Genomic DNA, 576,716 nt, shown 5'->3' with positions numbered 1-576,716 from the left:
ATCACCCAGACTGGAGTGTAGTGGTGTGATCTTGGCTCACTGCAACCTCTGCCTCCCAGTTCAAGCAGTTCTGCCTCAGTCTTCCAAGTAGCTGGGTCTACAGGTGCATGCCACCATGCCCGGGTAACTTTTGCATTTTTAGTAGACGGGGTTTCACCATGTTGGCCAGGCTGGTCTTGAACTCCTGACCTCAGGTGATCCTCTCACCTCGGCCTACCAAAGTGCTGGGATTATAGGCATGAGCCACCGCACCTGGCCATTACTTTATTTTTGAAAGAAAGCAAAGTAAGGCTAAAGAAACTTGATTGAGTTAACCCAATTAGTGGCAGAAGGGTAACTTTACCCAAGCCTCTCTGAGTCTCGTTCTTTTCTACTTCACCATGATGCCTCATTGTCGGTATGTCTCTTGGGGAGCCTGTGAACTTGCATATATATATTTTTAAAGCTCCCATAGTAATTATAATGTTTAGTGGAGTTTGAAGACAGTTTTCTATTACCAAGGACATTGGTTCAACTAAGATGTGAAATATTTAATGTACTAGTCCTGCCAGGAATACAATATAATATTTATATTTCGAAAGGCAAACACTGGGAATTGCCAATATTTAACATAAAGGAATTTATAATGCAGCAGTGAGTTTCACTCACTGAAGAGATTTCCCTGGTGGACACCCAAAGACCCTTACAAGCTGTCCTCAAATCATACCAGAGGCAGATTTCTTTACACTTTTCCTTTCCTTTTCTTGTGCTCCATTCTTTAACTATGACTTCTCAAACTCTATTAAATTTCTCTATCCACTATCAACTTTAAAAAATAAATTTAAATGTATTTGAATTTAACAGAAAAGCATTAAATGCAAATGCCAAAGTTTCAAGAAATATTGTTTCAAAACAAAATATTTTAGTTTCTTAAAATCCCCTTCAGTTTTCAAACAACGAAAAGCATTAAAATTACGGAGATTTTAAAAAAATGACATTTCTTAATGGGCATAGCTCACCTTTTCAGGTAGGATACACTCCTGTTTTTCTTTTTGTGCTCTGAGTTCAGAAAATCTAGAAAGTCTAGCAGTTTGTGCCTTGGAGGCTCTTGTAACAGATGTCCAGGTTGGAGCCAGGCCTGCCTTGGCAGTCATAATTCTCCATCATTTCTTCAGTTCAGAGAAATGATCGTTAATGACCTTTTACTATTGTTTTAGATTATTTCTTCTTTTTTCTTTGAGGCAGAGTCTCACTCTGTTGCCAGACTGTAGTGTAATGGTGCGATCTTGGCTCACTGCAACTTCTACCTCCCAGGTTCAAGCGATTCTCCTGCCTCAGCCTCCCTAGTAGCTGGGATTACAGGCACGCACCACAAAGCCCAGATAATGTTTGCATTTTCAGTAGAGATGGGGTTTCACCATGTTGGCCAGGCTGATCTTGAACTCCTGACCTCAGGTGATCCACCTGTCTTGGCCTTCCAAAGTGCAGGGATTACAGACGTGAGCCACCGTGCCTAGCCTCTCTTTTCTCTCGTTTTCTTCTTTCACTCTGTCTGGGGCATCTTTCAGATGGATATAGAATGTCTAGGCTCTATTCTTATGTCTTTTAGCTGGTATCTCACCATTTTTGTCTCTTTATGGTAAGTTCTAGAAATTTTCCTGCACCTTCTCATTTCCTATTATTTGTCTCCTTTGGGGTCATTCTGTTTGTTCATGTCTTTTTCTTTCATGCCATTGATTTTCCTCAAATGACTAGTGATCCTATCTACACAAATGAAGGACTCAGTTGATAGCTGAAATAGCGGGGGTGCTATTTAGTAGCTTGTTTTAGTAGTTTCCATAGAGTGAGTATCTCTTGTCAATAGGTCTGCAACAAATCTGGAGATTGCTGCACCTTCTGGGTTCTCTCTCAGCCTTTCTGTGCCAAGAAGGTGGGATGCTGGTCCTAGTTCTTCCCAATCTCTTCTCCTTAGAGGACAGATCTTGCTCTCTACTCCATCTGGACTAAATTTTCTTTTTCTACCAGCTTGGATGTTTTCTGGTCTCTGCTTTATGCCTCTCTGGCCCTAACTCCGTTCAGGATCCCTCGAGCTGACTTTTTCTGGATGTCAAAACTTTGTGTGCTTAGCAACATAAACTCAAATTTAGGACTGGAGGAACCGGAGCTGATCTGATGTCCCTATATGTCTGGATTCCCTTTGCTTTCCCCACCTCTTTTCTCTTTTCTAGGCTTGATCACAAACCTCTATTGCAGCATGTGAGGGGTTAATCATGACACAAGCCACTCATTCTCACTGAGCCTGTTTCCTGCTCCATCACACTGGACAATATCTGTGCCCACTTCCCATGGGTTAGGTGCCAAGTATATAAATGCAATTATAGACTCTAAAGTGTTCTATAAGGGAAAAACTGACTTGTGAAAGGGTTATAGAATATGCAGTCTATGCAAAGCATTTTTCTAGAGTTTTTAGGAACAAACAAAAGATATAATAAATGACTATAACCAAAGTCCACCTTCTTTAACTTTCTCAATATTGATTAGCATCAGCTTCCAAGTTCAGATTGTAAATCTTTTCATCATGCAGATGAAGATATCAGCTAAGCCAAATTCACAGCAGAAATTGTAGACTGTGTATAGGCAAGACTATATCAGTCCTCCTTAGGAAGCTAGCAAACTTGGAGCTCTAGAAAACTATGATCATGTCTGTGAAAACCATACATAGAGGAGTATGTGACTTTAAGACCTGTATTTAGGGCCAGGTGCAGTGGCTCATGCCTGTAATCCCAGCACTTTGGGAGGCCGAGACAGGTGGATCACCTGAGGTCAGGAGTTTGAGACCAGCCTGGCCCATATGGTGAAACACTGTCTCTACTAAAAATACAAAAATTAGCTGGGCATGGTGGCAGGCACTTGTAATCCAAGCTACTTGGGAGGCTGAGGCAGGAGAATCACTTGAACTCAGGAGACAGAGGTTGGAGTGAGCCAGGATCGCACCATTGCACTCCAGCCTGGGTGACAAAGTGAAACTCGGTCTCAAAAAAAAAAAAAAGGCCTGTTTGCAAATTACCCATCTGACAAGGGATTGATAACAAGAATATATAAGCAGGTCAAACAACTCCATAGGAAAAAAATATAATAATCTGATCACAACTGGATAAAAGATTTAAATAGACATTTACCAAAAAAAGACATACAAATGGCAAAGAAGCATATGAAAAGGTGCTCAAAATCATTGTTCATCAGAGACATGGAAGTCAAAACTACAATGAGATTTCACCTCATCCTGGTTAAAATGGCTTATGTCCAAAAGATAGGCAAATGCTGGCAAGGATGTGGAGAAAAGGGAACACTTGTACACTGTTGGTGGGAATGTAAGTTAGTATAACCAGTATGGAGAACAATTTGGAGGCTCTTCAAAAAACTAAAAATTGAGCTACCATATGATCCAGCAATTCCACTGCTGGGTATATACCTAAAAGAAAGGAAATCCATGTATCGAAGTGATATCTGCACTCCTTTGTTTGTTGTAGCACTGTTTACAATAGTTAAGATTTGGAAGCAACCTAAGTTTAAGTTTAAGTTTAAGTCCATGAATGGGGATAAAGAAAATGTGGTACATATACACAGTGGAGTACTATTCAGCATAAAAAAGAATGAGATTCAGTCGTTTACAATAACGTGGATGGACCTGGAGATAATTATGTTAAGTGAAACAATCCAGGCACAGAAAAACAAACATCGCATGTTCTAACATATTTGTGAAATCTAAAAATCAAAACAATTGAACTTATGGGCATAGAGAGTAGAAAGATGGCTACCAGAGGCTGGGAAGGGTAGTGGAAGGCTAGTGGGGAAGTGGAGATTGTTAATGGGTACACATACACACACACACAAAAGAGAAAGAATGAGTAAAACTTACTATTTGATAGTACAACATAGTGAGTATAGTCAATAACAACTTCATCGTATGTTTCAAAATAAAGAGTGTAAGTGGATTGTTTGTAACTCAAAGGATGAATGCTTGAGGGGATAGATACCCCATTCTCCATGATGTGCTTATTTCACTTTGCATGTCTGTATCAAAACATCCCATGTACCCCATAAACATACACACCTACTATGTTTCCACAAAATTTTTTAAAAAGACCTGTATTTAGGCCTGTTGCATCTTACATATACTAACAGCTAACATTGATTGAGTGGAAAATGTGAGCCAGATACATGTTTAAGTGCTTTACAGTTATCACTTCATAGAATTCTTACATTAATTCCATGGGGTAGGGACAGTATTGTTACAGCCCAACAGGTTCTTCTTGCCTGCTGCACAGAAAAAGCCAATACAGTGAAACAACAGGCATTGCAGCAGAGAAGGAGTTTCATAATCACAAGGCATCTGAGTGATCTGATCTGATCTGATCTGAAATGCCAGTCTTAAGTTTCATAATAGCAATGTTACCTATAGGAGGAACTGGAGAAGTTACAGATCTTGTGATCACTGGCTATGTGTCTCCTGAGCAGTAAGCAATTATAAAACAGCAAGTTAGGGAACAATGACCGGTTACTGTTTAACTATGCCTATATCGTAGCGGAATTCAGACCACTATTATAGTTGTAAAAATGCGGTTTCAGTGCCTAACAAGGGAAGGGTTAGTTTTGGGAAGAGACTATAATCATTCTTGCTATAAGGTTACAGCATAAACTAAATTATTCCCATAGTTATCCTGGTCTATGTACAAGAATAAGCAAAGGTGGTTAGCTTGTGAGATTAGAAGCAAAATGGAGTCAGCTAATTAGGTTTCTCTCATTTTTATAATTTTGCAAGGACGGTTTCAGTATTACCCTCATTATTCTGATGAGAAAGTTGAGGCATGGAGAAGCCAAGTAACTTGCCTAAGGTTTCCTGCTTGATAGGGGTAATGGGGAGATGGAAACCTAGGAAGTCTGATACAGGACATTTAATTTTGACCATTATGCACACTGTTTCTTGTTAGTCATGCATAAGACATATAATGCTGGAAAGACTTTCCCACACTTAGCTCAAAATGTAAATTACATTTATGTTTAAAATTTACTAAAGGGTAGGAATGCAATAGTTTAAAACTAACTTGGGGGAGGAATTTATGGTAGTTTTTTGGGATTTAGTTATTTGTAACCTATCTTTATTATTCCTTCAATAGCTTTACTCCATCTCTTATACAAAAGCTAATGTAACCCCTCCCTTTTTGTTCATAGAACAGGGTTCAAATTTCTTTTCAAAATAATACTTAACATTTACTGAGTTTTGAACTAGTCAAGTGCTCTATTGAGCATTCTATAAACATTATTTCATTTAATGCAGCAAGCTTATGAAGGAGCTTTATACTTTTATTATTTTATTGATGAGGACGTCTACTTAACATGCCCAAGTTCCAGAGATGGTTAATAGTGCTGTCGGAATCTGAAGCCTTGGTTTATCTCTAGAGCCTGTGGTAGACAGAATTTTAAATGGCCCATGTGACCTTTGCTCCCTGGTGTTATTCCCATGATTATGATATATTACATGGCCAAATAAATTTTGCAAATGTAATTTAAGTTTCTAATTAGTTAACCTTAAGAGAGAAATTACCTGAATGGGATGAACCTAATCACACAAGCCCTTTCAAGGCTGAGAATTTTCTTTGGCTGTTGGCAGAAGTCACAGAGATTCAGCGAGGCAGAAGGACTTTGTGGATTGCTGCTCTAAAGATTAAGGGAGGCACATGGGAAGAAATGTCAATGGCCTGGAAGAACTAATGGTAACATCCAGCTGACAGACAGCACGGAAACAGAGACCTCAGACCTACAACCCCAAGGAGGCAGATTCTGCCTTCAACCTGAAAGAACTTGGAGGAAATTCTTCCCCAGCACTTCCCAGCTGACACCTTCACTCTGGTCTTGTGAGACCCTGAGTAGAAGAACCGAGTTGAGCCATGCTGGATTGATTGATTGACTGATTTTTAGAAACAGAGTCTCACTCTGTCACCCAGGTTGAGTGCAGTAACATGATCATAGCTTACTCCAGCCTGGAACTCCTGGGCGTCCAGTATTTGTGAACTCCCTTCTCAGCTTCCAGAATAGCTGGGACTACAGATGTGTGTCACCATATATGGCTAATTAAAAAAATTTTTTTACTCCAGGTATGGTGGCTCACACCTATAATCCCAACACTTTGGGAGGCAGAGGCAGGCAGATCACAAGGTCAAGAGATTGAGACTATCTTGGCCAACATGGTGAAACCCCGTTTCTAGAGAAAATATAAAAATTAGCTGGGTGTGGTGGCACATACCTGTAGCCCCAGCTACTCAGGGGGCTGAGCCAGTGGAATCACTTGAACCTGGGAAGCAGAGCTTGCAGTGAGCCGAGATCGTGCCACTGCACTCTAGCGACAGAGCGAGACTCCATCTCAAAAAAAAAAAATTTTTTTTTTTTTTAGACATGAGGTCTCACTATATTGCCCAGGCTAGTCTCAAACTCCTGACCTCAAGCAATCCTTCTGCTTCAGCTTCCCAAGTAGTTGGAATTACAGGTGTGAGCTACAGTGCCTGGTCAGACCTACAGAAATGTGAGTTAAAAGATGGTTATTGTTTTAAGACACCAAGTCTGAGGTAATTTGTCATGTAGCATAGAAAAACTGATACAGAGCCCATGTGATTAACTCCATCAGTAACACAGGTTTCTCCCTCCTTACGACCCCATATGAGGTGAATCTCACCTCATCTTGTCTGCCCATATTGCTCCTTATGGTTCTCCTGTTCTCCACTGCCTGGCTTTTGCCTAGGTGTTGGATGCACCTCATGTCTTCTAAGCTTAGGATGGGTATGGAGTTCTCCTCCATCCATTCTCTCCACCTGGCCAACTCCTTTTCATCCTTTGGTATGGATTTCAAATAGTCCTTCCTGCAAGGAAGAGTTGTCTGATGCCTCAGACTAGGTCAAGTGCTCTCACAAGACCTTGTATGTGGCCCTCTTAGCTCTTACACCATTTATAAATATATTTGTGTGATTTCTTTTGATGATGTCTCAGTCGGTCTCCCATTTATTCTCAATATCATCCTGTTGAGGATTCAAAACCAGCAAACAATTTTCTGAATATTTATCTTTATATCCAGTTATTTGTTTTCCTTTTTGTCATAGGCCTTCTCTACTTAGACTCTAAGTTTGTTGAAGAAAGGCACCGTGTCAATGTGTCAACATTGCTGGCATTTAATAACCATGTTAACCAATGAATGAGGAAACTGAGAACTACGACATTTCTACTTGGCTGATACTAATCTCTCTGTCTGTCTTCTCCCGACCACTGTCCTCCACTCTCCCCACCTGCACACACACACACTATTGCCAAGTGCTGCAGAGCCATCTATGAATTCATCTGTGCATTCACTCTTTGTTTTGAATTGTTTTTCTGCCAATTTAAAAAAACTTGCAAAAATCGTGGCTAAAATATCATTAAAAATAATATGAAAATTTTTTGGATTACTAAAACCAGCAGGTTAGCTTTGAGAACTTTTAGAAAAGGGGCTTAAATTATAATCATAGAGGAAGTCTTAAAGAATATAAAATATATAGTAGGTTGGAAACTGGGAAAACTGAGTTTGAACTTTGGATGAGCTGAAACTATTATTAACCTCTCAGGGTCCACTTGTCAAATTAGAATTTGAGGCTAGATATATATGAAGTCCGTTTTTAAATCTAATTTCCCTAAATTGTACACCTATGACTGCTTAATTTGGCAATACTACTTTGAAGTTACTATGGCATGGAAGTAACTGTATATGTTTAACAAAACAATCTATAAGGCTAATAATTTTAGACACACCTCCCCTAATAGTAAGGAATAGATGAGTTTCTAGCAATGGTGGCATTATGAATTTTTATTAAGCGATGCTTTTCCTTCATCTCTACTAGCAAGTTACAGATATGACTCACTAGAAATACCATCTCAAATAATATGAATAATACTAAAATATTAATGCTATGTTGAAATAAAAAAGTGAAAAATATGCAATACTATTTTTACACAAATGTTCATTCTTAGGGAATTTTCAATTCCTTAAGAAGTTCTATCAGTCTGGCCCATTTTAAAAATCAGTCTCAAATTACCTTACCCCATAACGCTTTCAACTGAAGCAGTTCCCAACATCTTCCCATAACAAATGTTTTTCCAGTCTCTTTTGCTGAAATTTTCCTAGTAATCCCAACACACTTGAAGAATCTGTTTATTAGTTGCACATTTGACAGACATTTATTAACGTTCTACTTTTTGCCAGCAAAAGAAGATAAGAACACATCAAAAGGAACTGCTTACTTAGTCATATTTATTTATTTATTTTTCTTTATATTATTCTTTATATTTCCTTTATATATATTCTTTATATATAATATATATATATTTTATATATATTTTTCTTTATATATATTCTTTATATTTCCAGTGTCATCCCTTTACAGGGCCGGCTGATTTGGCAGGTGAGTTGTTACACACTCCTTAGTGGATTCTGACTTCCATGCAACCATCCTGGTTAACTTAGTCATAGTGACCCTTCCTGCGAAATATGCTCTGAGACATGTAGCTGTCTCCCACCAAGCTATATCTGACAGTCATCAGGAAATGATAGACTTTGAAATATTGTTGCATTTCCAGTATTAGCCAAACTCATGATGTTTGGCAAGCTGGACATTTCAGCCAATAATTAGATGTTGATCATAAGACAGTAGAATAAATCCCTCTCTCAGTTCAGGGGTGTGGTTTAGGCTACTTGTGGTTTCAAAAAAAGAAAAAAACTCTGTAAAGTGTCTTGAGCTAGTTTGAGCAAATAAGGAGGAATTTGTTAGAAATCATGTGAAGGTGGCTCACAGAATCCAAGAGCAGAAATGCAGCTAGGCCCAGACATTTCTGGAACCAAGGCCTGGAAAGACCATCAGGACTCTCTCCTCTCTGATCTCTGCTTCTTTCTGAGCATCTGTTTCACTACTGGCTTTCTCTTTTTTACAATCCACATGTTAGAGCAATGGCCTTTACAACTAACTCGTCAGTGCTGTGGCACAGGTCAAGCCATATGGGAGGAACCTAACTGTTTTTATCCTGTTTTCAGTTCCACTTTCTCTGGGAAGGAAATTAGACCGGCTCAGGTTGTGTCTGGTGTTTTCCTCCTGCCCAACTGATTGAGAACCATGAGGAAGCTGTGCTATACCATATGCTTGCTAGGGGTAGACTTCAAATTTGTAGGGACAAAGTGTAGGGAAGTCTAGGCAGACATACAGGAGGTATTGACAAGGGGGACTCCATGGACTCTGAGTAAGAAACTCACAAATTTCATGGAGTCAGGGAGAGAGTCAGGGAGTATCTTTTGTTAGCAAATATGCCTTGCTTAACATACAGGCATTGCCTATGACTTGTGCTGTGATCATCCTGATGCAGTAGGTGGGGACAAATGGGGATGGAAAAGATGAAGAGAAGAGGTGTCCAGAGCCCTAATGCAGTGGGAGGATTTGGCTGACAGAGAGGAATGAACTTGATGAGGAGAGTAAGGGTGGAAATGGCAAAAAAAAGGACACTCTGCATGATGTCTTCCGCGTTTCTCAGGGGTTCTTCTACTCCTAGGTGAATAGTGACCCTACATTTGAGCATTGCCTTTCTAAATAGTAATGTGAAAGAGTATTTCCAGATTAGTGGGTATGTGTGTGAGTGTGTGTGTGTGCATGTAAGTATAAAAGTGAGTATATATTTTAAGGAATTGCAAATTGCATATTATAATCAGACTACATGCTATTTTAATTTTCTATATGACAACGTGCTTGTGATCACTTTTAATTCAGTGGTTATTTTCTGTGTTGCTCCTCTCTACAGATTTTTGGAGGAAATATTCTTTGAGTTAATATATATTCCCTTTTATTCTTATTTTACTTATATGAAACCTGTTAAGTTTATTTACATCCTTTCTTATATTCACTTCAGACCTCTTTCCTAGACAGTGTGGAATTCTTTGGAAAATGTTGTTTGTACTTAGCCTGTGAGAATTACTATCTCAAGTTTGCGAGGAGAAAAATGTAATTTTAAGAAGTTTAATGTTTCACCTCTTTGTTACAAATCAAAGAAACTGGAATTCAAGTGCATAATACATAAGAAAACAATGTGAAATGGCTTAATTGTGATGTATGAACTAGAATAGTCACTGGGCTTATATTCTATAAGGGAGTAAGCCCCTATCAATGTTCACTGTGGCTTACTGAACATAATACTGAAAAATTACGGCTGGGTGTGGTGGCTCACGCCTGTAATCCCAGCACTTTGGGAGGCTGAGGCGGGCAGATCACGAGGTCAGGAGATTGAGACCATCCTGGCTAACACGATGAAACCCCGTCTGTACTAAAAATATCAAAAATTAGCCCGGTGTGGTGGCGGGTGCCTGTAGTCCCCGGTATTTGGGAGGCCGAGGCAGGAGAATTGCTTGAATCTGGGAGGCGGAGCTTGCAGTGAGCCGAGGTTGCACCACTGCACTCTGGCCTGGGTGACAGAGTGAGACTCTGGTTAAAAAAAAAAAAAAAAAGAAAAAGAAAAAATTATGGTTAATATTTGTTCTCTCTAAAGAGAATGTATGAAAGAAGTATGAATTTGTTGGTTGGAAACATTTTCAGTCCAACAATCTCCTCTACACTAAAATTATAATCTTTATTTGATATATATTCATTATAATATCTAATATTTGTATCTAATATGTGTTTTTAAATAGAGATAATTCTACAATAAAAGCAATGTATATACATTGTTAAAATTTCTGAGAGTATAAAAAGTCAAAGGAAGAAGGGGGAAAGGAACCACATGGACCTTTACGTTTGGGTTCAACCCAGCAAGCTTGTCACATCTGAAATTTAATATAAAGGCAACAGCAAAAATCAGAAGGGGTGTGATTTGCATCATCTATGAATCACTTATTGCAAGAAACACTCCTTCAAGGAATTGTAAATTGCTGGATGTAGCCTTACATTCTGTTTTCATTTTCTATTTGACAAAATGTTGTGGTTGCTCTTTTTTTCCAGTGGCTGTTATTTTCTGTGTTGTTCCTACCTCTCTATTGATTTTGGAGAAATGGTCTTTTAGACAGCTAAGTAAATACAAAGAAATATTTGTATAGTAAAATGCTATAGTGTAATAGGATGTGAAGATACTGCCTGTAAGAAATACTTGAGTCGCCTCACTGGTGGCCAAGATGTGATTCACAGAGCTGGCTGAGCAGGCATGAGAGCTCTGGAAGCTGGTTAAAGAGAAAAGCCTGGTACTCCAGCACATTTCAAGTCATGTTCTTCTGTAAATTTCAGCTATATGGTGAGTCTCTACAGAAAGCCTATTTGCAAATTTCTTTATAATCATTTATACTGTAACTTAGGAGTACATAAATCAAGCATAAGTTATTTTTGTAGCAATTAGAGTTTAAAATTTTTTAAATTCAGCTTCTCCTTTTATGTTGATTTAGTAAAAAACCCAAAACTCAGTAATTAACACACAACTTAATCCTGTGTGTAGTCATCCTTTCAAATTCAAAGACATACCAAGATGCGTGAACTTTGGATTTAGGCATATCTATACCCCCAAAGCAGCTGAATTACAGATTTTCAAACTGTCTTTTGGAAATGATTGACTGTAAGCTAGAGATTTTGTTGGCTAAGTTTTGTCACAAAGTCATTTTCTAAACCTCTGAGTTTATAACTGCCAGAAACAAAGAATAATAAGAAAAGTGCTGACGACAGAATAATTTACAAGAGGGGTATATGGGGGCCTTTTAAACTACAACACTGAACTGGGAATTAGGAATCCTGGGTATCTCATCAGTCCTGCCACTAATTCTCTTTGTAACCTTGGGTGAGTCACTTGACCTTTGTTGTGGCTTGACTGCCCATTGGTGCACTGAGAGAGACAGAAAGAGAGAGGGCCTTAAAATAATGAGATGGAAGGTGCTAGGAAGATGCGGAGTATCACAGCCTTTCCACGACTCTCTGATTTTACTTTTCATGAAACTTATTAACATTTGGCAAAGAGTCATTACTCGACAATTTATTATCCTGTTCAAATCCAGGTAGGTTAAAAGTTTAAAGTTTTTTATACCAAAAGTCAAGTCTCTTGTGCTTTATAGAAACCCCAGATACCACATGGTAAAAAAAAAAATTAAAAAAGCTCATGAAGTTCATTTGAAAAGCCTTTTTTCTGGCACATAGGCTCTGCATTATAATGAAATATTCCATTGAAACGTCTGCTCTGGCACCACGGACGGAGAAAAGTCTTGTGTTTGTATACTCTGTGAAGTTGAACAACAATTTCCAACATATGTTAGGAGAGGCTGCCCTCTTTGGAGATGGGAAAATGGATAGCCCCAGAGGGAAAAGAAAACTGAGCGCTGAAAAGTTTTTGTTAATCTTTTACTGGTGAAACAGAGCTGGGAGCAGAGCAGCCTGTTGGCTGCAGAGAAGGCTGGAGCCAAAAGGCCCAGCCCACAGGAAATGAACGCTGTCCTCCTCAGCGAGGCTACTTAAGCAGAGAGAAAACATTTACAGTACTTGTAATTACGATGGTTTTCGGCACCTAAATTGTCATAAATCACATTTATAAAAGCCATCTTTGCGCCAGTCAAATTTTGAAAGCTGCAAAATATATTCAGCTGGTGGGTAGTTTGAAATGGTGGTACATATGTTTGGAATAAATACATGTTATAATTATGGTTTTTAATACTGGGAGCTTTCTTATGAGGATTTATACTCACATACTGATGATAATGGAGTACATTGTGAACATAATAAAGTGGTGATGGGTGGTATTTGTTCCAGCATTTCTGCAAAATACTACTTCCAACTCTAAGGGGTATATTCCTATGTAAATCCCCATACATCAAGATAAAAATATACTTCTCAGTGTATTTCCTGGAGCAAAGTACCTAGAGAGAAAATACCTGCATTTTCACAACCAATTCATGGATCTTAAAACATAATTATGTCTTATTGCATTGTTGATCCCAGAGCAGTATTTGAATTAAAAAGGAGTGCCAATAGAATTGGTAGAAAGTAAAAGAGCTCTATTTTATAGCCAAGAGCATGGTGGAGCGGAATCTAGTTTTAATAAAAGACTAGTATCATAATAAGCAGATGACTCTAACTGGTAATTAGAGTTTTTATTACATATGTATTACCTAACACCAAAGCCAACTCTACCAAGTAGAAAACGAAGGAGAGAGTTGGGTAATGAATTATATAGTCTGGTAGGGTCAAGGAAATCTGAATTAACTCTTTACACAGTTCTGATACATTGGACAACTGTACTTTGGACTGGGGACCTGGTCTGAGATATCTTTCTCTATAGTAATCTTTCATTCATTTGACAAATACTTGCTAAGCACCCCTTGTATGCCAGGCGCTAGCCTAGACGCTGAGGGCAGAAAAGAGTAAGTCAAGTTTCTGCTTTAAAAGTTTCTGCCTTTGAGAGAAATAGAGCCATAAACAAATACAACACAACACATTATATACACAGATAGAGATATAAATAATAATTTTTGCCTGGGCATGCGTTTTCACTGTAAACTCTATAATAGATGACATATATTGTGGGTTTCTTGTTGCTGGACACTGGTCAGAGATCATAGCAGTCTAGGCAAGGAACTTGTTTAAAACTGAGCTTGGTCAGCAAATTCAGGGTGATATCCTACAGCTCTTGGTCTTGCTTCATTTCCATAAGCATTTTAAAAATGTGGATCTCTGCTTATTGTTAAGGTATGTATTCCCCAGGATCCCTTTTCTGTTTTGAAAGTTTCTGTCTTAGTCCAGAAAATGTGATTAGACTGTTGAGTATACAGCCTGCTGTGGGAATGCAGGGCCTTATCACAGGTAAAATAGGCAGTAACTGGGTACAATAGCAGAGTTTTGCTCCCTCTTAAGTACATGTCTGTTTCTACCCTCATACCGCTACCGTGTCAGAAAATTCTATTGTAGAGATTTCATTCCATTAGCTTAAATTTTCATTTTTGCTTTGTTGTAATTCACTTCCTAGTGTAATTGAACAACAGATTCTTTCTTTCAACAAATTATAGAAATGAGATTAAGAAGAATATAGGAAGGAAGAAGGGGTTATTTTCAAGGGGGAGCCTGCAAAAGGACGTCAACTGGGAGTTCTGGAGACAAGCCCCTGTTCACTGTTGGCTTGAATGTGGCTTGTGGGTGAGCGCACACACTTTACAAGTTGCAATGCCCAAGACACTCTGTAATGTTGATGGCAATGCCTTCAGTTTAGGGTAATGGAATATCTTCTTTCTTGTTTTTTTAAGGAAAGTTACAAAGGTTGTGTTTTGGAGTAGCACATCACTTCAACATTCATGAAAAAATAGTTAAGGATTAATATGTACCAGGCACTGTGCTAGGTGCTGAAAGTCAAATGGTGAGTAAAGCAGCCTGTGCTCTCATGAAGTTTACAATCCAGCAAAGGTGACAGTGGCGAGTGCTCTGAAGGAAAGGAACACAATTTGATGATGTAGCAGCCAGCAGAATGCATCATGCAGAACCCCTGTTAAGGGGACCATAACTGATGGATAGCCCATTGCTTCCCTTCTGGAACTACCCCCACATTAGCCACAAGACGTCCCAAGCATTGCTCGCAGCCAGTGGATGAGCACAATGCGATGCCAAGGCAAGTCTATTCCTACAGCATACACAACTTCTTTTACGGGTTACTTGTTAAAGCTTGAGGATTCGCATCAGCTTGACTGTAACTGTCTTAAAACTTTTCTGAGGTCTGAGGCGTTTTCTACTCAGATTGGCCTAGCTGCAGCCAATTGTCCATTTTAAGGTGGAAATGGTACAGCCTGGATGGGCTGCACAGGCAGGTAGCCCAGATCCCTTGTCATTCACCACAGTTACAGTAACCCTCTTGCCTACTCACTCCTATGGCTGTATGGGGGTGGGGGAGAGTTCCTGTACAACCAGCTGAAGGAAGAGGAGAAAGCCATAGTTTGGTTTACAGATGAGCTGACTCAGTATGTGGGTGCAAACCAGAAATGATTGGTAGCTGCATTATAGCCACATTCAGTGGTGTTCCTCAAAGACAAGGAAGAGGGAATGTCTCCTCAATAAGTGGAGCTGCAGTCAGTATGCCTGTTCATCCGGGTGCGGTAAATGCTTATTTGATGTTCAGTGAATGAATCAATTACTCAATGAGTGAACACAGAGCACAGGCGAAATTGAACTCTGTAGATCATTTCTGGTCATGTTTCAGTTGGCAAGAAAAGGATCAAATTGTTGCAGAAGCTGGACCTCTAGAACTTCCATTAGTTAGAACACTTGAGTAAGAAAGGAAATTTTGTCCAACCTCTATTATGCTAATTCCAGACAGAGAGGACTCCATCTGAACTATCAGAATGTTTCTTTGAACATGAAGTGATTTTTGTTAAATAAATTATAGAATAAATATTAGAACAAGTTGAACAAAAAGGCTACATTGAAAGCCAGAGTAGGAAATACATTGTGTGGGAATCTACTTGCCTACAACTCAGAGCAAGCATTCTAGACAACAATAGAAAGGAGATGAGAGAAAATTCATCTATGTTAAAAAAAAAAATCTACCTGCCTGAGAAATACCTTGCAAAAGGAGTACAGCTATGCAGTCAATGGCACATTTATCTCAACAACACTTTAAATAACATTTTTGGCAAATAGGCACCATTTAAAAATAGTTTGCACTCAACATTAGTCAAATTCTATCCTCTTCCTTTAAAATGAATGCTGTTATAAGGAGAGTGTTGACAAATGTGATCCTGTCTCATTCATTTGTAGGGAGTAAAAAGTCTGTCTTTAAATTGTACCAAACCTAAATAAATAAATAAATAAATAAATAAATAAATAAATGAAACCAAGATTCAGACTTACATATGCCACATCATAAATTATTATTTTTATGCTACTATCTTTTTAAAATGTACTTTGCCCACATATTAGAATAAGAAATATGCTTCCAGTATATATTAAAGAAAAGTAATATTATAAAGTGTATTTTGCCCTATAACAAAACCTGGTGACATTTCTGGTTGGATTATTGTCACAAATTAAAAACAAAATGAAACAAAAACAGAAAACACTGGTTAGATTATTCCTGAGCTCTCAGAGCGAAAGCATTCCATAAGAAGCTAAGAAATATAATTTTAGTTGCAGTATAATTTTCCAGCCATTGCAAGTAGGCATATTTTGGCATGTTTGAGAACTAGCGAAATGTAAGGAAATATTAACCAGATGATGGTTGAATCTGTTTTTATTTTTAACTGCAGGGAGGCAAGATTTACAAGCTACCGATTCTTATCTTATTTCACAGTACCTTTGCCACAAATAAAGCCAATAACTTAGTGTCATAAAATCCTAATGACCCGCTAAGATCCTTGGGGCATGTGCATATGAAAATGACTTTCAGGGATCTGGACACATCTCCTTTTTTTTCATATTACTTTTTGAGGTCAAGAAAAGATAAAATGTTAAAGTGTTCAGTTTCATTCCACATTTCAAGTAAAAATCTCATTAAATGAGCAACCGCTGAATATGAACCAAAATCACCTACAAGTCCAAAACTGCTCATATTTGCATAAAACAGCCCAAATTAGACCCATCTGAAAAATGGTCCCAATCTATTCACAGTCCCAATCAATAGGGCCTTCATCTATTTTGTAATAGCTGAATATTACACCACTAGCAGAGGGTAGAGCAAACCCATGTGGCAGTTTGTTGAAGTCTCTAGTCCTCTCCTCAATGTTTTCAATTCCCATTTAAAGCATGTTTATGAAGAATTTATAAAACACGTAATATTGCAAAGGAAATCAATTACAAAATATAGCCATCAAAATGTTAAAAATAATTTTGTACAGTAATGTGCTTTCTTATTAATGCATTGAATAAGAAGATCTAGCAGCAGGTCTAATAACTACCATAATTTCAAAATAGTGATGAGTCTAAACAATATTTTTAAAATATCTATACTAGCTGTGTTGTGTTATGAAAATATCTGTGATTTCTATTAGTGTCAACATCATAGCTACTGTGTATGCTAATGTTACCTACATATATTATATAAGAAATGTGACTTTTTAGTTAGAGGTTAGTGAAATAATAATAATAATAATAACATATTAGTCTTTGTTTCAATATACCAATGCCCTGATTTCGAGCCCTGGTACAGAGAATGGACCTAATATTTCAATTATTTTCTCTGTGTCAGGCACTGTGTCAGGTCCCATGCATTCACTTATTTCACCTCACAGAAGCCCTTTGAGCTGGGTAGCATCGACCCCATGCTACAATCAAGGAATTTGAGGTTCAGGTTTCTTGCCCAAAGTCTGGAGTTCAAACCCAGGTGTGATTGGTTCCAAATCAGACTGGTCGCATGATCTTTTTGTTTTACTATCCTGTTTCCCAGTAGAAAATCTTTTTTCTGATTAATAATCTCAGGCAAAAGCTTTAGCTCCTCTGCAGCAATTACCTAGCTCTTTGTTTTATTAAAAAGAAGCATGTGTGTGTTTCTTCTAAATAAGTGTAGCACCTCTGTGGGAGTCCATAGACAATACACAATAAACTAGTCATGTGTTTATCAATATTCTAACTAAAATGAGTTCCAGCTTTCTAGGTTACGGCATTTTATCTCCTTCTTCTCTAGTTCTAGTTCCTATATTACCTAAATGGAAATGAAGTTTGGCATTTCTGTTCCCCCAAATGATGAACTTCCTTACCTTATGCTGACAAAAAGCTCTTTCATTTCATTCTCCTTCAATAACCTGCTCTCCATTTGCGATGTGAGTGGGCAGCTCTGCCCCAAGAAGACCTCCACCTTCCCCAAGCCAGAAAGGGAGCCAAGAGCTGCAGCCCCATCCTCCCATAGTTTCCAACCTCAGCCTGGCCTGAAAGACTGTGCTCCTTCTAATAAGAGGCCATTCAGTCTCCCTAGGCGCATGGGGAGGCTCCTCCTGATCAGAGGCTGCGGGTTCTAAACAGCGCCAAATTATGTGGGGTGGTTTACCTTGCTATGTACTACTGTCCACTGGGGATGGAACGGAGACCACTAAAATAATTCTACGTGGTAGTCTAGGTCTAACTCATATTTAAGAGAAATATTTGGATACTTGGTGTATTTAACTTCTGGATGGTACTCTTAGCAATTCCCTGATGAAGTAGTTTGTGTAACTTAGAGGAATTCTAAACATGATAAATGTTTCACACACACATCTTGATGTCAAGGATAGAATTTATCCAATATAAGAGCAGACAAGTTTAATAAACCACTTAAGTGTTATAAGGCATGCTTCATACTGCAATGAATTATGTCCCTATCTGTGGTTCAATGTATATGTTCTATCATTTTGAATATTGAATTTAAAAAATGTTGTATAAATAATGTGAAAGGTCTGATTTAAAGCAACAAATGCTAATAAAATCAAATGGAAGGCTGACAGACCTTCAGTAACTCACAGATATTGCTTAGGAAAGGTATAATAGGGAAGGTATTAAAGAGGGTGTCTTGGTATTTTCCTTAATAAGTCTGTTTGAAATCATATAGAGTATCCAAATTTTTCAAAGGCAAATTCATTCAATTTGTAGAACTTTAAACATCCACAATTATATCTGGCTCATGGTACCTTTTTTAATAACTAAGTTTTCCATTCCTGTTTTCTTGAAAATATGTATTGTAAAAAAATTGATCCTTTAATCGAGTTTTCATGTGACAGCACTAGAGATATTCTTTACACTTATGGAGAGTTGTATTTCTGCTAGAAGTTCCTGTAAGAAAAATTATTTAAATCAAACCATTCTGATTTTTTTTTTTTCGTTTTGAATCAGTAGCAAAGCCATGTTATACTGGTTGAGAACCTGAAGCCCAGCTTCTTAAAGAAATGATCTCAGGTAAAATTTCTTTATTAGAATACCTTTAACAAATTGGGAGTTAAGAAAATATCCAATCAGAGTAAGGATTTGAGAAAAAAAATCTTTCCTTGATCATAAGCAATTTTGAGAATATTTTTGAGAGACCCAGGATCATTTGATAAATATTCAGAAAATAGATTCAGCAACATCAGTTTTGTTGCCTTCTTGTTACTATCACAGATGTCACTGTGGCTAGCATGGGCCTTAGGGGACAGAGTGTCAGTCCTTTTACTGCCTTCAAGAAACAAAGTCTTTCTGCTCTCTGGAACTGCCACCTCAGCGCCTGCTGCTTCATCTTGCACCCTGATGTTATATAAGGCATCACTACCTTTAAAATGCATGAACCAAGCCTTATTTGCATTGAACTTTTCAGCCTTTGATCCTTCATCACAATGTTGTTTCACCGTGTAGAAAAGCTTCAAAGCTTTGGCTTGAGTAGTAGCCAAACTCAAAGCTAAATTAGATCCTGACTTCACAAAATCTTAAATCTTTTCCATCTTAGCCTCAAATCTTGCAACTTTATCTGAATTAATAATGGACAGCAACCATTGCTAAACTACTTTCAGTCATTTTAAGGACCAGGTTTGTAGTATGAATACCAGTTTGAATTAGTAAGACTAATGTTTTCAAGAAACTGAACAGAATGGACACTTACAGAAAGGAGTGTTACTCTGGAAAGTAATCTCATTGGGAAGTCACATACTTAGTTCAGTAATGATTCTATTTCTCAAAACACTTTCGGAGTTATTCTTTTGGCTTTCATAGAGAGAAAGAGTACTGTTTGCAAAGGTGAAAAAGTTTTATTTCTTTATAGCCAAGCAGGTAAAAGTCTCAGGCTGTGAAATCTGCTGTGCAAAAAACAAATATAACATTATTCTCTAACTGAACTTAATTTCAATCATATTCAACTCAGGCTACTTTCAGTCAATTATTTATTAATTCTGTTCTGGAGTTTTTTCCCCCACCCTTTTCTCCCTGGGTTGCCTCTAAATTCTGGGGCCTTAAGTCATCATACTTTGATGTCTATCAGGAGGGGGACCTTTGTCCTCAGAAATTCTGGTTTATTTGCGATGGCTCCTATTGACTTCCGGGCATAGCGATCTATCCTTGCTGGTATCCTCAAGATGGTCTTGTTCTCCTCTGGACTTGTGTTTCCAGTTCATACAACTTGCAAGACTGCTAGACTGCTCGAGGTCACCCCAGGCTTGTCTTTTGCTTCCCTTTTGGGGTGAGAGGACAGGGAAGCATAGGAAGTATTTGGATGCCTTTTTGTGCTGCTCTGGAGCTCTGGGAGACTTGATGGAGCTATGCCGTGCCCATTCTGCTCGTGCCCCACCTTTACTTTCTCTGCCTGTGACTGGTGGAGGTAGAGAGAGAGAGCAAGCGGAGACTTGTTGCCCCCTCGGGTTCCACTAAAGAAATGAGGTACAAGTTTCCCTTTGTTTGGATTCCCACACTACCTGGGGAATTCAGCATTTCTTTGGGGGTATGACACACCTTCCACTTAAATCATCATGCATCATTTTTCTAAATCTATTGCTATAGCATTCACTTGATGCTCAGAGTCTTTCAGGATTTCTACTTTTGTCTTTCTGAAACCTTTCTCTCAAACTTTTCTCTGCTGTGAGTTTCAAGGCATCACCATGTAGTGGTTAGGAGCATGGACTCGGGTGCCCCGTGTGCTGGGTTTGAATGCTGGCTCCAGCATGCACTGGTTTTAGGGTCCTGGACGTGAGTCTGTGCCTTGGTTTCTTTATCTGTAAAACAGAGGTGATGATAATAGTGCTTACCTCATGGAGCTGTTATGGGAATTAATGAGTCAATATTTATAAAGCACTTAGAACAGTGCCTACCCACAGTCAACATTATATCATTAGCTGCATTTGTAAAATAAATCCATAAACCTCAAAAGCTGAATATTAGCTCTTTTTTCCTTTGGTGCCTAATGCTGCCTGAGTGGAGAAAGGCCAGGGGTAGGAGGAAACTTTGAAGAGTGATACAGTGATAGTTAATTTTATATGTCAACTTGACTAGGCTGTGGGATGCCCATATATTCAGTAAAACATTATTCTGGGTGTGTCTAAAGGTGCTTCAGGGTGAGGTTAACATTTGCAGCAGTCGACTGAGTAAAGCAGATTGCCCTCCCCAAATGTGGGTGGGCTGCATCCAATCCATCGAAGGCCTGAATAGAGTGCAAACGTGCAATAAGAGAAAATGTGCTCTGTGTTACCATCTTCTCCTGCCCTTGCGTTCACACTTTGACTGGAGCTTGAGTCATTGGCTTTCCTGGTTCTCGGGCCTTTGGACTGGGACTGGAACTGTACCATCGGCTTTGCTGGGCCACCAGCTTGCGCACTGCAGAAAGTGGGACTTCTCGTCCTCTCTCTCTCTCCATATATACGTATATATTTCTATGGGTTCTGTTTCTCTGGAGAGCCCAGATAGATTGTATAAAATAATATTTCAAAATATTGACCAGCCTCAGTCATCTCAAAAATCTCTCTCCCTCTCACCCTGTATCTCCTTATTCCTCTCCCCTACTGTCCTTTTGCTTCATTTTCTCATTTGTTGAGCTTAGTTTAGCTGACTCAGGCTAAGAGGAGTAATAAATGAAGGAAAGCCAGTCGGGCCAGACTAAGTTGGAAGTTTGAGATCACTCATGATACAGGTTTCTGTAGCTTATAATGGACATGGCCTGACAGGATCTTATCCCTGAAAATTGTGGATGTCATCAGTTTATTACATAGGAGGCAATAGGTTGTGCCTATTCAGAGCTATCACCATACCCAGCATGATAAGAATTGATTGTGTTAGGCATATATTAATTTCTGATTTTTGTATTATATTTTTTTTTACTAAATAGGAGATTCGTTTTCAGCAGACATTTGAGATAAATTATGTGATTTATTTAAAATAGACATTTATTATTGGCAATTTCAAAATTGCTCACATTACAAGTTTCAGGTTCATGAGATCCTATTTGTCAAAAAATATGTTATCAGGTATTTTATCTTGCTTCTGTGATTTGCAGTGAGGACTGAAATTCAGACTCTTCAGTGTCCTTACCCTCTTTCTAGCACTTTATCTTGTTACGGTGTTTGGCATGTCACTTAATCTCTCCTGGACTCATATTCCCCATTGGTAAAATTAAACCATTAATAATATTTGCCTCCTACAGAATGGTTGTGAAGATTAGTCAGTTAATGTTTGTAAAAATTCTTTAACCATGGAAAGAGCAATATCACTGTGGACCATTAGAAAAGGCACTGCCCACATTTTCCTTCTATAGAATGTCGCTCTTTAAAATGTCCTTCAAGTGAGCCTTGGAGATGAACAAATTTAGTGTCTGTGTACTCTAAATGGCTACTTTAAAAACTTTTTGTAAAATTTTTGTAAAATAATTCTTGCAGAAAAAATTTCAAAGAGTTCCAGTATATTGTTATAATTATTCTCCTTTTAAAGATTTTTTTTTGTGGTGCTACACATTTATACTCACATGTACACACACACTTACACATTCATGTATTATGTAGGTGAATGGTTTTCTGTTAATATTTGTAATGTACAGTGTGGCTTTGTGTAGATTAGCAATTTTAATTATTTGCCTTACATGTGTGGTGCCCGATTTTTCCAGAACCCATAAAAGGGGATTGTTAATTTGAACTTTTTTGCCTTTTTTTTTTTTTTAGACTAGGACTCATAGGGACAAAATACAATAAAACATGTTAGGTCTTTGATACAGGGAAAATATGGCATGGGTGACCATTCTTCTGTTCAATCTGGAATCATGTAAAAATAACAATATAGATGAAACTCTGTAAGACAAGTTTTACACTTGGATTATCACATTCCATTGGGAGATACTGCTAGATTTCAGTGGACAATGTATAAGAGTGTTAATTTTCTTGTTCCACAGAGGTTTTTGAGTATCCAGGGGAGACTGAAATGACAAATAAACCCAATAGTTTCCCTAATTCCATTGTTTTTTTCTACTCCACTGTTTTTCTAGTCCACTACATCGAAGCATCCATGCAGCGTGCTCCCATCTACATCACATCAAATTAAATCAAGGAGGCAGCAGGGGCACAGCATATTTTCCCAGTGATAAACATTACTATAATAATTGCCCAGTGTTTATTGAAAGGAAAATTTTCAATAAAATGTCAAATAATACTAGCAAGTGATCACAATATCTTGAGCTTGGAAATGAGGAACTCTGGATAGAAAAAAATATTGAGCAACCACTTTACTGCTAAGCATATTTTTCAAGGTAAGAAGATAAGAAGGATCTTGAGTTTATAAATGATACTAAGAAAAGGTTGGAAGACATCCACTGCTATAAACCCTCTGGATGGATGACTCTGAAACAGGGAACAAGTGAAAAGAAGAATCAATGGCTTGGAATATGGATGTGACCTAGGAGGGGGTAGTGGTAAGTGACATTGTTTCCTAGGTGACTGGCAAAGTAAGAATTACTTATGCGAATGTGGGAGTCTACAGGATGCCAGCTTTTATATGTTTCCTGGAAAGTTTAAGAGATAACTGGATGAAATCCTTTCTTTATTCAACTACAAATCCCGGAGATACCAGGAAAGAATGAGGCGAGGAAAAGAAACAATATTTGAATTCTTTACTCTCTGGGAGACCACTGATCACCTTCTGAACACTCTTGCTCCTTTCCTCTCATTTTCCATCGTTCAGGTTAGAGACCTGGGGAATGGAGAACCATGAGTATTATTAAAAATGCTTTTCTGGCTGCTTATCCCACGTTCCCCACAAAGTTTCTCATTCTTCCTTCCTTCCCTCCCTCCCTCCCTTTGTTGTAGGAAAATCCGGGTTCTTGTCACACGACCAACAAAGATTAGGCTCACAGACACTTTGAAGGGTGAGAGCGATGGAATTTATCAGGCGAAAAGGAAAAAGGAAAAGCAATGCAGCAACGTGAGAGAGGGATTCCTATTAACAGGACCTCGTCTCACAGATTGAATCCCAGGTTCCCACACAGGAACAGGAGGGACCGGGCTCCTTCCTCTGCAAACAGCAGGCAGTTGTTTTCACCCTGTTCTCCCCATGCACAGGCTGGTTGGAGGTTCTCCAGGGACCCCTTTATACTTAGGTGTCTTACCTGCCTGCCCTGCCTGCCTCCCTCCCTTCCTCTTTCAAAAAATCATTATTATTAGTTTGAGTACATACATACAAATATCCCAGAACCTGCCAAAATGCAGCATAAATGTTACCTAAATGTCCCATCTCAAAGAGAACTTTAGAGAATTAAACTTTAACATGGTTTTCTATCAACTGTGATTTCCTTCTTAGAGATTAGCCTACTCTTCTTACCTGAAGTTTTCATGGTATTTTTTAAACCTTGACCTTGGAAATTCTGATTTCTGCCCTGCTTGAAATAGTGTAAAACTTAAAAACACACTCACAAATTTTTGAAACTCAAAAATCATGAGTTTGATCTGATTCAACTCTTCTATAATACAATAAATTTTTAGCTAAAAGACTGATAAGGAGGAAGATGTTGTTTCCAGGTTGGTCAGAAGTTTAGGAGGATGTATTTACTGCATTTTTCTACCTATACTCATGTCAGATATACGCACATACAGGAGACTAGTAAGTGAGACCCGTCAGAAGAACTCGGAGAAAGAGTAGCCCTTCCCTTCAACGTGGTTTCTATCAACCATGATTTCCTTTTTAGAGATTAGTCTACTCTTCTTACCTGAAGTTTTAAAAACATAAAATAAACAGAAGACCACACTCCTTGAAAATAATTGCCTGACACTGATTATTTTTTCCTGAAACATAAGTCTGTAGGAAAAAACAAACAAACCCAAAAACCAAAAAAAAAAAAAAAAAAAAAAAAGAAAGAAAGAAAACACAAAAAACACTCTCCTCATCTCAATTCTAAAGAAAAGTCTCTGTGTTGGCTCGGAATTCCGTAAGCTCAGCGTCCTCCAGGCCAGACGGAAACATGAGGCTTCAACTGTTTCTGGAGCTGGCTTGGGTCTTAACAGTCAAATAAGTCTCTCAGAAGTGGAATAATTCAGAACAAGTACTTTGAGAGTGTGTTCACATCTTTCATCACTTAGACGTAACTAACTGTTCCTTTACAGAGCCATCCTTTTTCTTTTCCTGAACGTGTAATCTGACATTCATTAGGATGAGAGAGCTTCAAATGTGTTCCTGAATGAATCGCAGTTCAGAATTCAGAAGAGGAGACAGGCTTTCACAGAAATGTGCGGATTGTTTAGTTGTAAAATAATGAGTCGAGGGAACAGGGACATATACTGTTGAGTCCAGCTTATAACGTGTGGCTGCCAGCTCACCAAAAGAGATCACATAGTTTGGCCCGGCAAAGGACCAGACCACAGCCAGGGACTGCAGGGGTAGTGAGGAGGGCATGCAGCTGAAACATACCAGCTCCATCTCTGCAGAGCCCAGCAGCGGGATCTGGGAGACGCTGCCGGACAAAGAGCGTTCATTACCTTCCAGCCAAACCGCTCTGTGCTCCTCGGAGCCAGGCTGCTTCTGAGCAAGGCCCTTAACACCCCTTCTTGTTGAGCTGCCTCTGCTCTCCCTGGATCCTCTTGGCTTAGCACCTCTCCAGCCCCTCCCAACTGGACCACTCCTGGGACAGCATGTGCTCTGCATGGAATAACAAGGTTAAATGGACAAGGCTGAATGGCCCTGTGATGGGGAGTGCCTTCAGGCCACGTGACAGAAATGAAACAGGAGCCATAATGGCCATGACTGGAGGAGAATCAGATTCTGGCCTGGCCTGGTTCTGTGAGAGACCTTGAATCATCCTTTCTATAGCATCCCTTAAATGTGGGAAGAGAGAAGGAGAGAGTTAAGTGTGGGTACAGTTATCTTCAGGATGGTTGATCTCTAAATCTATTCTCGGGCAAAAGTTTAGAGAAAAGCTGAATCACTCAGCCCAGAGGAAGCCTGAGGAGGCATAAAGAAGTCTTGGAAATCCCCTGAAAAAAAGCATCAGGTAGAGTTTGATTTTTGTCTTTGTTGTCAATTTTTTGGCTTAGTCACAGTTGCAGCAATATGAGAGGTTCCAGGCAGAAAGGAGCAGCCAGTGATTAGGAGGTGGAATTTTACACGTGGTAAAACCTGGTGTGGAAACTAGAAAAAGGAGAACAGGCAGGTCTAAGGAAGTGCTCCGGTCAGGGAAATCAGAGGGGAGCCCCAGCATGGGCCAGTGGGTCACCGTTCTCAGCAAACGGGTGTGAAACTCAGAAAGTGGTTAGGTGTACAAAATCACCTTAGTGTACCAACCTGCAGGCAGGCAACCTCAGCGAGGCTGCTGAAGAGCTTGAGTATTGGAAGGCAAGGCAAGGCAAAGCAGTTGCTCCAAGCAGACTCCAGGAAGTTATAAATGCTGTAGAAAAACAAAGCGGCACGTCACAGACCCTGTAAGCTTTGATAAACCAGGTGATTGGCAAGAACTAAAAGCTGGAACCTGATGTCAGGTTCAGATTTAAGGAGTGGCTGGGAGTGAGTCCCAAGGCAAGCTAAGCTGCAGACTTTTGCTGGTTCTTCCAAACAGGAAGATCTTGATCCGGAGGCAACTTTCACTCTAGCTAGGAAGCCTCTTAAGACAAGATAAGACTATTTCTTTCTTTCTTTTTTTTTTTTTTTTTTAACAAATATGCTATGCAAATAAGTTTTGGGAAATGATACATTATTCTCCATAACCTTTTACCTGGACTATTGCAGCAGCTTCTTATCTTGTCTCCCTGCATTTGTTCTTCCTTCCTGACAACGCTTTGCTCATACAGCTGCCAAAGCCATTCTTCTAAAACACAAGTCTGGTCATATCTCTCTGTCTAAATCTTTCCACTGGCTGACTATTGTCATAATTTCCCAAAGTGCTTTGGTGAATACAAGTTCTGTGAAAAGCATGTGAGGTAATTAGCCAAAGAAGGGTGTGTAGCCAAATAAGTTTGGAAGTCTACAGGTTATATTCCCTTTCTTAGATATTTCCAATGGAGAGATGCATTTTAAAGGCTCTGAGAAGTCCCGCAACAACTTGTTGGATGGTAAATGTTTCAACAATTTGTTGAAAGTAATTAAAACCCAATACTTTACAAGCAGTTTTAACCATGGGGCACCTTCTTTCTTTTTCTTTTTTTCCCATAAAGTTTATTAACATTGTTTGGAAATTCTCTGAGAAATACTGAACTATGGTTGGGGGGATCCAGCTTGCTTAGCAAGAAGTATATACAGGCCTTTTTGATCTGGCCTCTCCCTGTCTGTCCGTGCTGTTCATCTCTCATTAATCTTCTTCTTGGGTTTTATACTCTGGAAAAACAAAACAGACCATTGTTCTCACACATATCACTATGTTTCAAATGTTTATTCTTTTTAACAAAAACATTTTCTTTGCATCTTCCCTAACCTCGATGAGTAAAACGTTTCTTATTCTTCAAAATCCTGTTAAGATGTCACCTCCATAGGAAGCTGTCTCTCTACTTTACAGCAAGAGTCAAAAAAACTTCTTCTGTAAAGAGCCAGATAGTAACTATTTTAAGCCTTGAGACTCACACGGTCTCTGTTGCAACCTCTCAACTCTGCCATTGTAAAGCTAGAGCAGCTACACACAATCTATACATAAACGGGCATGGCTGTGTTCCAATAAAACTTTATTTACACACAAAGGCAGCAGGCTTGATATGGGCATGGCCTGTAGATTATTGACCCCTACTTTAGAGTTAAACTTTATACATTTCTCACTGAGGCAGAAGTTAGGTCTCTAGATGTGAAAAATCCACGGCTTCCAGGTGAGAGCAGTATATGGATGTAGTTAGACTGGACACCGGTTGGTAATACAGGTGAATCTGCCTAATGTAGCATATGACTGCTTAGAGTTATTTTATTTTTAATTAATTAATTTTTGAGACAGCGTCTCACTCTGTCACCCAGGCTGGAGTGCAGTAGCGCGATGATAGCTCACTGCAGCCTTGACCTCCCCGGCTCAAGTGATCCTTCCACCTCAGTCTCCCAAATATCTAGGACTACAGGTGCACACCACCACACCCAGCTAATGTATTTTTTGTGTGTGAATACAGGGTTTTTTTTGTGTGTGAATACAGGGTTTTGCCATGTTGTCCAGGCTAATTTCAAACTCCTGGGCTTGAGTGATCCACCTACCTCCACCTCCCAAAGTACTGGGATTACAGGTGTAAGCCACAGCGCCTAGCCTAGAGTTGTTATTTTAGATTCTTGCCATCCCAGTTAACTGCAAGAACTGCCTGCGAAAGGTAAGGTAAAATTAGAGACTCTTCTGTAATGTTGGTTTAGGAATCAGCCCTTGAAAAATACTGCTAACGGCAAAAATGTCTGTTGTAAGTTGGCTGAGATACTATTTTAAGGGAAAAATTATGTCTAAAGTGCTAAGCCTTCATTAGCTGCTTAAGGAGAAACTCTACTCTTCTGAACTGCTGTTTGGAAAATAAAGTGAACTAGAACTGCTACATTAGCAAGAGAGAAATGTAATGGGCCCAGTGAAACATATTGCCCCATCCGGGCCACAATGCAGGATTGGCTGATGGGGATTATCAGTGTTTGGGGGACAAGAACAGGGGTGAATCAGAAAGCTGGAAGAGAGGTGGATACCTGTCCTGGAGTGGAAGTGACCAGAAGGCATGACCAGGGGCTGTTCCTAGGGAAAATAGTAGGTAGGAATCTCTGGTTAAGTAAATGCAGGAGGTGAAATTCATTAGATGTCTGAGATTAAAACCTGACAGGAATAAACAGGCCATGGTAGGGTTTAAACAGAGGGGACTGCAAGGCATTGTATTGGAAGGCTGAATCCCTTTGAATGGCAAGAGTTTCAACTCCACAAAATGCTCCTTTTTGCCTTCTAGTCCTAACTTTCTGTATTGCTTGGTAATGGTGAAAATTGTGAATGGCTAGCTATACATTAAATGCTCAGGCTCCCTGTCCATGGTATCCATGGTATAGAATTATTACAGAGACCTAATTTCCCAGCCTTTCTTGCTCAGAGGTGGAGATATGAGAGTAAGTTTAGGCCTGTGGAATGTAGGTGGAAATGAATTACATCTCTTCTGGGCCTGACCCATAAAATCTCCTACTGGCTCCTCCACTCTTTCTCTACTCCATCTGCTGACTAGATTTGGGTAACTTCAGATATCATGTGTTAAAGGCAGCAAAGATTCTATAAAACTCAAGTCTCTGATGGATTCTGTGGCACAGAAAGTATCCCCTATCCATTCAAACACGTAAACTTCTATTGTGTTAAGCCATTGAGATTTCAGAGTTATCTATTATGGGAGGTAGCATTTACTTGACAAGTACAAGCAGAAAATGAGCATCGCTGTAATAGTTAAAGGAGCTCCACTCTATAAAGCAATTCTAGATAAGAACATGGAGTCCCCTGAACCAGAAAACATAAGGAAGACACGTTTCCAAATATGCCATTGTTTCCAAGTTTTAATAAGTGTCACTTCCTTTAACAAATCACGTTTCTGGAAATAAATTTTTATGTGTGTCACCATCTCTTTTCAAATGAATCAACTGAAATGTGACACTTCTTCTAGAAGCTTTAGGAAAGAAACACCCAGAGGAATAAAAGTTTTAAAAAGCGTGAAACCAAACAAACATGAGGAACATAGATGCCTCATTGCTCAAACCTAAAAAATGAAGTTAAGCCATTTATTTCCAAGTAGAAAATATCAGGAATAAGCCATTTAAACAATATGAGAGGCCGGGCGCGGTGGCTCAAGCCTGTAATCCCAGCACTTTGGGAGGCCGAGACGGGCGGATCACAAGGTCAGGAGATCGAGACCATCCTGACTAACACGGTGAAACCCCGTCTCTACTAAAAAATACAAAAAAAAACTAGCCGGGCGAGGTGGCGGGCGCCTGTAGTCCCAGCTACCCGGGAGGCTGAGGCAGGAGAATGGCGTAAACCTGGGAGGCGGAGCTTGCAGTGAGCCGAGATCCAGCCACTGCACTCCAGCCTGGGCGACAGAGCGAGACTCCGTCTCAAAAAAAACCAAAAAAACAAAAAAAAAACAATATGAGAACACAATTAGCCAGACCAATTATATTGTCTAAGGGGCCGTTATCAGCAGGTTGATATAGAAAACTACTCAATTTGCTTATCTACCTGCCAAAAAAGTCATGGTGAAACTCATTTGAAAAGTAATTTAAATTTTTTTATTAAAAAGTTTCATCTCTATTTTTTCTTCATAAAGGTGTCATTGGAACAGAGTGATTCTTGAGGAAAGGTTTTGCTAGGTGAGGTTATGTTTGTATCTTTATCATGAAGAAAAACAGAATTGTTCATAGACGATCTATGTGATATAAAATTCAGTTTGATCATTAAAGACAAGGTGTTCAGTTATAAATAATCAATCATAGCTTATTAGGCCACTCTGGATAAACACAACTTTGAAATGTCAATTCAAAAGATTTCCTAAGATATCCATTATTATAATGACGCTAAAAATTTTGATCATTTTCCAGGATTGAAACAGTGTAGTGTGGTGGTTAAGAATATAATCACTTTTGTTACTCAGGACACCTTTACAGAAGCGAAAAGGCAAAAGAGAGTAATAAATGATAATTACGGCAAAGGATTCTTTAGGATATGTATTTTCTTCTTTTCTTTTCTTTTTTTTTTTTTTTGAGATGGAGTTTCAGTCTTGTTGCCCAGGCTGGAATGCAGTGGTGTGATCTCAGCTCACTGAAACCTCTGCCTCCTGAGTAGCTGGGATTACAGGTGCACACCACCATGCCCAGCTAATTTTTTGTATTTTTCCTAGAGACAGGGTTTCACCATGTTGGCCAGGCTGGTCTTGAACTCCTGACCTCAGGTGATCCACCTGCCTCAGCCTCCCAAAGTGCTGATATTACAGGCATGAGCCACCGTGCCCAGCCAGGATATATATTTTCTAATAAAGGATTTGTGACAAATGATTTATTTAGGATATATAAAGACTTTTAAAACTCAGTGAACAAAAGATGAACAACTCAGTAGAAAAATGAGCAAAAGAAGCCGGGTGCAGTGGCTTGTGCCTGTAATCCCAGCACTTTTGGAAGCCAAGGTGGGCAGATCACGAGGTCAGGAGATTGAGACCATCCTGGCTAACATGGTGAAACCCCGTCTCTACTAAATATACAAAAGCAAAATTAGACGGATGTAGTGGTGGGCGCCTGTAGTACCAGATACTCGGGAGGCTGAGGCGGGAGAATGGCGTGAACCCAGGAGGTGGAGCTTGCAGTGAGCCGAGATCGGCCATTGCACTCCAGCCTGGGTGACAAAGCGAGACTCTGTCTCAAAAAAAAACAAAAACAAAAACGAAAGATAAATGGGCAAAAGATTAAAACAAGCCTGGGTGTGGTGGCTCATGCTTATAATCCCAGCATTTTGGGAGGCCAAGGGTGGGAGGATCACTTGTGTCTAGGAGTTCAAGATCAGCCTGGGCAACACAGGGAGACCCTGTCCCCACAAAAAAACACAAAAATTAGCTGGACATGGTGTTGCGTGCCTGTAAGTTGAAGTTGGAGGATTGCTTGTGCCTGGGAGGTCAGCTCCTTGGAAGGCTGAGGTGGGAGGATTGCTTGTGTCTGGGAGGCTGAGGTGGGAGGATTGCTTTTGCCTGGGAGGTTTAGGCTGCAGTGAGCCATGATTGTACCACTGCATTGAGCCTGGGTGATGGAGTGAGACCCTGTCTTAAAAACAAAACAAAGTGATTTGCTTAACGTTGCTAGTTATCAGAGAGATGTAAACCTAAATCACAATATTATTATGCATCCAGTAGAATGGCCAAAAATAAAAAGGCAAACAATACCAAGTGTTGGTGAGGATGTGTAACAACTGGAACTCTCATATGCTGCTGGTAAAAGTGTAAATTTGTGTGAACACTTTGAAAACAATTTGGTGTTTTCTAATAACGTGAACATACACATGCCCTATGACCCAGCAATCATACTTTGAGACATATGTAATATGCTCAACAGAAAAATGTACATATGTGCACCAAAATACATGAATAAGAATCTTTATGGTAGAATTATTTTTCATAGCCCCAAACTGGAAACTACTCAAATTTTCCTCAACAGTAGAATGAATTGTGGTCTAGTCATATATTACAATACTATACAACACTAACAATAATATGGCTAATTCTTTACACATGGCAGGTTAACTTTTATAATCACAATGTTGAGTAAAAGAAGCCAGACCCAGAAGAAAAAATACTGTGTAATTCAATTTATTTAAAAAAATGAAATTAACCTGTGGTGTTAGGAGTCAGGATAGGACTTTTTTTCTGGGAGGGGGCAAAAACTAGCAAGGGCACAAACAGGGGGTTCTGGGGGCTGTCATGCTCCATTTCTTAATCTGGGTGCCAAGTGGACTTACTTTATGAAATTTATGAAAATTAGCCCCACACTTAACGATTTGTGCATGTTTCTCCATGTTGATTAGAAAAGGAGGAAAGAGTGTAGACTCTGGTGTCAAGTTGCCTGGTTTCATATTATAGCTTTACTCCGTAGTAGTCAATGTCCTTGGGAAGTTTATTTTACCTTTCTTTGTCTCAGATTACTCATCTGTGAAATGGGGATTATATGATTACCTTCCTTTTAGACTATTAGGAGGATAAATGTGACCATGCACCCAAAGCTCATAGAAAAGTATTGGGCACGTGTTTAGCATGCAGTAAGTGTCAATTGTTGTAATAATTATCATTAACTCTTAAGAAGACTGGTTGATAAATACTATCTTACAATGTCACTTGTTCCAAGGTAAGAATAATTAGAATAACACAGAAAACCATTCAACATTTTTATTTTGCCTTATTGTTGTTTAACTCCTTGACCTTCAAAAATAGGGAGTTTCTCAAAACCAACATGGACAACTCCCAAAGCAAAAAGAAAATTCATTTGAAAACTATGGTGTAGTCTCAACTAATATAAATATTATTGCCACAAAGGACATCTGTAAGTAGGTAAAGTGCCTGAGAAGAAAAAAGAGATCAAGTTTCAATTATGTAAGGCATGTATTCTTATTTTAAAAGGGTCAGTAATACAATGCTCAGAGCTCAAGATGGAAGGAATTAGTCAATTTATCGTTGTGTGCAATGGGGCATGGTTTTTTATTATGTAGATTTTAAAATTCATTAATAACATTTAAAATTTTTACCCTTCTGGTATACTGTTTTGTTTTACATCAGTAGATAATCTAATATTTATAAGATCTCTATTTTTGTATTAACCCCTCATCTCATTTATACACAAATTTATCCTGTGTTTGCTTTTATATAAAAAATTGGTTCAGAAAATTCAAACCCCAAACACCAATATTAGGTTAGGAAATTCAGACCACAACTTGGGCTTTTTGTAATATTAGTACTTGATTTAGAGCTTTTGAAATACTGGTGTCCATATTTAAAATTAGGAAATTTAGTGTTATATTTCTATACTAACCATGAGAAACTTAGAGTAAAAAAATCTCTTAGGCTTTGTGTACTTCCATCTCCCATCATTTGCACTGTGTGATAACTGTGTTTGCTTCAAGAGTTTACAGTCTGTTACTACTTTTCACTTTCTGTCAATTTTCATTTTCTAAGTGGAAAACCTCAAGAGGAAGGGATCATGTCTGTATTGTCAATTATTATATTACCAGTGGTTAGAACAGTGCCTGGAACATAGTAAGTGTTGAGTAGATATTTCTGGTAAAAGTGAATTAGTGTGAGAATGGGAACTGTTCGGCCAAAATTCTTAAACAGCACATGGCTCAAAAATAATAAATTGAAAATATAAAATGAAAATAATCAGGATTTTGAGTTAAGATTGATTTGTATAGTCTGGTGCTTTAATCGTAGGAAAAACAAGGAAATTGCTTCAAACAGTTCACAGATGTGGGATTTTCTTCATACTCAGGTCTCTTTAATGTGACCCGAATGAGAGACTTGATGTGAGATAATCCACCAAAGGACCTTGGCTCACCATAGAGAAGTGTGAAGGGCACCATTTGTCTTCTATTCCAAGTCTGGAGGTGTTACTGTGAACAGACATAGGAAGATGGCTTCACAAAGAGTGGTTCCCCAGGGTTGGCTGTGACAGTGTGGGGCAGGGAGTGGCCAGGAGGCCCTCAGTGAGGCTCCTTCAGAACTGTCTGTCACTTCCCATGGCAAGAAAATGTGGGCATGCTCACCAGAAGGATATTCTCAACAAGTGCTATAATGAAAGGATTTTTTTAAAAAAATTATAACTTCTTGATACTATCCAATTCTGGGATATTGTGTCTAATCAAGGATTTCTGGTAGATTTTAAAAGATAATTTTGGAATTACATGATCACAGTGTTTCTGGTGTCCCAGGTAGTCCTAGTTTTTCCAACAGCATAACAAAGCTACTTATGACCATCCAGGTCCTCTTTTCTCTTTCCCCATTTCCCACTCCACTTTGGAGAAAGAATCAAACACCTATCAGAAATATGCAAAAATAGTGCAAAGTGTTGCCGTTTCTTTAAATTTGTTGATATTTATCCTTTTTCCCTGGTACTTGTCTTGCCCTTCTCTCTATTATTTTTATTGAGGCATAAAACACATAACATAAAATTCATCCTCCCAACAATTTCCAAGTGTACAGTACAATAGTCAACCTCTTGCTCTGTATTGTATAGCAGATCCCCAAAGTCTCCCATCCTGTGGGACTGAAATTCTCTATCCACCAAACAGCTCCTCTCCCCTCCCCAGCCCCTGGCAACTACCAACATTTTTTTTGTGGGAAGTAAGAACAAGAAAAATTGTGTAACTAGCAATGAATTTTTAAAATTCTTTTTTTTCTTTTCTGAGATGGAGTTTTGCTCTTGTTGCCCAGGCTGGAGTGCAATGGCACGATCTCAGCTCACTGCAACCTCTGCCCCCTGGGTTCAAGCAATTTTCCTGCCTCAGCCTCCCAAGTAGCTGGGATTACAGGTGCCCACCACCACACCCGGCTAATTTTTTTTTATTTTTAGTAGAGATAGGGTTTCACCATGTTGGCCAGGCTGATCTCGAACTCCTAATGTCAGGTGATCTACCCACCTTGGCCTCCCAAAGTGCTGGGATTACAGGCATGAGCCATGATGCGTGGCCTAAAATTCTTGATACATTTCCTCAATTATAAACATAATATATGCTGATTTTGATAGTTCAAATAATACAGATGTATATAAAGAAATGTTAATAATCTGTCTTATACCCCTCTCATCTAAGCCCCTTGAAACAAACTCAGTTAACAGCTTAATATGTAAATATCTTTCATATATTTCTCTATGCTCATAGAAAAAATGTTTATTAAATATATAGGGGCTTTCCTATTTCTTAAAAAAAGAAACAACCCTATTTACATTTCTCTGCAACATTTTTTCATTTAATATAAGATGGAAGTTTTTCCAGGTTGATACACAATACTGTAAGTTAATATTTTAATAGACGTGTAATACTACAAGTATGAATGTATTGTGATTTATTCAACTATTCACCTATTAATGGATATCCAGGTTGGTACCAGATTTTTGGTCACTGCTAATGATGCCATAATAACTGCACAGACACACCCATGTCACACACACCCAGCTTCATGTATTAGTCCTTTCAGTGTTTCAAGATAGATTCCCAATGTGACATTGCTGGATCAAAAGTTGCGCACACTTTGAATTTAATAGATCGTGTTAGGTTACCTTGCAGAAGGCTGCAGCAATTTACAAACACATCAGCAATTCATAAAAGTGTTGCTAATTATTAAAGGACAAGAAATGAAAAAAATTAGCCAGGCATGGTGGTACACGCCTGTAGTCCCAGTGCTTCAGGAGGCTGAGGAGAGAGGATCACTTGAGCCTGAGAGGTGGAAGCTGCAGTGAGCCATGATTGTGCCGCTGCACTCCAGCTTGGGTGACAAACCAAAACCCTGTCTCAAAAAAAAAAAAAAGGTAAAAAAAAGATATACCACTATTATTCATGGTTAAATTGTGAAATATATATGCAAAAGAATTTATAATACAAATGTACCATTAAAGGAGTTATTATTTTCCGAACTGTGTGCTCCCACCCAACTTGAAAAATAGTTCAGAATCTAAATGAGCTTCAGCACCATCTCCCATCCTCCCTGATGGAGTTAACGCTACTATGATTTGTTTTCTTTTCTCTTACACTTCTTCATACATTTTACCATACATGTGTGTAATCTGTGCATAGTGTATCATTTAGTTTTGCACATTTTGAGTTTTATACACATGAAATAATTTTGTTTGCATTCTGTGACTTGCTCATTCTACCTGATGTTATCTTTGTGGTATTCATTCATGCGATGTGTGTAACTATAGTTCATGGGTTTTCACTGTTGTATTATGTATGAATGCAACCTACCTCAAATTGGTGAACATTTGGGATGTTTATATATTTTTGCTATTGCAAACAGTGGCACCACACACATTTTTGCCTATTTCCTGGTACTCATGTCCAAAAAGTTTTCTATGGCAATAGTTCTCAAACTTTTTGGTCTCAGGGACACTTTATACATTTAACAATTATTAAAGACTCCAAAGAGCTTTTGTTTATGTCAGTTTATTAGGTCGCACAAGTAATTGCGGTTTTTTGCCATTACCTTTAATTTAAAAAATATTTATTAATTCATATTAATTCATTAAAAACATAACCACATAACGTGAACATAAATATTTGTAATTTAAAAGCAATCTATATTTTCTAAAATAAAAATACTTAATGAGAAGAGTGGCATTGTTACATGTTTTTGTAAATCTTTTTAATGTCTGGCTTAATTGAAGACAGCTGGCTTCTATTATCGGCTTCTGCATCAGTCTTTTGTTGTTTTGGTTGAGGTGTAGGGAGAAAATCTGATCTCACACAGGTACGAAATTGGAAAAGGGGGGAACATTTGAATAGCCTTTCCAGATAAGTGTGGATATTCTTGTCTGACCAAAACTCGACAAATGGTAACTTCTTAAAGGCTAGATATATTATAGAATTTGAAATCATATGAATGAGTATTTATACTCTTTTACGTTAAAATCCATTGATCTGTCTTGTACTTTGAATAAACATTTTACCCTTGCTTGATTTTGTAACATCTTATGTTGGTCAAACTATTGGTTAACTGAGTAGTTATGCAAGTCTTCTTAAGGTTGATGTAATTCATTATACAATATCAAAAACCACATTTATTAATGTTATTACCAATCTCAATAGCAGAGCCAGGACTGGGGGGAGGCAAGCGAAGATGCAGAATTAAGGAGGAACACACTCTCAGGGTCCTTTAAGTACTAACCCTGTGCTTGCATGACCCTGTAAGTGATGCCTCCTTTAGAATGACCTTCTTCCCTGAGAGTGAAACATCTTTAAATTTTGTGCCTAGGCATCTCTCATGCTTTACTTCTGGGCCTGGCCCCGCTCAGCAGAAAAGTCTTTAAGAATGAGGAAGCTGTCATGGTCAAAGTGGTACACATTTCCAAAATTATAAAATTTTCTTAAATACTTGAATATTATCGTTGACAACAAATAGTTGTTTACCTTTAAGTGACAGGCTCACTTTGTCCATTTTTGAGGAAATGTCTTCTAAATACTCAAGTATGAAGATAATAGTTTGTCTGTGAGTCAAACTTTCAAGAAAAAATGGTGTTCTATGAAAAAAAAAAGTGACTAGTTCAGCTTGCAACTCAAATAATTTCACAAGAATTTTTCCTGGAGATGATCATCATGCTTCTTATTTATACACATGCTAAGAAAGTGTTTTATGCATATTTTCCATCTTGTCACATGACTATTTAAAAAGATCTGCTCAAAGGTCAAGTTTAAAAACAATAATATTTACTTCTTCATCAAAGGTATTCTTAAGTGAAATTGCCTTTGGTTTTTAACCTGGTGTGAATACAGTAACTGCTAGTACAATTTCGTGCCACAGCAAATGTCAGCATAGTTGTTCCAGGCTAGATGAAGGGATTTTAAAAGTTATTTGACACTTTGGGTATTTCATCACAACCGGTCTCTACTTCCTAGCATGCACTTAAAATAAGGTGTTCAATGTTTAGTTGGTGCCGATACTGGACAGATATAAGCAAAACAGTCACATTTGTAGATTCATCCATTTATATGACAAAAGTACAATTTGACAAAGAGTAACTCAGTCTTCATATTTCTTTTTTTTTTTTTTTTGAGACGGAGTCTCGTTCTGTCGCCCAGACTGGAGTGCAGTGGCTGGATTTCAGCTCACTGCAAGCTCCGCCCCGCCGGGTTCACGCCATTCTCCTGCCTCAGCCTCCCGAGTAGCTGGGACTGCAGGCGCCCGCCACCTCGCCCGGCTAGTTTTTTGTATTTTTTAGTAGAGACGGGGTTTCACCGTGTCAGCCAGGATGGTCTCGATCTCCTGACCTTGTGATCCGCCCGTCTCGGCCTCCCAAAGTGCTGGGATTACAGGCTTGAGTCTTTATATTTCTAACTGAATCATTAATTCAATGAGTTACTGTTTCAGGAGAAGGTGGCAGTGTCATGAATCAATTTACAACTTTTCATCTAGCAGGCATTCAGCAATTCAACTGTTCCAGGCTTTATTGGTTCTCAGTCATTGTGTGGACTCCAGCTCATGTCGTATGATGACTTTCCCCGTAAGATATCTCAGGCTTTTTCATTTCTGGTTCAAAAAGTTTTAGCAAACAATTTTTGGCTTTCAAAGTGTTCCATTTATTTTTCTTTCACTCTGATCGATTGTTCTTAAAATGAGGCTGCAACCAGCCGGGCGTGGTGACTCACGCCTGTAATCCCAGCACTTTGGGAGGCCAAGGCGGGCGGATCACGAGGTTAGGAGATCGAGACCATCCTGGCTAACACTGGGAAACCCCATTTCTACTAAAAATGCAGAAAAATTAGCCGGGTGTGGTGACGGGCGCCTGTAGTCCCAGCTACTCGGGAGGTTGAGGCAGGAGAATGGTGTGAACCCAGGAGGCGGAGCTTGCGGTGAGCCGAGATAGTGCCACTGCCCTCCAGCCTGGGTGACAGAGGGAGACTCCATTTCAAAAAAAAACAGGCTGCAACCTAACTTGCACCAATATTTTAAAATATTCTGTTGCCTAATACATAAAAAGGTAAACAATTATCACCTGTACAGTGGAGGGAAGGGAAGATAGCTTCATTATATATATTTTTTCTTTTTTATTTATGTATTTATTTTTTTACAGTTTCTCTGTTTCTTTGGTGTAGATATTCTCCTTTCCATGAGTAAGACCAGCTCTCTGATATGACAGTCTCATAGTTTTCAGCATTTCAAGTCATAGATGGTGCAAATGTGGATTGAATAAACAAGTCCTTTAATTTCTGTTTTTAAAAAAATGCTTGTAAAATACACATAACGTAAAATTTGCCATCTGAACCCTTTTTAAGCATTTGCTTTAGTAGCATTAAGTAAATTCACATTGTTGTGCAACCATCACCACCATCTGTTTTCAGAACTCTTTTCATTTTGCGAAACTGAAACCTGTTAAGCAATAATTTCCCACTCTCCTCCCAGCCCATAGCAAACCACCATTCCACTTTGTCTCTATGAATTTGACTACTGTAGGTATTTCGTAAGTGGAATTATACAGTATTTGTGCTTTTGTGTTTGGCTTATTTTACTTAGCATAATATCCTTGAGGTTCATCAATGTTATCACACGTGTCAGATCTTTTCTTTTTAAAGCAGAATAGTCTTCCATTGTATGTATATACTGCATTTGTTTGTCCATTTACCTGTCAATGGACATTTCGGTTGCTTCTGTCTTTTGGCCATCATGAGTAATGTTGCCATGAACATAGATGTAGAAATATCTCTTTGAGCTCCTACTTTCAATTCTTTTTTTTTTTTTTTTTTTTTGTTTGAGACAGAGTCTTACTTTGTCACCTAGGCTGGAGTGCAGTGGTACGATCTCTGCTCACTGCAAGCTCTGCCTCCCGGGTTCACGCCATTCTCCTGCCTCAGCCTCCCGAGAAGCTGGGACTACAGGCACCCGCCACGACGCCCTGCTAATTTTTTTTGTATTTTTAGTAGAGACGGGGTTTCACCATGTTAGCCAGGATGGTCTCGATCTCCTGACCTCGTGATCCACCCGCCTTGGCCTCTCAAAGTGCTGGGATTACAGGCGTGAGCCACTGTGCCCAGCCTCCTGCTTTCAGTTCTTTTGGGCATATACCCTGAAGTGGGATTGCTACCCGAAAATGGTATTCATATTTTTAGGTTTTTGAGAAACCACCATAGTGTTTTCTGTAGTAGCTGCAATAATTTACATTCTTGGCAGCGGTGCGCAGAGATCAGTCTCTTCATACCATTGCCAACGATGGTTTTTTTTTTTTCTTTTTCTTTTGATAGTAACCATCCTAATGGATGTGGTGTAGTATCTCATTATGGTTTTGATTATCATTTTCCTGATGATTGGTGATTTTGAGTGTCCAAGTGCTTGTTGGTCTGTCTACTTTGGAGAAGTATCTGTTCAATTCCTTTTAATTGGACAGGTATTGAAATTGACAATTTTTAAGTGACAATGAAAAACATCACTTTTTAAACTGGATTGTTTATTATTGTTGACTAATTTCCCTTTTTAAATCCAGTGATCCATTATAAGTATTGTAACATTTGGAAATACTAACACTTTCACATAAAATTAAAACATATAAAAAAAACTTTCAACAATAATTTTACATGCTTTTATGAAACAAGACAACAAAATATCCTTATTCTTATTGTGTGTCTGCATAGGCACTAGAATAATTTTGGAATTTAAAAATAACAATTTATTGGATGATAGAGGATAACAAGGTTTTAGAGATTATAACAGATATAACTGAAGCTAGATGGTAAGAGTGCAGTAGAATTTTGGGTATGAAATTCAGTTAATCTCTGAAACTCTACACTTTATATCCTGACTGGCTACATTAGAAAAATTAGAGGACACATAAATATCCAAGCACAAATTCCATTAGTCGTGAGAGCAGGCATGTTTTTACACATCATGAAGCCACTCAAAACACCAATGTACATTCATGAGAAAATGGCAGTGAAAAATATAATATTATTATAAAAATAGTTCTGACCTTAAACACCCCCTAAAAGCATCTTAGTGACCTTCAGGTTTCCCTGGAACACATCATGAGAACCACCTTTCTTTTTTTTCTTTTTTTTCTTTTTTTTTTTTTGAGATTGAGTCTCGCTCTGTCACCCAGGCTGGAGGGCAGTGGCACGATCTCGGCTCACTGCAAGTTCTGCCTTCTGGCTTCACGCCATTCTCCTGCCTCAGCCTCCTGAGTAACTGGGACTACAGGTGCCCGTCACCATGCCCGGCTAACTTTTTTGTGTGTTTTTAGTAGAGACAGGGTTTCACCATGTTAGCCAGGATGGTCTTAATCTCCTGACCTTGTGATCTGCCTACCTCGGCCTCGCAAAGTTCTGGTATTACAGACATGAGCCACCGCGCCTGGCTGAGAACCACTTTTCTAGATTATCTACCTAGAAATGGAATTTCTTTGTTGTTATGTTATGTGCCTCTTCAGCATCATTACAAGATGCCAACATTTTTTCCAAAGTTGTTTCCAAAGTTGTTTTACCAATTTATAATCTGAAGAACAGCATAATACTGTTTATGTTTGCTTATATTGCTGTTTTGTGTTATTCTCTGTTAGTCTGAGTCTTCTCAGAAGCAGATGTCAAGACAAGATTATAAATTCAAGATATATTGGGTAACACCTGTGAAACATAATGAAGAAGAAACAGGGGAAAGCGGGGAGAACTTCTGCACCATAATGCAGGTCTGGCACCTCAGAAGGAGAGTGGGAAGGAAAGAGGATTGAGTAGAAAAAGCCTTAAATTTCAGCACCATTCTAAGAAAGCTTCAGCAAGACTATTGGGTAATCCTTGAGCCAGTGACCAGTTAAGAATTCTGCACATCACAGGAATGAACTTGCATTAGTGCCTCCATGGTGCTTTTAATCATCGGCTGGCTGCCACCCGGGAAACTTGGCCTTTGTGGATCCAGAGGGTCACCAATTGGCATCATGAGTCATTTATGCTCCCCACAGATGAGATCTGACCATTTCATGGCCTCCAACCCTTGGTCAAGTTGAGGATCAGATTATATGATATTGTCTGTTTGCACTTCATATTCTATAAATTTTCTATGCATTTTCTTTTCCCAGATTTCTATTAGATTGACTTTTTGCTTTCAAATTCATAAGGGCTTTGTTTGTGTATAAAAACACAAGCTCCATATTTTGTCATATATACCACAAATATTTTCTCTCAGCTTACCATTTATCTTTAGATTTTGTATGTGTGGTGTATTTTTTTGTTTTACAACTTCTTAGCATTTTGAGCTGTTTAAAAATGTTTCCCCAGCTTTTCCCCCTAAATCATGCATTATACGAAATATTGTCTTAAATTTTCTTCTAATGTCTTACAGTTTTGTTTACGTTTATATCTGTAATTCATTTGGATTTTTTTTTTTTTTTGGTGTAAGTATACCCAATAAAGTAGGAGCTGGAATTTGTTTTATTCTAGCTGGATAGCCAGTATATGAGTATTATTCATTAAAATATCACTCTTTTCCCATGGTATTGGAATGCCATCTTTATTCTGGTTAAGCTGAGATTCCGTAGGAACATGTAATTTTGATATCCTTTAGTACAAATATTCACTTCAGCGCCTGGAAGAGAACAAAACATTCAGTTCTTTCTGAGAAAACAAATGATACTAGGTTGATACTTGTGTGAAGCAAGTGCCAATTCAAGTGTTAGTATAAGATTACCAGGCTTACTATAGGTACTGTTTCTTTTTTTTTTTTTAAACAGAGAAAGGGAAAACAAAGTAAGAGTTCTGCCTCCAAGTGGTGTCACAGTGATGATTTTAATGTTAAATTTGACTATATGGTTTTTTAGAAAAGAAGGGAAGAATTGTAGCCAAAATATATGTGATGATATAAGTTCTTGGCTAAAGAAAGTTTTTAACGTGTTTGCTACTTCAAAAATGTAAATATTCTAATAATTAGTTTATGAAAAATTAGATAACTATAGTAATATATAAATTCCCTCCTTACTGAAACAATGATCTGAGTTCTGATCGTGGGTCTATTATTTACTAGTCATATAACTTCATGCAAATATTAGCTTTTTTTTTTTTTTTTTTTTTTTTTTTTGAGACGGAATCTTGCTCTGTTGCCAGGCTGGAGTGCAGTGGCATGATCTCGACTCACTGCAACCTCCACCTCCCAGGTTCAAGCAATTCTCCTGCCTCAAGGCCTTCCAAGTGACTGGGACTGTAGACGTGCACCACCACACACAGTTAATTTTTGTATTTTTAGTAGAGATGGGGTTTCACCATGTTGGCCAGGATGGTCTTGATCTCTTGACCTCATGATCCACCCACCTTGGCCTCCCAAAGTGCTGGGATTACAGGCGTGAGCCACTGCTCCCGGCCAAATTTTAGCTTTTCTAAAACTCAAATTTGAATAGTCAATTGTGATGAATGTTAATTGTGATGTCATCAATAAAATCTCCCTATGCTAAATCTTTTGATCATAAGTGCTTAGATAATATACTTAATCATGCCATTTATAAATTCTTAGACTTCTGAGCCAATAATGAGTTAACTATGCTACCGCTTACATCAATCTGCAGAAGCAAGTAAATGCTGACAACACTACCTACCCAACACTAATTTTGGATATTAGTCTCTAAATGTTTTCCCTAAATTTTGGCTATTACTGGAGAAGCAATTGTCTCACCAGTGGAATGATCATTCTTGAAAGCAATGCACACTTAATTAACTGAGTATGAAGGAGCAACCTTTTCAAGGAAATCCCTAGGGATGGGTTATTTTCCTAACAAGTAGAGATCAGGTAATGGTGGTTTCTTAACTGACTGAGAGACACTTGGCTAAATGAAAACTTGAAAGTTGCAGTTTGCAAGGGTGTGTGCAAATCTCAGCATAATAGATCCTCATCTGGGTATCTGAACATAGCATGACTACCAATATAATTGTTTGGTGGGTGAAAATACAAAGATATATATCTTGGCAACAAACAGGAGCTCGGGGAAAATCAGGCTAAACCCTGAAATGGCACAACCCTGAATGTTGATGTCATTCCTAAAAAACATTTTAGTATTCTCTTTAAAGCTACACACAAATGCTGCCTGAAAGTTTCATGAATGCAACTCTCTCTCATGTGTTCCTCGCCTGTTATTGAACTAATGCCACAGCTTAGGAGCCTAAGTACCTTTGAATGTTTGAAGAAAATAGGGATTTTCTAGTATTAGAAAGGAGAACTTAGCCCTTTGAAAGTGGTAATGACTATCATTTCAAACTTAATTATTTCCATGCTTTATTCACTATTAATTTTCAGTCCAAACCATGCCATGGTAAATGGAGAACAAAATTCAAAATCAGACTCTTTTTTTTTTTTTTTTTTAGGGCTATGTGTTTTGGGGATCTAACACAAGATGATATTTACATGTTGTATTATGCAGGTGACATACATTGTCTCACAGGGATCATTTTTCCTGCCTATTCTTTGCATTTTTGGTGTTTCTTATAAAATTTTTCAGGTAAAGATCATCTGTGTATAGAAACTTGACTTTGTTTACATAGCTGCCTCAATTTTAGGTAGAGTAAATGTATATTTCTGCCAATCAAAACATTCTCTTCTCATCACTTAAATACTTCTCAGTTTTCTATAAGCAGCTTCATATGTACCCTTACTTTGTGATTTAGCAAAATTTGCACATAGCAATTAGACCTGACAGGCCATATTTATATAATGAAGTGTTACTTAGCACTTACAATAATATCAGAGAGTAGGAGAGAGGAGTGTTAAACTAACCTCTGAAAAAATGGGGTTGGCAAAATATTTGGAAATTTTATTGTTAATATATTTGGCTGATTCAATATTTGTAATAGAGGTTCCATTTGAGCTCCTATTTTTCCTGCACTTTAAGGAAAGCACAAAGAACTCCAGGCATTCTCACCTCTGTTGGAATTTTATTGAGAGGACTCCCTGAAGTCAGGAAGGGTCAATGCCCCCTGTTCTGTACCATTCAGAGGACTATGCACAGAGATTAGTCAATATGTTTTCTCCTTTGCTCCGTATCTGCTTTCAATCACCACCTCTGTCTGTTTTTAACATGGAAAATTTTTTGTCTGATCTTAGAAAAGAAGACTGACTCAAGTGTGGACAGTCATTCTTCCACAGGTTTATTAATCCCAGACTAGAGAGTATTCTGGGCCCTGAGGTTATATGTTATATGAAGTTATATGCCCATGAGGTTATATGTTGTAACTGACATAAAGAAAGGCTTTCTATCTCTTGTCCTAAGGCTTTTTTCTCTTAGTAAAGTACCCCTTCCAAAGGAAATATAATTCTGAATCCTCTAAAGCCTTGCAAAATAATATGTTTCTACTAAAGTATTTTTTAAAGATTCTGCAAAGGGACAGAATTACATCTCACAGCACCAAGTAAAGTAAAACTTCCTAAAAATTTGTATTATATTGTTGTCTCCTTAAAGGTTCATTGTCTTAGAGGTAGCTTGTTAGCTCTTTTCCATATCTTTCTCAAAACTCTGGCTAGTACCTAGTCTCTGTTGATTCTCTTTGTAGATTTTTCCTTCCTGGGGTGGCTTAATGCCCTTTCCTATGTGTATTACTCTGCACATCTACTCCCTGCTTCTAGTGGCTTCAATTCTGCAGCTCTACCCATTACTACAATTATTAAAACAGAGGCCCCAGGCTTGTCCTGTCACATGTCAAACAACGAAGAATATTTTCTTCTTGGTAGCAGAAAGTGGGCAAATGATCTATATTAATAGTTTTGTTCTTGTCATATATGTTGCTGGAGATATATATATATATATATATATATATATATATATATATAGTGAAACCCACAGTAGATGCCTCCTGGAAGATGACCTCTTATGTACTCAAGATAGCCCAGCAGATCAGGAATGAACCAACACTAGGAAAGTTAATACCTGAAGTTTACCATTCGTAATCAGAAGTTATACAGAAGTATAGCAAGTTAACAGAAAACTCTGATATTATCTGGAAACACTTAAATCTATACCAGATTTTCAGATGTATAATGAAAGCATTAAAGTTTGGGAGAAAGCAGAGAAAAATGTACACTTTAGGTAAAAATGAGGCAATAATTGGAATTTTGCACTTGGCTTCATTGGCTGCCAACACTCCAAATGGTGCACAATGAAATCTATAAAATGTGTTGCCAAATCTCTGGTCAGTTAAAACTGCTTCGTTTCATTCTTCTCTGGTATAAATGTCTTAATTTTGGTCATGTGATGTTATTTGTCTCATCTGGTTTCTTGGAGACTGAAGGTCTCTTCTTAACTGTAGTAGTAAATAGAGGAGGCAGCAAAGACACTGGGGGAAATGATCCAGCAGCAACACCCACTGAGGTCACCGTGGAGGTGATGACTGGCCACTGGAAGCCCCACTAAAGATTTGAGAATACGGAATGTGGAGCTGTTTTAAGGTTGAAAACTAACTGGCAGACTGGCTGGGAAGGAAGTGTATGTGATGCGGTAGAGGGTACTTTGGAATCACATGGGACAGTGCTGCCTTAGGCAAATTTTACCAGTCCTCTCTGAGCTACTTTCTTCCTTATTTTATTTTATTTTTAAGAGAGAGAATTTTGCTCTGTCACGCAGGTTGGAGTTCAGTGGCGCAATCGTAGGTCACTGTAGTCTTAAACTCCTGGTCTCAAGCAATCCTCCTGCCACAGCCTCCTAAGTAGTTAGGTCTACAGGCGCACAACACAATGCCTGGCTCATTTTTAGAAAAATGTTTTTATAGAGACAGGGTCTTGCTATGTTGCCTGGGCTGGCCTGGAAGTCTTGGCCTCAAGCGATTCTCCCACCTTGGCCTCCCAAAGTGCTGGGATTACAGGCATGAGCCACTGTGCCTGGCCCAGTTTCCTCCTCTCTAAACTTGGAATTTTAATGTCAAAGCTCCTCTGCCTGTGAACTTGCAATTGAACACATTTGATTGCTTCTAAGATGTCCCCACTTTCCCCCCTCATTTTAACATCTCTGAAATGGAGTGTGTTTTAGAGTCAATAGTTGCCTACAATAAGTGTTGTTTCAATGCAGTTATCATTGCCTGTATGTGTGTAAACATCGAAACTGTAAAATTGCTGAAGGGGGCTTGGAAGGAAATTGCAAGTGTAGAGAACAGTGGAACATTCTTTTAACCTTTAGAAACTGAATGATGATAGAGAGGGGGTGAAGAGGTAATGGATCAGATGTGTGTAGCAGTATCTCCAAAGCTGTAGTCAAAGCCAGCTACCTCTACATAATTGCAAAGCATACTTAAGAACTCAGAACCTGTGGTTTGATTCTTTCATGGGTTCTTTTAAGAAATGCATCACCAACACTGTTGATGTACAGAGGACAGTATTGCGTTAAAAAACATGGGCAACAACAGTTCTTAGAGAGTAATTCAGAAAACTCAGCCTCTGAATGTGCAGCAGATTTAGGACACTTATCTATTTCACTTACATTGTCCTCTTTATGTGTGCAAAAGAGTGACACATGGTTTAAAAAGGCTGTCTAAGACTGAAGGAACTTTTTCAGTAAGTATAAGATGAACATTGTAAGGGATGAGAAAGTGTGTTTGTATTTAATTAGAAATACTTTTTGCTTTTTTATTCTTAAAATATTCCTATTTTGAGAATGTCTTAATAGCAAGTGTCTTAAAATTTTAAAGTGTCTTAATAACAAGTTGCCTTAGATTCGGCAAATTGCAGTATATCAATCCAAATCTTCCTGTTAAAGCCAAAGCTTGTTAACGCTGCCTAATATCAAGAGATGATGTTAGTGGACACTTGTAGAATGACTCTCTTGGTTCCATAGCCAAAAGAGATTGGAAAATACACTGTGGAACCTGTTTATAATTAGAAGAGCTTTGTAGCTTCTTCATAGGGTTAATAAGAGAATTGCAAGCAGTTTGTAAAAAGATCCTTCTGTAGTTTCTGTACAAAATATATTCTCAATAAATGATAGTCACTGCTATTAATAATAAAAGGCTTGTATTTATATGTGTGTAAGCAAGACAAAGCAACTTGGGTAAATAAACCAATTATACACTTCTGTGATTCACATTTAGTTGTAGGATGGTAAAGTGACTTACCCAAACCATATGGTTTGCTATGCTAGAACCAGGACTAGTATTGAATTCTGTCTCTTTTTTTAAAAAATGAATTTTATGGCCAGGCATGGTGGCTCGAGCCTGTAATCCCAGCACTTTGGGAGGCCGAGATGGGCGGATCACGAGGTCAGGAGATTGAGACCATCCTGGCTAACACAGTGAAACCCCGTCTCTACTAAAAAATACAAAAAAACTACCCGGGCGAGGTGGCGGGCACCTGTAGTCCCAGCTACTCGGGAGGCTGAGGCAGGAAAATGGCATAAACCCGGGAGGCAGAGCTTGCAGTGAGCTGAGATCCGGCCACTGCACTCTAGCCCGGGCGACAGAGCGAGACTCAGTCTCAAAAAAAAAAAAAAAAAAAAAATTGAATTTTATTGTGTATATTGAAGGTAAGCAGCATGATATTTTGGGATACACATAGATAGCAAAAAGGTTACTGTAGTAAAGCAAATTAACATATCCACAATGTCACATAGTTCTCCTCTTTTGGTTTTTGTGGCAGGAACAACTAAAATCCAATTTAGCATGAATCCCAAATGTAGCATAATTTTATTACCTGTAGTCCTCATGTTGTACATTAGATGTCTAGACTTGCTCATCCTACATGTCTATTACTTTGTAACCTCAGACCTACATCTCCCCATTTCCTCCCCACCCACCCTCTGTTCCTGTTCTCTATCTCTGTATATTTGATTTTTTTTTTTTAAGATTCCACATATAAGTGAGATCATGTAATATTTTTCTTTCTGCATATGGCTTATTTCACTTAGCCATGTTCTTCAGACTCATCCATGTTCTGGCAAATGGCAAGATTTCATTCTTTTTAAGGGCTGGGTAATATTCCGTTAAATATGTATGTGTGTGTGTGTGTGTGTGTGTGTGTGTGTGTATACTTAGGTATATCGCAGTGTCAGTTTTTTCCCCTTCTGTCTGTTAACAGACACTTAGGTTATTTCCATCTTGGCTGTTGTGAATAACACTGCAATGAACTTGGGAATGTGGATATCTTTACAAGATAGTGACTTCATTTCCTCTGGGTATATGCCCAGAAAAGGGATTGCAGGATCCTATGGTAGTACTACTTGTAATTTCTTTCAAAACCTTCATACTGCTTTCTACAATGGCTGTACCGATCTACCTCCACACCAACAATGTTAAGTGTTCCCTTCTCTCCATACCCTCAACAACATTTGTTATCTTTTGACTTTTTGATAATAGCCATCTTAACTGGTGTGAGGTGGTATCCCACAGTGTTTTTGATTTGCATTTCTCAGATGATTAATGATCTTGAGTGCCTTTTCTTATAACTGTTGGACATTTTTGTCTTCTTTGGAGAAATACCTATTTAGCTCCTTTGCTCCTTTTTAAATTGAGTTACTTGTTTTTTACAATTGAGTTATATGAGTTCTTTATAAATTTTGGATATTAACCCCTTGTCAGACATACACGGTTTGCAAATATGTTGTCCTAATCCATAGGCTGCCATTTCATTTCATTGTTTCCTTTGCTGTGCAGAAGCTCTTAGTTTGAGTTCTCTTGATTCCATTTATTTTCATGTTTGTGCATTTGCTGAGTGTCTACTATCTGCAGGCCACCTCACTGGGTCTGTGGGTGATACGAAAATGTCTACACTGTAGTCACGTTTCATGTGCTTTTACCTTACCCCAGTTCAACTAAGGCCCTGGGAAATGTGGGAGAGAACACAGGGAACAATTTAAACAGAGCAGCTAGTTCTGCCCACCTTCCTACCAATAAGCACAGGTCCAGAGTGAGTGTGTGATGGGAGCTATGAATATTTCTTTCCCTCAGTAGTCTCAGTTCTCAAGCGCTTTTCATGATGTGACCATCTCACCTCACTGCAGATGATCACCATATTTAAACATACACATTTTTCACACAGATAGCCCTTAAACACAACTACCCCACTGAGACAACAATCTGTTCTTTTTTTTTTTTTTTTTGAGACGGAGTCTCGCTCTGTCGCCCAGGCTGGAGTGCAGTGGCCGGATCTCAGTTCACTGCAAACTCCGCCTCCCGGGTTCACGCCATTCTCCTGCCTCAGCCTCCCGAGTAGCTGGGACTACGGGTGTCCGCCACTTCGCCCGGCTAGTTTTTTGTATTTTTTTAGTAGAGATGGGGTTTCACTGTGTTAGCCAGGATGGTCTCGATCTCCTGACCTCGTGATCCGCCCATCTCGGCCTCCCAAAGTGCTGGGATTACAGGCTTGAGCCACTGCGCCCGGCCAACAATCTGTTCTAATGCAAGAAGAATAGCCAACTACTTTGGACTTACCAAGAGATATAAATTAAGTGCACTTTTGTTTGCTTGCTAGTATGCTTGCATATATAGTTTATATAGTGCTTCATAGGCCAAGATATTTAAGAAATTTGCAAAGTTAACCTTGAATGTATTTTTAATATCTCAGAGCTTGAAGTGAAGGAAGAATACAATAATGGGTTTGTGGATAGGGAATTGGCAAATGGATCAGAGAGGTGAAAGACTGAAGCAGGAGGACCAGTTAGGAAACTCACAATACTTCACACAAATGATAGCAGGAACTTCAACCAGGACAGTGGCAAGGGAACAATGGAGAAGATATGAAGGAGGCAGAAACAACCAGTAGGCAATGACTAGCGATGGAATCGTCTAGAGAAGGAGGGGTTAAAGCTTACTTTGAGTTTTGTAGTCTGGTGAATGAGGACAATGATTAGGATGAAAATGACAACTGCCACAGGGATCATACAACATGGATCATTTTATCAGTGTGAGGGAAGGTTGGGCAGCCCAAATTATGGGGTCGGTTTTGGATACATTGATTTGGAAGTATCTGAGTGACATCCTGATGAAGCTGTCCAGCAGGCGGAAAATATGAGACTTGTATTTGGGAGGATTTAGGGCTCCATATTTTGATCTAATGAAAATACAACATGCCTTTACTAGGCTGAGATATATAAAATGAGATTGTATTGAATTTTCATGTCCCAAATTACACTGGCTCCAGCCCCACTGACTCACCGCCCAACCACAGCTCCACTTTGTCTTGTTCTTTGTTCCCCAGAAAGTAAAGCCTGAGGCAAAACCTTGTGAAGACTTATTTGTTAGGGAGCACAACCCCAGGTGACAGAAGTGACACGATGGGGGAGTGAGGCCGCAAAGGTGAGGAGACACTGCGAGGGTGCGCTGCTGAGCTTGCCACCCTTTGGAGGGAGACTGATACTAGATCTTCTAAGAATCCGTATAAAAATCAGTTCCCAGGAGAATGCAGTGCGAGGAATTGGGATGAATCTATTCCCTGGCTCCATTTCACATAGGTCAAAGGTTTGCGCTATGGAGTATCTTCCTTATACTTACAGGTGACGTGTGCACAGGTACTGCAGGGTCCCACAGCTTCTAAAGCCCTGTGTCAATAAGGAAGCTCTGGGGCAGAAGGCAACATGTGGCAGATGTGGCATGGGGTGAGGGACTGTTGCGTTTCACTCACAGACTCATGGCTGGTCACCACAGCAATGTCTGGGCGGGAACAAGTTGCTTAAGGCTATGAAGATTGGGAAGGCCAAGCTTACCTGAGGGGTGAATCTCCAACTTCAATGTGTCCTGGTAAATTCTGAGTCCCCAAAAGGATGTCTGCTATGGGGCCACAAAGCAGCTTTCCCACTTCATCTGGCTTGCTCCCTCCAGTGCGGCTTCCCCAGCTGCTGCTGCTGTCCTGCCTGGGTTGAGCAAGGAGACAGGACTGCCTCTGCTGATGGCAGTTCCCAGGAAACAGAGATTTTCTGACGCTGCCACGGTCTTCTCTTTGGGGTGCCAGAATTTTTCTGGGTCAATGTGGAGGATGGAAAACAGGGCAGGGGAGAAGAAGTCAACCTCTAACCTCCCATCACATTTTGTCACCAGCCCCTGAAAACTTTGCTCTCACTAGCTCCATGAAGTCCCTCAGGGAAGCTTATTTTTCTTCTTTTCTTTTCTTTTGTTTTCTTTTCTCTCCTTTTTCTTTCTTTTTTATTTTTTGAGACAGAGTCTTGCTCTGCCACCCAGGCTGAGTGCAGTGGCATGATCTTGGCTTACTACAACCTCCTCCACTTCCCAGGCTCAAACGATTCTCCTACCTCAACTTCCTGAGTAGCTGGGACTACAGGTGTGCGCCACGACGCCCTGCTAATTTTTGTATTTTTAGTAGAGATGGGGTTTTACCCTGTTGGCCAGGATGGTCTCGAACTTCTGGCCTTACCTGATCTGCCTGCCTTGGCCTCCCAAAGTGCTGGGATTACAGGTGTGAGCCACTGCACCTGGCCAGAAAGCTTATTTTTCTTTCTGTTTCTTTTCTTGTTTTTTTTTTTTTAAATGGAGTCTCGAAAATCTATCTCCCAGGCTAGAGTGCAGTGGCACAATCTTGGCTCACTGCAACCTCTGCCTCCTGGGTTTAAGCAATTCTCATACCTCAGCCTCCCAAGTAGCTAGCTGGGATTACAGGTGCCCACCACCACACCCTGCTAATTTTTGTTTTTTTTAGTAGAGACAAGGTTTCACCATATTGGCCAGGCTGGTCTTGAACTCCTGACCTCGGGTGATCTGCCTGCCTCAGCATCCCATAGTGTTGGAATTACAGGCATGAGCCACTCCACTCGGCCTTGAAAAGCTTATTTTTCAATGGATCCCTTCCATTTCTCATCTTCTTCAAACCATCCCCCTCCCTCTACATATCTATACACAGGATTCCTGCAGGTGATCCAGCAGAGAAGCCGATTATAAGAATCAGGAGATGCCTGTTAGGGAGCCCCAGTGAGGTGCTGTGGTTGCACCAGTGTGAACTTGGTCAATATCTGTGAGCACATGGTCATCACAGCATTGGCTGGAGGAGAGAGTGGAGTTGAGAGGATCCGAGGGGGACACAAAAGAGGTGCCTGACCCGGTGAGATTTCCCCAGTGGAGCAGGGAAGAGAGATGAGGCCCCAGACCTGCAAACACTTGGGAGGCTGAAGAAAGACAGAAGGGGCTGAGAAGAGACCAATGAAAAGGCATCAGAGAGGCAGGAGGAAAATACTACAGTAGTAAATACAACCGCTAAAGCCTTAACAGCAGCTCTAGCAGTAGTGGGGTCAGTCATAGCAGTGAGCACTGTATAAATGTGGGCTCTGCAGCAGGCACTGTTCTAAGGTCTTTATATATATTAACTCATTTAATACAGCTGTCGGAGGTGGGCACAGTTATTCTCCCCAGATGCACATGGAGTCACCAAGTTACTGAGACATTCAAGTTCACAACTCAGGATTTGAGTCCAGAGCCTTTACTCTTAACCACATCACCCTGTGGACCCAAAGAATATAAGGTACCCCGACGCGAGGGAGGATGAGATTCACAAGGAAGGAACAGGCAAGGGGACCTCTGCTTCCTAGGGAGAGAATGAACACTAAAGAAAGGAGGAAAAGTCATGTGATGTGTGAACAAGAGGAAGTCAGTCACTTTGGAAAATGTAGTGTGAGCTGGGTGGTGAGAACTCAGACTGCAAAGGTTTGAGGACAATGTGGAGCCCAGGTCAATTTTTGAAGTCCTTTGCTAGTGAAGGGAAGTCAGTGTCCTATTTTAGTGTAATACTCTCAAGTCCTGGTTTCCTAATGGAAGAGAGGGATCCGGTATCTGGGGAAGGAGAGTGTCATCAGCAGGACCTTAAATGTCACTATGCTTGAGTTGGCACAGTTCTCTGAGGGCCAGAAAATGCCCTTAGGTGGTGTCTCTCATGCTAAATGCCATTTTAAAAAGTGAAGAGGCAACACAGGGCTCATTAGAGACTGAGGAAGCCTTTGGAGACAGGAATAATGAGCATATTTTTACTCTCATTCTTTGCCATTTCTGGTTTCCCACAAAATGGCAGAAAGGGACACGCTCTCTTGCCAACTTTCTACTTTCCCTCCTCCTGCCTCATTATCTGGGCCCAGTCATTATACTACATTTTCTGTGTGTTTGGATAGAAAATCCAGCTCTTCAAACCATAACATTGGCAGCAATTTTCTTCCTACAGTTTGTAAAAATTAAATCACAAATCAAAAGAATATGAGCCAAACATGCCACAGCCATTTGGAGTTACATAAAAGGGAAGCCATCAACACCTCCCTATCTTGGCTGATGAATGTATCTGATATTTCAGACTTATTTCTTGGTTCTTTCATGACCACAAGACCAAAACTAATCAGTCCAATTAGACAAACTTCCAGATTATAGCTCTGAAGTCAACTCAACGAGTAACATATCCAACAGTATAATTTGCCAAGTATAATTTGCAGGATACAGGGGTGGGGTGGGGTCAGGGGGAGGCGGTTCCTGATTTATCACAGCAGCTAAAGCCATTTTCCAGTCTCAATACAAAATAGACAAAGAATGAAAAAGTTAGATTAGGGGCACTGAAACTACTGATCATCATGTTTTTCCGATATTAAAAAAAAAAAAAAGGGAAAGGAAAAGAAAAGCTGAGGTTAAGAACACCATCCAGTAAAAGCCCTCAAAACAGTTACAAAAATATGTAAAACACATTCCAAAGGAATTAAATGTAAAAAAAAATCAAACTCAAAGAGAACTAGAAGAATATATAGATATTTTTCTGATTATAATGGTAGGATGGTCTTTCTTAGCATGCAAAGAAAAAAAAGCCCACGAAGATTAAGAGATTTCACCACATGAATATTTAGTTTTTCTGTACCCCACAAAAACCACCATAAACAAAATCAGGCCTAAGACAAATATTTGTACCACATATACTAGAAAAATGAGTTATATTCTCAGCTTTATTTTTAACTGATTTTATTGGGATATAATTTACCACACCATTCACGCATTTAAAATGGACAGTTAATGGTTTTTAGATATTCACAGAATTGTTTAAACATTACCACAATTAAATGTATAATATTTTTATCACTTCAAAAAGAAACTTTTGTACCCACTAAAAGTCACTCCCCATTTTCTCCCAACCCCCTAGCCCTGGGGAGTTTCTACTTTCCATCTCTATATATTTGCTTAGTGAGGATATTTTATATAAATGGAATCATACAAAAAATGCTGTTTTTGTGCCTGGCTTCTTTGACACTAGGAGGGAATATACAACTTTCCTGTAGAGTAATTTAGGCATATTCATAGTTTCAAAATTATTTACAGTGGTTATCCAATAATTCTTATTTCAGCAATTTGTCTTAAGGAAACAAGAGATGTACACAATAATTTATGTACAAAGAGGTTAATAAAGCATTATTTGTAATAGAGAAAAATGGAAAGAATTCAAATGCTCAACAATAGCAAAACACATAGATCCATATCCATACAATGGAATGCTACACCATCATAGATAATTAATTGCTACAAATATGCAAGGTCATAGGAATATGCTCATAGTATATTATTAAGTCTGTCTGTCTACCTATTTGTCTGTCCATTCATCCTCAATATTTTATTGCTGGATAAGGAAATGTAAATCTGAGTGATTTGTTCTCTTCTTTATACCCCTTTGTTTTCTCCAATTTTAAAATTTAATTGACATGTATTACTTTTATAACAAAAAGCCATAGAATCATTAGAACAACTCACTGAATTTTAGAATCACCTCATCTAGCTCATTGTCTAACACTTTGGCATTCCTTATATCAGTTAGATTCTCTAACTGATGGAAAACAGTTGCATTATAGAAAGGCATGCAACTCAAACTGGCTTAAGCAAAAAAAGACGATTGATTGTCATGACTGAAAAATTCACGGGCACTAATGATTTCAGGCATAGCTGGATCCAGGGGCTAAAACGTATCATCAGGAGTCAATCTTTCTCTTTTAGCTCTTTGTTTTTGTTTTCCTCTATTTGGTTTTATTCTTAGATGGGCCTTTTTGTAGGGTTTTTCCTAGTAGCTTAGAAACTGCATAAGAGAGGAAAATTTTTTCCTTTAATAATTTCAGCAAAAGTCTCAGCATTTAATCTGACTGGACTAACTTGGGTCATGTGCTTATCCTGGAATCATTACTGTGGCCAAGTGGGTAAGATGACCTGAATAGCTCTCCATCCCCCAATTATCTGTTAATTCCTTTAGCCAGGGAACACTTTCACCTTAACTTCATGAACAGAGAGAGGTGAAAGAACAGTTCTCCGAAAGAAAATCAGCATGCTATTGCCAGAAAAGAGAATGAGTGCTTTGCAGCCTCCCCCCCGCAAAAAAAAGTCTTTAATTTCCCTGATCTGTAATACATGGTCTCCCTACATCTCCAGTATCTGAAGCAGTTAGCTCCATGGAGTTCACCTGGGTTCATTTGAGTTCTTCCTTACACTAATCCAATACCTACCTCCTGCTAAGTCCACCTGATACGGTTTGGTTCTGTGTCCCCACCCAAATCTCATCTCAAATTGCAATCCCCACGTGTCAAGGGAGGGACCTGGTGGGAGCTGATTGGACCATGGGGGTGGTTCTCCCATGCTGTTCTCATGATAGCGAGTGAGTTCTCATGAGATCTGATGGTTTAAAAGTGTGTGCCTTTCTTTGCTCTCTCTCTCCTGCTTTAAAAGTGTGTGCCTTTATTTACTCTCTCTCTCCTGCTGTCATTAAGATGTGCCTTGCTTCCCTTTGCCTTCTGCCATGATTGTGAGTTTCCTGAGGCCTTCCCAGCCATGCAGCACTATGAGTCAATTAAACCTCTTTTCTTCATAAATTACCCAGTCTCAGGTAGTTCTTCTTAGCAATATGAAAACGGACAAATACACCACCCTCTGCCACTCTCAGTAATTTCTTTGGTCCATATGAATAAAAAAAGATGTATCTACCATCTCTTCTTGGAAATTAAACGGACAGTGGTTTTGTTTGGCTTACACCCACCTCCAGGAGCTGATTACCACTCCTTAATAAATCTTCTCTACTCCTAGTGAAGCTTCTCTAGTCCAAAACGACAGCCCTGTTGTGAAGTGGCCTGAGGCCCTGACCCTGCCCACAGTTGGAGGGAGATAAGAATAGGGAGCCCGTGAGAGGATATAGTGTGGGAGTGGGATGAAGGTTTTGCATCTTGGGAAAGGAGGAGGTCTGCAGCCCGAGCTAAAGGCAGAGCAGGACCCTGGCCATTCTAGCTCAGGTTCTGGAGGAAATAGCCAGCAACATCTTCAGCAGGTGGAGGGGAAATGACAAGAAAAAGAAGCAAGCAGTGTCTGTGACCACCTCCCATCCCAATTCATTGTTACTCAAAGTATCATCTTCAGCCCAGGAGTGATGTCACCGTGAACCTCTAATCAGAAAAGGAAGTTGTTTCTGAAAATCCTTAATAATGAACATTCCCATAAACCTTTATTTACGCTTATGAATAAGTGCTATTTATTGATAAATGCCAATTAAGTATTACTAAAATGTAGTAAGAGAATGAGCTATTAAGGAAAAATATCCCACATTATTTTCATTTGTTTATTTTATTTTATTTTTTGGTTTGGGGTTTTGTGTTATTTTGGGATTTTTTTTCCCCAGCTGTAGACTAACCCAAGAATAAAGCATCTGCTTCCCTGACATGCTGCTCCCCAAAAAACAGACTGCCAATATGATTCCAAGGTTCTTAGCACGCTGTATATTACCTCACTCCTCTTACACGTAAGTAGAAGTTCAGGGCCATTGAAGGGATTAATAAAGGCTGTTGGGAGTTGGAAAAGTCAGAATGGATAGAACAAAAGTGAGAAGGCAGAGGCTGAGAAAGAGACAGTCTCGGGGATTTGTGAGCCCAGCTCAGGTTAAATTTGTTAACTGATGAGATGCCTGCATGGTGAACTTCATGAGACTGGAAGGCATGGCTGCCTAGGAGCTACAGGAGACTTGGGGGTCTGTGTTAGACTTGAAGGACTGGAGACACCTGCCTTCATTCAAAATGGACTAGGCTGCCTTAGACAGCGTACATCTCAGCAGTGACAATGATGGATGAACCCATTTGAATGAGTTCAAAGACTCTCATTGGACCCTATGAGTAGAGTGAGCCTGCTCTCCTGTAATGATGTTGGGCATCTCATCAACCTGGAAAGTAGGGACTTAGAGGTCCCCACTTTAGAAGTGATACGGGTTTTCTTGCATAGAGTGCTGTGGCTTGGATTCACATCATCCTATTTGGCAGTCATAAATCAAAATTATCAGTGTTTGCTGTAGACTAGTTTGGCAATTTACTTATAAGTTTAATGGACACACAATAATTTGGTTTTTACTCAGTGAGATACTAGGAATTCCTGCCAGCATCATCAGTTTTGACTGGAGTTTTCCATGGTTTTCAACTACAAATATTCTAGTTTTTTAGTTACAAGTTATTAATAGTTTTACTTCATCTTTATCATTTTAATTTGTTGTGGTTTGCCCAGTTAGCCTGTGATAGTATATATTTTCATCAACAGAGTTTTACCCTATGACTTCCTGATATATAAATAGATTTTTAGACATCTGTTGATAGCTTGAATATCATTCAGTCCCTACTGTTCATATAATCAATGGCACCCCCCCCATCAGCTTCTAAAGTGGTATTTTATTCTAATCATCATTATTTTTCTGCTAGAAACTTGGAATGAGTGGGGAAGTGAACTAAGGGGTTCTCTGCTTAGCTAGTGGACCTTGATCATAGTTTGGCAATTGCTACTCGCAGGTTATAACATCCCTGTAGCCTCTGAGGCCCATGGCTTCCTCCCCACTCATTCTTTTCCTTGCCTTTTATCTTTGGAAATTCTAGGAACAAAAGATGAAATCCTAGTTTATCAGTTTCAGTGTTGGAACCATATATTTTGTAGTTGTCATATGAAGATACAAAGAGGTACTTGATGATTTAGATACACCAAAAAAGAGTCTTGATGTGTCGGCAGCAAAAATACAGTAAACTAAACAACCTTGGATGATAGTTTATGTAAGATTTCATTTCTTCCTTGCAAGTAAGCTGTTTTCTAGTATTGATGTTAAATTAGATTTTTGGGGTAGTGTTTTAAAACTAGGAAAAAGACTTCCTAATATTTAAACATTCAGAAACTAGTATCATCAATGTCATTGTGCCCACCACTCACAATGAATAAATGTTAACATTTTATAATATTCCCTTCATTTATATTTGTAAAACTGAAATATTACTGATTCAGCTGGAGCCTCATTGTACCTGGTCCTGTTTTCCTCCTTCTCCAGAGACAACTGTGCTCATGATTTTGGTATGTATCTAACTTCTAGTATATGCTTCCATACTTTGACTAAACAGGTGTGTATCTCCAAACAAGTGTTGCTATTGTATGTTTTTAAACTTACTTAAATGGCACCGTAATGTATACATCAGTTGGTAACTTGGAGTTTTCATTTAGTATTATGATTTTGAGATTTATCTTTACATATCGATCTAATTGTTCATTTCATCTAGTTCACTCATTCTAGGAGACAAAGACACATGTAGAGTATTTCTTTAAATAAACATTCTCCTATGGATGGGCCAATTAAAATATACAGTATTCTATAAGTTATCAGCTTAGCTATTGTCTTTTGCTGGAAGCTTTTTCTATTTCTGCCTTTCTCACACCATTAGAGTATGGTAGAGGCCCTTCTTCCTGGTCCCCTGTGCTCATGTATATTATAGACTCCATTACATATTTTTGAAGAATGTCCTCTTTTGCCTTAGACTGTGGACTCATCAACATCAAGGACCTGTAATTGTTCATAATGTTCATGTGTAGCCCCTAGCTGAGTGCTGTGCAGGAGACATGGTTGGTACATTTTGATGAACAGATGAGTGGATGATTCTGTGCCATGGAGTAAGCTATGTCAGTGATTTATTGATGTAGCTTAAAATCAAAGTCCCAAGTAAGTTGTTGTTGTTGCTGTTGTTGTTGTTGTTTTCCTCCTCCTCCTCCTTCTCCTCCTCCTTCTCCTTCTTCTTCTTCTCCTCCTCCTCCTCCTCCTCCTTCTCCTTCTCCTCCTTCTCCTTCTTCTCCTTCGCCGCCTTCGCCTTCGCCTTCTCATTCTCATTCTCATTCTTCCTTGTCTTCTTCCTCGTCTTCTTCTTAGTCTTCTTCTTCTTCTTTTTTTGAGACAGAGTCTCACTCTGTCACCCAGGCTGGAGTGCAGTGGCGCGATCTCGGCTCACTGCAACCTCCACCTCCTGGGTTCAAGTGATTCTCCTGCTTCAGCCTCCTGAGTAGCGGGGACTACAGGTGCCTGCCACCATGCCCGGCTAATTTTTGTATTTTTAGTAGAGACGGGGTTTCACCATGTTGGCCAGGATGGTCTCAATCTCTTGACCTCGTGATCTGCCCAGCTCAGCCTCCCAAAGTGCTGGGATTACAGGCATGAGCCACTGTGCGCAGCCTAATTTTTATTTTTATTTTTTTATCTTACTTTAAGTTCTGGGATAACCTGTGCAGAACGTGCAGGTTTGTTACACAGGTATACGTGTACCATGGTGGTTTGCTGCACCTACTGACCTGTCCTCTCAGTTCCCTTTCCTTACCCCAACCCCCAACAGGGCCTGGTGTGTGTTGTTCTCCTCCCTGTGTCCATGTGTTCTCATTGTTCAACTTCCACTTATAAGTGAGAATATGTGGTGTTTGGTTTTCTCTTCTTGTGTTTGTTGAGGATGATGGCTTCCAGCTTCATCCGTGTCCCTGCAAAGGACATGAACTCATTCCTTTTTATGGCTGCATAATATTCCATGGTATATATGTACCACATTTTCTTTATCCAGTCTATCATTTGATGGACATTCGGGTTGGTCCCATGACTTTGCTATTGTAAAGAGTGCTGCAGTGAGCATACAGGTGCATGTGTTTTTATAGTAGGATGATTTATATTCTTTTGTGTATATCCCCAGTAATGGGATTGCTGGGTCAAATGGCAGTTCTGGTTATAGATCCTTCAGGAATCACCATACTGTCTTCCACAATGGTTGAACTAATTTACATTCCCACCAACAGTGTGAAACCATTCCTATTTCGCCACAGCCTCGCCAGCATCCATTGTTTTTTTTTTTGACCTTTTAATAATTGCCATTCTGACTGGCGTGAGATGGTATCTACTTGTAGTTTTGATTTGCATTTCTCTAATGATCAGTGATTTTGAGTTTTTTTCCATATGTTTGTTGGCCATGTAAATGCCTGCTTTTGAGAAGTGTCTGTTCATATCCTTTGCCCACTTTTTGATGGGGTTGTTTTTTTCTTGTAAATTTGTTTAAGTTCCTTGGAAATTCTGGGTATTAGACCTTTGTCAGATGGGTAGATTGCAAAAATTTTCTCACATTCTGTAGGTTGCCTGTTCACTCTGATGATAGTTTCTTTTGCTGTGCAGAAGCTCTTTAGTTTAATTAGATCCCATTTGTCAATTTTGGCTTTTGTTGCAATTGCTTTTGGCATTTTTGTCATGAAATCTTAGCCCATGTTTATGTCCTGAATGGTATTGCCTAGGCTTTTTTCTAGGGTTTTTATGGTTTTGGGTTTTACATTTAAGTCTTGAATCCACCTTGAGTTAATTTTTCTATAAGGTGTAAGGAAGGGATCAAGTTTCAGTTTTCTCCATGTGGCCAACTGATTTTCCCAGTACCATTTATTGAATAAGAGATCCTTTCCCCATTGTTTGTTTTTGTCAGATTTGTTGAAGATCAGATGATTGTAGATTTGTGGTGTTATTTCTTAGGTCTGCGTTCTGTTCTGTTGGTCAATATGCCTGTTTTGGTACCAGCACATGCAGTTTTGGTTACTGTAGCCTTGTAGTATAGTTTGAAGTCAGGGTAGCATCATACCTCCAGCTTTGTTCTTTTAGCTTAGGATTGTCTTGGTTATACGGGGTCTTCTTTGGAATCAGAGATCTTGTTTAAAAATCTTAGTTCTATATCTGGTGTGACTTTTGGTAACTTAATATTTCTGAGCCTTGTGACAGGAATGAGAAAATATACTCCTCATGGGGTTCGTGGAAATATTAAATAACATAAAGCATGTGGAGTGTACATATTAATGAGAGTGAGTATTGTTACCCTTATGATTATTGTCATAGATGGTGGAAAAGGGGTTCAAAAATAAGCAGAGAAACTTCCTTCCTGAGCAAAGTCCTGATGGGAGCTGTAGTGATGCTACAAATCCATTTTTTTGTTATTTCTTTCTTTCTTTCTTTCTTTTTTACCTTGATATGGAGTCTCACTCTGTCGCCCAGGCTGGAGTGCAGTGGCACGATCTTGGCTCACTGCAACCTCCATCTCTCGGGTTCAAGGGATTCTCCTGCATCAACTTCCTGAGTAGCTGGGGTTATAGGCACCCACCACCACACCCAGCTAATTTTTTGTATTTTTAGTAGAGATGGAGTTTCACCATGTTGGCCATGCTGATCTCAAACTCCTAACCTCAGGTGATCCTCCTGCCTCCACCTCCCAAAGTGCTGGGATTATAGGCGTGAGCCACCGCATCTGGCCTGGTTATTGCTTTCAACTATACTGGACCACAGAATGTCGATTTTTTTGACTTTATATGCATATGACTGGTCTCCAGACTCTGACTCAAAGCTATCCCTAGAAGGAAAGCTGGGGACATACGGCCTCTAGGCTGGGGAATCATATGCTGCTTTGGAGATCAGCTGATTGGCAGTGACTCAGGGAGGGAGGCAGTAGATGAGGGAGGTGGGGGTGGGATGAAAATACCTGAGACTTCAGGTGTGTGATCTTTGTTTGTTCCCCACCCATCACCACCACCAATCAGAGAACTTTACCTAGACCTCCCAGGTTTGCTTCTTTGGGTTTCCTGTCTTGTCCAGACCAGTTATTCACTTTATTCCCTTAACAGCCCATCTAGAATTTCCCCCACCAATAAAAACTGTTATTAACACAATTTATTTGGACTGCATAATTTTACTGAGAATGCATATACCTATAGCTAATTTAGCTAGACTTGTGCATAATTATTCCCTAAGCCATCTCTGACTGAGTTGAAACTCAGTAATAGTGCCTCTCCTGTGCTGACACTAACAGGGAAACCAAAGCAGAGTAACACAAAGTACTGTGACCAAAGTCCTGTTGTTAGTCAACAGCAGAGCTGAAATTTGAACCTGGCAATCTAGGACCAAAGTATGTGCTCTTCATGCATACTTAATGCTGTACTGCACCTATAGAGAAGTCAACCAATCCTGTATACTTGGTGTTTAAGGACAAAAGCTAAATTTTATGTGGGCCAAAAAAGTTACTTTCTGGCCTGTGCTAGGGAGCAAGTGGTTTTAGCTATACCCTAAATAATTTGTTTTGTCTGAATCTTTCAATTGGTGCCTAGAGTAAAAGAAAAGGAAGATCATGGCTGAGTGTGGTGGCTCACACCTGTAATCCCAGCACTTTGGGAGGCCGAGGCAGGCAGATCACTTGAGGTCAGGAGTTCGAGACCAGCCTGACCAACATGGCGAAATCCCATCTCTACTAAGAATAAAAAAATTAACTGGGTGTTGTAGCATGTGCCTGTAATCCCAGCTACCCAGGAGGCTGAGACAGGAGAATCACTGGAACCCGGGGGGCAGAGGCTTCAGTGAGCCGAGATTGCGCCACTGCACTCCAGCCTGGGCAACAGAGCAAGATTCCATCTCAAAAAAAAAAAAAAAAAAAGAAGATTCTAAGTAGGTCAATATGTGATTGGCTTGTTTTGATTATCCTGTAACTCTCAGTTTTCTAAGATGACTCCTTGTGTTCAGCAATTTTCTGGCACAGTGTGAGGGCGTGTACTCAGTCCAGCAATTTGTTAGAGAGAGAGAGGACAATGAGAACACAGGTAAAGACAAATATCAAGTGGAGTGAAAGTTGTAGCAACAAAGTGATTGGACCTAAAAGTGTATAATAGGTACAGAATTTATATGCCTTTGAAATCATTTATATTTTTAAAAATTTAGTAGCAATGAAGATAAAGACCTCAAGAAAAGATTAAAAAGTGGGTGTTAAGCAGATTTGGGGAGGTTGCCAATGGCTGCCACTTTATCAATGTTCTTTGGAGTCTCCAATGACTTGCCTGATCGTTTAACTTATGTCTTCTCATTTCTTTTTCAAATAGCTACCCTGAACCCATTAACACCAATAATGGTCAGGTCCAGCTGATTCAAACTCTACATATAGGATATTTTGTTAAGGTAACCAGTAAGAAATCAGTTTTTGAAACCCATTTTAGTTATCTGCAAAAATAAGTGGTTTTAGGTTTCAGGTATCATAGTTTTTCAACATACACATTATCTTCTTAAATGGAATTTTGTCTTGGGAACTTTTAAAGTAAAATTTGTAAGGCTGGAATTATCCAATGGCAAGAGAATCCATTAAGGCAAAGAAAGGGAAAAGCAAATCATGTTCTCTCAATATCTGGCCCAGTTAGGTTGCCAGTTATTGATTTAGTCTGGGATATAGTAGCATTAAATCTTCCTCATTATGCAAGTCCTGTATATCTTTTTTAGCTTCTCTACCTATGCTTTAATCTCTGGGTCCAAACTTAAGTGCAACATGCACAAACCATTTTAATATGTCCTGTGTCACTGGGAATACATTTATTCAGAAAGTTCTCCCCTGCATTATGAGTTTGTTTGGCTTGGAAGGAAATCCTCTTAATAATTAAAGCATCCCATTGTTTACCAGACATAGTGACCTGAACCGAAAGCCATTCTAGATCACAATGACTGTGTTTGTGACTTCTTTTTTGGAACACTAAGAAGAACACTAAGAATGTTCTTTTTTGGAACAGCCTACATTTTTAAATCCACACGGTGAATTATGCATAATAACCTAGATCAGAGTGACTCCTTCAAGTTTTCTAGGGCTTGCTACTCAAAAAATGGTCTGTGGACCAGCATCATCAAAAATGTTGAATCTCAGGCCCCACCCTCAACAGATCAGATCAGAATCTGTCTTTTACAAGAGAATTGATTGAACCCGGGACGGGGAGGTTGCAGTGAACCGAGATCATGCCACTACACTCCAGCCTGGGTGAAAGAGCAAATCTCCATCCCCCCCCCCCCCCAAAAAAAGTCAATCTTTTGTTTAATGATCTCCAAGTGACTGGTATGTACATTAAAGTTTCAGAAGCTTTGCTCTAGTAAGTGGGTACAGAGGAAAAGATCAGTAATTCAGAGCTAATGCAACTGGACAACGAAGGTATTTTCCTTCAACTCGCTTATACAAAAACAAAAGAATTATTCGTAGGCAATGCTTATACAAGTTATTAGTTTCCAAACAAATTGTATTCTTGAGCTGCAGTTGTGTTTATTTCCGGACAGAATAGCATGAAGGTTTTAAAGAGGATGAAATGATAAGGTAGTGTGTTAATTTGACTGGAGGAGGTTCAATCTGACCAGGTGTGAGGATAAAATCAAGTCTTATCTTTAGCACACTGATCTACTGGCTTTGGTCTTTACCTGTCACTTTTATTTATCATTTTCTTAACTCCCATTGACAACTCACAGATCACCAGACATGATTAGCTGTTAATTGTTTTGGCAAGATGCTTAATATTACCACTTTGACTGTTAGTAGCATTGATCTAGAAACAATTTTTATTTCTTCTTAAAATGTTTCCATGTCATTTTGTAGACTTTCTTTGTTTAGGTCATCATAATAAGGAATAAGGCAAAAGAAAAACATATGTGAATAACCTGGTTTTGTAAATATACTGCATATGCTACATGTGGGCATTGACTTGAAAATATTCCAGAAAAATCATCTAAGTTGCTAGATTTATGATCATTAATATAATTCTGTCTACTGGACTATAAGCATAATAGTTATAGGGACTATATTTTCTGGATCCAAAATTAAAACAATATATAACCAAGAGTGAGGTAATTAAAATTATAAGTGTCCTTGGAAATTTGATGAGTAGGTTAATTGTTGTTCACTAATACAAAAATGATTCTATAAAAATTTACAAATGACAGGATCACAGTTGAGTTAATGAAGCTCTTTATTTTGGGGTTACATCTCTAATCTTTTTGGGGACACTCAATAATGTATGTTATGGCTTACATTATTAAGACTTTTAATTGAAGTATAATGCACATGGAGAAAGGTACATATTATCCTAAGTATATCACTGGATACGTTTTCACAGAACAAACACACTCATCAAGAAACAGAAGAGAATCAGAACCACGGAAGCCTGTGTTGTGCCCCCTTGTGTTTTTTTCTGCTGCTTCTCCTATGTAGGTAACCTCTATCATGCCCTTTAACAGCACAATTTAGTCAGTTTTTTACTTTTGTATAAATAAAATCATACAGCATATTCTTTTTTTGTATATAGCTTTTTGATTTCAATATTGTTTTTGAGATACATCAAACTGCTGTATAGAAGTCTACTGTGTGAGTATACCACACTATGCCTTTTATAGTTGATGGCCATGAAGGCAGTTTTAGTTTTGGAATATTACAATCAATGCTGTTCTGAACATTCTAGTACATGTTTTGGGGTGAACATAGATAGGTATTGGTGTTAGGTGTCTGTCTGACAGTGGAGTTTCTGGATATGCAGTGTTTCACTTTAGTAGATTCCACCAGCTAAAGGGGTTGTGTCAATTTACATATCAGTGTATGAGAAATCAAGTTTTCCCACCTCCTCTCCAGAAGTTATTATTTTCTGACTTATTAAAAACTTTAGCCCTTCTGCATGTCTAGTGATATCACGTTTAGATTTTGATTGATTTTGATATGGCTTACATTTAACCGAGGTTCGAGAAGACTCATGTTGAATCTCTATTATAAGTAGTCATAGTGCTACAATCACTGGTTGATTGGGATAAAGCTAGGCATGATTTGTGAGATCTAAAATGTTTATTTGCTAAAAAATATCCACTCTATGAAATTTTACTTGAAATTTTTATTATTGACACTTACCCTTCAGGCTGTTATACAACTGTGGAACTCTTACCTGAGGTAGAGAATTATGCAGCCTATAGCAATTACTTAAATCATAACTGAATATATTTAATTTGATTAACTCATCACCATTGTTTATCATGATGGTGAGAAGATCCTTGAAAAGTGGTATGCATGATTTTATTGAAGAGTGTTAGTTAATGGACCAGTGAAGGTGGTAGGTGTATGCGAGGAAGTGCAGAAGTGTCAAGCTCATGGCACTAAATAAATATGTGGGGTCTTTGGGAGGTTGAGATGGCCAGGGGCTTCCCATCATGGGGGACAAAGAGTAACCCAAGAGTGTATTATTGCTTTACTAGTCTAGACCATAAACAAATTAGACTTTTACCCACGATTGGCCCTGACTGCAGTAGACAGGTGCAGATTCTTTTGTATAAAGAGAAAATAGCCGTATACTCCTAGACAGCAAATGTTCATCAACTTCAAATTACCCCTCATATGCTGCTGGTGTCTGGACCATTGATGGATGAGCTAGGTCTTTCCAGGTCTAATGCTGAGTAATGCAAATTAGATTCTCTTGAGTTATGCCTAGTGCAGCTGTAGGGCACAAAATAGTTGCCAGGGACGTATCTCCATGCCAAATTCTTGCCAATGTTGTTAATAGTATTGTACCCTGTACATGTGCAAGCACTCGTAGTTTTATTAATGACAATACTATGCTTTTGCCCTTTCTTTTACCTTTTATTTTTTGAATAGAGAATAACTTTGGTTTCATCCTGTTTGGAAAGTAAATACTAAACTGAAAGGCATGTCCACAGCCCATTCTCCTACTAAGCAAGCAGCAAGTGAGATCAGCTCATTTAAACAGCTCTGCTGTTTCTTGTGGATTTGCATGCTATGGGGAATGGAGGATGTGGAGAAGAGAGAGAAAAATGCCTAGGTCTCCTAGCAAGAGAGGAAAGCAGCTTCATGGGCAGGAATTCCATTTTTGTGTTTCTTAGGGTTTGCAGCTGGCCATCCGTTCAACTCAACCCTTGTCCCCTGATCCAGCAACATTTCTGTAACTACCTTCTGGAAGTCATGCAAAGACAAGTGATGACCATAGAAGTCATGCTAATCACTTGTTATGAGTGAGCATATAGCAGAAAAAGGGAGAAGATTCTTCTCCCTTCTACAATAAGAACAGAAAGATGGCTCTAGACTGAATTGCTCTTGTGCTATGGCAATGTTAGTTTGCAAGCTATATTATTAAAGTAACTGTTGAAATATATGTTACATTGTGGTAGCTCTGATAGGTTTTTTTATGTACCTTTATCATGTGCTTCAAAAGGTCTTTTTAACCACATCAATTCAATCCAATTAGTCTCCCCCAAAATAGGGGATTACTGGCAAAAATATGTCATATTACAAAGATGTACTCAGTTCACTTCCCTCAAATTGTGTCTTACATACTTTATTTAGGTTTCATTTATAATCTTAGAAAGATATTGTCTTGTCAAAAAAATTCTCAGCTGTCTGTGACATACAAACATCTAAAAAGAAACAGTGTTGTAGTAGAACCTCAGGTGGAACTGGTAGCACTGAGACCCACCTAGGCATGCTAACCACTAGAGGGCAATATTGGCCATGTACTTAGAGCTCTAACTCTACTGAGGAGAGCAGTGTAGCTACAGAACTCTATACAGACAAATAGTCTGTTGAACATCCTACATGTGCTGGAATATTGGCTTGTGATGCCCATGTACATGAATAAAACTTCATTCTTAATCTTGAGGAGTACTTGTTAAAAAAGAAGAGATTACAATCACATATCCATTATGATAAAACCACGAATTGTATTTCAAATTTTATTTCCATACTAATTGATAGATGATGCACCAATTCAGTGCTGATAGCATTAGAGATACAAATATTGCCATCTGAAAACTATTCAAAGAATAAATGGAATTAATTTGGAGGACAGAATGATCTGTTTTTATTATTCTTCACTATAGAATGATCTAATTTAAATAAACATATCTTGCTGATTTTTTAATAGGCCAAAGATTTCTCTTGTAGTATAGGTAGACCATCTATTTTCTCTTAGTAGGACTCATAATTTTCATTAGTTTTACCATTAAAAGGATGAGAGTAAGTTCTCACTGAATTATCCATATTTGTCTCCAGAATTAAATATTATTTTTTAATTTAAAGGAAATATCAGCTTAACTGATTATTTCATAGGTTAAATGAATGTTGAAGTCATTCAGGGTAAAGCCATAATCTTACTACTTTACTGACTTTTCCATTAGCATGAAAACGGTATGTCAGGAATATCAGATATTAAATACGTCCTAGATACTTTGTAAAATGTCATCAAGTGTAAGTTCTTAATTTTTAACAAATAGCAGACACAATCTTGGTATATTAATGTGATGTCAAAAAAAATTAACCATTTCAGATTAAGACAACATTTGTTTTGTATGTTTCTTAAACATTAAAAAGATGTAGCACCATTAAAGCTGACAGCTTTTCAGTCAACATTGATTAAATTAAGCTCAGTTTGGAGAATAGGAAATGAAGAAACTAGACTAGAGCAAATAAAAAAGTCTCAATTAACAACATTACAGTTGTGACATGTGGACAAAAGCCAGATTAAGCAGATGCTATCATCAATTCATTTGTTGCCATGTTTGCAATGTGGCAACTGGCTCCAGAGACAGAAGATATTCTGGAAGTGGTGCATCCTGGGATGCCGTTTTTTGTTTACTCCACAAATGATCATCAGTCATAATGATGCAGTGATATTGCTCCTCACATCAGGAACTGTCAAAGTGGAAATCAAGGGAGACCAAAGCATTAAATCTTATTCTTTAAAAAAAAGAAAAAAAATCTCAAATATTTCTAGATTTTCCCTAAAGGAAAACAAACTCTCCTTTTCCCTAAAAACCGGAATCTATAAGCATTTTTAATATATTTAGGAACTTGTTTATGACATATATACCTTAGGTAGCTCAACAGACCAAAATTCCATCAAGTGAAGAGATAAGCATGCATTACATGGCTTCTTTATTTAATTACAAAATACAAAAGCCCATTAGCAGAATAGCCTGTTGGCCTGGAGAAAGGATGCTGGCCTGCCATGTGGTGGACCTGCAGTTTTCTCTCCAGCTCTGGCTTGCCAAGTTGGCGGGGGCTTGGAGAGGAGTCACTGTGTACAGAGTCAACCTCAAGAAGGAAATGTATAATGATGCTGAACTCTGACCACTTCATTGTCTTCACATTGGGGCAATAAACATTAAATTCCTACAAAATATGGTTATAAAAGACGTTTTGTAAATGTTTTATTCATAATTTGAATTTGAACCAAATGTCTCTAGAAAAAATATTGATGAAACTATAAGTATAAACCTATATTCTAGTGTGGATTCTGCTACCAGCTATGTGATGAGGGAGAAATCATTTTAAATAACTTAAAATGTCTGGTTTTTGTATTTGCTTTGTACTGATAACTGACCGGACTTAGCCATAGGAAGTGTATGTGGATCAAGTGAGATTATGTATGTGAACAACACCATGTTCATTGGAAAGCAGAGGTCCTTGTTCTGGCATTCATGGCTGGTTGTAAGGCCTTCCCTGAAGTGACATTAGAAGTAGATGTGAGCGCCCTTATGTTTACTGGGAGGGCTTACATCTGCTTCTCAGAAATGTTTTTGACCCTGAAAAAGATTTGAAGAAAAATCACTGCTGTAAATGCGAAATATATGTAAGTTATCTTATTTTCACTATTATTCCATTAAATGATTCATTTTAAAATCTTTTAACTCTTTTGTTATTTCAGAGTTGAGTGGTAATTTTAATTTCACCATTGATAATTTGTTCCCCAGTTTACACATATGCATCCTTCTCAAATGCACACAGAAGACAAATCAATGCTCTTGATGGGAGACTATCATACTTTCAGGTTAAGACATTTTTTAATGTAATTTTAAAAGCCTATAATACCAGATGTTCACTGGAAGGAGGAAAAAAGGCTTGGGAGTAGGCAGAAGTACCTCAGAGAGTGGGGAGAGCCCGTCTCCAAGGAGAGCATTTGTCAAGGAGAGAAGAAGGGGCATCCTCATTGGCTGGATATCTATCAGGCTTTCTTTTATTTTTATTTTTATTTTTTTTTAGACAGTCTTGCTCTGTCGCCCAGGCTGGAGTGCAGTGGCAGCCATCTTTGCTCACTGCAACCTCCACCTCCTGAGTTCAAGAGATCCTCCTGCCTCAGCCTCCTGAGTAGCTGGGATTACAGGTGCCTGGCACCACAGCTGGCTAATTTTTGAATTTTTAGTAGAGACAGGGTTTCACCATGTTTGCCAGGCTGGTTTGGAACTCCTGACCTCAGGTGATCCGCCTGGCTCGGCCTTCCAAAGTGCTGGGGTTATAGGCATGAGCCATTGCACCTGGCCCTTTCTTTTATTCTTTAGTCTTACTCTGTTTGTTTGAAAAAAAAAGTTAATACTGTTTTTAAATGATAAAATAGTACCTGTTTATGGAAATTTCTCAGATAATACAGCCTTGCAGAGTGAAAAATCCTTAATCACCCAATCCTCAACTCTGCAAATGGTAACTTTTATTAAGTGCAAAACAATTTGTAACATTCTAAAATAATAACCTAGAGGTTTTTTTTTGATATTATTTGTTTGATAAGTATTTATGGGATGCTAACTGTACCTAGCTCTCTGTTTGACTCAGGGGCAGAAAAAGTAAACAAGATGGGTGCAGCTACTCTCATCATAGATGTGCCAATCATCAGGGGGCATAGAAAAACAAATAGGGGAGACTCTGAAAAAAAAAAAAAAGCAAATGGGCAATGACAATGCCATTAAAGAATACTATGAGAGGCTGGGCACGGTGACTCACGCCTGTAACCAACACTTTGGGAGGCCGAGGCAGGTGGATCACCTGAGGTTGGGAGTTCGAGACCAGCCTGACCAACATGGAGAAACCCCGTCTCTACTAAAAATACAAAATTAGCCGAGCGTGGTGGTGCATGCCTGTAATCTCAGATACTCGGGAGGCTGAGGCAGGAGAATCACTTGAACCCAGGAGTAGAAGAATGTGGTGAGCTGAGATGGCATCATTGCACTCCAACCTGGGCAACAAGAGCGAAACTCCGTCTCAAGAATACTATGAGAAATTACAGGAGGACCATCTGAAAGGGAAATAAAGCTAAGCTGAGATTTAGAGCAGGTGTTGGAAGGCCAGTTGGTAGCGGCAAGGGAAGGTAGTAGAATGGTCATATTTTATTATAGGACATGTATATAAGTAATTTACTCATATAATCAATTTTAGCAAATCTTGTTTTGGAGTCTTTCTGTAGCATCTTATCGGCTGTATTCAATCACTGGGTGACGTGATGGTTGTTTTATAAAATTTTCTCCACCCACACAAAATCCAGATTCTATTCACTTTCAGTGGCACCAACCACAGTGCCAACTCACCTGTCAAAGCTCCCTAATCATTCAAATTCATGTCCACATTCACCAAGTAAAACAGAATTGAATTAGAGATAGTCATAGAATTGTTCTCTATTTCATATGTGCAAATTTATTCTTCTCAAATAGACGTCAAGCATGTTAGGAGCAAGATACATGTATTCTTCTATACCCTGTAGCACAGTATTACTCAATATTTTGTACTGGAACCCACAGGAAAAAAATTACAAATTACGTTGAGATTCAGTATGTACATATGTAATGCACTCTGATATTTTCTATTCACTTCTCTTTCATTTTATTTGTAAAAAGAAAAATGCTGGTTGAGACCCACCAAAATAATTTTATGACCCTAAATTGATTTCCTTATGGCTTTCAACCTACAATTTGAAAAATACATATCTAGAATTTATAATACAATGCTGGGCACAGTTTTGGGGTCAACTAAAAAAAAACACTTGCTAATTGATGTTTAAGCAGAATGTTTCTTTCAGCCACATAGGAGGGAAGGTCTTTGAACTTACAACTTACATTGCCTAGAACAAGGAAGATAGGAAAATTAAAGGGAGCAAGACCATTCTTCCCAGGATTGTGATTTTTATCAGCCTAAGATCTAATTCCTTTTTGTTGTTGTTGTTGTTTGAGACAGAATCTCACTCTGCTGCCCAGACTGAAGTGCAGTAGTATGATTGTGGCTCATTACAGCCTCAACCTCCCAGGCTCAGATGATCCTCCCACCTCAGCCTCCGCTGTAGCTGGGACTACAGGCACATACCACCACACCCAAATAATGTATTTTTGTTTGTGAAGACAGGGTTTTGCCATATTGTGCAGGCTAATCTCAAATTCCTGGGCTCAAGTGATCCACCTGCCTCTGCCTCCCAAAGTGCTGGGATTATAGGCGCAAGCCACCGCACCTGGTGAGATCTAATTCTTTTATCCCTATCATGGAGTAAAACACAAGGAGCAAAATGGGGAGGTAAAACAGTTGTCTTGTCATGAGTCAAATCTTCACAGCATCATTTCTTTTGTATTGCTTGAAGTGTTTTGCTGGAGAACAGTCAAATGTAGATGACATGGCATTATTGGTTATTCTGTTTTATTTTCTGAGTATATAACAAAAATGTCCAGAGCTTGGGGAACGTAAAAAGGAAATGATTAGTTCTGTGAGAGTTGTGGATACGTGTGGAGGCTGCAGAACAAGAATGGTGGGTGGTTTAGGAAGGTCTTCACAGAATAAATGAGGAACTTGTTGCTGCGAAGGAAGGGAAGCAGGCATTGTAGAGACAACAGCATTAGCAAAATCACCATATAGGGTAGTACCAGAACGATAAGATGTTGTGACTGAGAGAAGAAGGGCCAAAAAAGAGAAGAATCAATGATAATGTCTTCTACAATTAAGTGACTGTTGATGAAAGAAAAAAAGAACTCAGAAAGAACAGGGCTGAGAAGTTTGAAGAAGAAAATGCATTTGACTTTGGACATGCCACTGTCAGGGTTCATTTAAAGTAAACTATTTGGGGAAAAATTTACAAAATCAATGAAAAATGAAATACAGTGAAAATTATATAATCTGTTTTAAAATTGTACTACTACAAATTATTTTCTATACTGCTTCATGAAATTACTTATGAAGCTAGTTCAAGTTGGCTGGAATAAGACTACTATCACTGGTATTAAAAATTGGTTTTGGCTGGGCGTGGTGGCTCACATGTGTAATCCCAGCACTTTGGGAGGCAGAAGTCAGGAGATCGAGACCATCCTGGCTAATGCAGTGAAACTCCATCTCTACTAAAAAATACAAAAAATTAGCCGGGCGTGGTGGCAGGTGCCTGAAGTCCCAGCTACTCAGGAGGCTGAGGCAGGCATGAACCCGGGAGGAGGAGCTTGCAGTGAGCCGAGGTCATGCCACTGCACTCCAGCCTGGGCAGATTCCGTCTCAAAAAAAAAAAAAAAAAAATTGGCTTCAAGGATTTAATATCAGTAATGATAAAAGGCAATGTATTAGGTATAGGGAGTTGTCTAAAGGTGTGGTTGCTACAAAGGCTACCCTTGTTTAACACGTTATTAATGAACTAGAAGAGGAATTTAACAGATGATATATAGGAAGATTAGAAGAAGAAAAATGGATCGATGGGGAGAAATTTAAATTATATTTGAAAGATGAATATATTTGTGGTTAATGAAACAATACAAATATTCAGTGGCTAGGGGAAAAACCTGTAAAGTTACAAGAACAAAAGAGGTATAGTGTGCAGATAGGCACCAAATTAAACTTATTCACAATAAGATAAAACTGAATGTAGTCCATTCCATTACAAAGAGTTTTTTTTTCCTTCAAAACATTGTGGTAATAGTTTTCCCCCACAGCCTTTGGGAATCTTAGTCTATGTCACAAAGAATATTAGTAACAATTGCTAAGGGATATGGAATAACAGGTATCAAAAAACCTGGTCAGCTAGGCTGATTAGGAGTTTTCATATTTTTGAAAACTTATATAAAAGGCCCCATCTTACATCATAACAGTGTGGCTCTGAAATGAAAATAAAATATAATTGAATTTTGAAAACTAGGGCTCTTACTTTTTTTTCTAGCATTTTAGATAGCCATATGGGTCCAGTGAAATGTTGCTAAAGATGAGGGCTATTGTGAAAGTAAATTTTCCTCTCTGAACATGTACAAGAGGAATTATTTCTAGAGGTATTTAAAGAAATCTGTTTCATTTAAAATTAATCTTGGGGTATAAACTAAATGGATGGCCTTTTTTCATCTTTGCTCTATTTTCCTTTTTATGCGTATCTTTTTCTGATTACAAAGTAGTGTTTATTGTAAAAAATGATTTTAAAAAAGCACAAATAAGTGATTTAAATTATTCATAATGTATCATCATTTAGGGCCACCCGGAGTTAACCTTTTAGTGTTTATTCATCCAATCTGTTTTCTATGCCCATAGAAACAAAATAAAATTGAGAACACATTTCAAATAGTGTTTTGTAAGCTTCTTTTTCATTTAATAATAAATGATGAAAAATTTCCATGCTGTTAAATTGTCTCCTATAACATGATTTTAATGGCTACGTAGTGTTCTATCACATGAACGTGCCGTATTTTATTTAATAGCATTTTATTTTGCATATGAGTTGTTTATGATTTTTAGCTGTTACAAATAGCAGTGATGATCATTCTTTTACATAAACCTATGTTCACCTGATTTATTATGACTAAAGGATATAATTCCTAGGAGTGGAACTGTTGGATTAAAGAGTATTAATGCTTTTTTAATAGCATTGAATATGTATTCCCAATATTCCTTCCATAAAAGTTGTACCAGGTATGAAGTGCCTATTTACCTCTTCCCCTGCCTAGAAGGCTACTCAGGGAGGCTATCTTTACACACAGATAATACAATAATAATGTGTTTTATGTGTTTAGTGTTTGCCTTTTTCCAAAGTATTTTCTAATTTGATTCTAATGAAAACTTACACAAAGTGTATCACACATCACAGCCAATCCTGGAAAGCTAGTTAATGTTTTTGCAGAGAAGTAGAATATTTAAATGAAAGAAATCTCCATATTTGACATACCTAAAAACAATCTATGCATCTGAGCCAGGGCCATGTAGTTACAGGGTTACAAATTGGTGATAGAAGTGAAGCCCAAGAATATTAAGTCATGCTAAGAGAAATCAAAGGTCTGGTGTAGGAAGGACACTGATGGGTCAGATGATCAGCACATGGCTGGCAAAGGTCAAAGTGATGCAGGAAAACATAACCCAGGGAGTTAATCAGAAATCAAAATATACAAGGGATGTCTACAGAAAGCGTAATATAGGATGGCAGAAGTGAACTGGACATTTCAGAACCACATGCTGGAATGGATGTGGAATGCTCTGGAATTGGAACGTCTGGGTTTGAGTCCTTGTTCGGCTCCTTATTTATTAAGTGATCATGTTTTTCTATAAGCCTCATCTTTCTCATCTGCAAAGTGGGCATCATCATCATCACACAAGCTGCAAGTATTGCTCTGAGGATTAAATGAGATAATTTGGTGATACTTTATACATTTTAAATTACTATAGAAAGATCAGTTATTATTGGGTGAAGGGAAATTCAGTGAAGCAAGTAAAAATCTGGGATGAAAAATGAGTTCATGTCCTTTGCAGGAACATGGATGAAGCTGGAAACCATCATTCTCAGCAAACTAACACAGGAACAGACAACCAAACACCTCATGTTCTCACTTATAAGTGGGAGTCGAACAGTGAGAACATTTGGACGCAGGGAGGGGAACATCACACACCGGGGCCTGTCGAGGAGTGGGGGGCTAGAGGAGGGAGAGCATTAGGAGAAATAGTGTAGATGATGGGTTGATGGGTACAGCAAACCACCATGGCACGTGTATACCTATGTATCAAACCTGCACATTCTGCACATGTATCCCATAACTTTAAGTATAATAATAAAAAAAAAAAATCTGGGATGTCAGAAGTTAGGAGACACATCAGACAGGACCTAAAGGACTTCAGAAAGGCAAGGGAAAGCTCCTATGTGATCATTTCTACATTTTTATTTTTAAAATAATGCCTATAAAACATATTATTTTGTGATTACAAAAGTCCTACATGCCTACTACGTAACATTTAGGAAATTTGGAAAAGCCGCACAAAAAACATTATAAACCACCTTTGCTTTCGCCACCCAATTAACTGTGTAAAATGCTTAGTTCAGATTCCGATTATGTCTTTTAGTAACAATGTGACCTTGGGTAAATTACTTAGCCTCATTTTTCTCATATATAAAAGGGAGATAATAATAGTTATAATGGTTAACACTTATTGTACACTAAACATTGCTAGTCCCGCAATCAGTAATTCATTTAAATTTTTTTTTTTTTTTTTTTTTTTGAGACAATCTCACTCTATTGCTCAGGCTGGAGTGCAGTGGTGCGATCTTGGCTCAAACCTCTGCCTCCCAAGTTTAAGCGATTCTCATTTCTTAGCCTCCTGAGTAGCTGGGACTACAGGCACGAACCACCATGCCTGGCTAATTTTTTGTATTTTTAGTAGAGATGGGATTTTGTCATTTTGCCCAGGCTGATGTCAAACTCCTAAGCTCAGGTTAAGTTACACAACTTGTAGGATCATCAGGAAATAAAATGGGAGCATAATTACTTGACATTAACAATCATGTGTGGCCAGGCGCGGTGGCTTACGCCTGTAATCCCTGCACTTTGGAGGCCGAGGAGGGCGGATCACGAGGTCAGGAGATCGAGACCATCCTGGCTAACATGGTGAAACCCCGTCTCTACTAAAAATACAAAAAATTAGCCGGGCGTGGTGACGGGCACCTGTAGTACCAGCTGCTTGGGAGGCTGAGGCAGGAGAAGGGCGTGAACCAGGGAGGCAGAGCTTGCAGTGAACTGAGATCTTGCCACTGCACTCCAGCCTGGGCAACAGAGTGACACTCTGTCTCAAAAAAAAAAAAAAAAAAAAAATCATGTACAACCGAAGTGCATGGGCAGGACACGAGTGTGGAAATACATATAATGATTTGACCATAGCTAAGAAAAGTTTTGGGAAGTGTGCACAGAGTACACTTAAGAAATTATGGTCTCTAAATAATGCCACAGTGTTTCCTGATGAACTAAAGTATAGTAAATACATGTTATGTAAGCAAGGAGTACCCCTCCTACACATACATGGTAAAAATCACTCATTGAAAGATTGAAAGTACACTGGGCACAGTGGCTCAGGCCTGTAATCCCAGCATTTTGGGAGGCAGTGGCGGGCAGATTACCTGAATTCAGGAGTTCGAGACCAGGCTGGCCAACATGGCAAAACCCCATCTCTCCTGAAAATACAAACATTAGCTGGGTGTGGTGGCACGTGCCTCTAATCCCAGCTACTTGGGAGGCCAAGGCAGGAGAATCACTTGTACCCAGGAGGAGGAGGTTGCAATGAGCCGAAATCGTACCATTGCACTCCAGCCTGGCGACAAGAGTGAAACTCCGTCTCAAAAAAAAAAAAAAAAAAAAAAGAAAGGTTGAAAGCAACACAGTTTTCCAGGAACTTGCACTCCTAGAACCCTTCTGTGTTAGTCAAGATTCTCCAGAGAAGCAAAACCAGTAGGACCTTCCCTTCCCTTCCCTTCCCTTCCCTTCCCTTCCCTTCCCTTCCCTTCCCTTCCCTTCCCTTCCCTTCCCTTCCCTTCCCTTCCCTTCCCTTCCCTCCCCTCCCCTCCCCTCCCCTCCCCTCCCTTTCCCTTCTCTCCCCTCCCCTCCCCTTTTTTCTTTCTTTCCTTTCTTTCCTTTCTTTTTTCCTTCCTTCCTCCCTCCCTCCACTTCCTTCCTTTCCTTCCTTCCTTCCTTCCTTCCTTCTCTTCCTTCCTTCCTTCCTTCCTTCCTTCTCTTCCTTCCTTCCTTCCTTCCTTCTCTTCCTTCCTTCCTTCCTTCCTTCCTTCCTTCCTTCCTTCCTTCCTTCCTTCCTTCCTTCCTTCCTTCTTTCTCTCCCTCCCTCCCTCCCTCCCTCCTTCCTTCCTTCCTTCCTTCCTTCCTTCCTTCCTTCCTTCCTACCTTCCTTCCTTCCTTCTCTCTTTCTCTTTGTCTTGTCTATTTAATCTGGCTCAGTGATTATGAAGGCTGAGATGTCTCGTGATCTACTCTGCAAGCTGAAGACCCGGGAAAGACAATGTTCTAGTTTGAAGGCCTGAAAACTGGAGAGCTGATAATGTAGATCCCAGTCCAAATCTGAAGGCCTGAGAGCCGGGAGCACCAAGGGCAGGAGAAGATCGATGTTCAGGCTCAAGCAGTCAGGCAGAGAGCCAGTGAATCCTCCCTTTCTCTACATTTTTGTTCTGTTCAGGCCCTCAAGGGAATAGATGATGCCCAACCACAAGGGACAGGGCAATCAATCTGCTTTCCTCAGTCCACGGATTTTAAAGCTGATCTCTTCTGGAAGCGTACAAACACCCTCACAGACATACTCAAGGTGATGTGTAACCAGATATCTGGGCATCTTGCAATCCGGTTGAGTGGACACATAAAATTCACTGTCACACCTCCCCAGCACAGTGAGCCATAAAACCACTTCTCAAATGATCAGAGTGAAAGCATGAGATAAAACTTGTTTGCCTTTCTGGTGAAGATACCATGCATCATAACATTTCAACTTATTAGGGCAAGGACTGGCAAATGTTTTCTGTACGGGGCCGGATAATGGGTCTTAATAGGGTTCCATTCAGATCTCTTCTACTTCACATGCTATAAATCGGCATTTCCATCAGTCTGGTGTGTTCTGCTGTGTTTCTTAGAGATGTTATCTCATGCTTTCAGTCATGCGGGCGGTACTCTTTCTTTCTATCTACAGCTGATATATATCAAGGATGTTTTCCTATTTTCATATTCCTTCAGTGACTTCTATATGATTCTGGGGGTGGAGGAGCAGTTGAATGCAGTTTAACATTTAGATTTAGTCTACCACTTTTCTATGGAACCTGAAGAATGATTTTAAGTTTGAGCCTGGGTGAACTACTAGCACAGCCTGTCCAGGCATTCCCTAAATCCCCTTTTCTATAGTTTTCTGGCAGCCTCTGCTTGAAAGAAACTACCTGCTTCCCAGTGGGTGGTTAAATTTAGATCCAGGCTAATCTGGAAAAAGCACAGGATTAGGAATGGAGACATGATTTCCAGTCTCAAGTCTGTCATCAATTATTTATATGACCTCAAGCAAGTCACAATCTCTCTAGGCCAGGTTTCTCATCTATATATTAAGAAGTTTGGTCTAGATTGATGGTTTTCAAACCAAGATCCTGTGCAACGTGGGCCTGTTACCAGTGTAACTGGGGTTTTGGGGCCTTGATATGGGGTAATGGCCTGACTTTTCCTAATTCTCAAATAAATAAGGTACTGAAGAGACTTTCTTTTCTCAATTTAAGGCTCTTTACCCATAAATTTTTCTTAAATTTTTTTTTTAAATTTATGACTATTTGGACTACCTGATTAAAAGTGTATATGAAAAAGTAGTAAATGATTCTCATTTGAAATATTTGGAAACAACCGTTTATTTCAGTTTTGAAGAAGTGTGTGCTTGTGGTAGTGACTTTTTTTTTTTTAATTTTTAAAATTTTATTTATTTATTTATTTTGAGACAGAGTTTTGCTCTGTCGCCCAGGCTGGAGTGCAGTGGTGCAACCTTGGCTCACTGCAACCTCCGCCTCCTGGGTTCAAGCGATTCTCCTGCCTCAGCCTCCTGAGTAGCTGGGATTACAGGCGCCCACCACCATACCCAGCTAATTTTTGTATTTTTAGTAGAGACAGGGTTTTGCCATGTTGGCCAGGCTGGTCTCGAACTTCTGACCTCAGGTGATCCACTCGCCTCGGCCTCCCAAAGGGTAGTGACTTTATATTGTACACATATAGTCATGTTATGTTTAAGTGAAATTGGTCTCAGTTCACATGGTATTAAAATATATCAATATTGCAGTATTCTGAAAAGGTGCTTCCCACGTGAGCAAGTGTGAGAACTGCTGTTCATATGTGTATTTTGGGACTTAATATTCAATACATCCAATGTAGCTATATTTTCTTCTGGCTAAATTGTTTTCAATTCACATGAAATGAAATATATCAGCACTTCATAATATATAGCAAAGAATGCCATGGATTTGCAGGTGGTTACCATCTGGACAAGTCTGAGGATGATGAAATGTTGTATAAGGTTTCTCCCAGATCTTTTTGAAGCTCTTCATTTTAAAGAGTGTCTCCTTAAGTTATGCTTTCTGTTCACCACCCTCCCTTGCCCCTTTTTGTTTGTATGTGTTTTTTAACCAAACATCAACTCCTTCAGTATCTTGCTATTATCTGTTCTCTACACATCCAGCCCGGGAGAGTTGTTTTGCTAAGAGCATAGCACCGATGGGAAGGACTGCCTATTTTCCAGAACAGCAGTGCTGTTACACCATTCTGCCATTTAGCCCTAGGCTCAGTCCTTGCAGTTTGATTGACAATCCCAAACAATGTGTCAGTGTGGGTTTTAGACATACAGGTTGAAAATCAATCCATAATGGGACTTTGTTTTTGAGGTCTAAATGGGAGACAAATATAAAGACTAGATGTCCTGGAGGTACCTTCTGGGCTTATCTCTGCCTTATGATGTTTGACAGCAGTGGGATACTACCTTGTTGTGGTGGTTTTGTACCTTGTTAACTTGGTTAGATTGGAACTGTTTTCCCCTGAATCTCCTTGCCTGTGTGTACTGGGTTAGGGTTGGGGACAAGAGAAATTTGCACAAGATTTGGGAGGCAGCCATTATATTCCAAAGGCTGTTGTCTGGCGCTGGGAGCTCCTGCGGCTTGTGCATGCGGTCGCTGGTCTGCTGACTCCCACGTGTCCTCTCTGTTTCCTGTGTCACATCTAGTGTATCTTCCCAACTTCTGGGCCTACTGACTGACAGTAGCTTCAGGCAGATACAGAGGCCACATCTTTCCATAGATTCAGCAGCTCCCACAATTACATAGATTCTGATTCCTATAATAAACTCCTAATTCCATAGTGATCCTGCTTGCCCAGTGGAACTCTGTGTGATACACTTGCCAATGGCACTGTTTGCTGTTTCAACTTCGTTTTACCATAAAGAGGTGTGGAGTGGAGGAAGGAACACATACATGCCTTTTCTTTAGTTGATTCCGCTTCTCTGAAGAGCACTGCTGGCTAATAATAACTCAGAGCAGCACTAAGGAGGTATGGAATGGATGAAATGGATAAAAAGATGGAAAGAAAACATATCCACTAAAAAGGTCATCTCTGCCTCTGGCATCAAATTTATGGCTCGCCTCCACTCATTTTCAAGATGTTACTTCAGTTTGGTTTTATAATTTCTGTGGTCCCTTAAACCTCAGAAACTAAAGACCAGTGTGTGTTCTAAATAAGTCAATGATTATTTGCACAACTCACTCTATTACTCTATCCTGAATGGGACTCTGCTTCTTACGTGTGCTATCAGGAAAGAGCTGAAGTTTTGATGCGAGGTTCATGGAGGTCATTACTGCTTTTCCAAGCAAACAACTGCAGAAAACAGGACTCTCTCCTCAAGTCCCCATCACCACCCTGAAAATAGGTCAGGGCTATGACTCTCTACCTACATGGGAAACCAGAGACCAAATATCAAAAGTATTTTTACTTTCAAGGAAGCCTAGAGTTCAGAGATTCCTTTTATTATTATTATTATTATTAAGCTTTTAGGGTTAGTGCTAATGTGTTACTCTGACATTTCCAGTAGTAAGGTCCTGAACTCAACCTCCTTGTGTCAGATCAGTGTTTTACAAAGTTCACTCATTTGTGTACCCACTTTCATAATTTTATACACTTGGACTATTTATTAATTTAATAATGTTTACTTAAATATATTTACCATATTTTTTGAATCTTACGTAGTATCTACTGTAAGATGCACCCTTATCTTTTTCTTTTTTAACCACCAAAAAAGAAAAAAAAAAACATGCCAACTAAATTATAACACAATGCCTTCTTATCCTAGGAGTTTTACTTTTCACTTACTGAAAATCCTCACTGGCCAGTCATGGTGCCTCACACCTATAATCCTAGCACATTGGGAGGCCGCGGCTGCTGGATCACCTGAGGTCAGAAGTTTGAGACCAGCCTGGCCAACATGCCAAAACCATGTCTCTACTAAAAATACAAACATTAGCACGTGCCTGTAATCCCAGCTACTTGGGAGGCTGGATAGGAGAATTGCTTGAACCCAGGAGGCAGAGGTTGCAGTGAGCTGAGATCATGCCACTGCACTCCAGCCTTGGAGACAGAGTGAGACTCCATCTCAAAAAAAAAAAAAAAAGGCTCACTTAGACTTCTCCTTAGCCCTGGATGACTTTCTGAACTATTTTCCAGTCAGTTTTTTAAAAGTCTTTTTGGTTCCGTGTCCAAAGCTATGAATGTTAATAGAGTCATGGCGTACATAAATCTGCCTTGCTTTGCACCAGTCTTGTCCAGTGTAAAACCCCTGAGTTTCTAGTCCAGGGACTCCTGGGCTTGGGTTCAGGAGAGAGGTGAATGTGACAAGGAGACTGTATGGACTGGACCCAGGAGGGTTGGGGAGAGGAGTTGCTGAGTACATGTTTTTTGTTACTGCTTGGGTCTACTCTGTGGGGCAAGAGGGCAGCCAGAGACAGTGAAATCCAAAAGATTATGAGACACATCTTGATTTTAGAGATATCAAAATATGGATGGGAAAAGTTCAACTGAGACTGAACAATACCACTTCTTAAAAAAGAAACTTTATATTGCCACCCAAACTACAAAGCCAATATAGATTGACAGAAGTAAAAATGGAAAACAATACAATAAAATATATGATTTTAAATTCTAGCTGGATTCTATGACTATGGAGGGCTCTCCACCTGAGGCAGGCTCCAAAAGGGGAAATTTGTCAGTGTTGGATAGGTTTTAAATCATATTAATATCTAACAGAGACTTTCTTCTTTATTGAATCAGAAGGATTGGAGAGTGTTAATTAATGCTAGGTCCAGGAACCATCTAAAACCATGTTGGTAGATACCACCAGTAGTTACACTTTGGAAAACATAGTGTAAGTAAGTACTGCCTTTTTTTTTTTTTTTTAAAGACACAGTTTCGCTCTTGTGGCCCAGGCTGGAGTGCAGTGGTACAATCTCGGCTCACTTCATTCTCTGCCTCCTGTGTTCAAGTGATTCTCCTGCCTCAGCCTCCCAAGTAGCTGAGATTGCAGGTGCTTGCCACCATACCTGGCTAATTTTTGTATTTTAAGTGGAGCCAGAGTTTCACCCTGTTGGCCAGGCTGGTCTTGAACTCCTGACCTCAGGTAATCCACTTACCTCGCCCTCCCAAAGTGCTGGGATTACAGGCGTGAGCCACTGCACCAGGCCCGTCCTTGATGTATTTGCTTTTTTATCTCCTGGCAAGAATGCAAATAAGTAGATCAGGAAAGGCCAAACTAAAGGTGTAAGTCAGGTATAAGCAAGGAAGAGCGGATAAACAGAGATAAGTCAGAATTAAAAAACAAACACACAAATAAAAGTGCATATATGTGTATGTAGTTCACATATTTAAATATCAGTATTTTCGACCCATACATTAGTTTGAAAAGGATGAGAGAATTAACTTGATTATAAAATTGTTTCCTGTTTAAATCTTTAAAAAACCAACCAAACAAAAACCAAGTCTTTCTATAAAGTCAGAATTGGCAGAACAATCTGCCAATCTGAATATTCAGAGGCACTGTTTCATAAGTTTTCTGTCGCTTCCTAACAAATTGCCACAAGCTTAGGAGTTGAACACAACACCTGTCTGTTAGCTCCATTCTGTAGGTCTGTCATTTTGTGGGTCAGAAGTCTTGCAAGGCTCCGCAGGGTTTTTTGTTTAGGGTCTCTCGCAAGGTGCAGATCATGCTGAGCTCTTATCTGAACTCTCTGGGGAAGAATTTGCTTCCAAGCTCATTGAAGCTGTTGTTGATATTCAGTTGCTTGTGATTGTAGGATTGAGGTCGCTTTTTTTTTCCTGGCCATGGGCTAGGGGTCAAGTTCAGTTCCTAGAGACCTCTCCTTGCTCTGATCCTTGCACAGGGCCCCTCCATCTTCATAGCTAGCAATGGCATGTCAAATGCTTAGGCTTTGAAGTCCTCTGATTTCTCTGTCTGCCACTAGTCAGAAAACTCTCTACTTTTGAAGGACTCGTGTGATTAGATCAGGACTTTCCATCTGCAAATCCCTGTACAATAGTACCTAGATTGGTGTTTGAGTTAACAAGAGTGAGGATTCTTGGTGGGCCATCCTTACAGTTCTGCCAACCACAGTTTTCCTCCAGAATCAAGCTTGATTGTACAGAAATGAAATGGAGAACCTTGAGAAGTTTCCGTAGTAATTCTGGAGAGAATTAAAGGAACTTAAACTAAAGTCTGCCTTCTAGTGGATAATGTTACAGTAAGGCTCCAGAGTAAATCTCCAACCATAATAAATACAGAAAGTTAACCTTCTATGTAGTTTTACCTGAATACAAGCCATTTCATGGTAATCCATAAGTGAATTTCACTTAGATATAACAATTTGACAAAAGGATATAATGTCTCATCTCTAAACACTGAGATACCCTTAAATGCGAATAGAGGTTTTATTTTATTTTATTTTATTTTATTTTTGAGACGGAGTCTCGCTCTGTCACCCAGGCTGGAGTGCAGTGGCCGGATCTCAGCTCACTGCAAGCTCCGCCTCCCGGATTCACGCCATTCTCCTGCCTCAGCCTCCCGAGTAGCTGGGACTACAGGCGCCCACCACCTCGCCGGGCTAGTTTTTTGTATTTTTTTAGTAGAGATGGGGTTTCACTGTGTTAGCCAGGATGGTCTCTATCTCCCGACCTCATGATCCGCCCGTCTCGGCCTCCCAAAGTGCTGGGATTACAGGCTTGAGCCACCGCGCCCGGCCGAGGTTTTATTTTACTTACGGAATTTTGTTGTTTCCTGTTTAAGATTTAAACAGGCAACAATTTTATAATCAAGTTAATTCTCTCATCCTTTTAAAACTAATGTATGGGTCGAAAATACTGGTATTTAAATATGTGAACTACATACACACATATGCACTTTTATCTGATTCTGCTTAAGAGTTAGAACCGTCAACTGCTGACTCCTACTTTATTATTCAGAACTCAATCACTGTAGGAAGGCAGATAAGTTCAAAGATACAACAGGATTCTGGAGCCAAAATACACTAACTTCATCCTACTGAAAGGAGACAGTTGTGTCCCACTGCGATGATGGAGTTCAGGCTGCAGTGAAAGTTCAGGCAGGCCGGCTGTAGCACCTCCCCACTCTGCAGCGTGCAGCTTCTATCTGGCGCTCCCCGGAGCTGGGAATTTACCACAAACACCACCTTGGGGAACAGTGTTAGCAGCTGAGAAACTGCAGAAACAAGCTGCTTCTCAGCGACTCCCAGATACTATCAGAATGCTAGAAAATAATTAAAATCCTAATTAAGTAGTTTCTCATCTGGCTCATTTGAAGATGCTCCAAAATGGTCAGATTTAAGGCATGGTAAACAGCTGAAGTGTTAAATTTGCTTGGTAGTTAAAACCTTTGTTAGAGGTCAGGTTTACATAAAGAATGTGAAATGGAGAATGAGACAGTATCTGCATAATTCAAATGCAAAACAATTTTGCTTGAGTTATTTGTGTCTTTCAAGCACAAACCTATCTTTTATTTAACTCTTTTGGCATCAATACTGGTTCCTTCTTGTTTTAGCATAGTATTGTGCAAAGGATAAATTTCATATCATAAATAATATAGAAGATATGGGAGACAGGTTGGAAAAATCCTAAGAATACAATGAGATTTTAAATAATAACTAAACCTGTTTAGATTTTTCTAGTTTTGACTTTTATTACTTATAAAATTATAAAGTTGTATATGTTTTACTACTTGGCATTAGTTTTACGCAAAAAAGCTCATATAACATATATAAAATCTATGTACATTTATAAATGAAATTTAATTGTGGCTTTGTATTTTGGAAGATAATTTCCTTCTGATTACCTTCTCTCAGGTTTATTTTACTTTTCCTCTAGTATGGATCTAATAAGGACCAAACGTTACTGTGTTTTCCAGAGACACAGTTTGTCAGGAGACATCTGTTAAAATTATAGCATAAAGATGCATTCAAGTCTACACATACTAAACCTTTGAGCTCTGTGTGTGAGTGTGTGTGTACACATGCTGTACGGATACTCAGTAGTCATTTGTTATGTTATTATTTTAAAATTGCTATTTAGAAGTGACATGCGACTGGGCGCAGTGGCTCACGCCTGTAATTCCAATACTTTGGGAGGTCAAGGCAGATCACCTGAGGTCAGGAGTTTGAGACCAGCCTGGCCAACATGGTGAAACCCCATCTCTACGAAAAATATAAAAATTAGCTGGGCGTGGTGGCAGGCGCCTGTAATCCCAGCTATTTGGGAGGCTGAGGCAGGAGAATTGCTTGAACCTGGGAGGCGGAGGTTGCAGTGAGCCGAGATCGTGCCATTGCACTCCAGCCTGGGTGACAAGAATACAACTCTGTCTCAAAAAAAAAAAAAAAAAAAAACCATTGAAGTGATATACACATACTAATATCTAAATTTTTAAGTATATTGATATCATAATTAATGTCAGCTTCTGGCAAATTTTTAAATAGAAGAATGTGTCTCCTAAGATTCCCACCCTTTTCAGACTTCAAACCCACCCTTTTGCATGTTTTGCTGCTGCCAAACTTTGCCTCTGGGACTCTTATTATTTCATTACCTGCTTTCCTCTGTTTCTTCCTCCCAATCTTCCTCTCTCATCCCAACCTTTTGATTGGAGAAAAGTGTAGTGCTTGAAAGTGTTAACTTTGGAACAGGATTGCCTGGTTTGAATCCACCCTGTGCCACTTACAAGCCATATTATATTGGGCAAGTCACTTAATCTCTTGTGCCTGTTTTCTCAACAGGAAAATGGGAATAATATTAGCATTTACCTTATAGGATTATTGTGAGGAGTGAATGAATTAAAGCACATAGAATGCCCTTAATAATTATATTATTTCCATTATACTATTATTTCTGGAACCCCGATCTACCTTAAACAAAACCTCCTACTTCCTTAGCCTTGACATATCCTTTACCTGTTGGCCCCAATTGAAACTTAAATTTTTTTCTAAGGACAACTCTACTAACTCAAGCAAAGGCGGCCTTTCTTCCAAATCTAGCTTTCCTCAGTCACTTCCAATCTACTATTCTTGACCTATAAAGAAAATTTCCTCTTCATTTAAAGCTTCTATCAGTATTTGCCTTCATCTACCTTCTTTCTACTTAGGCTTCCACATTTATTGAGAATTTGACACTTAGGTCATAGTTTTCCTTTCTTCTGCAAGTCAACATACTGGCTAATTTCAGCATCCATGCAGAAGACCCAGCCAACACTCCAGCTTCCCAATACAGTCCGCCCCCTCTCATCTGTGGTTCACTTTCCATTGTTTCAGTTACCCATGGTCTACTGCCATCCAAAAATGTTAAATGGAAAATTCCAGAAATAAGTTTTAAATTGTGCACCGCTCTGAGTATGAGGATGAAATCTTGTGCCATCTCTCTCTGTCCTACCTAGGACATGAATCATCAGTTGGTCCAGCATATTGTTGCTGTATACACTCCTCACTCAGTTGTCATTGTCTTGGTTATCAGATTGACTGTCACAGAGTCAGAGTGCTTATGTTCCAGTAACCCTTATTTTACTTCATAATGGCTCCAAAGGGCAAGAGTTGTGATGCTGGCATATTGTTATAATTATCCTCTTTTATTATTAGCTATTATTAGCTATTGTTGTCAATCTCTTACTGTGCCCAATTTATACATTAAGCTTTATCATAGGTATGTACATATAGAAAACAAACATACTATATACAGGGTTTGGTATCATTCATGGTTTCAGGCATCCACTGTGGGTCTTGGAATGTATTCCCTGGGGCTTAGAAGGGACTAATGTAATTGATCTCCTTATTCTGATGACCTTCACCTTCTTAACACTCCAGTCCCACCCTAGACATTATTCTCCTAGATCTGCTCTATCTCAGAAATTATATATTTAGATATCATATTATTTGACCACAATGATGGTCAGTGGAAAATGCTGAATGAACAACTGCTCCACTTAGACTGTAAGTTAGATTCTTGACAATAAGGCTTGGATCTTTTGTTTTTTGTTTTTTTTTGAGACAGTTTTGCTCTGTTGCCCAGGATGGAGTGCAGTGGTGCAATCTCAGCTCACTGCAACCTCCACCTCCCAGTTCAAGACATTATTCTGCCTCAGGCCCCCAAATAGCTGGGATTATAGGTGCCTGCCACCATGCCTGGCTAATTTTTGTATTTTTAGTAGAGATGGGGCTTCACCATGTTGGTCAGGCTGGTCTCGAACTCCTGACCTTTGGTGATCCGCCCACCTCAGCCTCCCAAAGTACTGGGATTACAGGTGTGAGCCACCGCGCCCAGCCAAGGCTTGGGTCTTATGCTCGCTTATATGCCTTCCCCACAAATCAAATAATAGGAGATTAAGATCTTGTCTGATTGGCTTGTTTATTGATACCTTTCCAAACCTACTGGAGTAAACTAATACCTATTCTCTTTCTTTCCCTTAATGGAAGTGGAAATAGTTCTTATTACATGCAGCCAATATTTAGTAACAGAGACTATGATGTCACCTGAATATAGGTGTGGGCAATACTTTCTGAAGAACTGGACTATATTTTCATGAAACTATTCTGATCTCCTTTGCTAACCCTCACTGAGACCAGTTAGATTACTTTCAGATAATTCTTGTAGCTAGTCACAATTCTAGGAGAAATGTATTGGAAGGGATAAAGGCAAAAGAGATTATATGCTTGAAGGCTATTGTTACAGAATATTCTAGATTAAAGGTAAGAAACCTGATGTACATTTGTAAAGTTACGCACCAACAGCATCTTAGTTTTCAGAATCCCAATTGTAGGACCATATCCTTACCTGTATTTTTTGTTCTTATAATAAATGTTTATATTACAAATCAATACATGATTATTTTTTAAATATTTGAAAAAAAGAAAAGCAGTGAGGAGAAAGAAATACCACCTGTGATTCCACATCATATTACAGCAATATAAATATCTGACCGGGCGCGGTGGCTCACACCTGTAATCCCAACACTTTGGGAGGCCGAGATGGGTGGATCACGAGGTCAGGAGTTCAAGACCAGCCTGGCCAACATAGTGAAATTCCGTCTCTACTGAAAATACAAAAAATTAGCCAGGCTTGGTGACAGGTGCCTGTATTCCCAGCTACTCAGGAGGCTGACGTAGGAGAATTGCTTGAACCCAGGAGGCAGAGGTTGCAGTAAGCGGAGATTGAGCCACTGCCCTATAGCCTGGGTGACAGTGCAAGACTCCGTCTCAAAATATATATATATCTCTCAGTATAATAACATACTGAAAGATGTCTTTTGCTAGGTACTTATTAATATATAATACATGCAGATATACATGTTCTCTTTTACAAACAAGTAATTATTAATACTGTGCATGGTATTTTGTAACCCTTTTCCTACTTAATAATACACAGTCCGCTCTCCATATTCCATGGGTTCCACGTAGGTGGAGTCAACCAACTGCAGAGCAAAAATCTTTGGAAAGGCCAAGGGCAATGGCTCACACCTGTAATCCCAGCACTTTGGGAGGCCGAGGTGGCTGGATTGCTTGAGTGCAGGAGTTCGAGACTAGCCTGGGCAACATGGTGAAACCCCATCTCTACTAAAAATACAAAAATTAGCTGGACATGGTGGCATGCACCTGTAGTCCCAGCTACTCGGGAGGCTAAGGTGAGAGGATTGCTAGGACCTGGGAGGTCGAGGCTGCAGTGAGCAGTGATCATGCCACTGCGCTCCAGGCTGGGCATCAGAGCAAGAACTTGTCTCAAAAAAAAAATTTGGAAAAAAAGTTAGGTCTGTAGTAAACATGTACAAACATTTTTATCTTGTCATTATTCCCTAAACAATATGGTATAACAACTATTTACTTAGCATTTATATTGTATTTGGTATTATATATAATAGAGATGATGTAAAGTATACAGATGTACACAGAATATAGGCAAATACCACATCATTTTATATCAGGGACTTGGACATCCACAGATTTTGATATTGCAGGAGGTTCTAAAATCAATTCCTCATGGATACTGAGGGACAGCTATATATTTCATTTCCTTGTTAATAAACAATATAGTTTGTTATAACATCATTTTTAATGAACCCGTGGTATTCCACCAAATAGATGTAATATACCTTAACCAAACTACTATTGTTGAACACAAAGGTTGTTTGTTTCAAGAATGCTATATCGAAGTCTTTTCATACTTCTTTTAACTATTTCTTTGGGCTACATTCCTAAGTTAATTCCTAGATCAAATTGCATATACTTTAAAATGTTTTCTCTTAAACATTACACAAAGGATACATGCTAGTTGTTTAAAAAATCCAATTCAGGGAGGCCGAGGTGGGTGGATCATGAGGTCAGGAGATCGAGACCATCCTGGCTAACATGGTGAAACCCCATCTCCACTAAAAATACAAAAAATTAGCTGGGTGTGGTGGTGGGCACCTGTAGTCCCAGCTACTTGGGAGGCTGAGGCAGGAGAATGGCATGAACCTGAGAGGCGGAGCTTGCAGAGAGCTGAGATCGTGCCACTGCACTCCAGCCTGGGCGACAGAACGAGCCTCGGTCTCAAAAAAAAAAAAAAAATCCAATTCAACAATGTATAGGGTCAATGTGTATTTGTCTAGTCACACTCTCCATATTAAATATTGCTAGAGTGAAATTTTGCAAAAACAGTTAATATTTTTCTTAGACTAATTCCTAATGTCATGTGGCTGAATCTCAGGATATGCATTTCTAAAAGCTCTTGACATACACTGCCAGATTGTCCTCAAGGAAGGATGTGTGCTTCTTTTGGCCATGTAGGAGAGTCCTGCTTTCTTATTATACAGTCCAACACCAGATATTATCATTACAAAAATCTATCAGTTTGCTAAGTGAAAAATTGTAATTCTTTTTTACGATTTTTCACTTACCAAATTACAGTTTGGGAAGTGAAGTTGCAGTTCGCAAGTGAGTTGCAGTTTTGAGACTGGGTCCGGTGGCTCATGTCTGTAACCCCAGCTCTTTGGGAGGCTGGAGGATGGCTTGAGGCCAGGAGTTCAAGGTCACAGTGAGCTACGATTGTGCCACTGCACTCCAGCCTGGGCAACAGAACGAGACCTTGTCTGTCTAAATAAAAAATAAATAAAATAAAATTTGCATTTTTGATTCATGGTGATGTTAAATACCTTAAAATAATGATTGGTTTTACTTCATTTAAGTTTTCATATACTTGGTTTCTTTTTCTATTGACTCATGCTTCAGGAACTGGCTAGTTGTTCAACAAAACTATTTCACTTTCCTCAGAAGCACACAGCTAGACTACATTTCCCAGTCTTCCATGCACTTATATATGGCAACTTGACTGCATTCTAGTTCAAACTGTCATAAACCTCTGTAGGTTACAAATCCTCCACAAGTCTTACCAGGCTAAAATCAAAGCATCAGTAGATTTGTGTTCTTTTCTGAAGACTATAGAGGAGAATCTGTTTCTGTGTTCATTCCAATTGTTGGGAGAATTCAGTTCCTTATGGTTGTAGAATTAAAGACTGATTTTTGCTGGCTCTCAGGTGAGGACTGTTTCTAGCTCCTAGAGGCCGCTTGCATTTCTTGGCTTCAAAGCCAGTGGTGGGTCTAGTACCTCTTACGCTACGAATTTCTCCTGCTTTATGTCTCTGACTTGTGATTCTACCTTCCTCTTGTATTTTAAGGATTGCACTGGTCCCATTCAGGGATAATTTCCCTACTTTACGGTCTACTACTTAGCAATCTTTATTTTATCTGCAACCTGATTTACTTTAGCAATGCAAGGTACCATATTTATAGGCATACACACTAAGCCAAAGATAATGAGGGCCAACATTCACTGACCATAACACTCTCTTTTTCGATGTTTCGAATACGATGTTTAGGACAGACATGGTTGATATTTGTATTCCTTAAGTTTAGACCAGTGATTGGCACAAGTAGTGTAAATAAGGCTCTACTGATAATACAGGAACAAAATTTTCATCCAATAACCTGATTAAACTGTACCACTAAGCCTCCATTCCAATATCCTTATATTTGAGTGTCTGTTCCAGGTGGCTTTAAATATTTCTGTGAAGAAGATTTTGGCATAAATAAATAACATCTATCTTCTGAAACATACCATTAACCTTTTTCATAATGCCATTTTCCTTTATTTTGTATGTTATTTTCTACACTGACCTTATTCTTCTTAATAACTCCTTTCATTTTCCCTCTGCAAGCCTTCTGTGGATGTGGAAAATACAACCACTGCCAAGTGGGAATTGAGGTATAGAATATTTATGTGATTCTCAAAGATAAGCACCTTGTATAGACAGGACTATAATGACTGCACAACTAATTCTTTGTGGGTGTCCTCATCACAGAACCAAATAATCTCTCTCTTTTTCTCTTATTGCTGTAAAATAAATGTAACACAAAATTTGCCATTTTACCCATTTTAACTGTGCAGTTCAATGACATTAACTGCATTCACATTGTGCAACTTTGTCACCAGTTTCCAAACTTTTCCATCACCCCAACATCACTCTACCCTTAATCTCTTTTTGAAAATCTCTTCAGTTAACTAATTTCAACATTTACTTATTTTGTGAAATTTAAATATTTCTACTCCTAAGAAAAATCAATGCCAGTTTGTTATTAATTCAGAGTAATCTCAGCTGGGTGCGATGGCTCACGGCTATAATCCTAATGCTTTGAGAGGCTGAGGCAAGAGGGTCACTTGAGGCCAGGAGTTCCAGACCAGCCTGGGTAGCATAGCAAAACCCTGTCTGTACAAAAAATTTGAAAATTAGTTAGGTGTGGTGGTATGTGCCTGTATTCCTAGCTACTCAGGAGGCTGAGGCAGGATTGCTTGAACCTAAGAGCTTGAGGTTACAGTGAGCTAAGATTGAGCCACTGCACTCCAGCCTGGGTGACAGAGCCAGACACTGCCTCTAAAAAACCCAATTGTAATAATAATAATAACCATCATCATCATCTTATCATTAGTAATTTAAATATGCAGATAATAAAATTTATTTTTTTCCCAGATTCCTCTGTACCCCAGGTAATTTTTTTGTTAATATTCTTGAATAGGAACATAATATTCTCTAGGCAAATTCTTAGACAACAACCATTTTTTGCTAAATGAACACAATAGAAAACAATATTTATAAGGCTTTTAAATATATTTGTAACACTAATGGCCAGAGTACTTTGCAAAAATCATTTGATAAGTAGATTTAGAACACATTTGCCTGGCTATCACCCACAATATAAGTACAAGTGACAAAAACCTCAGTATAACTTCATTTGTTAAAGAACAAATTTCAGTGAAAGTATGTTCTACTTACATGACATTTAGTGGATTTAAATTACAAAATTGCTTAAGAATCTCATTATAAGCTTGTCTTTCCCATATGAAGGCCCCATGATTTTCTCAAAAAAGATCTTGCGAAATTAGAAATGCTAATTATACATCATTATTATAAATACAGTAGTACAGTTACTAGTGTAAAAGTAATTTGTGGTAGAATGATTGTTAATTACAAATAATTTGAACTAGAAAATTGTTTCCTACCTAGTAATTTGAGAATTAAGTAATAAGATCTCATCTCATTATTTCTTTTTCAGAAAAATTTGACTGTAAATATTTTTCTACACATATGCAAATATGTGCACATACAAGGTAATGAATCCGAATCTTTGGCTTAATCGTAGTTTGAGTAGTATAATGTCTCTTTGTGTTTTATCCTTTTAGAGCAGTGTATTATTATTATTTATTTTGATGCTTCTTGAAAGAAGATCAAACTTAGATTTTACTTTTAGAACAATGATTCTGCCTGGGCATGGTGGCTCATGCCTGTAATCCCAGCACTTTGATAGGCTAAGGAGGGTGGATCACCTGAGGTCAGGAGTTGCGACCATCCTGGCCAACATGGTGAAACCCCATTTCTACTAAAAACACAAAAAATTAGCCGGACGTGGTGGCTCACGCCCGTAACCCCAGCTGCTTGGGAGGCTGAGGCAGGAGAATCGCTTGAACCTGGGAGGTGGAGGTTGCAATGAGCCGAGATCACAGCATTGCACTCCAGCCTGGGCAACAAGAGTGAAATTTGGTCTCAAAAAAAAAAAAAAAAAAGTTTTAAGAAAGATGATCCTTAACGACCAGTTTACCAAAAACAATTTCTTTACATGTCTAGAATAGATTTGAAACTTGGAAGTATTTAAATGGTATGATTTTGTAACTTTTCTGTTATAAAGACTTATTCTTGGGGTTCTATTTACAAAAATGTGGTTGTTAAGGTTTTTCACTTCTAAGTTTAATTTTTATGTTTTTTGTATATTTTTCATCAACTTACCCAGGCTTGTTTATTTTTTTAAGGTCACCTTTGAATGGCATTAGAGTGATCATTATTAAGTAATTCAAATGGGGTGTAATACAATAGCTTGTAATTAATATTATTTGCACTACAATTCTGGTTAGTTTAAATACATTTAATACATGGATTATGACACCTTTTGCAAGGGATTCAATATGTTGTAACTTCCAATATGTTAAATATAGCAGTATAATTCCCGTGTAGTATTATTAATATTTCTAAAAACATGATTTTTGACTCGATAATTTGCCAAATTTACTAAGGTTGAAAAAACTTAAAGAGAGTCAGAAGAGAAAATGGGTTTCTCTTCACAAACTGATCTTTACCCAATATACTAAATAACTGATACAATTTGTTTTAGTGAACTGAGTTCTACTGTCTGTTACTCTGGAGTAATAGTCACATTCAATTTGTTTTATTAAAATACACTTTAGTTTTAGTTTACTTACTGATGGCTCTTGAAACAAGATATTAGTTGAGTCATTTGAATGAATCTAATTAAAAAGCTATGATTGAGAAATCCAAGTGAGAGAGTCTTTTTCCCCCCTAATATGTAGACTTTATTAATGTCAGAAATCGTTGTGGAAGGATGTGATACCATGAAACGAACATTTAACATGTAACTTAGCAGATGAATAGAAGTAGCTTTATCTGCAGCTAAATGTTCTAATTTATTTACCTAACTAAATACACAGTGGACAGCTTTCCATGACAGTCAGTGATCACAGTATAAAATTCAGTAATTCACAGATATTTGGAATAGGTAAGTTTGATAAAAGCCTTTTTTGTTTTAACCATATGCCTCCTGAATTGTGTTATCTCAATATATTTTCTATCATGATTTTGAAACTATCTTCCTATGAAAAATATTTTAGTCCAAATATGTAATAAACAAAGATTAACAAGCATAAAAGAAAATGTCAAGACAACTTTCTCATCAATATTAAAGAAAATATTTAAAGAAACCACAAGGAGACTGGAAATGGAAATTACTAGAACTTGTACAAGTCAGAATCAGAGAGAGAATTAGAACAGTCAGTTTTGGGATAATATGAAATTTATACTCCATAAACAGCAGAGAATCAGGATAGGGTGTTGACATTTTCCCACCTACCTCCCACTGCCGTTTTCTTGTACTGCTGTACAAGCAACTTTCATGTAAATTTTGTAATCCTTCCTTAATCTTCACCTGTTAATGGACAAAACATTTGTTGCTTTTATAATATTAAAGAATTATGAAACATTCTCCAATTCTGCCTTCCTCTCACTCTTAATTTAGGGAGATAGTATCAAAGCCTTGATGAAAAATCAAGGAAATCTGTTTTCTTTTTTTAAATTCAATATTATTGACAGGGATTAGATTTAAAATTGTTTTCGAGGAGACCTCAACATTGTGGAAAGTGGATTAGTGGTAAATCAAATTCATTTACTAGTTTGGGTTACACGATGTTAAAAGTATGAATATTTAGTTGTTATCTGTAACAAAGTGTATGTGTATCTAGAAAAAAATCTTTGAGTATACTGAACAATGAAAAGGTAAAGAAACTTGTTTCTTAAAATAATGGACAAGCTTCATTTCATAAAGTATGAGGAGATGGAATCTGGTGGCATTAAAGAAGAAAACCCCATTTCATTCCAAATGCAGCTAACATTTGAAATATAAACTGGCTCCCACTCTCCACAGATGCCTCCTTGGAGTCAGAGGACGCGATATAAATGGGGGTTTTGGTGGTGTGAGATGATGGATGAGGGTCTCTTCTGGTTGCCAGAGGATCTGTGACCAGCACAAAAACTGCTTGGTCTGGGTTAATTAATTGCAGGAACAGTTTATTCAGATGCAGGGCAAGCACCTTGGCTAAAATCTCAGCATCTGTGTTGATTAAAGATCTGAGGCTGAAGAAAGCACATAGTTGGGGGTCTTAGATAGGTTTGGGAGCCATATGGCCTTCTTTTAATGAGGGAGGGCTTTTGCTATGCAAGTCTCAAAGCTATATTGTTCTAATCAGCATTAATGGAATATCTCCTGTCCAGCACCAAGTCACTTCACAGTACTATCAAGGCAATGTTTTTTCCTGGTTATTTGTTTCAATATTTTATTCAGAATCTCACCATTATATTTCATTTCCTACAGACCTGGTGATAAAACACGGTGTGAAATCTTGCCGGCTTTAAGTCCAGGGCAGACTGAACAAAAATTTATTTCTTTTAAAGGTCATTGTCAATGAAATGTCCACAAGGCTATTATGACACCTTTAGGATGTGAGTTGTAGAATGTATATTGTCTGAAATTTTATCTTGCAGATATTATGTCTGTAATCAGTTTTTCTTGGCTTTGACTTTCTTTTTATTATAGCCATGGAAATTGACTCAGAGGTTCAAATGAAAAGGGAATATGATAAAAATGAAAAAATTGAAAAAATGCATCAAAAACTAAACTTTAGGCTGCTACTTTGGACATTCATAATTTGGACATTCATAATTTGGTAATATTATGGCCCCATTCCTTACAAAACTGTGGAGTTTATCAAAGGATCTCTCAGAATTATAAATTTAAACTACCCAGGGTCATAAGTCAGTTGCAAGTTTAGGCACTCACTTAGGGAAACAAAACTTGGGTCTTGAGTAGTAATGTTTCTCAGGTGCGTTGTTCCTTTTACACAGTTTGATTTTCAGAGATTTAAGTCAACTGCCTGTCTTAGAGTCTATTCATTTAGGTCATGAGTATGACTCATATTTTATCCTGCTTTTGTTATTTTTGAACTTTTAAATTACGAAATATATCATAAATACATAGAGACATATGATGTACAGGTAGATTTTAAAAGCAATAGTAAAGTAAGCATCTGTTTTCCTCTCATCTTAAGAATTAGTACATCAGTTCTTCCTGGCGCTCTTTCAAATCTATCTCTTCCAAACCCCCTCAAAGGTAACCACATTATACATTTACATGATACTTTCCCTTCTTTTTCTTTTAAATTTTTAACCTACATTTGTTTCTGCCGTATTGTAAGTTGGAGTTATGTTGTATGTTTTGTTCTGCAACTTGTCTGTTTTGCTCACTATTATGCTCCAGCAGTTCATCCATGTGGATGTGTACAGTTGTGGTTCATTTATTTACAATGCTGTTGAGGAATTCATTAAATGAATATAGCATAATTTATCAGTTCATTCTACAGATGAAGGTCTTTGCATGGTTTTAATTTTTGCTATTAGAAAGACAGAAGATATGAACATGTCTTCCGGTACAAGTGGGCAAGAATTTCTGTAGATAGGACCAAGGAGTGGAATTACTGAATCATGAAGTATGTATGCACCAAATTCAGATTTCTAGGTTATGCCTAGTTGTTTCCCAATGTGAATTTCACCAATTTCCCCACTCACCAGCAATGTTTGAGAGTTCCTGAGGCTCTAAGTCTTTCCCAATGTTTGGTATGGTGTGTGCATGCCTGTGTGTGTATATATATGTGTGTGTGTGTATATATACCCACACACATTTTTAAATATATATATATATATAAAACTTGCAATCCTGTTATGATATGCTCTATTGTTATAATTTTAATTAGCATTTTGCTAGTTAGTAGTACGATGCAGCACATTTTTATATGTTTATTGGTCATCTGTAATCTTCTGTGAAGTGTCTTTGCCACTTTTCTATTGGGTTGTTGATCATTTTCTTTCTTATTCTTTACAGTCTCTATATTAATCCATTGTTACTAAGACAAATATCTTCTCCTGGTTTGTGGTTATCTTTTCACTGCCCTTTTTGTACCTATTGATGAATAGGAGTGCTGAATATCTTAAAAGTTTCATCTTCAGATAATTTTAGATTCACATACGGTTATAAGAAGTAACACACAGGGATACATATACCCTTCACTCAGTTTCCCACAACGGTACCACATGGCTTAACAATATCACAACTTGGAAACTGACATTGATATAATTCATCGTCAACTTTATTCAGATATCACCAGTTTTGTACACACTCATTCATGTGTGTGTGTGTATATTTAGTTCTTTGCAAATTTTATCACTTGTTGTAGCTTGGTATAACTACCACCATGTTCAAAATAAAGAACTGTTCCATCACAAAAGGGCTCCCTCATCTTTTTAAAAATTTTATGTATAAAGATCTAACATGGTTTCTTTCATTGGGTAGGTGGTTTGGATATTCCACTTAAGGAAGATCACTTAGTCCAGCTTAATAAAACCTATGTCCTTTGCATACTGACAGAATCACTGGTGGCACATACTGAGGCCCTATTTCCAGATCAGACCAGGCTCGTTTGAGCAGACCAGAGCGAGAGTCCTGGCGAAATTTTTGCAGGTGGCTCCAGTAGAGCTCAACTTCTTTATAGCCATGTTCATCACCTTTCTTCCACCACCCCTAACTCCTGATAACCATTCATCTGGTATCCATGTCTACAATTCTGTCATTTCTTATATAGAGCCATACAGTGTGTAACTTCTTGAGATTGCCTTTTTTTTTCTTTCTTTCTTTTTTTTTTTACTCAGCATGATTCCCTTGATATCCACTCAGGTTGCATATGTCAACAGTTTGTTCTTCTTTGTTGCTGAGTACAGTTCCAAGACATTGAGGTGCCACAGTTTGTTTACCTGTTGAAAGACATCTGAATATTTCTGGGTTTTGGCTATTACAAAGTTTGGTAAGAATCTGAATTGCAAGCAAAGTTTTGTGAGAACACGTAATAGAATTTATTTTTTAAAGAGGTTTTAGTTTTACAGAAAAATGTGCAGAAAGTACAATGAGTGCCCATATTTCCCTCCTCCCCCTATAGTTTCCTCTTTTATTGACATCTTACACTACTGTCCTACATTTGCTACAATTGATGAGCCAATATCGATAACAGTAATATTAACTAACATTATAGTTTACATTAGAGTTCACTCTTGGTGTTGTATATTCTATGGGTTTTGACAAATGTGTAATTTCCACTATTATATTAGCATAGAGAATAGCATCACTGTTCTAAAAAGTGCCAGTGATGGACCTATTCGTCTCTTTTCCCACTTCCCCTGAACCACTTATCTTTTTATTGTCTCTATAGTTTTGGCTTTTCCAGAATGTCATATAGTTGGAATCAGAGAAGAATTTTCAGATTAGCTTCTTTTACTTAACAATATGCATATAAGCTTCCTTCGTGACTTTTTCTGATTTGATAGCACATTTATTTTTCTTGCTGAATAATGTTCCATTGTATGAATTGTACCACAGTATATTTATCCTTCATCAGCTGAAGGAGATCTTGGTTGCTTCCAGGTTTTGGCAATTATAAATACCACTGCTGTAAACACTTATGTGCAAGTTTTTGTGTGAATTTAAGTTTTTCACTCATTTGGGTAAATGCCAGGTAGCACAGTTGCTAAGTCCAATGGCAAGGATATAAACATTTTTGTAAGAAACTACCAAACTGTCTTCCAAACTGGCTGTACTGAACCCAAGTTCTTATTTCTCTGAGACAGGTTCTCAAGAGTACAATTGCTATGTCATAATGGCAAGTACATGTTTATTTTGGTAAGAAACTACCATATTATTTTACAAAGCAATTGTATCATTTCACAATCCCACTTGAATGAACCAGTTTTTCCAGATCTTCAGCAGCATTTAATGTTATTACCATTTTTTATTTTACCCATTCTTATAAATGTGCAGTGATACCTCATTATGATTTTAATTTGCATTTCTCTAGTGACAAATGATGCTGAGCATTATTTCATGTGTTTATTTGTCTAACAACTCTGCTTAATCTAGGTACCCAAGATTTTCTATACCTTTTATCTTAAAGTTTTATAGTTTTATTTTTACTTTATTATTATCATTGTTTTGTGAGATGGAGTTTCGCTCTTGTTACCCAGGTTGGGGTGCAATGATGCAATCTCAGATTACTGCAACCTCCATCTCCCGGGTTCAAGTGATGCCCCTGCCTCAGCCTCCCAAGTAGCTGGGATTACAGGAATGCACCACCACGCCCAGCTAATTTTGCCTTTTTAGTAGAGTCAGGGTTTCACCATGTTGGTCAGGCCGATCTCGAACTCCTGACCTCAGGTGATCCACCCGCCTCAGCCTCCCAAAGTGCTGGGATTACAGACGTGAGCCACAACGCCTGGTCATTTTATCTTTACTTTTAACTGTATCATTTACTTTAGGTTTTATTTAAGGTATGAGGTTTAGATTGAGTTTTTTCACTCACCATGGATATCCTATTGCTCCAGTACCACTTGTTGAAAAGGCTATGCTGAATTTTAATGTAGTAAAAAGCCTTTTTTTTTTTTTTTGTGGTTAGTGGTTTTAACATCTTACTAAACATCATTGTAAAAAACAAACAAACAAAAACTCCTATATTTTCAGCTAAGTATCTTAAAGGTTTTTTAAAAAATTAACTTTAAAGAGATAAAACATATGAATAATAAAATGCATACATTTTAAGAGTACTGTTAGATGAGTTTGACAAATGAATATTCCCATGTAACCATCACTACAGTAAAGATACTGGCCATTTGTATCACCCCCAAAACTTCACTGTCCCATTTGCAGTTAACCCTCTGCCCACCTTCAATCCAAGATCAACTACTCTTATTTCTATAAGTTAGTTTTTCCCACTTTATGTCTGATTTCTTTTGCTCAGCATGAAGTTTTTGAGATTCATCCATGTTGCTGCATATATCAGTAGTTCATTTAATTACCAAGTAGCTTTCTATTTTAAAGAAACACCAACATTTGTATTTCCGTTGATACACAAGGAGTGCAATTACTGGATCATATGGTAAGAGTATGTTTCATTTTGTAAGAAACTGCCAGACTGTATTCTAAAATAGCTGTACCACTTTGCATTCCCATTAACAGTTAATGAGAGTTCCTGTTGCTCCACAACCTTGAAAGCTCTTAGTGTTGTCAGTGTTTTGGATTTGGCCATTCTAATAGGTGTGTAGTTATAGCCTGTTGTTTTAATTTGTAATTCTCTAATGACATATGTTGTTGATCGTCTTTTCATAAGCTTACTTGCCATTTCTTTTTCTTTCTTTCTTTCTTTCTTTCTTTCTTTCTTTCTTTCTTTCTTTCTTTCTTTCTTTCTTTCTTTCTTTCTTTCTTTCTTTCTTTCTTTCTTTCTTTTTTTGAGATGGAGTCTCACTCTGTCTGTTGCCCAGGCTTGAGTGCAGTGGCACCATCTTGGCTCACTTCAACCTCTGCCTCCTGGGTCCAAGCAATTCTCCTGCCTCAGCCTCCAAGTAGCTGGGATTACAGGGGTGTGCCACCATGCCTGGCTAATTTTTGTATTTTTAGTAGAGATGGGGTTTCAACATGTTGGCCAGACTGGTCTTGAACTCCTGACCTCAGGTGATCCACTTGCCTTGGCCTCCCAAAGTGCTGGGATTATAGGCATGAGCCACCATGCCCAGCCTCACCTGCCACTTCTATATCTTCTTGGTGCATGTCTGTTCAGATCTTTTGCCCATTTTTTAATTGGGTTGTTCATTTTCTTATTGGTGAGCTTAAAGAGTTACATGTATATTTTGAGTAACAGTGCTTTATCAGATATGTTTTTTGCAATATTTTCTCCTGGTCTGTGACTTGTCTTCTTATTCTCTTAACAGTGTCTTCCACAGATAAGTTTTTAATTTTAGTGAAGTCTAGCTTCACAATTATTTCTTTCATGGATTGTGCCTTTGGTGTTGAATTTAAAAAATCTTCACCATACCCAAGGTCATCTAAATTTTCTCCTATGTTATCTTCTAGGAGTTTTATATTTTTGCATATTATGTTTATATCAGTGATTAATTTGGAGTTAATTTTTGCTGAAAAAACTAACTTTTCTCCATTGTAGTGCCTTTGCTTCTTTGTCAAAGATTAACTGACTATATTTGTGTGTGTCTATTTCTGGGTTCTCTATTATTTTCCTTTGATCTGTTTGTCTGTTTTTTCACCAATGCCACACTGTGTTGATTATCATAAGTTTACAATAGTTTTTGAAATCAGGTAGTGTCGTTAGTCCTATGACTTTGTCTCCTTGACTAATGCCTTGGCTATTCTGGGTCTTTGCTTCTCCATGTAAACTTTAGAAACAGTATGTCGATATCCACAAAATAACTTGCTGTGAGTTTGATTGAGATTTGTGTTTGTAATTTTGATTGATGTCTAATAATATTGAGCATCTTTTCATGAGTGTATTGCCATTAGTATTTCCCTTTGATAAATTATCCTCACAATTGTTGCCTATTTTTAGATTGAGTTATTTGATTTCTTACCGAGTTTAGAGAATAATCTTTTCTGTCTTGAAGTCCTTTTTTAGTATATTTAGTCAGGTTTTCCCGAGAAACAGAACCAGTAGAGAGAGAGAGATGTGGAAAGAAATTGATTATGAGAGATGGACTCATGCAACTATGGAGGCTAAGAACTCCCATGATTTGCCATCTGCAAATTGAAAGCCCAGGAAAGCCAGTGGTATAGTTCCAGTTCAAACCCAAGGCCTGAAAACAAGGCACATCGATGTCTCAGAGCAGGAGAAAATGGATGTTCCAGCTCAACCACAGAGCAAATTCACCCTTTCTCCAGTATTTTGTTCTCTTCAGGCCCTCAGTGGATTGGTGATGCCTATCAGAAATGACGATGGCAATCTTCTTTACTCTGTCTACCCATTCAAAAGGTAATCTCTTCGAGAAACAGCCTCCCAGACACACCCAGAAATAATGTTTCATATTGTGAATCCCTTAACCAAGTCGACACATATTAATAAAATTAACTATTACAATTTGATATGTGATTTGCATACATTTTCTCCCAGTCTCTAGCTTGTCCTTTCACTCACTTAATAGTGTTAGATTAAAAGTTTTAAATTTTAGTTTAATTTACCAATTATTTGGTAATGGATAGTGCTTTTTTATCGTATTTAAGGACTTTTTGCCTAACACAGGGTCACAATTATTTTCTCCTAAAAGATTTATAGTTTTACATTTTATATTTAATTCTATGGTAAATTTTCAGTTAATTTTTTATATCGTATGAGGTATTGGTTGAGTTTCTTTTTTTATTTTAAGTGTATCTTTTATGAACAACATTTATTGAAAAGACCATTCTTTTTTCACTGAACTGACTGTTCATCTTTATCAAAAGTTGATTAATGGTCTGATGTAGTGGTTCATGCTTGTAATCCCAGTGCTTTGGGAGGCCAAAATGGGAGGACTACTTGAGGCCAGGAGTTCGAGACCAACCTGGGCAACATAGCAATACCCTGTCTCTACAAAAAATTTAAAAATTAGCTGGATATGGTGGCATGTGCCTGTAATTCTCACTACTTCGTGGGATCACGTGAGCCCAGGAGTTTGAGGTTACAGTGAGCTATAATCACACCAATGCACTTCAGCCTGGGAAACAGAGTAAAACCCTGTTTCTTAAAAAAAAAAAAAAAAAGTCCATATTTACATAATCCTTTTCTGGATATCTTTTCTGTTCCTTTGATCCATGATCTGTCCTTTCTCCATTATGGCACTGTCTCCATTATTGTAGCTTTGCATTAAGACTTAAAATCAGGGAGTGTGAGTCTTCCAATTTTGTTCTGTTTTTCATAATTGTTTTGTTTGTTTGGGCTTCTTTGCCTTTTATATAAAGTTTAGAATCAGCTTTTCTATACCTACAAAAATGTCCCACTGAGATATTGCTATGGTTTAGATGTTCCCTCCCAAACTCACGTTGAAATTTAATTGCCATTATGATGATATAAATAGATGGAACCTTGGCTGGGCACAGTGTCTCACGCCTGGAATCCCAGCATTTTGGGAGGCCAAGGTGGGCAGATCAGAGGTCAGGAGATCGAGACCTTCCTGGCCAACATGGTGAAACCCTGTCTCTACTAAAAACACAAAAATTAGCTGGGTGTGGTGGTGCCACTTGGGAGGCTGGGGCAGGACAATCACTTGAACCCAGGAGGCGGAGGTTGCAGTGAGCCGAGATCACACTGCTGCACTCCAGCCTGGTGAGAGAGCAAGACTCCTTCTCAAAAAAAAAAAAGATGGAATCTTTACGAGTAATGAGGTCATGAGGGTTTTGCCCTCATTAATGGATTAATGTTACGAGCATTCATTCCCCCTTTTCTCTCTCTGTCTTGTGCATGCACTTCTGTGCCATGTGATGCCTTCCGTCATGTTATGATGCAGCAAGAAAGTGGACTCCCTAGCCTTCAGAACCATTACCTGGATAAAAGACCATTTTCTAATTTTATTTGTTTATTTATTTAGAGATAGGGTCTCACTTTGTCACTCAGGCTGGAGTACAGTGGCATGATCATGACTCATTGCAGCCTCTACCCTTCCCTCCACACCAGGCTCAAGTAATCCTGCCACCTCAGCCTCCCAAGTAGCTGGAGCACAGGTGCATACTACCACACCCGGCTGATTTATTTTTATTTATACTTTTTGTAGAGACTAGGTCTCCCTATGTTCCCCAGGCTGGTCTCAAACTCCTGGGCTCAAGTGATTCTCCCACCCGAGCCTACCAAAGTGCTGAGATTATAGGCATGAGCCACCACATCCAGCCTTTTCTCTTCAAATTACCTGGTTTGTATTATTCTGTCATAGCAGCAGAAAATGGACAGGGACCAACATTGACCAGGACTGTGTTAAATCTGTAAAGTTTGGGCATTGTTGACAGAGTAAGTAAACGGAATCTTTTAAATCATGGGCATGGTATTTTTTATTGGTTCATTTAGATCTTAGAATTCTTCAATCAGCATTTTGTAGTTCTTAGCACTTATCTTGTACATGTTTTTTAAGATTCTTACCTAAGTATTAATTTTTTCAACTATCTTTAATGGTACAATTTTGTAAAATTTTGTAAAATTTTGGTTTTCAACTGTCTGTTGCTAATATATATTTACAGAATGGATTTGTATATGTTTTGTTATCTTTGGAAAATTTTGGCCCGGCACGGCGGCTCACGACTCTAATCCCACCACTTTGGGAGGCTGAGGCGGGAGAGTCATTTGAACCTGGGAGGCGGAGGTTGCAGTGAGCCAAGATCATGCCATTCACTCCAGCCTGGGCAACAAGAGTGAAACTCCGCCTCAAAAAAAAAAAAAAAAATTTTCCCCCAGCTTTATTTACAAATAATTAGCTAATTAAAATTATATATATTTAAAGTGAATAACATGTTTTCATATAAGTATATATTGTGAAATAATTACTGCTATTCAACTAATTAACATATCAGTCACCTTGAATAGTTACTTCTTTTTTTTAAAAAATATACTTTAAGTTCCAGGGTACATGCGCAAATGTGCAGGTTTGTTACATATGTATAAATGTGCCATGTTGGTGTGCTGCACCCATTAACTCATTTACATTAGGTATATTTCCTAATGCTATCCCTCCCCACTCCCCCGACTCCACAACAGGCCCAGGTGTGTGATGATCCCCTTCCTGTGTCCAAGTGTTCTCATTGTTCAGTTCCCACCTGTGAGTGAGAACATGTGATGTTTGGTTTTCTGTTCTTGCAATAGTTTGCTGAGAATGATGGTTTCCAGCTGCATCCATGTCCCTACAAAGGACATGAACTCATCCTTTTTTATGGCTGCATAGTATTCCATGGTGTATACATGCCACATTTTCTTAATCCAGTCTGTCATTGATGGACATTTCGGTTGGTTCCAAGTCTTTGCTATTGTGAATAGTGCCACAGTAAACATACATGTGCATATGTCTTTATAGCAGCACGATTTATAATCCTTTGGGTATATACCCAGTAATGGGATGGCTGGGTCAAATAGTATTTCTAGTTCTAGATCCTTGAGGAATCGCCACACTGTCTTCCACAATGGTTGAACTAGTTTAAAGTCCCAGCAACAGTGTAAAAGTGTTCCTATTTCTCCACATCCTCTCCAGCACCTATTGTTTCCTGACGTTTTAATGATCGCCATTCTAACTGGTGTGAGATGGTATCTCATTGTGGTTTTGATTTGCATTTCTCTGATGGCCAGTGATGATGAGCATTTTTTCATGTGTCTGTTGGCTGTATAAATGTCTTCTTTTGAGAAGTGTCTGTTTATATCCTTTGCCCACGTTTTGATGGGGTTGTTTGCTTTTTTCTTGTAAATTTGTTTGAGTTCTTTGTAGGTTCTGGATATTAGCCCTTCGTCAGATGAGTAGATTGCAAAAATGTTCTCCCATTCTGTAGGTGGCCTGTTCACTCTGATGGTAGTTTCTTTTGCTGTGCAGAAGCTCTTTAGTTTAATTAGATCCTATTTGTCAATTTTGGCTTTTGTTGCCATTGATTTTGGTGTTTTAGACATGAAGTCCTTGCCCATACCTATGTCCTGAATGGTATTGCCTAGGTTTTCTTCTAGGGTTTTTATGGTTTTAAGTCTAAGATTTAAGTCTCTAATCCATCTTGAATTAATTTTCATATAAGGTATAAGGAAGGGATCCAGTTTCAGCTTTCTGTATATGGCTAGCCAGTTTTCCCAGCACCATTTATTAAATCAGGAAGCTTTTCCTCATTTTTTGTTTTTGTCAGATTTGTCAAAGATCAGATAGTTGTAGATGTGTGGTATTATTTCTGAGGGCTCTGTTCTGTTCCATTGGTCTATATCTCTGTTTTGGTACCAGTACCATGCTGTTTTGGTTACTGTAGCCTTGTAGTATAGTTTGAAGTCAGGTAGCGTGATGCCACCAGCTCTGTTCTTTTGGCTTAGGATTGTCTTGGCAATGTTTGGGTTCCATATGAACTTTAAAGTAATTTTTTCCAATTCTGTGAAGAAAGTCATTGATAGCTTAATGGGGATGGCATTGAATCTATAAATTACCACAGATGGTATAGCCATTTTCACGATATTGATTCCTTCTATCCATGAGCATGGAATGTTCTTCCATTTGTTTGTGTCCTCTTTTATTTCATTGAGCAGTGGTTGCTAGTTCTCCTTGAAGAGGTCATTCACATCCCTTGTAAGTTGGATTCCTAGGTATTATATTCTATTTGAAGCAATTGTGAATGGGAGTTCACTCATGATTTGGCTCTCTGTTTGTCTGTTATTGTTGTATAAGAATGCTTGTGATTTTTGCACATTGATTCTGTATCCTGAGACTTTGCTGAAGTTGCTTATCAGGTTAAGGAGATTTTGGGTTGAGACGATGGGGTTTTCTAAATATACAATCATGTCATCTGCAAACGGGGACAATTTGACTTTCTCTTTTCATAATTGAATATGCTTTATTTCTTTCTCCTGCCTGATTGCCCTAGCCAGGACTTCCAACACTATGTTGAATAGGAGTGGTGAGAGAGGGCATCTCTGTCTTGTGCCAGTTTTCAAAGGAAATGCTTCCAGTTTTTTCCTATTTAGTATGATATTGGCTGTAGGTTTGTCATAAATAGCTCTTATTATTTTGTGATACATTCCATCAATACAGAATTTATTGAGCGTTTTTATGATGAAGGGCTGTTAAATTTTATCAAAGGCCTTCTCTGCATCTATTGAGATAATCATGTGGTTTTTGTCTTTGGTTCTGTTTATATACTGGATTACGTATATTGATTTGCATATGTTGAACCAGCCTTGCATCCCAGGGATGAAGCCCACTTGATCATGGTGGATAAGCTTTTTGATGTGCTGCTAGATTCGGTTTGCCAGTATTTTATTGAGGATTTTTGCATCGATGTTCATCAGGGATATTGGTCTAAAATTCTCTTTTTTTGCTGTGTCTCTGCCAGGCTTTGGTATCAGGATGATGTTGGCCTCATAAAATGAGTTAGGGAGGATTCCCTCTTTTTCTATTGATTGGAAGAGTTTCAGAAGGAATGGTACCAGCTCCTCCTTGTACCTCGGGTAGAATTTGGCTATGAATCCATCTGGTCCTGGACTTTTTTTGATTGGTAGGCTATTAATTATTGCCTCAGTTTCAGAGCCTGTTATTGGTCTATTGAGGGATTCAACTTCTTCCTGGTTTAGTCTTGGGAGGATGTATATGTCCAGGAATTTTTCCATTTCTTCTAGATTTTCTAGTTTATTTGCATACAGGTGTTTATTGTATTCTCTGATGGTAGTTTGTATTTCTGTGGGGTCGGTATCCCCTTTATCATTTTTTATTGCGTCTAGTTGATTCTTCTCTCTTTACTTTACTAGTCCTGCTAGCGGTTATCAATTTTGTTGATCGTTTCAAAAAACCAGCTCCTGGATTCGTTGATTTTTTGAAGGGTGTTTTGTGTCTCTATCTCCTTCAGTTCTGCTCTGATCTTGGTTATTTCTTGCCTTCTGCTAGCTTTTGAATGTGTTTGGTCTTGCTTCTCTAGTTCTTCTAAATGTGATGTTAGGGTGTCAATTTTAGATCTTTCCTGCTTTCTCTTGTGGGCATTTAGTGCTATAAATTTCCCTCTACACACTGCTTTAAACGTGTCCCAGAGATTCTGGTATGTTGTATCTTCCTTCTCATTGATTTCAAAGAACATCTTTATTTCTGCCTTCATTTCATTATGTAGCCAGGAGTCATACAGGAGCAGGTTGTTCAGTTTCCATGTAGTGGAGCGGTTTTGATTGAGTTTCTTAATCATGAGTTCTAGTTTGATTGCACCATGGTCTGAAGGACAGTTTGTTATAATTTCTGTTCTTTTACATTTGCCAAGGAATGCTTTACTTCCAACTATGTGGTCAATTTTGGAATAAGTGCGATGTGGTGCTGAGAAGAATGTATATTCTGTTGATTTGGAGTGGAGAGTTCTGCAGATGTCTATTAGGTCTGCTTGGTGCAGAGTTCACTTTCCGGATATCCTTGTTAACTTTCTGTCTTGTTGATCTGTCTAATGTTGACAGTGGGGTGTTAAAGTCTCCCATTATTATTGTATGGGAGTCTAAGTCTCTTTGAAAGTCTCTAAGGACTTGCTTTATGAATCTGGGTGCTCCTGTTTTGGGTGTGTGTATATTTAGGATAGTTAACTCTTCTTGTTGAATTGATCCCTTTACCATTATATAATGGCCTTCTTTGTCCCTTTTGGTCTTTGTTGGTTTAAAGTCTGTTTTATCAGAGACTAGGATTGCAACCCCTGCCTTTTTTTGTTTTCCATTTGCTTGGTAGATCTTTCTCCATCCCTGTATTTTGAGCCTGTGTGTGTCTCTGCACATAAGATGGGTCTCCTGAATACAGCACTCTGATGAGTCTTGACTCTTTATCCAATTTGCTGGTCTGTGTCTTTTAATTGGAGCATTTAGCCCATTTACATTTAAGGTTAATATTGTTATGTGTGAATTTGATCCTGTCATTATGATGTTAGCTGGTTATTTTGCTCATTAGTTGATGCAGTTTCTTCCTGGCATTGATGGCCTTTACATTTTGGCATGTTTTTGCAGTGGCTGGTACTGGTTGTTCCTTTCCATGTTTAGTGCTTCCTTCAGGAGCTCTTGTAGGGCAGGCCTGTTGGTGACAAAAATCTGTCAGCATTTGCCTGTCTGTAAAGGATTTTATTTCTCCTTCACTTATGACACTTAAGTTTGGCTGGATATGAAATTCTGGGTTGAAAATTATTTTCTTTAAGAATGTTGAATATTGGCCCCCACTCTCTTCTGGCTTATAGAATTTCTGCTGAGAGATTTGCTGTTAGTCTGATATATTGCCCTTTGTGGATAACCTAACCTTTCTCTGTGGCTGCCCTTAACATTTTTTCCTTCATTTCAACTTTGGTGAATCTGACAATTATGTGTCTTGGAGTTGCTCTCCTCGAGGAGTATCTTTGTGGCATTCTCTGTATTTCCTGAATTTGAATGTTGGCCTGCCTCGCTTGCTTGGGAAAGTTCTCCTGCATAACATCCTGCAGTGTTTTCCAACTTGGTTCCATTCTCCCCATCACTTTCAGGTACACCAATCAGACGTAGATTTGGTCTTTTCACATAGTCCCATATTTCTTGGAGGCTTTTTCATTTCTTTTTACTCTTTTTTTCTCTAAACTTCTCTTCTCGCTTCATTTCATTCATTTGATCTTCATTCGCTGATGCTCTTTCTTCCAGTTTATCAAATTGGTTACTGAAGCTTGTGCATTTGTCACATAGTTCTCGTGCTATGGTTTTCAGCTCTGTCTGGTCATTTAAGGACTTCTCTACATTGGTTATTCTAGTTAGCCATTTGTCTAATCTTTTTTCAAGGTTTTTAGCTTCTTTGCGATGGGTTCAAACTTCCTCCTTTAGCTGGGAGCAGTTTGATCGTCTGAAGCCTTCTTCTCTCAACTTGTCAAAGTCATTCTCTGTCATGCTTTGCTCCATTGCTGTTGAGGAGCTGTGTTCCTTTGGAGGGGAAGAGGCGCTCTGATTTTTAGAATTTTCAGCTTTTCTGCTCTGTTTTTTTCCCATCTTTGTGGTTTTATCTACCTTTGTTCTTTGATGATGGTGACGTACAGATGGGGTTTTGGTGTGGATGTCCTTTCTGTTCGTTAGTTTTCCTTCTAACAGTCAGGACTCTCAGCTGCAGGTCTGTTGGAGTTTGCTTGAGGTCCACTCCAGACCCTGTTTGCCTGGGTATCAGCAGCAGAGGCTGCAGAAGAGTGAATATTGCTGAACAGCAAATGTTGCTGCCTGATTGTTCCTCTGGAAGCTTCGTCTCAGAGGGGTACCCGGCTGTGTGAGGTGTCAGTCTGTCCCTACTGGGGAATGCCTCCTGGTTAGGCTACTAGTGGGTCAGGGACCCACTTGAGGAGGTGGTCTATTCGTTCTCAGATCTCAACCTCCATGCTGGGAGAACCACTACTCTCTTCAAAGCTGTCAGAGATGGACATTTAATTCTGGAGAGGTTTCTGCTGCCTTTGTTTGGCTATGCCCTGTCCCCAGTGGTGGAGTCTACAGAGGCATGCAGGCCTACTTGAGCTGCGGTGGGCTCCACCCAGTTCGAGCTTCCAGGCCACTTTGTTTACCTACTCAAGCCTCAGCATTGGCGGGCGCCCCTCCCCTAGGCTTGCTGCTGTCTTGCAGTTCGATTGCAGACTGCTGTGCTAGCAATGAGGGAGGCCTTGTGGGCATGGGACCTTCCAAGCCAGGCGTGGGATATAATCTCTTGGTGTGCTGTTTGCTAAGACCCTTGGAAAAGCACAGTATTAGGGTGGGAGTGACCTGCTTTTCCAGGTGCTGTGTGTCACAGTTTCCCTTGGCAGGGAAAGGGAATTCCTTTACCCCTTGCGCTTCCCGGGTGAGGCGATGCCTCACAGGAATAGCTTGGAGCTGTTCCTGTTCGGCCATCTTGGAACCACTAAACAATTACTTCTTTATGGTGAGAAATTACTTTTGGTAGCATATTTAAGATTGATTATCTTACAATTTCATTTCTAAATTTAATAACAATTTATTTCACTTTAAAAAAGTTAATTGTTTTTCTCATATTATTTTGCAACAAGAAAAAAAGAAATGAAGAAAGATCTCTTAGCATTTCAAGTGTACAATATAATACAGGTTTTTAACTGCAGACACCATTCTGTTAGATTTCCAGAACTTATTTATCCTGCATAACTGAAATTTTATACCCTTTGACCAACATCTCCTTGTTTCTCCTAACCCCAAGTCTCTGGGAACTGTCATTCTGTTTTCTACTTCTGAGTTCTACTTTTTTAGATTCCACATGTAAGTAAAATAATGCAATATTTGTTTTTCTGTGTCTGGTTTGTTTTACTTTACGTAGTGTCCTCCAGTTTCATTCATGTTGTTGAAAATGACAGGGTTTCCTTGTTTTCATTTATTTGATTTTTTTAAACTTTTATTATAGGTTCAGGGGTACATGTGCAGGTTTGTTATATTGGTAAATTGCAGAGGTTTGGTGTACAGATTATTTCATCACCCAGGTAATAAGCACAGTACCTGATACATAGTTTTTCTATTGTCACCTTCCTCCCACTCTCACCCTCAAGTAGGCCCTGGTATCTATTGTTCCCTTCTTTGTGTCCATGTGTACTCAATGTTTAGCTCCCACTTATAAGTGAGAACATGCAATATTTGAGAAACAAGCAATATTTGTTTCTTTGTTAGTTCATTCAGGATAATGGCCTCCAGCTCCATGCATTTTGTTGCAAAGAACTTTATTTTTTATGGCCGTGTAGTATTCCATGGCATATATGTACCTCATTTTCTTTATCCAGTCTACTGTTGATGGACATTTAGATTGATTCCTTATTGTTGCTATTGTAAATAGTGCTGCGATGAACATATGCATGCCTGTGTCTTTTGGTAGAATGATTCGCATTCCTTTGGGTATATACCCAGTAATGGAATTGCTGAGTTGAATGCTACTTCTGCTTTAAGTTCTTTGAGAAATTTCTACATTGCTGTCACAGCCACTGAATTAATTTACACTCTCACCAGCATTGTATAAGCATTCTCTTTTCTCTACAACCTTGCCAGCATCTGTTAATTTTTGACCTTTTAATAATAGCCATTCTGTCTCGTGTGAGATGGTATATGATTGTGGTTGTGATTTGTATTACTCTAACGATTAGTGATGTTATGCATTTTTTATATGCTTGTTGGCCACATGTATATCTTCTTTTGAAAAGTGTCTGTTCACAGGCCGGGCGTGGTGGCTCAAGCCTGTAATCCCAGCACTTTGGGAGGCCGAGACGGGTGGATCACGAGGTCAGGAGATCGAGACCATCCTGGCTAACATGGTGAAACCCCATCTCTACTAAAAAATACAAAAAACTAGCCGGGCGAGGTGGCGGGCGCCTGTAGTCCCAGCTACTCGGGAGGCTGAGGCAGGAGAATGGCGTAAACCCGGGAGGCGGAGCTTGCAGTGAGCCAAGATCCGGCCACTGCACTCCAGCCTGGGCGACAGAGCGAGACTCCGTCTCAAAAAAAAAAAAAAAAAAAAAAAAAAAGAAAAGTGTCTGTTCGTATCCTTTGCCTACTTTTTAATGGGCTTGTTTGCTTTTTTTGCCTGTTAATTTGTTTAATTTTTAAAATAGATTTTGGGTGTTAGACCTTTGTCAGCTGCATAGTTTGCAAATATTTTCTACCATTCAGTAGGTTTTCTGTTTACTCTGTTGATAGTTTCTTTTGCTGTGCAGAAGGTCTTTGGTTTAGTTAGGTCCCATTTGTCAATTTTTGTTTTTGTTGCAATTGAATTGGTTTCTTTGACATGAAACGTTTGCTAGGACCTATGTCTAGAATGGTATTTCCTAGGGTTTTTATAGTTTTAGGTTTTACATCTGAGTGTTTAATCCTTCTTGAGTTGATTTTTGTGTATGGTAAAAGGAAGGGGTCCAGTTTTAATCTTCTGCATATGGCTGACCAGTTATCCCAACACCGTTTAGACACCGTTTAGAACAGAGGGTACTTTCCTCATTGCTTGTTTTTGTCGACTTTGTCGAAGATCAGATGGGTTTGTAGGTGTGTGGTTTTATTTTTGGGCTTTCTATTCTGTTCCATTGGTCTATGTGTCTGTTTTTGTACCAATATTATGCTGTTTTGATTACTGTAGTCTTGTAGTATAGTTTGAAGTTAGATAATGTGATGCTTCCAGCTTCTGCTTGCTTAGGATTGCTTTGGCTAATTGGGGTCTTTTTTGGTCCCATGTGAATTGTAGAATACTTTTTTTCTAATTCTGTGGAAAATGTCATTGGTAGTTTGATAGGAATTGCATTGAATCATAGATTGCTTTGGGTAATTTGGCCATTTTAACAATATTGATTCTCCCTATCCATGAGCATGGAATATTTTTCCTTTTTTTTTTTTCATCTCTGATTTTTTTTCAGCAGTGTTTTATAATTTTTGTTGTAGAGCTCTTTCACTTCGTTGGTTAGCTGTATTCCTAGATACTATTTATTTTTTTGTGGCGATTGTGAATGGGACTGCATTCTGGATTTGGCTTTCAGCTTGGACATTGTTGGTATATAGAAATGCTACTGATTTTTCCATATTGATTTTGTATCCTGAAACTTTGCTAAAGTTTTTTATGAGATCTAGAAGTTTGGGGGCAGATACTATGGGGGTTTCTAGTATAAAATCATATTGTCTACAAACAGAGATAGTTTGACTTCTGCTCTTCCTATCTGGATGCCTTTTGTGTCTTTCTCTTACCTGATTTCTCTGGTTAGAACTTCCAGTACTATGTAGAATAGGAGTGGTGGGCATCCATGTGTTGTTTCAATATTTGAGGGGAATGCTTCCTGCTTTTATCCATTCAGTATGATGCTGACTGTGGGTTTGTCATAAATGGCTCTTATTAAGGCTGGGCACGGTGGCTCAAGCCTGTAATCCCAGCACTTTGGGAGGCCAAGATGGGCAGATCACGAGGTCAGGAGATCGAGACCATCCTGGCTAACACGTTGAAACCCCGTCTCTACTAAAAAAAAAATACAAAAAACTAGCTGGCGATGTAGCGGGCACCTGTAGTCCCAGCTACTCTGGAGGCTGAGGTAGGAGAATGGTGTAAGCTCGGGAGGTGGAGCTTGCAGTGAGCTGAGATCCGGCCACTGCACTCCAGCCTGGGCGACAGAGCGAGACTCCGTCTCAAAAAAAAAAAAAATGGCTCTTATTGTTTTGAAGTATCTTGCTTTAATGCCTAGTTTGTTGAGAGTTTTTTGCATGAAGGGACATTGAATTTTATCGAAAGCCTTTTGTGCCTCTACAGAGATGATCAGGTGGTTTTTGTTTTATTTCTGTTAATGTGATGAATCAAATTTATTAATTTGCGTATGTTAAACCAACCTTGCATCCCAGAGATAAAGCCTACTGATTGTGGTGGATTTTGTTTGGAGCTTGTTTGGTGAGACTTCATCTTCAGTATATTTTCTGGACAAACACACACTGATATGATATGGGAAATTTCTTATTCCTTTGTTAAAGGTGGTATCAATGCACACATCTCAAGTCTCTGTCTCCTTCACAGCATGTTTCTGGATCATTTTCTGTGCCCTGGGGCCACACATTTTGAAGTGCACTCCATAGGTGTACTTTATAAATATTGGTTGTATTTTCTTGGGTAGGTACCTCAGTAATGGCAGAAGAGCTCTTCTTTGTCTTGCTACCTTTGTAGGACTCAAGTTGGAAAGAAAAGTATGAGGGATTGTTTCATTTATATTCATCAAGGCTATTTGACAATAATTATTTTTTCTTGTAGTGTTTTTGTTTGGGTTTGGCACTGTAAAATGCTGGCCTTGTAAAATGAGTTCCAAAGTGTTCTTCCTATTTAATTGTCTGGAAGAGTTTGAGAAGGATTGGCATTACTTTTTCTTTAAATGGTTGGTGAAATTCACCGATGAAGCCATTTGGTCCTGGGCTTTTCTTGTGGGGAGGTTTTTGATTACTGATTCAACCTCTTAACTTTAGTCTGTTCAGATTTTGTATTTCTTCATAATTCAGTCTTGGTAGGTTGTATGTGTATAGGAATTAATCTCTTTCTTCTAGATTATCTTTTTTTGGGCATATAGCTATTCACAGTATGCTCTTATGGTACTTTGTATTTCTGTGGTATTGGTTGTAATGTCCCCTCTTTCATATCTGATGTTATTTACTTATTACTTCTAACAGTTTTTTTTTCTATAAACTTGCATCGAATATCTTTGTTAATGAATTCTTTTCTACTTTATGTGTATCTTTAAAGCTAAAGTGAGCCTCTTGTAGGCAGCACATCATTTGATCTTGTATTTTTAATCCATTCAGCCACTTGCTTTTGATGAGAAATTAACATTTACATCTTAAATAATTATTGATAGGTAAAGAATTATTACTGCTGTATTGTTAATTGTTTACTGTTTTATAGTGAAAAAAACTGTTAGAAGTATAAGTAAATAACATGAGATTTGTCTTTTTTTCTTGCTCTATCTAAAGATGATTTTCAGATTTTTTTATCTTTTCACAAAACCAGCTCTTAGTTTCATTGGTCTTTTTGGTTTACTTCTAGTCTCCATTTCATTTATTTTTTTCCTCTGAGTTTTACTATTTCTTCCTTCTGCTAACTCTGGATTAGTTTGTCCTTTTTCTAGTTCCTTGAGGTGTAAGTTCTTTCTTCCTCTTTGTAAGTGGTTATTGCTATAAACTTTCCTCTTAGAACTGCTTTTGCTGCATTCCCTAAGTTTTGTTCTGTTGTGCTTCCATTTTTGCTTATCTGAAGATTCTATTTTTGTTTCCTTTTTGATTTCTTTTTTGACTCATTGGTTGTTTAGAAGTGTGTGGTTTAATTTCTGCATGTTTGTAAATTTTTCATTTTTCTTCCTTTGACTGATTTCTAGTTTCATACCATTGTGTTTGGAAAACATGATTTCTAACTTCTTAAATTTGTTAAGACTTGTTTTATAGCCTAACACATGATCTATTCTAGAGAATGTCTGTGTGTGCTTGAAAAGAATGTGCATTCTGTTACTATTGGATGGAGTGTTCTATCTGTATGTTAGGTCCATTTGGTCTACAGTATTGTTAAAGTCTGCTATTTCATTATTCACCCTGTGTCTGGATGCTCTGCCTTTCATTGAAAGTGGGGTATTGAAGTTCCCTATTATTGTTTTATTGCTCTCTATTTCTCCCTTCAAATCTGTTAATACTGTTTTATATATTTAGTTACTTCAACATTGGGTACATATGTATTTACAATTGTTATATATTCTTGATGAATTGACTCCTTTATTTTTATATAATGACCTTCTTTTTCTTTTGTAGCAGTTTTTGACTTAAGGTCTATTTTGCTTTTTGTAAGCATCACTATTCCTGCTTTCATTTAATTATCACTTGCATAGAATATCTTTGTTAATGAATTCTTTTCTACTTTATGTGTATCTTTAAAGCTAAAGTGAACCTGTTGTAGGCAGCAAATCATTTGATCTTGTATTTTTAATCCATTCAGCCACTGGCTTTTGATTGGAGAAATTAATATTTACATCTCAAATAATTATTGATAGGTAAAGACTTATTACTGCTGTATTGTTAATTGTTTACTGTTTTATAGTTTTTGTTCTTTTTCTCCTCTCTTGCTGTCCTCCTTTGTGATTTGATGATTTTTTTTTTTAATAGTAGTATGCTTTGATTTCTTTCTCTTTATCTTTTGTGAATCTACTACAAGATTTTCTTTTTGATTACCACGGGGCTTACATAAAACATCGTCTACTTGTAACAGTCTATTTTAAGCTAACAACTTCAAACGCGTATAAAAAACTTTTGCTTCGGCTTCTCTTTCCCCTACATTTTTTGTTATTGATGTCACTAATTATAGTTTTTACATTGTGTATATATTAAGAAATTATTATATTTCTAATTATTTTAATTCTTTTGTTCTTTAACTCTTTTACTAGAGTTAAAAGTGATTTATGAACTGCTATTGCAGGTTGACATTTTCTGAATTTACTATACTTTAAATTTTACAGTGAATTTTATACTTTTACAGTATTAGTTAGGATCCTTGTATTTCAACTTGGATAACTCCCTTTAACATTTTTGTAAGGCTAATCTAGTGATTGTGAACTCCCTCAGATTTTGTTTGTCCGGGAAAGTCCTTATCTCACCTTGATTTCTGAAGGATAGCCTTTTCAGGTATAGTATTCTTGGTTCGCAGTGTTTCTCTTTTATCAATTTGAATATATCATTCCACTCTCTTTTGGCCTGCAAGACATCTGCTATGAAATCTACTGATAGTATTATTATGAGGAAGGAATACTTTTGTAACTAGTTTCTTTTCTCCTATTGCTCTCAAAATTCTGTTTTTGACTTTTGAGAATTTGATTATAATGTGTGTCAGTGAACATTTCTCTATGTTTAATCTGTTTGAGGTTTTTTGGGTTTCAGGGATCTGGATGTTTCAATTCCCACTCCAGATTGGGAGAGTTTGCTGTCATTGCTTTAAATAAGCTTTCTAACGCTGTCTCTTGTTCTCCTTTTTCTGTTACTTCCATAGTGTATGTATTGGTTCTGCTGATGATGCCCCATTAAGTTCTATAGACTTTCTTTACTCTTTTTCATTGTTTTTTCTTTTTGTTCCTCTGACTGGGTAATTTCAAAGGACCCAGTTTCAAGTTCACTGATTCTTTTTTCTGCTTGATCCAGTCTACTATGGAAGTTCATTTGTGTTCTTCAACTCCAGAATTTCAGTTTGGTTCTTTCTTATAGTTTTTATCTTTTTGTTGGACTTCTCAATTTCTTCATGTAGTGTTTTCTTAGTGTTATTGAGTTGCCTATCTGTGCACCCCTTTACTTCATGTGGACCCCCATTTTTTTAAGGTTGGTTACTGGTGCTTTATTTTATTCCATTTGTGGTGTCATGTTTCCCTAATTATTTCTGATCCTTGTGGCCTTGAATTGGTATCTTTGCATTTGAGGAAGTAGCCACTTCAAGTCTTTATAGATTGGCACTTTACACAAGGCCCTTCACCAGTCAGCCCATCCAGAGATTCTGGGCAAGCCAGTTCTTTGGGTCTGCTGGTGGGTATGTCTGGCACCTGAGTCCACAGTGGCCAGTCTGGTTTCTGAGTCTACAGAGGCAGGCCCGGACCTAGGTCCACTGTGTTGGGGGGAGCTTGTGTCTGCATGAGTAGCCCTGATGCTTGGGGCTATGGAGGCCATCCTGACACTAGGGCCTGGAGGCTGGGTTGATGCTGTGATCTGCAGTAATGTCAGGTGCTCCCTTGACTCTCCTTTCCCCATGTGGGAAGTATAAGCATACCTCATTGTATTGTACCTCACTTCATTGTGCTTCATAGATATTGTAGTTTTTGCAGATTGAAAGTTTGTGGGAACCCTGCATCAAGCAAATCTATTGGCACCATTTTTCCAATACATGTGCTTACTTTGTGTCTATGTGTCAGCATTTTTTAGCAATAAAGTATTTTTTTTAAAATAGGGAATGGATGTTGTTTTTTAGACATAAAGCTATTGCGGCCGGGCGCGGTGGCTCACGCCTGTAATCCCAGCACTTTGGGAGGCCGAGGCGGGCGGATCACAAGGTCAGGAGATCGAGACCACGGTGAAACCCCGTCTCTACTAAAAATACAAAAAATGAGCCGGGCGCAGTGGCGGGCGCCTGTAGTCCCAGCTACTCGGGAGGCTGGGGCAGGAGAATGGCGTGAACCCAGGAGGCGGAGCTTGCAGTGAGCCAGGATCGCGCCACTGCACTCCAGCTTGGGCGACAGAGCGAGACTCCATCTCAAAAAAAAAAAAAAAAAAAAAAAAAAAAGACATAAAGCTATTGCATACTTAATATACTACAGTATAATGTAAACATAACTTTCATATTAACTTGGAAACCAAAAACTTGTGTGATTTATTTTATTGTGTTTATTGTGATGTTTGTTTTATTGCAGTGGTCTGAAATTGAACTTGCAATTTCTGCAAGATATGTTGGTATCTCTATCCATGCCGTGCTGTGTGGACTTGGGGAGGGGTGATGTGGATAATTTGAAATTGTCCTTGCTACCTCTTTAACGCATATTTTTATATTTCTATGATCTACCCAAGTGATGTAATCTGTCAACTGCCTTCCATCTTTTTGTTCTTCAGCTTTTATGAAGCTATTTTCATGTGTGAGTAGTTGTTCAAATTCATGTTTCTTGAGGGAACAAGTGACTTGTTTGTCAGTTGACTTGTATATCTTTTTATAGCTGAGATTTTATCCTGTGATCTTACTAACTCAGGAATTTTTCGGTAGATTCTTTGCAGTTTTCTAAGTAGAATGACCATATTATCTTTATTGTTACGTTCCTTCTTACTTTGGTTTTAATTTGCTCTTTTTTTTACTTGTTTTCTAAGATAGAAACTTAGGTTATGGATTTGATACCCTTATTCCTTTATAACATATGCATTTGATTGTACAAGTTTTCCTCTAAGCACTGCTTGAGTGCATCCCACAAATTTTGATATGTTGTATATTTTTTATTTACTTTAATATATCTTCTAATTTTCTTTTGACTTCATCTTTGACCAATGAAATATTCAGAAATGTGTAATTTCTAAATATTTGGGAGATTTTCTAAATATTTCTCTGGGATAGAACCTACTTTCAAGGAAGGTTGCATATTATAGTCCTTTATCTGGCCATATTGCCTGCACACTTAAACGCAAATATACACATGTATAGACATACATTCACGTATATCTGTGTTTTGTTTCTAAAGAAAAGGTGAGAGTGGGTGTTGGTATAAATATCTAGCTACTTCTGCTTTAATATGCTTTTGGTATTTATAAACTGTCTTTACCTATAAAATAAGGACATTTCTAACCATTATTTCCCTTCTAGAATAATTAATCAATTATTTGATCATTTTATATAACATTTTAAGTGTCTTGTTAATTTTTTTGTTCAAGTTATTCAATATGTATTGAATATAAAAACATATCATTCCTAATTATAGAGAGATAATTTTGTCTTTGTTTAAAAAAATAAGCTTGCTTTGCCAAGGGGGCTTAATATTTCAAATTTCATAGGAGCCATTTATTGTCACCAACTTAAAGACCGTTTCTGTTTTAAGAATACATTTTTCTTCGAAATAAAGTCAGAAATTGGAGCATCAGCCATATTACATGCCTCCCCATGCAGTATAAATTAATTTCCAGACTTCTAGGGGCAAACTTTCTTCCTACAAGATCAGAGTGTCAGCAGTGAGCTAGGAAGAGCAGTGGGCTGTTATATGACACCACTGTTCAAAGTGTCAGGTCACATGTAGCACTTTATGAGTGCCACTCCCCCTTTCCTGACTAAAACAAACTATTTTAATACATTTCTAAAAAGCCAAAAAATACAAAATATTCTTTTAATACAACATGCGTATATGTTTACTACAACTAAATATATTATGCATCTTCCTGTCAAACAGTATCCAATGTGGTGAAATGAAAAACAGTAAATCTGGGCTGGGTGTGGTGGCTCATGCCTGTAATCCCAGCACTTTGGGCAGCCAAGGTGGGCAGATCACCTGAGGTCAGGAGTTTGAGACCAGCCTGACCAACGTGGAGAAACCCCTAAAAATAGTAGGAAAAATTTCTTTACTAAAAATACAAAATTAGCCGGGCATGGTGGCACATGCTTGTAATCCCAGCTACTTGGGAGGTTGAGGCAGGAGAATTGCCTGAAACCAGGAGGTGGAGGTTGCAGGGAGCCAAGATGGCACCATTGCACTCCAGCCTGAGCAACAAGAGTGAAACTCTGTCTCAAAAAAAGAAAAAGAAAAAGAAAAATAGTAAATATTATACATCAGCATTTGTGATATTTATTCCTTCTGTTTAGTTATTTACCTCTAGATTGCAGCATTCAAAACAGAAAATTATATTCAGTGTAAAAACTCTTGACTGGATAATGGAACCTATCATTTTAGGTTTTTCCTATATTTCCTAAAATTACCTATATTAGGTATATTTTTTCCAATATTATTCCTTATCCTTACCTTAGTTCGCCTTCATTTTTGATTGTCATTGTGCTCTCGGCTACACCTGAAGATTTCTCTGATTTTTCCCAAGTTGGGAAGTTAATCCACTTTAAATTTCATTAAACTTTGAAACTCTTTTTCCATTGTCTTGTGGTTTTATTTGTACATTTTAATTTACTGTAATTTTAAAATGTCTCTTTCTAGTTTTGACAAATGTCATACTTTTCCTTGGAAAATTAACATCTACCAAAAAATTACTTCTTAAGGTACATTTATATATCTTAAACGTATATATACATATATAATTCTTAATAGTAAAGAAAGATATTTGGTTAATAACAGATTTACACATTTTCTAAAACTGCTCTAAACAAATGTATAAATATGAACTAAGTACAGTGATTTAGATGGGGGGAAGTTTACAAGAAGATGGCAAGAAATAGGCCAGGCGTGGTGGCTCACGCCTGTAATCCCAGCACTTCGGGAGCCCAAGATGTGTGGATCACGAGGTCAAGAGATGGAGATCATTCTGGCCAACACAGTGAAACCCCTTCTCTATTAAAAATACAAAAGTTAGCTGGGAATGGTGGCATGCACCTGTAGTCCCAGCTGCTCGGGAGGCTGAGGCAAGAGAATCACTTGAACCCAGGAGCCAGAGGTTGCAGTGAGCCGAGATCACTGCACTTTAGCCTGTTGACAGAGCGAGAATCCGTCTCAAAAAAAAAAAAAAAAAAAAAAGGCAAGAAATAAACCCAAAACAGTCATTTCTAAGACTCACAGGTTATTACCAAAATCAATGTTTGTAAATACATTCTCGTTTCCATTTTAAATTACGCTATTTTATATATATTTTCTTCATACATAGACATAAAATGCACAAAATAAAGATATAGCATGTAAATCTGAAATAAATTTCCTGTTCTGAGGATGTGGAATGATTATTAAAGGTAAGTGAGATGCTTACAATTTCATAACCTGGAATGAGAGATAAACGAAAAGATAAGTGGTTGACAGAGGACTACTTACAGCTATGGCCTCAGCCTCTTAATATTATTTTCAGTTAATAAAATTCAGACAGAAGCAGAAATTTTTAATTTAGACCATAGAAACAATCAAATGGCATAAAACAAATGTCATACAAAATAATTATTGAATGTCATGGCAAGTAAAAATTTTATGCAGCTCTGAATTGACTCCAACTTAAATAAACACAGGAGGATATAAAAAAGGAAAGTCCAACAGAAAGTGATCAGCACATAATTATTATAAAAGAAAGGCAGACTTTCAAATAATTGCCATGCCATAGAGTAATTTCCATTATTTCACAAACATTTAATTAGTATTTTCCCTAGCATGACAATGGGCCTATAATGACTACCTCTTATACACTGTTATTTTGTTAGGGTTAGACAGTAATTATGAGAGGTAAAATTTCACCCAACATGATAAAAGTTTATTCAGCTGAAATTAAATAAGGATGCTGTTAAAGACTTGCTTCTGGAAAATGCCAAAGCCGAGACTGTCTAGACAAATCTTGAAAGAACACATTATTTTCTGTAATTTTGCACATGTACAGCAGAGGGCACTAATATAATTATAGTAGTTAGTCCTTATGGGAGTAATTATCTGTGATTCTGGGATTCACCGGAAGTAGTAAACTAGAAAGTTTTTCTCATCTTTATCAATGAATAGTTTCCTCCTATCTAAATAGGGAAATTCCATGCATGAAATTTACTTAATTTTTATAGCTGAAGGGCCATAATAATAGAAAGTTAATGTTGATTATTCCCTAAGAAATCAACAACACAATGAGTGATCTTTGAGCATCATAAACTAGCTTCCTCAGAAGGCCAATAACACTCTATCAACCTTTCTCCCTCTTCCTCTTGCTCTCACATAGCTACACTCACCTAGCTACATTTTCTCCCAGAACACCATCCCAGAAATCTGAAAGTGGAAAAACTTTTGGCTATGTTAGCAGCTTTTTATGATACAGTTGAAGCACTGTTTGTAATGATCTCTACAAGGTGATGGAAACTTTGAGACAAGTGGAAAAGAAAAAGACCAACAATTTGCTGTTACAAAAGAATGAGAAAGCTAACCAAAATCATACTCAAAAACGTTGTTTCATCACAGAGTGGGAGAACAGATGGTCAAACAATTTCTCACTTTCCAGGTTAAATTAATAGAAAAATTGCTACCCTATGCAAAGCATAGAGTGTGTATAATAGAGAAAATTATCACTTGCTTTATGAATTTAAGTGTATTAGATGGACGGTAATACAGACATGATCATAGCAAGTGCCTTGCTTTCCAGAGCTGAAAGTCTAGTGGTAGAGAGCAGACATACTAACACATACTCACTTATGAATTAGGTAAAATGTGCTGAGTCCTGAGAGCATGGGGAATAAAGTATGACTCTGGGAATCTCTAGGAGCCAGAAAGGGCCTGCGGAAACAATGACATTTAAATTGGGCTTTAAAGAATGGGTAGGCATTTTATTAGTTAAAGAAGTGGTGGAAAAATCTACCAGGATGGTAGAAATTGCTCGTGCCAAGGCTTAGAAGCATGAAAGGCTAGTCCCAAAATAAACACATCTCTAGTTTTCAAGGGAACATCCAACTGGAAGCCACAATTGTATATTAGGTAGAAAGTAATTTTATTATGCTATTGAAGTAATTCATTGTGGATGCTTAAGAAATTTAAAAGGGAAGTTAGCTTTGAATTTTAACAGAAGACTTTGTTACTCCCGCAGTGTCTTTAATTGTATGTGGGTATATGGAAGTAGGGAGAGTATTTGTTTCAGTGCTTGCTTTTTACTACAGCATTTTCCTATTTTGAGAAGCTGACAGGAGTCAGGAACTTGGCAGCTTGTTTCTGAACGATTGTTGCTCTTGATTCTAGAAATTTCTGATTACTAGCACTTAGCTGGTGTTGTAGTACATTGACTCTGGGAAACATTTTATTTTATAACCAGAAATTGTAGAGGTAATATATATTATTTTTGTTTTTTCTTTTTCTTTCTTTTTTTTTTTTTTGAGACGGAGTCTCGCTCTGTCACCCGGGCTGGAGTGCAGTGGCCGGATCTCAGCTCACTGCAAGCTCCGCCTCCCGGGTTTACGCCATTCTCCTGCCTCAGCCTCCCGAGTAGCTGGGACTACAGGCGCCGCCACCTCGCCCGGCTAGTTTTTTTTTTTGGTATTTTTTAGTAGAGACGGGGTTTCACTGTGTTAGCCAGGATGGTCTCGATCTCCTGACCTCGTGATCCGCCCGTCTCGGCCTCCCAAAGTGCTGGGATTACAGGCTTGAGCCACTGCGCCCGGCCTATTTTTGTTTTTTCTTCTGGTTACTGCATTACTGTTGAAAAATTAGTTATGGTCAGTTATGTGGTCAGAAGCAAGTGTCCTAAGAGGGGAAAATGAGAACTATTTTGAGATGAAGAATTACTACAGAGCCAGTTACACATATGATTATGGCCTATGTATATTTAAGGGCCTATGAAAATATTTGAGACCTGAAAAATAATTTTTTGGCCTTGAAATACTAAAAAATGACAAAATAAAAAGTAATATATATCTAATTAAGTGCACATAAATGCGACTAACCTCTTAGCTTAATCTTAACCCTTTCCTAGCTATCTAAAACATTTTAATGTGGGATCTAATGCATTTTGTATGTTTGATGTGGTTTCGAGTAAGGCCTCTAAAATTAAATGGTCTTCAAGCTCTTCATATTTATATATCTCTGCTCATTCTATTCATTGCATCCACATCATTTTACATTTCCATACTGTTCCAGGAATCCTAAATTACAAGTATCTACCCAATTGTTTCTAGGGAGATAGCAGGAGACCGCTCCCGTCACAGAAGCCACAGGCCCTGACACTCGGCCTTGATCCCACTTCATTTTTGTTAGTGGAGGCTGGTTAACAGTAACCCAGTTCCCTATGACACTGCTTAGCCTAGGAATCATGTCTGGTTCTGGGAGGTCAAAGAACTGAAAATTGTCAATGAATCATATTTCAGTTTACAGATAAATTTTAAGTTATTTCATAGGAGATATATATCAGTTGCCAACTTATATGTTACCTACAATATGATTCTTTTAAATTTGCTTTCTAAAGCTTAGAATTCAATGAAATATATTACATGTTATTTGTAACAGAAACATGTTACAAATCATTAGTAATTTTTTAGTTTGACCCACAAAATCTCATGGATACATAATATATCTGTATTAGGGTTCTCTAAAGGACAGAACAAATAGGGGATCTATCTATCTGTCTATATCTTTATCTGTCTATCTATAGACATCTATCTCTCTATAGATATATAAAGGGGAGTTTATTAAGTATTAACTCCCATGATCACAAGGTCCCACAATAGGCTGTCTGCAAGCTGAGGAGCAAGAAAAGCCAGTCTGGGTCTCAAAACTGAAGAACTTAGAGTTTGATATTCCAGGGCAGGAAGCATCTAGCACAGGAGAAAGATGAGACTAGGAAGCCAGGCCCATCTAATCTTTTCATGTTTTTGTACCTGCTTTATATTCTGGCTGGCAGCTGATTAGGTAGTGCCCACCCAGAATAAGGGTGGGTCTGCCTTTCCCAGTCCACTGACTCAAATGTTAATCTCCTTTGGCAACACCCTCACAGACACACCCAGGATCAATACTTTGCATCCTTCAAACCAATCAAGTTGACACTCAGTATTAACCTTCACAATACCTAATTTATTTTAACCACAATTTCAACATTGTTTAAAATATAGTTTCTCCCAAAATAATTAAAAGCAGTACCTGAAACAGCTACTTAAACACCAGTGTTCATAGCAGCATTATATGCAATAGGCAAAAGATGAAAACAACCCAAATGTCCATCAGCAGGTGAGTGGACAGAGAAAATGTAGTGTATAAGATAATGGAATGTATAAAAGATTGAAATTCTGATACATGCTACAATGTGGATGAACTTTGAAAATATTATGCCAAGTGAAATACATCATACATCAAAAGACAAATATTTCATGATTCTTCAAACATAAGGTACCTAGAATAGATAATAGTGCATGACTTACACTGGAAATTCAAGTTGACTCTTGTCAGCGAACATACCAAGCAACTTTGTACCTCTGGTGTTTTGTATTTTCCATTCACACCCTAGACTTTCTGAATAGTTGGTTCCTTCTCATCTTTCAGATTTCAGCTCACATTCTACCTCTTCAGAGGGCCCCTGTTAACTGACTTAATGAAAGTAGTACCTGCCCAGATAGTCTTCGTCACATCACCCTTCTTTCCTTTTTAGCACTTATTACATTCTCTATGTTGTTGTTTGTTAAGTTGCTTACTTGTTTGTCAATTAACTTTCCCCATATGAGTTCATGAAGGTAGAAACTGGTTGGCCTTGGCTTTTCTGTATCTCCAGTGTTAAGCTCCTAGCACATATTAGGTATGCCATACATAATTTGATTAACTATTGACTGAGTAAATAATTGTGAGACATCTTTTGTGCATCCCAGAAGCACAAAGCATGGGATATTTTTTGACAGCTTAACTCAGTGATTCTCAATTCTGGGTGCATGTTAGACTCATCTGGGGAACTCTTAAAAATAAAATAGCAAGGCTGGGTCCCATACCACATCCACTGAATCATAATCTCTGGAGATGGGACCCAGGTAACATTCTTTGAAAAGCTCCTTTATGTGATTCTTATCTACAACCATCACAAGGGAACCAGGAGTAACCATCATTCCTTTTTATTTAAACCCCAGGTCAGCTTCTTTCTCTTATTTAAGTCTTTCAGCATGATTTATATTTGGGATTTTCTCGTGGATCACAAAACTTGTTCCCTAGTCATGTGGGTATTTTATCCACTTAGGGATCAGCTTCTTTGAGATTGTAGGATAATAGGCATTTCCTGGGAAATGGTGTGTAAGAATGTGTTATCCCTCACAATCTATAAAGCACTGCAGTGTTCAGTTTTCACTCGACCTTTTGCTTTATGTTCATACCTTCAATGTCCTTGTTGTCTGATAGTCTCCCAGATATTTCCCTGGTGTGCTTCCCAGTCAGTTGAGGTGCTTGCTTAGATATTCTTTCTTTGAAATGCTTTTCTTGACTAGTCTACCTAAAATGGCATTACCATTGTTATTACTCACTGTTCTTCCTTGCTTTTTAAAATATATAACATCACTAATTAACAATATATTTATCTGTTTATGATATGTTTTCTCCTAGTAAAGTATAAGCTATGCAAAAGCAAGAACTGTGACTGTTTTATTCATTGCCGTATTCCTAGAAGTGTTCAGTAAATACTTGTTAAAAGAGTTAAGGAATGAGTAAAAGAACAGTGTACTGGCAAGGGGTCCCCACATTGACTGCATTTGTCCTTTTCTGCCTTTTTCTCTTCCCAAGGAATTTGTTGTAGAAGTTTGCTACATCAGAAAACATTGTTTGGGAAAAAGAAATTTTGTTGGCACCGGGAACCATTTTTTTTGTTTGGTTTTTGAGACGGAGTCTTGCTCTGTCGCCCAGGCTGGAGTGCAGTGGCCGGATCTCAGCTCACTGCAAGCTCCCCCTCCCGGGTTCATGCCATTCTCCTGCCTTAGCCTCCTGAGTAGCTGGGACTACAGGTGCCTGCCACCACGCTTGGCTAATATTTTGTATTTTTAGTAGAGATGGGGTTTCACTGTGTTGGCCAGAATAGTCTCGATCTCCTGACCTCATGATCCACCCACCTCAGCCTCCCAAAGTGCTGGGATTACAGGCGTGAGCCACCACACCCGGCCACCAGGAACCATTTTTTAACAGTTTCATTTCCCACCAACAGTAGTTAGCATACTGCTATTATGTGATCAATTTATCTCAAATATTAATTTTGATATCTGATACTCCACAAAAACATTCTCTGTTCATAGCAAAGCACTGTCTACTAAAGTGAGATATTAGTAACTACCATGAGGAATGTCCATTAATTGCTGAAGGCAATAACTTCTGTGGCTTATAGAAAGCTGATAGACATTTATCAAGTGCTTCCTGTGTTAGGGCATTGTGATAGGTATCATGAGTGATAAAGAAAAAACGGGCATTTTCTTCCATCTAGGATCTTATAATCTCTAAATATATAAAAATAAATATAGAACTACCAATATTATGTAAATGAAATATGAAAAGAATTATACAATTATAAAAGAGATGCAAAATATAAAATTAATGCAAAAGAAATTGAGTACATATTATCTTGGAATATGTAATATATAGGATAATCAGAATTACCTAGTGTAGTCTAGACCTTCTGGAAACTGGGTTTAATGAAGAATATGAAGATGATAAAGTACGTACATAGACACATTCCCTTTGGTGCTTGTAGAGGGGTTTCTGTTTAAAAGCCTAACTCTTTGCCTAACTCTTGCCTGAATTCTGTTCCCTCTACTTTGTAGTGTGTGATTCACTTTTTATTTATTTTTGTTTTGGAGACAGAGTCTCGCTCTGTCGCCCAGGCTGGAGTGCAGTGGCCGGATCTCAGCTCACTGCAAGCTCCGCCTCCCAGGTTCACGCCATTCTCCTGCCTCAGCCTCCCGAGTAGCTGGGACTACAGGCGCCCGCCACCTCGCCCGGCTAGTTTTTTGTATTTTTTAGTAGAGACGGGGTTTCACCGTGTTAGCCAGGATGGTCTCGATCTCCTGACCTCATGATCCGCCCGTCTCGGCCTCCCAAAGTGCTGGGATTACAGGCATGAGCCACCGCGGCTGGCCTACTTTTTTTTTTTTTTTTTCTATTTTGCAGGCTTGTTGTAAATTAATGTCCAACCAGCTTCCGTGAGAACAACATAAGAGCTGTTACTTTGAATCATTTATTGTCCATAATAGGATGCAATTTGGGCCGCATCCCAATTGTTGCTTATGAGACTACCTTGGCCTCTTGAGCTAGATATATCATGTTTGCCCCTCCAGATTGTCTCCTGATGTTTCCCACCCTGCCCCACGTCCCGGTGGGCTGACCTGTAAAAACTGGTTGGGTTCAGCAAGTGGGGAGCACAGGAGGAGGTGGGTATGAGGGAAGAAGTTGGAGCATTTGTTCCTTTGGCTCTGAATTTCCAGAGTCTGTGCCTCTCACCAGACAGCTCTCTGTACCCAGCCCTTCTGTCCGCTGGTACCATTAGCTGCTCTTTATCTCATTCCTTCAAGCCTAGGGTGCTAACATTTCCCATCCTTTAAGAAGCCTCAGGGTGGCTGGGCATGGTGGCTCTCGCCTGTAATCCCAGCACTTTGGGAGGCCGAGGCGGGCGGATCACGAGGTCAGGAGATGGAGACCACAGGGAAATCCCGTCTCTATTAAAAAAAAAAAAAAAAAAATTAGCCAGGCGCGGTGCCGGTGCCTGTAGTCCTAGCTACTTAGGAGGCTGAGGCAGGAGAATGGCGTGAACCCGGGAGGCGGAGCTTGTAGTGAGCCGAGATCGCGCCACTGCACACCAGTCTGGGCGACAGAATGAGACTCCATCTCAAAAAAAAAAAAAAAAAAAGAAGCCACAGGGTATGGTGTGTTTCCCTCATTTTCTCAGTCCTACTCTTACCTTTGTAATTAGTCCTTGTTTTAACTGTTCCTTGAAGTACTCAATGGGTTGTACTCTTGATTGATCACCTCACCAAGCAGAAAAGGAATTGACCCTCTGATAGTAAGATGACATGTATGTTTCTCATCCTTGTGACTGGAATCAGTGCCTCTGTGTGGGTTACTTCAACACATTCAGTAGAAGTGGGATTCTGCCATTCAATATTGCTGCCATCTCCTTGGCCATTTGATAAAATTTATCTCCTATTGCTAACATGGAAGATGAGGATAAAACAGTCAACTACTGGTATGGACTAAGAAAATCAGAAAGTTTGGAATTGGCTGCTGTTATTGAAAGTCTGCTATGTGTCATAAGTGGGTATGTGACACATCAGGATGATGTTGGGTTGGGAAAAAGTGCTATTTCTCTGGTTACAGAAGCCCCCTTACTAAGGCAAAGGAGTGGTGGTGATTGAAGAGGTGGCATTCTGGATCAACAGGCAAAATGCTTGTGACTGTATGTGTGTGTGTGTGTGAGACCACTGTAATGTGGAATAAGTAGGAATCTTCAAGACAGAAATATCAAACCAGGTCACTGGCAGTGGAAAAAGAAGGCCTTCATGTTTAGGATAAAATCAGGGGAGAAAAAGGGCTGGAAGAACTGGAGTACTTTTGCAATATTGCCTTGAGGATAAACAATATTCTTTTAAAATACCTAGGACCATGGGTGTATAATCCCATCTATTAGGGAGGAGGAAATGTAAATATAAATGAGAAGGCTGAAAAAGTAGGGTGTTACCTCTCTCTGGTCATGTGTTGAAATGAAGAGGTGAAACTATGCAACCCTGTGTTTTGTGGAACCAGCTGAACTTCTCAGGGAACCTAGGACTATATTCCGAACTTTGCTGAACTAAATAAGCTGATACAAGTTACTCAAACCTAAGGCTTACAGGTTACTTCCCCCCCTGCCCCCACCGACCAACACACACACTTAGAGTTGGGGTTCAGTGGAGACAATTTTTGCTTATAATTAGAAAAAACGACAGTTGTTTGAACAGTTTTGGACTGTTTGGCAATCTTTGGAGATGAAAATGGAAACTGAAATTCTGTCATAGCTCTGTTGGGTCATAATTTTTGAACAGGAACTGATGATGTCTCCTTGTATACCTATAATTGGGACCTAGAGCATTCTCAGGACTGATCAGGGGATCAATAGTTGCCAGGAATTGCTCAATCAAAATTGCAGTAATTGAAAGCACAAAACAATCCTCTTTATTTACTTCTACTAACTTCTGGATTGAGATTTGTCCACACTAGGCTGTCATGATGCATCTACTACTGACTCAAGCATCACATCGGCACATTCTAGCTTATGGGTTTTTCTTTTGATGCTGAAGCAAGTGATTCTTGATTTAAATCTCTAGGACATGGCAAACACTAAAAACTGAGATAAATTCTTAAAATGATACGAAAAGAAATCTAAGATGTTTGAGGTCTTACCAATACCTAATAATGTTTTAAAACTTAATTAAATTATGCTGACCAAATAAAGATTACACAAAATTGGTAAAGCAGAAATACATGGGTCTTAAAATTCTGCATTCTTTCTGGAAACAAAGAAACATAAAGGCTGAGAAACTGCTTATACATTTTTTTCTCTTTTAAAACAGAAGTTAAAAATAAATTTTAAAAATTAAAGTAAAAGAGGCAATTTAAATGCGATATTAATTTACATATTTCTTTCCTTATTTCCCAATGTTTCAACTATACAATGATGATATTGAGAGAATTATGCATAATTCTCTCAATATCATCATTGTATAGTTGAAACATTGGGAAATTCTCTATTTTGATATACTTCATCCTCAGCAGACTTCATTATGTATTTCTTCAGAACAGAGAGTATCACTTTTAAATATTTGGACAAAGAGTTGAACAGGAAAAGCACCTTGATTGTTTTGCACATTTTTATTCACATAGTAGTGCAGATATTTAACTTATTCTTCTGAGTCACAAGTGTTTATATTTAACATTTCATCCGCTTCTGTCATTTCAGCAAATAACTAATACAAGAAAGAACTCCTTATGCATAGTTCTGGAAATGTGCATGTTTCTTTTCTTAAAAATTGTCTGCCAATAAAGAACTTTTATAACTCTACAACAAAAAGACAAATAACCCAATTAAAAAATAGTCAAAGAACTTGAATGAATAGATATTTCTCCAAAGAAGAGAAACAAATGTCCAACAAATACATGAAAATATGCTCATTGTCATTAGTCATGGGGAAAAATGCAAATGAAAACCAAAAAGAGACACCACTTTACACCCACTAGACTGGCCATAAACAAACAACACTGCATGTTCTCACTCACAGGTGGGAACTGAACAATGAGAACACATGGACACAGGGTGGGGAACATCACACATCGGGGCCTGTCGTGGGGTGGGGGTAGGGAGGAGGGATAGCTTTAGGAGATATACCTGATGTAAATGATGAGTTAACGGGTGCAGCACACCAACATGGCATATGTATACCTATGTAACACACCTGCATGCTATGCACATGTACCCTATAACTTAAAGTATAATAATAAAAGAGCAAAAAAAAAAAAAAAACACAAAACAAAACAAAAAATAAGCGTTGTTGAGGATGATGAGAAATTAGAATGCCAATACATTGCTTATAGGAAGGTAAAATGACACAACCACTGTAGAAAATAATTTGGTGATTCCTCAGTAAATTAAACATATGACCTAGACATTCTACTCATAGGTATGTAAACAAAAAATTAAACATCAATGTTCAGACAAAAACCTGTACATGAATGTTTACAGCAGCTCTATTCACAATAGGCAAAAGGCAGAAAGAACCACTGTATGGTGTATTTTCAGCTATAAAAAAGAATGAAGTACTGATACATGCCACAACATAGATGAACCTTGAAAACATTATGCTAATAAAAGAAACCAGACAGAAAAGGTCACCTATTGTATGGTTCCATTAATATGAAATATCCAAAACAGGCAAAACCATAGAGATGTAAAGGGAATTAATGGTTGTTTGGGGCTTGGGGGTGGTGAGAATGTGGAGATACTAATGTGGGTATGTGGTTTCTATCTCCGGTGATGAAAATGTTCTGTAACTAGGTAGTGGTGGTGGTTGCCTAACATGATGAATGTAGTTAAGGCTACTGATTGTTCTTTATTTGTAGCCATTTTATTTATTTATTTATTTTTTGAGACAGTCTCACTTTATCACCCAGGCTGGAGTGCAGTGGTGTGATCTCGGCTCACTGCAACCTCTGCCTCCCGTGTTCCGATGATTGTCCTGCCATGGCCTCTCTAGTAGCTGGGATTACAGGCATGCACCACCACTCCCAGCTATTTTTTGTATTTTTAGCAGAGACGGGTTTTCACTATGTTGTCCAGGCTGGTCTCGAACTCCTGATCTCAAGTGATCTGCCAGCCTCAGCCTCCCAAAGTGCTGGGATTGCAGGCGTGAGCTACCGCACCTGGCCTATTTGTAGGCATTTAAAATGCCTACAATGGTAAATTTTATGTTGTGTATTTTGTGTGTTTTGCTCCAATAAAGACAAAATTTAAAAAAATGCCTAGTCAAAGAGTAAGGATATTATCCTTTTGGGGGGTCACATATACAAATTTATGCCACTGCTTTTCGAAAGAATCTTTTAATGATCAGGTGAAATGATGTCCTTTGGAGTGAATGACATATAGTAATTAAAAATGTGCATTAATACTGATTTGGGGCCAAACATGTAACTTATGTTGTTAGACTTGCCAGTCTTAAGTCTAGTGAAATCTCACAGGCTATCAAGACCAAATGTTGTATTTCAAGTCACAGGTGTGGAGACAGGGTAGCGATCAAAGTACAGGTTTTCAGAGTTAAGTGAAATTCAGTGAATTCAAAGCCTAGCTTTTTCTCATACCAGACATGGAATTTCAGAGAAGTTACAGTAATCTTGCAAGTCTGTTTCCTCACTAGTAAAAATGGAGATAGATAATAATCTAATTGAAGGTGACATATGTATTGAGTTCATATATGATAAGTGCTTAACACTGGACTCAGCATATGGTAAATGTTCAGTAGATTAGCTAGTTCTAAGACAGGCTTATAAACATACTTTTTCTAATGTACCCTTTTATAAATTTTTGTGAGGAATTCACCTTCAGTTTGAAGGAAGTCCACTTATCTTGCTTGACTTGGCAGGATTCTAATTGGGAGGGTGTCTTTTGGCATCCTGACTAGATTCTCATGCACAGACAGTGATTTTTTGATTAAATGAAGTTAACAGTAAAGTGGTGATCTCTCTACTTCTACTCTCAACCCCCATCTCAGCTTTCCCCAAGTATTCTGGAACCCTTTCTGAAGAAGAGGGCAGTTCTAACTTTCAGGAATGTTCTGGTGCCAGCTCAGTATGCATCTGCTTATTAATCTTATCAATAGTAACAAAGTATTAGAAGGGCAAAGAAAGAGAAGATTATTGCCTATTTGAAGTTTATAAAGAAAGCCAGAAGAAAAAGAAAAAAAAGAGAACAAACGATAAAGTAGGTCTTGTTTCTTCAACCACGCTCCAAATTACTGATTTTAAACTGCTCCAAGGACCCAAACTGTTCAGCAATGTGGGCTACACTCCCTCTGATACCCAGCCAAGGCGTAAAGAAGCTGACATAAAAACTCAAAGGAAATCATGACTCTTGCAAAACAAAAGACAAAGGGTGTACAAAGGATCATCATTCAAGTTCGAAACCTGCTTGATAGTCCCAGCTCAGCACAAGGCTTTCCACATCTCCTTGACATTAGTCAGCTGGATGTCAGATGTACTTACATCAGTTTTGCCAAGGGGTGTGAAGAAAACACTTAAGTGTAAAACTTATGCCTTGATCCTCAAGGAACTTACAATAGCGCTGGAGAGATTAGCCGTGTAACTGACACTCCAGGGCGGTCAATGAAACGTGACACACGAGTTGGCAGGGACCTTGAAGGTGAGGGATTTCACAGTTAAGGATCATTTGTGGCTGGGGGCTTGTCAAGGAAGGCTTTAAGAGGTGGGATGGAAGTGGCGGGCAGGGCTTTAGATGGGCGGGAAATCCAGGCGATCCTGGCCAAGGACTCAGGCACAGGACCTCTGGATGGCCCTCCCGGCTGACCGGCCTCACCCTTTCGGGCCACGGCGCGTGCGTACCCCAACGCTCGCGCTGGGCGCATTGCCCGCGGGAAGCCGGCCAGGGCCACAGAACACGAGACACCGCTGGCCAAGGCGGGAAAAGACTCGCGCATGCGCGGCTCAGCGTTCCGGGCTTGCCGGGTTGGGGAAAGGGAGGTGGAGTTTCCAACAGGGAACTTGACCCGTTAGCTGCTGCAGCCATGGCGGCGCGTTCGCCTCACTCACCGTACCCTCCGCCCCCAGCGCGACAGTTGGGCCCCAGGTCCCCACGTGTTGGGCGGGGAGCTGAGGTACACGCAGTGCGCAGTGAGGCCTCGGGTTTTGCCGGCGCAGCGCGGGAGGTGGTCGCGGACAAAAGTGATAAAATCTGGCTGGGCGAAGAAGGGTCAGGGGGCCGGCGAGGGCCTGGTGGGGCAGCTCCGGCTCATGCTCCCCTCCTCAGCTCGCCCGTGGGGTCCAGACGGCTAGAGGGCATCTCGGTAGAGGAGGCGATGGTGACCCGGACGCAGCTGCTGGAGGAAGAGCTGAGCAGCCTAAAGGAGGAGTTGGCCCTGTGTCAGGTATCGAGGACTCTCGCAGCCGGCCTTTCCCCACCACAGCGGGGCCGGGACCCGTGGGGAGGCGCGCCCTTCTCCCTCTGCCTGGGGACCTACCCCGCCCCGCCCGGCGGCGCTCCCTCTCGGCTGCACACCCTGCTAAGCCCGTGGCCGGGGGCTGGAGAGACGCCACTGCGCCCGGCTCCCCGACGGCTCCCCGACCCCGGGCCCCTGCCCCTTTCCGAACAGCGGCCAGACAGGCTTCGCCTCCGCGCCGGGGTTTGGTTTTGGTCACTTGGATACTCGCAGTCGCATCCCCTCCCGTTCCCACAAAGCCCAAGTTCTTGGTGGTGACTATAGCCAATACCTGCCTGGGGCCCAGAAGTGACATGCAGTCCACTAGTTGAAATAAACAGGAAAGTGTAAACACTTTTGTTAAAGTAAAATCCATCGATGAAGGAGCCTGTTTTTAAAATTTCAAACCCACACTTGGCTTTGTTTTTACCCAAACTTAAGTTGTAAACACAGACCAGTAACATTTACAAAGTCTCAGAGCCGGGAACTTACAATAGATAATGCTTGGTATTTACTAACCAGCTATAGTAATTCCGCGGTCCTTGAGTGAGAAATCCCATTTTCATGTGATATTGCCAGTGAAAAACATTTGCTAAATCAATTGCATTAACATTACTTTCCTGTTTGTAGAGTTTTTGTAAGGATGGACTTGACTATACTCCTGTTTAAAGAGATTGAATTTTCCTTTAGTTTTGCATCCCTACCATCATCTCTTTTGATTTTACCAGAACCTTCAGATAGGGTTGGGAGATTGGATGTGGAAAACTCACTAAACAGTAGATGTTTAAGTCACTCTGCCTTCAAGGTAGAAACCAGTTAGGAACTGCTGAACATCAAAGTAACTTTGTGAACAGTATCATCAGTTTAATAAAACAATTCATGAAATTCATTCTTTTTTTTTTTTTTTTTTTTTGAGATGGAGTCTCGCTCTGTCACCCAGAGTGGAGTGCAGTGGCGCTATCTTGGCTCACTGCAAGCTCCGCCTCCTGGGTTCACGCCATACTCCTGCCTCAGCCTCCCCAGTAGCTGGGACCACAGGTACCCGCCACCACACCCGGCTAATTTTTTGTATTTTTACTAGAGATGGGGTTTCACCATGTCAGCCAGGATGGTCTTGATCTCCTGACCTCGTGAACCGCCCGCCTTTGCCTCCCAAAGTGCTGGGATTACAGAAATTCATTCTCTCATAGTTTGTTCTGTTGAATTCTTTTGCCCGTTTTATAGGTCCTTGCTGACTGAGTAGAGGGTGTAAAAATGGGACCATCTTCAAATCGAATATGCCTTTGGTTGAACAAGGTTGGGACATTTTATGTGGTGCCCACTTTTCATTTTCCCATTTTTCTGTTCTTCGTTGGATAAGGAGCAAAGGGATCAATAAATGGCAACAAAGAATTGAAACATTTGTCATCTGCCGCCCTCACCCTTTGGGGAGTTTTAAGATGTGAACCCTTTAATACTCTTGAGTCCTAATTATTTTCCACTCTCTTTCCTCCCACCTCTGCCTCCCCACATAGTTAGGCCTTTAGCTGGCTAAGGAGCTAAGATACTTACTTTTTTATGAATGACTTGGTTAAGTAAGTCAGTCTGTTAGAAACAGCCTGATGAACCTCTTCCCGCAAACACATTTTTAAAAATGCGGCTCCAAACATGGTATTGGCTTTTGTGACCTAGGACGTATATAGACTAGGAAAATGATTGACATACTCTTGGCAAATATGAGAATACAGAGATGGTCATAAGAGTCTGGAATGATTATTTCTTAGATTTTGTAATATTAATACTCTTATAATTGTAGGCAGTATCCCGCACCATAAAAGCCTTAGTCAAATGAGACACCTGCTCTTGGGGAATCTTGGGGAAAAAGAGTAATTGAACTCCCAATTGTTTTGTAAAAAAGCATTTAGGTGATTAAATATTCACTTTTACATGTTTTAAAGTTTATTCTCCCGCTTATTTGTTCAGCTAGAAATGACAGTACCCAAGAATACATAACATTAAAACTGCTGAAAATTATAACTTGAAGTAAAATTCATTTTGTATCTCAACCTAGTAAGGACACACACATATACATATATTTTCAGAAAGAATACATTCCCTAACATTGTGTGGGCTGATATTTTTTCAGTTCTGTTCCTTTAAAAAATGCTGTCCAGATCTAAATTAATTTCAGAACCCAACAATGCTTGAAACATATAGTTTGGGAAAAAGAACACTGCTAATTAGTCCATTGTCATAAGTAGTAGCTTCATTTAATTTGTTTTGCTTTCACATTCCACTTATGGGAATTCAATGATGTGTGCTTGGTGAAGTTTGAGTAATTCCCATACCATTCTGCATCACTGGAATGCCTCAGAACAAGCATGTAATAGAAAGTAATCAGACGTTTCTCCTAATATCAGCATCTCATCCCACTCTAAGTGATTGTATTATCTAATTAAACTTTTAAACGATATGGCTTCCTGATTAGCAAGTGAACTATAAATAATGCTTACCTGGAGAAAAAGTGACTAATTTCAATGAGGGAAGAAAAGCTGTCTGCATTGCACTTACTGAGAGTAGTAGGTTAGCTTCCAAATGTAGCTTTTTCCTAAGGAATCTTTCAAGGGTGTTCCAAAGGGCAATTTTGCATCCATGACATTTAATACCCTATTTCACTAATTTAGAACCCAACTCCACTACATTTTAAATTTTGATTATATATTTTTAAAAATTATTATTTGATTCTGGTTGGAAGTTACATAGTGAGAATAAAGAATTTTTTTTTTTTTTTTTTTTTTGAGATGCAGTCTCGCTCTGTTGCCCAGGCTGGAGCGCAGTGGCGTAATCTGGGCTCACTGCAACCTCTGCCTCCCGGGTTCAAGCTGTTCTCCTGCCTCAGCCTCCTGAGTAACTGGGATTACAGGCGTGCACCACCACGCCGGCTAATTTTTGTATTTTTAGTAGAGACAGGGTTTCACCATGTTGGTCAGGCTGGTCTCGAACTCCTGACCTTGTGATCTGCCCGCCTTGGCCTCCCAAAGTGCTGGGTGTGAGCCACTGCGCCTGGCCTGAGAATAAAGAATTTTATAATGACAGTAGTTTGGGAGGCTGAGGTGGGTGGATCACTTGAGGTTGGGAGTTTGAGACCAGCCTGTCCAACATGGTGAAACCCAGTCTCTACTAATGTACAGAAATCAGCAGAGTGTGGCAGCATGCACCATTAATCCCAGCTACATGGGAGGCTGAGGCAGGAGAATTGCTTGAACGTGGGAGGTGAAGGTTGCAGTGTGCTGAGATTGCGCCACTGCCCTCCAGCTTGGGCAACAGAATGAGACTTTGTCTCAAAAAAAAAAAAAAAAAGGAATTTTATAATGAGTAATCTTAGGTTTTTATTTTTTGTATTCATTTTATTTGTGACGGTCTCCCTCTGTCACCGGTGCTGGAGTACAGTGGTGCAGTCCTGGCTCATTGCAGTGTTGACCTCCTGGGCTCAAAGGATCCACCCACCTCAGCCTCCAGAGTAGCTGGGACTGCAGGTGTGTGCTACCACGCGAGGCTAATTTTTGTATTTTTTGTAGAGATGGGGTCTCTGTCTCCCTGTGTTGCCCAGATTGGTTTCGAACTTCTGAACTTAAGCCATTTGTCCATCTCAGCCTTATAGGGGTGCGCTACCACATCTGGCTAAGGTTTTTATTTTTGTTATTTAAAAAGAACATCGTTTAGTGCCTGAAGGAAAAATATAAAGAGAATATGAGTGATTGATAGTAGTTAGTTTCCTTGTATTAATGTCTGGAACAGTTTGAAAACTAGTTCTGTGTTTTTTTGGGGGGGAATTTTTTTTTGTATATGAAAGTTTTTTTTTAATAATTCTAGATGTAATCCAAATTGAACATAATATAGCATTTAAATAACTAAAAAATTCACAAAACTCATATATAATGCAGTTCCACAATCCATTTGTAACATTTTATTGTTCACAAAAGAATTTTTTTTCATATCACCAGACTTACTGTACAGCATGGTGTTATAGTTAATAACAATAGATTGTGTACTTGAAAATTACTAAGATAATAAATTTTAAATGCTCTCATCACAAAAAAATGGTGGGTGTATGAGGTAATGATTATGTTTTCTTCTTTGTTTTTTGAGATAGGGTTTTGGTCTGTCGCCCAGGCTGTATGGTGGCACGATCATGGCTCATTGTAGCCTTGACTTCTCGGGCTCAGCGATCCTCCCACCCTCAGTCTCCTGAGTAGCTGGAACTACAGGTGTATTCCACTACGACTAACTAATTTTTAAGTTTGTAGCGATGGGGGTCTCACTATGTTGCCCAGGCCAGTCTCAAACTTCTGGACTCAAATGATCCCCTCCCATCTTGGCCTCCCAAAGTGCTGGGATTACAGATGTGACCCACTGTGCCAGCCCTAATGGTTATGTTAATTAGCTTGATTTAACCATTCTAAAATGTATACATAAAACATGTTGTATGCCATAAATATATGCAATTTTTATCTGTCGATTCAAAAATACTAAAAACCAAAAATTCCAGAAGAAGAAATGGGTAAATACATTTCTAATCTTGAAATAGAGAAGGCTTTTCTAACTGGTACATGAAGTCCATAAGCCATAATGGAAAAGATGGATACATTTGAGTATGTAAAATTAATAACTTGCTTTTTCAAAAAAATCAATAAGCAACAACAGACTGGGAAGAATATTTCTGACAATGGGTAGACACAAGTCTGATTTTAAGATTTCCTCTAAGTTTCCAACAGCACTTATATTTCATTGACAGAACATAGTCGTATAACCCATAAGGCAAGAGAGATCGGTCTGTTACTTGGGCAGAATTGTTTCTGTAACCAAAAAGAACGGATGATGGAGATAGAAATTGAGGTATCTGCCACACAAGTAAAATGAAATCACTAAACATACAGGATTATTAAACGAAATGTGCTGTGAAAACAAAATTGCAACTGGAAAAGGGGTTACTAGAGACTTGGGAGTTTTGGTGACTATGATAGTAGTCAGGGAAGAATTCACTTGAGATATTATTTAAGATTTAAGCAAAGAGTTGAATGAAGTGAGGGAATACTCTATGTGAAAATGTGATGGATGATGCAGTATGTGCATTGGCCCTGGTTCAAGTAGAGTAAGAACGTCTGTGTGAGCAAGGAGGAAAGTGACGGCTGAGGTTGGGAAGGTGTATATGGGCCAGGCCATATGGACTCTTGTAGCCTTGACACAGAGTTTGGATTAGTTTCCTAATTTGATGGAAACCCACTGGAGAGTTTTGAGTTAGAAGGCTGTGAGACCATGATGGAGAGCTGGGCAAGAGACGGAATTGACTTGGACTGGGGTGATAGTGGTAGAAGTGGTGAGAGTGGTCAGAATTTGCCTATAATGTAGATAAAGACAGTAGGGTTTGTTGATGATTGGATATGAAGTGTGAGGAGAAAAGAATAACCAAGATTGGCCGGGCACAGTGGCTCATGCCTGTAATCCCAGCACTTTGGGAGGCTGAGGCAGGTAGATCATGAGGTCAGGAGTTCGAGACCAGCCTGGCCAATATGGTGAAACCCTATCTCTACTAAAAATACAAAAATTAGCTGGGTGTGGTGGTGCGTGCCTGTAGTCCCAGCTACTCAGGAGGCTGAGGCAGAAGAATCACTTGAACCTGGGAGGCAGAGGTTGCAGTGAGCTGAGATTGCGCCACTGCACTCCAGCCTGGGTGACAGAGCAAGACTCCGTCTCAGGGAAAAAAAAAAAAAAAGAATAATCAAGATTGACTCCTAAGTTTTAGATCAACCTAACCCTAACACCCAGCTCACGGGCAGGCTGCATGTAGCCCAGGATGGCTTTGAATGCGGCCTAACACAAATTATTAAACTTTCTTAAAACATTATGATATTTATTTTGCAATTTTTTTAGCTCATTAACTATTGTTAGTGTTAGTGTATTTTATATGTGGCTCAAGATAATTCTTCTTTCGCTGTGGCCCAGGGAAGCCAAAAGATTGGATACTACTGTTTTAGATCTTTGAATAAACGAATAGATGGCAGTATCAATTTCTGGGAGGGAGAGGGGCAGATTTGTGAGAGGGTAAGGAACCAATAATTTTATTTTGGACAAGTTAAATTTAAGATATCTATTAGGTTTTCAAGTGGAATTATTGAATATGCAGTTGGAGATAATTATGGAATATGCAGTTGAATATGCAGTCTGGACCTAAGAGTAGAGGAAATGACTCTAGATAGAAATGTGCGAGTCTCAGTGTAGCGTTGGTATTTAAAATCATGGGTCTGATATAAGGTCACCCAGGGCAGTGGTTCTCAACCCAGAGTGCACAGATTCACTCAAGGCACTTTTAAAACACAGTGATGCTTGGATCTAACCTAAGACCAATTAATCAGAATCTCTAATTCGTCCCTATTTTTTAAAAGCTCCCCAAAAGGGATTCCTGTCAGCCAAGGTTAATAACAACTAACCTAGGTAATAAGGACTGAAATTACCCATTGTCCTTTGGATTTGGCAACATAGAGGAACTTGAATAATGATTTTATCATAATGGTGGGGAGGAAAATCTTACTGGGAAGCATTATAGAGTGAATGGGAGATAGGAAATAGACATAGTAATTAGAGGCAACTCTTTCAGGGAGTTTTGATAAAAGGGGAGCTGAAAATGGGGCAGCGGTGAGGGAAGTTTCCTTTTAGAGCAAATTTAATTAGATATTTAGCATTTCAACAGTTGTATCCCAAAATATAGGTGATAGAAATAGTAAAAGTGAATGTGGATTACCTGTGTAATAACTTTTTAAAATAAAGCTTTCCCCCATACCTTTAAAGAGAGTCAGTTGGTGTAGTTATACAACTAGGGATCAAGTAATTGGTTTTTCATTTTAAAATTTAATGTAGTATCTTATTTCACTACAAAGCAATGCATCTAAATTCTCTTTTATTTCTTTAAGGCTGATAAAGAATTTGTATGGTCTTTGTGGAAACGTCTCCAGGTGACAAACCCAGATCTCACACAAGTGGTCAGTTTGGTTGTGGAAAGGTGAGCTCTCAAATTATTTTTTCATGAGTATTTGGTGTGTTGAGTTTGTTTCTCTTCATTATTAAAGTTAATACTTGTCATTAATCTCCTAAAGAGATCCATTTAATGTCTAAATAAATGTGGAGCCGAAAATTAAAATTGTTGGATAATGAAGGGTGCCAGTTCACCAAGTATAGGTAGGCCCTATTCCTGTTCATATTCTGACGTATTTGGAGAGTGTGTAGTTAAGAGATAAAATTATGTGTTAAATACTGTGTGTGTGTGTCTTGAGCTGTTACAGTTCAACCTTAAAAATCGGCGAAGTCCCTGTTGTTTGACTTTTTACTCATAGACTGCCTCTATAGGGAACTTACTAGATGTGACTCAGTTTTCCCCTAAGATAACTGCAGTGTGTAATTGAAAGCCTGGGATGACCTTGCCGGTGTAGACTAAGTGTTCTGGAGTAGATTAAGGGATTTTACTTAGCACTCCATATTATCCTGTAGGAACTGCCCATTTAACTGTAGATTGTTGGGCCTCTTCTTGGTCATTAGAAGCAGTGGAATGATCCTGGGTTCTTCCTATCAAACATTTGGTATATTCCCATGACACTTAGCACAGCAATTAAAACACTTGCTTTCCTAGTAAATGGATTTCATTATACTTCTTAAATGAGAAGCTAAACATATGGATACCTTTTCCTTTTCCTTTTTTAAAAATTGGAATCGTGATCCTAAAATCTGAATATCATTTTTCATTACTTGAATTATATTCACCTTTGGAGTCTCTAGTCCTGGGATCATTCCAGTGTTGTCTGAAATTTGACTTGTTAAAAATCTGTGATACATGCCTGAGTATGTCTAATTTTACGATCTTTGGTTATTATGAACACTTAAAATAGTATAATCAGTTTCTTCTCATGTGGCTTGTATGTCTGATTCATCAATCATTTTTTTTCCTTCTGATGATCAGAATTAAGTCTTTTGTTGAAGTACCCTTATTACTTCCTCAATCATTTTTGAGATGAAATGTGATCACTCTCAGACTCCCTCTGTTTTTTTAGTAGAATAAGCCTTCTAGAGAAGCCTTGGGACTTCAATTGTCATTTCCATGATTCTTTATTCTCCCCTCCTTTTATTTGTTATTTTTTAAAACTTTCTAAACCTATCCATAATTTTTACTTTTCTCCTGGTTAAACAGAAGCATATATTAAATTATTGTTAGTTCATTTTCCTCATCCTTTACAATGTCTATTTTTCATATTTATAATATACAAAGTATACATTCATATAACATACAATTTATAAATAAACATACTGTATATGAGAGGTAGGTGTTCAAAAGTCTTTTGTTGATAAGGTGTAATGAGAAATTTTGGAGATTACTGTTTTATAACTGTGACTCTCAAAATTTAGTGTGCACAAGTTATACTTGGAGAATTTATTAAAATGAAGATCTCTGGGCCTTTTACCTGATCTACTGAATCTGTAGGGGTGGGATCTAGGTTTAAAATAAAGTTTAAAATAACATTTCCAGGTAATTCTGGTGTCTGTAGATTACACTGTGAGATTCCTTGGATTTTGAGTTTATTTTTGAAATTAGAAACTATAAGTGGCATTTATAATTTTATTACTATGTAAATACTTCCTAGAGAACCATGTAGTATGTTCACATCCACTGAGAAGTGAAAATGATATGCCAAATACTCAACCCATGTCTGTTAAAAATAATGTTCTAAATATCAAGGTCAAACAGATGATCTTTCTGTGTAGTCTATTAATTGTCCAAATTATGATCCATTTAGGTCTGTTTAATTTTTAAACCATGGACTTCCTGGACAGCATTCCCCCCTGGAATTTCTCATTGCCCTTCTCTTTAGTTTTTCTTATAAAGAATGTCTATGTTCTTTGTCAGACATTTGTATAATAGGCTGAGGACATTTTTCCTTGTCCTCTGGCTTATGGTATGGATTACTTTCTGAACCTACTCACATTTGTCATTTTAGATTTTCTTTTCATTGTACAGCTGAACTTATTACACAGTTTCTAGGATGCCAGATCATCCTTTTCTTTTTTTGTCAGATTATTTTCAAGTATTTTTTTTTTCTGAGAAAGGATGGACAGGTGGCACATTTTCTGACTCCTTATATGACTGAAAATGTCTTTCTTTTGCCCTTACACTTAGTTGGCACTTCAGCTGAACATAATTATTTTATGTCCATGTATTTTGCCTTGGATTTTTGAAAGCATAGTTCTGTTATCTAATTCGAGCATACTGTAATGCTACCAAGGAGCCCATCAGTGTGATTCTTGTTTCTTCCTAGATACTTGCTTGAAGCTTGTAGGATTTTCTCTTTAGGTGCACTATTGTAAAATCTCAACATCATCTGTTTATTTGGGTCCTTTGAAAGTTTATTCTTCTTAGTCTTTGGTGGGCCTTTCCATCTCAAAATGTGAGATTTTCTTTTGATTGATACAATGTTCTCATATCTTTTCTTCATTGTATTCTTTGTTTTAGCACTCTGTTAGAGGTTGGAGCTTACAGATTTGACCTTCTTTTCTGTTTTCTTTCTTATCTCATGTTTTCCATCTTTTTATCTTTTGTTGTATCTCTTCGGTGGCCTTCCTACTTTTTGTTCCATCAATAAGTGGAATTCTTCTGTTTGCTCTATGCTATGATCTGAATGTTGGTGTCCCACCAAAATTCGTATGTTGGACCCTAATACTCAATACAATAATGTAGATGAGACCTTTTGGAAGTGATTACATCATGAGGGCTCAGCCCTCATAAATGGGATTAGTGCCCTTCTAAAGGGATTTAAGGAGCCTCCCTTCTCTTCTGCCATGTGAGGATACAGAAGGTGTCATTTACGTGGAACAGACCCTCACCAGACACTGAATCTGCTGGTGCCTTGATCTTGGACTGCTGGTGCTCCAGAACTGCGAGCAGTACATTTCTGTTGTTTATAAATTACCCATCTAAGGTATTTTGTTATAGCAGCCCAAATGGATGAAGATTCTCTCTGATTATTTGAATTTTTAAATTTTAGCAGTCAAATTTTTACCTCTAAAAATTACTTATTTTTAAATGTTTTCCTTTTTCAAAGTAGCTTTCTTTAATAAAATAACTTTTTAATCTTTCTTATAATTTTTTAAGTTCTTTTCTGTTTCTTGTGTTATCTTTGTTTTCTGTTGGGTAACTTCTGTTTATTCTTCCTAGTCTTTCTTTTTTTTGAATTAAAAAAAAATTCCTTGTCTTTCTCTTTGATACTGTTGATTTTCTTCAAGTGTATGATGAACATTCACTGCCTTGCTTTTATATAGGCATGTTGCTCATATGGGTTTGCTTTTGTTTTTTGTATATCTGTTTACCGGAAGGTTTCTCCTTTGAATGTAAGGATCGCCTGTGGGCTTTTTGTAAGGGTTGGGGAGGGGCCTATCCACAGGCTTTCCTGAAAGGTATGTAGTAGATAGACTTCATTGTGGTGAATGAGAGTTAGGTCCTGTAAGTCAGGTCCTTTTCTAATTCTGTTGCTTGCCCAACACTCTGAGTAGGGATCTTTGCCAGGCAAATGGTTGTTGTTTTGAATGCAGATTTTGGCCATTTGATGTAGGCAAATGTTGCAGGTAACTGTTCTGAACATGGATGAGTGGGAGGCTCAGCTTTTTTTGGTAAATGGTTTATTAATTAATTGTCTTGATTCCGGCAGGCTTCTGCTGTCTGTACTTACTAATTGGGTACTTAGTAAGTACCCAATTAGTACTTACTGGGGCCTCTTCTATGAAAAGCAGCATCCTCTTCTGTAGACTTCTATTTAGGTTTTGGATTATAATTTTTCTCTTTTGGTTTATTTGTTTCTATGAGTCTATGCTTCTGTTTTTAAGATATTTGTCAAATTTATAGTTCATTTGTGGCTGCTTCTCTTGTTTCCCATGCTGATAAGGATGTATTTAACGTGGTGTGACTTCGGGTTGTCAGTGTCGTGTTGTTAGCTCATCACCTCAGAAAGAAGTATAATATCATTTTTAGGGTTATGGTATATTCTATTATTTAGATATAGTATATTTGTATTTAACCACTGTAATTTTGTTGTACATTAGGACTATTTTAAAAAATAGTATAATAATGCTGTGATGAATGGCTTTTTGGATAGTTTGCCCTGTATTATTGGTTTCAACCGATTGTGCTACTGACCTAGTGAATAGAGGCTGAGATTGCTAAACATCTTGAAATGAAAAGAATAATCCTGCCCAATTAAAGAATTATACTATTCTACTCCATATGCCAGTAGTACCCATTTGGACTGTCTGTGTAGATGTGTTGTGTGTATATGCTTTACTTTTTATTGTGGAAAAATTCTAATTAGGTGCAAAGACAGAGAGAATACATTATTGAACTCTCATGTGTACTCATCACTCACCTTGAACAGTTATCAACACACGGACAATCATGTTTCATCTATAAACCTCTATTCTCTCTCTCCTTCTACCACTAATGGATTTTGAAGCAAATCCTACATATTATGCTGTTTTAGCTACAATTACTTTAGTGTTTACAGACAATTCTAGTTATTAACAGTAATGTTCTAAAAAGTCACTACAAATACTTAATTAGCTAACACTGAACTGTTACTCCTAGAGGAAGTTAAGGGGTTAGGTTCCTGTGAGCCTCTGGTCACAACAATTTTGTCAACTGATCAACACATAGCCTTGTTTTATGTGTGTTTCTGTTTAAAGATATTTCATTTATTGTTCGTTCATTGATGTTGAACTCATGACCAACAGCACTATAACTCATGCCTGAACAAAGCTTATCTAACACATTGTTTTCTCCTTATGGCATGTCACAACCTTCTTATACTTAGGAACACTAGCCAGCACTTCAGCACTGTGCTTGATGATCATTTGAAGGACTGAAGTCATCAAAAACAAGCACCAAAATGTGACAAATGTGGTACTAAATAAACCATGAAAAGGCAACTTGTGTTTATAGTATAAGAGCTGAAGCAGAGTGTCACCTTATTTGACATCAGTTGGAAACATGTGGGTTGTGTGACTCAAATTTTTTGCCACTTTGTGTGTACCTGCAAATGACTACAATAGTGCCACAATTTTTATTTATTTTTATTTGTATTATTATACTTTAAGTTCTTGGTTACATGGGCAGTACATGCAGTTTGTTACATAGGTATACACGTGCCCTGGTGGTTTGCTGCACCCATCAACCTGTCACCTACATTAGGTATTTCTCCTAATGTTATCCCTCTGCTAGCCCCCCAACCCTGACAGGGCCCAGTGTGTGATTTTCCCCTCCCTGTGTCCATGTGTTCTCATTGTTCAACTCCCACTTATGAGTGAGAACATGCGGTGTTTGGTTTTCTGATCTTGTGATAGTTTGCTGAGAATGATGGTTTCCAGCTTAATCCATGTCCCGCAAAGGACATAAACTCATCATTTTTTATGGCTGCATAGTATTCCATGGTGTATATGTGCCACATTTTCTTTATCCAGTCTATCATTGATGGACATTTGGGTTGATTCCAAGTCTTTGCTATTGTGAATAGTGCTGCAGTGAACATATGTGTGCATGTGTCTTTATCACAGAGTGACCTATAATCCTTTGGGTATATGCCCAGTAATGGGATTGCTGGGCCAAATGGTATTTCTAGTTATAGATCTTGAGGAATCACCACACTGCCTTCCACAATGGTTGAACTAATTTACACTCCCACTAACAGTGTAAAAGTGTTTCTATTTCTCCAGATCCTTTCCAGCATGTGTTGTTTCCTGACTTTTTTTTTATACTTTAAGTTCTAGGGTACATGTGCACAACGTGCAGGTTTGTTACATATGTATACATGTGCCATGTTGGTGTGCTGTACCCATTAACTCATCATTTACATTAGGTATATCTCCTAATGCTAACCCTCCCTCCACCCCCGTCCCCCCTTCCCACAATAGGACCTGGTGTGTGATCATCCCCTTCCTGTGTCCAAGTGATCTCATTGTTCAGTTCCCACCTATGAGTGAGAACATGCGGTATTTGGTTTTCTATTCTTGCGATAGTTTGCTGAGAATCATGGTTTCCAGCTGCATCCATGTCCCTACAAAGGACATGAACTCATCCTTTTTTATGGCTGCATAGTATTCCATGGTGTATATGTGCCACATTTTTTTAATCCAGTCTGTCACTGATGGACATTTGGGTTGATTCCAAGTCTTTGCTATTGTGAATAGTGCCGCAATAAACATACGTGTGCATGTGTCTTTATAGCAGCATGACATATAATCCTTTGGGTATATCCCCAGTAATGGAATGGCTGGGTCGAATGGTATTTCTAGTTCTAGATCCTTGAGGAATCGCCACACTGTCTTCCACAATGGTTGAACTAGTTTACAGTCCCACCAACAGTGTAAAAGTGTTCCTATTTCTCTACATCTTCTCCAGCACCTGTTGTTTCCTGATTTTTTAATGATCGCCATTCTAACTGGTGTGAGATGGTATCTCATTGTGGTTTTGATTTGCATTTCTCTGATGGCCAGTGATGAGGAGCATTTTTTCATGTGTCTGTTGGCTGTATGAATGTCTTCTTTTGAGAAGTGTCTGTTCATATCCTTTGCCCACGTTTTGATGGGGTTGTTTGTTTTTTTCTTGTAAATTTGATTGAGTTCTTTATAGGTTCTGGATATTAGCCCTTTATCAGATGAGTAGATTGCAAAAATGCTCTCCCATTCTGTAGGTTGCCTGTTCACTCTGATGGTAGTTTCTTTTGCTGTGCAGAAGCTCTTTAGTTTAATTAGATCCCATGTGTCAATTTTGGCTTTTGTTGCTGTTGCTTTTGGGGTTTTAGACATGAAGTCCTTGCCCATGCCTGTGTCCTGAATGGTATTACCTAGGTTTTCTTCTAGGGTTTTTATGGTTTTAGGTGTAACATTTAAGTCTCTAATCCATCTTGAATTAATTTTCGTATAAGAAGTAAGGAAAGGATCCAGTTTCAGCTTTCTACTTATGGCTAGCCAGTTTTTCCAGCACCATTTATTAAATAGAGAATACTTTCCATATTTCTTGTTTTTGTCAGGTTTGTCAAAGATCAGATGGCTCTAGATGTGTGGTATTATTTCTGAGGGCTCTGTTCTGTTCCGTTGGTCTATATGTCTGTTTTGGTACCAGTACCATGCTGTTCTGGTTACTGTAGCCTTGTAGTATGGTTTGAAGTCAGGTATCGTGATGCCTCCAGCTTTGTTCTTTTGGCTTAGGATTGTCTTGGCAATGCAGTTTCTTTTTTGGTTCCATATGAACTTTAAAGCAGTTTTTCCAATTCTGTGAAGAAAGTCATTGGTAGATTAATGGGGATGGCATTGAATCTGTGAATTATCTTGGGCAGTATGGTTATTTTCACAATATTGATTCTTCCTATCCATGAGCATGGTATGTTCTTCCATTTGTTTGTGTCCTCTTTTATTTCACTGAGCAGTGGTTTGTAGTTCTTCTTGAAGAGGTTCCTTACATCCCTTGTAAGTTGGATTCCTAGGTATTTTATTCTCTTTGAAGCTATTGTGAATGGGAGTTCATTCCTGATTTGGCTCTCTGTTTGTCTGTTACTGGTGTATAAGAATGCTTGTGATTTTTGCACATTGATTTTGTATCCTGAGACTTTGCTGAAGTTGCTTATCAGCTTACGGAGATTTTGGGCTGAGATGATGGGGTTTTCTAAATATACAATCTTGTCATCTGCAAACAGGGACAATTTTACTTCTTCTTTTCCTAACTGAATACCCTTGATTTCTTTCTCTTGCCTGATTGCCCTGGCCAGAACTTCCAACACTATGTTTAATAGGAGTGGTGTGAGAGAGGGCATCCCTGTCTTGTGCCAGTTTTCAAAGGGAATGCTTCCAGTTTTTGCTCATTCAGTATGATATTGGCTGTGGGTTTTTCATAAATAGCTCTTGTTATTTTGAGATACGTTCCATCAATACCGAATTTATTGAGAGTTTTTAGCATGAATGGCTGTTGAATTTTGTCAAAGGCCTTTTCTGCATCTATTGAGATAATCATGTGGTTTTTGTCTTTGGTTCTGTTTATATGCTGGATTACATTTATTGATTTGCGTATGCTGAACCAGCCTTGTATCCCAGGGATGAAGCCCCACTTGATCATGGTGCATAAGCTTTTTGATATGCTGCTAGATTCGGTTTGCCAGTATTTTATTGAGGATTTTTGCATCGATGTTCATCAGGGATATTGGTCTAAAATTCTCTTTTTTTGTTGTATCTCTGCCAGACTTTGGTATCAGGATGATGTTGGCTTCGTAAAATGAGTTAGGGAGGATTCCCTCTTTTTCTATTGATTGGAATAGTTTCAGAAGGAATGGTACCAACTCCTCCTGTACCTCTCGTAGAATTCGGCTGTGAATCCATCTGGTCCTGGACTTTTTTTGGTTGGTAGGCTATTAATTATTGCCTCAATTTCAGAGCCTGCTATTGGTCTATTCAGGGTTTCAACTTTTTCCTGGTTTAGTCTTGGGAGGGTGTATGTGTTCCGGAAATTATCCATTTCTTCTCGATTTTCTAGTTTATTTGCATACAGGTGTGTATAGTATTCTCTGATGGTAGTTTGTATTTCTGTGGGGTCGGTGGTGATATCCCCTTTATCATTTTTTATTACATCTATTTGATTCTTCTCTCTTTTCTTCTTTATTAGTCTTGCTAGCAGTCTATCAATTTTGTTGATCTTTTCAAAAAACCAGCTCCTGGATTCAGATTTTTTTGGAGGGTTTTTTGTGTCTCTATCATCTTCAGTTCTGCTCTGATCTTAGTTATTTCTTGCCTTCTGCTAGCTTTTGAATGTGTTTGTTCTTGCTTCTCTAGTTCTTTTAAATGTGATGTTAGGGTGTCAGTTTTAGATCTTTCCTGCTTTCTCTTGTGGGCATTTAGTGCTATAAATTTCCCTCTACATACTGCTTTAAATGTGTCCCAGAGATTCTGGTATGTTGTATCTTTGTTCTCATTGGTTTCAAAGTACATCTTTATTTCTGCCTTCATTTTGTTACGTACCCAGTAGTCATTCAGGAGCAGATTTTTCAGTTTCCATGTAGTTGAGCGGTTTTGATTGAATTTGTTAGTCCTGCATTCTAGTTTGATTGCACTGTGGTCTGAGAGACAGTTTGTTATAATTTCTGTTCTTTTAGATTTGCCAAGGAGTGCTTTACTTCCAACAATGTGATCAATTTTGGAATAAGTGCGATGTGGTGCTGAGAAGAATGTATATTCTCTTGATTTGGGGTGGAGAGTTTTGTAGATGTCTATTAGGTCCGCTTGGTGCAGAGTTGAGTTCAATTCCTGTATATCCTTGTGAACTTTCTGTCTCATAGATCTGTCTAATGTTGACAGTGGAGTGTTAAAGTCTCCCATTATTATTGTATGGGAGTCTAAGTCTCTTTGTAAGTCTCTAAGGACTTGCTTTATGAATCTGGGTGCTCCTGTATTGGGTACATATATATTTAGGATGGTTAGCTCTTCCTGGTGAATTGATCCCTTTACCATTATGTAATGGCCTTCTTTGTCTCTTTTGATCTTTGATGGTTTAAAGTTTGTTTTATCAGAGACTTGGATTGCACCCCCTGCTTTTTTTTGTTTTCCACTTGCTTGGTAGATCTTCCTCCATCCTTTTATTTTGAGCCTATGTGTGTCTCTGCATGTGAGATGGGTCTCCTGAATACAGCAAACTGATGGGTCTTGACTCTTTATCCAATTTGCCAGCCTGTGTCTTTTAATTCGAGTACTTAGCCCATTTACATTTAAGGTTAATATTGTTATGTATGAACTTGATCCTGTCATTATGATTATTAGCTGGTTATTTTGCTCGCTAGTTGATGCAGTTTCTTCCTAGCATTGATGCACTCTACATTTTGACATGTTTTTGTATTGGCTGGTACCTGTTGTTCCTTTCCATGTTTAGTGCTTCCTTCAGGATCTCTTGTAGGGCAGGCCTGGTGGTGACAAAATCTCTCAGTATTTGTTTGTCTGTAAAGGATTTTGTTTCTCCTTCACTTATGAAAGTTAGTTTGACTGGATATGAAATTCTGGATTGAAAATTCTTTTCTTTAAGAATGTTGAACATTGGCCCCCACTCTTTTCTGGCTTGTAAAGTTTCTGCTGAGAGATCTGCTGTTAGTCTGATGGGCTTCCCTTTTTGTGTAACCCAACCTTTCTCTCTGGCTGCCCTTAACATTTTTTCCTTCAACTTTGGTGAATCTGACAATTATGTGTCTTGGAGTTGCTCTTCTCCAGGAGTATCTTTGTGGTGTTCTCTGTATTTCCTGAATTTGGATGTTGGCCTGCATTACTAGGTTGGGGAAATTCTCCTGGATGATATCTTGCAGAGTGTTTTCCAACTTGGTTCCATTTTCCCCGATACTTTCAGGCACACCAATCAGACGTAGATTTGGTCTTTTCACATAATCCCATATTTCTTGGAGGCTTTGTTCATTTCTTTTTACACTTTTTTCTCTGCGCTTCTCTTCTCGTTTCATTTCATTCATTTGATCTTCAATCGCTGATACTCTTTCTTCCAGTTGATCGAGTCGGTTACTGAAGCTTGTGCATTTGTCACGTAGTTCTCGTGTTATGGTTTTCATCTCTATCAGTTCTTTTAAGGTCTTCTCTGCATTGATTATTCTAGTTATCCATTCATCCATTCTTTTTTGAAAGTTTTTAGTTTCTTTGCGCTGGTTACGTAGTTCCTCCTTTAGCTCTGAGAAGTTTGATTGACTGAAGCCTTCTTCTCAACTCGTCAAAGTCATTCTCTGTGCAGCCTTGTTCCGTTACTGGTGATGAGCTGTGTTCCTTTGGAGCGGGAGATGCGCTCTTATTTTTTGAATTTCCAGCTTTTCTGCCCTGCTTTTTCCTCATCTTTGTGGTTTTATCTGCCTTTGGTGTTTGATGATGGTGACGTACTGATGGGGTTTTGGTGTGGGTGTCCTTTCTGTTTGTTAGTTTTCCTTCTAACAGTCAGGACCCTCAGCTGTAGGTCTGTTGGAGTTTGCTTGAGGTCCACTCCAGACCCTGTTTGCCTGGGTATCAGCAGTGGAGGCTGCAGAAGAGAGAATATTTCTGAACAGCGAGTGTTGCTGTCTGATTCTTGCTCTGGAAGCTTTGTCTCAGGGGTGTACCCTGCCATGTGAGGTGTGAGGTGTCAGTCTGCCCCTAGTGGGGGATGTCTCCCAGTTAGGCTACTGAGGGGTCAGGGACCCACTTATGCAGGCAGTCTGTTTGTTCTCAGATCAACCTCCGTGTTGGGAGATCCACTGCTGTCTTCAAAGCTGTCAGACGGGCATTTACCTCTGTGGAGGTTTCTGCTGCTCTTTGTTTAGCTATGCCCTGTCCCCAGAGGAGGAGTCTACAGAAGCAGGCCAGCCTGCTTGACATGTGGTGGGTTCCACCCAATTCGAGCTTCCCTGGGGGCTTTGTTTACCTACTTAAGCGTCAGCAGTGGCGGGTGCCCCTCTCCCAGCCTTGCTGCCGCCTTGCAGTTAGATCTCAGACTGCTGTGCTAGCAATGAGGGAAGGCTCCGTGGGTATGGGACCCTCTGGGCCAGGTGTGGGATATAATGTCCTGGTGTGCCGTTTGCTAAGACCCTTGGTAAAGTGCAGTATTAGGGTGGGAGTTACCCGATTTTCCAGGTGTTGTGTGTCTCAATTTCCTTTGGCTAGGAAAAGGAATTCCCTTCCCCCTTGTGCTTCCTAGGTGAGGTGATGCCTCGCCCTGCTTCAGCTCTGGCTGGTTGGGCTGCATCCGTGGACCAGCACCAACTGTCCGACCTGCCCCAGTGAGATGAACCCAGTACCTCAGTTGAAAACGTAGAAATCACCTGTCTTCTGTGTTGCTCATGCTGGGAGCTGGAGGCTGGAGCTGTTCCTATTTGGCCATCTTCTGTTTCCTGACTTTTTAATGATTGCCATTCTAACTGGCAAGAGATGGTATCTCATTGTGGTTTTGATTTGCATTTCTCTGATGACCAGTGATGATGAGCATTTTTTCACATGTCTGTTGGCTGCATAAATGTCTTCTTGTGAGAAGTGTCTGTTCATATCTTTTGCCCAATTTTTGATGGATTTTTTTTTCTTGTAAATTTGTTCAAGTTCTTTGTGGATTCTGGATATTAGCCCTTTGTCAGATGGATAGATTGCAAAAATGTTCTCCCATTCTGTAGGTTGCCTGTTTACTCTGATGATAGTTTATTTTGCTGTGCAGGAACTCTTTAGTTTAATTAGATCCCATTTGTCAATTTTGGCTTTTGTTGCCATTGCTTTTGGTGTTTTGGATATGAAGTCTTTGCCCTGCCTATGTCCTGAATGGTATTGCCCAGGTTTTCTTCTAGGATTTTTATGATCCTAGGTCTTACGTTTAAGTCTCTGATCCGTCTTGAGTTTATTTTTGTAAAAGATATAAGGAAGGGGTCCAGCTTCAGTTGTCTGCATATGGCTAGCCAGTTTTCCCAACACCATTTATTAAATAGGGAATGTTTTCCCCATTGCTTAAGTGTGTCAGGTTTATCAAAGATCAGATTGTTGTAGCTGTGTGGTGTTATTTCTGAGGCCTCCGTTGTGTTCCATTGGTCTATGTGTCTGTTTTGGTACTGGTACCATCCTGTTTTGGTTACTGTAGCCTTGAAGTACAGTTTGAAGTCAGGTAGTGTGATGCCTCTAGCTTTGTTCTTCTTGCTAAGGATTGTCTTGGCTATGTGGGCTCTTTTTTGGTTCCATATGAAGTTTAAAGTAGTTTTTTCCAATTCTGTGAGAAACGTCAGTGGTAGCTTGATGGGGACAGCATTGAATCTATGAATTACTTTGGGCAGTATTGCCATTTTCATGATATTGATTCTTTATATCCAGGAGCATGGAATGTTTTTCCATTTTTTTGTGTCCTCTCATTTCCTTGAGCAGTGGTTTGTAGTTGTCCTCGAAGAGATCCTTCACATCCTTTGTAAGTTTATTCTCTTAGTAGCAGGTGTGAATGGGAGTTCACTCATGGTTTGGCTGTTTGTCTGTTATTGGCATGTAGGAATGCTTGTGATTTTTGCACATGGATTTTGTATCATGAGATTTTATTGAAGTTGATTATCAGCTTAAGGAGGTTTTGGGCTGAGACAATGGAATTTTCTAAATGTACAATCATGTCATCTGTAAAGAGAGACAAATTGACTTCCTTTCTTCCTATTTGAATACTCTTTATTTCTTTTTCTTGCCTGATTGCCCTGGCCAGAACTTCCAATATTATGTTGAATAGGAGTGGTGAGAGAGGGCATCCTTGTCTTGTGCTGGTTTTCAAAGGGAATGCTTCCAGTTTTTGCCCTTTCAGTATGATATTGGCTATAGATTTGTCATAAATAGCTCTTATTATTTTGAAATATGTTCCATCAATACCTAGTTTATTGAGACTTTTGAGCATAAATGAGTGTTGAATTTTATCGAAGGCTTTAGGTGGTTGTTGTTAATAATTTTCACCAGTTTCACTGGGGAGTGCATCAGGAGAGCTCTTCAATCATCATCTCTCAATGTTTCTTGTTTTAAACTGCTAAATTTTGGGGTAATTTGTTATACTTCAATAGAAAAATACTGGATCAAAAATACAGTGGCAATTGTGATAGAGATTGTGAAATCACTGACTTTAGAAATTGTACCAACTTATACTTCCACCAGAAAAGATAAGAAGGTGCTTATTTTCTCTACATTCCTGGCCATAATATTGTTTTTAAACTTTTGTATTTTCTTATCTGAAATGTAAAAAATGATATCCTGAAGTAGTTTTCACTTGCATTTCTCTTATTATTTGTAAGTTAACTCTAAGGGCCATTTTATATCTTTTTTCTGTGGGGTTTTTCTTTTATATATCTTTTTCTATCCATTCTCGTGGCATGTCTAATTCCTATGATGCCCTTCAAACTCACTATATTATGTAAAGAACTTATTGGCATCTTTTAGTTATTTTACTACCTAACTTTCTCACTATCACAGGCATGCCATTTTCTTACTTTTCTTTAAATTTCACATCTTGAGGGTAATCTTTGATACCTTTTGGACTCTTTGAACAGAAAATCAATGCCTGAGTTCAGCCACTTCCTCTTTTGCAGTGTCACTCAAATTTAGTAATTCCTCTGCGTACTTAACTTCCAAATCCTCTATCTTGGTTCTCAGTAGCTCAGCTCTGCACATCTTATTGATTTCTTTTCCAAACATCAGTTCTGTTTTACATCTGTACTTTGAGACAAAGGAAGATATTAGCCACCAAAGAAAATAATTTGTAAAATTCAAGTTAAAGGTAGCCAATGAAAATTCTAGGACTTTCTTAATGGATATTTGGAGGAAAGTTGTAACCTTTAAGCTTGGATGCCTAGAGGATACCTCATGTTGCAAAGAAACCCGACTGTGAGATTTAGACATGCATGGCCATCATTAAAACAGATATTTCCACCACATTTACCCATTCATCAGGTATCAGTTGAATGTCATTTGATTGTCAGACACTCTGAAAAAGTTAGAGAAAGAGATAGCTCTGCCTTTAGCTATTGAAGAATACTCTCTAATAGGAAAGACATTTGTAGAAAGAGACAATTTATAATAAGAATTTGATAAATACTATAATGATATTCATATTAATGTAATTATTTCTTTGATCTCTGGAAAAAGTTAAAAAAGTTCTCACTCTCATTAATTCTATTTTAAGTTATCAGAAGTTTATGTTGTTGAAAATGAAATTTTGATTTCCTTAGTAGAATAATATCATGCTAGAAAATGTTTTTGTAGTGTGATTTTATTCTTATAAATTTGTAGAAAATGTTATTTCCTATGATATATAGACATTTAAGTTTACCTTTATGTCACTTTATGAGTTTATTATAAATTACTACTGGAAAAAGGACATTTTGAATATATCATTTGTTTATTAGCTCTACAAATCTAATTTCCTTGCTATTGTATATACACTCTCACTTTAGATTACTGGTATCATAAGAGTACAACCACTGTATTTTATCTTTAAATGCATAAAGAAACAACCTCAGGAGGCAGGAGTAATAAACATTGAAGAAACAGTAACTTGGAGTTTCTATATTAGATTTACATTAATGTATTCATAGAAATATTAATACATTAGTAGCCATAAGAGCTAGAATTGTTAAACTTTTCTTTGAATAACTACAAATGTGTGCCAAACTCCAGTATCTTTGCCTTATACACAAATTTCATCTAGGCTTTAAAAATTAATAATACATTATTTTTTCCATAGAGAACTTTGAGTTTGGAGTAAAGTAACAGCAACTGCTATTATTTGCCTGCTAAAATGATATTGTGAATAATTTTGTAGACTTATCCAACAATGTGCTGTCCTGCATTTTGTGTAACTCTAGGTACTGCAGCTTGTAATCCACTTACTGTTACAAAGAATCTCAGGAAGTGAATTACTGTGTTTCTTTCCTGCTGTAAATCCATCCAGAGTTGGGCTATTAATTTCCTCCAGTCTTTTTTTTTTTTCTTTACATTTACTTCTATGGTTAATCTTTTTTGTGTTACTTTCTGCTTTTTCTTATCTATCAATAGTTATTTGACATGTATTTGTCTTAGGGCAGTGATCTCAGTATGGTCTGTCTGAAGACCTGTACTGGTAAGGAGAATGTGCCAGAATGCATATCAACCTTGTGCCCTCTTCACTGAGAAAGTTTTGATACTTGTCTTTTTTTCTTTCTTTCTTTCTTTTTTTTGTTTTTTGAGATGGTGTGTCGCTGTGTCACCGAGGCTGTAGTGCAGTGGTGCGATCTCGGCTCACTGCAAGCTCCGCCTCCCGGGTTCACGCCATTCCCCCGCCTCAGCCACCAGAGTAAGTGGGACTACAGGCGCCCGCCACCATGCCCGGCTAATTTTTTGTATTTTTAGTAGAGACAGGGTTTCACCGTGTTAGCCAGATGGTCTCGATCTCCTGACTTCATGATCTGCCCTTCTTCGCCTCCCAAAGTGCTGGGATTACAGGCGTGAGCCACCGTGCCCAGTCTTGTCTTGCTTTCTTTTATGGCCAACTAGTAAATACCAAATCACAGTCCTGCATTTTGAAAAGCACTGTCTTAAGTTTCTATACTTTGTTACGCACTGCCTTCACTAGAGATACACTAAGCTTTGTTGGTAGAAGAGAATACAATATGAAGAGAACTGGAATAGTGGTCTTCAGGGAATCAACAAATGCTCTTGAGACCCTCATTAAATATATAGGTGGTATAATTAATTATCTTTCCATCTGGATGTTTCCCTGAATTGTTGGATTTGCTTTACTTTTATTGCACCTGAGGATGGAGGGAAGGAGGTGGTTTGGTGGGCAGGAGGGTGCACAGACTATGGGGCATAGAACATTTAGCATAAAGTCAGTCAGTGGAAGCATTTCTAACTGGACAGGGTAAAGTTAAAAAAAAAAGAGCTTTTTGTTTTGGTTTCAATGGATGGAGTGACTTCTCACACTAATTACTGCTTTGGAATTAGATTGGAGGATGTTTACTATGTTTTTAGGTAGACTTCTGGTTTTAATGATGTATTAGTCTGTTCTCACACTGCTAATAAAGATATACCTGAGACTGGGTAATTTATAAAGAAAAAGAGGTGGAATTGACTCACAATTCCAGATGGCTAGGGAGACCTCACAATCATGGCAGAAGGCGAACAAGGAGCAAAGTCAATGTCTTACATAGTGGCAGACAAGACAGCATGTGCAGTGGAATTCGCTTTTATAAAACCATCAGATCTTGTGAGACTTGTTCACTATCATAAGAATGGGGTTGGGGGTGGGGGTAAGATTCGTGCCTCTGATTGAGTTACCTCCCACTGGGTCCCTCCCACCACATGTGGGGATTATGGGAGTCACAATTCAAGATGAGATTTGGGTGGCAATACAGCCAAACCATATCAGATAATACATGGATGTACTAATGCATTGTTTTATTGTCATGATAATTATGCTCTCTTTGCCCTCATTTTTAGAAATTATTCCAGAAATAAGAGTATAATAAAGTACAAGTTGAAACTGTGTTTTTGTGATTCATTAGATATCATGAGCAAATCATGTATAGATAGATTCTGCTTATTCAATAGTCTCTTGAACATTGCTTTGAAAGCATTTATATTTCATTGTAATTATTTATGTGTGTCAATTTGTTGCCTTTTCCATTGAACAGTCTGAGGACCATGTTGTGCATATTTTCCACAGTGCTTATTACAGCCGCTGGCACAAAGGCAGTGAATAAATGAATGAATAACTGAACAAGCAAATGCATGATATTATAATACACGGTAGTGGAAACTAGTATCTTGAAGATAAGAATAAATAAGTGTATCTGCATATTAAAAAATGTTGATCTGGCTGGGCACAGTGACTCATGCCCGTAATCCCAGCACTTTGGGAGGCTGAGGCATGTGGATTGTTTGAGCTCAGGAGTTCAAGACCAGCCTGGCCAACACAGTGAAAACCTGTCTCCTCAAAAAATACAAAAATTAGTTGGGTGTGGTGGCGCACATCTGTAGTTCCAGCTACTTGGGAGGCTGAGGTGGGAGGATAGCTTGAGCCCAGGAGGTGTAGGTTGCAGTGAGCCGAATTCATGCCACTGCACTCCATCCTGGGCAGCAGAGCAAGGCACATTGTGCAATTTTAGAATGTTGGAGATAGTGAGAAGATCATAAAACCTGTTAGAGGGGAAAAAATGCAGTCATATACATGGAGTTAGTAATTAGAATAACAGTGATTGTCTCAATTACTAGAAGCTGGAAGACATGGAGCAATGCTTTCATAATTCTGGGAGATAAATTATTTTCTACCTAAAATTCCATAACCAGCCAGATGTTAATCAAGTTTCAAATAATAATAAAAAATACATTTTCTGTAATATATGGTCTCAAATCTCCCATGTACATATTCTTAGGAAGCCACTGGAAGATGTGTATCACCAAAACGAAGAATATACCAAAAAAGATAAAAAGTTGGGATTGAGGAAATGTGAGATCCAACATATGAATAATATAAAGATATTCCAAGGTGAAGATAAAAGAAGATAGAGAAGACTTGGTAGCAGGACTACAACAGTTCTTTAAGAAGGATGACTCTGAAAAAATTAGCACTGATAGATTGTAATATTTTTGAGAAAGATATTTCATACTTTGAGAATTCTAGAAAGGATTAGTGATAAGTAAACAGAAAACCGCACAAATAGAGATGATATAATGTTTTTTAAAAAAGGAAAAAGAGCTTTATTAACATTTCTCTCCATTACATTAATTAACACAACTACTAAATCATCACTTCCTTGTAGGAGTCCAAATGTGATGCCACATTGATTGTAAGGGGTATGTGTAAGTCTCTTGAGAGTTCCTACTCTAGATGAGTTCACTTAAAAAAAATTCTTTTCAGTATCCTGTTCTTTCTCATCTCTCAGTTTTACCTCTTATCTTTCACATGAGGAATTAGAAAAGCTGTCTATACTGATTTTCTTTTGAGATCCACACACAATTCAAGGACCAAAAGGTCAGCATAAATTTATATTTCTCTTAGCAAGCATGTGTTTAATGTCAGAAGGAAGGGAAGGTGCATAGGCTGTTAAGACTTGATAGAACCTAAAGGAAAGAATATACCAAAGGTATTTATAGGGCACTAGAAAGCAAGCAAGACATTTTCTGCTCTGATGTTAACAGTTATCAGTCAGTGAAAAGTTCTACAATGAGGTATAGCATATGTATCTTCATAGTGACATTAATTCAGTCAGCTAAAGAGTGAGGTTGTTAATAACAGAGTGATGCAATTTTTAACTGTTCAGAGAAACAAAAAGTTATATATGAAAGGAAATGTCATCATAGTATACCATGTCGCTCAGCTGTGAATCATACATAATAAGTACTACATTAAAAAACTACAGTAAAAATCAGGATTTACACCTGCCATGTAAACACTGGTCAGACGGCACAGCCCCCAGAAGTGCTGGGGTAGTGTACCCTGAAGAAAACTTACAGAGAGGGGATCCCTGGCAAGTGTGTAGGTACTCCATTGTCCTCTTCCCTCTGGGGCAGTATAAAGCAGTCTGACAAGATTATACATGTCAGACTCTGGGAAAATTACCCTGTCACTTCTGGCATGATGAAAGACTGGGAGACACATTATAAAATGTATGTAATAGTTTTTGCTATTCAAATACGTTTATTTCCTGAGTGTGACTAGTAAAAAGTTAGACAATAAGGCATGTTGAGTTATTGGAATTCTCTTTTGATTCTATGTGTTGGTTAGCAGATAGCAAATATTGTAATAGCAAGGGATACTAGCCCTCTCAAACACACAAAAGAAAATCTATCCAAATGTGTTCCTGTGGTATTTAGATCCAAGGGCTATCAATGTTGGGAGGAAATGGGTAAGAAGGAAAAATTTTGTGTTCCTGTCTTTCTTGATATTAGTTAGCAAATAAAGTAAAAAAAAAAAGTTATATCCCCAAATTTAAGAAATAAGTAATATATAACCTAATGAATACATTTATGGATAGTACTTGGGATTGCTTTTTTGGTGGTGGTGGTGGTTTTTGGTTATGTCTTAGTAATTATGTTTAAGTTGAAAAAATAACATGTAATTTGGATGAAACTAAGAATTAAATAAATATATGTGACTACTCGTGCTGATGCTGTATGTGATCTTCGATTAATTTGAAAGTTGCATATACGTTAGCATAGCAGATTTTTAGGCCATTTATTATTTTGAAACTCTTAAGTTTACTTGTTGAATAAATGTCCTGTATAGCAACATTTATTAACCACAGGTATCTATTTATTTTGTTATACTTTATATACCATTTATAGTAAAGACTTTTTTTCAGTTTTGGTTTATTTGAAACCATAGATGGCTCTACTGAATAAGGATTATGAATAAGAGTGGGGTATGGTAGACTAGGGTGATGAATTGTGAAGTTTTGTGTTGGTTCTAGTGAAGGTGATAGTTTTACCAAAAGACTGGGTCAGCAACAAATTACAGGGGCAGGAGTTGTGGAAAGTTTGTTCACTACCATAGTCTGGCATCCATTTTTTACCTTTTCTTTGAGTAGATTTAGAGTCTTTTTATTATTTAAGTGACTGCATCTTGCTTTGTTACCCAGGATGGAGTACAGTGGTGTGATCATAGCTCACTGCAGCTTCGAATCTCTGGGCTCAACTGATTCTCCTGCCTCAGCCTCCCAAGTAGCTAGGACTACATGTGTGCATCTAACATGTTTGTCTAATTTTTAAAAAATTTGTACACGTGGGGTCTTGCTGTTTCGCCAGGCTGATCTCAAACTCCTGGGTTCAAGCATCCTCTTGCCTCAGCCTTAGAAAGTGCTGGGGTTACAGGTCTGAGCCACCACACTCGGCCTTAGAATCTTGAGTAATCCTAAACCTGATACAACATAATGACAGCCTTGTGAATATTTGCAGTCTCTTTTGACTGCTCCACATATCCTTGGTACATTCTTTTGAATTGTTGAATATGGTTCTCGCTCTGGTTCTATGAATTGAAATCAAATATTAAACTGGAGATTGTAAAATCATTGACAAGACCAATTGTTAAGGAGCTTTTCCCTGTGTTTTTTTTTTTTCTTCTAGTTTTGTGATTTCAAGTCTTATGATTAAGCCTTTAATAATTTTGAGTTGATTTTTGTGTATGGCATAAGATAAGGGTCCAACTTTATTCTTCCACATGCAGCTATCTGGTTTTCTGGGTACCATTTATTAAAGAGACTTTCCTTTGCATATTGCGTATTCTTGGCACCTTTGTTGAAAGCTAGTTGACCATTTGTGTATGGATTTATTTCAGGTTCTCTATTCTGTTATATTGGTTTGTTTATCTGTGTTTATGCCAGTACCATGCTGTTTTGATTACTATAGCTTTGTAATCTGATTTGAAATCAGGAAGTGTGATGCTTCAACTTTGTTCTTATTGCTGAAGATTGCTTTAGCTAGTCATGATCTTTTGTGGTTCCATATGAATTTTATGACTTTTTTCACTTGTATGAAAAATGTCATTGGAATTTTGATAGGGATTGCATTGAATCTGTAGATTGCTTTGGGTAATATGTATATTTTAGCAATAACTATCCTTCAAATCCACGAGCTATTTTTTCCAGTTATTTGTGTCTTTAATTTCTTTCATCAATGTTTTATGGTTTTCAGTTATGGGTCTTTCATGTATTTGGTTAGATTTATTTCTAAGTATTTATTTTTGATTCTGTTGTTAATGGAACTGTTTTATTAATTTCTTTTTCAGAGAGTATGTTTTAGTGTTATAGAAACACAACTGATTTTTGTATGCTGATTTCGTATTCTGAAACTTTACTAAATTTGTTTACTAGTTACTAGTTTTTTGTTTTGGAAGGGGTCTTTAATTTTCTTTATATAAGATTGTGTTATCTTATATAAAGACAGTGGCAGTTTTACTTCTTCCTTCCTAATTTGGATGGCCTTTCTTTCTTTTTCTTGCTTAATTGCTTTGAGTAGGACTTCCAGTAGTATATTGAATAAAAGTGGCAAGAGTGGATTCTTTCGATGGTGTTCCATAAGTACTGTAGACTTTACTTTTACATTCCTTTTTACATTCTTTCTGTTAGTCTAAGTGGGTAATTTCAAATTATCTGTTTTTGAGTTCACAGATTCTTCTGCTTCATTAAATCTGATGTTGACACTATTTCATTTTGCATTTCATTGTTATATTCCTCAGCTTTGGAATTTCTGTTTCTTTTTAATGATTTTTATCTCTGTTTTCACATGTATTGTTTTCTTTAATATCATTGTGTCATCCATCTGTGTTCTCTTGTAGCTCGGTGGGCTTCCTTGAAACAGTTGACTCATTCTCCTCATTGCAATGTTTTGGTCAATGATGGACTACATATCTGATGGTAGTCCCGTAAGATTATAATACCATATTTTTACTGTACTTTTTCTATGTTTAGATATGTTTACATGCACAGATACTTACCATTGTGTTACAGTTGCCTATAGTATTCACTACAGTAACATGCTGTACAGGTTTGTAGCTTAAGAGTTATAGACTGTACCATATAGCCTAGGTTGTGTAGTAGTCTATATCATTTAGGTCTATGTGAGTACACTCTATGATACGTGCACAAGGACAGAATCACCTAATGATGCATTTCTCAGAATGAATGCTTGTTAAGTTACACATGACTGTATTTTGAATTCTTTGAATTGGGATTGGTTACTGGAAATTTGTCATTTTGTTTTTTGGTGGCATCTTGTTTTTGATTTTTTTGTGTTTGTTGCCTTGCATTGATATCTGTGCATTTCATGGAGCAGTCACTTCTAGACTTTACACACTGGTTTCAGTGGCTAAAGACTTTCACCTACAGATGGGTACAAGAGTGCTGGCTTGGTGAGGTGCCATGGTTCCAGCTTTGGTGAGGATATAGCGGTATAGTCTCCATGCAGTTTTGTCAGCTGAAATCAGTATCTGCTAAGATTGTAGGAGTCCTCAGCAGCCAAGGCTGTGTGTGTTACAAGGTGTCTGTAGGGGGAGCAAGGGCTTTTGGGTTCTTTGATGGCCAAGGCTGCTGAGGTCTCCCTGATCTCTTTTTCTCTTGTGCAGGAAGTTGTGGTTGAGGGTATCCTTAATGGTGCTGGGTGTAGCTTAGCACAGTGCCTATGGAGTGGCCATGGAGCTGATGTTTGGAGCTCAGGCATGTGTGGAGGGAGGATGGTGACTCCAGGGTCTGGGGTAGCAGTGGTTCTAGTATCCAGGGCACAGGCACCCCCACCAGTTTGGTAATGGTGTATGCAGTATGGGTGCTCACGGAATAGCCAGGGAACCAGGGTGCAAAGTGTGGATATGTGCAAAGTTATAGGTGGCTCCAGGGTCCAGGACATTGTTACTCTCCCTGTGGTGGTGGCTCCAGTGTCCTAGGTGCATGCACATGTAGAGTAGCCATGCAGCCAGGATCCATAGTACAGTTGTGTGTAGAGTGAACAGTGGCTTCAAGATCTGGGCACAGGCTAGTCTGCTGTGTTAGTGGCTCCAATGTTTGAGGCATGGATACTCATGGATTGGCCATTGAGCTGGGGTTTGGAGTCCAGGTGAATAGTGCAGCTGTAGTTCTGGGATCTGTTGCATATGTGGGGTTGTGGGGGTGGCAGCTTCTTCTGGGAGGTGGTTATAGCTATTGTTATTTCAGTAGTGAAAGCTGCTGGTGTCCTCTGAGGAGTAGGTTGCTGGAGTTCGTACCTTTGAACACTAAGGAGACAAAATGCAGGGAGTCTGCGACTGCTTTTGGGACTGTTAAGCTCCTAAGCAGTAATGGCTACAAGAGTAATCTGCAGAGTAGGTTGTTGGGGTCCATGATAGCACCTGCTGTGTGGCTGATACTGATTTCCCTACACTTCTTCTTTGTTCCTAGTTGTCCCCAGACATTTTAGGTATTATGAAATACCTCATCCATCCATTCTGTGCAGTTATTCACCAATTTTTCCTCCATTTTTGTTGTGTAGATTCTTAGTTAGACTCTTGAGACCTCTTTGGGCTGTTTTCCTTATGGATAGCTTTCTAGTTATTTTTGCGGGAGGAAGAATGAAGGCTGGTATTTCTTACTCTGTCATCTTGCTGTATACTGCCTTTAAATAATATATTTTTCATAATTGTAAAATGTTTTAATGCCTAACATTTTTCTGTTATCATTTTTATTTCCTGGATATTATTCTAAAATTGCCTAATTTTTAAAAAGGGAAATTTTACTTAGAAAAGGCTGAACTTAGTAAAATGCATAGTAGGTCAAACATAAACTTCTAGGTTTCAGTGCACTTTATTGCTAAGTCTACTTATAAGTGTATACACATTCCTCCATAAACTTTGATCTGACAAGCCTTACATCAAGGCCTCCAACATGATTAATATCATATTTATTTATGCTGATGTTTCATCTTTGATATCATATACATATAGGGGAGTCACACTGCAAAACCTGAGGGAAAAGCTTCTTGAATTTTGGAAAAAATAATGGTTATATCCTGTTGGAAAATTTCTACAAATTTTTATGGAGAAAAGAAAGTTAATGGCTTCAGCATCAGTGAAGACCAGCTGTATTAATTTCGAAGAAGTCACTGTTAAAAAGAACAAATAGTACATCTTTTATCATTTAGTGGAAAGCCAGAAATGTTGAGTACTACCTAAACATTATTAGTATGAAGTTATAGCTATAGTGATGAATAATAATATCTAACATTTCTATATTACTTTAATTTTAATGTAAAATATCTCATTGGAAATTTCATGTCTTCTAACCTGATAGAGGAATAGTAAACAAATTAGGGTATAAATTTTCTTAATCACCAGTGTTATGAGGACAGATTTGTTCCTTTAAAATAATAACTTTATGAAATACATATCTGTATGCATATTTAATTTTAAAAATAGTTTCTACCATTTGATACTCTGATGCCTCTTATTTTAGGGAAACAATGTATATAAAACTTGTTTTCTTGTTTCTGCCATAGTCTTAAAGTAGGGGTATTGTAGAAGTGTGCACAGATGCTTATCACTCTTGAGCTGTTAAGGGTTAATCTGTGGCTGAAATTATGGTATTAAAAGATTCAACATTCTTATTCCTGTTTTTTTTCTTAAATTGGAATTGTAACAGTGATTCACAGTAATTAAGTCAGAAGTTTGCTTTCTTCTCATCAAAACAAAGAAACATTGTTGGAGAAGATTAGTGGAAGACTTACAGGGTGTTTTCAATTGATTTTAGAGTCAGCGATTTTTTTAGGAAGTAGTAGATAGCCAGTTTTAAAAAATTGAACTTTTCATTTTGAGATAATTGTAGATTCACATGCAGTTATAGGAAATAATACAGAGATTTGGCATACCCTTGAACCATTTCTTTCCAAAGATAACATCTTGCAAAACTATAGTGCAGTATGAAGCCAGGATATTGACATTTATACAGTCAATGTGGAACAATTCTGTCACCATAAGGACCCCTTTTATAACCCCACTCACTTCTCTCTTTACATCTCACACCCAACCCTGTTTGTAACTCCTGGCAACTGCCAATTTGTTCTCCATTTTTGTAATTTTATCATTTCTAAAATGTTGTATAAATGGAATCAGACAGCACATAACTTTTTAGTATAGGCTTTTCATTCAGCATAATTCTCTGGTGATTCTTTCAAATTTTTGTGTATATCAATAGTTGATTTATTTTTGTTTCTGAGGAGTGTCCCATAGTATGGATGTACCATAGTTTAACCATTCACTTATTGAAGGACATCTGGGTTGTTTCCAGTTTTTGACTATTACGAATTAGTTGCTATGAACATTTGTGTACATACTTTTTTGTTGTAAACCTAAGTTTTTATCTGGGATAAATGGCCAGGGGTGTAATTGCTGGGCCATATGATTGTTATAGCCTTAGTTTGTTAAGAAATTGCTAGCCGGGTGCGGTGGCTTACGCCTGTAACCTCAGCACTTTGGGAGGCCAAGGTGGGTGGATCACCTGAGGTCAGGAGTTTGAAACCAGCCTGACCAATATGTTGAAACCCCGTCTCTGCTAAAAATGCAAAAATTAGCCGGGCGTGATGGTGGGTACCTGTAGTCCCAGCTACTCGGGAGGCTAAGACAGGAGAATTGCTTAACCCAGGAGGCAGAGGTTGCAGTGAGCAGAGATCGTGCCACTGCACTGCAGCCTGGGCAACAGTGTGAGACTCTGTCTCAGGAAAACAAACCAAAAAAAAAAAAAAAAAAAAAAAGCAAACAAACAAACAAAAAAACCAAAAAGAAAGAAAGAAAAGAAAAGAAATTGCCAAACTGTTTGTCAGATTGTCTATACCATTTTACATTTTCTCCAGCAATGTGTGAGTGATTCGGTTTATCTGCTTCTTCACTAGTATTTGGTGTTGTCACTATGTTTTTTTTAGCCATTCTGCTGATGTGTAGTTATACCTCATTGCAGCTTTAATATGCATTTCTCATGGTTAATGATGTTCAACATCATTTTTTTTTTGTTTGTTTGTTTTTGTTTTTGAGATGGAGTCTCGCTCTGTAGTGCATGCTGGAGTGCAGTGGCCCAATCTGGGTTCACTGCAAGCTCCGCCTCCCGGGTTCTCGCTATTCTCCTGCCTCAGCCTCCCGAGTAGCTGGGACTACAGGCACCCGCCACCACGCCTGGCTGATTTTGTTTTTGTGAACATCTTTTCCTGTATTCATTTGCCATCTGAATGTCCTCTTCGATGAAATTTCTTTTCATGTCTTTTGCCCATTTCCTATTTGGATTTTAAAAAATTACTGTTGAGTTTTGAAAGTTCATCCCTGATACCGGTCTTTTGTCAACTATGTGGTTTGTAAATATTGTCTCCCAGTTGATAGCTTGTGTTTTAACCTCTTAACAGGGTCTTTTGTACAACAAAATTTAAAATTTTGATGAAGTCCAATTTTAATTTTTTCTTCAATGGGTGTGTTTTTGGTGTCAAATTGAGATTTTGTTTTTGCTTAGCTCTAGAGACCAAAGATTTTCTCTTATTTTTTTTTTCTAAAAGTTTTATAGTTTTATGTTTTGTACTTAAGTTCACAATCCGTTTTGAGTTAATATTTGTATAAGAAGAGATTTAAGGAGGTGAAGGTTCTTTTCTTTTTCTTCCTGTGGATGTCTAATTCTTCTAGCACAATTTGTTAAAAGTACCATCCTCTTCCCATTGAACTATTTTTCATCTTTGTCTAAAATCACTTGGGTATATTTGCATGGGTGTATTTCTTGGTTCTTTATTCTGTTCTGTTGATCTCTGTGTCTATTTTCTGTCAATACCACACCATCTTGATTACTATAGCTATATAATGCATCTTAAAATCTGCTAGAATTATTTCTCCTGCTTTTTCTTCCTTTTCAAAATTGTTTTAGCTATTTTAGTCCTGTGCTTTCCATGAAGTTTAGAAGACTTTTGTCTCTATTTTTAAAAAATCTTGCTCAGGTTTTGAGTTGAAACTAGATATCAATTTGGGGGAGAATTGGCATGTTTGTTACTCCTAATCCACGGACATAAGATGTCTCTCCATTTATTTAGATCTTCTTTGATTGCTTTCACTACCATTTTGTAGTTTTCAGCATACAAGTCCTGTGTATCTTTTGTTAGATTTACACCTATATATTTAAACGTTTTGGTATGATGGTAAATGATACTATATTTTTATGTTCAGTGTCCATGTGTGCATTATTAGTATATAGAATGATGATTTCTGTGTGCACTTATTTCTAAGATTTTATTTTTTTAATGATCCCTTGATTTTTCTACATAGATAATCACATTAATTGTAAGCAAGTGAAGTTTTATTTTTTCCTTTCTGATCTGTGTGCCTTTTATTTTAATTTAATTTTATTTTCCCTTATTGTGCTGGCTATATTTTCCAGTACTATGTTGAGTAAGAGTGGTGAGAGTGGACATCCTTGCCCTGCTCCTATTTTAGAGAGAAATCAGTCTTTCACTAAATGGTCCCTGCAAGTTTTTGTAAATTTTTTTATCAAGTTGAGGAAATTTTCTGTTCCTAGATTGCTGAGAATATTTTTTTTTTAAAATCATGAATAGGCCTTTGATTCCATCAAATGCTTGTACTGCATCACTTGATATGACCAGGATATTTTTCTACTTCAGATTGTTGATATGGTGGAATACATTGATTTATTTTTGAATACTGAACCAGCTTTGCCTACTGGAATAAATTTCACTTGGTCATGGTGTACAATTATACATTGCTAACTACTATTCGCTAACGTTTTGTTAAGGACTCATTGCATCTCTAATCATGAGGGATATTGGTGTATAGCTTTCTTTTATTGTACTAGCTTTGGTTTCTATATCAGAGATAAGTGTAGCTTCATAAAATGAATCGGAAAGTGCTGCTTTCTCTTCTGTTTTCTGAAACAAATTGTGTAGGGTTGATGTTGTTCTTCTTCAAATGTTTGGTGGAATTCTTCAGTAAATTATCTCAACCTGGAGAGTTCTTTTCTGGGAGTTCTTTTCTGGGAGTTTTCAAATGGCCAGTTACAGGATTGTTCAGTTATCTATTTTGTATTGGTGCAGTGTGGTAGTTTGTGCATTTTGAGGAACTGGTCAGTTTTTCTAAGTTGTCAAATTTATGTGTACAGCGTTGTTCACAGTTTTTTCTTGTTATAGTTTTATGTCTGCAGTGTCTATGGATAACCCTGTTTCTTTCTTGATATTGATAACAGATGTGTGTCTTCCCTATTTTTTTCCCTTGTCACTCTTGCTAGAAGTTTTTGAAAAGTATTGTGCTTCCAAAAAGTTCTTAGTTTCATTGATTTTCTCTATTATTTTTCTGTTTTCTATTATGTTGATTTCTGCTTTTTATTATTTCCTTTTTGTTGTTATCTCTGTCAGCAATTTTCAGTTTCGCTGGGCGCGGTGGCTCACGCCTGTAATCCCAGCACTTTGGGAGGCTGAGGCAGGCACATCACAAGGTCAGGAGACTGAGACCATCCTGGCTAACATGGTGAAACCCCGTCTCTACTAAAAATACAAAAAACTAGCCAGGCCTGGTGGCGGGCTCCTGCTCGGGAGGCTGAGGCAGGAGAATGGCATGAACCCAGGAGGTGGAGCTTGCAGTGAGCCGAGATTGAGCCACTGCACTCCAGCCTGGGTGACAGAGTGAGACTCAGTCTCAAAAAAAAAAAAAAAAATTTCAGTTTCTTGAAGTGGAAGTGTAGATTGTTGATTTGAGATTTTTCCTGTTTTGTAATGTACATGTTTAATTTTATAAATTTTCCTCTCAGCTGCTTTAACTTCATCCCCCATATTTTGATATGCTGCCTTTTAATTTTTATTCAATTCTATGTATTTTTAATTTTCCTCTGAGACTCTCTGTATGACCAAGGATTATGTAGAAGTGTGTTATTTAATTTTCAAGTGTGTGGAGATTTTTCTGTTGCCAAACTTTTAGTTTGATTTCATATGATCAGAGAATGTACTCTGTGATTTGAATTCTTTTAAATTTGACAAGGTTTGTTTTATGGTCCCAAGTATGGTTTATCTTTGTATAAATCTATGGGCATTTGAAAATAATATATATTTTGCTGATGTTGGTGGATTGTTCTATAAATGTTGATTAGATCCTATAGGTTGATTTTGTTGCTGAGCTCTTCTGTACCTTTGATGATTTACTGTCTAGTTCTATTCATTGTTGAGAGAGGCATTTTGAAGTTACCAAACATAATTATTGATTTATCTATTACTCTTTTCAGTTCTGTCAGTTTCTTTTCTTCATATATTTTTGAGCTCTAAAGTCTAAAGTTCAGTACGTACACATTTAGGATCACTAAGTCTTCTTGGCAGATTCTTTTATCATTGTACAATGTCCTTTGCTTTTCTTAGTAATTTTCTTTGCTCTGAAGTATACATTATTCAATGTTAATATGACCACTTCTCTTTCTTTTGAAGAATGATTACGTGACAAATTTTTTTCCTTCTTTTTACTTTCAACTTATCTATATTGCCGTATTTGAAATGAGTTTCTTTTAGCTACTGTATAGTTGCATCATGTTTTAAAATCTACTCTGTTGAGCACTTTTAATTTGTATATTTTAGATTATTTACATTCAGCTCGATTATTGATATGTCAGCACTTATGTGTGTCATTTTGCTTTTTTTTCTGTTTGCTATCTCTGTTTTTTTTTTTTTCCTGCCTTCCTGTTGGCTATTGGAACACGTTTTAGAATTTCATTTTGGCTTATCTGTATTGGTTTTGATGGTATCTCTTTGTATATATCTTTAGTGGTTGCTCTAATTATTATATTATATATACATAACTCAGCACAGTGTATTGGTATCAATATTTTACTACTTTAAGTGACATTTATAATAGAAACCTTTCTATTTTCCTTTTCTGTCTCCCATATAATATAGTTGCCGTGAATATTTTTTGACACACATTTAGAACCACGTAAGATATTATTATACTTTTTGTTTCAGCCATCAAACCTAATTTAGAAAACTGAAGAAGACAAGGAAAGTCTATTGTATTTACGCAGATTTTTGCCCTTATTCTTTTCCTTCTTCCTTCTTGATGTTCCAGGATCCCTCCATTTAAAATTTCTTTTCTATTTAGAAAACTTACTTTACTTTTTTGTTTGATCTCCTGACAACCAATTCCTAGATTTCCCCATTCCTTTTTTTGTTTTAAAGAATGTCTTGGTTTCCTTTAATTCCTAAAAAATATTTTCACTGGTTATATTATAGAATTGTGCATTGATTCTTTTCTTTTCTTTTGGTATTTGAAAAATTCCTTCTGGTTTTGGTGGTTTCCAGCAAGAAATTTGCTGTCATCTGAATCATTGTTTGTTTTTAGGTAATAATGGTATTGCTTTGTCACTATCTTCAAGATTTTTTCTTGATTTTTAGATTTTGGAAGTTTTAGTATGATATGACTTGGTGTAGATTTATTTGAGATTATTGTATTCAGGTTTGCTCAGCTTCTTGAATCTGTATGATTATGTCTTTTGCTAAACTTGGTAAATTTTGAGCCACTGTTTCTTTGTATATTTATTCACCACTGCCTTCTTTCTCTTCTACCTGGGCTCAGGTGTTACAAATATTAGATCTTTGACAGGCCTCTGAGGTGGTGTTCATTTTGTCTATTTTCTATGTTGTTCAGATTCGGTAAATTCTGTTCTCTTTTGCTTTTCACTGATTCTTTCCTGTCCTCTCCAGTTGGCCATTGAGCCCATCTATTGAGTTGGGTTTTGTACTTTTCAGGCATAAAATTTGCATTTGTTTTTTCTTTGTATCTTCTGTCTCTTTGCTTACACTTTCTGTTTCTTTGCTGAGACTTCCAATTTGTTTCTTTTACCTTTATAACTGCTCATTGAAACATTTTCATTATGGCTGCTTCGAAATTGTTGTCACATAATTCTGACATCTCTGTCATCTTGGTGTTGGCATCTATGGATTTTTTAACAGTTTGAGATATTCCTGGTTCTTGGTATAACAAGTGATTTTCTGATTGAATCTGGATGCTTTGGGTATTACGTTATGAACTCTGTATCTTATTTAAACCTTCTATTTTCTCTGGCTTTCACTGATAACATTTTATCAGAGGAAGAGTTACCCCTACTATTTACTGCCAGAAATGTTTAGAAGTTTAGGTTCCCCTCTGGTCTCTGAAGACACCTGAGGAATGTGATGGTGTTTTTTTTTTTTTTATTGCTGAATGGGTGTATTCTCACTCTTTATTAGGCCTTCACTAATACCACCCTAGCTGGAAGGGGTAAGAATATCTCCCATGTGGCTTCCACTGACATCATGGGAGGAAGGGAGCCTTGTTATTGCTGGGCAAGGGTGAAAATTCTGACTCTTCCGTGGCCTTCTGTGACACAGTTCCAGTGGGGAGCAGGGGCTGGAGGAGTGGGTAGCCTCATTACAGTATCGTGAATATGAAACTCCTGGCTCTCCACTTGTCCTTCTCTGAAATTCTTCTGGCAGCAATTAGGGAGGCTGGGGAGCCTCATTATATAGACTTGCAAAGATTGAAGTCTAGCTCCTCTCGTGTCCTTTGCTAGCATGAGTGGTGGTGGGGTCACATTTTTTTTTCCTTTGGTACTTGTCAGGAGTAGAGTGGTTAATGTCTGAAAGTTTTTTTGTTTACTAGGCTACCCCTTTCCTGGTCCTTAGAGTAGAGAGCAGATTTTTGTTGAGGCTTTTGTCTTTCTGTACTTACTGGTGTTTCTAGGTTGTCAACTTTTTCTGTTCCATATCTGCTGTGCATGAGGCAAAAGGAAAACCTGGGAAACTTATTGCTGTTTAATAACAGGGTCCCAAGGTCTCTAGCCAGTCTGCCTTTTTTTCTCCCACCTTCAGAGTTTTCTCATATTTATTTTATATGTAATATTCAGGATTTCTAGTTGTGTTCTGAGGGAGGAATCAGGAAAATACTTCTAATCCATTTTCCTGGGAATGGAAGCTGACCATACTTTAGAAAATTTATTTTGTCATTGTATTTGGTGGTTAATTGTAGTAGGTAACTTGACATTGTTGACATTTACTATTCAGAGTAAGATTTAAAAAGTTTGATAGATGATGAGTTTACCCTAGAGGGAAGGTGGCAGGCAAAATACCTGATTCTTGTGCCACTTCTCTTACCCTTATATACCATAGTAGCCTTTACTTATTGTTCTCCGTTCTTTTTCCTGTTGAGTCCTGAATTAAAACAGCACTCCAGATAGCACATTGCTAGAGTTTTGCAGAGAAGAGAAAACGTACTTGCCATACTTGCCATGGAGCTGTATTCAGTTGGGCATAATTAGTCATGCGAATTCTAGTGGGAGGGGCCCAGCTGAGATAGGTTCTAGTGTGTACAGAATTGATGGAGTTACTCATGAAAACAAGTGACACAGGTCATTAGTTGTTACTGGAGGTCTGTGTCTTCAAAGTGTGGTGTCTGCATCTGTGTGTAGATAATAGTATGATAGAATCTGTATTTACTAATGTTTCCACTAGTTAAGTGTGGACCTTCAAGTTTTGTCACCAGGAATTATCATTTACATATTATTATTTTTTGAAGGGAGATAAATTTATAATTAGTAAACCAAAATGTTTTAAAATTCATCTGTAAATCTAAACCATCTATTAGACGTGAATGGGACATATCTGCTCTGTCATCTGGAATATCACAGAATAATTCTCATTCTTTTAACAAAGTTATCATTTTATAATGTTATTTAGGAGAATATAAACCTAGAAGAAAAGAGTGTCCACAAAAACTCATTGAGTAGGATTGCAGTCCTATGTGTAGACTTTTGAAAACTATCTTGTTGCATTACATATTACTTTATGAACACTTTTTACTGTTTTTTTTTTTTTGTAAAAAAGGATAAGAATATAAATATTTAAATAGAATTGCAAGCAATAAAAATGGCAGTTATGGTAACTTTAAAATGTTCACGTGAAGCACTAATAATAATCTTTGACCATTCAGTAAGATTAATAAAGTCTTGCCTATTCTTTCAATGCCTTTGGTTAATTTTTATGCTATCATCAAAAATAAATGTTTCAAAGGCAAATGAACTAGATATAATTATATATAAACAACGTTGAGATCAATAGTATTTAAAGTAGTTGGGAAGTATACTAAACATGAAATACACTTCTGCATCCACTTATTTGAAAATACCTGGAGGCCTTTTCTTATCCCAAAGGCATTTCTAATTTGCATAGCAAAGATAATATTATTTGTATTTTCCTTTAATATTCAGATATAGTTATATTCACCAGATAAGAAATGTACCTACCCTGTGAAAGCTAGTATCCAAATTTGTTCTTAAGAACCAGTCAAGTGTAAAGTAAGTAACTTCTGGTTGAAATGGAAAATAGTGAGCTTTTTGAAGTTTCACATTGAGGTCATGAGATAACCTGATTTATGATAGCATATGAGAAGCAACAAATAATCTGAAATGTTCATCCCACACTGTAGATTAAACTGAGTTTCTATAGATATAACTAATTTTGAGAAAGATCTCCGTGAAATAGCTTTAAAGTATTTGGTGATTTTTACCAACAAACGGATTTATTTGAATCGTAAATGAATTTAATTATTTGAAAATTATCAAGCATATATATGTATAAAAATTCTTGCTATTTTTGGAATTTGAATTTTCAAATCATGTAAACATGAATATTTGTTATAACATATATAGCACCTTTTTGTAGTACTATTTCAACACATTTCAAACGTTTTTATTTTAGTAGTTAAAATACAGAAGCAATTTTATTTTAAAGTGTAATACCTATGATAACTAACTATTTCAAAATTATACATTATGCATAAGATGTTACTTTTCAGGAATGAACATAAATGTAGGGAAGAAATGCTATGAAAAGATAAAACCAGACACTTCTACTTGAGAATGTGGATAGATGTGAGGTAGAAATTTGCTTTTAGGATTGTGAATTGTATTGAGGGAGAAGTGGAGAGTTACTACTATGATCATGACTACAGTTGCCATTGCCATTATGAATTGGCTTCTTAGGGTTCAATTCAGCCATTTTAGCAGAACTCCTACTAGCATAATTGCTATTGCAGGATTAATTCCTTAAAACAACAATAGTAATAGTCACGCAGTAACCATATTCAGAAAATTAACCCCTTTGAAATAAAGATGTCCTTATTCAAAACCTGGTAAGGACTAAGAGGATCACTTAGGCAAAAATTTGAAATGGTAGAGGAAAGTAGCCACAAATTATTACTGTATTTTTCTAAAAGATTGTAGGTTTGAGTGAATTATGATGTAAGCAAATCTAGTATTAAAACTAAACTTACAGTGTATCTTTTGGATATCCTCTAATTAAGTCTCAGAACTTTATAAAAGCTTTAGCCAATAACATTTAATTTGTATACTCTTGAAGTTCAAATAGAATATTCTAGCCAAATACTCCTTTGTTAGAGATTCTTAAAGTTAAGCTGGTATGAATGTTTCCATTATATTGGAAAATATAATTATTTTGGAATTCTAGAAATGAAATTTTCTGTTGAAACCTGTCTTCTGGTAAAACATTCAAGCACATTTACAATTTATATTCCAAGGTGAAGTGTGTATTCTTTTTTTTTTTTTTTAACTTTTAGACGGAGTCTCGCTTTGTCGCCCAGGCTGGAGTACAGTAATGCCATCTCAGCTCACTGCAAGCTCAGCCTCCCGAAGTGCTGGGATTACAGGTGTGAGCCACCACGCCTGGCCTGAAATATGTATTCTTTAATGCCCAAGGAAGTTATCAATTTTATTGCAATAGATAATTTGTGTAAAACATGAGTAAATCAAAAGAAAATCAAAAGTCAGTCAACTTTTGATACATCTTCACTATTTTGCCAGAAACTGGATGGCTCCAAACAAACATGACATTTACTTTCAAAGGGTTTATTAAAAGATAATACATTCCTAACTAGCCTGTTGGCACAGCATTGTTTCTAAGATACATCACTATTTGCTACAGCAAATGTTTTCTTTTTAGTTGTCATTTGGCTCAGATCTTTCTGTGATTGCTTTTAAATACATGCTAATTCTTCTAGTTTACTTTTTTTTTCCTTCTAGTTTACTTTTCCCTGTTAATATCTCTTGGTTTGTGAGTTTGTGAATGATGAGTGGAATCTACTCTAAGCGTTCTCCAGAACATTGAAGAGGTTTCAGAGACCAAGGAGGTGAGGGAGATGCAAAACAACATGGAAAGATCTTTCCTATCTATGCCTTGCACATTTCACTCTGCTAGAAAGGCTTTTCTCTCCTCTCTTTGCTTTTTGAAATGTTTCCCATTCGTGTGTGTATGTGTGTGTGCCAGGGTCCTGCTCTGTCGCCCAGGTTGGAGTGCAGTGGTGAGCTCATGGCTTACTGTAGCTACCTCCTGGGCTTAAGTAGTGCTCCTGCCTCAGCCTCCCGAGTAGCTGGGACTATAGGCATGCACCACCACGCCTGGCTGATTTTTAAATTTTTTGTAGAGACAGGTCTCACTATGTTTCTCAGGTTGGTCTTGACCTTGTGAGCTCAAGTTATCACCCTGCCTTGGCCTCCCAGAGCGCCAGGTTTACAGGTATGAGCCACTGTGTCAGCCCCTTGCTTTCTTTAGTTATAAAAATAAGTGAAACTTCTTTATGAACTCCAGCTGAGGATAATTTATTTCATCTTGTTCTCTGTTTATAATTTTCTTATAGGACTTTCCATATTCTGCCTTGTGTTCATGCACGCTGAGTAGAGATGAATTCCTTGAAAAGGGTATTCATCTTTGAATTACTGGTAATAGTACATCATTCATATTGTGTAGTGTCTGTTCAGTGCTTTTTTAGAGTTGCTCTCAGCATGTCTCTTTAGAAACTGGATAGTTGTCGTGTTAAAAGAATCTCAGCAGCAAAATAGGATTCATATTGGTAGGCATTAAGAAGTATTGGGAGCATACAGTAGAATTCATATTGGTTTTCTCAGTTGAGTACATTTGTTAACTCTAAGGTTATCAATCTGTTGTTCAAAAATATTTATTGAATATCTACATTGTATATGATTTTGGATTAGAAATCCTTGCCAGGCCACCTTGCTCAGTGTAGTTTAATAGTAGGTGCTCACTTCTCTATCTCAGGGTTGCAGCTGTTACTAGTTTTTTTCCTTGTCTTTGTGATTCTTAGTTTATAGCCCACTTTTAGCTGCCAATCAAGTGTATATATTTAGGTTCTGCTACCATTTATAAGGTGCATTAAGCAAACATTACCTTACTTAATTTAGAAACTTACTGCCTGAAATGTTTCAGAATATCATTTTATTTTTTTATTTTTATTTTTATTTATTTATTTTTTTGAGACGGAGTCTCGCTCTGTCACCCAGGCTGGAGTGCTGTGGCCGGATCTCAGCTCACTGCAAGCTCTGCCTCCCGGGTTCCCGCCATTCTCCTGCCTCAGCTTCCCGAGTAGCCGGGACTACAGGCGCCCGCCACCTCGCCCGGCTAGTTTTTTTTTTGTATTTTTTAGTAGAGACGGGGTTTCACCGTGTTAGCCAGGATGGTCTCGATCTCCTGACCTCGTGATCCGCCCGTCTCGGCCTCCCAAAGTGCTGGGATTACAGGCTTGAGCCACCGCGCCCGGCCAGAATATCATTTGATCTTCCATATGTGGATAGTTCTGATGAGTAGTTTCTTTTTATTCATATTTAATGTAACTATTACTGTCCTTTCTGTATAATGTTTGAGTCCTACATTTTCTACCCTTCCCAACTACCTGTTTAATTTTTTATATGCAAACCCAAATTTGATGGAATAAGATTCTTATATGAGATTTTTGGATGGAGTTGCAAATTGTTTTAGTTTTAGAGTTGTGTCTCTAAATCTGGATTGTTTGGTTCTTGATAATAATATATATATAAATACTTTACCTTGACCAGTAACATGATTTCTGACCCCTGATGTACCTGCATTTTCAGAAAGATTTTGTCATAACATGGAATGAGTGTGGATATGGAATTAAAAACATGTTTGAACTTTGGCTTTGTTGCTTATTAGCTTTGATTTTGGGTAAGTTACATAACTTCTAATTATTATAAATTTCCTAATCTACAAAGACAAATACCTGCTTTGCCTACTTTCTGTGTTATTAGGAGCTAATTTGAAAATGTCAAACTCTTTTGTAAGTTTTTACATACTATATAAGTTTAAGTGGCTGCCAATATTCCTTCTACCTCATTCATTTGATAGCAATCTTAGTTTATTCCTGTACTTTCATGTTTTTAAGGATGAAAAAATGAGAGTGTCAGAGGAGGGTTTAATTTTTTTTTAATGTGAAGAAGTAGTAATGGGATCATTATAGAAAATATGAGAAAATAATCATAGACCTACTATCTAGGGATAAATCACTTCTCTAATAGTTGACATATTTTCCCCTGGTATTTTTTTCTGTGGAAATGAATTATTTACTTTTGTTTTATAACAATTGGATCATGTTTTGTATTGTGCTACTATGACGAGCATTTTCTTATTTTTCCCCTGCTTTGAAAACTTTATTTTTCAATGCCTGTGTAGTATTTCACTTTATGAATTTAACATAATTTACTGTTACGTTGTTGTTTTGATATCTATAGAGTGTCAAATTTTTACTGTTAGAAATATTGCAATGATGAATGTATTTGAACATAAATCTTTGCTTGAAAATCTTGAGTCCAAGATTGGAACTTTAAAAGAACCTATGTAATATGTAACCAGCAGCAGTTTATGAGACCTTTTGTGGCATCCTCTCCTGCTTTGTGTGGGTTTTACTGTGAGATATTTTGAGTGTGTGAAAATGTATAAGGAATAATTTATTATTTACGTACTCTCTATTTTGCTCAATAATTATATATACACCTTATATGTACACACTATATATATATATATATATAAATAAATTGTAGTTTCCTTTGGATTCTTTCCCATTCCATGCTTTTCCTCGGCAAGCTTTCATACCTGAAAATGAAAAGAATTAACAAAGTGTAATGTCAATTTTAAATAAACAACTTGCTAGATTTTTAAAAAGAATTCTGAAGGATTATTTCTATAAAACAAATGTCTCATTAATGTTTGTCAGCGAATAAAAGGCATGGAAAAATCACGTTTAGATTTATTATTTGTGTTTCTGTGTGAAATTCTGAAGATTAGTCCAATTCTGCCATGAGAGTGTATATCATAGAGCATATTTTTCATATTGAGGGCAAAGCAAAGACAGTTTTCAAAAACTATAACCCTTACATTTATATTGACAACATCTGTAGACCTTAAAAAAGCCCATTTTCTTTTTTTGGCATTCTTTGCAAATGACTTATTTTACTGATAAGAATTGCTAGTGATCCAAATGAATATAATATTGTTTAGGCAATATTGTTTGGAAAAGACTACGATCCTCATTTATAAAGCAGTATTTCAGTGAAAGGATCTTAGGCAATGGGAAGCAAATGATTCAACTCTATTTCGAATAATTTTTATTCAGTGGTTTCACGTTTTCCAATATTCTCTTCTGTACTGTTTAATCTGCTGTTCGTCCCTTTTAGTATATGTTTCATGTAAGATTCTGTATTTTTAGGCCGGGCGCGGTGGCTCAAGCCTGTAATCCCAGCACTTTGGGAGGCCGAGACGGGCGGATCACGAGGTCAGGAGATCGAGACCATCCTGGCTAACACGGTGAAACCCCGTCTCTACTAAAAAATACAAAAAAAAACTAGCCGGGCGAGGTGGCGGGCGCCTGTAGTCCCGGCTACTCGGGAGGCTGAGGCAGGAGAATGGCGGGAACCCGGGAGGCAGAGCTTGCAGTGAGCTGAGATCCGGCCACAGCACTCCAGCCTGGGTGACAGAGTGAGACTCCGTCTCAAAAAAAAAAAAAAAAGATTCTGTATTTTTCACATCTAGAAGTTGCATTAAAAATATATATTCACTTTCTCTCCATTATGTTCATGTTTCTTTTAAATTATTGAGTATCTTTTAAATATTTGTAAAAGCTGTTTCAAGGTTTTGGAATTCCTTAATTTCATTATCTGAGTCAATTACTTTTTTTTCCCTCCAGATTATGGATTATGTGTTTCTACTTCTTTGCATGCCTAGTAATTTTTGGTTTGATACTTGACATTATGAATTTGATCTTACTGATGGTTTGATTTTTGTTATATTTGTTTAAGGGGGGATTTTTTTTTTCTTCCATGCAGTTAAGTTACTTGTTAGTCAATTTGAGCTTTTTGGGACTTAGTTTTTTTTTTGTTTTTTTTTTTTGTTTTTTTTTTTGAGATGGAGCATCCTTCTGTCACCCAAGCTGGAGTGCGGTGGCTGGATCTCAGATCACTGCAAGTTCCGCCTTCTGGATTCACGCCATTATCCTGCCTCAGCCTCCCGAGTAGCTGGAACTACAGGTGCCCGCCACCTCGCCTGGCTAATTTTTTGTATTTTTAGTCGAGATGGGGTTTCACTGTGTTAGCCAGATCTCCTGACCTTGTGATCCACCCGCCTCGGCCTCCCAAAGTGCTGGGATTACAAGCGTGAACCACAGTGCCCGGCTGGGACTTAGTTTTAAGCTTCATTAGTGTAGGCATAGAGCAATATAGCAGCTTTTTTTCTAATCTAGAGTGAATTTAATCCCACTATTAAGTTTTTTGTTGTTGTTTATTTTTTTTGAAACAGATTCTCGCTCTGTCACCCAGGCTGGAGTGCAGTGGCGTGATCTTGGCTCACTGCAACCTCCGCCTCATAGCGATTCTAAGGCTCATATATCCTATTAGTAAATAGTTATGGCTGTTTAAGAAGAAAATAATTTTTTCTTTTAATTTATATATATACTTTTAATGACTACTAAGTTGTTAGGACATAAATATTTAATCAATGGAACTACTAGGTATTTCTCCTGCCTCAGGAGGAGAAGCAATTCTCCTGCCTCAGCCTCCTGAGTAGCTAAGATTACAGGTGCCCACCACCACACCTGGCTAATTTGTTTGTATTTTCGGTAGAGACGGGGTTTCCCTATGTTGGCCAGGCTGGTCTTGAACTCCTAACCACAAGCTATCCTCCCGCCTCCGTCTCCCAAAGTGTTGGGATTACAGGCATGAGCCACTGCGTCTGGGCTTACTATTAAGATATGATCGTTCTGGGGACTCTACTTAATTTCTTGAATATTACGAAGTCTTTTCACTCTGACTGATGGGAACACGAACTATTGTAAGCCCTCTGTGACCTGTAGGAATTTTTCAGTCTGCTGCTTTCCAATGACTCCTTTCCTTTGTCTGGAGTAGCTTTTCTCTCAGGCATGGATTGATTAATACTCGTAACTTCCAGAACTCTGTCTCTCAATGCATTTCCATTGTCTAGTATTTTGCCCGGCAAATTCTGCCTGCCTTGACCTTCCTTACTCCAGTCTATGTCTACACAACTTAATGAGACCCAGAGCTCTGTTTGGGTCTCTTCTTCCTTTGCTGTAACTGGAAAACTGTCTCTATCTAGTAAGCCGGGGGCAATCATATAACTTACTTCATTAGTTACCTTTCTTCAGGGATCACAGCCCTTTGTTCCCTGTTGTACAGTGTCTGATAATATTTTGTATATTTTGTACAGTTTTCAAGGTTTTTTAAGGCAGCAGGATAAATCAGGTTCCTGTTACTCCCTTATGACTAGAAATAGAAGTTAATTCAGCTTTGTATGCTGAGGAGTGGCTCAGAACTTTGAGATAGTTTAATACATATATTGCATTGTGAACAGATAGTAAATGACTGTTAAATTGTAATTGTGCCATGAAGGGATTTTTTTTTTATCTTGTGAGTTTATAGTTTTCACATGGCTATTAACATTTTTCATTTAAACTACCAGATATAAAAAAGTTTACCATATTTCTTTTGTTGTTATAGTGAGAGTTTCAAATATCTGCCTCCTAGTGAAGTGGATTGACTGATACAGGTAGTGATCTTTATATCTGGAATTTCTTAATGGTCAAAAATTTATGCAGAAACATCTCTTTTTAAACTTGAAGGTATGTGACTTATCATTAATCAAGTTGTCATATTCTTACGCCCTTTCAACTTTGGACTTGAAGAGGAAGGTATGAGTCTGATGAAATGCTTAAAATGGTACAGGAAGAAGTGAGATTAAAGTTGAGTGAGGCTGTAGGAAAGTTATAATTATAGCAATTAAGAACTACCAGGGAGTTGAAATACTTTTTGGTAAAGACCTCTGTTACCATAAATGTTGCAATTAATAACTATTCACATATTATAATTCTTAGTCATTTAAATAATGGATCTGTTTTCTTTAACTCAGAGATTCCTAAATGTTTTCAGTTCATAATGCCCTTACTATCTCTAATTTTTTCATGATGTCTCAAGGCAAAGAGAAATACCTATAGTTCCGTTGATTAAATATTTATGTCCTAACAACTTAGTAGTCTTTAAAAGTATATGTATAAATTAAAAGAAAAAATTATTTTCTTCTTAAACAGCCATAACTATTTACTAATAGGATATGTGAGCCTTTTGGGTACTGGACAGTTTCTCATACTTTGAAATCAGATTGGACACTGCCACCCTCATTTCCTGTTTTATGTTGCTTTTTGCTCTGTGTTTGCTTTTTATCGCAGCAGTTATTAAACACCCAGCTTCACGATGCCATGCAAGGAACGTAATGCAATCTAACACTGAAATCCTAAACTTCCTTTTGCTAGTAGTCTGTGCGGTGTCCAATAGATGTCAAGTTTTGCTGTTTCTCTCAAACCCTTAAAATATTTCACAGTGCTCCCTGTGTGTCTGCTACAGCACCCCTGGGAAACTTGACACACATTCTGCGTACTGTGGGATTAACTAATTTTCTTTTATTATTCATCACTGTTTTATATGGCATTCTGGAATGATTAAGATCCTAACTAATTTCTGTGTTTTGGAATAGAGAATCTTTTTTGATACAGTTTCTTAAGAACCTGAGTTAGTAATGGTGAAATAAAGGAATAATATATGACATTTTTCTTGATGGAAAAATGCTTACAGCAGAGGCTTCATGGAAAATTATTGAATAAGTTGGTTTTGTGTAATTTTACAAATAATCTGAAAATATAAAGAGAAATAGTGAATGAATATTGAAACATGATATTTTATAGGATAAAAATGAAGGAAGATGAGGTGGGATGAATAAACAGAAAAGAAAAACATGAATTTTATTGTGAGGATGTGTAAGGGAAAGTTATTAAAACTATCTATACTATTATTGGGTTTCTTGGCATCAATTATTGTCTTGTAATGGACTAAGGATGTTGCTGACTGATCCTTACAGGTATCTGCCCACTGAATTGTACTAAGCTTTTTTTTTTTTTGACTCAAAATGATTTTTTAGAATGATACATTTTACAAAGAAGTATATTCTATACCTTGTGGGAAGATATTCCTGTATACTATTATAAATATACATTTGTGATTCCATGTGTTCATAGTTTAACGAATTATAGAACAACCATAATGTTAATTAATGGCTAATATATATTGAGTGTTTATTATGGGCCATACACAGTTCTTAGTGATTTCCATATATTGACTGAATTCTTGCAATAGCCCTCTGAGGTAGGCCCTATTCTTTTTCTTTTTTTCAGATGGAGTCTCCCTCTGTCACCCAGGCTAGAGTGCAGTGGCACGATCTCGGCTCACTGCTAACTCTGCCTCCTGGGTTCAAGCGATTCACCTGCCTCAGCCTCCTGAGTAGCTGGGATTAAAGGCGCCTGCCACCGTGCCCGGCTAATTTTTGTACTTTTAGTAGAGACAGGGTTTCACCACGTTGGCCAGGCTGGTCTTGAATTCTCGATCTCGTGATCCACCCACCTCAGCCTTCCAAAGCTCTGGGATTACAGGCTGAGCCACCATGCCTGGCTGAGGTAGGCCCTATTCTTATTTTCATTTAACAGATGAAGGAACTGAGGTACAGAGAACATGAGTAACTTGCTCAAACTCACAGAGCTAATGAATGGTGGAGTCAAAATTTGCAATCTTGCAGTATGGTTCCAGAGCCCCATTTTTTAAAATTTACTACCTAAGGGGAGAATTAGCTTTTACCTAAGTGTCAACAACGAAACACTAGTCAGACAAAAGAAGACAACAAGTGAATGCAATTTAAATTTAAGATCGTAGACTTATTAAAATCTTCTATTAATAGATTGATTCAAGGAAAAGAAGCTGTATTAGTTTGTTTTCATGCTGCTGATAAAGACGTACCTGAGACTGGGAAGAAAAAGAGGTTTAGTTGGACTTACAGTTCCACATGACTGGGGAGGCCTCAGAATCATGGTGGGAGACAAAAGGCACTTCTTATTTGGTGGCAGCAAGAGAAAATGAGGAAGATGAAAACGTGCAAACCCCTGATAAAACCATCAGATCTTGTGAGACTTATTCACTACTATAAGAATAGTATGGGGGAAACTGCCCCCATGATTCAATTATCTCACCAACTCCTTCTTACAACAGGTGGCAGTTATGGGAGTACAATTCAAGATGAGATTTGGGTGGAGACACAAGTCCAAACCATATCATTCCACCCCGGCCCCTCCGCATCTCATGTCCTCACATTTCAAAACCAGTCATGACTTCCGAACAGTCCCCCAAAGTCTTAATTCATGTCAGCATTAACCCAAAAGTCCACAGTCCAAAGTCTCATCTGAGACAAGTCCCTTCTGCCTATGAGCCTGTAAAATCAAAAGCAAGCTAGTTACTTCCCAGATACAGTGGGGATACAGGTATTGGGTAAATATGGCCATTCCAAATGAGAGAAATTGGCCAAAACAAAGGGGTTACAGGGCCCATGCAAACTGAAATCCAGTGGGGCAGTCAAATCTTAAATGTGCAAAATTATCTCCTTTGACTCCAGGTCTCACATCCAGGTCACACTGATGGAAGAGGTGAGTTCCCATGGTCTTGGGCAGCTCTGCCCCTGTGACTTCGCAGGGTACAGCCTCCCTCCTAGCTGCTTTCATGGGCTGGCATTGAGTGTCTGCGACTTTTCCAGGCAAATGGTGCAAGCTGTTGGTAGATCTACCATTCTGGCATTTGGAGGACGGTGCCCCTCTTCCCACAGCTCCACTAGGCATCACCTTAGTAGGGACTCCGTATGGGGGGCTCCAATTCCACATTTCCCTCCTGTGCTGCCCTAGCAGAGGTTCTCTGTGAGCGCCTGCCCTGCAGCAAACTTCTGCCTAGGCTTCCAGGCGTTTCCATACATCTTCTGAAATCCAGGCAGAAGTTACCAAACCCCAATTCTTGACTTCTATGCACTTGCAGGCTCAACACCACATGGAAGCTGCCAAGGCTTGGGGAACCCTCTGAAGCCATGGCTTAAACTTTACATTGACCACTTTCAGCCACGGCTGGAGCAGCTGGGACACAGGGCACCAAGTCCCTAGGCTGCACACAGTCCAGGGACCCTGGGTCTGGCCCACAAAACCATTTTATCCTAGGCCTCTGTGATGGGAGGGGCTGCTGTGAAAACCTCTGACATGCCCTGGAGACATTTTCCCCATTGTCTTAGGGATTAACATTCAGCTACTAGTTATTTTTGCAAATTTGTGCAACTCCTTAGAAAATGGGTTTTTCCTTTCTATCACATTGTTAGGCTGCAAATTTTTCAAACTTTTATTCTCTGCTTCCCTTATAAAACTGAATGCCTTTAACAGCACCCAAGTCACCTCTTGAATGCTTTGCTGCTTAGAAATTTCTCCTGCCAGATACCCTAAATCATCTCTCTCAAGTTCAAAGTTCTACAGATCTCTAGGGCAGGGGCAAAATACTGCCAGTTCCTTTGCTAAAACCTAACAAGGGTCACCTTTGTTTTAGTTCCCAACAAGTTCCTCATCTCCATCTGAGACCACCTCAGCCTGGACCTTATTATGCATATCACTATCAGCATTTTGGTCAAAGCCATTCAACAAGTCTCTAGGAAGTTCCAAACTTCCCCAAATTTTCTTGTCTTTTTCTGAGCACTCCAAACTGTTCCAGCCTTTGTCTGTTACCCAGTTCAAAGTTGCTTCCACATTTTCAGGTATCTTTTAAGCAATACCCCCGCCCCCCCACTCCTGGTACCAATGTACTGTATTGTCCATTTTCACACTGCTGATAAAGACATATCTGAGACTGGGAAGAAAAAGAACTTTAGTTGGACTTACGGTTTTACGTGGCTGGGGAGGCCTCAGAATCATGACAGGAGGCAATGACATGTTCTTACATGGCAGCGACAAGAGAAAATGAGGAAGATGCAAAAGCAGAAACCCCTGATAAAACCATCAGGTCTCATGAGACTTATTCACTACCATGAGAACAGTATGGGGGAAACCGCCCCCATGATTCAAATGGTTTCCCACCGGGTCCCTCCCATAACATGTGGGAATTATGGGAGTACAACTGAACATGAGATTTGGGTGGGGACACAGCCAAACCATATCAGAAGCTAAACAGAAACCTTGAAATGTTAAAGATAAAGTAGTATGTTACTTTGTGTTATTTTATTTCATTTATGTCATGATGAATTCAAGATTAAATTGGAAGGTGTTTCATGATGAATTCAAGGAATTGGATTATAACAAGTAGTTCTTGGAAGCTAAGTCCGTTTGAGAGGTCATACTAATGATTTGGGGAGGAAGCATAACCATGCTTAATAATAATTTTAACCTATAATATTGCTGGAAATGAAAGATGTTTGGTTAGTAGGTCAGCAGTGTGATCTTTTCCTTGTATCCTTTGCTTCTTGATGAAGACTTTTGTTTTTTTCCTTTTTGATAGACTTTCCCATCTCAGAACGAATACCAAAACATTCGATTATTATCTGGTTTTATTGTCTTGAATCTTCTTGGAGCTTGTTTTTATGAGTTTTTTTAGTTCTAGGTTTATGTAGATTATAGTACTGTTTGTATACTTACAGGTACTTAATAAATACTTCTAAATTAATTCAAAATTATTTACTGAATGGTTAATATGTGCCCAGCATTCTGCCAGTAGCATGTCTGGAGAGAGAATCAGGAAGGAAAAGATATAGCCCTTTTTGTGAAGGTGGTTTTGGTAAAAAATGTAATCATTAACTTAAGAGTGGTCTTCCCCGGCCTCCCTTATTGACTAAAGAAACTCTCTTGCCTGCATTTATTCTGTCTCCACTTCCTGGTTTTATTTGTAGCATTTGTGAATTAAAAGGGTACTTTTTCTGTGATGAAAATTTTACTATGCATGGTAATTTATTATAGCTTTACATGAAATCAGAACTTCTGGTGATCTACGTAAGATTAAATTTTATTGTAAGGAATTTTGACAATGATAGTAAAGATGGTTAGGAGCACAGAATTAAAAGTCATATGGATCAGAGTTTTTTATTATTATTGTTTTTTACTTTTTTGAGATGGAGTCTTGCTCTGTCACCCAGGCTAGAGTGCAGTGGCACCATCTTAGCTGTCTGTAACCTCTGCCTCCCAGGTTCAAGCAATTCTCCTGGCTCAGCCTCCTGATTAGCTGGGATTACAGGCGCGTGCCGCCACGCCTGGCTAATTTTTGTATTTTTAGTGGGGACGGGGTGTCACCATGTTGGTCAGGCTAGTCTCGAACTCCTGACCTCAGGTGATCCACCTTCCTTGGCCTCCCAAAATGCAGGGATTGCAGGCATGAGCCACCAGGCCTGGCCTAGATCAGAGTTTATATCCTTAAATATTTCTGATTTCCTTATTCTTTAGACCTCAGTTTTCACAACTTTAAAAGGATTTTATAAAGGGATTTTTAAAGGATTAGAGAATATATACATAAAAATTTAGTTTAAAGCTTCTCTGGTAGTAGATACTCAAAAGTGGCAATGATACTTTAAAAGTTCTCAAATGGTCAGAACTTTATTAGGAGATATGTGAGGAATGACATTTATATTTAACCATTGAAGACTTTAAAAAATAAGATTTATATGAATATTTCCTTCACTGAGTTGTGGATTCACTTAAGATTTTTAATTTTAAATATTTTAATTAAATTAATATTTTAAACATTTATATATTTTGTATTTAATAACATTTTTGATATTTAATATTTTAATATTAAATAATTTTAATTTTAATTTATGTGGGTACATAGTAGGTCTATTTATCTATGAGATACTTGGATACAGGTATGCAATGCATAATGATCCCATCAGAGTAAATGGGGTTTACGTTACCTTCAAGCATTTATACTTTCTTTGTGTTACAAATAATCCCATTATTTTAGTTATTTTAAAGTGTACAATAAATTATTGTTTAGTCACCCTATTGTGTTATCAAATGTTAGATCTTATTCAGTCTATCAAAGTGTATAGTTGTACCCATTAACCCCCTCCTCTCCACTACCTTTCCCAGTCTCTGGTAATCATCATTCTGCTCTCTATCTCCATGATTTCAATTGTTTTAATTTTTAGCTCCCCTAAATATGTGAGCAAGTTACTTACACTTTCTGTACCTCAGTTCCTTCATCTGTTAAATAAAAATAATTATAGGGCCTATTTCACAGGGCTATTGTATAATAAGAATTCAGTCAATATATGGAAAATGGGGTATTTAGTTATTTTCATATATTGACTGTTCTAATTTACATGTTCACCAACAGTATACAAGGGTTCCCTTTTCTTCACGTCCTTGCCAGCATTTGTAGTTGCCTGACTTCTGGATAAAAGCCATTTGACTGGAGTGAGATGATATCTCACTGTCATTTTGATTTGCCTTTCTCTGATGATCAGTGATGTTGAGCACCTTTTTATATACCTGTTTGCCGTTAGTATGTCTTCTTTTGAGATATATGGATTTAGATCTTTTGTTCATTTTAAAATTGGATTATTACATATTTTCCTATACAATTGTTTGAGTTTCTTATACTCTGGTTATTAATCCATTGTCAGATGAGTAGTTTGCAGATATTGTCTTCTATTCTGTGGCTTGTCTGCTCACTTTATTGATTGCTTCCTTTGCTATGCAGAAGCTTTTTAACTTGATATGATCCCATGTATCCATTTTTGCTTTGGTTGCCTGTGCTTATCGAGTATTACTCAAGAAATCTTTGCTCAGTCCAGTGTCCTGGAGAGTTCCCCCAATGTTTTCTTTTAGTAGCTTCATAGTTTGAGGTCTGAGATTTAAGTGTTTAATCCATTGTGATTTGATTTTTGTGTGTGGTGAGAAACCAGGGTCTAGTTTCATTCTTCTGCATATGTATATCCAGTTTTCCCAGCACCATTTATTGAAGAGACTGTCCTTTCCCCAATGTATATTCTTGGTATCTTTGTTGACAATGAGTTCACTGTAGATGTATGACTATATTTCTGAGTTCTCTTTTCTGTTCCATTGGTCTATGTGTCTGTTTTTATGCTAGTGCCGTGTTGTGGTTACTCTAGCTTAGTAGTATAAATTGAAGTCAGGTAATATGATCCATCCAATTTAGTTCTTTTTGCTCAGGATATCTTTGGCTATTTTGGGTGTTTGGTGGTTCCATATAAAATTTAGAATTGTTGTTTTCTATTTTTGTGAAGAATATCCTTGGTATTTTGATAGGGATTGCATTGAATCTGTAGATGGCTTTGGGTAGTATGGACATTTTAATAATATTGATTCTTCCAATCCAAGAACGTGGAATTTCTTTTCTTTTCTTTTTTTTTGTATTTTTCTTCAGTTTCTTTTATCAGAGTTCTATAGTTTTCATTATAGAGATCTTTCACTTCTGTGATTAAGCGAATTGCTAGGTATTTAATTTTATTTGTAGCCATTGTACATGGGATTTCTTTCTTGGTTTTTTTTTTTTTTAGATTGTTTGCTGTTGGCATATAGAAATGGTACAGAGTTTTGTATGTTAATTTTTTTTTTTTAAAGTTCTGGGATGATTGTGCAGAATATGCAGGTTTGTTACATAGGTATACGTGTGCCAGGGTGGTTTGCCACAGCTATCAACCCATCATCTAGGTTTTAAGCCCCGCATGCATGAGCTGTTTGTCCTAATGCTTTCCCTCCCCTTGCCCCACACTCCCCAACAGACCCTGGTGTGTGATGTTCCCCTTCCTGTGTCCACGTGTTCTCATTTTTCAACTCCCACTTATGAGTGAGAACGTGTGGTGTTTAGTTTCTGTTTCTGTGTTAGTTTGCTGAGGATGATAGCTTCCAGCTTCATCCATGTCCCTGCAGAGGACATGAACTCATTCTTTTTTGTGGCTTCATAGTATTCCATGGTGTATATGTGCCACACTTTCTTTATCCAGTGCATCGTTGATGTGCATTTGGGTTGGTTCCAAGTCTTTGCTATTGTAAATAATACTACAATAAACATACATGTGCATGTGTCTTTATAGTGGAATGATTTATAATCATTTGGGTATATACCCAGTAATGGGATTGCTGAGTTAAATGGTATTTCTGGTTGTAGATCCATGCGGAATTGCCACATTGTCTTCCACAGTGGTTGAACTAATTTATACTTCCACCAACAATGTAAAAGCGTTCCTATTTCACCACGGCCTTGTCAACATCTGTGGTTTCCTTTTGTTTTTGTTTTTTTTTTTGTTTTTTTGAGACAGAGTCTTGCCCTGTTGCCCAGGCTGGGGTGCAGTGGTGCGGTCTCAGCTCACTGCAACCTCTGCTTCCCGGGTTCAAGCAATTGTCTTGCCTCAGCCTCCTGAGTAGCTGCAACTACAGGTGTGTGCCACCACGCCTGGCTAATTTTTTGTATTTTTAATAGAGACGAGGTTTCACTGTGCTAGCCAGGATAGTCTCGATCTCCTGACCTCATGATCCACCCGCCTTGGCCTCCCAAAGTGCTGGGTTTACAGGCGTGAGCCACCGTGCCCAGCCTCCTGACTTTTTAATAATCGCTGTTCTAAGTGGCGTGAGATGGTATCTCATTGTGGTTTCATTTGCATTTCTCTAATGACCAGAGATGATGAGCTTCTTTTTCATATGTTTGTTGACTGCATAAATGTCTTCTTTTGAGAAGTGTCTTGTCATATCCTTTGCCCAGTTTTTGATGGGGTTGTTTGTTTTTTTCTTGTAAATTTGTTTTAAGTTCCTATAGTTTTGGATCTTAGACTTTTGTCAGATGACTGGATTACAAAAATTTTCTCCCATTCTGTAAGTTGCCTGTTCACTCTGATGATAGTTTCGTTTCCTGTGCATAAGCTCTTTAGTTTGATTAGATCCCATTTGTCAATTTTGACTTTTGTTGCAATTGCTTTTGGTGTTGTAGTCATGAAGTCTTTGCCTTTGCCTATGTCCTGAATAGTATTGCCTAGGTTTTTTTCTAGGGTTTTTATGGTTTTGGGTTTTACGTTTAACTTCTTAATCCATCTTGAGTTAATTTTCATATAAAGTGTAAGGAATGGGGCCAGTTTCTGTTTTCTGTGTGTGGCTAGCCAGTTTTCCGAACACCATTTATTAAATAGGGAATGCTTTTCGCGTTGCTTGTTTTTGTCAGGTTTGTCAAAGATCAGATGGTTGCAGATGTGTGGTGTTATTTCTGAGGCCTCTGTTCTGTTCCATTCGTCTGTGTATCTGTTTTGGTACCCATATCATGCTGTTTTGGTTACTGTAGCCTTGTAGTATAGTTTGAAGTCAGGTAGCGTGATGCCTGCAACTTTGTTCTTTTTGCTTAGGATTGTCTTGGCTATCAGGGCTCTTTTGGTTTCATTTGAAATTTAAAGTAGTTTTTTTCTAATTGTGCAAAGAAAGTCAGTGGTAGCTTGATGGGAACAGCATTGAATCTATAAATTACTTTGGGCAGTATGGCCATTTTTATGATATTCATTCTTCCTATCCATGAGCATGGAATGTTTTTCCATTCGTTTGTGTCCTCTCTTATTTCTTTGAGCAGTGGTTTGTAGTTGTCCTTGAAGAGGTCCTTCACATCCCTTGTAACTTGTATTCCTACATATTTTATTTTCTTTGTAGCAATTGTGAATGAGAGTTCAGTCATGATTTGGCTCTCTGCTTGTCTATTATTAGTGTATAGGAATGCTTGTGATTTTTGCACATTGATTTTGTATCCTGAGACTTTGCTGAAGCTGCTTACCAGCTTAAGGAGTTTTGGGGCTGAGATGTTGGGGTTTTCTAAATATACAATAGTATCATCTGCAGAGGCAATTTGACTTCCTCTCTCCCTATGTGAATACCCTTTATTTATTTCTTTTGCCTGATTGCCCTGGCCAGATCTTCTAGTACTATGTTGAATAGGAGTGGTGAGAGCGGGCATCCTTGTCTTGTGGCAGTTTTCAAAGGGAATGTTTCCAGCTTTTGCCCAGTCAGTATGATATTGGCTATGGATTTGTCATAAATAGCTCTCATTATTTTGTGATATGTTCCATCAACACTTCGTTTATTGAGAGTTTTTAACATGAAGGGATGTTGAATTTTGTCAAAGGTCTTTCCTGCGTCTGTTGAGATAATAATGTGATTTTTGTCATTGGTTCTGTTTATGTGATGGATTACGTTTATTGATTTGCGTATGTGGAACCAGCTTTGCATCCTAGGGATGAAGCCGACTTGATGGTGGTGGATGAGCTTTTTTGATGTGCTGCTGTATTCGGTTTGCTAGCATTTTATTGAGGATTTTTGTATCGATGTTCATTAGGGACATTGGCCTGAAATTTTCTTTTTTTGTTGTATCTCTGCTAGTTTTTGGTATCAAGATGATGCTGGCCTCATAAATTGAGTTAGGGAGGAGTCCCTCTTTTTCTATTATTTGGAATAGTTTCAGAAGGAATGGTACCAGCTCCTCTTTGTACCTCTGGTAGAATTCGGCTGTGAATCCATCTGGTCTTAGGCTTTTTTTGGTTGGTAGGCTATTAATTGCTGTCTCAATGTCAGAACTTGTTATTGGTCTATTCAGGGATTCAACTTCTTTCTGGTTTAGTCTTGAGAGGGTGTATGTGTGCAGGAATGTATCCATTTCCTCTAGATTTTCTAGTTTATTTGTGTAGAGATGTTTATGGTATTCTCTGATTGTAGTTTGTATTTCTGTGGGATCAGTGGTGATATCCCTTTTATAATTTTATATTGTGTCTATTTTATTCTCTCTTTTGTTCTTTATTATTAGTCTAGCTAGTGGTCTATTTTGTCAGTCTTTTCAAAAAACCAGCTCATGGATTCATTGATTTTTTTGAAGGTTTTTCATGTCTCTGTCTCCTTCAGTTCTGCTCTGATCTTAGTTATTTCTTATCTTCTGCTAGCTTTTGAATTTGTTTGCTCTTGCTTCTGTAGTTCTTTTAATTGTGATGTTGGGGTGTCGATTTTAGATCTTTCCAGCTTTCTGATGTGGGCATTTAGTGCTATAACTTTCCTTCTTAACACTGCTTTAGCTGTGTCCAGAGATTCTGGTATGTTGTCTCTTTGTTCTCATTGGTTTCACAGAACTTACTTATTTCTGTCTTAATTTTGTTATTTACCCAGTAGTCATTCAGGAACAGGTTGTTCAGTTTCATGTGGTTGTGAGGTTTTGGGGGAGTTTCTTAATCCTGAGTTCTAATTTGATTGCACTGTGGTCTGAGAGACTGTTTATTATGATTTCTGTTTATTTGCTTTTGCTGAGGACTGTTTTACTTCCAATTATGTGGTCAATTTTAGAATAAATGTGATGTGGTGCTGAGAGGAATGTATATTCTGTTGATTTGGGGTGGAGAGTTCTGTAGATGTCTGTTAGGTCTCCCTGGTCCAGAGCTGAGTTGAGGTCCTGAATATCCTTTTCTGTCTTGTTGATCTGTCTAATATTGACAGTGGGGTGTTAAAGTCTCCCACTATTATTGTGTGGGTGTATAAGTCTCTTCGTAGGTGTCTAAGAACTTTTTCTATGAATCTGGGTGTTCCTGTATTGGGTGAATATATATTTAGGATAGGTAGTGCTTCTTGTTGCATTGATCCCTTTACCATTATGTAATGCCCTTCTTTGTCTTTTTTGATCTTTGTTTGTTTAATGTCTGTTTTATCAGAGCCTAGGATTGCAACCTCTGCTTTTTTTTTTTTTTTTTTTTTTTTTTTGCTTTCCATTTGCTTGGTAAGTATTCCTTCATCCCTTTATTTTGAGCCAATGTATGTCTTTGCCCATGTGATGGGTCTCCTGAATGCAGCACACTGATGGGTCTTGACTCTAACCAATTTCCCAGTCTGTGTCTTTTAACTGAGGCATTTAACCCATGTACGTTTAAGGCTAACATTTTTATGTGTGAATTTGATCCTGTCATCATGATGCTAGCTGGTTATTTTGCACATTAGTTGATGCAGTTTCTTCATAGTGTCATTGGTCTTTGTATTTTGGTATGTTTTTGCAGTGGCTGGTACTGGTTTTTCCTTTCCATATTTAGCGCTTCCTACAGGAGCTCTTGTAAGGCAGGCCTGGTGGTAACAGAGTCCCTCAGCATTTGCCTGTCTGGAAAGGATTTTATTTCTCCTTCGCTTATGAAGCTTAGTTTGGCTGAATATGAAATTCTAGGTTGAAAATTATTTTCTTTAAGAATGTTGAATATTGGCCCCCACTCTCTTCTGGCTTGTAAGGTTTCTGCAGAGAGATCCACCGTTAGTCTTATAGGCTGCCCTTTGTAGGTGACCTGACCTTTCTCTCTGTCTGCACTTAACATTTTTTCCTTCTTTTCAACCTTGGAGAATCTGACAGTTATGTGTCTTGTGGTTGCTCTTCTTGAGGAGTATCTTTGTGGTGTTCTCTGTATTTCCTGAATTTGGATGTTGGCCTGTCTTGCTAGGTTGGGGAAGTTCTCCTGGATAATATCCTGAAGTGTGTTTTTCACCTTGGTTTCATTCTGTCTCTTTCAGATACACCAATCATTCATAGCATTAGTCTTTTCACATAGTGTCCTGTTTCTTGGAGGCTTTGTTTGTTCCTTATAATTCTTTTTTCTCTAATCTTGTCTTCACGCTTTCTTTCAGTAGGGTGATCTTCAGTCTCTGATATCCTTTCTTCTGCTTGATCAATTGAACTATTGATACCTGTGTTTGCTTCACGAAGTTCTCGTGTTGTGTTTTTCAGCTCCATCAGGTCATTTATGTTCCTCTCTAAACTGGTTATTCTAGTTAGCAGTTTCTGTAACCTTTTATCCAGGTTCTTAGCTTCCTTGCATTGGGTTAGAACATCCTTCTTTAGCTCAGAGGAGTTTGCTATTACCTACCTTCTGAAACCTATTTCTGTCAATTTGTCAATCTTATTCTTCATCCAGTTTTGTGTCCCTGGAGGTGAGGAGTTGTGATCATTTAGAGAAGAGGCATTTTGGTTTTTGGAATTTTCAGCATTTCTGCCCTGTTTTTTCCTCATGTTTGTGGATTTATCTAACTTTGATTTTTGAGGTTGATGAGTTTTGGATGGGTTTTTTTTATGTGGGGATCTTTTTTGTTGATGTTGATGTCGTTGCTTTCTGTTTGTTAGTTTTTCCTCTAACAGGCCCCTCTTCTGCAGGTCTCCTGCAGCTTTCTGGAGGTCCAGTCCAGACCCTATTTGGCTGGGTATCACCAGCTGAGGCTGGAGAACAGCAGTGATTGCTGCCCGCTCTTTCCTCTGGAAGCTTCATCCCAGAGGGGCACCAGCCTGATGCCAGTGGGAACTCTCCTGTGTGAGGTGTCTGTTGACCCTGTTGGGAGGTCTCTCCCAGTCAGGAGACGTGGGGGTTATGGACTTACCTGAGGAGGCAGTGTGTCCCTTAGCCGAGCTATTGCACTTTGCTGGGAGAATCACTACTGTCAGGATCAGCTCCTCTCTTCAGAGTTGGCAGGCAGGAAAGATTAAGCCCACTAAAGTTGAGCCCACAGCCTCCCCTCACCCCAGGTGCTCTGTCCAGGGAGATGAGAGTTTTATCTGTAATCCCCTGACTGGGACTGCTGCCTTTCCTTCAGAAATGCCCTGCCCAGTGAGGAGGAATCTAGAGTAGCAGTCTAGCCACAACTGCTTTGTTGTGCTGTGGTGAATTCTGTCTAGTCCAAACCTTCTAGCTTCCTTAACACTGTCAGGGAAAAACTGCCTAGGAAAGCCTCATTCATGGCAGATGCCCCTCCCCTCACCAAGCTCGATCATCGCAGGTCGACTTCAGACTGCTGTGCTGGCAGTGAGAATTTCAAGCCAGTGGTTCTTAACTTGCTGGGTTCCGTGGGAGTGGGACCAGCAAGCTGGGCTCTGTGGGAGTGAGACCACTTGGCTCTCTGGCTTCAACCTCCTTGTTCTGTGTGGGAAACATGAGAGGGGAGAAGAAAAGGCACACACACAAATACCTTTAAGGGTAAACAAGCTTTATCCTGTGTAAATGGCAGTGCAGATATAATAAGCAAATGATGTAATTGTAATGTAAATGGAGAGCCGAGCAAGAAGACACGAGACAGATGGGAACAAAGGTAGCCTTTATTGGGCTTGCGGGCAAGGTTCACCGGTCCTCTAGGGGGAGGGCTGAGGAAGTCGCACTCGGGGCAGGTATTGGGGGGCCTTTTATAGGGCGAGGTGGGTGGGGTTTGTAGGTTTCGGTTTTCCTGAGTTAGGTTTCGATTTCTAGGGAATGACGTGTCCAGGAGCTTGCGCAGAGCGGGGGTTCTTTGGCGGGCGTGGGCTTTTTTCCCGCGCTGAGAATCTTAGTAGGAAGTGAAGAGCAGGAAGTCCTAACAAAGGGCCTGTGGGAAGACCTAACAAAGGGCCTGCCATGCCGGGTGATACCGCCATGTTGGGTCTAGATTCCTGCCTAACATTCTGACCTCTTTCTAATAAGAAAAAGGGGTGACGTATTCATCTGGCTGCTTCCTGCTGATATAGGCCATCGTGGGGTTCTTTGGAGATCAGAACTCGGGTATAGGGGTGGAGTAGCATCTGATTGAAAGTGACCCGGGAGACTTCTTTTGTGCGGTCCTGGATGAAGCGGAGGACACAGGGAGCTATGAGTAGCAAGAAACCAATGATTAGTAAGAGGCTTAGAAAGGGTAGGACCCAACCGGCCATAGATGACTGCTGCCACCCAAGTGAGGGCCCCGACCCGAGGTTTTTCTGGTGGAGTCCTTCCCGAATCTTTTCTAGAGTGAGGAGATTCGTTTCTACTAGTCCTGACTCATTGATGTAGTAGCAACATTCTTCATTGAGGAACGTGCAGGTGCCGCCCTTATCGGCCATAAGGAGGTCGAGTGCCCGACGGTTTTGGGCTGCCACCTGGGCAACCGAGGTGATCTGTCGTTGGAGGGAGGCCAAGGACTCCGCAGAACCTTCAATTACTACCTGTAATCGGGCTGAAAGGTCTTGAGAGGTCTGGACAGAATGAGTTAGGGCTCCAGTTCCTAGGCCGGAGGCTACGAGGGATGAGGCTAAAGAGACCCCGATCATCAATGGAAGGAATACTGCACTTGCCTGGTGGGGGTGGGTAAGGGGCAGAAGGGAGGATAGCTTGGCCTCACTGTACAGGGTGAGGCTGGGGACTAGGGAGATGGGAACGCATAGGGTAGGGTAGTGTTGGAAGCCTTGAGAGTTTTTGACAGGGTGGAATTGCACGAAAAATACCCACCTGCGGGGGGGCAGTTAGATTTGGAGGCGCAGATCCTGTCCGGTTGCACCAGGAAGCACTGGAGGTGGAGTAGCAAAAGGGGAGTTGTTGTCTAAGTGGGTCTTGGAACAAGGGGACTTCCCCCACGGTTCGGCTGGGAAGGGGAAAGGAGAGGGTTAGGTTAGAGGAGTTAAAAGGGCTGGGTAAGGGTACCGCAACCAGTGGGGGCCTATTCAAGGCTGCACACAGGAAACAACGAGAGATGTTGTGTATACCGGCCATTTGCACTACTTGAGCCCCTTCCCTGACTAGGGTTGGCCAGGAAAAAGGGTTGCTGCTGTCCTGGGGCTTGCTGCCTGGGTCGACTATAGCTGAGATGGCTTTTTCCTGTTGTTTGATGTTGGAGGCCAGGCTGATAAGACTGCTCACGACCCTGACGTAGGACCTAAAGATCTTGAGTCGGGCCATGGGATAGGAGTCACGGGCCCCTCGATAAAGGCTGGCCTCAACCCCTGACGCCCACCTCGAGTCCCAAGGGTCAGGGATGGTGAGGAAAAATGTCCACTTGTCCCGAAATGTCAACTTGTCATACGTGTCACTTCTAACCAGTTGCACAGAGGAAGTGGGCTGCTGCCAAAGGGTTCCTCTGTTGTCCAGATGGGTCCAGTGCATGTTGCAGTAGTGATAAGGACAGCTTCCATTGGTCTCAACCCAAGTGGATCGACAGGCATCGTTTGTCTGTTCATATATGAAACAAATGACTGGGTACGGAGGGGGGGGAGTATTTTGGGGAAATGCTTTGGAAGGAGGAGAAGTTAAAGGTTACTTGGCTTTGGCACCCCAGGGGCTGGCAGTCTACTGTGGCTATGGTAAGGGAGCCCCCACTCCTTTCTTGGGCCCCGCTATTTCCTTGGGCCCAGGTCTCGGAAAGGTAGAACCTCCACTGGAATGGATTGGTGGGGGGAGTTTGGGCAGGAGTCTTACCTAGACTTGGGAGGACTAGATGGCCGAGGAAGGCTAGGCAGAGGGTCGTTACCTGTTCGGGTGAGTCGTAACATGGTAGGGGTAACAACCTGAGTGGTCCAATTGGAATCATGTTGGGTGGGCGCCTTTTTCAGCTGGGACAGGTGATACCAGGAGGGAAGACCAAGGAGCTTGGCAGCGGTGGGAGTAGTGAGGATCACAGTGTGTGGTCCTTCCCACCATGGAGATAAGGCTCGGGGTTGCAGCTGCTTGACCAGGACCAGGTCTCCAGGTGCTACGGCGGCGGGATTCTCGAGGTTTCGGGACGCGGGTGCAGGGAGACACCGGTCCGCGTGTTTTCTCAGAAGCTCGTGAAGGAGGGTTAAGTAAGGGAGGTAGGAGCCTAAGGGAGGGGAGAGGGCTGGCAGCTCCTGGAAGAGAAACGGGCGTCCGTACAGCAGCTCAAAAGGGCTGAGCCCTGTGGGGGCCCACAGAGCTGCCCTAAGACGAGTAAGAGCCAAGGGAAGGAGAGTCACCCACGAGAGGCGGGTTTCTAGAGTGAGCTTGGTTAGATGCAGTTTAAGGAGACCATTTGTGCGTTCTACCTTTCCAGATGACCGGATGGTAGGGAATGTGGAGCTTCCAGGTAATCTGGAGTGTGGCCGCCACCTGCTGGCTGAGTTTCAAAATGAAAGTCGGACCATTGTCTGATTGGATGATTCGGGGGAGACCGAACTTGGGGATGATGTGTGATGTGCTCCAGGAGAATGGTTGCCGCGACTTCTGCAGTCTCTCGAGTGGTGGGGAAAGCCTAGATCCATGCTGAGAAGGTGTCAACCAAGGTCAGCAGGTAGCAGGATTTTTTATGGCGGGGCATGTGGGTAAAATCAAGTTGCCAATCTTTCCCTGGCTGGTGGCCCCTTAGCTGATGAGTGGGCCCTGGGTTCCTGAGCCTACCTTGGGGGTTAACGGCTGAACAGGTGGCACATTACTGATGTACCTTCCTAATTTGGGCCTGCAGTGAGGGGAGGTGAAGGATGGGTTCCAGGAAGTTATACATAGCCTTAGGCCCTATGTGGAGAGAGCGGTGTATGTCGGTCCATATACGCACTGCCTGAGTCTGAGGGAGCACTACTCGGCTGTCAATGAACACCCACCCATCCTCACTCTGGGTAGCACTGGGATGGGCCATCAGGGTTTGAAGTTCCTGGGGAGAGTAGTCAGGGGAATATGTGGGGGAAAGAAAGAGTAAAGGCTCTGGGGTAGGGGAAGAAGTGAGGGCAGTGGACTGCGCAGTGGAATCAGCTAGGTTGTTACCCTGCGACACAGGGTCCTTAGAATGCTGGTGGCTTTTACAGTGGATGATGGCTACCTCGTTGGGGGCCTGGAGAGCATCAAGCAACCTTTTTATAAGTGGTCTATTGACTACTGGTGTCCCTTTGGTGGTAAGGAACCCACGCTCTTGCCAGAGAAGGGAGTGGGTGTATGCAATAAGATAGGCATATTTAGAGTCCATGTAGATATTAACTCACTGCTTGGAGGTGGTGCCTAAAGGCAAGGGCCTGGTTTCGACCATCGGGGTTGCTGTTACGACAGCGTAGGCCGCCTGCTGGCAGCCATTGGGGCTTAAGACAGAACTCCCGTCCAGGAACAAGGTACGGTCTGGGTGTTCTAATGGCTGTTTGGAAAGACCGAGGCGGGCGGGCGACAAGGTGGTGAGAACCTCCGGGCAGGAATGTGTGGGGGCAGAATCGCACCCTGGAGTGGGCAAGAGGGTAGCAGGGTTTATAGGGGGTGAGGTGGTAAGGGTGATGTGAGGGTTTTCAATGAATAGCAGGTGAAACTGTTGAAGCCAGGATGGGGTGAGGTGGCTGAGACACTTGTGTGTGATGAGATTTGACAGTTGGTGAGAAGAGTAGACAGAGGATGTCCTAGGGTGAGCTTGAGGGCTTCCTTGGTAAGTTCTGTGGCAGCCGCCAGGGCTCGCAGACAAGGTTGCCAGCCCTGGACCGTGGGGTCTAACTGCTTGGAGAGATAGGCCACAACCTGGTATGTGGACCCAACCGGCTGGTCTAGGAGGCCAGTAGCTACATTTTGGCGCTCCTCGGAGAATAGATGAAAAGGCCGAAGGGGGTTGGGGAGAGAGAGAGCAGGAGCAGAAAGGAGACAGTCCTGAAGCTTCTTGAAAGAGTTGGCAACCAATGAGGGGTCGGACAGTGGTCCAGTGGGCGCTTCCTTGGCAGCCTGGTAGAGGGGCTTGGCTAGCACCCCGAAATTGGGAATCCAATGCCTGAAATACCCTACCAGTCCTAGGAAGGACAAGATCTCTTCCGTATCCTGAGGAGGCTGGAGAGTTTCAATGCGGCTTATTCTATCCGCCGTGAGGCTTTTTGTAGTGGGTGTGAGGAGTACACCTAGGTAGGTGACAGTAGGAGTGCAAAGCTGAGCCTTGGCGAGGGTAACCCGGTAACCTCGGTTGCCAAGAAAATTTAAAAGTGTAATGGTATCTGCAAGGGAGCTCTCCCTGGAGAGACTACGTAGCAATAAGTCATCTACATATTACAATAGTGTGCTGTCTGTAAGGGGACAGAGGACAACATCCTGTGCCAGTGCCTGTCCGAAAAAATGGGGGCTATCTCGGAACCCTTGAGGCAAAACAGTCCAAGTCAGCTGAGAAGAAATATGAGTGTCTGGATCTTCCCATGTAAAGGCAAACAGAAAGTGGCAGTCAGGATGTAGGAGAATGGTGAAGAAGGCATCCTTTAGGTCAAGGACAGTAAAATGAGTGGTATCAGGGGGAGTGCGTGAGAGAAGTGTATATGGGTTAGGAACAACTGGAAAGGTGGGGACTACTGCCTCATTGATGAGGCGTAGATCCTGCACGAGGCGGTACGCCCCGGAGTTTTTCCGTACAGGCAGGATAGGAGTATGGCATGGTGAGTTGGCAGGGACTAGAATGTGTTGCTGGAGCAGGCGCGTGATGATGGGTTTTAGTCCCTGTCGGTGCTCAAGGGAGATAGGGAACTGGGGTCTAGAGAGAAACTTGGAGGGGTCCTTCAGCTGGATGCAGACTGGAGTATGGTGCTGGGCAATGATCGGGGTGGAGGTGTCCCACACCTTAGGGTTAATGGGGACTGGAAACGGGAGTGGGCGGTCAGCCTGGCGGGGTTTATCAGGTGAGAGGAGGGGAAAGAGGAATGCAAGGTGCGGGGAGGGGTTGGGCCAGAAGTGAACTGAGGCCCCTAGCTTGGAGAGGAGGTCTCGTCCTAACAAAGGGGCTGGGCACGAAGGGATGATGAGAAATGAGTGTGAGAAAAGGGAGCCATCCAGGTGGCAAGACAGAGGAGGAGTCTGGCGGTAGGTGGAGGGAGTGCCATCAATTCCTATGACTGTGACAGTGGAAGGGTGGCTGGGGCCACTGAAGGAAGGCAAAACAGAGTAGGTAACCCCCGTATCCATAAGGAAGGATATGGACTTACCTGCTACCTGGAGCATAACCCTGGGCTCGGCGAGAGTAAGAGGGGTTCCCGAGTCTGGGCCTCTTCAATCTTCGTCAGTGTCAAGGAGCTGGAAGGCGCCTCTGGTACCTGGAGGAGGGCCGTCACGTGGAGGCGTAGCGACCGTCCTCAGGTTGGGGCAGTCTGACTTCCAGTGGCCCATTTGCCGACAGCTCGGATAGGGGTGAGTTGGCTCCTTTGGGTTGGGGCACTGCTTGGCCCAGTGGCCTTTGTTGCCGCACTTGAAGCAGGCACCAGGTGGCGCTCGGGGAGTACCTCCTCTCTGAGAGCTCCTGGAGCCAGCCGGCCTCAGGGCTGCTACCAAGGCCTGGGTCTGGAGGTTTACCTTCTGTTTTAGCGTCACCTGTTGCTGAGCCTCAGCGGCTTCCTCCCTGGAGTTGTAGACCTTGAAGGCCAGTTTGACTAAATCCTGCCCATCCTCCACCATTTTTAATTTTTTCCGGATATCCAGAGCTGACTGAGAAATAAAGTACGTAGCCAAGATGGTTCCTCCTGCAGGGGAGGCAGGGTCAAGGCGGGTGTACTGAATGAGTGCCTCTGACAGTCGGTTAAGAAAAACGGTCGAATTCTCATCTGAGCCTTGGACTACCTCCTTTAATTTATCAAAGTTGACTGACTTATTGGAGGCTGCCTGCATGCCGGCAAGAAGGCACTGGACCATCATGTCTCGGCGGCGGCGGCCTGCCTGCCCAACCTGGTAGTCCTAGCTGGGCTCAGCTGAGGGCACCGCCTTGGTGCCGACTGGCATGGCAGGGTCAGTTAAATGAACCTGTTCTGCGTGCTGCCTGGCTGCCGCTAGGATACGCTCCCATTCCTCAGGGGACAGGGTTGAGGTCATAACGACATGGAGATCATAACGACATGGAGATCATGCCAGGTGAGGTCATACGCCTGGCATAGGTATCTGAACTCTTTGATATACAGAGTGGGGTTGGCCGAGAAAGAGTCTACACGCTCTTCAATCTTAGACAGGTCTGCCAGCGAAAACAGCACATGGACCCGGACCACTCCTTCGGCGCCTGCCACTTCCCGCACGGGGCACAGGAGGTCGGTCCTGGACTGAGTATGGACTGAGACTGGCGAGAAGGAGGAGGAGGCAGGAGAGACAGGGTCCATCAGGTTTGGTGGGGACACAGGAGGGATGGGGGAAAGGGGTGGTGCCAACGAGGATGGAGACAATGACGGGTCAGGGTAAGGGGGAGGTTGAGTGGGGGCTGAAGAGGGGGCAGGGAAAGAGTATCAGGAGGCTCAGAGAAAGAGGAAGAATTGTCCTTCTCCTTGCTTGAGGAAGTAGATTTCGCGAGCAAGACCTGGGCCAACGAATATCGGGCGCAGACATCCGGGCGGGAACGCAAGTCTCAAAAGGCCTGAACATAGGGTACCTCGGACCATTTGCCTAGTCTCTTGCAGAAGTTGGTCAGATCCGTGAGAATGTTAAAGTCTAGAGTGCCCTCTGCAGGCCACTGAGACTGATTATCCAATTTATACTGCGGCCATGCCGCTGTGCAGAAGAAAATAAGCTGCTTTTATTTTAGGTCTTGGCTGAGACCTAAAGTCTGGAAATTAGCCAAGAGGCACCCCAGAGGGGATTTTGGGTCTGGTTTGGACTGGGCAGCCCCCATGGTCCTGAGGCGGGCAGTCCGGAGGCAATGGGTGTGTCCTCCCACTGCCACGCGGAGTGCGGGGTATGGTGGCTTCCGGGGAGGTCAGACATCTCCTAGTCCCCAGTGCCGGAGTCACAAGTGATGGACGGTGGAAGCCCTGACGCGGCCATGCATTTCGGGCAGGGATTCCCGGGGCCTGCAGGACGGGGGAAAACTTACCCAGCAGTGATTGAATCAAGTCCTGATTTTGGTGAAAACAGCTCCCGGCATGGAGAGGAGGTCCCGGCTCAGAGGAGAGGAGAGCCTACCCGGACTGGTGGGGGTGAGGGGAGGGGTCTCCTCCTGGGTTTTCGGCATCAATGTAATGTAAATGGGGAGCCGAGCAAGAAGACACGAGGCAGATGAGAACAAAGGTAGCCTTTATTGGGCTTGCGGGCGAGGTTCACTGGTCCTCTAGGGGGAGGGCTGAGGAAGTCACGCTCGGGGCGTGTATTGGGGGGCCTTTTATAGGGTGAGGTAGGCGGGGTTTGTAGGTTTCAGTTTTCCTGAGTTAGGTTTCGATTTCTGGGGAATGAGGTGTCCAGGAGCTTGCGCAGAGTTGGGGTTCTTTGGCGGGCGTGGGCTTTTTTCGTGTGCTGAGAGTCTTAGCACGACTCTTAGCAGGAAGTGAAGGGCGGGAAGTCCTAATGAAGGGCCTGCGGGAAGACCTAACAAAGGGCCTGCCATGCTGGGTGATACCACCATGTTGGGTCTAGATTCCTGCCTAACAATAATAAGCAAATTAATGTAAGCAAATTGATATAATAAGCAAATTGCAATGGGAACAGGAGAAGGGAAAAGAGATATATATATTTACACTTATAAGACTGGAGAATTCATCACCAGACTGGGAAGCAACAGCCTGGGCTCCAGAGTCAGACACCACACTCACCAGACCATGATGTCTTTAGGAGGCCTGAAATTCCTATCATGACTTGGGTTATGAGTTCCCCTAGAACTCACCAGTTCTGATGAAGGAAGCAGTGGGAGCAGCCAGCTGGCTGAACTAGTAGTGGTCTTCTGAGCTATTCAGGAGGAGGCCAGATGGATTTGTCACTTGTATACCAACTCTTGGTCAGTAGCAAATGGTCTTACTACTTGGTTGCCCCAATGGCAACAAAACTAATGGTTAATCGGGAGTAAACAGGTTTGGGGAAAACAATACTGGGAAGATACCTGAATCCTGCTGTATACTACCATTATCACTGCTTTCACATGTTGATGCTCATGGGTCTTTGCTTTTTCTTGACAGACATCCTCCTTTAGCTCAGAGGAGGCAGACAGATCAACAGGCCAAAATTTCCACTGTAACTGCAAACTTGAATGCAGATGAATGGATTACAACATGTTCAAGCCTTGCAGTGAGAGGCATTATAATGTGTGATGGTATAATTAATGAGAATAATCTGTCTGCTAGTAATATGTACATGGATCATCATGTCTGAGGCTGACAATGAGTTCATCAACTTAGTAGCCACCACTGCAGCAGAAGCCAAGTGCAGTCAGTGCTGGGTATGCCTTGAGTTGCCAGAGGCTGCCGGGAATGGGCTACCTTGGAGAATTGTCCCTGCTAACATTTTTGAATGGATATGCCGATACCAATGGGGGTGGGATAATAACACTTGTAATCCACCATGGACTTTTATTTAACTAAACCAAACAGTCTGTTTTTGCCCAAGCACTAAGTAAACACAGCACCTTTGTTACTTAAATTACACATTACAGCAATAAGCTACATGTAGAAAAAGCTCTTAATGATAGTATCACTGGACTTACGTTATCAGATGAATTTGCTCAGTATACTGTTGTGTTGCAAAATCGAATGACATTAAATATGCTTACCACAACCCAAGGAGGGGTTTGTGCCTTACTGCATTCTGAATGTTACGTGATATCCCTAACAATTCTCACAATATTACTCTCTTTGCAAAGCCATGGTGGGTGTGGTTTTTATTAATTGTGCTTTTAATTCTCCTGTGCTTATCCTGTATCTGTAATCTATATCAACTATGCCTTCCCCATGTATCTGTAAGGGTATTTTCCTACAATTGATTATCAAATTGAGGCTGAATGTGGAGGTAAAGTTAAATATTAAATTTGAACTCAATTGAACATGGACACAAACAGTGGTCACTAAGTCCCAGAATGGGTTGTGTGAGCCCCTTTAGGCGTTCATCCAGTGTTGTTTCGGATGAAACAACTATTTCATGATGAAATCTCTATTTCAATCTATTCCTATATGTTAGTTATGAAATAGATGAAATCTCTATTTCAATCTATTCCTATATGTTAGTTATGAAATAGATGAAATCTCTATTTCAATCTATTCCTATATGTTAGTTATTGAAAAACAATATACAGTAATAAAAACAAGTTGACCTTTTGTATTCCTCGAGCCCAGTTGCAAAGGGTCCTTGTGACTGGGCCTCATACCGAACAGCTTATTACAAAAAGAGCTAGGGTCCCAGACTGTGCCGAAGCCTCGTGAGACCTCTCCTTGTCTGTGCACTCATGAGTGGTGGACTGGGGAGCCCAGGCTGTTGCTTCCCAGTCTGGTGCTGAATCCTGCATAGTCTGGTGAGTGCAGTGTCTGACTCTGGAGCCCAGGCTGTTGCTTCCTAGTCTGATGGTGAATCCTCCATAGTCTGGTGAGTATAAATGTATGTATCTATTTTCCCTTCTCCTGTTTCCACTGCAGTTTGCTTATTATATCAATTTGCTTATTATATTAATTTGCTTATTATATCATTTGCTTGTTATGTGTGCATTGCCATTTATATGGGATAAAGCTTGTTTACCCTTAAAGGTATTGTGTGTGTGCCTTTTCTTCTTCCCTCGCGCATTTCCCGCACAGAACACCCCTTGCCAGGGGAGTGAACCGTTTTGTCTCACTGGGGTTGCAGGCGCCACTGGGGAATGAAAAAACTCCTGCAGCTAGCTCGGTGTCTGCCCAAACAGCTGCTCAGTTTTGTGCTTGAGACCCAGGTCCCTGGTGTTGTAGGCATAGGAGGGTATCTTCTGTTGTGCGGATTGCAAAAACTGTGGGAAAATTGTAGTACCTGGGTCCAGTAGCACAGTCCCTTGTGGCTTCCCTTGGCTGGGGGAGGGAGGTCCCCCAGCTCCTTGCCCCTCCCGGGTGAAGCCGTACCCCACCCTGCTTCTGCTCACTCTCCGTGCTTTGTATCTACTGCCTAACCAGTCCCAATGAGATGAACTGGGTCTCTCAGTTGGAAATGCAGAAATTGCCCACCTTCTTCTCTGGTCTTGCTGGGAGCTGCAGACCAGATCTGTTCCTATTTGGCTATCTTGGTCCTTCCCTTGTATGTTGACTTTGTATCATGCAACTTTACTGAATTTATCAGTTCTAATAATTTTCTTGTGGAGTCTTTAGGTTTTTCCAAATATAAGATGATACTTTCTCCAAACAAGGATGATTTGACCTCTTTCTTTCCAGTTTGGATGCGCTCTATTTCTTTCTCTTGTCTGATTGCTCTAGCTAGGACTTCCAATACTGTGTTGAATAACAGTGGTGAAAGTGGGCATCCTTGTCATGTTCCAGATCTTAGAGGAAAGACTTACAGTTTTTCCACGTTCAATATTAATACTAGCTTTTGGTTTGTCATTTATAGTTTTTATTGTGTTGAGGTGTATTTCTTTTATACCCAGTTTTTTGAGGGTTTTTATCCTGAAACAATGTTCAATTTTATGAAATGCTTTTTCTCCATCAGTTGAAATGATCATGTGGTTTTTGTGCTTTATTCTGTTGATATGATATATCCCATTGACTAATTTGCGTATGTTGAACTATCCTTGCTTCCCCAGGATAAATCCCACTGGGTCATGATGAATGACCTTTTTCATGTGTTGTTGAATTTGGTTTGGTAGTATTTTGTTGAGGATTTTTTGCATCAGTGTTCATCAGGGATATTGGCCAGTGGTTTCCTTATTTGATGTGTCTTTGTCTGGTTTTGGTATCAGGGTAAGACTAGCCTTGTTGAATGAATTTGGAAGTATTCCCTCCGTCTCTGTTTTTCAAAATACTTTAAATATGATTGGTATTAGTTTTTTAAATGTTTGGTAGAATTCAGCATTGAAGCCATTGGGTCCCAGGCTCATGTGCTGCAAGACATTTTTTGTTATGGCTTCGATCTCACTACTTACTATTGGTCTGTTCAGGTTTTGGATTTCTTTATCATTCAATTTTGGTAGGTTGTATGTGTCAAGGAATTCATCTATTCTAGATTTTCCAATTTATTGGCATATAGTTGCTCATAGTGGCTGCTAATAATCCTTTGAATTTCTGTAGTATTGGTTGTAATGTCTCCTTTTTCACCTTTGATTTTATTTATTTGTGTCATCTCTCTTTTCTTGTTAATTAGTCTGGCTACAGATTTGTCGATTTTATATATCTTTTCAAAAACCATCTTTTTCTTGCGTTGTTCTTTTTTTGTTTCAGTTTCACTAATTTATGCTCTGTTTTTTATTATTTCTCTTCTAATTTTGTGTTTTGTTTGTCCTTTTCTAGTTCTTTAAGATCAATGGTTAGGTTATTTATTTGAAGTTTTCCTACTTTTTTGATGTAGGTGCTTATAACTATAAACTTTCCTGTTAGTACTACTTTTGCTGTAGGTTTATTATGTTGTGTTTACATTATTATTTATTTCAAGAAAATTTTCAGTTTCCTTCTTAATTTCTTCTTTGTCATTCAAGAGCATATTGTTTAATTTTCATGTGTTTTTAGAGATTCCAAAATTCCTCCTGTTACTGATTTCTAGCTTCATTCCATTGTAGTCAGAGAAGATAGTTGATATAATTTCAATCTGTTTGAATTTTTAAAACTTTTTTATTGAGTCACGTATGGTCTATTCTTGATAATGATCCATGTGCTGAGGAGAAGAAAAGAATGTGTATTCTGGACTAGTTGGATGAAATCTTCTCTAACTACCTATTAGATCTATTCATTCTGTAGTGCAGATGAAGTCCAATGTTTCTTTGTTGATTTTCTGTCTAGATGATTCTGTCTAATGCTGGAAGTGCGATGTTGAAGCCTCCAGCTATTCTTGTATTGGGGTCTTGTTTTTTAGCTCTAATAATATTTTATCTATATGTTTGGGTTCTCCAGTGTTGGGTACATATATAATTGTTATAGCCTCTCGCCAGATTGACCCCTTTCTCGTTGTATAATGAGCTTCTTTGTCTCTTTTTATAGTTTTTGTCTTGAAATCTGTTTTGTGTGAGTATAGCTACTCCTACTCATTTGAGAGATTCTTGAGCTATAACTATAATTCACCCATGACATCTATAAGAATGTGGTTCACCGAAGTTTAGGATGAGATTGAGGTATCTGCATTTTAAAACATATTCATAGGCAATTTTGATATTCACCTTAGGCAAAATACTGTGATTTTACAGAAGATAATCTAAATTTGAAAAGTAAATATTTTTCCATCTTTATGGATGGAGAAACCCAAGATCCAATATTTAACAGTTTTAAAGATTACTAGAGAAAATTTGTACATCTTTCATTGTAACTTGCTTAATACTTAACTCTAACATTTGGAAAGAAGTTATTTTTAATAATTAGTGGTTAAGAACACAAGCTATTGAGTCAGGCAACTGGATTTGTAATCCTGGCTTGCTTGTTCTGTGACGTGGGAAAAAATACTCACTCTTCTATGCCTTAGTGTTCTTTTTTATAAGATATAAATAAGTATAGAGTTGTTTTGAGTTAATGAATACCAAGATTATAATGTCTAGCACATAGTAAGTGCATTATTATCATTCCTATCTCATGTTACAGTTTGTTTCTTTTTTGGTTTGTTTTGTAGTCTTGTGAAAAATCAATTTGTATCTTCTATATAATAGTCTTCTAAGAGTAACTCTCAGTATTATTCTTTAATATTATATCATATTTGCAGTTTACTAATCCTAAAAATAATGTGTAATATACTTGTATCTAAAAACTCAAATCCAGAAGTACATCAGAATTTCAAATGAAAGATATTCATGGCTTACCAATGATAATATTTTTTGTTTTTCAAATGTACATATTTCAAATGAAGCATATGCATAAATTCCTTTGTCTTTCTATTTGTGTTTACTTCGAAACACTACATCTTTGTATAAATTTTGAAGACATGGTTTGCTTTCTTTTTAATATTCTGTACTTTTTTGTAGACTTCTTAATACTTTTTTCTTGTGCTCACTTTCCTATTTTCAGTTCTTCTCCTCCTCCTTGTGTCTGGTAATGAAAACTCAATTGTAGGGGGCGGAGCAAGATGGCCGAATAGGAACAGCTCCAGTCTCCAACTCCCAGCGCGAGCGACACAGAAGACCGGTGATTTCTGCATTTTCAACTGAGGTACTGGGTTCATCTCACTGGGGAGTGCCGGACGATCGGTGCTGGTCAGCTGCTGCAGCCCGACCAGCGAGAGCTGAAGCAGGGCGAGGCATCGCCTCACCTGGGAAGCGCAAGGGGGAAGGGAATCCCTTTTCCTAGCCAGGGGAACTGAGACACACAACACCTGGAAAATCGGGTAACTCCCACCCCAATACTGCGCTTTAAGCAAACAGGCACACCAGGAGATCATATCCCACACCTGGCCGGGAGGGTCCCACACCCACGGAGCCTCCCTCATTGCTAGCACAGCAGTCTGCGATATCGCGGCAAGGCAGCAGCGAGGCTGGGGGAGGGGCGCCCGCCATTGCTGAGGCTTAAGTAGGTAAACAAAGCTGCTGGGAAGCTCGAACTGGGTGGAACTCACAGCAGCTCAAGGAAACCTGCCTGTCTCTGTAGACTCCACCTCTGGGGACAGGGCACAGTAAAAATAACAAAAACAGCAGAAACCTCTGCAGACACAAACGACTCTGTCTGACAGCTTTGAAGAGAGCAGTGGATCTCCCAACACAGAGGTTGAGATCTGAGAAGGGACAGACTCCCTGCTCAAGTGGGTCCTTGACCCCTGAGTAGCCTAACTGGGAGACATCCCCCACTAGGGGCAGTCTGACACCCCACACCTCACAGGGTGGAGTACACCCCTGAGAGGAAGCTTCCAAAGCAAGAATCAGACAGGTACACTCGCTGTTCAGAAATATTCTATCTTCTGCAGCCTCTGCTTCTGATATCCAGGCAAACAGGGTCTGGAGTGGACCTCAAGCAATCTCCAACAGACCTACAGCTGAGGGTCCTGACTGTTAGAAGGAAAACTATCAAACAGGAAGGACACCTACACCAAAACCCCATCAGTACATCACCATCATCAAAGACCAGAGGCAGATAAAACCACAAAGATGGGAAAAAAGCAGGGCAGAAAAGCTGGAAATTCCAAAAATAAGAGCACATCTCCCCCGGCAAAGGAGCGCAGCTCATCGCCAGCAACGGATCAAAGCTGGACGGAGAATGACTTTGACGAGATGAGAGAAGAAGGCTTCAGTCCATCAAACTTCTCAGAGCTAAAGGAGGAATTAGGTACCCAGCGCAAAGAAACTAAAAATCTTGAAAAAAAAGTGGAAGAATTGATGGCTAGAGTAATTAATGCAGAGAAGGTCATAAACGAAATGAAAGAGATGAAAACCATGACACGAGAAATACGTGACAAATGCACAAGCTTCAGTAACCGACTCGATCAACTGGAAGAAAGAGTATCAGCGATTGAGGATCAAATGAATGAAATGAAGCGAGAAGAGAAACCAAAAGAAAAAAGAAGAAAAAGAAATGAACAAAGCCTGCAAGAAGTATGAGATTATGTAAAAAGACCAAATCTACGTCTGATTGGGGTGCCTGAAAGTGAGGGGGAAGATGGAACCAAGTTGGAAAACACTCTTCAGGATATCATCCAGGAGAACTTCCCCAACCTAGTAGGGCAGGCCAACATTCAAATCCAGGAAATACAGAGAACGCCACAAAGATACTCCTCGAGAAGAGCAACTCCAAGACACATAATTGCCAGATTCACCAAAGTTGAAATGAAGGAAAAAATGTTAAGGGCAGCCAGAGAGAAAGGTCGGGTTACCCACAAAGGGAAGCCCATCAGACTAACAGCAGATCTCTCGGCAGAAACTCTACAAGCCAGAAGAGAGTGGGGGCCAATATTCAACATTCTTAAAGAAAAGAATTTTAAACCCAGAATTTCATATCCAGCCAAACTAAGTTTCATAAGTGAAGGAGAAATAAAATCCTTTACAGATAAGCAAATGCTTAGAGATTTTGTCACCACTAGGCCTGCCTTACAAGAGACCCTGAAGGAAGCACTAAACATGGAAAGGAACAACCGGTACCAGCCATTGCAAAAACATGCCAAAATGTAAAGACCATCGAGGCTAGGAAGAAACTGCATCAACTAACGAGCAAAATAACCAGTTAATATCATAATGGCAGGATCAAGTTCACACATAACAATCTTAACCTTAAATGTAAATGGACTAAATGCTCCAATTAAAAGACACAGACTGGCAAACTGGATAAAGAGTCAAGACCCATCAGTCTGCTGTATTCAGGAGACCCATCTCACACGCAGAGACATACATAGGCTCAAAATAAAGGGATGGAGGAAGATTTACCAAGCAAATGGAGAACAAAAAAAAGCGGGGGTTGCAATACTAGTCTCTGATAAAACAGACTTTAAACCATCAAAGATCAAAAGACACAAAGAAGGCCATTACATAATGGTAAAGGGATCAATTCAACAGGAAGAGCTAACTATCCTAAATATATATGCACCCAATACAGGAGCACCCAGATTCATAAAGCAAGTCCTTAGAGACTTACAAAGAGACTTAGACTCCCATACAATAATAATGGGAGACTTCAACACTCCACTGTCAACATTAGACAGATCAATGAGACAGAAAGTTAACAAGGATATCCAAGAATTGAACTCATCTCTGCAGCAAGCAGACCTAATAGACATCTATAGAACTCTCCACCCCAAATCAACAGAATATACATTCTTCTCAGCACCACATCGTACTTACTCCAAAATTGACCACGTAAGTGGAAGTAAAGCACTCCTCAGCAAATGTACAAGAACAGAAATTATAACAAACTGTCTCTCAGACCACAGTGCAATCAAACTAGAACTCAGGACTAAGAAACTCAATCAAAACCGCTCAACTACATGGAAACTGAACAACCTGCTCCTGAATGACTACTGGGTACATAATGAAATGAAGGCAGAAATAAAGATGTTCTTTGAAACCAATGAGAACAAAGATACAACATACCAGAATCTCTGGGACACATTTAAAGCAGTGTGTAGAGGGAAATTTATAGCACTAAATGCCCACAAGAGAAAGCAGGAAAGATCTAAAATTGACACTCTAACATCGCAATTAAAAGAACTAGAGAAGCAAGAGCAAACACATTCGAAAGCTAGCAGAAGGCAAGAAATAACTAAGATCAGAGCAGAACTGAAGGAGATAGAGACACAAAAAACTCTCCAAAAAATCAATGAATCCAGGAGTTGGTTTTTTGAAAAGATCAACAAAATTGACAGACCACTAGCAAGACTAATAAAGAAGAAAAGAGAGAAGAATCAAATCGACGCAATTAAAAATGATAAAGGGGATATCACCACCGACCCCACAGAAATACAAACTACCATCAGAGAATACTATAAACACCTCTACGCAAATAAACTGGAAAATCTAGAAGAAATGGATAATTTCCTGGACACTTACACTCTCCCAAGACTAAACCAGGAAGAAGTTGAATCCCTGAATAGACCAATAGCAGGCTCTGAAATTGAGGCAATGATTAATAGCCTACCAACCAAAAAAAGTCCAGGACCAGATGGATTCACAGCTGAATTCTACCAGAGGTACAAGGAGGAGTTGGTACCATCCTTCTGAAACTATTCCAATCAATAGAAAAAGAGGGAATCCTCCCTAACTCATTTTACGAGGCCAACATCATCCTGATACCAAAGCCTGGCGGAGACACAACAAAAAAAGAGAATTTTAGACCAATATCCCTGATGAACATCGATGCAAAAATCCTCAATAAAATACTGGCAAACCGGATTCAGCAACACATCAAAAAGCTGATCCACCATGATCAAGTGGGCTTCATCCCTGGGATGCAAGGCTGGTTCAACATTCGCAAATCAATAAACATAATCCAGCATATAAACAGAACCAAAGACAAGAACCACATGATTATCTCAATAGATGCAGAAAAGGCTTTTGACAAAATTCAACAGCCCTTCATGCTAAAAACGCTCAATAAATTCGGTATTGATGGAACGTACCTCAAAATAATAAGAGCTATTTATGACAAACCCATAGCCAATATCATACTAAATGGGCAAAAACTGGAAAAATTCCCTTTGAAAACTGGCACAAGACAGGGATGCCCTCTCTCACCACTCCTATTCAACATAGTGTGGAAGTTCTGGCTAGGGCAATTAGGCAAGAGAAAGAAATCAAGGGTATTCAGTTAGGAAAAGAAGAAGTCAAATTGTCCCTGTTTGCAGATGACATGATTGTATATTTAGAAAACCCCATTGTCTCAGCCCAAAATCTCCTTAAGCTGATAAGCAACTTCAGCAAAGTCTCAGGATACAAAATTAATGTGCAAAAATCACAAGCATTCTTATACACCAGTAACAGACAAACAGAGAGCCAAATCATGAAGGAACTTCCATTCACAATTGCTTCAAAGAGAATCAAATACCTAGGAATCCAACTTACAAGGGATGTAAAGGACCTCTTCAAGGAGAACTACAAACCACTGCTCAGTGAAATAAAAGAGGACACAAACAAATGGAAGAACATACCATGCTCATGGATAGGAAGAATCAATATCGTGAAAATGGCCATACTGCCCAAGGTAATTTATAGATTCAATGCCATCCCCATCAAGCTACCAATGAGTTTCTTCACAGAATTGGAAAAAACTGCTTTAAAGTTCATATGGAACCAAAAAAGAGCCCGCATCTCCAAGACAATCCTAAGTCAAAAGAACAAAGCTGGAGGCATCACGCTACCTGACTTCAAACTATACTACAAGGCTACAGTAACCAAAACAGCATGATACTGGTACCAAAACAGACATATAGACCAATGGAACAGAACAGAGTCCTCAGAAATAATACCACACATCTACAGCCATCTGATCTTTGACAAACCTGAGAGAAACAAGAAATGGGGAAAGGATTCCCTATTTAATAAATGGTGCTGGGAAAATTGGCTAGCCATAAGTAGAAAGCTGAAACTGGATCCTTTCCTTACTCCTTATACGAAAATTAATTCAAGATGGATTAGAGACTTAAATGTTAGACCTAATACCATAAAAATCCTAGAGGAAAACCTAGGTAGTACCATTCAGGACATAGGCATGGGAAAAGACTTCATGTCTAAAACACCAAAAGCAACGGCAGCAAAAGCCAAAATTGACACATGGGATCTCATTAAACTAAAGAGCTTCTGCACAGCAAAAGAAACTACCATCAGAGTGAACAGGCAACCTACAGAATGGGAGAACATTTTTGCAATCTACTCATCTGACAAAGGGCTAATATCCAGAACCTACAAAGAACTCAAACAAATTTACAAGAAAAAAACAAACAACCCCATCAAAAAGTGGGCAAAGGATATGAACAGACATTTCTCAAAAGAAGACATTCATACAGCCAACAGACACATGAAAAAATGCTCATCATCACTGGCCATCAGAGAAATGCAAATCAAAACCACAATGAGATACCATCTCACACCAGTTAGAATGGCGATCATTAAAAAGTCAGGAAACAACAGGTGCTGGAGAGGATGTGGAGAAATAGGAACACTTTTACACCGTTGGTGGGATTGTAAACTAGTTCAACCATTATGGAAAACAGTATGGCGATTCCTCAAGGATCTAGAACTAGATGTACCATATGACCCAGCCATCCCATTACTGGGTATACACCCAAAGGATTATAAATTATGCTGCTATAAAGACACATGCACACGTATGTTTATTGCAGCACTATTCACAATAGCAAAGACTTGGAATCAACCCAAATGTCTATCAGTGACAGATTGGATTAAGAAAATGTGGCACATATACACCATGGAATACTATGCAGCCATCAAAAAGGATGAGTTTGTGTCCTTTGTAGGGACATGGATGCAGCTGGAAACCATCATTCTTAGCAAACTATCACAAGAACAGAAAACCAAACACCGCATGTTCTCACTCATAGGTGGGAACTGAACAATGAGATCACTTGGACTCGGGAAGGGGAACATCACACACCGGGGCCTATCATGGGGAGGGGGGAGGGGGGAGGGATTGCATTGGGAGTTATACCTGATGTAAATGACGAGTTGATGGGTGCTGACGAGTTGACGGGTGCAGGACACCAACATGGCACAAGTATACATATGTAACAAACCTGCACGTTATGCATATGTACCCTAGAACTTAAAGTATAATAATAATAAATAAATTTAAAAAAAAAAAAAGAAAACTCAATTGTAGAAAATTAGAATGGTAAAAGGGAATAAAGACAAGATGATTTTTAGATTTTATTGACATGTTTTTATTGGCGTGTTTATTAAGATTTTATTGATATGTTTATCAAGGATATATGTGTTATATCCTTGATATACTGTGTTCAAAGATTTAATTTCATAGTAAATGAGAGATTATCTTATTTTTTTTTTCTGTTTTTAGAGTTAAAGTTTACATGTTTGATAAGGAGACTGTTTCTATAAGGTTATGTTATATTCTCTCACCACTGGGACCACCTCCCTCCTGCTCCTTTCCACTCCAAAGCACATGGGTTACACAGCTGCTATAGGGTTGTACACTGTCCCATGTGTATTAAGCCAACACAGCCTACAAAGGGGTTGCACTTTGGAGCATGGTAGTAGCGTGGCTGTTTGGAGACCCCAGAAGTGTAGCTGCCAGAATTATGCCATCTGGTAGCAATGCTGCCAGGCAGTTCCACCTAGGGCATAAATATATTTTTGCTGAGCAGTTTTCCTGTTGCGACAGCCATGAATGCCTAGGCAGGGATGTGGATGGATGGTCATGGGAACTAAATGAAAGGTGTTTAATTGGAACCACTCTAATGTTCAAGGTGAGAGTACTTGCAATAAAGCGTGAAGAAACATTCAAACTTTTACAATAGATGCTGGAAGCTTAACCAAATAGTCTTTTAACTTTTTAAAATATTTTAAAATTAAATAATTGTGAGATTATAGTAAGGAATAATTACTTAAAAAAATTAATTTTTATACACGTGGCAGAAGGTGGTACAGAAACATAGCTTTTGTTTTTAAGGTAAAATAATTATGATCACCTTTATTTGGTGAGAGTTTATTTCTGTTATCTTTAAAATTCCCAGAACATTGAATATAACTCAACATTCCATGGAGAAGAAAGTATTATGCAGCTTGCATGTGTGCATATCTGCATATCGGAGCACGAAATATTGACATGATAATTGTAGTCAAGCCTGAGTGAACAGTGGCCTGTGGGAATTCAGCTGGTGTTGTACCAACTGGATGGCTGCTCAGGACACAGTTTGAAATGCAAGGTGCAAGTTAGCACTTTATTCAGCACAGGCAGGCATCATTTAAAAATCCTTGGGGGCAACCCTGGTGATGTGCAGATGTTAAAACAGTCTGTTCCGAAGTGCTGATATTTTCCAACACTGGAAGAAACTTCTAGATTCTGGGTGAAAAATATTTGCACAAGTATAAAAGGCATAAAATACACAATCTTTTCCAACTCTTTTATGTTGTTTTACGTAGTAAATATTGAATATATGCAGAAATATGTGGACAAGTAGTTAAAAGAGACAAAATATAAGAAAATCAGGAAATAGTCACTTAATTTCTAACTATAAAACAGAAAAAGGTTTTGTTTTGAGTTTCAGCTTTGTATATTTAGAAATGGCATTGAATGAGTGTCTGATTATGTATAGAGTATCTCATCTTATTTAGTAATATATTTAATATAAACAGATGTGTTCTATTGAATTGTTGCTTCTTTGTTTAAAGAGTTCATCCGTACTCCATAATTTACAGATTCAGACTCACATCTTAGCCTGATGATCTTCTGCACTGTAGTCTGATTGAATAAGAAAAAAAATGTCAATCATTTGTCATTTGCCGACTTCTCCAGCGCAAGTTTTGGCTTTCAAATATAATTTTAAACATGTATTTTATACTGGAAATTAAAATACTTCTAAATTCTGGATTATACAATAAAAACTCAGTTTTCTATAAAAGCAAAGTAGTTATATTAACTATACTTGAGCCTTTAAAACATTTTATATCAAAGTTTTTATATGAATTAGGATCTGTTGAATTATTTTTATTTCACAAATGAAAGTTTTCTTTTTTTAAATAGTTGCTTTTACTGTGGAGTAAAATGTGTTTGTACAATATTTTTGCAACCTCTTTTTCAAGTTTTATTATTGGTATATTGTTTATAGATGCCATTCCAATAATTCACTATGCATATTCATAATAAGAAAATACTTATAAAATAGTTCATGAATAAATGGATAAATAATTTGATGATGGCATAACTTTGATTTCTCTAAACTTCTGTTATTAAGGCTTACTGTTTTAGAATCTTAGTGTTTACTAGAAATTGGGAATTGTTTAAATTGCAAGCCATTGATAGGTATAAAATCTGCATTTTAATAGATTATCTACTCAAATGAAAGAAAATGTTAGTCCAATAAATAGCTTTATTTTGTGCATTATTTATATCTGTAAATAAAAAAACCAACTTCAGTAAGTTTTGCCTTTTTATTTTGTTTATAAATTCAGACCAATATCACTACCTCATTTATAGTTAAATGTTTTTTTAGACTCTAATATTTCATTTTGACATCTCATTAAAAGTGGGCTCAAACCCAGAAAATATGATCCTGTTGTAGTGTATAATATATGGCATGGTCTATAACATAATAAAATTTTGTTTCTTAATGATTTAAAATAATTTCTCAGATTTTTGAGTTTAGAAAAATGGCAGAAAGTTAGCGTGGTAATTCATGTGGCTAAGTACAGCATTGTTAAATGTTTAAATGGGAAGTACTCTTGGGAAAAATGATTGGTGCTTAAAACTTGTACAGATTTGACAGCCTTTCTTCACTTCATTTTTCATCCTAAAGAAGTCTGCAGATATTCTTCGCTCACATCATTATTGCACATCAGTGGTTCTAATTAGCTAAACAGGAGTTTGTCTCAGTCATTGATCATCATCAGCTTCTGGCAGTGTCTTTTTTTTTTTTTAAGGAACCTTTTTTTTTAATGTCTTGTAAGTACATAGAAGTACACGTATTAATTGAATTGACCAGATTGGTTGGTGACATAAACTTGAAACAATATTTAAAAATCTTATTTTTTCAAGTAGAAAATATTGTATTCCTGTTACAGGCCATTTTATCTTGGGAGCATTTTCCTGTTATGAAAATGTTAGACATCTCTTACCACCAGGAGGAGCTGCTAGACAAATTGCCATATTTTGAGTTGTGATTATCTTTCAATTTCAAAAGTATAACATATTAGTCAATTTTGAAGGTTTTTAGTTATATAGCATTCAGGTATATTTTTTGAAGTTTTTGTTTTATGTGACACTTTATGTCCCATTTTTCAATATTATGTCATTCAGATTAATCTATTGAGAAGTGTGTTATTGTTATTTTGGTGGCTCTCACACTTTAGTGTGCATCAGAATTGCTTGGGATATTGTGTCTTAGTCAGTTCTGGCTGCTGAAACAGAATCCTGGGTGGCTTAAATAACAAACATTTATCCTCATGGTTCCAGGGGCTGGGAAGTACAAAATTAAAGTGCCAGCCAATGTGGTTTCTGGTGAGGGCTCTTTGCAGATGGCTGCCTTTTTGTTGTATCCTCAATGACAGAGAGAGATCCTCTCTCTAGTGTTCCCTCTCATTAAGGTGCTACTCCCATTCATGAAGGAGTAATCCTCATGACCCTAAGTGCCTTTCACAGGCCCTACCTCCAAATACTGTCACATTGGTTATTAGGGCCTCAGTGTATGAATTTTGAGGAGACACAAACCTTCAGTCCACAGCACCTTGTTAAACACAGATTGCTGGGCCCCCACTCTTAGAGTTCTTGATTCAATGCATCTGGATTGGACTGAAGAACATGCATTTCTAACCTAGGTGATGATGATGCCAGTGCTCTGGCAACCTAACCACTAGACTGTGAGTATGTGTACATACTGTGTCATAGGAGATAATTAGCCTAGTATCAAGCTCATTTGGAAACTGTATTAATGCTTTTGTTTGGATTTGGTGGCACATAATCTAGTATTATCCATATCTCATTTAAAAGGACCACCAGAATTTATTTGGATACTAGTGGGGATCTTAAGCTTATTATAGAAGAGGGGATTATAAAGACTAACCGCACAGTTTTTTTTTAAACATTTAAGTTTAGGGGTACATGTGCAGGTTTGTAATATAGTTAAATGTTTTTTAGGTAAACTTTAAAGGTAAACTTGTGTCATGGGAGTTTGTTTTACAAATTATCTTATCACCCAGATATTAAGCCTAGTACCCATTAGTTATTTTTCCTGATCTTCTACCTTTTCCCACCCTCCACTCTCTGATAGGACCCATTGTGTGTTGTTCTGCTCTGTGTGGCCATGTGTTCTCATCATTTAGCTCCCTCTTATAGGCAAGAACATGTTGCACATGCAGTATCTGGTTTTCTCTACCTGCATTAGTTTTCTGAGGGTAATTACCCTCAGCTTCATCTGTGTCCCTGCAAAGGACATGAACTTGTTCTTTTTTATGGCTTTGTAGTATTCCATGGTGTATATGTACCACATTTTCTTTATCCAGTCCATCATTGATGGCCATTTATGTTGATTCCATGTCTTTGCTATTGTAAATAGTGCTGCAGTGAATATATGGGTGCATATATCTTTATATGGAATGATTTATATTCCTTTGTAACCCTATAAATTAAACTAATTCCTGGACAGTTAAAAATAGATTCATGGTATATCCAGAAAAGAACTTACAGAGGAAGTATCTGACTGTAGTTAATGCTTTGACTTTCATGATCTAGGTCATCTTTGTCCCTGGGTAAACCCTATCATGCCCTACCTTTTGGGATCTGCTTATTTTCCTCCTAATGTATATACTTCTAATAGATTTAGTATTCTTTTGCAGTACTTCTGATTTTATAATGGGAGGTTAAACATTCAAGTGATAATTTGAGATAATATATTAGTGACAAATTATAGGTAAAGTGCATATATTTTTAACATAAAATAGTTGTCTAAATTAATAAAAACACTAAAATATAAAATGGCACATACATTGACAGGCAATGCCAAAACATAAAATAAAAAGGGGCAGAAGTTCATCAATTTCTGAAAGTATAGTATATTTTATTATTAATATAAGAAACAAAAGAAGGCCTAGTTGTACACAGTGGATTGCAATTATGTATTAAATGTGCTATTAATGTATGGTAAGTAGAAAACAGAATAATCAAGATAAAGTACAAATGGTAAAAATAAATCATCATGATATACGTGTTTGCAAAATTTCCAATGTGGTTTATTCCAATTGTCCACCCTTTGTGTGCCTACATCCAAAAGGCTAAACTTGTCTTGAGAAAGACCCTGAACCATGATGACAATGATCTTGTATAAATTTATGACCACTAATTTTAAGTGGTCCTCAGTACTGCCTGGTCATCATCCTATTTTTTCCTGGCCCACTTACTATCTCAGCATCCCATAATGTTTTGTTTCCTCTCTTATCAACTTCCAACACTTCTTTTCCCATTCTTACTTTCAGCTGTTGGATACCTTTGCTTTCATATACCATTGAGAAAGTGGAAACTCTTAGAAGGGAGCTTGTTATTCCTTCCATAACTGTATCTACCAACATATCTGAATCTGTTCTCATATTCTCTCTTTTTATTTCTTTGGAAGAACTGTTTATATTTACCAAAGGCCAAACAAACCATATGTACGCTTCAAGCCTCAGAGGTGTTGGACTGCAGTTCTCTTTTCTCTCCTGCATCATCAGTGTCTCTCACTGCCCTGGATCGTTCCTGTTAGCATACACACAGGCTGTCTTCTTTCCCATGTTAAAAAACAAAAACACAAAACTCTTGTGATCTTATATTTCCCTTGAACTATTTTGCCATTTCTCTGCTCCTTTCTGTGCAAAATTCCCCTGAAGAGTACTTTTCAGTATTTCTATGTTTTTCTTTCTCACTTGAACTCACCCTAATTAGGCTTCGTAATCACCATCCTCCTAAAATAGTTCTCATCAAGATATCACTACTGACCTTAATTGATATGGTTAGGCTCTGTGTCCCCACCCAAATCTCATCTTCAGTTGTAGTCCCATAATTCCCAATGTGTTATGGAAAGGACCTAGTGGGTGACAATTTGAACCATGGGGGTGGTTTCCCCCATACTGTTCTCGTGGTAGTGAATATAATGGTATATGAAAGCAAGGCCTTGAGATCTGATGGTTTTATCAGGGGTTTCTGCTTTTGCATCTTCCTCATTTTCTCTTGGCGCTCCATGTGTAAGAAGTACCTTTCACCTTCCGCCATGATTCTGAGGCCTCCCCAGCCATGTTGAACTGTAAGTCCAGTTAAACCTCTTCTTCCCAGTCTCGGATATGTCTTTATCAGCAGTGAAAACAGACCAATACGTTAATATTGCTAAATCCAGCAGTCATTCCTCAGTCTTTACCTTCTTTAGTGTGTTGGCAGCATTTGATGTACTTGATCATTTCTTTCTACTAAATTCTGTTCACTTAGCTCTTTCTCTTGATTCTCCCCTTAAATTACTGGCTTATCCTTCTTAGTATCATGTGATGTTTTTTCCTTATTTTACTAATCTATAAATGTTGAAATGCTCCAGGACTCAATCCTCGTACTTCTTTATGCAAAATCACTGCCTAGGCGAACCTGTCTATGGTCTTAAAAATACCATAAGTAGTCTGCCTTATCCATGGGGGATATATTCCAAGCCTCCCAGTGGATACCTGAAACCATGGATAGCACTGAATCCTATGTGCACTATGTTTTATCCTACACAGTAATAGACAGGTAGTGTTTATAGCATGGATACTTCCGACAAAGAGATGATTCACGTCCTACGTGAGTTGGGAGTTGCATGGTGCAAGTTTTTTCATGTATTTAAAATAGCACTGCAATTTAACGCTTATGGATTGTTTATTTCTTGAACTTCTGATTTAATATTTTTGGATCACAGTTGACTGCTGGTAACTGAAGCCATGGAAAGTGAAACTGAGGGTAAGGGGGAACTACTGTATTTGGATGACTCCTAAAGTTGTATCTCCAGCCTTAACTTTTTTACTGATTCCAGACTTTTTAATCCAACTGCCTACTTCTCTTGGATGTTGATTAGGCATCTCAAACTTAGTATGTCCACATTTGAAATCCTTGTGTCCACCAAACTTCTTCTCTGTGTATCAGATAATGTCTACTCCATTCTTCCAGTTGTGTAGGCAAAAGCTTTGGAGACATTCCTGACTTTTCTATCAAGAAATCCTGTTAGCTCTATCTTTAAAATGTCCAAAATTTAATCACTTCCCAATACCACTGCATCTGCCTATCTTGTACAATTCACCTTTCTTTTTTACCTGGCTGTTTCATGTGCTTTCTCACTTGTCTTTTTGCTTTCTCCCTTGACCCTTAATGTCTGTCCTCAACCCACCAGCCACTGATACTTTTAGAATGTTACATGTTATTTTTCTGCTCATTGCTTTCCCATTTCACTTCAGATCCAAATTTCACAGGGCCTAGAAGGCCATATATTATTGTATCCCCAGTGATTTCTCTGTTCTTAGCTACTATTTCCTTATCCACTTTACTATAAATGTATGTACTTCTGTGCTGTTCTTTGAATATACCAATTGCCCTTGCTCTTGTGTCTTTACTCTTGCTACTAGTTCCGTGACTTGACTTGGAAAACTCTTCCCTGGGGTCTTCATGACTCTTCCTTCCTTCCTTTAGATCTCTCCTCAAATATAATATTACCTTTAAGGAGAGTTATTTGTTAACTGTCCTATGTAAAATAACAACCTTTGTTTCTCTCCCGACTTCTCTAGGACTGGGCATTCCTTTCTTTGTTACCCTAATTTATTGTCCTTATTATACTGATAGCAATTTGACATAGTATGTATTATTTATCTTCATTATCTATGTACTAAAATGTTAATTCCATGAAGGCAGCAACTTGGTTTATTTTGTTTCCTCCAATATCTCTAGTCCCTAGTCCAAAGGCTATCATGTAATAAATGCGCGGTAAATACTTGAATGAATGATAGATTAATGTGTTAGATGTGGCTTTCTTTTATGTATTCTGCTAGGTATTCCTTCAATCTGAGAACTTTATTTAATTCTAAAATATTCTCAGCAGTTACCTCCTGAAATACTGCTTTATTTTTCATCCCATAGTTATTACTTGTGGAATGTTTTAGGCATATGTTAGAGTTTCCCAAAGAAACTTATGTCTCAACTGTGTTTTCATGTTTTTAATCTCACTATTTTCCTGTGTAGTGTTCTGGATGAATCCCTTATTACTATCCCTCATTTCACTAATCTCTTTTTGTGTCTAGTTTTGAGCTTAGTCCATTTAGTTGTTTTTTACTTCAGTGATTATAATTTTTTATCTTCAAGATTTTAATCGCTTCTTTACATCTACCTGATCATGTTTCAGCTCTCATCTTTACTTTTAACATTAGTTATTCTTTTGTCTTTATGGACCTTTAACTTACTTATTTTAGTCTTTTTCATTGTAGTTGATTATTTTTATTTTTACTAGAGGATTGCATCTTTTGACTTGAACTTAGTATGTCAGTGTATATGGGTTCATGTATTTTGAATTTTTTTGTTTGGGGTCATATCTGAAGAGGGAAGGTTGCTGTTATTGTTACTGTTTACTTCCTCCTCTTTCTCCACCACCAGGTGCTTATCTAATGCCTATCTTTTTTTTCTAGAAATTTTATAGTTGCCTTTACATTGTCAATCTCACCCAAGTCTCTTTCCTGAAATAGGTTTTATAGAGGTTTTGCTATACCTAGCCTCAGCTGCAGGGTGTTCTGGCTCAAGTCTTGAATGGGGAGCTACGTCTATAAACTTCTGCCTTTCTAGACTCTAATATAAGCCTTGGTTCTAGGCAAGGATGGGTGGAAGCTTTTTTCCAGCTTCACTTCATGAGTTAGCATTCCAGTCCCACACAATGAGCCTGGTTGTGCTTCTGCATACTGGGTAAGGCACTCTTATTCCCTATTAACTCCAGAAGTCAAGCTCCTTTCCACCTCAGCCTGCATCTGAATCTGGGGGACAGCAAACAGTAGCTTCATCCCCATTTATAGTTTTCTATTTTTGTTTAATTTGTGATTCTCAGAGATACAAATTTGTCTGTTTAATTTTTTATGTTTTTCTATGAATACCCTATATTTTATTTGTGGCCTTTTCAAAAAATGTAAGTCAGTGTCCAATAAATTTCCCCTTATTTATGGTATAAATTGACTGGTGTCAGCCTGATTATACAGTCTCTTCAGACCTTTGTTCCTTCCTTTCCCTTTTCCTCCTTTTCCTTTGTAAAGCTGTATTTGTTTAAAAGCTGTATTTGTTTTAGAATATAGTCATTCTTTACAAGTATTGTGATTTTCTGTTTCCCAGAGAACTATGCTTTGAGTGTACAACTACCATTTAGTTTAGTTAATAGTAGTCTCAGAGACTAGAAATGTATAGGAAGGTGTCAGAAATAAAAAAATTCTAGTTATAGGATATCAACTATAAGTAAATCTCTGTCAATCTCTCTTTTGAGACTCTTACTTAAAAAATGGTAAATTTTATCCTTAATATAATTGTGTATGTGAAAGCTTAAATTAATAAGAACATGTTTACTTAATTTTAATTATTTTCAAAGCAATGACATTATGGTAATTGCAATCAAGGTTAAACCATATTTTGTGTAATTTTTATCATATATCTAAATCTGGAAATGAAACTGTTCTTTTAGTATGAAGTTGTCTTAGTTTTCAGCAGTTGTGAGTTGCTGTCACTTGCCATATGGTTTCTGATTAATTCTGAAAGAGCTGTCAACTCAAGATAATTTAATTTTCTATATTTTAAAGTGATGTTAATATTTGGGATATGAAAATTTAAAGTATTAGCTACAAATTATGACTAATAAACTCTATATATTTTTGTATCTAGAGAAAAACAGAAATCTGAAGGTAAAGACAGAAAAGTTCTAGAAATTCTGCAAGTCAAGGATGCCAGAATACAAGAATTTGAACAGGTTGGTGTTATAATAAAAATATTTAAAATCACTATACTTGTTTTGGGTAGTAGATCATTAAAATTATTTTTGTTTTGCAATAGTGTTTATTGAGAATATTAGGGTCCTTATTATGTTAAAGCATTAGTATTTTGAAGTCACTAGTAAGATTATTCTTCATTATTAATACTTTGCTTGTACCCTTTTGTTTTCTGAATTAATAGGCTGTAACTTTTTATATAATGTTACAGTTTTATAATAGTATCTAGTTGTTATTATTTGTTTTGTTGAATTTTGCCATTATTAGCAGTTATCATTTACTTCTGAAGCTTGTAAATTTTCAGATGACTTTATTTGTAGAAAAGATAAAAATTGAGATCGTATTATTTACACTTAAAACTTGTATTTTTGTATTAATACTATATTAGGCTATTCTTCCACTGTTATAAGTAAATACCTGAGACTGGGTAATTAATAAGAAAGAGGTTTCATTGGCTTATGGTTCTGCAGACAGTACAGGACGCACAGGAACATCTGCTTCTTGGGAGGCCTCAAGGAGCTTTACTCATGTCAGAAGGCAAAGCATGTGACACTTCACATGGTTATAGCAGGAGCAAGAGAGAGAGAGACAGGGCATGGTGAGGGAGGCGCCACACACTTTTAAACAAGAGCTCGTGAAAACTCACTCGCTATGCAAAATCAGCACCAAGCCATGAGGGATTTACCCTCATGACCCAAATACCTCTCATCAGCCCCCACTTTCAGCTTTGGGGATTACAATTCAATGTGAGATTTGGGCAGGGACAAATATTCACACTATATCAAGTACAGTCCTATCTTTTATGTATAATCAGTACATTATACAATTACATATATTTATATTTATATGTAATATGTAAAATTATGTGTGATTGTATAATCAGTATGTAATCACTCAAAAGTGTATGTGGTCATGCTTTCTGGAGCAATTTTCAAGATATAAACATCTCAAAAAAGAAGTGAAAAATTTATTTTAAGAGTGGCTAATATCATTATATAATATTTAAATTCATTTTGTACTCAAGCTCATTATGGAGCAAATAAACTATAATTTTTCTTGGGAGGTACCTTTTTGGCAACTCTGCTCTTTTGACTTTTGAATTTATTTTCCTTTCTAACCAATTAAAGGTTCATGAGAACTTTGATCTAGGATCAGTTGTTGTTATAAAGTTGTTTCATGAAAAAAGTAAAAGTTCCATTCCCTACATTTCTGTCAGTTCTTTCTAAAAAGGAATATTGATTCCAATATAACATACAAATCTGAAATTTATACCTTTTCCACAGTTGAGTTTTTCCTATAGAAAATGTCATAATTGGTACTATAATGATAAAATGTTAAGAATAACATTTTAGTAAATTTGTTCTGGAAAGAAACAGTTGTGTTTACCACCCAAGTATCAAACAATATTAAAATATACTCTAAAATAGGTAAATGTTGTCATGTGCCTGGTGTATTCATTGGATTAGGCTAAGCTGCTTAACAAGTACAGCCTTATGACCCAGACATGGTAAACATCATTTGTATTCATATTTTACTGGAAAAAAATTTGGCTACCCCAAGATTCAGGTGATTTGAGAAAATGTAGATACAAGTGTAGCAGGCTTTTCCTCAATTATACCTCTCTTCTGTTAGAGAAGGAAAATGGGTTTTGGCAAAATGGGTCTTTTTAATATCCTTAGGCATTAAGTTTGCAGAGCTTTAATGAATGCTGTTTGGTTTACCAGCTTTGGATAACCATAGCATACCCTTAGAAAACATTGCCTTTTGTAAGTGAAAATATATTTCCCCCTTTTCTTTGCTAAATTATTTGTCTACTTCTGCATCCTTGAGTAGAGATTATTTCATTATTTATCTTTTGAGTGGAATCACATAGCTTATATATAACATACTAAACTCTCATAAGAGAAATCATTTACTTTGTAGGGACCCAAATTTCTTAGGATTAATCATTTCATTTTTGTGCAATGATGGTTATAACTTTGTACAAGGTGTATTTTCAGTTAGGTTCAACAAAATATTGTATTAAATGTATATATTATCCTGTGATGGTGTTGTAGAATATTCGGAGTTACATTTCTTGCCTTTAATGCTTTTTAAATATCTTTGATGATTAGGTGAGGATAGAAGTAAGGTGGAAATTGCCATATTCTCCTACACTGCTTTGTAGTTTCTATGAGGGCAGAGTCTATTTCTCTCTCATCCACTCTTTAGTCTCATACAGATGACTGTATACCCAGCAAGTAATTATTAATAGTTATTTCATAGTCAGGTCCACTGACATGGACCTGAATTATTAGGTTGGCAGGAATGAAAGGCATGTAAATGGAACCATAAGGACTTCATAGTAATTTTGAAAATGACTCTTAGGTTTTAGGCTTGGAGAAACCAGGAGAACAGTGGCATTATTATCAAAAAGAGGGTTATTTTCAGGAAGTATATATTGTTTTGAAGGTAAGGTTTTGAGCTTCTTGTAGAAAGTTCATGTTTTAGATGCTGATAGGAATTCCATTTAGAGATATTTAGCAAACTGTTAGAAGCACGAATCTGATACTTGGGAGAGAGTTTTGACCTGGAATTATGGGTATTTAATGGTTTAGTTAGAGGGAAGACTTTAAGCAGTGAAAATTTTGAGAACAAGATATTTACTGATTTTTTAATGAGGAAGGAAAAATTGTAGTAAAAAAGACTAAAAGACTTTAGAGAAGTAAGGAGGAAGTACAATGCAGTATCTCATGAATTGAGAGAAGAGAGTTGCAAGAAGCAAAACATTGTCATTGTAAAATGCTACAAAAAATGGAATGAGTTTTTGAAAAAGATATTACATTTAGCAGTCATGAAGTTTTAAAATGAATTTTAGAAAGCAATATAAGGGGGATGGCATATGACATTTTAAGACATCATTGAACTCTGACAAAGTAATGGAAAGGAATGAAGAAATGTGGCATTATGGGGTGTGGAGATAGAGGGATTGGTTGATTGTTTTATTTTATTATTATTTTTTATTTTCTTTTTATTATTATTATTATTATTATTATACTTTAAGTTCTAGGGTACATGTGCATAACGTGCAGGTTTGTTACATTACTGTTTTATTTTAAGTAATAGCTCACACAATCGTGGGCTGGCAAGTAACTCTGCAGGGCAGTCCATCAGAATGGAGACCTAGGGAAGACTTTATGTTACATTGCAAATCCTAAGGTAGTCTGGAGGTAGAATTTCTTCCTGCTCTGGGGATCATAGTATTTTCTTGAGGCCTTTAACTGATTGGATGAGGCCAGCCCACATTATGAAGGGTAATCTGCTTTTCTCAAAATCCCATTAATTTAAATGTTAACCACATCTAAAGAATACTTTCACAATAATATCTAGACTGGTGTTAGGTAAGAATGTGTGTACCATGGGTAGTATAGCCAAATTGACATATAAAATTAACCAAATGGGTAAAAACAGCTGGGGTAAATAGATTTTATGTTTATCTGGCTAGAGATTAGGCTGTCTCCACTGTTCGCTGTGGTATGAGTTAGAGATAAAACTCTGGTATCCATGTCTTTTTTGAAGTTTTGTAGATACCTTATAAATATCCTTGATATGCATAATTCGATTTTCTTAAAAAGAAAAACTTTAAACAAATTAAATTCAATGGAGTTTAATTGAGATGAAAAAAAATTCATGAATTGGGTAACACTCAGGTGTTTCACTTTGAGGTGGGTAACACTCAAAGTGGTTCAGAGAGCTCTGCTCCCCAATGTGGGCTGGGACTATGTATAGCCAGACAGTGGAAGTGACACACAGAAATAGCCAGATTGGTTACAGTTTGGTGTTTGCCTTATTTGGACATGTTTTGGCAATTTGCCCTTGTGATTGGCTCAATGCTTGGCTGCTGTGATTGGCTGAGACTTGGCTACTGTACAAAAATATACTCTCAAGTAGGGTTGTGTTTACATATTGTTAGGTTACAGTTAGCTACCTACAGAGGCAATTTAATTTAATAGTTGCTATTTAAAACTGCTGTTTTTGGTCAAACCTATTAATTATACAATAGCCCCATTGACGTGGTGGTGGGGTGTTGGGGGAGGAGAGGAAGCTGTCTGTAGTGTTATGTTTGGGTTTCAATCTTTTGGTGAGCTGTGCTTCTGAATTGTGACCTTCAAAAGTGCTTCTTAGTTTTTTGTTTGTTTCCCCACTCCCCTTATCCCCTTAGGAGAGACAGGAAGGCTAGAAGGTGCTTGAGTTGGGTATTTCCCTTCTCCAAGTTGGTTAGTTAGGCTCAGGTAAAACCCCATGAGTCTGGGCTCTGGTAAAATAGTTTTTCTCGATGGCAGGCCTTGGTAAGAAGAAAAGAATACTCTGAGTATTTAAAGATGGTTACTTTCTCCCTCCACATACTGGAAACAGGAAGGAATTATTGTCTGATCTTCCCTGTGGCAACATGACAGGGATCCAGTAGGTTACACTTATGAAAATGTGTCACCTCTTACTGTTTTATGATTCCTCTGAGTGCTGTTTGTCCCCTTCCCCTGCCCAAAACTGGGCCATCCTTGAGTTTTAAACTCTCAGACTTGTCCATATTGATCTTCTAATAATTCATTAATTACAGAATAAGTTTTTCCACCCTGGTGCTGGCTCCTGTGAAAGATTTTTCTCCTGGGCATCTGTTCCATTAAGTTGTTATTCTCTCTGTTTGCCTGTCTCTTCAATTTTGGGGACGTTGGTTTGCTGGATAGTCTCAATTCTCTGATGGATCTGGAAAGAGTTGTTGATTTTCAGTTTGTTCAGCTTTTTTGCTTATTGTGTAAATGAGAAAGACGACTGTCAAGTTCCTTACATGCTGGACTGGAAACCAGAAGCCCCCTCCATTGAATTGTTGTTCCACTGAAAAATATTAAATAGCTCCTAATTTTCAAGATTTATAGCTATGAGATAGAATAAGAATTAGAATGACAAATCCTTTAGCTTATTTAAATCTTACTTCTATCTAGTGAAATTACTAGAAAGTTACACACACAGATTTTTTTTTTCCACTGGTTGCAGAAAAACTTTTGTAGAGTACAATCTAATAATTATTAGTATAAAGAATTGCCATTTTTTTGGGTAAGACTATGTTTTAGCTTTGTCACTGTTATAAAATTATGTAATACATTTCCCTTTTAGTATTGTGCTTTGATAGCATGACTTACGATAACCTAGTATATTGTATTTAATTAGATGATAATTGCTTTTTAACATTATATTTCCTTTTTTCCTTACCTTCCAGGAGGCTCAGAAGTTTTATTTCTTAATTTCAATTACTTTTATCCCTTCCTTTTTCTCCACTTATCATTGTTTTAGTTATTGTGGTTTAATTACTGCTTTGTTTGTTTTTTGTTAAAAGTTTCATGTCCATTTTGAAAATAGGTTAATATAAATAATAAATTAACTATGCTCAAGTATTGCCTAATAGAGTTTGGGCCTTATGCACCTTCCCCACCCCCGACACATTTTTATCCCTGCTTCATACTCACTATTATTTTCTTGTTACTCTGTAGACTTCTCTTGACCATTATTTGAATTATTCATTTCATGGCTTATCTGTAATAAATATTTGTTCCAGACATTCTCTCTCTTGTCACCCCTTAATGCTTTATGGTTCCTCTGAATTCTGTTTGCTATTTTAATATTAACTCAAGCCAGACTATTAAGAATTTACCTGCCTCTATTCAGAAAGTTTTGTTGAAAAATATTAATAAAGCTTAATTTTAAAATGAACTTTAACTGTATATATCTGTGCTTTCATTATTTAGATTATCGAGGGTATATTTTATTAGGATAATATGTTGATTTATACGAACTTTTACACTTTCAGAGTTTACAGTGCTCTTGTATTGGGAGAAAATCTTTTATTACTTTAATGATTTTGTGATATAAGAAACTATATTATGCAATGTAATATTAAACTATTGGAATATGATAGTTTTGGTTAAGCAATTTTTTAATCTTATTATGCTTTTTAATTTACAGATTGAGTCTGTTTGTCCTTTTGAATTACTATTATAAGTTCACTCAAATGTCAAAATCTAAATTATTAAATAATTCTCATGAAAGGATTCTCTGTTGGTATCATTTATATTGTCAGTGCCTGTTAAGTTTAGTTCACTGTAATGGGAAAACCCTTTTAAAATTTGTCAGTTGGTCAGTGTTCTTCCTAGAGTTTAAGTAATTTCCAGAATAGATAAGATAGGCTCAAATTTTGTCATTTTTTTCTTCAAAGGATAGGCTTATGGGTATTTTACAGACAGTTTTAATGCTTGTATTATTGAATTTATTATTTAGTGTCAATCTCATCTGTAAACAGTTAACAGTCCAATTTGGGAGATATTATGAGTAGAAAGATTATTAGCAACACTAGGTAGTTTGTTATGTGTCAAATGTATAATAACACAAAAATTTAGAAATGGCAAGAATTACAAAATACTGGGATAGTAAGGGATGCTTTTATTGAGGAGGTGATAGTTGAGTCTCAAAGGAGCATAAGACTTAGCTGAGAGTAGAAAAAGTGATTGTAAATTGTGGATGAGCCATTTTTATGCATCTATTTTTATATTATTTGATTGATGTCAGGCACATTTTGATACAGCCTAATAATTAAAATAGAACAGAAAAGTTAAAAACTGAGATGCCATTTGTACTTATTGGATTTAAAAAAATTTCCAACCCTGAGAGTTAAGTGTTGGTGGGGAGGTAGAGTAATGAAAACTCCTGAAATGCGAATAGTCTTTGACTTAGCAATTTCACCTCTAAGTGGATATAATCCAGAGAAGTGTTCTTCAAACTTTTGTTAGTATTATCCCTGAAGTACATTTTACTTCATGACCCATTATACACACACAAAATAAAAGTTTCACATAATAATAGTTATTTTTAGTACATATAATTAAGGTAAACATATGAAAATTTTTATATCAAATGTGAATTTACTAATATTTAAATACAAGAAAAATCTTAAATATGATAAAAGTTTAGAAAATAATTTATGAAGCATGTCTGTTTTGTAAGTTTATTCCTATAACTGTAGTTTCATTGCTAATAATATGTGCCTATTACCTTGATATTTTCTATTGTATTATAATGCGTTTAAAAAATACCAATTATTGTAACTAAATCGATTTAATGATCCATTACTAGATTGTAATCTGTAGTTTGAAAAACACTGCTTGGGAGAAATTCTTGGTCATGAATATTTGGAGTCATGCTTAAGAGTGTTCATAACAGTATTCTTTGTATACCCCTTTACACACTGATAAAAGATGGATAAATAGAGCATAGTTATCTGATGGATTAATAATATCTGATGGATTAATTACATCAAGGTAATTGATCTACAGTTACATTCATTATTATGAATAAATTTGGGAACATATGTTGAGCAAAAATAGCAAGCTACATAATATGCATAATAAGATTTAAGTTCAGAAGTAAGCAAAACTATACAGCATATTAAATAGGGACATATATCTGTCTTTGAACTATAAAGAAAAGCAAGGCAAAGATAAGAATCAGGGTTTCAAGATAATGCTTACCCTTGGAGGGAATAGGAAGTACTAGAGGATAAAGGGTCATACATGAGATATCAAAGATAATGGTACAGTTGTGTTTCCTAGCTGAATGTTGGTACGTACAGGGCCGCTCCTTTTACTTTTTTTTTAAAAAAAATTCTTTACACATTTATCACAGATTATTTTTGTATGTATTCAGTATCTAAATTATGTTTTACCTATAAATATAATAAAATCAATAATTAATATTACACTTTTAAAAATTAGAGTATTGGGGTTGGGCACAGTGGCTCACACCTGTAATCTCAGCAGGGCCGAGCTGGGAAGATTGCTTGAGTCCAGGAGTTTGAGTAACATAGTGAGACTTCATTTCTATGAAGAAAATTAAAAATTAGCTGGGTTGGTGGCACATACCTATGGTCCTAGCTGCTTGGGAAGCTGAGATGGGAGGATCCCTTGAGTCCAGGAGTTCGAGGCTGCAGTGAGCCATGATTGTGCCACCGCACTCCAGAGTGGGTGACAGGACAGAGCGAGACCCTGTCTCTTAAAAAATTAAATAAATAAAATAGAATATTGAATATATTTTCACTTTATTTCTAAAAATCCACTTTTCATCATAATCCTGGGTCTTCCTCTCATTTTCAGTTTATTCCCAAGTCCTTTGGAGACAGTTTGATAAGGAGGAAATATGAGAGTATAAAGGAATCAGCATCAGTGATAGATCAGAAATGGAATAAAGGTCAACTGAGCGTATTACGTAAAAAAAAGTGTTTCTATCTTGATGTCTCTCTTTCTTGGTTGATAGACAGAAGGTGTTATTGAGTCTTACTTGGAGGCTTCCAGTAATTGTGTCAGGCTAGATAGTATGTGTTTAATAAATATTAGTTGAAAGAATGGATGGATTGATAAAAGTTGAAGAAGTTTAGGAAAGAGTATCAGGATATGGATTCCATTTTTAGCAAGTTAGTTTGAGGTAGTAGACAATCCAAAGGGAGGGGTCTTGTATAGCTGGAAATATGAGATTGGTGATTGGGAAGGTGAGGGCTGGAATATAGATTAGATAGTCTTTCAGACAGAGGTAAGATTAGCAGCCAAGAGAGGCGCTACATTTTCTGAGAGAAAAGATGTCCAGAGAAACAAGGGAAGCTAAAAATTGAGTCATGGGTACATCCACCTCGTAGGTGTAATTTAGGTATCTCACATGTGAGAAGAATGTTTGGTTAAAAATTATGGCAGCCTTAACATTCTAAATATTCTGGCTACAGAGCAAGATATTATTAGTACTAAAACAAACTTGCCATTTAAAAATTTTTAAAGTGATTTATGCTTTTACAAAATCAATAGTTTTTCAGAAAAGTTCCTTCTAAATGACATTCAAATAAAAGAATGAGGAATTACGTTAGCTATAAATATATTTTCTTTAATTAGAATGGTTTGTAAAATCTTGTTTTTCTCCTATTACACACCTAAATTCTGAAAGTTTGCTTTCTGAGTGTGGTTTAATATTTAGTGTCCAGTTTTTATGTGTTCTTCAACATAAATAGGCCCTGTACTTGCACATTTTAGTTAAAAATTCATGGACATGTTTCAGGAGATGAGAATTTTGGTGACAGACATTATTATGAAAGCTAATTAATCATAACATTAGCAAATCAAAATATAAAACCTTTGAAATAAAATATTTTTTCTTAGAAATAAAAGCTCACCAGTAATTTAAATTTTTTCTACAGAGAGAATCAGTACTGAAACAGGAAATAAATGACCTTGTAAAACGGAAAATTGCAGTAGATGAAGAAAATGCTTTCTTAAGGAAAGAATTCAGTGAGTTGGAGAAGAAATTTAAAGATAAAAGTCAAGAAATTAAGGTGTGTTGACTTGTACATAGTTTTGTGGGACTGTTGCTTTGAAGTTCTGCTTTAAGCTTTGTTAGCCTTTGTGGCACAGAAAGTGACAGGTTTGGAGGAAAAATTGCCTTAGGCCCTCCTGTACCATACAGTTTTCTCACATGCAAAAACTCTGATAAGGATGCTTTAAAGCTAGAACTCCAAGCTTTATAACTTTTAGATAAATAGTTAATGATGGAAATGGAGCTAAGAAAGTAGGAGTGTGAATATGTGGCTTCTTGTAATTAGATTCTGATGGGACTGGCATTATTAATTGATAAAACCCAGGTCTGGGAGGATATATCTGTATGGGTCTCAAAAATAGCTGGGGACAGCATCAAAGGCAGCTTGATCAATTAATGGGCTCTTTGCAAATGTGTACTCATCAAAGCTGTCATCCAGTGAAAAAATATGACCCATCCACCTGCATGAAAAGAGGCCAATAAAAGTACACAGGTGACCTTGGCTATCAAATATAGGAGAAGCTTCTGTGAGGGTAAAACTGCACAGTTTGTATTTGCTGATTAATTCTCACCATTTTTTGGGTTTTTGTTTTGTTTATTTGCCCTTGTGGTTCTGTTCTACAGGACACTAAAGAGTGTGCACAGAACAAAGAAGAGCAAAATAGACTAATTATAAAAAATCTGGAGGAGGAAAACAATAAATTAAGTACCCGCTGCACTGACCTGCTAAATGACCTGGAGAAACTGAGGAAGCAGGAAGCACATTGGAGAAAAGAAAAATATAGCACTGATGCAAAAATAAAGGTATACAATAGGAATTGAATCCATACTCCTCTTTTGGATCTAACTTTTTCTAGGAAGTTTAATACATGTTATTTTCTTTAAATAACTAGCTATATATTCATATCCTCCAGTGAGGACTAGCATTAATTTATATTCTTTCACTTAAGACCCACAGCTTTTTAAAAATTGATGTTGCAAAGCAGGAAACTGACTTCAAATGGTTATCCTAAAATGTAATCATTAAAAAATAAAGGCTATTGCATTTTGAAATAAAATGTGTTTTCAAATAACATATTTAGAATCATGGGTTTTAACTTTTTCACTTAAGGCTTAAGCTTACAAAGATAGCTAGAATTTATTGCAATATGGTTTTTAAGACTATTTTCTAGATCCTTTAAAATATAAAGTATAAAAAATACTAAACTGTTAAACAATACAAATATGTGGTTCTACGGTGGTGCTTTCTTTGACTTTAAAGGAAAGGGCCTTATTTGTGGGAAATTTTTATTTTTATAGAAGATAAAAGTTACAATCAATCATTATATTCTTATACCCTTTTAAAAGGCTAATCAAGTGAGGCAGTGGTTTCTTACATTTTTTTATGAGTATTTTTCAAAATAATACTTTTTTATGGCATTCTCTTTGTCTTTAGAGGTTTTTGCTAATTTCTTTTCTTATTAAATTGCATGTTTTTTTTTTAACTATAGATTTTGTTGAAAAGGCCAGATCCAGATTTTAGTGCTAGTAAATATGGTGGTCTCTCAATGTGTATACCCCTAAAAAGAACACACACACACACACACACACACACACACACACACACACAGAGCTATTCAATAGTTATAAGCAGCTGACCATATGTGTCTGCAGGTTCTGCATCAGTGGGTCAAACTATTCAGAAAAAAAAACCACAATTAAAAGTAACAATACAATAATAGAAAACAATACAAGTAAAAATACGATATAACAGCTGTTTACATTGTATTCGGTATTTTGAGTGATCTAGAGATGATTTAAAGTATGTGGGAACGTGTGTAGGGTATTCGCAAATACTATGCCATTTTATATATGAGATTTAAAGCATCCTTGGGTTTTGGTATCTGTGGAGAGTCCTGCATTCAATCCTCCAGGAATACTGAGGGACGATGTAATATGTATGGATGTATGGGTGTGTATATGCATGTATGCAAGAATATTTAAGTTAGGGGAGAAGGATACATCTTTCTCGGAGTATAAACCTGTTGCAGATTATTTATGGAAATATTTAAGTCTATTAGTGCACAATCATGGGTTGACTGAGCCATTGAGAGAACTGAATTCTGGTGGATTTATTTTCTTAATTTTTGTATCAGTTTCTGCTTCTGCGCAAGCTTTAAACAATTTGGAAGTGTGATAAGGGTAAACCAGTACTTGTGTTAATTCACAGCTACATGATTATTTGGTGATAATTTTTATTTCCTTATTTATTCTATTTGAATAATCAGTTCTGGGATTTGCTGTGACTTGTAGTTGTGTAACATTTTTTTCTCATGGGGTTATTGTCTTTTTCTTACTGCTTTTTGGGCATTCATTATTTATTTTGCATACTAATATTTTGTATCTTATAAATACCTTGTTCTATAAACCTTGAATAAGGAAAACTGGAATTTCAAAAGTTTGTGAATTTTGGTAGTCATTTTATTATTTTATTCTCAAATGTTTTTGCTTTAAAAGTTTTATATGACAAAGTTTTCCCCACCCTAAAGTCTTTAATCTATTTATAATTTATTTTTGGATGTGATGGTCCACATCATTTACTCAGTATCCACAAAAGCAGCAAGGTTGTTCACTGATCTTCTCCCAGCTTTCTCCCATGAAGCATGGTCATAAAAGAATTCTCATAGCTACCTTCCTGGAAAGTAGATCTTACAACCCTCATTCAGAGAGGTTCTGTCTTGTACCTAGAGTCCAAGAAGAATTTGAACAAACAGTCCTTTCTAATAAGTTTATTTTACCACAGGATCATATGCCTTTGTCCTCCAGTCACACTTTTGCATGACTGTCCATAAAAACACACAGTTTTCCCTGGGTCTTTGGGTCTTCATTTCCAACATCTACTGTGTCATGTAAAACTTTGGTTAAATAAATGTTATATTTTTCTCTTAGTAATTTGTCTTTTATTACTGGGATGTCAGCCATGAACCTTGCTGTGGGTAAGGAAAAGATACTACTTTTTATTTCCTACATGTACATATATTTTCATTTCTTTTGGGTATATACTTAGGAGTGAAATTATTGAGTCATATGGTAACTGTTTTTAAGCTTTTGAGGAACTGCCAGACTATTTCCCAAAGCTGCTGCACCATTTTACATTCAGACACTATGAGGGTTTTGATTTTTCCATCTTCTCATCAATACTTGTAATTTTTTGCCCTTTTTGTTATAGCCACCTCAGGGATGTGAAGTGATACCTCATTATGGTTTTTTGTTTGTTCATTTGTTTGAGACAGAGTCTTGCTCTGTCGCCCAGGCTGGAGTACAGTGGCGTGATCTCGATTCACTGCAACCTCTGCCTTCCTGGATACAAGCTATTCTCCTGCCTCAGCCTCCCGAGTAGCTGGGACTACAGGCACGTGCCACCACATGCAGATAATTTTGTATTTTTAGTAGAGATGGGGTTTTGCCATGTTGGCCAGGCTAGTCTCAAATCATTGTGGTTTTGATTTACATTTTCGTGATGGTAAATGATGGTGAGCATCTTTTCATGTATTACTATCTTTGGAGAAATGTCTATTCAAATCCTTTGTGTACATACTGGATCCATTTGTTGAAGAAAATTATTTTTTCCCCACTGAATTGTCTTGATACCATTTTTGCATATCAGTTGACTGTAAATATAAGCGTTCATTTTTGGACCTCAGTTCTATTTATTTGATCTATACATCTGTCCTCCTGCCTATGCCACATTCTCTTGATTTTTGCACATTTGTAGCAAGTTTTGAAATTGGGGTATATGTGTCCTCCATATTTTTTCTTTTTCTGGATTAGCTATTCTGCGTCTGTTATATTTTCATATGAATTTTAGAATTACCATTTTTCAGTTGGGCGCGGTGGCTCAAGCCTGTAATCCCAGCACTTTGGGAGGCCGAGGTGGGTGGATCACGAGGTCAGGAGATTGAGACCATCCTGGCTAACATGGTGAAACCCCGTCTCTACTAAAAATACAAGAAAATTAGCCGGGCGAGGTGGCGGGCGCCTGTAGTCCCAGCTACTCAGGAGGCTGAGGCAGGAGAATGGCGTAAACCCGGGAGGCGGAGCTTGCAGTGAGCTGAGATCGGCCACTGCACTCCAGCCTGGGCGACAGAGCGAGACTCCGTCTCAAAAAAAAACACTAAAAAAAAAAAGAGTTATCTTTTTTCTTCTGGCCAAAAAAGCCATCAGAGAGTTTAATAGAGATTGCCTTGAATAAGTAAATCAGTTTGGGGAGTATTATTATCTCAATAATATTAAGAATCTTCTGATCCATCAACATGTAATGTTTTCCATTTATTTTGGTCTTTTTCAATTTTTTCAGTTGTTTTGTATCTTTCAGGGTATAAATTTGCACTTCTTTGGGTAAATGCATTCTTGAATATTTTATTATTTTTGATGCTATTATAATGGGAACTGTTTTTAATTTTCTCTTCAGGTCATTCATTCATAATGTATAGATACACAATTGAGTTTTGTATACTGATCTTGTATACTGCAACCTTTCTGAATAGGTTAACTAATTCTGATTTTTTTTTTTTTTAGTAAATTCCTTAAGACTTTCTACATGTCATATCACGACATCTGCAAGTAGACATAGTTTCACTTCTTCCTTTCTAATCTGAGTGCTTTTAATTTCATTTTATTTTATATTTTCCTGCTGGAAATCCTAGTATAGTGTTAAATAGAGAAAGAGTGGATATCCATGTCTTTTCAAATACCTATTTGCCATTTGTTTGTCTTTTGAGAAATGTGTATTCACATCTTTTGTCCCTTTTTAAATCAGATAATTAGATTTTTTTTCACATAGAGTTGTTTGAGTTCCTTATATATTCTGGTTATTAATCCCTTGTCAGATGGATAGTTTGCAGATATTGTCACTTTGTTGATTGCTTTCTTTGCTGTGCAGAAGCTTTTTAACTTGATGTGATCCCATGTGTACATTTTTGCTTTGGTTTCCTGTCCCTGTGGGGTATTACTCAAGAAATCTTTGTGCAGTCCAGTGTCCTGTAGAGTTCCTGCAATGTTTTCTTTTAGTAGCTTCACAGTTTGAGGTCTGACTTAAGTCTTTAATCCATTGTGATTTGAATTTTGTATATGGCAACAGATAGGGGTCTAGTTTCATTCTTCTGCATATGTATATCCAATTTTCCCAGCACCATTAACTGAAGAGACTGTCTTCCCAAATGTATTTTCATGGCACTTTTGTTAACAGTGAGTTTGCTGTAGATGTATCACTGTATTTCTGAATTCTCTCTTCTGCTCCATTGGTCTATGTGTCTGTTTTTATGACAGTACCATGTCATTTTGGTTATTATAGCTTTGTAATCTAATATGAAGTCAGGTAATGTGATTCCTCCAGTTTTGTTCTTTTTGCTCAGGATAGCTTTGGCTACTCTGGGTCTTTTGTGATTCCATATAATTTTCAGATTTAAAAAAAATCTGCAAAGAATGTCATTAGTATTTTGATAGGGATTGCATAGAATCTGTAGATGGCTTTGGGCAGTATGGACATTTTAACAATATTGATTCTCCCAATCCATGAGCAAGGTATTTCTTTCCTTTTTTTTTTTTTTTTTTTTGTGTGTGTGTGTGTCCTCTTTAGTTTCTCTCATCCATGTTTTATAGTTTTCACTGTAGAGATCTTTAACTACTTTGGTTAATTCCTAGGTATTTAATTTTATTTGTAGCTATCATAAGTAGGATTACTTTCTTAATTATTTTTTCAGATTGTTCACTGTTGGCCTATAGCAATGCTGCTAATTTTTGTATGTTACTTTTGTATCGTGCAACTTTACTGAATTTGTTTATTCATTCTAATAGGTTTTTGGTGGAGTCTTCAGGTTTTTCCAAATATGAGATTATATCATCAGCAAACAAGGATGATTTGACTATTTCCTTTCCAACTTGGATGCTCTGTCTTTGTCTTGTCTGATTGCTCTAGGGCTTCCAGTACTGTGCTGAATAACAGTGGTTAAAGTGGGTATCCTTGTCATGTTTCAGATTTTAGCATCAAGCTTTCAGCTTTTCCACATTCAGTGTGATACTAGCTTCCAGGCTGTCATTTATGGCTTTTATTGTTTTGAGGTATGTTCCTTCTATATCCAGTTTTTTTGAGAGTTTTTTATCATGACACAATGTTGAATTTTATCAAATGCTTTTTCACCATCAATTGAAATGATCATGTGTTTTGTTTTGGCTTTTGTCTTCGAGATGGAGTCTCGCTGTGTCACCCAGGCTGGAGTACAGTGGCACGATCTTGACTCACTGCAACCTCTGCCTCCTGGGTTCAAGTGATTCTCCTGCCTCAGCCTCCTGAGTAGCTGGGATTACAGGCATGCACCACCATGCCTGGCTAATGTTTGTATTTTTAGTAGAGACAGGGTTTTGCCATGTTCGCCAGGCTGGTCTCGAACTCCTGACCTCAGATGATCTGCCTGCTTCAGCCTCCCAAAGTGCTGAGATTACAGGCGTGAGCCACCACACCTGGCCAGGTTTTGTTTTTCATTCTGTTGATATGATGTATCTCATGATGTATCCTAATGGTTGATTTGCATATGTTAAACCATCCTTGCATCCCTAGGATGAATTCTACATGGTCATGATGAATGATTTTTTGATTTGGTGCTAATATTTTATTGAGGATTTTTGGTATCAGTGTTCATCAGGAATATTGGCCTGTAGTTTCTTTTTTTTGATGTGTCTTTGTCTGACTTTGGTATCAGGGTAATACTGACCTTGTAGAATGAGTTTGAAAGTATTCCTTTCTCTATTCTTCAGAATAGTTTGAGCAGGATTGGGGTTAGTTCTTATTTAAATGTTTGGTAGAATTCAACAGTGAAGCTGGGAGACATATTTTCTGGTAGACTTTTTATTTAAGGCTTCAATCTCATTACTTGTTATTGATCTGTTCAGGTTTTGGATTTATTCATGGTTCTGTCTTAGTAGGTTGTATGTGTCTATCAATTTGTCTATTCTAGATTTTTGAATTTATTAGCATATAGTTGCTCATAGTAGCCATTAATAATCCTTTGAATTTCTGCAGTATCTGTTGTAATGTCTACTTTTTCATCTCTGATTTTATTTGGGTTTCTTTTTTCCTGAGTTAATCTGGCTAATGTTTTGTCCACTTAGTTTATCTTTCAAAAAACCAACTTTCTTTTCATTGTTCTTTTGTATTGTTTGTTTCAATTTCATTGATTTCTGCTCTGATCTTTATTCTTTCTTTTCTTCTAATAATTTTGCATTTTGTTTGCTCTTGCTTTTCTAGTTCTTTAGGATGCATTATTAGGTTGTTTATTTGTTAGGTGCTTTTTTGATGTAGATGTTTATAGCATAAAATTTGCTTTTAGTACTACTTTCACTGTAGCCCATAGGTTTTGGTATGGTGTGTTTCCATTATCATTTGCTTCTGGGAATTTTTCAGTTTTCTTCTTACTTTCTTCATTGACCTACTGGTCATTCAGGAGCATATTGTTTAATTTCCATGTGATATGTCATTTCCAAAATTTTTCTTGTTACTTGTTTCTAGTTTTATTCCACTGTGCTCAGAGAAGATGCTTGATATAATTTTAGTTTTTTGAATTGTTTACACTTGTTTTGTGGTGAACATATGGCCTATGCTTGAGAATGAGCTACATGCTGAGGAGAAGAATGTGTATTCTGCAGCCATTGGATGAAATGTGGTGTAAATATCTATTAGGTACATTTGGTCTGTAGTGCAGATGAGTCTTGTTTCTTTGTTGATTTATGGTCTGGATTACCTATCCAATGCTGAAGGTGGGGTGTTGAAGCCTCCAGCTCTTATTGTATTGGGGCCTCTCTCTCTTTAGCTATAATAATATTTTCTTTATATATCTTGATGCTCCAGTGTTGGGTGCATGTATATATATTTACATTTGTTACAGTCTTTTGCTGAATTGACCTCTTTAGCATTATATAATGATCTTCTTTATTTCTTTTTATAGTTGTTGTCTTGAAATCTATTTTGTGTGATGGAGGTATAGCTACTTCTGCTCTATTTTGGTTTTCATTTGCATGGAATATATTTTTCACCCTTTTATTTTTGATCTGTATGTATTTTTAGGTTAAGTCCTTCCTTCCTTCCTTCCTTCCTTCCTTCCTTCCTTCCTTCCTTCCTTCCTTCCTTCCTTCCTTCCTTCCTTCCTTCCGTCCTTCCTTCCGTCCTTCCTTCCCTTTTCTCATGGTCTTGTTCTGTTACCCAGACTGGAGTACAGTGGCATGATCATGGCTCACTTCAGCCTCCACCTACTAAGCTCAAGCAATCCTCCCACCTCAGCCTCTTGAGTAGCTGAGACTACAGGCATATACCACCATATCTCGCTAATTTTTGTTTTTTAATTTTTTGTAGAGTGAGGTCTTGCTATGTTGCCCAGACTGATCTCAAACTCCTGGGCTCAAGTGACTCTCCTGCCTCTGCCTTCCAAAGTGCTGGGGTTACAGGTGTGCATCACCATGCCTGGTCCCCTGAAGTTTCTTGTGGGCAACAGATGATTGAGTCTTGCTTTTTGAAAAAATATGTACATGGGGAGAGTTTGTTCCATTTGCTTTCGGCATTATTAGTGAGCATTTGTTTCATTTACCTGTAGCATTATTATTGATAAGTAAGGACTTAACTCCTGCCATTTGTTATTTTTTGTTTTTTAAGTTTTTGGTTGTTTTGTGGTCTTCTCTTCCATTTTTTCTTCCTTCTGTTTTTCTTTTAGTAAAGGTGATTTTCTCTGGTGGTATGATTTAATTTCTTCTTTATTTTTTATGTATCCATTGTATGTGTCTTGATTTGAGGTTACCATGAGGCTTGCATATACTGTTTTATCACCCATTATTTTAAACTGATTACATCTTAACACTGATTGCATATACACATTAACAAACAATGAGAAAACTAATATAAACTCTAATCTTCATCCTGTTTTGTACCGTTTTGTTCTTTTTATTTATATGTTATTCTACTGTAGTAAGTCTTGAAAGTTGTCACAGTTATTATTTTTGATAGATTTACCTTTTGTTGTTTTTACTCAAGATATGAGTAGTTTACACTACAATTACACTTTTATAATACTCTGTATTTGTCTATATACTTACTCTTGCCAGTGAGCTTTGTTCCTTTGTATGGCTTCTTATTGCTTATTAATGTCGTTTTTTATTTTCTTTCAAATTGAAGAATTTTTTTAGCATTCCTTGTAGGACAGATTTGGTGTTGATGAAATCCCTCAGCTTTTGTTTGTCTGGGAAAGTCTTTGTTTGAAGGATATTTTTGATGGATATACTACTCTATGTTAAAAGTTTTTTTTTTTTTTTCCTTCAGCACTTTAAATATGTCATGGCACTCTCTACTGGCCTGTAGTTTCCACTTTGCAATCTGCTGCCAGATGTATTAGAGGTCCGTTGTATGTTATTTGTGTGTGTGTGTGTGTGTGCTTTTTTTCTGCTTTCAGTATCCTTTCTTTATCCTTGGCCTTTGGGATTTTGATTATTAAATGCCTTGAGGTAGTTTTCTTTGGGTTACATCTACTTCATGGTCTATAACCTTTTTGTTCTTGGATACTGATATTCTTCCCTAGGTTTGGTATGTTCTCTGATATTTTCTCTTTGAATAACTTTTCTAGCCTGACCTTTCTCTACCTCTCTTTAAGGCAAGTAATTCTTAGATTTGCCCGTTTCACTTTATTTTCTCAATCTTGTGTGTGTGCTTCATTCTTTTTACTCATTTTTATTTTGTCTCCTCTGACTGTATTTTCAAACAACCTGTCTTCAGTCTAACTAGTTCTTCTGCTTGATCAGTTCTGCTTTCAAGAGGCTGATGCATTCTTTAATATGTCAGTTACATTTTTCAGTTCCAGAATTTCTGCTTTATTCTTTTTAATAACTTCAATTTATTTTAAAAATGTATCTGTAGGATTCTGAATTCCTTATCTGTGTTATCTTGACTGCACTTCCTCAAAGCAGCTATTTTCAGTTATCTGTCTGAAAGATCACATATCTGTATCTCTCCACAATTTGCCCTTGGTTATTCATTTAGTTCATTTGGTGAGGTCATGTTTTCTTGGATGATTTGATGCTTGTGGATATTCACTGGTATCTGGGCATTGAAGACTTAGGTATCTTTTGCATTCTTTACAGTCTGTGATTGTTTGTACTCATCTTTCTCGGGAAGGCTTTCCTGGTGTTTGAAGGGACTTGGATGTTGTGATCTATGTCTTTGGTCATTGTAGCCTTATCTGCATTAGAGGGCACTATAAGCCCAGTAACACTGTGCCTCTTATAGAATTAGAAATACTGCCTTGGTGGTCTTGTGTGATATCCGGGAGAATTTCCTGGATTACTGGGCAGAGACTGTTCTCTTCCCTTACTTTCCCCGAGACAAATGGAATCTTTCTCTGTGATGAGCTGCCTGGATTTAGTGGATGGGTTACACAAGCACCCCTGTGACCACCAACATTGGAAATGAGCTGGGTCATACTTGAAGCTAGTGCAGCACTGGTTCTCACCCAAGGCCCATGGATACCACTATGTGGTTACTGCATGTGTTTACTCAAGGACTAAGGACTCCACAATCAGCAATTTCTTAATCCAGCCAGACCCGTGTCCTTCCCTTCAGTACAGCAAGTTTGCCCTGGCATGTGCAGATAGGCCATCCGGGAGTCAGGGACTGGAGTTGGGAAAAGTAGGAATTTACCTGGTCCTCTATTCCATTACGGTTGAGCTGGTAACCAAGCCTCAATACAAAGTCCTTCCCACTCTTCTCTTCCCTTTCTTCAAGCTGAGAAGTCTCTCCACATGTCTGTCACCCAGAAGATGAATCCTGTTGGGACTGGGCCTTTCCCTCAGAGGAGTTTGTTTTTTTCTGGTCCAGGGCATGGTTAGAAATGTTGTTCAGGAGCTAGGTCCAGGAATGGGTGCTTCAGGGCACTCCCTGGTGCCTTATTGTAGTTTGGCTCAGCCGGTGTTTAAGTTGCAAGATGAAGTCCAAGTTGCAAGATGAAGTCCTCTTAATTCTCTCCTCTTCTCTAGCAGAAGGTACGAGTCTCTCATGGAGCTATGAGCTGCACTGCCTTCACTTAGATGAGGGTGATATAAGTATTCCCTGTGCTGTGCTGGGTGGTATTTTACTAGGTCACATGCACTTCACGTCCACTGGCTCTGAGTCTAGCACTCCACCAAGACTGCCTGGTTGCAATCCTTGTGACCTAGACTGCCTTTCAAGTTTATTTAGGACCTCAGATCATATTAGCTCATTGTGACAGGGCTTGCCTGAACTCAGGTTCTAACTGCTGGGTTGGGAGATTTGCTTCTGGCTAGGGCTGGTCTACATGTTCCCTCTATGGTGCCAGCTGAGTTCTGCCCCATGTTGCTTTCTACTATGACAGAGTAGCACTGAGTTGCAGTGCAAAGTTCCTCAGTCCCTGTGCTCTGCCTCTCCCAAGAACACAATTTCTGTCTCTGCACCATGCAGCTACTGCTGGGGGATACGGAAAGGGTTGTGTGGGTTACTCGAGACTGTCTGTCCTTCCTTCTTCAGTGCCTCTTTCTTTAATATGATGTTAAAACCAGGTACTGTGATTGCTAACCTGAGTTTTGGTTCTTAAGAAGGTACTTTTTTTGTATGTGGATAGTTGTTCAATATGGTGTTTGTGCATGGAGAATGATTGCTTGAGGCTTCTATTTAGCCATCTTGCTCTACCTCTTCCCATCAGGTGTTTTTCATTATGAAGGGAATATTGGATTTTGCCAAATACTTTTACTTTTTTTGCATCTATTGAAATGATCATGTGGTTTCTCTGTTCTTTCTGTCTTTCTTTTTCTTTCTTTTTTTTTTTTGGAGACAGGATCTCACTCTGTCACCCAGGCTAGAGTGTGGTGGCATGACAGAGCTCACTGCAACCTCTGCTTCCCAGGCTCAAGCAATTCTCCAACCTCAGCTTCCGAAGCAGCTGGGGCTACAGGTGTCAGCCACCATGCCTTGCTAATTATTTGTAGAGACATGGTTTTGCCGTGTTGCTTTGGCTGGTCTTGAACTCCTGAGCTCAAAGCGATTCACCTGCCTCAACCTCCCAAAAAGTTGGGATTACAGGTGTAGCCACTGCACCCACCCACCCTTTTCTTTCATTATACTGGTGTGGTGTATTCTATTAATTGATTTTTTTGATGTTAAACCAACCTTACATTATTGATATATCTTTATTTTACACTTGCCTTGGTATCAGGATTATGCTGTCCTTACAGAATGAGTTAGGACGTATTACATCCTCTTCTAGTTGTTATAACAGTTTTAGAGGGTTTGGTATTCTTCTTCAGATGTTGGGTAGAATTCACCAGTGAAGCTACCTGTCCCTGAATTTTTCTTTGTTGGGAGGTTTTGATAAGCGACTCAGTCTCTTCATTTGTTATATTGGTTAAGACTGTTCTTGAGTCAGTTTAGGTAATCCAGGTGTTTCTAGCAATTTGTCCATTTTATCTAAATTATTTATCTAAATTATTAAATTATTTAATTTGAAGGAAAATTATTGATAATTATAAATATGTTTAATAATTTATATAAATATGGAATATATACTAAACAAATGGAATCAAAATGTGTCACTATAAAAAGTCAACTAAGAAAATCAATAATAGAGGAAATGAAGGACAAAAATGCTGTTTTATATATAGAGAAAAAAGTAATAAAATGGCAACTTCCTTATTAATACTTACTCTAACTAATAATCCATTTAATTAGGTATTTAGCATCATGCAAACCTGAACGGACCAGTAATGAATAGCAAGGTTGAGTCAGTAACAAAAAGTCTGCAAACAAAAGCCCAGAATCAGATGGATTCATTGTAATATATCTAATAATTCTTTTTATTATCTTATAATCATTTTCATTTCTTTATAGTTAATAATAGTGTTCTCATGTCATTTCGGATTTTAGTTATTTGCATCCTTTGTTTTTCTTTGGTAGTTTAGCTAAGGGTTTGCAAAATTGAACATTCTTTTGAGGAAATAACCTTTTGCTTTGATTCTCAATTGTTTTTCTATCCCTTCTCCTTTTAAAATTTCAACTCTAATATTTATTATTTATTTTCTTCTATCTTTGAGTTTAGTTTGCTATTCTGTTTCTAGGTTCTCAAGTTACAAACTTAGGATATTAATGAGATACGTCTTTTTAAAACATAGGTGCTTATGGCTGTAAATTTCCTTCTGAGCAACTGTATTTGCTACATGGCGTAGTTTTGGTGTGTTGTGTTTCTTTATATTCACCTCTAAATATTTTGTAATTCCTTTGTGATTTCTTCTTTGATCCATAGGTTCTTTGAGTGTTTTTTGTTTGTTTGTTTGTTTGTTTGTTTGTTTTTTTGAGATGGAGTCTCACTCTGTCACCCAGGCTGGAGTGCGGTGGTGCAATCTAGGCTCACTGCAAGCTCTGCCTCCCAGGTTCACGCCATTCTCTTGCCTCAGCCTCCCAAGTAGGTGGGACTACAGGTACCTGCCAGCATGCCTGGCTAATTTTTTTGTATTTTTAGTACAGTCGGGATTTCACTGTATTAGCCAGGATGGTCTCTATCTCTTGACCTCGCTATCCTCCTTCCTTGGCCCCACAAAGTTCTGGGATTACAGGCATGAGCCACTGCATCTGGCTGAGTGTGTTTTTAAATTTCCACATACTTGTGTATTTTACTTTTTTACTTTTGCTGTTGATTTCTAGCTTCATTCCATTTTATTTAGAGAAGATCCTTTGTGTTATGTTACTGTTTAAAAATTTTTTTGTCAGTTATTTTATGACTTAACTCATGGTGTGTCCTGGTGAATGTTTCATATGTATTTGAGTAGTATGTTTATTCTGCTGTTTTGGGATAGAGTATTTCATATATGCCTTCTAGGTGTATCTAGTATGCAATGTTGTTTAAGCCATGTTTATCATTAATAACCTTCCATGTAGATGCTTTTTCATTAGTTAATGTGGAATACTGAATTTTCAACTATTATTGTAACATTTTCTATTTCTCTGTCAATTCTTTAATTGTTTGTTTTCTATGTTTTGGGGCTCCATTGTTTGGTGCCTACATGTTTATTATTGTTATATCTTCTCGATGAGTTGATTATTAGATCTTTTGTCTCTTGTAACCATTTCTGACTTAAAGTCTCTTCTTTTCTAATATGATTATGTCTACCCCAGCTCTCTTCTGGTTACTATTTGCATGAAATATCTTTTTCCATCACATTCCTTTTAACTTGTTTGTATCTTTGAATTTAAAGTGAGTCTTTTGTAGACAACATATCATTGTAGAATGTTTTCTTTATCCCTTGTGCCAATCTCTTTTTTTCTGACTGGAGAATTTAATTCATTTATATTTAGAGAAATTATTAATGAGGAAGAACTAACTTCTGCCATTTTTTCTTTTTACGGCTATTTATGTCTCTCATTTTCTCCATTATTGCTTTCCTTAGCTGATTTTTTCTATGACAGATTTCGATTTTATTTTTTTAGTATATACGTTATTGATAATTTCTTCGTGCTTACCATGTAGATTGCATATACCTTTCTAAACTTATAGCAGTAAAATTTGAATTGATACAAAGTGTTTTTGATAGCATACAAAACTCTTCTCCTCTACAGCTTTGTCCATCCATTTTATATTATTGTTGTCACAAGTTATATCTTATACATGTGTACTTAATGTATAAGTAGTTTATACATTGTTTATGTAGTTTTTATGTAGTTTATATAGTTTTTATGTGTTTGTTTTTGAAATCATGTAGGAAATATAAAGGATAATTAGAAGCCAACTAGATAATACTGGCTTTTTTATTTGCCCACCTATTTATCTTTACTAGAAGTCTTTATTTGTTCATGTGGATTTGAGTTACTGCCTTGTGTCCTTTCATTTCAATCTGAAGGATTCCATTTAGCATTTCTTGTAGTGCAGGTGAAGTGGTAATGACTTCTCTCAGTTTTTATTTGTAAATGTCTTAATTTCTCCCTAACTTTTCAAGGACAGTTTTTGCTGGATAGAAAATTCAAGGTTAATGTTTGTTTTTTCCATTAGTACATTAAATATGTTATCTCAGTGCCTCTGTACTCTGTGGTTTCTGGCAAGAAATCAGTTTTTACTCTTATTAAGGATTCCATGTATGTGATGAGTCACTTCTTCCTTGCTACTTTGAAGATTCTTTTTTTGTAGGCTGAATTTCACAAGTTTGATTATAATGTATCTCAATAGGAGTCTACTTTGTTGATCTTACTTGGAGTTTATTGAGATTTTTGGATTTGTAGATTCATGTCCTTCATCACATTTTGGAAGTTTTGGGACATCATTTATTCAAACAGCAATTCTACCATTTTCTTGGTCCCCTCTCTGGTTGAGATTCCCATAATGTGTATGTTGGTCTGCTTGGTGGTGTCCCACTGGTCACTTTTTTTTCTTTTCAGACTCGATAATTTTAGTTGTTCTATCTTCTAGTTATCTAATTACTTTTTGTGCTGAAATCTGCTGCTGAACCCTCTAGTGAATATTTTATTTCAGTTGTATTTTTTAGCTCTAGAATTACTTTTGTGTGTGTGTGTATTCCTTTTTTTCCCTTTCATTGCTATGTAATAATCTATGATTTATGGGGTGTATGTGAGTGTTTGTTACATGCATATAATTTGTAATGATGAAGTCAGGGTATTTGGGGTCTCCATCACCTTGAGTATCTATCAGTTGTATGTGTAGGTATCAAGACTATAAAGTTGGTTTGAAATATACGTGATGTTGTTCCCAAGTATAGGAACCTGAGTGTGCTATCAAACACTGGAACTTATTTCTTCCGTCTAACTGCATATTAGTTCCAATAACCAACCTTTATACATCCTCATTCTCCCACTTTCCCTTCCCAGTATATGGTATCTATCACTGTATTCCCAATCACCATGAGATAAGGTTTTTAGCTTACAGATGTGAGTAAAAATATGCAGTATTTGTCTTTCTCTGCCTGACTTATTTAATGTAATGACCTTCAGTTCCATTCATGCTACTTCAAATGGCATGATTTCATTTTTTTAATGTCTAAGTAGTATTCTATTATTTATATATACCACATTTTCTTTATGCATTAGTTTGGTTTGTTTGTGGATACTTAGGTTGATGCCATATCTTTGTTATTATGAATAATGCCACAATAAATGTTCAATTACAGCCACCTATCTCTTTGATATACTGATTTCTTTTCCTTTGGATAGATACCCAGTAGCGGGATTGTGGGATTGTATGGTAGTTCTGTTTGTTTTTTTGAGAAATTTCCATACTGTTTTTCTTAGTTGTTATACTAATTTACATTTTCACCAACAGTGTTTAAGAGTTCTCTTTTTTTTTTCTTTTTTATTATACTTTAAGTTCTAGGGTACATGTGCAAAAAATACAGGTTTGTTACATATGTGTACATGTGCCATGTTGGTGTGCTGCACCCATTAACTCGTCATTTACCTTAGGTATATCTCCTAATGCTATCTCTCCCCCCACTTCCCACTCCCCAACAGGCCCTGGTGTGTGATTTTCACCTTCCTGTGTCCAGGTGTTCTCATTGTTCAGTTCCCACCTATGAGTGAGAACATGAGGTGTTTGGTTTGCTGTTCTTGCGATAGTTTGCTGAGAATGATGGTTTCCAGCTGCATCCATTTCCCACAAAGGACACGAACTCATCCTTTTTTATGGCTGCATAGTATTCCATGGTGTATATGTGCCCCATTTTCTTAATCCAGTCCATCATTGATGGACATTTGGGTTGATTCCAAGTCTTTGCTATTTTGAATAGTGCAGCAATAAACATATGTGTACATGTGTCTTTATAGCAGCATGATTTATAATCCTTTGGGTATATACCTAGTAATGGGAGGCCTGGGTCAAATGGTATTTCCAGTTCTAGATCCTTGAGGAATCGCCACACTGTCTTCCACAGTGGTTAAACTAGTTTAAAGTCCCGCAACAGTGTAAAAGGACTTCCTATTTCTCCACATCCTCTCCATCACCTGTTGTTTCCTGACTTTTTAATGATTACCATTCTAACTGGTGTGGGATGGTATGTCATTGTGGTTTTGATTTGCATTTCTCTGATGGCCAGTGATGATGAGCATTTTTTCATGTGTCTGTTGGCTGCATAAATGTCTTCTTTTGAGAAGTGTCTGTTCATATCTTTCACCCACTTTATTTTTTATTTATTTTTTTTTATTATTTAAGTTCTAGGGTACATGTGCATAACATGCAGGTTTGTTACATTAGTATACTTGTGCCATGTTGGTGTGCTGCACCCATCAACTCGTCAGCACCCATCAACTAGTTGTTTACATCAGGTACAACTCCCAGTGCCATCCCTCCCCCGCCCCCCGCATAATAGGCCCTGGTGTGTGATGTTACCCTTCCCAAGTCCAAGTGATCTCATTGTTCAGTTCCCACCTATGAGTGAGAACATGCGGTGTTTGGTTTTCTGTTCTTGCGATAGTTTGCTGAGAATGATGGTTTCCAGCTGCATCCATGTCCTTACAAAGGACACAAACTCATCCTTTTTTATGGCTGCATAGTATTCCATGGTGTATATGTGCCACATTTTCTTAATCCAGTCTGTCACTGATGGACATTTGGGTTGATTCCAAGTCTTTGCTATTGTGAATAGTGCCGCAATGAACATACGTGTGCATGTGGGTTTATAGCAGCATGATTTATAATCCTTTGGGTATATACTCAGTAATGGGATGACTGGGTCATATGGTACTTCTAGTTCTAGATCCTTGAGGAATCGCCATATTGTTTTCCATAATGGTTGAATAGTTTACAATCCCACCAACAGTGTAAAAGTGTTCCTGTTTCTCCACATCCTCTCCAGCACCTGTTGTTTCCTGACTTTTTAATGATCGCCATTCTAACTGGTGTGAGATGATATCTCATTGTGGTTTTGATTTGCATTTCTCTGATGGCCAGTGATGACGAGCATTTTTTCATGTGTCTGTTGGCTGTATGAATGTCTTCTTTTGAGAAATGTCTGTTCATATCCCTTGCCCACTTTTTGATGGGGTTGTTTGTTTTTTTCTTGTAAATTTGTTTGAGTTCTTTGTAGGTCTATATATTAGCCCTTTGTCAGATGAGTAGATTGCAAAAATTTTCTCCCATTCTGTAGGTTGCCTGTTCACTCTGATGGTAGTTTCTTTTGCTGTGCAGAAGCTCTTTAGTTTAATTAGATCCCATGTGTCAATTTTGGCTTTTGTTGCTGTTGCTTTTGGTGTTTTAGACATGAAGTCCTTGCCCATGCCTATGTGCTGAATGGTATTACCTAGGTTTTCTTCCAGGGTTTTTATGGTTTTACGTGTAACATTTAAGTCTCTAATCCATCTTGAATTAATTTTCGTATAAGGAGTAAGGAAAGGATCCAGTTTCAGCTTTCTACTTATGGCTAGCCAATTTTTCCAGCGCCATTTATTAAATAGGGAATCTTTTCCCCATTTCCTGTTTTTGTCAGGTTTGTCAAAGATCAGATGGTTGTAGATGTGTGGTATTATTTCTGAGGACTCTGTTCTGTTCCATTGGTCTATATGTCTGTTTTGGTACCAGTACCATGCTGTTTTGGTTACTGTAGCCTTGTAGTATAGTTTGAAGTCAGGTAGCGTGATGCCTCCAGCTTTGTTCTTTTGACTTAGGACTGTCTTGGCAATGCGGGCTCTTTTTTTGGTTCCATATGAACTTTAAAGCAGTTTTTTCCAGTTCTGTGAAGAAACTCACTGGTAGCTTGATAGGGATGGCATTGAATCTATAAATAACCTTGGGCAGTATGGCCATTTTCACGATATTGATTCTTCCTATCCATGAGCATGGTATGTTCTTCCATTTGTTTGTGTCCTCTTTTATTTCACTGAGCAGTGGTTTGTAGTTCTCCTTGAAGAGGTAGGTCCTTTACATCCCTTGTAAGTTGGATTTCTAGGTATTTTATTCTCCTTGAAGCAATTGTGAATGGAAGTTCCTTCATGATTTGGCTCTCTGTTTGTCTGTTACTGGTGTATAAGAATGCTTGTGATTTTTGCACATTGATTTTGTATCCTGCGACTTGGCTGAAGTTGCTTATCAGCTTAAGCAGATTTTGAGCTGAGATGATGGGGTTTTCTAAATATACAATCATGTCATCTGCAAACAGGGACAATTTATTTGACTTCTTCTTTTCCTAACTGAATACCCTTGATTTCTTTCTTTTGCCTGGTTGCCCTAGCCAGAACTTCCAACACTATGTTGAATAGGAGTGGTGTGAGAGAGGGCATCTATATCTTGTGCCAGTTTTCAAAGGGAATGCTTCCAGTTTTTGCCCATTCAGTATGATATTGGCTGTGGGTTTGTCATAAATAGCTCTTACTATTTTGAGATACGTTCCATCAATACCAAATTGATTGAGAGTTTTTAGCATGAAGGGCTGTTGAATTTTGTCAAAGGCCTTTTCTGCATCTATTGAGATAATCATGTGGTTTTTGTCTTTAGTTCTGTTTATATGCTGGATTACATTTATTGATTTGCGTATGCTGAACCAGCCTTGCATCCCAGGGATGAAGCCCACTTGATCATGGTGGATAAGCTTTTTGATGTGCTGCTGGATTCAGTTTGCCAGTATTTTATTGAGGATTTTTGCATCGATGTTCATCAGGGATATTGGTCTAAAATTCTCTTTTTTTGCTGTGTGTCTGCCAGGCTTTGGTATCAGGTTGATGTTGGCCTTGTAAAATGAGTTAGGGAGGATTCCCTCTTTTTCTGTTGATTGGAATAGTTTCAGAAGGAATGGTACCAGCTCCTCCTTGTACCTCTGGTAGAATTCGGCTGTGAATCCATCTGGTCCTGGACTTTTTGGTTGGTAGGCTATTAATTATTGCCTCAATTTCAGAGCCTGCTATTGGTCTATTCAGGGATTCAACTTCTTCCTGGTTTAGTCTTGGGAGAGTGTAAGTGTCCAGGAAATTATCCATTTCTTCTAGATTTTCTTGTTTCTTTGCGTAGAGGTGTTTATAGTATTCTGTGATGGTAGTTTGTATTTCTGTGGGGTCGGTGGTGATATCCCCTTTATCATTTTTTATTGCATCTATTTGATTCTTCTCTTTTTTCTTTATTAGTCTTGCTAGCTGTCTATCAATTTTGTAGATCTTTTCAAGAAACCAGCTCCTGGATTCCTCAGTTTTTTGAAAGGTTTTTTGTGTTTCTGTCTCCTTCAGTTCTGCTCTGATCTTAGTTATTTCTTGCCTTCTGCTAGCTTTTGAATGTGTTTGTTCTTGCTTCTCTGGTTCTTTTAATTGTGATATTAGGGTGTCAAATTTAGATCTTTCCTCCTTTCTCTTGTGGACATTTAGTGCTATAATTTTCCCTCTACACACTGCTTTAAATGTGTCCCAGAGATTCTGGTATGTTGTGTCTTTGTTCTCATTGGTTTCAAACAACATCTTTATTCCTGCCTTCATTTCATTATGTACCCAGTAGTCATTCAGGAACAAGTTGTTCAGTTTCCATGTAGTTGAGCGGTTTTGATTGAGTTTCTTAATCCTAAGTTCTAGTTTGATTGCACCGTGGTCTAAGAGACAGTTTGTCATAATTTCTGTTGTTTCACATTTGCTGATGAGTGCTTTATTTCCAACCGTGTGGTCAATTTTGGAATAAGTGTGATGTGGTGCTGAGAAGAATGTATATTCTGTTGATTTGGGGTGAAAAGTTCTGTAGATGTCTATTAGGTCTGCTTGGTGCAGAGATGAGTTCGATTCCTGGATATCCTTGTTAACTTTCTGTCTCGTTGATCTGTCTAATGTTGGCAGTGGGGTGTTAAAGTCTCCCATTATTATTGTATGGGAGCCTAAGTCTCTTCATAAGTCTCTAAGTACTTGCTTCATGAATCTGGGTGCTCCTGTAATGGTTGCATATATATTTAGGACAGTTAGCTCTTCTTGTTGAATTGATCCCTTTACCATTATGTAATGGCCTTCTTTGTCTCTTTTGATGTTTTTTGGTTTAAAGTATATATCAGAGACTAGGATTGCAACTCCTGCCTTTTTTTTGTTTTCCATTTGCTTGGTAGATCTTTCTCCATCCCTTTATTTTGTGCCTATGTGTGTCTCTGCTCGTGAGATGGGTCTCATGGATACAGCAACCTGATGGGTCTTGACTCTTTATCCAATTTGCTAGCTTGTGTCTTTTAATTCAAGCATTTAGCCCATTTACATTTAAGGTTAATATTGTTATGTGTGAACTTGATCCTGTTATTATGATGTTAGCTGGTTATATTGCTTGTTAGTTGCTGCTGTTTCTTCCTAGCATCAATGGTCTTTACATTTTGGCATGTTTTTGCAGTGGCTGGTACCGGTTGTTCCTTTCCGTGTTTAGTGCTTCCTTCAAGAGCTCTTATAGGGCAGACCTGGTGGTGACAAAATCTCTCAGCATTTGCTTCTCTGGAAAGGATTTTATTTCTCCTTCACTTATGACACTTAGTTTGGCTGGATATGAAATTCTGGGTTGAAAATTGTTTTCTTGAAGAATGTTGAATATTGGCTCCCACTCTCTTCTAGCCAGAAGCTACTCTAGCTTGTAGAGTTTCTGCCGAGAGATCTGCTGTTAGTCTGATGGGCTTTCCTTTGTGGATAACCTGTCCTTTCTCTCTGGCTGCCCTTAACTTTTTTTCCTTCATTTCAAGTTTGGTGAATATGACAATTACGTGTCTTGGAGTTGCTCTTCTTGAGGAGTATCTTTGTGGTGTTCTCTGTATTTCCTGAATTTGGATGTTGGCCTGCCTTGCTAGATTTGGGAAGTTCTCCTGGATGATATCTTGCAGAGTGTTTTCCAACTTGATTTCATTCTCCCCATCTATTTCAGGTACACCAGTCAGACATAGATTTGGTCTTTTCACATAGTCCCATATTTCTTGGAGGTTTGTTCATTTATTTTTGCTTCTTTTCTCTAAACTTCTCTTCTCGCTTCATTTAATTCATTTGATCTTCAATCACTGATACCCTTTATTCCAGTTGATCAAGTCGGTTATTGAAGCTTGTGCATTTGTCACGTAGTTCTCGTGTCATGGTTTTCATCTCTATGAATTAGTTTATGGACTTCTCTGCATTGATTATTCTAGTTAGGCATTCATCAAATCTTCTTTCAATGTTTTTAGTTTCTTTGCACTGGGTTCGTAATTCCTCCTTTAGCTCAGAGAAGTTTGATTGTCTGAAGTCTTCTTCTGTCAACTCGTCAATGTCATTCTCTGTCCAGCTTTGTTCCGTTTCTTGTGAGGAGCTGTGTTCCTTTGGAGAGGGAGAGGCACTCTGATTTTTAGAATTTCCAGCTTTTCTGTACTGCTTTTTCTCCATCTTTGTAGTTCTTTGTACCTTTGGTCTTTGATGATGGTGACGTAGAGATGGGGTTTTGGTGTGGATGTCCTTTCTCTTCGTTATTTTTCCTTCTAACAGTCAGGACCCTCAGCTGCAAGTCTGTTGGAGTTTGCTCGAGGTCCACTCCAGACCCTGTTTGCCTGGGTATCAGCAGTGGAGGCTGCTGACAAGTGAATATTGCTGAACAGCAAATGTTGCTGTCTGATCATTCCTCTGGAAGCTTCATCTCAGAGGTGTACCCGGCTGTGTGAGGTGTCAGTCTGCCCCTAGTGGGAGATGTCTCCCAGTTAGGCTACTCGGGGGTCAGGGACCCACTTGAGCAGACAATCTGTCTGTTCTCAGATCGGATTCTGTGCTGGGGAAACCACTACTCTCTTCAAAGCTGCCAGACAGAGACATTTAAATCTGGAGAGGTTTCTGCTGCCTTTTGTTTGGCTATGCCCTGTCCCCAGAGGTGGAGTCTACAGAGGCAGGCAGGCCTCCTTGGTGTTCCCTGGGCTCCACCCAGTTCGAGCTTCCTGGCTGGTCTGTTTACCTACTTAAGCCTCAGCAATGGCAGGCGCCCTTCCCCAGCGTCGCTGCCGCCTTGCAGTTAGATCTCAGACTGCTGTGCTAGCCATGAGGGAGGCTCTGTGGGCGTGGGACCCTCAGAGCCAGGCATGGGTGTGCCATTTGCTAAGACTTGGTAAAGCCCAGTATTAGGGTGGGAGTGACCCGATTTTCCAAGTGTTGTATGTCACGGTTTCCCTTGGCTAGGAAAGGGAATTCACTTCTCCCTGGCGCTTCCAGGGTTAGGTGATGCCTTGCCCTGCTTTGGCTCTTGCTCGTTGAGCTGCACCAACTGTCCTGCCCCCATTGTCCGACACACCCCAGTGAGATGAACCCGGTACCTCAGTTGGAAATGCAGAAATCACCGGTCTTCTGTGTCGCTCATGCTGTGAGCTGGAGGCTGGAGCTGTTCCTATTGGGCCATGTTGGTGCATATCTCAAGAGGTCTCGTATATACACTGTTGCATCCCCACTTGCATCTGTTATTTTCTGTCCCTTTAGTAATAGTCATTCTAACTAGGATGATGTGACATCTCATTATGGTTTTGATTTGCATTTTACTGATGATTAATGATGCTGAGCGTTTTTCATATACCTGTTGGCCATGTGTATATCTTCTCTTGAGAAATGTCCATTCATTTTTTTTGCACATGTTAAAATGTGACTTTTGAAAAACCATTGAGTTCTTTGAGTTCCTTGTAGATTCTAGCTACTAGTCCCCTGTTGACTGAGTAATCTGCAAATATTTTAACTCATTTCAAAGGTTTCTTGCTACTTTGAAGATTGTCTGTTTTTTGTAGACTGAATTTCAACCTATTTTTTCTTTTGCCGTGCAGAAGGTTTTTATTTAATATAGTTCCATTCGTCTATTTTTATTTTTGTTGCCTATTTTTTTGAGTTCTTAGGCATAAAATCTTTGCCTAGACTAATGTCTTGGAGAGTTTTCTCCATGTTTTCTTCTAGCATTTTTACAATTGCATGTATTACAATTAAGCCTTTGCTCCATCTTAAGTTTGTTTGTTATATGGTGAGAGATGTGTCCAGTTTCATTCTTATGCTCATGGTTATCTAGTTTTTCTAGCATCATTTATTGAAGAGGTGCTATCCTATCCTATCCCCAATGTATATTTTTAGTTGCTTTGTTGAAGACCAATCAGCTATGAATTGGTGGATTTGCTTCTGGGTTCTATATTTTGTTTCATTCGTCTGTGTGTCTATATTTATGCCAACACCATGCTGTTTCAGTTAATATATCCTTGTAATATATTTTGAAGTGAGGTAGTCTCATACCTTTGGCTTGGTTCTTTTGCTCAGGATTGCTTTGGGTATTCAGGCTCTTTTTTGGTTCCATATCAATTTTAGAATTTTTTTTTCTATTTCTGTGAAAAATGATGTTGGTAATAATAGAGATTGCACTGAATCTAGATTGCTTTGGGCAGTTTGGTCATTTTAACAGTATTAATTCATCTGACCCATGAGTGTGATATGTTTTTATTCTTGTTTGTGTCCTTTTCAATTTCTTTCATGAGTGTTTTTGTTTGTTCGTTTTGTAGATGTCTTAACCCTCCTTGGTTAAATTTAATCCCAGATACTTATTTTTGTTTTTTGTAGCTTTTGGAAGTAGAATTGCTTTTTTGATTTCTTCTTCAGCTATTTCATTACTAATGTATGGAAGTGCTACTTATTTTGTACATGATTTTGTATCCTGCAACTTTTCTGAATTTATTTATCAGTTCTGAGAGTTTTTTTGGTAGAGTCATTAAAAAAAGAAAGATATAAGATCATGTTGTTTGCAAAGAGGGACAGTTTGACTTTCACTTTTTCAAATTGGATGTCTTTTCTGTTGTTTTTTTTCTTTTGCCTGATTGCTCTGACTGGGACTTCCAGTACTGTGTTGACTAGAAGTGGTGAAATTGAGCGTTCTTTTCTTGTTTAAATTAGAGGAAAGATCTTTAATTTTTCCCCATTTAGTGTGATGTTAGCTATGGGTTTGATGTATATGGCCTTTAATATCTGGAGGCATGTTTTTTGTTTCGCTAGTTTGTTGACAGTTTCTATAATAAAGGTGTGTTGAATTTTATCATGCTTTTTCTGTATTAATTGAGATGATCAGATTATTTTTGTCCTTCAGTTTATTGATGGGATGTGTTACATTTGTTGATTTGTGTATATTGAATCATCCCTGCATCCCTGGGACAAATCCCAGTTGAACATATTTGTGTTATGATGTTGACCATTTTTTCGTATGCTTCTTGGCTACTTGTATATCATCTTTGGAGAAATATCTCTTCAAGTCCTTTTGTTGCCTTTTTAATCTGTTGATTGTGTCCTTTGGTGAACAGAAGTTTTCAGTTGTGATGTAGTACCATCTGTATGTTTTTGGCGTAGTCCCAATTTTATGTTTTTGCTTTTTTTGCCTATGCTTTTGGTGTCATTTGCAAGAAATCATTGCCAAATCCAGTATCATGATGTGTTTCCATATGTTGGGAGTTTTCTAGTTTTGGCTTTTATATTTTGGTCTTTAATCCATTTTGAGGTTTTTTTTTTTTTTTTCTTTTGTGTATGGTGTAAGGGTCCAACTTCATTCATTTGTGTGTAGATACCTAGTTTTTCCGGCAACATTTGTCAAAAAGGCTGCCTTTTAGTCATCAGTTGGTCTTGGTACCTTTGTGAAAAGTTATTTGAGCACATATAGAAATGTTTATTTCTAGGCTATTTTTATTGGTCTGTATATCTGTATGTCAGTACAATACTGTTTTCATTATTGTAGCTTTGTAATACATTTGGAAATGAAGAAATATGAGTTCTCCAATATTATTGTTTTCAGAATTGCTGTGGCTATTTAGGGTTGCTTGAGATTTCATATGAATTTTAGGATGATATTTTAACTTTCTGCAAAAAGTGTCATTGGGATATTGATAAGGAGTGCATTTAATGTGTAGCTCACTTTTGGCAGTTTTTACATCTTAACATTGTCTTCCAATCTAGTGACATGAGGTGTCTTCTATTTATATGTGTCCTCTATAATTTCTGTTCATAATGTTCATAGTTTTCAGTGTACAAGTCTTTCACCCCCTTGGCTAGATTTATTTCTAGTATTTTTTTCAATTGTAAATGAAATTGTTTTCTTAATTTCCTTTTCTGATTATTCATTGTTAATATACAGAAATGTAGCTATTTTGTGTATTTTTTTGTGTGTGTACTGCAGCTTTGCTGAATTATTTGTTCTAAAAGTTTTTGGTGGAATCTTATGGTTTTCTACATATAAAAACACGCCATCAGCAAGAAGAGATAATTTTACTTCTGCGTTTTTGATTAGGATGCCTTCTATTTTTCTTGCGTAGTTGCTCTGGCTAGAACTTTAAATAAATACTGTGTTGATGCTGGGCGCGGTGGCTCACGCCTGTAATCCCAGCACTTTGGGAGGCTGAGGCAGGCGGATCACGAGGTCAGGAGATCGAGACCATCCTGGCTAACACAGTGAAACCCCGTTTCTACTAAAAATAAAATAAAATAAAAATTAGCCCAGCTCGGTAGCGAGCGCCTATAGTCCCAGCTACTCCAGAGGCTGAGGCAGGAAAATGGTGTGAGCCCGGGAGAGGGAGCTTGCAGTGAGCTGAGAAAGCGCCACTGCACTCCAGCCTGGGTGACAGAGCAAGACTCTGTCTCAAAAATTAAAAATTAAAAAAAAAATACTATGTTGAATAGAAGTGGTGAGAGTGGGCAGTCTCATCTTGTTCCTGATTTTAGAGAAAAAGCTTTTAGTCTTTTACTATTGAGTATGATGTTAGCTATAGGCTTTTTGTATTTGGCCTTTGTTATGTTGAAGTAGCTCCCTTCTATTCCTAGTTTGTGGATTTTTTTTAATCATGAAAGGGTGTTCAATCCTGTCAAATGCTTTTTCTGTATGAAGTGAAATGATTCTATGATTTTTGTCTTTTATTCTTTCATTGTGGTTTATTTCATTAATTGAATTTTGTATGTTTCAATCGTCCTTGCATTCAAGGCATAAATTCCACTTGGTCATATTGTGTAATCTTTTTTGCTAGTATTTTGTTTATGATTTTTGCATTAATATCCATCAGATAACTGGTCTCTAGTTTTCTTCTAGTGTTGTTTTCTAGCTTTGGTATCAGGATGATGCTCTCCTCATAGAAAGAGCTTCAAAATACTCTCTGTACTTCAGTTATTAGTAGAGTTTGAGGAGCATTGGTGTTAATTGTTTAAATTTTTGGTAGAATTATCCAGTGAAACCATGTAGACCTGTGCTTTGTTGGTAGGTTTTTGATTACTTATTCAGTCTTCTTACTGTTCTGTCAGATTTTCTGTTTTTTCATATTTCAGTTTTCATAAGTTTGTTTCTAGGATTATATCCACTTCTTTGGATTATCCAATCTGTTAGAATACAGTTTTGTATGTGTTAGAATACAGATTTGTTAGAATACAGTTTTGTATTTGTTAGAATACAGTTGTTCTTAGTATTCTTAGTTTTCTGTTTCTGCATTACTTTGCTGAGGATAATGACTTCCAGCGGCATCCACGTTGCTGAAAAGGATACGATTTTTTTAACCGCTGCATACTATTCTATAGTGTATATGTATTATATTTTCTTTATCCAGTTTGTTGGTGGTGGTCACCTAGCTTGATTCCATGTCTTTGCTCTTCTGTTATGATGCATATACAAGTACACATGTGTTTTTGGTAGAACAATTTATTTTTCTTTGGCTACTGAGCGAGGCTGGGTCAAATGATAGTTCTATTTTTATTTTTAGTTCTTTGAGAAATCTCCAAACTGCTTTCAACAGTGGCTGAACTAATTTTCAAACCTACCAACAATGTATAAACATTGCCTTTTCTCCATAGCCTCCCCAACATCTGTTATTTTTGACTGTTTAGTAAAAGCCGTTATGATTGGTGTGAGATGGTATCTCATTGTATTTCTGATTTGCATTTCTCTGATGATTAGTGATTTTGAGCATTTCTTTCATGATTGTTGGCTGTTTGTATGTCTTCTTTTGACAAGTGTCTGTTCATGTTCTTTGCCTAGTTTTTAATGGGGTCATTTTTTTTTTTTTTTTTTTTTGCTTGTTGACTTAAGTTTCTTATGGATTCTGGATGTTAAACCTGGATGTTAGACCCCTGTTAGATGCATAATTTGTGAATATTTTCTCCCATTCTGTAGGTTGACTGTTTACTCTGATGATAGTTTCTTTTGCTCTGCAGAAGCTCTTTAATTAGATCCCATTTGTCAATTTTCGTTGCAGTTGCTTTTGGCGTCTTCATCATAAAATCTTTGCCAGTTCCTGTGTCCAGAATGGTATTGCCTAGGTTGTCTTCCAAGGTTTTTATGGTTTTTGGTTTCATATTTAAGTCTTTAATCCATCTTGAGTTGATTTTTGCATATGTTGTAAGGAAGGGGTCCAGTTTCAATCTTCCGCATTTGGCTAGCCAGTTATCTCAGCACCATTTATTGAATAGGGAGTCTTTTCTCCATTGCATGTTTTTGTCAGCTTTGTTAAAGATCACGTAATTGTTGGTGTGCAGCTTTATTTCTGGATTCTCTATTCTGTTCCACTGGTCTCTGTGTCTGTTTTTGTACCAATAGTACCATGCTATTTTGGTTACTGTAGCCCTGTAGTATAGTTTGAAGTTGGATAATGTGATGCCGCTGGCTTTGTTCATTTAGCTTAGGATTGCTTTGTCTAATTGGGCTTTTTGGTTCCATATAAATTTTGGAATAGTTTTTGTAATTCTGTCAAAAATGACATTGGTAGTTTGGTAGGAATAGCATCGAACCTGTAGATTCCTTTGTGGAGTAGGGCCATCTTAATGATATTGATTCTTCCAATCCATGAGCATGGCATGTTTTTCAACTGGTTTGTGTCATCTATGATTTCTCTCAGCAGTGTTTCGTACTTCTCCTTGTAAAGATCTTTCATCATCTTGGTTAGATGTATTCCTGGGTATTTTGTTAATTTTTGTGGCTATTGTAAAGGGATTATGTTTTTGATTTGCTTTGCAGCTTAACATTATTGGCATATAGAAATACTACTGATTTTTGTGCATTGATTTTGTGTCCTGAAACTTTACTGAAATTGTGTATTCCCTAGGAGCCTTTTGGTGGAATTTGTGGGGTTTTCTGTGTGTAGAATCATCTTATGAGTGACAGGGGGTAACATGACTTCTTTTCCTATCTGTATGTCTTTTATTTTTTTCTCTTGACTGATTGCTCTGGCTAGGACTTCTAGTACTGTGTTGAATAGGAGTGGTAAGAGTGGGCGTGGCTTCTAATTAAACTAAAGAGCTTCTGCACAGCAAAAGAAACTAGCATCAGAGTGAACAGTCAACCTACAGAATGAAGTAAAATTTTTGCAATCTACCCATCTGACAAAGGTATCCAGAATCTATAAGGAACTTAACAAATTTACAATAAAAAACAACCCAATCAAAAAGTGGGTGAAGGACATGAACAGATACTTCTTCAAAAGTGGACATTTATGATGCCAACAAACATATGAAAAAAGCTTATCAGTAGTCATTAGAGAAATGTGTATCAGTGAGGTACCATCTCATGCCAGTTAGAAGGGCGATTATTAAAAAGTTAGGAAACAACAGATGCTGGCAGGGCTGTGGAGAAATAGGAATGCTTTTACACTGATGGTGGGAGTGCAAATTAGTTTAGCCATTGCGGAAGACAGTGTGGTGATTCCTCAAGAATCTAGAACCAGGAACACCATTTAACCCAGCAATCCCATTACTGGGTATATACCCAAAGGGTTATAAATCATTCTACTATAAAGACCCATGCACATGTGTGTTTATTGCAGCACTATTTACAATAGCAAAGACTTGGAAGCAACCCAAATGCCCATCAATGATAGACTGGATTAAGAAAATGTGGCACATATACACCATGGAATAGTATGCAGCCATAAAAGAGAATGAGTTCATGTCCTTTGCAGGGACATGGATGAAGCTGGAAGCCATCATCCTCAGCAAAGTAACACAGGAACAGAAAACCAACACTGCATGTTCTTACTAATAAGTGGGAGTTGAACAATGAGAACACATGGACACAGGAAGGGGAGCATCATAGACTGAGGCCTGTTGCAGGGCAGGGGACAAGGGGAGGGAGAGCATTACGACAAATACCTAATTCAATTGGGAGTTAAACCTAGATGATGGTCTGATGGGTGCAGCAAACACCATGGCACGTGTATACCCATGCAACAAACCTTCATGTTCTGCACATGTATCTGAGAACTTAAAGTTAAGAAAAAAAAAGAGTGGGTATCTTTGTCTTGTCTTGTTCCAGTTCTTAAAGGGAATGCTTCCAGGTTTTGCCAGTATGATTGGTATGATGTTGGCTGTGGGTTTGCCATAGATGGCTCTTAGTATTTTGGAGTGTGTTCCTTCAATACCTAGTTTGTTGAGAGTTTTTATCATGAAGGGATGTTGGATTTTATCAAAACCTTTTCTGTGTCTATTGAGATGATCATATGGTTTTGTTTTTAATTCTATTTTATAATTATTTGAGTTTTCTCTTTTTAAAATCTAATTTATCTAAAGGCGTATCCATTTTTAAAGATCTCTTCCAAAGCCAACTCTTATTTAAAATTTTTTTCTATTGTTTTGTTATTTAATTAATCACTACTCTAATCCTTCTTACTTCTTTCTTCTGCTAACTTTTGGTTCTATTGTTCTTCTTCTAGTTCTTTCCAGTGTGTAAATTTAGGTTGTTGAGATTTTTCTTCCTTTTTAATGTACTACACACTTACAGCTATAAACTTGCCTCTTACCGTTCCTTTTTCTGCATCACGTAAGTTTTGGTATGTTTTCTCATTTCTGTTTGTCTCAAGGTATTTTATAATTTCTTTCTTTCATGATCTCTTCTTTGGTCTATTGTTTAAGAATGTTTTGCATAATTTCAACGTAGATGAAAATTTTCCAGTTTTCCTTCTGTAATTGATTTCTGGTTTTATTACACTGTGATCAGAAAAAGTACTTTATATATTTTTAGTATTTTAAAATTTGTTGAGCCTTGTTTTATGGTCTGTCATGGAGAATGTTTCATGAGCCATGAAGATGAATGTATATTCTGTTGTTGTTGAGTGGAATATTCTGTATTATTCTTTTAGTTCCAGTTGTTCTATAGTGTTGTTCTACTCCTCTGTTTCATTATTTATTTTGGTTGCAGACCACCACAATAAAGGGAATACTGTAATAAAGTGAGTCATACAAGTGTTTTTGGTTTCTGACTTCATATAATTATATTGTACATTGGTTGTAAGATTTATTTCTGGTTATTTTATGTTTCTTGTTGATATTATAAATGTTTAGTTCTATAGAAAATCATCTGAGCTTTGCACAGTTGTCTTTTATAATCTTGCTCAACTGTAGCTCTAAATGTTTACACTTTGTTTTTGTTTTTTGGTGGAAGATCATATTGGCTACTAATAAGAATGGTTTACTCTTTCTCTTAATATTTATATATTTAATGTCTTTTCTTTTTTTCCTTCTCTTAGTATATTACCTAAAATCCCCAGGACAATTTTAATATAAAACAAATTTGTTCTTGATTTTTGAATGAACATTTCACAATTAATTATCGTATTTGCTGATTTTTGGCATTCATACCAAAGTAAGAAAATTCTTCTGTATTCCTATATTTTTGTTAGTTTTTTGTTTTTGTTTTTAAATCGTAAGGTGTTGGATTGTTTTGGGTGATTTTTCTGACTCTATTGGCATGTTCATATTTTTTTTCTTTAATCTCTTAATGTGGTAAATTATATTAATATATTTTCTAATGTTAAGCTATCCTTGTATTTCTGGAACCAAATAATCTCAATAAATTACCCAAATCTTTCTTTAATACTAGTATAGTTTATTTTGGATTTTTGCATTTATATGCCTAAGTGGTATCGCTCTGAAATGTTACTTTTTATGTCCTTCCCTTTCTGACTTGGATAACAGGTCATGCAATTTTCATAAAATGAGTTGAGAACATCCTTTTTAAATTCTTTGTAACGTTTCCCACAAGACGGGGGTTATTCATTTATTGAAATGTTTGTAGGCCTTTCCTTTAAACCTTTAGGACCAGATAAGGTGTTTTTGTGAGTCAGCTTTATATAATTGATTAAATGTGTTGATATATTTTGAATTATCCTTTTGAAATTTTCTATTTTTTCTTTTTTTGAATTTTTAAATTTAGAATGTGTAGTATAGTCACATGGCTTAAAAATGAACAATATTTAGTGGGAAACAATGAAAAGTTTTACCTTAATTTTGTATTAATATCAAGGGGATTTCCGTCAGAGAGGAATTCTATTTTTGTTTTTTACCTTGGGAGCATGACTTGTGGGGGACCACCATAAGTCATGCTCCAGATTTGGGGTTCACTGACCTTCCAAAAATGGAAACCCAGGCTGGAATTCTGTGTGAGGGCTAGCTTTAGGACCACCTGCACTGAGGGGTGCATTTTCCTACTTCGTTTTCTTTCTTCCTTTGCTTAGTATTACAAATGAAGTTCTATTATTTATTCTTGATTCCATTCTGGTAATTTAGGTTTTTCATGAAAAATTATTCTAGGTTTTTATACTTACTGAGAAACTTGCTCATATTTTATACTAATTAAAATGTATGTATTATGTCCACTGGAAGCTGACATTTGGATTATTGTTTTCAGCCTATCTTTCTTGTAGTCTGCTTTATCATGATGAATGGACCCACCATTTACCTCTTTGCTCCCAGGACATATCCCTATGAGAGATCTTTAATTCCTATCTTTATCTTGCAACTCCACAGATACTTATCAACAGGTCCTGTCATTTCTACCTTCAGAATATATTTTAAATTGGACTCTTCACCACCTCTGTTATTACTTGTCAAGACACCATCAGCTTTGGCTGGATTATTTCAATAATTTTTGATTTGGTTTCTCTGTGTCTACTCTTCACGTCAAATAGTAGTTTTTTCACTTTAACTGCCTGATTGTTCCATTTTTGCTTCATAATGTTTGTCTATTTTAGTATATTCTGTATATTTATAGTTCTTTTAAATTGGTTCCATATTTGCATTTCGCTAGGATAGTGTCGCTGCCTTGCCTTGCCTTGCCTTGCCCTGCCTTGCCATTGCCTTGCCCTTGCCTTGCCCTTGCCTTGCCCTTTCCTTTCCTTCCCTTTCCTTTCTTTCCCTCCTTCCCTTCCTTCCTCCCTTCCTTCTTTCCTTTCTTTCCTTTGGTGCAGTCTCAGCTCACTGCAACCTCCACCTCCCAGGTTCAAGTGATTCTCCTGCCTTAGCCTCCCGAGTAGCTGGGACTACAGGTGCATGCCACCATGCCCAACTAATTTTTGCACTTTTAGTAGAGACGGGATTTCACCATGTTGGCTAGGATAGTCTCGATCTCTTGCTTTCGTGATTCGCCCGCCTCAACCTCCCGAAGTGCTGGGATTACAGGCATGAGCCACTGCGCCTGGCCGAATAGTGTTTATTTCTGATTGTTCACTTCGTTGACTTTCTTTTTGAAGGTTAGATTTTGAAGGGTTTGTCTTGATGGGAATTACCATCTTCTATTTCTACCCTGGTGTTCGTTTATCCCTTTTAAGCTATTTTGAGGTTCCTGGTACTTTTGGGTACCTCAGTCTGGAGCTAGATCTTCTTTCAAGCCTGAGGCACCTTGTCCCTGCCTGATATTTGGCAGAAATCAGATTGAATCTTGAGATGAGCAGCTTTACAAAGATCTTATCTGTGGTATGTTAAAAAATTTCTTCTATGTCTCCAGACTATAGTTTTTGGCTTCTTGTAGTTTTTAATTTTTTTTCTTTTGTTCATTTGTTTGTTTGTTTTTAAAATAGTACTTTAAGCTCTAGGGTACATGTGCACAACGTGTAGGTTTGTTACATATGTATACATGTGCCATGTTGGTGTGCTGTACCCGTTAACTTGTCATTTACATTAGGTATATCTCCTAATGCCATCCCTCCCCATTTCCCCACCTATGAGGGGCACTGGTGTGTGATGTTCCCCGCCCTGTGTCCAAGTGTTCTCATTGTTCAGTTCCCACCTATGAGTGAGAACATGTGGTGTTTGGTTTTCTGTCCTTGCGATAGTTTGCTGAGAATGATGGTTTCCAGCTGCATCCATGTCCCTACAAAGGACATGAACTCATCCTTTTTTATGGCTGCATAGTATTCCATGGTGTATATGTGCCACATTTTCTTAATCCAGTCCATCATTGATGGACATTTGGGTTGATTCCAAGTCTTTGCTATTGTGAATAGTGTGGCAATAAACATACGTGTACATGTGTCTTTATAGCAGCATGATTTATAATTCTTTGCGTGTATGCCCAGTAATGGGATGGCTGGGTCAAATGGTATTTCCAGTTCTAGATCCTTGAGGAATCGCCACAGTGTCTTCCACAATGATTGAACTAGTTTACAGTCCCACCGACAGTGTAAAAACGTTCCAATTTCTCCACATCCTCTCCAGCACCTATTGTTTCCTGACTTTTTAATGATCGCCATTCTAACTGGTGTGAGATGGTATCTCACTGTGGTTTTGATTTGCATTTCTCTGATGGCCAGTGAACATTCCATGGTCATGGATGGGAAGAATCAATATCATGAAAGTGTTCATAATCCTCAAGGTAATTTATAGATTCAGTGCCATCCCCATCAAGCTACCAGTGACTTTCTTCACAGAATTGGAAAAACTACTTTAAAGTTCATATGGAACCAAAAAAGAGCCCACACTGCCAAGACAATCCTAAGCCAAAAGAACAAAGCTGGAGGCATCACCCTACCTGGCTTTTGGCTTTTTAAGAGTATGAGAGCCCTTCTGTAGTCCCCAGTTTCATTATCTGAGTTTGAATTCTTTCCACTGCTAAGCGTAACAATTCATTTAGTCCTAACTGTCAGTAGTTGAACATCTGCCATCTCTGTATATGTTGGGCACAAAGATAGAGTCACTTTTTAAAAAGGCTTGCTTTCCCACCCTTCCTCCTTCTGCCCTTTCCTCCCCTCTGTCTTCCTCTCCTTCCTCCATCTAATTGTCTGCCTTTGCTGTCTATCTATCATTGTCTTTTTTTGCAGATAAATAGGAATTTCTAGTGCTTTACCTAAAACTTGGTGTTTATGTTTGGAAATAATGAATGTATGGTATTTATGTTGGCATACTTTATTTAGAGAGAGATATATATATATATTTAGTTCTTTGCAAAAGTAATTACAATTAATTTTATATTGTATCTTTAAAACATCTAATTTTTAAATCCTTTCACAATGAAAAAAGATGTAGAGAATGATCAGGAGGAAAAGATCAACTTTCAAGAACTTTAGGTACATTTCACTACAGTCAAGAGAACGGAACATGATCTGAGTCTCAAACTTTGGAAAACTATTTTGATGTCTTTGAAGTACTGTCCTTTCTTCTGTATGTGCACTTCAAACAGAGAAAACAGGGAAATAAGTAAATGTCTATAATTTGTTGTGATTAATATCAAAATAAATGAGTTCTTTTTTGTTCATCTACTGTATTACTTTATTGTACAATAATTTAATAACTAAATGTTTTATACATATCTTCTAGTTTATTTACTTCACATTCTTAGCTTTTATACCAAGAGGCCATGACATTTTTAAGTTTCTGAAAAAAAATCCGTGACTGGTATAAAAGTTATTGTTTGTGTTAAAATTATTTTAAGTAAGTGAAAAAATTAAAACAGTATTAGTTTTTCTCTGTCATTTTGTAGAATAGTTAAATATAACATGTTTTGTTACATTTAGTATTTATTATGTTTGATTATTGATATAAGCACTCTAATTTTAGGCCTTTGAAGACAATTTAATTGAAGCAAGGAAAGAAGTTGAAGTATCACAGAGTAAATATAATGCTCTATCATTACAGTTGAGTAATAAACAGACTGAACTTATCCAGAAGGATATGGATATTACCCTGGTCAGGCAAGTATATTCAATTTTTAATTTAACATTATAGAAATGTCATTAGTCATTCAGAATGATAGCATTTATACTTATTACTAACACTGTAAAATAATAACTATGTTTTCTATGGTTATATATGTTTGTGCATTGAGAATCTGGAGTTATTTACACTAAATTGAAAAATTGCCTGGGAGAATGAGTGGGTATACAGGATTGGACAAGCATGGTCAAGGGGTACCCTAGTTTCAGTTTTTAACAAGGACATTGTAATGCTTTCATTCATTGTTTTCTTCTAACATTTCTAGCCATGTGTTACATGATACTCATATTGTTACAGTGAACAATAATAACTGAGAAACAAATTTTGACTTTTAATTTTATTATGTTTATATAGTTTCAGTTTGTAAAGCAGTCTTTCTATATCAACATAATTGATTTTATAATACTTTTCATAAAGTTGGATTACTTGAAAAAGTAAGCACGATACACTTGTGTTTCTAAGCGTTTTTTAAAGATGTTAAAACTATTAATTTACTTTATAATTACCTTTTTCAGAAAATAGTATGAGAGAGAATAAATTAAGACAGAACTTTTCCTTGGTTCATAGATCAATATCTGTCTGTCTGTCCACACGCATGAATGGACATGCATGCATATTTGTATGTATGTGTTTATTTATTTTGGTAGCACTAGAGCATGGGATCGAAGGTATGCTTCTAGAGGTATATAATAGACTTTGAATATATAATTTATTTTAATTTAAAACTAAGTGATATATAAATGATGGATACATCTCTGCCATTTTAGTACACATTGGGTGGAGTTCTTTGGTAAAACTTATCTGGGAATTTTCCTTCATGATAGTGGGCATTGGTAAGGGGGTCAAGTTAGTGCTGTTTATCAGGTAGTTTTTATGGTTCCATTGGGTAAAATACAGTTTTGTAAATTTGTGCCATTGTGAATTTAGTTTGGATGAGAAACTGTTTACCATTATTGAAGCCAGTAAAATTAAAATGAATTAGAACATTAACAGATTCCTTGTATCACATTTTAAAAACTTTTTCATCATAAGGGTGAGGAAAAGTATAAACTTCATAGATGACAAACTGGTTGACATATCAGCTCATATTGTAATTATTTTTAAAACAATAGTGAAGTCAGAAAAGTAATTCTAAATAGGAATAGAACCTTAGATTTGGATGAAATTTAAAAATTTTTATTTATTCATATCCTCTTCCCAATAAGATAGCATACATAGCATTAAGTCTTTCCTTGAAACTTAGTTTAAAAGTTTCTCATGCTTTTCAATACTGCTGTTTTCATTTTATATTGTTTAAATTTTTGAACATTGTTTTACATGTACTTAGTTGGAATTTGCCTTTTTATAATTCCCACCCATTTATTATAGTTTTATTATCTGGAGAATCTCAGAAACAATCTACTCCCTATTCTATAACATAACTCAGTGGTCTTAGACAGTTCTCAGTGACAAAACTTTTTCACTAATTGATCAACTACTCCTATTTCTTACATAAACTCTTCATGTACATGTTTCACAGATGTTATCATATTTTGGATTACCTTTCTGACTGTTTTCCATATTGTCAATCTTCTTAAAATATAACATCTAGAACTGCATAAGATATTTCAACAAAGACCTTTCCATTTTAGAGTATGATGGCGCTAGGTTATTACAACAAATATGGTGTTCATTCTAGGATATAGTGCAGTGTTAAGGACATGGGATATAACAACTATGTTTTCTTCTACATTTTGCATGAGTTTGTATATTTAAATTTAGTGTATTGCAAGAGCTGTAAGTTATTACAAATAAAGCAAGAATATCCTCACATGTACTTTTTCTTATACAATAGTAAAAGAATAATAACTAGTGGGCCATGTGTAATTGTAAGAGTTTGATGATAAGGACTCAGAGAGGCATATGGCCTATGTGAATTAATGTAGGAACAAAAAACCAAATACTTCATGTTCTCACTTATAAGTGGGAGCTAAACACTGAGCACCCATCGACATAAACATAGGAGCAGTAGACACTGTGGACTACTAGACGGTGAAGGGAGTGAGGGTGCATGGGTGGAAAATCTACCTGCTGGGTACTATATTTACCACCTGGGTAACAGGATCCATACCCAAACTTCAGCATCAAGCAATAGAGTCAAGTAATAGTACCACACATGTACCCCCTGTATCTAAAATAAAAGCTGAAATTTTGAATAAAAGGATTCACAGAGGAGAAGAATAATAGCACAAAGTTGGTAGTTTGGAGCAGTGTACTTCGTCTTGAATCCTCATTATAAGTTAGTAGTTGAGATGTCTACAATGTGTCTCCTGAGTTATCTTGTATGAGGATTACTGTTGGATATACTGCGTGTCTTATTTCTTTCATCATTATTTCATTGGGAGAGGGTGGTTATGATATACCAGTCCCAGTTTATTGAATCTATGTTGTAATCAAGACATATAAAGCCATAATTGTGGAAAAAGTGGTCTAGGCACTTTCTTATTTGGATACACTTTTCCACACTGATAAATGATAGAGCCACTGTTTCTGTATGGAGTCCCTTGTTTGAAGTTCATAGTCACTTATATTTTATTGAATATTTGATCCATGTCACCCATTGTGCTAAAGGATATTTTTGTGAACTCTACCTCAAATGATTTTTGCCTAGGTTACAGTATAAATAAGTATATACAGTCATTCCTTGGTATCTGTGGGGGATTGGTTTTAGGCCTCAATATGGATACCAAAATCTATAGATGCTCAAGCCCCTTACATAAAATGGCAATATTTGCATATAACTTATGTGCATCCTCCTGTATACTTCAAATCTTTAGATTACTTCTATTAATAATATCAAATACAATGTAAATCCTATGTAAATAGTTGTTATACTGTATTTTTTGTTTGTATTATTTTGTTGTTATATTTTTAAAATTATTGTTTTTGATCTATTGTTGGCTGAATTTGTGGAAGCAGAAACCACAGATATGGAAGTCCAACTCTATGCATATATTATGATGTACATGTCTGTAATCTATATAGAGCATATGGATATATTTACCTAGCTATGGCATAAAAAAGGATAACTGATTAAATTGCTTAACCAAAACTTTTGCCTGAATAAGTAATGGTTCTACAATTGAGGTGAGAATTTTTGTTAGAAATTGAGTCAAGACAGTGCAGTCATAATTTTGGTTCAGAAAATTTTCAGACAGAATCCTGAAATTGGATTAATACATCTGGATTGCTGGTTTTCTCAGATGCTTAGCAGAAGCAAGTGAGTTTTCTTTGGAGAATGATAAAATAATCTGGACTTAAATTATATCTAAAGTTTTACAAAGTAAGGTCTAGCACATAGTCAGAAATAACAAGTATGTAGTAAGGAAAGAAGAATAAAAAGATACAAGACCTAGAAATGAAAGCAGAAATCCTAGTTATTTGCTAAAACATGATTAATTCACGTAGATAACCCAAAATAATTTATATATAGTTTAATAAGTTTATCATGCTTGGTGGATACATGGTCAGTATATAAAACTTAATTGCATTTTTATACCAGCAAAACATATTAGGAAATAAACTTAAGAAGAATTTACAATATTACTGGAGGTATGAAAAGCAAATCTAATGAAAAATGTGTGTTACCTCTATTCAGAGAATTCTACAAACATTGAGAAAAATAAAAGATCTAATATGTTCAGGGAAATAACAAAGTTCATGGTTTGGAAGACTCACTATGATAAAGATACCAGTTCTCTCTGAATAGATAATAGATTCAGAAAATACTGACCATGGATTATCAACAACAGGAAACCATTACCACCCTTAGCCAGAAGGGACAAGAATTAATATCCTGTGACAGAAGCTGCCCAATAAGAGCAATAACCTTAGACAGAGGAACACAGGCACTATCAAACTGTGGCTCAGCAGAGAGTGAGCTGGGTAAATAAATATCCGGACCTCTTTCTCCTTTACCCTGGAATCACCAGCTAGTGCCTTCAACTGATGAAATTCAGTCAGAGTCAGAAAACAAGGAGCAGTATAATCTAGTCTTTAGAGAGATTGGTCTCTTAGGCTAAACAGAGTAGAGATGATGAAGATTGGCCCATTCTCAGTTACTACTCTTCTTCAGAGCTTTTCTGGCCATTATTCCCTGTTAGTCTTTGCACATAAACTTTAGAGTAAACTTGCTTATTTTTTCTTGGTATATTATTAGCACATAAAATTTACAATAATCTAAGGAGAATTGACATCTTTATGGTGTTCAGTCTTCTTGTCCCAGAGTGTGGTGTGTCATTTCATTTGTTTCAGTCTACTTCTGTGTCTTTCCTCATACAGGTTTTGAACATTTCTCATTAAATTTATTCCTAGCTCTTTCTTGTTTCTTGTTACTATTTTAAATGTAATTTTCCCTTCCCATATAGTTTTCAAATGATTTTTCTTTTATTGCATATAGTTTTACTGTGCAGTTGTTTTGGTGGATAAAAATTAGTTGTTTTATTTTTACTATGAATTGTGCTATAGTTATTTTGGTACAAATGATAAACATGAATTATATAAAAATAAATACATGCAGTACAGAAAAGTATAAGGAAGGTAAAAGAAAACAATTACACTAAAAATGTATCCCTAGAGAAATAATAGCCATAAAATTTTGTGATCATTGTTCTAGATTTTTCTCAGTCCCTATTTATAAATTGAAGATTGAGTAGACAGACATTTTTAAATAAAAGGGACTATATTGCACATGCTCTTTTGATAACTAATAATTTTAGTTTTTTTTTCATATAATGAAACAATAAGGCTCTCTGTGAACTTGAGGAGATTATTACATCTTAGATAATTAGTTTTTCTCTATAAGGAACACTATCTTTCTAAAACTAAGAACAAACTGATATGAAAAACCTTGGAGATTCATGATTTTTTTTTAAACTACATTTCATCTCTAGTTGATTTTGGCACTCTGCTCTACATACTCTGGAAATGAGCACATAAATTCAACCATTTTGACTCCCTCCAATTTGTATCTTAAGAATTATAGCATTTATCTCCTCTTGTATAACCACAGTGAACACAGATGTTTAGGCATAATTCTATATAGTACTTCAGTGTTCATCACTAAACTTTTTACTCTTGATTTGTTCATTCAATACTGTTTGTTTTGATTCATCTCATGGGCCCGTTTTTACCAGGGCTTTCCCTATTGCTACCATATGCTTTCTGCCCCTGTTGGCATCCAATTTAGTCATGTGACTTATTTTGGCCAGTGAAATGAGAGTCTTTGCAAATGCTTTAAAGGAGCCATTGTTTGATTTGCCTTTGCTTTTCACCTTTTTCCAGGAGAATAGCCTATTTCCACTACAGTCTGATGCTCCAGTTTGGGTCTTAGAATAGAGAAAAGCAAATGTAATGTGAACAAGCCATAGATCTTTGTTTTTGGAAGGTATCAGGTTTTTTTTTGTTTGTTTGTTTGTTTTTTATTGCAGAATATGTAGAGAAGCTCTTCAAAACCCTCTGTTAGTGTTTCCTATCAAACCTGGTTTTAAAGGGATATTCCTAATTTAATCACATGGCCTACTTACAGCATCACTGATATGGTTTGAATATTTGTCCCATCCAAAGTTAATGTTCAAATTTAATCCTCAGTGTGGCAGAATTCGAACATTGGGACTTTAAGAGGCCATTGGGTCATGAGGGCTCTGCCCTCATGAATGAATTAATCCATTCTCATGAATGAATTAATCCACTTAGGTATTAATGGGTTATTATGGGAATGCGACTGTTGGCCTTATAAGAGGAAGAGAGACCTGAGTTAGTATGCTCAGCCTCTTCGCCATATGATGTCTGGCACTGCCTCAGGACTCTGCATAGAGTCCCCACGAGGAAGAAGGCCCTCAGCAGATGGAACCCTTCAACCTTGGACTTCTGTAAGAATAACTGTAAGAAATAAATTCATTTTTCTTTGTAAATTATCCAGTTTTAGGGATTCTGTTGTAACTAACAAAAATGGACTAAAACAATCACTGGTAAATGAAAGATTGTTAGGTTTATATTTCAGCAGTACAATAATATTCTACACAACTTAATATCCTTCATGAGATGGGAAGAAGTATTGTTGGTTGTCAGCATCTTCTCTTTCAGCTAACCTAGATTTTCCTTAATCCTCTTTCATCTGTATCTAGAGGAGCTTCTCAAGTTTGAACGTAACAATTTTATGTTTCATAACTTTGATTTTGCTTGTAACTACTCTCATTATGGATTTAAAGCTGTGATGGCATTTTGTTTTCTTTGTATCAATTCTTTTTTATCTTTTTCATTTCATTCATTCAACAACTGTTTTCACAGAGCCTGAGTCAGGGATTACATACTGATTACTTGGGAGATTCATTTCCAGTACAGAGTAGGCAAAAGAACAAGAATCTGAGGCAGGGAAGGATAAAAAGTAATTTGAGGTAATGCATTGTTGTTCTGGCCATTGCTTCATGATAAACCATGAAGACATCAGGTCACTGACTTAGCCACTCAAGAACTGAGAAACCATGCCGTAGAGCAAGCCATCAGATGGAAGAAGATAATTTATCTCTCTGGTTTCCTTTTGTGTTTTGTCTTCCGGTTTGTTGCTCATACTACCCCTGTATAGTAGCATTGTTTATCCCAGTCTGGAAATGGTAAACGGAGAAAAAGACTGTAGGCGTGCAGCTCGTTATCCTCCCGTGATGGAGTCATATGAACTGTATATATTTGGTAGGCTGATGTATCTATTAGTAGGCTGAGGCAGAAAAATGGACTCAAAATTCTAGTAGCTACCTGAGGTTGAATCTCAAAAGATGTATGTGTCCCATACAACAACAAATACTTAATAAGAGACAGGAACTGTCCTAGGTGCTCTGTTTATAGCAGTGAACAAGAAAGTTCCTGCCCTCACAGAGATGTCCTTACATCTTGGCTTTCTATTGGTATTTCACAGGGGAATGATGGCTTACTTTTTGTACTTCTTCACTCTTCTTCTAAGTTCTTATGTTACTCCTACTGAGAAGTATATTCTTCCTCTGAGTATGCACAATTACATTTCATTTTTCTTAATTTTATTCCCCCTATCCCTTTAGATGTCCTGTTTTTCTTTTTTTAAAAAATTTAATTTTGTTTCAAGTTCTAGGATACATGTGCAGGTTTGTTACATAGTAAATACGTGCCATGGTGGTTTGCAGCACCTATCAATCTTATCACCTAGGTATTAAGCCCCACATATGTTAGCTGTTTATCCTGATGCTCTCCCTCCCCACACACACCACCCTCCCCACTGACAGGCCCCAGTGTGTATTTTTCCTCTATGTATATCCATGTATTCTCATTGGTCAGCTCCCACTACATGCAGTGTTTAGATCTGTGTTCCTGCGTTAGTTTGCTGGCGATAATGGCTTCCAGCTCCATCTATGTCCCTGCAAAGGACATGATCTCGTTGCTTTTTATGGCTGCATCATATTCCATGTTGTATATGTACCACATTTTCTCTATCCAGTCTGTCTTTGATGGCATTTGGGTTGATTTGATGTCTTTGCTATTGTGAATAGTGCTGCAATGAACATAACACGTGTATGTATCTTTATAATAGAATGATTTATATTCTTTTTGGTATATACCCAGTAATGGGATTGCTGGGTCAAATGGTGTTTCTGGTTCTAGGTCTTTGAGGAATCGCTGCACTGTCTTCCACAATGGTTGCACTAATATACATTCCCACCAGCAGTGTAAAAGCGTTCCTATTTCTCCACAGCCTTGCTAGAATCTGTTGTTCCTTGACCCTTTTTTTTTTTTTTTTTTTTTTTTTTTTTTTTTTTTTGGAGATGGAGTCTCACTCTGTCACCAGGCTGGAGTGCAGTGGAGCGATCTCGGCTCACTGCAACTTATGCCTTCCCAGTTCAAGCAATTCATATGTCTCAGTCTCCTGAGTAGCTGGGACTACAGGTGTGTGCCACCATGCCCAGCTAGTTTTTGTATTTTTAGTAGAGATGGGGTTTCACCATGTTGGCCAGGATGGTCTCGATCTCTTGACTTTGTGATCTACCTACCTCGGCCTCCTGAAGTACTGGGATTACAGGAGTGAGACACCGTGCCTGGCTGACTTCTTAATAATATCCATTCTCACTGGTGTGTGATGGTATCTTATTGTGGTTTTGATTTGCATTTCTCTAATGATCAGTGATGTTGAGCTTTTTTTCATGTTTGTTGGCATCATAAATGTCTTCTTTTGAGAAGTGTCTATTCATGTCCTTTGCCCACTTTTTAATGGGGTTGTTTGTTTTTTTCTGGTAAATTTGTTTAAGTTCCTTGTAGATTCTGGATATTAGCCCTTTGTCAGATGGATGGATTGCAAAAATTTTCTCCCATTATGTAGGTTGCCTGTTCACTTGATGCTAGTTTCTTTTGCTGTGCAGAAGCTCTTTAGTTTAGTTAGATAACATTTGTCCATTTTTGCTTTTGTTACAATTGCTTTTGATGTTTTTGTCATGAAATCTTTGCCTGTGCCTATATCCTGAATGGTTGGATGAGATTTCCTTCTAGGATTTTTATACTTTTGGGTTTTACATTTAATGAGTCTTTAACCTGTCTTGAATTAATTTTTGCATAAGGTGTAAGGATGGGGTCCAGTTTCAGTTTTCTGCTTATGGCTAGCCAGCTTTCCCAGCAGCATTTATTAAATAGGGGATCCTTTTCCCATTGCTTGTTTTTGTCAGGTTTGTCAAAGATCAGATGGTGGTAGATTTGCGGTCTTATTTCTGAGATCTCTATTCTGTTCTTTTGGTCCATGTGTCTATTTTTGTACCAGTACCATGTTGTTTTGCTTACTGTTGCCCTGTAGTATCGTTTGAAGTTGGGTGGTGTGATGCCGCTGGCTTTGTTCTTTTTGCTTAGGATTGTCTTGGCTATACTGGCTCTTTTTTGGTTCCATATGAATTTTAATGTAGTTTTTTCTAAAACTGTGAAGAATGTTAATGGTAGTTTAATGGGAATAGCATTGAATCTATAAATTACTTTGGGCAGTATGGCCATTTTCATGATATTGATTCTTTCTATCCATGATGGAATGTTTTTTCATTTGTTTTTGCCCTCTCTTATTTCCTTGAGCAGTGGTTTGTAGTTCTCCTTGAAGAGGTCCTTCACTCCTTCACTTCCCTTGTTAGCTGTATTCCTAGGCATTTTATTCTTTTTGTAGCATTTGTGAATGGGAGTTCATTCATGATTGGGCTTTCTGCTTGTCTATTGTTGGTGTTTGGGAATGGTTGTGATTTTTGCAATTCATTTTGTATCCTGAGACTTTGCTGAAGTTGCATATCAATTTAGAAAACTTTTGGGCTGTCACAATGGAGTTTTCTAGATATAGAATCATGTCATCTGCAGACAGAGACAGTTTGACTTCCTCTCTTCCCGTTTGAATACCTTTTGTTTCTTTGTCTTGCCTGACTGCCGTGGCCAGAACTTCCAATACTATGTTCAATAGAAGTGGTGAGAGAGGGCAACCTTGTCTTGTGCCAGTTTTCAAGGGAAATGCTTCCAGCTTTTGCCCATTCAGTATGATATTGGCTGTGGGTTTGTCATAAATGGCTCTTATTATTTTTAGGTATGTTCAGTCAATACCTAGTTTATTGAGAGTTTTTAACATGAAGGGATGTTGAATTTTATCGAAGGCCTTTTCTGTGTCTGTTGAGATAATCGTGTTTTTTTGTCTTTAGTTCTGTTTATGTGATGAATTAGATTTATTGATTTGTGTATGTTGAACCAGCCTTGCATTCTGGGGATGAAGCTGACTTGATCGTAGTGGATAAGCTTTATGAATGTGCTGCTGTATTCAGTTTGCCAGTATTTTATTGAGGATTTTGTTTGTTTGTTTGTTTGTTTGAGACAGAGTTTTGCTCTTGTTGCCCAGGATGGAGTGCAATGGCATGACCTTGGTTCACTGCAACCTCCACCTCCCAGTTATTAAATTTCCCTCTTAACACTGCTGTAGCTGCATCCCAGAGACTCTGTGTGTTGTCTCTTTGTTCTCATTGGTTTCAAAGAACTTCTTGATTTCTGCCTTAATTTCATTATTTACCCAGGAGTCATTCAGGAGCAGGTTGTTCAATTTCCATGTAGTTTTGTGTTTTCAGTGGGTTTCTTTATCTTGAGTTATAATTTGATTGTGCTGTTTTCTGAGAGCCTGTTATGATTTCAGTTCTTTTGTATTTGCTGAGGAGTGTTTTACTTACAAGTACGTGATCGTTTTTACAGTAAGTGCTGTGTGTCGCCAAGAAGAATATATATTCTGTTGTTTTTGGGTAGAGAGTTCTGTAGATATTTATCAGGTCCACTTGATCCAGAGCTGAGTTCACATCCCAAGTATCCTTATTAATTTCGTCTTGATGATCTGTCTAATAATGACAGTGGGGTGATAAGTCTCCCACTATTATTGTGTGGGAGTCTAAGTGTCTTTGTAGGTCTCTAAGAGCTTGTTTTATAAATCTGGGTGCTCCTGTATTAGGTGCATATATATTTAGGATAGTTAGCTCTTCTCATTGAATTGAACCCTTTACCATTACGTAATGCCCCCTTTGTCTTTTCTGATCTCTGTTGGTTTAAACTCTATTTTGTCAGAAACTAGGATTGCAGATCTTGCTTTTTTCTGCTTTCCATTTGCTTGGTATATTTTCCTCCATTCCTTTATTTTGAGCCTATGTGTGTCTTTGCATGTGAGATGGGTCTCTTAAATCCAGCACACTGATGTGTCTTGACTCTATCCAGCTTGCCATTCTGTGTCTTTTAATTGGGGGCATTTAGCCCATTTACATTTAAGGTTAATATTGTTATCTGTGAATTTGATCCTGTTATGATGGTAGCTGGTTATTTATCAGACTTAGTGATGTAGTTGCTTTTTAGTGTCATTGGTCTTTGTACTTCAGTGTGTTTTTGCAGTGGCTAGTAGTGGTTTTTCCTTTTGATATTTAGTGCTTCCTTCAGGAGCTCTTGCGAGGTAAGCCTGGTGGTCACTAATTCCCTCAGCAGTTGCTTGTCTGAAAAGGATTTTATTTTTCCTTAGCTTATGAAGCTTAGTTTGGCTGGATATGAAATTCTGGGTTGGAAATCCTTTTCTTTAAGAATGTTGAATATTGGCCCCCAATCTCTTCTCGCATGTAGGGTTTCTGCTGAGAAGTTTGCTGTTAGTCTAATGGGTTTCCCTTTGTAGGTGACCTCACCTTTCTCTCTGGCTGCTGTTAACATTTTTTTCCCTTCATTTTGACCTTGGTGAATTTGATGATTATGTGTCTTAGGGCTGATCATCTCATGGAGTATCTTACTGGGGTTCTTTGGATTTCGTGAATTTGAATGTTTGCCTGTCAGGTTAGGGAAGTTCTCCTAGATGATATCGTGAAGTATGTTTTCCACCTTGGTTCTATTCTCCCCATCTCTTTCAGGTAGCCCAGTCAGTTATAGGTTCGGTATTTCTACATAATCCCAAAGTTCATGGAGGTTTTGTTTGTTTCTTTTCATTCTTTTTTCTCTCATCTTGTCTGCCTGTCTTATTTCAGCAAGATAGTCTTTAAGTTCTGAAATTCTTTCCTCTGCTTGGTCAGCTTGGCTGTTGATACTTGTTGCATTGTGATGTTCTCAGGTTGTGTTTTTCAACTCCCTTAGGTTATTTATGTTCTTTTCAAACCGATTTTTCTGGTTAACAGCTCCTATAATGTTTTATCATGGTTCTTAGCTTCTTTGTATTGGGTTAGAACATGCTCCTTTAGCTCTCTAAGTTCATTAGTACCCACCTTCTGAGGCCTACTTGTGTCAGTTCATCCATCTCTGCCTCTGCCCAGTTCCGTGCATTTCCTGGAGAGGTATTATGATCATATGGAGAAGAGGCATTTTGACTTTTTGAGTTTTCATTGTTTTTTCATTGATTCTTTCTCATCTTTGTGAGTTTATCTAGCTTTGATCTTTCAGTTTGCAAGGACCTTTTTGTTGGATGCTGTTATTGTTGCTTTCTGTTTGTTTTTCTTTTAACAGTCAGGCCCCTCTTCCATAGGGCTTCTGTGGTTTGCTGGGGGTCATTCCAGAACCTATTCACTTGGGTCCCTTCTGCACCTGGAGGTATCACCAGTGGAAGATGCAGAATAGCAAAGATGGCTGCCTGCTCCTTCCTCTGGCTGGGATCTTTGTCCCAGAGGGGCACCAAACTGATGCCAACAGGAATGCTCCTGTTTAAGGTGTCTGGCAACCCCTATTGGGAATCTCACCCAGTCTGGAGGCAGGGGATCTGGGACGCGCTTAATGAAGCATTCTGGCTGCCCCTTGGTAGAGCAGGTGTGCTGTGCTGTGGGGAATCCCACTCATCTGGACTGCCCGGATTCCTCCGAGCTAGCAGGGGGAAAGTCTAAGTCTGCTAATCTGTGAAGACTGTGGCCACCTCTCCCACTAGAGGCTCAGTCCCAGGGACATCAGAGTTCTGTCCCTAAACCCCTGGCTGCAGTTGCCAAAATTCCTGCAGGAAGGCCCCACCCAGTGAGGAGGGATGGGTTAGGGTTCCGCCTGAAGAGGCAGTCTGGCCATGATCTGCCATAGCCATAGCCACTGTGTGTGCTGTGGGGAATTCCGTCTGGGTCCAAACCATCTAGTCTTCCTGGCACTGGCAGGGGAAGATTGGCAGACTGGAGCTGCAGTGATGGCTGTCACCCCTTGCCCCTGCTCCCCAGGAACTCAGGCATCTTAGGCAGCAGGCAGCCGCAGTGATGATCCACTAGGAAGTTGGTAGCTGTAGGTAGTCGCCAACTCATTGGCTGCTGAGAGGCCACCAAGAGGCTGCCGAGAATCTGGACAGCTCTGCACTTGGGACCCAAGGCCCTGGTGGCATGGGCTCACGAGGGGGATCTTCTGATCTGTGGGTAGCACAGATCCATGGAAAACATGTGGTTTCCCAGGCAGAGTAGCTCCATCACTCACCATTTCCCTTGACTGGTGGTAGGAGCTCCCCTTACCCTGTGTGGCTCTCAGGTAGGCCGTTGCACCACCCTGCTTTTCCTTGCTCTCTGTGGGTTGTGCCAGCTGCCTAGTCAGTCCCAATGAGAGAACTTGGATACCTCAGTTGCCAGTGCAGGATTCACTCATTGTTTTCGTTCTTTTTGGTGGGGGGGCCTCCGACCACAGCTGTTTCTAGTCGACCATCTTGGCCCACCCTGTTTTTCTTTACTTATTTTCAAATGAGGAAAGGTGTAGACAAATTCATTGCTTTCCGCTGGTTCAGATGTGTGAGTTTTGTGAGCTTTGCTTGCTTTTTATATTTGCAACATTGGTGTACATACCATCACTTCTACTTTTCTGAGGGTGGTGTGGGGAGATAGAGAGAAATAAACGTATCTGCATAGTATAAGATTATACTTCATTTCCACTTATTGAGAGCATGCCCAGAAAATAGTATGAGATAGTAGAGAAAAATGTACTTTTTCCCAGGTTGATTTTTAATTTGCAAAGCATCATAATAGTATGAGCATCTCCCTACCCTTCAGTGTATGTGTGTGTGTGTGTTTGTTTTTTGTTTGTTTTTTTTTTTTTGACGGAGTCTGGCTCTGTCATCCAGGTTGGAGAGCAGTGGTGTGATCTCGGCTCAGTTTCAAGTGATTCCTGTGCCTCAGCCTCAAGTGATTCCTCTGCCTCAGCCTCCTGAGTAGCTGGGACTACAGGTACATGCTACCACGCCCAGCTGATTTTTGTAATTTTAGTAGAGACGGGGTTTCACTGTTGGTCAGACTGGTCTTGAACTCCTGACCTCAGGCGATCCATCTGCCTTGGCCTCTGAAGTACTGGGATTACAGATGTGAGCCACTGCGCCCTGCCTAGTGTGTTTCTTATGACTAAAGATACATATATTTTGTTGTACATTATCCTTAAATGAAGACCAGCTACTGATTCGGGCCTTCTCATTAAGAAATGCCAGATGTCTGCTAACATTGGAATATACATAAATTTGCTATGTTTTAACACTATATTGAAAGATAATTTGTTTTATGTTCATCATGTCTCCTTTCTAAATGCGACATTTTTTTTGGCCTCCTGGCTAACATGTCTTAACTATGATGGAATTTTCTCCTGCCCTGTTGCGTATTTCCTTTGATAAATTTTGCTAATGTTATTAGTGAAAAATGGCAATAATCATCATGCCTGATTACTATGGGTCTTTTTTCCCCTCCTCTTGTATTACATTTCCTGAAGGCGTTGTGCCATTATTGATTCTCTTCTCTCCCCTTCCCCGTTTTTGACTGCTATTTTCTGCATGTTTCAGTTTTTTGAATTGTTACAGGAAAATGGTGTATATCCATGTATCTGTATGAATGCAGGGGGGGTAGTTGTGGTTTGAGAACATTAATGTTCTAAATCTCTAAGAAGCAGAACTCCTTGCTCCCATACTAATTTTCATCCATGTTCAACAACTGTCTCTGTTATCTCTTATTCCTTTCTTTTAAGACTTATGTGAATGAATGACTAGTTTAAAGTTATAGGTAAAAAAAGTTCCATTAAGAAATACAATCTTCAAAATATTATATAAGTACAATCAACCTTTCATATCCATGGATTCCATATCCATGGATTCAACCAGTCAAAGATTGAAAATATCAGGGAAAAAGAATGAGTGGTTGCATCTGTACCGAATGTGTATAACATCTACAGACTTTTTCTTGTCATTATTCCCTAAACAATACAGTATAACATTGTTTGCATAGCATGTACTTTGTATTAGGTATTATAAGTAATCTAGAGATGACTTAAAGTATTTGGGAGGATGTGCATAGATTATATGCAAAACCATATCATTTTATATAAGGGACTTGAGCATCTGTAAATTTTCATATTCAAAGTGGGTCTTGAAACCATTCTCCCATAGATACCAAGAGACTACTGTTTATAGTATATTTTGATGTAATAGTGCTTTATAAATATTTCTCTGTTCAAATTAAATATACAAAAGAATTCCCAGTTTGTATAATCTGTATTACACAGGATTCACTACCACAGCAATCTGGAAACCTCTGTCTCAAAGGTGTGGTTCTCCTAGACTCTTAGTGCCGTCATTACCACCACCAGTTCATTTGTCCTCCTGCTTATCACTTTTATCGTGGGTAGGTTGGAAGGACTAGATTTTTCTTGTGACTTTCTGACTTTTTTTTAACCTCATCAGTTCCTTCAAGCTGAGTTAGAGGAGTCACAAGAATCCCAGCCCAGGACTCTGAGGTTACAAATTAGAATTGGCAGTTGTGCTTTAAGGAACTTTGGTTTGAAAACTTAAATTTGCCCTTTGGGATTCTTTTTAATAAATTTAAAGTTCTGTATAATAATATAAAATGAAAGGTTGACATACCCTTTGTTCAAAACTGTCTAATAACTATAGTTGACCTTACCACTTGTTAATTCTTGAAACTTAAGTGTTTACTTAATTTAAATAAAAGGTGGTACTATGTATATCCACGGTTTTTATTACTATCAAGCTACAAAAGAAAATTAATATGTATTTGGCTTTGAAAGTCATAGTCGTTGTATCAATACTTTATCTGTGTATGTGATAAATATTAAGTACTTCATTATTTCTTTTATTAATAAGTTTGCTTGCAGTACAAATAATAGATGAAAAATAGGATGCCAGTCTGTAACCTTAGATGAACACAATTATTTAACTGAGATGATCTTTATCCATACTTTTCTCTATTTATTGCTTGCTTTGCACAGGAAGGAACTGCAGGAGCTGCAGAATCTTTACAAACAGAACAGTACACATACAGCCCAGCAAGCAGAGTTGATCCAGCAGCTTCAGGTTCTCAATATGGACACACAAAAAGTACTGAGAAATCAGGAAGATGTTCACACAGCTGAAAGTATATCATACCAAAAAGTATGCTTTTATTCTGTAATAAAAATGTAAATGTTTATGTATGAACTTATGGACATACAGAGAATTTATATTTTTTCACATTTCAGCATTTCATTATTACTTCCTTTTACATATGTTTCCTCAAAATTTGGAAGTGAAGGATGGTTCAATTTGGTAACATTTAAAATTTTGTGAATTTTCTTTATGGTAATTAGAGCTGAATCACTTAAAATATAGATAGAGATTTGCTCTGTAGGTATTATTTTTATAAATTGGCATTCACATAGCTGCAGTGAAACATACTAGGAGTATAGTCTTAAAACTGGAAAGGATTTGGGGAATGGAATTCCTTGGCCTGCTCTTATAAGAAATTATTTTGTCAAGTATGATTCTAGTTTATGACTTAAGGCAGACCTTCATTGTAAAATTTGTACATTATTTTTGGACAAATCTTCACAAATACAAAGGGGATTGCTGAGGAGGTCTTTAGGATCAATATTTTCCAGGATTTTTCTCTGTTTATTTTGTGTGTTTCTGTTCAGTAGTCTTTTACTTTACAGTTGTTGAAGGAGCCTTTTGAGAAGGTTTAGCCAAGTATTTAGGTGTGGTAACTGACTCAGCAGCAATAATTTTATCTAATAATTATTAAAAAAAATACCTTTATTGGCCAGGCGTGGTAGCTCACACCTGTAATCCCAGCACTTTGGGAGGCCGAGGCAGGCGAATCACAAGGTCAAGAGATCGAGAACATCCTGGCCAATATGATGAAACCCTGTTTCTACTAAAAATACAAAAAGTTAACTGAGCATGTTGGTGCATGCCTGTAGTTCCAGCTACTTGGGAGGCTGAGGCAGGAGAATCACTTGAACCTGGGAGGCGGAGGTTGCAGTGAGCCAAGGTCATGCCACTGCATTCCAGCCTGGCCACAGAGTGAGACAATGTCTGAAAAAAAAAAACCTTTACTGAGCTCTTCATATGTTTTGTGTAGTGTGCTAAATTATTTATATAAATAACTTAGTTTATATAGTGTTATTCTCATTTAATAATAGTAGTTGAGGCAAGTGAGGCTTAGAGAGGTTGAATAATACAGTTCATATTATCCCTCTAAAATTATTGGATTTTTACTTTTGATCTTACTTTTCTAAAAAAATCACTGTGAAAATCCAATATCTGTAATTAACATGAAATAAATTACTTTAAAACTTAAACACATGTTTTTTAAATGATGCTTTGTAACAGTGGTTTTCAGTGTGTATTTTGTGTTCCCTTTGTGTTTTCTCAAGGACCTAGATGATAGCAAGCAGGAAGATACAGTCTATTCTCTCCACTTCAGCTAGAGCAGTGCTGCCTTTTTGTTTTATGGGGTGGCATTGCCCACTGTGTTTTTTGTTTCTAAACCAGGTTCCATTGCTAAAATGATTTGAAACACTATACTTTATTAATACTTGTTAATTGTTATTAATACTAATTAATTGTTTTCTCTTTTTCCCCCATTGATGACTTTCTGTTGCTTGAAATATTTTTTTTCTGTTCTTTGAAACATTTTTTTTTCCGCTCTTGGCTTCCAGTGTACTATAATTGGGTGGTTTTCTTCCTTCAGTTTCTAGCTGTCCCTTTTTAATTTCTTTCTGGTCCTACCCAGTCTCCATGTCCTGTAAGTGTTAAAATGTCCCAGGCCTCACTCTTAGGATCTCTCCCTTTTTTTCTGTTTATACTCACACCCTAAGTGATTTTATCTAATCACCTTGACTTTCAAAATTATACTACAGGTTGAATATCCCTTATCTGAAATGCTTGGAACCTGAAACCTGAAGTGTTTCACATTTTGAGCTTTTGGGATTTTGGAATATTTGCATTTCATTTACTGGCTGAGCATCCCAAAGCTGAAAATTTGAAATCTGGAATGCTCCAGTGAGCATTTCCTTTGAGGATCATACTGGTGCTCAAAAATGTTTAGGATTTTGGAGCATTTCAGATTTTGGAATTTGGATGCTCTACCTGTGTCTATAGGCTGATGATTCCCAAATTTGTAAATTTGTTTATATACCTTGGATCTCTTTGGTGTACTTTAGGAAAGAGTATATCTAATTGCCTACCTAATGTCTCTTCACTTGGATACCTAATGGGCATCTCACACTGAAAGTGTTCGAAACAAAACTGTTGCCTTTTATGTTTTCAATACAGGTGCAGAATTTGACTACTTCCCATCACCTTGCTGTCACCATTCTGTCGAGGACACTATCATGTATTACCTGAATTATCGCAATAACTTGCAGGTTTCTTTGTTCTGATGTTAAGCCTTTTTACATAGGTGCCAGGATATTGTTGCCAAAACTTTGTGAGTCAAATCAGATCACTGCTCTCTTCAAGTCTCTCCAATGGTTTCCCAGACCATTAAAAATAAAAAACCTAAGTTCTTACTACAACCTGTGGGACCCTACATGTTCTGACTACATTATCTCTCTGATCTCATCTTTGCCTTCTCTTCTTATTCACTCCAGCAACACAGACCATGTTGTTGTTCCTTGAATATAACAGATATTTAACCTTCAACTTTCTTCCAGTGGCTGAAAGCTTTCCCACCCAGTTTTCTGCATAGATACCATTTTACTTCCTTTATTCTACAACTTTTACAGTTTAAAATTAGTTGATAGCAGACATTAAATGGCAGAAGTGATAAAAGAATGATGTATGTTGTAATAGTAGTAGAGGGAAATATGGGAGCATAACTAGGGGCCTGTTCCAAGACTAAGGATAAAGAAAACTCTCCTTGTTGGTATCATACCAGTAATACTTTGCTGAGAAGATAAGATATCAAAGAGACAAATTAATTTCTAATAACTTTTCCAAATGAACTAGTTCAAACCATAAATTCCCTAGTGTATGTCTTTACTAAATTTGCAGAAGTAGAGCTTATATGCCCCTATTTGGCGAACTTGCCGTCAACTAAATTGTAATCTGGGGTATATTTTGGAACCTTAAACACTTTTCTTCTAGGATTCTGTTTATCTCTTCCAAGAATCATTATAGAAAATGAGAGATGTAAATGTTGGGGGTATGTTGTGTTTGTGAATAGTATTGAGGCAGAAAAAAAAATAAAAGAGAACAAACTGAGATGTACTAACCTAAAATCATTGGCTTACTTTTCCTTGTGTTTAGTCTATTTTTTGTCATTTCTTTCTCTAGATTGAATTTCATTTTTCTTTTGTTTTTGTTTCTCAAACATTACCTTGGGGAGCGTGGGAGTAGGGGGTTCACTGATACTTAATTTGATACTCACTTTGAAATTGTACCTCCCAGTGTAGTATTTTAATTTTGAAGTTATTTTAGATGCTTGTAGTTGTTTATACAGTTTTCATTAGTATCCTCAACTAGACTCAATTTGAAAGTATTTTCCTTATTTATTTATTCTTTATAAATTTTGTCTACAGTTAGTAGACATTACAATTGTTTTGGTAGCTATATATAGTTATTTTAAAAAGCAAAGTATTTTATAATTCCATCTCCCAGAGGCAAATACTGTGAACATTTTGAATATTTCAGTTTTAAAAATGCATCTTAACATATCTGTAGGCACACTAATATTTTTCACTTTAACATTATATTTTAAAAAATCATAACATATAACTATTTTAGACGGTCATATAATTTATTTTTCTAGTGTTGGTTATATATGTTATTTGTTTACTCTTGTAAATAAAGCTGCAATAAACATTTCTTTGTCAGTTCAGACTATTACTATTCATTAGAGTGTATTAATTACACATATGTACACACACACACACGCACACACGCACACACGCACTGACCTACCCACCCAGGGAAGACTTCGTTTTATGAAGCTATAACATCATATTAACCATGTGCAATTCACTTTTTTTGCTTGTTTGTTTTTTGACAGGGTCTCACTCTGTCACCTAGGCTGGAGTACAGTGGCCCAATCTCGACTCACTGCAACCTCCGCCTCCTAGGTTCAAGCAATTCCCCCACCTCAGCCTCCCCAGCAGCTGGGACTACAAGCATGTGCCACCACACTCAGCTAATTTTTGTACTTTTCGATAGAGACGGAGTTTCACAATGTTGACCAGGCTGGTCTCGAACTTCTTACCTTAGGTGATCCACCTGCTTCAGCCTCCCAAAGTGCTGGGATTATAGGTGTGAGCCACTGCGACTGGCCCAATTCACTTTTAATTAGTTCATACATAACATATCCTTTTAAAATTATCCTGTGATAAGTATGTATGGGGGTCATGGATTCTAAGGGGACCTGCCTACTACATGATCAGTAAATGTTAAGTTACTGAACTTTGAGACATTGCATGCTATGATGTCCCACTTTGGATAATGCAATTTAAAAATCATAATTGTATTTTAAAACTTTATGGTGATGTTTCTATTTTAATTTAAATATTACTCTAGTCCATTTAATGTTTGACTTTGGGTGGATGAATGGTTCTGCAGTGGTGAAAAATGTGGAGAAACAAAATACGAGTGAGAAGTCCTTCCAGTTAGATCACACTTATAAAGACAGAATGTAAATTTGTACTATAAGCCAGGGAGAATCTGAGTTTCCATTTACACAAATTATTTTAGAAACATATTATATAAATCGAGATAAAAATGTAAGTTGCTCCTAGTAACCATATAATAATAATAGTTAATATGTTTTAGCTTATTGTGTATCAGGCACTGGCAATAAGGCTTTTGCCTTATTGTTTTAAGCCTCGCACCAACCTGATGTGGTATTGTTATTTTTATCCCTGTTTTATAGATCAGGTAACTTAAGCTTAGAGTGTTGTCCAAAGTCAAACAGCTACACTTGTAGAATTCAGATCTAGGTAATCTTGGGTCCAGAATGCAATTCTTAAACTTCATTATAAAGCCCACAGTATAGTTCAGTTGTAAATGGAAAGATGAGATCTTATCCTTAAAAGCCTCGGTAAACAGATTCTACAAACTTGCATTATCCATTCTCATCCAAATTTTTTCAACACCTAATAATTTCTAATGTTGGAATATTTGTTCTGATATCTAAGTTAAATGTTATTCAAAAGATTTCATTGCATTTTTTTTGGTGACCAGAGTATAGCAGTTACCTTTCTCTTTGAAAAGGGCTTCCATCATTATTCTCTAGCCACTGTTCCTCCTGATTGTATACATTTGGTTTCTTTTATCTTGCTATTACCTCACACTTTAACTTTTTGAGCTTCTGAAGATTTTTTACTAACGCTATTTTTTCTCTTCAAAAATGTACTAGTTGTGTAGTGCAGGATTTTAAAATTTGGGAATGATCACATTGCCTTATTTGTCAGGTGTGCTATTGTTCAGACTTTAGTATTCATTTATATCAGATTATTCATTTTTATTCTGGAGCATTATATGTATTGTCTTTATTCCTTGTCTACACATATTTTTAGATTGTTTTTCAATTTGAATAATGATCCTTGCAATAATGAGATGAAGTTATTTACTCAAAATTTCAAACATATTTTCACATAGATTCATTTTAATATTTTTGAATAATAATTGGGATTTAGCTCTAAAACTTAGATGAGCTGAATTAAAAATATTACACTAACAATTTGTCTTCAATTCATATTAAACTTCTTTAAGAATCAGATCTTAGTTTACTGTTTCTAATGAAGTTTGTTTCCTGTGTTCTCTTTCTCTCAATTCTTCACCCCTTTTCCTTGCCCTTCCATTCCCCATTCTTTCTCTCATTTATTAAGTAGATTTGTATCATAATACCTGTTTAATTATTTGAAAAGATAAAAACAATTGTCCCAAGTGGTAGGATGTGGGAATTGAGGAGGGGAGACAAAGGTAAAGAAAGAAAATTGAAAAAGGTTTTGAGCACAGAGGTGAGTCATATTGTCCCAGAGCTCTCCATAACGAATCATCAGTGTCATACACAAGTCTACCAAACATTTAGTGTGGAAGAGTTTTCCAGGAGAAAACACCTACCAAGATAAATAAAAGTAATCTAATGTGTTCTCTTCCTCTGAGCATGTAGCCATTCATATAATTTTTAATATTTTTGTATGTCTGCACATCATTTATATATGTGTATGATTTAAATATTGATAGGGAATTATATCAGCATTTATGATTTCTAGACCATCAAACATGGTTGGGGTACTAACATGTATTTTATAACTTTTTGTTCTATTTAGTGACAATATTACTCAAACTTAACAAAGAGGGAAAATAAGGAGTTAGCATATGAAATTACATGTTAAATTAGTGTTCTCATTTTTGGCTATAAATAGTACAGTTTTCACTTGAAGAATTTATTGTTTCAGTCAGTGTTGCAAATACAGTTGGTACTCTGTATCCACAGGGCATATCCCCATTCACGGATTCAACCATGAATCGAAAATATTTGGGAAAAAAATAAAAAATAGCAGTACAACAATAAAAATTAATACAAAAAGAGTATAGTAACTGTTTACATAGTGTTTACATTGTAACCACTGGGAAAATTCCATCTTATAAGTAATCCAGAGATGGTTTAAAGTATACAGGAGGATGTACATAGGTTATAAGCAAATACCATGCCATTTTATATAAGGCACTTGTGCATTTGCAGATTTTTGTTATCCAGTTGGGTCCTGGAAACAATCTTGTGGATACTGAGGGAATGCTGTAGTATATTTACTAGATTTGGATGATTTCAATTCTTAAATTAGTATCATTGGGTAACAGAACATATACATTTTCAAAATTGTTAAGATACATAAGATATCATTTACTTCTTTAACACTAATAAAATATTTGAAAAGGGGCTCTTCAGTCTAGGCCCCTGAAAATTAAAGGAGTTGGAGTATAAGGTCTTATTTCTAACTTGCTTTCTGTCCCCTGGAGATCCTTTTAACCTTTTTCACTTTAATGTCTTCAATAGAAAATAGCATGAAGAATAGTAAGGATAATATATTGCTTATGAATTATAATGATTGATACTTCTAAAGCATATAATGTAATACATGATTACGTTTTTATAGGCCAGAATCTTACAAAAAAATTCTGATCCATTTGAACTTTTTGGATTATTAGAGGAAATAAATTATAGAGAAAAGAGCCTCTCTGAAAACTGTTGTAGGACTCTTCTTGCTAATAGGGAAGAATATAACTCAGTATGCCTAAAGCAATGCAGATGAATGAATTTATCATATTGCCTAATTTACTCACTTGAGCACTGTTTTGTTTTTTTGTGTGTTTTTTTGTTTTTGTTTTTGTGTTTTTTTACTCTACTCTTACTAATGGAATGAGAATAAGATGGAATCTACCCAGGGCACTGGAACATCCTAAGCTTTTGCCTTCTTGCAGGATCTCCTAGAGAAATAAACATTTTATTACCCTGAGGTCTTGTCACCAAAAAACGCTTTAGAAATAAAGCTAGATTTAACCTTGTTGAAGGCTGTTTTAATGAAGTTTACTGCTGGACTGAGGCCTAGAGTTAAAAATGGCTGGAGGACTATCTTTGCTTCCTGTACTCTAAGTTCACAACTGAGTGATCTCATTACTATTAAATACGTGAAATCCAGTCAGCCAATAAAGAAAACAGGCAAGTAGGAGATGTATGTTTGGAGTAAGCTAAGGAATAAGATAAGAGTTTGTTCCAAAACCTAGAGCAAAGCTGATCTAATTTGTTCTGGGCTTTCTCAGTTCTTTTTCACCCGCTGCTTGGAAGGATGGATATTCAGTGCAAGACAGAGTTTGTACCAGTGTAGTCTTACCCACCTAGTCATATCACATCAAGTCAAGGCAACTTCTGAATAGGAATGCACCTGCTTAAACTGCATGTCAGAGAGAGCAAAGTAGAGAACACAAGAAGAGTGCTATTAGTCGTCTATTTTATTTTTTTTTTGAGTTTGAGTCTCTCCCTGTCGCCCAGGCCAGAATGCAATGGTGTGATCTCAGCTCACTGCAACCTCTGCCTCCTGGGTTCAAGCAATTCTCCTGCCTCAGCCTCCTGAGTAGCTGGGATTACAGGCATGCACCACCATGCCTGGCTAATTTTGTATTTTTAGTAGAGACAGGGTTTCTCCGTGTTGGTTAGGCTGGTCTTGAACTCCCGACATCAGGTGATCTGCCGGCCTCAGTCTCCCAAAGTGCTGGGATTATAGGCATGAGCCAACGTGCTTGGCCAGTCCTCTATTTTATGAAGCAAGGCAGTAGTTAGACGAGAGGAGATAAATTAAGATAGAGCCTTCTTCCATGAATGAATCGGCCTAGAGCCTTATATTTGTAGAAGAAGGTACCAAGATGTGGCACCCAAGAGTAAGGTATACCACAAATTTGGCACTAGAGGCCAGTAAATTGGTCCTCAATCCTGACCATACCCTAGCATCATGCCTGTACCTTGGTCATTAGGACGGAAGGTATGTAGTTTTCTTTGTCAGCACTTACCAGTGTCCATGAGATTCTCAAATTTTTGAAATATGTGAATTCTTTAATAATATTTTCTATTATTTACCTCAGAGGGATTAATTTGTACTGATGGGGTAAATATTGGTTAGTGTAAACAAAGCACCTGAGATTACGAAGTGGTTAAATTTTCATTGAAAAAGTGACTGTGCAGTGAAGAGAAGACCCTCACTCATCATAGCTTCATCTCTCCCTAGCCAGGTTAGCTTTTGTGTCCAGGGTTTGCTTTTTTCTTTTCTACACTGAACCTAGTCATGAGAGCAGCAGCACAGTACAAGTAGGCACTCTGAACTCTTCATTGTCCCTGAAAGCTGGCAGGTTCCTACTCTTTCTTCCCTCCTAGAATATCTGATGGTATTAGCTGTGGAAAGGACATTGGACATGCTCCTTGGTATAAAGGTAATGGGAAGGGAAAATATCAATTGATGTTCTAAATTTTTTTATAAATCATATAGGCAACACTGTTCTTTTAAAAAATTGCCTAGACTTTGGCTATAAATTGAAGTGGATTATTTTAAATATCTCCACAATAATATAGATAGATAATTTTATTTTTTTAAAGACAGTGTCTCCCCACGTCACCCAGACTGGAGTGCAGTGGCACAATCTTGGCTCACCGAAGCCTCGACCTCCTGGGCTCAAGTGATCCTCCCACCTTAGCCTTCCAAGTAGCTGGGAATACAGGTGCATGCTACCACGCCCGGGTAATTTTTTGTATTTTTGGTAGAGACGGGGATTCGTCATATTGCCCAGGCTGGTCTCGAAGTCCTGAGCTCAGGTGACCCGCCTGCCTTGACCTCCCAAAGTGCTGGGATTATAGGCATGAGCCACCATGCCCAGCCAGAGATACATTTTTTAAAAAATAAAAGATAAAAGATATATTGAGCTAATTATATGCCAGTGGAGTGGAACTTTGGAGGGTCTTATTTTTGTGACAAATTATGTTTCAGGAGATGTATTAATGAAAGGTTTTTACAAGCCTTTTTAAATCTTAAATTTAAAAAACAGAGGTATAACATGCATACAGAAATGTACACAAATCCTAGGTTTCTAGATGAACTAAAGCTTTACAATCTTATGTATGTAAGTTTCTTCCCATGAGGCAAGGCAAACTGATGGAAGATGTTCTGTATCTTTAATTAAATGAGCAAAGCTAAAAACTTATCATAGCATTTACATAATTTTGAGATTTTACACTTGGGGGTTTTGTTCTTATTGTAAGATTTTACTGTTAGCCTTTAAAACCACACACACACACACACACACTCACACACACTACACACTCACACATTTTCACACTTAGGTCACTTTTCTAGTATCAGCCACAGATATACATACAGATTCTGTATGTAAATCAACTACCACAGATTGAATTATATCTCATTAAATCACAATTATACATTAGGATTTTCAGTACCAAGCAAGTTCACAAGTACTGGAGGCATACCATTGTTAACCCTATATTACTCTCTGTATGATAGCACTTATATGTCATGGTATCTCATAGTTTTAATAAGCTTTTAAATTTATTGAATGCTTATTGCCTTGACTTAAAAAGGTTTTAAAGTTTTCAGTAAGTCTTCAAAACATTGCTTCTATCTTTTCACACTGTTTAAGGTTTTCAGTAACTCCTTCAGAACAAGTCCATCCTCTTAATCCGGTATTGAAGAGTCTTTACATTCTATCTACAGCCTTATTGCTTGACTTTGTCTCTTACTATTCCTCTGCTCCTCCTAGCAGTAGATACTAAATTATACTTAATAAGAATGTAGAATTCAACATTAATTAACTCTTAATGAAATACTACTGATTTTGTTTTCTTTCAAATGTATATATTAAGTCCAGTTAAACTGATATACCTTATGCTCCTTTCTGTCCTTTCCTATCACTGTACATAACTTTTTTCACATTTCTTCTATCTTTAGAATGACTTTTTGGTTTTGGTCAATTCCAATTATATTGTCATGGTTCAGTTCAGGTCATAATTCCCTCCATGATTAATATAGCTAGCTTAAAGTATTTTCTTCCTCAGAAATTTGGCCTTCTTTTCCTATATTACACTGGCCAATAATACATATCACCTTTTTTAAACATATTTTCTAGTTATTATTATCAAATTTTAAATGTTAAATTAAATATTAAAAATATTATTATAGAATTTAGTTAGTTTTTTTGTATTTATATCTTCTTTCTCTCTCTATTAAAATAACCTGAGGACAAGACCTATGTTTATACAATTCGTATATATACACGCACACACACACACACAGACACATAGCTTTTTTGATTATTAATATAATTTGGATATATTTTTTGAAACAGCTTTACAATGAGTTACATATTTGTTTTGAAACCACAAAATCAAATGAAGCTATGCTCCGGCAAAGTGTTGTTAATCTTCAGGATCAGCTATTACAGAAAGAGCAAGAAAATGCTAAGTTAAAAGAAAAACTTCAGGAATCACAGGGAGCACCTCATCCTTTATCTCAAGAAAGTGATCCAGACTACTCAGCACAGGTGAGTGACATTTTCTAAAACTGTTATTCAGTGTAATATCAAATTAAATCTCCTACAATTGACTAAAACATGAAAATTTAAATATATTTGCATTTATTGAAGTGTAAGAAGTGTGCAGATAGTTTTGCATTATACTGTTTTTATACTGTTTGTAAGCATGAATATTACAATACAGATTCATATAGAAATGCATGTAGAAATATGTGGTCTAGCAAATATAGTTATCGTAATGAAACATTTGGCTGATATACATTATTGAAAAGCAAATTAATAAGTCATGCCCATTTTGAGGCTTTTTAACTGAATGAGCTAATGGAATAGAAAGAGTATCTAACAGTAAGTTTCATAAAGTACTTGCCATAATGCCTGGTATGCGGTACTTAATATCCAGTAGTCCTAATTCTGTCACTACCTTGATACATGATTTTGGACAGGCCATATAACCTTTCTTACTATTTCCTTTGGTAAATGAAGGTAGTATAAATGTATAGATAAATATGTAGGATCTGGTTTCAAATAAGCCTGAGATTAATTATAGCTCTGTGAGCTTTGTGAACTTAAACACATTTCTTAGCCCTTTTATTCAAAACTTTCTCATAAACAAAATGTTGACATTAATAGTATCTATGTCATAGATTTTTATGAACTTTAATGACATAGTGCCAGTAAAGTGCAGAGCTTAGCATATAGAAAATGTTAAATGGCACCTTTTTAGATAATCTTCAGGGCAACTTTCAACTCTACACATCTTTACAAAAATCTCTGTGAATTTATTTAAGTGTTTTTAAGGCACTCATAGTTTTTCTTTAAATTTTATAATGTATTAATTAAATTCAGAAATGGATTGTAATTTTTGAACATACCACATTTGTCTTGCTAATTACTCAACCTTACGACAACAGTTTTTAAGATTGTACCGTATTGTATGCATTTTTTGGACTTCAGGTACACAATATTGGATCAATGATAAAATTTGTGTTATGACATACTATTGTATGCATATGACAATTTAATTTAATGGCTTTGTTTAGTTCTTTATTATAATAAACACCCTTGGTTCAACCAACTTATCCAAAGACTAGATCATTACAAATGGCTTACATCTACTTGTATGTGCTTTGATTCTCTTATAAGAGGTAATCACCGAACTTCTTATCATTTTGATTTTTTTAAAACAGTTTTATCATATACAAATTTATGAGGAAACAGGTTATTGTTTAGTCATTCATAAAAATGATATAATGTGTCGTTTATGGGGTTAGGCAATTTTGACTCATCATTATGTTACTAAGATTTATTCATGTTTTTTGATATAGCTCTTTGTTTTCCCTGTTTAAAAATATTCTGTTATATGTGAGTATATCATAACTATTTTTACATGTATCTCTAGATGAGAACTTTTGTTATTTCCATTTTTGTTGTTATGGATAATATTAGTGTTGACATTTTCACACGTGTTTCTTGACATACACATTCATGCATCTTTGTGAGTTATATATCTAGGAGTAGAAATCCTGGATTATAAAGTATGAAAATGTTACTTTTAGACAATACTGATCACCTGTTTTTCAAAGTGGTTTTATCGGTTTTACTACTACCAACAATATAAAAGAGATCTGGTTGTTTCCTGTCCTACTCAACACTTGGTGTTATCAGACTTCTTAATTCATTGCCAACTGAATAGGTATAAAATAATATTTTATTTTGGTTTTTACGTGCATATCACTGACTAGCCAGTGTGTGTCTTCTTTGTGAAATATCTGTTTATGTCTTTTGTTCAATCTTCTACTGAATTTTTTCTTATTGATTTTCAAAATCTCTTTATATGTTCTTAATATTAATCCCTAGTAAATTAATATATGGCAGATATCTCACTGTGTACTTGTCTTTTCTTTTGATTTTCTTCAAGGTGTCGTTTGATGAACAGAAATTAAATTACTTCTTTTTTTTTTTTTGAGACAGAGTTTTGCTCTTGTTGCCCAGGCTGGAGTAAATGGTGCGATCTTGGCTCATTGGAACCTCCACCTCCTGGGTTCAAGCAATTCTCAGCCTCCCAAGTAGCTGGGCTTATAGGCGCCTGCCACCACACCTGGCTAATATTTTGAATTTTTAGTATAGACCTGGTTTCACCATGTTGGTCAGACTGGTCTTGAACTCCTGACTTCAGGTAATCCACTCGCTGTGGCCTTCCAAAGTGCTGGGATTACAGGCGTGAGCCACCGCGCCCAGCCACTTCTTAATTTTAATTTAGGCAAATTAATCATTTATAGTTATTGGTTTGGTATTTCATTTAAGAAATCTGTCTGTTCCCCCAAAGACAGAAAGATTCCCAATCAAAATCCCAGGTGGGTTTTTCTGTTTTTTTTTTTTTTTGTTTATTTGTTTGTTTGTTTTTTAAAAGACAAAAGATCCCAATCAAACTCCCAGGAGGCTTTTTCTGTTATTTTAAGAAATTGACGGCCGGCCGCGGTGTCTCACACCTGTAATCCCAGCACTTTGAGAGGCCGAGGCCGGTGAGTTACGATGTCAAGAGATCGAGACCATCCTGACCAACATGGTGAAAGCCCTTTCTCTACTAAAAATACAAAAATTAGCTGGGCATGGGGGCGTGTGCCTGTAGTCCCAGCTACTTGGGAGGCTGAGGCAGGAGAATTGCTCCAACATGGGAGGCAAAGTTTACAGTGAGCCAAGATCGTGCCACTGCACTCCAGCCTGGCAACAGAGCGAGACTCTGTATCAAAAAGAAAAAAGAAAAAAAAGAAATTGACAAATCAATTCTAAAGTTTGTAGGGAAATGCAAAGAACCTAGAAGAGCAAAATCAAGTTTCATAAAGAACAAGTTGGAGGATTTACAATCCCTGATTTGAGACTTATTTATTGAGCTAAAATATCAAGATGGTATGGTATTAGTATAATAATTGACAAAATAATCAATGGAACAGAGTCCAGATATGTGCCTATTCATATATATAGCTTTATAGTAACTTTTGACATGAGGGTAATGTAAGTTACTTTATTCTTTTTCAAGAATATTCTCTATGTTCTTGCTCATTTGCTTTTTTGTAATTTTACTATAAGCTCCTCAATTTCTATAAATAAGCATTTGTTTAGAAATGTTTCTGATTTCCTTTTGGATTTTCTGTTTGGAGAGTGTAAGTGTCTCGTTTACTTTTGAAATATTTGTGTGTGTGTATATGTGTATGTTTACTGTTTTATTGTTACTTCTAATCTACTTCCATTGTGGTCACAGGTAGTACTTGATAAGACTACTGTATATATATATAATTAATTTATTTATTTGTGACAGAGTCTCGATCTGTCGGTCTGTCGCCTGGGCTGGAGTGCAGTAGCATGATCGCGGCTCACTGCAAGCTCCGCCTCCTGGGGTCACGCCATTCTCCTGCCTCAGCCTCCTGAGTAGCGGGGACTACCAGTGCCCGCCGCCACACCCAGCTAATTTTTTTTTTTTTTTTTTAAATTTTTAGTAGAGATGGGATTTCACCGTGTTAGCCAGGATGGTCTGGGTCTCCTGGCCTCGTGATCCGCCCGCCTCGGCCTCCCAAAGTGCTGGGATTACAGGCGTGAGCCACTGCGCCCGGCCTATATTTTTATATTTATTGAGACTTAAGGCCAAGCATATTGTTTTGGTGAAAGTACTATATGTACCTGAGAATAATTTGTATTTTGCAACTACTGGGCAGAGTGCTCCTTAAATATCACTATTAATTATGTCTTTGCACTTGATAGTATTCAGATCTTTTATCTCTTTAATGATTTTTGTATTTAGTTTTTCTATCAATTGCTTTAGAAAGGAGTGTTAAAATCTCCCATATAATTGTAGATTTTTGTTTCTCCTTTGAGTTTTCTCAATTTTTGTTTCATGCGTTTTAAAGCTATTTTATTAGTTCTATGCATATTTATGATTGTTATGTCTTTCTGATAAATTGAACGCTTTCTCATTATAAAATGCCATTTTTAACTATAGTATTTTGTTGGCTTGAAATGTACCTTTATGATGTCAGTATAGCCAATTCTTCTCTTTAATGGTTATATTTTACAAAGTGTAACTTTCTCATTCTTTTAATTTCAGCACATAGGTTACTGTATATTTAAAGTGTATATATTTGGATCCCATTGTTTATAATCCATTCTGACAATTTCTTCCTTTTCATTGCAGTGTTAATAATCCTTTGAATTGTAACATAATTATGATTGGGTTTAGGTGTACCATATTATCATTTGTTTTCTGTTCATCCTGTTTTTTGTTCCTCTGCCTCTCTTTTTCTTCCTTCCTTTTGGATTAATTAACTGGCTTTTTTTTTTTTTTTTTTAATCTAAAAGTTTTACTCTTCTATCCTCTAGACCCACAGTTTCTGATGGTAATTCAGTGGAATTCATTTCATTATTCACTTAAAGGTAATGTGTCAGTTTTCTTTGACTTTTTCCCCCCCCCAAGATTTTACTTTTGACTATAAGCATTTAAACTATGATATTCCCAAGCTTGATTTTCATTATAGTCATCCATCTTACGGTTTGTTGAGCTTCTTGATTTTCATAATTTTAAAACCAAATTGGAGAAAAATTTTGATATTATTTTCACAAATATTTTTGTTTCCTGTTCTTTCTTTTCTCTTTTTGACATTACCATTTCACTTATGTTGGACTTTTCAATGTTGGTCCACAGATTAGTAAAGCTCTGTTGATTTTTATTTTTTTTTTGATACAGAGTCTTGCTGTATTGCTCAGGCTAGAGTGCAGTGGCGTGGTCTCGGCTCGCTGCAATCCCTGCCTCCTGGGTCCAGGTGATTCCCTGCCTCAGCCTTCCAAGTGGCATTCACCACACATCCAGCTAACTTTTTTATATTTGGTAGAGACGAGGTTTTGCCATGTTGGCCAGGCTGGTCTCAAACTCCTGACCTTAGGTGATCCACCTGCCTCGGCCTTCCGAAGTGCTAGGATTACAGGCATGAGCTGCCGCGCCCAGCTGGCTCTGTTAATTTTTTAAAAACTGTTTTATATCCATATTATTCAGATTAGATGGTTTCTATTACTTTATATTCAGTTTAACTGAAATTTCTGTTATGTCCAACTTGCTCTTAAGTCGTTTATGTGAATTATTCTGCAAATATAAGTCCTTGTTATAATAGTTAAAATAGCTCCTTTAAAATCTGTATTTTCCTTATCTATTGGGTCTTCTTTGGTTTGATCACTATTGTTTTCCCTTTTCTTTTGAATATGGGTCATATATTGTTTCCTCTAACTTGGAATTATATGGTGTATATTGTAAAATATATGTTATAGAGACTCTGGTTTCTGTTGTATTACTCATGGAAGTGTTGAAATAAATATATGAATCAGAATTTTAATTAGATCAGATTTAAATTCCAAGCCCTGCTTCCCATCAGGTGGGTTGCAGTGAATTGCTTTTTAGTTCTCTTAACCTTATTCAGATTGCTTAGAGGTCTGCTCAATGCATGAACAGTTCAGTTATGAGTTCATAGTTTTGACTCTTTCTTTTCTGGAATTTTTCCCCTCAATTTGTAGCTGCAGTGGTATGACAGTGGTTTGTCCTCTAGTTCTTCAAGCCATTAATTACTTCTTGCAAGTTTCTGTTGGAATTTTAGTCTCCTAATATTATTTCTGTTGTGAGCCTTGCTAAGGTAAAAATCATCAAAATGGGTAACTTAGCCAATGCTGTTCCATTTCCCAACTATCAGTTCTTATCTAGATTCTGCCTACATTTGATCATTCTCTGTTGTCTTCAGGTAGTTGTTTTATAATTTGCTTGGAGTTTAAATGGTCATATGTGGTAGATTTATTCTGATAGGATCTACTCTGTCATTATTATAAATGGAACTTCCCAATCTTTGACTTTTTAAAGCCCATTTTAACTGATTTTTAAAAGCATTTTCTATACAATGCAGGGAACTTAATACACTGTAACTTGTTTATCTTATCACCAATTATTGTTATTGTCTTACATTTTAATTATACATATATTTTACTCTATAAAATATTGTTGTTGTAAAAAATCAATATCATTTAGAATTTTTACACTTTTTAACCCCTTTATTCTTTTCTGTAATTCTGTATTTCCCACTAGGATCTTTTGCCTTTTGCCTTAAGCACTCCTTTTAGTATTTATTTTAGTAGACTTCATCTCACAGTGAATTCTCTCATTTTGTATTTTTTGGATAATGTCTTTCTTTTGCCTTTATTTCTGAAGAGTATTTTTTAGATGGATAGAACTGTTGATTTGCATCATCTTTTCTTTCTTTATTTTAAAAATGATACACGTTGTTTTCTGTATTTTGTATTGAGAAGGCATGTCTTTTATTGTTGCAACTTTAACAGTAGTATGTGCTTTTTGTGTTTACTTTTTATAATTTCTCTTTATTTTTGGTTTCCAGCAGTTTTTATATGATGTAAATGTGGTAGTGTTTCTCCTTCTCTTCATTTTTCAGTTTTTAAAGCTTTTGTCAGCCTTGGCCTGTGGTTTTGGTTTTCTTCATTGTTAGAAAATTTGTGGTAAAAATGTCTTCACATATGACTTCTACACATTCTTTCTCTCTTGTCGTTGTGAGATTCCAATTACACACATATTAGACCTTTTCACTGTATTCCATATATATTTTGAGCTCTTTTTTGTATCTTCAAAGATTTTTCTCTCTTTGCTTGAACCTTGATGTTTCCTTAAGTTCACACATTCTCTTTTCTGTTATGGTTACTCTGATGTTTTACCCATCTATATTGAGTTCTTGAATAGAATATGTATCCTACTTTTGTGGGTAAAATATTCTATAAATGTCATTTAGGTCAAGTTTCTTGATATCGTTGTTTAGGTTTTTAACTGTATAGATTTTTTATACTTGTTCTATCAATTACTAAGAGATACGTTGAATTTTTCCAACCATACTTGTAGGTTTGTCTATTTCTCCTTTCTGTTCTATTCTGTTTTTTCAGGTCTAATTGGCTTGTAATGTTCTTCCAGTCTTCTGTTTCCATGATCTTCTGTCTAGTTTTTTTCCCCATTATTATTAATTGTCTTTTTTTCTCTTTAATTCTATCAGGTTTTGCTTCATGTATTTTGGGGTTCTTTTGTTCAGTGCATGTATTTTTATAATTGTTATCTCTTCTTGATGAATTGATTATTTTATCATTATAAAATGTCCTTTATCTTTAGTGGCAATTTTTGTCTTAAAGTCTATCTTGTCTGATATTAATATAGCCACCACGGCTTCCTTTTGGTAACTGTTTGCATGTTATATCATTTTCCATGCTTTTACATTCAACATATGTGCCTCTTAATCTAAAGTGTTTCTCTTGTAGACACCATATAGTTGAATTATGATTTTAAAATTTATTCTGTCTTAATGTCCACCTTTAATTTAAGGGCTTAATGTATGCTCCTTAACTTAAGATGAGGCTGTGTCCTGATAAACCTATTGTAAGTTAAAAATATTGCAAGTAGAAAGTGCATTTTTAACATAATATTTTCAGCTTATAATGGGTTTATCTGGTTGTAGCCATATCATAAGTCAAGGAGTGTACTGAATGCGTATTGCTTTCACACCACTGTAAAGCTGAAAAATCGTAAGTTAAACCATTTTAAGTCAAGGACTGTCTGTATTGGTAAGGTAAGATTTAAATCTGCCATTTTGCTATTTTTTATATGTGTTATGTCTGTTTTGTTCCTCTTTTCCTCCATTACTGCCTTTTTTGTAATATTTTCTAGTGTGATATTTTAATCCCTTTGTTTTTCTTTTACTATGTATTTTTCAGTTATTTCCTTAGTGGTTACCCTGGGTGAATTATAACTAACAATTTACAGCAATCTTATAGAAATTCATATGAACTTAATGTCAATATATAACATTGCTCCTATGTATGTTTGTTTCTCCACCTGCCCTTTATGCTGTTATTGTCAAAAATTACATCTTTATACATTGTGTGCCCATCAGTACAGATTTATAATGTTTTTTATGCAGTTGTCTTAAACCAGACAGAAGAAAAAAGTGTGTTTTTTTCTTAATGTTGAGAAGATATCATGTCATTATCACTGGGCTTGCATAATTTTTTGGTGAGAAATCTGATGTAATTTTATTATTGTTCCTTTGTATATGTCATACATATGTGGCGTTTGAAAATCACATGAATGAATAATGGATAGATACTGTTGAGCATGTTTCTCTGAATGAGAATGTTTATGTAGCTAATGAGGTGACCTTAAAATAAGTACATGTTATGGACTGTTTAAATGATGGCTGTCATGTTATATGGAAGATAGATATAGATAGGTAGATAGATAAATAGATAGAAAATTTGAAAGTATATTTTTCTATAAAATTTATAGTAAAATGCAGGAATCATACTGTTAACTACAACTCTCCATTAATTAATATATCTAAATATATATTCCACAAATATTTATTGATATTCTACTATGTGTTAGATGCTATTCTTGGTGATGAAGAGCTGTTAGGGAACAAAACAAGGCCTTTGTGCTCATGGAGCATACATTCAGATGAGAGGGTCACAATCTGATAAGCACATGAGACACGGTAATAAGTGCTATGGAGAAGAATAATACAGCATGAGATGGAGCATGATGGAGAGTGATAGGGCTTTTTTGTGTATGGTGGCAGAAGAAATCATTCTGAATAGGTGAGATTTGAAAAGAAATACAGAGGAAGTGAGTCATTTAGATATCTGATGAAGAGCATTCTAAGCAGAGAGAACAAATGTAAAGCTCATGAGACAAGAGCTTGCCTAACAAGGTGGCAAGTGTGGCTGGATTAAGAACTATGGGGAGAGGAGTGAAAGGTGACCTCAGAGAGATAAATGTGGGGCAGGTCTCCTTGGGCCTTGTTAAGTTACTTTAAGTATATAGATTTTACTCTGAGTGAAATGGAAAGTCATTGGTGTGTTTCTTTGTAGAAGAGCAACACGGAACCTATTGGGGTATCTTATTCAGAAGAGTGGTGGGCTCTAACTGAATTTTTTTTTTTTTTTGAGAAGGAGTCTTGCTCTGTCCCCCAGGCTGGAGTCAGTGGCATGATCTCAGCTTATTGCAAGCTCCGCCTCCCAGGTTCATGCCATTCTCCTGCCTCAGCCTCCCGAGTAGCTGGGACTACAGGCACCCGCCACAACACCCGGCTAATTTTTTTTGTATTTTTAGTAGAGACGGGGTTTCACCATGTTAGCCAGGATGGTCTCGATCTCCTGACCTCGTGATCTGCCCGCCTAGGCCTCCCAAAGTGCTGGGATTACAGGCGTGAGCCACCGCACTGGGCCCTAACTGAGTATTTTTAAAAGATCACTCTGGATGCATTGCTGAAAACAGAATATAGAAAGGCAAGGAAGAGAGGAGGGAGACAAATTTAAGAGGCAATTGTAATAGTCCAGGCAGAACTCAGTGGGTACTTAGACTATGTTATAAAAAGTAGTTAGAGCCTGTAAATAATTCAAAGGTAGGATGCATAAACTTTGATATTGACTTACATGTGAAATATGAGAAGAAAGGAGGAACTAAAAATGAATTCATGCTTTTCAAATCTAACCACCTGGACAAATGGATTTGCTATTTTTTGAGGCAAGAAAGATTATTCTCACAGCTCTCCTAGCAGTAGGAGGGCACTGAAGTTAGATAGAGGAGAAATGTGGAAGCCCAGAATTAGGGAAGTAGTAATGAAGAGAAATGTGTGACTCAATGGTTCTACCAGTTAGTAACATATACTTTACCATGTCAATACTCTATTTTTAGGATTCAGTCCAACTAGACTCACCTCTTCATCCATCCTTTATTCCATCCGTCCATCCATCCAGCCAGCCAGCCAGCTAGCATTGATTTTTTAGTTATATAGGCAATATTTACTAAAATCCCATTGTATTTTTACATGGGATACAAAACTGAACAAGACCATTTATGTTTCTATGAATCTTATGGATAGGAATGCAGGTAGAAAATAGTTACAAAATGTGTTTGTAATTGAAGTATGAACCAAATAGGAAACTGTGGAGAGAAGCTTTTCAAGGAGCATGTTTACGGAGAGGAAGAGATTACCAAAGCTTTCACAGAGAAAACAATGTATATCAGTTTGTTAAGGGCTTTCTAGTTTCTTGTCAGAAGCGCACTACCATAGGCCCAGAGGTGAGAAAGTTGGTGGTGTATCCTAGAGAGTGAGGATAGTCTGGGTAAATTCTTCCTGTAGTCTACATCTAAGCATCCTAGGGTGGGAGTAGTTACTATTCTAATGCAGTACATCTGGGCTGGGGCCTGAAATTCTGCATTTCTGTCATGTTCCAGGTCAGGATGTTGGAGCTGATCTAGTGATCATACTTTAATGATTAATAGGAGACTAAGTGGAAAGTGAAATATACAGTTGAGAGGAAATGGTAGGAAGGTTTTATTTCATTTTTTTCTATCTCTAAATTTTTAAATACTTCTAGTGGGACTTTTTTGTGCAGGATTTTGGGGGTGTTATTTACAGAGTAATGGATAAGAACATAAATTCTGGAGTCTGAATGCATGGATTTGGATCATAGACTTGATCAGTTAATTGTGTGACCTTGGGCAAGTTACTTCTCTAAGTCAACTCAGTTTCAACATTTATAAAATGGGTATTATAATAGTACTTACCTCGTTAGAGTTTCATTAAGATTACACATGACAGTGAATGGTGGGCATTTAGAGTAATAAATGTTAGCTCTTAATTTATTATACAGGGAAGACACTTGTTAGTAAATTTGAGATTTTTTTCTTATATTGGTGGGGATTTATCTTTCCTTTCTCCTATCTCAACTTGTAATCCAAATTATTGGTGAACTGACAGTCTTTGCCATAGAAAAGGGCAAAGCTAATTGGTTCATGGGGGATTGAAACCTGTGACCCTTGATTTCTAAGCACCCTGCTGTTAACTAGCTGAATTCTGAATGACTGCCTATTCTTATCTCAAAGCGATTGTTTATCTTTTTCATGCAGAAATAATGCTTTTTGCCTTGGAGAAATATCTTGCAGTAGAGGACAAGAGAGAAAGCCAACCATTAAATTTACTATATTTATCTGTGAATGAGATACATGCCATGTGGCTAATGGCAAGATCACAAGATCTGAGTTGCAAATTTTAACTAGTCTTGTTGATTCTTATTTCTTTTCATAGTTACTCTATTCCTTGCTTTCCTCGGTTGAAGAGAATTTTCTTTAGCCGTTTTCCCTTATATTCTTACTTTTTTTATAATTTTTTTTTACAAAATATTTGCAACCTGTAGAAGAATAAAAGTAATGTCTGTATACTCACCAGCAACTGTCACAAATTATATCTATGTACTTGATTATATCTATGTACTAATTATATCTATGTACTATATTATATCTATATCTTGATTATATCTATGTTCTCTTTCCTGATCCCATCCTTCTTTTTTTTTCCATAAAGATAACTACCATGTTGGGTTTTTTGTTTATGAATTCCTGCCTTTTAAACCTATGTTTTCTTAAATAATATATTGTTTAGTATTGCTTTTATTTAAACCTTAAAAATCATCTACACATATCAACTCTGCGATATGTATACGTGCAAGTTTTGACTTCCACGTATAAGTCCTTAATCTATGTGGGATTTATTTATGTGTTTGTTACAAAGAAGGGAATTCAATTTAAATTTTTAAAAATCTGGATGTCTATTTTTCTCAGCATATCTGTTGTGTTAATAGTCACTTTTTTTCAGTGATGTACAGTGCCACCTCTGACATTTATTATTGCATGGATATATGGGTAGGGGAATTTTGTAGGGGAATTTATTATTGTTGAGTGTTCCTGTAATTCTTTCCCCCTTCTGCAATAGTCTATTGTGTGAATAAACTACAGTTTATTTATGGAATAGCCTGGTTGTGTTCCCACACCAACTCATACCTGAAGTCTAATCTGTAATGTGAAGGTGTTTGGAAGTGGGATATTAGGAGGCTCTGCTCTCATGAATGGGATTAGCACCTTTATAAAATAAGAGGCCTGAGAGAGACCCTTCACCCCTTACACCATGTGAGGATATGGCAAGCCAATTCTGTCTGTCAACCAAAAGGTAGCCCTCCCTGGACCCCAGGTCTACCAGTGCTTTGGTCTTAGACTTTCTAGTCTCTGGAACTGTGAGGAATACATTTCTGTTGTTTAAAAGATACCCAGTTTATGGTATTTTGTTATAGGAGCCCAAATAGACTAAACAATTAATCTACTCTTTGTCAGTGAACTTTTTTGTGTTTTTTGTTTTTTCAGCTGTAAGAATTTTTACATACTGCTGCTGTGTTCTTTGTAGTACATGTCTTCTGACACACTTGTGCAAGACTTTCTCTAGGACTTACTGCTAAGGATGAAAATTGTCTGACAGATATGCAAATGTTCAGGTTTATAAGAAAATGCCAAATCATTTGCCAAATTATAGATTTCTTAGCTTTATTTTTAAAGAGATAAAATATCTCATTCTAGTTTCATTTTGTATTTGTTTGATTTCTAATGAGTTTGGGTTTCTTATGTTTATATGTGAAATATTTATGTCTCATGTCCATTTTTCTGTTGGGATGTTTTTCTTTTTGTGGAAGGTGTTTATTTTGGATACTAATCTTTGGTTGATTATGTTATTTAACATAATGTCACCTTCTGGAAAACATTGACCTCATATCTCTGGCTTAAAACGATTTTTTTTTTTATTTAGATGGCAGTCCAGTATGGGTATTACTTGGGCTCCCAACTCCAAGCAGTGATTTACAGACCCATGCTCCTTTTATCTGTTGGATCTACTGTCTTTAAACATGGCTTCCAAAGTTATGGGTCATCTCTACTCCAGCCAGCCAGAAGAGAGAAAGAACATACAAAATCACATTTAGGAAGTTTTATGAATCTGGCTTAGAAATGGTACATATCACTTTTGCCAGCATATCATTGGTCGGAACTCAGTTCTCTGTCCACTTGTTACGTAATTGCAAAGAAGATGGGGAAATATGTACTCATTTCCCAAAAGAGGAAACGAGTTTAGACATTAGCCAACAGTCTCAACTGTCAGTTAGTTAAAAGCGTTACAAATATCTTCTTATTTGTGGCTTTTCCTTTTCACTTGTTCTGTGGTATCTTGAAAAATGAAGTTATTAATTTTAATATAATTAAAAATTTCAATATTCTGTCTTACAGTTGGTGTGTATTGTATCTTATTTAAGAAGTCGTACCTCATTCTAACATCATAAAGATATTTTTCTGTATTTTCATCCAAAGTGTTATAGTTTTGACTTCCACATGTAAGTCCTTAATCTATGTGGGATTTATTTATGTGTTTGCTATAAAGAAGGGAATCAATTTAATTTTTTAAAAATCTGGATATCTGTTTTTCTCAGCATATCTGTTGTGTTAATAATCACTTTTTTCACTGATGTACAGTGCCACCTGTGAAATTTATTATGGTATGTATATATGGGTCCATATTTATATGGGTTAATTTCTGGGCTCGCTGTTTATTTGCACTGGGTAATTTTTAAATCTTTGAAACAGAAACACTGTGTTTATTATTATAGCTTCATAATGAGTCCTGATAACTGATAGGATAAATCTTATCACCTTATTCTTTTTCCAGTATTTTGGACATTGTTGATTATTTCAATATAATGTTGTAACCAGATATAAACTTTCTTCAGAAACCCTTTGGGGATTAATTTAAACAGAACTGACATCATTACCATTTTAAATGTTTCTATAGGTGAAAATAATCTGTCTCCATTAATTTATGTCTTCTTTAATGTATTTAAATAAACCTTTGCAGTTTTATCCATAGGGTCTTCCATATTTTTAGTTAGATTTATTTCTGAGCAACTTGTGTTTTGTTGGTATTTTAGCTATCTGCATGTTTTTACATTTTCTGTTTTTTATGTGTGGAAATGCAATTGATTTTTAAATATTTATCTTATATCTAGCCACCCTGTTAATCTTCTATTAATTCTGTATTTTTGGATTCATCTGGGTGTTTTTGGGTAGACAGTCATATCATCTATAAACATTGGCAGTTTTGTTTCTTCCTTAAAAATTCTAGTATATTCTACCAAGCATTTTACATTTTACCGGACGAAAGTTAAGGAGAAGTGGTTAGAGTGAGTGTCCTTGTCTTGTTCCTAATTTTAAAGGGAATTCTAATATTTCATCATTGGGAATTAAGTTAACCATAGTTTCTCATAGATACCTTTTTATCATGTTAATGAGCTCAATAGACTAATATCGTGAATGGGTCATACATTTTAAAAAATGTTTTATCTTTTCATACCTGGGCTTTTCCATCCTTTTACAATTCCATTTAATTCATTTCACTGTTATTTTGTTTGCTTGTTTTTAATCTCTGTCTCCATTAAGCAATAAGATTGGTCTTTTGTTTGGCTTTCTTGTACTGTCTCTATCTAGTTTTGGTAATAAAAATAGCCTTACACAATGAGTTATTGAGCCAAAGAAAAAATTAGAAAATTGGACTATAAAGCTGATAAAATTCCTTAGAATGTAGTGCAGAGACACAGCATGATGGAAACTATGAAAGAAGTAGTAGCCATGGAGGAGAGAATGAAAAGTTCAAACCATATCTAATTGTAAAAGGTAAAATAGAGAATAGAGGAGTGGCAGTAGACATTGTACTGTATATTTTTTTTTTTCCAAATCTATTTTGTTCAGTTTGACTTTAAGTCTACAAGCTTCTTGTTTATTTCTTGACTTTCTTTTCTTTTTTAATATCACTCATAACTAGCATGAGAGTATGGTAGTTTTATAAGAATTAACCTGGAAATCAGGGATCTTTTGGTATCTCACATAAATAGGGAGAAAAGAAAAAATGGGCCTAGTTCCAGTGAATTCAAGGCAGATAGTCATGCCAGGGTATTTGGAAATAAAGAGTGCTATACATAGGGTTACTTCTTGATGTCTCTAGATTGAGGTGAAGACATCTAGGGAAAGTAGGTCTTAGCCTCAGTGCCTCTCCTTCAGCGCCATATGATGCTGGGTAATCTAAGAAGAGGCAACATCTTAGACCCAGAGTGTGCTTTCACTCTTAAACCCTGCATGTGGCTTTGTGTGTTTGTGAAAAGGGTATACGAAGTAAATGGAGAATATAAATTCTATATAATTGGAATCATATGGTTTATAAATTTGTATCCTGCTTGTGCAATTACCATTTCATTGCAATATAAGTTAACATTTGAAACATTTTTTTGACTGCCTCATATTCTAACATAGGAATGTACCATTTTTTTACCTAAACATTTCCCTACTCTCAGACATTTTACATATTTCAATTTTTTTTTCCTATTTATTTTATTCCAATGCCTCTTTTTGTTTGTTTTTTTGAGATGGAGTTTCACTCTTGTAGCCCAGGCTGCAGTGCAATGACGTGATCTTGATGCATTGCAACCTCTGCCTCCTGTGTTCAAGCAATTCTCCTGCCTCAGCCTCCCAAGTAGCTGGGATTACAGGCACGTGCCTCCATGGCTGGCTAGTTTTTGTACTTTTAGTAGACACGGGGTTTCACCACGTTGGCCAGGCTGATCTCAAACTCCTAATCTCAGGTGATCCACCCGCCTCAGCCTCCCAAAGTGCTGGGATTATAGGTGCAAGCCACCGCATCTGGCCTCATTTATGTATATTTATTCTCATCCCTAATGGTTTCCTCAGGATAAATTATTAAAAGTAGAATTACTTTGTCAAAGATTATGAACCTAAGACTTTTGAATATATATTCCCTGCCAAACTGCATTCCAGCAAGATTATACCAAGTTATCTTCTCACAGTGTATGAGATTGCCCACATTTTATATTCTTGCAAGTATTTATTATAATTTAAAAACAGCCTTTTGGTTTTCAAAGCAACTATATTCCTTTATTTCTTATCTCTTTGGAAACTAGTGAGGTTTTTCACTTTCACTTTTCATGCAGTTTTCTTTTGTAAATGTTCTGTCAGCTTGTCTTTTTATCTTGTTTGCTTACAGATACACGTGACCCTTTAAATATATGTTAGGGAATGAGCGCTATATAATGTTCATCAGAGTGTATTATTTGCTCACCTTGTTAATACTTTCTAAACATTATAGGTTCAGTTCCAAAATAATTGAGACCGTTTTTGAAGACTTTTTCTTAAGTTTGAGCTCCATGTACCTCTTTCTGCATTAGCAGATATTAAACTTAATTGTTTTCATTGTGTATCTCCATCTCTGGACTCTGAGCTCCTTGAGGGCAAGGAGACTTGATGTGTTACCCTTTTCTCCTCACTGCCTTCTCCTGTGATTGGCAGTCTTAAGTTCAATAAATGCTTTTTGAATGAACACGTGAAAATTCTTTGATATAACAATTGTAGGAAGTAGGAAGTAAGAACAGTAAAGAATTAACATTTGGAAGGGGATATCTAATTGTGATGTGGAGAAAAAATGTCAGTAGTAGTTAGCTTTGTTTTCTTGCCAGAGCATCTGATATTGATAGTGACTATTTGGCACTAACTAGAGTATAGTATTTTGGTTTTTCAGGTGGTAGGGAGAAGATCAGATTGTAGTACCTTTATGTGGGCTCAGAATGCTGTTAACCTTTGCCATACTTTAGTTGGAAAATATTATGGCAGAGTTAATAATTGGTTTGCTTTTGTTTGGTTTTTATGATTTTTACTTTATTATTGTTCCTATTACATTTTTTTCTCATTTTCAGCATGGAAGAATATCAATCTTATACTTTCTCTAGGTATCTTACTGTACAGGATCAAAATAAGTTTCAATATATTAGGTCAAGGTGCCACAAAGAGAGTACTTTTATATTATGCTTATCATCTTATTTTCATACTTAACTAGTTTCAAGTTTATATGTGTAAACTTAATTTGAAAAGTTGACTTGATTTATTCTACAGCATTATTTTAAATGAAAACTGCCTTGTAATTTGTTGCTTGATTTAATTATGTTCAGTAATTTATATTTTTAATTGAGTTGTATGTGTAGATATGGCCACACAAATATATGGGAAATGATTTTTGAATAGTTTAATGTTTAATCAATTTTCAGGAGAGAACAACTTAACAGTATAGTATAATGTTATGATATGATTTTTAGCCTTAATAAGTGAAAGACATTTTTCTTTAAAAGAAAAATTTGAAGTCTTTATCTTTTGTAAGTCTTAACTATAAACTTTTTTTCTAAAGGCCTTTGTGTATTCACAAAATTTGAACTTATCATTCAACTCCACTATCCTGCATGAAAAATAAACCATTTCTGCTATGAAAAAAGGCTGCCAATAGATATTCTGATATTTCAAGCTTACTTTAAGTTCCAAGCAGAATGAAACAGCCCAAGATATTAAAATCTAGAAATTTAGCATATCTAATGGAAACCGCAACTCAACTTTAACTACTCTATAGTGGCACTTCTCTTGCCGCTATAATAAAACTTAAGAATGTTTAGTGATTTTTTTTTGTACTATTATTCAAAATTACATTACCCTTACTGAAATCTGAATGGCTTTTAGTGGATTAATTAAACTGTAGCTGCTTTGCCATCTGGGTGCAGCTTGTTTAGCTGCCTTTCCACAGAAAAATTTCTCATGGAGTAAAGAGTATTTTTTGTTAGAATACAGCTGCTAGGCTTTACTTTCTTAAAAAACAAATAGTTTATGCTTTCATACATGAGATTTGTGATAAAAATTAATTTGTAAAATATAAAACCTATGATTGCCTTTTAAAATAATACTACACAAGCTTTTTTATATTCTTTATGAATTTGTAAAAAATATATTTTATGTCTTGATAACTTGTAATATTAAATAGAATCCTAGGTTTAGGCTAAATATGAAAAAATGGGTAAGAGGGAATTAACTAAATCTGATTTTTATGGCTCAAGTGGTTTCATTAAATTAGAGTGCTCTGTGTTGTTCATTAATGAACTTGTGCCATATGCTTTAACTGTTCTGGTCAATAGCTGATAAAGAAAGGCTTGTGGATTTGCTTTTTTTTTTCATATAAAGCTGGATAAAAATATCCATGTGATGGGCTTTTGTCAAAGGAGTTACTTTGAATTCAGTAACTACTACTGAGGCAATATGGCTCGCAATTTGCAACCCAAAGGTAGTCATACATTATTGGAATACAGCCTACTGCGCTTCACATTACACAGATGTGAAGGCCTGATTATAGCTGCTTCATAATTAACAGTGATCCGATTTGTTTTGTGGCATAAATGGTGCATGTGTAGAACATTAGCCATGGCACTCTCATTCAAATTCAACTCAAGGGCTCAGCGGCAGGCGGGTCACGAGCTTCAGGGAGTAGAAGCACAAGCTCCTCCATATGTTCTTGCTGCATCTTACTATGGCTATGAGTGCAAGATAAGTTCCCTAAAGAACCTAATCGTGTTCTGTAATTACAGCGCGGCTTTCTGCTGGCTAGAAATGAGGGAGAAGCTAAAACACTCCCTCATCAGATAATTTGTAAATTACTTTACATGGTGGATGCCTAACTCAGTTGGTTTTCAACTGCTGAAATTATAAATAATTGTAACAGATGTGGCAATATGGCTGGCCTCCAATAAATGAGGCCCTTGATAATTTGGCCAACCCTTTGACAGGCCAATTTAATAAAATGTGAACAAAATCTTCTTGCTAATAATTTATCATCCTTTTTCCCAGTAGAATAAATTTAATTACCCTAGCAGTTAACAAGGTCACACCCAGATGCCAAACTCGGCTACAGTTTTGATAATGCAATCAGGAATTGAGAGGTGATGACAGCGTTGTTGTTTTTTTCATTACCTGGCTTCACATAAACACAGGTGGCGTAGCTTTCTTGTCAGTTTTTAATAATTACAGGCTATTATGGAATGCATAGTTAGCAGATTGAAAACCACACTTTAGTGAATTTGTTTGAGTATGATTGAGGTTTTAATGTATAGAGATGATAATGTATAACAAGCATAGTCCCTTGCTTATACCATTAATGCACAAATTTTGGTTGTTTTACTGGTGACATAAGTGTTAAGTGTTTATAAAACTTAGAGTATGTATTATAATAAGTAATGGATTATACCCCAAAGTCACATATTTAGAGATACACCATAAAAAAATTTAATTCCATGAATTTTAGAAATTCATTTTAGGATACCACTAACAGAAACATTTTAAATATCCAGATTTGCAAATTCTGGCAGAATGTGAGGCTTATAACATATATTGGAAAAATCTAAATGTGTTTTATTTTGCTATTTAAGATAAAAAGAAATCTATAGGAAAATCAGTCTTTTTATTCTAGCTTTTAAGTATAGCCAGGATTAGTTTACTCTTAGGATTGAAATCTATAGGTAATTTGTATATTGTGGAGTTAACATTCTAAACACTCTCCTGTGACATGTAAATATTACTAATTTTTGTCAGTACAATGATATTTACATGTCATACAATACATACTTACCTTGTGGTTGCTCAATTTTGTACCAAAGATGCTACTGTCATTTACTGGATGTATGTATAAACCAATAATTGTCATCTACTGGATATAAGTATAATTGATTTGTAACCCACTCAGTGTTAAGTTTTATGTAGTATGTGGAAGAAGTTAAAGTTTTGGAATTCATTTTTTTCCATTTAATTTTGCTGTTCAACAGTATTTAGATACTAAAGGAAAGCTAAATTTGACTGACTATTGTTTATTACTGAATTTTGCTATAATGTGATAGTGTTATAAGCGGAGATGGTGATAGTTTATTTTTTACTCAAATGTAGTCAATAATTTAATTTTATTTTGTGAATTACAAATGCTATCTGAAGATACTTGGGTTAAAAGTGAGTAGATGGAAGAAATGCAAATATTTATATTTTTAGAAAGAGTGCTAGATGAATTTGTTGATATTAGACATTTTATTACTCAATATAGTGGTCTTTCTAAAAATGAAGTGTAAGTTTAAAGTAGTACACTTAGTTTTATTTGTGAATTTTTATTACAACACTATTTTGATTTACAATTATGCTAAATTGATATTCTTTCTCTTTTTTTACAAGAAAATATGACTATTATTAAAGTCATTTATTTTCAGGATATAGATGATTCAGCTAACAATGTTTACTTTATTAATTGGTAATAAATTAATAGAAATGCAGACATATTTCTGCATTTCTGAAATCAATTTTAAAAATAAAGTTAATCTCTGAATACAGAGATTCAGGCATTTCATGAGAAGAAAAGTGTGTGTGCATGTGTGTGTGTGTGTGTGTGTGTGCATGTGTGTATGTATACACAGACACTTATATACTCTGTTGTATTCCAGGAGGATTTGAATTAGTTTTCAGAGAGCAGTCATTCAAGTAGTCAGTTTTTCTGATATATACGTATATGTTAGATATTTTATATACACACGTAACAGATTTTATTACAGACACACACACACTTGACCTACACTTGATTTTCAGTGAGATATTGTTTTAAGAAAAAGTGTTTCTTTTGCTGAGGTATCATGTGCTTTTTAAAATGTTTTTGTTTTGCTATAGGCTTTGTTACGTGTTGACAGGTTTGGAATTCATAAATTTCTTAAAACAAGCGAGATGATGTACGTAAAATGCTTAGCCAGAGGTAGGAACTAAATACTTTTTTGCTAAATGCTAGTTATTATCACCATTGCAGTGTAGTAGGAAAAAATATATTTAATTATAATTTGCCAAAAAATTTAACTTATAATTTTTCTAATTATTATAGCTGTGAAACAATTTTCTATGTATTAGCCAATATTCAGTCAACCCCCATTGTAATAATAATGCCTTACAATATTTCTTGGATTGAATGCAACATGACTATATATTTAAGTTGTATAATTTAAAAAGTAGTAATTTGTATAACACCTAAAGGCCCTTCCCCCATGCCTTCTCTTCTATTTAATATATATCTTCTACAGAACTTTTCAGTTAAAATTAGCTCTGTGAATCATTGTGAAAAATAAAGTTATGTATTAACAATGGCAATTTAAAAAGATTATTTCCACCTGGGAGCCTTTAGCCATGTAGTCAGTCCAGTAATCATTTTTCAGCAGATTAATCATGGTGTAGCACCATACCATTGTATTCCAAGACTGTAAACTAAAAGGGAGCAAAATATTTTCAATATTAGAGAAAAAATTTATTTATAAAATGTGAATAATTGTTAGGAAGGAAAGTTAACTTTTCAAAGATTCTGGGATTTTAAGGGTAGTAGAATGAACTTCCACAGAGAGGGGATTGAATAACTTGATTTTGCTATGCATGTAAAGCAGCTCTTAAAAAGGTTAAAGATATGTAAGGATATATGGAGATCTGTGAAGATATACATGTATACTCATATATTTTATTGTAATACATATAATAGTTATATATGTATATGTTTGAGATTATTAAGTTTTTAAAACGCAAGTTAAAAAGTACAGTATGGCTAGGGACAAAAGAGTAGCTTTACAAGTGGAGTAATCTGACAAAACTCTACTTCAGCCAGGTGATCAAACTGAATATCAACAGTCATAAATCATGTTGATAGCATATACCCTTGATATGATGTGATGAAAATGGCACTTTACCTCTATGATCTTCCTTCTCAAAACTCATAACCCCAGTCTAATCATGAGAAAAACATCAGACAAATCCCAAAGGAGGGGCATCCTACAGAAAACTGTCAAGGTCATGAAAGACAAGAAAAGTCTGAGAAAGCAGCCAAAGGAGCTCTAGGAGATATAGCAACTAAATGTAATGTGTCCTAGATGGGATCCTGAAACAGAAAAAGGACATTAGGAAAAAACCAAGGAAATGTGAATAGACTATGTCCTTCAGTTACTAATAATATATGAATATTTGTTCAGTAATTGTAACAAATACACCATACTAATTTAATATGTTAATAATAGGGGAAACTGTGTGGGTGGGGGTAGGAGGTCAGGGAGAACTCTGCAAAATATCTGCTCAGTTTTTCTGTACATAAAAAAACTGTTGTAAAAAATAAAGTCTATTAATTTTTAAAAAGTATGTTAAATGACAAAAATATAGTAGTTAACTTTTTTTTTTTTTTTTTTTTTTTTGGAGATGGAGTCTCACTCTGTTACCCAGGCTGGAGTGCAGTGGCGTGATCTCGGTTCACTGCAAGCTCCGCCTCCAGGGTTCACACCATTCTCCTGCCTCAGCCTCCCTAGTAACTGGGACTACAGGCGCCCACCACAGTGAGACGGGTTTTCACCGTGTTAGCCAGGATGGTCTCGATCTCCTGACCTCGTGATCCGCTCATCTCAGCCTCCCAGAGTGTTGGGATTACAGGCGTGAGCCACCGTGCCCAGCTGTTTCCTTTCTTTTTTTTTTTAAAGTCTGGGAGATATATTACAAACTTACTAGTAGGAACTTTGAGGGATGAGATTGTGAAGAGACTTTTATTTATATTTCCCCTACCTATACTGAAATTTTTGCATTGAACTTTCAGTCATTTTATTTGCAAAAAAATAAATATTTCTATTTTGAAAAGCATTTAGGCCGGGTGCAGTGGCTCATGCCTGTAATCCCAGCACTTTGGGAAGCCAAGGCGGGCGGATCACCTGAGGTCAGGAGTTCGAGACCAGCCTGACCAACATGGTGAAACCCCTTCTCTACATGGTGAAACCCCTTCTCTGCATGATGGCAGATGCCTGTAATCCCAGCTACTCAGGAGGCTGAGGCAGGAGAATTGCTTGAATTCAGGAGGCAGAGGTTGCAGTGAGCCAAGATTGCACCATTGCACTCCAGCCTGGGCAACATGAGTGAAACTCTATCTATCTCACAAAAAAAAAAAAAAAAAAAAAAGCATTTAGTTACATGTCCATTGTAAAATCTTTAAGGAAATTCAGGTAAGTACAAAGAAAATAATTCACGTTACAGTCCCTCTACTTAGAAATCACACTGTAACATTTCAGGGTTGTTTTGTCACCTTATGCGTGTTTGGTGAAATCTATCTCTATATAGTATAATATACCCTTTTGTACCTTACTTTTCTCAATTTATCATAGATATCTTTCCATATTAGCTTTCAGCATAATTAGAAGTAAATTAAAGGTTTGGTACATTTTTATGGGCTTTGATACGTCTTTCAAAATTTCTCTGGAAAATTGACAGCAGATTATACTTCCACTACCACGTTCTCAAAGTAACCCATAAACTGGGTCCAACCAGCATTTGAAAATATGCACAATCTCCTTAGAAATCCTAATTCTTTGCTTTTCTTGAAAAATCAGTATATCTAGCAACAGTGGGGCACATTCTTCCCTGAAAACAATTAGCTGGAGTTGAGCAGCAACTGCCCTAAATTCCCTCCTTACTACTCAGCAGTGAGGCTGAGTGTTGACACTTCATTTTGCTCATATTTAATACTTAAAAGAAAATTGTTTTATTAGGAGAAATGTAAAACACTTCTTGTAAACATGTCTCTAACAAAAGTGATAAAAGGCAAGAGAGAGAAAACCACACTTAAAGAAAACGGGAACATGAATAAGTTACTTTGTGGAGGGAAAGGACATATTTACATGGTTAATATGTATGCAAAATGCCTCTGTTGCATAAATGTTAAAGCTTTTATTTTAAAACACACCAGACACATATTTATTTATCTGCATTTTCTTCCTGGCTTCTATTCACTACTTTAATAGTATTTTAATTTTGAAGTTCTCTGATTGTTTATTGAGGAATTTTGAAGGAATGCTGCCTAAATATCCTTTGTTATCAAAAATATTAATATCATTACTATAATATCAGTAGAAATATTATTAGAAATGAATCCATTATTATTATAGTGACAGTATCCACTGTTGGAACATTGTTAATGTCTTCTTGAATATTTGAGTTATTCATCGTAGCTTCTTGACTGAATATTAATATTTTAATATTCCTAGCTATAGCATTATAATCCACTGATGATTTAGGAAGTTCATTTATTGAAGAACACAGGTTTGTTTATTGGATATACCAATAAACTAAAATTATGTTTTTCTTGTTTTATTCTAAGTTTTTGTTTGATCTTAAACAAATTATTAAAATTTATTTTGTATATGATAGGGTGTTAATATATCATTTATAATTTTATTAAAGGAAACCTAGACAAGAGCAGGTAGTCTTTGAAAGTGTTTAGCTTGGCAGCCCAATCAAAGAAAATATTTCTAAACATCAGAAGTTTGATTATAAAACAGGAGAAAAAATAAAAAATAAAAGTTGTACAATGATTAAAATGGGGATAAAAGAATAAGGCAAAATCATTTAGACTTACTGGAAGAGAAATGCTTAAAGTAGTTTAATTTGATGTTCAAAGCAAGATAACGAAGTAAGTAATATATTGTAAATATGGTAACAGTACAATGTAAATAATACTTTGAGGAAGAGAGTCATATGGTAGAATAAAGGTTGGAAACAAATGAGGTGATTTAAATATGAGAAAAGTGTAATAGTATAAATCAAATATGGCCCCTGTCATAAAAATTGCAGGTTAGAATTAGGAAAATTTTGCCTATCCTCTCCAAAAAGAAAAAGGCAGGCACAATTGGAAAAGGATGATGTTTTCCATTGTTGGTTCAAAACAGTTAACCGTATATATTTTTCTCGTAGTACTTAGGAATATCATTTAGGAAGGATGGGGCCCTTCATCAGTTCAAGTTCTAATATTTTCAGGGTTACTAGATCCTTATTACTAATGTTAGAATCATAAGATTTGACATTTGTTTTGCCTGTAAGTCAACAAAAACTGTTTTCATGTGATTCTCTGTTTCTGTTTTTGTAAATGTAGTCGTTAATTTGAAATAGCATATTTGCATGGATTTTAATGGCCTCAAATACATTCAGTGGAGATGGTAGTCAAATTTTGCAGATTTCTGGTTTTTATGAACAGGTTTCCTACAAGATTAGTTTTCCTGTGACGTCTGTTGTTAAAATGTGGAGCTTACCATTAGCAGTTTATCTGAAACATGAATAAATTTCAAAGGAGAATGATGTAAACTATGTTGACTTAAAACTGTCAGGGTTTTTTGAGGAGCTGTTATTAAATTAGGAGACAGTAAAAGCTAATTGTACTTATAATGCTGTTGATTTCCTTTTCCCAGGTTTATATTCTGTGCTATTGTATGATTCTTGATGACCTGATGGTGGATTGAATATTTTGTGAGGGAATACATATGTGTATAATCAGAAATTTGAAATGACTCATTTATAGATGAGTGGTGTGTGTCATGTAGCCATGTTTTAAATTTTTTCTCTTGAAATCTATATGACAGCATTATTTATGAAAATGCTTGTATATAGACTCTTGGTTATTTTACTGAAAAATTCTATTCTACAGAATGAGAAAGTTCAACTCATGCTAGTTTATTATTAAAATGAAATTTCCTTCTCTGAGTATTTATAATTTCTATAATATAGTGTTACATATAACTATTTGCTATATTTATAAATAATGTAAGATACAAACATATGTATATATTTACAAGTATACTTTTTAAAATAGGTACCTTATCGCCCATCCTTATCAAGCTTAGAAACATTAATGGTTTCACAGAAGTCTGAAATTGAGTATTTACAGGAGAAACTAAAGATAGCAAATGAAAAACTGTCAGAAAACATACCTCCCAGCAAGGTTTTCTCAGAAAAGAGCATCATGACAAGTGCTGAAGGAAAACATAAGGTAGGGACGTTTTGTCATTTTGTGAACTTGCCAGGATGAGGCTGGAAAGGCAGGAGATGAAGTTAAAAAACAAATGGCAGCATTTAGTTCTCCGCTTATATTTCAGGAAGCTTTTAAAAAATATCATGTACCAAACTATTGATAAAATAACTTTCAGGAATAAGGAGTTTTCCCTTTTTAAAGACTGAATTATATTCCCAAATTAGTTAATTAAACATATTAATAGTACTATATCAATTTTGTCAGTAAATTAACATTCTTATATTAAAACTTTGGTAAGTATTTCTCGTCTCTCTATGGTAAGTATTCCTCATCTCTCTATTAATCTATCTGATTAAAAATTTATTTTTAAATGGTATTTACTCACTTTTCTAATTTGATTTAAAATAAAAATATATCTAATATGTCTTTCAATCAGATTTGATGTTTAAAATACTGTCTGTGTGGAAAATAAAATAGTAAATGAATTTTAACACTAACTTCTGCACTTGTTATATACTTTTATAGATTTAAAGGGATAGCAGTAAGAGAAAAATAAGCAAATTTTACATAGCATGTTTCTCATTTATTAATGTCTCAATTTTTTTTAGTATTTATTAAATATTTGTGTTATGCTGTAAAAGATTCTACAGAATGTTGACCAATATAAAAATTCTAAAATATCATGTACTATATATGTTATTTCTAGATAAATTGAAATAACATTTTCCTCAAAGTAAGAGTTTTAGCATATTTTTCACACACTTGTTACTTCAGCAATAGAGGAATAATATTTTTTATGATAGGAAGCCATGTTGTTAAGATATTATTGTTTTTGTTTCTTGACATTTTTTCTTATGAGTGGGACAAACTATCTTAATAAAGGAAGTATTTAAAATTTGAACCATGTTTCTGTGGTACTGTTATTCATGCTCTCTAAAATTATTAGTAATTTTCAGAAAATAAGATTTATTAAAACAACTGCATTATACATTTCTTGCCATTTTGAAGTAGTTTCACAAGCACTGAGCTTTATTTAAATGAAAGAAAACATTCATAACATTGAAATACAGCATTACCGGGCCTAATTTGGTTGGTTGTTCGACTGCTGAAATTTAAAAATGTACTTACTTTGACTTTTGTCTGCTTTTAATAAAAGTCAAGAAAAAGAGAGGGGTATTTTGACCAAAATTTTCTTTCTTTTTGTAAGGCCATGCAGTAAGGATGAACACTGTGTTGCCCAGCTTAATAGTTGCTTTCACATATTCTTTCTCCAGATTGGTATATGAAGCTGTACATAATATAAACATATTCTTGTCTCTAGTTAGCCACATTATAGTTAATGACCATATGGTCATTATGGTATAAAATCTACTGTCTGTTGTATTTATATTCCTCAAGCATATTGTTCCTTCAACTTCACAGTGTGTTAAACTATTTCAAAGGGAAAAAAATCCTTTCCCTCTTGTTTCTGGTTGTCCTATCAAGTGTAACCTTGGACCCTTATAGAGCAATTAGACCAGCCTCTATCCCCTCCTTTGTAATGAGGTTTCTTGCATTTCTGAGTCTATAACCCTTTAGTCTTCCCTAATGGGACATCATTATTCTGAAAGAAACAATGTAAATGTAAATGAATATTCTCATTAACGAGTCACAGAGAAACCTTTAGCGGTAGCACTGTGGTAATTCCGCTTGTTATTTCTCTGGTATTCCATGCAGGATTTTTTTTTTTTTTTTATAATTCATTATTAGTATTCAAAATTACTTGTTCTTTAATTTTGCATGTCTTTCATAATCCAGTGTTCCAGCTAGTTCAACCATGTCCTTGTTTTATTCTCGAGGAACCACCTGTGAAACGTTCAAGGTCTTTGTCCCCAAAGAGCTCTTTCACAGACTCAGAAGAGCTACGGAAGCTAAGAAAAGCTGAAAGAAAGATTGAAAACTTAGAGAAGGCACTACAACTAAAGGTGAACATTAAATCATTTCTTTAGTAGTAACCTTGCAAAGATAAAAATATACCAAAGTAAACATACAGTTCACAGATTACTAGTTGTCATTTTTCTTTCTCCTGAATTTAATTACCTATATAAGTGTATAATCAGTTCATCTTGTTATGAAGATGTCTGAGGATTATAAAACAATATAAAATATTTGCTACTTGAAAAGTAAATATTTATTTACCGCTTTCAAGTTATTTGGTAATAGTTTGTCTTAAAATTGGGAATAAATTTCTTACAGTTTATCAAAGGCAAAAAATAGAATTGTAGCAAGTGAAAAGATAATTTCTTATTCTTTATATATGATAAACATATGAAAATACAAGTCAGTTTAAAAGCATATTAACCTAGCTCAGATCACTTACAATTATCCTTTATAGAAAAATTACATTTAGTCAACATGAAATATATATATATATATTTTCATTTCAGCTGAATTTGTCTCAGAACATGTAACATTTGAATGAGTGCTCTACCTATGTTTAAGAAACATATATGTTATTGACCTGTCTTTGAGAGCTTATATTAATACTTCCTAATTTATACTTCGTGAAATCTCTTTTTCAATATGCAAGTTGTTCATACATATTGAACCCATTTTGTGTGACTACATTGAGGATTTTTTTTCTCTTTCATTCTTCACTCACAGTTACCTGAAGCTGTGCCCTATTTGAAGTTTAATCATATAATTCTCAAATAGTTTCATGACATTCTGTAAATCCAGTACTTTACACACGATTAGAATGCAGTACACATAAAGCTCAGATTCTTTGTCATATGTTATAGATTACTCTTAAGGAGAAAAATGTTCGGTTTAGATTATGTGTGTTCTAAAACAAAATAGGGTTTATGGGTATACTTAACAATAAGCTATAAATAATAATTTTAGTTTGCCTTTCCATTAAAGTTTTAATTTATGTTTATTCATTGAGAGTTAAACTGTTCTAAAATATGAAAATTATAATCTGTTTCTACCAAAAATAAAATGTCTAAATGACCTCAGCTAGCATTTAACCTACTTGAAATTTATAAGGAACTTAGATAAACACATAAGTTATTCTCTTATTCATTTGTTTACTCAATAGCAATTACTGAGCATTGCAATTAGCTAAGCATCATGCTAGTCATTTATCTAACAGGAGACTGTTAGATGAATTACTATCCTTCAAGACCCTTTCTCTAGTTAAGAAGGTAGTAAGTAGTTAGACTCTTGTGTTACTTGTAAATGTGTGGTTAAGCACAGGATATTATGGGCATTTTTGAGGAGGCAGTCTATCACCTTCCTTCTTTTGCATAATTTTTTTTTCTGCTTTTTACTTGAAACAGAGTCTTACTCTGTTGCCTAGGCTAGAGTGCAGTGGCATGATCTCGGCTCACTGCAGCCTCTGCCTCCCAGGTTCAAGCAATTCTTCTGCCTCAGCCCCCCTAGTACCTGGGATTACAGGCGTGCGCCACCACTCCCGGCTAATTTTTGTGTTTTTAGCAGAGATGGAGTTTCACCATGTTGGCCAGGCTGGTCTCAAACTCCTGACCTCCTGCTTCAGCCTCCCAAAGTGCTGGGATTACAGACGTGAGCTACTGCTCCTTGCTCTTCTGCATAATTCTTGAAAGTTGTTTCGTGGGTTCTTCAGAACCAATAGGATACACATGCACACACGCACACAGAACAATTATTTACTATATTCTATATTTGTATGATTCCTTATAGTAAATTACATTTTTTTTTTTTTTTTTTTTTTTTTTGAGACGGAGTCTCGCTCTGTCACCCAGGCTGGAGTGCTGTGGCCGGATCTCAGCTCACTGCAAGCTCCGCCTCCCGGGTTCACGCCATTCTCCTGCCTCAGCCTCCTGAGTAGCTGGGACTACAGGCGCCCGCCACCTCACCCGGCTAGTTTTTTTGTATTTTTTAGTAGAGACAGGGTTTCACCGTGTTAGCCAGGATGGTCTCGATCTCCTGACCTCGTGATCCGCCCGTCTCGGCCTCCCAAAGTGCTGGGATTACAGGCTTGAGCCACCGCGCCCGGCCGTAAATTACATTTATATGAGATTTCCTATAAGGAATTGGCTTACATGATTATGGAGGCTCAGAAGTATAAGATCTGCAGTTGCTCAGGGAATGCTACGCAGCCGTAAGACAGAATGAAATCGTGTCCTTTGCAGCAACATGAGTGCAGCTGGAGGCCAGTGTCCTCTGTGAACTAATGTAGAAACAGAAAACTAAATATCACATGTTCTCAGTTATAAGTAGAGGCTAAACCCTGAGTACACATGGACATAAAGATGGAACACTAGACACTAAGGAACTGAAAAAGGAGGGGAGCAAGGGCTATAAACCTTCTTATTGGGTACTGTGTTCACCATCTGGGTGATGGGATCAACAGAAGCCCAAACCTCAGCATCCTGCAATATACCCTTGTAGCAAACCTGCACATGTACTCCCTGAATCTAAAATAAAAAAAAAAAAAAAAGATTTTCAGTCGGCAAGCTAGAGAGCCAGGAGAGCTGATGGCATAGTTCCAGTTTGAGCCCAAAGACTGTAGAACCAGGAAGGCTGATGGTGTAAGTTCACATTCAAGTCAGAAGGCAAGAGAAGACTGATGTCCCAGCTCCAAGGCAGGCAGAGAGAAAGGAATCTTTCTTACTCAGCTTTTATTCTATTCAGACTTTCAACAGATTAAATGACATCCATCCATATCGGGGTGGGCGATCTACTTTATTCAGTCTACTGATTAAAATATTAATCTCATCCAGGAACGTCCTCATGGACACACCTAGAAATATAGCTAACCAAATATTTGGACAGTGAAGTTGACACATAAAATTAACCATCACATGTGCCATTCAGTAGTAGCAGATCTCTACCTGTTTACCTCAAGAAATCTGTAAGACTTTGACAGTTCGTTATTTTTGCCAGGAAGTAGAACATTTCAAAGATATTTTTAAATCTGTTATCTTCCCTTCCACTTCTTAAATTCCTTGTTTCAGGAAACGTCCCAGAAGGATTATACTAATTTATTTCCTCATTCCTTTTTCATGACAACAGCTTTCTGGGATGTTGCCCCAAGTTTATTTTCAGAGTAAAGTTCTTTTTTTCCAAAAATTTCTTTTCTTAGTGATAGTTTTTTAAATGTTCATATTTTAAGTCAGTTGATGATAATCATGAATTTCAAATGTATGTCTTTTAACAGATTTGCAAGATGAGGAAAAAAATGGGAGCAAATATTTTTCTCTACATCATTTAGTAGGAAAGGATTGTTTATTTTAAAGGAGCAAGATAGTTGAATGTAAAAGGTGCTATAATCAAGAACATTTAGCAAAAAATGTAGGTAAACAGAAACTGTAGAGTAAAGCAATTCCAAAGAGAGTAATGGAGCCCAGAGTAATTGACTTTAGTCTGGTAAAGCTAAATATCCTGTTTAATGAAGACTGAAGACTTCATTCCATACTCTCCCTTTTTATGCTATGATTATACTTATTGGCATTACTAAAGTATATATGAGTATAAAGTAGTAGTTAATAATGTATCTATATTAGTTTCCGAGGGCTGCTATAACAGAGTTCCATAAACAAGATGGCTTAGAACAAGATATTTATTGTCTCAAAGTGGTGGAGACTAGAAAAGTACAAAATGAAGTTGTCAGCAGAGTTGGGTCCTGAGGGCTGTGAAGGAGAATCTGTTCCATTCCTCTCTTAGTTTCTGGAAGCCTCACGTATTCCTTGGTTTATAGACGGCATTGTCCTTGTGTTTTCACATTGTCTTCACTCTACACATCTGTCTTCCCTTGTCTGTGTTTCTGCTTTTTGTAAGGATATCCTTCCTGTTGGATTAGGGCCCATCCTAATGACCTCATTTTAACATGATTACCTCTGCAAAGATCCTATCTCCAAATAAAATCACATTGTGAGGTCCTGGGGATTAGGACTTCAACATACTTTTAGATGGGAGTGGTAGGGTACAATTTAACCCATAAAATGTGTCTTATGGTTTTTAAGATACATTTGTTGATTCGGTGCTCCTTTTGTAGACCATTACTAATGCATGTTGAATTTTTGTCATGGCCTTTGGTGTTATATGGAACACTGCTCTGGCAGAATTTAACGGGAACATGATAGATTAAAATGTTCCATGCTGAAGTGATTATTGTAAACAGTTTTGTGAACCTTTAACGTATGAATATGTGTTGTGAATCTACAGAAAAGTATAGGCACATCTTTTCCCTGATTTGCTTGGTTGTATTATACCTATTAATATTAACCAAAAGACTGTTGTTCCATGAAAAATATTGTGGGAAATGCTGAACTAAAGACAAAAGACATGCTCCATGGCACAGTAAGTAGCTTTAAGGTCCCAAGATGATTACCACGGTGGATCAAAGGGTGAGAGGGACAAGTAAGTTTCAGGAGTAACCCATGGAACACATGCATATACACTTTGATATATTGAAATGATGCTCTTATATCAACAGTAAGTTACACACATTAAGTGATTCTTATCCTTGTTATGAATTTGGTATAAATATTAGCACAGTATCTTGCTCAGCTTACATTTATGGCTAGTTTTTTGTATTTTCAAGGTAGTCACCTACCGTGACCAATGTGATAACAAATAGGCCAGTAGAAATGGAAGAAATGGAAGCTATGTTTATAAAAATCCTACCCATGTTCCTGACTTGATGAATGTAGTGATCTATCAACTTGCAAAGTATAATTTGGAAACCAGTGCGTCAGAGCTTTATGAAATCCATAATAATCTTGACTAATGTGGTGAATTCCTGCTTCATTGATTTTCATGCATTTGGCAACTTGATTCTATTAGCACTTTTCAGTGTCATTTAATAATATTAGTATGTCTTTTGAATGCAGCCTATGTCTTTTATTTTTCAGTGGTCAGGTACACATCAACTTTATACATTCTGCTGAAACGAAACATCTGTAATGAAATCCTTGGTATTTTATAAAAGGTTTTTCGCTTTTTTTTTTTTTTTAACTTCTTTCAAACCTTGTTCTTACTCCCTGAAGATTGAACCACTGTTTTAAAAACAGTGTTCACGCCTTATTCTCATCAAGAATCTTCAAACCAGAAGATTAGATAAAAAATTATTGGCCGGTTGCAGTGGCTCACGCCTGTAATCCCAGCACTTTGGGAGGCTGAACCGGGTGGATCACAAGTTCAAGAGATCGAGACTATCCTGGCTAACATGGTGAAACCCCGTCTCTACTAAAAATACAAAAATTAGCTGGGTGTGGCGGCGCGTGCCTGTAATCCTAGCTGCTCAGGGGGCTGAGGCAGGAGAATTGCTTGAACCTAGAAGGTAGAGGTAGCAGTGAGCCGAGATTGTGCCACTGCACTCCAGCCTGGTGACAGAGTGAGACTCCATCTCAAAAATTATTTATGTTTTTATCAATTCAGAATTAGAATTGCAGTTATCTTTTAGGTCAGTTGATACATTTTTTCCTGTTTTCTATTTCCTTATGTTTCATTCATTCATACTTGTTTGTACACAGCAAGAGCCTTGCCAGGCAGTCCTGTAATTGTAGCACTTTGGGAGGCTGAGGTGGGTGCATAACTTGAGGCTAGGAGTTCAAGACCAGCCTGGTCAACATGGCAAAACCCTGTCGCTACTAAAAATACACAGAAAAATGAGCTGGGTGTGGTGGTGCACAACTGTAATCCCAGCTAGTCAAGAGGCTGAGGGTTGAGAATCGCTTGAACCGAGGAGGCAGAGGTTGCAGTAAGCTGCGATCCCGCCACTACATTCCAGCAAGTCTCTGTCTCAAAAAATAAAAAAATAAAAAATAAAAAGAAGTTAGAGCCTCTAGTTTAGCTAGTTTAATTACAAAATCCAAAGGAAGTACTTAGTAAATGTTTTATTGAATGATTTAATGAATTAATTTCATTGAGCACCTGCGTGTGGAATATTTTTGTGTGTATCCTATAGGAAAATATATTAATTAGTGATATAAAATACATTTTTCAGGCCATACACTTGACTTTTTGTAAGATCTTTGGTGGTAACAGTTCCCAAATAAAGTACTACTATTTTGCCTTTGCCTACTATATGTCAAAGTTTGGATCATAATCCAAACTACAGTTAACCTGTGTTTGTTAGAAGGTTATAAAGAAAATATTTGGATATTTTGAAAAATATTTATTTTAAGATATCCAACTTTTGATGGATGACTTCAGCTGGCATGTATTCTGGCAGTATTAAAATGAAGAAATGTTTTCTTTGAGCTATATATATCTTATATTTACATTTTTACAAAATTTTACTGTCTATTGCTGAAGTGAGATAAAGGAACAATAGTCTCTAGGACTAATTTAATGCCTGATTTACACTTTGACAGCAGCATCCCCAAAACATGAATCTTTGGATGAAACTGCATTTTAAAAGATTTTTTCTTATGAATTATGTCTATCAAATGATTTGCAAATAATATCTAGTTGAGTTTTATTTTTAATAGTTTAGATTTTGATAATTTTATAAGAATTATGTAAATACTGTACTGTTAGATATAGTAAATTAAGAAGCAAGTAAAATTAAAGCAGAAGGCTCATCTATAAAACCTTTTTTTTAAAAAAAATTATACTTTAAGTTCTGGGATACACGTGCAGAACGTGCAGGTTTGTTACATAGGTATACACGTGCCATGGTGGTTTGCTGCACCAGTCAACCTGTTACCTACATTAGGTCTTTCTCTAAATGCTATCCCTTCCCTAGCCCCCCACCCCCAACAGGGTCTAGCGTGTGATGTTCCCCTTCCTGTGTCCATGTGTTCTCATTGTTCAACTCCAACTTATGAGTGAGAACATGTGGTGTTTGGTTTTCTGTTCCTGTGTTAGTTTGCTGAGAATGATGGTGTCCAGCTTCATCCATGTCCCTGCAAAGGACATGAACTCATCCTTATTTATGGCTGCATAGTATTCCATGGTGTATATGTACCACATTTTCTTTATCCAGTCTATCATTGATGGGCATTTGGGTAGGTTCCAAGCCTTTGCTATTGTGAACAGTGCCGCAATAAATATACGTGTGCATGTGTCTTTATAGTAGAATGATATATAATCCTTTAGGTATATACCCAGTAATGGGACTGCTGAGTCAACTGGTATTTATGGTTCTAGATCCTTGAGGAATCTCCACACTGTCTTCCACAATGGTTGAACAAATTTACACTCCCACCAACAGTGTAAAAGCATTTCTGTTTCTCCACATCCTCTCCAGCATCTGTTGTTTCCTAGTTTTTTAATGATCACCATGCTAACTGGTGTGAGATGCTATCTCATTGTGGTTTTGATTTGCATAATGACCAGTGATGATGAGCTTTTTTTCGTATGTTTGTTGGCTACATAAACATCTTCTTTTGCAGAGTGTCTGTTCATATCTTTCGCCCACTTTTTGATGGGTTTTTTTTTTTTTTTAATTGTAAATTTGTTTAAGTTACTTGTGGATTCTGGATATTAGCCCTTTGTCAGATGGATAGATTGCAAAACTTTTCCCATTCTGTAGGTTGCCTGTTCACTCTGATGATACTTTATTTTACTGTGCAAAAGCTCTGTCGTTTTATTAGATCCCATTTGTCAATTTTGGATTTTGTTGCCATTGCTTTTGGTGTTTTAGTCATGAAGTCTTTGCCCATGCCTATGTCCTGAATGGTATTGCATAGGATAAAACTATTTTTTCTATAATTAATACTTAGTGGAAAGAGCCACTTATTGAAATTGCTATAGGAAAATCAAAATTATTTGGTAATTTTGAACACTTTACACTAAAGCTTTGGGAATCAGAAGGGGCAGCATTCACTGCTTTTATTAACTGAAGTGCCTGGTACAGAGTCTGGCACATCATGTACGATATATAGAGCTCAGGAGATTTTTATTGAGTTTCAGTCTTTGGTTTAATGGTGTAATATAGTTAGTTTCTATGGACAATTAGGGAAAACACATGAATTCAATGACTAATGGTAGTTGAGGCAGTACTGAAAAATCCTTAAAATAGTGTCAATACGTATAAGAATCTCAATTTGTTCTATGAATTTAACAGAGAATCATTGTGAAAGTAATTGAGAAAATTTGTACGTCCCTTTCTATTTATTTTCACATCTTGGTCAATCTTTGAGGTTCTATTTACTCAGTTTCTGATGACTCTAACAAAGAACTTTAATTATTCCCCAGATACTGAGTTTATATATAATAATTTTTAAGAAAGTCATTGTAAAATAAGAGTTTAAGGGAAGAATTTTGATTCAATGAAGAATAATTATAGAAAGCTATCATAGAAGTCTTTAACATAAGATAGACATTTTAGTTTAAGTTTGTTTTGAAATTATGTTTTGACATGAATCTCTTCCAATGTAGTCTGTTAATTTCTCTTCTCTTCTCTTCTCTTCTCTTCTCTTCTCTTCTCTTCTCTTCTCTTGAGACAGAGTCTCTCTCTGTCACCCAAGCTGGAGTGCAGTGGTGCCATCTTTGCTCACTGCAACCTCTGCCTCCTGGGGCTCAAGTGATTCTCCTGCCTCATCCTCCTGAGTAGCTGAGATTACAGGCATCTGCTATCACTCCTGGCTAATTTTTTTTTTTTTTTTTTTTTTTAGAGATGGGGCTTCACTATATTGGCCAGTCTGGTCTTAAACTCCTGACCTCAAGTGATCTGCCTGCCTTGGCCTCCCAAAGTGCTGGGATTATAGGCATGAGCCAATGCGCCCAGCCTATTAATTTCTTGTAATTAAATCATTTTATTAATAAATTTATAATATATCTTGCTGAAATCACTATTTTTTCCCTAGTTTTTAAGGAATCTCAATAAACATAATTGACTCATGTTCATATATGAGAAGGTATCAACATTATTAATTTTTAATCTCCTATTTTGCTAACTTAAATTATTTCACATACTTAACATTAGAAAGCTTTTTGTTCAAAGAAGTTAAGTAGTATTTGGATAGTCTACCAAATTAATATGAAAAATTCACATTCAAGACTAGATTATTCTCTGTGTCTTAGAAGAAGAGATATAAATAGCTTCTATTTTGAAGATGGGTAAGCTGAGATAACTGAATTTAAGTAACTAGATCAAAGTAAAATTTAGTTAACTTTGAGCAGCTAGATTTGAACTCTTATCAGCACAACATCCTACATATAATGGACTCTTCATATATGGTTCTTAAATTGAAATGAACAAAATTGAACTCAATAACCTGAATTTTTTACTTTTACTTCATGTATTAAACTATCCTACTTTAGCAAATTTGCATTATGTGTGATTTGTATATCTTCTAAAACTACTTAAGAAACATTTATTTTGAATGCCTTTGTCAACGGAATCCCTTCTGCTTTTTCATCAAGCACTTTCATTTCTGTATGGCATGTAGAACACTTCTTGTTACAAACAAAACTCAAATACTTCTTAATAACTACTTAAGAGAACTATCCTAGTAGAAACAGTGAAAGTAGAATGACATACTACCCATACTGCTGAGACAGCTAGAATTCCAGTAAAATAATGCAGACTCTATAAAGTACTATCTCACTGTTTAGATGAGAGGTCAAGAAAACAGTTACTTGGTTTCTAAAAGATAAGGGCATCACTGTTAACATGTGGGGAAAAGAGACTGAAAGAAGCTAACTTTTGCATTGTGTCCTTAATAGGGCTGGGGCGCCACCAACTAGGTTAACTTAGTTCATCAAAATTCAAACCTCTTTTTTCTTTTCCATATTTTTCAGGAAAAAACTTGAATTAATTTCAGTGGTGTTCTTAACATAATGCCACTAACAGGAGCAAGCTCCAAGAATGGAATTCAGGTCTTTCTGATTACCATATGCCTACTCATCTCACCTCACTATAATATTAGAGAGTATCTCTTACTTCCACCAAATAAGTATACAAGTTCATTCATGCAGAAATATGAATAAAAGTTATTAAAATATTTGAAATTGTCATGAGGGAAGAAACTGAAGAAGTTACTTATTTCACTTTGAGAAACGCAGTTTATAGTCATGTGCATATATCTTCTGAGGACTAAGAATTTGGTCTTTATAAATTCATTTTATGTATATCTAAAAATGAAAATTGAGCTCATGTGCTATATACATTTAGAAGTAGTTGACTGTGTCACACACCGTGACTTATGCCTATAATTCCGCATTTTGGGAGGCTGAGGCAGGAGGATCATTTGATACCAGGAGTTCGAGACCAGCCTGGGCAACATAGTGAGACCCTGTCTCTGCAAAAATATAATAAAAAATTAGCTGGGCGTGGTACTGCACACCTGTAGTCCTAGCTACTTGGGAGGCTGACATGGGAAGATTGCCTGAGCCCAGGAGTTTGAGACTGCAGTGAGCTTTGAAATCCAACCTGGGCCACAGAGGGAAGCCCTGTTTCCAGGAAAATAAAAATAAATAAAAAAGTAGTTGACTATAATTGTCTAACCTAGGTATTGACACAACAAAGTAATGTTTGGATGTCTTGGTTTACAACCTCTTTAAGAGTTGTAAGCCTAACTTTCCCTTTCCAGTTCTTCATGGTACAACCCCAGAAGGTTAAACTATGCTCCTTCTAACATAGGTCCAGTCTCATTTTCTTCCTTATGTGTAATCCTTGTATCTTAGTACATGTTAATTATGAATTCATGTGCTAAATAATTGTTCTTACTCTGATTAATGTCCTTATACTAATTATATTTGCACTTTAACAAAATAATCATGGTTTATGTATAGATAAAACCTTATGCTGAAAAAGAAAATAATTAAAAATATGTAAGATAGGCTTATGAATGTATGTTAGTTAACAACAGGGAAAGGAGTGAAACTATCTTAATGGTAAAATTTTGAAATTATGTGAGCAGCTTAAAAAATGCATTGACTGAGTTGAATTTATCAAGCAAATGTATTCTGCGACTAGAAGAATTCTTTTTTCTGCTTAGATACATATTACAGATTCATTCATGTTTACACACTACTTTCACATTTTGTATTTAGATGGGTAACCTTTTATTTGAAACATTATATTAATACTTTCTTCAAACCTATTATACTTGCTCTTTTTGTGTTCTACAGAGCCAAGAAAATGATGAGCTAAGAGATGCCCATGAAAAACGCAAGGAAAGGCTACAGATGTTACAGACCAACTACAGAGCAGTAAAAGAGCAATTAAAACAGTGGGAAGAAGGCAGTGGCATGTGAGTTACATAGCTCATAAAGGCATATCCCTAAATATTAAATGGAATGGAGTAGCATTATATAGGTGTCTTAATGGCTTTTGTTTGATTTTAAAGAAATTATTTGGTAGTCAAATCTTTATTGTGAATTTTTAAATGGAAAATATAACAAAACAGGAATGTGTTGGTAATAACTACAAATTTTCCTCATTTGCAGATATCATTAGCAGCCAATGATTATGAATTATTGTACACATTTTTAATATCAGTGGAATAACTTAAAAGTATGTGATTTAAAGCAAAAATGGTTAATATCCATGTAACTGAAAAAATTGCTTTCAAATAAATAAAATACTGGTGTTAAAATGTTTGTAACTCCAAAAGTGTTTAAATTTTAATGGAAAGACTAGAGAAATGTGAAATTCACATATATAGTTAACTATCTTAAAACTACTTCAACCTCGTATGCAATTTGAAGATCTTTACTATCCATCAGTTTGTTCTCCAGCTTATCTGAATGAATTGGCGGTCTCAGTTCAGTTGCTCTGAACAGGTGTTCAGATCTTGGTTAGTCGTAAGTGGCTCCCCTGTTAACAGTATCAACAGAGGGCAAAGGACTGAATGAGTACAGAAAATCTACTACCCTCTCATCTTTTGAGATGGATCCTTTAGGGCAATGTTGATGATACACATTGGTCTGTTCTGTAGAGAAATAGTGTTTCTAAATTGGCCAGTACAGCACTTTTACAAAATAAAAATGAAGAATTTGTTTTATGTTCAGAAAATGAAAAGTAAAGGGCATTTGGCATCACTTGTAGATAATTGTCACATCTAATTTTTTTCTTTGATGAGTGGAAGTGTTTCATATCACTTGCCAGTAAAGCAGTGATAAAGCAGTTTGTCCTAGTTTTATCCTCTGTTCACCTGACTTTTAACTAATCATTAGAAGAGTGAAATCTACTTTCTGACGTATTCACTGGTAATAGGTTTTTTTTTAAAAAAAGATAAGGGCACTATACCACATTCATCTTGGTTAGCAGCAAATTGCAGATGAGTTGGTTGCAGGTAGAATTTTGTGTGCGGGGGGACCATTAAAATTCTACAGTGTCTATTTTTATTACTACTAGACTGAATGGGAGCAATAGACCTTAGAATATCATGTGTCTGCTTAAAAGTTTGCTTTCCATACTAGCAGTTCAGCTTCAAAAAAATTATGATAGAGGGTTTTGATTTCTACATGCTTAGGTTTTAGGAAATTCAATCAATAAATGGTGAACTCGAGTTAGAAATTTGGTCAATAGATATTTTTAAATTTTAAGGAATGTATAAAATAATTTTTATTGCACTTCAGACATGTTAATGAAAAAAGCAACTTTGTTTTGAAAATAGGACTGAAATCGGGAAAATAAAGAGAGCAGATCCCCAAAAACTTCGACAAGAAGATTGTGATGCTGTGTGGAATGAACTGGCATATTTCAAAAGGGAAAATCAGGAGCTGATGATTCAAAAGTGAGTTTCATTTTTAACAATATGGACTTAGATAAAATATTTGGGAGAAATTTTTTTGTGGCTTAAAGGCCATTAAAGAAACACTTTATACAATTTGAAATAATCTGATTTTTGCCAATAAAAGTAAAGAAAAAAAGACTAGCTTTAAAAAATATATATGTATTATGCAATAACAAGTTGCACAGTTGCTAGCTCTAACAGAAACTGTATAATATGATCTAGGGATTGTGTTAATTAGTGTGGCTCTCATCTGTTGGAGGTGTCGCTCTTCATTAGCCTGTATTTTAGACACTGCCATGCTTCATTTTTGGAATGAGGTGGAGAGGGGATAACCTACCCAGCCATCCTTGTTTGATCTCCCAGATACATACGCAATGCAGAATGCCTGAGCTCTCTTGGTTCCCTGCCCTGTCCTGCTAATCCCAGCTGAGCTCATTATGGTGTAGCCTTGCTGCTACTCTTGGAGCTGGAGCTGTCCAAGCTAATTACTGGTAGCAGCAGAACTGCCTGTTAAGGGTCTGGTGTGGATCTGCTAACATGGTCCTTGGTAGTGACCTGCAAAAGACACGAGGGAATTGCCTTCTTTCTTGCTGTGCACTGCCTGTCCTTTGGGCTTACTGCTGATTTTTCCACATAGGTCTTTTAGCTGCCCTAAGTATAAAACTTGATGAAGGATATTCATGTTTTAGAAAACATACAGTTGGTTGCTTGATCTTATAATTCACAGGCTATTATATTCAGCCTGGCAAATAAAGAACATTTATTTATTTATTTTTAAGACTAAAAGGAGTTAGACTAATATAATTAACCTCTTTTGCTACTTAACTATTTCTTCATTTAGAGTTAATTTCTGACAGTCAGGCATACAGCTTTTTAAAGCCTAGATGTCTTTTAGGTTGCTAGAATTTAGCCTCATTATGACATAATGTAATTAAATGTCACTGAATTTTCTTAGGTGTAAATGAGAAGCTTATTTTGTATACTATATGATAACATGTATAACTTTTGTTTACAGCCTTTTCTATGTAATGATAAACTTTTGAGGAAATGACCAGACCGTATGAGATTTAAATGTTGTATACTCCCATTTACCTCTTAAAGTGTAGTATATTAGTTCTAAATATTCGATGCTATAATGAAGTCTCTTATCTTAAAAACTATTTTATAGACTCATAGATTTGTCCCAGAGGCATTTCCTAATAATTTCAGTAGCTTTATTGAAATATAACTCACAAGTCATACAATTCACTTATATAAAGTATACAATTCACTGGTATATTCAGAGCTGTACCATCCATTATCACGTCTATTTTAGAACAGTTTTATCACCCCCCTACTCTCCCCACCAAAGCCCACATGACTTTGTTGTCACTCCCCAACCCTCCTATCCATCCTGCCCAGCCCTATGAAACTACTAATCTTCTTCCCGCGTTTATAGATTTGCCTATTCTAGACATTTCTTATAAATGGTATCATGTAATATGTGGTCCTAGACTACCTTCTTTCACTTAGCATAACGTTTTCAAGGTTCATCCATGTTGTAAATGTATCAATGCTTTATCTGATGATCTTTAATGACCTGTCTCTAAAAAAGAAAGTAATTTTGAATGAAGTGAATTAGTTGAGAGACCTAATCTAACTATTCAAGAAAATTTAGGAAGGATTACCTATAAGTGATTCATTTGGAGTTTATTTTATTCGTTAATGAAATAGAACTAAAGGAAAAAGTAATGAGGCCTTTTTAAAATTAGATAAGTCAGAATCCTGATCTGTTCACTCAGCAATATTTGCACTTTACGAATAGCTCCTTGAATTAAATGCCAAGTCATTATTAAAGTGTGGACCTTTTCCCTGAAATATGTTGATATTCACTAATGTGATAGCAATTTGTGAAATAGTTATTTTTTAGATCAGTCTTAATTTAGTAACAGGTAATGAAAAAATTTTTAAAAGAATGCTAAAGAATTGAATAAACTTTAATGTAAGCTTTTTGGGGGAGGGTTGCATTATTTTGTGAAACATTTATTCAGGTAACAAATGTGTTTGAGTGCTGTGTGGTAGTCAGTCGGCTAGGTCAATGAAATGAGAGCACCAGACAGACTTTCTACTCTCAGAGAACTTACATGGAAACATGTTTAGTATGAAACATTCTTAATGAAATGTGATGTTAAAAATAAATGTCGGCCGGGCGCGGTGGCTCACGCCTGTAATACCAGCACTTTGGGAGGCCGAGACAGGCAGATCACAAGGTCAGGAAATCGAGACCATCCTGGCTAACATGGTGAAACCCCGTCTCTACTAAAAATACAAAAAAAAAATTAGCCAGGCCTGGTGGCGGGCACCTGTAGTCCCAGCTACTCTGGAGGCTGAGGCAGGAGAATGGCGTGAACCCAGGAGGCGGAGCTTGCAGTGAGCCGAGATTGCGCCACCGCACTCCAGCCTGGGCGACAGAGCGAGACTCCGTCTCAAAAAAAAAAAAAGTCAAAAATGTTAAAAACTAATGTCAAAAAGTGTCATGATAAAACAATCAGGCATTAAATATCAGTGCTATAATCATTCAAGTTTGTTTTGAGGCCAGAAATTTTTTAACGTTGTATGTAGTATGTTGAATGTTTAATGTGCAGTTTTACGAGTTATAACATATATATAAATTTGAGTAACTACCACCACAATCAGTATACCAAATAGTTCTATCATCTCAAAAAATTTCCATATCCTGCCCCTTTGTAGTCAAATCCTCCCACGGCCACTAATACCTGATTTGTTCTCCTTCCCTATAGCTTTGCTTTTTTCAGACTGTCATATGCATAGAATCATACAGGCTGTAACTTTCTGAGACTGGTTTCTTTCTGCATAACGTGTTTGAGATTCATTTAGGTTGGTTAATCTAATATGTTTCTTTTTATTGCTAAATGATATTCCATTTTATGGATGGACCACCTTATCCATCTATTGAAGAACATTTTGGTTTTTTCTAGTCTTTTGCAATTATGAATACAGCTGCTATAGACAGGTTTTTGTGTGAACATAACTTTTTTATTTTTTAAGGGAAGTGCCCAGGAGTTGTATTGCATTCTGGAGATTGCCCTTTCATTCTCTTACCTGTGTCTTTTGAATGGCAAAGTTTTTACTTTTTATGAAATCCAGTTTCAAACCATATCATTTTTAAATTTTACATTCCTAGTGTATGGATATTTTGCAGGCTGACATTTTATCTTGCATTATTGATAGTTATAGGTAAGTCTGCCATGTTATTATTTATATTGTTTCCTTTGTTTCCCATTTACTTCCTTCATATGGGTTACTTAAGCTTTTTTTTTAGAATTTCATTTTATTTTTTCTATCGAGTTTTTGACTGTATCTTTTTGAATAGTTTTTTTTTTTAGTGTTTGCTCTTGGTATTATGTTATACATACATACCTTATTACAGTCTACTGGTGTCAACATTTTATTACTTTAAGTGGAATCTAGAAACCCTGTTTTCATTTACATACCTTTACCCTTCCCCATTATAATATAGTTATCTCAAATATTTTCTCTAATTACATTGAGAACCTCATCACATGACGTGATAGGTTTTGCTTCAACTGTCAAACATAATTTTAAACCACAAAACGTGGGTAGTCTCTTATGTTTACCCATAAGAGATAAATAATTTATGTATGGGTAAATGTAATAGAGGTATTATTTATCCTTTCTACTGTCCTTATTGCTAATCGTCCAAGTTTCTTCTTTTATAATTTTCTTTCAGTTTGAAGAACTTCCTTTAGAATTATTAAAATAGGTTGGCTGGCAGGAAATTCTCTGTTTTCTTTTAAAATATCTTGATTTCTCCTTCATTGTTTGTATTAGTCTGTTTTCGCGGTATAAAGAAATACATAAGACTGGATAATTTATAAAGGAAAGAGATTTAATTGACTCACAGTTTCACATGGCTGGGGAGGCCTCAGGAAACTTACAATCATGGTGGAAGGTGAAGGGGAAGCAAGGACCTTCTTCATGTGGTAGCAGGAGAGAGAAGAGTGAGAAGTGAAGGGGGAAGAGTCCCATATAAAACCATCAGATCTCACTAGCATGAGAACATACCAGCATGAGCTCTCACTAGCATGAGAACAACATGAGAACTGCCCCCATGATCCAATCATGGGGAACACATGAGAACACACTAGCATGAGAACACATTAGCATGAGAACAGCATGAGAACTGCCCCCGTGATCCAATCACCTCCCACTAGGTCTCTCCCTGAGCACATGGGGATTATGGGAATTACAGTTCAAGATGAGATTTGGGTGGGGACACAGCTAAACCATATCACTACTGAATGGTATTTTCACTGTATGTAGAATTATAACTTAGCAATTGTTTTTCTTCAGCACTTGAAAAAATTGCTACTTCCTTTTGGCCTCTGTTGTTTCTGATGCAGCATGCACTATTGAGTCTTTGTTCCACTACTGGTAATGCATCATTCTGTTTACTTGCTTTCAATCATTTTTCCTTTCTCTTTACTCTTCAGAAGTTTGGTCATAACATGTCTTGGCATGGATTTGTTTGGATTTATCCTATTTGGGTTTCTGTTTCCTGAATCCCTAGGTTTGTGACTTTTGTCAAATTTGGGAAATTTTTGTCATTATTTCTTTAAATCCTTTTTAAACCCTACATTTCTTTTCCTTTGACAATTCTAATGACATGAATGCCAGATCTTTTATTATTGTCCTACAGGTCACAGAGAGTCTCTTCAGTTTATTTTTCAGCCTTTCAGTCTAATTTTGTCTCAGTTATTCAGATTTGGTAATTTCTATTGTGTCTTCAAGTTTGCTGATTGTCTCTTCTCTCACGAGCTCATGCAGCAAGTTTTTAATTTTGGCTATTGTAATTTTTAGTTCTAAAATTTCCATTGGGTTCTTCTTTGTATATAATTCTTTATTTGCTTACAGTTTCTATTTAATTTATTTTAAGAGTGTTCTTTAATGGTTCACTGGAGCATTTTAATTATGGCTGCCTTAAAGTTGTTGTCAAGTAGTTCTGACATATGTGTTATATCATGGTGGTGGCATCCTTTGAGTATAATTTCATCCTTTGATTATAGATTTTTCTTGTACTTGGTATGATGAATTATTTTTTAATTGTCTCCTGGACATTTGGACTACAGATGTTTCTCAACATACCTTGGGTTATGTCCAGATAAATCCATCATAAGTTGAAAATATCATAGGTCAAAAATGTTGCTGGGCACAGTGGCTCACACCTGTAATCCCAGTACTTTGGGAGGCTTAGACGGGCAGATCACTTGAGGTCAGGGGTTCGAGACCAGCCTGGACAACATGGTGAAACCCCATCTGTACTAAAAATACAAAGATTAGCCAGGCGTGGTGGCTCATGCCTGTAATCTCAGCTACTCAGGAGGCTGAGGCAGGAGAATCGCTTGAACCCGGGAGGTGGAGGTTGTAGTGAACTGAGATCATGCCATTGCACTCCAACCTGAGTCTGGGCGACAGAGTAAGACTCTGTCTCAAAAAAAGAAAGAAAAGAAAATGTATTGAATACATGTAAACTATCAGACATCATAGCTTAGCCTAGACTACCTTAAAATTCTCAGAACACTTACATTAGTTTACAGTTGGGCAAAATTATCTAACACAAACCCATTTTATTTTATTTTATTTTATTTATATATATTTTTCGAGACAGAGTCTCGCTGTGTCACTCAGACTGCAGTGCAGTGGTACCATCTTGGCTCACTGCAACCTCTGCCTCCCGGGTTCAAGGGATTCTCCTGCCTCAGCCTCCCGAGTAGCTGGGGCTACAGGAGCTAGCCACCACTTCTGGCTATTTTTTGTAGTTTTAGTAGAAATGGGGTTTCACCATGTTGGCCAGTCTGGCATTGAACTCCTGACCTCAAGTGATCTGCCTGCCTCCACCTCCCAAAGTGCTGGGATTACAGGCATGAGCCACTGCGCCTTGCCAAAATCCATTGTACTGAGTATCTCATATGTCACTTATCTCCAGCCTGGGGAAAGATCAGAATTCAAAATTTGAAGTACGTTAAAATTGCGAAAGCTTTACACCATCATAAAGTTGAAAAATCGTAAGGAGAAGCATTGTAAGTCAGTGATTATCTGTGTTATATTTTGAGACTCTGGGTCTTATTTAAATCTTTTATTTTAACAGGCCTCTGATGATATCATGCCTGAGGGAAAAGGTCACCTCAATACTACTAGGAAAAGGTGAAAGGTGGGAGCCTTACTCCTCCCTTTTACCTCTTAACTTTTCCTCTGCTGATATTGCATTGAGAGAGTATGAAGGGGTTACTGCTTAGTGTTGGTGAAAGAACAGGCTTCTCACTCTGCTTTCTTTTTTTCTATTTGTTTTTGCGACGGAGTCTTGCTCTGTCAGCCAGGCTGGATTACAGTGGAGTGATTTTGGCTCACTGCAGCCTCCGCCTCCCGGGTTCAAGTAATCTCCTGCCTCAGCCTCCCGAGTAGCTGGGATTGTAGGTGTGCACCACCATGCCCAGCAAATTTTTGTATTTTCCATAGAGACAGGGTTTCACCATGTTGTCCAGACTGGTCTCGAGCTCTGACCTCAAGTGATCCACCTGCCTTGGCCTCCCAAAGTGCTGGGATTACAGGTGTGAGCCACCATGCCTGGCCCTCACTCTGCTTTCATTGACAGAGTGCTTTTTGTTTTGTTTTTCCCCCCAGTTGATTATGGTTGGGGTAGGGTGGGCATGATGAGCAGGGTTTTTGTTTTACTGGTCCTCCCCTTTCCTGGTCCTTTGGCTAGAGAGAGTAGGCTTTCCTTGAAGCATTTTTTGTTTATGTTCATTGGCACTTCTAGGAGGTGAGTTTCTCTGGGAACTAGGTTGGGTATGTAGGAGGAAAGAAGAAAACTCAAGGAACTCACCACTGTGAGTCACTTCTCTAATGTTGTTCCTCTTCTCCTGAGTTCCATATTCTATCCTTTTCCCTGCTTTTCAAAGTCTCATGTTTGTTGTATTATTTTCTGGGTTTTTATAATTAATTAGCAGGAGGAATAGAGATAAATACATCTACTCCTTGTTGGGAAACAGAAGTTTCAGCTTGGTTTTCTATGGGCCAGGCAGTCTTACTTGAGTAATTCATTAATATCTAGTTTCATACTCAGTCTTAACTATTTAAGTAATAAGATTTACCCCTTTTTCTGTAGTAATAAGTTTCTTTTAAATGTAAGGTTAGAATCTACAAAAAAAGGATATACTATTAATACTACCTTTAAACCAAATTTAAATAGTACTTCTAAATCCAATTTTAAAAGTTAACTTTTAAAGACTTTTATAAAACATTGTATGGCAACTGTACATCAATTTACAAAATACGGTTAAAAATATAATGCTACCACTGACTGAGATTATAGAGTTTCTACCATTGAGTATGGTTAGAAATATTAGTTGCTGCTATTACATGAGAATCTGAGAATTTAAAAAACTTACATGGAATATAGTTCCTATAATATTTCATTTATATTTATAAGATATATTTATTATATCATAACTATATTTCAATAAAAAGACCAAGAACTTAGTAATCTGTGAACTGATAAATTGGCTGGTTCCTTCAGTATTTAATGAGCATTCATGTGTTCATTTATTCATTCATTCAGTATTTAAACAATATAATTCAGAGCCAGGCACTAACTAGGGGCCGAACATATAGTAAAGATTAATAGTTTCAAGCTCTAGGAAGACTTAATTTAAGTAGGGGTATCTGCCATTTGCTAGTGAGGTGAAACCATTCTTTGGAAGCTAGATAGTAAGAGGCAAACTTTCAGAAATGCCAGCAGTCTTAGTCAGCTTTCTCACTCAGTTGAAGTTGTTGCCTTACCAATGCTAAATCAGATGGAGTAGCTAACAGAGTCCAACATATGCTACCATTCTCCCAAGTGAAAGTATTAGTAAAAAAAATTTGTGTATATTCTTTCAGAATGGTGATATAAAACTGTAATAAGGGGCTCAAGTACAGCAGAAAATTAAGCTTTTCTAATCCAGCAAATTATATATTACACATTGTCAACCACAGTTGCATAATCTTGCTAGGAATCCTGGGTGTGCTGACATTCATTGTGTGTTTTCTGTGTCCTTGGCTAAATAAATCAGAAATGTACAGTGGTTTTAGTAATAGGTTTTTCTATAGTAATCTGTAGCCTATGTAAAATGCTTCAGCTGGGTACTTTTCTAGGCACAGGTAAACAGAGAGAAATAATATGTTACCCCTTTTATCAGGTCCTCATAACATAATAGAGAAGACAAGCAAAAGTGTGATTAAAAGCCATAATAGAATATTAAGGACACAAGGCAGGGAAAGCTGTATTCTGCTTGCAAGTGGAAAAAGAGCTAAAGCAAATATCTTTCTGATATAACAAAATGCCGTAGACTGGGTGGCTTAACAGACATGTATTTCTCATAGTTTTGGAGGCTGAGAAATTCAAGATCATGGTGCCAGTGGATTAGGTTCCTGATGAGGGCTCTCTTCCTGGCTTGTAGATGGCTGCCTTCTCAGTGTATTATCACATTTCAGATTTCTCGTCTTAAAAAGCCACTCAAACCATCATGAGGACCCCTTTCTATCCCTGATTGCTACTCAAAGTCCCCATCTCCAACTGTCATCACATTAGGGGTTAGAGTTTCAACTGAGTTCAAATCTGATGTATGAACACAGTTATAACTGACATATGTCATATATAACACATGTGTCACATACGGATTTTGAGGGGACCTGATTAAGTCCATAGCAATCAATATTTTAGACTATGATTTAAGGATAATTAAAGCAAGGACAGAAAAAATCTAGGCAAATTGTTAAATAACCAGGAGGTAACTAAAGGATACTTGTTCAAATTCTCGCCAGTATAGGAAAAAGCTGGTCACACTCTCTTTAAAACAAAGTTTTTCTTCAACACTCTGGCACTGTCTCTTCTGGTTTTATCTCTGTACCTCTGGCCACCTATTCACATTCTCCACTGTTACCTTTTCCCCTGAAATCAGCTGTTTACTGTTGCAGTATTTTTAAACTTTGTCGTAAGCATTCTCTGTACTTCATTTGCATATTTGCCTATGACAATCTCATCTATCATCCCGTGATTTTAGTAATTTCTTGCCGATTGACTTTCAGACCTGTGTATCTAGTATAGACCCCTCTTTCTGAACTGCAACTAAGTATGTCCAAATGTCTACACAACATCTCCCTTTGGATGTCTCACTGAGATTCAACATGTTTGACACCAAATTCATGATCTCCAAATTTATTCCCGTCCATTATTCTAAATCTTAATAAATGGTATTATAATCTATCAGTTTCCTCAAACCAGAAACCTAGGGTGCTATAAGTTTATTTATTATTTTTTTTCTGACCTCTCCTCACTGAAGTCCATACTAAGCCTTAATATTTCACATCACAAACATCCTTAGTATGTATCTTATTTCTTTCCATCCTCACTGTTAAGCCCTTATTCATACCACCACCATTTCTTCCCTAGTCAACTAGAATAAACTCATAAACATCTGCATCCACTCTTATCTCTTCATACCTATTTTCAACGGTGCTGCAGATTGACCTTTTAAACTATAATTCTGAGAATGTCTCTCATCTGTTTAAAAACTTCTAGTATCTTTCCATTGCTCTTTAAACAAATCTGAGTTCATTATATAACACACTTGAATATCAGCCCCTCCCTTTTTTTTTTTTTTTTTTTTACAATTTCTGCTTTCCCTTTTGTTTCATATCTAAAAATAAGTATGAGAATACAAAATATTTGCACAGAATTACTAATGTTTTCCTAGTTGATACTGAGAATTCTGGTAAGTTTGTCAATGAAGGCAGTTGAGCTGGAGTCAGTAGTAAAGGGGTTTTGAATTCATAATCCAAAAACTTCCATTTTATTTTATAGAAGTAGGAAATTTTACCCCCATATATTATAAGTAGATACATCTTCTTTATTTCAATGATCTTTCGGTCATTTTTTCTTAATGATAAAATGTTAGCTACAGATCAGTGGCATAACTCAGATTGGAGTACTTCTTCTCTTTGGGGTTAAATATTAAATGTGTGTTGGCCATAGTTTTAAAGAATATCCTATAAAATCAATAATAATTGCTTAAGTAGCTAAAATCAAAATATTATCCTAGGAAAGTTCAGCCATTTTTTTTCCTCTGCAAAGCAAGACTCCCAGTCTTCTCAAGCTAGAATATAATTTTCTTTTTTTTTTTTTGGTATGTAGAAATGAAGATTTTAGGAACTGCATTTTTCTGAGATGGAAATAAAATGCTTAGCAAAAAATATCTGCCAGTGATGACATATTTTGAAAACAAATGTATTTTCAGGTAACCATTAACAATATATAAATATCACATTAGTTGTATTTTAAAGCATACAGTTCGGTGGCATTTAGTGCATTCACAATATTGTTTAGCAGTGAACTTTAATTCAAAAGCATTTTCATCACCACTGAAGGAGACCCCATGCCCATTAACCAGTCAGTCTCTGTCTCCCCATTTGTCCCTTCTTCCAATTGCTGGCAACCGCTAATCTGCTTTCTGTTTCTATGGATTTACCTATTTTGAGTATTTCATATGAATAGACTCATACAATTTGTGACTTTTGTGTCTGACTTCTTTCACTTAGCATAATGTTTTCAAGATTCATCCACATTGGAGCCTGTGTCAGAAGTTCTTACTTTTTTATGGCTGAATAATATCCCTTTGTATATGTATACCACAATTTTTTTCTCCATTAATCCCTTGGTGGACATTTGGGTTCCTTCCACATTTGGCTACTCTGAATAGTGCTGCTATGAACATTTGTATACAAGGGATTGTTTGAATACCTGTTTTCAATTCTTTTGGATATAAACCTATGAGTGTAATTGCTGGGCCATATGCTAATCTATGTTTGTTTTTTATTTTTCTGTTTTTTGTAGAGTCAGGGTCTCACTTTGTTGCCTAGGCTAGTCTTGAACTCCTGGCCTCAAGTGATCCTCTCATGTCAGCCTCCCAGAGTACTGGGATTATGGGCATGAGCAACAGTGCCCTGCTTTATGTTTAATTTTTAAGGAACTGCCAAACTTTTTTTTTTTTTTTTTTTACAGTGGCTACACAGTTTTATACTGTTTGCAGTCTATGGGGGTTCTAATTTCCCCACATCCTCACCAACACTTGTTATGGTCTGTTTTTGTTTTTTTATTATTATGGCCAACATTGTAGGTTTTGATTTGCATTTTCTTAATGAGTAATGATGCTGACCATCTTTGCATGTGTTTCTTTGGCCATTTGTTTATCATCTTTGGAGAAATGTCTGTTTGTGTCCTTTACCTATTTTGAAAACTGTGTTGTTTATCTTTTTTCATTGAGTTGTGATAGTTTTTTTTTTTTTTTTTAATTGAAACGGGGTCTTGCTCTGTTGCCCAGGTTGAAGTGCAGTGGTGTGATCTTGGCTCACTGCAACCTCTGCCTCCTGGTTTCAAGCAATTATCCTGCCTCAGCTTCCTGAGTAGCTGGGATTACAGGCATGTGCCACCATGCCTGGTTAATTTTTGTGGTTTTAGTAGAGACGGGGTTTCACCATGTTGCCAACACAGACTGGTCCTGAACTCCTGACTTCAAGTAATCCACCTGCCTCGGCCTCCCAAACTGCTGGGATTACAGGTATGAGCCTCCGTGCCCGGCCATAGTTCTTTACATATTCTGGATGTTAGACATTTGCAAGAGTTTCCTCCCATTCCGTAGGCTGTATTTCCACTTTCTTGATAGTATCCTTTGATGCATGAATTTTTTTCATTTTAATGAAGTTCAGTTTGTTTATTCTTGTTGTAGCTTATGCTTTTGGTGTCATAATCTCAGAATCCGTAACAAAATCCCATAGTCAAAGATTTATCCTCATATTTTGTAGTTGTTTAATAGTTTTAACTCTTATATTTAGGTCTTTCATCTACTTTGAGTTAATTTTTTATATGTGGTGTGAAGTAGGGGGTCCAGTTTCATTTTTTACAGGTTGATATTCAGTTATCCCAAATAATAATTTCTGTAGGTTTAGAAAACAGGCTGTATGATTATGTGCAATAATTAATGAGATTGATTAATAAGATAAGAACTTGAATGTATCTGTGCTTAAGAAATCAGTCCAACAGGAAAGAGCATTGCGTATCATAAGTCAAGAGCAAATCAGAATGTTAAGGTCAGATATAATAGTTTAATCAAAAGTTGTGTAAGGTTTTCTTATCGGGTCTGTTTTAAAGAAATACAATAAACTTCAAGGCAATGTGGCAAAAGGTTTTGAATGTTAGTTACTTTGTGATTGATAATTAGGCACAAGAAACTCATACACTAAGATTGTAGCTCAGAGGACGTAAACTCATCTGTTAATTATCTGTAGGTGAGAGTGTGAAAAGTTTCAGAATAAGATTAACCTAAAACCTAATTCTTTGCTAAGTTAGAGCCCTGAAGCCTATGGTCAATTGTATTCCTCTTTTCTATGTCTTGAATGCTTCAGAGTCTGATGCAACATGACTTATAGATAGGTTTTGAGCAGTGACTCTTGATGCTCTAAAAGTACTAGGGCTTGGGACCAGGTAAACCATTATAGCTAAGTAAATAATATATGTGGAAAATGCTTTTAAACTATGGAGTTTTATAATATTAGTTACATGTAACTGAATCTGTGTGACCTTTTGTGCTGCTTTTGTTTTCCTTTGTTACTTCAATAAATATGCTGGGCACTGGAAGTAAAGTATTTAACAGAACACACGTGGCTCCTGGCCTCATAGAGCTTCAACTTATTGGAGAATGCAAATAGTAATCAATAAGCATACAGATATGTATTTCAAAATTGTGATTAATATGAAGATAAAGCTCTTCTGTGCCTTTCCATTTTTGTTTTCCCCTTATTCTTTCCACTTTTTCCCCTCTTTCCTGCCCTCCCCATATATCTAAAATATAGAAATGATTTACACATTTGTTTGCTGTATAATTAGCTTACACTGTAGGGGAGTGCGTATTTTGAGTGTGTGTGTGTGTGTGTGTGTATATATATACATATTTGTTTCTCATTTCCTACTTCCCACAGCCCCTGTCTATTTTTGCTTTCTGTCTCTATGGATTTGCCTATTCTAGGTGCTTCTTATAAGTGGAATCATATAATATTTGTCTTTTTTGTATGTGAATTATTTCATTTACTATTTCTTCAAGATTTATCTTTGTTGAACCATGTGCCAGAAGTTCCTTACTTTTTAAGGCTGAATAATATTCCATTTTATGTATATACCACATTTTGTTTATTCAGCCATTGATGGATGTTTGGGTTTTTTCTATGTTCTAGTTTTTATATTTTTTATTTGTATTATAATTTGTATTTTGCTACAAAGTCAACAGGATTCTTTGCATCCTCCATAGGCACTTGAGTAAATGGCAAGTATATTTTGGAATTTTATTTTATAACTCTTGAGATTAACTTTCAATGTTTATCCCTTAGGTTATTTTCAGACATGAGTCCATATACATATGATATTTATTTTTTGAGGACATACATATATTGTTCTAAATTTATTTACTACTATAATTTGTTTCCATATATTTTGGGCACTATATATATATATAGTATATATATATATATATATAGTATTTGAAAATTTTCTTAAAGAATTATATAGGAAAACCTTGAGCGTTATAATCATTTGATTTTTTTGTGAAAAGATAGCGAAGTTATCTTCCGTAAGTCAATTCTGTCACACGAACTCATTCTATTTTATAGTATTTTTTTCTTTAGGGTAAATAACCTTAACATTGTTGGGTTTGAACATCTGAATTGAATGCTAATGACTAAATAATAAAATTTATTTTGAATGACAGGAAACTCATACAAAGGGTTTGCTTAGTCTGGAAAGTATTTCAGGCTTTAGAATAGTTTATTTTCAGTGTAGATTAGTTGCTTCTTAAGAAACTGTTCTGAAGAAAAGAATGATATTATATATAATCAAATGTGGGAATGTTATAGGTGAAGTTATCTTCAGGTATAAAAAGGTTTTAAATTTGGTAATATATTTTCCAATATTTGTAATTTTATCTAGGGAATATGAAAACCCTTGAGAGAAAAATTTTACTCTTAAAGAGATTCTTATGATGTTTTTAAAGGTAGTGAAACAGGATACATGAATAAGGATGTTCACTGCAGCAGCTTGGTAATAGTGAACAATTAGAAGCAATCTAAATGTCTCAGCGATTCATACAAATACATCATGATACAAATACATCATGATATATTAATATAATGTTATACTCTACTGCATTTAACATGTATAAACTAGATCTAAACTTAGAAATCACAAAGTGACACTATAATTTTTAGAAATCACAAATGACACTATATATTTTTGTAGATGTATATGTAGACATACACATTCGTAAAAATATAGTGACACATAACTACACACATATGTAGACATACACGTGTGTATGTACTCCATAGACACTATACACATACATACATACTATATATTTATATACTACATACATATATAGTATTAAAACATGAACAGGAAAGATAAACACCAAATTTAAGATACTGATTATTTCCAGGGAAGGAAGAAGATAGATTATTTTATGGGGCAATACTATTTACAAATTCATTCTTTCTCAAAAATAAAAGTGACGAATTAAATATGGCATAATGTGAGTGTTTTAAAATCTAGCTGTTGTTACATTAATGTTGATTATATTATTCTCCATACTTTTTTAATGTTTGAAATATGCTTTCTATTTTTTAAAGTATGTACTAAAGTAATAATTCTACTTCTAATTAGAAACACTAAAAGGAATCTTGTATAAGAGCACATATACAAGAATGCTCACTACAGCATTGTTTGTAATTATGAAAATTTGGAGACAACCAAAATAGCAGATGATGTAACTACATAGCTAAAAATCCAAAAAAAGCCATTTAATATAATATTTTGCCCAACTCCAAACCCAAAAGTCAGTTATAGATTGATTACAGTCTAAATGTGAAGGGTTAAGCAGTAAAGCTTTTAGAGGAAAACATAGGAGAACATCTTTGTGACTTTGTAGTAGACCAAGATTTATTCCTCTCCTCTCCTCTCCTCACCTCTCCTCTCCTCTCCTCTCCTCTCCTCTCCTCTCCTCTCCTCTCCTCTCCTCTCCTCTCCTCTCCTCTCCTCTCCTCTCTCCTCCTCTCCCCTCCCCTCCCCTCCCCTCTCCTCCAACCTTCCCCTTTCCCTTCTCTCACGCCTCCCTTCCCCTTCCCGTCCCCTTCCACTCCCCTTCTCCTCCCCTTCTCCTCCTCTTCCACTCCCCCTTCCTCTTCCCTCCCCCCTCCCCTCCCCTCTCTTTTTGAAACAAGGTCTTAGTTTGTCACCCCGCTGGAGTGCAGTGGCACAATCTCAGCTCACTTCAGCCTCAACCTCCTGGGTTCAAGCAATTCTGCCACCTCAGCCCCCAAGTAGTTGGGACTACAGGTGCATGCCACCACGACTGACTACATTTTTTGTATTTTTGTAGAGATAGGGTTTTGCCATGTTGCCCAGGCTGGTCTCAAACTCCTGAGCTCAAGCAATCCATTGCTTTGGCCTCCTAAAGTTCTAGTGTGAGCTACTGCACCTGGCCAATTTCTTAAACCAGGCATAAAAAGCACTAAATAAAAATGAAAAATTGATAAATTGGCCTATGTTAAAACTGAGAACTTAATGTTCACTTAAAAATACCATTAAACGAATTAAAAGGCAACTTCCGAGTACAAAAAGATATTTTCAGTATATATGTCCAGGAAAGGAGTAGTACTCAGAATATATGAAGAATTCCTGTGACTAAATAAGAAAAGGACAGTCAACACAATAGAAAAATGAGCAAAATACTTGGACAGATATTTCACATAAGAGGACATCCAGGCCAGGCGCAGTGGCTCACGCCTGTAATCCCAGCACTTTAGGAGGCCGAGGCCGGTGGATCACGAGGTCAGGAGATCGAGACCATCCTGGCTAACACGGTGAAACCCCATCTCTACTAAAAATACAAAAAAAGAAAAATCAGTCGGGTGTGGTGGCGGGCGCCTGTAGTCCTAGCTACTCAGGAGAATGGCGTGAACCCAGGAGGCGGAGCTTACAGTGAAATGAGATCTCACCACTGCACTCCAGCCTGGGTGACAGAGTGAGACTCCGTCTCAAAAAAAAAAAAAAAAAAAAAAAAAGAGGACATCCAAATGGCCAATAAGCATATGAAAAAGTGTTCATCTTGATGTGTCTTCTTTTTCTAAGTTTTAAGTTGGAAGCTTACATCATTATGGATATTTCTTTTTTTCCAATTTAAGTATTGTATGTTGCAATATAGATATCCATCTAAGGATTGCTTTTGCTGTGCCTTACACATTTTGAAATGTATTTTAAATTTTTCTAAGTTCAATATATTTCATAATTCCTCTTGGATTCTTCTTTGAAAGTAGAATTATTTAGAAGCATTATAGAAAAATGTTATTCAGTGAAACTTGTTAAAATTTGGTACAGAAGACTGTTCAGGACCATCATCATAGGTAGGGACCACTGCAATCGGATTTTGCAGTCGAGGAGAAAATTGGACTCAACTCCTAATATGCATGGGTAAGTGGGAATTTATAGCTAAGGTAGAGGAGGCCACTGGATTGGAAAATTACTAAGAGGAAACATCGGGGATAAGGGAGATTCTGGCTAAACTGACCTTATCAGGATTTTGACTGAAGACAGGCCAGGGTGATCAGATACCACCTAGGGGTTGGTGGAGGATGAGGAACCCAATTAGATATCAACCTTGATTTATATATTGTGGTGGAAGAGATTCTTGCTAAACTGACTTAGTGGAGTTCCTTGCTAAAACTGGATTTTACAAGGAAGTGCACAGATGGGCTTAGGAGAGGGTTCAGGAGTGTGACTAAAGATTGGTTAAGCAGAGCCTCTTTGTCAGAAATAAGTTCTTTTCTTTCAAATATTTTTGGATTTTGCAGACATCCTCCTGGTATTTATTTTTAATTTTATTATTCTAATGTGGTCATAGAAGATGCTTTGCGTAATTTTAAAATGCTTTTAGCTTTATTGAGAATTGTTTTATGGCCCAGCATGTGGTCTTATCTTGGTGAATGTTCCATGGCACTTGAAAAGAATGTTTGTTTTGCTGTTCTTGGGTATGGAGTGTTTTACAAACATTCAGTTAGGTAAAGCTTTTTGATAGTGTTTTTCAGATGTTCTGTATCCTTACTTATGTCTGTCCACTTTTTCCATCAGTTACTGAGAGAGGTGTGTTAAAATCTCAGTTTAAGTATTTTCAGTTTTTTAAAACACTTTTTTAGCACAGGTTTAGAGTATCATTTACTAGAGGCTTGTTTATCTCTACTCATTAGAGTGACCCTTCTGTGTTCTCTATTGAATGCCTCTGATGTTCAACTAAGATTCTCTCTTCTCTGACTGGTCACAACTGAAATGTATCCCAATCCTGTGTGGGAAATATTCTGGGAATGTTCTGTTTATAGCTCCTGTTGTTCTTTGCCTGGCCTTGTGTTTCATACTATGATGCAAAAAAAGAAAAAAAGATTAGCCACATACTCAAAGGAATTCTTATGCAGATTTCTTTAGCTCTTTTCCACTGTAGATTCCTCCTCACTGGGTAGTATGCCTCACAAATTCTGGCTGTTTTAGACTTCCTAGACTCCAGTCTCTTGTTTCAACTCAATGAGACTGTCATGTTCTTCTTGGGACCCCTCTCCCTGTCTGGAAGGTGCTTCCAGGCAGAAATCGAGCTATCATTAAGGGCTCTATTTATTTACTTTCTCTCAGGGGTTACAATTCTGTGCTGCCTATTGTCCAGTGTCTGCATACAGTTGTTTCCTATCATTTGTCCAGTAAGAAATAGATTTTAAATTGTGGTCCTCATACCACAGTATAAGAAACACCAGTGTAAGTGAATAGTAAATCAGAGTCAGTAGATAGCCAGTGCTCATCCTGGTCAGGGGTACCAGGGCTCTGCCTCTGTCAGTTCCTCCCGCAAGCACCCACTAAGATGTGGTTTGCTGGTGCTTTTTTTGACTCAAGAACAAGGTGGTCCCTGATGTCTATACATATTTATTAAAAGTAGGGACTGTGTGTGTTCTTTCCAAAAGAAACAAGCTGTAAGTGTAAAGTATCTTTTAAGAAGCAAGAAATAACTTTTCCAACAACTGTAGCATTACCTTCTGTTGGGTTAGTGATCTGAGAGCCAAGGAAAACTAAGTTGAGTTAAGTTACACCTGCTTTTTCTTTGTGGGGCCATCTTGCTTCAGTATGTTCCACGTTCTTAAATAACAAATCAGGACCCTAATCCAAGCTTAATCATTGTGTGGTTGAGTGTATGTGTGTGCATGTGTATGTGTTCCTCCTATCAATCTGTAATGGACCTGGGAAGCTGCCAATATATATCATAAGATCCCAGTTTTTAAAATCCTTATGTGTGTGAATTGATGTTTATAATATATGAACAAAAAATGAAAGTATACACATCAAAGTATAATCATTATTTTTTTTTCCAAGAAGCATACTGAGTGAGGGGAAGGAGAGACTACCTAATTTTTACTTTAAATAACTTTTTATTGTTTTATTAATTATACCAATGATTACAACAGCTCAGTTGTTGAGTACATAAAAGTCTAGAACTAATTTATTTTCCTGGTAAATCATTCCTTTGATCATTGTGTAATGACTATCTTTATTTTTGATTTTTTCCTGTACATTTTATTTTCTTATGCTCCTGTTTTTTTAAAATTATACTTTAAGTTCTGGGATACATGTGCAGAATATGCAAGTTTGTTACATAGGTATACACGTGCCATGGTGGTTTTCTGCACCCATCAACCCATCATCTACGTTAAGTATTTCTCCTAATGCTATCCCTCCCCTAGTTCCCCATCCCCCAACAGGCCCCAGTGTGTGATGTTCCCCTTTCTATGTCCATATGTTCTCATTGTTCATCTCCCACTTATGAGTGAGAAAATGTGGTATTTGGTTTTCTGTTCTTGTGTTAGTTTGCTGAAAATGATGGTTTCCCGCTTCATCCATGTCCTGCTTCATCCATGTCCCTGCAAAGGACATGAACTCATCCTATTTTTTATGGCCGCATAGTATTCCATGGTGTATATATGCCACATTTTCTTTATCCAGTCTATCATTGACTTTGCTATTGTGAACCAGTGCTGCAATAAACATACATGTGCATGTGTCTTTATAGTAGAATGATTTATAATCCTTTGGGTGTACCCAGTAATGGGATTGCTGGGTTAACTGGTACTTCTGGTTCTAGATCCTTGAGGAATGGTCACACTGTCTTCTACAATGGTTGAACTAATTTATACTTCCACCAACAGTATAAGAACATTCCTATTTCTCCACATCCTCTCCAGCATCTGTTGTTTCCCGACTTTTTAATGATCACCATTCTAACTGGCGTGAGATGGTATCTCATTGTGGTTTTGACTTATGCTCCTTTTTAAAAATGACTTTCTTGCCTTTGATTTGATACAGTTTTTTTTTCATTTCTCTTCTGACCTCCTCTAATTTTTATTTTTTTATATTTGTTTTTCATTCTTTAAATAATTATTCTTGAAATTATAACACATCATTTATTTGACAAAGTCTAAAGTTTATCATTAGCTGTATCCTCCTACAATACAAGGACCTTAAAATGTTTAACTCTGATCTCTTTGATGATCCAATATCATTTTGTTGTTGAGAATGTTACTTCTACCTTATTTTAGCTCTGTCTTCATTCAGATATTGTTATGATCACTTTAGATAATAAATGTTTATTTAATTCCTTGTATATATTTGTTAGTGTCTTTCTTCATCACTGCTTATTTTGTTCTATACCTTGCTTTTGTGTTTATTTTCTTTTAAAATATATTAATGATTTTTTCATCTAGGATCTATGAGTAGTAAACCTTGGCATGTGAAAGATATTAGTTATTTTTCTTCTGACTTTTCTTGTTGATAGGAGAATTCTGCTGTTATTGTAGAGACCTTTAGTTGTTAGAAATGTTTTCTTCTCAATCTGGTTGATTTAAAGATTGTCTCTATCTTTGGTGTCCTGAAGTTTCACTATGATATTTCTAAGTGTGAACAGTTTTATTTACTCTCCTTGCCATTTTTTGATGCTGTTTCAATCTGTTAATTCATGTCTTCATCAGTTGTCAAATCCTGAGGTATTAATATTTTGACTGTCATCTCCCATCTATGCTCCTTCCCCCAGTCTTTCAGTTCTCTCCTTGAATAATTTCTATTAAATGCTTTCTATACTTCTTATTCCAACATATTTTGTATACCTCTACTGTTTTCCTTCCTTTACCTCCTTCTGCTGTCTTCCATTTTATCAATTTGCATTAGCTTTTTCTACTTGCTATTGAACCCATCCATTGAGTTTAAATTTCTAGTATTATGTTATTATTATCAATTTTCATTGCTTTATTTTGTATTTTTAGATATATTATTTGATTCTTTTTTCCGTTTTATAAACCCCGTTCTTTTTTAACATATGTTTATCACTTGTTTATCTTTTTAAAAACATTTTAAAAACTTTAATAGTGAAAGTAATTTTGATTGTTCTGTTATCTCCATTTTATTGTTGTATATTATCCTATTTTGGGCAGTAGGATATTTAGATTGTCATTCCTGGCTTTGAACGTGTTTATATACTTATTATTGTCTTCATGCTCGACTTCAGAATTATTTTCTGTAGTGTCTTTTCTCCCATACATTTTCTTAGGTTGTGGAAGCCTCCCTTTAGGGATGATAGTATCTTCCTGAACCCTCCAGTATACTCCGGCCGTATGTCCAGTTTTTATACTATTTTTGATTGTTCATGTTTCTGCGAATTATATGGCTTAGTTTTGAACCTATTGATTTTGGCTTGGGATTCTGATATCGTGTGGTTGACTCTGTCCTGTCCCCATACTAGGGCTGGAGAACTATTTTAATGAAACTCTAACCAGATAAGCTCAGATATTCAGGTTTTCAATCAGCAGATTGTTATCTCCCAGTTTCCTGTAGTTAGCTCATTTTTGTCTGTCAGCCAGGTAGGGCCATGGGTCTAAATGTCCATCTGATATGGTTTGGATTTGTGTCCCCGCCCAAATTTCGTGTCGCATTGTAATCCCCAGTGGTGGAGGAGGGATCTGGTGAGAAGTGACTGGATCATGTGGGCGGACTTCCCCCTTGCTGTTCCGGTGATAATGAGTTCTCGTAAGATCTGGTTGTTTAAAAGTGTGTAGCACCTCCGCCTGTGCTCTCTTCCTCCTGCTCTAGCCACGTAAGACGTGCCTGCTTCCCGTTCCCCGTCTGCCATGAATGTAAGTTTCATGAGGCCTCCTCAGCCATGCTTCCTGTACAGCCTGTGGACCTGTGGTCAATTGAACCTCTTATCTTTATAAATTACCTAGTCATAGGAGGTTTTTTTATAGCAAAGTGAAAATAGACTAATACACCATCCCTACTCAGGTCTCACATTCTGAGGTCCCCATGGGCAGTATTTGATCCTGGTCAAATACTCACCATGGTAGCTCAGTTCTGTTTTACTGGGAAGTCTTTTTGCCTTTATTTGGCATCTAGGAATTTACCATTCTTGTTTACAGTGTTATGTATTAACATTTTTCATTACTATTTTGCCTAGAATATCTGTGTGTTAGGACGTGGTTGAGCAGGGCGGGTGTGGTGGCTCATGCCTGTGATCCCAGCATTTGGGGAGGCCAAGATGAATAGGTTGTTTGAGTCTAGTAGTTCAGCCTATGCAACTTGGTAAAACCCCGACTGTACAAAAAATTAGCTGGGCATGGTGGCACACACCTGTACTCCCAACTACTTGGGAGGCTGAGGTGGGAGGATCACCTGAGCCTGGGAGGTAGGGGCTGCAGTAAGCCGTGATTGTGCCACTGCACTTCAGCCTGGGTGACAGAGTGAGACTTTGTCTAAAAACAACCAAGAAGTGGTTGAGCAATTCAATACATAATTTTTTAAATTATATAGTCTGTATTTTAAGTGTTTAGCATGTTTATTGAGATAAAGTTAACAGAAATAACTTACTTAAAATATTTGATTTTCTAGGTTCTCAGTAAATTCAATTGTAATTTTTAGGATTTGTGCATATTATTTTTTTTTGTTTTATGGAGACAAGGGCTCAATTTTTTGCCCAGGCTGTAGTACAGCAATGAAATTATAGCTTACTGTAACCTTGAAGTCTTGGGCTGAATCAATCCTACTGCCTCAGCATCCCAAGTAGCTAGGACTATAGGTGTGCATAACCGTGATGGGCTAGTTGTTGTTGTTGTTGTTGTTGTCGTTATTGTAAAGACAGGGTCTCTCTGTGTTACCCAGGCTGGTCTTGAACTTCTGGTCTCAAGTGATCATCTTGCCTTGGCTCTCTAAAATTCTGGAATTACAGGTGTGAGCCACCGTGCCCAGCCTGTGAATATTATTGATGTATTTTTGCTTTCATTTTACTATTCTCCATTTTATATACTTTAAAATATCTTTACTGACTTGGTTTGATATATTATTTAAAATGTATTTAAATATATATGTTTGATATATCATTTTTTAAATAAAACAATATGGTTTTAAGTAAATGTTTATTGCTTTTTCATAGGATGAATCTTGAAGAAGAATTAGATGAACTTAAAGTACATATATCTATTGATAAGGAAGCAATACAAGAATTGAATAGATGTGTGGCAGAGAGAAGAGAAGGTAAATTTTCAGAAAATAAATACTTAACAGAGGAATTGTAAAATTATCTAATTCTTGATATATTAATTTCAATTTCTTTTAAGAATGTTACCCTTTTTATTCCTTTTTCCAACACTTTATTCATTGATAACTCGCTGATATTTTCATCATGAGAAAATTAAATAGAACATCTAAAAGTCAGCTTTATAATTTATTTAAAAATCTAGGGAGAAGGCACAGCAAGATGGCCAAATGGAAGACTTTACCCTGTGGGAACTCCAAATTTAACAACTATCTATACACACAAAAAAACACATACATAAGAATCAGAAATCAGGTGATCACTCACAGTACCTGGTTTTAACTTCAAATGGCCGAAAGAGGCACTGAAGAGGGTAGGAAAGATAGTCTTAAATGCCACCCTTCCCTGATCTCCTAGCAGTGGCCATGTGACATGGAGAGAGAATTGTGCACTTGGGGGAGGGAGAACGCAGTGACTGTTGGACTTTGCATTGAACTCAGTCTTGCCCTGTCATAGCAGAGAGCAAAACCGGGCCAAATGTATCTGATGCCTGCCCACAGAAAGAGCATTTAGACCAGACCTGTCCAGAGGACAATCACCCATCTCAGTGGTTGGAACCTGAGTTCGGGCAAGCCTCGTCACCACAGGATTCTGGGGCTCTATATAAACTTAAAAGATAGTCTAGGCCACAATGACTTCAACTCCTAGGCAAGCCCTAGTGCTGAGTTGGGCTCAGAGCCAGTGGACTTGGGTGGCATGTGACCTCCTGAGACACGAGCCAGGGCAGCTCATGGGGTATTTGTGCCACTGCTCTCCCAACCCTAGGCAGCACAGCTCATGACTCTGAAAGGAACCCCTTCTATCTGCTTGAGGAGGAGAGAAGAAAGAGTAAAGAAGTCTTTGTCTTGCATCTTGGACACCAGCTCAGCCACAGTAGTATAGGGCACTAGTTAGATTTATGAGACCCTTATTCTAGGCCCTAGCTCCTGGATCACATTTCTGGACACATCCTGGGCTAGAAACGAACATGGTGCCTTAAAGGCAAGGATGCAGTCCTGGCAGGATCTATTACCTACTGATTGAAGAGCACTTGGGCCCTAAATAACCAGCAGCAATACCCAGATGGTACACTGTGGGTTCTGGCGGAGAATCTGAGATGTGCTGGATTCAGGTGAAACCCAGTGCATCCCCAGCTGTGGTGGCTGTGAAACACCTGCATGAGAAAAGCAGAGGGAAAAGTAAAGGGTAATTTGTCTTACACCTTAGGTACCAGCTCATCCACAATGAGAACACCAAGCAGCTCGTGGGGTCATTGATTCCAGGCCTTGGCTCTTAGTTGGCATTTCTAGACCTGCTCTGGGCCAGAGGGAAGCCCACTGCCCTGAAAAGTGAGTCTCAGGCCTGGCAGCATTTGTGACAAGCTGACTGAAGAGCCCTTGGGCCTTAAGGAACATTGGCAGTGGCTTGGTAGTGTTCCCTATAGGACTGTGGTGGTGACCACAGGGAGAGACTGTTTTGCCTGTAGAAAGGGAAGGGAAGAGTGGGAAGGACTGTGTCTGGTGGTTTGAGTGCCAGCTCAGCTGCAGTAGACTAGAACACCAGGTGGATTTCTAAGGTTTTTTACTCTACTCCCTGGCTCCTAGATGGCATCTCTGGACCCACCGAGGGCCTGAGGAATCCTGCTACCCTGAAGGGAATGACAAGTCTGACTGGCTTCACAATCTGCTCTTTGCAGAGCCCTAGGGCTTTGAGCAAACATAGGTGGTAGCCAGATAGTGGTTACAGTGGGCCTTCTGTGAGACTCAGGGATATACTGGTGTCAGTTCTGACCCAGCATAGTCCCAGTGGTCATGGCCACAGGGGTGCATTTGTCACTCCATCCCCAGCTCCAGAAGGCTCAGCAAAGAGAGATAGACCCTGTTTGGAAGAAAGGAAAGAGGACAAGAGTCTCTGCCTGGTAATCCAGAGAATTCTTCAGGATCTTATCCAAGACTGCCCAGGAATTAGTTCTAGAAGTCTTCAAGAACCCCAGTGTTACTGGGCTTGGGGTGCCCACTAATGCAGATATGGACTAGATCACAACACCCAAGTCCTTTCAAATACCTGGAAGTTTTGGGCTGAATCAATCCTACTGCCCCAGCATCTTTGTACCCGTCTTCTCAAGAAGATTGGGTACAAACAAGCCCAGACTGCAAAGACTAAAATAAATACCTAACTTTTGAATTCCCAGACACCAGCAAACATCCAAAGGATCAAGGCTATCCAAGTTATAGGTTACGCTTTGTGTCCCCAAGCCAAACTCATCTTGAATTATAATCCCCATAATCTCCACATGTCAAAGGAGAGACCAGGTGGAGGTAATTGAATCATGGGGGTGGTTCCCCCCATGCTGTTCTCATGATAGTGAGTGAGTTCTCATGAAATCTGATGGTTTTGTAAGGCACTTTTTCCCTCTTCGCTCGGCACTTCTCCCTCCTGCCGCCTTGAGAAGAAGGTGCCTTGCTTTCCCTTCACCTTCCACCATGATTGTTAGTTTCCAGAGGCCTCCCCAGCCATGCTGAGCTGTGAGTCAGTTAAATCTCTTTCTTTTGTTACTCAGTCTTGAGCAGTTCCTTATAGAAGTATGAAAACAGGCAAATACACCAAGAAAACATGACTTCATCAAACAAACTAAATAAGGCACCTGGGATCAATACTGCAGAAACAGATATGTAGTCTTTCAGACAGAGAATTCCAAATTTTTTTTTTTGAGTTTTGAGGAAACTCAAAGAAATTCAAGATAACATGGAGAAGGATTTCAGAATTCTGTCAGAGAAATTTAATAAAGTGATTGAAAAAATAAAAAACAATTGAGCAGAAATTATGGAATGAAAAATGTATTGGAGTCGCCTCATAGCAGAATTGATCAAGCAGAAGAAGGTATTAGTGAGCTTGAAGTCAGGCTGTTTGAAAATACACAGTCAGGGCAGGTGTGGTGGCTCATGCCTGTAATCCCAGCACTTTAGGAGACTGAGGTGGGAGGATCATCTAAGGTCAGGAATTCGAGATGAGCCTGGCCAATATGGTGGAACCCTGTCTCTACTAAAAATATAAACATTAGCCAGGCATGGTGGTACATGCCTGTGATCCCATCTACCTGGGAGGCTGAGGCAGGGGAATAGCTTGACCCCGGGAGGCGGAGGTTGAAAAAAAAAAAAAAAAAAAAAGGAAACTATAGTTAAATATCCCTGATGAACATTGATGCAAAAAACCTCTGCAAGATACTAGCAATCTGAATTCAACAACACATTAGAAAATCAGTCATCATAACCAAGTGGGATTTATCCAAGGGTTGCCAGGATGGTTCAACATTTGCACATTAATCAATGTGATACATATTATCAACAGAATGAAGGACAAAAACCATATGATCATTTCAATTAGTCCTGAAAAAGCATTCAGTAAAATTCAACATTCTTTTCATGAGATAATCTCTTTAAAAACTGGTTTATTGGAACAAACATATATCAGGATAATAAAAGGCATAGCTGTTATCATACTGAATCAGGAAAAACTGAAAGCTTTTCCTTAAAGATTTGGAACATGACCACAATGCCTACTGTCACCACTATTGTTCAACATAGTACTGGATGTCCTAGTTAGGGCAGTCACACAAGAGAAAGAAAGGGCATCCAAATTAGGAAGAAGTCAAATTATCTTTATTTGCCAATGATATGATCTTATATTTGGAAAAACTTAAAATTCCATAAAAAACTATTAGAAAGGATGAACAAATTCAGTGAAGTTGGAGGATACAAAATCAACCTACAAAAATCAGTGTCATTTCTATATGCCAATGGCAAATAATCTGAAAAAGAAATCAAGAAAGCTAATTCAGTTTGCAATAGCTACACACAAAACTCAGTACCTAGGATTTGACCAGAGAAGTGAAAAATCTTCCTACAATGAAAGCCACAGAACATTGATGAAAGAAATTGAAGAGGACACAAAAAAATGGAAAGACATCCCCTCTTAATGGATTATAAAAATCAATATTGTTAAAATGACCATATTACCTTAAGTAATGTACAGCTGTGCGAGCCCTGTAAAAATACCAATGTCATTCTTCACAGAAATAGAAAAAACAATCCTAAAATTTATATAGAATAGAAGAGACCCAGAATAGCCAAAGCTATTGTAAGCAAAAAGAACAAAAGTAGAGGAATCACATTTCTTAAATTAAATTGTACTATAAAGCTGTAGTAACTAAAACAGCATGAAAATTGACACATAGACCAATGGAACCTCACAGACAACTCAGAAATATATTCGTACATCCATATAAACTAATTGTTGATGGAGTTGCCAAGAACATGCATTGGGAAAAGAACAGTCTCTTCAATAAATTCTGCTGGGAAAACTAGATATCCATGGGCATAAGAATGAAACTAGTTCCCTATCTCTTGCCATATGCAAAAATTAAATCACAATGGATTAAACACTTAAATCTCAGACTTCAAACTATGAAACTACTAAAAGAAAACATTGGGGAAAGTCTCCAGGATGTTGGACTGAGCAAGGATCTTTTGAGTAATATCCTACAAGCACAGGCAACCAAAGCAAAAATGAACATATGGGATTACATCAAGCTGAAAAGCTTCTGGACAGCAAGGGAACAATCAACAAATCAAAGAGAAAACTCACAGAGTAGGAGACAATATTTGCAAACTACCCATCTAACAAAGGATTAATAACCAGAATATATAAGCAGCTAAAAACCACTCTGTAGGAAAAAAATTAATAATCCAATTAAAAAATGGGCCAAAGCTATGAGTAGACTTTTCTCAAAAGAAGACATACCATTTGCAAATAGATATATGGAAATATGCTCAACATTATTGATCATCAGAGAATAAAAATCAAAACTAACATGAGATATCATCTCATCCCAGCCTGAATGGCTCTTATCCACAAGACAGGCAATAACAAATGCTGATAAAGATGTGGGTAAAAAGGGAACTCTCATACATTGTTGGTAGGAATGTAAATTAGTACAACTACTATGGAGAACAGTTTGGAAGTGACTCTAACAATTAGAAATAGGCTGGGTGCAGTGGCTCACACCTATAATCCCACACTTTGGGAGGCTGAGGTGGGTGGATCACTTGAAGTCAGGAGTTTGAGACCAGCCTGGCCAACATGGTGAAACTCCGTCTCTCCCAAAAATACAAAATTAGAGGGGTGTGGTGGCGCACACACCTGTAATCCCAGTTACTTTGGAGGCTGAGACAGGAGAATCACTTGAACCCAGGAGTCGGAGGTTGTCCTGAGCCAAGATTGTGCCATTGCACTCCAGCCTGGGTGACAGAGTGAGACTCCGTCTCAGGGAGAAAAAAAAAAAAATGGAAATAGAACTGTGATATGATCTAGCTATCACACTGCTAGGTATGTACCCAAAAGAAAGGAAATCAGTATATTGAAGAGATATCTGCATTTCCATGTTTATTTTAGCATTATTCATAATAGCCAAAATTTGGAAGCAACCCAAATGTTCATCAACAGATGAATGGATAAAACAAATGTGGTGCAAACACACAATGGTGTACTATTCAGCCATAAAAGAATTGAAATCCTGTCATTTGCAACAACATGAATGAAATTGGAGGTCGTTGTGTTAAGTGAAATAAGCCAGGTACAGAAAGACAAACTTTACATGTTCTCACTTATTGGTGGGAGCTAAAAATTAAAACAATTGAACTCATGGAGTTAGAGAGTAGAAGGATGGTCACCAGAGCCTGGGAAGGGTAGTTGGAGGAAGTGGGAATAATTAATGGATTACAAAAAAAATAGTTGGAAAGAACAAATAAGACCTGGTATTTGCTAGCATGATAGGGTGACTGTATTAAAAAAATAAGTTAATTGTTGGATTGTCTGTAATGTAAAAGTTAAGTGCTTGAGGTGATGGATGCCCCATTTACCCTGATATGATTATTATGCATTGCCTGTGTGTTTCACATGTCATCTACCCTATAGATACATCTACCATGTCCCCACACACAAAAATTCTAGAGATATTTTATAAGGATAAATGGTACTCATTTTTATTATTCATTGATAAAGTTTTCGTAGTTTTGTTTGTTTACAGTTTTGTAGGTACTATAGTGTTATGCTCAGTATCAATAATTCGCTAACATTTTGGTTAGGCATTACATTTTTGGGGAAATCATTTAACTCTCATCTGTTTTCCTGGAATCAAAATCTTAGAGTTAGAAGGAAACTTGGAGATCTTCAGATCTGCAACCTCCCTGACAGCTAGCTTAAATATGGCCAGTAACGGGGAATGTCTCACTGCTCAAATTGCAAGAGGATTATCTCTTTATTAAAGATAACTGTATTTCATATGTAACTTCAGTACCTCATTAGAAAAATTAGAGATTGATATGACAGGATTTTTTGTTGTTTAACTTGCTGCATTCTAACCACTGTAGAATGTGGCAGGTTTTGACAATTTATACTTAATAATTAGTTTTCATATACCCCTCACTTGGCTTTTGTCCCAATTACTCTTGTTGCTCCAATTGCTCACGCTCAGGTTACTGGTAAGTTTTTAAGGCCAATATTTGAACCCCTCCATTTAACACCTTTAATTTTCATCATATTTCAAGCTTATCTCTTTATCAACTTCTGAATCACATTGTCATATTTTATGTCCTGCTCTTGCTGTTATCTTCCTGTCTCTTTCAGTGGAGCATCTTTTCATTTACCTCTTAGTAATTAGAGTTTGCTAAGACTTTATCCTTGGTTTACTTTTCAAAACCAATGACTTTATTGTTTTTTGAAAAGTTATACATACTTACATTCAAGCAGTAAGAAAGAATAAAAAGAAGAAAGCAAAGAAAAAACTAGTTCACATGTTAGAGATAAAAATTTTTAATATTATCATATAACCATCTCTTAATGGCCAGATACAGAGAAGACTAGATGGGTAGATTAATTATATAAAAAGAGTGTCATATTTTTGAAAAAGAGATTTACATTTATTATATTTATTTGGAGCCAACTAAATGAAGAGAAACAGAAGTAAATGTAAATGAGGTGTTAAACTTTAAATAAATGTTTTCTCTGCTTCAAAACAATTAATTTCTTTAAGATTAAAAGAAAGGTTACAAAAAGAAATTGACACCTTGCTATGCAAGATGGAAAACCCAGCATTTTTACAAAACTTGTTTGTAAAAGTTTTTTGTTTCCTCTACATCTTGAGTTTTGTTCATTCAATTTCTTTGTAAAAATTTTACCAAAGTCTATAACTTTATATATTACAAGAATAATTTCCTCAGCTTTAAAGTCTTGTCTCTCAATATAACGAATTCGGTACTCATCACATTTTTAAAAGCCATGGCTTTTCTATTTATGAATTGTTTATTTTCATATATTTCTTGGTTAGCCAGATAAAATTGAAAGTATTACCAGGCGAGGTGGCTCACGCCTGTAATCCTAGCACTTTGGGAGGCCGAGGCAGGTGGATCACCTGAGGTCAGGAGTTCGAGACCAACCTGGTCAACATGGCGAAACCCCATCTCTACTAAAAATACAAAAATTAGCCAGGCGTAGTGTTGTGCGCCTGTAATCCCAGCTATCCAGGAGTCTGAGACTGGATAGTCCCTTGAACCCAGGGGGCAGAGGTTGCAGTGAGCCGATATTGCGTCATTGCATTGCAGCCTGGGAGCCACTTCACCCCAGCCTGGGTGAAAGAGCAAGACTCTATCTCAAAAAAAAAAAAAAAAAAAAAAAAAGGCATTTTTTCAAGAAGGAATGAAAATAGCCATATTTGTAAGAACCTAGATGTTTGAGAGTATGATTCAACAGGGATTAAATGGGCTGGGTATAATTTTATTGGGTTACATCCTTTTTTCCTTAGAACTTTCTAGATGTTACTCATTTATAGAATCGGTGGTTGCTGTGAGGATGTGTTACGGAGAGGTGTCTGATTTCCCCAACCTCCCCTTTATCACCCTCTGCTGTGGATATGGCTTGCCTTTGCTAGGTGGATGCCTGAAAATTTACTTTTTTCAACTTGATATTCAAAAACTTAAATAGAATATGTCAATATAATTTGTTCTAGATCACATTTTCCTGAAATACCTATGCATTTAAAATATTACTTTGTTCCAAGGATTTCTCTTTTGCATATATTTTTGCATACTTTTCTATTCCACTTTTTATACTCTAATTCAAGGAAGTTGTCTTTATGTTAGATTTTTTTTTTTTGTCCGGCCTTCATATCTATTTTCTTAACAATTCTTTAATCTTTTTTCTTTTTCTTCTGCATTCATTTTATCTCAAGACCTTCCTTCATCAGTAATTCAATTTTTAGCCATGTTTTATTTTTCTTTTGTTCTGTTTTTGAGATGGAGTCTCGCTCTGTCACCAGGCTGGAACACAGTGGCACGATCTTGGCTCATTGCAACCTCCGACTCCCTGGTTCAAGCAATTCTCCTGCCTCAGCCTCCCACCTAGCTAGGATTACAAGCATGCACCATCACGCCCAGCTAATTTTTGTATTTTTTAGTAGAGACAGGGTTTCACCACGTTGGTCAGGATGATCTCGATCTCCTGACCTCGTGATCTGCCTGCCTTGACCTCCCAAAGTGCTGGGATTACAGGTGGGAGCCCCGCTGCGCCTGGCCTTCTTTTGTTCTTTCTTACATTTCTTTTTAATCTGTAATAATGTTCTTTGTTATTCTTGTTGTTCTCAGTTTAATGCCTCAATTCTTCAAATTCTTATTTTTGGATGTTTTACTATTTTCTGAGCTTGTATTTTATTAAATTCAGATTTTTGGTAAATTCTTTTCTTCCTTTGTGGCTTTTCTTTTTCAATTTGGATTCAAAGTCTGTATTTTGTTAAATGTACACTTTGCTCCACCAACTACAGAGTGTTTTCTATTCTAGAAGGGGTGACCCAGGGTTTTAAATTGTTGTCTGGCTTCAGCAGAGAGTGTTGGAACTACCAGGCCTGGTAGTTCTCTGTGTTTTTTGCTGAGAACCATTTCTGCTGCTCTTCATTCCTTTCTATAGATCCGTATTTCCATCTGGTGTTATCTTCTTTCTGCCTGAAGGACTTCCTTTAATATTTCTTAGAGTGCACATCTGCTGGTAGTGAAATTCTTTCAGCTGTCATACACCTGAAAAAATATCCCTATTTTTTCTTCATTTTGAAAGGTATTTTCAGTAAGTATAGAATGCTACATTGACAGATTTTTTTTTTCTTTAGCAGTTAATTACTCCACTATCTTCTAATGTGAATTGTTTCTGATAAGAATTCTGCTGTCATTCTTACTTTGTTCACCTTTATATAATGTGCCCCCCTTTTATCCCTCGGCTAGTCAGAGCATAAACTACCACTACAACTGTATGAGCTTTGCAGTTTGTTTCCTCTAAGTTTTCTCTAATCCTTTTGGATTTTTTTTTTTTTTCTGTCTTATACTTGGGTAGTTTCCTTAAATGCATGTGCTGATTAGTACTTGGCTGAAGACAAGGTCCTCAGGTCTGTAGATCTTCAGAGATCTCCCTGTATCTGAGTAGATCTTTCCTCTATGACACTTTGCCCTGCAAACTCTAGCTCCCTTGACCTCGCTGGAACCCAGGGTATGTCTCCTTAATTTAGGAAGATTACTGGACTCCATTTAGGTTTCCTGTTTCTGTGCTGTAGCTTGGAAGCTCTCTGTAAGTAGTAAGCTGGGATAATCATAGAACTCACCTTATTTGTTGCCCTCTCCAGAGATGACATTGTCTGATGCCCAATATCTAAAAACCATTTTTCATATATTTTTTTCTAGTTTTTAGTTGCTCCATATAGAAGGGAAAATCTGGTCCCTCTAACTTTCTTTTCTTTTTATTGAACATGTTTTCTCTGGATTAAATCCCAAAACTCTTTCCATGTTCCAAATGTATATTTCCTATTTTCTGACACCTGTTTCCTTCTGGCTGCTTTTACAAGTATCTTAAAAGCTAAGCATGTCATCCAAAAAAACTCCGTGCCTGTTCCCTCAAATGAGTTCAATCTCCTCTAGGCTTCCCAAATGAATACCTTAAGCCCCTACCATGCTAGATTTCTCTTTACTGAAAATTGCAATTTATAGTATAATGAGTCTTTAATACAATCCCACAATACCTCTGTCAAGAGCTTAGCTGAACTAGAGAGAGCCGAAATGCCAGGTGTATGAATAGCTGCTCTAAGAGAACAAACCAAAATGAAAGTTACAGCCACCTTTAATTAATTACTGAGATAGTTTAAGCAAGAGGCTAAAGGGGAGAAAGTGCCAGCTCCCCATATTTTATTTTCCCCCATGCGTCAAGTGGATCCACATAGAAATGAGGGTTGTCTCACTGCCAGTGGATCCTCAAGCAAAAGGTTCTTGCCATCTGATAGACCTGAGGCATGGGGGGAGGGTGTGGGAAGATGGCTGGGAGAGGAAAAGTATAAAGTCAGAATTAGAACAAATATCTTCAAGTTTACTGCCTCCTCCCGGTCTTCTAAGGAGGTTTCTGCAGAGACACCTAAGCAAACCTCAGCCAAAGCCCCCAATAAAAATGCCTCCATATCAAGACATCTATGGTAGAGATACAGATATGTGTAAGAGTGTGATTGGCCAGGGAAACTAGTGTCCTTGACCAGGGGAACCTGTGTCCTTAAGTGTAACTCCCTTCAGAGACTGCAGTCCATTGACCTACAAGTCTGGTTTGCCCCATGAGGTGTGCCAGGTAAAACTTTGGTAATCACCTATGGTCAGGCCTGATGAATCACATGTAAGTTTTGGCCAGGAGCTAGATTTCTCAGTCTTTACTGAGTCACAAGTGCATGAGTATGTTCACAAAACCGTTTCTTACCATGTTTGTCATTGAAAGTTGAGGGCTTGTGTATCAGACAATGCAAGAAACAAGCAAATGGGAAAACTCTTTCATAAACAATAGCAAGTATTTATTTATTGCTTATGGGTCTGTGTGTTGGCTGAAGCAGCTCTTACTGCTGCAGGTTTTCTGGTCCAGCTCTGTTTCAGGCTGCAAGTTAATTCCACTTCTGCTCCATGTGTCTGATTCTTGAACACAGTGCAACAAGTATAAACATGAAGAGCTTGTTTTGCCTGTGTTTGGAACTGGCACACTGTAACCTCCACCCAAGATTTCTTTGGCTAAAGCAAGTCATCTTATTAAATACAGCCAACAACAATTCATACTGTCAGTGTTAGTTTCTATGGAGGGTTGGGGGAGTATTTTAGGCCTTTACCCAAAGTCTACCAGGCCTTGCATTATTCCTTTCACAAATTATTAGCAACAGGCATGATAGCCAAATCCTGAGCCATGTTTTAATGTCAACATCTGAGATTTGGTCTTTATGCTGCCAGTGATTCAGTGTCCACTCCTTTTATATGGTGACAAGCAATTTCATTTTCCAACTCTGAAAGTACTGGAACTTAAACACTTCCCATATTTCAATGGCCAGTGCCTTTCTGAGCTCGGATCTTTCTTAGAGTAGCTAGTCAAGTGCAGCCAGCAATAACCAAACTCATACTATCAGCATTCTGCGCTGACATCTCCTCACTCAGTGTAAAATTTATTAGGTTATTAGGTACATTTTTTGCCTTCCAGGTTATGCCAGGTGGCAGTTTTCTAAATGTTTTGTAACGACATAACATGGGTCGCCATTTTCTCAGCATCCTGTAACATATATTTTGCCGCCTTCCACCCAGTCCCAAAATCAATGCCACATAATTTAGCTTTTTATCATAGCAGCACCCCACTTAAAATTACCAATTTCTGTATCCCATCAGCTTTTGCTGCAGAATAAACAACCACAAAATCTCACTAGCATGCAGTAACAAACATTTAGTTCTTGCTCATGAGTCTATCAGCTGGAATAACTGTGCTGCAGGCTGCAGGTCTGTTGGTTGGCTGGAGTGCTTCACCTTGAGGCAATATTGGATTTAGGTCTGCTCCATATTTCTTAATCTCAGTTCCAGGCTGAAGGGGCAGTGACTACCTGACCGAGTTCTTTTCAAGGCAAATATTGGAAATTTCCAAGGGGTGATCAGAAGCATACAATTTCTTAAGTTCTAGGCTCATAACAAGTATGCTGTCATTTATACCCATGTTTCCCTAGTCCAAGCAAATCACATGGCCAAACTCAACATTAATGGAGCAGGGATCTGTACTCTATCCATGAAGGTATCCATGAAAGAAGTAAGCATTTGCTGAGTAATAATCTACCATAGTATGATATAAAATCATAGGCCAGTGGGCAAAAGTATGCTGGAGCTGTTAGTGTACGTTACGAGCATATGGTTTTCTAGGTAGTCTGACCCAATCCAGAAATAAAGCATCTAGAATGGAGTAAATGGACTGCAAATTTCAGATTGTCCTTATTAAATGTTAATTTAAAAAAGTACAGACTCTCATAATAGCTGGGCAGCATACAATTTAAGTTCCAGATTTCTGGCAAGTAACTCAAATGTACTTACTATTGAGAATAGATTGTGTTGGATACATACCAAAAAGAACATGACCAAAAAATCAAGCCTTCAGAAATGGTCATCCTACTTTAACTTAGAGCCAAATCAAGGGAACATATTGGGAACAAAAAGGAAAACCTTTTAGGCATATTCAGGTTTTCTCCAATAAAGCCAAAAACTTTTCAACAGCAGTAAAAATGTTGAAATATTTACTTCTTGGAATGATTAATATTAACTAATTCTTTGTGACCATAATTTAATGCACAGTCATTAATCTATTGAGCATATACCTAGTACCTAAACATTTAAGGAGAATAACAAAAACTGTTCTAAACCCATGCAGTATATTTTATAAAGAAAGGAAGGTCAGACTGCAGTTTCATTTTATGCTACTTATAATTGCTATCCAATCTAGCATAAGGGCATTCCTTCCAGCCCTACTCTTGTTATGTTAATATTTCTGATCTTATATTATTCTCTTATTTAGTGACTTCCTGCTAATAACAAAATAAAGCCCAAATTCCTTTATTCCACTGAAAACTAGCTCCTGCCTACCTCATTAGCCTTATCTTTCATATGTTTAGCATTATTTTTTCCTCCCTGGAACTGAAATATCAGCAAAATAAAACCCCAAAGTGCTTTAGCGTTTAATACCTCTGGACCAGTGTGCACAGTACTGTATTCCTTTCTTGTCGGTTCCATGTAGAAAACACCTCCTCATTTTTAACAATAGAACTGGGGTGTGACCTCTATATAAAGCCTTTTTCTGTTATCTTTTTTTGTACCCTCAACATATATAAATATATGTATAATATATAAAACATATGCATTGTATATGTATATACACACACAAATATATCTATATAAATGATTTATACAGTTTTTGGTTGCTTCTGTTATGCTTAAAGTCATGCTTCTTTGTAGTTGTTACCAACATGGCACTGGTGGCTCACACTGTAATCCCAAAATTTTGAGAGGTTGAGGCAGGTGAATTGTTTGAATCCAGGAATTTGAGACCAGCCTGGGCAACCCTGTCTCTACCGGAAAAAAAAAAAAAGTTGGGTGTGGTGGTACACACCTGTACCCCCAGCTACTTGGGGTGCTGAGGCTGGAGGATCACTTGAACCCTGGAGGTGGAGGTTACAGTGATCCGAGATCGTGTCACTGCACTCCAGCCTGGGTGATACAGCAGGACCCTGTCTTAAAAAAAAAATGGGAATTTTAAAATTAAAAAATTATTTTTAAAACAAGCCAAAGGAGTATTAAGAATATAGAGGAAATATTAAAGTAAATTGAAACAAAAGTTAATTGCAAGAAGTAATTCGTAACATGAAATTTTCTTTCTTTTCTTTTTGGTTGGGGGGACAGAGTCTTGCTCTGTCGCCCATGCTGGAGGGCTGTGGGGTGATCTCGGGCCACTGCAAGCTCCGCCTCCCGGGTTCACACCATTCTCCTGCCTCAGCCTCCCGAGTAGCTGGGACTACAGGCGACCGCCACCATGCCTGGCTAATTCTTTTGTATTTTCAGTAGAGACGGGGTTTCACCGTGTTAACCAGGATGGTCTCGATCTCCTGACCTCATGATCCGCCTGCCTTGGCCTCCCAAAGTGCTGGGATTACAGGCGTGAGCCACCATGCCCAGCTTGTAACAGGAAATTTATATGAAATCAGAAACACAATTACAGTGTTAAACTTCACAAAACTAATTCATTTAAATATAAAGATAGAAATTAAAATATAATGAAGCACTCGGAAGTAGAAAATAAACAGTCTAAAATATTTTAAAAGTATGGGCTTAAGGAATACCATAAAATAAAAAGGGAGTGTTACACATGGCTTTCAAGCTAGCTAGAGGAATTAAAGACAGCAGGTTCAAATTCCCCTGATTCATCCAGTGAGCTAATAGGATCAAGTCCAGCAAGTCCCCAGCTTAAAGACATTTTATTTTTAAGGCAAGGAAGCCTATTTATTGGGTATAATTTACAGTAAATAAAATGAAAAAAAAAAAAAACCCCACAAAACCTACTTATCCCTCTGTTTTCCTACCTCTCGTCCTAGAAAAAGATACTTACATTGTCCTGGTAACTTCCTTTTTAGAATATTTGTGGCTGATAACAAAAATGGACTACTTGTCTTTGAACTTTTACTGATTGAATAGATTCTTCCCAGGCCTCCTGCCCAGGTAAACTCAAAGGAGATGGTCTAGGTCTCCAGAAAGAGGTGCCAAGTGTAACAGTCATATCAAATGAATGAAATTATCTCCTACTCATCAGAAACAAGATTTATTTCTTGCCATTTCATTCATCAGAAATGGGAGTTGAGTTTTCACTGGCTTATGGTTACTTCCAGAGGAGATGGATTCTAATTATAGTTGGCTGATCTGACTTTATCTTGCCTAAGGCAACGATTTTTAATTAACACAAAAACCAAAAACTTTTTCATGGCAGGTCTTGCTGATTTATTGCCTATTTATCCCCAATTCACTTATCTGAAACAGTGTTCAGAGTTATTTTTACTCACAGTACTTCTGACGCCAATTATACAGGTTTTTTCTTCCACCCAACAACCAACTCTTTGCTTCTCCAAACTCCAGTTGGGCAAGTCAGTTCAATTGTAACTACTTAGAATTAGTGCAGACCCTACAGATTAAGGACTCTGTCCCACAAGACTGCCCCCATTTTAGATCCCAATCACAAGTCCCACATTTCCACCTGTATTTCTGACCAACCGAGTTTAAATTGGGGGCTCCCAGGAGTCCTTCCTCAGATTTGTTAGTTTGCTAGAATGGCTCAGAAAAGTTTTCCATTTACTATTGCTTATTTATTATAAAGGATACTATTCAGAAACAGCCAAATAGAAGAGTTGCATAGTTCATGGTATGGAGGAAGGAACAAGAAGCTTCCATGTCCTTTCTGAGCATGCCATCTTCAGCACCTCAATGTGTTTACCAACTTGGAATTTCTCCAAACTCCATAGAGTTTTTTATGGAGCTTCCATTAAGTAGCCATCATTGATTCAATCATTGGCCGTTGGTGATTCAATTCAATCTCCATTTCCTCTTCCCTCTGCAGAGACCTGGTGGTGGGGCTGGATGTTAAAACCATGTAATCACACGGTTGCCTCCTCTTGCAGCCAGTCCTCATCTTGAACCTATCTAGGGGGCTTACCGGGAATCATCTTATTAAGCATAAACTCTGATATGGTTGAAAGGAGCTTGTTATGCTTTGCTTGTAATAACAAAGGATGCTCCTATTACTCAAGAAATTCCAAAGGTTTTTGAAACTATGTTTCAGGAATTGGGGACAAAATCCAAATACAGTGGGCCCTCTGTATCCGTGGGTTCCACATCCCTGGATTCAGCCAACTGCAGATCTAAAATATTTGAAAAAGAATTGTATCTGTATTGAACATGTATAGACTTATCTTGTTATTCTCTAAACAATATGGTATAACAATATTTATGTAGCATTTACTTTGTATTAGTTATTCTAAGTAATATAGAGATTATTTAAAGTATACAGGAGGATGTGCATAGGTTATATGCAAATGCTACATCAGGGACGTGAACATGGTTGGATTTAGGTATCCCAGGAAGGTCCCTGCAACAGAAACGACTGTATATGTTTCTTATTGTATCACAAGTACCTTCTGAAGTAAAACCTACCCACTATGATTCTCATTTTCTTTTCCTAAAAGTGAAATAAAAATAGCAGTATTCTTTAGGAAATTGCCAATACAATAAGTTGATAACTATTTTCCTTTCTAAATCTCTCAAATTGATATAATCACAAACAGACCTTTAAGAAAGTTTGTGTACGAAGCTTCATATTAAGATCAGGGAAAAAACAATGATAATAGATTTTTAAAATCATTTGTTAAATTAATTAAAAGAGTCTAAAAGAAGAATACAAAGTAAAAGATTGCAGAAAACTTTATATTATTTAAGCCAAGAAGATTAAAAGAAAAAATGTAGAAAATAGAATATAATAAGCTTAAATAACTATGAGTAAGCAAAATTAAAAGTTAATGCAAAAAAGAAAAAATGGAGAGAAGGAACTCCTGAGAAAGAATATAAATTAGAATGAATGTAAAGCATTTAAAACTAAAGTATTGAAATTAAATCTCCAGTAAAGTGAAGCATATGCTCACATGTCTACCATAGGAAAGAAATAGGAGTGTGTATTTCTAACTAGGTCTTCTTGGTTTATTTCCCAAATCCTGAGATCCTTGAAGAGAAAGAGAATCAAGGGCCAGAAAATTGGATCCTCATTTCTTTCCATGGCATGAGCTTAGCTTCTTGAGCGTTCTGTATAAACCTGTGAAGGGAAGAAACAAACTTCAGCAGATAAGTACAGGTGAACATGGTTAGACAATCCACCAGTGGACCTTGCACACATCCAGGAGCAAATAAGCAGCAGACAGATTCATTTTTAAATCAGTCTTCACCATTTATTTTATTGGAAGTATTTAGCTATTGTTGGCATCCCATGCTGTTTGAATATAGAACTATTATTTTTAAGATTATTTCACTCAGAAGTATATCAGATATTTAAATGACTACAAAGGATGAATTGTATTTGCATATTATTTCTATATTGCTGAAAGATTGTTGTAAATGAATTCAGCACCATGGTGTTAGGGGACTAGAAGAAGAAACTTAGGAACTGATAGATTATTATCAAGGTAAAGGTACTTACTCCCCAGGTGACAAATTCTACCTATCCTAGCTTTTATTATCCTTAGGATAGTGTTCTGTTTATTTCATAAGTACAGAAGTTTTAATTGGGTATGTCATTTTTCAAAGACAAAAGAAATGCCTAATTCACTCTAACAAACTTGTTAGTCACTGTTTATACCAGGAGGATTTCTACTCTCCAGAGAATAATATTCTTTTCTTTTTTCTTTGTTGAGAAATCAAAATTTTATACTGACCTACAGCAGCCAAGCATACTTTAAAGCAAAATCATCTCAGGCTAACACAGATATATATCCTTTTAGTTTTATATATTCTTTTTTGTCCCCCTTTTATTCCTTAAGAAATGTTATATTCCAAAAGTAATTCACTAAGAAAATGTTAGTAAAATTTGTCATAGTAATTTATCTAAAGAAGAATACAAAGTAAAAGATTGCAGAAAAAAGTTATTTATAGGATTTGATATATTTTGGTTTTAGTATTAACTGAAGTTTTATTATTTCATTTTTTCTTTAAGGTTGTTAAGTTACTTGTAGGTTTTGGCTTGGTTGAAAAGGTTTTGGTAGTCAAATGTATAGCTAGTGTAAGAATGATTTGTAGCTATAACCTCACCCATATACCTAGCTTTCTATTTGTTATGAAGTCACAGTATTTCTAGAAGAGTTATTTGTATGGTTTACCTTGCCCAGTGCATGATCTTTCACTTGAAAAAAAGGTTGTGGTAGGGGGTGTTACGATTTCAGTCCACCCTAATTCTGTTACTGTTTGCTTTGTTCAGCAATCACTGTGATCCTCCTGGCAGGGAACAAGATCCAGAGAACAAAACTAGTAGTGACTGTGTAGATAAAAAGGCAATGAATTCTGCTTTTAAGGCAAAGGGGGAATAGTCTACAAAAGAATGAAAATAGGAATAAAAGTATAGCATTGTTAACCTGAAGATCTATTGTACTTTTGAAAAATCTTACACTGCAAAAAAAAAAAAAAAAAAAAAAAGTGACACTACAAAGATACTTAATTGTGTGACTAAAAATCTTGAAAAGGGTCATTGTTTAGTTACTGGTCAAATACTTGACAAGAAAATACCCTAGATTATTCACAATTGAAAAACCATAGAACGCTTTTCCTTAAAATGACAGGACAGTATTTCAGCAGCACACGTGGTATCATAATATATTATTTATTCTCTACCAGAACAGCTCTTTAGATCTGGTGAAGATGATGAGGTCAAGAGGAGTACTCCAGAGAAGAATGGAAAAGAAATGTTGGAGCAGACATTGCAGAAGGTAGTCTAATCTTTAAGATATTGAGCTGAGCAAGTTAAATCTGAATTTTAACGTAAAGGATTATATTTTAAAACGAGGGCTTATGAATGTAAACCTTGTGTGAATCCTTAATTTAAATTCATAATTCAAAATCATTGGCTTGCCAAAATGGGGTAAAAAAAAAAAATCAATGTTAGTGAAATAAATGTGTAAACACTTGTGCTTCCATTGACGTAGATTAAAATTATTTTCAAAAGGTGAAATGGAGACAATGAAAAAAATAGAAATTGTAGAAATGTAGACTATATGTGCTTGTTAGTTATAACTCAGTTTAAGTTTAAAATATATTTTAATAAGACTGCTATACTTCCACAAATAGAGAGATTTGTAATATTTGAACTAAAACACTGAGCATGGTTATAGCTTTACCTCAGTAAAATGGTAATATGTTTATAGTTTTAATGTTAAACATGAAAATGTACATGGCTTGTCTCATTTTAGATAAAAAATTATACCAATATAATTTAGTACAGCTTTTTATGTTTTAGTAAGACCATCCATGTAAACCTTATAGTCATGTTATAACATGTCTATCATTAATAGTAAAATACCGTTTTAAAATATTAACATTTACTTTTATAATTTTATACTTAATTTGTATTTTTATAAGTAAATACATTGTTATCAAGTTCAGTTAAGTGGATCTAATTATTAACACTTTGTTATAAAGAAAATAATCTTTAAATAGTTTGTTCTTGTAAGTGATTGTCATTTGGCTGCATTAGATTGATTTTAGTTTTTTACAAAACCTTAATACTTAGATAACTCTGAAAATGTACAAATATATAAACAAAAATACTAACATAGTTGCTTATATTTCGTTACATCTCTGAATTGACTTGTAGGAAATCTAGTGATTTACAGCAGGTGATGTGATTGTTCATACTTCTAACAACTTGTCAGGTCACAAAGGCTGTCATCTCATTATTACTGAATGACACATATCAAGTTAACATAGTAACACAGAGAACTAGAAATGCTTACATTTATTTGTCTTTAGGTAAAATGATTAATTGAATTAATCTATGCACTACCAGGTAGGATGTCATACAGTTCACACTAGCTTATTATCTTTTTTTCAGAATAATATTTTTATTTGCCAGGTTTTATATGATTTTTGTATCTATGGATATGTAATACTATGCTGCTTTTTCTTGCCTTAGGGTAGAAACCCTAAAGAAAGCCATATTTCATTCCATCTGCCATAAATGAATGCTACAATAGTAGATCCAGACATCCATTTTAAGACCTGAACAGCCAATATAAATTATTTTCATTAGTATACTATTTTTTATATTTACCTAATGTAGTTTTATCAATCACAAGTTAATTCCTCATGTTTGAGTTTCATTATTTTAAAAGGTTATATATGAAACTCACTCAAAATAAATTTAAAAAACAGTAATAAGGTGAAAACAATATTTGTATGCAGTAGAAGTGAAACATATGAGCAGATTATTTTAAAAATAATATATTAACATTTCACATTGTTATTGGCAGAATTGTGATCTACCCCCCACATTTATATATATTAAGAGTCCTAAGCTGTATTATCTCAGAATGTTTACATTCATTTGGAGATAGGGTCCTTAAAGAGGTAATTAAGTTAAAATAAGGCTATTAGGGTCAGCCCTAATTCAACATGACTGGTGTCTTTATTTAAAAAAAGGAAATTAGAATACAGACAAATACAGAGGGAAGTCCATGTGAAGACACAGGGAAAAATAGCCATTTACAAGCCAAGGAGAAAGGCCTCAGAAGAAACCAACCCTGCTGACACCTTGATCTTGGACTTCTAGACTCCAGGAATGTGAGAAAATAAATTTCTGTTGTTTAAGTCACCTACTCAGTTATACTTTGTTATGGCAAACCTAGCAAACTACACTCTTCATAGCTTCATAATGTCAGGTATTTTATTTCAGTTTTGGAAAGAGCCTCTTTTTTTGGGGGGTGGGAGGGGACAGGGTCTTGCTCTGTCGCCCAGGATGGAGTGCAGTGGGCAATGCTGGCTCACTGCAACCTCCGCGTCCCAGGATCAAGCAATTCTCGTGCCTCAGTCTCCCAAGTAACTGGGACTACAGGCGTGTGCCACCATGCCTGGCTAATTTTTGTGTTTTTTGTAGAGGTGGGGTTTCACCATGTTGGCCAGGCTGGTCTTGAACTCCTGAGTTCAAGTAATCCGCCTGTCCCAGCCTCTCAAAGTGCTGGGATTACAGGCATGAGCCACTGCACCTGGCCTGAAAAGAGCCATCTATTTGGTATATTATTTTAAATGTTTAATACTATAAGAAAACGTGGGCTTGAGCTGAATTATAATCCACAAATTGAATACTTTTAACAGTTCCCCAGACTTTCATTCTCAAATATGTATTAAAATTTACTTTTCTATTTTTGAAGGATTAAAATCAGTTTAACAATTTTTGAGTATACCTTGAATAACACTTTAATAAGTGCTATGGATTTTCCCTTTTCAAAATGTTTAGAAGTAGTGTCTCTGTTTTGTTATTTGTCCTCCATTTTAAACTCAAATAATTTTGACCAGTTCTCATGATTAAACATACATTCACATTATGCAGTTAACAGACCTTAAAACCACAGACATCTTCAATTGGTATGTATATAGAGGTGGAAAGTTGTGGCATCTTTCCTCATCTATCATAAGGGCCACAGTTGACACTCCTATAATAAAAGGCAGTTTAACACGAGAAATACATAACATTTATTTAATCAAAGTTTTATGTGCCACAGGAGGCTTCAAAAACAAAGACCCAGAGAAAACTGTCTATTTATGCGCTTAGGTTCAATAAAGAAAGGATAGCCATGTAGAAATGTATCTATACAAAAGGGTATGTCTATGGTAATAGGCTAAGGAGGGGCAAACCAAGCAAGGCCTATCTGCTCAGATTCTTCTTGCCCTCTGTGTAGACTTCCTTCCTTCCCGGGTATGGGACAGGACCCCTCTGGAATGAAAGTCTTCAAGGGAGAACTGAGAAGGGAGAAAGTTACCTTTCTTGGTTTTACGGCTTGCTTTTGGGGAGAAGAGTTCTAGTTTGTATGACCTGCCTTAGGGAAGAGGAATTATGTTTGATGTGACTTACTTTATGGGAGAAAATGGGGCGGGTGACAGGAGGGCAGGAGGTCTTGCTTCTGAGGCACTTCCAGTGACCTTCAATTCAAGGTACTTGGCAAGCCAAAGTGGCATATTTTGGTGTGTTGTATTCTGAGCCCCAACGTATGTAAAATGTTAATGAGTTGTCCCCAAACTTAAGTGGATTTTAGTCAAAAGAAAAAAAATGCTAATTTCCAGAATTGGAATCTCAAATTTAAGATGTTTATTAGTTATATTTATTTGTAACATATTTTAATTGAATTGAAATATACAGCTGATTTAATGGCTAATTCAGAATATTCATCACAAGTAATTATATTTTAGTTACAGCAGTTTTATTAGATAGATGTTAAGGTGAATGGTAATAGAAAACAGTAATAATGATAATGATAGTAAATTGTTTACTACTTACTGTCTGTCAGGAATTATGGTTTATGATCACATTTAATACTCCCAACAAAGCTGTAAGGTATAGGTATTACTATCCTCATTTCACAGATGAGGAAACTAAAGGTAAAATACCTTTAATATTTTACCAACTAAAGCAAGTAGAGTTGGAAGTGAGATATAGACCTGATTCAAAATTCTATTTCCCCTAAAACACACTGCTTCTTATTAATATTTTTGTACCACCAAAGTCACTTTTTAAAAAAAAGTGTGGACCAGTCAAGGCAACACAATGAGACCCTGTCTCTACAAAAAATAAAAAGTTAGCCAGGTGTGATGGTACATGCCTCTGGTCCCAGCTCCTTTGGAGGCTAAGGTGGGAGGATCACTTGAGCCCAGGAGGTCAAGGCTGAAGTGAACCATGATCGGACCACTGCACTCCAGCCTGGGCAATAAAGTGAGATCTTGACTCAAAGAAAGTGTAATTGTTTACTTGCATCAAATATGTATTTAAAGAATACAGTATATTTTACTCACTCCCCTTTGGAATCTAATATGCAAAAGTATTTTAAAATATATTTATGAAAAGTATACTGATTTGGGCAGTGATTAAAAATCCTTCAATAAAATTTAGAAGTAGAGTGATTTGGAAAAAGTGAAAAGGATTCTGGCATAGATTTTTTTCTTGAACACTGTATTTTTTGTCACATTAATCAGCTCCCCAGTAAAGTGTTTACATTGAGAAGGAACAATACAATCTCTTTCACAGAAATATGCAGAAGTCTACAATAGTTTGAGACAAAAATTTTCAGATAGCTTTATTCCAGGTCATGAGTAGGTCCTTTAAGGACATATGTCCAATAGTAGGTTAATATATCATACCATGGAATAGAAGTGATTGAAATTAGGTGAGATTCTTCATACTGTGTTGAGAAATACCCATGCCCCAGGATAGTATAGTCACTTAGTAAATTAATGTTGATTTAAATGAAAGGGGTTGAACGTTAAAAAAAAAAAAAAAGATAATATAGAAGGATATGTAAATCAGACATGACTGAAACTCATGTTTAGGAAACAATTTACATCTTCACTATTATAAGTAAAGTTTCGTAAACTGGAAAGTGTTAAGAATATGTATGTTTTATCTTGTATATTTCTGGAATATTATTATTTTGAATCATTGGTTATTGTCTTAGTCTCTTCAGTTGGCTATAAAAAATACTAAAACTGAGAGGATTATAAACAATAGAAACTTGTTGTCCAAGATCCAACTGTCCAAGATCCAAGATTCAGTGTCTTGTAAGATCTCTCTTTCTGGTTCGTAGATGGTGCCTTCTTGCTGTGTCCTCACCTTGAGGTCTCTTTTAATACCACTAATCCCATTCATGAGGGCCCCACCCTCATGATCCAATCACCTTCCAAAGGCTCCACCTCATCATGCCATCACACTAGTGATCAGGTTTCAACATAATGAATTTTGTGAGGGACAAAAGTAGTCAGATCATTGGAGTTGTCAGTGTATCAAACATGTTTCTCTGAAGAATTTTGTTTTACAAGTAAAAATGAGTTCATATACTTTTTCAGTCATTTAGATTGTTTTGCTTGTCTCCAGTTTTTTCTTGAGTCCAAATCTTTGTTCATTTTCCATACATATCTGAGTAATTCTTCTTTCTCATATGCCTTGTTGAATAGTGGGAGGGGCACAAAATCCTGAATTTGGATCCCAGTTCAATCCCAGAAAGGTTTACCTCTGTGAAATTTAAGTTTTCAGAACCTCTTTTTCCTGTCTGGAAAGATAATTGTTAGTTCCACATACCTCATGTTTTGAGATGGCCAGAAGCGATCATGTTGATCGTGTTTTTGAAACTATTTTGTAAATAGTAGAATGTACTTTACAAACAATAATGCTTATTATTAATAAGATCTAAATGTAAGTCAACTCCTCCATGAAATATTTGAACTTAAGAATTGGAATTAATTGCCCACACTTATGACACTTAGATTATATCCTTTATTAGGTTTATTTATGCAAATGTCTGTCTTTCCCAATGATTTTGAAATTCCTTAAGATTAGGAAGTGTATGTTACCATTGCTATGTCCTACAACACAAGCATTGTTTATTGAAATAAATGGTAAAATTTTAATTTATATGCAATCTTGAAATCATTGTAATTTAAAATTGCTAGACTTTATTATTTTGGTAAACTGTTCCTTTATCTGAGGACCACATGACTACTAAAATTACATTTTTCTAATTTAGGAAAAAAGCAGCCTCAGTAGATTACTTTGTATTGTCATTCCTTTTTCATGATTGTTGAATATTGAAAAAAGTTTATTTATTAATACAGTTTATGTGTCTACTTTTTGCCTTTTTGTGTATGTTATTTTTCTCTGTAATATTTTTTCCACAATGAATAGAATATATAGCCACGGCACTTATGATCTCAGAAGACACTGCAGTTTATTAGCATACTTAGTTCTGTCACTGTGTAGAATTTTACCTTCTTTTACCATCTGTCCTTTATTCAACAGATATATTATTGCATTTTTGAATGTATTCATCTATACCGCCTTAGAATTATCTAGAAATCAAGTACTTTAGATTTGTTTTGTCCTTGTGCTAAATGTAATTTTTATTTCATAAGTTAGAAATGATAATAAAGTATAGTAGATTATGGTTTTGGATTCTTGAAAGAATAAACTTTTCTCTTTAGGTCATTGAGTTGGAAAATCGGCTGAAATCTTTTGAGAAAAGGTCGAGAAAATTAAAAGAAGGGAATAAAAAATTAATGAAAGAAAATGATTTTCTGAAATCCCTCTTAAAACAGCAACAAGAAGATACTGAGACCAGAGAAAAAGAGCTAGAACAGATAATAAAGGGGAGTAAAGATGTAGAAAAAGAAAATACTGAACTTCAAGTAAAAATCAGTGAGCTGGAGAGAGAAGTAACTTTCCTGAAGAGACAAGTGGCAGAAGCTAATGCATTGAGAAATGAAAATGAAGAGCTGATCAACCCAATGGAGAAATCACACCAGTCAGCAGACAAAGCTAAATCCGAGACGGCTACCACGAAAGTGAGATCTGGACGATATGATTGTAAGACAACTATGACCAAGGTTAAATTTAAAGCTGCCAAGAAAAATTGCTCTGTGGGTCGTCACCACACTGTTCTCAATCACTCCATCAAGGTTATGAGCAATGTGTTTGAGAACCTCAGCAAGGACGGCTGGGAGGATGTGAGTGAAAGCAGGTAAGGCTCTCATTAACTTAGCTCTGTGGTGGGGACACTGTGCATATGTAAAGCACTAGCAAATGGAGATTGAATTTCAACTACTGTCGATTTGGTATTCAGAAAAAATACTGTCAGATCCTTTGAAATATCTTGGGAGGTCTTGTTCTGAGCTTATTGACTGAAATTTGCATGCAAAATTAGCCACAACTGCATGAGTATTTGAATAGGTGCCAGGAAACCCAAAAGAAGGCAATGCTTGATTTCTTCCAGTGATGCTATTTTCATGCAGTCATGAGGCTTGAAATTGACAGTTTGGCAGGTTGATTTAATTTGCTGGCCCTTTGCATATTCACCACTGACAGCTAAGGATTCCCAGGCAAGCCTACTAAGTCGGTTTAGTTATCTTGTGACATGCCAACCTGGGAGGAGAAACAATTTTCCCCCTTAATTTAGTTAGATAAATTTTGAATGACCCATTTCAGCTTGTTACCAGATGTCTACAAGCTGTTTAACATCCTTTAAATTAAGAACCATCTTCACTAATTATTTTATGTATGTATTATGCAAAGTCATTGTACTAACTTTAATTGAAAGGTAGTTAAATATTAGTTCTTTAAAGTTATAGCTCTACAGATTCCTAGTCTTAAGATATGTACCCCTAGTGAACAGCAACAGGAGGATACTAAAAATCTATAATGCTTCTTTCTCTTACTCCTGGCTGTACATTCATATATGCACTTGAAACACATCAGTAAAACTGTCAGAGGCGTGTGAACCAGAGCAACTCCATCTTAAATAGGAGCTGGGTAAAATGAGGCTGAAACCTACCGGGCTGCATTTCCAGATGGTTAAGGCATTCTAAGTCACAGGATGACATAGGTCAGTACAAAACACAGGTCTTAAAGACCTTGCTGATAAAACAGGTTGTGGTAGAGGAGTCGGCCAAAACCCACCAAAACCAAGGCGGCCACAAGAGGGATCTCTGGTTGTCTTCACTACTACACTTGCACCAGTGCCATGACAGTTTACAAATACCATGGCGACATCAGCAAGTTACCCTATATGGTCTAAAAAGGGGAAGCATGAATAATACACCCCTAGTTTAGCATATCATCAAGAAACAACCATAAAAATGGGCAACCAGCACCCCTCGGGGCTGCTCTGTCTATGGAGTAGCCATTCTTTTATGGCTTACTTATAAACTGAGGACCACATGACTACTAAAATTATATTTTTCTAATTTAGGAAAAATTAGAAATTTACTTTCTTAAAAAACTTGCTTACACTTTGCACTGTGGATTTGCCCTGAATTCCTTTTTGTGCGAGATCCAAAAACCCTCTCTTGGAGTCTGGATCAGGACCCCTTTCTTGTAACAAAACCACAAAGACGAATGATAGAACACCTCTTTTTTACATATAGACAGTAGGGAAGTTCAGTATTGCCATAATTGCTAACAAATTGCTCAATTTGTCATAATTTTAAAAATTCTGCTGTGTTTTATAATGACATATGTCCTTTGATTTTCCCTAGTTTTTTATTTTGTTTTGCTTTTAAATCCCTAATAGTGATTCTGTTTTAAATTTGGAATGTCTCCGGATACTTTTCCTAATCACAGACATAGAACTGAAAATTACCTTAAAATGTGGTCCCCAAACTTGTTTGCATATTAGAAGCACCTGGTGGTCTTATAAAAATTCCAAAGGTTAGGTCACACCCCAGACGAATTAAATTATAACCTTTGGAGTGGGATACAGGCCTAAGTATTTTTTCAAGTTTCCCTGTTGAATCCAATGTGCAGACAAGTTTGAAAAACACTGTTTTTAAACATCATGTACTCAAGCCCCTTGTCCTCAGGCAGTTAAAGAAACTCAGAAAACATATTTATGAAGGAAAGGCCAAAGGACCAAATCTGCATTCCCATTTCGGTGTTACCCAGGTTGTTCTTTCCTTCTCTCAATGGCAATTAGAGGTAAAAAGTTACTTCACACCCACTAAGCATTGTCTATATCTTCAAGGAAAGTCTAGTGCTAGCTACTAATTCTATCTTAACCACTTGGTACTACCGCACTATTCATAATAAAGTGGTGCCATTTACTTATGTGCAAATATGTATGTATGAATAAATAAGCAATAGTTAGGTAATTTGCTAATACACACTTTTAATTTTATCATATTAGTATTACCAGAAAGAGGTCCCAATTCAGATCCCAAGAGAGGGTTCTTGGATCTCACACAAGAAAGAATTTGAGGCAAGTCCATAGAGTAGAGTGAAAGCAAATTTATTAAGAAAGTAAAGGAGTAAAAGAATGGCTACTCCATAGGCAGAGCAGTCCCCAAGGGCTGCCGGTTGCCCATTTTTATGGTTATTTCTTGACTATATGCTAAACAAGGAGTGGATTATTCATGCCTCCCCTTTTTAGACCATATAGAGTACCTTACTGACGTTGCCATGGCGTAGGTAAATTGTCATGGCACTGGTGGGAGTATAGCAGCGAGGATGACCAGAGGTCACTCTGATCACTGTCTTGGTTTTGGTGGGTTTAGCCAACTTCTTTACTGAAGGCTGTTTCATCAGCATGGTCTTTATCACCTGTATCTTGTGCTGACCTCCTATCTCATCCTGTGACTTAGATTGCCTAATCTACTGGGAATGCCTCCCGGCAGAACTGAGCCTTAGTTTACCCAGCCCCTATTCAAAATGGAGTTGCTCTGTTTCAAACACCTCTGACATTAGTGCATGTGCACAAGGTCACATATTTTGAGAGACATATCATACAATATCTCTTAAAATATAGGATTGTCATTTATGTTACTTAGCAGTAAAACTCAATTTTATACTGTGATTAGTGTTACATTTCCTGCCTGACAGAATACCTTCAAGAGTCCCTTAGCTGCAAATAATTCTCAAACGGCTAGAAATTCTTGCAGTAGAGCTTTAGGGACTTCAGAAGATTCTTTCTTTTAGATTTTTAGAGACAAAAATATAAGAGTTACTTGGATATTGAAAAAAATAGAACTTAATATGTATATATATAATTTAGTATATATAAAATACTATATTGTATGATTATCACCTTATCAGTATTTATTTTCCATAGTTGAATAGTATTGACAAGAGCATGCCTTTTCAGTGATGGGTTTTATCAGGGGGAGTTGTTTGTATCTTCAAGAAGAAAAACAGAATTTCAGTATTCCAAGCAAATTAAAGAGAAGTGAAGTTTGGAGTGTTATTGAATAAAAGGGGCTTGTTGCCTTATGCTAGAAGTGAATACTATGACATTGGGTTTCTGAGAAAAGAAAAGCTTTATATTACAAGTTGACTCACAAGGAGACAGGAGTGTCAAGCTAAAATCTGTCTTCCAGGCTGGCTTCAAAGCAGTATTTTTAGAAAGTGATGGGGGGAGGGGGAATTCTGAGATTAATAGGTGATGGGTGAAAGGAAAGGGGAGATCTGCAAAGTCCTTGAGCAGTTATCTCTTCATGCTGCAAGTTGCATGTGCAATTCTGGGATCGTATGAAACATGCAGTGGAATTTCAGACTGTGACATCAGCAAGCTCGTTCTGTGCAGACTCCAGTCAACCACATTGGTTCCAACTGATTTCAGCTAGTTCTTTTATCTCATAAGCAGAGGGAGTTTCATTAAGTTGTTTCTTTTTTAATCTGCCATCCTGCAAACTCAATAATTTCTGTTTATCATTGGTTTCTTTAATTCTTTGAGGCATGGTTTCAGAAGCAGAGAAATAAGAATGTGTTGAGTAGATTATAAAGGGTTGCAAAATGTGCCATGCCAAAATAAGCAATTTGGGCATAAGGATTATTTCAAACTGAAGCCAGTTCGGAAAAAGCAGTTACAAGAAAAGCTCTCTTATCTCCCGCTAAAAGCAGTACATACATTTGCAAAGGTATTCATTCTCCCCTCTCTGCCAAAAAGGGATAAAAGCTAATCACTGGATACAACTTGAGTCCCTAATGAGCCTGGAGATAGCTCCAGAGGAAGCTACGTAACACATTTTGACAACTAGCCTTCATCTACCATTAGTTTTCCACATATTTGCCTTCCTACAATTTGCTGCCCCTTGGGACGCAAGTCCTTTCCTTTCCGTTATCACTTATTTAAATAGTTGTTCTTTGCTGAAGATGCTATATAAACTGGAGTTCTAAGCCACCTCTTTGAGCTACTCACTTCCAGGTGGTCCCACGTATTTATTATATGTGTGATACACATGTTAATTAACTTACTTGTTTTTCCCTTGTTAATCTGTCTTTTGTTACAGGGGTCTCAAACGAGAACTTAGGTAGAAGGAAAATCATTTTTTTCCATCCCTACAGTTATACTTTCTACTTCTATTTTCTCTTATCATTAAGTTATTTCTTTAATTGCCTGGTCACATTTCCCAAACACAACATAAACTTCCTTGATTCTGTGTGTTTAGCCTATCTGACTTCAGTCTCTCCCTACTAGTGCATTTTATTCTCATTCAAAATTATTTTACAAGAAACTGATGCTCTTTGACTTTTCTTTTTGCTTCAGGAATATGGCATTTTGATCCTTAAAGTTTTCAACCTTAGTCTTAAAGCCCTTTCCATCTTCTCCCATTTTATAAAGCAGTATATTCACTCACATTACCACCTTTTGTAAAAAGATGATAACAACTGATGGCGTTCAGGACATACTCCTCCCAAAATATAGTTGAAGGAATTTGAAAAATGGCAGGTGCAAGAATGACTCTGTGACCTTCTCCCCTAAAACAGATTATAAGATCCTCATATGAGAGGTGGCTTCCTTATACCAGAGGAAAGGAACGTCCTTATCTCAAAAGACAGAGGAACACCAAGATGAATCTGAATGAACAGCCATGCTAAGTGTCCCCCAGTTTACTATGCTTAGCTCATACTCTTTTGTCTTACCACATTTTCCCGTGACTTTCTGTTTTTCATCATACCTTACATGTAACCATTTTTTGGGTCCTCATTTCCTTATGAAGCCTCCCTTGTCATGTAAAACTTACATTAAATAAATTTGCTTGCTTTTCTTTTGCTAATCTGCATTTTTTACAGTGTCTCAGCCAAGAACATAAGTTGGATAAAAGAAACATATTTTTTCTCCCCAACACAACCCTACCTTTATTTATTTATTTATTTAGAGGTAGAGTCTTGCCCCATCACCCAGGCTGGAGTGCAATGGCTCAGTCTCAGCTCACTGCAATCTCCACCTCCCGGGTTCAAGCAATTCTCCTGCCTCAGCCTCCCGAGTAGCTGGTATTACAGGTGCGCACCACAATGCCTGGCTAATTTTTTGTATCTTCAGTAGAGATGAGGTTTCACCATGTTGGCCAGGCTGGTCTTGAACTCCTGACCTCGTGATCTGCCTGCCTTGGCCTCCCAAAATGTTGGGATTACAGGCGTGAGCCACTGTGCCCGGCCAACTCTACCATTATTTAGAGTATATCCTAGGGATTAGGAACATGGAATCTGTTACCAAACTGCTTTTGTTCAAATCCTCTCATCCTCTAGCTGTGTGACCATAGGCATGCTATTTGACGTGTCTATGCCTCAATTTCATTATCCATAAAATAGGCATAATGATAGGATCATATTCATAGATACGTTGTGAGAAAGAAATAGGATACAACATTAAAATAGCACCTAAAACATGTTCATTACTGTATGTTTATTATTATTACAAGGAATCATTTTCTTTGGCTATCTGAAACACCCCTTACCCCATCCTCAGGATATTTGTATGTATATGTGAAATGTATATGTTAATTCATTCATTTCCAATTGTGGTTAAGAATATGAAAAATTCTGCAATCAAACAGTATAGTCTCACATTGAATAAAGAATTATTTTTCAAATTGTGAATACAGGTCTTTTTTAGGCCTGCATTTTGTTCCTGTTTATAGATTCCACACACAAAGGTTCCATGAACATCTCTTCATAAACTTGTTTCAGCTAAAATTATTTGTCTTTCAAGCTGATTTTAATTGTACCCAGATTTTTTTCCATGGAATTAGTAGAACTATTAGTTTTATGATTGCAAAGATTTTTAATCTTGGAAATTTTTATACTGCTATTTTTTAATGACCTGTACATTCATTCGATCCTCATCGAAGTCCTGATTCTGCTGTGTTCTCCACTACATTGATCAAAAATAGGTTTGTCTATACTTTCTCAAAATAGCAATCTTGCTTTAGGTTCGTAGCATTTGATTCCTAGGTTACTGTAGATCTAGATTCCATAGAACTTTGCATATTGTTAGTCTCTTGACACTGCATCTTAGGATAAAGTAGTGGAGTTCCTTTCATGTTGTTAAGTTTTTGATGGAGGACTAGACTATATACATAGCAGACTGTGAAGAATAAGTGAACAAATACATTTCTTGAATCATTAAACAATATTCATTGTCTGACTACCTAATATAGTATGGTAATTAAAGCAAAATCCATATGGAGATTTTTTTTTTTTAAATGACATGGAGTCATGCTCTGTTTCCCAGGCTGGAGTGCTGTGGCACAATCATGGCTCACTGCATCCTCGACTTCCTGGGCTCAAGCTACCTTCTACCTCAGTCTCCTTAGGAGCTGAGACTACAGGCATGTGCTACCATGCCTGGCTAATTTTTCAAATTTTTTGTAGAGATGAGGTCTTGCTACATTGCCCAGGCTAGTTTTGAACTTCTGGTCTCAAGTGATCCTCCTGCCTTGACCTTAGAAAGTATTTGGATTACAGGTGCAAGCCACCGTGCTTGGCCTAGATTCGAGGTTTAATGAAACAATGAAAATTTTTAAAGTATTACAAGAAATTACAAGATTACTTTGTTTATAACTTTGGAGCATCTCTAGGAAGTATACTTAAGCAAGAGATGAAAATACAGAGCCAGATATGAAAAAATGTTAATAGAACTTTAAACATCTATATAATAACAGATATATAAAAAGAGTTAAAAGTCAAATGACTGACCAGGAAAAGGTATTTACAACACATAAAGAAGGTAAAGGACTAATATCCAGAAGATTTTAAGATCACTTACAAATTGTCATATAAAAAGACACATCAATAGAAAATGGGCAGTGCTATGGACAGGAAATATTAATGGTTTGAGGAGATGACTCAGTGAACCAAAGATTATGAATATGTTTGTAGCAGACAGACATGATATATGGAATCCCTGACAAGCATGACAAGAACCACATGTAGACACCTAAGGCTATGCGATTTCTGTTGACAGCTGTTTTCTATTTAAAAAGCTAGTACTACTTGGAAGAGGCTGCGGCAGTGGTGGATATTTTATTTCCACAAATCCCCCATCAAAATAAACAAAACAAATAGGAAGGCATAGCCAAAATCTCAAGGATAGCATCTATAATAGAATTGATGACAAACCCAAAATATGAACAGGTCGGGACAGCCATCAGCAGCTGTATGACTTGCATCGTATCAAGAGAGAGAAAATTGGTGTCCTGAGAAAAGAAAAATGTAGTTCTTCTATGATCTGTATATACCAAAAGACCAGAACTTCCCTGATGAACTAAGTCCCACCTGGAGGGGATGACACTGTGAAAATAAACTGAGTTATAGGGACAGTAGCCCCCTCTGTTGGTTAATTTTATGTATCAACTTGTTATGTGTTTTTGGATGAGGTTAACATTTAAATCAGTGAGCTTTGGATAAAGCACATTGTCCTCCAGAATGGAGATGAACCTCATTTAGTCTATTGAAGGCCTGAATATAATACAAAGAATGGCCTCTGTGAGCAAGAGGGAATTCTCCAGAAAACTGCCTTCAGATTTAACCTGCACCATCAGTTCTCCTGGATCTCTAGCCTGCCAGACTTCACACTAGAACTAGAAAATTTACTTTCCTGGGTTTCCACCTGCTAGCATTTGGACTGAAGCTATACCATTAGTTCTCCTGAGTTTCTAGCCTACTGGACCATCCTGTAGATTTGGACTTCCCAGCCTCCACAGTCATGTGAACCAATTCCTAAAAATACATACATACATGCATACATCCTGTTGGTTCTGTTTCTCCAGAAAAACACTGACTAATCCACCTCTCTACCTCCCACTCCCACTCCAAAGAAAGTAGTGAAGGTTGAGATCAATGTTGAGAGAGTGCATCAAAGGAGGCATTTTTCAGTATATCAAAAACTTGGAAAGAAAAGTTGGAAGATTGGTGGCAGGGAGGTCTGTGGGGAGGTTGGCAGAAGATTGGTGGCACGGAGGTCAAGGGGGAGGTCGGCGGATGGACCTTTTGGAAGAGATACACACAAAGCCCATTCTGTGAACAAAATGACCCATGGTATGGATCTTGCCTATTTCACAGCTATCTGAGGGCTTGCTTAATGGGCTCATGAACAAAGTGGCTATGGCAACAGGTATAGCTTCTACACCGCACAGGTGTCCTGCCACTAATTTTCCAATTTTTCCTTCCAAGCTTTTGAACAAAATTGACTTTCCTTCACCAAAACTTATCTGGCAATTGGGCTACTGGCACTGTTGAATCAGCCTGTTGACAGAAGAGGCCAGTTCAAAATCCCAAACAAAGCTTCATTCTCCTGAGGAAACCAACTAGTCTCTTAGTGTCAGGTTGATTACAGTAGGCCTCTTCCATCATGGAGGAGGCATCAATTTCTTTTTTACAATAGTTCAAATATTTTAGGTATGGGTTTGTCTATTGTATTTTTACCAATATCACCATTCTTAGATTTACAAAATGACTTATATATCCCTATGATATTGCAGAAAATTGCCTCCTTGGATGCACTTGCTCAACCTTGATCTCAACCTTGTGGGTAGGACTGGGAGGTAGGGAGGTGGCCTCGTCATGGTTTTCCGAGAGAAACAGACTGAAAGACACATTTTCTTTTCAGTTTAAGACAGAGTCTCGCTCTGTTGCCCAGACTGGAGTGCAGTGGTGTGATCTTGGCTCACTGCAACCTCTGCTTCCCGGGTTCAAGCGATTCTCGTGCTTCAGCCTCCCAAGTTGCTGGGACTAGAGGTGTATGCCACCGCACCCGGCTGATTTTTTTTTTTTTTTTTTTTTTAATAGAGATGGGGTTTCACTATTTTGGCCAGACTGGTCATAAACTCCTGACCTCAGGTGATTCACCCGCTTTGGCCTTGCAAAGTGCTGGAATTACAGGTATGAGCCACCAAGCCCAGCTAAAAGACACATTTTATGGCAAGGGATGTATGACAATGCTCTGTGTCTTCGAATTCACTGGTATTACCATATTTTTCATTATTCAAAGGCAACTGGCTGTATAGGACAGTAGATGATCAGTAGGCTCCATTATGGCACCAGCTAGTAGACAATATTGAAGTTAGGATATATGCCTTAAACTGACAGTTTATTATTTTATCTCCAAGAATGCATAGTTCCAGGAATAAAGTATTTACGTTGGAGTGGCCTCTGTAATTATTTAACCAAATAACCCACTGGAGGAATTTTTGCTTCTCATTAGTATGACCTTGGGCTAGGGGATTTGAGAGTCCTGATGCCCAAGATAGGAAAGTTCTCTGAGGGAACACAATTATGGTCTATAGAGGTATAAGCTGAGATTGTACCCTGGCCATTTTGGATTCCCCATACTGAAATAAAAACTGTCAAAAGGAGCTACAGTATTAGCCAGAGCAATTATCCCAATTATTGAGGTAAAATTAGGAGGACCATGTTTGGAAACCAGAGAATTCATTATATACCTGTTAGTTCCCCTTTACCTAGTAGTCCTCCGTATTTGCTGTCCTTGACAGTGAAATTTTAAAAAGTTGTGTACAATCCTTGTTTCAAATTCCATTCATCCCTTCATCATCCCTCTGAAACAGATTTTTTTTTTTGGAGACAGTCTTGCTCTGTCTCCCAGGCTGGAGTACAGTGGTGTGACCTTGGCTCACTGCAGCCTCTGCCTCCTGGGCTCAAATGATTCTCCTACCTCAGCCTCCTGAGTAGCTGGGACTACAGGTTTGCGCCACCACCCCCAGCTAATTTTTGTATTTTTAGTAGAAATAGGGTTTAACCATGTTAGCCAGGCTGGTCTTGAACTCCTGACCTCACACAGTCTGCCCACTTCAGCCTCCCAAAGTGCTGGGATTACAGGCGCAAGCCACTGCGCCCAGCCTAAAACAATTATTTTGAGGGTCACTACCACTTTGCCAAATTCAAAGGTGGATTCTCAGTCCCCACCTTACTTGACTTCTCAGCAGCATTTGACACAGTTGATTTATACCTCTTGTTATTATAGTTTGCCATACCATACTCTTTATTTTCTTCTTCTTACTGATATTTAACCTCAGTGTCATTTGTTAGTTTTGTGGCATTCCCCCTCATTCCCTCATATTGTCTTCAGTCAGTGGACATTTTGTGTTGCTGTAACAACACAAAAAAAATACCACAGACTGGGCAACTTATAATGAAAGGAAATTTATTTCTTACAGTTCCGGAAGCTGAGAAGTCCAAGGTTGAGAGCACCACATTTGGTGAGGGTCTTCTAGCTGTGTTATCATGGCTGAAGGTGGAAGGGCAAGGAGCCTGATAGAGCAAGAGGGGACCACATTTGCTTTTACAACAAGCCTATTCTTATAACAAACTCACTCCCATGATAACATTAAATCATTCATGAGGCCTTATGATCTAATCACCTCTTATTAGATTCCACCTCCCAACACTGTTGCGTTGAGGATTATGTTTCCAAGATGTGAACTTTGGAGGACACATTAAAACCTACACTCATTGTTTTGTGATCTCATATATTTATTAACATCATTGTTACCACCTATATTCCAGGCACCCCAAAATGTATGTATCCATTCTAGACCTCACTTCTGAATTTTATCTTATTATTACTATTTTAATTTTTTGAAATGGAGTTTTGCTCTTGTTGCCCTGGCTGGAGTGCAATGTTGCAATCTCAGCTCACTGCAGCCTCTGCCCCCTGGGTTCAAGCGATTCTCCAGAGTAGCTGGGATTACAGGCATGCGCCACCATGCCCGGCTAATTTTGTATTTTTAGTAGAGATGGGATTTCTCCATGTTGGTCAGGCTCTGAATTTTAGACATGTGAAGTTAACTGTCAACTTACCATCATACTTGGATATCAAATAGCCTAATACAAACTCCTGGGCTTTATCCCACCGAGCCTATTTCATCTGCTGTCTTCCTCTTTCTCACTAATGATAATTCTATCTTTACAGTTGCACTGACCAAAAGCTTGATATCATCTTTGATTCCGGTCTTTCTGTCAGTCATTACATCTACTCTATCAGGAAATCTTGGTGGATTTCTTTAGAAAAATATCCAGAAGTTGACCATTTCTTATCAGTTTGGTTGTCATCACTCTTTTATCTATCATCAGTTGCCTGGAATATGAAAAGAACTTTCCTAACCACCCTCTCTGCTTTCAACCTTGTCTTTAGTCCATATTTACTGTGTTCTACCCACAGTGGACTGATTGTTGCTCCCTGAAGGCAGGAACTTCTGCCTTAGGGATTTGAGTTTGATGGTGTCTTCTGCCTGGAATGTATTTAGCCACATATGTAAAACAACCAACTCCCTCTCCTCTAAGTTTTTGCTTCAGTATTACTAATGATCAATCTATTTCAGATTTTAGCCTGCTGCCATTTTACCTCCCATAATTTGGACTCCTTCCTCTTGCTCATTTTTTCCCCAGTCGCACTTAATAATTTATAACATACTATATCATATTTCAGATTTATTGTGCTTATTGTTTTCTTCGTGGATAGACTGGAAACTTATTTGTAGAATTTGTTCATCAATTCTTTCACATGCATAGGGCATAGTAGCCATTCAATAAATGTTTTTTTGAATAATGAATGAATAAAGAATTATAAAGAGAAGGAAGCACTCTGCCCCATCACTAAGAGACATGCCTCCCTGCTGCTGCCCCTGCCTACCCCCCAACAAGGGCTCTCCAATCAAATCTAAATAGTTTGTTTTGAGAGTGTCTTATTATGAAATATACTGCTTTTTATGACACCTTTCATACCATTTTGGGCATTACATATTGAATTTCTGCTAAGTTTTGGCCAAACAAAAAAGAGGAATAGAACACAAAAAGAGGTAAACAATTATAGTAGAACATGTAAGCAAATTATAGTATTCTGATTCAGAAATAATGAATTCTAGGATATTGAAATAACTTGTAGATTTGATCAATTGCTATTGGTATTTTGAAGGAGAACCCAAGTGGTATGAGAATATGGAAAACAGAAAAGTGTAGTTGTGATATTAAAAACACAAGGATAATTCTACAGTTGATGTTTTTGAAATAAATCCTAAATAAGGTTCTAGGACATTATCAAAGAATACTTTATGACTATTTCTTAAAAGAAATAGTGATTTCTCAAAGCCAGTATGGGTTCTTCAAGGGAAATTCTTATCAGACTAACCAATAACCTTTTAAAGTAGAATTACACTAAATACAGGACATCTAAATTCCATTGAAGCATGTTTATCAAATTGTGATTAACATGATGTTGAAAGGGATATAAAATATGTTATACAATAGAATCAAGATCCCCAAAGATCTCAATAGACTGGGAATATATTTACACAAATACCTACAGGATAGTTTACTTGGCTGTAAAATACCAGTTGCACTGTACAATGGGAGAAATATGTGGCTTTGATAGTTGTCTGGGTGATTTTGTTAAATCTTATTTGAAATACTTTAGGTGGTTTTGTTAAATCTTAGTTGAGTCTGTAGCATGATGTACATGCTAAAGAAGCTTACACACTTTTAGTCTGCATCTACCAAGAGTGTTACTCAGTATCTCTCATAGTGTCCCAGGAATATGAAACTGAATTCTGGACATGATGCTCCATCATGATGAGCTGAAACACATTCAAGAGTGACCAGGGAGGCCAGGCGTGGTGGCTCATGCCTATAATTCCAGCACTTTGGGAGGCTGAGGCAGGTGGATTACCAGAGATCAGGAGTTCGAGACCAGCCTGACCAACACGGTGAAACCCCATCTCTACTAAAAATACAAAAAATTAGCCGGACATGGTGGCGGGTACCTATAATCCCAGCTACTCGGGAGGCTGAGGCAGGAGAATCGCTTGAACCCTGGAGGCGGAGGTTGCAGTGAGCCAAGATCGTGCAACTGCACTCCAGCCTGGGTACAACAGAGTGAGACTCTATCTCAAAAAAAAAAAAAAAAAAAAGATTGACCAGGGAGATAAGGCATCTCAAAAATATATATGTTAGGAACATTTGAACAAGCTAGGGATGTTATTCTTCATGGTATCTCAAGCAGCGTATAACAATGTCTAAATAGTTAAAAGCTCATCCATGCGGGAAAGGGACTTACTTATATGTTCCACACAATCTCCACACTTCCTGTCTCCTACCCTTGTTGATTTTTGTTTATTTTTTTCTCTTTAACACATCACTATTAACATACTATGTATTTTACTCCTTATTCTTGTTTCCTGTCCCTCTACCCTTACCAGGATAAAGGTTACATGAGGGAAGGGATTTTTTTTCTACTTTGTTCACTACTACCTTAGCCTTTATGCCAACAAAAGTGCCTGGGCCTGGCTGGGTGCAGTGGCTCACGCCTGTAATCCCAGCACTTTGGGAAGCTGAAGTGGGCGGATCACGAGGTCAGGAGATTGAGAGCATCCTGGCTAGCACAGTGAAACCCCGTCTCTACTAAAAAATTAGCCGGGCGTGGTGGCGGGCGCCTGTAATCCCAGCTACTGGGGAGGCTGTGGCTGGAGAGTGGCGTGAACCCAGGAGGCCGAGGTTGCAGTGAGCTGAAATCACGCCACTGCACTCCAGCCTGGGTGACACAGCGAGATTCTGTCTTTAAAAAAAAAAAAAAAAAAAGAGCCTGGGCCCATAGTTGGTGCTTAAGAAGTATTTTATTGAATGATAAATAGCCATAAGGGGTGGAACTAGAATCAGTGGGTGAAAGCTTCAGAGAGTCAAATTTTGTTTCAGGTGAAGGAAAAACTTTGTTAGAAATATTAAACTTTTCTGGCCATGTTGGGAAAGTAATGCATGCTCCAACCTTGGAAGTGTTATAGCAAATGCTTCCTGAGTTAACACTTGGTAGAAGTACTATAGAAATGATGTTGGTAGGGATTTGAAATTAGATAATCTGTTTTCTTGATGGAATTCTTTAATTTTGTACAATATATTTAGACTGATTTTCCCTTTTACATTGAGAACCAGTAAATGCCCACATTAAACTTGCAGCTTTATATACAGTCTATCCTAAAATATTATTTGGTCTTGAACTTAAGACAAGCACATGTAACAACTTTTATTCTTGGGTTTTATGTCCCTACTTTTTTCTGAAAAGCAGTGATTCTGAAGCACAGACCTCTCAAACTTTGGGAACAATTATTGTAGAAACATCCCAGAAAATAAGTCCTACAGAAGATGGAAAAGACCAGAAAGAAAGTGATCCAACAGAAGACAGCCAAACAAAAGGAAAAGAAATAGTACAGACATATTTAAATATAGATGGCAAGACCCCAACGGTAAATGACACAATTTTGCTTAATTGTATGCTATGTTTTAAATTTTATCTTATGCTTTATAACTTAAGTAAATAAAAGTTACTATTGATTTAATTTGAATTCTTAAAAGTTAAGTCTTCTTTGAAGTATACAGTGAAAATATTCACTTTTAAACAATTTTCAGGTACTTGTTTGTTAGCTTTTTCATAGACAAAAATGAAAATAAATACTATTATTATAATTCTTAAGATATTTATATCTCAGCAAAAAAGTGGTTAATAAGCTCATTATTGTTTTCAGGTATATGAAATATTCCAAGTGAGGAAACTTCTTTTTGTATATTAGTCTTTGCAATGATAAAGTCATTTAGTCTGATTAAATCTTTAAATTACTTATTTTAGCTAACTTCTCAATGTATTTTAAATTTTGAAAAATTAAAGTTCTAATACAACTTTTCCAGTAATTCCTACTACTGATACAACATGACACCAAATGTTTACCTATTTAGCATAAATCAGTGAAAAATTAAGGAAAGTTCATTTTTATTTTGTTGTAAAAATTAGGTTGTCTTTGAATTAACCTATAAGATTCTTTTAAAACATAATTCAAAAACATTTATTTTTTGAGCTCTTGCCAGCTCTTTGGAGGAAAGGTCTTCTTTAGTTACTACCAGAATGAAGTACAGACCAAGAATATATGCTGAATGCCTGCTGATTGATTGATAAATAGATTTTATAGAAATTTTTGCTGCTCTTCATTGACACTTGATAGGTTAATCTTTCTCATTTCAGCTACTTTTTTGTGTATGTTGAGGTATATCATTGTGCGTTTAAGTTTCTGTGATTACTAATACGATGTTCAGTACTTTCTCATGGTTATTGGCCATTTGGAATTCTTTAGTAAATTGCGTCTTCAAGTCTCTGCCCATTTTCCAAATGAGTTATCTGTATTTTTCTTACTGGCTTAGAAATTTTTATATATGCTATATATGAGCCTTTTGTTAGTTATGTATTGTAGATATCTTTTCCTACTCCATGGTGTGCCTTTTTACTCTTCTTTCTGGAGTCTTCTGAAGAATATAGCATCTCAATTCTAAAGTGGCCAAACTTACCAATTTTTTGTTGATGAATAGCACATTTTGTGTTCTGTATAATGCATTGCTTACTGTAACATAGATATATCCTATATGACCTTTCATGTTATCTTTTCCTATATTTTTCTGTTTTGATTTTCACATCAATGTCTAGTGTTGATGTTTTTCATGTGATGTAAGATAGGGATTAATTTTACCAATTTTTCCCCAATGTTTGTCATGAACTTTTTCCTTGCTTTCTTCAAAGGTGCCACCTTTATTGTAAATCAAATGTACATAAACATAGGGATATTTATCTAGGCTTTTTCTTCTATTCCTTCAGTAAATGTGTCAGTATCATGCTGTCTTGGTTTCATTTTAGTAGTCTTGATTGCTTGTTGAACAAGTTTCCTACCTTCTTGTTCATCAAGAGTCTCTTCTTGGTCCTTTACTCTTCAAAATGAATTTAAAATCAGCTTAAGTTCTACAAAAACTTTTTTTGAGATTTTGATAGTGACTCTATTAACCAAAATTAATATAAAACAAGAAGAAGATGCTGAAAGGTGGAGAGAAGGCAGCAGACCAGCTAGGTACCTCATCACTCAAGGAACAACATGGTGGTGAGTTCTCTGGGTTTTCATTTTGCTTCATGTATCCTGGCCTGGATACTTGAAATCCCCAACCTAGAAACCCCAGTAGGTCAGACAATACATGCCCCGGATAAAACCCTTCTTTTAGCCAAGTCACCTGGAAAAGGCCAGCCTAGCAAGACAGAGAAGCTTACACAGTTAAGTGTCCTACTCCAGGCAAACACCACAGAAAAAATTGCAACCCTGTTTCCAGCCCCATCTGTAAAGACCTAATGGGAACTTAGATTCCCACTCTTACCTGGCAATAAGTAGATACTCTTCACCTCTCCTCCTCCTATCAGAGTGATGCCAGAGAAGACCAAGTGTGGAGCTAGTGATAATGACCTCCTCCTGGGATCCCCAACCCCTGGGCTGCAGACTGGTACCTGTTGTGGCCTGCTAGGAAATGACTCACCCAGCAGAAGGTGAGAGGTGGGTGAGCCATTGTTATGGCCTGAGCTCTGCCTCCCGTTAGATCAGCGGAGGCATTAGACTCTCACATGAGCATGAACCCTATTGTGATCTGTGCATGCAAGGGATCTAGGTTGCCGCTCCTTGTGATAATGTAATGCCTGATGATCTGAGGTAGAACAATTTCATCCCGAAACCATCTCCACCTCCCCAACCCCCTCCACCCCCCATCCATGCAAAAATGTTTTTCCACAAAACTGGTTTTTGGTGCCAAAAAGGTTAAGAACTGCTGGCTCCCTCCTTTCCATGTCACTGGATATCACATAGGGAACCTGGATATCCATCTCCATTCAGCATGAAATGCCTTTCGCTTCTGAGCAAGATAATTTCAGAGGCCAAGTGCAGAGATGGGGAATTTAATTACCACTCACACCTAACAAGCCCCAACCCCCTCCCCATGATGTCAGTGGAAGCCTACTGGGGAACATTAACGAGGTCCCCCTCCATTATCCAGCCATGATGGTATCAGCAGATGCCTATTGGGTAGCCTGAAGTTCTGCCTCCACCAAGCAGTAATGAGGTGGCCCTCCCCAACCAGTTTGTCAACTAAGACTGCCACTTCCAACTGGCAGTAATTAGATGGTGTGCTCCTTGCCCCATCAGTGTGGTGTCAGATGAGGCCTTTTCAAATAAGATTCAGGTAAGATGCAGAACCTTGAAATATAATAGCCAAAATGTCCAGGATACAGTTGAAAATCACACCTTATACCAAGATCCAGGAAAACCTTAACTATAACAAGAAAAGACAATCAACAGAAGCCAACAGCAGGATGACAGATGTCGGAGTTACACACAGTCCCCAACTCACTACAATGGTTTGAGTTAAAACTTTTCTACTTTATGTTGGTGTGAAATTGATACATGTTCAGTAGAAACTGTACATTGAGTACCCATACAACGGTTCTTTTTATCACTTTCAGGACAATATTCAATAAATAAATTACATGACATATTCAATACTTTATTATAAAATAAGCTTTGTGTTAGATGATTTTGCCCAGGTATACGCTAATGTAAGTGTTCTGAGTAGGCTAGGCTAAGCTATGATGTTTGGTAGGTTAGATGTATTAAATGCATTTTTTATTTATGATGTTTTCAACTTAATGAGTTTATCAGGATGTAATAATGGATACCCATTGTATGTTAGGAGGCATCTGCATGTGACAAGTATATTAAAGTTGCTGCTATCAAAATGCTTCAACAAGCAATTATGGACAGGCCTAAACAAAACAAAATAGGCCTAAAACAAAAAGCAATAGAATATCCCAATAAAGAATTAGAAAGTCTCAGCAAATAGGTAGAAGATATAAAAATACCCAAATCTAAATTTTAGGACTGAAAAATTAAATAACTATGTTTGCCCCACAGGTAGTGGCATTAATCTTTATCACCCAAAATTGATTCAGATGTCAAGACTGATGGCACCATACACCCACCATTATTATTCACATAATGGAACAGAGAATCTTGAAATGGATCCACACAAGTATGAACAACTGATTTTTGACAAAGGTGCAAAGGAAGGATAATGTTTTCCAAAAATGGCGCTGGAACAAATGGATATTTCTGTGCAAAAAATAAAGGAACCTATACCTACACTTTACACTTTATGCAAAAGTTAATTTGAGGTGGATCACATATAAATGTAGAATATTAAATCATAAAACTTTCAGAAAGAAATGTAAGAGAAAATCTTCAAGTCTTAGAGCTGAGTGAAGGGTTTTTAGACATGATACCAAAAGCACGATCCATAAAAGAAAACGTCAGTAAATTCGACTTCATTAAAATTAAGAACTTTTGCTCTTCAAAAGACACTACATAGAAGATGAAAAGACAAGCCATAGAGCGAGATGAATATTTAAAAACCATGTGTCTGACAAAAGTCTTATAGCTTGAATATATAAAGCACGCTGAAAACTCAACAGGAAGAAATTAAACAATCCAGTTACAAAATAGGCAAAAGACAGGAGCAAACATTTTACCAAAAATGGATATATGGATGGCAAATAAGCACATGTAAAGATTTTCAACATCCCTATTAGGGAACAGCTAAAGTAAAAATTAGTGAAAATAGCAAGTGCTGACCAAGGGGACAGGGAAACTGGATCTCTCATATATTGTTCATGTGAATATAAAATTCTACAATACAGCACTCTGAAAAAGTTTGTCAGTTTCTTAAAAAACTAAATTTACCATACAACCCAGCTATCGCACCCTTAGACACATCCCACAGACATGAAAATATATGTTTACCAAAAAAACTTGTACATGAATGATCAAAGCCCCTTTATTTGTAGTAGCTGAAAACTGGGAACCACCAAAATTCTCTTCAGTAGCTGAACAGCTAAACAAACTGGTACATCTGTAACACAGGAAACTTCTCAGCAATAGAAAGGAGCTAACTATTGACGTATACAATACCATAGCTTTCTGACCTCAAATTTCTCATCTTGGATTGGGAACTAGGCTTTCTTTCTTGCCTTCTGCATTCTGTGTTGCTATTTAAGTGGAATTTCAAGATCACAAGGGATTGTTGGTTGTTCTACATGTTGCTGGCTACATTGTTGGTCACTTTTGTATGGTCTCTGAATTTCTGCTTTCACTTCATTTTTGGCCTCTGACAATTTCGCTTATATTTTTTGCCATGTTAGAAATACACTGTAGGTGTGTTTGTTTCATAGTATGAGAGTTTCCTTGAGTTTGTGTTCAGTAATAGTACTGGAAACAGAAGCCCACTTCTTTGTAATTTAATTTTAGCTACTATTAATTTGATACCAAATCTGGTGACTGATATTAGTAATTCAATTGGTAGTTGTATTTTGGATTTTTTTTTTAACAGTGCTCAGTGCATGGCTGATACTTAAATACTAATTGAATCTTAATAAGCAATTAAAAATTTATATGCCGGTTCTGAAGATAAGTTTAAATGAAGCATTTCAAAAATATTTTGAGAAATGAAACATTGTTAGGATTTTATAATTTCTGAGACTAATCAGTTTAAAAGAAAACCTTATTTTAGATATAGACTTCTGGTGTATGTGTTGATCGGTTTCATGACTTTCAGGTGATTTGTTGCTGGATTGGGATCTTTTAAAAAGTTCTTTTTCAAATAAGAAATAATTTTCTAGATTGAATATATCTATGTTTCCCAGCCAATAAATTCTTAAACAAGGCTGGGCACTGTGGCTTACGCCCATAATCCCAACACTTTGGGACGACGAGGCAAGTGGGTCACTGGATGCCGGGAGTTTGAAACCAGCCTGGATGGCATTGTGAAACCACATATCTACTAAAAATACAAAAACTAGCTGGGGGTGGTGGTGTGCACCTGTAGTCCCAGGTACTTGAGAGGCTGAGGCATGAGAATCGCTTGAACCCAGGAGGCGGAGGTTGCGGTGAACTGAAATTGTGCCACTGCACTTCAGCCTGAGTGACAAAGCCAGACTCTGTCTCAAAAAAAAAAAAAAAAAAAAAATCTTGAGACCACATGTTTTACTACTAATATATACATTTTTAAATTGGTGAAACATTTTAAAACAAAAGTCAACAAAGGCTTCATTTTGTTCAGCCTCCATGTATTAGAGTGCCATGAAGAAAACATACAGCTTCAGGAAGTTATTTTATTATTGTCAGCCTTATTTTTGGCTTTATTTGTCAGAAGGCTATTAGCTTCATTTGTCAGCATATAATAGAGTATTTGAGAAAAGGGCCTATATTTTCAGAGAATAAGTTATCAATTATTCACATTTTACTTTTGTTACTGTTATCATATTTACTCCTAAGTTTTTAAGCTGTCCCTAGATTAAATTTCTACTTCTTTGGAGTTGATTTTGTATCTGTATCTTCTGCCTGCTAGTTTAAGTTCAGTGTATGTAAGTACATTTGTAAGTTCTTGGTATCAGTTATAGAATTTTATCATCTAGAGTTAAAAAAAATTTTTTTTCAGATTTTTTTGTGAGAGACAGTCTTGCTCTGTTGCCCAGGCTGGTCTCAAACTCCTGGCCTCAAGCAGTCCTCCTGCCTTGGCCTCCCACAGACTTTTTTAAAAAATTCTGCATAAACAATTGTATTTTTAAGTGAAGAAATGTTATTTTTATTAGTTCACTTGATCTTGTTATTGAAGAATAATACAATTATTATGAAACCTTCAAATTTAGGACTATTTTCATGATAAGAATGCCAAAAAACCAACTTTTCAAAAGAAGAATTATAAGATGCAAAAGAGTTCACATACAGCAGTTCCTACTAGAGGTAAGAATGTGTATGCAATTAACAATATGTCTTTTAAAAATTAAATCTAATTTTTCAAATACTATGAACAATATTATTTTTATATAGTCAACAGAGAAAAATACAAAAATATAACTGCCCAGAAATCAAGTAGCAATGTTATTTTATTACGAGAACGGATTATATCCTTGCAACAGCAAAACAGCGTACTTCAGAATGCCAAGAAAACAGCAGAATTGTCTGTTAAAGAATATAAAGAAGTTAATGAAAAGCTCCTCCATCAACAGCAAGTATCTGATCAACGATTTCAGACAAGCAGGCAGACAATAAAGGTAAAGAGAACTTTAAGATTGAATAATTGTATACTATATTGTAAAAGTGGATATTTTGTTTTATATGTATTGTTTAGTTTATATTTGTGTTAGGCAGGTCTATGAGTTTTAAAAAATCCCAGGCACTGTTTACTAATATAATTAGTTTAATTACTGGACTTCTTTAATAAGGCTCATATTAAAGGATAACATAGATGAGGGAGGGAACTCTGAATCAAAAAGACACTTTACTAGCGTTCCTGTTCCACTTAGTTTTTCTCATCTTTGAAATATTTTTACATGTTTTGTATTGTGTTACATCTTAGTTTTTAAAAGCAGGCTTCATATATATATAGAGCTTACCCATTTCCCTATGTTTGAAACTTTGTGTTTATGATGTTACATTATTAAACTAATATATTAATCAGTTACTCTTTGTAAATACTAGTATAAAATGTGAAGATTTTAATATAAGTATCTATTTTAATGTATTCCAGTAACCTATGCATGGTTCTTTTTACTCAGGCAAATAGTCACATTATACCTTACTGCTGGTAAGGTAATCTTAAAGCATAAGTTTAACTTACACTTTGAGATGAACTTAAAGCAAATGAAAAAGAAAAGATTTTTTGTTCTTTAGGTCTCCATTCTTTATGTTATTTGCTTGTGGAATGAATGATTTGTTAGAAAATTATTTTGCAGAGAAAAAAATATTTCATTATATTAGAAAACAGTATTTAAATCACTGTCACACATAATTTTAAGTTACACTTAAATTCTCTAATATCTAGTGCTTTGATTCAAAAAATACATATAAACATTTTAATGGTGAAGGATTAGTGTTATGACAGTTAAGAATTGTGTTCTGACTTTATTCCCAGAGTAGCCTTGTACCCAAACCTTAACTGCATTCCAGCTTACACCAGAAGTTTCTGGATTTTACAGGCTTGGCCGTTGGAAATGTGGCAATGGGATACCAGATGAGACTGAGCTCTATGTTACAATTTAGACACAGTCACTGATACCACAACCACTGTATAGGAACCACATTTCCCAGAATGATTTCATCCCATATATATTTTACTGGCTAGTATTTTCTTTTCTTCTCTTTAATATCCTCTCTTTCTTCTCTTTCCTTTTCCTTTCTCCTACTCTTCCTTTCTTTCTTCTCTAGTTAAATGACATTGTTTTATATCTCACCATGATATTATAAACTATATGTATTCCTAAGTTTTTTTTTTTTGTGCAAATAGCAAAGTGACATGAAAGAACATTTTTTAAAAGAAAGAAAAAATTCTCAGCTTTAATTGTTCAATCTTATTACACAAAAAACAATTGAACTTTTCAGTGTTCTCTTAAATAATATACTAGACCACAGGCTTTTCATAAGAGTAAATTCTGACATTGTCAGAGGAAAATTATAAAACGTTAGCGTTGTTATAAACACTATTTCACTTATTCTCCTTGGAAGAGGAATTTTCTTCGTTGAGAGTTTGAAAAGTAGTGGTATAGTTACTTCTTGGGAGTTTCTTAAATTACATACACTATGAGAAAAATAAAAATAGTACACTAGGGATTCAACTAAAAATCTGTGTTAGACATACTTTTTTTTTCCTTTTCACAACCAATTTTAATTTCCTTTCTTATAATTTTTGAGATGCCATACTTGGGTAGTATCAAGTAAGAAATCCACATTTTAGCACAGATTTCAACTACTTGTAAAGAGAAAATTAGGAGGAATAAAAAGCACTTCAGTTACTATATAGTTCATGTGCATTTTAGAGAGAGTATGTTATAGATGATCAAATGAGTTACTTTAATATGAATTTCTCCCTGAAGCTACTCTCAATTCTAGCTATTTCAAATCTTATCTATTCTAAGGTAAATATCTTACTTTTGCTACTATGTTATAGGTATAACTTATATTTCATTGTTATATGTAATTTTATTTTTAATACAGATTTTCTTTAGATGATAGAAAGGTCCAAGAACATCTAATATTCAAAAAGTACTTCAGGAAAGAATAAGAATCAGAATTTAGAAATTTTCCATCTCAAAAATCGCTATGAACTCAAATAAATGTAACGAGTGATTAACTAGAATTAGATTTAATTTGAATATTCTGTACATAGGGAGAAATAACTGATGTGGTAACTAAGAATTCTCTACTGATAAAGTAACTCCCCAAGTATTACATAGATACAGATAAATTATCTTTAGTTAATACATTGGTATAGACTTTGTGGGCTCTCACATAATAACTAAAGCTTGGGATGGAAGATGTCAAGATCCCAGATTCTCATCTACTGAGAAATTCTTCAGGTTACCAACTTGAGGATTTGGGTAGCATCTGTTGATTTCTGTGATATTTTTAATAATGGAACTTAGGAAAACAGATTAAGTTCAGTCTTTCTTTTCCCGCCTATTTATGGTGGAATTCCTGTATGCTCGGTAAATATTCTAATTTAATTATTTTGTATCTGTTTCTCGTGATTTTAAAACCCTCAACATTTTTTTTTATTCCAAAGTATTGAATCAGGCATCAACAGGTTTTGAACTTATAGGCCTTGAATTTATTGTGCATTAATAAGTAATATTTAAGATAGATTTCAATATTTGGGCAGGCTTCATACTAAAAATATTACTTTATATTCAGGAAAACTTTTCAAAGACTTTCAGCTTTTTCATATGTAATTAAAAGTACCATTGTTTGTTAGGAGGTTGAAAAGAGGAACACAAAGTATTCTTTGGCATTTTTTTCCCTATCAGTTTCATTGCATTGTGTTTTAAACCATTATAGAATTTCCTCAACAAAGCTTAGAAAAAGAAATATGAACTGTATAGGCCAAACCGCTGAAGTTTTGGAAGAAAATTTTAACCAAGATTATAGATTTTTTACATGTTTAGATTGAGCTGTCATCACTTTAACTGTATTCTTTTTTTTTTTTTTTACATTTTGCCTACTCTAAAGATATGTATGACATATAGATAGTATTTTACAACTATGAGCTAAATAGTATACTAGGTAAATGACAAAGATTTGTGATTCCCAAAAGCAGGTACTGTAAATATCAAAGTAAAATATTTTAAACCTATTTTGAAATGCACTATAGCCCTATACTAAGCATTATTCTATAGATGGAATATATAAATAGCCATCAGCTATTTTCAAGAAAAATTAAGTATAAGTCTTTTGCATTTGTTCAAAATATATATCTGTTGCCACAAGTAAAGATATGAGTAAAAAACATGCTAGCCCCATTCTTCAGAGCTCCCTTTTAATATGAGGAAAATGTTATACACATACAATGTTTAATTTTATAGATTTATTTATGTTTTGCAGGTCATACACTAATTTAGACAAAAAGAAGGAAAAGAATGATATTTTCTCAGACTAGGCATTCAAACATGAGAAATTAACTTTGTTTTCTATAAAGGATTTTTGCAAAGTTAGGAGATACAGAAAACACATATAAGAAATACCCTATACCCTTTAGAAATTAACATATATTCTTCCACTGTATATTTTAAAGATTTTAAAATTTAAAGATTTTAAAGATAGAAAATGTGATAAATAAAGCTAAATTTTTATTTAATCATTATCTACAGCCCCATCCTCTTCTACTCATCTCTGGAGACACTTTCAGGTGTTCATGCTAATTTTCCAATAATTTAAAAAAATTGCTACACACATATGTACATTGATAAATAATATACAGCATTATTTTTATTGCAGTATAGTTTTTGTTCGTTTGTTTGTTTGTTTTTGAGACGGAGTCTCAGTCTGTCACCTAGGCTGGAGTGCAGTGGCACAATCTCGGCTCACTGCAACCTCCACCTCCCGGCTTCAAGCAATTCTTTTTGGCTCAGCCTCCCAAGTAGCAGGGACTATAGGCAAGCAACACCATGCCTGGCTAACTTTTGTGTTTTCAGTAGAGTCGAGGTTTCACCATGTTGGCTAGGGTGGTCTCGATCTCCTGACCTCACGTGATCCACCCACATCAGCCTCCCAAAGTGTAGCCATTGGGTCCTGGACTTTTCTTTACTGGGAGACTTTTTATTAGGGCTTCGTTCTTGTTACTTGCTATTGGTCTGTTCAGGTTTTGGATTTCTTCATGGTTCAATCTTGGTAGATTGTATATGTCTAGGAATTTGTCTATTTGTTCTAGATTTTCCAGTTTATTGGCATATAGTTGGTGATAGTAGCCACTAACAATGCTTTAAATTTATGCAGTATCTGTTATAATATCTGCTTTTTCACCTCTGGTTTTATTTGTCTTCTCTTTTTCTTGGTATGGTTAAAGGTTTGTATATTTTGTTTTACTTTTTGAGAAACCAACTTTTTGTTTTATTGATTTTTTTCATATTTTATTCATTTTAATTTCATTTATTTCTGCTCTGATCTTTACTATTTCTTTTCATCTACTAATTTTGGGTTTGGTTTGCTCTAGCTTTTCTAGTTCTTCAAGATGCATCATTAGGTTGTTTATCTGAAATTTTTCTTCTTTTTTGATGTAAGCACTTTTAGGTATAAACTTCCCTCTTAGTATTGCTTTTGTTGTGTTCCATAGGTCTTGGTATGTTGTGCTTCGATTATTTGTTTCAAGAAATTATTAAATTTTCCTCTTAATTTCTTGTTTCTTAATTTCTTCACTTGTCGTTCAGGAACATACTGTGTAATTTCCATGTGTTTCTATAGTTTCCAAAGTTCCTCTTGTTATTGATTTCTACTTTAATTCCTTTGTGATCAGAGAAAACACTTGATACAATTTCAACTTTTTTGAAATTTTTAAGATTTGTTTTATGGCCTAACATATGGTGTATTCTTGAGACTCATATATATGCTAGGGAGAGAATGTGTATTCTGCAGCTGTTTGATGAAGTGTTCTGTAAATATCTATTAGGTCCATTTGGTTTATAATATAGATTAAGTCTGATGTTTCTTTGTTGATTTTCTATCTGGATGATCTGTCCATTGCTGAAGGTAGGGTATTGAGATCTCCAGCTATTATTGTATTGTCATACTGAAGTCTGACTTTCTCTTTAGTGCTAACAGTATTTGCTTTATATATCTGAGTACTCTGACGCTGGATATTTAGGTATTTATAATTGTTATATCCTCTTGCTAAATTGGCCCCTTTATCAATATATAATGACCTTCTCTTTCTCTTTTTATATTTTTTGTCTCAAATTTTAAAAATGTGATAGAAGTATAGCTACTCATGTTCTTTTTTGGTTTCCACTTCATGGAATATCTTTTTCCGTCCCTTTATTTTCAGTTGTGTGTGCATCTTTATAGGTGAAATGAGTTTCTTGTAGGTAGTGTATCATTGGGTCTTGTTTTTTAATCCATTCAGCTACTGTGCATCTTTTGGTTGGAGAATTTAGTCCATTTGCATTCAGTATTATTATTCATAGACAAGTACTTGCTACTGCCATTTTGTTATTTATTTTCTGGTTGTTTTGTGGTCCTCTCTGTCTTTCATCCTTCCTATTTTTCTTTGTGTAAAAGTGATTTTTCTGGTAGTAGTTTTTAATTTCATGCGTGGTGTGTGTGTGTATATCTGTTGTAGGTTTTATGATTTCAGGTTACCATGAAGTTTGCAAATAATGCTTTATAACCAATTATTTTAAACTGATGACAACTAAACTCTGATTATAAAAACAATAGACAAGCAAAGAGAAACCTAATATACACTCTCCATTTTAACTTGATCCAATCCCCCACTTTTAAAGTTTTTGTTGTTTCTATTTATATCTTTTTTTGTTTACACATCACAATTACACTGTTATTCTGTATTTGTGTATGTACATACTATTACCAGTGAGTTTTTGTTTTTTACCCTCAGATGATTTCTTACTGCTTATCTACATCGTTTTCTTTCAAGTTATAGAACTCCCTTTAGCATTTCTTGTAGGACAGGTCTAGTGTTGGCAAAATTCTCAGCTTTTGTTTGTCTGGAAAAGTCTTTATTTCATCTTAGTGTTTTAAGGATATTTTTGCTGTAGGATAAATGTTTTTTTCTTTAGCATTTTGAATATGTCATGTCACTCTCTCCTGGCCTGTAAGGTTTCCACTGAGAAGTCTGCTGTATTAGAGCTCTTTTATATGTTATTTATTTTCTTTTTCTGCTCTTAGGATCCTTTCTTTATCCCTGACCTTTGGGATTTTGATTATTAAATGCCTCGAGGTAGTCTTCTTTGGGTTAAATCTCTTATTTGGTTTAATTCTATGACCCTCTGATACCTAGGTTATCTATGACCTTCTGATACCTAATATTAGTATCTTTCTCTAGATTAGAAAAGTTCTCTGTTATTATTTCTTTGAGTAAACTTTCTATACTGATTTCTCCCTGTCCCTCTTTTTAAGGCAGTAACTCTTACATTTGCTCTTTTGGGGGCTATTTTCTAGATCCTATAGGCAAGTTTTATTCTTTTTTTTCTTTTATTCTCCCCTGTGTAGTTTTAACTAGCCCATCCTTAAGCTTACTACTCTTTCTTCTCCTTGATCAAGTCTGCTGTTGAGAGACTCTGATGCATTTTTCAGTTTGTCAGTTGAATTGTTCAGCTCCAAAATATCTGATTGGTTTTTAAAAATTATTTCAATCTTTTTGTTAAATATCTCTGATAAGATTCTGATTTTTTTCTGTGTTTTCTTGGTTCATTGAGCTTCCCCAAAACAGCAATTTTGAATTCTCTGTCTGAAAGGTCACATATCTCTCTGTCACCCTGGTATTAGCTACGAGTGCTTTATTTAGTTCATTTATTGAGGTCATGTTTTCCCGAGTGTTTTCGATGCTTGTGGATATTTGCTGGTGTCTGGGCATGAAAGTGTTAAGCATTTATCCTAATCTTTGGATTCTGGGCTTTTTTGTACTCTTCCTTCTTGAGAAGGCTTTCTAGATATTCAAAGGAATTGAGTGTTGTGACCTAAGTCTTGGGTCACTGCAGCCGCATCTCCACTAGGGGATACCCTAATCCCAGTAACACTGTGATTCTTGCAGACTTGTACTGCCTTGGTGGGCTTAGGTAAGATCCAGGAGAATTCCCTGGATTGCCAGACAGAGACTCTCATTCTCTTCCCTCACTTTGCCCCAAACAAAAGGAGTCTCTCCTTCCATGCTGGGCTGCCTGGAGTTAAGAGAGAAGTGACTCAGTCGCTTCGATGTCCACCACTGCTGAGGCTGTGCTAGGTCACCCCTGAAGCTAGCAACACATTGGTTATTGCCCAAGACCTGTGGCAACTAGTGCCTGGCTACCACCGATGTTTATTTGAGGTCCAAGGACTCTTTAGTCAGCAGGTAGTGAATCGTGCCAGAACTGGGTTCTTCTGATTAAAACAATGTATTTTTTCTCCTTACATATTAAAATCTGTATTGCAAAAGTACACATTAAGGGATAGAAATAGGGTAAGGCAGACTATATTGACTTACTCTTCCAGTTTGAATAATCAGATTTTTGACTTAAAGGTGTTACTCATAATTTAATTGAAACATATGAAAATGAGTCCCAAATTTTAAGGCTAATAAGATGTAAATGCTCTCTTTTTTGTTCCAATAATATTACTTAAGTGTATTTTGGCTGTGGATACCTCTTTCTAGTAACATGTGTGTCATCCTAAAGATTAAAACAGTATTAGCTCACAGAGACAAACTACCAGAATCCATATTATCAAAGAAAATGTGGCCATTATCCATAGCACACTTTTTAGAAAGTCTGTTGAATGTTTTATATTAGGCACTAACTATGTATAAAACTTCAGCTGACAGATTTTGCTATGGTTTGAATATGTCCTCCAAGTTTTATGTGTTGGAAACTTAATCCCTAAATTCTTATGTTGATTAGAGGTAGGGTAATTAGGATTACAAAAGGTCATCAGCAGGGTCCCCATGATGGAACTGGTAGCTTTATAATGGAGGAAGAGAAACCTGAGCTGACTGGCACACTCTTGCTCTTTTACCAAGTAATGCACTCTGCCATCTCATGACCTGGCAATAAGGCCTTCACCAGATGCTGTAACCATGCTCTTAGACTTCCTAACCTCCCAAACCATGAGCTAAATAAAACTCTATTCTTACAAATTGGCTAGTTTGTGGTATTCTGTTATAGAAATAGACAACAAACTAAGACAGATGTCACATGAAATTTTTGTGGAGTTATACATTCTGTATAGCATATGTTCTAAAAAGCTCTCTCCTGAAATAATGTCTCTAGAGAAAACAGAATAATCTTTATCATTCATTTATATATGAATGGATGAGTTATTTTATTGATTATCTCTCAGTATTTGTTTAAATAACAAAATTGATTTCAAGAGTTGTATTATTGCTACCGACTGAATTGTGTTCCTCCAAAATTCATATGTTGAAACCCTAACTCCTGGTATGATGGTGTTGGGAGACGGGGCCTTTGGGAAGTAGTTAGATTTAAAGGAGGTCATGTGGGCCCTCATCATGTGATTAGTGTCCTAATAATAATAATAAGAGACACCAGATTCCACTCTCTCTTCCATAATAGGACACAACAAGACACCTGGCATCTGCAAGCCAGGAAGTGATCTGCCGCTAGAACCTGACTATGGTGACACCCTGGTCTTAGATGGCTAGCCCTCTAGAACTGTGAGAAAGTAAATTTCTGTTCTTTTAGCCACCCAGTCTGGTGGTTTGTTTTGACAGCCTGAGCAAACTAATATAGATTTTGGTGCCAAGAATGAGGTGCTGCAGTAACACATCAAATGTGGAAGTGGATTTGGAATTGGGTAATAGCTAGAAGATTTTTGAGGTGCTTACTGGAAATACGTATGTTAAGGGTGATTCTAGTGAGGTCTCATATGGAAATGAGGAACACGCTACTGGAAACTAGAGGAAAAGCAATCCTTATGATAAAATATTTGTTTTTAAAAAAACCTTGGATTGGCTGAATTGTGTTCTAGTGTTTTGTAGAAGATACAACTTGTGAGTGATGAAATTGGTTGAAATTTCTAAGCAAGCATTACAGGAATGCCTTGATTTCTCCCGATTGCTTGGTTAAATGTAAAGGAGAGAGATAAATTGAATAGAAATTGTTAAGCATAAGTATACCACAACTTGGAAGATATGGACATTTTTCAGCCTACTGATAGTGCAAATAATGAGAAAGGTTGTTTTGAAGAGAACATTAAGAGTGTGGCTGTACAATCATTTGATGAGGAGATTTGTGTGAATGTGAACCAGGGACCTAATCCTTCTCAACAGAAATCAGGAACAGAGATTGGATTATGCCAGGAGCAACCAGCTGGGTCTAAAGGAAATGGAGAAATAGACAATGAAGGAAAGCTGTCAAACTTCCTGGATTTTCAGGATGGGCCAATAGATCTATTTAACTATAAACCTGCACAATCCTTCAAGAAAAGAGAAGGACCCCAAAAGCAATTCACATATTGCCATATTGCCACTCCCATCATGGGCCCAGAGTGCAAAGACTCAGGGATTAGGGCTACCTCCACATTGGTTTTAAAGAGAAAGAAACTATATAACTTCCAAATTGTAGTGAGAAATAGAATTTTTAAAAGTGTAAAAAGTAGACTAATCTCCATTAATCTAAAACTATTTACTGTTTCTGTCTTATTTTGATATTCTTCCTACATCTTACATATTGTTATCTGAAGGAGCTAAAGTTCAAAATTTTTGTCATGTTATATTTATATCCATGTATACATGTATATAATATATATACATTTTATATATGTAATAATTTTATTTGAGTGATTAGAATTTTTTTTTCATGAACTCTTGTTCTTTTCTTGGACATTAATTTCTTCTTTTATATCTTTAATCATTTTAAACAAGCTTATATATTCTTTCAAGTCACATGTTCTTGAGGTTCTAATCTTCCTATTTATTTTTTCTGCTTACTCTCAGCCGGGATGGGATGTTTCTACATGTGTTTACAATTTTGATTTGCAGCTCAGCTTTAGTGGATGTGTTTTTCTCTGTGATAATTCCTTGAACCTTGTCTTTGGGGAGCATTCATCCAGACTGTTTTCTGTTTGCTTTTGCTACCCACCACTACTTAATATTTATTCTCAGGGTAGTAAGATTCCTGACCTACGCTGAAAAATTCAGATTTCAATCCACAAGAGGTAAAGTCACAGACATAAACATTACCAGTAGAGATAGCTGAAAATTTTTGTACTCTGTCCTGGTCCCAATCAGAGACGTATTTCTTTATTACCTTTCTAACCTAGCAATATTTTTTAGTCTACCCTTGAACTGGAGTTGCAGCACTCCAGAGGATTCTCAAATTTGGCCTCTCCAAGCCCAAGGTCAAAGTTTCAGCTCCTGCTCCCACAATTCCTGAAGTTGCTGGCCCTGGTGATTTCCATGCAGCAGGTGCTACCAAACATCCAGTCACATGCTCCCTGCTCTGCTGCTGGCTGCTCTCCATAGGTGACTATAATCCCAGCCCTCGAGTCACTTTTTTTTTTTTTAGATTATTCAGCAATACTTCAAAAAGAATACTTGATATCGTATATTTTCTATGTGATACAGAGGGTTTTCAGGTTATATTGTCTTCCAGACTGCCAATCTTTAGATAGTTTTAAAAATTTTAACTGTATTTCCTATCAAATATGATATCACAGATTGAACAAAATATTTAAAATTTCATGAGTAAAGAGTACAGTGGGTGTATTATAGCCTATAAATCTCACATGAACTTTCAGTGGCTGTCTTCTTTTTTTTTCTAAGTTAATTTTTTTTCTAAGTTAATTACTAGAAGAACAAAGACAAATCATACTAATACATATATAAATACATATAGGCATATATATAATAATACATATATATAATACATATAGGCATAACAGTTCAATACTATTCCAATTCCTTTTCCCACTTAGTATTTTCTTTACTTCATGATTCTGTGTATTTGGAGGCTAATGCAATTAAAACTACCAACATTTAAGGATTGATCATCGAGAATATTATTGCCCTTAGTTGGAGTAAGCCAGTGTTGGGGCTCTCAATGGTGGAAATATCACATCTGTACCATAGTAGTCATCTTTCCTCTTGTCTCAGATTTCCAAATTTGGCTGCATAGTAACCCCTTAAGATCATTATTTCATTCATCAAACATTGATTGGGTATCTTCTGTGTGCTAGGGTCCATGAAGGATAATGGGAACACAACAGTGAACTAGACACAGGTATGGTTTTACTCTCATGGAGCTTATTTGTCGTAAGAGACAGAATATAATAACCATGCAACAGAATAAGTAAAATAATTAAAGATTACAGAGAGTGCATTGTAATTAAGGATAAAGGAGAGAAAGGTTGGCTTTAGATCAACCTTGGTCAAGGAATGGCATTTCTGAGAAGGTAACATTGGCAGCAAGGCCCAAAGCATGAGAGGTAGTATAACAAAATTAGCAGAATCACTTTCAGGTTTATTAGGAGTCCTCTTGCACTTTTCAACCTCATGAGTACACTGCCCTGCAGTACAGAAGAAGGATAATAAATATTAATGGGGAAAAGTTACTCTAGACAGATTATGATAATAATAATAGTGAGAATAGCTAACCTTTATGTGCTTAGTGCTTACTACATACAGGGCATCTTCTAAGCACTTTATGTGCATTCATTCATTTAATTTTCACAACATCCCTGTGAGATGAGATACTGTTTTTATCTCCATGTTACAGAAATTAACTATACAAGTTCGTATGCCTACTGAATGACTCAGCTACTGATGCCTTCTCAAAAGTTTATTTTGATTTGTTGTATTTATTTTTTGAAAAAGCTGATTTTATTTTTCAGTAATAAGATTAGGTTGTATTTGCACAGTGGAAGCTTTTGCAAACTGGGTATTTTTCTTATTTGATCTTCATAACCTGTGATGTAATTATTCTCATTCAAAAATATTTCAGTTGAAATCTAGAGAGTTTAGTTAACTTGTCCATGTTTATTTCAGTAGTATGTTTTAGATCTTTTGCTCAAATTCCGGTGTTCTGACTGTATTATGCCTTCTTTGCTATGCAAGGTTTCAAATAAATGCATTCTCAAGGTCACAATAATACACACATAGGAAGGAAAGTTATTTTAGTGTTCTAAAATCAGAATAGCATATATATTAAATGATTAAAAACTTTAATCATTGAATGATCTTTGTTATTTACTTTTTTAAAAAAACATATTCATTTGTTAATTTATTCCAGCTCATTCCTTGAAAGATTTGAGGCAGTTAGTGTCTATTATCATGAGTTATTTTTATAGAACCTTTGAAAATACAGAAATGCTCTAGAAATATCATCAGATATCACATATTTGGCTTTGTATATTTATATACATGTTTTAAGTAAAAATACCACTTTATAGTAATAATTAAAAACAAATCTGCTTAAAAGTTATTATCTGAGCCAACTGTGGAAGTAGTCAATAAAAATATACATAAGCAGATTCATAGTAGCAATACCTTATTTATCTGAGCTTGTCTTTTCTCAACAATGCTAATACATAAGACTTCTCAGCTATAACAGAAGTTCCTGGAGACTTCTTAGCTATAACGGAAGTTCCCTATGATAGTTTCAAGAATTGTTAACGGAAGCTATTGTAGACTGTGGCAACAGTTATATGTCTATGTTCGCTACAGCTGTGATTGTTGCTTAAAGTACACATGGGAACATTCTTCAATTAATCATCTTCAGAACAAGGGATATCATATGCTGGAATGTATAAATAAAGTATTTGAGTATGTATTTATATTTCATATCAAATTAAATTTAGGGCACTTAGAAATATCATGACATTTTTGTGACACTTTAAATTTGCAAAGCATTTCACATACTTTCACAATTTGAGAAATACAGAATATCCATGAGTTAATTGGATAAGAATTATTATCCTATTTTTATATAGAAAGAAAAGAGACTGCATGAGTAAATGACTTATCCATGGGTCGTGGCTAGTAAGTGGTAAGTCTAAAACTTGAACCTTGTGTTCTGACTATAGAGTCATCTATCTCTAATCATCCTGCACAGATTTTTAAGAAAATAAAAATACCGACATATTTTACATTTTACCACTTATAGAATTTTTTCAAAATTATATTAAAAATATAATAATTTGAGGCCGGGCGCGGTGGCTCAAGCCTGTAATCCCAGCACTTTGGGAGGCCGAGACGGGCGGATCACTAGGTCAGGAGATCGAGACCATCCTGGCTAACACGGTGAAACCCCGTCTCTACTAAAAAATACAAAAAGCTAGCCAGGCGACGTGGCGGGCGCCTGTAGTCCCAGCTACTCGGGAGGCTGAGGCAGGAGAATGGTGTGAACCCGGGAGGCGGAGCTTGCAGTGAGCTGAGATCCGGCCACTGCACTCCAGCCCGGGGACAGAGCGAGACTCCGTCTCAAAAAAAAAAAAAAAAAAAAAAAAAAAAAATATATATATATATATATATATATAATAATTTGACCCCAAAATTTTAGATTCATATATAGTTATGGTTAGCCAAGCAAAAGAATTTTAATGCTCTTACTAGTTTCATTTGAATGGACATTTAATATTTGGCAAAAAACTTCAACTTCAGAATATGGCTTCTGTGATTTCCATAGCTAAACACTGTGAACACGTATTCTGAAAACTGACCATATCGTGTTTGAATTGATTGTTCATCTATCTGAAAGTATGAAGTTATTGACATCCGTACTTGTATATTTAATCTTTATTTTCTAGTCGGATTCTATAACTTTTAAATATACCTAATATAAAATAAATGATCTCTTCTCATCAGGTGTGTGATTTTATACATCTCCTAAAATTCTCCCTAGACTGTTTCTGAGAATCATATTCCTATTCCAGTCTGTGTTATTATAGCTGACTTAAGATTTCCCATAATAAACTACTCTTTTCAATTGTCACCCATTAGTAATTAATATCACTAATATTACCAAAATTACCTATCTTTTAAATCATACTATTTGAAAACTCTCTAGTATTCTGTCACACCCTTTATTTACCCATTTTATAATTATTGATACATAATAGTTGTTCATATTTATAGGGTACATGTGATATTTTCTTACATGCATACAATGTGAATTGTATGCATTGTGTGGGTAATTGTAATATCCATTATCTCAAAAATTTATTTCTTTGTGTTGAGAATATTCCAGATCTTCTCTTATAGCTATTTTGAAGCATACAATAAATTATTGCTAACTGTAGTTGCCCTACTATACTATTGAACACTAGAACTTATTCCTTCTACCTAACTGTATTTTTGTACACATTAACCAACTTCTCTTCACCCCGACTCCTGCCACCCTTTGTAGCCTCTGGTAACCACCATTGTACTTACTACCTTCATGTGATCAATTTTATTTAGCACCTGCATGTGAGTGAGAATGTGTGATATTTGTATTTCTGTGCCTGGCTTATTTTATTTATCATAATGTCCTTCAGTTACTCCCATCTTGCTGGAAATGACAGGATTTTATTGCCTTTTCATGGCTAAATAGTATTCCATTGTGTATATATATCACATTTTCTTTATCCATTCATCTGTTGTTGGATAAATAGATTGATTCCGTATCTTGACTGTTATGAATAATGTTGCAGTAAACATGGGAAAAGAGATATTTCTTTGACATACTAATATCATTTTCTTTAGCTGTATACCCAGTAATGGGATTCTTGGATCATATGGTAGTTCTGTTTCTAGTTTTTTTGCAGAAACTCCATACTGTTTTCCATAGTGGCTGTACTAATTTGCATTCCTATCAATAGTGTGTGAAAATTCCCTTTTCTCTACTTCCTCACCAGCATCTGTTAATTTTTGTCTTTTTGATAATAGCCATTTTGACTGGAGTGAGATGGTACCTCATTGTGGTTTTGATTTGCATATCACTGATGATTAATGACATTGAGCATTTTTTCTTATACCTTTTGGCCATTTATGTCTTTTTTTAAGAGAAATGTCTGTTCAAATCTTTTGTCCATTTTTAATTGGATTTTTTTTTTTGCTGTTGTTTTGAGTTCTTTGTATATTATTGTTATTAATCCCTTTACAGACAACTTTGCAAGTTTTTTTTCTCATTATTTAGGTTGTCTCTGTTGATTGTTTCCATTGCTGTGCAGAAGCATTTTGGCTTGATATAATCCCATTTGTCTATTTTTGCTTTTGTTACCTGTGCTTTTGAGATCTTACTCACAAAATATTGGCCCAAACCAATGCCTTGAAGTGTTTTTTCTCAATGTTTCTTCCTAATAGTTTCACAGTTGTGGGCTTCGTATTAAAGTCTTTAATCCATTTTGATTTATTTACCCATTCCTGAGACTTCAGTGAGCTATTAATTAACAGTCCTAGGAACATTGTTTAATGTGTAGAAGATTAAGATCTGTACCCAGCTATATCACTTACTAGGTGTAACACCTGAAGGAAGCAACATGTTTTCTAAGTGATTAATTCCTTATCTGTAAAAAGATAAGAGATCAAACAAATGTATTTCATAGGAAAACTAGGAAGCATCTTATTGAAGCACTTCTCTGCATGCTTAGGGATACTGATAACTCTTCTGCAAAAGTATTCCTCTACATTCTGTGTAAATAGTAGAATTGCTGCCTTTTTGTTTTCCATATTAAATCATTAGTTTTAAGGTAAATTTATTTTCATCCTTATGATGATCTTTTATCAATGTGAGAGACCCAGTACTTTGAAACATGAATGAAATGAAGTAAATCCAAACCTGGAGAAATTGGGGGAAATAGCAGACCACTAAAGACAAAAAGTAAAATTTATCAAGGCACCAAAAAAACAAAAAACAAAAAACCTTCAATGGAATGAATGAATGACAGCTTAAATTATCAGCCAACATGCTAAAAAATATTTGTAATGCACAAGAAATTACAAGTGGCCTGATATTTGAAAACCATAGAGAGTGTTTAGAAGTGAAATCATACAATAAGTAAAATTAAAAGTTCACTGACTATAATTACATACAGGGAGAGAGCTTCAGAATTAGTTAACTGGATGAGGGAATTACTTGACTAGATGATAGATAGAATAATTTATTCAGAATATGGCATAGAGACAAATGAAAAACACAGAAGATATATGAGTTATGAAGGTAAAAAGAGGGTCTATCATTAATTAGGACTCCTGAAGGATAGGAGATTAAATGGTGAAAATTGTTTTTTCAAGAGATGTTAGAATGGCAACTGACTTCTCAAAAGCAATAGTAGAAACTGTAAGACAGTGGAATAGATCTTCAGTGTGTGCTGAAATAAAATGCATCAGTATAAATTCTATTCTCTGTTAAAATATTTCTTAAGATGAGGATCTGCCCAAGTGTGGTGGCTCATGCCTGTAATCTCAGCACTTTGGGAGGCCGAGGTGGGCAGATCACCTGAGGTCATGAGTTTGAGACCAGCCTGGCCAACATAGTGAAACCCTGTGTCTACTAAAAATACAAACAATTAGCTGGGCATGATGGCGTGTGCCTGTAATCCTAGTTACTCAGGAGGCTGAGGCAGGAGAATCGCTTGAGCCCGGGAGGCAGAGGTTGCAGTGAGTGAGCTGAGATCAGGCCACTGCGCTGCAGCTTGGGTGACAGAGCAAGACTCTGTCTCCAAAAAAAGAAAAAAAAAGATTAGGATCAGAAAAAAAATGTCTAACCTCCAAATCTAACATTATTCTCCACTAAATTCCTCTTTAAAGGAAACTCTTTGATTAGAGTAAAAGTGATCTGAGATATAATAAAATTAAAGAGTAAAAAAAGTGATAAATAGCTTGACTTATAACTGTCTTTAAGGTTAAGCTTTAAGTATGATGCTTACTGTACATTTTGATAGATAACATATCAAGTTAAGAAAGTTTTCTTTTATTTTTAGCTTTCTTTTTTTTTGAGATGGAGTCTCGCTGCTCTGTTTTCCAAGCTGGAGTGCAATGGCACAATCTTGGCTCACTGCAACCTCTGCCTCCCAGGTTCAAGCGATTCTCCTGCCTCAGCCCCCTGAGTAGCTGGGATTACAGGCACCTGCCACCATGTCTGGCTAATTTTTGTATTTTTTAGTAGAGACAGGGGTTCACCATGTTGGCCAGGCTGGTCTCGAACTCCTGACCTCATGTGATCCACCCACCTCAGCCTCCCAAAGTGCTGGGATTACAGGCGTGAGCCATCATGCCCAGCCCTATTTTTAGCTTTCTAAAAGTTTGCGGTGGTTTTGTTTGTTTCTTTTTTTTGTTTTTTTTGTTGTTGTTGTTGAGACAGGGTCTTGCTCTGTTGCCCAGGCTAGAGTGCAGTGACGTGATCATGGCTCACTGTAACCTCAAACTGCTGAGTGTGTGTCACCATGCCCAACTATTTAAAAAAATGTTTTGTAGAGATGGGATCTCGCTTTGTTGCTCAGGCTTGTCTTGAACACATGACCTCAAGCAGTCCTCTCACCTTGGCCTCCCAAAGTTCTGGGGTTATAGGCATGAACTACCATGCCCAGCCAGTAAGAGTTTTTAATTAAGAAAAATTGTTTAGTTAAATAACTTTTTGAAATTTATGGAGATGATAATAAGAGTTTTCCCCCAATTTACTCTGTTGATATAGTGAATTACATTAATAGGTTTCCTTATGCTGATCTATTCTTATATTCTGGAGGTAAACTCTACTTAATGATTCTGTTCTCTTATTAGATTATCTAACTGCACGATCTGTAGTGATATTCCCTGTTTCATTTCTGGTAAGAGGATTTGTGTCTTCTCTCTTTTTATTTTTCTTACTCTTGCTAGAGACAACAATTTTATTGATTTTTCAAGAGCCAGCTTTTTGTTTCATTGATTTGCTTTGTTTTTCTGTTGTCAGTTTTATTTATTTCTTGTTTTATCTTTATTAGTTCCTTTTTTTTTTGCTTGCTTTGGGTTTATTTTGCTCTTTTTCTAACTGCTTGCTATAAGATCTTAGAATTCTCTTTTCTGATATAACTGTTTAGTGCTATAAATTTCCCTTCTATCACTGCTTTAGCTGCATCCCGTATTCTTTTGATATACTATATTTTATATTTCATTACATTATTGCTTTTTAAATTTTCTCTGAATCTGCCTCTTTGATGTGTGTATTATTTAAAAATATATTGTTTAATTTATGAGTGTTTACAGATTTTCCTATTCCTTTTTTGTTATCAAATTTTTGTTTTATTCCATTATGACCAGAGGCTAGTCTATGTATATTTCCAAATTTGTTGAGGTTGGTTTTATGGTCTAGATATGGTCTATCTTGTTGAATATTTCATGGGAACTTGAACAAAATTACGATTTCAGCTGCTGTTGAATAGAGTGTTCTATAGTATTTGCTAACAATTAAGTATTTTTAATTAAGGTATGTATTTTTTTAAGTATAGTGATATAGCACACTTAATAGATTGTCTATGAAGTCTCTCTTCATTCCTGAAGGATATAGAATTTGCAGACAACAGTTCTTTAACCAAAAAAAAAAAAAGTTGTTGTGTTGTTTTGAAAAACAATTGTGCCACTTTTCTTTTGGCCTCCATAGTTTCAGTTAAGAAATCTACTGTCATTCAAATTAGCATATCCCTATAAGTAATGCATTATTTCTGTCTGGCTACTTTCAATATTTTTTTGTCTTTAGTTATTAAAAGTTGACTTTTAAAAGTAGTCCATTACTTAAATTTTGATTTCTCCAAAAACAAGTTATTAAGAATGTATTCTATATTGCAGAGATAATATTTTTTCTTCCTGACTGATGAGACTGGAGAAACTGTCTGAATAATTAATTACTCTGGGCTTATTTCTGCCCCACTTTGCCTCAGTTCTGGAGCTTAGTGCCTAGAGTTCTACCAGGAATAATCAGTGGGGTTTTTTTTTTTTTTTTTTTTTTTTGGTTGTTGTTTGTTTCTAAGAGATATTTTTGGAAAGAGAGGCACTCATTCTGGTCTTATCTGCTTTATAGTTTCTACAAAGCCCTTACTGTTCCAATAATGCTTTCTGGACTTGTGTTATTTTTATGAATTTGTTTTTATACTGCATTTGCATTCCAGTGGTATAACTACGCCTCCAAAAGTGGTACCTTTTAAACTTTTAAGATAATGCACTGTCACAATGGCTGTTAAGACTATGATTAAAAGATGGTAGGAGGAGCATTTTGAAATATGAAGTGGAATTCGACCTTAGACTATGAAGGGTAGTGAGAGTACTTAAAGGGTGGCTCTTTTTTTTCTTTCTTTCTTTGAGACAGAGTTACACTCTCGTTGCCCAGGTTGGAGTGCAATGGCACGATCTCAGCTCACTGCAACCTCTGCCCAGCCCGGATTCAAGGGATTCCCCTGCCTCAGCCTCCTGAGTAACTGTGATTACAGGTGCATGCCAACACGTCCGGCTCATTTTTGTCTTTTTAGTAGAGACAGGATTTCACCACATTGGCCAGGCTGGTCTCAAACTCCTGACCTCAGGTGATCCACCTGTCTTGGCCTCCCAAAGTGCTAGGATTACAGGTGTGAGCCACTGCGCCTGGCCAGGGTAGCTCCTTTTTTGTGGGCACACTTCCCATCTGACCTGTCAAGGTAACAAATTCCCTAGCCCTCGTCCACCCATCTGGTATTTCCATATCTTTATATTAGAATGTGGCTGTGCCTCTAGGCTAGGGGATACAAGAAAAACAAATAAATATATTTCCTTATTCTTATCCAAGTAGTGGTCTAGCCTCCTTTTGTGATATTTATTTACCTTTTACATTATAAACAACTTAAAAGCAAGAATATGCTTTACCTAATTTTGTATGTTTTCTATAGTGCCCACGCCATAATTTGATAAATATTACATATTTTCTCAATATTCATAAAAAATGTTATAAACATATACTGCTGTTTAGTTTATGATTAAACATCATTGTCTTTTCTGATTTCTTGATGAATTATTGATTCCCCTACCATCTGAGTCAGATCCAGCTAAATTCTGCAATAGCACATTTTGCCTCAGAAACTTTTTTGGCAATAGCAATCTTAAAGCAGTTTCCTTTTTAGAATTTGAGTTTTCAAGTTTTCTTCATATGTTGTCCAATTACATTAACCAAATAATCTTAAATTAGTTTAATCAAGCCTCAAGTAAAAGACTTTTGCCAAGTGTCAGAATTTGGAATAAAAACAACAGAGCACAGCCCATTCAACAAATGCCTTGAGTTTTCTAGTTGATGTAGCATATAAACATTGAGTATGAAAACTACTAAATCTGAAGAGACATTTAGCAAACTCTTTAATATGAAAAGGGCCTTATTTCATGGATCTTCATTTTAAAAATTTATGTATTTGGAGTTATGTGATTGTTATTGTATCCAAACTTGTATTTGTCCTTGGTTTATATTTCTTTACAGAATTCTTATTTGAAAGATTAAAGATATTACACTGTACTGGGGCCATTTTTTTCCTGTCAAGAATTGCAGAATTTTAAATAGCCTCATTTCCATTTTTGTGATCTGTGTTCACACTTCTAGTAATAATGAAGTAGAAAACTACTTTTTTTGTACCTTATTGCTAATCTCCAGAGTTTTCTTTTACCTTACCCCAATAGGTTTGTGTAGTACACATTCCTTGTAGGGTATTCAGTTTATATACGTCAGATTCTCTAGGGCCATGGCTTTTGCCAGATGAAGCACTTTTGATTTTGAGGCTGATGAAACACAGTGCTGTTATTGATCTGTGCATGACATAGCCTGTCTCTCTCCTAGCAGAGTGTAGCAACATTTATCCAGGAATTTGCAAAATGTCACTTGGATCATGTTCGCAAGGTAAACTGTGCAAAACCCAGGATCAGAGCTGAGAATCCATGTGGAATTGGACGTGACTGTCTTATTCCTATGTCCTGTCTTCTATTCTAGATGAAGCAAGTGGTATTTGTTAACAGAATGTCTGTGTCCTATATTAGACTTTGTAGGAAACTATTATTACCACTTAGAACACTGTGTACTATAAAATTGTACTTCTTATACTCTTTTCAGATTCATTTCTTATTTTACTGAAGAAAATATTAATATGAGAATATGTGACCTGAATAGCATCAGTTAGAAATTTCTTTTCTGTTTAAAATAAAGCAGTGTTATAATATATAGCATAATTTTATATTTCTAGTAGTGTCCTCATTTTTTACATCAACATACTTTCAGGTAGGTATGTCTCATCAGTATCAATATTTCAGGAAGTGAAAAATTATAGCATATTTATCACTATTTAATTGATATAATATTTAATTATGCATATATTTTAGAGTTTGGTTTTAAATGACTAGAATATTGATATGCACATGGATAGGTATGTTTGTTACAATTCAATTTAGTTTAATGTACCTAACACATGTAAAGTGCTATAATAATGGGATATTCAACAATGAATTAAATATGATCCTTGTCCCCTGTAATAACAGAGTTGAACATGTGTATAATAACAAAAGGAAATTGTGAGGTATAGAGATACATATGTATATGTGTGCATGTGTATGTATACCATGGATGTTTAAATGCATATGGAGAGAGAGAGTCATTCATTGTTGTCATTCTTGATTAAGGCTTTTGAAGGAGTGGTATTTGGACTTAACCTTAAGGTTTGGTATAATTTTGGAAGTTGTGTGCATTGAGCAAAGTCATTAGAAGAAAAGAAAGCTTGAAAAGACGTCTAACTGACATAGCAGTTTGTTGAGAATAGTGAATAATCTGGTTTGCCTGTGGTTCTCAGCCCTGACCACTTATTATCCTCACCTGGGGAACTTTGAAAACTAGTTGTACCAAGACCTCACCCTACACCAATTAAATTTGAATATCTAAGAGTTAGGCCCTGTACCTTGGTCTTTTTTTAAAGTTCTCAGGTGATTGTGACGTAGAATAAGGACTGAGACCAAGGCTGGAGAGACTAGAGATTGAATGCAAGCAGCTAGATAAATTATTGTTTAAATATCAAGGAATGATTAGGAAGAGATCTACACAATATTAATAGAAATAGGAAGTTTTTTAAAAAACAAGAGACTTTGCAGTGTTATAACACAAAAAGTTTGATGACTAACTGCATATGGGAAGGTAAAGAAAAAAGAGGTATTTAAGATATTTTTCAGGTTTTTAACAAAGGGAGTAGAAAGTTGATGATAGAAGAATTATATTTGTGACAATGTAATATACTAAATATTGTGGTGAGAAAATACCAAGAAAGTTGAATAAAATATTAAAAAGAGCCTCACAAATGCATACTAGAACTTGCAAAAAAAAAAAAAAGAAAGAAACTAAATCCTTAGGATCTAAAATCAACAACAGCTTATCGTTTGTAGCCAAGTGGTAATTTGTTAGTGAACTGGAAATATCACGTATGTAGCAGGATATGAGTTTAAAATTTATGGGATAGGCCTGGCCTAGACATACAAATTTTGCAGCCATGAGTATGTAGATGGCATTTAACAATGAAGGTGAATGAAATCACCAAGGGTGTGGAGATAGGTAGAAAAGAGATAAGGTCCAAGATCTGAGCTCTAGGCCCTCCAGTATTTAGAAGTTGGACAGATGAGAAACAACCAGAAAGGAGAGCCAGTGAAAGGGAAAAGCAAGAGAAAGGAGTATCTTAGAGGCCAAATGATTAAAGTATATCAAGAAGGGAATGATATACTTTATCATTCTCTATGCCAACTGCTGCTTATTAGAATGAGTTCATGGGAGGAATTGAGGAATGGGAACAGAAAGAGAGGAATTGGAGGATATAATTAAATATGCATACATTTTAGAGTTATTTTGAGGAGCTTTGCTGGAAAAGTGAGCAGAGCGCCTCTAAAATATAAACACATAATAACTTAGGCTCAAAATAAATAATTCATTTATTCATAATATCAGTACTGTTAAGTAATGCTGATAAAAAGTCATTAAAGATATATATTAACAGGGCAGTAAAAAGTCTTTCTCTAAGTATTTATCAAAAATGTTTACATAATTAGGCCACAAAACAACATTCCACAAATTTCAAAGGATTTGTATCATATGAATAATATTGTCTAACAGAAGTGAAGTAGAACATACTTTAAAAAGTTAACTTAAAAATATCTGATGTGAATTTATAGAGGCATTTCTAAAAACTAATGGGTCAAAGAAGAAAACAAAATGAAAATGAAAAATACTTCAGATTGAATGACAATAAAATAACACATATTGAAACATTTAGAATGTGGCTAAGGTGGTACTCAGATGGAAATTTATGTCCTTAAATACTTGTAGTAAGACTAGAAGTCTAAAAATCACAGAGCTAAACATTTTATTTAAGAATGAGAAATTGAATAAACCCAGTGTTGTGGACTAAATGTTCCCCCATAATTCATAACCCCCAATGTGATCATTTCAAAAGTGGAGCCTTTGAGAATTAATTAGGGTTACATTGGTTCTTGAGGGTGGGGCCCCCATGATGGGATTAATGCCTTTATAAAAAGAAGAAGAGGCCGGGTGCGGTGGCTCACGCCTGTAATCCCAGCACTTTGCGAGGCTGAGACGGGCAGATCATGAGGTCAGGAGATTGAGACCATCCTGGCTAATGCGGTGAAACCCCATCTCTACTAAAAAATACAAAAAATTAGCCGGGCGTGGTGGCGGGCGCCTGTAGTCCCAGCTACTCGGGAGGCTGAGGCAGGAGAATGGCCTGACCCTGGGAGGCGGAGCTTGCAGTGAGCTGAGATCGTGCCACTGCACTCCAGCCTGGGTGACAGAGCCAGACTCCGTCTCAAAAAAAAAAAAAAAAAAAAAAAAAGGAAGAAACAGTAGATCTCTCTGCTCTCTGCCATGTGCAGATAGATGAGAACATGGCCATCTGCCAACTTGGAAGAAAATGGCCTCACCAGACACCAGCTCTACCCACAACTTGATCTTGGACTTCCCAGCATCCAGATCATGATAAAGAAATGTTTGTTATTTAAGCCACCCAGTCTGTGATAATTTATTATAGCAGCCCAAACTAAGACACCCAAAGAAAATAGAAAGAAATATTAAAATAAGGGCAGAGTTGATACTGTAGAAAGTAAAAATGCAGCGGACATGATCAACAAATCCAAAAGCTGGATCACTGAGACTAGTAAGTTGACAAACATTAACAAGTGTTAATAAGGATATAGAGAAATTGTAACCTTCATACAATGCTATGGGAATGTAAAATGGCACAGGCATTTTGGGAAATGGTTTGACAGATCCTTGCAAAGTGAAACATAGAGTTACCAAATAACCTTGTACATTCATTTATAGAAGCACTATTCATAGTAGCCCAGAAGGGGAAACAGCCTATGGGTCCATCAACTTATAAATGGAGAAAAAACTGGGGTGTATCCATACAGTGGATTATCATTCATTAATAAAAGGGAATAAAATGCTAACATATGTTACAGTATGGATGAACCTTGAAAGCATATTGCCAAGTGGGAGAAGCTAATAATAAAAGACCATATATAATATGATTCTATTTATGTAAAATGTCCAGAAAAGGCAAAATCCATAGACAGAAAGTGGATTCAGTGGTTGACTAGAGCCGGGGATGGGAAAGGAGTTTCTGTAAATGGGCATGAGTTTCTTTAGAAGTACTCTACAGTTAGTCTGTTGTGGTAATTGCACAACTTAAACGTGCTTAAGAAATAAAGAAGTGTATACCTTAAAAAGATAAAACATGCCAACCAAAAATATTATGTCTGGCAAAACTGTCTTCAAAAATGAAAGTGAAAGAGACTTTCCCAAACAAAAGTAGAGGCACTTCATCACCGCTAGACCTTTCTTAGAAGAAATACTAAATGAGTTATTCAAGTTGAAACAAAAAGATGCTAAATAGCAATACTTAAAAGCATGTGAAAGTATAAAGGTCACTGGTAAGGGTAAATAGTGGTGTGTAATCACTTTTTATTCTGATGTAGAAATTACAATAAAAGGTATTAAAAACATAACTAAAAATATGATAATGAATACATAATATAAAAAGATGTAATTTGTTTCACCAAATTATATGTGAAGGGAGAAGTAAAAGTATGAATATTTTGTATGTGATTGAAGTTACATTGTTATCAGCTTAAAAGATTGTTATAAACAATATATGTTATGTAAGCTCCATGGTGATCACAAAGAAAATACCTATAGAAGATACACAAAGAAAGTGAGTAAGGAATCAAAGCATGTCACTACAAAAAAAACAAAAAACAAAAAAAAAAAACAGCAATGAAATACAATGGAAGATAGCAACAGAGGAAAAGAGAGACAAAAGAGCTATAAGACAGAAAACAGCAAAGTGGCAATAGGAAATTTTTTCACCATCCGTAATTAAATATAAATGGATTACATTCCCCAGTCAAGAGATGGAGAGTTGCCAAATGGATTACAAAAACAGAATCCAACTATATCCTATCTCCATGAGATTCACTGTAGTTTTAATGACACAGGCTTATAGTGAAGGGATGGAAAACTATATTCCATACAAAGGGAAAGCAAAGGAGAGAAGGGGTGACTATACCAATATCAGATATTAAATCAGAAACTATTAGAAGAGATAGACATTCACCTGAAAGAAGGGCCTATTCACCTAGAAGATAAAACAGTTACAAATATTTATGCACCAAACCTCAGAACTCCTGTATGTATCGTAAGCAAATTTTGACAGAGCTGAAGGGAGAAATAGGCAGCAACACAATAATAGGAGACATAAGCACTCCACTTTCAACAATTGATAGAACAAGATTAATAGGTAATCAGAGAACTTGAACAAAACTGTGGACCAATTGAACCTAACGGATGTGTGGAGAATACTCTACCCAACAACAGCAGAATATATATTATTCACAAGTGCACATGAAACATTTTCCAGGATAGACTACATGTTAGGCCAAAAACCTTAAATTTAAGAAGGTTGAAATAATACAAAGTATCTTTTCTGATCATAATGGTATAAAACTAAAGATCAGTAGCAGAAGGACAACTGTAAAATCCACAAATGTGTAGAAATTAACCAAAACATTCTTTTTTTTTTTTTTGAGATGGAGTCTCGCTCTGTCACCTAGGCTGGAGTGCAGTGGCATGATCTCAGCTCACTGCAACCTCCACCTCCTGGGTTCAAGTGATTCTCCTGCCTCAGCCTCCTGAGTAGCTGGGATTACAGGCACGAGCCACCATGCCTGGCTAATTTTTTGTATTTTTGTAGAGACGAGGTTTCGCCGTGTTGGCCAGGCTGGTCTCAAACTCTTGACCTCAAGTGATTCACTCGTCTTGGCCTTTTAAAGTGCTAGGATTACAGGCATAAGCCACCACGCCCAGCTACACCAAACAGTCTTAAACAACCAATGGGTTAAAGATGTCACAAAGAAAATTAAAAAATACCTTGAGACAAATGAAAATGAAAACATACCTGAATTTATGGGCTGTAAGCATAAGCAGCTGTAAGAGGGAAGTTTATGTACTGTACACTTGAAAATTGGTTAAGAAAGTAGATCTCGTATGTTTTATACCACAATAAAAAAGGTAAAAAAATTTTTTGATAAAATTAAATATCTGTTCATGATAAAAATTATCTTAGCAAACTAGGACTAGCAGGGAACTTTTTTATTCTGTTAAAAGATGTTTACCAGAAACCTGAAACAGTTGTTAAAAGGTGTGTACCAAAAATCTGAACTAGCCATCATACTTAATGATAGAAGTTAGATGCATTCTTTTTGAAATCAGGAAGAATACTTCTATGCCTGCTATCATTGTTTGTCTTTGCTGTTGTACTTGAGTACCTAACTAGCACATTAATATAAGTGACAGCAGTGAAAGTTAAATCTATTAGAAATGAAGAAACAAAACCATCATTAGTTCCCATATGTTATGCTTGTCTCCACAGAATCTCAAGACAAATTACTATGATTAATAAGAGATTTCAGCAAGATTGCTGGATCAATAATATACTGAGATATTAGGACTCATATTCACCAGCAATCAACAGAATATGCAATTTAACAGAAAAATGTGTTTAAATAATAGCAGGTATCTAGGAAGGGAAGTCGTATTACAATTTCAGAGATTGTTAAAATGTGAAATAGTGTTTTTAAATTGCTATATGTTTGGGGAGTCCATATGTATCTATATTCTAAAAGTACAAAGAAAGGTAAGGGAAAAATAAACAACAAAGTTATTCAGGATGGTGATTATTTCTGGTGGGTCAGGAGAGATGTTCATAGCTTCAACTGTATTGGTAATATATTCTTTGTTGACTGGTTAATACAAAGGCATTCATTGTATTTTTCTTTATATTGAAATATTTCATTAAAAATGAAGAAGGAAATCTAGTGAAGTCATTGGTCAGAGAAAGAATGCTGGAGGTGGAACAAATCTTTGCAGCAAGATCTTAAGTTCGGGGGAGTTAACTGCTATATGGGCAAAGAGGAGTCAGAGAAGGAAAACCAAAAGAACTGTACAGAGAACGTGGAGGAAAAATTGAGTACTTTAATAAAGAAACAAGGGAGAGAAAGTTTTTAACAAGAAAAAGAGAGGCTTTGGTCAACAGTGTCAGATCCCATAGAGGAACTGATAGTAGAAAACTGAGAAGAGACTGTTGGACTTTACTAAGAAGACTGTATTAACAAGACTATCTTGATAGCAAGTGATAGAAACAGATTTCAAACTAACATAAGAAAAAAACACAAAATCCACAAAATCAAAGGATGAACTGTAGATTATAGACTTGGTAAAGGTACAGAAAATTGGAAACAGACACCCTAATGTTTTTAATGCTTCTATCTCACATCTCTTCATTCCAGACCAGACCAGCTTTCTCCATGCAGCTTTGGCTGTGTGTATTGGCCATGTGGTAAACCTACATTCTTATAGCTTTGCCTCAGAGAAGAAAAGAACTACTCATTCTCATCTTCTACTCTTCCTCTAATTTACAAGATAGTTAAATTTGCAGAACCACAGGAATATAAATACTTTGTCTGTATGTCATTTTGAGTTAGGATTTAGATTTATTTCATTATTTGTTAATTTTCACCTACATGAATAATTGACCGGAATTTCAGAGTCATGCAGGATACAGAGTAGTTTCTATTGGTCAGGACTGATTTATACATTGCAGTACTTAGGTATTCTTTGCTGTCACCCACTTCAGTTGCCAATCATTGTGGCACTCAAAAGTGCCCCAACAAATTTCCAAAATACACATCGGGATAGTATGTACTATTTGAGAACTACTGATTTAGAAGAAAAGCAGATCAACTGGGTTGATTAGTAAAAATGAAAGAACACCCAGACTTAACCTCTTACTAAAGATCTACATGAATCATTGTCCTTGATGTAGCATAACTGCCTGAGAGTCAGGTATTTATTTGACTTTATTTATTGAGTGACCTACTTTGTTAGGTCAAGCCTTTTTACTTGAAAGAATATGATCAACAGAAAACAATCCTGAATAGAAAATGAAGGGAAGGATGATAGTAGAAGTTCCTATGTGGAATTTTGTGTGTTGGAAAAAATAGCTTTTCAGTGAAATCTGTGAGAAATACCTTAATTAATATAGTATAGGTCAAAGCTTTGCAAATGTCTTTTTTCTATATAAAAGAAATTTCTACTCTATACTATGAAAGACTTTTTTTGGTAATTTTTACATATGTTAGTCCTTAGTTTTTAAAATCCCATTTTAAATGGTATCAGTAACTTTTTATTTCATCAAATCCAAAGATTTTTAAAAGTCCTTTCTGAAAATGTCCATTTTTCACTCTCTTGAATCTTATGAAATTTATACAGGGAATAGAAAAAAACATTATTACTTCTCTTGAGAATTTTTGCAGGGTATATTTATAAATGATCAACATCATATGAATACTTAGTACTGCTGCTGTTAAATTTGTAATGAGTTGCAGGGTTTTGAAATTCCTTGACTGGCTTTCATCCAAGTACTTTATTTTCAAGGCTTAGATACAGTACAACCAATGAGAGACATACAGTTAACTATTGACCCTATCATGAAAATATTTCAGTTTTTAAGTATTAAGATGTTATTTATATTTAGGATATATTTAAGAAACATATATCTTTCACTAGCTTGAATATATGAATTTGGAGCTGCAAATGATGATCTTTTTAGCCTTTGACTCTATAACCCCCAAAGTTGGTAATATTTAATTTAGATTAATGTGATAATGTAGTATTCCTAAGAACTGATTCAAATGTAATTTAAATAACATCTATATTCATGCTTTTCAGAGGCTTACTGAGAAATTCTTTATCTTATAAAAGATAAATTTCAGAAATATATCATGGTCTATTATAAATTTTTAGAAGTCAAAAATTATTCTAAGGAATATTGATGCTTCTCTTTTTGAAGCCTATGTAGGAATTAAGTATTATGAGCAATTTAATACTATACATGGATATTCATTTCCTCTGGCTAGTCCACAAAGGCCTTTTTGAGCAATAAAATACCCATAAAATAAGAAGTAATACTATTGTAATAGCACACCACGAGGACAGGAAAACAATCAAAGTATTGAAATCTGATTTTTAGGAAAACCAAGTTTAATCAGAGATGAATGAGCAATCTTCATGAGACTTCCGCAGATATTTGATAGTCTCTGTTTCTGATAACTCAATCATTATAACTGTACTTGAAAAGTTATGGCCTTTTTTCGTGCGTATGTCGTTAAAATTTGTGAATGGGGTATTTAACATAGACTGCAGTCAAAGAATCTCTCATCTGCATTTACTCTGAGAGAAACTGCAAGGTGGGTGACTCACTGCCGTCAGGGTCCCAGAGCTTCTCCCGCTGGGGTGTCAGCTGCAGGAACCTTACCAGTTCAAAACTAGATGCTATCACATATCCTGTTGCCTGTCTGCACTCCCACAGGAATTTAGTAATTAAGTTCCAACAGAGCCATCTTGCCAAGCCTTAAGACAATCCTGGTGCCATAAAACTGGCAGATGCATTCAGCCAGCTCACGAATACACTTTGGGGCCCTCCCCATAGTTGAGGTTGCAGAGGTTTCCTGTGTTGAGAAAAAGTGTTTGGAAAAGTTCTCCCAAACTGCATTGGCTTGGCTTTAAACGTGTTGGGGTATACAGATGCAGGCCACTGGCCTAGCGTGCTGCTTCACCTAGGTGGTCGCCTGCACTCTGCTGCGGTGCTGTGCATGCTGAATCCCTGGACACTTTTTGGTTCCCCAAGGTAAAACTAGCAGCAGGACTCACAGTTTATCACCATGGTTGCCAACATCCCACCTCAGAGAAATGCTGAAAAAACTGAATCAAATATGAGTGGTTTATTCAACTGAAGTTCAAAATCTTCTTTGATGAAGCTTACATCCCTTGCAGTGTAGCCTGTCAGTTCCTGGTTAACTTTCAGCAAAACACATTTTCTTGGTAAGATGAAAGAATTCTGAAAATCGATGACCATGGCATGTGAAAGAGATGATTTAAGTGAATGTCTGCCTTACTTTCAAACAGCAAATGATGCTGTTCTTAAGTGGCAGTCCAGGTCTCACCACGTGCTTTTTCAATTGATGATGTGGCTGGTCTTTCATATGGGAAGACTACTTGGCTGATCATCTTCTGTTCATCTCCCAAAGTGAGCGCCAAAGGAACTGTTCAGTAACTTTATGTAAGTTTACAGATAAATTTCTTTTGAAGTTTCTGGGCCATGGTTTGAAGAAACGCCATGGGAAGTTTCTTTTGTTCCATGGGAAAAATGGAAAGTCACCTTTTCTGCATAACTTAGGAGATTAGGGAGTTTGAGGCCAAGTACCATACTCCCTTCATTGTTTCCAACCATAGTGTTTTAACTGCCCATTAATCTCCTTAATTCAGTTACTTCAAAGCTAACATCTAACCCATTTGGTAATGCATTGTCACCTTGACATATATCACTCAAAAAATCCACTTGTCTAAAAAATTCCTGGATGAAGAAATTTTTCACGGGCTTCATGAGAGTTCCACATTACCTCAATGAGGTTTTTAGGCTTAAAAACATTTCCAGTTTTACAAATGGTGATAGTATCTTTATTTAGTCCATCCAAGCCCATCGAAATGGGGATGTTGAACAGCCAAATCTTTGTTTTTAAGAATTTCCTGTTTGGCTTCACTTTCACCTTCAGCAAATTCAGTTTCATTTTCTGATGCTGCAAAGCCAGATCCTTTTGGTGGAAGAGGCTCCAAACTCTGTGTGTACAGTGTCTTCATGCTTCCTTCTCCTGCTGCCACCTGAGAGAGCTCCCCAGGCCTGACCAATCCTCAGTTATGAGGGCAGAGGCTGCCGTTCTTTACTTAGATACAGATAATGCTGTTAACATCGCCCTGAAACATCAAGTATTATTTTTGTTGATCTGGCTTTTTTTTTTTTAATTGCTTCTCTGAGTAGACATTCACTTAAATCATCTCTTAAATTGGGGTGTATTCTTTTTTTCTTGCTGCCACTCAACTCCAGTACCAAAAAGTATTGACAAAGAGGGTGGAGGAAGAATATAATTAAAGAGGTAAATAGTATATAGGACATGTGAGGAATAGCTATTTCTATGTTGAATTAACTGAGTTTAAGCAGGAAAAGGAGAGTAAAAAAGAGGAGTTCAGAAAGACATTGCACAGTTTCTCCTTTAGGATATCAAATAGCACTACCATCGTCTTTCTTTCCTATTGAGGAAAGAAGTCAGAATGGGTATGCATTGCAACCTCATAGTCATTAGTAAGGATGTCATATGTAAGTCTAGTGTTTAGGAGGGCTACGATTGAACTCATAATATTACCATATAAACATTGAGAAATTATATTGGTAGTGATGATGATGAATTATTTTGGATATACTTTTGGTTCCCATTATCTGTTCCACTATTTAGTACCTGGTATTTAGTTTTCAAGAGAGCTTTTCTTCTCGTAACTTAAACAGAAGATTTGAAATAACAACAAACCAACAGTCAAACTCTTTTTTTCTGTGACTAGACAAATATTTATTTTTCCCATGAATACTTGAAAGTCAATTATATTAGTTAACTTTCTAAATTTCACATATAACATGTTTTTACTATCCATTATTTTCCCCATACTTGTGGGAACAGAAGTTTAAGTGATGTGGTCAACAAATTCAATTAAAATGCATTCGTTTAGTTATTCAGATTATTTTGAAAGAAACTACCTTGCTAATATCACATAGGTTAAAATTTGCTATAAAGGCATATAAAAAGTATTCATATAAATTAAAAGTACTTGTTAAACATTTTGAGTATTTTTGGTCTTTCAGAATTAAAAGTATTAGTAAACTGTTTTGAATAATTTGACACTTGAAATAATAGTGTTGATTTTCATTTTGAGAAATAATATTTAAACATAGTTACAAAATAATTATTTAATTGGACATTAGCTAGAACTTATGTTACAAAGTCTAAGGGCACTGAATTACTTTAACTCCTTGTAAATATTATTGAGAGTAGCATATCTCTTATCCATATGCGGATATCCATATTTCTCTGACAGAACCTAATTTGAACACATCAAGACAGATTGGCATTTTCAGACCCATAAAAAAACTGCTTTGTTAATTGCAAACCATATTTAGTATGACCTTATAACAAAGTAGCACTTTAAGTGTCATGCTTTGTCTTTAATGTGCACACTGGAGCTGGGTTCATCTGTACCAGACGACTACACTTCATGAAAAGAGTTTTTTTTCTTGATAGGCAATTAGCAGTAATTAGGAAGATTCACCTCAATAAGATGTCAACATGAGATTGTTTAAAAAAGTTGAATGTCAGTGACTTAAAAAAGGAAGTTCTTCTGACACCTGTGTATGGCATGTGAAACATGAAATGTTAATTTAACTTTTCTGCTTATTATTCATGCACAATATTATTTTGTCATTCAGACTCTGCATTGACAGAGTGTAAGGGTGTTAAAATAGTGTTGCTAGAATAAAAAGAGGATTAATCTACCATTGGCCAATTAGCCAAAAGGTACTTAATGGTCTCTAAAGGCTACTGAAGTCTAACTACTAGCAAAAGCATTGGTGAAAAGTCCTCTATATTACCTTCATTTGCTTGACATTTTGTGAAACACAGTGTAGCCCTTTCATAACTGCAGTTGTCAGAAAATAGTTTATAAATGAGTGATGTAGTAACTTAGTGGATTTTTCATAAGAAATTTTGTTACATAAATAATTACGTCTCAGCCTAAGATCTTTTTTTGGTTATTGGTTTTTATTTTTTAAGTCTTTCTCTTGGTGATCTCAAGTATCTTAACAAAAGAAAATTAATGTTTTAAATTTAAAAGTCTTGTTACTAAACTTGGAAGTTATTAATCTGAACTATTTACCTTTTTAAATAAGTCTTATATGGAAAATATTTGTTAGTGACATAGAAAATGATGGCATTGTCTTGATAACTCATACATTTTAATTGACTGTGAATTTAGTCCTATACCTGGACAACATACAGAATTTTATTTCTTTCCATTTTATCCCCTTTAAAAGTATAATATTCTCAATAAAAGAACATTGATTCTATTCACAGGAGGGAGAATATCATTAAAATTATGGTGACTTTCTAGGGCATTCTTGCCTATAGAATTTACATATATCCCATTCAATTAGAATTTTCTCTCCAGTCTCATTTATTTACATTCTGGTAACGTAATTTATGTTGTCATTTTTTAAAAACACAATAAGATTTTAAAATTGCTGCCTCTACTTAATTATGAATCGGAATAATCAGATTGTGAGAATGTAAATGAACTTATTTCTGTATTCAACATTAAATAGTCTTAAGTCAGTCCTAAGCATAATTTAAGATGAGATATTTTGGAGAAGTTATTGGAAACAGATCATTCTCGTTTAATGATTGCTTTTCCCTACTTGGATTGTCAAGCCTTTTGGCTTTCAAAAGGAGAAAGAAAACATGGAGAGTACATTATTGTTATAGATGGCAAGTAAGCCTCACTTTTCACTCTGGTTACTGATTCACCTTTTTCAATATTGAGCATCTCACCGTTACTCCAGCATGGACTGCAAAGTGTTCTTTGGCCACCAGCTATTTCCTGCATAGACCTCCCAGAAACTCTGATCCAGTGTCTCTGGCATTCCACCTCATGTTTGGCTGTATTTTCTAGAATTTTGTGTCTTTATGTTTCAGACTTTACTATCCCAACTATTTCCAAATTTTTTAAATGGTTCGTTACTTTAAATTTTTAATCCAGTGGTAAAAAACAAATGGGAAAGACTGAACTGTGTCTTTGAATGCTGTAGGATGGATATTGTCCAGAAAAAAACCGTAGGTCAGAATCATTTTCATTTTAGAAGTGAAGAGCTATACCCGATCCCATTCGTTTCCCTTGGAGCACTGCTTCTGAACTGATTGGATACCCAATAGCATTTTCTTTACATGTGCTACAACTAGCAACATGTTCGTTGAATAGGCAGATATTGAGTATTTTATTCTTCTGAGACATGAAGATCAGAGAGTATCTAAAAATATATTGTTTTGGGAGTAATTAGGGAAATGATTTTCTCAGCTTTTTTTCTAAGCCCTTTATTTCTCATTATGGGGCCTGAAGAATATTTTCCAAGGGCCTTGTTTTATTTTTTCTGATAGTTCGTTCCTGAACATTAAAATGTTCAACAGGTCTCCCTGATGGAGAAGGGATGCCTGATGTCCTCAGACTGCCCCCAGTTTACTGACCAGTGATTTGGCAACTATCTTCTCTTGAGTAAAAGTTGGAAAGCAGAGTGGTCATAGATCTAAGCTAGTACATTCAATGCTGTACTTAGCTTCTAGATCACATTTTACAGAACAAATCAGGGGAATATGGGGAGGGAAACAGGCTCTAGTCAGCATTTACCAGACAGGAATTGAAGGTAGCAGCAGTTCCCTCAGCTTCCCGTTTTGTTTCTTCATAGCACTTACTATAGTTTATTGTTACGTATTTCTGGATTACAGACCAGTAGCTACCTAAAGGCAAGGATTATCTATAACCTTTTTCTTACTGAAAACAGAGAACTAGCATAGTGCTAACTACATAGTATGTGTAAAAAGAATAAATGATAGGTATTGAATCAGGTTCTGAATCTAGGTACTCCATATCTAAATCTGCCAGCAAATGTCAAGTTGGTGCCATGAATGAAAGCAGTTTGTGAATGAAATCCCATATAAGAAAATAAGGGAAAATAGGCCAGGGGAGACTAATTTACCCTATTCATGGGATTCTACAGTTACAGTTGAGAGCAGCAAACAAAAGCTTCTGGCCAGAGGCTTTTTGCTTGTCAGTTAAACTACAAAATGCAGATCTGGTAGAGGCAATTTATATTTCTAGCATAGAAAATGGAACATAAAAATAAAATGAAAAAGAACAAAAAAAAATTAAAAGGAAAATGGGGGTCAGGCACAGTGGCTCATGACTATAATCCAAGCATTTTGAGAGGCCGAGGCGGGAGGATTGCTTGAGGCCATGAGTTCAAGACCAGGCTGGGCAACACAGCAAGATCCCATATCTACAAAAAAATTAAAAAATTCGCTGGGTATTTTTACTCACTGTAGTCCCTGCTACTCGGGAGGCTGAGGCAGGAGGATCCCTTGAACCCAAGAGTTTGAGGCTGTAGTGGGCTAAGATTAAACCACTGTACTCCAGCCTGGGCAATAGAGCAAGACCTTGTCTGAAAAGAAAATGGGACAATTTGTAAAGCAATTGAATAAATAAAATGAATACAAAATTATGGATAAAGAAAAAAAAATTAATCCAGAGTGAGAATATTATATAAACTCTACACACTGTGGGGTTTGGGAGACTTTCTTGAGATGGGACAGAGTGGCAGTAAGATAACAAGAAGTAGATTCTAGAAAGGCACTGATGTAAAAAATATCAGGACCCATATTAATTTTCTGTGCTACAAAACACAAATTTAGCAGCTGAGAAACAACATATGCATTCATTACCTCACAGTGTCATTGGGTCAGGAGTCTGATACAGCCTTAGTGGGGTGCTCTGCTCAGAATGTGGCAAGGTTGCAATCAGTGTGTCAGCCAGGCTGCCTTTTTTGAAAAATTCAGTTCCTTGTGGGTATAGGACTGAGGTCTGTCGCTTGCTGGTTGACAGCCCCAAGGATCATTCTCAGCTCATTGAGGCCTCCCTTAGGTCTTGTCTTGTAGCTCCTTTCATAACATGGCAACTTACTTCTTTAAAGCCAGCAGGGGAATCTCCCTGACCTCAGAGAATGCCTCTGGCCTTCTTTGAAAGGGCTCATCTGATTAGGTCAGGACCAGTCAAGAAAAGCTTGCTTTTGATTAGCTCTCAGAAACTTGATTAGGGACCCTGACCCTAATTACACCTACAGAATTCTCTTTGCATATAACATAATGTAATCATGGGAATGACAACCTATCATATTTCTGGGTCCCATACAAGGGGAGGGTATTGTACCAGAGCATGTCATCTGAGAATTGTGTCTACCACAGGATATTATACTGAAGAATAAGTTTTTCAGTACATTCTTATTTCTTCTTACAGTCGCTTAGAGAGTTCTCTCCTTTTCAGGGATTTATGCTTCCTCAATGTTAAATTTAAATAAATTATTAATAGATAGTGTCTAGTTTAAAATTTTTATAGTGTTAAGTTCTATTTTATAACCTTTGGTTAGAAATAATTGACTACACATAAATCAATACGAATCTCAGTACTTATTCTTATTGAAGTCAACTTTTAAATTGAAATAGATGTTTGGGAGACTATAGACGGATTGCACTGCTGCGGATATAGAGTCAGAGGAGCATATCTGCCTTCAATACCTGTGTAGTAGTATAGGAGGGATCCTAGATTTATTCTAGTCAAACAAGTAACTATGACTTAAGACAAACTAAAGTTTCTGTCATGAGAGAAATTACCAGGTTATTATGTATATACATGTTAAAGTTTTATTAATCTAGCTCCTCAGCCTTTAACACTTCTCAGACACTATTAGTAGCCTTTACCACAAGATAACAATGCTGACAATGAACATCTACTATGTGCAATCACAGACGTTTTAAGATTCTGTCCTCAAGATCACCTTTGTTAGGTAGACAAGCACCGTCTCTTTTTAAAACGAGGAAACAAAGCCATGTGTTTGTGCAAGCTCACTCAGCTGGTAAGCAGTAGACCCAGAGAATATGAATCCAGAAATTATGATTCTTCCATGTGTGTTTTGTTATCACTTGTTCTTAACATAATGTGACTTAAATGCTTATAAATATTTGCTTGAAGATGGAAAGGCAATAGTAGAGAAATAGGAATCATGCTGCTAATAAACAAGAAAACTCACAATTTTAAGAGTAATCTTAATTTATTGGTAGATTTTTATGGCACAGTCTCTTTCTAACAAGGTCACCCACAAAAGTTGTCTCACAGCCTACAGCAAATGTAAGCAAAAGAAAGTTATTTATACATTTTTTCTCATCTATAGCTTTCTCAAGTAAGAAGTAGAATTTTTAAACTGAGAGAAGTTAATAAGAGAGCTCCAGTTATTTGTCCACAATGCTAAGGAGAACCAAAGGTTTCCAAACTGATGGAATGTGTGATTTACATATTTCCTGTTTTTCAACAGATGCTGCGTAGCATTTCTATGCATATATAACTAACACCGGAAATATGTTTTCAAGATTGTAGATTTTAAATATTGTTTAATCAAAATATTATATTTTAATAAAGTACAAGTCATTTAGTTTACTGCCTCTGTAATTTCAGTTTTTCTTCATTTAATACATTTTTATATTGTTAAATTGAAGTTGAAAGTTACGTATGCATGTCTTTTAGAAGAATGTATTTATTGACTTGATCTTTCCTCAGTGGAGGCACATTTATAGTGTCAGGATCTGCCAGGTAGAAAGATTAGACAGAAATCTGGTGGCATACAAGTATAACAAATGAGAGAAGCCGCCTAAGTATTCCAGTAAGAAGAAAGGAACAAAGAAGTCTTCATGAAGGAGGAATACTAAGCTGCCCTTTAAAGATGAGACAGATTTCAGCAGAAAGAAACACCATGTGTAGAGTCATCCATGTAAAAATGGCAGGCAGGTTTGGGGAATGGCAGGCAGGTTTGGCTTCATATGATGCCTGACAGCAACACAAATTGAAGCCTAAGCTTAGAGAGCCTTATTATCCACAAACATTTGAGATTTATTCTATTGGAATGAAGAACCCATGAAGGGCTTTGATTAAGGGAATAACTGGTCAGTGTTGTTTTAGGAAGTTGTATAAAAGGTGGAATGAAGGTAGGGAAAGGTTGACGGCAGAGAAAGGGTTATTGTAATAGTCTTAATGAGATAATGAGCGTTTGCATTAAGAGAGTGGCTGAGAGGAATGAAAATGAGAAACACTATGTAATTTGCAGAACCTGACAATTGATTGGACATAGGGAATGAATAAACAGGGAGGGAGATGGATTCAAGCTTGAATATTAGACAGGAAGATTTCCAGGTTTAAGGAAACTAAGAGTTTACTATTATATATTAATTATTAGGTTCTTTTGGGACAACTCATGAACAAATTTCATGGAACAAATTTCATAAACAATTTCCTAAAATTCTATAGAACCATGCTTTTAGATTATAAGGTAAAATATAGCCAAATAGTTTTTTTCACCACAGCATACGTTTTATGTTGCCAGAACATAGTTTAATCTGAAGTATATCAAGTTCTAGTTTTGAATCCATGATCTTAAATATTCATATTTAATAATATGCACTTACATATACAAATACATATATAATGATGGTATAGTTTCTAGAAATTGTGTTTTAAATATAGTGTTAATACTTAAGTTTCATGTTCATCTTACTGTACACTTTAGCTACATCTTTTGCTATTTCTAATTGGAATTTTTAACAAAGAAAAATTTTTCCCCCTCTGAGAGATTTCAGTATCATTTTGTCTAATTGTACCTTATGTTAAGGTACCACATTATAAGCTTCTTTGGAATAATAAAATAGTAATGCAAATACCCTCTTAAGCAGCTCTGAGTTGTTATGCCATTATAGTTTGGTGACATTCTGCTGACTATAGATTGGTGAATGAGAAGGGCTAACATTAAGATGGTTTCTTTTACACTCCTTCATAAAAACATTACTATTATGTCATTTAGCAAAATGTTTATGCTATTAAAAATTCAAAATGTAAGGAGTTTAGTGCATTTCTACCTCAACATTAGAAACAGGACTTTTCAACAATCAATCAAGTGCATAAAACTGAGCGAGTTTGTTTGTACGCTATTTATTTGAACTAAATCTCTAACAAGCCTCGTCTGCTAATTGGACTTAACATTTATGTTGCTAAATGAGAAGCATTTTGGCTGCTATATAGGATGGTAAGACCTACCCAGTGGAATAAACAGCTAACATCTGTTATCCTGTCCTGCTCCAGCTTGGCTTTTCCCAGTTAAGTACTACATCAGCCCTGAAGTCGAGGTTATCAAATATGTGAATCTCTGGCTCACCCATTTATGTGTGAAGGTAAAGAAATAGTGCATCATCAGTCAGGACCAGCCAACCAAAAGATATTGAGTACAGCTGGTTCACTTTGTTTTAACTTTGCAAGCCCTACTACTATAAGCAAAATCTAATAGAGGTTAAGATTTTTGTAAAGTTCGTATAATAACTATAATTAATTTCAGTTCTCTTTAATATTTTCCTAGCTGTAGACTTTTATGCTGATAATTATTAGATTAAATGTAGTTACTTTTATAATATATTTATATTTATTTTCTTTTTTTAAAAAAAGAAGCTAAATTTGGATTTGGCTGGGCTTCGGAAAGAAAAAGAAGATTTACTAAAGAAATTGGAGTCCTCATCTGAAATCACAAGTTTGGCAGAAGAAGTTTCCCAAGTAACATTTCCACGGATACAAGTTACATCACTTGGTCCTTCAAGGAGCATGGATTTGGAAATGAAGCAATTACAGTGTAAATTAAAGGTGATTATAAAGTTTAGTAAGCATGAAAACATGTATTATGCTTGAATCCTGCAAGACATATTTATATGAACACTAATTTTTTCTAATAAAGGTAAATTATAGTATAGATAATCCAAAATTATTAATATTGCCATCATCATTAATTTTTAGCCCAGTAGATTCTTATCTGATAATGAATACTACCATTCTCTGAAAAAGACAAGACACCATGAAATCCTAATTTAGGAGCTGATGTAAACTGGCCGATATCTGCTACTCTAATACTTCCTTCTGCCCCCATGCCTCCCTCCAGCTAAACAGAATCCTTTCAGACATGTAATATGTCAACATAAATAGAATTGCTTTTCTCTGCATACTTCCAGCAAGTTAAACTTGAGAGTGAAACCAATCCACTTTTGCTCTCTTCTTCTTCTCCCTCCCACTTATCTCCTCCTTCTCTGTCTCCAACCAACAACCATATTAAAATAGTAGGAAGTATGTAGAAAAAAAGCACTGAGAGGAAAAAAAAAAAAAAGAATCTAAGACCAAGCAAAACTGTCAGCAACTTAAAAGTAAGGCTGTCCTTAGTTTAAGTAGAATTCCCTTGTAAGAAATAGGATTTGTGAGTGAGTTTTAATTGGAAAGTTCATTTTCATGCTTCTTAAGCCCATTTATTCCTCACATATTTAAATATTTTCTTCAGTGGGGGTTGCTAGCTAGAAGCTAAAAAGGGCAGTGTATATGGGACCATTGCTATAATGTGAGTCACTAGAAAGAAAATCCTGATTGTAAATGCACAGAGTACATTAGAAATGGAATAATCATCCCTGTTAGGAGGGTACTGGAATACTATGTTGAAATGTCAAATAGACTCTCATTGTTTTCAATCCCAAATAGGGTATGTGCACCCTTCAATAATATATCTTTTAGTGCAGATTTACTCATAGGATAAATAGGATAAAACTTAAAATAAATGAGTTTATCATTGCTTGAAAATAATTTGCTTTATTAATAGTAACCAAATATACAAACTAGCATTGGGATTCTTCTTGAATACTATCTTCTTTAGACAGTTTTTATGTGTAAAACTTGGGTCAGTCACAACATTTTATAATCTTAAATAACTTATAAAATATTAGAAATGTGAGGGAAAAAGTGTTATGCAATTTTGGGGCATGAACCTTAAAATGTGTCTCTGAAAATGAGGGATAAAATGTGTAAACTGAACATTTCAGTGTTAAGGTTTCATATAGAGAAGATAAAATCATTGAGATATTCCTTGATCTTATCTGTCACATAGACTTTAATTCTTACTTCTGTGATTCTTCGTGTATTTAAGTCCTCATGATTCTAACTTTGTTTTTCACCAAGATAAAATAGAGTGCTAGATCCAGTATTGTCTAATCTGACTTCTAGAAGACATAGTTTTAAGTTGATTTATACATAAATCATAATTTATCATTTTTACATAAACAGTTTTTCATTGATTTATATTTTACTTATTTTACTTACTACAAATGGTCTAATAATTTTTGGTAATAATAGATCCATATGAGTGTCTGTAAGTTCTTTGTATTATGATTTTTCATGGTGTAAGCTTTTACCCACGTACAGGTCTCTCTCTTGGTTTGGAGGAATGTATGAATCAGAAAGAGAACTAAAGCAATTAGTTTGAATTGATTGTCCATAATCTAACCTAGAGTCTTGGAACACTGACCAAACTGCATAGGGACAAAAAGGATAAATTTTTACTTTTGTTTTGTTTCATATTTTCATATAGAAATTTCCTAGAAGACCAAGTATCTTTAAGTATATAATACTCTCTACTACTAAAAATTTTTGTTTTGATTCTGGTTTGTAGAGATTCCATAACAAAATACCACAGACCGGTTGTCTTAAACAGTGAACGTATATATTATTCTCACAGTTCTAAAGGCTGGAAATCTAAGATCAAGGTGTCAACAGGTTTCATTTCTGTTGAGGCCTCTCTCCTCGGTTTGTAGATGGCTGTCTTCTCCCTGTGTCTTTACATGGTCTTCCCTCTATGTGTCTTTGTGTCCTAATTTCCCTGCTTGTAAAGACACTGCTCAGACTGAATTAGATTCCACCCTAATAACCTCATTTTACCTGAATTATCTGTTTAAAGGCCTTATCTCCAAATACAGTCACATTCTAATGTACTGGGGGTTCAGTGAGAACTTCAACATACTAATTTGTTTAGAAGAAATAGAATTTGGCTCATTCCAGATATCAAACTGATAATATAGTGATTTTTAAATAAGTAGCTTATTTTCTACTTAATGTTTTTAGACTTAATTGAGAAAATTGGCTAGATTCGAATATACTAAAGGTTTATACACACCTTTTCTGTACTATGCAGTTAATATTACACTTTTCTGTGTAATTTTATATATGTTTTTCTGATGTCTGTGGTTCATTTACAGTTGAGAAAACTGAGACACAGAAAGAATAAGTTAATTGTCCAAGATCACACAGGTACTGCATATAGAGCTGAGATTAGAACTCCAACCATCTGGCTCCATAGTCCATGCTCCTAATCATTATACTATGCAAATTAAAAAAAAATATTCAATAAACTTTGTATAGGAAAGCTGTAACAGGGATGACTTTTTACCATTGTGACATTTTTGATGTATATGTTTTACACCAGATTTTAAGTCATGTTACAGATAAATATTGTGTAGTAGGGAATGGAAAAGGGACAAAAGACCTGGGTTTCAATCAATTTTTGGCCATTAACTTCTCATCAACCTGGTCAAGGAAATTACTTAACTTTTCTAGAGGTCTAAAGCAGAGATACCTTTCTACCCATCTGATAAAAATTTTTGAGGATCAAATGAAATAGATGTTAGATTTAGAGATCTTGGCCAAAGTGTATCTCAACCTGGCGTTTTATTTATTATAAATTGCTTTTCTCTCAATTCTCCAAGTCAGAGTTAACAGTATTTTCAGCCACATAAAATACAGCCTTAAGTTTAAAAACAGAAAAGAATCAACCAGTTATCTTAATATCCACTTAATTCATTCCATTGAAGATACTCTCGGACTTTATTTACTGCCTGTATCTTTTATTTTAAATACAATTCTAAGTTTATTTTACTTCTCAGCAGAAAACACCTTCAGTGCAGCACGCTAGAAGTATGCATATTAAGGGGAAGGATGATTGTTTTTAGGCAGGAATAATGACACAAGCAAAAAATTACAACCAACAGATTGACAGGAAAAAAAAAGGCAATATGAAAATGTTAAGGTAAATACAAAATTAGAAAAGCACAGTCTGGGACCATTTAGAGGAGGGATAAGTAGACATTTATATCACAGTAGTCCCTAAAACCATCACTATATTATAGTATAGTGATAATATAATACGTATTAGTATATCATATATAATTTATAGTGATAATATTTATAATATAATATCACTATATTAACATATCACTATTAGCTTAGCATAATCATGGATGTTCATATTTCTAACTGAATGAACAATCATCAGAGAAAGAATTGAAAATTAATGATTAAAGCAAACGCTTCAATTATTTGATAAATTGACTAGTGTGGAACATATTCAAGCAGTGGTGGAAATAAGATACTGTACATCACTGTAAACATGCAAACTATGGTATAAATTTTGATTGCATTACACACACATTTGATCAAAACATAACATTCAAAAGAGTTGCCATGCTGAAGTAGCTTTGAGTTTTTAAGAAAAATTAACATTTCATGTAAAAATTAAAATTATTTCAAATGTTCTATTTGTATGTTATATCCATGAGATACTTAAAGTCAGTCTGATGAATTACATTTACCTTGGGTAACTAAAGTTTAATCTTTTCAAACTCAAATTATTTTTAGCATGAGTCAAACATCCAAATCTAGGAATAGTTCTAATAGAAACAATTTATTGTAGTTTAGAAATATTAGCTAAATAACTACTCCAAATATTTTAACAGCTATTATATTTTATTTATATTCATTTAATACTTTTAAAAGTTAACAAATGGATTAATGTGAGTATGTCAACATTATCTTGAATGTGGAAAAACTAAAGTACTGAAAAGACTAAGTGATGTCTTAGATTATACATTTAGTTGGAACTAGAGTCAAAATTGAAAGGTGTTCTAACACTGTAGTTACCACCTCTGGTTCCTAGGCTGTACTGACAACAAATACCACAGAACTGTTTTGCTTTGAAAAACTAATAATTGTTTATAAATAATTTAATAAGTAGTGTTATTAATAACTTAAAGAAGGACTGAGTATTCATGAGGTTTTCTATCAGTTATCATTATTCTCTAACAAACTATCCCAAAGTATCGTGGCTTAAAACAACAGTTTATTATTTCCTACGATTTTGTTGGTTGACTGGGAAGTTCTTTTGTTGGTCTCTTCTGGGCAACCTCATATCCCTGGATTTTTTCAAACCGAAGGTTTCCCTAGTTGGAAGATACAAAATAGCCTCACTCATAGATCGGACAATTGATCTACTGCCTGTCAGCTGTAGTGTCTTGGTACACTTCCACATGATACATCAACTGCAAGGTGATCCTGGAGCAGCATTCCAAGAAGGCAAAGAGAGAAGCCATAAAGCTTTAAGGCCTGGGAACTGAAATTTACACAATTCATTTCTGCTGCATTCTTTTGGGCAAAGCAAGTCACAAGCCAGACTACATTCAGAGGGTTGGGAAATGGATTCCCCTGCTTGATGAGCAGCAAAGCATTTGTGACCATAGTTAGTCTAAGATGTTAGTAAATCCAGTATTTGTTTTAAGTGATCTTTTTAAATCATTAAAATTCTTAATTATTCACATATTTACATTATACTAGGACAATTCACATTTCCTGTAAATGTATTTTGGATACATACTCTTTGCTATTCTTACATGATTGTGTTCCTCTATAGTTTGGCATGTTATATAAAAGTTTTAGTATTACTATAGTATTTCTATTAGAGCATATAAAATAAAGCATTTAAAATATTAAAATATTCATTTTAATTATTGTTTACCATAATTATTGTAAATGTATTCTTCTTTTTTAGAATGGCACTTATTTTTATGCTGCTTTAGACCAAGGTTGAAAGGTATATTTAAATTTATTTCTATTTTTAATCTAGAATGCAACTAATGAACTCACTAAACAGTCATCAAATGTGAAGTCTTTGAAATTTGAACTCCTAGCAAAAGAAGAACACATAAAGGAAATGCATGAAAAGTATGGTCTTTGTATTTCTAGCCATTGTATTTGGTGCCACCTAGTGGCATCCAAGTCTATTAAACGTACCCTAAGAAACTGCTAATGTTAATGTTTTCCTTCCCTAGTTCATATTTAAACCTACATAAGATGAAAGTTTAAGGAATACTATGTATAGCATGATTAATGGCAAGCTATTTAGTTTTTTTATTAGAATAAGGATTAAGTTAAATTTCCCTTATTAAACATATTTAATTTTGAATAAATACAAATTAATGGCTTCGAGACTATGAATGAAAAACTTTACAATGTGGCAGTTATTTGACCCCCCCCAAATATATAGATTAGTATTTGTATTGGATTTAATGCCTAAACTTATGAAGCTAAGGTATAAAAAGGAAAGTTTTGTTTGTGTTTAAAATAACTGGAGGTTATGAAAGTTTGTACTTTTTGTGTTTATCAGTAAAAAGATTTTAAATGCTGTATCCCACTGAATCAAAATTATTTTCATTCTGTATCTTTCAGAGCTACACTATTGCTTAGAAATAGTAAGATGTTTAGATAGAATTCCAGTTGTCTCTGATACATTTAAGATATATGTATCTCACAAACACACCTGTAGACCTCATTATAAGTGAAGAGCACTTAGAAGTGATATGAGTAGATAAAAGTCTTAGACAAAAAGGTTGGTTAATTTTTTAACTGATAATATTTTGAAGTTTATTTATTAAGAGTAAGTCTTGCTTATTGTTTAACAGGGCTCTCGATTAACACTCTTTGAATTCTGGCTTCCCTACCTACTAGGCCTATGCCTAAATTCAATAATATTAAATTAGGTTCTTTTGAGGAATAAATGAGCTAATACATGTAAAGCACTTACAACAGTGACTGGAACATTGTAAGTCTTCGATACATGTTAGCTATTGTCATTCTTATTTTAGTAGCAGTAGCAGCAGCAGCAGCAGCAGCAGCAAGAGAGTAGTGGTTCTCACAGCATCTACCATTTTATACTTAATATTTCATCAACTGTGCTAAACAGATGTGTGGATTGAATCTCAAATTATATTAAATTAGAAGATATTATGGCTAATTTAGTTTCATTACAAGAGTTTACATTTGTTTATTGAAGTATTAGATTTTTTCTTATTGTTATGCTTTTGATTATCTTTATATATCACTTTGATTTTTCACAGCAATGTAAAAATGTGATTTAAATGAAATAGCTCTGTTTTCATAAGTGTTATTAATTTTTTTCATTTCTTATATTTTTGTTTTAATACGTATATGTAATTGTATAATTACCAAGTCACAACTATAGATTTTACAAGTGTTCAAAATATTAAAAGAACAATATCTTATCCAATGCAATTCATTTTACTAATTTACAGTGTCAATATCACATAACATTTAAAAATTAACAGTAGGTATAATATTGGATAAAATGTAAGATATCACCACTGTTAAGGTATTTTCTGTCACTCTTGATGTTACCTTTTTTTTTTTCAAGGATGTCTCGAATGGAGAGGGATATAACTATGAAAAGACATTTGATAGAGGACTTGAAATTTCGACAGAAAGTAAATTTGGAAAGTAATGAGAGTTTTAGTGAAATGTTACAAAATCTTGATAAAAAGGTATCAATTTTTATCTTAACTGACACTAAAAATATCACTTCCTGTTGTATTTACTCTCTTACCACAAATATTTAGTCCTAATAAATGTATAGAAAATATTCATAGGATATGTATTTACTGTTACAAAGTAACACTCTTTGCTCTGAAAGTACATTATTTATTTTAAAATTCAAGTCTCTAAAACCTCATACATAATATGGCCACACATTCTGTTTCTATTTATAAATATCCCATGAGAAGATTAAAAATCCTCAGTATTTCTAGGATACTTTTTTACTTTTTATTCAGTATTTCATTTTATTTAAAACTATAAGTTGTGATAGAATCAAGCTTGTATTTCTTAGTGAAAACTTGATTACCAATAACTATCAGAAGTTCTTTAAAAATGTACTTTCTTCTTAGATACCCTTAATGCATTCTACATGGGAAGGGAGTTGTACCTGCAAAGGGAGTTGTAGTTAAAGTAGTTATGTAATATATGACCCCAAACTAGAAGGTTTTTTTTTTTTTTTTTAAAGATGCTATTTTCACAACTCATAAAGCACCCTGTGCTTTGGCATTCACTAAATGTTATGCACACCTGAGAGAACATCTCCTTTACTTTCCTTGTTGAAAATGAAAATTTAAGTATCTGTTAGGTCAAATGGATTTAAGAAAGAAACTTTTACATGAGCATGATGAATCCATATGGATTTTCTTTCTCTTCTCTTCCATGCTGCTGTGCAAGTTAAAATCACTTCCTATAGGCTTTTTCAATGTTATCCTTTCAATTTTGCTATTTTTTTAACTTCAATAATAATTTCCTACATAGCCGTGGAATCTTTATATAAGTAACATTTATATTTAGTGGCATTAAACTGAAAAACTACTTTTTCTGTTATGCTTTGAGATACATATTATATATCTTATAAATAAGCAATGTATATATATACTATTATTTTATTTCATCAAAAAGGCTATGTAATACTTATTTTAGAGAATACAATGGAAAGTTAACTATAACTTGGCTTGTTTCAGAATCAGAACAATCATCTCCTGCCTTAGGAAGTTTAAGTTAGTAATTAATGGATATGTAGTTAACATTAATATTGTGTTATTGGGTGCAAGGATATACATACCAGTATTCATTTAGTTTGTGTGCAATTTTGGGTTTTGTTACTGATTTAAGGATTGTTACTTTCATTCATAATATCAGTTCTGTAAGTATAATACTTGAATTTGATAGCGTTATGAGAAAATAAATGGAAGTAGACTCATTCACTCATTTAGTTTCTGCTGGAACAAATACAGTATATGACTAGAATGCCTTTAACAATAATAATTACCTTTATGCTTTTAATGTAGGTAAAGACATTAACTGAAGAATGTTCCAACAAGAAGATATCAATTGATTCACTAAAGCAAAGACTTAATGTTGCTGTAAAAGAAAAGTCACAGTATGAACAGATGTATCAGAAATCTAAAGAGGAGTTAGAAAAAAAGGTATGCTTTTAAAAAGATCATTTTAGCTTAGAGATGGAATATAATGGTGTTTGTTTCATTGTTAACATTGTTGATTTTTTTCCTTCCCCAAACCACAAGCTAGTTAAACACTTCAAATAAGTGCAAAGAGGATTTGTATCTCTACATGAAACACTAAACATTTGTTTAACATTAAAGATATTTCTGTATTAGAGGAAACAGGTTTTGTTTGATAGTTTTTAAGAAATGAAAACTATTATTGAACACTGGTATTTATACAAGTAGATATAAATTTTGTAGGCCCACTCAAACTTTCAAACTAAATGTTTCCATGTTATGTAGAGCATCTTTGGGGGTCTAAAATAGCTTCCATGCTTTTAATTATAATCTTTAAAAATCATAAACTAATTTTGATGATAAGTATATGAGAATGTGTACTTAGGATGTTTTATTGAAAATTAATGAAAATAATCATTAATTTTACCCAAATAATAAATACATATATAGAGAGAATAATAAAATATTTTCCTTATTTGACATGTATAACTAACTTTTCCAAATCTGTTTATAAAATATCTTTTATTTTATGACTGCTGATCTTTTGCAGGATCTCAAGCTTACTCTCCTAGTATCAAGAATAAGTGAGACTGAATCTGCAATGGCAGACATTGAAACAGCAGCATCTAAGCAGCTTCAAGGATTAGCATTGCAAAGTGAACAGGTTCTAGAAGGTGCACAGAAGACATTGCTGTTAGCCAATGAAAAAGTGGAAGAGTTCACCAAATTCGTGAAGGTTAGAATTACTTGTCGTTTACTAACTTGTACTTTACTTTAGGCAGAGTAGGCAGTAGCTTACTTGAGATGATTTAGGGAATAAAGTTTCTTTCTGCTTTCGTAACACACAAAACATCTTTTCCTACCCTATTTATCACATTGCTAATAATTCCTGCATAAAGAATTTATTTTTATAGTTTGAATTTAAAATTTTCTACCATCTTAATATTTCTTTCTTAATATCAATTTAGTTATGAAATGGTAGTAGTCAAGTCATCTGGACAGGTTTTAAGTTGAAAGAATTAAGCCATTCCCGCTCTACTCTCCTTTTGAAAATTGTTCAAGCAGAAACAACCAGGAACTTGCTCAGTGTTCAGTGATGCTAAGAGACATCTGAAGCCCAGGCCACAAACTGTGAAGACATGGGATAGGCAGAGGAATGGCACATGACAAGCAGAACAAAGAGAAGAAAAACTCAAGTATCTGCAGAGGTGTACCATCTAGAAATTATCTAAAAGCTAAAGAGCCCTAGAAAGCCTTCATTCCCCTAGACTTAGAAGTTAATAACATTTTATGCCACTATTAAGAGTACTCCACTTAGAGGAAATTCCTTACTTTGCTTCTTTGGAAATCATAGATACCTTGGGAGTTTTCTCATTTTAAAAATATCTACAAAATGAATTGATAAAACATTTTATCTCCTTTATCTCTTTTAATGAATATTTCAACTGGTGTGAAGTCAAGCCAATAATGCCTGCCTCTGAGGATCCTAAATGATTGCAAAGTATTAATTTTAGTAAATGTAATTTACCTTTTCCAGATTCAAAACATTTTTTCTAAATGCTTGTTAAATTCACTGTTTAACTTATAGTGAACACTTTCATTAAATATTGTGACTTATACACTGCTGGTGGGAATGTAAATTAGTTCAGCCACTATGGAAAGCAGTTTGGAAATTCTCAAAAAGTGAAAAACAAAACTACCATTTGACCCAGCAATCCCATTATTGGGTACATAACCAAAATAATAGAAATCCTTCTATCATAAAGACACATGCATGCGTATGTTCATTGCGGCACTGTTAACAATAGCAAAGATATGGAATCAACCTAAATGCCCATCAACAATAGACTAGATTAAGAAATTGTGGTACATATACACCATAGGATACTACACAGCCATAGAGAAGAATGAGATCAAGTCCCTTGCAGCAACTTGAATGGAGATGGAGGCCATTATCCTAAGTGAACTAACACATGAAGAAAAAACCAACACCACATGTTCTCACTTATAAGTGGAAGCTAAACATTGAGTGCACATGGACACAAAGAAGAGAACAATAGACATCGGGGCCTACTTGAGGGTGAGGGTGGGAGGAGCATGAGAATTGAAAAACTACCTATTGGGTACTATGTTTATTGCCTGGGTGATGAAATAATATGTACATCAAACCCCTGCAACACAAAATTTATCTATAGAACCAACCTGCACATGTATCCCTGAAACTAAAATAAAAGCTATATATATATAGTCATTATTTTACTCATGAGGTAGAACCATTTTTATTATGAGTATTACCTTCATAAACCTTGGTTTTTGTTTTATATTCAACTTAGCATTTTGTTTGTGGAGCTTTTGGCTAAGATATAAAATATGAAATATATAATTATGAGATTTATTCAAAATGCTAATCATTGTTTTTCCTTGAAGTACTCTTTGAATGTGGCACTTTAAAAAAGAAGGATGAATGAGAATCAGAAGTTTTCACAATAGAAAAATTAATTTCATGACTGTATATCTGATTATCATATTCTAGATGAAGTTTCATGACTTCCATGATAAGGTAAATGGGTATATTTCTCCATACAAAGTGGTTTAGCAAAAAATATCTTTAAGAAACTTTTCTTTTTTTTCTCTTTTTTTTTTGAGACGGAGTCTCGCTCTGTCACCCAGGCTGGAGTGCAGTGGCCGGATCTCAGCTCACTGCAAGCTCCGCCTCCCGGGTTCACGCCATTCTCCTGTCTCAGCCTCCCAAGTAGCTGGGACTACAGGCGCCCGCCACCTCGCCCGGCTAGTTTTTTGTATTTTTTAGTAGAGACGGGGTTTCACCGTGTTAGCCGGGATGGTCTCGATCTCCTGACCTCGTGATCCGCTCGTCTCGGCCTCCCAAAGTGCTGGGATTACAGGCTTGAGCCACCACGTCCGGCAAGAAACTTTTCTTTATATCCAATGATATAAATAGTATTTAATGATGAAGTGAGTATCTAAACTGTAATTATTCAAGGGTAACATTAGTCCTTCATATTGTTCATCAACAATGATATTGAGTAGATGTCTTAATAGATAAATTCAGGATTGCTGTGGTGTCATGACTTTTTTTTTTTTTTTTTTTTTTTTGAGAGGGAGTCTCGCTCTGTCGCCCAGGCTGGAGTGCAGTGGCCGGATCTCCGCTCACTGCAAGCTCCGCCTCCCGGGTTTACGCCATTCTCCCGCCTCAGCCTCCCGAGTAGCTGGGACTACAGGCGCCCGCCACCTCGCCCGGCTAATTTTTTTGTATTTTTAAAGTAGAGACGGGGTTTCACCGTGTCAGCCAGGATGGTCTCGATCTCCTGACCTCGTGATCCGCCCATCTCGGCCTCCCAAAGTGCTGGGATTACAGGCTTGAGCCACCGCGCCCGGCCTTGTTTCTTTTTCTTTTTCTTTTTTTTTTTGAGATGGAGTCTCGCTCTGTCGCCCAGGCTGGAGTGCAGTGGCCAGATCTCAGCTCACTGCAAGCTCCGCCTTCCGGGTTCAAGCGATTCTCCTGCCTCAGCCTCCCGAGTAGCCGGGACTACAGGCACACGCCACCGCGCCTGGCTAGTTTTTTGTATTTTTTAGTAGAGACGGGGTTTCACCATGTTAGCCAGGATGGTCTCGATCTCCTGACCTCGTGATCTGCCCATCTCGGCCTCCCAAAGTGCAGGGATTACAGGCTTGAGCCACCGCGCCCGGCCAAATAAAGGGCCACCAGCAAATTAATGCCAAAACCATATATGGATGGCAAAGACTGGATATTTGGATCTTAAGAAAGGCATGATTATCATCTTTCTTTTCCTTGTACATATGGCTCTAGGTCTAGGCAGAAATGCTTAGGACCCACCATCTGAAGCAGCATATCATCAATGACTCCCTATATACTACCACATTAGGTGCATTAGATCAATGCTTCCTCCTTTTTAAATACTTAAGACCTTCCATAACTGGGTGTTATCCTGCTGAAGTCTAATCTTTTCCACTACTCTTTCACCCATATTGTGGTTATTCCTGCCTTTGCTCAAGTTTTCTTTCTCACCCAAAATGCCTTCCTCTCTTTGTTCTCTCCTTCAGATTTAACTCTGGGCCTTCCTCTGTCATGAATCTGCCCTTTAACTCTGTAGTTGATAGAGCCCAACTCTGCCATTTACTAACTCTCTGACTTCAGGATAGTGACTGAATCCTCTGTGCCTCAGTTTCCCCATCTGTAGAATGAGTTTAATAATGGAACATAAGCGAAGTGAGGATTTAAATAAGTTATCATAGCTAAAGATCAGAACAGTGCCTAATTGATATCTCAGTATCAACTATTATTATCAGTAGTAGTAATAGCAGTAGTAGTACGGCTCTGACTCATCTCCTGAACATTTATTATATGTACATTAACACAATCATAAACTGGTATTTTTCTTTCTGTTTCAAATAAATTAAAGCCAACTTGAGGAAAGGAACATTGTCATTTGTTGTCTTCAGGGTACTGTTACATAACCGGGCTCATTAAATTTTTGAGGAATTGGTTTATATCTGCTTCAGGAATGGTACTGAACATATAGTCACCACTCAAATGGAAAACTCTGTGAACAGTGAGAACTATGTGCATTCCTTAATGAGCAGAGTTAAGGAATGCACATAGTACCTACATGGAACATTATGATCACCAAGACTCATTCTGTGCAGAGCTTATTAGGGTGTCATGTACACAAAAGTACTTAATAAATATTATTAGTAGTATTAATAGTAATAATGTTTGTTCTGGCCCTGTTGTGGAATCTATGTTCCCTTTAGTCTTTTCATTTATTCATAGGGCGCAACCAGATTATGGAAGAGGTGGAGTGGCCATCTGTTCTAGATCTAGTCTTGAATATGGAATTTGGCCCTGGGGTGAAATCAAGTACTTTGAGCATCTGGGCTGGATATATGTGGCAGAGCTGAGGCTTTGAATTCTTCTAATAACTGAATAAAACACACAAGGGAAATTTCTAGAAGTATTTGCTCAGTTTGACTCAGCCGTGATAGAGGCTTGTTAATGTGCCTGTATGTGAGAGTCATATGCCAGGCTCCATCTTTTCAGTGGATTTTGTTAGCTATGAAATAAATACCAGCCAAAAAACAATATTTAGCTGGAAGCATAAATGGTTTCATTATCAATATGTACTTGCTTTGGTAAGATTCAGTAAGATGCTTTTGGTATATAAATTTCTTGCTTCTTTAGCGAATACATTTGTGTAGCATTAGAATGTTATTTTTACACATACAATTGTTAATAACTTGGCACTTTTCTCTTAATTAAGATTTATAAATAGGTCTGTGATACAATTCAACTTGAATTAACTCTTTTCACCCTGTCATTATACTGGAAAAAGAAATGACAGCTGTGTTTAGAGAAAGGTTTCATAATACAAATGTTTCCTTATTTGGAAAACTTTAAAGTATGTAAATTATATCTCAATAAAGCTGTTTAAAAACCTGTTTTTTAAAAATTCATTTTTTTAAATCCCAAAAACCATGATGGCAATAGTGACCCCAGAGTATTTCAGCCACCAATTTTCACCTTCCTCACAATGTAATCTTACTAAAAAAAGTCCAAGCAATCCATAATGATTCGGTGAAACTAAAAGTTATATGTATCACAGACAAAGACTCATGATAAAGAGTGGAAAACTAAATCTAATAAGACAGAAATGGGATCGCTTACTGTATTTTCCACAAACATCATTGGTGACTGGTTACAATAAATTATAGTAATTGAAAAGTAAAGTAAATTAAGTTGATATGTATATCCAAAAAGCATTCATATTTTGACAATATCCTCAGATATTGGGATAATTCCTAGCTCATGATATCCCAAGAATTGCAAGAAAGCTGACATCAGTTTTTGGAAATTCAGTTAACATTTATTGAATGCTTACTTTGTGCCATACAGTGTTTTTACTTACCTTGATAATAAGTGTTAACTATGGATCATTATTCAACTGATATGAGTAGAGTGACACTTTTTAAAACTTACAGTGTTTTTAGCAAATTATAATTTAAAGCATTTTTCAAAGCCCTTTGGGGGCTTTAGAGTTGCTCAGAGAGCAACTGAGCAGATTTTGAATTGGTAATAGAAGGCAATTTTGTAACAGATAAGAGGAAAGTAAAGATAAAAGCCAGATGGAAGTAGCACCCAGTGTTGAAAACAGGCTGATTTATTTATTTTAAAAAAGAGGAAAGTAAAGCTGAGACCCAACATGTAAATCCAAGGAAAGTGTGATCTTAAAAAAATAAAAAGTTAGCTTTGGTATATGGGTGGAAGGTAAAACATTTCAGTGAACCTAGCACAGTGAAGGCTCTACTATCTATGAGAGATACACTTTGGAAGGGAAAATGATCATTCATGCATTATGAAGTATATTTCAACCAAACAACATACTATTTTCTAATAATCAGTGCATCAGAATTGAAGGTATATGGAATATATCATATAGTAACAACACTACTCATTATGTAGGCCACCTAGCATTGCTTATACTTCATTTAGGTACCTTTTTAATGACACTTACATGGTACATGAGGGTTGATCTTGGAATTCTGTATTATTCATACCTATTTAGAAATTCTGTTGGGATGAGTGAGATGTAGGAATGAATATTCAAATAGATCTCAGAAGCCAATAGGAACATATTAGAGTCACCCACCCAAATGATTTGTATCTCATTTTAGAATGCTAGTCATACAGCTTAGCACCCGGATTATTATCTTTCTCTCCAACACAATTCTGTTATGACTTATGGTGACTTCATATCCATGTAAGCCATCTAATCCCCTATTGGATATTCCCTTTCTATTCTTCAGCATCCTCATTTCCAGTGATTATTCCCATCATCATACCCCTGATCTATGGTTCTCAACTACGGATCACCACCTACCTTAGGGAGCATTTGGAAATGTATGTGTGTGCTTTATGTTACACTGACTGGTAGATGCTGCTAGCATTCAATACCCAGGAACCAGGGTGGTTAAAAGTTCTGCATTGGGAAGAAAAATCTCATACAGTGAAAAATTATCATTTTTCCCAAATGCCAAAAATGTTCCTACTAAGAAACACTACCCTTGGGCTTGTCATTACGAATAACTGAATTTCAAAATCTCCATTTCCAGCATTTTATTCTTTGACCACTATTTCTTTTTGTGCTCATAGTGCAACAATTTTTGACCTGATTATAACTCAAATTCACTGGCCTTACCACTTTTTCACTAATTACTACCACCCTCCTTCCCCTTGTGCCCTTACTTCTCTCCTCATGCAGCATGGATTCTATGTTGTATGATAGTCAGTTTCTTGCATACATCCTCAGCTTCCTCATATGTCCCTTTGTCATATTCATGTGGAAAAAACTCAAACCTACTTTATTTTGAATCTCTGCCTACTTCCCACCTGAACCCAAGGAAGTGAATGTGATTAAATAAAAACATAACCATGCTGATTCATCTTCATTTAAACAGATCACCAAGAACTTCAGGTGGGCTCTCAGCACTATGTGATAATCCTATTACATAGTTCCAAGTGCACTCAGGCTCCACGTTTCCCAGTCATTCTGCTGTCTTCTCAAACCTCCAGCATCCTCTGTTTAGCCACTCAATCTCAGCTGCTTCTTTCACTGAGAAAACAGAAGCAACCCAGAGATAATTTCCTCCTTTTTTCATTACCTTTATTTTTCACATTCCTCCCAAATCTGTACCCACATACTGTCCCTTCCCTCATGTTACTGGGAATGAACCATTTGCATGCCTGTCCAAAGCTAATAGCTCACTTTGCACACTGGATTTTATCTCCTCATATTCCCAAGGACTTTGGCTCTGTAGTTTCAACCCTACACTTTGTATCACCAATATTCCTTCTATATTGGATCACTTTCATTAGCAAACACACACCATTTACCAAAAAACAAACAAACAAAAAACAAACAAACAAACAAAAACAACAAAAAACAAACTCTTCATTTGACTCTGTGTCTCCTCTGCTGACTCATTTTTCTCCTCCTTTATGTAGCAAAACACCTCAAAAGTGATACCTATTCTCTACCCACTTTCTTATCTTCCATTCTGTTTTGAACCTTCTCCAATTAGGCTTTCAATCTTATTACCTCTCCAAAGTAGTTTATTCAAAGTCACCAGTACCTCCATATTGCCCAATCTGTGTTCAGTTCTCAGTTCTTATCTTATTTGAACCCTTGGGAACATTTGATATTGTTGATCACTCCTTCCTCCTTGAAGCACTTTTTTAAAGCCTTCCTTTACTACACTGTATTGCTTTTCCTTATCACATTAGCTAGTCTTCTCTGCCTTCTTTGCTAGTTCTCATTCTCTTCCTGACAGACATAAGTGTTGGAGTTTCCTAGGGTTCAGTCTTCATACCTTTCATCTTCATTATCGATACTCAGTCTCTAGACAGTCTCTACCAACACTGTAATTTAAAATGCCATATTCTGACCTATGACTCCCTAATATGTATCTGTTCTCATCCTGTCCTTGAGACTATTGATTTTTAAATCTTCCTGCCTAGTTGTGATTTTCATTTGGATGTCTAATAGGCATCTCAAACTTAACATGTACAAAAAAGTTGAAAAAAAAATTATTTCGCTTCTCCTAGATTTTTTTCTCTATCTCAGAAAAGTATTTTCACTAGTCATCCAGATGGTTAGGCTCCAAATCTGTAATCATCTTTGGGTCTTCCCTTTCTTTCACATTGCATTTCTAATACTTCAAATCTTGTCTGCTCCTGTTTGAAAATAGACCCAGGATTCTGCTACCTGTCACCACTGCTATGGTTACCATCATTTCTTGCTTGTACTTGTGCATTGGTCTCCTCCTTCAGCTCTTGATCCAGAACAGTCTTTTCTCCATCTGTTGGCAGAATTATCCTTTTAAAGTGGAAAACATGGCCAGGCACAGTGGCTCATGCCTATAATCCTAGCACTTTGGGAGGCCGAGGTGGGTGGATCACTTGAAGTCAGGAGTTCGAAACCAGCCTGGTCAACATGGTGAAACCCCATCTCTACTAAAATTACAAAAATTAGCCAGGTGTGGTGGCAGGCACCTGTAATCCCTGCTAGGAAGGCTGAGGCAGGAGAATTGCTTGAACCTGGGAGGCGGAGGTTGCAGTGAGCCAAGATCACACCACTGCACTCTAGCCTGGGTGACAGAGTGAGACTCTACCTCAAAAAAATAAAAGGGAAAATATCCAATCACTCCCTTGCTCTAGTCTCATGGCATGACTCCTTATTACTCAAGAAAATGGAAAACCTTGACTGCCTATAAAGGACTCCATGATTAATTTTATTGTTACTTCTGCAACTTTGCTTTCTACTACTTTTTACCTCACTATTCCACTTTAGTCTTTCTTTCTGACTGACTTTCTTGCTCTTTTTTGAACACTGCAGGCCTTCTCTCTCAAGGTCTTTGTCCTCTTCTTCCATATATTCAAGCAGTTTGTCTTGTCACTTCTTGAGGTCTCTTTGCCCTGTCAAATTTCAAACATATGAAACAATGGAAAACAAGCTAGTAAAACCTGTAAGCTGGTTAAATCTAAATCATTGTTGACCTTAACGATTACAGTATTAGAAATGGGGGTAATGGGTTGGTTGGAAGAGTTAAGTTTGCTTTTTTCTTTGGTGGAACAATATGGAGTATGAGAAACTCTAGATATTGATTCAAAATTAATATTAAATATATATTTGAAATATTTAAAGATGGCCATAAGAATAAAAATATTTAATTTGTAAAGAATATGATGGAAAAAGGAAATAAATAAAGCTCCGTCAATGTAACACAAGCCAGGAAATAAAAAAGAAGGGAGAGAAGGAATGAGCAGGGAAAGAAGGAAGGGAGGGAGGGAACAATAAGAAAAATAGTAAATAGGCCGGGCGCGGTGGCTCACGCCTGTAATCCCAGCACTTTGGGAGGCCAAGGCAGGCGGATCACGAGGTCAGGAGATTGAGACCATCCTGGCTAACATGGTGAAACCCCATCTCTACTAAAAATACAAAAAAATGCCAGGTGTGTTGACAGGCGCCTGTAGTCCCAGCTACTCAGGAGGCTGAGGCAGGAGAATGGCGTGAACCCAGGAGGCGGAGCTTGCAGTGAGTCAAGATCGTGCCACTGCACTCCAGCCTGGGCGACAGAGCAAGACTCCACCTCAAAAAACAAACAAACAAACAAAAATAGTAAATAAAGAAGATAGAGGCCGGGTGCGGTGGCTCACGTCTGTAATCCCAGCACTTTGGGAGGCCAAGGCGGGTGGATCACGAGGTCAGGAGCTCGAGACCATCCTGGCTAATATGGTGAAACCCCGTCTCTACTGAAAACACAAAAACATTAGCCCAGCATGGTGGCGGGCGCCTGTAGTTGCAGGTACTCCGGAGGCTGAGGCAGGAGAATGGCGTGAACCCGGGAGGCAGAGCTTGCAGTGAGCCGTAGCTGTTCCTTAAATACAGATACACCTCATTTTATTGTGTCTGCTCTATTGCACTTCTTGGATACTGTGTTTTTTACAAATTGAAGATTTGTGGCACCCCTGCCTCAAGGAAATCTATCAGCTCTATTTTTTTTTTTCCCCATAGTGTGTGCTCACTTTGTGTCTCTGTGTCACATTTTGGTAACTATTGCAATATTTCAAACTTGCTCGTTGTTACTCTATGTTATGGTGGTCTTTGATCATTAATCTTTGATGTTATTATTTTAATTGTTTTGAGGTGCCATGAGCTGAACCCATATTAATTAGGCAGTGAACTTGATAGATAAATATTTTGTGTGTTCTGACTGTTCCGCCCAACTGTCTTTTCCCCCATCTTACTCCCTCTCCCTGAGCCTCCTATTTCCTGAGACTCAACAATATTGCAGTCAGGCCAACTAATAATTCTATAGTGACCTCTAAGTGTTCAAATGAAAGGAAGAGTCACATATCTTTCACTTTGAATCAAAAGCTAGAAATCAGAAGCTAGAAAAACTTAGTGAGGAAGGCATGTCAAAAGCTGAGATAGGCTGAAACTAGGCCTTTTGCACCAAACAACCAAGTCATGAGTGCAAAGGAAAAGCTACTGAAGGAAATAAAACATGCTACTTCATGAATACACAAATGATAAGACAGTGAAACAGCGTTATTGCTGATACCCAGAAAGTTTTAGTGGTTTGGATAAAAGATTAAACCAGTCACAACAGTTTCTTAAACCAAAGCTTAATCCAGAGAAAGGCCCTGTCTTCAGTTCTTCAAAGGTTGAGAGAGGTGAGGAAGCAGCAGAAAACTTTGAAGCTACCTGAGGTTTAAGGAAGCCATCTACATAACCTGAAAATACAAGGTAAATCAGCAAGTGCTGCTGTAGAAGCTGCAGCAAGTTATCCAAGAGATATAGGTAAGATCACTGATGAAAATGACTACATTAAACAACATATTTTCTATGTAGACAAAACAGCCTTCTTTTGGAAGAAGATGGCATCTAGGAGAAAGCTGGAAAGGAGAAATCAACGCCTGGCTTCAAAGAACAGGCTGAGTCTCTTGTTAGGGGCTAATGCAGCTAGGGACTTTAAGTGGAAGTCAATGCTCACTTCACATTCCAAAAATCCTAGGACCCTTAAGAATTATGCTAAATCTACTGTGCCTGTGCTCTATAAATGGAACAGCAAAGCCTAAATGACAACACCTATATTTGCAGCATGGTTTACTGAATATTTTAGGCCCACTGTTGAGACCTACAGCTTAGAAAAAAAGATTGCTTTCAAAATATTGCTGCTCGTTGACAATGCACCTAGTCATCCAAGAGCTTTGATGGAGATGTCCATTGAGATTAATGCTGTTTTCATGCCTGCTAATATAGTATCCATTCTTCAGCTCATGGTTCAAGGAGTAATTTCAACTTTAAAGTTGAAGACTTAAAGTCTTATTATTTAAGAAATACATTTCACAAGGCATAGCTTCTGTACATAGTGATTCCTCTGATGGAGCTGGCCAAAGTAAATGGGAAAGCTTCTGGAAAGGATTCACTATTCTAGATGCCATTTAAGAATATTAATGATTCATGGGAGGAGGTCAAAATAGCATTAGCAGGAGTTTGGATGAAGTTGAATCCAACTTTCATGGATAACTTTGAGGGGTTCAAGACGTTAGTGGAGGAAGAAACTGCAGATGTGGTAGAAATAGCAAGTGAACTAAATTAGAAATGGAGCCCAATATGTGACTGAATTGCTGCAATCTCATGATAAAACCTGAATGGATGAGGAGTTGCCTTTTAGGGATGAGCAAAGAAGGTGGTTTCCTAAGATGAAATCTACTCCTGGTGAAAATGCTGTGAACATTGTTGAAATGACAACAAAAGATTTAGAATATTCCATAAACTTAGTTGATAAAGCAGTGGCAGGGTTTGAGAGGATTGACTCCAGTTTTGAAAGAAGTTGTACTGTGGTAAAATGCTGCCAAACAGCAACACATGCTATAGAGAAATCTTTCATGAAAGGAAGAATCAATGAATATGGCAAGTTTCATTGTTGTCTTAAAGAAATTGCCACAGCCAGCCCAACCTTCAGCAACCATCACCCTAATTTGTCAGCAATTTTCAACCTTGAGGCAAGACTCTCCACTAGCAAAGTTATTACAACGTGCTGAAGTCTCAGATGATCATTAGCATTTTTAGTAATAAATTATTTTTAGTTAATATATGTAAATTTCTTAGACATAATGCTGTTGAACACTTATAGTATAAACATAATTTTATATTCACTGGGAAACCAGAAACATTGTGTAACTCACTTTATTGTGATATTTGCTTTATTGTGGTGGTCTGAAGTGGAACCCACGATATGTCTGAAGTATGCCTGTATTTTAGTTATTAACCTCTATCAGATATGTGATTTGCAAATATTTGTCTTCCATTTTGTAGGTTGCCTTTTCACTGTTGTTTGCTGTGCAGAAGCTTTTTAGTTTGATAGAGTCCTACTTATTTATTTTTGATTATGTTGTCTTTGCTTTTGATGTCATTTCTAAAAAATCATTGCCCCAGACCAGTGTCATAGAGATTTGAAAAAATGTTTTCTTGTAGGAGTTCTTTTTTTTTTTTTTTTTTTTTTAAGAGATGGGGTCTCACTCTGTTGCCCAGGCTGGACTCTCAACTCCTGGACTCAAGCATCTTCTAGTAATTTTATGCTTTCAGGTCTGATACTTAAGTCTTTGATCCCTCTTGAGCTGATTTTTGTGTGTGGTGTAAGAGGAGTCTAATTTCAATTTTTTTTTGCATTTGGATATCCAGTTATCCAGCACCGTTTATTGGAGAGACTATCCTTTCACCATTATGTATCACCCTTGTCGACTATATGTGTGGATTTATTACTGGGTTCTCTATTCTGTTCTATTGGTCTATATGTCTGTCTTTATGCCAGTATCATGCCACAGTGAGATAACACATCACACTTGTCAGGATGGCAGCTATTTAAAAAAAGATAAGAAGTGTGAGTGAGGATGTGGTGTAATTGGACCCTTTGTACACTGTTGGTGGGAATGCAAAGTGGTGCAGCTGCTATGGAAAACAGTGTGGAGATTTGTCCAAAGGTTAAAAAGAGAACCACCATTGGACTTAGCAATCCCACTTCTGGGTATTTATCCAAAAGAAGTGAAATCGTGATGTTGAATGGATCTTAGGACACCTGTGTTCATTGCAGGACTAGTCACAACAGCCAAGATGTAGAAACAATCTATTTCTTTTCTTTTTCTTTTCAGATGTTAGTTCTGAGTGTCTACTGTTTATTTGTTGTTCTTTTTATTTTTTATTTTTTTTTATTTTTTTATTTTTTTATTATTATACTTTAAGTTCTAGGGTACATGTGCACAAAGTGCAGGTTTGTTACATATGTATACATGTGCCATGTTGGTGTGCTGTACCCATTAACTCGTCATTTACATTAGGTATATCTCCTAATGCTATCCCTCCCCCTGTCCCCTCCCGACAATAGGCCCCAGTGTGTGATGTTCCCCTTCCCGAGTCCAAGTGATCTCATTGTTCAATTCTCACCTATGAGTGAGAACATGCGGTGTTTGGTTTTCTGTTCTTGCGATAGTATGCTGAGAATGATGGTTTCCAGCTCCATCCATGTCCCTACAAATGACACAAACTCATCCTTTTTTATGGCTGCATAGTATTCCATGGTGTGTATATGCCACATTTTCTTAATCCAGTCTATCACTGATGGACATTTGGGTTGATTCCAAGTCTTTGCTATTGTGAATAGTGCTGCAATAAACATACGTGTGCATGTATCTTTATAGCGGCATAGTTTATAATATTTTGGGTATATACCCAGTAATGGGATGGCTGGGTCAAATGGTATTTCTAGTTCTAGATCCTTGAGGAATCCACACTGTTTTCCACAATGGTTGAACTAGTTTACAGTCCCAACAGTGTAAAAGTGTTCCTATTTCTCCATATCCTCTCCAGCACCTGTTGTTTCCTAATTTTTTTAATGATCGCCATTCTAACTGGTGTGAGATGGTATCTCATTGTGGTTTTGATTTGCATTTCTCTGATGGCAAGTGATGATAAGCATTTTTTCGTGTGTCTGTTGGCTGTATGTATGTCTTCTTTTGAGAAGTGTCTGTTCATATCCTTTGCCCACTTTTTGATGGGGTTCTTTGCTTTTTTCTTGTAAATTTGTTTGAGTTCTTTGTAGGTTCTGGATATTAGCCCTTTGTCAGATGAGTAGATTGCAAAAATTTTCTCCCATTCTGTAGGTTGCCTGTTCACTCTGATGGTAGTTTCTTTTGCTGTGCAGAAGCTCTTTAGTTTAATTAGATCCCATGTGTCAATTTTGGCTTTTGTTGCCGTTGCTCTTGGTGTTTTAGACATGAAGTCCTTGCCCGTGCCTATGTCCTGAATGGTATTACCTAGGTTTTCTTCTAGGGTGTTTATAGTTTTAGGTGTAATATTTAAGTCTCTAATCCATCTTGAATTAATTTTCGTGTAAGGAGTAAGGAAAGGATCCAGTTTCAACTTTCGACTTATGGCTAGCCAATTTTCCCAGCACCATTTATTAAATAAGGAATCCTTTCCCCATTTCTTGTTTTTGTCAGATTTGTCAAAGATCAGATGGCTGTAGATGTGTGGTATTATTTCTGAGGACTCTGTTCTGTTCCATTGGTGTATATCTCTGTTTTGGTACCAGTACCATGCAGTTTTGGTTACTGTAGCCTTATAGTATAGTTTGAAGTCAGGTAGTGTGATGCCTCCAGCTTTGTTCTTTTGGCTTAGGATTGTCTTGGAGATGCCGGCTCTTTTTTGGTTCCATATGAACTTTAGAGCAGTTTTTTCCAATTCTGTGAAGAAAATCATTGGTAGCTTAATGGGGATGGCATTAAATCTATAAATTATCTTGGGCAGTATGGCCATTTTCTCGATATTGACTCTTCCTATCCATGAGCATGGTATGTTCTTCCATTTGTTTGTGTCCTCTTTTATTTCACTGAGCAGTGGTTTGTAGTTCTCCTTGAAGAGGTCCTTTACATCCCTTGTAAGTTGGATTCCTAGGTATTTGATTCTCTTTGAAGCTATTGTGAATGGGAGTTCATTCATGATTTGGCTCTCTGTTTGTCTGTTACTGGTGTATAAGAATGCTTGTAATTTTTGCACATTGATTTTGTATCCTGAGACTTTGCTGAAGTTGCTTATCAGCTTAAGGAGATTTTGGGCTGAGACGATGGGGTTTTCTAAATATATAGTCATGTCATCTGCAAACAGGGACAATTTGACTTCTTCTTTTCCTAACTGAATACTCTTGATTTCTTTCTGTTGCCTGATTGCCATAGCCAGAACTTCCAACACCATGTTGAATAGGAGTGGTGAGAGAGGGTATCCCTGTCTTGTGACAGTTTTCAAAGGGAATGCTTCCAGTTTGTGCCCATTCAGTATGATATTGGCTGTGGGTCTGTCATAATAGCTCTTATTATTTTGAGATACATTCCATCAATACCGAATTTATTGAGAGTTTTTAGCGTGAAGGGCTGTTGAATTTTGTCAAAGGCCTTCTCTGCATCTATTGAGGTAATCATGTGGTTTTTGTCTTTGGTTCTGTTTATATGCTGGATTACATTTATTGATTTGTGTATGCTGAACCAGCCTTGCATTCCAGGGATGAAGCCCACTTGATCATGGTGGATAAGCTTTTTGATGTGCTGCTGGATTCGGTTTGCCAGTATTTTATTGAGGATTTTTGCATCGATGTTCCTCAGGGATATTGGTCTAAAATTCTCTTTTTTTGTTGTGTCTCTGCCAGACTTTGGTATCAGGATGATGTTGGCCTCATAAAATGAGTTACGGAGGATTCCCTCTTTTTCTATTGATTGGAATAGTTTCAGGAGGAATGGTACCAGCTCCTCCTTGTACCTCTGGTAGAATTTGGCTGTGAATCCATCTGGCCCTGGACATTTTTTGGTTGGTAGGCTATTAACTATTGCCTCAATTTCAGAGCCTGCCATTGGTCTATTCAGGGATTCAACTTCTTCCTGGTTTAGTCTTGGGAGAGTGTAAGTGTCCAGGAAATTACTCATTTCTTCTAGGTTTTCTAGTTTATTTGCATAGAGGTGTTTATAGTATTCTGTGATGGTAGTTTGTATTTCTGTGGGGTCGGAGGTGATATCCCCTTTATCATTTTTTATTGCGTCTATTTGATTCTTCTCTCTTTTTTTCTTTATTAGTCTTGTTAGCAGTCTATCAATTTTGTTGATCTTTTCAAAAAACCAGCTCCTGGATTCATTGATTTTTTGGAGGGTTTTTTGTGTCTCTATCTCCTTCAGTTCTGCTCTGATCTTGGTTATTTCTTGCCTTCTGCTAGCTTCTGAATGTGTTTGCTCTTGCTTCTCTAGTTCTTTTAATTGTGATGTTAGGGTTTCAATTTTAGATCTTTACTCCTTTCTCTTGTGGGCGTTTAGTGCTATAAATTTCCCTCTACACACTGCTTTAAACGTGTCCCAGAGATTCTGGTATGTCGTATCTTTGTTCTCATTGGTTTCAAAGAACATCTTTATTTCTGCCTTCATTTTGTTATGTACCCAGTAGTCATTCAGGAGAAGGTTGTTCAGTTTCCATGTAGTTGAGCGGTTTTGATTGAGTTTCTTAGTCCTGAGTTCTAGTTTGATTGCACTGTGGTCTCAGAGACAGTTTGTTATAATTTCTGTTCTTTTACATTTGCTGAAGAGTGCTTTACTTCCAACTATGTGGTCAATTTTGGAGTAAGTACGATGTGGTGCTGAGAAGAATGTATATTCTGTTGATTTGGGGTGGAGAGTTCTGTAGATGTCTATTAGGTCCGCTTGGTGCAGAGTTGAGTTCAATTCCTGGATATCCTTGTTAACTTTCTGACTCGTTGATCTGTCTAATGTTGACAGTGGGGTGTTAAAGTCTCCCATTATTATTGTATGGGAGTCTAAGTCTCTTTGTGAGTCTCTAAGGACTTGCTTTATGAATCTTGGTTCTCCTGTATTGGGTGCATATATATTTAGGATAGTTAGCTCTTCCTGATGAATTGATCCCTTTACCATTATGTAATGGCCTTCTTTGTCTCTTTTGATCTTTGATGGTTTAAAGTCTGTTTTATCAGAGACTAGGATTGTAACCTGTGCCTTTTTTTGTTTTCCATTTGTTTGGTAGATCTTCCTCCATGCCTTTATTTTAAGCCTATGTGTGTCTGCATGTGAGATGGGTCTCCTGAATACAGCAAACTGATGGGTCTTGACTCTTTATCCAATTTGCCAGTCTGTGTCTTTTGATTGGACCATTTAGTCCATTTACATTTAAGGTTAAGATTGTTATGTGTGAACTTGATCCTGTCATTATGATATTAGCTGGTTATTTTGCTCGTTAGTTGATGCTGTTTTTTCCTAGCATCGATGTACTTTACATTTTGGCATGTTTTTGCAATGGCTGGTAACTGTTGTTCCTTTCCATGTTTAGTGCTTCCTTCAGGATCTCTTGTAGGGCGGCCTGGTGGTGACATAATCTCTAAGCATTTGCTTGTCTGTAAAGTATTTGATTTCTCCTTCACTTATGAAAGTTAGTTTGGCTGGATATGAAATTCTGGGTTGAAAATTCTTTTCTTTAAGAATGTTGAATGTTGGCCCCCACTCTCTTCTGGCTTGTAGAGTTTCTGCTGGGAGATCTGCTGTTAGTCTGATGGGCTTCCCTTTGTGGGTAAACCAACCTTTTTCTCTGGCTGCCCTTAACATTTTTTCCTTCATTTCAACTTTGGTGAATCTGACAATTATGTGTCTTGGAGTTGCTCTTCTCGAGAAGTATCTTTGTGGCGTTCTCTCTATTTCCTGAATTTGAAAGTTTGCCTGCCTTACTAGGTTGGGGAAGTTCTCGATGATATCCTGCAGAGTGTTTTCCAACTTGGTCCCATTCTCCCTGTCACTTTCAGGCACACCAATCAGACGTAGATTTGGTCTTTTCACATAATCCTATATTTCTTGGTGGCTTTGTTCATTTCTTTTTACTCTTTTTTCTCTACATTTCTCTTCTTGCTTCATTTCATTCATTTAATCTTCAATCGCTGATAATCTTTCTTCCAGTTGATCGAGTCAGTTACTGAAGCTTGTGTATTTGTCATGTAGTTCTCGTGTCATGGTTTTCATCTCTATCAGTTCTTTTAAGGTCTTCTGTGCATTGATTATTCTAGTTATCCGTTCATCCATACTTTTTTCAAGGTTTTTAGTTTCTTTGCGCTGGTTACATAGTTCCTTCTTTAGCTCTGAGAAGTTTGATCGACTGAAGCCTTCTTCTCTCAACTCGTCAAAGTCATTCTCCATCCAGCTTTGTTCCATTGCTGGCAATGAGCTGCGTTCCTTTGGAGGGGGAGATGTGCTCTGTTTTTTTGAATTTCCAGCTTTTCTGCACTGTTTTTTCCCCATCTTTGTGGTTTTATCTGCCTTTGGTGTTTGATGATGGTGACGTACTGATGGGGTTTTGGTGTGGGTGTCCTTTCTGTTTGTTAGTTTTCCTTCTAACAGTCAGGACCCTCAGCTGTAGGTCTGTTAGAGTTTGCTTCAGGTCCACTCCAGACCCTGTTTCCCTGGGTATCAGCAGAGAGGCTGCAGAAGAGAGAATATTGCTGAACAGCGAGTGTTGCTGTCTGATTCTTGCTCTGGAAACTTCGTCTCAGGGTGTACCCAGCCGTGTGAGGTGTGATGTGTCGGTCTGCACCTAGTCGGGGATGTCTGCCAGTTAGACTACTCAGGAGTCAGGGATCCACTTAAGCAGGCAGTGTGTCCATTCTCAGATCTCAGCCTCTGTGCTGGGAGAACCACTGCTCTCTTCAAAGCTGTCAGACAGGGACTTTTACATCTACAGAAGTTTCTGCTGCTTTTTGTTTAGCCAAAACAATCCAAATGTCCATCAAGAGATGAATGGATAAAGAAAATGTTGTATAAACAACAATTGATTACTACCCTTAAACAAAGAAGGAAATTCTGCAATATGCGACAACATGGATAAACTTTGACAGTATTATGCTCAGTGAAAAAAAGCCAGTTACAGAAAGACAAGTGCTGCATGGTTCCACTTCTGTGAGTTTTTACGATAGCCAAATTTATAGAATCGAAGAGTGGAATGGTGTTTAGAAGAGATTGGGGTGACTGAGAAATGGGGAATTTTTAATTAATAGGCATAAAGTTTCAAGCAAGATGAATAAGCTCTAGAGATTTGCTGTACAACATTGTGCATATAGTCAACAATCATATACACTTGAAATTTTGTTAAGAGAGTAGATCTCATGCTAAGTATTCTTATCACAATAAAATAAGAAGAAAAGAAAAATTCATGAAGGAAATAATTTACTCTAGAGAGAGCAAAAAAGATAGAATTACATGACTGGTATAAATCCAAATATACCAATAACTACAATATAAATAATAGAGCTGAAATGTATCTTTTGAACAAAGAGGAAAGAAGACAGACTATGATAGAAAACAGATGCATTTAAAATATAGTTATCCAAAAGCTTTAAAAATGAAAGAATTTAAAAATATGTTATCCTGGGACTAGCTTGTACCACAACAGTCAGTTTTGTATGTCTCTTCCCAACTTCTTATTCCTGTTGGTTGCTTGAAATCAATCATGGTACGTATATTTATTTCACAGAAATTGGCCAGGCATGGTGGGTTCATGCTTGTAATCCCAACACTTTGCAAGGCCAAGACAGGATGATCACTTGAGCCTAGGAATTCAAGACTCTACTGAGCTATGATTACACCACTGCATTTCAGCCCAGGTGACAGAGCAAGATCCCATCTCTGAAAAATAAAAAAAAATCTGTACCACAAAAATCAACGAACATTACAAGTCATGCTCTTCCCCCGACATCCAGAGAACTCATTTACCAGCACACAACTAAATATACATCAGATAAATGCTTATAAAAGAATATATAGCAATATTATTCCAAGACAAAATTAATGGCAAAAAGTATTAGGAATGACAAGAATGGATAGTTTGTAAAGAAAATGTAGAAATTATGAATGTTTATGTATCTGACAACATGTTAAGCAAAATTTGATGGAAATTCAAAAAAGAAATTGATGAATCCTTAGGTGTATTTACTGTCCTGCAGTATATTTAATATGTACTATACTCAGAAATTGATAACTCAAGTAGAGAAAACATAAGGCTACTTTCTTTTTAAAGCCATGTGGAACATTCACAGAAACTGCTTACATCTTAAGCCACAAAATTTAACAAATTCAAAAACAGAAAAATTGTTTTAGCTATCTGCCTTGAACATGGTGTAATACAACTGTGATTTAACAAAATAAGTGGCCAAAATGTATCTGTCCACTTAAAAATTGTAAACCCTTCTATCTGATTTAGGGTTAAGGAAGAAATAAAAAGTGAGTTTGTGAACTGTTTCAAATTAAACAGCAGTGAGAATATTAAAACCTTTGTAATTCAGCCAAAATGTAACTTTGAACTTTAGATATTAGAAAAATAATACAGGCTGGGCGCAGTGGCTCACGCCTGTAATCCCAACACTTTGGGAGGCCGAGGCGGGCGGATCACGAGGTCAGGAGATCAAGACCATCCTGGTTAACATGGTGAAACCCCATCTCTACTAAAAATACAAATAAATAAATAAATAAATAAAACTTAGCCAGGCGTGGTGGCAGGCGCCTGTAGTCCCAGCTACTCGGGAGGCTAAGGCAGGAGAATGGTGTGAAGCCAGGAGGCGGACCTTGCAGTGAGCCGAGATTGCGCCACTGCACTCCATCCTGGGCGACAGAGTGAGACTCCGTCTGAAAAAATAAATAAATAAATAAATAAATAAATAAATAAATAAATAAATAATGATAATAATACAAAGGAAATGTAATCAAGGAGAAGTACATAGGAATCTTAAGCTATGTGTATAATACACAAAAACAAATTGGTTAAGCCCTTGCCTAGACAGGGAGCCAAGCCGGCAACCTTGCCAGAGCCCAGCCTCTGGCCCTGCCCACCTTGAGACCTTGAACAGCACCTTCCCAGCCCCAGATCCCAGCTTACATACCCACCCAGGCAGGGAGCCACACCATAGTCCCTACCCAACTATGGGGCACAGTCTGGACTCCGCTGACCAAGGAGCCCAGTTAGCAACCCCACCTGGCTGTAGAGCTCAGCCCACAGCCCTGCCCGTATGCTAAGCACAGCCTATGCCCATGCCTGGGCAGGGAGCCAAGCCGTTGACCCTGCCAGACCCCAGAGTACAGTCAGTTACCTCACCTGATCATGGAGTGCAGCCTTTAGCCCCAACTGTGAGGTACAGCTGACAGCCCCATCCAACCAAGGATCTTGGCTAGCTGTGGAGTGCAGCTTTTAGCCCCAAACACTATGGGGCACAGCTGGCAGCCCCATCCAACCAGGGAGCTCAAGTGCAGAGCACATCAACAGCCTCACCTGGTCAAGGAACCCAGCCTGTAGCCCCGCTTAATCATGGAACCCAGCTTGCAGCCAGCCTGACCTGGGAGTCCTGTAACAACACTGACTAACCACACAGCAAAGCCAGTGGTCCTGTCCAGACAGGGAACTAAGCCAATGACCCCCACCCAACTGCAGAGTACATCTTGCAGCCCTGCGTCATCCTGGAGCCCAATGTGCAGCCCTGCCTGAGCAAGGAGTCCAACCAGCAGCATTATTTGACCAGAGAGCCTATCTTGGATGCCCCCCAACTGTGGATGGTTATGAAGCCTACCTGTAGCCCAATTGCAAAGCCTAACACATGGCAGCACACGGCCAATGAGCATAGCCTGTGATCCTGCCCAATAAGAAGCAATTCTAGAGCCCAGCCAGCAGCCCTGTCTGACTGCAGAGCCCAACCAGTGGCCCCACCTGACCTTAGCAGTATGGGCAGCAGCCCCACCCAGCTAGAGAACCTGACAGCAAGTACTGCCTGCCTACCCATGGATGTTATCTGCTGGCCTGTTCAGATCCAAAGGCTGGACTGACTGGTGAAGGACTCTTCCTGCTGAAGAAACCCTGTAAAGGCTGGAAGAAATGGCTGCTTCCTTAAATGTACAGACACCAATGCAGGGATACAGGGATTATGAAGAATCATGGGTAAATGACATAATCAAAGGAAAATAATAAAGCTCAAATAATTAACCCTAAGTAAATAAATATATAGAAACTGACAACAAATTCAGATTAGTCCTCTTAAAGTTCAGTCAACTATAAGAAAACATGATGGACAAGTAAAGAAATTAGGAAGACAACACATGATCAAACTGAGAGGTATTATATATAAGAAAGGAAAAGTAGATTAGAGGTATAAAGATTTAAAAAAGGAGATAAAGTTATCAGTCTTTACAGTTAATTATTTGAATTCCTAGAAACAGTAATCAACTGAAAAACTCCTATAAAAATAAGAAAATATATGTAAAATAAAATGTCCAGAAATAAACTAGATCTATAAAGAGAAAACTTCAAAACAGTCCTTTGAAACACAGATAAAGACCTAAACAAATGGAAAGGAATACCATGTTCTTTGATTAGGAAGACTCAGCATTCCAAAGTGTCAACATGATCCAAATAAAATTTAACATGATTGAAATAAAATTACCACAGTAAGATATTTTTAAGGGGCAGAGAATCTACACAAGCTGAATGTGAAATTCATATGAAAAACTAAACAAGCAGAAACACCAATAAAAATCTGATAAAGTAGGGTAATAAGAGAGAGATAGCTTTAGTCAATGTTAAAATTTGTTATAAAGCCTCATTAGTTAAAATATACTCAAATATAAAACTTAATGAATAAAACGAGATGGAACAGAATAGAAAGTTCAGACACTGACATAAACATTTATGAAATCACTTGGAGAAAGATGGACTATTTGCTAAGTGGTGATGGGACAAGTGAGTATGATTTTATGTAATGATCTTCTAAATGATTACAAATGGATAAAAAAATTTAACTGAAAAATAAAAAAGTAGCAAAAAAAATTGTGGTTTGAAAGTATTTTTTATGTACCTCATTGTGGAGAATGCTTTTTAAAGTATCCCACTAAATTCAAAAGTGAGAAAGGAAAAGATTCATTAATTTGAGTACATACAAAATTAAAATTATTTTTCTTTGACATCAAACAGTACTGTCAAAAGAACAAATAATGAAATAATTGAAATACATACAATAGGCAAGTATAATTTCCCTAATACATGAAGAACTCCTGTAAATCCCTAAGAAAAACCAAAAAATGACAAATAAAATATAATGATTTCTTAAGACTGATGCTCAATTTTGTTTATAATGAGAGAAATGAAACTTTAAAATGCAGTGAAAACACAAGCTACTCTGAAATAACATATTGGTATTTTGCTATTCGTATAGAGAAACAGATACTTTTATACATTCTTTGTGGAGATATATATTAGTACTATCTTGGATGGAGCACAGGGATAGAATTAAGTAACAGCTGTCAAAATTATAGTTCTACACACCCTTTGATCCAGCAGTTTCAATTCTAGCCATATATCCTGGAGATGCAAAATTAATATCTGAGCACCATTATTTATTGTAATATTGCTTGTGCTAACAAAAGATTGGAAACAGCCCAAACATCTAACTAATCTGCTCTCAGCTCACAAAGCCATGTACTGAGGCCCTCTGTCCAACCAGATTAAGGAGTAACTTTTTGTTACCCACACATAGGTGTGGTATGGGCTAGCTTTTACTGATTTCTCAAAGAGGCAACTGAAAAGCTTGTGAAGCAATCCTTGATTTTTTAATGATTTTTCTTCAGTCCTTTATTGTTGTCTTGCCCACACATAATTTACCACATGTAACTGAACTTTGACCCAATTTGTCTTTCTCAACTTTTTCCAAAGCATTTGTAATCTAGTATAGATAAAATAGAAACAGTTCTTTCTGCACTAATCTTTCATTGGTTTATGTAACCATTAAATGAATTATGCAACTGACCTGTTAAAAATAATATATGCATGTTGAGGAATAAATAGAACCTGATTCTTAGTGTTAGGTCGACTAGTGGAAGTGGTTGGTGCTGATTAAAAATAGCCTGCCTGCTGTAAGCATTCACCAAGCAAGATATCAGTTGGTGCATCTGAAAGAGGGATGGGGGACCTTTGCTTAATCCAGCAAATTGGTTAAGTATTCATTGAAGAGAACTTTTATTGCATGCTGACGATAGGTAAAGAGCAATCCACTGTATTCCAGAATAATTAAAACCAGAGTAATACTAGTAAAAAAAAAAAATGATGTGTTAGTATCTTCACATTTTTATGTTATTACTGCTTTGTCTTCATTATGACTTTCATATAAGCTCAATTTCTTTCCAATATGTTACAGGCTTTGGCCAAAGAGTTACAAAATGATGTCCACGTGGTAAGGCGACAAATAAGAGAGCTTAAAAAAATGAAGAAAAACAGGGACGCCTGTAAAACCTCAACCCATAAAGCCCAGACTTTGGCAGCTTCTATCCTGAACATTTCACGGTCAGATTTAGAGGAAATATTAGACACAGAAGATGAAGTGGTGAGATAATTTAAATATTTATTAGTAAAGGGTTTATTACACATTGGACTTAAGTACATATTCTTATTCATTTTATAACTCTTAGAATTTCATCTTTAAGATAGTATTAATGATGGTAAGATTGTTAAAGTGCCAATGAAAGATACACATCAAGTATTAACCAACTCAAAAAGCCTTTAAAGAAATTTAACTGTATAATATAGAAATAAGCTAGTACTTATAACCTTTCAAATTACTTGTTATTCAATTCATTTATTCTTTCTTATCCTCCATTTTCTTTAATTTAATCGTATTACATATCATGTAAACCAGTATACTTAATTAAGCTAGCTTAAATGGATTTAGTTAAGCTGAGTCTCCACTGATTTGAAGTTTTTTTCTCCTTGCGAGATTTTTTAAAAAGTGCCAAATCTATTGGCTTTCATAGCTAAATTCAAAATTGTTGTTCACCAATATATGCTTTGAAAATATATTGTTGAAAAATATTTATTGCTTATAATTGGGTAAAATACTTCTGTCTGAGTGAATTTATATGCATACAGGTATACTCTTTAATAGCATTTCACACCTCCTGGGAAAGACACTGCATTTTTGACATAGTCACTGCCTCATAAACAGCAGAATCTCATACCGCACAGTCTTTTGTGAAACATGTGTAGGGTGCTCATTCCTATCGTACTATGGCTCTGAGCTTTAATTCATGAATATTAGATTTTGATCCTTTGGAATGCTAAAAGATGATGGCACTAGCAGCTTCTCAACAAATATTTGTTCAATGATAGACTTGGGTATCTGTATGAGATCATCCTCTGGGCCCCTCATCAGCTTCTGAAAGATCTTCTGGAATAGAGCAAATCTACAATGTAAAGATTTTTGAACTACCAAGAATCCTTAGATAATAGTTAAAAGGAATACTACAGGTATTATTTTCATCCAATGGGTGAATTACCAGTTTCTGCATTCAGCAGCTATGCAAAAATGTCTGCAACTTTCTATCAAATGCTAAACTTTGAAGTACAAGAACAATATCACATATAGTACCAAATATAAGACACATGGGAGTAATATTATTTCTGGCAAAGGTGTTAACTAAGCCTTATTATAGGCGTTTAATTAAAATATGTTGATTGATGAGAAACCTAACAAAAATTTAAGGGTAAGGCCTCTATTGTTGCCTAGAAATTTTAAAACACACAGATTTAGCACAGTGTCTCATGTGAGTATGGCTGTTTGCATGTATGTGTTTACACATACATGCAGTGATGCTAACACATGTACATATTCTGGAACACAGAGCCACCAGGTTTTCAAGACCAAGTAATCTCTAAAATGATGCATTCTCTGGGCTAAGAAATTAGCAAAAAAAACCCTCTTTGAATGAACAGATTAGGAAAGTTGTCCTCTTTGAGTATGTGAATTAGAAAAGGATCTCTCTTGATAGCCCCAAAGACTAGATGGTACACGTCTGTGAATAAATGGCACCTCTGCCTCTGGGCAGGTGGAGTCTGAAGACAGAGTACACAGCATTGTAACATGCATGTCACACACTCTTAAATCAAGTCCCTCCTGAAAGAGATATAAACACACTGTTCTAAGAGGGATAGGTACATTTTGATATATTTACTAGATTGCATTATAGACTGACCCTGACATCTTCCAGAGGTCCAAGGATTTGCCCAAGCAGAGCCCAGATCACCTGATTTATGTTCTTTACATTATATCGAACTGTAGTAAATTCACATCAGAAACTGTGATGGCCTATCTGAAGTGCCTAGCATGATGCCTGCCAAACAGTAAATTTCAACAAATAATAGTTTCTCACACCGTTCCCTTCTTGGAAAGTCTTTTTTTTTTTTTTTTTGTAAACTGAATTACAATTTCAAGTGAATCATCAACTGTACATGTGAATACATTTCAATTCCAGAAATATTCTATCATGATAATTGATGGGCTGAAAATACTTTGTGACCTACAGAACTTTAAGTTGGAGTGTTCTTTGCCTATCAGTAGATTATTGGATAGTTTGAATCAACAAGCATTTAAATATACCAGAGTCATGCCATGTTCTGTTCTGTTTGTAATGATAACAATTCCTCCTTAGTTATCTGCTGACAAGTCAGATTTTGGAATATTAAGTTTTGTGTTATCTCACGAGGGTCACCTGTAAATGATTCTTTTGTATAACTCCATCTTATTTTTCACTTTAATTGCTTTCACCCCCATATTAGCCCCTAGTTTGAGCTCCACTGTGAAGGTAGAAATTAAATATTTCTGAATTACCGTGAAATATATAAATATAGCTATATCTTCCATAGTATGTATCTATAAATTAAATTTTAAAGAGCACGGATTTAAATATTACTACTTTGAGATGACAGACTGTTCTTTGTTGAATGTAATTCTACTGATATTACTCTAGATTTATTAAGTATCTAATAGTATAAACAAGTTCATATAAATTTAATTAACACCAGTGTTTCTATTTCTTTTCTTTAGGAAATTGAAAAAACAAAAATTGATGCTGAAAATGACAAGGAATGGATGTTGTACATTCAGAAACTTCTTGAAGGACAGGTGTTTCATTTTTCTGTTTCATATATTAAACTTCTAAGTAAGAATTCCAAGCCTTACATTTTCACCAGATGTCTAACTTTCTGTAAACACTACCCCATTATTTACTTCTGTTAGGTAAAGAAGTATTCCAGTAGGTAGAAAGGAAAGTTAACCCTCTATTTGTGCTTTTGGACTTAACAAATGAAACAAATGCCTTGGGATAGAGCCAACATGGGTCTTAGCAAATGCATTAATTAAATTATTGAGTCAGCCTCTGTGCTTGCTAGACTGAAAAGGATCCATTCTCTCAGACCTCTTAGGAAAAGAGATACTTTATTATGTGTCTTTAAAGTTAGTAGTTGATATGGACACCTGAGGAGTTCATGGGTTTCAGTGACCTTTTACTATGGACCTGTTTCCAGTCAATTCATGTTTTCCTCACAGCCAGACAGCTGTTTATTACTGTGTCTTCCCGCATTCTCTACAATATTTTCTACTGAGACCTCGAGCAGCTTGTTAGTGGGAAGTAAATATTGATTTGGCATCCTGTCAATGCAGAAAGAATGAAAAAATTTCCACCAGAGGCCCCTCAAACATTTTCCTATCGACATTTTCTGGGCCGAGTGGAAAGCTGCATAGAGGATGACAAGGCCAAGACGAGTTGAAATCCCTGAGGGGTCTATTGAGACTGCTGCTGTGACCTGTGTGATACTTTTTCTTCCCTTTCAAGTATTTTTTTAATACACATATAGTCTACTGGGATGCGCCCCTCTTGTAAGTGATCAAGGGCAGTTTATTGGCAGGTGAGAGCCCTGCTTTTCTAGTCATAGCCAGCTTTTGTTTTGACATCACTGACAGCATGTAATGTATTCTAAAACTTTTTCATTATAGTTCTTTTGGCTCAACCTAATTGTTTATTTTTTAAATGGACTGGAATAAATAAAAGCCAAAACATATTTGTCAAAGTACCCCCAAAATTGTCCTGTGATTTTAGAAAAGTCATTTTAAATGTTTCTGTGTAAAGATTAAAAATAGAAACTGATATTAAATGCAATTATTTTACATTTATATTAACAAGTATCAGTTTCTGTGCTTTTGGTAAAGTCAAGAATAAGTAAATAGTATATAAACTATTCATGTTAGTATCAGTTTGATATATTATTGAGACGTTGTCTGGAATCACTTTAATAACAGTAGGTGATTAAAAATCATTTGCTTAAAGTTGTGTAAGTATAGATGTGCAGGTGCTAGGCAAGGCCTTATACACTGACTACTTGCTTTTGAGAACAGAGGCCGTTTCTTAATCGTGTGGTACTCCCAGAACCTAGCTCAGTGGCTGGCACACCAAAGAATTCAATAATGATTGTAATGAGGTTTTTCTTTTCAACTGGAAAATGATAAAAATAAACTTTTAAATGAATTTTTAAAATGTTCACTTCGTAAATGTGGCCTGTATTTATTTGAATTAGAAATTTTATCATCAAGTATGACTATAAAAATAATAAATCTATACATGTAAAGCTTTGTTAAATTTTGCTAAAACTGTACTGACACTGGACCTGAGTGTTTTTGGTTAACACATGGAGAGGTATATACATACATTCTACATTAGCTGAATGTATGCTTATTCTGTCCAGTAAGTATAAAAAAATCCTGTTGAAAATGGCATCAGACTGCTTAATATTGCAGCTTGATATAGTGCCTTTTTGTGCCACTGAGCCTGGACTCTGGAATATAATTGCCAGGCAGTATTGATTTAATTGCCCAGGTTTATTTGTGGACTCCTAATTATTGACTGGAGGTAAATTTAATGGAGCAGTCTTTATGAACACTGGGAAACCGCTGCTCTTGCTGTTATACATAATGAACTGCATCATGTGCCTTTAGATCATTTTTCAAGCTAATTTTATTCCACTATGACAGTATGATAACATTTAAAAAGTCAAAGACTTTTTATTTTTATTACCAACATAGGTGGTTTTGCTGATGTCTTTGAATTTTGTGAGAGAAAAAACAGGTACTTCATTGGTTGCACTTGAGTGTCGCTTTATAATTACACCCAAGAGAAAAATCTATAAAATAGAATACATCTTTTTTTTAGCCTACTTTTCTTCTCTCTCAATCTGAGCAATTATATTTGTCCTGAATTTTAGAAAAGGTTTTCTTTGCCCACCAGTTTTTTTTAGAGTCTGAGTTACACTCACAGGATTGTGTGGGCAAAAGTGTAATTATGTTCATTCATACGTTTTGTTTAGTTTATGGCTTATAGCTCCTATGAGCTTACATCATCTTCACATTGTGGATAACTGAAGACATTTTCTAAAAAATACTAATTAGTCCAATATTGATGTTTTGTTATTCAACTATTTTGACAAAATTATTGGAAAACCTCTCTTTTATGTCCTGTCTGTGTGTTGGGCGCTGTATGTGATCGAATCCTGAGATTATGAGGGCGAATCTGGCCCTGTGATTTTTGTCTTTTGTTTGATTGGGCCAGAGAATTGCTTTCTGTTAAAAAAATAATTTTTTTCTGCTTTTGTTTGATGGAATGTCATATTGATAAAATATTCACCACAAAATAAAAAGCTGTTCTTCCATGTGGTAGTGTGGAACTAATAATGATATGATACCTACTGCTGTTGTTAGCTACAAGTGCATGAGAACTAAAAGGTCTAAAATTTTAACTTATATATATTTGATACAGAACCCAAATATATGTCATTCTTTCAAGTAGTTGTGATGCTATTGGTAACTTTTTATATTTGACATTTCTCTGCACCTTACATTTGTCCCCAGAGATTTCTAGTAATCAGAACCACACTAAAAAAATCATACTAAGTCTACTTTTATCTTTCTATGGCATAGCTGCCTTTAATTTCTTTGAACATTTTTATTTGTATAAATCTCTCTTTTCACATTGATATATTTTTTAAAACATAATTTATGGCAGAGACAAACAAGCAAATTGATAATTAAAGTAGGATGGGAGAAACCACCAAAATTAGTTTGTCTGTAGTTTAGGGAGTGGGAGAAAAGATAGAAATAGGCAACGTAGGCTGAGACCAAATTATAAAAGCTTTTGAGCAGGGTAGGGATGTCATCAGAGTTGTGCTTTAGAAAGATGCTTAAGAGCAACATTGTAGGATGGTTGGAGAGAGGAGACTGGGAGCAAAAAGGTGTTCTAGGTAAGGGGCAGTGAGAGTCTGGATATGGCCTGGCCATAGTAATAGAAAGGCAGGAGACAGACGTGATCTACATTATAATGAGTGGCTAGATAGCAGTAATGAGATTAGATGAAGGGGTCTGGATAGGAACCAAAAGATGGTGAGTTTAATATACTATAGGAGGAGAGAAAGATGATAATATCTTTAGAGGTTTAGGGAACAAAAGAGGTAAAGCAGTTTTAGTTAAACAAAAGAAGTAAAGCCAGGCATAAAATGTTACATATTGTATGATTCCATTCATACAAAATGTAAAAATAGGCAAATTTATAGACAGTATGTTTGTGGTTGCCGAGGCTGGGGGGATATAGAGAATGGCTGCTTATGGATAGAATTTCTCTGAGGATGATGAAAATGCTCTGGAATTACTAGTGATGGCTACACAATTTTGCGAATGTACTAAAAATCAATGATTTATACACTTTAAAATAGTGAGTTTTGCTATGTGAATTATATCTCCACTTAAAACAGTTAACTCCTTGATAATGGAAAATATTACAAAAAGAAAAAATAATACATTTAAAAGTAAATTTAATAAATTGCTTATTTCACAAGTGTTGTGCCCCCCACCATTAGCAGAGATTTCTTTAAATGCATTTGAACTTGAATTCTGTCTAGTGGCTGTAAATATGAGTAAATGATATAAACGATTTTATTTCAAACTCAGTAGTTTCTTTTCAGTTGGCACATAAGGAGATGTCCCACCTTTATACTCTAATTGGTCTTACCTGTTCACATATCCAAACAAGGAGTCAGTTTTTTAAACTTTGCCCACTACAAGACAGTGTTTATCTGTTCTGCCCATTCTGATCCCCCAAATTAAAATTATAATAAAGGTTATTTTTAGGCCTTTATAATACCTAAAACAGTCCCTTGTTCTTGTGACTTTATAAAGGCAATGAAGATAATTAGTGGAAATTAAGCTGAGCCTGTGCTCTGGAATCATTAAAAAATATGTGAATGAGTACCTTCTACATGCCAGGTATTATTTCAGGTTTGGAGAATATGGCAGTGAATAAAAGAGATAAAAATTCACTACTCTTATAGAATTTACACTTCTGGGGATGGAGGACAATAAATAGTTAAAATGTATAAACTATGAAATTTAATAGGTAGTTAACTTGAGTAGAATTATGGGTAGATATATTTAAATATGTATATATGTATAAAACAAATAATACGTAGTTATAACCAGATTGTGGGTCTTTACTAAGATTTCTATAAATACCCTTAGATACGAATGGCTAGAAAATGTGTCCTTGATGTTATGGTGTGTAGCTTTATTCTTTGTTATTTGCTAATCCTTTTTTAGGTTTCATTTTGTCCATTTTAGTCCACTTTGTATAGATCATTTTATTCTATTGGAACTATATCAAAAATTCTGTCTTTTTGCTTTCAGTTTTGGAGAATTTAAAGCACAGACATTGATCAGTGGCTTTTCTTTACCTTTAAGTATCCCTATTCCTATTAGTTACTTCAGATCTTGCAAATGCTGAAATTTAAAACGGCTAACTTTCCCCAGTGTCCTCTCTGCAAAATATGCTTACCTTCTACAGAATGCCTTGCAGTGTGGCAGTGGGAAGGGTTTTATAAATCTCCCTGGCTTTTGTAAATAGAATATACTACTAGCCTGAAGGTTAACTGAAAGTTTCTCCTTGCAGCTCTGAAGCCATTTACTCTGTGGTCGTTTCCTGTGTTGCACTTACAACAAACGCATTCACAAACTGACATACTCACACACTCAGTCTGTCTCATCCATATAAGCCTACACACTCAGTAACCCACACAGAATTAATTCCTCACATTTAGATGAAGTAGCGAGGGTTTAAAATCCTCTACTCACAGCCTTGCTGTTTTTTTTTTTTTTTTTATTTAACAAGGTAAGCTTACTTTCGTATCACTAGAATGTGATTAAAGTTAAAAGGACCCTTTTAATAAAATAATTAAATTTATTTGAATCTACACTATCAGTTTTTTCATGTAACTCCTTTTTCTTTTTTTCTCATTTTATCGTTTTCGTGTAGTTTTATCTCCTCTAATATATATTCTTGTGCTATAGGAAAACAAAGAAGTTTATAATCAGTATTCTAAAATTAAGTCTCAACCAAATATAAAAAGATTTCTGCCTGGAAGTTCTTTATTAACAGCTAATTCAATTGCTGTATATATTTGAAGTTAGTAATACTATTTATTTAACAAACTTTTATCAAGTGCTGATAGTATGTAAAAGTGCTAGTCAGCATGGGAAACAAATGGGACAATTCATGTCTTTAAAAGACTTAAACTCTAAAGTAGGAAATTAATAAGTGTTAGGATGCAGAGAAAATTGTACACTTGTATGTTGCTAATGATAATGTAAAAGGGTGCTGTTATTGTGGAAAACGCTATGGCAGTTCCTCCACACATTAAGTATAGAGTTACTGTATTATCCAGTAATTCTGCCTTGGGGTATATCTCCAAAAGAATTGAAAGCAGGAACTCAAACAGATACTTGTACACCAATGCTCATAACAGCATTGTTCAAAATAGCCAAATGATGGAAATGATCCAAATGCCCACTGATAAATGAATGGATAAATAAAATGTGGTTTATGTGTACAATTTATTATTCAGCCTTAAAAAGGCATAAGTACTGAAACATGCTACAATAGGGATGAACCTTGAAGACATTATGCTAAGTGAAATAAGTCAGACACAAAAGGACAAATACTCTGATTCCACTTGTTTGAGATTAGTCAAGTTCATAGAGACAGAAAGTAGAGTGGTGGCTGTCAAGGGCTGGTGGAACAAGGGGAATTATTGTTTAATATATGTGGAATTTCAGTTTGGAAAGATGAAAAAGTCCTAGAGACAGAGGTGGTGATGGTTACACAACAACATGAATGTAATTAATGCCACTGAGTAAGTGACTTAAAAATGATTCAAATGATAAAATGTTTGTCATTTCTATAACATAAAACAATTTAAAAAATCTAAACTAGGATTTATAGTCAGTATATGTGGGGACACAGGTAATATTCATTTTCATTATGATTTCTAAAACATTAGGAAACGCTTATTAATATAAGAGCCAAATTGGTATAGTCAAATATAGTATGGGACAGTTTTGTCTTCTAGATAGACAAGTTCCTTGAGAGCACAGTGAGTTATCTTTTACCTCCTATACCATGCTAAGGGAAAACAAAAAGTCAGTAAATTGTGCCCTAAAAATATGGATTACCCAGAGAAGCATTAAAATCACTCATATTCTTGCACCTTGAAAAGCCCATCCAATGTCACCTATTCTGTTTTTTGTAACTTTCGAGAGATATTAGCAAGAACGTTTTTCATCTAGATTTAGAACTAGATTTTTCCTTGACTGCAGAAAATAGAACAAGATACATGAAGCACAATGTGTAATAAAATCAAAACCCCATACTTAAAATGTTTGCATTGTAAAATGTCTAAGCCAACCACTCTTCCAGAGCATGAGCTCTGCCTTGTGGAATAATAGGAAACTCAGTAACTGCTGAAGAAATCCATTTTCAGCATCACGTGCCTGAGATTCATTCAGTTTCTCCTTATATTGACCAGAACTCTCTCTGCACAGTAAACTTACAATGGCTTATAGTCGGAAGACCTGGGGTTGCGTTCTGTCTCACGCTAGTATATGAAGAAGTTAGCTCAAGGCAAGTAACTAAAGCCTCTTTAACTCAATATCTTCAACTATAAGATAGAAAAAATACCACCTGACAGACTTGGAGTGATAAAATAATGAATGCCAAAATGCATTATCCCTTGTAAAAGTGTTTTGTCACCCTTGAAAAGGATAGTAACAGTTCGAGGCCTAGGGAAAATATATGGAAAATAACTCAAACTTAGAATGCTAGTGATTTCTTATGTTTAATTATTTTAAATTTATTTTAAAAGCATATTTTTTTGCTAGATTTGCTACTAGTCTCCCCAGAAGATGCCTAGCCCATTGCCTACTGTAGAGTAAATACAGTCATGCAATGCATGAGGACATTTTGGCCAATGATAGACCACACTATACAATGGTGTCCCCATAAGATGATAATGAAGCTGAAAAATTCTTTTTTTATTAACTTTTATTTTAGGTTCAGGACTACATGTGCAGGTTGTTATATACGTAAACTCATGTCATGGGGGTTTGTTGTATAGATTATTTCATCAAGCAGGTACTAAGCCTAGTACCCAATAGTTATTTTTTCTGATCCTTTCCCTCCTCCCACCTTCTACCCTCAAATAGGCCCCAGGGTCTGTTGTTCCCCTTCTTTGTGTCCATATATTCTCATCATTTAGCTCCCACTTATAAGTGAGAACAGGCAGTATTTGGTTTTCTGTTCCTGCATGAGTTTGCTAAGGATATAATGGAGCTGAAAAATTCTTATTACCAAGTGGCACTGTAACCATCCTAAGGTGGTAGCACATTACTCTTGTTTGTAGTGATGCTGGTGTAAACAAACCTGCTATGCTGCCACCCATAGAAAAATATAGCATATACAATTATGTACTGCACATAATACTCAATAATGATAATAAAAGTCTATAACTAGTTTGTGTATTTACTATGCCATATATTTTTTTTTTGGAGGGAGGGTCAGAGTCTCGCTCTGTCTCCCAGGTTGGAGTGCAATGGCACAATCTTGACTCACCAAAACCTCCGCCTGCCGGGCTCAAGCAGTTCTGCCTCAGCCTCCTGAGTAGCTGGGACTACAGGCGCATGCCACTATGCCTGGCTAATTTTTTTAATATTTTGTAGAGATTGGGTTTTGCCATGTTTCCCAGGCGGGTCTCCAACTCCTGAGCTCAGGTGATCTGCTTGCCTCAGCCTCCCAAAGTGCTGGGATTACAGATGTGAGCCACTGTGCCCAGCCTACTATGCCATGCATTTTATCATTATTTTAGAGTGTACTCTTCTACTTATTTAAAAAAAAAAAAAAAAAAAAAAAAAAAGCTTAACTGTAAAACAGCCTAAGGCAGGTCCTTCAGGAGGTATTCCAGGAGAAGGCATTGTTAACATAGGAGGTGACAGCTCTGTGTGTGTTACTGTCCCTGAAGACCTTCCAGTGGGACAAGATGTGGAGGTGGAAGACAGGGATAGTGATGACGCTGACCCTATGTAGGCCCAGGGTAATAATGTGTGTGTTTGTGTCTTATTCTTTAAATCAAACTTTAAAAATAAAAAATAAAAATAGATAATTATTTATATCCTTACAGAATAAGGATATAAAAATGTTTTTGTACAACTGTATGGTATGTTTGTGTTTTAAGCTAAGTGTTCTTACAAGAGTCAAAAATTGAAGCTTACAAAGTAAAGTTACAGTAAGCTAAGGTTAATTTATTATTGAAGAAAGAGAAAGGTTTTTTTGTTTTTTGTTTTTTGTTTTTTGTTTTTTTTTTTGAGACGGAGTCTCGCTCTGTCGCCCAGGCTGGAGTGCAGTGGCGCCATCTCGGCTCACTGCAAGCTCCGCCTCCCGGGTTCACGCCATTCTCCTGCCTCAGCCTCCCGAGTAGCTGGGACTACAGGCGCCCACAACCGCGCCCGGCTGATTTTTTGTATTTTTAGTAGAGACGGGGTTTCACCGTGGTCTCGATCTCCTGACCTTGTGATCCGCCCGCCTCGGCCTCCCAAAGTGCTGGGATTACAGGCGTAAGCCACCGCGCCCGGCCAGAGAAAGGTTTTTTAATACATTTAGTGAAGCCCATGTATACAGGGTTTATAAAATCTACAGTAGTGTACAGTAATGTCCTAGGCCTTCACATTTACTCACAACTCACTCACTGACTTGCCCAGAGCAACTTCTAGTCCCACAGGCTCCATTCACGGTAAGCATCCTATTCAGGGGTACCATTTTATAAAATCTTCTATACCATATTTTTACTATGCCTTTCCTATGTTTAGATATACTAATACTTATGATTGTATTACATTTGCCTACAGTATTTAGTACAGTAACATGCAGTCACAGGTTTCTAGCCTAAGAGCAGTAGGCCACAGCATATTGTCTAGGTGTGCAACAGGCTATACCATCTAGGTTTGGACAATGACAAAATTGCCTACCAATGTATTTCTCAAAATGAGTCCCTATTGCTCAGTGATGCATAACTGTATTTGTTGAGTGCTTTCATTGAGGATGTATAATTCACTATTCACATTCATCCCGATTCTGGAGCGACATATTTAAATCAACATTTTTAATCATATTTTAACATTTTTAATCATTTTAATCATTTTTAATCATTTAAATCATTTTAATCATTTTAATTTAACATTTTTAATCATTTTAATCTGGAGCGACATATTTAAATCAACATTTTTCCTATCTGTACTATTAAGTGTTCTCTTAGTCATTTCAGGCTGTTATTCCAGAATACTATAGACTGGGAAACATTTATTTTTCACATTTCTGGGGTCTGGGAAGTCCAACATCAGGCATTAGCCGTAGGAGCATTCTTTCTGTTTTGTAGATCGTGGTCTTCTCATTGTATTCTCACATAGCAGAGACAGCAAGAGAGAGAGTAAGCTCTCCTATCTCTTTTTATAAGGGCACTAATCCCATTCAGGATGCTTCCATCCTCATGACCTAATTACCTCCCAAAGCCTTTACCTCTTAATACCATCACGTTGGGGTTTAGGATTTCAACATAAAAATTTTGGGGGAACACAAGCATTTAGTTAATAACAAGGGTCTACCTGCTAAATACTTTTTATATCAGTTAAGCTTTCTTTTCCTGAACTCGGAGTTCATATCCATGTGATAAACATTGGTATTCACACCTAGTCCTATTGAGACCCCAAATTATTTCTTTAATGTCTACATAAAAAGGACTCCTTGTTATAGTGGACTGTAGACTCTTAAAGCATTAAAGCATTATCTCTAGCGTGAATATCTCACCTAGTCATGAAGGAGCATACAAGGAATGGACATATCCCCTTAAAGTATATATACTACACAGTTTCTGGCGTTTGAGAAGAAAGTCAGTCATATTAGGATAGTCCGAATACCAGTATTAAGATGTATTTGTCATTATGTGTGCTGGTTTTGTGAGAAGACAACTAGGACTTCAAAAAGGTCTTGCAGGGGATTGGAGAAGGTAGGGTAAAGTAGTAATGTGTCAGGCTTTGTGTAAGACCAATGTCCAAACAATTCATAGGGGTCCAAACTGATGTCCAAGGGAGCTTTTTGTGCTGGTATCATTGCCCAAAGCATTATCTTAAAGGTAAGGGCACAGCAGTAGTCTCTGATCTGTGTGAATATTGGTTATCAGTTGGGAAAAGTGACTTGATAGGAGTGGAAAATGAGGGAGGGGAAGAAACCTCCCAGCTGCTGAGGAACCAGTGACAAGGGGTTATCTCTATCTAGGCAAGTTTTGGGGACGAGAATTATAGTGTCACACAGGCACCAGACAAGAGGCCTAATCACAGCCTAGAGGTGCTTCTGGGTTTGAAGGAAAGTCTATAGCTAACTTAAATTTCTCTTCTATCTTACATAACTTACCATAGCCCTAAAGAACTTGCTGGCAGTTCATTTTACTAAATCCTGAAGTATCTTACCAAGCATCTCCCTAACCCCAAGGACTTTATAAATAGAGTAGATCACCCATTTGCTTTATTAAGTGTTATGGAAGCACTCCTTGAGGCTTTTTTCTTCATTCTGTCTTACAACTTCTAGAGTAAGGTTCAAAATTAAAGAGAGAAAAACTATAGCCTTCAACAGAGTTTGAAAGAAGCAGGCATAGCCTTCTCTGTGTCCATTTTTAGCAGAACTCCAAGAGGTCTTTATATCTATTAGGATATGCAGCAGAAATAGAAACAACCATTTAGGAGACATGACTCAAAATTCAGTGCCAAATTTAAATTATAAATACATTGTTCTTTCTGATGGCCTTCTTGATTATTTTAACAAGTTCAGTCTTTAACTACAGGATAATAGAGTGGATGCTAACCACTCAGATATGTGTGTGTGCTTGTATATATGTAAATAAATGCATATACCAAATGTTGCACCTTTAATTTTATAATAAACCTACAGTATCCTTTCTTACTAAGATCTCATTAAATCAGATTTTAAGAGCAGATATAATTCATGAAATTTTATATTCTTCACTTTCAATATGACTCTAGATAAAAGTAAAGTTTTATCTTATAAGAAATATCTTTCTGGTCATAGTTTTCAAACAGAAAACAAGAATAAAAATGGCCAAATTGTTAATTGTACCCTTTATACTTAAAAGTTATCTTTATTTCCATTTTTCTTTCAATACAAAGGAATTTCAATTTCATATTAAGAGCATATTCCCATTAATGCTGATATAATAAGTTACTTTTATGTTTAGCAATCATGGACTTTAAGCTTTGCTATTTTTCTTAGTTCTCAAGCATCTGCAGTCATCATTTATATCATTTATATGTCACCTCTAAAGGAAGCCACAATTTGTAAGTGTGAGTAATAAATTTAAGATTGTGGTAGTTGCATACCAGTTCCTAAAGGTAAACTTCTGTAGGTGTTTATATGTCAGAGAAGCTAAAAATCTGGGTGAAATCAGGGGAGATCCCTCCTATAATGGAAATCACTCTTTGCAGCAGAAACAGCCAGAATGACTAGGAAGATCTGCCTTAAGACTACCTATAGACTAAGGCAAACTTTCTCAGATATCCCAGTTAAATTTCTATGCCAAGAAATTTCACTCAGTATGAAATCTTCACCTGTCCATTTTTCTCTTTATGCTGAAGAGTTCAAGCATGTGTAACTCTGCACTGATATGCCCAGGAGTATCGTTTCTCCTTTTTTATCCAAGAGAGAAAAAGAAATCATGCAGGTTTTCTGGACTTTGTAATCCCTGGCAAATATCATCTGAGATGAAACCCACAGCAGCATAATGTTGGTTTGTTGTTTCAGATGTATTTGATAGGGTGCAAGAAGATCTTTGCTGTGGTCAGTCAGATTGCCACTTCTATCCAACTCTAAAATCCTGTTAGTAAAAAGGCAGCCGTGCCTGTCTGTCCCTCAGAGATTTCTAAGGGAGACATAGCCCCTTCTAGAATGCATATAAAGATAATATAATTAACTACAAACTCCTTGTATGAAACAAATATGCATTTAATCTGGACTTCAAAGTAGAAGAAGGTTTGGTTCTCTTGTTCTTAGTATTTTTAAAACATTTTGCACTTAAAAAAATATGGCAAACAAACAAGCAGACCATGTGAATTTTTAAAGTGCTTTCCAAGGCATGTTGTATTTTAAGTACAGTTTCAGTCCTAACTCTAAAGCATAGAGCTACATGCTGAGAATTGATGTTCATGTGGTACTGTAAGATTTTGAAGAGCTTTCTTGAATCACTGAAGATTAAATTATGTTCCATCTGACTTTCCAGTTCACTATAATTTATGATGTTTGAGAAGTAGAATGATATAAGTAATAACTCTCAATTAACCAAAATAGCTAACTTGAAAATTCCACTATTAGCCATTTTTATAAACAAAATCTTTTGGTAATTCATTGTAGACTAAGCAGAATTGTTTTGTGTACAATCTGTGAAAAATGTTTGCTAAATAAATGAATAGTATAAACTTGGTGAGAGAAGTTATTTTTAAAACCAAAGTTGTTAGTGCATTCATTATTTGATTACATATTGAATCTATTCCATAAAGCAAGAACTATTTGTAAAGCAGGCAGGGACAGCTACTTAAATTTTTTAAATTGATAGTTACTTTAAATTGTTGTATTTATTTGAAAACAGTAAGTATATTTTATGAAATGTTTTGTAGTTCTGACTTTTTCTTAGTCTTCCTCTAAATTTGTTTCGATTATTAACTATTTTATCATATTTTCTGTTATAAAATTAACTTACTTATGACTGAGCCTTATGTATTTAAAAAATAAGTTTTGAAAGACCTCTGTGAAAGCCAAATTTACAGTTAACAATAAACCATAAAGTATAAACAGCAAATAGAGTGAACACTGGGTTTAGAGGAAAATATTTTCAATTGGGTCATAGAAAGGAAAAGTAGAAAAATTGAATTAAAAATTTTAAATCTCACACTGGTAAGATATATGAAATTTTGTCCAAAATTATGTAATGACAAATAATATGATTCTTCTGAACTATTATAGACAGATAGGTTCCCGCAAAAGTGGTAGTTGTACACATACTATGCATTTTGATTTAAGGGTTGACTTCTTTTTGAAATCCAAAATGTGTTAGCCTCTATAAAAAGCTTAAAGGAAGCTTATAATCAATAAAACAGGATTGGCATACAGTTGTGTTTAACTTTGAGGCTTTTAGTTTTATTGGAAGCCAGAGCAAGAGAATAAAGGGAGTTGGTAATAAATTCGTAAATGGACTTCCCATTCCACATTGGAGGCTTTCTGGAAGAGTTATTTGAGCTTGACTTTTTAAAGGTAATGTCCATGTTTAAAATTGTTCAGCTCTCAAGATAATAAGAGTAGATTAAGATTTAAACTTGAAAACAAAGTTTGCAAACTATATGATTAATGCCAACACATTGTGGACTGGTGAAAGATCTGTGACATTATTACGTAGGAAATGATATAACCAGCATGTTCCCCAAACTGTGTTTCATGGACCAATATTTCAGCCTGATAAAGAGACCATAAGAAAAGGATGGACAAATGAATTTAGAAATAGGATATTATATTGCCCTCTTGGAGAAACACAGTGCCTCTTAGCCTCTTAAACACTCTTAACAGGTCCTGAACTAAAGGAACTGTTTAGAAGTTTGGTTTGTTTCCCAAATTTATTTGATTAGAGAACAATTTTAGAAAATGAAACACTCACTTCTGCCTTGTTTCTTCCAGTAAGGGATGGGAAATTACCACCATCTTGTATCTTCCTTTTAGATAGGAATGCACGTAGTACTGAGTGACATCATTTAAATGAAAGTTGCCCAGTAGTCTTCTCATTTTTTTGTGCATTTCTTTCACACCTAATATTAATGCTCTCAAGGTTTAAATTTTTATTTGTAAACTGGCATCTTTGTCCAATGTAACTCTTTTTTACATCCAAGAAGAGCAGTGTATCAAAATTAAAACATACTGCTTTTATCATTATCCTCCAGAAGAGAGCTGGAGGATTCTTTTTTCTTATTTCTAAGATATTCTTTTCCCACTTCTTCACTTTCCTGAAATTGGGATGCGTATGCAATATGTGTGTGTTTGATGTTGTAGATTTTTTCCCCCTAGAAAAGCTGTTGTAAAGTCAATGTGTATGTCTTCTATTCATCTGTATCTTAAAACTGAAGAAATCTGGTCTTTTGGTATCTTATACTTTCTTCAGTGGTAAGTTTCAAGTAAGACAAATATGTGAAGCTCCTGTGTTTCTGGGGAACAGACACAGACTCAGGCTACCTTAAGGAGCAGGCAGATTACTATAAACATAAGAAGGGACTAGACTAGAATGTTCTTTGGGCCTGAGGCAGTTTTCTGGATCAGCTGTGGTCTCTATTTCTCCTTCATGGCTGATGTGGTCTATTTGTTTGCGCCTGTCTGTTCTTTAGTTCTACTATCACAGCCAATCTTTTCTCTTTTTACCAGTCCAAATTTAGCAAAGAGCCATTCTGATTGGTTTAATTATAGACACCTTAGGGGAGCATAGCTGAGGACCCAGACAAAGGCTGTCAGGCCATCCTGGGTCAGATGCCGACAGTGATGCTGTCAGTGGTCCATCCTAGCACAAAAATGGGCCTGATGCTACTGCCCTGCAGGGAAGGAGGCTGGGCATACTAAGCATTCCCATTAATATATTCAGGCAAACAGAAGTAGTCTATCCCTGGTTGATCTAAAGGACAAGTCCAAGAAATGACTTAACAAGCTTCTTAATTATGACAGACCTCTTATGTGAGGCTAGGTAGCTGAGAATAAGGACAAGAGAAATTTCTAGGATTCAGAAGTAACTGGGGCTGCATTTCAGATTGTCTTTTACTTACCACCAATAACTGTATAACTGTATTGGATGAGTTGGAGTTCTACAGGCAACTCAGTGAAGCAGAGGGAACAATAAAACTTGACCAGAAAAGTAATATAAATTATGAAATTTGAAAATGTAGTCTACATTTCATAAACTCAGCAGTTTGCAACATGTGTATTACACTTTGATATGCCAAACAACTTTTCTATAACAACTTAATCAATGGGTATACTTTTGCCATTTTTTCCTCTGAAGTTTTTACTCTACAATTCTTGAGATGTTCGGCTCTAACACAGACATGTGAATTGATGGTTCTCTCTCATTCTTTTATGAGTGATGAACATACAGTACTACTTCTATGGGCCTGTGTGCCCTAGAGATGACTGTAACCTGCTATTGATCAGCTGATTGAAGATAAATGGCTTAGCTGCTTGTATTGCAGATTACATCATTAACATGGTCAGTAAACCATGAATTGTTCAATAAGGCGTTTATCTTTTTTCATTTTACTTCTGCTCTTTTATCATTTTTATTAGAAAAGACAAAATTACCCACACTAACCAGCAAGATCAGTAGAAAAGAGATCCAGTAGGGTACCATTATGGCTGCAAAGTTGCAGACCTCTAACTTCTAATGGTTTAATGATATTTAGTATGTTTTTGAACTGAAGAAAATATAGAGTTTTAATAATCTTTTTTGTGTTTCTTTTACAGCTTCCTTTTGCCTCATATTTACTAGAAGCAGTACTGGAAAAAATAAATGAAAAAAAGAAACTAGTTGAAGGATATTTCACAATTATGAAAGATATTAGATGATATTAAAATGGAGAGCTTTATTACAAATGTGAAAACTTTTTATGTGGTGTGATTGGAATATGTGCATTGCAATCCCGATACAGTATCTGCTCCAACTATCAATACTTAGGTTCAATACAAAAATAAGTAGTCTCTGAAAATAATTAATTGCTGAACAAGTGAAACTAATTAAGTGCATAGCCATTTAAAAGGAAATAGTGTAGCATTTGATTGTTGAATACAAATATTGCCACAAATCAATGCAAACTTAAAAATGATTTTCCTTCTAGTGCATTAAAAGAAACTGAACAGGCTTGGCACACAAATTGGTCTGAGCATAGGAAGAAAAAGTATCAACTAAGGATTTAATGTTTTAAGTTTCATAAAGAAACTGGATTTTTTACATAAAACTGCTACAGATGGCCATAAGTGGTCCAGGGAGCAACAGATTTGTATTACGAGCAAATATAAAATGAAGCATCATAACTTGAGCATTTATTGAAATAAATTGTGTGGTCCAATTGAATCTGTTCTCATTGATGTGCCGGTTTATGTAGGAGATACTCTGTATTTGTACAACTATTTGGCAAAAATAAAAACATTTTCTTCTCTCAAATTCACAATAGTATATGTTGTGTAATCATATAAATTCACAGGGGACCACAAACCCAGTGTATAAAATTAGGCTCTAATTAACAGAACTACTACTGTGGTCAACTGATTAAAGTTACATTCTTAACTATGATGTCATTCTTGCTTAGATTCCTGAACATTCCCACCTCATTTCACCTCTTCACCGTGTTCCTGCCATACCCTTTTCGGTTCCTCTAATTCACCAAACTGGTGCCTGCCTCCCACATTTGCCCTTGGTCTTCTCTCTTTCTAGAATACTCTGCACTCAACTTTCCTCATGGCTGGCTCCTTCTCATCATTCAGGTCCAGCTTCCCTGGTCCCTCAGAGACACATTCTCTGACCAGCTTACTATTTTATTTCCTCATAGCACAAAATTATCTATCTGTTCATGTATTTGTTTTCTTGTTTATTTTCTTTTTTCCCCTCTTTAGTATGTAGGTCCCATGAGATTAAAACAAGGGTTGGCAGATTATAGCCTGCAGGGCGAATCTGGCCTGCTACCTGTTTTGTATGGCCCACAAGCTAAGAATGATTTTTGCCTTATTAAATGGTTTTAAAAAAATCAAAAGGAGAATAATATTTTGTAGCATGTGAAAATTATATAAAATTCAAATTTTGGTGTCCTTCAATAAAGTTTTATTGGAACACGGTGGTGCTCATTCATTTCTGTATTACTTATGGCTGCTTTCACACTACATGAGTGTAGCTGAGTAGTTACGGAAGAGACTGTGCTTCTCTCATAACTTTGCACTACTGCTTGGAATACTACAAATCACAATGACACAGTTACAACTTGACAGAATTTTAGGTGACACAAATACTGCCTTACTGTAATTTAAAACAAACAAACAAAAAAACCAGCACATACTTTTCATGTCAAAACAAGAAAAGAAAAAAGAAATGACCATCAAATGTCACACACTTAAGGCACAATGAAGTGCGGATTTTGTTATTGAATTAGATGGCGAAGCATTGTGTTTATTATGTGATGACAATATATGCCCAAAGGATGCAATTAAAACATTACCATACTAAGCATTCATCACAATATTCCCAACTCACAGGAAAGCACGAGTAATAAAAAATTACAAAACTTAAAATGTAATACTTTATTACAGCAAAATTTTGTTACAAAGATAAAAATGATACTCTATAGTATGACTTTGATACCAAGACTAAACAAAGACAGTGTACAAAAAAAGGAAAATGTGGTAGACTGAGAAATGGCCCCTGAAGATGTTCGCTCCTTAATCCCTGAAACCTGTAAATGTGTTACCTTATATGTCAAAAGGAAATTTGCAAATATGATTAAGTCAAGGATCTTGAGTGGGAAGATTATCTTGGATTACTGATGTGAGCCTGATGAAACTGCAAGTGTTCTTATGAGAGGGAGGCAGGAAGAGTCAGAGAGAGTAATTCTACCAGAGAGGTAGAAAGAGAAATTTGAAGATGCTACACTACTGACTTAAAATATGGAGGAAAGGGCTATGAGCCAAAGAATGTGGATGGCCCTTGGAGACCAGAAAAGGCAGGGAAACAGATTCTTCCTATAACCTTGGGAAAAGCTCAGTCCTGTCAGCACCTTGACTTTACTCCAGTGAAACTGATTTTGGACATCTAGAAATGTAAGATAATACATTTTATCTAATTTAAGCCACTAAGTTTGTGGTACTTTCTGACTGCAAAAATAGAAAACAAATAGAAGTTGCCAAAAATCTGTTTAGAAGTTTTACGTCTGTGTTCATGAGGGATATTGGTCAAAAGATACACAATCAGGGCTGGTTCAATATTCAGAAATCAGTCAGTGTAAACCACCATATTAACAGGCTAAAAATAACATGCGATCATAAAATTTGATATAGAAAAAGCATGTGACAAAAATTGGCACTCATTTATTTAAAAAAAAACTCAGAGCCGGGCACAGTGACTCATGCCTGTAATCCCAGCACTTTGGGAGGCCTAGGTGGGCGGATCATGAGGTAAGGAGATTGAGACCGTCTTGGCTAACACGGTGAAACCCAATCTCTACTAAAAATACAAAAAATTAGCCGGACATGGTGGCGGGCGCCTGTAGTTCCAGCTATCGGGAGGCTGAGGCAGGAGAATAGCCTAAATCCGGGAGGCGGAGCTTGCAGTGAACCGAGATCAAGCCATTGCACTCCAGCCTGGGCGACAGAGTGAGACTCCCTCTCAAAAATAAAATAAAATAAAATAAAAAAACAAACTCAGAAAACTAGAAATAGGGACTTCTCAATTTGATAAAGCAATCTTTTAAAAGCCTACAGCTAACATTGTACGTAATGATGAAGACCGAACACTTGCGCCTATAATCAGGAACAAGGCAAAGATTTCAGCTCTCACCACTTTCACTCAACATAACGTGGGAAATTCTAGCCAGCCTAGTAAGGCAAGAAAAGGAAATAAAAGGCATCCAGATTGGAAAGGAAAAAGAAAACTACTCAAAACACAACGAAAACAAAAACTTTACAGAATTAATGAGTTCAGCAAGATCTCAAGATACAAAATCAACATAGAAAAATTGTGTTTCTATACCCCAGTAAACTAGTAAAAAAAATGTGGAAACAGAAATTAAAAATACAGTACAATTTACGATTTCCTGAAACAGAGAAATAAGTTAAAAATCTGACAAAACGTGCGTAGTACTTGTAGATGAAAATTATAAAACACTAGTGAAAGAAATCAAAAAGATCTAATAAATTAGGAGACATAGTGAGAGCATGAGTTAGGATACTTATGTTAAAGATGCCAGATGTCTGCAAATTTTTATAAAGATTTAACACAATTCCTATCAACATCACAGCAAGAGATTTAGGAAACAGAAAAATTTTCTAAAATGTATATGGGAACTCAGAGAAACTAGAAGAGAGAAAAAAAAAACTAAGAAGCATAATAGTGGAGACATCACTTTACCCAGTTTCAAGATGTTTTAAATAGCTACACTAATCAGGAGTGTGTGGTGCTAGGAGGCAGAGGGCTGGACAAATAAATCAATGGAACAGAATAGGGAACCAAGAAATACACTAAAGCAAATATGTCCAACTGATTTGAGACAAAGGTTCAAAAGCAATTCAATAGAGGCATAATCGCCTTTTTGACAAATGGTCCTGAAGTAGTTGGGCATCTTGGGTTAAAGAAAAAAATCTTGACCTAAACCTCACACATCACATATTCAGACAAAATTACATCAAAATGGGTCAACATTTAAATGTAAAATGTAGAATATAACATGAGAGAAAATCTTCAGGACCTCAGATTTGGTGAAGAATTTCTAGCCGTGACACCAGAAGTGTGATGCAAAAAAGAAAAATTGGTAAGTTTTAGTTCATCAAAATTAAAAACTTTTGCCCTGGGAATAGACAAGCTACAGAATGGGGAAAATCATTTGCAAATCACATAACTGACGAAGGATTCATATCTAAAATAAACAATTCTCAAAACTCAACGGTAAACTCAACAACAACAAAACAATCCTCTGTGGGTAACATTTATATCCTGGGAGATTATGAAATGAGTTTGGGGCTATGGCTGCTATGAGTGAAAGTTGTCGTGTGTTTCAGAATATGGGACAGCGGAAAAAGTGAATTTCACTCTTCAACAATAGCCCTTACTCATCTATTGAAAGGTTTGCCTATTTTAATTTCTTCTCCAAATTATGCAGGATTCTTCCCAGTAGCACAAATGACCCTTGGATTTAGAGGGTGGAAAGTGAAAATTACTCTAATAAATTTGTAGCCACAATGAGAAAGGCTTACTTAATAATCTCAAATAACTGTAAAACCAAACAAAAGGTACCAGAAAACATTTGAGAGAGCCATTTATTGGCCTATGTTCAGAAGAGTTCATGAGATACATGGGCAGAAGAGTTGTTATTTTTTTCTCTTTAAAAAAATTGTAATTGATACATAATTTTACATGTGTAGGGGGTAAAATAGAATGTTTCAATGCATGTGTACCTTGGGTAATAATTAAATCAGGATAATTATCATATTTGTCACCTCAAACATTTATTACTTATTTGTGGTAAGAACATTCAAAATCCTGTCTTTATTTTATTTTAGATTCAGGGGGCACGTGTGTAGGTTTGCTAAATGAATGCATTGCATGATTCTGAACTTTGAGTTTCTAATAATCTCATCACCCAAGTAGCAAACAGTACCTTATACATAGTTTTTCAACCCTTTCTCCCGCCTTTTCCCCACTTTTGGAATCCCCCGTGCTTATTGTTTCCATCTTTGTGTTTGTGTATACCCAATGTTTATCTCCCACTTTTAAGTGAGAACTTGAGGTATTTTGTTTTCTGTTTCTGTATTAATTTGCTTAGCACAATGACTTCCAGCTCCATTCCCACTGTTGCACAGGATATGCTTTTGTTCTTTTTTAAGGCTGCATAGTATTCCATGGTGTATATATCTTCCACATTTTCTTTATCCAGTCCACTGATAGGCAGTTGGGTTGATTCCATGTCTGCTATTGTGAAGAATGCTGCAATGAACATACAAACGCAGGTATTGTTTTAATAGAATGATTTACTTTCCTTTGCTTATATAACTACTAATTGGGTTGCTGGGTCAAATAGTAATTCTGTTTTTAGTTTGAAGAATTGCTATTTTTAATTCCTACATTCCCATGCATGTAACTGCCTTTGGTATTAACACAAATTTATATAAGTGGCTTAATATAATGGGATAAAAATGACTTTTTTGTTGCCTGTGACATGAAAGCTTTCATCGAAAAGGTGATTTGTTTTAAAAAGCCTCTTGAGTTACCTTTTAATTTTTAAATACACAGACATATTTGATTAAATTTTTTTTCTGCTCACCAAGGAATGGTAGACACTACAAACACTTTTGCACATAGTCCAATCCTCATTTCCTTCTTTCTTCAACACACAGTCTACAAAACCACAGTTTTGACGTCAGCTCCTTCCAACACTTTTTGCCACATTCAACTTTCCTTTCACGTAGGAAATGATCATTAGGGATAATTTAAAAGAAGGTGGTGTCCCTGCCTTCTGTACTCTTACATTTTGTAATAGAGAAGATGTCGCTCTTTGTTAATGCTGACCCTAGCACAAAGGCCTTATAGTCACCCAGAAGGAAGTATTAGAGACTTCCCTGGGTTCATGCCCCACCCTGTAGGTCAGAATTGTTTTAGCATACAACCCTCTCTGTTCTTCCTTAGTGCGCTAATCATAACACTTTCTTCATGAATTCAGTGAAGGACCCAAGCCAGAAAAAGAAAAGCACAGTCAAGATATTTTTATTTTCCAGATTTTTCTTTATTTTTATATAACGTTTTATTTCAAAATAATTTAATATTCACAAGAAGTTGCAAAAGTAGTAAGCAGAGTTTTTGAATACGCTTCACCCACATTTCCTGAATGGTAACATCTTGCATAACCACAGTACAAACCATGAAGCTGCCATTGGTACAATATTTTTAACTCAAATATAGACCACAGATGGATTTAAGTTTTTACATTCACTTTGTTGGAGTATTTTTAGGACATTTTGTCACGTGTAGATTATACAAGCATTACCACAATTGAGATTCAGAACTGTTCCATCAGCACGAAGAATATTCCTCATGTTACCCCTTAGTACTCACATCCTCCCTTTAACTCTAATCCCTGGCAGCCACTGATCTGCTCATCATGACTATAATTTTGTCACTGAGAATGTTATATAAGTGGAATTAGGAAATGTATAGCCTTTTGACATTGGCTTCTTTCACAGAGCATAATGTCCTTGAAATCCATCTAAATAATTGTATATATCAATAGCCCATTCATTTTTAATTGTTGAATAGCATCTCATTATATGGACATACCACAATTGGTTTATTCATTTACCTGTCAAAGGACATGTGCAATTACACACCACTCTTGATGGTCAGGGACTGGGAAAGAATATGACTGAAAAATTGGTTACAAGGAAATCTGGAGAAGAGGTCTATAGATGGACCTCTCTGAATGGGCAAATAATGGGAAGATATTTACATTCCATGTCATGCTCACCAAAGGGTGACCTCAGTGAGGAGGATTTTAATAATCAAACTGATAGGATAGGATAACCTGTTCTGTAGATGCCCGTCAGCTTCTTTCTCCAACCACACCTGTCTTTGCCCAATGGACTCCTGAGCAAAGTGGCCGTGGTGGCAGGGATAGAAGTTGTGGCATGTGCTCAGAAATGAATTTTCAACTCACCAAGTTTGACCTGGCTATGGCCACTGCTGAGTGCCCAATCCTTCAACAGCACAGACCAACCCTCAGCCCTTGATATGGCACCATTTCCTGGGGGTGATCAGCCAACTACTTGGTGGCATGTTGATTACATTGGACCACTGCCATCATGGAAGAGGCCACGTTTTATTCTTACTAGAATAGACACTTATTCTGAATGTGGATTTGCCTTATGTGCGCAAAACGCTTCTGCCAAAACTACCATCTGTGGACTTACAGAATGCCTTATCCACCACCATGGCATTGCACACAGCATTGTTTGTGATCAAGGAAGTAACTTCACACAAATAAAGTGTGGCAATGGGCCTGTGCTCATGAAATTCATGATCTTCACCATCCTAAATCAGCTGGTTTGATAGAATAGTGGAATTGCCTTTTGAAGACTATTACAGTGCCAGCTAGGAAGTAAAACTTCGCAAGGTAGGGCAAAGTTCCCCTAGAAGGCTGTGTACACTTGGAATCAGTGTCTAATATATGGTGCCATTTCTCCCATAGCCAGGTTCATAGATCCAGAAATCAGGGGGTGGAATTGGGAGTGGCACCTCTCATCTTTATCCCTAGTGACCTATTAGCAAAATGTTTGCTTCCTGTTCTTGTGACCTTATGCTTTCCTATCCTAGAGTTCTTAGTTCCAAAGGGAGAGATGCTTCCACTGGGAGACACAACAATTATTTCATTGAACTGGAAATTAAGACTGCTGCCTGACTGCTTTGGCCTCCTCATGCTTCCAAAGCAACAGACAAAGAAGAGGGTTACATTACCGGCTGGGATGATTGATCCTGACTACCCAGGGGAAATTGGACTACTACTCTACAATGGAGGTAAGAAAGAATATATCTGGAATACAGGTGATCCTTTATGGTATCTCTTAGTATTACTATGCCGTGTGGTTAAAGTCAATGAAAAATTATCACAACTCAATTCATTCAGGACTACTAATGGCCCAGACCCTTCAGGATTGAAGGTTTGGGTTGCCCACCAAGAAAAGAACTACAACCAACTGAGGGTTTGATGAGGGCAAGGGGAATAGGGAATAAGTAGTTGAAGAAAGTAGTTAGAAATACCACATAACCACAGTGACCATATGGCCATGGTGACCACATGACCAATTACATAAATGAGAAATGCAATTATCTGAGTATTTCCTCCATATTTTGAAATGAATATGTTTGTGCATGTGTATTCAGTTGACAAGGGTGGAGTTAATCATGACTTTTATGTGTCAACCTGATTGGGTCATGGTGCTCAGATATGTGGTCAGACATCCTGGATGTTTCTGTGAGCATGTTTTTAGATGAGATTAACATTTAAATCAGTGGACTTTCAGTGAAGCAGATTGCCCTCCATAATGTGGGGTGGGCCTCATTCAGTTAGCTGAGTACAACAAAAAGACTACCCTCCCCCAAGCAAGAGAGAAATCTGCTAGCAGTTTGCCTTTGGACTTGAATTACAACACTGGCTCTTTCTGGGTCTCCAGCCTGCCTGCCCACTCTGCAGATTTTGGACTTGCTAGGTTCCATAATTCCATGAGCAAATTCCTCAAAATAAATCTCTCTCCCAATATTGGTTCTGTTTTCCTAGAGAACTCTAATACACCAAGTGTTGGCTATTGCATATAAAGTTGTCATGAATATTCAAGTGTAGGTTTTCGTATGAACTAAGTTTTCACTTCTCTAGAGGAAATACCCACAAATATGATTGCTGGGTCATATAGTGAGTGTGTGTTTAAATTTATAAGAAACTACAAAAATGTTTTCTAGGATGGCTAAACACTTTTCAGCCCCACCAACCGTGTCTGAGGGATGAAGTTGGTCTGCATCCTCTCCAGGACTTGGTACTGTTCATATTTTTAGTTTTAACAATTCTAATGGGTGTGTGGTAGAGATATTTTTCTTTTTAAGTTCTATTCCGGCTCCACCATTCTCAACCCAATGTTTTGTCATCATTTTTTGTTTTTCTATCTCCAGAACCTGCTTCTGTGGTCTTTTTAGAAAGCATGGGATGATGAGGACAGGTTGACTGGAAGTGGATGGGACATATATAACTCTTCTCCAGAACTATTACCTGGAAAAACACCTCCCAGCAATCATCTTGGGTTTCACAAGGAACTTTAAAAAAGCAGGTGTCATGATCTATTGCTTCATAATAAATTTCTCTAAAACATAGTGGCTTAAAACAACATTTATTTGGGCTAGTTTCTGTGGGTCAAGAATCTGGGTCCTCTGACACCGTAGCTCTCACAAGGCTGCAGTCATTGCAAGTCTTGACTCAGAAGGATTCACTTCCTAGATCTTCCGTATGGCTGTTGGCAGGATTCAATTCCACACAGTTCAGTTGTTCTCAGTTGGACTTAGGGCGTTCTTGCTAGCTATTGGCTGGAGTCTGTCCTCAGTCCTTTGCCACATGAGTCCCTTCAATATGGCAACTTTCTCTATCTCTCTCTCTCTCTCTCACACACACACACACACACACACACACACACACACGAGTGTGAATAACAGGTGGTGGGAGCCATTTCCTGAGCTGTCCACCACAGCAGGTGTTTAGGTTTGGTGCTCTAGATAAAGGGGAGGCTACTGGAGAAATTGCCTTGAAGCTGTCTGCAAGGTGAGCATAGAGTGGACTTAGAATAAATATTTATTTGTGAAGGTTTAGGGGAGGAAGACAGATGGAGCTTGTGGGTTGCAAAATTGCAACTACCTCTTGGTGCCACCATAGGATATACATAAAAGAACCCTACCTAAAGTAAGGTCTGTCACATAAAGATGCTCAACAGGTGAAATTATGGAGGTATTTAGTACCATTTCTAGACTTGAGATCAAGAGGTCAGGACAGCACAATTATTCTTCCACAGGAAATGAAATAAAACCAACTTCAGAAATCTACAAATTTAAAAGGCCAACTAAGTCCATTCTATGGACCTTTCTCAGATTTGAACTGTAGAAACAATGTTGAAAGCAGGAAGCAGGCAGTGTAAAGCATTAGAGATTCGAAACCAAAGTAGAATAAGCCCTGGATCCCTGAAATCTACCATACCATATCAGTGGCCTTAGGAGGCCTTTTAACAATTTAAACTGAAGCTAAAAAATACTTTTCATAAAAAAGAATGACATCATTTCCTTTGCAGCAACATGGATGCAGTTGGAGGCCATTATCCTGAGTGAATTACTGCAGGAACAGAAAATCAAATACCACATGTTCTCACTTAATAGTGGAAGCTAAACAATGGTCCACATGGACATAAAGATGGACACAGTAGACGCTGAGGACTACAAAATAGGGGAGGGAGTAAAGGGGCAAGTGTTGGAGAAACTACCTGTTGCATACTATGTTCACTAGAAGAGCAAACCCCAGCGTTACATAATACACCCACCCACCCATGTAACAAATTTGCACAGGTACCCCCGAATCTATAATTAAGAAAAGAAGAGAGTTCAAAAAAAGAATACTTTTCAAAACATGTATTTTCACAGCATATTCATACTCCTAAAAAGAAATACCAGAATCTGATAAGATTAGTTACCTCTGGAGAGAGGACTGGGAGCTCTGTGCTAGGAGATACACAGGACTTTTATAGTCTATCATTTTATACTGGTTGAATATGTTCCCATGGACATAAATTAAAAGAAAAATAAAAGGAAAATACTTTTAACTTAATAACAAATTTGACTCTTCTAAACCATCTGTGAGGCAAAGATAAATAGGATGGAAATGGCAAATTATCTAGAAAATATTGAAAATGAGAATATTTTTAAATCAAAAAACCTATGGGCCATAGCTAAAGCTGTATTTAAAAGAGAATTAATAGCTCCAAAAGTGTTCATGTTAAAAATGAGCTGAAAAAAACTAAATACACAACTTAAGAAATAGAAAAAATCATGCTGGGTGCAGTGGCTCACGCATGTGAGCCAGCACTTTGGGAGGCTGAGGCGGGCAGCTCATTTGAACCCAGGAGTTCAAGACCAGCATGAGCAAAATGGTGAAACCCCTTCTGTACAAAAAATACAAAAAACTAGCCTGGTGTGGTGGCATGCATCTGTAGTCCTAGCTACGCAGGAGGTTAAAGCGGGAGGATAGATTGAGCCCAGGAGGTCGAGGCTGCAGTGAGCTGTGATTGTGCCGCTGCACTCCAGCCTGGGCAACAGAATGTGACCCTGTCTTTAAAAAACAAATAAATAAAAAATAAATAAATAAAATCAAATCTAAATAGAGTAGGAGGAAATAATTCATAAAAATGAAATTATTTTAAAAGAAAACTGAAAAAGAGATATAACAAAGCTGATCTTTACAATTAAACTACTGTGGTAAGTCTAGTTAAGGATAAAAGAGAAAAGTGAAAACATTCAGCATTAGTAATTATAAAAGATGCAAAACGCATTTTAAAAATTGTAAAAGAATATATACAGGTCAATTTTAAGGTAACATATGATTTTCTAGCCAAATATAAATAACCCAGATTCACTTAAGAAGTGGTAGAAAGTCAGCCAGGCACAGTGGCTCACACCTGTAATCCCAGCACTTTGGGAGGCTGAGGTGGGAGGATCACTTGAGCCCAGGAGTTTCAGACCAGCCTGGGCAACATAGTGAGACCCCATCTCTGCAAATAAGTAAAAAAATAATAATAATAACTGGGCATAATAACACATGTCTGTAGTCCCAGCTACTGGGGAGGCTAAAATAGAAGGATTGCTTGAGCCTGGGCGGTTGAGGGTGCAGTGAGCTGAGACTGCATCACCATCCTCCAGCCTGAGAGACAGAGCAAGATGCTGTCTCAGACAAAACAAAAGAAGTGGTAGAAAGTCAAATAAGCTATTACACATAACAGAAACTAGAACATGGATAAAGATCTGCCATTTAGAAAGGCTTCAGGACCAGATGACTTTATCATTAGCATCTATGTAGCCTCAAAAAACAGACAATAATTTTTCTTATAAGTACACACAGAAGATGAAAGGATCCCATAAGTGACAGTATGAAGCAAAGATAGGCTAAATAACAAAATCAGATAAAAATACCTAAAAAGAGAACTATAAATCAATATTTACTAATAAAAAAATAAGTATTCTAAGTAAAAATAGAAAGTTTAGTTTATTCAAATAACAGCATACTTGGCCAAGTAGATTTTATTCCAAGCATACTGGTTTTTGAAGGGAAGCCCAGCCTAGATCAGCGGATTGTCAGCCAAGCCATAGACTCCTGAGCAATATTAATGCCTATTGTGGCATGCCACTGAGATTTTGTAGTTGTTTGGCATACAGAATTATTGTGACCGTAACTCTAGTTAACTGTTACAGTTAGCTCCTCTGGACCATGTGCCTTTATGACATTTTCCACTTGTTCCTTTATGTTCTTTTGTAGGAACTAAAGCCATCATTTTGAGGATAGAAGCCATGTGCTAGGATAAAGGAAAAGAAAGCTAGAAGGAACCTGGGTCCTAAATTCCCACAGGACTACCATGTAGCCCTGGACTACCTACATTCAGATGTCTTTATGTTTATGCCATTGTCATTTTTGGTGCCCTGAAGTCAAACCAAATCCTGACTTATATACAAATGGTCTGTACATTGTCAAATCCTATGGCCAGTTTTCAGCCTTTCTCCTACTTCCATCAGCAACATTTGGCCCTGCTGGTCATGCTTTCTTGAAAGCGTATCTTCACTTTGCTTCTTGTACCCTACTCTTTCATGAATCTTCTTTTAACTCATTGGCTACTCCTTCTGAGACTCAATTCCTAGATAGCCCTCACCTTCCTTAATTCTAAATGTTGGGGTACTACCAGGGTCACTTTTAAGAATATTTTTTTTTAATCAATACTCAGTCAGTAGTTGATCTTAACTAATCCCATGACCTTAAGTACAATCTATAAGCTGTCAACTCCCAACCTTATTTTCCAGCCCTGACATGTCCCCTGATCTCATCTTACTGCTTATTCAACATCTCTACTTGATGGTCTAATAGGCATCCCAAATGTCACATGTCCAAAACTGAATTTGTGCTGCATTCCCACCATTCCCCTCGGTCAGTAAGTGGCAACCGTAAACTTCCATTTTGTTAGGCCAAAATATCTCAGCATCATCCTGTCTCCTCTTTTTACTCACACCACCTTCAATCTATCAGGAAATTCTATTGACTCTACCCTCAGAATGTATCCAGCATCCAACAGCTTATCACTGCCTTCCCCTTTTCCACTCCTGTTCAGACCATCACCTGAACTACTGTATCACTTGACTTCATCTCCCTGCCTCAGCTGTTGCTCTAATACAGCATACTCACCACCCAGCTTTCATTTAAAACACATGAGACCATGTCATTCCTCTGCTCACAATCCTCAAGTCATTTCTCATCTTACTTAAAGTAACAGAAGAGTCTTTCCTGCAGCCTTCAAGGCCTGCATGACCTGGCCACAGTTCTCTATCACACTTCATCGTCTTCCTCTCCTTATACTCACTCCACATCACTACGGTGGCCTCATCAAACACACTCAACCTGTGCCCAACTCAGGACCTTTGCACTGCAGTTCTCTGTCTGCAACTCTGTCTCCCTGGTAGCCACATGATTTTCTCCCTCCTTTCATTCAAACCTTTACTCAAACTCACCTCTTTAAAGAGGCTTCCCCTGACTCCATTCTCCATAGCAACATATTTCACATTGCACTCTCTATCATCTACCTTGCCTTATCTTTCTTCTCAGTAGTATCACGTTGCACATATCTGTGTATCATCCATCTTTTCTATAGACCGTAAGTCACATAACAGTGTGGGGGAGAAAAAGGAATAACTTTCCTCACCCATTGCAAGGGTTGTTGCTGACGCTCCTGTAACAAAAGATTAACAAGAGAAAAGCATGACAAATTTATTCAGCCAATGTTTTATGTGATATGGGAGCCTTCAGACATGAAGATCCAAAGACCCAGGAAAAAGGGTATAACTTTATACCCTTAGGTTCAATGAAGAAGGAACAGTCATGCAGAAATGTGACTGGACAAAGGGGGAGTCTGACCTGATGGCAACACACTACAGAAAACTCAACAGTCCCTATTTGTTTAGATTTTTCTTGGCCCCCCTGGAAAATATGCCTTTACTTTGGGTGGGACACCTGTCACATCAGGGTCCTATGGCCTACTTTCATGTAAGGCAAGTCGGAGAACCCTTTATGGCCAGCTCTCACATAGACAGGTGGAAGGCCAGAGAGTGGCCTTTCCATGTCTGCTGTCTTCTCAGTTTCCAAGGTGCCGTATTTTGGGGTAGCATTTTCTGAGCCCCAACAACAGCAAGAACTTGCTCTAGACTTTGTTTGTTTCGTTGTTATAGATGTAATCCTAGTGCCTATTACAGTGTCTGACTCATAGTAGGGATCAAATAAATATGCACTGAGGAAAGGAATCTTTCTATCTCGAGCACAATCTTTCCATCTCCTGGAATGCAGTAGGCACTGCAATAAATGTTACATTCATAAAGTAATGGGATCAAAAGGTGTCTTGAGTTGAATCGTGTCCCCCAAAAGATATGTTGAAGTCCTAGCCCTCCTGTATCTTATTTGGAAATAAGGTCTTGACTGGGCACGGTGGTTCACGCCTGTAATCCCAGCACTTTGGGAGGCCAAGGTGGGTGGATCACGAGGTAAGGAGATGGAGACCATCCTGGCTAACACAGTGAAACCCCGTCTCTACTAAAACCACAAAAAATTAGCCGGGTGTGGTGGCGGGCACCTGAAGTCCCAGCTACTCAGAAGGCTGAGGCAGGAGAATGGCGTGAACCCGGGAGGCGGAGCTTCCAGTGAGCTGAGATCGCACCACTGCACTTCAGCCTGGGCGACAGAATGAGACTCCATTTCAAAAATAAAATAAACATAAAAATAAATAAAAATAAAAATAAATTTTAAAAAAGAAATAAAGTCTTTGCAGATGTATTCAGGTTAAGAAAAGACTGGATTAGCATGAGCCCACATTCAATACCTAGTGTCCTTAGGAGGAGAGAGAGATTGGGAGGCACAAAGATACACACAGAGGGAAGAGGACCATGTGCAGACGGAGGTATAGTTTGGAGTTAAGCTGCCTTGGCTGAAAGAAGGCCAAGGACTGCCAGCCACCACCAGGAGCTGGAACAGACCCATGGGACATTCTTTCCAGCAAGGCCATCAGAGGAATATGGCCCTGTGGATACCTTGGTCTTGGATCTCCAGCCTCTAGAACTGTGAAGGAATACATTTCTGTTGCTTTAAGTCATTCAGCTTGTGGTCATTTGTTATGGCAGCCCTGGGAAAGTAATACAAAGGGTGGGGAGAACTAGGTTTTCAGCATGATTAGTTACCTCATCTCATTAAATGCCAGAATTAGAACTCAGGCCTTCTGACTCTCCAGTTCAGTGTGCTTTCCACTAGACCAGTGCTTCTCAACTTTATTTCCTTTAACCCCTGCCCCCAAGGAGCCTCTTTAGGCTTTTTTTTCCCTAATCACCTCCTACCCCAACCTCCATAAAGTTGGTTTTTTTTGTTTTTTTGTTTTTTTGTTTTGAGACGGAGTCTTGCTTTGTCACCCAGGCTGGAGTGTAGTGGTGTGATCTGATCTTGGCTCACTGCAACCTCCGCCTCCTGGGCTCAAGTGATTCTCCTGCCTCAGCATCCTGAGTCGCTAGGATTACAGATGTGTGCCACAACGCCCAGCTATTTTTTGTATTTTTAGTAGAGATGGGGTTTCACGACGTTGGCCAGGCTGCTCTTGAACTCCTGACCTTGTGATCTGCCTGCCTCGCCCTCCCAAAGTGCTGGGATTACAGGTGTGAGCACCGTGCCCGGCCTCCATAAAATTTTAATACCACAGATATACAGTATACTGTTTATGTGCCGTGGCCCTTTGAAGGTCCATAGACTATTAGAATATCTAAGTTTTAAGATTTTTGCCCCTCCTCCCAAGAATTCCAAATTTTTACCTCCTGGCAGAGGGAAGTATGGCATTCATAATACATGCTTTCAACTAAAATATTATCTGATAATGGCCATAAATGAAATATTTATTTTTCTGTTATCAGAACAAGAAATGTAGGTACAGCTTATGAATATATATTTCAGCTCTCCCTCTGTCCTTTGATGGGATTATACTTCTGTACCTCCTCAGAAGTGGAGTGAGGCTGTGTGGCTTGTTTTAGGCAATGAAATGTGAGTGTAAGTACCACGGATCACCTTCAAGTAGAAGCTTTGAAACATTGCATAATTCCCTACCTTCTCCCTCCTGCTCCTCTAATTATGGAAACACAGTGTATGATGGAGCCTCCGGGAGCTGGGACCCCAAGTGAGAGTGATGAACAGAGCTTCCCTGATGGCTCCCTGTGCACCACATCTATGAATGAGAAATAAGCTTCTGCTGTGAAAAGCCACTGAGACTTGTTTGTTTAGTTTTTGAGACAGGGTCTCTGTCACCCAGGCTTGAGTACAGTGATACCATCACAGCTCACTGAACCTGTCCCTCCTGGGCTCAAGCAATCCTCCTACCTCAGCCCCCTGAGTAGCTGGGACTACAGGTGTGTGCCGCCAGGCCAGTTATTTATTTTTTAAAGGGAGGGCTTCATTATGTTTCCCAGTCTGATCTCAAACTCTTGGGCTGAGGCATTCTGTCCACCTCAGCCTCTCAAAGTGCTGGGATTACAGGGGTGAACCACTGCCCCAGCCACCACTGACATTTGAGTGTTGTTTTTTGTTTTTTTTTAAATCAAAGAAAAACATATCCCATCCTAACAAACAGGGTATTGCATGAGGGAAAAAGTTAGATGCATAAAATGAACTGTTTTTTTTCACCTTAATTTTAATTTAACATGATACTCACAAGGGAAAATAAAAACTCCAATAATGTTTTAAAATGTAATTAAATTGAACATTTCTGAGCTTCTTGTTTAAAACTTAACTTCTCGCTCTCTTATTATATATTAAATTTTGAAACATAAATAAAACAAAGGTTCACTGCTCTAGAACTCCAAGTTAGAACTTCAATTCAAATATAGATTGACCTGTTGTAAATACATGTGATGCAGGGAGATTTGCCAGGACTGAGGGCTCCAAGCTTTTTTTTACACTTTCTTTGCAAGTTATATGGTCCTGGATCATGGACTTCATCACCGATGAAAAATAAAATTACGTGTTTATTGGATTTGTGTGACCTTTTCTTCCAACAATCTCAGGGCACCAAACTTTTAGCACATCCACTCCTTAAGTAATTTTAACATGCAGAGAGGATGAGAAGGTCAAACAATTACAAGAAGTCTGCTAGCCAATGTCAGCGGAATGCATTAGGTGTCAGTAGAGTTTCCATTTCAAATATTAACAAACAGGACATAAAGCTACAGTAGAGCTGGGGTGAAGCAAGAGGCATGCCGGGAAATGTGCTAAATAACCCTCAGGAATTGGGCAGTGCAGCCAGCCTTCTCAGAGAGTACAGGAAAGGAAGAAGTAAAAGGCAATGTTTTTAAAACCGAAAGCTAGGATTTTTATCAGGAAAGATGCCTCACACTGGAGCCTTACCCTCATTCAAATATTTATTTTGCTTGTGTGAATTCAGTCATTTGTAAAGGTAGAAAACTCTCTTTTCCATTTGCTCCGTTAATTACTGTTTGGCTCCTTTCACCAAACAAATTTTGCAGAATTTTATGAAGTGTTTTCTTTGTCTGATCTTCTGTAATAGCCACCTATACAGTTTTTGATACTGGAAGTGGATTCAGTACAGAAAACACAGCCACTGCAAGTGTCACAGGAGCAAAAGGATTTAATATAGGAATTAGGGTTATACATAAATATGTGGGAGAGCTAATGGGAGGGTGGGGCTGAACAGCACATAGAGGATCAGAGAAACAGTCCCTTAATAACTTCTGCCTAAAGAGCTGGAGCAGGAGGGGAAGCTGTTCTGGCCACCACATCCTCCTGAGAATAATGGCTTAGCTTTTCAAATCCCACGCAAGTTCCTCTCAGTGGCAAAATCCAACCCTGAATTGTATGGAAAGGGCATTCTGTGAAACATGGCTCCCCCGTTGGAGGTGAGAGGTGGTACCACTCAGATGACCAAATGCGATCCAGCATAGTTAATTGCACAATGAAAAGGGAACTCTATTTATTGAGGTTGAGTCTGTTTATTTTAACTGATAATTGGGTTGCAAGCTAAAATTATGAATTCAGTTCAGTACATTGCTCTGTTAAGAACAAAATGTCAGCTGATGTATTTTTAATTTTTCATGAAATGATTTTCATCACATTTGAGATGTGTATTTACAACAAAAAGCTCTAATGCTAGTGGTCATGGCAGCATCCCCAACCCTGCCTTGATGCCTTGGCAATGGAGGCTAGACAATGGCAATGTTTTGAGTAGCCTATTTTGTCTTCATCAAGAAAATAATTGAAGCTGCCTCTTCTTCTGGTTCTAAAACATAATTCAGGTCTGAAGCATGAAAAATTCTGTAGACTGTTACTTGCACTAGAATTGAAAACTGGCTTGTAATAGGAGTTTATAAATGAATAAATGAGCATTTAAACTGTTTATCTGTAAGTAATCTAACTAGAGAAGGCATGAGATAATTATCAAAGTGAAGTTTTAAAATGAAGAAGAAAATCCACAGGCCTTGGTTAAAGATTCTGCAGTATTTAGGATTTGATTTCCAAACCTTCGGGGTTCCCAGAAGACAGAAAGGAGGCCCCGTGTGGTTTAGAAAAGCTAGAGAGAGAGAATGGAAGAGAGAGAGAGAGAGAGAGAGAGAGAGAGAGAGAGAGAGGAAATGGAACATAAAGAATGGTAAAGGCAGCTACAAAGGCACTAATAGAGCAATCTTAGGTGTAAGTAAGAAAAGAGAACACTCCTGTGATCAGGTTCTGTAACAAGCTGAACAGAAATGTGATTTAGCTGGTTCTAGAAAACGACAACTAGCAGGAGACTTGCTCAATTGAATAATTCTTTTTTTCCCCCGAATTCACTCTTGAGTATGTCTGGTGTGGATAATACTTGTTTAATAGCCTAGCTTTTAGCCATTTTTACATAGAGAAAACCTATTCCTTGAACAAAAGCCAGTCTGCATTTTTGCAGCTTATTTCATATTTAGGATCGCCCTTTTCTCCTAGATGGTGTGGAACTCTACTATCACCAGGTGGCAGTTCACAACTTTGCAGGCGAGAGACAGAGGTGAAAGGAAGCTCTGTTCCTTTCAAGCACTAAACAGCATTGCAATTATGATCATTTTTGACATTACAAGCCATAACTGCCACGACAAAATGCATTTCAGAGTTTGGGCTGCTGCAACAAGTCCTGAAAAATTAATTACTAACAGTTTCCTTCAGAGTTGCTCTAAAAAATTGCAAATGCTGATTTATTTATAGCAATAGCATTTCAAAGATTTTACTTTTTTCCCTTAAAATTGCTGTCAATATTGGGAAAACCTGAGTATAATTCTGCCTATATTATTTTTTATCATAACTGGTTTGTAGAATCATGACCTGTTAACTCAAATAGGAATTAGCAACTACTGTTTACAATGAGACACCCCCACCCCATCTCTGTGCATTTTCTGCTATACTTTGCTGTGATAGTCTCAGTTTCCAGTCTCCTGTCTCCTGTGACATAGGACTATCTAGCTCCCAGGGATTTTGTAAGGATTAAGGAGGTAATAATACATGGACATGGCTAGTACAGTGCCTGCCACATAGTAGATGACAAATAAATGTCAGTTGTTTTTCCTCCATCAATACAATTGAGGTGAATAATAGGATGACTACCAATTGTTGAGCTGTGTATCAGGCATTGTGCTAACCTGTTTCATTCCTCAAACAGCTCTGTAAGGAGAATGAGGCTCAGCCACTAACTTGCCCAAGATTCCACAGCAAATACCTGGCTGACCTGGAAATTCAACCTTAGGACTTTCAAACCCTTTACTGCTATGCCATCCTGAGCTTGATTCTTCACACCGAATATGAAATCCCATCATACCTCATGCAACCTTTTCATCACCTGGGGAGCTGGACTCCTATCGGAAAAAGATTCTTGTGGTTTTACAACATTTAGTTATTGAAACTACAGTACAGCATTGCCAAGCTCTAAAGCTTGAGATTGACACAGAGAAGGAGATTTGGCTGCACACAACCGAAAGTCGGCCTGCCTTCCCCGCAAGGTACAAGGATATTCAGGCTATCTAGCCTGCTGTATGACACACATGAGAATAAACTAAAAAAAATACTTTTTTAAAATTTAAAAAATGCTTTTATTGCAAGGCTTGATGCACAAACGTGTATCCAACGTTGCCCCTGTCCACCTTGATTTTCCATTAATCTACATGGTGCCCACTGACAAAATTCTCTCGATTCCTGTCTACTTCTTCAAGTACCATTAAATTCTGGTTCTCTCTTTCTGGGTCCTATGATTTCTAGAGGCTCACTGTCTTCTAATTTGGTGCCTAGTTTTTGAGCTCCAAAAACTCCATTTCCAAAATCACTGAGTAAAAGGTATGAATGTTCCTCTGGGTATGTGGATAGGTTGGAAATCTTTAGAATGCAGATGCCTAGAATATATTAAGAGGTCCCCAAATTCATCACCACCAGAGAACACCTTTATGACCAATGTTGACACTCCAATATCTGGATACTGCCTCATCTAAAAAAGCCTTATAGCCATAATATTGGTCCTAGAACTTGAACAGTGGTTTTAGGTAACTTCTGATGGACTTATACATATATATATATATATATATTTTTATTGTTGAGATGGAGCCTTACTCTGTGGCCAAGGCTGGAGTGCAGTGGTGCGATCTCGGCTCACTGCAACCTCCACGTCCTGGTTCAAGCAATTCTGCTGCCTTAGACACCTGAGTAGCTGGGATTTCAGGTGTGCGCCTCCACACCTGTCTAATTTTGGTATTTTTAGTAGAGACGGGGTTTCATCATGTTGGCCAGGCTCATCTCGAGCTCCTGACTTCAAGTGATCCTCCTGCCTCAGCCTCCCCAAGTGCTCGGATTACAGGTGTGAGCAACCATGCCCAGCCCACATATATTTCTTCAAGGTGCCTTACCTAATAAAAATAAATATAGATATAATTTTACATTGATTTTTCACAGTGGAAAAATGAATTTGAAGATTTTCTTATGGAATATTTGGTTTGTTTTTATTTAATGGTAGAACTGTATTAACCTTTGCCATGTACAATCCTTTTTTTGTCATTTGCTTAATATCTCTGAGACTTCTAGAACTTTTACACTAATATCTCAGGAAGTAGAATAACTGCTATCTTTTGAAACTCTTAAGAGGGACCCCATAAAGAAGGTTGGTCCTATAACAGAGGAATCAATTAAAGCTTGCATTAAGGAGCTCTCATCAATTGAACATATTCCTCCATTACAGAGTGGACCCCTGTGGATCTGTAGAAATTTCTTTGGTCAAAAAACATCAAGAGCAGTTTTTCACTAATAAATTCCTTGTTTTTCCTCTTAGAAACATCCCTTTACTCTTATGTCAAATGTGTGAAATGTTTTCTAAAATGGGAAAGGTTCAAAAGTGACTGTTTGTAAATTGACTACCTGCATATGAGCTTTCTGTATATACCAGTTAATGGTAATTTGATATTTAATCAGAGTTTTCCAGAGAATCAGAACTAATATTCTGTATGTGTTTATATATATGTGCATACATATGTATTTTATTTCTTTGTTGTTTAGTTATTATAAGGGATTGGCTCATGGGATTATGGAGGTTGAGAATTCCCAAGATCTGCCATTGGTAATAGAGACCCAGGATAACCGATGATGTACTGCCAGTCTAAAAGCCTGTATTTCAGTTTGAGTCTAAAGGCAGGAGAAGACTGATGTCCCAGCTCAAGGCTGTCAGTCAGGGGGAGTTTCCTCTTAGCCTTTTTGTTGTATTCAGGTTTTCCATCGATTGAATAAGGTCTTCCCATAAGTAGAGAGGGCAATCTGCTTTATTCAGTCTACTGATTCAAATGTTCAAATGTTAATCTCGTTCAGAAACATTATCATAGACACACCCAGAATAATGTTTGACCAAGTGTCTAGGTACTGGATGTCCCATTCAAGTTGACACATAAACTTAACAATTACAATATTCCATTACTCACAACATTGAATGCAGCTTAAACTTTCATTCTCAGCTTATATTAAGGCTGTTAAGTACTTTACTATTTGTTGTAAACTTTAAATCCGGCTCTTTGTTAATTATGATTCAAGAGGTCTATCAAAACACATTTATATGTGCTTTAGGCATGTTTCTAAGAATAAAACCTTGGCTTGTATAATACATATATTTCCAAGTTTAGGCTCTGGAGAGTTACGAAGAAAAAGAAAAAGAAAAGCAGCCCCTGACACGTGGGAGATGGCTTCTTACTGTCCACTGTCCTGTTGTGGCTGGGAGTTAGCCTTAGTATTTTCCTCTTAAATAATTTCACAGAATATCAAAATCAGTTAAGACTGCTCTGTGACCATCAGAGATAAAGACAAAAACAAGGCCATTCTCAAATCATGTTTGAACATACACAATAACATAGACATTGTTGGACATTTTACTAATTTGTTTCATTTCTTAAAGAGCCCTATATGGAAAATGAGGCTCAGCTGCTAACTTGCCCAACATCCCTCAGCCAAAACATTACCCAAACCACAAAAATGACCAAAATATCCCTCTATCCTGATTAATATGAGTGACTATTGTAAACTTTAAAACTTAACTGATAAAAAAACCTTTCAGTCATTTTTGAGATACTGCAGGAATATTAAGTACATGTAAACAGTAAACATTTTCTAAAAGAAAGGTAAAGTTACTAAATTATGTTTCTTTTTATGGGTACAGGAAAGTGTTTTTATACAATAACGTGTTTTTATAGCTATGAGATAGAAAGCATTTTAACTTCAAAATAAAAGGGAATATTGGCATGACTCAGAGTTTTTAAAAATTAGTTTACCATATAAAAATGTTGTTAGCGTAACATTTTGATTTGTTCAAGACCAGTGTTATTTCTCATAATTCAAACTTTCCTACATTGGTTTCTGAGTTAAATGATCTATCTATGTTTCTGTAGCTTGTTTAAAATTAAAAATTACATATGTAATTGTATTCAACTAAGTAGAATGATAATAAATATCCTTTTAAAAGACCTAATTTTATGAAAATGTATAATACTATAAATAAAAAATATGTAGCTAAATTTAAGTTACCAGATCTTTCACTAAATTTAAGGTCATAGAGAAATGACTGAATTCATTAAGAAAAGATCTTTGAAGGCCTAAACAATTTCTAAATAAATTTTTAAAGACATACAAAACACTGATTATGAAACATAATTTGATTCATTTCTTAAAATGACAGTACATTAACAAAGCATAAAAATGTCTTTGGACATTTTTATATACATCATTTCCCTACTCGAAATAGCCAAAATGATTTGAAATAAGTGCTCATAGAGCAATAAATAAAATTAATTAGGTTTGTCTAAAATTTTCCAAACTTTAATTAAGTAAATTACTATAAGAGACTTTGTCTTCAAAACTTAGTACAAAAAACTGACAAATTATAAAGTTTAACTTCTTTTGATAAGTAACATAAGTTGAATATGCTAACATAAATATCTTTCAATTGCTGAATACTTCCAAGTTAAAAGGAACATCTCATGCTAAACATCTCAGGGCACGAAGACTGAGAAGACTGATACAATAAGTGTGCACCAAAATATTTTCCAGACTTCTAAATTCATAAATATTTTTCTCTTTTACTCATAAAGGATCTGGACATAGTATAATGGGAATCATTTGAAACCTATCACTTCTTTTACTCTTTCATTAGCGCCAATAGCTAAGTCATATGTATATTCTCTAAGAGCTTTAATAGCAATAGCAAAATATGTAAAACAATCAATTAATTTAGCTCTAGAGTTTTCACTAAACAATGATTATCATGCTTTACAAACTCTTTAACAAAAATGCTTACAATTTTTCAGTTAAGTCACCTAATCTCTCTGGTTTTTTTTTTTTTTTTGGTTTTTTTTTTTTGAGGTGGAGTCTCGCTTTGTCACCCAAGCTGGATTTTGAGGCAGAATCTTGCTCTGTCGCCCAGGCTGGAGTTAAGTGGTGCGATCTCAGCTCACTGCAACCTCCGCCTCCTGGGTTCAAGTGATTCTCCTGGCTCAGCTTCCCAAGTAGCTGGGATTACAGATGTGTATCACCATGCCCAGCTAAACTAATTTTTGTATTTTCAGTAGAGATGAGGTTTCACCTTGTTGGCTGGGCTGGTTGTGAACTCCTGTCCTCAAGTGATCTGCCTGCCTCAGCCTCCCAAAGTGCTGGGATTACAGGCATGAGCCATGTGTCCAGCCACCTAACTTCTTATAAAAAGCTGTTGCTTTTCCCTTGACACATCACTGTCCATTATTGTGACACTCCAAATTCAGCTACCCTCCATCCTTTGCCTGAAAAAGAAAGAAATCCCAGGCTGGGCAGGGTGGCTTATGTCTGTAATCCCAGCACTTTGGGAGGCCAAGGCAGGCAGATCACGGGGTCAGGAGATCAAGACCATCCTGGCTAACATGGTGAAACCCTGTCTCTACTAAAAAAATACAAAAAAAAATTAGCCAGACGTGGTGGTGGGCACCTGTAGTCCCAGCTACTCGGGAGGCTGAGGCAGGAGAATGGTGTGAACCCAGGAGGCGGAGCTTGCAGTGAGTCAAGATCGTGCCACTGCACTCCAGCCTGGGTGGCAGAGTGAGACTCCGTCTCACAAAAAAAAAAAAAAAAAAAAAAATCCCATTGTTCATACCCTGCACAGCCTTTCTTCTGATTTGATTATATTTGTTAATTCTCCATACTTAAAAAGAACAACTAAAACTTTTCAACTAGGCTATACTATCAGAGCTTAAATTTATCCTTAAATAGATAGAAGCTCTCACTGCACTCTAGTTGATAAAGTTGTTTCCCATGGTTACACACTGACAATTCTGATACTGCAGTACATGTGTACTGGAATGGAAGAATTCAGTAAATTTATGGCAGATGGTGGGAGCTAGGATTCTCACTGGTGGAGTGAGTACTTACAGATAGGTAACAGGAAGAGAGTAGAGTGATGTGTGTGGTAATGAATTAGAGTTGGCAATATCAGCATGAACTCAGCTGAGAGAGCCTGGAGGTAAAGGCACTGGTATAGCAATGAGCACACCTAGCACTCAGATCTTGGTTTCCAATAAAAGGAACCAGGCAGGGCTCTTGGGAGAAATGGCTGATTCTGGAATTGGGGCAGGAAATACACAAGATGAGCCTGGAGCATTGTGTAGTGCCAGAAGGTAAGGCGGTGCTCAAGGAAAAACAAAACACAACAGAAAATCCTGCATTGATGGGGGTGTGTCAAAGGGACACAGGAGCCAAGGGAAAAGAGTCCCCAGAGGCTAAAACTGGAACAATTTGATCAACAAAATAAATATTTTGTAGCCCAAATTACAAAATAAAGATTCATGAGTTCATACTGATAACTGATAACTGATTGAAGTTCAAATAACTGATTGAATAAATACTCGAACATATGGAGAAGAATAGACAAGTCTCCCAAGCAGAAGAAAATAAAGATACAAGAAACATAGATACGTTTTCAAGTAATTTATGTAGATACTCTGCCCTTGAAAGGTTAGGGGAAACCCCCTACTCCTTATGTGTGGACTGCGTGTAGTGACTTTTTCCTGAAGAACACATTATAGAAAGTAGGGGGGAAATAGCAGCTGTACAGTGGAGAAACCTGACAAACACTACCTCAGCCAGCTGATCAAGGTCAACAACAGTGATAAGTCTCATTGATAATACTGTGTGTACCTTCACATGCTGTGATGAAAATGGAGCTTTACCTCTGTGGTCTTTCTTCCCCCGGGTCCATGATCCCAGCTTAATTATGAAGAAGACATTAGACAAATGCCAGTGAAGAAACATCCTACAAAATACTTGACCAGAGCTCCTCAAAACTGTTATGCTCATCAGAAAGGTCTGAGAAACTGTCCCACCTGAAAGGACACTGAGGAGATATGGCAACTACATGTAATATGGTATCTGGATGAGATTCTGGAACAGAAGAAGGATATTTGGTAAAAATAAGGAAATCTGAATAAACTATGGATATTGGTTAATAAAAATACATCAGTGGTGGGGCGCCGAAGATGATCAAATAGGAACAGCTCCAGCCTCCAGCTCCCAGTGTGAGCGACACAGAAGATGGGTGATTTCTGCATTTTCAACTGAGGTACCGGGTTTATCTCACTGGGGTGTGTTAGACGGTCGGTGCTGGTCAGTGGGTGCAGTCCAACCAGTGAGAGCTGAGGCAGGGCAAGGCATCGCCTCACCTGGGAAGCACAAGGGGGAAGGGAATTCCTTTTCCTAGCCAAGGGAAACTGAGACACACAACACCTGGAAAATCAGGTAACTCCCACCCTAATACTGCACTTTACCAAGGGTCTTAGCAAACAGCACACCAGGAGATTATATCCCACGCCTGGCCTGGAGGGTCCCATGCCCACGGAACCTCCCTCATTGCTAGCACAGCAGTCTGAGATCTAACTACAAGGTGGCAGCAAGGCTGGGGGAGGGGCGCCCGCCATTGCTGAGGCTTAAGTAGGCAAACAAAGCCACCGCCAGGAAGGGTAAACTGGGTGGAGCCCACCGCAGCTCACAGAGGCCTGCCTGCCTCTGTGGACTCCACCTCTGGGGACAGGGCATAACTAAACAAAAAGCAGCAGAAACCTCTGCAGATGTAAATGTCCCTGTCTGACAGCTTTGAAGAGAGCAGTGGTTCTCCCAGCACAGAAGTTGAGATCTGAGAATGGACAGATTGCCTGCTCAAGTGGGTCCCTGATCCCTGAGTAACCTAACTGGGAGACATCCCCTACTAGGTGCAGACTGACACATCACACCTCACAGGGCTGGGTATACCCCGAGACAAGCTTCCAGAGCAAGAATCAGACAGCAACACTTGCTGTGCAGCAATATTCTATCTTCTGCAGCCTCCGCTGCTGATACCCAGGCAAACAGGGTCTGGAGTGGACCTCAAGCAAACTCCAACAGACCTGCAGCTGAGGGTCCTGACTGTTAGAAGGAAAACTAACAAACAGAAAGGACACCCACACCAAAACCCCATCAGTACATCACCATCATCAAAGACCAAAGGCAGATAAAACCACAAATATGGGGAAAAAGCAGGGCAGAAAAGCTGGAAATTCAAAAAATAAGAGCGCATCTCCCCCTCCAAAGGAACTCAGCTCAATGCCAGCAACAGACCAAAGCTGGATGGAGAATGACTTTGATGACTTGAGAGAAGAAGGCTTCAGCCAATCAAAATTTTCAGAGCTAAAGGAGGAACTACATACCCAGGGCAAAGAAACTAAAAACCTTGAAAAAAGAATGGAAAAATGGATAACTAGAATAACCAATGCAGAGAAGTCCATAAATGAACTGACAGAGATGAAAACCATGACACAAGAACTATGTGACAAATGCACAAGCTTCAGTAACCGACTCGATCAACTGGAAGAAAGAGTATCAGTGATTGAAGATCAAATGAATGAAATGAAGTGAGAAGAGAAGTTTAGAGAAAAAAGAGTAAAAAGAAATGAACAAAACCTCCAAGAAATGTGGGATTATGTGAAAAGACCAAATCTACGTCTGATTGGTGTGCCTGAAAGTGACAGAGAGAATGGAACCAAGTTGGAAAATACTCTGCAGGATATCATCCAGGAGAATGTCCCCAACCTAGCAAGTTAGACCAACATTCAAATTCAGGAAATACAGAGAATGCCACAAAGATACTCCTCGAGAAGAGCAACTCCAAGACACATGATTGTCAGATTCATCAAAGTTGAAATGAAGGAAAAAATGTTAAGGGCAGCCAGAGAAAACGTTGGGTTACGCACAAAGGGAAGCCCATCAGACTAACAGCAGATCTCTCAGCAGAAACTCTCCAAGCCAGAAGAGAGTGGGGGCCAATATTCAACATTCTTAAAGAAAAGAATTTTCAACCCAGAATTTCATATCCAGCCAAACTAAGTTTCACAAGTGAAGGAGAAATCAAATTCTTTACACACAAGCAAATGCTTAGAGATTTTGTCACCACCAGGCCTGCCCTACAAGAGATCCTGAAGGAAGCACTAAACGTGGAAAGGAACAACAGGTACCAGCCATTGCAAAAACATGCCAAAATGTAAAGACTGTCAGTGCTAGGAAAAAACAGCATCAACTAATGAGCAAAATAACCAGCTAATATCATAATGACAGGATCAAGTTCACACATAACAATCTTAACCTTAAATGTAAATGGACTAAATGGTCCAATCAAAAGACACAGACTGGCAAATTGGATAAAGAGTCAAGACCCATCAGTTTGCTGTATTCAGGAGACCCATCTCACATGCAGAGACAAACATAGGCTCAAAATAAAGGGATGGAGGAAGATCTACTAAGCAAATGGAAAACACAAAAAGCAGGGCTTGCAATTGTAGTCTCTGATACAATAGACTTTAAACCATCAAAGATCAAAAGAGACAAAGAAGGCCATTACATATTGGTAGGGATCAATTCAACAAGAAGAGCTAACTATCCTAAATATATATCACCCAATAGAGGAGCACCCAGATTCATAAAGCAAGTCCTTCGAGACTTACAAAGAGACTTAGACTCCCATACAATATTAATGGGAGACTTTAACACCCCCCTGTCAACATTAGACAGATCAACGAGACAGAAAGTTAACAAGGATATCCAGGAATTGAACTCACCTCTGCACCAAGCAAACCTAATAGACATCTACAGAACTCTCCACCCTAAATCGACAGAATATACATTCTTCTCAGCACCACATTGCACTTATTCCAAAATTGATCACATAGTTGGAAGTAAAGCACTCCTCAGCAAATGTAAAAGAACAGAAATTATAACAGGCCGGGTGCGGTGGCTCAAGCCTGTAATCCCAGCACTTTGGGAGGCCAAGACGGGCAGATCACGAGGTCAGGAGATCGAGACCATCCTGGCTAACATGGTGAAACCCCGTCTCTACTAAAAAAAAAAATACAAAAAAACTAGCTGGGCGAGGTGGCGGGCGCCTGTAGTCCCAGCTACTCTGGAGGCTGGCAGGAGAATGGCATGAACCCGGGAGGCGGACCTTGCAGTGAACCGAGATCCAGTTACTGCGCTCCAGCCTGGGCGACAGAGCGAGACTCTGTCTCAAAAAAAAAAAAGAAAAAAAAAAAAAAAAAGAAATTATAACAAACTGTCTCTCAGACCACAGTGCAATCAAACTAGAACTCAGGACTAAGAAACTCAATCAAAACCGCTCAACTACATGGAAACTGAACAACCTGCTCCTGAATGACTACTGGGTACATAACAAAATGAAGGCAGAAATAAAGATGTTCTTTGAAACCGATGAGAACAAAGATACAACATACCAGAATCTCTGGGACACGTTTAAAGCAGTGCATAGAGGGAAATTTATAGCACTAAATGCCCACAAGAGAAAGCAGGAAAGATCTAAGATTGAAACCCTAACATCACAATTAAAAGAACTAGAGAAGCAAGAGCAAACACATTCAAAAGCTAGCAGAAGGCAAGAAATAACCAAGATCACAGCAGAACTGAAGGAGATAGAAACACAAAAATCCCTCCAAAAAATCAATGAATCCAGGAGCTGGTTTTTTGAAAAGATCAACAAAATTGACAGACCACTAGCAAGACTAATAAAGAAGAAAAGAGAGAAGAATCAAATAGATGCAATAAAAAATGATAAAGGGGACATCACCACCGACCCCACAGAAATACAAACTACCATCAGAGAATACTATACACACCTGTATGCAAATAAACTAGAAAACTTAGAAGAAATGGATAATTTCCTGAACACTTACACTCTCCCAAGACTAAACCAGGAAGAAGTTGAATCCCTGAATAGACCAATAGCAGGCTCTGAAATTGAGGCAATAATTAATAGCCTACCAACCAAAAAAGTCCAGGACCAGATGGATTCACAGCTGAATTCTACCAGAGGTACAAGGAGGAGCTGGTACCATTCCTTCTGAAACTATTCCAATCAATAGAAAAAGAGGGAATCCTCCCTAACTCATTTTATGAGGCCAACATCATCCTGCTACCAAAGTCTGGCAGAGACACAACAAAAAAAGAGAATTTTGGACCAATATCCCTGATGAACATCGACGCAAAACTCCTCAATAAAATACTGGCAAACCAAATCCAGCAGCACATCAAAAAGCTTATCCACCATGATCAAGTGGGCTTCATCCCTGGGATGCAGGCTGGTTCAACATATGCAAATCGATAAATGTAATCCAGCATATAAACAGAACTAAAGACAAAAACCACATGAATATCTCCATAGATGCAGAAAAGACTTTTGACAAAATTCAACAGCCCTTCATGCTAAAAACTCTCAATAAATTCGGTATTGATGGAATGTATCTCAAAATAATAAGAGGTATTTATTGACAGACCCACAGCCAATATCATACTGAATGGGCAAAAACTGGAAGCATTCTCTTTGGAAACTGGCACAAGACAGGGATGCCCTGTCTCACCACTCCTATTCAACATAGTGTTGGAAGTTCTGGCTAGGGCAATCAGGCAAGAGAAAGAAATCAAGGGTATTCAATTAGGAAAAGAAGAAGTCAAATTGTCCCTGTTTGCAGATGACATGATTATATATTTAGAAAGCCCCATAATCTCAGCCCAAAATCTCCTTAAGCTGATAAGCAACTTCAGCAAAGTATCAGGATACAAAATTAATGTGCAAAAATCACAAGCATTCTTATACACCAGTAACAGACAGAGAGCCAAATCATGAATGAACTCCCATTCACAATAGCTTCAAAGAGAATAAAATACCTAGGAATCCAACTAATAAGAGATTTAAAGGACTTCTTCAAGGAGAACTACAAACCACTGCTCAGTGAAATAAAAGAGGACACAAACAAATGGAAGAACATACCATGCTCATGGATAGGAAGAATCAATATCGTGAAAATGACCATACTGCCCAAGGTAATTTATAGATTCAATGCCATCCCCATTAAGCTACCAGTGACTTTCTTTACAGAATTGGAAAAAACTGCTCTAAAGTTCTTATGGAACCAAAAAAGACCCTGCATTGCCAAGACAATCCTAAGCCAAAAGAACAAAGCTGGAGGCATCACGCTACCTGACTTCAAACTATACTACAAGGCTACAGTAACCAAAACTGCATGGTACTGGTACCAAAACAGAGATATACACCAATGGAACAGAACAGAGCCCGCAGAAATAATGCCACACATCTACAGCCATCTGATCTTTGACAAACCTGAAAAAAACAAGAAATGGGGAAAGGATTCCCTATTTAATAAATGGTGCTGGGAAAATTGGCTAACCATAAGTAGAAAGTTGAAACTGAATCCTTTCCTTACTCCTTATATGAAAATTAATTCAAGATGGATTAGAGACTTAAATATTAGACCTAAACCCATAAAAACCCTAGAAGAAAACCTAGGTAATACCATTCAGGACATAGGCATGGGCAAGGACTTCATGTCTAAAATACCAAAAGCAACAGCAACAAAAGCCAAAATTGACAAATGGGATCTAATTAAACTAAAGAGCTTCTGCCCAGCAAAAGAAACTACCATCAGAGTGAACAGGCAACCTACAGAATGGGAGAAAATTTTTGCAATCTACTCATCTGACAAAGGGCTAATATCCAGAACCTACAAAAAACTCAAACAAATTTACAAGAAAAAAGCACACAACCCCGTCAAAAAGTGGGCAAAGGATATGAACAGACACTTCTCAAAAGAAGACATGCATACAGCCAACAGACACATGAAAAAATGCTCATCATTACTCGCCATCAGAGAAATGCAAATCAAAACCACAATGAGATACCATCTCACACCAGTTAGAATGCCAATCATTAAAAAGTCAGGAAACAACAGGTGCTGGAAAGGATATGGAGAAATAGGAACACTTTTACACTGTTGGTGGGACTGTAAACTAGTTCAAACTTTGTGGAAAACAGTGTGGTGATTCCTCAACGATCTAGAACTAGAAATACCATTTGACCCAGCCATCCCATTACTGGGTATATACCCAAAGGATTATAAATCATGCTGCTATAAAGACACACGCACACATATGTTTATTGTGGCACTGTTCGCAATAGCAAAGACTTGGAATCAACCCAGATGTCCCTCAGTGACAGACTAGATTAAGAAAATGTGGCACATATACACCATGGAACACTATGCAGTCATAAAAAAGGATGAGTTCGTGTCCTTTGTAGGGACATGGATGCAGCTGGAAACCGTCATTCTCAGCAAACTATTGCAAGAACAGAAAACCAAACACCGCATGTTCTCACTCATAGGTGGAAAATGAACAATGAGATCACTTGGACACGGGAAGGGGAACATCACACACTGGGGCCTATTGTGGGGAGGGGGGAGTGGGGAGAGGGGAGTGGGGAGGGATAGCATTAGGAGGTATACCTAACGTAAATGACAAGTTAATGGTGCAGCACACCAACCTGGCACATGTATACATATGTAACAAACCCGCACTTTGTGCACCTGTACCCTAGAACTTAAAGTATAAATAAATAAATAAATAAAAATACAGCAGTATTGGTTCATTCATGGTAACAAATGCTCTATACGTTAAAAAATCCAGAGCAAAGCCCTACTTCCCCTAAGCCTTGAATGCTGTAGTAAGTCCTTTCGGGCACATTCTTAATGAGCTGTCCCATGAAGTGTGTTCTCTCTCACTGCCACATATAATAACACAACTCCAGGTGTATTTGTAGTGCTCTTTGGCATTGGCAAAGCCATGATTCAATCAAAGCATGATGACCCTTAACAGGCTGACAGTGGTGAGTTTTAGATTTATGTTTTCTGAGAAGAAATCCTGTTTTTGGCTTAGTGTTGTCGTTCTGATTTTTATTTTTTAAACTTTTATGCAAAAAAAATCATGCTCTTTTTATATAGTATAGATTCGCAAAAAGACTAAGTATTTCTCTAATTGACCTCAAGATGGCAGGCTTGAATAAAAGATATTTCCATTTTACAGTTCTGGGCTTCTCAAAAATTCTCTTTGAATTTGGAATTACAAATGAATGTTGTTTTCCTCATTCTTTATAGGCTATTTTTTTTTAAGTATCTGTTTCTTTTATATTTGTTTTCTTAATTGTCTCCTAAAGGGTCACGACATTTTATTCAGTTTTTTTCTTAGGATATCAAAGACAGTCATGAGAATCTGGAGATTAACTTCATTCTTTAAAAAAATGACAATAAATGGAAGAGGTACATTTAGGCAAATGTTGTCCTAGGATGAGATCAGTGATAAACACCCCTACACTGCCTCATGAGAATGCTAAATTATGGTTATTTTTTCTTTTTTTAAAAAAGTTTTACTTTAAGTTCTGAGATACATGTGCAGAATGTGCAGGGCTGTTACACAGATACACATGTGCCATGGTGGTTTGCTGCACCCGTCAACCCATCATCATCTAGGTTTTACGCCCCACATGCATCAGGTATGTATCCTAATGGTCTCTCTCACCTTTCCCCCCACCCCTCAACAGGCCCCCGTGTGTGATGTTGCCCTCCCTGTGTCCATGTGTTCTCACTGTTTAGCTCCCACTTATGAGTGAGAACATGTGGTGTTTGGTTTTCTGTTCCTGTGTTAGTTGGCTGAAAGTGATGGTTTCCAGCTTCGTCCATGTCCCAGCAAGGGACATGAACTCAGAGAATGCTAAATTACTATTACATTTTAATTGCAAAAAGCCTTGCAATAATTTAAGTTACCATCATGCATCTATGATAATTTTATACTGGAGTTTTGGGGGATGAATTTTATCTACTATACCAGCAAGTTGTTGAAAAAAACAGGCTAATGTGGGAACTCTAATCAGGGGTTCTAATAACATCGTCAAGTCTAAAATTCTCCTATAGTAAGTAAAACAATATTTTGATTCGATTTGGCCTTTAAAAAGTATATCACATATTCGTTCCTTCTTTCTCCTAATTTTATTAGAAAATTAGAAAACTAGAAAAGTACATAGGATTTAGAGCCGGACAAACTCAAGCTCAGGTCTAATTCAGCCTCGTATTGGCTGCTTCTTCCTTCTTGGCCAGGATGCTACTTAACCTCTCTGAATCTCATCTGAAAAGTGGGTGTAATATTTCTCATAGGGTTTATGAATGGAAAGCACTTAGCACAGTTGAATAAATGACAGGCATTATTATTATCTGGGGGAAAGGAAGGAAGGGTGAAGTGAGGAGTATCATCAAACAATACTATGAATTGTGAATTACAGCTCCAAGGAGATTACTAAAATTATATGGATTTTTAAACTATGTGATAACCCATGAAAGCTCGGAAAACCCACCTTTCCATAATGATCCCACTAAGGATTTGCTGTGAAGTTCAAAGCAAATTATCTAATGACTTTAGGACTCAGTTTCCTCATGTATTTTCACAGCATATCCATGACCACAGATGTGGGTCAAAGGCCAGAAGGAATTTCCTGGATGTTCTGTTCTGTATAAGACCCCTCAGACCCTCAGTCAGTTCTGAGGTTAGTGTGAGGGTTGGGTCATAGGAAACCCCCAATAGTAAGCCTGATTGAAAGCCTCACCAGCCCCACAGGACTGGGACTCGGAAAAGCTTCAATTTAATTTAGAACAAATATAGTATTTACACATCTAATGATAACAAATTCACACTCATTCATAAACACAGACACAGATTTTTTTTTTTTTTTTGAGAAGAAGTCTCACACTGTCGCCTGGGCTGGAGTGCAGTAGCGCGATCTCGGCTCACTGCAAGCTCCGCCTCCCAGGTTCAAGCAATTCTGCCTCAGCCTCTCGAGTCGCTGAGATTACAGGCACCCACCACCATGCCTGGCTAATTTTTTGTATTTTTAGTAGAGAGGGGGTTTCACTATGTTGGCCAGGTTGGTCTCGAACTCCTGACATCGTGATCCACCTGCCTCGGCCTCCCAAAGTGCTGGGATGACAGGCGTGAGCCACTGCACCCGGCCACAGATTTCTTTTATATTCATTATAGAGCCGTGTGGCCTTACAGGAGTAAATAAAGATACTGGTTTGTTGAGTGTACTTGGTAACTCAGCTTAGCTGATGGGACATGTGCTGAAAAATGAGGAAGATACTTCTAAACCTAACCTGGACCTTCCGGCAGCAACTGGTGACAAAAATTGACATAGGATTCACCGGAATGTAAGGAAATACCTAAATACCATTGAGATCTACCTGCTATTTTTTACTTGAAGTACGTGCCTTTGGTGAATAGAATACATTCTCTACCCCTATCAGATCTCTCACCAGAGATGTTCACTAGTGATCAATTGATGGACTGGTGGTTAGTTGCCTCTGTCAACCCCCAGAGCAGAAAATGCTAAGAAATAGCCAAGAGTAGTGTAGCCAGAGGAGGAAGACAATTAGGCCTTTGTTTTAGAAATTTGCCTGAGTAGTTTTCACTGGGAATTAGGGGACTTTCTCTTTTCCAAATACTATCCATTTTGAAATACTCAAAACAGGGCTGAATACTCAAAGCAACCCCTCGGGTTACCCAATCCTTACTCTCAAGTTTGTTGTGTTCCAGGTGTGTTCCCTTAATTTTTAGGCTCACTATTTTGAATACCACATTTTCAACCCAGGAAGACAGTGAGAATTCACTGAACAGGGAGCAACGCAAGCCATTTTTACTAAAACCGAAAAGGTCAAGAAGGCACCACCAGGGTGCCTTCTTTTCAAATAAAATACATGTGTCAATAACAGTAGTGGACACCGGGGGGCAGTAACACACAACATAGGCAGCCATTTTTTTCTTTCAATTTTAGAATTAAATTGCATAAATTAAATAATGGTTTTCATAGTTTCCACTTTGAAAAAGGAATTTCCCCAACAGTGTCTGCTGATCAGGAGATACTATGTAGAGATACATGACTCAAAATGTTGTCTTTTGCATCTCAATCAGAAGATCTGATTCTGTTTGTGAATCCAGTAATATTGCCATTTTACATCTTTGACTCGAAATTAGGACAAACTATCTTTTTAAATTGGCTTTTACTGTTTTGTCTCATCTCATGGCAGAATGACCAAAAGCTGTATATAATGTATTTTCTTGTTGTTGTTGTTTTGTTTATTTGTTTATTTGAGACGGAGTCTCATTCACATCGCCCAGGCTGCAGTGCAATGGCGTGATCTCAGCTCACTGCAACCTCCGCCTGCCTCAAGTGATTCTCCTGCTCAGCCTACCAAGTAGCTGGGATTACAGGCGCACACCACCACACCCAGCTAATTTTTGTATTTTAGTAGAGACCATGTGGTCCAGGTGGGTGTCACATATAATTTCCTATACTCACGTTTGTAAGTCAGCCCTTCCTAGTTTGAGAGGAGGACAGACTGGGCCCTAGGGTTGTGTGCAGTCTTTCCCTGGCCATAGTGATGGGCTGGAGTGCAGGGGCTGGGGGATGGAGCTTCTGCTTAACAATGGTTTTAGGGCCGCGGTCATCTTGAGGCAGGTGTGGCAAAGGCACCCTAGAGAGGAGAGGTGAAGAGACCTGAAGGCGCCAGGGGTTTGAGAACAGATGGAGAGCAGGTGACCGTGGGGCTCACCTTCCTCCAGACTGGGACAAGAGGAAGGCCACGTGTGCCCCTGTGCAGAGCCAGCTCCCATGGGATACACAAAGGCATGCACGCCCTGGGAGTTTCAGCTTTTCTCAAGTGCCACCGCCAGCCTCATTAGTCTGCCAGCTGCTCCTGCTTAACTTGTCGGACTCTAGGGACCTGTGGCAAGGTGATCGCTGAAGACCAACCAGAAAAGGAGAATACTAAGGCTTCAAACTTTTGGAAAGCTACTGGCCATACTTTTAAGGAACACAGAAGAAAAACAAATCCTCAAGTATCTGATGCTGTTTAGAAATAAGTATAAACTGCAGGTCATCCTTAAAAATAGCTAGATAATAACAGCTGACTGTATATAGTGCTTAAGGGGGTTGGCCACGGTTCTAAACTCATTTAATTCTTATAATGACCCCATGGGGCATGTACCATAATTATCCCAGTTGGGCAATCTGGGGTGCACAAAGGCTAAATGACTCAGCCAAGGACACTTGAGCTTTTAAGAATTGGAGCTGGGATTTGAACTCAGGCAATCTGGTACCGGAGGCTACACTCTGAACCATTACACTCTGATGCTGGCAAAGTGAGAAATGCAAAGTTTCCTCCTGTAAATGAAAGCAAAGCAAACCCTTACTTTGAATTTCTGTAACTGGATTTGGAGTTAAGTTACTAGGATACATATATGATAAATTGTCTGAATGAAAAATGCTGTTTTACATGGATACCTAACTCATTTAAAACTTATAATGGGATTTTTGCCTTTAATTATTCTAATTCCACTTCCTGATTACAGATACTTAAAAAAAAAAAAAAGCTTTCATACACTTCTACTAGAAATCAAGCATCCCTAGAGAGAAATCACGTCTTTTTCATGAACTTTTTTAGCATTTGGCATATTTATCATGGAGTCTAACTCAGAGAAGGTATTCAAAAAATATTTATTAGCTGCTTGAGCAGCTTTAATAACTATTCTTGCTTCAATAAATATTCATTATAGGTGAAAAGTACATCTACCAGAAGCTCTTGTTTTACTATATATCATAATAGGAAAATAAATTTATGAGTTTCTGAACGATGGAAAAATTTGCGAGCTAAAGTATATCTTAATCACTAATATATTTTTAGGAATCATTGATGGTTTCTTAAATTGTTAATGCACGCAAGAGGAAAGGGAGAAGTTACGAAATTATGAAATAACAAATTCAGGATTCTAAAGAGAAGACAGCTAAGATTATATGATAGGTAATAGGCTAGGCATTTTTATAATTACATTTTTTAGCTTCTCGGAAATACTGTAAGGTTATGATATTGTTCCCATTTTCCAGATGAGGAAGCTGTTAGGGAAATAACTTCCTTTCCAACTAGTCAGGATTTGATTATGTCTGGTTTCAAAATCTATACCCTTTCTATTATACATTATATCAATCAAAACTTCATTCTTTAGTAATAGAATTTGTTGATGGTGGTTTAAAACCGTGGGATTTATTTTCTCACATTAAAGGTAGTGTGGAGACACCTGGGTGCTGGCAATGGCCCAGTGGCCCGGTGATGTCAGGGCAATGATACTGTGATGTTCCCGGCCTTTCCGCATGGTTGTAAGATTCAAGGGAGGAAGATAAGAAGGGGAGGTAGGCAATACCTGCACTCAAATCCAAAAACTTTCTTAGGAACCTCATAGCAGATTTCATTTATATCCCATTGTCCATAACGTATCCCATTTACATCCCATTTATGTCCCATTGTCTCATTAGGGAGGAGGATGATAAAGAGTTGGACAAGACAATAAGCAGTGTCTACACAATCAGGTTGTGATGTTTGATAGTAGACTCCTTTGATGCTGTCTCTGAAGGGTAATGGTTAAACCATCAAGCAGTTCCTCTGAGCTCATCTCCAGCAGGTACATTCGGGGACAGAAGAGCTGAGTTTTTAAGTGCATCTGAGGTATCTGGTCACTTTTCCTTCTGCCAACGTAGTCTTGTCCAGTGTCACAGAGAGGATATGCTGTTAAGTGCTGCCACTTTTCATATACTTCCTACAAGTCCCATGTCTGTAGCTCTGTGCTGTAAAACTGGGGCACTGGGTTTTTCTACTTTCTGATTTTTGGGTTTCAAATAGTAAGAGTGTCAGACAAGGAGTCTGAAAGCTTGGATTCGAGTCCAGCTTTGTTACCCATGGAGTGACCTGGAATAAATCTCTTAAGCCCCATGGACTTATATCTTTTTCCTCTGCACGGGGTGGTGATAATATTCTTGGCTGTTTGTCAGCATTGCAAAATGTACCAGTAAGCACTCTGAAATCACCAAGGTCTTATATAAATGAATGTGTCATTACTGTTACTAGGTCCAAAGGGGCCCTCTGGATCCAGGGATTGCAGCGACCATCTTGGATCATGAGGCTGTAAGATCTCAAAGGCTGGAGCCTCTGTCATCCTTATTTCTGTTTCCCCAAAACTAGCACAATGCCTGCACTTAGTAGCAACTTATTAAATGCTTATTCAATGAGGGAGTGAGTAGGTGAATGACTGTATGGATTTTAAAAAATGAATGAAGCCCAGTCCTATGACAACTGAATTTTGGCCCTTTGGCTCTGTGTGTGCTCTTACATGTCTATCTGTCTGCTGGAGGTACTGCCTAAATGGCCTTCACACAGCATCCAAAAGTGATTTTACCTCCAAGGTACGGCAGCTCTCATCTTCTGCTCAAATCTGTAGGATTTCCTATTCCTGCCACCAACATCTCTCTTCTCCAGCCCCTGGGCATACAGTTCCAGATTTATATTTGTCTCTTTGTTTCCTCTCATTCTCAACATCCTATCATTTGGCAAGCCTCTGAACAGTATTGTACTTCTGCAATATTCATGTGTGAGACAGACTTCAGTCACCACGCAGTATTGCAAAGAGCTGCTCCTGATCGTGAAACCCTCTCTTCTTTCATAAGCTTTTGATGCAGCTGCAGCAAAGCCTGATTTTGGTTAGAGGGATGGCTTAGTCGGGCCCTTGCTCTGAGGCAGAGACTGGGCTGGATGCTCTCGGACAGTCCTAGCCTGTATTAGGGACACTGCCTGTGTGGCTGTGATGCTTCACAATCAGGCATTGCCAGCAGCAGGCTTGAGTCTACGTTTTCTCAACTAAAGAGCCATGGGTTAGACCATGATGCCATGTGGTCAGATAAGGCACTGAAGAATTATATGCTCAGTTTGGATTGGGGATTCCTTTTCACTTTCACCATTTGTAAAACATCATCTTTATTAAGATATAATTCACATACCATTTAATGCACTCATTTAAAATGGATAATTCAGACTTTTAGCGTGTTCACAATGTTGTACAACCATCACTACAATAAATTTTACAACACTTGAATCACTTTACTTCCTGTCACCAAAAAAAAAAAAAAACTTACCCATTAGCAGTCATTCCCCCTCTCTCTTCCTGTTCCCCACCACCCCTGCCCCTAGCCCTAGGAAACGACTAATCTATTTTCGGTCTCTATGTATTCATCTTCTCTGGACACGTAATATAAATGGAGTTTCATCCTATGTGGTTTTTTGTGACTGGCTTCTTTCACTTGGCATGATGTTTTCAAGGTTCATCCTTGTTGTGGCATGTATTACTAATTCATTCCTTTTGATGCTGACTAATATTCCATTGTATGGACATATCACATTTTATTTATCCATTCATCGTTGATGGATATTTGTGTTGTTTCTATTTTGGAGCCATGATGAATAATAATGCTGCTTTAACCATTGGTGTATAAATTTCATGTGGGCGTGTTTTTATTTCTCTTGGGTAGATATCTATGAGCAGAATTGCTGAATCATATGGTAATTCTATGTTTCACCTTTTGATGAATGGTCAGACTGTTTTCCAATGCAGATGTCCCATAGTGTAGCCCTTTTTAACTCAGGGACAGTTTTAGCATCAGAATAGACATGGGCATTTAAAGTGAGAGTGATAACCAGCTAAGATTTTAACATGTCAAAAGAAACACAATGTTATTTTATTTTAAAGTACTGTGCATTTATAACTTGCGTCCAAGTCACTATTAGCAAACCTTCCAAGAGACAGGATTGCATTATGCCATCTAGCTTGTCCATGGCAGAGTTAACATACCTGGTTAAATATTCTTGTCTTTAAAGTCACCTTCACTGGAATGTGGTCTTCAACCAGAGACTTTCTCTGCCACTCCTTGTGCCCCTTGTCAGGTATGTTCAGCCTCAGCCTAGCGGCTGGTGAGGTCCTTGTGTATCATTCCGTTCCTGGAGTTCATGCTCAGCTCAATCTTTTGCCCATGGATCTTTTTCTCTAGTGGGTGACTATGGTAGAGAGTTATATTACAGAGGCAACATTGTGATCTGCTAGTAGAATGTGACAGAGAAACAGAGAGGAAGAGAAAGAGTGTTGCTAGGAATAGGGCGTTATCCCCACAGTGGTTAAGGAAGGTGGAGGAGAAGAAAAATCTGTTTTCATGACTTTAAGATTTTAGATGGTATGTTCTAGAATTCTGAATACGTAAAATGTAAATGCTATAACTCTGGGTTTAATTCTGTTGGCTTGCGTTCATAATTTAAGAAAATAATATGGAAAGATAGGACAGAAAAAATATATCTTTGCAGTTGAGTGTAACCTTTTTTAGACTATCTATCTCACCTCTGATATATTGAAATTACATGAATTTCTTATTTTAGCAAAGAGGAGAGAAAGTGTTTTTCTAACAGATTTAAATGTCTCTTTAAAATAGTACTGGTAGTCACTCCCTATCTATTTTTTCTTTAAAAGAGTTAGGATTCAATGGACAGTTTTAGGAAACTAGTAAGTTTTAAAACATACAGAATGTTAGAAGTAGAGGAGAGACAGCTAAGGAAATTGAAGCCCAGATAAATCAAACATGGTGCTCAAAGTCTCCTGGTCAGCTGCAGCTCTGGGACCACAGCCAGAGCATTGACCCTCAGGCTGGGGCTCCTTACCGGTACACACTGCCTCAGTCTGCCCTGGCCCTCCTGCACATGGAGGGCAGCAAGGAAGGAGCCTGCTAGCCAGGCACACCTGAGCTCCTTTGCCCACACGAGCTGGGACTCAGTGGCAGCCATTAATAGTACAGGGTGGTGGGGTAAGAAGTTCTAGCTCTCATATCTGATCCTCAATGTTGGCTACTACTGTCACAAAAATGCCACTGTGTGAATTAGAACAACCCAACATTCCTGAGCGTGGTTCGTGGTTAAGCCCCGCACCAGGGCTTGAGAGTGGCCCATAGGCACCATCTTGGCCCCACTTATACCTTTGCCTGGGAGTTCTCCTGCAGGGCCTAACCCACACAGTTGTGTAGAATGATCCCATTACTCTTCAAAGCAGATCACTTTCCTCATCCACAAAATAATCAATCACATCAACCACATGAATAATAAGACTCCTCAAATAAGGATTTGTGATGATTGAATGAGACCATGTCGGTAAATCAGAAAAGATCACCAAAAGATAATCATCATAAATGTTTGTGGAGGCACATGCACATGCACCTGTGTATACACACACACACATGGCTTTTGTCACTTTTAAATACTTAGAAAAGTTCTTCAAGTTCTTTAACCTACTAAATGGGCCTTTGTAACCAGTGAAAATGCCCTTGGTTCTTGGTACCAGAAAGAATCTCAGTAGATATCTCAGCACAACTTATAGAACAAAATGAAGGGTATCCCCTGAGCTGGTGTTTCTCAAACCTGGCTGCATATTAGAATAACTTGGAGAATTTTAAGAGTGCCCAGATCTTACCTGAGAAATTCTGATTCATTTATTTGATAGGTTTAGGGAGTGGGGAGAGTCAACCATTTAGTTTCAAAGCTCCCAGGTGACAGTAATGCACATCCAGGATGGAGAAAAGTGATTCTATACCCACCGTCCCTTAACCAGCTTCCTTCCCAGTTCCTTCCCAGGCCTTGTGAGACCAGGCAATGTTGCAATCGACGGCCAAGCTCAGGTGTCCTCTGATGTTGCTGGAAGCCCAGTGGCCTGCTCTGACAAACTTAGACCCACAATCAAATAAGGAGCCAGGGGCCACTTTGGATCCTAACCATCCATATCTGAGGAGATCACTGAAGTGACTATATTCATTTGCTGGGGTTGCCATAACAAAATCCCACAGATCGAGCGGCTTAAACCACAGAAACTTATTTTCCCACAGTTCTGGAGGCTGAACGCCCAAGATCAGGTTTCTTCTGAGGCCCTTCTCCTTGCCTTGCAGATGGCTACCCTCTTGCTGCTTCTTCACATGGTCAGCCCTCTGGGCTCGCACACCCTAGGCATCTCTTCTTCTCTGTCCAAATTTTCTTGCTTTCTTTCTGTTTTTGAGATGAGGTCTTGCTCTGTCACCCAAGCTGGAGTGCAGTTATGTGATCTCAGCTCACTGCAACTTCTGCCTCCCAGGCTCAAGTGATTCTCCTGCCTCAGCCTCCCGAGTAGTTGGGACTACAGGTGCACCAGCTAATGTTTGTATTTTTAGTAGAGACAGGGTTTCACCATGTTGCCCAGGCCGGTCTCAAACTCCTGGCCTCAAATGATCCACCCACCTTGGCTTCCGAAAGTGCTGGGATTACAGGCATGAGCCACCACGCCTAGCCCAAATTTTCCCTTCCTATAAGAAGACCACCTAACAGCCTAATTTTAACTTAATTACACTTGAAGAGGTAATTAAGTTAATTAATTAACTTATAGTCACATGCTAAGATACTGGGTGTTAGGACTTCCATATATGAATTTGAGGGGGAAACACTTATCACGAAACAGTGGCCCCAATACAGAAACTGATAGTGTATCTGGGACAAGGGAGCCCCATGTTGGCCCCCTGCAGAGTGCCGGCCTCTAGTTGTACCCAGGACTGGGATCAAAAAAGGTGATGTGCTCAGGGAAACCATTAACGTCTAACAAGCCCTTGTATTCTTTGAGGAACCTAGTATTTCTTTTGGGATAAGTAAGTATTCTTTCATTTTAAAAGTATTACACGCCCGTTTTAAAATGTTTTGGTGGTTGGTGTTTTTAACTTTTGTTTTGGCAAATTATTAAGAGGAAAAATCAACTCTTGTTTTTGGTATGAGAGCAAATAAGTTCATTCAAACACTAAGACCAGAACCTAATGTTTGCAGTATGTGCTTTTGACCATGGCAAAGTTTAGAATTAGAGGCATCATGCCACTGAACTCCCATTCTTAGAGGAACTCTAGGAACTAATAACAAGAGAGTATACTACTATTAGGACTCACCTGGTCACCTTGAGACAAGATCCATTGTGAGTTCTTGGGTCTATAGAAAGAAACTGTTGCCAGGACCAGTAGGGAGCTTAAGCTTCAAGCAACTGATATGACATTGGAAATATAAGATCAGTTGTGGTAGAGAGGGGTTTAGGTGTCAGGACTCAACTTGAGGATGCCCCAGCCCTTCAGTGCCCAGAATCAAACTATCAGGGAACAAAACCTGGCCCTGCCTCTTACTCTGTCTATGACGTCAGGAAACTTGTATTACTCCCTGTATGCCTCAGTTTCCTCATATGTAAAATGTAGAAAATAGTACTGCGTCATATAATTGTTGTGAGGATAATCATAGTGTTTTATAAGATAATGTGAGTAAAGAGAAATACAAATAATCATCAGAGAATACTAAAAACACCTCTGTGCAAAAAAACTAGAAAATCTAGAAGAAGTGGATAAACTCCTGGACACATACACCCTCCCAAGACTGAACCACGAAGTTGAATCCCTGAATAGACCAATAACAAGTTATGAAACTAAGGCAGTAATAAATAACCTGCCAACAAAAAAAGCCCAGGATCAGATGGATTTATAGCTGAATTCTACCAGAGGTGCAAAGAGGAGCTGTTACCATTTCTTCTGAAACTATTCGAAACAATTTAAAAGGTGGGACTCCTCCCTAACTCATTTTATGAGGCCAGCATCATCCTGATACCAAAACCTGGTAGAGATACAATAAAAGAAAACTTCAGGCCAGTATTTTTGATGAACATCAATACAAAAATCCTCAGTAAAATATGGGCAAACTGAATCCAGCAGCACATCAAAAAGTGTATCCACCATGATCAAGTTGGCTTCATCCCCAGGATGCAAGGCTGGTTTAACATATACAAATCAATAAATGTAATTCATCACGTAAACAGAACTAAAGACAACACCAACATGATTATCTCAATAGAGGCAGAAAAGACCTTTGAAAAAATTCAACATCCCTTTTTGTTAAAAACTCTCAATAAACTAGGTATTGATAGAACATACTTCAAAATAATAAGAGCCATTCATGACAAACCCACAGCCAATATCACACTGAATTGGCAAAAGCTGTGAGCATTCCTCTTGAAAACTAGCACAAGACAAGGATACCCTCTCTCACCATTCCTATTCAACATAATATTGGAAATTCTGACCAGGGCAATCAAGTGAGAGAAAGAAATAAGGAAGAGAGGAAGTTAAACTGTCTCTGTTTGCAAATTACATGACTCTATATCTAGAAAACCCTATCATCTCAGCCCAAAAGCTTGTTAAGCTGGTAAGCAACTTCAGCAAAGTCTCAGGATACAAAATCAATATGCAAAAATCACAAGCATTGCTATACACCAACAATAGACAAGCAAAGAGCCAAATCATGAATAAACTCCTGTTCACAATTGCTACAGAGAAAAAATTCCTAGGAATACAGCTAACAAGGGAAGTGAAAGACCTCTTCAAGGAGAACTACAAACCATTGTTCAAGGAAATAAGAAAGGACAAAAACAAATGAAAAATATTCCATGCTCATGGATAGGAAGAATCAATATCATGAAAATGGCCATCCTTCCCAAAGTAATTGATAGATTCAATGATATTCCCATTAAACTACCATTGACATTCTTCACAGATTTAGGGAAAAAAAAGTATTTTAAAATTCATGTGGAATAAAAAAGAGCCTGTATAGCCAAGACAACCCTAAGTAAAAAGAACAAAGCTGGAGGCACCACACTATCTGACTTCAAACTATACTACAAGGCTATAGTAATCAAAGAAACATGGTACTGATACCAAAGCAGATATATAGACCAATGAAACAGAACAGAGGCCTCAGAAATAACACCACACATCTACAACCATCTGATCTTCAACAAACCTGATGAAAGCAAGCAATGGGGAAAAGATTCCCTACTTAATAAATGGTGCTGGGAGAACTGTCTGGTCATATGCAGAAACTGGACCCCTGCCCTATACATTGTATAAAAATTAACCCGCGATGGATTAAAACCTTCAATGTAAAACCAAAAACTATGAAAACCTTAGCAGAAACCTAGAAGAAAATCTAGGCAATACCATTCAAGACATAGTCATGGGCAAAGATTTCATGACGAAAACATCAAAAGCAATTGCAACAAAAGCAAAATTGACAAATGGGACCTAACTAAACTAAAGAGCTTCTGCACAGCAAAGAAACTATCATCAGAGTCAACAGACAACCTACAGAATGGGAGAAAATTTTTGCAATCTATCCATCTGACAAAGGTCTAATATCCAGAATCTACATGGAACTTAAACAAATTTACAAGAAAAAAAAGCAAACAACCGTATCAAAAAGTAGGCAAAGGACGTAAACAGACACTTCTCAAAAGAATACATTTATGCGGCCAACAAACATATGAAGAAAAACTCAGCATCACTGATCATTAGAGAAATGCAAATCAAAAACCTCAATGAGATGCCATTAGACCAGTCGGAATGGTGATTATTAAAAAATCAAGAAACAACAGATGCTGGCGAGGCTGTGGAGAAATAGAAATGCTTTTACACTGTTGGTGGGAATGTAAATTAGTTCAACCACTGTGGAAGACAGTGTGGTGATTCCTCTAAGGCCTAGAACCTGAAATATCATTTGACCCAGCAATCTCATCGCTGGATATATGCCCAAAGGAATAGAAACCACTCTATTATGAAGATTCATGCATGCTTATGTTCATTGCAGCACTATTCACAATAGCAAAGACATGGAATCAACCCAAATGCCCATCAGATAGACTGGATAAAGTAAATGTTGTATATCTACATCATGGAATACTATGCAGCCATAAAAAGAAATGAGATCATGTCCTTTGCAGGGACATGGATGGAGCCATTATCCTCAACAAACTAACACAGGAACAGAAAACCAAACACTGAATGTTCTCACTTGTAAGTGGGAGCTGAACAATGAGAACACATGGACCCAGGAAGGGGAACAACACACAGTGGGGTCTGTTAGGGGAGGGGTCAGGGGGAAGGGCGAGCATCAGGACGAATAGCTAATGTATGCTGTGCTTAATACTTAGGTGATGGGCTGATAAATGCAGCAAACCACCATTGCACACATTTCCCTATGCAACAAACCTGCACATCCTATACATGTATCCCAGAACTTAAAATAAAATACAGATTAATGTGAGTAAAATGCTTAGCACAGTGCTTGGCATGTTAGAAATACTTGATAAATATTATTATTTTTGTAATTAATGTGCAAAATGCTTTATAATAACTTCATTCTAGTTCAGGAGTGCTGTGAAAATTATTTATAAGAATGGGCTGATGTGGCCGGGCACAGTGGCTCACGCCTGTAATCCCAGTACTTTGGGAGGCCGAGGTGGGTGGATCACGAGGTCAGGAGATCGAGACCATCCTGGCTAAGATGGTGAAACCCCGTCTCTACTAAAAAATACAAAAAAAAAAAAAAATTAGCCGGGCGTGGTGGCAGGCGTCTGTAGTCCCAGCCACTCGGGAGGCTGAGGCAGGAGAATGGCGTGAACCTGGGAGACGGAGCTTGCAGTGAGCCGAGATTGCACCACTGCACTCCAGCCTGGGCAACAGGGCGAGACTCCGTATCAAAAAAAAAAAAGAAAAGAAAAGAAAAGAAAAAAAGAAGGGGCTGATGTGATTTAACTTGGGACCTATAAAAGAGAGCAGAGGTTCACCTCTGTAATCTACCTAAATACTCTCACAGGAGAGCATCAGCTAAAACATTTGAACATGAGTTAGCTGGGAGTTGAGATGGTGAATCATCCTCCCCAACGATTTGTAGTGATCTCTAAGAACCACATATAAAGGCTGGAGGCCTAGGTACTTACAAGATAGGTGGGGAGACCCTACACTCACAAAGAGAGGATGGGTCCCCACCAGGGTAGAGGGTTTAACACCTGGACCCGAGAGTCACAGCAGTTTATCCATCATGACTACAGCCAGATTCCCTGCCTGTAAACTGAGCAAATGTAGGGCTTTAAATCATTCTTTCAACAAGTATTTAATGAGCACTTACTATTTTCCAGTGGGGATATGATAGTTAGCTCAAACCCCTGGGCCCAGTCTTCATGGAGCTCACAGTCTAGGGGTCCATCCTTGGAAAACTTCAAGTTAAGCAAGAGCAGTCAGAGTTTCCTATCCTTCTCCCTTTAAAATAACCTTTTACCTCCAGGGAAATGATCTTTTTATAAAAATATGACCCAACTCTCTCGCTTTATCTTTAGTTTGTTTTTAAATAAACTTGGAGCAAAATCCATCATGGAATAAAAGATAAGGAAACTTAGTAGGCTGTTGAAGCAAAAACCCTCAAAAGAGGTTGTTTCAACCAGAGTTCCCTTTCTCATAAAGCGTTGGGGCTGCCTAAACTGAATCCCATCAATCCTCTGTTCTCTGCTAGCCCTTTGTCTTAGTCCACTTGGGCTGCTATAACAGGAATGGCGTACACTGCGTGGCTTATAAACAATAGAAATTTATTGCTCACAGTTCTGGAGGCTGGGAAGTCCAAAATTAAGGCACCTGAAGTTGCCGTGTCTGGTGAGGGCATGCTTTCTGCTTCATAGATAGCACCTTCTAACTATGTCCTCACTGGGTGGAAGGGGCTAGCATTCTGGGTTCTCTTATAAAGGCACTAATCTCATTCACAAGGGTGGAGCCTCACGACTTAAACCCCTCCCAAAAGCCCTTATCTTGTAATACTGTCACATTGGGGATCAGGTTTCAACTTATGAATTTTGGAGGAACATAAACATTCAGATCATAACATCCTTCGTTCCCCACATACTTTGCAATTTCTTCCCTGGCTCATTGCTAACTTCCCTACTGTCCCTGACTACCTGTGACGGTTAATTTTAGGTGTCAGTTTGACTGTAGTAAGGGATGCACAGATAGCTGATAAAACATTAATTCTGGATGTGTCTTTGAGGGGGTTTCTGGAAGAAATTAGCATTTGACTCAGTAGACTGAGTAAAGCAGATCACCCCTACCAGGGTGAGTGGGCATCCTGCAATCCATCGAGAGCCTAAATATTAATAGAAGAAAAAGGCAAAGGAGGGGCGAATTCACTTTCTCTGTTGGAGCTGGGACATCCATCTTCTCCTACCGTCAGATATCAGAACCCCTGGTTCTCAGACGTTTGGACTTGAACTGAATGACACCACTGGCCACTGGCTTTTCTAGTTCTCCATCTTGTAGAAAGCAGAGCATGGTACTTAGCTTCCATAATCACATGGGAAAATTTGTATAAATAATAAACGTGTGTGTGTGTGTGTGTGTGTGTGTGTGTGTGTGTGTTTCTTTGGAGAATCCTATTACTGGACTGCCTTTTATTCATCAAATATGTTGATGCAGCTAGGATGAAGTGTCAGCAAACCAGCATATTCTAATTTACTCTTTCACTTTAAAAAACAAAACCACATAATCATGGCAAGAAACCCTCCTTGACCCTCTGCATTTCTGCCTTATTTCTCTATTTTCATCCATAATCAGAATTCTAGAGAGTTGTCTGAATACCCTGTCTTCAGTTTTGCATGACTCATTCACCCTTCAACCTCCTCCAACCTGGCTTCTACTCCCTCAGCTCCACCCATGACATTTGCTGAAGCCATAAATTACCTTCAGGTAATCAAATAAGGTCATTTGGTATTTTTCTTTTTAATGAAGTAGAATGATCACATAGAAAAGTACAAAAAGCGTAAGCATACAGCTTGATGATGTTTTTGAAAGTGATCACATCCATTGGACCATCACTAAGGGCAAGAAGTGGGACATTTTCAGCACCTTATAAACCTCCATATGCCCCTCCCTAAGGTCAGTGCTATTCTGACTTATTGATGGATTCTTATTTCCTGTTTTTGAACTTTATAGAAATGAGAATTTATAGTATGTGCTTTTTTGTGTGTTTGGCTTTTTACACTCAATATTATATTTGCGATATTCAGGATTTAGTCTTATAAACAATGAATACACAAATATACAGTGATTTATTAATACAAACTTACTCTTGACAAATTTGATTATTTTCTGTTTTTGGCTATTATGAACATTGTTGCAATGAATATCCTTATGCATGCTTTTTATGTACATATATATGCATTTCTGTTAGTTATATAACAGTGAGTAGAATTGCTGGGTCTTAAGGAATGTAGATGGAGGCTGCTACTTTTCAAAGTGGTTGTACCAGTTTACACTCTTAGCAGCAGTATATAAGAGTTCCAATTGCTGGCGGGCGCAGTGGCTCACGCCTGTAATTCCAGCACTTTGGAAGGCCAAGGTGGGCGGATCACAAGGTCAGGAGATCAAGACCATTCTGATTAACACGGTGAAACCCTGTCTCTACTAAAAATACAAGAAAATTAGCTGGGCGTGGTGGCAGACGCCTGTAGTCCCAGCTACTCTGGAGGCTGAGGCAGGAGAATGGCGTGAACCCAGGAGGTGGAGCTTCCAGTGAGCTGAGATCGCACCACTGCACTCCAGCCTGGGAGACAGTGCGAGACTCAGTCTCAAAAAAAAAACAGTTCCAATTGCTACAGAGTCTCATGAACATGTTCTTTTTATACTTTTTAATTTTTAGTGGTATCTAATTGTATTTTTATTCCTCTGATAAATACTAAGGTTGAGCAACCTTTCAAAAACTTATGAACCATTTGTATATGTTCATAATTGATGTGCCCATTCAAGTCTTTTGCTCATTTTTAAAAGTTTTATTGAGATACAATTGATACACAAAATTTGTACATATTTAATGTATATATTTTAATTAGTTTGAACAAATGCATATATTCATATCACCACAATCAAGGTACTAGACCATATATCTGTGATATCACCACAATCAAGGTACTAGACGTATCCATCACCTCTAAAAATTTCTGTGTGTTTGTGTGTGTGTGTATTAAGAACACGTAACATGAGATCTATTCTTTTAACGTATTTTAAAGTGTGCAATACTGTACTGTTAACTATAGGTACTATATTGTACAGCAGACAATAAGTTCTAGCAAACTTATTATGTTAAACTTTGTATCTATTGAGGTCTATTTTTTGAAATTGGGATTTACATGCTTTTCTCATTTATTTTTAAGATATTTTACATTTTCTGAATATGGCCTTCCTTAGTATATGAATTTCAAAATCTTCAACTTTTTGGCTGTCTTTTAATAATTTCTTTTTGTGTATATGTTATGTCTCTCTATTTAAATCTTCAATTTTTCTCAGCAGCATTGATAACTTTATTTTGGAGTTTTTTGCACATGTTTTATTAGATTTATTACAGTGCGTTTGATGGCTGTCGATGATAGTAAACATAACATCTTTTTTTCTTTTAGAATTTCACTGTTTATTGCTGGTGTATAAAACTAAAATTATTTTTATCTATTAACCTTTCATCACCCATATTCCTAAATTCACTTATTAATTCCAACGAACATTAATTTATCTGAAGGTTATTTTTTGTTTCCTAGATATACAATAATTCTATATGTAAATAATGTTTTATTCCATACTTCCCAATCTTTATTACCTTTTATATTTTTATCTTGCCTTTTGTATTGGCCAGTAGTACCTCCAATACAATTTTAAATAAATGTAGTAATAGCAGAAATTCTTGTCTTATTCTCAAGAAAAACATTTTTAATAACTGATATTTGCTTCATAATTTTTGTATATATAGTTTATCAGATTTAAAAGTTGTCTCATATTCATAGTTAGCTAATAATTTCTTGTTGCTAATAATTTTCCATCATAAATATTAAACCCTATTTTTCTGTATTCATTAAAACAATTATTTTTCCACCTTTTTGTCTCTTAATATGGTTGATTGATTTTTTTTAATGTTAAACCAACCTCATTTCCTAGAACAAACCCAATTTGGTGGTCATATATTATTCTTTTTATTTAGTGCTAGATTGTATTTGTTAATATATTGTTCAGGACTTTTTTCATCTATGTTAATGAGAGAAATGAAACTGTAATTTCCCCTTCTTACCAGGTTTTGACATTCAGGTCATCCCAGCCTCATAATACTTGTTGGGAAATGTCTCCCCAACTCCCTAATTTTATTTATATATGTGCTTATTTATTCACTTAGAGTCTCACTCTGCCATGCAGACTGGAGTGTAGTGGCGTGATCATGGCTCACTACAGCCTCAATCTCCCTGGCCCAAGTGATCCTCCCCACTTAGCCTCCTGAGTAGCTGGGACCACAGGCACATGCCGCCATGCCTGGCTAATTTCCCTTCCCTCCCCTCCCCTCCCCACCTCCCCCTCCCCTCCCCACCTCCCCCTCCCCTCCCCTTCTCTCTCTCTCTCTCTCTTTCTCTCTTTCTTTCTTTAGAGACAGGATCTCACCATGTTACCCAAGCTGATCTGGAACTCCTGAGCTCAAGTGATCTTCCTGCCTTGGCCTCCCAAAGTGCTGGCATTACAGTCATGAGTTCGTGCGGCCAGGCCCCTTGATAAAAACAAAAACAAACAAATAAAAAGCAAACAACAACAACAGTCAGAAGAATTTGTGTAAGATGGTTTGGAATAGCTCACCAGTGATACTATAGAAACTTGAAGTTTTCTCAGGGAGAAGGTTTTAACCAAGGATTTAATTTCTTTAAAAGATATAGTACTCTTCATATCATTAGTCAATGGTGAAATGTGGGATGTAATGACTTCATCAGGTTAGAGTTTAGAAGTTCACTCTGGCCTCATTGCAGAGTAGATTGAAGGCAGACAATAGTGGACAGAGTCCAGTCAGGAAACTGACAATAGTTACTTGTTGACATCAGTACTAGGCAGTGGCAGAGAGTTGAAGAAGTGGGAACAGGTGAAAGTAAATACTTATATATTTTTTAAAGAAATGACTTAGAAAAGACAGTAGTAAGACAAGGATGGTTTATTTTAAAAGTCTGAGTTTACTGTGTATTTTCTTTACTTTTATAAGCAGAATCAGAGAGCTGGTACCATTTCAGTAGGTTCTTGGCCTGCCTGAAAACTATGACCTTGGAGTACCATTTACTCAAAATGCTAATCCAAAAACGTGACAGCAAAACTAGTCACTCTTCACCTCATGGAAACAAATACCCCAAGGTAATATGCTATTATTATTATTATTTGTTGATTGACATATAGATGTGATGAGGGTGGATCTTACACCCATGCTATATCCTTCCCGTCTCTCCTTTCCGTTCTGTAGGTTTCCTCTGGACACTTTTCCACACATCCTCATTTGGCCCCTGCTCATGAGCAAGTTGAATTAGGAGGTGGTGCCTGGCAGTTCCTCCTCATATTATCCAGGGAAGAAAGAAAAAGAGGAAAATAGGAGACAGGAAGTAAAGCTTAGAACAGAGAGATAACCATTAAGCAGAAAGGGCTAATAGATGAGTCCAGAGAAAAGATAACTCAGGAGGCAAGGAGAGCATGGTGAGCCATGGTAGGGGTGAGGGAAAGATATTGAAGATTGAACTCCACCAGTGTGGGATAATCTTTGTATGTGGACTCTGTTGTGTGCTGGATTCAGTTGTTTAAGCAGCCTAGTGAGCCAGATGGTCCCCTCCTTAGTGTCTGGTTTTGTCAGGTTGTAACTTGGCTTTTCAGTTCCCTAATATCTCACATTATCTCCTCTTCCTCCTAGGCCTTAATCATGTCTTACCTTTTTACCTCCCAATTGGTTGATATTGATTCTTATTAAATAAAATGTGGTCTTTACTCTTGAGTTAAAATTCTGATGGGGGAAAGACTGTATACACAGAAATAATGTCACAACTATGTATGTTAATTAAAGGAAATACAGAGCAAGGTCACTAGGTTCAGGCAGTTGAGATATTCCGGAGAAGGGAGTTTCCTTAAGATATTGCTGCATGGACACACGTGCTCACTGTGTCACAGAAACACCTGCAGATTTTTCTTTCACAGAAGACTTAGAGGCAAAGTTACTGTAATCAAGAATATGTTGTTAAGAAGGCCTGGTACTAACACTGTCATTGGTAAGCATTTTGTAACTTTTATAAAGCAGACGTTGGGTTTTCAGGACACTTCATCTGCTAATTGTCAACAAAATACAGCTGAGGTTGCAATGTGTCAGTAAGAATGTCAAGGAGGAAGTCAGAGGGTCAAATCAGCTGGGCTTTGGCCCATTTACCCTAGGTGGTATTCTTAAAGACTCAGTGGTTCTTTCTGCTTGGCAGCTTAAAGAGCCATTCAGTTTCAGAACCAAAAATGTGTGGGCCAGGAAGAAGGCCGTGAATGACTGGGGACAACTTGCCAGTGTCTCCCAGGCACACCGGTTCAGATAACTGGAAGTCCGGAAGCCCTCTCATACGCATCCAGTCCTGTAAGCAGCTCTTGGCAAAATTAAAAAAAAAAAAAAGACTTCCCATTTGTGTTTCTTAACTGTAACGTTCCTTAAGAATCATGTGTTGCTTGTCAAAGTGCATATTCCTGGGCCCTACTCACAGACCCTTACATGCTACTTTCGGGGGCTGGGCCCAGAGACCAGCATTTTTACAGGCACACCAGGTATTCCAGAATGAGATGGTCTGTGGAGCACATTTCCAGAAATGCTGCCTTAAAGCCTTCCGTGTGTCCCAGCTGTCTAATCACTGTATGAGGGTCCATGATTTAATCTATTTTCAAAGAAAGGGGTCTGGAAGTCGTTTTTCTCCTCCCACGTTCAATCTGTCATCTCCTTCTGCCACTCTGTTCTAACACTTCCCTTACGTTTGGGCCCTCTCCTCAAGCTCCTCACCAAAAAGCACTGTCTAAGCTGTCTAAGCATTTCACATGAGAGCTTCTGTGGTTACCACTGCTTAAGTAAACCAGTCTCCACGAGGGTATCCAGCAGAGAGGTGCACCTGAGGGATTAGGGCAACAACCTAGCTCGGGCCTCAGTTATCGCAAAATTCCATTTGCCATAGGTGCCACCGTGAAGACCAAAGGTTGAGTCTTACATAGGTCTTCTTCTTTTGTTTCTTTAAAGCTTGAACTTTTTGCCAATATTTTTAAATGGGGGGAATTTCTCATAGATATCCAGATTTCTAGCTGTTCTTAGAATATCAGATCTGGCTAGTTTGGCCAGTTTCCCTAAGGGCAACAGTCAGCTGGGTTGAGGAGAGGCTGCCCTCTTGAGACTCTGTACCAGCCTCACCAAGCAGAGGTACATATTTTCTGAAGATAAGGAAGCTAACACGTTAAGGCCTGCTCTTTCAAGGCCCTTGACCCAATTTTGTATTTGCAATTCTGTGTTGTTTTCTTAAAGGGGCCTCCACATTTCTGACTCCAGGAAACCTGGATCTGCGCCTGCAGCTCTGCTCTATGGACTCCCCACACTGAGGTCAAGGGCAGCTGCCATTTATCCTAAGAGTTGCCAGTGGATTTTCTTTAAGTAGGGAAACATTTCTCTGAACTTGTGGGTCTACAGAAACAAACAAAAGAAGGCCTCAGATTTCATGAAGAAGGGGAGAGATCCTATCTGTTTGTGGATGTGATCTGGCCTGCATCCCTGGCCTTTGATTTCATGATCCATGGCTGCATCGAGGTCTCCATCTACAATTCATGATTCCTTAAATTCTATGGAGTTGAAACAACCTTTTTGTGCATAGTCCTGCTTGCTTTCTTCTCCGTTTCTTAAAATACATATTTAAATTCCATCAATTTAATTCTCATTTGTAAAGTGAGGCTAGGAATCACCACGGTGAAGAAAAAGAAAAAAGAGAATCTGCCCATAGGAAGAGAATGAGTTGTACATCTTGCTCTTTTGGAATGGGATGTACTGTGGGAAAGGACTGGATCGTTTCTGTAATTTTTAATGCACCTGTTTGCAGGCATGGCTAAATGCTCTCTGAGAACTCAATAGATACTCACTGATGATAAGACATGTATAAAACAGATTAAAGCATATGTTCTTCAGTTACTTTCTAGGGTGTTTTTTTGTATTGGTCACTGCTTGAACAGATCCTTCTATTCCACCATATTAGAGCTCTGTTGAAATACAAATATTTTTGTTGTAACAACATAATGTGATATTGGGAATTCAGTCATTACCTTTTCCCTCCCAAGATACTTTTTTCTTTACTTTGATATTTCTCGTGTTGTTCACAATGCTGTTTTAAAGCCTCATTTTTCACTCTTGAGATCATTAAGGACTTGGTGATGTTTTCTGTGAATATATTTATTACTCAGGCGCCATGTCTCTGCTTCTCCCCGGGAAAGGAGGAAAAGTGGCATACATTATAGATCATCTGGCAGGGAGTCTTCCCAAATGATTTATTTACAGCTTATTTTAACTTTCTCCATTTGCACAGACTGTTAGTCTTCTCTTCTTTCTAGATAACGTCTTATTAAAAGGAAACACCTGTTTAAATATGTAAAAATAAGACTAAATCTAAACAAAAGGAGTTTTTGGTGAATGTTGTGTCTGCCGTATCTACTTTCTAATTTTTCCTGTGTGGAAGTGGGCTGGGGGATGTGATTTATTACTCTGAGTCAGACCCATTAGCTACTTTTTCTACAAAATAATTGGGTGAAAGCCAGTGTCCACCAGGCCAGTGTGGTTTGTGGGTCGTGACTGTAGAACTAGGAAGAGGTGGATTATTTTAATGATATCATTAATAACATAAGCCTAATTTTTCAGTAACTTTCCATCTAGTTATAGTTTGTCTACTTAAATGTCGATCGAATTTTTTTTTTCTATTTATTCTGGCCCTCTCTGTGACTGTAGCCCAGTTTTGAATCATTTCTAGTCCTAAGATTGTATTAAGATGATTCCAGAAGACTTGTGCCTTCAGATATCTAAAAGAATCAAACAGAAATCCTGAAAATCGTATTACAAGAAAGGAAAATGATAGGCCAATTACTCTTAGGGACTTAGATGCAAAAATCCTAAGCAAAATATTAGCAAATCTAATCCATCAATACATAAAACGTAAATATACAATACAATCAAGTTGTAGTTTTCCCAGGAATGCAATGTTATTCAGATATCTGAAAAATCAATCAACCACGGAATAAAGGAGAAAAAAATTTGACCATATCAATAGATGCAGCAAAAATATTTGATGAAATTCCACCATGTTAATAATAAACCCTTAGCAAACTAGTAGTAGATAGGAATTTCTTAAATAGACTAAAACCTACCAAGAAAACAGCATAATAAACAGAGTACTTAATGAGAAAATATTGAAAACATCTTTCTGAGATTAAAAAAAAGAAAGGATGCTTGCTATTTCCACTGTTACAGTGCTGTAAGTCAAGGAAAAGAAATAAAACATTGGAAAGGGAACAGTAATTGCCCTTCATGCACCCCGTTTGCATACTAATGTTTGCATTCGCAGAAATCCAAAAGAATCCTTAGATCAACTATTACAATTAGCAAACGGATTTATCAAAGCCATTGCATAAAATCTCAGTATGTAAATTATATTTTTATATACTAGCTCAAACAAATAACGAAAATTTGAACATGCCTAAAAATAGAGCTAACAAGTCGAAACCAGAATGCAGCATGGAGAGATAAAAGGGCGAAAAATACAAAGGAAAAGATAAAATACCTATAGAATAGAGTGAAAACGATCTAAGCTATGAGTAATTTTATTCCTAGAGAGAACGTGACAGAAACAGTACTAATTGAACAGATCATGGCTAAGAAATTTTCGACACTGGTGAAAGAAATCAAGACACAGACTAAAAAGTCCTACAAACTATGAATAAGATAAACAAAAAGAAATCCATACCTATGCATCACAATTAAATGGCTGTAAACAAATAACAAAGAGAAAAATCTTAAAAGCAGCCAGGGGGTGGAGTGAATGAGGAGTGAAGACAAATTATCAAAATTAGAGTTAGCTGACTTTGTATGAAAAATAATGGCAGCCTGAAGATAATGAGAAAATATCTTTAAAGTACTTAAAAAAAATGCCAACCTAAATTCTATTTTCATCCTCAAAAAAAGCAATTGAAATGAAGACATTTTCAGATGAGCAAAAACAGTGGATTTATCACTAGCAAACCTATTCTTACGGAAACACCAAAGGATGTTGTTTGGGCAGAATAAAAATGTTCACAGATGGAAGGTGGGAGACCTAGGAAAAATGAAGAACAATAGAAGGGGAAATTTATGAATAAATCTACAGGAATATTGGCTGTATGAAACAATAATAAAAATGTCTTATAGACATAAGTCAGGAGTTGGGTAAGTGGAGTTAAATTATGCTAGAGTCCTTGCATTGTCCAAGAGAACAGCATCAATAAACGTGACATTCTAATCAGTTAAAAATAAGTTTTGCAATATCAAGGGTAATTATTAAAAGAATAGAAAAGGATGCATTTGTAACTTTGAACCTAATATTAGAAAAAATGAAATAATAAACATTGAGTCCATCTAAAATAAGCTAAGAATCAAGAAAAAGAAACATAAATCAGGTAGAGCAAATAAAAAATACACAGTAAGATAGTAGTTTCAGACACAAGTACGTTAGTAATTACAATAAATATAAATAGACTAACTGCTTCAATTAAAGAAAAAGCATTTCAGAATGGATTGAAGAGATTTTATGAGGTTTGTAAAAGACCCTGAAAATATTCCACCTTTATAGAAAGGTGGAAATGCAAAAATCAAACAAAATAAAGCTAAACACACAGAACATTTACAAAAGTTCACCATATGCTGGTCCCTGAAGCAAATCTCTAGTATCAAAAGATTCAAATTAAACAGAGTATTTTCTAGATCCATAATGCAATTAAGCTAGAAATCAATTACAAAGAGATATCTACAAAATTTTCATATACTTGGAAATTAAGCAGTATTCTTTTATGTAGCTCATGGGTCAAAGTAGAAATCATAAAATAAATTAGCAAATACTTTGAACAGAAAAATTATTTCATCTTAAAACCTGTGGGATACTGCTCAAACTATGCTTAGAAAGAAATTTATAACTTTAGATGTGATGGATGTCTGAAATATCAATTTGCTAACCATTTATTTCAAGAAGTTAGTAAATATTATCAAGTCAAATTTAAAGTAAAAGAAAGGAAATAATGAAGATAAGAGAAATTAATGACATAGAAAACAAATAAAAAATAGAGAAAATCAATAAGCCAAATATTGCCTATTTGAAAAAACTAATAAATCTGAGAAACACCTGCTGAAACTGAGCAAGAAAAGGAAAGAGAAGTAAAAAATAATCAATGTCAGGAATGAAGTGAGCAACATCATTATAGATGTTAAAAATATTATGAACAACTTTATGCCAATATATTTGAAAATTTAGACAAAATTTATAAACTCCTTGAAAATAGAACAGATATGATACAAGGGGAAATAAAATAGTTCTGCAATGAGTGAAGATAGTAAATCTACAAATTAAAAATCTACATCATTGCAGCAAGCTGAGATTGTACCACCACTCTCCAGCTTAGGTGACAGAGTAAGACTCCATCTCAGAAAAACAAAAACAAAGTGTACCTCAAAGAAAATTTTGGGCCTTGATGCCATTAGTACTGAGTTCTACCATTCATTTTAGGGAGAAATAACACTGATATGATGTGAACTCTTAAAGGGAATAAGACAAGAAAAAACGCATCCAACATAATTTATGAACCCAGTATAACTTAGATACCAAAGCCTATAAAGACACAATGAAAAAGGAAAGTTATAGGTCAGTCTCAATCTTTACATTTTAATTTGTTTTAGAGACATGGTCTTATTCTGTCACTCAGGCTGGAGTGGAATGGTCTATTCACAGCTCACTGCAACCTCAAACTCCTGGGCTCAAGCAATCCTCCTGCCTCAACCTTCTCAGTACCTGGGATACAGGCACATGCCACCACGCCTCTACAATTTTTTGTAGAGGAGACAGGGACTCGCTCTGTGGCCCAGGATGGTCTCAAACTCCTAGCTTCAAGCACTGCTCCTGCCTCAGCCTCCCAAATTGCTGGGATTGCAGATGTGAGTCATGCAAGGCTCATCCTTGCATCCTAGGCCAGGCTCATCCTTCAACAAAGACAAATAGACTAACAGAGCAGAGAAAAATTCCCTGTGATATATGTCACTGATAAAGGAGTGGATTCTGGACTATATCTAGATTGTCTACAAATCAACAGGAAAAGACAACCCAATAGGAATATGGGCAATAGATTTGAATGCCACTTTGCAATAGAGGATTTTCAAATGGTCAGTAAAAGTATGAAAAGATACCTACAACTTCATCAACAAGCAGAGGAATAAAAAATTAAATCATAATGAGATATGACTACATACCTGCCAGCATGGCCAATCAAAAAGACTGACAATACCAAGTTCCAGTGAGGATATGGAAAAAAAGAGACTGTCAAACACGGGTGTTTGATGAAAGTGTAAATAAGGGCAGCCATTTTGTAAAACTGGCATTATATTCTGGCATTTGGTGTTGTATTTTAAAGTTGAACGTACACTATCCTGTGAATGAGAAATTCTACTCCTGGGTAAATACTCAACAGGTATGCCTGCACATGTGTGCCTAAAGTGTTGCATGCAAGAAAGTTTCAGCAGAATTATCATAATAGTCCCAAACCAAAAGCAGCACAAGTGTTCATCAACGATAGAGCAGAAAAATAAATTCCTACAGAGGAATCCTCTGTATAGCAGGGGCCATGGAATTTGAGTTGGTAAAATAATAAATCTCAAAGTCGGCCAGGCACGGTGGCTCACACCTGTAATCCCAGCACTTTGGGAGGCCGCGGCGGGCTGATCACGAGGTCAGGAGATCGAGACCATCCTGGCTAACACGGTGAAACCCCGTCTCTACTAAAAATACAAAACCAAATTAGCCAGGCATGGTGGCAGGCGCCTGTAGTCCCAGCTACTCAGGAGGCTGAGGCAGGAGAAGGGCGTGAACCCGGGAGGCGGAGCTTGCAGTGAGCCGAGATCACACCACTGCACTCCAGCCTGGGCGACAGAGCGAGACTCCGTCTCAAAAAAAAAAAATAATAATAATAATCTCAAAGTCGTTCATTCAATGCTGTAGATGAGGTTGGGTGGATAGAAATCACATCAATACGGAGATGATCCACAGCAGCAACTGCTCTTCACAAGAGCCATCTAGTGAAAATCTCTAAAGCACATGTGATCCACCCCAACAGGACCACCTCAACTCCTATTCTTGATCATGCAGGACCACCAGAAAGCTTCATTCCTGTATTTCATTGATTTAGCCCCTGGCAGAATTTTTTTTCTAACTGCATTTATTGCTTTTCTCTCTCCAGAAGGACAAGCCTCTGACCTGGCATCCAGCTCTGAGGTAGGCAAAGAGACCTTAGAAACACAAACAGCAAAGTTTAAACTCCAGCTGCATCTCTTACCAAATTGTAACCATGGGAAAAATTACTTATCTGTCCAAATTTCAATGTCCTTATCCATAACATGGGTATAATAACATACATATATAGCATAGAGTTATATGAAGATCAAGTAATGTCTATAAAATTTCATGCAAAGAAAGGTGCTCCAATGGTAGCTATTAGTAGCTTATGTTGATTCTGACTAGCTTCCATTTCAGCATACAATGATTTGAATGCTTATGTGTCTCCAGAATTCATGTTGAAACTTATTCCCCAATGCAATAGTGTTGAGAACTGAGGCCTTTGAGAGGTGATTAGCTCATGAGGGGCTTCACTCATGTATAGGATTAGTTCCCTTATAAAAGAGGTTTTGCATAGTACTCACCCCTTTTCCCCTTCTGCTCTTCCACCATGTGAGAACATAGCATTTGTCCCCTCTAGAGGATGCAGCAACAGACACCATCTTGGAAACAGAGAGCAAACCCTCATCAGACTCCAAATCTGCCAGCATCTTGATCTTGGACCAGGCAGCCTCCAGAAATGTGAGAAATAAACTTTTACTACATATAAATTACCCAGTCTGTAGTATTTTGTTATAGCAGCAGGAATGGACTAAAACAATGTGTTTGCACATTAACTCAGACCTTGTCTTTTCTCCTCACTGCTATGGCTAAGAACCCCAAGAGTGAATCAACTGGGTTCAAACTAAGCATAACTGCAACAGAGGAGTTGGGCACATACCCAGCTGACTGCTCGGAAAAGGCATTTGTGTGTCACCTGAATGAAGGCTGATTTCCATGGACAGCAGCCAGAGGGATGAAGAAGGAGGAACAAAGAGGGCAGGGAGGATATCCAGGCAAAGAGAATGAAATGAACCTCTGGATTATCTTTTGAAAACTGGACTCTGATCTTGGGGCCAGAAAATACTATTATGTGAGTGTTGATAACCTTTCTGTACCTTGCCAGCCAGCCAGAATTTTCTTTACCTTCTTTCTTCCATCCTCTAAAAGGGGAGCTCTATTTTCACTAGCTCAGTTATGAGGCCTCTGTGATGCAGAATCAGGCAATGTGCACAGAAACACAAACTGGATTCTGGGAAAGGCAAAAGAATAGGGGCAGTTGGAAAAGGACAGTAAAGGGAGACAACAGGCTGGGCACTAGGGGAGAATTTCATTCGGCACTTAGAATTGGAGAAGGGAAGGAATTTGGGGGAAGCAACTGATGACCACTTTGGAGAACACTGTAAGTGGCAGAGACAATCAAATAACCACGAAGTGGCAAATCTGCCTTGGAATTTAATTTGGAACCAGTTGCATCGGACCTGGAGTTCATGCTACCAACCTCCATGCCCTCCTGTGACAGCAAGAGAGAGCCAGGAGCTTTTCAAAGAGATGACCAGGGTTATAGGTTACAGATCTGCATGGAGGGCATTTTTAGACACACAAATCCAGGCATGATTGTAGCTGAAAAGGAACAAGGGGGAAGGGAAGCAACTAGAATTGCATTTTTCATCAACATTGCCTTTCGTCCACTTTACATGGGTGACTAATGAATATGCTGACTAGTGTTCCATGAAATATTTAGTATGTGTTAACTTTGTCTTTGTTTCAAGACTTCCTGCTTTACTCTTACATGTTAAATTATTGAACATTTGAATTATAGAATTCTCTGAATACAAGTCTTTATCTCTGAGGATTTCTTCTACAAAATTGCCTCTGTGTACCAAATCTTTGTTATATATAAGCCAGCAATAGATCTGGAATTAGCTTAATGCAATATATATATAAGTCATAGATATACAAATAATTTTACTGGGATGTTACCTTAAGCTTCAGATATAACCATAACCACAGTCATACATCATCTTTTGTAAGATAATTGTTTTGATTATATAGATTCCCACTGGAGGGAATTTAGATAATACCATAAATATAAACAAGATAAAAATTACCCATAGATCTTACCACTCAGAGATCATCATTCATATTTTAAAATATTTTCAACTACTCTTTTTTTAATGCCTATGCAGACAGTTATGATTATATAATTGAAATTATTGTGGCTTTTTACTTTTATATACTGCCGTTGTTAATTAATACTAAATTCTGACAATTTTAAGATACCAAGAAATGTTCTTTAGAAATTTAATTTATAATGGCTATGCTCTATTCCCCACATGTGGATACATCATAATTTATTTGAACCTTCGTTAATGTTGGAGTTTTAGCTTGTTTTCATTATTTTCCTATTATATCATGTTGTGATAACTATCTTGATACAGTACTGATATTTGCCTGAACTTTTGCTTTTATAACAACTTGATTGAGCTCTAATTCACACACCATACAACTCACCCATTTAATGTGTACAATTCAATGTCTGTTAGTGTATCCACAGCCTGGGGCATCTTTCGCCAACATTCATTTTAGAACATTTTCATTATCCCCAAAAGAAACTCCACCCCCTTAAGTCATCAACCCCCAGTTCTTCCGTATGCCCCACCTGCACTGTACACAACCACAAATCTATTTTCTATCTCTAAAGATTTGCCTAATTTGGACATTTTAAATAAATGAACTCATATGATATGTAGTCCTTCCTGACAGTCATTTTTCATTTTGCATAATTTCAAGGGTGATCCATGTGGTAGCATTTATCAGTACTTCATTCTTTTATTACCAAATAGTATGACCTGCATGGCTATACCACATGTTACATATCCGTTCATCAGTTGGTGGATATTTGGATTGTTTCCGCTTTTCAGCTATTACGAAATAATGTTTCCATGAACATTCATTTACAAGTTAGTGTCGACAAGTTAAAACACAAGTTAGTATTTTTATTTCTCTTGGATATATAACTAGGAGTGGAAATGCTGGGCCCTGTGGTAACTCCATGTTTAATCATTTTAGGAATTGCCAGACTGTTTTTCGAAGTGTCTGTGCCATTTTATATTCCAACTAGAAATGTATAAAGGTTTCAATTTCTCTACATCCTCACCAACATTTGTTATTATCTATTTTTTTAAATTATAACCATCCATTTGGGTATGAAGTATCATCTTGTGTTTTTGATTTGCATTGTCCTGATGGCTAATTGCCTGAATTTCTGTTGTTTCAAGCAACCCAGTTTGTGGGCCTCTGTTACAGCTGCCCTTGCAAACCAACACAGGCTCCAAATCTCTAGCCAAACTGCTTAATAATTTTGCCTCTATTTCTTTATCTGTGGGATAAAAGTTATAATAGCAGCCCAGTGTAAGGATCCAATGGACTTCTTTATAATGGGAAAGCGTCTACGTTTGGCTACCTGGGGCTTCTGGCCTTAAACCTTGCACCCTTCCCTGTCAGCACTACTGCTGCAGTTTAGAGACAGTGGCTGTTAAACTGCAGTACACATTAGAATCACCAGGAGGGCTTGTTAAACACAGGAGGCCTGACCCCACCTCCAGAGTTGCTTATCCAAGAGGTCTGAAGTGGGGCCTTGATAACTTGGGAGTCTAACACATTCTCAGGCGGTTCTGATGCTGCAGGTCCAGAGACCACATTTTGAGTACTATGGAATTTCACTTGGGGAAGATTTATGGGGAACAAAGTAACAAGGCCAGCGTTTGAGGGAGTTCTGAAAGGGCGGGAGGCTTTGCATCATGCGTAGATAAGCCTTATTCTTGTCATCACAATGGTCTCAGCTACCCTGCCCTTCTCCTATGCTGTAGCACATGGACATTTATGCTATCTTATTGGCTACAGGTTCTTTTCCAGTCTTCATTCTGAACTAGGAAGTTATTTTCTTGCACATTCTGGGCTTGGACTTGAATATCTACCTATTTTCCGTTTTGAGCTTCCCTGAGTGATGAGGTTTGAGATCTGATCTAAAGTTAATTTTAGCATCCCTTTGTTTGACCTCCCCCATGAACCCTTTTCTTCATGACCTCTTCCTTCCTAACACATACTTTCTTTTCTAAAATTTCTTATATGTATGTATATATATATTTAATTTATTATACTTTAAGTTGTGGGATACATGTGCAGAATGTGCAGGTTTGTTACATAGGTATACACATGCCATGGTGGTTTGCTGCACCCATCAACCCATCATCTATAATAGGTATTTCTCCTAATGCTATCCCTCCCCTAGAACCCCAACCTTCAACAGGCCCCGGTGTGTGATGTTCCCCTCCCTGTGTCCATGTGTTCTTAATGTTCAACTCCCACCTATGAGTGAGAACACACGGTATTTGGTTTTCTGTTCTTGTGTTAGTTTGCTGAGAATGATGGTTTCCAGCTTCATCTACGCCCCTGCAAAGGACACGAACTCATCCGTTTCTATGGCTGCATAGTATTCCATGGTGTATATGTGCCACATTTTCTTTATCCAGTCTATCACTGATGGGCATTTGGGTTAGTTGCAAGTCTTTGTTTGTGAACAGTGCCGCAATAAACATACGTGCACATGTGTCTTTTTTTTTTTCTGTTTTTTATTATTATACTTTAAGTTCTAGGGTACATGTGCACAACGTGCAGGTTTGTTACATATGTACACATGTGCCATGTTGGTGTGCTGTACCCATTAATTCGTCATTTACATTAGGTATATCTCCTAATGCTATCCTTCCCCACTGCCCCCCTCCCCACAATAGGACCTGGTGTGTGATGTTCCCCTTCCTGTGTTCAAGTGATCTCATTGTTCAATTCCCACCTATGAGTGAGAACATGTGGTGTTTGGTTTTCTGTTCTTGAGATACTTTGCTGAGAATGATGGTTTCCAGCCGCATCCATGTCCCTACAAAGGACACAAACTCATCCTTTTTTATGGCTGCATAGTATTCCATGGTGTATATGTGCCACATTTTCTTAATCTAGTCTATCACTGATGGACATTTGGATTGATTCCAAGTCTTTGCTATTGTGAATAGTGCCACAATAAGCATACGTGTGCATGTGTCTTTATAGCAGCATGATTTATAATCCTTTGGGTATATACCCAGTAATGGGATGGCTGGGTCAAATGGTATTTCTAGTTCTAGATCCTTGAGGAATCTCCACACTGTCTTCCACAATGGTTGAACTAGTTTACAGTCTCACCAACAGTGCAAAAGTGTTCCTATTTCTCCACATCCTCTCCAGCACCTGTTGTTTCCTGATTTTTTAATGATTGCCATTCTAACTGGTGTGAGATGGTATCTCGTTGTGGTTTTGATTTGCATTTCTCTGATGGCCAGTGATGATGAGCATTTTTTCATGTGTCTGTTGGCTGTATAAATGTCTTCTTTTGAGAAGTGTCTGTTCATATCCTTTGCCCACTTTTTGATGGGGTTGTTTGCTTTTTTCTTGTAAATTTGTTTGAGTTCTTTGTAGGTTCTGGATATTAGCCCTTTGTCAGATGAGTAGATTGCAAAAATGTTCTCCCATTCTGTAGGTTGCCTGTTCACTCTGATGATAGTTTATGCATGTGTCTTTATAGTAGGATGATTTATAATTCTTTGGGTATATACCCAGTAATGGGATTTCTGGGTCAAATGGTATTTCTGGTTCTAGATCCTTGAGGAATCGCCACACTGTCTTTAACAATGGTTGAACTAATTTACACTCCCACCAACAGTGTAAAAGTGTTCCTATTTCTCCACATCCTCTCCAGCATCTGTCGTTTCCCAACTTTTTAATGATCACCATTGTAACTGGCATGAGACGGTATCTCATTGTGGTTTTGATTTGCATTTCTCTAATGACCAGTGATGATGAGCTTTTTTTCATATGTTTGTTGGCTGCACAAATGTCTTCTTTTGAGAAGTGTCTCTTCACATCCTTTGCCCACTTTTTGATGGGATTTTTTTTTTTCTGGTAAACTTGTTTAAGTTCTTTGTAGATTATGGATATCAGCCCTTTGTCAGATGCATAGATTGCAAAAATTTTTTCTCATTCTGTAGGTTGCCTGTTCACTCTGATGCTAGTTTCTTTTGCGGTGCAAAAGTTCTTTACTTTAATTAGATCCCATTTGTCAAGTTTGACTTTTTCTTTTTCTTTTTTTTGAGACGGAGTCACCCAGACTGGAGTGCAGTGGCATGATCTCATCTCACTGCCACCTCCTTTGTATATGACTTACTAGGTGCTTAATCATACATTCACCTATGGAACGAGTTTTCATGTGGTGGTCACTCAGAGACTTTCCTCTTGATTTGTAAACCCCCCACCCGTGCCTCACTCTGATCATGTTCAGCTAGACTTAGGAAGCTAGGCCATCACTGATCCTCCAAAACACTTTAATTGCTTTTAAGTTTTACTAAATTTTCCAAAACTTTTCCACCCATTCATTCATTCATGAAATGGGGAACACCTCCTGTGTGCTTTCAGTGTATGCTCGGCATGCAGTGGTGAACAAAACCCAATGGTACGTGCCCTTGAGTTTGCAGAATAGTGAGAGAAGGGGGAGATACACATTTGAAAAAATCACATTAATACATGCAAAATCATAGCTGTAACAAATGTATCAAAGGAGAGTAGTACTTAGCTCTACAGGACTATACTGGTAAAATTTGACACTGTTAGGAAGTTCAGAGAAGTCTTTTGAATGGAGATCTGAAGGGCATTCAGGGAATTAGCCGGGTATAAAGTAGAAAACGATCAGGCAGAGAGAATAGTGTGTGCAATGCTTGGCTAGATGAAGGAGTGTACCAGAGACCAAGCTTTAGTGTGGGCATCAGGGTACATGAGAGGTGCCGTGCCGTGTGGCTGAACAAGTGGGGAAGTGCCCAGAGCGCATAACGTTCTTAATGCTGTGTTCTCATTCTGACCAGATCTGAGCCTTTGGGCATCTCACTTGTTTCCACTGGCTGCCCTCCCATCTGTCATCAGACTTCCTCCACTTATGATGTGGACTTCATCCCTCTGCACCTTCTCACCAGTGCTCTGTCTCAGGGGAATAGGCACCCCACGGAAATAGGCATCCCTTCTCCTTTCCCAGGTGACCTCTCCATTTGGCCTTTCTTCCTTCCCTACTGCATTCTCCAGTGACTGTGCTCAGTGAGCCCGTAAGTCTCCAGTGTGACTTATATCTGAAATGTAACTGGTTCCTTCCCTTTATTCATTAACACACCCAGATGGTCCAGCTTAAGAAACAAACAAACAAACAAAGAAACAAACAGAAAACTTCCTATCAGTTCCTTTGTTATCCATGACCTAATGACTGGCTTCTCCCTTTTCATTGGTGGTAATGGCGTAGGGGGACAACTGCTTTTGCTTCTTCACTTCCCCTCTTCCCCTGACTCCTCAGTCAATTCTGCCTTAATAGAGAATTCTTCATTGTTAAATGTGTTCACTGGTCTTAACCTTGAGCTTCGGATGGGATTTCCTCCCCTCTGTAATACACCTTCCAAGTTAAGGGCATCTTAAGAGTTGCCGTCAACATTCCCCAATTCAACTTAATTCCATTCACAGAAAACTAAAACTATTTTCTAGATCTTTGATCTAAGGAATTTCCTACTTGGCAAACTTGCTGTAACTGGACCTCAGAGAAAATTAATTTTCCTGAAAGGATAGCATTTTAACGTTAAATGTTTGAAATGTAGTTTTTAAGTGGTGTTTTATATTTGATTTGATGTCTTTGAAGTCGGCATTATACGTGTGGCCCAGAGAAAAATACAAGCTGAGCATGTTTAATAAAACAACCAATCTGAAAAATTGTTTTTCAAGGGGAAAAAGAAAAGCCTGAGCCAAATAAAGATGAATCATCTATATAAATAGTTGTAAATTGTTGATTGTTTTATCCCTTCTTAAAGTGTAATTTTCTGTTAAAAACATAGTAAAGTAGGGCCAGGCTGGTGGCTCACACCTGTAATCCCAGCACTTTGGGAGGCTGAGGTGGGCAGATCACAAGGTCAGGAGTTTGAGACTAGCCTGGCCAATATGGTGAAACCCCATCTCTACTCGAAATACAAAAATCAGCTGGGTGTGGTGGCGGGCACCTGTAGTCCCACCCATTCGCGAGGCTGAGGTGGGAGAATCACTTGAACCCAGGAGGCGGAGGTTGCAGTGAGCTGAGATTGTACCACTGCACACCAGCCTGGGTGACAGAGCGAGACTCTGTCTAAAAAAAAAAAAAAAAGTAGAAAAGTAGAATAAATATATTATCAGTATTCGTTTCATATATAAAGTTGATACAGAATATTGGAAGCTTGTACTCAGAGTTGTTAGTATTGTTGACAGGTTTATGCTAAATTAAATAATCTCTCCTTTCACACTTGGATTTTCTATAATCAAGAGAATGCATCATTTAGATGATGGGGTAACGTGCACACTGTGACTAAGGAAAAGCTTTTCTCTGTAAGGCTAACTAGCTACTAAAATAGCAACAGAACCTGGCCTTTTTTTTTTTTTTTTTTTGAGACAGAGTCTCACTCTGTTGCCCAGGCTGGAGTGCAATAGCATGATCTCGGCTCAATGCAACCTCCTCCTCCCAGATTCAAGTGATTCTCCTATCTCAGCGTCCCATGTAGCTGGAATTACAGGCACATGCCATTGCACCTGGCTAACTTTTGTATTTTTTTTAGTGGAGATGGGGTTATACCATGTTAGCGAGGCTGGTCTTGAAGTAGTGATCCACCCACCTTGGCCTCTCAAAGTGCTGGGATTACAGGCATGAGCCACCGAGCAAGGCCAGAACTTGGCCTCTTCAACACAGTACTTTAATAGGCTGACTAGCCAAATCCTATGTTCAGGGTTAACAATATGCCTTCAACATTTCTAGTGATAATATTCAGACAAGGATAGAATAAATAAGCCAATGGTAAAGATGCCCTAATAATTTGCCCTTAATTAAGATGATTCTTATTACAGAAGTGCCACTGCTGTCTCAGAGTCCAGTTGCTTGGCATTTATTTGCAAGCATTCAGATGCCAATTCCCAGGGGATTGGGAGGTTCAGACCCTGGCAGCCTGAACCATATCAATCACATAAACAAAAGGTTTGATTTATAAATCAGAATGTCAATATCTTATAGGGAGAATTGACAATTTGCTAAAAGACTATACTCCTTGTCACTCAATCTGTCCACCCTTTTCTGAGAAGGAAGCCTAATGCAGTGCTTAGCAGGAACTCTAGTTGCCTAAATATCTGAGTTGCTAGCCAAACAAGAAATGGATCTGAGATTAGAATATTATTGCAGAAAGGTGAAAGGGGATGTACCGCCAAGTGTTTTTGATTGCAAGCAAGAGAAAGCAGTGTTGCCTGAGTGAACAAAGGGGAATTTATGGGAAAGGCATTAGGAGCTGAACTGTCAGGACCCTGGAGAACCGGGCTTGGACACATCGAGGAAGTAGTAACCATAACCACTGAACAATCTGGTCAGCCAGTTTCCCAGTCTTTTTGACCCTCTGCTGGACCTAGCTTTCAAAATTTAATCAGGCTTTTAAAACTGCAATTAGCCCATATCTAGCAAGTATTTGTATTATCTGTGAAGAGTTATAAAGACACTGCACTCAAAGAGGTAAGCAAGCATCAGAGACTATATATGCATGTCTACAGTACATATTCGACCAAATACAACACAATCAGGGCTGAGGCCTCAAAAATAAAGAGGGGACATGAGGGTAAAAGGATGGGGAAAGACTTCAAAGGAAAAACACTGCAAATGGGCACTGGAGGTGGCAGGATTTTGTGGAGAAATTAGAACTATTTCAAACTGGAATGGAAATAGTGACCGTGGTACAGATATAAGAGTCTGACATGAGTCACCCACTTGGTTAAGCCTTTTCTTCTCCTCTGTGATTGGGTTAAAAGGGTTTAGCTAGGTGAAAAGGAAGTTTTTGCAGGGAGAGGCCCCTGTACTTTGGAGGGAGGAGGGCTATATGGGAGAGAAGGAAAGGTGGGGAAGATGGCCATCCCTGGCAGAAAGACCACACATCCACTTCAAAAGAGGTTAAAAAAAAAAATGCTTCTCTCTGTGTATCTGTTGGAAAGTGGGTGGTAGATGACAAAACTGGAAGCAAGGAAACAAAGATGGTCTTTCCCTTGCTTTCTACTCTCTAGGAAAGGGCATGTTAGCCCTGCCCTAGCTGGGTAGGGGGTTCAATGCTACTGGTCGCATCCAAAGGCACAAAATCTTACGTTAAGTGCCACTCACCCTGAAACAACTGTCTGGGTCATGCACAATCAAGGTTTTAGTATCTGGTGAAGGCTTTTGAACATCAGATCCAATGTGGTCAGAAGAAAGCATCAGTGTCAATGATACAATGGTTCATTCTTTTATTCATTCATTCATTCATTCATTCATTCATTCATTCCTTTTCTATTTATTAACACTGACTGGAGGCTCTACCCTGAATTGAGGCTAAAGGCTAGAGTAGAAAAAGTAAGGATAAGTCACTTCCTTTCATTGCCTCTGTTTTCTCATCTCTAAAATAAGAAGTTGGAGTTTAATGCCTTTGCTTTGCAATGTCTCTTGTGCTTAATGAGCTTACACATTAAGTCAGGGGTAGTTTGCCCCGGTATGAGCCAGAGGCACAGTGACAGGGGTTGAAGCTCAGAAAGATGAATGCTGCTGCTTTTCCTCTGCCTCCTTGAAGCTAGGGACCCTCTGAAAGGTGCCAGGGATGCAGCAGCTCTGTGCAAATGAGAGGTCTGGTATTTGCCGGAAGCTTTAACATAATGCAAGGAGAAATAGTGCATGAATGATGTGATGGGATTATTGCTGACCACAAATTTACTGCCCAATTAGTGAGCTGGTATTGTGTGGGGGTTTCATTTAATTGGGACTTTCCTGAGTGGATCTAGGCTTATTTAACATTTTACATTGATTTTTATCTCGGGAGACTAGGGCAGCATGCTGAATTACAACAACCTTTTACCAAACAAAGCTCTTCCTCATTGACTTTTGATTCCCCTTTCTCTGCATTTCTCTCCAAAGCCTCTATTGAAGATTCTTTGCAACCAAAGACAGCATCCATGTTTAGAATTGCTCAGTGTCTGGGGTATTTATTCCTCTGTATTCAAGTAACAATAAATGTCCATAGGAAGATTTTTTCAAATTACTGGTCTGGAAATCCCTTGGGATTCAAGGTCTAGCCCACACATGTCTTGATACCTTCCCTTCTGAGTCCCAGCATCTCCTACCATGATGCTTGCTAGTACGAGGAGCTTAACACATTTCTTCAAAGGTGACATCTCAAAGGTCTTTAAAGGCATAAATTGTGGCTTCAATATAAATGCTGGCTTTAGATGATATATCAGTCCGTTTTTACGCTGCTGATAAAGACATACCCGAAACTGGGCAATTTACAAAAGAAAGAAGTTTAACTGGACTCACAGTTCCACGTGGCTGGGGAGGCCTGACAATCATGGCAGAAAGTGAAAGGCACCTCTCACATGGCAGCAGACAAGAGAAGAGAGCTTGTGCAGGGAAACTCCCGTTTTAAAAACCATCAGATCTCGTGAGACTCATTCACTATCACGAGAACAGTGTAGGAAAGATCCACCCCCATAATTCAATCACTTCCACTGGGTTCCTCCCACGACACATGGAAATTGTGAGAATTACAATTCTAGATGAGATTTGGGTGGGGACACAGCCAAACCATATCAGATGAGGTGCAGAGGATGCCTGGGAGACTGAATCAATGGTTTCCAAAGGATTTAATGCCCTTAAGTCGTTTTTTTTCTCCCAAGGTAGTTTCTTTGAAGTTAAGCAGCATGAGACTTTAAGTTGGTGGATGAAGAACCAGGGAAAGATAGAAGCTGCCTTTTGTATAATGTAGGGCTCAGTTAAGTATTCAAAGTTCCAAGGAGGCGATTCAGGCCCCCATTTCACATCTTTCTTGGTTAGAGAGCAGAGCTCCTATCCATCCCAGGCCCTTCTACTTTGTAGATCAGTTGCTCTATCTTTTGGCAGCTTCATCCAAGATCTATCTTATGAAAACGTTTCATTGTTCAGATCAGGGACCCGGTAGTAAAAATTAACTATAAAATGCTTTTTTTTTCTATTATGCAAGTAATTGGTAGCCTTTTAAAAATTGGAAACATAGAGAAAAAAGTTTATTCCTAACAACCAGAGCCTCAGTGGATTAAAATTACTCATGTTTCTCACTGATGCTACATGCCCATTGAACATCAGCTGGGGACTCTGCCCTGCTTTAGTCTCACTCTGGATCCTGGCTGGCAGACCACAGCTTTTTAGAATATTATGGCAGAGGAAAAGAGAGCTTTGCAGCATCTCATACTCACATCTCATATTGCTTCTGCAGAAGTGATAGTCACTTTTCCTCCTAACCCTCTAGTCAAAACTTGTAACCATGCCTCCACTTAAGAGGTTTGGAAAGTGCAATTCTGCCATGTAGGGAAAGGTATATGAACAGCGGTAAGGGCTACCACACGGAGAATAGCTCCTTTCATCTGCCTCTCTCTGCAGCCCGTGTCCCTAGTCCATACCTTTACTGCCCCAGTGCCCACCACTGCTTGACTCTGCTTTTGTGTGTGTCAGTTCACATTATCAATAAGGACCATGACTGGTAGCTCTATGGATGGAGGACCCTTTTATATCAGGTGTTCACCCTGTGCCCAAGCTGCAGTGCCTAGAAGAGTCGGGGTGGGTCTGTGGTTCCTATCAGACGGCAGGAGTTGTGGAGACAGGGAAAGTATTTCTAGGACTCCCATTTGGCCTTTCTGTCTCTACGCATCCTTGGCAATTTCTGCCATCTTGGCTTCTCCTTCTTATCACGTTGGTCCACATACGGGGACAGCGTCTAAGTTTTTTCTGACCAGCTCCTCAGTCCTAGAAAAACCAGATTTGGTTAAGTACCGGAGCACAGAAGGCATTTGGTGCTGCTCTGCTCCCAAGTCATCTATCAGTTTCACTTTAGCCAGTCATGCCTCCTTAGTTACATATGAAGTATCTATATATAACTTCGTATCATGCTTTTTCACATTATATTTTGATTTTTATCGGATCAGAAACCCTAAATCCACAAGCATAACACCAAGTTCACATTTGGGCTTTTTCATTTCTGTAACCAGATGATTAAACGCTAGTTTGTAGTAAGACTTCAATTCAATTCTATTTATCTGTCCAGGCTT

The 576,716-nt window shown here is 37.3% G+C and overlaps 1 protein-coding gene and 1 pseudogene across 10 annotated transcripts; one reads left to right on the top strand and one right to left on the bottom strand.

Moving 5' to 3' along the window:
• Window positions 1–136,714: 136,714 nt before the first annotated feature.
• On the top strand, window positions 136,715–503,796 carry CNTLN (centlein). Of its 10 annotated transcripts, none has more exons than XM_015117646.3 (26): window positions 136,715–137,114; window positions 144,113–144,201; window positions 229,016–229,100; window positions 238,382–238,516; window positions 239,122–239,301; window positions 274,253–274,386; window positions 290,135–290,297; window positions 301,026–301,220; window positions 326,711–326,887; window positions 328,708–328,833; window positions 339,920–340,041; window positions 341,410–341,529; window positions 364,194–364,294; window positions 382,664–382,755; window positions 389,006–389,541; window positions 403,861–404,038; window positions 410,347–410,440; window positions 410,528–410,751; window positions 450,436–450,627; window positions 455,747–455,844; window positions 457,331–457,457; window positions 458,802–458,939; window positions 459,526–459,711; window positions 483,831–484,016; window positions 486,513–486,590; window positions 502,435–503,796. In XM_015117646.3, exons 1-26 carry the CDS (start codon window positions 136,755–136,757, stop codon window positions 502,534–502,536), a joined length of 4,218 nt encoding a protein of 1,405 aa, XP_014973132.3. In that variant the 5' UTR covers window positions 136,715–136,754; the 3' UTR covers window positions 502,537–503,796. The 10 variants fall into 10 exon arrangements, with proteins under 10 accessions (XP_014973132.3, XP_014973131.3, XP_077822171.1 ...); XM_015117645.3 differs by having other exon boundaries at window positions 403,858–404,038; XM_077966045.1 differs by having other exon boundaries at window positions 274,253–274,390; window positions 290,139–290,297.
• On the bottom strand, window positions 440,520–441,891 carry LOC106993742 (sorting and assembly machinery component 50 homolog pseudogene; annotated as a pseudogene).
• Window positions 503,797–576,716: the final 72,920 nt, after the last annotated feature.

Source organism: Macaca mulatta, chromosome 15 (assembly GCF_049350105.2).
Source record: "Macaca mulatta isolate MMU2019108-1 chromosome 15, T2T-MMU8v2.0, whole genome shotgun sequence".
In the NCBI taxonomy this organism is placed as follows: Eukaryota; Metazoa; Chordata; class Mammalia; order Primates; family Cercopithecidae; genus Macaca; species Macaca mulatta.
The sequence above is the reverse complement of the archived record's forward strand: the minus strand, read 5'-3'. Positions and strand labels throughout refer to the sequence as shown.

Coding starts and splice junctions, on each gene's coding strand:
- CNTLN (XM_015117645.3), top strand. CDS start 136,755: ATGGCGGCGCGTTCGCCTCACTCACCGTACCCTCCGCCCCCAGCGCGA. Junction 382,756..389,005: donor TGGAGCAGACATTGCAGAAG/GTAGTCTAATCT, acceptor TTTTCTCTTTAG/GTCATTGAGTTGGAAAATCG. Junction 455,845..457,330: donor ATAAAGGAAATGCATGAAAA/GTATGGTCTTTG, acceptor TTTTTTTTCAAG/GATGTCTCGAATGGAGAGGG.